The 567692-nt window shown below is 39.8% G+C and overlaps 3 protein-coding genes across 15 annotated transcripts; 2 read left to right on the top strand and 1 right to left on the bottom strand.

Moving 5' to 3' along the window:
* Positions 1–126565: 126565 nt before the first annotated feature.
* FMNL2 (formin like 2) lies at positions 126566–437304 on the top strand. 6 transcript variants are annotated; one of them, XM_022569730.2, is made up of 27 exons: positions 126567–127115; positions 302577–302660; positions 327822–327902; positions 332822–332898; positions 341889–341972; positions 345316–345468; positions 363207–363315; positions 366725–366801; positions 368660–368753; positions 395090–395164; positions 398942–399052; positions 401620–401769; positions 403399–403500; positions 405243–405555; positions 405894–406097; positions 411149–411273; positions 411913–412115; positions 413538–413772; positions 414846–414914; positions 415035–415115; positions 416431–416560; positions 418893–419056; positions 420254–420355; positions 422884–422982; positions 423688–423811; positions 427352–427398; positions 429284–437304. In XM_022569730.2, exons 1-27 carry the CDS (start codon positions 126999–127001, stop codon positions 429320–429322), a joined length of 3249 nt encoding a protein of 1082 aa, XP_022425438.2. In that variant the 5' UTR covers positions 126567–126998; the 3' UTR covers positions 429323–437304. The 6 variants fall into 6 exon arrangements, with proteins under 6 accessions (XP_089772941.1, XP_022425438.2, XP_022425436.2 ...); XM_022569728.2 differs by having other exon boundaries at positions 427352–427445; positions 429284–429395; XM_022569727.3 differs by lacking the exon at positions 427352–427398.
* PRPF40A (pre-mRNA processing factor 40A) lies at positions 437123–491931 on the bottom strand. Of its 5 annotated transcripts, none has more exons than XM_022569731.3 (26): positions 491358–491915; positions 490084–490215; positions 477558–477638; positions 476358–476388; positions 474511–474527; positions 460114–460224; positions 458622–458742; positions 458331–458384; positions 456716–456740; positions 455687–456058; positions 453416–453524; positions 452857–452921; positions 452330–452494; positions 451163–451271; positions 450148–450298; positions 449038–449171; positions 444307–444421; positions 444047–444150; positions 443798–443914; positions 443334–443471; positions 443028–443123; positions 440683–440769; positions 440500–440596; positions 440355–440416; positions 439537–439668; positions 437123–438168 (listed from the first exon to the last, which is right to left on the bottom strand). In XM_022569731.3, the coding sequence occupies exons 1-26, from the start codon at positions 491757–491759 to the stop codon at positions 438076–438078; spliced, it is 3120 nt and encodes a 1039-aa protein (XP_022425439.3). In that variant the 5' UTR covers positions 491760–491915; the 3' UTR covers positions 437123–438075. The 5 variants fall into 5 exon arrangements, with proteins under 5 accessions (XP_022425439.3, XP_022425440.3, XP_022425443.3 ...); XM_022569732.3 differs by having other exon boundaries at positions 444047–444138; positions 491358–491914; XM_022569735.3 differs by having other exon boundaries at positions 491484–491911.
* A 241-nt stretch (positions 491932–492172) lies between these two features.
* Positions 492173–539204, top strand: ARL6IP6 (ARF like GTPase 6 interacting protein 6). 4 transcript variants are annotated; one of them, XM_022569739.3, is made up of 5 exons: positions 492184–493152; positions 494663–494716; positions 514447–514579; positions 532221–532265; positions 534990–539204. In XM_022569739.3, exons 1-4 carry the CDS (start codon positions 492753–492755, stop codon positions 532237–532239), a joined length of 606 nt encoding a protein of 201 aa, XP_022425447.1. In that variant the 5' UTR covers positions 492184–492752; the 3' UTR covers positions 532240–532265; positions 534990–539204. The 4 variants fall into 4 exon arrangements, with proteins under 4 accessions (XP_089772946.1, XP_022425445.1, XP_022425447.1 ...); XM_089916820.1 differs by lacking the exons at positions 532221–532265; positions 534990–539204 and adding an exon at positions 517678–519930 and having other exon boundaries at positions 492173–493152; XM_022569737.3 differs by lacking the exons at positions 532221–532265; positions 534990–539204 and adding an exon at positions 520732–532213 and having other exon boundaries at positions 492176–493152.
* The last annotated feature ends 28488 nt before the right edge of the window (positions 539205–567692 follow it).

Below are 567692 nucleotides of genomic sequence, written 5' to 3'. Positions count from 1 at the left end.
GTCGGCGAAGGATTTGGCTCCGCTCCTGGCGGTTCTGGGGTTACACTCTCCTCGGCGCCTAAACCCCGCCAGAATAATCACCGTGGAAATCGGGACTCCTCACTTTTCGCTTTCCATCGTGCTCTTACACTGAAAACACTGCTCGACTGTCCCTGCCTTCAAGTTGCTGACAGTTTTATGGGGACAGTGTATAGCATATACGTGACAGTACATGACGGTTCTGATATGCAATCGCGGTCACAAATTCAAATTCCCATCGGAGACAGCCAGGTATTGAAATGAGTGTGTAAGTGCAAGCACCCTTCCCACCCACACGCTCCCAAACCCTCTTAACCCTGTTTTATTTTTCTATGGCATTTATCACTTCCTAATATAGAATTATGTTTTCTGTCTCTCCTCTTTAGACTATAAACTCCATGATTATTTTTGTTCACTGCTGTACCCCCAGCATCTAAAACAGTGTCCAGCAAGTAATAGGTGCTCAGTAAATACTTTTCAAATCCAACCAAACAGTGCATGGCACCTACCAGTAAACTTAAGCTATTTGTTGAAGTGTGGGCTCTACTAGAGTTTCAAGTTTTTCAGTGATTTTTTTTTTTTTTTTTTGCGGTACGCGTGCCTCTCACCGCTGTGGCCTCTCCCGTCGCGGAGCACAGGCTCCGGACGCGCAGGCTCAGCGGCTATGGCTCACGGGCCCACACGCTCCGCGGCATGTGGGATCTTCCCGGACCGGGGCACGAACCTGTGTCCCCTGCATCGGCAGGCGGACTCTCAACCACTGCGCCACCAGGGAAGCCCTCAATGATTTTTTTTAATGTTAAGAATTACTTCAACATTTTTAATAATGGGCTAAACAAGACCATTTTACAACCTCTGTGTAAAGACTTGATACAAAAGAGAGAGAACCATTATACATGGAATAGTTCAGAAAGGTTGCTGCATTTTATATCATAAAGATAGGTTCACAAATAAGGAGGAAACATCAGCAGGTGAAAGGAGCTGATTTTCAAAAACCATTGAACCTAGGATGTTCAGGATATGTTTGGAGACTTTCTAGGTGAATTTGTCTAGGATTAAGGCTTAGTGTTGGAATGGAAAACAAGGGTAGATAGAGATAGGAGGAAACAGATTGGGAAGAGCCTTAAGGAGCAAGCTAAGAATTTTTAATTTTATCACATAAGGCACTAGATAATCATTTAAAGATTTTGAGCAGCAGAGGAGTATACAAAAAAGAGTTTCCAGATAGTAATCTGACAGCAGTGTGCATGACATATATTAAGAAGCAGACCAGGCAGTGGAACAGTTTAGGAGTTACGTAGTATTTGAAGAAGAGATATTGTAGAGGAGATTGTACTGAGATAAGAGCAAAGGTCTGAGGATTTGTCTTTGGAAACTATTCACATTTTAAAGAGATTCCTTTAGCTCCTCCACATCTTTAATAGCAAGCATGTTCAAGAATCTATGGGTTGGGGCTTCCCTGGTGGCGCAGTGGTTGAGAGTCCGCCTGCCGATGCAAGGGACACGGGTTCGTGCCCCGGTCCGGGAGGATCCCACATGCCGCGGAGCAGCTGGGCCCGTGAGCCGTGGCCGCTGGGCCTGCGCATCTGGAGCCTGTGCTCCGCAACGGGGGAGGCCACAGCAGTGAGAGGCCCACGTACTGCAAAAAAAAAAAAAAAAGAATCTATGGGTATTTACTCATCTGTGCATATACTCAGTCTCTTGGTGAATCCAGTTAACAAAATTTTTAATAGTCACTAAGAGCCAGGCCCTGTGTTAGAAACAAGAAGATACAAAGATTGTTCATTGTTACTTCACCTAATGAAGTTATTGAAGAAGTAAAAGATATGTCAATGGCAGCCCACAAGTTCTGGTGTGCAAAATTTCTGTTGTACAACCTCTTATGAGCCCCAGTCTCCCTGATAACAAAATAATCTCATCAATTTCAGTTAAATTCTGTCTCTTTAGGTGCTTTTGTTGTTGTTATTATTATTTTGGGTTTATACTCAACAAATCTACATCCTTACCTCACACCACTTGCTCTGAACATACACCAAGATCCATCCTCAGGTATGTTCTTCCAACTCTGCCAGTCCGTATTTGGTGAATAACCCTTTTTATTCCAAAACAGGGACAGTGCTTCCCCAGTCAAGACATGATGAAACTTGACTCTAGTTATTGGTCTAGAAAAACTGAAGGGGGTTGTGGGAAATCTTTTTTTCTTTTTCTCCCTCGCAAAAGATTAATGAACATGACCTCCTCCCAATACTTCAGTGAATAAGGATTGAGGTCAGCAGGGAAAACAGTGGTTTGGTTATTTCTGGATCAAAAGGGAAATCTTGAAAGGGAAAGTAGCATTTTGGAAGGCATCTTCCTCAGATGAGGCTTCTCCATGGTCTTCGGGCAAAGGGAGGTCACTATTCTCTAGCAGGGGCAAGCACACCACTTCTGTCAGTCCAGAGGATTGAGGTGAATCTATCAGCTCAAAGTTCTCAAGAGTATCCACCCAGATATCCCCATCATCCTAGGTCTCAGGGTCTCCTTCTTTCCCCTGCAGAGTCCTGACTTTACATTATGCTATGGGTTATGAATTCAACCTTCTTTTAAATTCTGCTACTCTCACAATCAGGTCCTGAGTCTGATTTTTGTTTTTAATTGTAATCCGTCCCTCTGGCTCCCCCTCTGGCCATAGCAAATAAAGCTAGCTAGCTTTCTCTCTCTCTCTCTCTCCTTCTCTCATTTTTCTCTTTGTATTTCAGTTTGGATAATTTCTCTATGTGTCTTTAGGATGAGTGGTATGTTATTTTTCATTAATTTCCAAAGCATTCAGTTTGAGTGTTTTTTAAATAAACTTTTTATTTTGGAATAATTTTAGATTTACAAGGAAGTTACAAAGATAGTACAGAGAGGTCTCATTTACCCCTCAGCCCTTTTTCCCACTGTTAACATCTTACATTTCCATGGTATGTTTGTCAAAACTAAGAAACTAACATTAGTTCATTGCTATTAACTAAACCACAGATTTATTTGGATTTTACCAATGTTTACGTTAATGGCCTCCTTTTTTTTTTTCCAGGATCCAATCCAGGTGTGCCAGGTGTCCCCAAGGTCACCCCCAGTTTCAATGATTCATTGGGACTCATAGGACTCAGCATATAGTCATTCTCATGACTATATTTTATTACAACTAAAGGATACAAAACAAAATCAGCAAAGGGAAAAGGCACATAGGGGTAAAGTCTGGAGGTGCGAGCTTCTAAGAGTTCTCTCTCAAGGAAGGCACACAGGACATGCTTAAATCCTCCAACAATGAGTCGTACAACAATGTCATCTACCAGGTAAGCTCATTGCAAATTCAATGCCCAGGGTTTTTACCGGGGTCTAGTCACACAGGCACCCTCTACCTAACATGCACCCATGTTTCCAGACTCTCAGAAGGAAAGCAGGTGGTCAGCATAAACCACATTGTTTGTACAGTTTAGACACCATGAGCCATTCTTATCAGGGAAATTGTGGGAACTCTCCCAAAATCTAAGTTCCCAGATGCCAGTCAAGGGCCAACTTTGCAAGCAGGACTTTCCTTCTTTTTTTTTTTAATTTATTTTTTATTGAAGTATAGTTGAATTACAATGTCATGTTAATTACTGCTATACAGCAAAGTGACTCAGTTATACATATATATACATTCTTTTTCATATTCTTTTCCACTATGGTTTATCACATGATATTGAATATAGTTCCCTGTGCTATACAGTAGGACCTAGCTGTTTATTCATTCTATATATACCAGTTTGCGTCGTCTAATCCCAAAGTCCCAATCCAACCCTCTCCCACCGCCCCCCAACATGGCAACCACCAGTCTATTCTCTATGTCCCTGATTCTGTTTCTGTTTCATTGATAGGTTCATTTGTGTTGTATTTTAGATTCCACATGTAAGTGATATCATATGGTATTTGTCTTTCTATTTCTGACTTACTTCACTTAGTATGATCATTTCTGATTGCTTTTTTAAATTTAACTATAATTGATTTACAATACTGTATTAGTTTCAGGTGTACAGCTTCAGGTTCTTTTCCATTATAGATTATGACAAGATATTGAATATGGCTACCTGTGCTATACAGTAAATCCTTGTTGATTTACTTTATATATAGTGGTGTGGCAAGCAGGCCTTTCTAAGGATAGTGGTCTCAAGCCTGCTATGTTAGCCCTTTTCTGCATACCAGAGTATCACAATTCATTTGGTTGTCATGTCTCCCTAGTCTCCTCTGGTTTGTGACAGTTTCTCAGTCTTTCCTTGTTTTTCATGACCTTTACAGTCTTGAGGAGTGCTGACCAGATATGCTGTAGATTGTCTCTGAATCTAAGTTTGTCTGATGTCTTTCTCATGCTTAGATGGGTGTTGTAGGATTTTGGAAAGTATATCACAGAGGTAGAGTGTCCTTATCACATTATTGTAAGGAGTACATGATATCTGGTGATGGTAACTTTTAGCACTTAGTAAATGTAGCATTTGCCAAGTTCCTCCACTTAAAAGTTAATATTTTTCCCTTTCCCTACTCTGTTCTTAGGAAGCAGGTCACTGAGTCTAGCCCACCCTCAAGGGGAAGGGAGGGCATTAAGCTTTACCTTCTGTAGAGGGGAATATCTAAGTATATTATTGGAATTTTTCTATAAGGAAAATTTGTCTCTTTTATCCTATTTACCCATTTATTAAATTGTTTATAGCAGTATGAACTCATGTATATTTATCTTATACTTTGAGTTGTAACCCAATAATAGTTTTTTTTTTGCTCTTTTCTTGTTTGCGTTTGCTCAAAGTGTTCCATCTTTGGTCACTGGGAGTTCTTTCAGTTGACTTCTATGTCCCTTTGATGTGTTACTATTTTTTTTAGCATTTCTTTACTTTCCTGGTACTATAAGATGCTCTAGGCTCATCTTGTGTATTCTCTGCTGCATTCTTAGAATCAACCGTTTCTCGAAGGCAACCTGGTTCTGACGTTCTCTTTAAAGGCTGCCATAGAAGATTCCTAGCCTTCATGAGGCCTTAAGTAGAGAACTGGCTAACCTGAGCTTGTTATTTCCTTCCTGAAGCACATTAACAGTAATTAACAACAGCTATCCAATTCCACAGTTTTTATAACTGTCTTCGCCTCTCTCAAATGCTAGAGCTATTATAGAAGCCAGTGCATGCCCTTCTACCTGTACCCAACTCCAATTTACCATGATCTTAGTAATTGTGATGCTACGGAAGTAGTTCTCAACATTTGGCATCAGAACCACCTGGAGGACTTGCTAAAAACACAGATTGCTGGACCCCACTGCAGAGTTTCTGATTTAGTAAATCTTGTGTGGAGCACAACTTAAACCCTACCCAGGTAAACATAAAACTTCACACAAAAGGCCTATTCTCCTCAGTTCTTTTTACCCAGTATATCATGTCTGGCTTTTAACCAAAACTCACAAAGCATACTAAAAGACAAAAGCCAAAACAAAACAGTTTGAAGAGCAAGCATCAGAACTAGATTCAGACATGGCAGGGATGTTAGACATTTCTTCAACCTGGCTTAATTTCTGCCAGGTTGGTTAGGCTCTGGTGAAACCCTACTTAGTTAGGCTCTGGTAAAACCCTAGTTTAGGCTAGAATCTAGGGTTTTACCAGATTCTAAAATAATAATTTCTCTTGAGGTCAGGCCTCCTTAAAAAGAATAGAATGCTCTGGGCTTATTTCAGAATGGCTACTTTCCTCCTCCCCCTGCCAGAAGCACAAGGGGATTTTCTCTGATCTTCCTTGTGGGAACTTGATAGGGCTCCTAGAGGTAAAACTTACAATAATGGGGGGGCCTCCCTGTTACTGGGTCCTCATGAAGTGTTTAACTCTCAGACTTATCCACAGTGAGCCTCCAGCAGTTCATCAATCACAGTTCAGGTTTCCCTACCCCAGTACTTGTTCCAGCAGAGGCTTCTGCTCTAATAAGTTGTGATTCTCTATATCTTCCTGTCTGTCTCTCCAACTTTGGGGGCAGCAGTTTGCCCTGTGACCTCAGATCTCTGAGGGAGCTAAAAAGAGTTGTTGATTTTCAGGTCAGCTTTTTTTTCTTATTGTGTGGACCAGAGTGACAACTCCTAAGCTTCTTGGATTCTAGACCAGAAACCAGAAGTTGGCTCTCTTTTTTTCTCTTTTCTATCATAGGCATTACAGTGTTTTGGACCTACATACTAGAAACCTTAGAATAAGCTCTAACTCTGCTTCTATTTTTCCAGTTTTTAAAAACCTAATTGTTTCACTTCTTTCTTCAAACTTTCTTTTTGCTGTCCACCCACCCCCTCCCTTTGGCATCGCCTCTATTGTATCCCACGCTCTCTTTTACTCCACGGCTTCTAATTCTTCCTTTTGAGAAAGGGCACCCAATAGAAGGGGCTGGGATCTACTTCATGCTCTGTTAACTGAGTCATGAACCCATAAGACTATGTCTCTCCCAGAGAGGGAGACTTTTTCTTTTAAAGACATCATATGGGCTAGCCTATCCCTGCCCACAAAACAACTTAATTATCCTGAAACACCACCTTTATGGTTTTGTTCCCTCAAGAACCTACTGGATTTGCCTGCCACAGAAAGTTCAATCTGGGCTGTCACTGTCTGTGGTAAATAACTCATTTTTCCCTACCCAATAACCTTATTTTCCATGGCTTAAAGCATCAGTTTTTGAAGTCAGGTGAATTTTCACAGCCTTGCCACTGACTATGTGACTTTGGGAAAATACTTAAGTTCTAGGAACCTCAGTTTTCTTATTTGTAAGTATAACTTCATAAGTTTGCTATGAAGATTCAACGGGATCATGAGAGCTTTTCATATAGTATGTGCTCGGTAGCATTTACAGCATTTACAAAAGGAAGTTTTGCAATGAAAAATGTGTTTTCTATTTGCACTGTTCAATATAGTAGCCACTAGGCATCTGTGGCTATTGCTCACTTGAAATGTGTCTGAATTTTAAATTTTATTTCATTTAATTAATTTAAACTTAAATAGCCACATGTAGCTAGTGGCTAGCATTTAAGACGGAGCTAGCACTAGTAAACGTTGTGAAAATCAGTTGAAGGAAATAGAAGTGTCTTTTGTCTGTATTACTTCTGTCTCACGACACTTCTCTTTCCAGAAATGCGTGCTTTCTTCATTCACCTATCTTCATCTTTTACCTCTTTTCATTTTTCACATCTGTAAATTTAAGACCCAATTCAACACCCATCTTCTCAAGAAGCATTCCTCAGTTGGTCACAATTCACGTCTTTCACTTCTCTGAAACTTTTGTTGAACAGATGGTCAACACTGCACTACTTAGCACTTAATATTCTTCTGACCTATCTTGTGCAATAGTTGTAACTCCCCAAGAGCATAATATAAGGATCTGTGTGGTTTTTGATTCTGTGCCCCTCTAAGACAAATAGCCCATTACTTAAAATATGTAAACACTGCATTATGGACTGAATGTTTGTGTCTCCCCCAAATTCATATGTTGAAATCTAGTCACCAATGTGATGATATTTTGAGGTGGGACCACTGGCAGGTAATTAAGTCATGAGAGTGTGGCCCTCACTAATGAGATTAGTGCCCTTATAAGAAGAGGCCAGAGAGTCTAGCACACTCTCTTTCTGCCATGTGAATGTACAATAAGTCAGTAGTCTGCAACCCAGAAGAAGATCCTCCCCAGAACCTGACCATGCTGGCACCCAGATCTCAGACTTCCAGCCTCCTGAACTGTGAGAAATAAGTTTCTGTTGTTTATAAGCTACCCACTCTCTGATACTTTGTTTTAGCAGCATGAACTAAGACACACTGAGTAACCCTGTTTGATTTTTTACTTGTCCTTTACCTCTCTGATTCATTCTTCTCACCTTCCAATTCCCGCTACCAATTTGGCTGAAAGAAGTGCCCAAATATCCAATAAAATACTTACTTATCTTTTTCTATTCTACCTTTGTGTTACTTTATTCTCCCCACTCCTGCAAAATGAATAAAAGCATACTTTCAGGTACGTTACATTTTTCCCATTTAATTTAGTTAAACATTGGGTGCCTACTATTTACAAAATATTAGTGGTAGGGACAAGAATTGATGATGGAAACTTCCCTGATGGCACAGTGGTTAAGAATCTGCCTGCTGGGGCTTCCTTGGTGGCGCAGTGGTTAAGAACCCACCTGCTTGGGCTTCCCTGGTGGCGCAGTGGTTGAGAGTCCGCCTGCCGATGCAGGGGACACAGGTTCATGCCCCGGTCCAGGAAGATCCCACACGCCGCACAGTGGCTGGGCCCATGAGCCATGGCCACTGAGCCTGCGCGTCTGGAGCCTGTGCTCTGCAACAGGAAAGGCCACAACAGTGAGAGGCCCGCGTACGGAAAAGAAAAAAGAATCTGCCTGCCAATGCAGGGGTCACGAGTTCGAGCCCTCGTCCAGGAAGATCCCACGTGCTGCGGAGCAACTAAGCCCATGCACCACAACTACTGAGCCTGTGCTCTAGAGCCCGCAAAGCCACCGCAATGAGAAGCCCACGCTTCGCAACAAAGAGTAGCCCCCGCTGCCACACCTAGCAGCAACAAAGCCTGCATGCAGCAACAAAGACCCAACGCAGCCAAAAATAAATTAAAAAAAAAATGACATGGGTTCGACCCTGGTCCAGGAAGATCCCACATGCCACGGAGCAACTAAGCCCATGCACCACTACCAAGCCTGCGCTCTAGAGCCCACGAGCCACAACTTCTCAAGCCCACATGCCTACAGCCCGTGCTCTGCAACAAGAGAAGCCACCACAATGAGAAGCCCGTGCACAGCAAGAAAGATCCAATGCAGCCAAAAAACAAACAAACAAATAAATTAAAAAAAAAAGAGTTGATGATGGGGGCATGAAAATGATATAACTGCTCTCGAATGAGTTATATTTAGAAGGGGAGAGTGATTTATGAAAACGATTGATTAATGGAAGAGAATACACAGGAAAAAGGGAATTACCAGCTGTTGGTGGAATATAGACCAATGGTATTTTGGTATGTAGCTATTTAAAATATTTTAGTTGCCTAGTTGAGGGTAGTTAGCCTAACAAATTTTGGTGTCTGGGATGCTTCCGATTGTAATTAAGAAATTTTATCTTGAACTAAACTCTCACAAATTGGATAGGTTGAATCCTTAGCAAAATAAAGAGAAACTATGTATGGACAGTATAGAAAAAAATCATTTTGAAAATCAGCTTATGAAAAAGATAACATGGTCCACTATACTGTATATAAATAAATAAATAAACATAAATAAATTTTAAAAATAAAAATTTGTCACTAGAAAAAAATTTATTAAGCTTAAAAAAAGAAAAAGATAACCTGGAAAAGTAAGGGATAAACAAATGATAATAACATTAAAATCATGTTAAAAGGGTTGGAGAAGAAAAACAGAGGTACAAATTCAGGAAATTCTGTGTGTGCACGTGTGTATTTTTTTTAAGAAAAATACTAAGGAGGTTTATCTTAAAAGCCCATGGCAAACATTTAGAGAAGAGCTAACACCTATCCTTCTCGAACTCTTCCAAAATATAGCAGAGGGAGAAACACTCCCAAACTCATTCTATGAGGCCACCATCAACCTGACACCAAAACCAGATAAAGATGACACAAAAAAGGAAAACTACAGGCCAATATCACTGATGAACATAGATGCAAAAATCCTCAACAAAATACTAGCAGACAGAATCCAGCAGCACATTAAAAGGATCATACACCATGATCAAGTGGGGTTTATCCCAGGAATGCAAGGATTCAATATATGCAAATCAATCAATGTGATACACCATATTAACAAATTGAAGAAGAAAAACCATATGATCGTCTCAATAGATACAGAAAAAGCTTTTGACAAAATTCAACACCCATTTATATTAAAAACTCTCCAGAAAGTAGGCATAGAGGGAACATGCCTCAACATAATAAAGGCCATATATGACAAATCCACAGCCAACATCGTTCTCAATGGTCAACAACTGAAAACATTTCCACTAAGGTCAGGAACAAGACAGGGTTGCCTACTCTCACCACTATTGTTCAACATAGTTTTGGAAGCTTTATCCAGAGCAATCAGAGAAGAAAAAGAAGTAAAAGGAATCCAAATCAGAAAAGAAGTAAAACTGTCACTGTTTGCAGATGACATGATACTATACATAGAGAACCCTAAAGATGCTACCAGAAAACTGCTAGAGCTCATCAGTGAATTTGGTACAGTAGCAGGATGCAAAATTAATGCACAGAAATCTCTTGCATTCCTATACACTAATGATGAAAAATCTGAAAGGGAAAATAAGGAAACACTCCCATTTACCATTGCAACAAAAAGAATAAAATACCTAGGAATAAACCTACCAAAGGAGACAAAAGACCTGTATGCAGAAAACTATAAAACACTAATGAAAGAAATTAAAGATGATACAAACAGATGGAGAGATATACCATGTTCTTGGATTGGAAGCATCAACCTTGTGAAAATGACTATACTACCCAAAGCAATCTACAGATTCAGTGCAATCCCTATCAAACTACCAATGGCATTTTTCACAGAACTAGAAGAAAAAAATTCACAATTAGTATGGAAACGCAAAAGACCCCGAATAGCCAAAGCAATCTTGAGAAAGAAAAATGGAGCTGGAGGAATCAGGCTCCCTGACTTCAGACTATACTACAAAGCTACAGTAATCAAGACAGTATGGTACTGGCACAAAAACAGAAATATAGATCAATGGAACAGGATAGCAAGCCCAGAGATAAACTCACGCACATATGGTCATCTTATCTCTGATAAAGGAGGCAAGAATATACAATGGAGAAAAGACAGCCTTTTCAATAAGTGGTGCTGGGAAAACTGGACAGCTACATGTAAAAGAATGAAATTAGAATACTCCCTAACACCATACACAAAAATAAACTCAAAATGGATTAAAGACCTAAATGTAAGGCCATTCACTATAAAACTCTTAGAGGAAAACATAAGCAGAACACTCTGTGACATAAATCACAGCAAGATCCTTTTTGACCCACCTCCTGGAGAAATGGAAATAAAAACAAAAATAAACAAATGGGACCTAATGAAACTTCAAAGTTTTTGCACAGCAAAGGAAACCATAAGCAAAATGAAAAGGCAACCCTCAGAATGGGAGAAAATATTTGCAAACGAAGCAAGTGACAAAGGATTAATCTCCAAAATATACAAGCAGCTCATGCATCTCAATATCAAAAGAACAAAAAACCGAATCCAAAAATGGGCACTAGACCTAAATAGACATTTCTCCAAAGAAGATAAACAGGTTGCCAACAAACACATGAAAGGATGCCCAACATCACTAATCATTAGAGAAATGCAAATCAAAACTACAATGAGGTATCACCTCACACCAGTCAGAATGGCCATCATCAAAAAATCTACAAATAATAAATGCTGGAGAGGGTGTGGAGAAAAGGGAACCCTCTTGCACTGTTGATGGGAATGTAAATTGATACAGCCACTATGGAGAACAGTATGGAGGTTCCTTAAAAAATTAAAAATAGAACTACCATATGACCCAGCAATCCCACTACTGGGCATATACCCTGAGAAAACCGTAATTCAAAACGAGTCATGTACCACAATGTTCATTGCAGCACTCTTTACAATAGCCAGGACATGGAAGCAACCTAAGTGTCCATCAACAGATGAATGGATAAAGAAGATGTGGCACATATATACAATGGAATATTACTCAGCCATAAAAAGAAACAAAACTGAGTTATTTGTAGTGAGGTGGATGGACCTAGAGTCTGTCATACAGAATGAAGTCAAAAAGAGAAAAAATAATACTGTATGCTAACACATATATATGGAATCTTAAAAAAAAAAAAAAGGTTCTGAGGAACCTAGGGGCAGGACAGGAATAAAGACGCAGATGTAGAGAATGGACTTGAGGACACGGAGAGGGAGAAGGGTAAGTTGGGACGAAGTGAGAGAGTGACATTGACATGTATACACTACCAAATGTAAAATAGATAGCTAGTGGGAAGCAACTGCATAGCACAGGGAGATCAGCTCAGTGCTTTGTGACCACCTAGTGGGGTGGGATAGGGAGGGTGGGAGGGAGATGCAACAGGGAGGGGATATATGTATACGTATAGTTGATTCACTTTGTTATACAGCAGAAACTAACACAACAATGTAAAGCAATTATACTCCAATAAGATGTTAAAAAATAAGTAAATAAAATTTAAAAGCAAAAAAAAAAAAGGCCCATGGCCATAAAGGCCTAGCTCACAGGACTCTCAGCAGGATTGGTTGATTCTATTCAGTAATATTGCTTATTGAAAATACAGTTGAAGAGTGGTATAATGTAATTACACCAAAAATTAGCTTTTTACTTCATAACTAACTTAAAACTGGAGAATTAAAAAAAAAAAACAAAAAAAAACTGGAGAATTATTTATTTCTCCTTTTATCATCTTTATTCATGCCCTGCACAGTAGGTGGCGGCATTGTTTAACTTCCTATCAACAGAATGGCCTTAACTACAAAATACAGAAGCAAATATTGAAACAAATTGCAGGAACCCAATTTGGCCAATTTAAAACATTGCCCTTTCTATCTACCATAAAAAGTTATATGCTGCCTGCCGATGCAGGGATGCAGGGTTCGTGCCCCGGTCCGGGAAGATCCCACATGCCGGGGAGCGGCTGGGCCTGTGAGCCATGGCTGCTGAGCCTGCGCGTCCGGAGCCTGTGCTCCGCGACGGGAAAGGTCACAACAGTGAGAGGCCCGCGTAACAAAAAAAAAAAAAAAAAAAAAAAGTTATATGAATAATACCTCATTATAGTATACCAAATTTGTATATTTCCTACATTGAGTTTAATAAAAAGTATTGCTGACAAATTCATTTTGCCAATGAATGTCAATAAACCAGGATGTGCTGTTTTAAATATCAATATTTACTTATTCTTCATCACGAGACTGTAACAAATTAATTCCTTTTTAGTTTTAATGTAAAGATAGTATTTATTTTGTACTTAATTTCATTTGTGCTAGTCATTCAGCAATGTTTATTATGCCTACAATGACCAGCACTCCATGAAGCTCTGCAGAGGTAGTCAGAAGAGCAGTTATCTGGGTTGGGCACTAAAGACAGGTAAAATCTCAACGTGCATTTGAGGTTTAAAACGTCACTTTCAGGCAATATACAGCCATAATTTATGCATGCTATGGAGTAGTTGGGTTTTTTTTTTAAATTTTTATTGGAGTATAATTGATTTACAAGGTTGTGTTAGTTTCAGGTGTACAGCAAAGTGAATCAGTTATACATATACATATATCCACTCTTTTTTTAAAAAGATTCTTTTCCCATATAAGCCATTTACAGAGCATTGAGTAGAGTTCCCTGTGCTATACAGTAGATTCTTATTAGTTATCTATTTTATATATAGTAGTGTGTATATGTCAATCCCATTCTCCCAATTTATCCCTCCCCCCCTTACCCACTGGTAACCATAAGTTTGCTTTCTACGTCTATGACTCTACTTCTGTTTTGTAAATAAGTTCATCTGTACCCTTTTTTTAGATTTCACATCTAAGTGCTATCATATGATATTTGCCTTTCTCTGTCTGACATACTTCACTCAGTATGTGGAGTAGCCGTTTTTAGTTATTCTAAAATTTACCTCTTTTAGCTTTAAAGGGTGCAGCCTAATTTTAGTATTCAGAATTTATTCTGAATTTATTATTTTTATGTCCTCCTAAGATCCTATATTTTTAAATCTTTCTTTTTCTAAAATAAGAGATATTTTAAAAAAAATAACTGTCTTTGTCTCTTGTCCCATTTGGGTTCCCTTTTTGATCCTTTCCATAATCACTGTAGTGTTACTTAAAGTGAAACATTCCAAGTAGAAATATACCAGGTAGGATTATATTTTCATTTTTGGTTTCCAATAATTTCTTGAGGATCTTGAGCGTGAACCAACAGCTTTAGGAAGCCAACTTCAAAATTCTAAGATCTCTTTCTTGGTCATAATTAATACATGCCTTTTAACCTAGCATGCAGCAGCTTAGGTTGCTTTTTCCCAAATGTCTTATTTTATTCTTACTTTAGTCAAAGTTATCTAGTCTTTCTAGTCAAGGGAAATTTTCAATTCAAGGACATTTCAGAGATTTATGTAAAGAACAAGAAATCACGTTTGTTGCAGGGAGTCACCATATTGTCCACAAGTATATTCACATTTTTAATAAGATATTTTATAGATCTCAGATTAAGCATAGAGACAGATGTCCTAAAAAAACCTTCTTTTGTTTGCACCAAAAAAAAGTTGTATGTAATATAAAATAATAGCTCTTTAATGTGTTAAGAGCTACAACTTAGTATTCATTGTATCACCCGCACCTGGCTCAGCGGATGTGCAAACAACTGTTGGCTGAACAAATGCACCTGAACAGTCTCAGTGTCCTGAATCGCTCGATTCCACCCACAGGCAGGGCCTCAGACGTCCTACTGGAATCCCCGTGGCTATCGTTAAGCCTCTTGAGGAATCTTTCTTGGCGTCTCCCTCCTGCTTTCTCTTATGAACCCGCTTGTTGTACTCAGTGTCTCTGATTCCAACGTGTGCCTCCTTCCCAGCATCCTCCTCTCTGCTGTGTCCCTTCTAACTGTCCCTTCAGTTAACAACAAGTAAATTCAACAATCATATCAGTTCAACTCTCTCCCAGGCTTGCTCCAGCTTTGCTGTCAGTTCTGTGTTTCAGATCTTCCTGGACATCAAATTCTGTTACCCTCACACATTAAACCAGCCCTGGCTCATCAAGCCCCCCAACTTAATCTGGGAGGGAAATTTAGGGCAAATGTATAAACGCAGGTGTGAACTAACACATTTTAAACAATGTAGATTATTTCAGTAGCTGAAGTCATTGGACTAGAAATAAAAAGGAATTCTATAAAGATGATGGGCCCAATTTAAGAAAAAATAAGGGAAGAAGTTGTAATTATCATAGGGTCAATATAACAAAGGAGGGCACATCCAAGCTTACTGTAGGTCTCCCTCCTAGAGATACCAGTGCAATCCTATGGGAGAAGATCAGGGGCAAGAATTGAAAGGAGTTTTCTGAGGAGGGAGGGGGACATTTTACTATTTCTATTTATCACTCTACTAGGCTAAATTGCTTTATTCAACAAATTGAATAATAAATTTAAACATTATTGGATGCTAAAGTAGAAGTGCCATAAATAGCAAGTGACATTGTTGAGCTTACATGACAAGCAAATGTAGTGGTGGATGACCCTCCGCTGTGTAAGTTATTTAAGATTTTTAAATGGAGAAGACATTCAGAAATAATGCAGAAAACATCTACTTACTTTTTTATAAAACCATACTCTAATAGCTGTGGAAATATGTTTTATGGTTCTAGTTATGTGGCACTTCACGAATATAATGACTCTCGAAAATATCCAGAAAGGAATCACCAGAGTGATAAACTATATGAGGTCTACTATCTGAAAACCAGCCAAATGAGTAAGGCTATAATTTAAGAAAAATAGACGTTAAGAAGGAATATGGTCAGAGTTCATAAACTGTAGTTCATATGTACATGGCATCATTTTTCAAAAATGCTGTCATGCAATACTTCATTTGCTTATAAAAATTTAGTAAAAATTAAGCATTATAATATTCATTTAAAAAGTAAACAGCAGGGGGACTTCCGTAGTGGCTTAGTGGTTAAGGATCCGCCTGCCAATGTAGGGGACACGGGTTCGAGCCCTGGTCCAGGAAGATCCCATGTGCCGCGGAGCAACTAAGCCCGTGCACCACAACTACTGAGCCTGTGCTCTAGAGCCCGTGAGCCACAAATACTGAGCCCATGTGCCACAACTACTGAAGCCCATGCACCTAGAGCCCATGCTCAACAAGAAGAGAAGCCACTGTAAAGAGAAGCCTGCGCACTGCCAGGAAGAGTAGCCCCCGCTCGCTACCACTAGAGAAAGCCCGCGTGCAGCAACAAAGACCCAACATAGCCATAAATAAATAAATAAATAAATACTTAATATTAAAAAAAATAAACATCATGTAAAACCATGAAGGAGTTGATAAAGTGACAATATACCTCTTAACTAAATATTAATGTATTGTAAGTGGGTAAGATTTCTTTGTAGTTTATAAGAGGTACATTTAATGAGCATAATTTGACAAAATACCGTAATACAGTGGACAATAAACTTGAGACACTTTAAAAAAAAATTTAGGCTGGTAAAGTCCTCAAAGTTAAGTGGTTCCAAAGAAGATTAAGATCAATTTGTAGATTATATATCCATAATGAGTTGTTAGGAGAAAATAGAGGACAATGTTCTTCCAAAAACATCCCCATGGTCTAAGATTCAAATCTTAGGTGCTGAAAACTAATATCACACAAAAATCAAGTAAATTGCTCTATTCTTCTTAATACACTGTATGGGAGTCTTAACCTACTACCAAATTACTATTTTAGGACTAACCTTTAGTCGTAAGATTAACATCTTCCATATTCCAGTTAATATGAAATAACCTTTGCTTCCCAAATTCATTAGCACATTAGCAGAATCTAGGCATATCACTTATTAAAGAAATGTCAAAAGGAAACCCTAAGTGTAACAAATGAATGACTTTACCACTTTAACACTCAACACATGTTCCCTATTCTTGCCCCCATTAGAAAATAAAATGTTCATGATCTTTGTATTCATAAAAGGATCTAGAGGTTTAAACAAAGACAAATGAAAAATACATCTTTTTCTTTAGGTAGTCTCTAAATTTTTTTTTTTTTGGCTTATTGACTATACCTATAAGATAGGCTTATAGTCTGTCTGTAAGTATAAATCAGGTTGTGATATTGAGTTAGAGCTAAAGAAAGGAAAATATAGTTCCTAGATACTCCACCATAGTGCTTGTGCTGCAAACACAAGCACTCCTTTGATATTCAAACCAATCAATCCCTAGTCCGTACCCACTTCAGCCTCCTTTCATCACGGGTTCGTGCCCCGGTCCGGGAGGAGCGACTGGGCCCGTGAGCCATGGCCGCTGAGCCTGCACGTCCGGAGCCTATGCTCGGCAACGGGAGAGGCCACAACAGTGAGAGGCCCGCGTATCGCAAAAACAAATAAACAAACCTTTTGTCCATGCTTTCCCCGCGCTTGTCTTGCCTCCTGACTGACCGTGGTGCTTCCTGTGGCCCTCCATGGCGTGGCGTGCCCCCTCCTCTTGGGAATTATAAGTAACAAACTATCTTTTCAATGGCAGTTGTCTCCTGATCTGTTGGACCCACTCTACCAGAATAAAAACCAAAATCCTGGGTATGTTTTAAAAACAAGAGATGCAGAATGAAAAGGGCTTATGTAGAACTTGGTCTCAGAGTGCAGTTTGAGGAACTCTGGGTTGCCTGAGACCTTTCAGGGAGTCTGAGAGATCAAAATCATGAACAAGTAAAAGATCTTCTCAAAGTGCAAAAGCCCAATGGATTCTAATGTAACCAAGTATGAAAAGACTGTGGATATGGTTTCAGATTCCTCACTGTAGCTAATCTTTGAGAAACTACCACTGGTTGAATATTAGTATTGTATCATAGAGGAATATCTACAATTATCTGTAAAGCTTTTAAAATACTTCTCCCTTTTCCAACTACGTGTCTGCATGAAGCCAGATTTTCTTCATATACTTGAACCAAAGCAACATATTGAATGTAGAAACAGATATCAGAATGCAGCTGTCCTCTATTAAGCCAGATACTAAAGAGATTTGCAACAATGAAAAAGTGATATTCTTTTCAAAAAATTTGTTTAATTTGGAAAATACATTTATTTTCATAAAACTGTTATTAATAACATGTAATGTGCTTATTATTGTTATTTTTAATGAATCAGTAAGTAAATATTTTCAATGTTCCTCAGTTTTAATTTCAAATATGGTAAATATCAATAGATAACGTACTGTTAAGAAGGAAAGGGGGTTATGAGATCAAATTTTGAGAACCACTGGTGTAAAAGAAAAGAGACAGATGAAACTGGAGAGACAGTGAAGAGCCAAGCTGTGAAGCAACTTGAATTGCAGGCTAAAGTGGGTATTTTTATCATGGAGGTAATGGAGTTTTGAGCAGAGGGATAATATGATGAAAGGAACTTTTTACAAAGAGAACTCATATATATGCTTATGTGTGTAAGACAGTTTGAAAAAGGTGTGTATCTGTTTAGTGTGTTTTGGCGGAGCGGGAGGCAGTGTCTGAGGCAGAGAAACCAGGCAGGAAGCTGATGGAAAATCCTAGGCACAAGGTAGCCAAGGTCTTAATGAGGAGTATCATGAGGGAATGCAAATAATAACTAGTGTTGCTAAAATGTATTGAGTGCTTACTATATGCCAGGCACTGTGGAAAATGCTTGGTGTAGGTTATCTCATTCTCTCCTCACAGTCTTCTAATGGTTAACTTTATAAATTACATTTTAAAGATGAGAATACTGAGGCACAAAGAGGCTGCTGTAAGATGGCAAATAAGAGATGAAGCTGAGGTTTGAACACAGGCAGTCTGACTGCAGAGTTGAATAGCAGAGTCAGCGCAGCATAGAGGAAGAAGCCTTTCAGGCATTGGGCAAGGGTGGCAGATGCTTTGGTTCCTCCCTGATCTCTTTACTGGGCAGCATACGCGTCCCCAGCTAACGTGAATATTGGCTGCTCCTGGCTCACAGCTGCACCCTTTGGGGGAGGGTTACCCTTGGCTGACAGGAGATGACTAGGAGGCCTGGGAGGCTGGCGGTGGTGGCTCCTGGCCCTCAGAGGCTGTGCAGGTGTGCGGAAGGCCTCTGTGGCACATGCCTACTCCTGTGAGAATGCTTCATGTAGGGGCAGGAAAGGCGGAGGCTAGACGTCTTCTGAACTACACGTTTGTCTGACTTCTTCCCCTGCCCTCTCCTGCTACCCTCCCTCCCTTATAGTGTCTCAGGAAAGCATTCTCCCAATCAACCAATTGAATGAATCCCAGTCTCAGGCTCTGCTTCTCAGAACCTGTCTGAAACACTGAGGAAATTTGTTTTAAAATAACTTTTGGAACCTATAATGGAAAATAATCTTTAAAATATATATATATATATAAAACTTTAAAAATAAACTAGTCTGAATTAAAAGAAATACGTTTTGGAATTCCATTCTTTTTGTGGACCTCAGACTTTAGAGCAGTCTCTGAGATGGATCTATAATGTGGTCCCTCATTAACTTGACTACTTTTTTAATATATATCCAGACAACTTGAGAAACTCATTAAGACTTTAGACACATTCATTGCATATCACACTCCAACTAGAACCTTTTGCTTTTTTTCTAATCAAGCTACTCTGGGCACTCTGCTCTTCCCTTAGCAGGACAGGAGCCTCTATGTTTATTCATCTTTATATCCCACCAGCAGCTAGCATGGTGTTCTTTACTTAGGAGATACACAGTGAATGTATTAGATAAAAAGAAAAAAATTCTCAGAATTTGTTACATCATTTTACTGGCACCCTTATGTTGAAAAATATCCTCCTGAGTATCTAATGTAGTTGTTTTCTTTCATGCGCGTGAGAATCATCTGGGGGAGCTTGACACAAATGCAAATCCAAGGGTCCCATTGCTCCTATCCTCCCTACTTGTGATTTTCATTCTCTAGGGCTAAAATAAGGTTACGAATTTGCATTTCTAGCAACACCACAGGAGATTTTAATGCAGGAGGTTATTGGGCCATATTTTGAGAAACACTCCTTTAAAATACTTAAACATGACATGAAGCTACCTGTTAAAAAAAAGAACCACCAACAACAAGATTTCAGATCTAAAGGGCACGACCTTCTTTTTTTTTTTTTTTGCGATATGCGGGCCTCTCACTGTTGTGGCCCCTCCCGTTGCAGAGCACAGGCTCTGGACACGCAGGCTCAGAGGCCATGGCTCACGGGCCCAGCTGCTCCGCGGCATGTGGGATCTTCCCGGACTGGGGAATGAACCCATGTACCCTGCATTGGCAGGCGGACTCTCAACCACTGTGCCACCAGGGAAGCCCGCACAATGTTCTTTACAATCATGAACATTATCTCTTACCCATAACTATCATTACAAGATGTACAGGCCAATTTGAGGATCTTGGAACATTTTCAGACTTGCCAAGTTTTACTGAGATGACTTCGTTCGTAAACATGGGAACAATGAAAAAAAAATGTTTCTGACAAGTTTGGTATTTAAATATATGTCCAACATCCTATACAGTCTATCATTAGATGCCTTCTAACATGCTATTAGTACTCCTAGGGGCCTTGGTTATCCTACCATACATTAACCACAGTGATTTGTACAGCTTTCAGGCAATTTGCACTTCCACCCTTCAAAAAAAAATACACCAGTGAATGCTTTTGAGCGGTCTCTGAGGTAAATGACCTTTGCCACCTAGAAAGCACTATTAAAGTGATGTCTACTTTGGGAAATTGTTGCTGAAACATTATAAATCCATCAGTGACCAGGATGACCATGAAAAAAGCCAGAGTTTCTGGGCTGGTCTCAGAGGAATTCAGTTCTCCATACTGAAAGTCAGTGATTTACAATAAACCATGCTGTGAGGGATATCTGAAAGGATTATGATAGAATCATCCCCAGTTTATTCACGGTCATTCTTGCCTTTAGGAACAACCCTAAAAAGACAGTGACTAGGTTGGCCAGCTGTGGCATTGCTACAACAGTGGGCAAAAGCACTTTTACCCTCTCATCAATAAATGTGTAGTGGTGTGCCAGGGCATATTTAGCATTTCTTCTTAAAACATGACTTGGTAACTTAAGATATGGAAAAGTTTCTCTCCTGGCACCGAGGAATAAACTCCTAATAGATTGAAACTCCCACCAAATAACAAAATATAGAAACTAACTACCTGAGAGCTCTGCAGAGTGAACAAAAAACAGCAAGTTTGGGAGAGAAATTAAAATTTGGAAAAGATGACTGGCCTGGGGTAAATTTCCTGCTTTTTTATAGCTTGCCTCCAGGGGTAACTACAGATGAAGCATGCTGTGAGCAGCTAGACTCTCACAGAAAGTCAACCATCTTTCTGTCCTGAGCAGCCAGGGGATAGAACCCCAAGTAAGAAGGGCTTCGAGAAAGTGAGACAAAAATCCCAGAAAAGAGAGAGCCTAAGAAGGGGACCCCAAATTCCTGTGTATAAACTCTGCCCAAGGCCGGCCTCTGAACAACACCTACATATGGCAGACTGCAAGCAGTTCCCCTAAAATAGAAGATCTGAACTGAGATTTGAGCTTCCAGCCACTCTAGGCAAGGAAGAGCTTGCAGTTTAAGTATAACCAATTAGTATCCTGCTATAACAAAATATCAATACTCTCTGGAGAAATATGAAAGAATCCACAGTCCTGAATCCCACAGCACAACATTGACAATATCCAGGATACAATCCAAATTTTCTTGACATTTGAAGGATTAAAGAAATGTAAGAGAAAAGATAATCAAAGAAGGATGATCCCAGATGACCCAGATGTTGGAAATACCAGAGACTTTGAAGCAGCTATTGTAACTATGCTCAGTGAGGTAAAGGAAGATATTATTGGAATGAAACGATAACAAATCTCGGCAGAGAAATAGAAACTATAAAAACAGATAAAATAGAAATTCTAGAACTCAAGAATTCAATATATGAAATAAAAATGTCACTGGGTCAACTTAAAGCAGAATGGAAATGACAGGGGAAAGAGTGAGAGAACTTGGAGACAGATCAATGGAAATTATTCAGTCTGAAGAACAGAGAGAAAAAAGAGTTAAAAATAAAAAGACCAGGAATAATATTAAGCAGTCTAACATGTGTAATTCATAAATAAAAGTTGAAAAAATTAAAGGGAGAAATAGACAATTCCACAATTATAGTTGAAGATTTTAACACAATTACCATTTGAGAGATCTTTCAGAAATTGATAAAACTGGAAAAAAAATCAGCAAAGACATAATGATTATGAGCATTGTTAACCACTGTGACCTAATTGGTAGTGTTGAATGTTTATGTTTGAAAAGAAGAAAAGTCTGAAATCACCAAAGAAGCTGGAAAAAAAAAAATTAAGTAGAAAGAAAGAAAAACTTAAAAAACAGTGTGAGAAAGAAAATTTACAAGTCAATACTATTCATGAATTGAAATAGAAAAACCCTAAGACTATTAAAAAATCAAATCCAGCTAAAAAAGATAATACATCCTCACAAAATTGGGCTTAACTTCAGGAATACAAGGTTAAATTTACCACTTTAACAATTTAATGGAGAAAAATCATATGATTATCTTCAAAAATGTGTTTGATAAAACATTTGTGATAAAACTCTTAGAAAACTAGAAACAGAACTTTCTAAATTTGACAAAGGGTGTGCATAAAATAAAACATCAAATTTTTATTTCTGAAACAGTGAAAGCTTACTCTTGACATCAGGCAAATGGCAACGATAGCCACAATAACTATTTCATTCAACAGTGTACTGGGTATCCTAGACAACACAGAAAGGCATAAAGAAAAGGAATAGAGATGAAAAGAAAGAAACAAAAAGTCCATTATTTTGCAGGTAGTATGATTGTTCCAAAGTAATAGAGCTCATAGTAATCTACGGATTAATTATTAGAATTAATTTCAAAATATAGCATGTTCCTAAATACATCAATATCAGTGCATTGCATTTGTATAAACTATCAACAGATGGTTCAAAAATGAATTTAAAAATTTACTATATATATAAAATACCAAACCGAAGACATTTGTTGCTCAGCGATAAAATCACTGGTGGGATTATTTAAACACTTCAGTTTTGTTTTTTTTTTTAAATAATAGTCATGGTTTTAAATTTTACTATATGTTTAGCTACAGGATGAAATTAGTTAAATATTAAAAGAGTTACTGGGCTTCCCTGCTGGCGCAGTGGTTGGGAGTCCGCCTGCTCATGCAGGGGACACGGGTTCGTGCCCCGGTCCGGGAAGATCCCACATGCCGCGGTGCAGCTAGGCCCATGAGCCATGGCCTCTGAGCCTGCGCGTCCAGAGCCTGTGCTCCGCAACGGGAGAGGCCACAACAGTGAGAGGCCCGGGTACCACAAAAAAAAAAAAAAAAAAAGAGTTACTTATGTTGTGATCATTAATGTGTCCTTTGTTCCTGAATAAAAATATAAATAAATAAATCACATATTGGGGAAATTTTTTAAAATTATTATAACGGCATCAAAAATATTAAGTACCTAGCAATAAATATTAGAGGTATAAACTATAAGATAAATTTATAAAATTTTATTTAAATACATTAAAAAACCCCTAAACTATTAGAGAAAAGCCATGTTAATTAATAAAAGACTCAATATTATAATGATGTCTTTTCTCCTAAAACTGCTGTGTAGGTTTAATAAAATTCCAATCAGTATTTCAGGGTACTTTTTTGTTGAATTCGAGCAAACTAATCCTAAAATTTAAATTGAAAGAGCAAAGATTGGTAATAACCAAAACCCTCTTGAAGAAGATGAATGAAGTGGAGCAATTTGACCTACCAGTTATAAAATTAATTAATAAAGTTATAGTATTTAAAATGGTGTGTTATTTGCACAGTGACAGGAAAAAAGAACAGTGAGCAGAATTGAGAGCCCAGATGTGGATGTTTGATACTTGACTGAGATTATTAAATCTTGCAGTTGAGCAAGGAAATATATTGGCTTTGCAATAAATGGTGCTGGGACAATTGGATAACCATAGAAGAGGGGGATGAAATTACCCCCCACCTCTCACCACACACAGAAAGAAGGATTACAAACCTCACAGATAAGCAATACAATAAAACCTTTAGAAGACAGTATTGGATAATATCTTTATACCACTAGAGTGGGAAAAGATTTCTTAAAACAGAGAAGTATAAAAAATAATCAACGAACTACATTCAAATTTAGAACTTTTCTTCATCAAAGACATATTAGGGGGCTTCCCTGGTGGCGCAGTGGTTGAGAGTCCTCCTGCCGATGCAGGGGACACGGGTTCGTGTCCCGGTCCGGGAAGATCCCACATGCCGCGGAGCGGCTGGGCCCGTGAGCCATGGCCACTGAGCCTGCACGTCGTCCGGAGCCTGTGCTCCGCAACGGGAGAGGCCACAACAGTGAGAGGCCCACGTACCGCAAAAAAAAAAAAAAAAAAAAAAGACAGATTAGGAGAGTGAAAAAATGGACCATAAACTGAGAGAAGACAATTTCAACACATATAACCGACAAAGGAGTTGTCCAAAATGTTTAAAGAATTGGTATGACTAAATAAGAAAAATACAAATGCTCCAGTAGAAAGATGGCCTATAGAAAGAAACAGAAATTTCACCAAGATGAATCAAAACTGGCTCACAAATATATGAAAAGATGTTAAATCTTTGTTGGTAATGTGGACATTCAAAATAAAACCAGAGTGTGAAACCATTTCACACACCAGATTGGAAAACACAGATCACTAACCTCATTTATTTTCTCCCCATATCCACTCCTTGTGATTCAACTGATTTGATTTTCATGAGAAATTCAACATTGTCTTCTCCTCCCTTCCTAATGAGTAAGTGGGAAGAAACTCACTTCACTTAGTGCCCTGTTCTTGATTGCTAAGTGGAAAAAGTGTTGGCAATGTACCATGATAACCTTTTTCTTTCTACTTTTAACCGTATCTCTGTGCTATCTTTATTTCTAGGCTTGTTTAATCACTCAACAGCTATATCAAAATAAACATTTAATAGGTTTATTGCTTAATTGTGATTCTTTTATTATGTGGGGTGATGAACTAATTAACTTCTTAAGCAGAATTTATGTGCCAAGATTTTACCTGAAATACGTTCCTCATGTAAGTCTGAAGTTGTATTTTTTCTATGGAAGGGGACTGCTTTTTTTTTTTTTTTTTTTTTTGCGGTACGCGGGCCTCTCTCTGTTGTGGCCTCTCCCGTTGCGGAGCACAGGCTCCAGACGCGCTGGCTCAGCGGCCATGGCTCACGGGCCCAGCCACTCCGCGGCATGTGGGATCTTCCCGGACCGGGGCACAAACCCGTGTCCCCTGCATCGGCAGGCGGACTCTCAACCACTGCGCCACCAGGGAAGTCCCGGGACTGATTTTTTAAAAATACAAAGATCTCTAGATGGGAAACTTCAGGTCATTGGCATCTTAATGTGAATTCATTTGTCAGAGGTTCTCCTCCAAAACAGAGAGCATGAAGTCTAAAATGGATGTGAGGTCAAGGAGGTGTAGGCAATAAAAGGAGGGAAAGGGAATCAGGAAGTATGTGTGGAAACTACAGCAGAGCACAAACTTTACAGTTTGCTTAGCCCTACTGTCATATCCTAATTTCAGGTGCCACTTTGTCTTGCCTAATAATCACCATGAAAATATTCCATATGAAATCAGTTAAAAGACATTTAAGTGGTAAGTTGGGAAAATAGAAGTGGGTTGCCAGGTTATAGGAATTTCCAGGCATTATTCTTCCACAAAATTTTTGATATTATTTTATGTTTAATCATGTAGCACACCAGTGTTCTCAATGAAAATAATTCCTGGTCTTCATTAGCCAAAGATTATCCAAATTCTATTCTATGGAGAAACCTCTTCCTCATGTAAAGCACTCAATATGAAGCAGTAAACAATTTTGGCACTAGATAATGATTTTAGTAGCATGTACACATGATGATACACTAAGATCCTAAAAAAGAACCTTGATTCAGGTCCCTTGAAAGAGATTATTCCTGATAGATCAAGGAATCCTGATTATAGATTCCAAGTTCCTATAAAGCCTGTTGTTCTGGCTCTTAAAAAAAGTTACTTTCTTCATACCTACTTAGGTTCTCCAAATGATAGATGAGTTGATTTCCGTTTTACAAATTTATTTTTAAATATCAAAACCTACATCACACAACCGGATGTGAAAAATCAGACCAGGATCTTATAATATAAAAAGTATCACTAAAACTCCATATTTACTTCATATCACATGCCAATGAATCAAAGTTAAAATGCTATCATTTTCAAAGAAGCATTCAAGTCTATTTCTATATTGCTTTCAAAACAAAAAATACAAGGTTTATGATTTGACCTATCCACAGCAAGTCATAATATTGAAAACTAAGTTTCAGTGTTTTATGCTAGTTTTGTAGCTATGTTGGAAGAAAGTCTGAATGCATTACCAAGAAGATGTCTCTTAGTGTTCATACCTATGACAATCTGGTTTTGACCCTGGTTATTAGAGAGACATGTTTCCAAACCTCTGAGAATATCTTGTTTTCTAGGTTAAGATTTGCATGATATACATTCAGCTAAACTAAGTGTATATAAGCAGCAAAAATCACTAACCTGTTTTCTATTGCTAAGTACATAGGCAATAAAGTAATTTAAATTAAAGCTCTTTTTACTGAAATTCATGTATTCCCCTTCCTTAAGTGCAATCTCAAGAAAGTACAGATTCTCCTCCCCTTGGTTTTCTAGATTTTTCCTTATTTAGACTAATTTTCAAGACATATTACATTTACCATTATCACTTCCTGCTCAAAAGTTGTTGACCTGACCTTGCCACATTTAACATCTAAATTTTTTTGGTGACAGCTTTATTAAGATATAGTCACATACAGTTCACCAATTTAAAGTGAATATAATTCAGTGGTTTTTAGTATATCATGGATATATGCAATCATTATCAGAATCAATTTTAGAATATTTTCACTGCCCTAAAAAGAAACGCTCTCTCCTTTAGCTACCACCCCTCAATCCTCCTACCCCATACCCTTACTGTAGGCAGCCACTAATCTACTTTTTGCCTCTATAGATTTGACTATATTGGACATTTCATATAAATGAAACATATATGGTCCTTTACAACTGGCTTCTTTCACTTAGCATAATGTTTTCAAGGTTCATCAAAGTTGTAACATGTATTAATTAGTATTCTTTTTTATGGCCAAGTAATATTCATTGTGTTCCATTGTATAGATAGACCACAGTACCACATTTTGTTTATCCATTCATTATTTAATGGACATTTGGGTCATTTCCACCTTTTGGCTATTGTGAATAATACTGCTATAAATATTCAAGTGTTTGTGTGGATATGTTTTCATTTTTCTTGGCTATATATTTAGAAGTGGAATTGCTCCATGTTTAACTTTTGAGAAATTATCAGACTGTTTTCCAAAGTAACCACACCATTTTCCATTCTCATCAGTGGTTTATAAGGGTTCTGATTTCTCCACATCCTTACCAACATTTTTCATTATCTGTCTCTTTGATTACAGCCTTTCAAGTAGATGTGAGTTGGTATCTCATTGTTGTTTTGATTTGCGTTTCCTTGATGATTAATGATGTTGAGCATCCTTTCATGTGCTTTTTGGCCATTTGTATATCTTCTTTGGAGACATGTCTATTCAGATCTTCTGCCCATTTTTAAATTGGGTTATTTATCTTTTTATTATTGAGAGTTATGTGTACTTTATATATTCTAGATACAAGTTCTTGTCCAATATATGAATTGCTAATATTTTCCTCTCATCCCATGAGTTGTTTTTTAACTTTCTTGATAGTATCATTTGACACACAAATGTTTTTAATTTTGGGGAAGTCCAATTTATCTATTTTGTTGTTGTTGTTGCTTGTACTTTTGGTGTCATATCTAAAACAACAGTGCTAAATCCAAGGTCATGAAGATTTAATCTTGTCTTTTCTAATATTTTATTATTTTAGCTTGTACAAACTGGATGTTTGATCCATTTTGAGTTAATTTATTTATATAGTGTGAGTTAGGGGTCCAAAATAATTATTTTGCATGTGGCTATCCAGTTGTCCTAGCACCATTTGTTGAAAAGACTATTCTCTCCCGACTGAATTATTTTGACATACTTGCAGGAAATAAATTAAGTATAAATGTGGGGGGTTGTTTTTGGATTCTCAATTCTATTCCATTGATCTATATGTCCATCCTTATGTCAGCACCATACTGTTGATTACTGTTTCTTGTAGTAAGTTTTGAAATGAGGGCTTCCCTGGTGGCGCAGTGGTTGAGAGTCCACCTGCTGATGCAGGGGACACGGGTTCGTGCCCCGGTCCGGGAAGATCCCACATGCTGCAGAGCAGCTGGGCCCCTGAGCCATGGCCACTGGCCTGTGCATCCAGAGCCTGTGCTCCGCAACGGGAGAGGCCACAGCAGTGAGAGGCCCGCGTACCGCCAAAAAAAAAAAAAAAAAGATTGTTTTAGCTATTCTGGGTCTCTTGAGTTTCCATGTGAATTTTAGGATCAGCTTGTTAATTTCTACAAAGCAGTCACTTTTGGATTCTGAGAGTAACTATTAAATCTATGGATCAATTTGGAGATTAATGCTATCATAACAATATTAAGTTTCCTATCCATGAACATGAGCTGTCTTTTCATTTATCTAAATCCTTAATTTCTTTCAAATATATTTGAATATATTTCAGAATATATTTTTCACTTCTTTTGTTAAATTCATTCCTAAGTATTTTATTTTTGATGCTATTGTAAATGAATTTTTTTAAATTTCATTTTCAGATTGTTTATTGCAAGTGTATAGAAGCGCAATTGACCTTTTCCAACTGATCCTGTATTCCACAACCTTGCTGAACTCATACATCAGACATAGATTTTTTAGTGGATTCTTTAGGACTTTCTTACAATATCTTGTCATCTGCAAAGAGAGTTAGTTCTTTTCTAGTCTTCCCTGGCTGGAAACTTCAATACAGTGTTAAATACAAGTGGCAAGAGTAAACATCCTTGTCTTCTTCCTTATCATATGGGGAAAGCATCTAGTCTTTCACCATTAAATTTGTCGTTAGCTGTGGGGTTTTTTATAGATGCTCTTTGTGAGGTTAAGGAAGTTCCTTAAACTAATCCTAGTTTGTTGGGTGTTTTAATCGTAAAACTGTTTTGGATTTTCTCAAATACTTTTACTATGTTTATTGAAATGATCATACTTTTTCCTTTATTCCATTCATATGGTGTATTATACTGATTAATTTTCATATGTTGAACCAACCTGCGTTCCCGGGATAAATCCCACTTGGTCATGGTGTAATACCCTTTTTATATGCTGCTGGATTCAGTTTTCTAGTATTTTATTGAAGAGAATCTTTCGTCAATATTCATATGGTATACTGGCAAATATATTACATTTCAATACATTATAGGCATATGTATATACACATACAATTATATATATAATATTTATACATCATTATTATATGTGATATATAATATTTTATTTTTTTTAAAAAAGATTTATTTATCTATTTATTATTTATTTATTTATTTTGGCCGGGTCGGGTCTTAGTTGCATTGCAGCACATGGGATCTTGGTTGAGGCATGCAGGATCTTTTCGTTGTGGTGTGTGGACTTCTCTCTACTTGTGGCAGTGCGAGTTTTCTCTTCCCTAGTTGTGGTGTGCAGGCTCCAGGACGTGTGAGCTCTGTAGTTTGCGGCACATGGGCTCTCTCATTGAGGCACGTGAGCTCAGTAGTTGTGGCACTCAGACTTAGTTGCTCTGCAGCATGTGGGATCTTAGTTCCTTGACCAGGGATCGAACCTGCGTCCCCTGCATTGGAAGGCAGATTATTTACCACTGGACCACCAGGGAAGTCCCAATATATAATATTTTAAAACAATTATGTATTTTATTTTATTTTTATTGAAGTATAGTTGATTTATAATATTGCATTCGTTTCATGTGTACAGCATAGTGGCTCAGTTTTTTTTATTTTTTGCAGATCATATTCCACTAGAGGTTATTACAAGATATTGTATATAATTCCCTGTGTTATATAGTAAATCCTTGTTGCTTATCTATTTTATGCATAGTAGTTTATATTTATTAACCCCATATTTCTAATTTGTTCCCCCTCCTCTTTGGTCACCATAACTTTGTTTTCTATGTCTGTGAGTCTGTTTCTGTTTTGTGTATAGATTCATTTGTATAGATTCCACATATGAGTGCTATCATATAGTATTTGTCTTTGTCTCAATTATTTCATTAGGCATATTCTCTGGATCCATCCATGTTGCTGCAAATGGCAATATTTCATTCTTTTTTATGGCTGAGTAATATTCCATTGTGAATATATATCACATCTCCTTAAGCCAGTCCTCTGTTGATGGGCTTGTGGGTTGTTTCCATGTCTTGGCTATTGTAAATAGTGCTGCTATGAACATTGAGGTGCATGTATCTTTTTAATTAGAGTTTTTGTTTTTTCCAGATATATACCCAGGAATGGAATTGCTAGATCATATGGTAGCTCTATTGGTAGTTTTTTTTAAGGAAATTCCATACTGTTTTCCATAGTGGCTGCACCAATTTATATTCCCACCAACAATGTAGGAGGGTTCCCTTTTCTCCACATCCTCTCCAGCATTTATTATTTGTAAACTTTTTGATGATAGCCATTCTGACCAGTGTGAGGTGATCTCTCACTGTGGTTTTGATCTGCTTATCTCTAATAATTAGTGATGTTAAGCATCTTTTCATGTGCCTATTGGCCATCTGTATGTCTTCTTTGGAAAAATGTCTGTTTAGGTCTTCTGCCCATTTTTTCATTGGGTTGTTTGTTTTTTCATTATTGAGTTGTATGGCAATAATGTACTGAGTTGTATGACAACTATATATACACACTATATATATAAAATATACACTATATATATATTTGTGTGTGGTGTATTTTAAAAGAAGAAAGAAGAAGCAAAGAACACATTTAATATTTTGTGGTATTTTCTTTGAATTTCCTACTGACAGTTCAGAAAGATATTTAGACCAATTTTCTTTTAGATTATTATGGTTTATTTCCACCATTAACTCTGATCCTGAGAATTCATTTCAGTATTTGGTCAGAAGCAATGACATTGTTTTTTCAAATTATTCAGCAAATATCCCCAATAATTCATTGTATAATTCTTCCTTTCCCTACTTTCATCATGTAATAAAGTAATACATGTAAAAAGCCCTGTTTCTCTACCATATTGTTTGTATTTGTGTCATGTTCTCTTTCTTATTTCCCCTCAGGATTCAGTGCAGTCTCTATCAAAATATCAATAGCATTTTTCACAGAAATAGAACAAATAAGTCAAAAATTTGTATGGAAACACAAAAGAACCCAAATAGCCAAAACAATCTTGAGAAAAAAGAACAAAGCTGAAGCCATTACATTCCCTGATTTCAAACTATACTTAAAGCTAGAGTAATCAAAACAGTATGGTACTGTTACAAATACAGACACATAGTTCAGTAGAACAGAATTGAGAGCCCAGAAATAACCTGTCACTTAAATGGTCAATTAATCTATGACAAAGGAGGTAAGAATATACAATGGGGAAAAGACAGCCTCTTCAACAAAAGGTGTTGGGAAAACTGAATAGCTACTCATACTATATACAAAAATAAACTCAAAATAGGTTAAAGAGCTAAATGTAAGACCAGAAACCATGAAACTCCTAGTAGAAAATAAATATAGGCAGTATACCTTTTGACCTCAGTCTTAGCAATATTTTTTTGGATATGTCTTCTCAGGCAAGGAAAACAAAAGCAAAAATAAACAAATGGGACTTTATCAAACTAAAAAGCTTTTGCACAGTGAAGGAAATTATCAATAAAATGAAAAAGCAGCCTACTCGAGGGAGAAGATATTCCCAAATTATATATATGACAAGGGGTTAATATCCAAAATATACAAAAACACATACAACTAAACAACAACAACAAACCCCCCCAAAAAACAAAACAAACAAACCCACACAACCCAATTAAACAATGGGCAGAGGACCTGAACAGACATTTTTCCAAAAACGACATACAGATGACCAAGAGATACATGAAAAGATACTCAACATCACTAATCATCAGGGAAATGCAAATCAAAACTATAATGACCTCATATCTGTCAGAATGACTAACATCAAAGAGACAACAAATAACAAGTGTTGGTGAGGATGTGGAGAAAATGAAAACCTCGTGCACTATCAGTGGATTGTAAACTGGTGCAGCCACGATGGAAAACAGTATGGAGTTTCCTTAAAAAATTAAATATAGAACTGCCGTGTGATCCAGCCATTTCACTTCTGGGTATTTACTCGAAGAAAATAAAAAAACACTAGTTGGAAAAGATATATACACTCTAATGTTGATTGCAGCATTATTTACAATAGACAAGATATGGAAGCAATGTAAATGTCCACTGACAGATGAATGGATAAAGAAGATGTTAAATTAAAAATTAAATGAAAACAGACTCATAGGTACAGAGAACAAATGGGTTGTTGCCAGAAGGAAGGAAGGTGGGGGGTAAGAGAAGTAAGTGTAGGAATTTAAAGGTACAAACCTCCAGGTGTATAGTAAATAAGTCATGGGAATGTAACATACAGTATAAGAAATGTGGTCAATAATATTTGTGATAACTTTGTGTGGGAACAGATGGTTACTAGACTTATTGTGGGGATCATTTCAAAATATACACAAATGTCATATCATTACATAGTACACCTGAAACTAATAAAATACTGTACCTCAACTATATTTCAATTAAAAAAAGAATATAGAGGAAATGATTTTACTAAAAATCTGAAAACTTTCTAAATAATGTGATGAATGTTACTATGTTATTAGAAAAAAATAAAAAAGTTCTGAGAGGATATGGCCCAACTGTTACAATAGTTATCTCTTCATCTTGGTTATTTAGGATGGAGGGTAGGGGAGAAGATGTGTGGAATAAAAGGAATTTTCACTTAAAAAATTTATTCTCTCATTTGTTATTATCTAATGTAATTTCATTGGTATCTGATAAATACCAAAATTATCTCCATGACAAATATTCTTTGGTATTTGTTATTTAGTTTAGTTTGCAAGTTTATGATCAATTTTTAAACTGTTATTTATGTACTTGAAAAGACTATATATTATGTATTTGATGGATATAACAGTATGTTATATACATACACACATACATATATGCGTATGTCCAGTAGAGAAAGAATATTAATTGTGCTTTCACATTTTTTATGCTTTACTAATTTTTTGTCTGCATAGTATCTTAAATATGAAGAGAAGTATGTTTACATCTCTCCTATTTGAATGTATTTATCCTTCTCTTCTTGTAATTTTCTCCATTTATGCCTTTTTTTTTTTCTTTTGTGATGCACGGGCCTCTCACTGCTGTGGCCTCTCCTTGTAGCGGAGCACAGGCTCCGGACGCGCAGGCTCAGTGGCCATGGCTCACGGGCCCAGCCGCTCCGTGGCATGTGGGATCTTCCCGGACTAGGGCACGAACCCATGTCCCCTGCATCGGCAGGCGGACCCTCAACCACTGCGCCACCAGGGAAGCCCCATTTTTGCCTTTTTAATGATAATATAATTAGATACCTACAGGATAAGAATTTTTATACTTTCTTAATGGATTGTTCATATCATCATGATGTAATGACCATATTGTGCCTAATAGTGTTTATCTTAAAGTGTACTTTGTCTGATACTAATATTGTGGCACCAGTTTTGGGGGCATTGTATTTCCTGGGTACATTTTTTTTCTGTCTTTTTACTTTCAAACTTTTTGTGTCTTTATATTTTAGGTGTACTTCAATATACAGCATATACTTGGATTTTTAAAAATACAATTTACCAAGATAAAAATAAATTCACCATGCAGTATGCTAATATTATTGTAAGCATCAAATTATTTCTATAAGCATTTTTTAAACTGAAGTATAGTTGATTTATAAAATTAGTTTCAGGTGTACAACATAGTGATTCAATATTTTTATAGGTTATAAAATCTATAAAAATTAAAAGTTATTGTAAAATATTGGCTACATTCCCTGTGCTGTACAATATATCCTCATAGCTTATTTATATTATATAGGAGTTTTTACCTCTTAATCCCCTTCCCCAACCTTGCCCTTCCCTGCTTCCCTCTCCCCACTGGTAACTACTAGTTTGTTCTCCATACGTGTGAGTCTGTTTCTGTTTTGTTATATTCACTCGTTTGATTATTTTTTAGATTCCACATATAAGTGATGACATATACAGTATTTGTCTTTCTATGACTGATGTATTTCACTAAACATGATACACTCAAGTCTATCCATGTTGTTGCAAATGGCAAAATTTCTTTTTGGAGAAAAGGGAAACCTGGTACACTGCTAATGGAAATGTAAATTTGTGAAGCCACTGTGGAAAACAGTATGGTATATATACATATATATATGGTATATATACATATATATTGGTGTATATACATAGAGTGGTATATATACATATATATTGTACTATATATGTATATACACATATGTGTGTGTATATATATAAAATATATGTATATATGTATATATATGTATATATATAGCATAGTACCCTCAGGTCCATCTATGTTGTTGCAAATGGCAAAATTTCTGTTTTGGAGGAAATATGTATTACTCAGCCCCTCCCACCAAGGGAGGAAATATATATATATTTGGGGGAATATATATATATATAATATATATTATATATATATATTACTCAGCCCCTCCCCCAAAAAGAAATTTTGCCATTTGCAACAACATGGATGGACCTGAGGATATTATGCTATATATTATATATATATATGTATATATACCATTCTCCTTTATCCAGTCATTTGTTGATGAACCCTTAGGTTGTTTCCATATCTTGGCTATGGTAAATAGTGCTGTTATGAGGATTGGGGTGCATGTATCTTTTTTAATTAGTGTTTTCATTTTCTTTGGATATATACCCATGAGTAGAATTGCTGATCATATGGTAGTTCTATTTTTAGTTTTTTGAGGAACCATCATACTGTTTTCCATTCTGGCTTCACCAATTCACATTTCCATCAACAGTGTACCAGGTTTCCCTTTTCTCCAGATCTTTGTCAACATTTGTTTTTTTTTCAACATTTGTTATTGAAGATATCCATTGTGATAGGTGTGAGGTGATATTGTGGTTTTGATTTGCATTTCTATGATGATTAGAGAGCATCTTTTCATCCTCCTGTTGGCCGTTTGTGTGTCTTCTTTGGAAAATATGTTTATTCAGGTCTTTTGCCCATTTAAAAATCATGTTGTTTGTTTTTTGGTATTGAGTTGTATGAACTGTTTATATATTTTGAATATTAAGCCCTTATCGATCATATAATTTGTAAATATTTTTTCCCATTTAGTAGGTTGTATTTATATTTTGTCATAGTTTCCTTTGCTGTGCAAAAGCTTTTAAGTTTAATTAGGTCCCTTTTGTTGATTTTTGCTTTTGTTTCCCTTGCCTTAGGAGATAGATTTTAAAAATTGCTATGATTTATGTCAAAGAGTTTTTTGCCTATGTTTTTTTCTAGGAGTTTTATGGTTTCCATTCTTACATTTAGATCTTTAATCCATTTTGGGTTTTTTTTGTATTTGGTGTTAGAGAATGTTCTAATTTCATTCTTTTACATGTAGCTGTTCAGTTTTCTCAGCATCATTTTGAAGAGACTATCTATTCCCCATTTTATATTCTTGCCTCCTTTGTCATAGATTAATTGATCATGGGTGCATGGGTTTATTTGTGGGCTCTGTATTCTGTTCCATTGATCAACTGATCAATGTGTCTGGTTTTGTGCCAGTACCATACTGTGTTGATTACTGTAGCTTTGTAATATGGTCTGAAGTTTGGGAACATAATACCTCTAGCTTTGTTCCTTCTTCTCAAGTTTCATTTGGCTATTCAGGATCTATTGTGATTCCATGTAAAATTTAGAATTATTTGTTCTAATTCTGTGAAAAATATTACGGATATTTTGATATGGATTGCATTAAATCTGTAGATTTCTTTGGGTTGTAGGGGCATTTTAACAATATTAATTCCTCCAATCCATGAAAATGGGATAGCTTTCCATTTCTTTGTATCACCTTCAGTTTTCTTCATCAATGTCTTATAGTTTTCAGAGTATAGGTATTTTACCTCCTTGGTTAAGTTTATTCCTAGTTATTTTATTCTTTTTTTTTTTTTTTTTTGCGGTACGCGGGCCTCTCACTGTCGTGGCCTCTCCTGTTGCGGAGCACAGGCTCCGGACGCACAGACTCAGCAGCCATGGCTCACGGGCCTAGCCGCTCCGCGGCATGTGGGATCTTCCCGGACCAGGGCACGAACCCATGTCCCCTGCATCGGCAGGTGGAGTCTCAACCACTGTGCCACCAGGGAAGCCCTATTTTATTCTTTTTAGTGTGATTTTAAACTGGTTTGTTTTCTTGCTTTCTCTTTCTGATAGTTCATTATTAGTGTACAGAAAAGCAACAGATTTCTGTAGATTAATCTTGTATCCTGCAACTTTACTAAATTCATGTATTAGTTCTAATAATAGCTTTTGGGTGGAGACTTTAGCGTTTTCTATATATAGGATCATGTTGTCTGCAAACAGTGACAGTTTTATTTACCCCCTTCCAATTTGGATGCCTTTTACTACTTTTTTTGTCTGATTGCTGTGGCTAGGACTTCCAATACTATGTTAGGTAGAAGTGGTGAGAATGAGCATCCCTATCTTGTTCCTGATTTTAGAGGAAAATCTTTCAGCTTTTCACCATTGAGTATTATGTTAGCGGTGGGCTTGTCATATATGGCCTTTATTATGTTAAGATATAGTCCCTGGTTTAACAACTCTGATGAGAGTTTGTATCATGAATAGATGTTGAATTTTGTCAAAAGCTTTTCTAGCTTCTATTGAGATGATAGTGTGATTTTTATCTGTCTTTTTGTTAATGTGGTGTATCACATTGGTTTATTTGAAGATATTGAATCATCCTTATATCCCTGTAATGAATCCCACTTGATCATGGTGTATGATCCTTTTATATACTGTTGAATTTGGTTTGCTAATATTTTGTTGAGGCATTTTGCATCTGTATTCATCAGAGACATTGGCCTGTAATTTTCTTTTTTTTGTAGTGTCATGGTCTGATTTTGGTATCAGGGTAATGGAGCCTTTGTAGAATGAATTTGGGAGTGTTCCCTTTTCTTCAATTTTTTTGGAATAGTTTGAGAAGAATAGGTATTAGCTCTTCTTTATATGTTTGGTGGAATTCCTCTGTGAAGCTGTCTAGTCCTGGACTATTGTTTGTTGGGAGTTTTTTGATTACTGATTCAATTTGGTTACTGGTAAACAATCTGTTCATATTGTCTATTTCTTCCTGATTCAGTCTTGGAGATTGTATGTTTTCAGAAATGTATCCATTTCTTCTAGGTTATCCAGTTTGTTGACATATAACTGTTCATAGTATTCCCTTATTTATTTATTATTTTTGGCTGTGCCATGCAGCATGCAGGATCTTAGTTCCCCAACCAGTGATAAAACCCGTGCCCCCTGCACTGGGAGCACAAAGTCTTAACCACTGGACCACCAGTGAAGTCCCCCCTTATGATTTTTTTAATGTCTGTGATATCAGTTGTAATTTCTTCTTTCATTTCTTGTTTTGTTTATTTGGGTCCTTTCTCTTTTTTTCTTAATGTGCCTGGCTAAAGGCTTATTAATTTTGTTTAGCTTTTCAGAAAAACAGCTCTTATTTTCATTGATGTTTTGTTTTTTTTGGGGGGTCTCTATTTCTTATTTCTTTTCTGATCTTCATTATTTCCTTCCTTCTGCTGACTTTGGACTTTGTTCTTCTTTTTCTAATTCCTTTAGATGGTATGTTAGGTTGTTTGAGATTTTTCTTGTTTCTTGGTGTGGGCCTGTATCACTATAAACTTCCCTTTTAGGACTGCTTTTGCATAGACCCATATATTTTGGAAAGTTGTCTTTTTATTTTCATTTGTCTGGAGGTATTTTCTGACTTCCTCTTTGATTTGATCATTGACCCATTGGTTTTTTAGTAGCATGTTGTTTAGTCTCCATGTGTTTGTGTTTTTCCCATTTTTCTTCCTGTAATTTATTTCTAGTTTCATACCATTGTGGTTGGAACAATTGCTCAATATAATTTCTAATTTGTTGAGGCTTGTTTTGTGGCCTAGCATGTGATCTATTCTGGAGAATGTTCCATGTACACTTGAAAAGGATGTATATTCTACTGTTTCTGAATGTAATGTCCTGTAGATATATACTAAGTCCAGCTTGACTATTGTGTCATTTAAGACCACTGTTTCCTTATTGATTTTCTGTCTGGATGATCTGTCATGTAAATGAGGTGTTAAATTTCTCAATTATTATTGTATTATTGTCAATTTCTTTCTTTATGTTTGTTAATATGTGCTTTATATATTTAGTGCTCCTATATTAGGTGCATATATGTTAATGCACATATATGTTAAATATAATCTTTTCTGGTATTAATCCCTTTCTCATTATATAATGCCCTTCTTTATCTTTTGTTATAGACTTTGTTTTAAAAATCTACTTTGTCTGATAGGAGTATTGCTACTGTAGCTTTCTTGTCATTTCCATTTGTATGGAATATATTTTTCCATCCCCTCACTTTCAGTCTGTGTGTCTTTAGTTCTGAAGTGAGTCTCCTATAAGCTGCTTATAGATGGGTGTTGTTTTTTTATCTAATCAGCCACCCTATGTCTTTTGTTGGAGCATTTAGTCCATTGACATTTAAAGTGATTATTGATAGGTATGTACTTATGGCCATCTTGTTACTTGTTTTCTGGTTATTTTTGTAGTTCTTCTCTCTTCTTTTCTTCTTCTTTTAGTTTCCTCCCTTGTGATTTGATGATTTTTTTTGGTGCTATGCTTCTGTTCCTCTCTCTCTAGTTTTTGTGTATCTGTGGTAGGTTTTTGATTTGTGGTAACCATAGAGTTCATATATGTTGACCTATAACTATTCTACTTGTTGTAAATTGATACTCATTTAAGTTCAAACATGTTCTAAATGATCTACATTTTTTACTCCCCTCCCTATTTTTGTGTTCTTCATGTCCTACTTTATAACATCATGTTTATCCCTTAAATGTTTGTTGTAGTTATAGGTGATTTTATAATTTTTGTCTTTTAACACATTATTGACGGGGGGATTTTTGCAGAAACTAACACCAGTGGCTGTAATCTGTCTCCAGTCAAAAATGTGTTAATCTTGGGCTTCCCTGGTAGCGCAGTGGTTGAGAGTCCACCTGCCGTTGCAGGGGACACAGGTTCGTGTCCTGGTCCAGGAAGATCCCACATGCCACGGAGCGGCTGGGCCCGTGAGCCATGGCTGCTGAGCCTGCACGTCCGGAGCCTGTGCTCCGCAACGGGAGAGGCCACAGCAGTGAGAGGCCTGCGTACCACAAAAAAAAAAAAAAAAAAGTGTTAATCTTTATACTCTCTTATTTAAGTGGTTGATCCACAGCCTTTACTATATATTTGCCTGTACTAGTGGGATTTCTCCTTTTCCATAAATTCTTACTTCTTGTTGTAGCGTTTTCTTTTCTACTTAAAGACGACACTTTAACATTTCTCTTAGGGTTGGTTTAGTATTGATGAACTCTTTTAATTTTCACATGTCTGAAAAGTTCTTTATGTCTCCTTCAATTCCGAATGATAACCTTGCTGGGCAGAATTTCCTAGATTGTACCTTTTTTCCTTTCAGCACTTTAAATATACCATGTCACTCCCTTCTGGCCTTCAAAGCTTCTGCAGAAAAATCATTTGATAGCTTTATGGGGGGATCCCTTGTATGTGACTCTTTGTTTTCTCTTGCCATTTAGTATATTCTCTTTAACTTTTACCATTTTAATTATGATATGTCTTGGTGTATGCCTCTTTGGATTCATCTTGTTTGTGACTCTGTGTACTTTCTGTACCTATATACCTGTTTCCTTCTTCAGGTTTGGGAAGTTTTCAGCCATATATTCATCAAATACATTTTCAATCCCTTTCTCTTTCTCTTCTCCTTCTGGTACCCCTATAATGTGAATGTTAGTATGCTTGATTGTTCTAGTGGTCGCTTAAATGGTTCTCTTTTTTAAGATTTGTTTTTCTTTTTGCTGTTCTGTTAGGTGATATCTATTTTCCTATCTTCAGATCCCTTTTGTGTTCTGTATCAGCTAGTCTGTAGGTAATTCATTTTAGTGTGTTTTTCATTTCAGTTATTGTATTCTTCAGCTCTGTTTTATTTTTAGTTTTCTAGTTTCTAGTTTAAATTCTCACTGTGGTCATTTATTCTTTTCCCTAGTTCAGTTAACATTCTTATTACTAATGTTTTGAACTCTTTATTTGGTAAATTATTTATCTCTGTTTCCTTAGTTGTTTATTCAGGAGTTTTCTCTTGTTCTTTCAAGTGAAACAAATCCATATGTCTTCTCACTTTGTTTAATTTTCTCTGTCTCTATGAAATTAGGTGAAACAGTTACCTATCCGAGTCTTGAAGGGGTGTCCTTATGTGGGAGCATTCCTATGCAGTCTATGTGTGTCTGGTTACTTTGGTGGGAGAGCTGGATCTGAAGTGAGCACTGGCCATATCTTCCCCCTTGTGTGCTGGCAGCTATCACCTTGGTATGAGGTGGAACTGGAGATGGAGTGGCTAGAGCTAGAGCTAGGTGTGAGCTGGGCCTTCTCCTATGTTCAGTGGCTGTTACTGACCTATCAGGGCTGTGGTCGGGTCCCAAGGTGCTAATGCAGAAACCCTGAGATTTGGGTCCAAGCTAGTTTTGTTCCCTCTAACTGTGCACTCTCCCCTCCCCCAGCAATGGTACCTTCACCCCAGAAGGAAGCAGCACTGGAGCAAAAAGGTCCAGAGTGGGCACTCAGTGTGGGCCAGGACATGCATTGCCAGTCCCAGCACACCAGCCATAGCTTGAGGCTGCTTTGTATTTGTCACTTCTGCAAACACCAGTAATGACCACCCTTGCCTTGTTTGGATGCCGTACCAGGTCTGAGCCAACTCTGTCCCCACAACTGCATACTCTCCTTAGCAACAGCAGCCTTCTCGCTAGTGTGGAGCTGCTCCAGAGCCAGAGGTTAGGGTTAGAGCAGGTGCTGTAGTGGGCTGGGTTGCTTGCTGGGGTGGTCTTGGGGACCTGGCACAAGTCCCAGGCAATTTCAGTCTGCTTCCTCTGCCTTATTCTTGGGAGTAAGCAAGCACATGTGTACTCTTCATGAGTAGAGCCTGGGTTTCTTATAGCCCTCCTATTAAACCCACTGGTTTCAAATCGGCTAAGGGGACTCATCTTACCAGTGTCAAACCTTAGGGCTGAGGTGCCCAATATGTGATTCGAACTGCTCACTCCCCAGGGAGGATCTCTGAACCTGTGTAATCCTCCTCCTCTTTGTGTCTCCTTCCAGGGATACAGGTCCTAACCTGATCACTTTTCTTCCATTCCTACCCCATCTTTCCTACAGCCTTGGTTGTACAAGAGTCTTTCTGCCAGTCTCCAGTTTGTTTTCAGTAAGAATTGTTCCATATAGATTTTTTCCTTTTTTTTTTTAACACTTTTCTTTTTAAAAAATATTTATTTCTTTATTTTTATTTTTGGCTGTGTCAAGTCCTTGTTGCGATGCATGGGCTTCTCTCTAGTTGTGGCATGTGGGTTTTCTCTCTCTAGTTGTGGCATGTGGGTTTTCTCTCTCTAGTTGTGATGTGCAGGCTCCAGGGTGCATGGGCACTCTAGTTGAGGTGTGTGAGCTCAGTAGTTGTGGTGCGTGGGCTTAGTTGCCCCATTGCATGTGGGATCTTAGTTCCCTGACCAGGGATCGAACCCAGGGCCCCTGCATTGGAAGGCATATTCTTTACCACTGGACCACCAGGGAAGTCCCTAGATGTATTTTTGATGTGTTTATGGGGAGAGGGGTCAGCTTAGCATTCTCCTACTCCACCATCTTGATCAACTCCCCTCTATAAGTGTTTTCAAGTACAATGTCTAGCACACAATAAAAAATAACCAGGTACCCAAGGAAACATGACAACATAACTGAGAACCAGCAGGAACAATAGAGAACAGAAACAGGCCCTAGGGTCCATTAGGTTTATCAGAATAGACTTTAAAATAAATATGTTTACCATATTCAAGAAGGTAAAAGACAATATTGAAATTTTTTGGAGATACAGAACAAAAAATACTTGAAAATGTTACCAAATATAACCTAGAAATGAAAAATGAATAGCTGGAATTAAAACTCAGATTAGACACATTAGAACAAAAGAAACTATTGAGAATAAAGCACAAAGAGTCAAAAGGATTGAAATTATAGGTGAAAGGGTAAGAATCATAAAGGTTGATTTGTGAAGAAAACCCATGTATATGTACAGTTGAATCCCAGAAGTAGAGGAGAGAAACTAAGAGACATATTGGAAGAGGTAATAGCTGAGAATTGTCCAAAAACTGATGAAAGATAAGTTTAAAATTCATAACTTCCTACAAACTCTTAACAGGATAAACCAAAAGAAATGCACAGCCAGGTCCATCACAGAAAATTTTCTGAAAAGGAAAGAGAAAAGAATTTTTAAATTAGCCAGGGGTGTGGAGGAAACAGCCAGAGGAGGACAGATTGCTTTCAAAGGACCAATGACTAGCCTAAGAGCCAACAGCTAACTTCTAAACAGAAACAATGGAAGGCAGGCTTCCCTGGTAGTACAGTGGTTAAGAACCCTCCTGCCAATGCAGGGGACACGGGTTCAAGCCCTGGTCCGGGAAGTTCCCACATGCCGTGGAGCAACTAAGCCCATGTGCCACAACCACTGAGCCTGAGCTCTAGAGCCCACGTGCCACAACTACTGAAGCCTGTGCGCCTAGAGCCCATGCAGAAGCCACAGCAGTGAGAAGCCCGTGCACCACAGTGAAGAATAGCCCCCGTCACCACAACTAGAGGAAGCCTGCGCACAGCAACAAAGACAAGGCAGCCAAAAAAAAGAAAAACAATGGAAGGCAGAAGACAATGGTATAATAAGTTCAAGGCACTGAAAGAAAATAACAACCAAACTAGACATTCATATGCAGTGAAAGCATTCTTCCATAATTAAGGGGAAATAAAGACATATAAATAAAGACAAATAAAGACAAAAACTGAGAGGGCTTCCCTGGTTGCGCAGTGGTTGAGAGTCCGCCTGCTGATGCAGGGGACAGGTGTTCGTGCCCCGCTCCGGGAGGATCCCACATGCCGCGGAGCAGCTGGGCCCGTGAGCCATGGCCGATGAGCCTGCGCGTCCGGAGCCTGTGCTCCGCAACGGGAGAGGCCACAACAGTGAGAGGACCGCGTACCAAAAAAAAAAAAAAAAAAAAACTGAGAGAATTAGTCACAAGCACATCTACACTAAAGGGAATACTATAGGGTATTCTTTGGGTAGAAAAAAATGATCCCAATTGGAAATGTAGATAGCAGTGAAAGCAAAGAGATTTAAACATTTGGGTAAATATAAACGAGTATTTACTGCATAAACAGTAATAATAAAGACTTCTGGTCTTTATAGTATGCAGAAAAATACACAACAATAGTATATTAGGAGAGATAAAATATTGATAAATTGTTCTAAGATTCTAGCATTTTCTGGGAATAGAGTAAAAGTAGCCATAAATATCAGATTTTGATAAATCACAAATGTAATAAATGTTAACCTCTAAGAGTCTGTTAAAATAGTAAGTAATTCCCGAGGTAATCATGGGTCAAGGATAGAGGGATTGAATTACTGAATTCATCTAATAATTGGAAATTTGACTAAGCTAGATAAATTTTAATGAAATATATACTTCACAAGACATAGCCCCATTTTAGGTAATTAAAATTTGAATAATTGGAACTTATTTAGGGTTCTATCACTTATGGCTATTTTACCTTTTTACTATAATTTTTAAGAAGCCAATGGTTTCCCAAAGGATTTGTTTAAAAATGTTAAATTTTATGTGTTTAATTCTTAACCAAAAATAAAATGTTATTAAACATATGCAAAATAGCTGAATGTCAAGTTACCAGTTATACAGCCAGCTCATTTACACTGAATTAGTAATTTGCTCAAACAGTCTGCAATTTATGTTAAGTAAAGATTATCTTATGTTATACATTCGCATAATGACATAAATGTCTCATTCTCTTCTCTGTAAATGTTATTATTATCTTAAATTTCAGTTCTTTTCCACTGTTAGCCTCTTAGAGTAATTCCATATAAGGCTGTAGTTTTCATTATACTTTTGCTGGCACTGTCATTGAGAGAATATTCAACCTAAAAATTAAATACGTATTAAAAAATACATATTTTGGAGCAGGGGTTGGAAAACTATGGTGCATGGGTCAAAACTGGCCTGCTTCTGTTTTTTATGTGTCCTGCAGCTACGAATGGTTTCTGCATTTTTAAATGGATGGAGAGAAACAAATCAAAGACCAATATTTCATAGCATGTGAAAATTATGTGAAATTCAAATATCAGTGTCCATGAATAAAACTTTATGAGAACATAGCTGTACTCATCTGTTTACATATTATCTATGGCTGCTTTGAGTGTTTGCAACAGAGATTGTAAGCCCTGCAAAGCCTAAAATATTTATTTTCTGGTCCTTTTCAGAAGAAGTTTGCCAACCCCTGTTTTAGAACATGAGAAAACGTGAAGGTCTTCAGAGATTGAGTTAGTATATCTAATTGAAACAGGAACTTTATGTTTTGGCTTTGAGCATTGGTTTGTAATGTTGACTTAATAAACTGTTATGTGCAGTTTATAAAAAAAAACACGTAGGATTCTCTTGGCTTCAACAAGCTGTGTAATACTCTGCATAAAATATGACAAGCACTGTGATAAACTTATTTATTTTTTTTGCAGTACGCAGGCCTCTCACTGTTGTGGCCTCTCCCGTTGCGGAGCACAGGCTCCGGACGCGCAGGCTCAGCGGCCATGGCTCATGGGAGCAGCCGCTCCGCGGCATGTGGGATCTTCCCGGACCAGGGCACGAACCCGTGTCCCCTGCATTGGCAAACGGACTCTCAACCACTGCGCCACCAGGGAAGCCCGATAAACTTATTTTTAAATATAAAAAGGCTCTTGTGCATTATAAATTTTTATATCTCTTTAATGTATTATGCCTTTATAAAATCTTAATACCAAATATTTATGAAATATGTCAGATACTAGTTTTCCTATATTGTAGACACTAAACAGTAGCCTGGTTGAATGCATTTGTTCTGAATCTCTGTCTAGCCAATTACTTTTATATTCCACTTTTATATTTCCACATTCATCAAATAATTTTCAACTCTCTGAAATAAGTAAAGACTTAAATTTTAGTTCCATCTTGGCCACTGATTTGCTTTGTCAACTCAATGTACTTCTCTAGGCTTCTCAGTTTTCCTTTTAGTAACCTGTCCTTGTCCGTATTGTGTATTAGAGTATTTGATCTCTTGGTAGAAAAGAATTTCTGCAAATCCAGTGTTTTTGTTATCCTTCATTGGAATAGTCACATATAAAGTTTTCAATTAAAAAAAATATTCAGCAGTTTCCCTGAGCATATTAAGGGCCTCATCACAAATCTAGGCTAAACACAAAGCATGTGTAAAACCCAGCAGCCTCTCTAAGTACAGTGAGTCTGTGGTGTTTGCCGTCTTACTGTTCATTGTTTCCTGAACTTGTTGCCTATAAGAGGCTGCTTTTGCAGTATTCCCCACTAACATTTGTTTCTGCTGTCATGGCATCTTTCCACCCAACATTTTCTTGTTTACTGTGAGTCAGAAAATTATCTGCAATAGAGAACTTAGCTTATCCCACTAGAGACTTCAGGCTCAGCTGAAGTACTAAGGAGATTCTGGAGCAAAGTCTAGACATGAGTAACTGCTATGAGACATCAGTATGTTTGTTCTGTTATGCCCAAAGGCTTAGGTGACTGCTCCCTGAGCAATGAAGAGATCTGGCTCTGTATAAGAGCTGAATTTGCAGAAACTGGAGGTGAATTAATTGTTAAAAATTGTTGAATTCAAATAATATCACTAAATTAGGAGCATATGTAAATCACTAAAGTGTGAGTCTTACAGCACTGTCAAAAGAATCTTTAATAGTAAAAACTGAATTTTTCTCAGTAAGAAAAGAGGAGGGTCAGATCAATAAAGAAAGTCATAGAAACAGGACTATAAATGATAGAAATAAAGAAAAAAACAACATAGGCATTAGGCCTAGGAAAAGGTCAGATTTGTGCTGTGTGTCTATGACATGAAAAAAAAAAATCCTGCAAATGGGACTTTAACTTTGATCTTGATATTTATTGTTAGAAAGTGCCAGGATAAGAAATATTGTATGTACAATTACACCATCAGGCCTGGAAAAGTATTCTAATAGAGAGGAAAGGAGGGCTTGAGGAAACAGAAAATGGAATCAATTGACTTTACATTAAAAAAAAGAAAGATATCAAAAGAAAAAAGAATAAAGGACAGAAATTTTAGAGAAGTAAACATATATAAGTATACTGACAAGAAATGTGCATTCATCTTAGTGATTTTGCAGTGTTATTGCTGATATGGTTTATAAGATGCTTTGAACAAGGATCAAGTCATAGAATTTCACCTTCTATAATGTCTGTTTATGGAAGAAGGAGTTTGCAAAGTAAGCATGGGTCAGCTCGCAGCATACTACCAAAGATATCATGATTTCTCCAAGTTAGAGTACTCACAAGTTTAAGCCATAGCCTGGAGATGCTTCTGTCTGAGAGAAACAAAGGTGATAGGGCTTCCCTGCTGGGATTACTATCCTAATTATCAGAGAATCATTGTTTCTCTCTGCTCCTGGGCATCAAATACACTGACCCCCTCAACTTCAAATAACCTCCCACCAGTACTGAGAGCATTCTCTGGCTCGTGCTCGCCTTCTCTAAAACCAAAGGCACTTGGCCGTAAGCCAGTTCTTAGTATTACAGTCCTTGGCACATTTCCATCAGCACTGAACTTTAACACACACACACTCACATCTCAACACAATTTGCAAGCTCGATTCACTTTTTTTTAGCATTGAAAAAGAAAATTTCTAGTATACCTTTTAATGACAATTTCTATCTCTTGTCACTGAACTATCTTATAAGAAAAGCCTCATGTTGGCTTTTTGAAAATGGAAATTCTTTAAGGATAGGAATCAAAAAAAGAACTCACTTTCAAACAAATCACATTATTACAAAATATGAGCGTATAAGGACTATTCTTAGCCAAATTTCTTAGGATAGACCTTTATCCTAAAATTCTATCAAATAATTCTAATAAATTTATGAGGTGTACATGCATTTATTTTCCTTGGCTTTGTTTGAATGGGACCTACCTCCCTCTTTCTCCTTTTAAGCAATATTAAACTCCCTTATGAAAAAGAGTTACAATTCTAGATATTTGCCCACTGGGAATAGAATTGCACCAACCATTGGGATATTTGCATTTTATACTTTTGATAATTTATTTACCACCCACTTTGTTTTTCCTCTTTTTAGTACAGCTGTGTTCCCTCCGCACCCAAATATGGCCTGAGTCCTGATCCACAGAGTAAACTAACTTCATTACAGCCGTTGTCTGGTCAAATCTTTCCTCTTCCACCAGGCTCCAACCTTCTCAGGGATCTTGGGTCATGGCTGAAGCAGTGAGGAGTAGCAAAGAGAGAACAAGAAGTCTGGAGCCTCAGATTCTGGCCTACTGAGACTAAGTGGCTGTTACCTAATTAAAGTGAGTCACACCTGTAGGCCTCATACAGTAACCAGGTTAGACTGTCATTTAACATTTCCCCTTCTAAATTCTATGATTTTCATGCTATTTTCTGGTTCCACTGTTTCTAGAAGGGGGGAGAAATCTAAAAATCTGAACAATGGCTTTCTGAAAACAGACCATCTAGCAAGAGAATTATAATCTTATTATTCATTCATTGCTCAGTGAATGTTTATTGAACACTTACTGTCACTCAGGCTCTCTGCTGACTAGGCACTGAGTGATAATTATTCTTACTTTTGTTCATTCTCAAATGGTTTTTATAGAGGTACAATTCACATAACATAAAATTAAGCATTTTAGAGTAAACAGTAGTGCATTTAGTATATTCATAATGTTGTACAACCACTACCTCTTAGTTCTAAAATATGTTCACCCCTCCAGAAAGAAACCCCATGCCTGTTAAGTCATCAGTCTGAATTGTCTTCTCTCCCTACCCCTATTAACCACTAATCTGATTTCTGTGTCTATGGATTTATCTATTTTGGACATTTCATATAAAATGTGACCTTTTTCATCTAGCTTCTTTCGCTTATCATAATACTTTTCAGGTTTATCCACATGGTAGCATGTACCAGTATTTCACTCCTTTTTCTGGCTAAATAATATTCCACTGTATATACCTACCACAATTTGTTTACTCATTTACCTATTGATGGACATTTGGGCTGTTTTCTCCTTTTGGCTGTTGTGAATAGTGCTGCTGTTCACTGAACATACATGTATATCAAGCAGTTTTTAATACCTAGTAAATATGGCTCAAATACACAGTTTATGGTCAGGACTCTTATAAATACTTTTGGAAGCAGTTAACTGTCTTCCTGAACTGGATTCAATCAAAGCCACTACTTTGTCATCTAATCTCTGACTTCTCTCATTTCTTTGTTCCTGGTTTTACTACTCAATAAATTGAGAAAATATATAGAGTATCTCCTAATACTTGATGTGTTCCTATAAATGTATAAGTATAAAACTAGAATCCAACAAATGTCCTTATAATCAATGCCACATACAGTCATATAAACAAGGAGCCATTAACATCAGAAAAAGAAAAGACCATGTTTTACAAAATGTTTCCAACTGACCAATTACTTACTAGAAAAGGGAGTAATATGAAAGTGCCAGGTTATTGCTATTCAGATCAGTTAGGGCAGCAAAGATGTACTGTATATATTTTTCTTCTTTAAATTACAACTTGTGGGAAACTTTTCTTTTCTTCACTATACAATAATTTTATAAGAACTGGGTTTATTTTTACTTTTATTTTTGTTTTTCTGTCCAGAGGCCAAATCACAAAATCACTCAAACTGATGGTGTAATTTTTAGATATAGCTTAATAAATACTTCATGCCAATTCCTGGTCCTTGATATCCAAGACATCTGTGGTTTTATTCCATTTTCTCTGCTTACCAGTCTTAGTGATCCGTGTACTGTTTCTATTGATTTATTGGCTCAGTGTAACTTTGTAGGACCTACAGTGCTTGGCAAAAACCAGTCCTCACATTAACACACACACAGATATTCACACTCGCACTCAGTGCTCCCTTATTTTCTTCATCAGCCTAGATTTTAGCTTCATATGGTTCACAAATTTTGAGCTATTTGTTTTTAATATCTTACTATAAGTTCTGGCTTGGACTACCTATAGGCTTAAAATTGATATAAAGAAATTTTGCATACTAACAAAGAGATATTGCCTTGGTGAGTCCTAAAATCTTTTATTTTTCCAAAATAGAAATTATTAATTATTCCTAGTGTGGTACATTAACTGCTCTGGCCAGTGTTAATTCTTTCAGTCCAATAATAAACACACACTCTCTTTACATACACAAAATGCTGCAGCTGCCATTTATCCACTCAGTAGAGAAAAAACAGTCAAATTAGTTCTTTGAATTGAATTCTGTTAAGACTTTAGATCAGATAGACAGAAACTGAATCTAGGTATTAAATAGAATTTGACTGGACATATGACTTACATTTATGGTAAATTATTGGCATAGAGTTTTATGAGGTATTTGTGCTCATGAGAAGCCACGCATTAAATGTAATTTTTTTTTTTTTTTTTTTCTTTTGTGGTACTCGGGCCTCTCACTGTTGTGGCCTCTCCCGTTGCGGAGCACAGGCTCCGGACGCGCAGGCTCAGCGGCCATGGCTCACGGGCCCAGCCACTCCGCAGCATGTGGGATCTTCCCGGACCGGGGCATGAACCCGTGATCCCTGCAGGCGGACTCTCAACCACTGCACCACCAGGGAAGCCCTAAATGTAATTTTTAAGTGTTGAATCACCTTAAATATATTAGTGGATACAATAACTGAAGAAATATCATCTTGACATCTCTTATAAAGCAAAGAATCATCAAGAAAAGTATATTATTTCTTAATTATTGATCTATTTTGCAAAGTTAGATTTTCACATTGAGTTTGTTTCAAAAGCAAGGTGCTAATATCTTCATAAAACTTCCCATTTATATAGTTCTTTACTTTCCAAACATTTTCTCACCTATTATTTTACTCATGCAGTTGTACTGTGTAATAATAAGTACAACTGCTTTTATCTACACACAAGTCAGATATCCTAAGGTCTTGCTGCTCTAAGTGTGATCTGAGAACCAGCATCATCATCAAATGAGTCTGTTAGAAATGCAGAATCACCACCCTAGACCTACTGAATTAGAATATGATTAAGAGATATTGAGTGGTTTGCCCTGGGTTTTTTGATAGTAAATCTGGGGCTGGAACTCAGATATTCTACTGATCCGCAGCTCAGAAATCTGTCATCTGACTGTTCTAAATTATAATGAACAAGTAACATGAGTGTGAGAGAATGCCCTTCCAGTAAAAATTAGTCTGGCATTTCTATTGTGTCCATGATATATAAGTCATCAGTTACATTAAACAATAAAACATGTAGGATCCAGGAAACAAGGCCTGGCTGCAGATAGAAAGATTTGATGGGTTTTAGGAGGACCGTCTGTTTTCTTTGTCAGATTTTTCACCATCAATTTTATTAGCACTGAGAATGATATAACTAACTTTGCTTTCTTTAACATACAAATAGAATAGGAATTAACACTAAACCAGAAGTTAAAAAGGAATAAAATGCACGCTAAGTTTAACAAACAGCTCTCAGTATACTACGTTGTAGCATTTTCCATGGACACATTAATGCCTTTTACAAAGATAATGTTTTCTTTCCTTAGTTTCTCATTACCATGAGTAAAATATTAATGAGACCCACCTTTTTGAACAAAAATAATCTTCCCCTCTGGCTTACCAAGTGTTTTTATGATAAGATCTTATCTCAGGAAAGTATCTTTTTTTTAAATTGCAAATATGAGTGGTGATATATTAATATGATAATAAATGGTAATTGGGTTTGCTGGGGTTTGTCTATCTGATTGGGATAGAACAGGGCCCTCTAGAAATAATTCCCAATTCCAGGGGTTTATAAATGTACATCAGGTAGTCAGTAGTGGAAGGAGTCACACAGAGCAGAAAGGTGAAATGTTAGGTGCATACCTGGGGACCGTATAAACAAGACATTAAAATCCTATAATGCTTTACACTTGCAGGGTGTTTTCTCTTGTTTGTTTTTCATGGTAATGAGATCTCTGGGTTCACAGTGAAGGTAGGGGAGACCAAAAGAGGCAGGAAAAGCCTGAGAGGGCAGATGCTTGAGCCCAGCCAAGGGAGATGCCGCAAACTTGGAACAACCTTGGGATTCTGTCTAGGAAAGCTCTTTGGGATGACTGCCTGGCTCTGGAGCAACCGTGATAGGAAAGGGCCGTCCCTGAGGTGCAGTCCCATAAGATTTTGATCTACCTGCTCAAGATGGCTCTCTCTTAATTGGCTTAGGACAGTGAAATTCCCTAAGAGAATATCTTTTTTTGTTTGTTTTTTTTAAAGAAGAATGAATATTTTAAAGTCCTTTTAGGTCTCTTTTACTGTTTCTTCCTAGTTTACCCTAGAGAAGGGCTTCCTGAGAAAAAAGAACTTTAAGTACAGGAATGGATTACAAGGGAGGTTGTGAAATCATCATGACTGAGACATTTAAAAATAAAATAGCATCTAATGGCTTTGGGATGATTAGCTAGACATTGTCTAAAGGCAGGATGATGGAAGAAAAATTTCTTTAGTATTTTAGTTCAGCAACTCACAGGCATATGCAAGACTTGTGTTTAAAATTAGGCTTTAGGTCTTCCCTGGTGGCGCAGTGGTTGTGAGTCCTTCTGCCGATGTAGGGGACACAGGTTCGTGCCCCGGTCCGGGAAGATCCCACATGCCGCGAAGCGGCTGGGCCCGTGAGCCATGGCCGCTGCGCCTGCGCATCCGGAGCCTGTGCTCCGCGACGGGAGAGGCCACAACAGTGAAAGGCCCGCGTACCGCAAAAATAAATAAATAAATAAATAAAAATAAAATAAAATAAAATTAGGTTTTAGTGTTGAGTTTCTAAACATTTCAGAATTTTACAAAAGTATGTTTGAGATTTTGTGCTTGAAATAGTAGTTTGGCTTGCAAGAGCTACAGTGTAAAGATGCCTAACGAAACAATTATATTCATATATTCAAGATGAGTCTTAGGTATTATGTATTATCAGAAATCAATATTTACTTTTGTGTCTTTTAAAAAATTCAGTTACTCTGTGTGTGTGCTTCTATGGTGCTTCATACACTATGATTATAAATTATATTTATATCCAAAGTATAGACATCATATGGTAAAGATGGATGGAGTCTTAGTGAATTATACAGAAATGAGAAAAAAATTTTAACTTCTCTATCATTAAAGTCCTTTCTTGCTTCCTTTTTTTGCATGTTTTAGATAATTTAACTATGGAGAGTTATTCAAGTTAAGTTACTCTTAAGTTGGAAAGTATGCAAATTTAGCAGACTTCGGTCAAGGCTGTTTTACACATTTTGTAAATGATCCATTTATGATACTAAATGCAACTTAAGGAAAATACTTTCTAATATATTTAGAATGCATTTATAGCATTTTAAGAAGGTTCTATAATTCATTCATCCTGATTTTTGAATTATATTAATTAAAACAGTAAATAACAATATACCATTAGTGACATATTCCTTTTTATTAAAATTAAAGTGCTTACATGTTAAAAGAAACTTCTTAAAGTATCTTATATGTCACATCTGCCTAAGCTTTGTAATATATATTTCTATATATGACTTACTTATGTGAATAAGTAAATATTGAGAATTCTGTTTGGGACTAATGTATAAACTAATCAATTTATAGTTTCATATACAGCTATGTAGATATATGTATATAAATATTTTTTAAAAACTGTCTCCGTTTGCACATGATGTTTCAGCCCCCAACAGGGAAGAATAAACATTATTTTTACAATACTATAGTATGCATCTATTGAAAACAATTCATGTATAAGTGGACCCATGTAGTTCAAACCCATGTTTTTCAAGGGTCAACTGTATATACACAATATAAGTAGATTTATAATGTACATTTGTATGTGTATCCATCCCCTAAAAACCCACAGATATACACACACCATACATATGCCAAAGAAAAGGAAACGTAATAAGACCATGAATCTTGGACTATTCTTCATCATTGCTTCCTTTAAAATAGAATCTATTCATTAATTTTAAAAATAAACTGAACAAAACTATTTAATCCAAGGAAGTGCTTACTGAGCATAGATCTGTGATAAGTTTGTACAAAATATGGGAATTCATATTAGATAAAGAAGCATTTATTAAGGACGGCTACCACTTTGGGTATGTCCAGCATTTGACTTAAAATCATAAAATAATTGTTTTGTACTTCAAAAGAGGCTCCAATTAGTGAATGTGTCAGTTGAACTTTCTTGGCCTATGTGACGTTATCCATTTCTCTGACATACTTGTGGAAGCAGTTATTTTATAGATTCAGCTTTTATATTGGTTTAGATTTTTTTAAAATATCTTTTTACATCACAAAGTGAAAAGGAGGTTTAGCACATCACCATGTTTTTTTAATTGAGATACACAAAAGAAGTGTCCATAATCCCACCATTTAAATTTTACCCCATCCCTATCCTCCTGCTCCCACCATTTATTAGCAGTCCAAGAAGAGCCCTCTGTTTATAATTTGGTGCTACAAATTCTTTTCAATTTTCCCTTTCATACAGCTATGTTAATCAATCTATCTACACAAGCTTTACAGAAATGGATCAGGCTAGCCATATTGACCTATAACATAGGTTTTCCCCTTACTTATATATCTGGACATATTTCCATATCATCATACATAGATTTCCTCACTTTCAATAACTATTGCATTCCATTGTATGGGTGTATCATAATCTGTGTAGATATTTTCCATTGATATTTAAATTGTTAAATATAGATGTTTTTCTTTTACGCTACTGAAAACACTATTTCAGGGAATAATATGTAGCTTTATGTGGTTGTGTAGCATGTATGTAAGATGTATCTCTCCACAGACTAGTTCTTGCTAAGGTCACCATAACCAGCATGACGCTGGAGCCAGTGGGACATTGGTTTTCTTTAGCACACTTTCGACCATCCTCTCTGTTCCTTGGAAGTTTCTCTGCTTTTCCTCCTACCTCTTTTGTTGTTCCTTCTAAATCTACTTCACCACCACCTCTTCTTCAATGCAAACTCCTCAAGCTCAGTCTAGGCACTTTTTTCTTTGCATATTATATTTTACCTCTAGACAACCTCATCAATGACCAAGGCTTTAATTACCATGTATACAGGAATGGCACCCATATTTATATCTTCACCCTTGACTCTCTGGATTCCAGAACCATGTATATTGCAACATGTTTATTACTTTCTAGATTACTTTTGATTTATTTTTCTACTCCATACCTCTCTTCATTATTCTAGACCCATGACTCCTACTGCCGCAAACTCATTTTATCTGAAATCAAACTCATAATTCCATCAAACATAGTCCTCCCCAGTAATTTCTATTTTATTGAATGGTACTGGCATCCAAAAAGTTGCACAATAGAAATAACTACGCATATATAATTCATCACCAAGCATGGTTTTACCCCTAAATGTTTCTTCAATTCATCAATTTCTCCCTATCTCCACTGCTACCCAACTAATTCATGCTACAACCATCTCTTGCCACTGTCATGTCTTCCTAATTAAGTTCTATCTTTATCTACATACTCTTGCCCCTCTCTAATCAAGTTTCCATTTATAGCCAGATTGACCTTCCCTCCTCACTTTCTGCCTTTCAGCCACACCAGCCTTCTTTCAGTTCCTCCAGTGTTCTCCCATGTTCCCTCCATCTACAGAACATCTTTATATGTCAAGGCTCTGGGATGGACAGGCAAGGTTTCTGCTTCTAATGGTGCTTTCATTCTAGAGGAGTAAAGTGTGAGAAGGCACACCAAAAACACAAACATAAGCAAGACAGTTTATTAGATAGTGATAATTGTTAATTTCTATGCTGAGAATAAATTTAAGGTGATATAAAAGAGAATGACTAACTGGATGCTCCTTATTGGGTGGGCAGGGAAGGCCTCTCTAAAGGATTTCAAATAAAAGGTAGCCAACCATGCAGAGATCATGAGGAATAGCCTTCCAGGCCAAGGGAACAGAAACTGCAAAGACCCTAGTATGGAATGAGCTTGGCTTGTTGGACCAAGGTGGTAGGGTTGGGCATGGTGAAAAATGAACAAATTGAAGAAATTATTCTACATGCTGTTCTCTCTGCCTAGAATATTTTCCCTTCTTTTTACGCAGTTAACTCCTACTGTCCTCTCTTTTATTGAGTGTACTTCTATTCATTCTTTGATCTCCCTTCCTCAGGGAGGCCTTTCTTGCCCTGCAGACGTAGTTAGGTCCCCCATGTATATGCATCATGTACACTTACTTCCTAACATGCATCATAGTTGTGGTTTAGTAACATTCATCTCCTTGGTGATTTGATTAATTTATCTTTCTCCTTCATGAATACTTGCTCCATAAGGGTCAGGACTTGTCTGCTTTGCTCAGTATGGTTTTTGTTGCTTCTAACACAGATGAGCCACTAAATAAATATTTGTTAAAATGAGATTGTTGGGCTAAAGGTATGCACCTTTTAAATTTCAATAGATATTGCCAAATTACTTTCCCCAAAATGCATACTCCTTGACATTTCCATTAATCTTACATGAAAGCACTCATTTCCCCTCATCCCTGTCAGCCCTGCATGTTAGCATTATGCTTAATTTCATTACTCTAATAAATGGCCATTTGCATTTTTCTTCTTGAGCATCTACATTTGAGACAAATCCAATTATATTAAATTCAGGTCACCACTAGACTTTTTAGGCCTAAATTAATTTGAGGTGGGGGGAACAGAGAAGCCTTTCTCCCATCTAACTCTCCAGTTTGCGTGTCTCACACTTATATCTCATACTCTTGTTTGGAAATTTCTGCGCTTACATCTGCTATTTTGGCAGTCATACTCTACACAGTCGGGAGAGATTGGACACAAGTGAAAGACAGGTAGGTTCTGGGCCTCCAAATGAGAAAAAGATAACAAATTAAGAGGAGAATCAGAGAAAGGGATGAGTCAGAGTTAGAACAGAGCAGAGTCTTGTAAAAACACTGGAGACAAGGTAGGATCTGATGGTGTAAAAGATCTTGGGTAAAGTGTACTTGAGGTCTTGATGGGACCTTAAGAACATGGTAAAGCCACTATTTCTTTAGGGGCCAGGTGAGTTTAGAGCAGAGACATAAAATGAAATAGGGAGAAGCCGGACTTGTTGAATAGTAAAGCAGAACAGGGCCTAAATCTGAAAAGACTTGGGCAAATATATCTAAAACCAAGGACCACAGAGACTACTTTATAGAGTTGGACCTAGATGTTTGTTACTGTACCCTAATAGGCCCTCACTCTTGTAGAAAAGTGGTGTTCTTGCAAAGAAACAGTACATTGTCTTTTAAGAAGGGACCTGGGAGACACTGGGGAAGAGATTTGCACCTTAGCCCATAAGTACAAGGCCCTGGGACCAAGGGTGATGACAGCAGGAAGAGCCAGCAAAAGTAGCTGTCATTACTTGGGACTTGGGCATAAGGCACACGTGATTGTGGCTGTCCGCTTATGGCAATAAGGAACAGTGAGCAGGAATCCAAGAATCTGGACAACAAACCCCTGGGTGCAGCGGTAGTCACCGAGTCTCGAGAGCCCCAGCCTAATAATGGACTTAATGTTAAGTTCCATCAGATTGGGGGCAGGTGAAGGAGTGAGAGGGCAGGATGTTTGAATTAGCCTAGGGACTGAGACAAGACTGAAAGAAATTATGGACAGTGAAGCGGAGTTTAACAGTGGAAAAGCCCAGTGACTCATTATGGACTGCCTATTGAGCCTAAATTACTTAGATGTCTTCTACCACCTCCACCTTCATTATGTACCATAGCAACTTTACAATTAATTTCTGAAGATTTTTGGATTAAGTAGTTTCCTGTGTTGACATATGAATGGAAAGAAACGATTTCTTTAGGAATATTGTGTCCTAAAATGCTGAAATGAGGTGCACCACTGAGGGCTAGTCCATGTATTTCCCCTTTGGAGAGGATTTCACCCTACATTTTCTAGTGCAGTGTCCAGGCTGGCTTTCAATGCTTCATTTGATATGGATTTTTTTTTCTTAGCAGAACATACTTCACTATTAAATAAGTCTCACTGCTAGGAATTCAGATAGGCTTCCTACATTTTCCCATTTTATTTTACCTCATTATTTGTAACTCGTGACAGTAAATAATTCCTCTCTCAGTATGGCACTTTGAAATAAGCACCACTGTGTTTTCTCAAAGCTCTGTAAGATTTTCTATTGCATTCCAGTCCAATATTTTACCTACAAGCTCTCCTGGTTCCAATTATTACCCCCGATTTGAATCAGCACAATGAACTTGAGCACTCTCTGTTCTACCCGGATGAATGTTTGCAAATGTAGCACCTTTATTTTTTATTTATTTTTTAAATTTTTATTTATTTATTTATTGGCTGTGTTGGGTCTTCGTTGCTGCGCACGGGCTTTCTCTAGTTGTGGCGATAGGGGGCTACTCTTTGTTGCGGTGTGCGGGCTTCTCATTGCGGTGGTTTCTCTTGTTGTGGAGCACGGGCTCTAGGCGTGTGGGCTTCAGTAGTTGTGGCTCACGGGCACTAGAGCGCAGGCTCGGTAGTTGTGGTGCTCGGGCTTAGTTGCTCCGCAGCATGTGGGATCTTCCTGGACCAGGGCTTGAACCCATATCCCCTGCACTGGCAGGCAGATTCTCAACCACTGCGCTACAAGGGAAGCCCTGTAGCACCTTTAGAATAGGATAAAATGCCTTTGAATATCTTTGTGGTTATTGGTGCTATAAATAAGGAGAAAAATCTGTATTTCATGAGATTGTTCTAGTGAATTTTGATCCTTTAAAAAATGCTAGCAACAAAAACAACAAATCTGAACAATAATAAATCAGCAATGGTTTCACTGTTCTGCTTTTATTCATGAAGACAAGTATAATCGGCCTATCATATCTTCTGTTTAAATAATCGTCCTATCATATCTTCTGTTTAAATGAAGCCAGTGTAATGTTCAGGGTATTTTGGTAGCAGAAAGAGTATTTCACATATAACAACTAGTTTTTAAAGAAAGAATTAAGAGACAATATCTTCCTATGGGGAAAAGAGTCAGATTCCTAAAAATAACTAATTGTCAAGGCACAAAATCTGGCCAAATGCTGAACAAAAGCTTGCTGTTATATAGGCAATTTATTTGGCAATCCTAGCACTACCCACTGTGTGTGTTTGTGTCCAGATGGCCAAAATGCCAAACAAATCCTGGAATCACAGGTGGTGCTGAGATGCTGATTCTGCATGGGAGATTGTGGGTGGGCACCTTCCTCAGCAGGTAGGCTCTTAAAGTGAGCCCTGGCAAGCCATAGGATCATTGCCATCCATGTGTGGGTGGTGATTGATGATACTGATTTAGGGGAGTCCCAGATATGAAACAAAGCAGCTGAATGAATGGGTGTTTTCTTTCCCTGAGTTGAGATAGTTTCTCAAGGTGTGGTCTGAGGGCCACTTGAATGAGGATCATTTGGGTATCTGTTAAAACTGCTTATGGGTCCCATCCCTGGCTTATTCAATAAATCTCTGGAGATAGAATTCAGGAGGCTAAATTTTTTTTAACAAGATACATTTCATCTTATTAAAAAATTTTTTTTTCATTGGAGTATAGTTGCTTTACACTGCTGTGTCAGTTTCTGCTGTACAGCAAAGTGAATCAGCCATATGTATACATATCCCCTTTTCTGGATTTCATTCCCATTTAGGTCACCACAGAGCACCGAGTAGAGTTCCCTGTGCTATACAGCAGGTTCTCATTAGTTATCTATTTTATACACAGTAGTGTATATATGTCAATCCCAATCTCCCAATTCATCCTACCCCCCCTTCCCCCTTACCAAGATACATTTTAAAATAACCTCCCTGATTTTTCTGAGCCCTAAATTTGAGAACCATTGATTCAATATTAGTGAGATGATACTTAACATATGCAAACATATTGCTTTACAGAATTTAAAGAGAGCACAAAGGCCCATCTGTCCACTGGCACAGCTTCATGCTGGCAGTAACTGAGTGGCTAACCACACAGCTTTCTCTGACCCCTGGTGCTCTTTCCCAGTGAATTCCCTCAATACTCACATGTGTACAATGCAACTTATGGCAACCATGCAATTGCAATTTTCCAGGACAGTTCCAATAGTATGGACAGTTCCATACCATTTCATTCTTTTCAATAAATGTAGCCTATCTAAATGAATTAATCTTTTATACTTCTGTAGCAGAAAAATATTTTGATATTAAATCACGTATTTGGAAAAAAAACCCTCATTTACCCCTGCCCTTTCCACATCATTCAAGCAGCACTAAGAACATTCTATTTGCACTCTCCTCCAGATTGGGGTGACACACAGAGAGAGGAATTAGTGAAATTCTAGGCTTTAAGCTTTTAAGAAGACTTAAAAAAATTCGTGACAGAGGCAATAGTCTGAAATTAAAGCACCTTTGAGTTGTGTGAAACAGAATCAGAAAGAAGTGTTGTCTTTGTGAATTGCTTTTAATCCTACAAACTTGATTTTGAAGATCAAGAGCCAGGTTTGAGATAGAATAGTCTTTATAAAAGACCAGAGTGGCAAAGAAGGCATCATGATGGCAAGAATAAGCTTTTCACAGATAGAACAGGAAGTTCATTTTTTTTTCCTGCTAGTGGTGGGAAAGAAGCTAAATGAACATGACTAAGGTTTGCCATGGATTGTCTTTGAGAAAGGGCCTAAGGTCCTGGGCCAAGTTCTGAAGTGTGGAGTGGGGGTGGTTGACTGAAGAGAGAAACTCCTAGTAAATTGGGCAAGAGTTGAATCTTGGAGCAGAAGGACTATTACATGGCTTCCTGGGATATAGCCTGGGAGTTTGCAAACCTCACAGCAAAGCCCCCTGTGACACAAGAATGGCAGAATAACTGTGTAAGTGGATGAGCCTGAGCGTAGTCAGCTGACTTAGAGAGGCTCACTGATGGGTGGAGGATACAGTGTGACCTTGCTGGACCCAGAAGCCAGCAGAAAAGTGTCCCTAGAACCCTTCAGCCACTGAGGCCAATGAACAGACATGTGAAATGAATAACTCAAGGAAGGCACACAAAGACAAGCACATTTTCCTCCTCCATGCCAGGATATTACTTATGTGATATGTGTGTTGAGGTTTTAGGTCACCCTCAAGGAGATGGAAATGGAATGAAAGAATCTCAAGTTTGCTTGAGTGTTTTCAGACAGAAGACATGAAATATTAATCTGGAAGTCACTGCGTCATATAGTCTGTGAAACGTCAAATTTAATACACCTTCATGAGACTTCATATGAGCAAATTCACGAATTAGTAAAAGAATATTTTGTTAGACCACATGTCCTGATTTTTTTGACCTAGAAAATATGGTCATCCTATTTAGACTAGGCTATCCTACCTTATATTTTCCTAGAATTGTTCTTTGGATATTCTAGGCTGTATAACTTTCAACTCTCCAACTGATTTAAGAGGAACACGTCCTCTATTCTCCCTCTTACACCTTCTACATCTCTGAACATAGGAAAGTACAGAATGAATGGATGAATGAATGAATGGTCTGCTCAAATATGTATGGAATCCCAATTCTAATAAATTAGTTGCTGAGGAGGCATACTAATGAATAAAACAACAAGAAAAGTATACTTGGGATTTTTTTCCTTAAAAACAATTAAGGTGGCCCTTAATACGGGTACTTATACGACCTGAACATAAATAAATCTTGTTAAAACAACAATCTGTTAAAAGTGTCACTTGTCTCTTTTTTCCTGCTCTGGGCAACAGAATCTTGATAATGATAGTCAGCTCAGTACTACAAATCTAGATTTTGATCTAGAGCGTTCTTTATATTGGAAATAAAAAGATTATGGTTAGTAGAAGTAGTTGAACACCCACCAGGGGAAAAATGTATATACATTTTGCCATAGAATATATTATCCTTTTTTGTTGTTCATATCAGTTATTTGTCATTTTGGTTCTATACTTTTTTTTTTGCGGTACGCGGGCCTCTCATTGATGTGGCCTCTGCCGTTGCGTAGCACAGGCTCCGGACGCGCAGGCTCAGTGGCCATGGCTCACGGGCCGAGCCGCTCCGCAGCATGTGGGATCTTCCCGGACTGGGCACGAACCCGTGTCCCCTGCATCGGCAGGCGGACTCTCAACCACTGCACCACCAGGGAAGCCCGGTTCTATACTTTTTGAGGCAGAGACTACTATCTAATTATCAAATGTTCTGGGCCCTTAGCTAGACCACTAACTCCCTTGCACTTAGGTTTGGCCATGTGTCTGATTTCTAGTTAATAGAATGTGATTGGAAGTGGAACCCAGCCTGGTTCCTAGAAGCTTCCCACATGTAATAATATTCTATAATCTTTCGCTGTCTGGTTCAATCTAAGTGAATATGGTGCCCTTGGAGGTTTTATGTTGAAGATGGCAAAATGACAAAGTGGAACAAGCCTGGATTCCTGAATCATCATTTGGAGAAGAGTTGTCCGGACCCAACAAGAAGCACCCATTTTGGGACACTGAGTGAGCAAGAAATAAACTATCACATTAAATCACTGAACTTTCAGGAATTTCTTATTTCAGTAGCATTAACTAATATATTTTACTTATAATTTCGTATAACATTCCACAAATATTATACAGTGAGGCTATGATGTAAATTTCCAGTTTCTCCCTCAATAAGAAATTGGTGAAAGCACTTAGATGAATAGACTCTTGTGTTACTCAAGCAAAAATATACAAAACAACTCAAATCGTTAGAGTATAATATAATTGCTACTTTATATTAAGAACCTACTACATTCTAGGCATGATAATAAGCACTTTGCATTTATCATCTCATTTAATACTTATTTATGGTTTTATATTTAGGTTCTAAGATTATAAACTCAGGGAGACTAAGTTACTAGACCAAGATCATACCATTGGTAGGTGGCAGTAACAAGATTCAAACCCAGACCTGTGATTCCAAACCTTAAGCTCTTGAACTCAGTGGTATGCCCTGCATCTTTTGCTTACTTTCTATTCCAGTGTGGTCTGTGATAGGGTATTCTTTTCTTATGTCAGAGCCTTACTACTTTTTTTTTGTTTCCATCTGGAATTGTGCCAAATTCATTTTATGTATTGGATTTAAACATTTATAATTCTTTTTTTTTTTTTTAAAGGTGTAAACTCTTAAAGATTCCCTGAAAATACTTTCCACAAGTCACATACTTTTCTTGCTGGTCCATAATGAGAGCCCTTTGTTTTCAGATGGGAAGGGTGGGGTTTTTGGTTTGTTTGTTTTTGCTCCTTTTGGAGGGAAGAGTAACTTCATGCTTGGAATCCAAATTGAAAGTGGATGCCCCCATTGGGTAAAACATGGATGCCCACTTTATTACAATCCCATCTGGCTGTAGCAGCTCAGCAATATTACTACAAACAATTTCATACCTCATGTTGTGAATGCTGTTCCAATTATCTGCTGCTATAGACGACTATCCAAATAATCAATGACTTTTAAAATAACTTGTTCTTATCTCTCCTAATTCTGTGGATTTACTGGGTTCAGCTGGGTGATTCTAATTTGGGGCCTCTAAGCAGTTAAAGTTAGATGTTGGCTGGAGCTGGAGTTTTCTGAGGACTCACCTGGATGTCCAAGGGAGTTTTTTCCATCCTGTTTGGTGCCTGGACTGAGGTGGCTTAAAGCTGAGGCCTCCCTGAGAATATCAATTCACATGGTCCCTCCATGTGGCTAGCCTGGGCTTCATGATAGTTTGAAGGTCTCAGGGAAATCCGAGTTCTTTTATGATAACAGTCTTTCCCTAGAGTGAACATTCTAAGAGACCAAGGTGAAAGTTGCAAGGCTTCTTCTGACCTAGCCTTGCAAGCCATGCAGCATCACTTTCACTGCAACCTGCTGATTCTGTGATAACCAATAGAATTCAAGAGAAGGAAGTACACACAGGCATGAGTACTGGGAGGCATGGTTCATTGGAAGACCCCTGGCTTACTTGGGAGAATCTTTCCATTGGCATTTGTATTATGGATTTTTTCTTTTTTTAGTGTGAAAAGATCATTTTATTTTATTTTAACATCTTTATTGGAGTATAATTGCTTTACAACGGTGCGTTAGTTTCTGCTTAATAACCAAGTGAGTCAGTTATACATATACATATGTCCCCATATCTCTTCTCTCTTGCGTCTCCCTCCCTCCCACCCTCCTATCCCACCCCTCTAGGTGGTCACAAAGCACTGAGCTGATCTCCCTGTGCTATGCGGCTGCTTCCCACTAGCTATCTATTTTACGTTTGGTAGTGTATATATGTCCATGCCACTCTCTTACTTCGTCCCAGCTTACCCTTCCCCCTCCCCATATCCTCAAGTCCATTCTCTAGTAGGTCTGCGTCTTTATTCCCATCTTGCCCCTAGGTTCTTCATGACCTTTTTTTTTTTTTTTTTAGATTCCATATATATGTGTTAGCATACGGTATTTGTTTTTCTCTTTCTGACTTACTTCACTCTGTATGACAGACTCTAGGTCCATCCACCTCACTACAAATGACTCAATTTCGTTTCTTTTTATGGCTGAGTGATATTCCATTCCATTGTATATATGTGCCACATCTTCTTTATCCATTCATCTGTTGATGGACACTTAGGTTGCTTCCATGTCCTGGCTATTGTAAATAGAGCTGCAATGAACATTTTGGTACATGACTCCTTTTGAATTATGGTTTTCTCAGGGTATATGCCCAGTAGTGGGATTGCTGGGTCATATGGTAGTTCTATTTTTAGTTTTTTTTTTTTTTTTTTTTTTTTTTTTTCTATTTTTAGTTTTTTAAGGAACTTCCATACTGTTCTCCATAGTGGCTGTACCAATTCACATTCCCACGAACAGTGCAAGAGGGTTCCCTTTTCTCCACACCCTCTCCAGCATTTATTGTTTGTAGACTTTTTGATGATGGCCTTTCTGACCGGTGTGAGATGATATCTCATTGTAGGTTTGATTTGCATTTCTCTAATGATTATGTATTATGGATTTTTGATTAGGTTCCCAAAAGGGTAGTTTAGTTCCCTCAAAATCTTATGGGTCCTTCCATCACTGTATTTTGGTCAAATTCCTCCAGGTCAAAGGGAATTTGGGTGGTATCATTCAGAGACACACTCAAAATTATCTCTACTCCTCATCATGAATCAGTGGCCTTCTGTTTCCTGGGATTCCACTATTGGTTATATGTTCCCTTCACTGCTTAACCCAACAGCTCTTTGATCAGAGGTGCTATGTGACAGAATTATTGAGGGGTGAGGGAGGCAGCAAATGTGCAACTTTCGTGATCCTAACTCCTTATTTTGCAGTGTTGGGCCTTTTAGGGGTCCAAACGGAGATAGCTAAGTTCAAACTATGTAAGAATGAAGGCACGGAGACAAACAGATGAAGATTAAAATGTCAAAACAGATGAAGATTAAAATGTCAGTTTTATAAGTAAATGTCAGTTTTATTACTGATTTGCAGCTCTGCTTTAGATCTGTAGCCAAAGCAATTGCTAAAAATCCCACACCCCACCTTCCCCAGAGGTTGAACTTTCCCCCTGCAGAAACCTGCCTGCTAAGGTTATCATATCATGGAGACAAACCAGAATGCAAGAGTCACGTGGCCAGGCTGGCTCCTCAAGAAATCCCAGAAGGGGTGAGCCCAGTGTAGCCAAAGTCACCGATGAAACAAGTCATTTCTCTAGGAGATAGAGTAAGTGAGGAGGTGGGGAGAGGCTGAAAATCTCCTCTTTCACTCATCTCTTTATGGAAAATATGAGACCAGGGGAATGTGTGCTTTCCCTTACTTAGTACTTGGACGCCTCCCCTCCCCCAGGGATGTTGGGGAGTAAGCACAGAGCACTCAGAAATTCCCAGCATTCACACTTCTCATTGCAAGGAGGGCTGTTGGTGGCTTGCAGTGGCTTGCCAGACTTCCTGAATTAGACACGTATATAAGTACCCCACCCACCTCTGAACCTTTTTATATTGCTTCAAAAATACCATTGTAATTACCAAACAAAATTGCATCTACATAAACGAGGTAGGAAGATAAGGACACATACAGCTTGGAATTTAGGTTTATGATCCAGAGCCTGATTATACTCTTCAACTATTACCTAGTAATTCCACAGGTTCTTCCTGAGATGTTTCATTTGAAGGACTGTTTGTCATTGTTTGGTACAAATGAAACGGGAATAAGTATCATATATTTTATATATAGATATATGAATATGTGGGTGTGAATATGTGTGTAAATTGTTCATGGTAGAATATACAAATATAAATGTGATGTGTATGTCTTCCTAACATAAATATTTCGTTGGTTTCTGTTAGGAGTTTTGAAACTGGAGGTTTGGACCCTTGTGTGTTGCTGTTGAGATCCCTCTCACCCCTAATTTGCACATTAAACATGTATGTGTGCTTTTTTATAGATCTATAATTGTCACATTTACATAATATATGTGCTCAGTAGACAAACAGCTTATTTTCCTTTTAAATTAAAATTTCAAAAGTACGAATCCATCTTTGGAGGTGAGAACGCTGATCAAAGGATGCAATGATACTCATTAACACCAGGCGATGAAAGCCTGTTGTAATTATGGTGAGCAGTGAGTTCTGGTGGTGGGCATGGGGAACTACGCAATGGGCTTTACAAGTCACAACTCCACCACAGCGCTGCCTGACGAGCAGCTAGACCCTACCCTGGGTCTCCAGTAGTTACCCAACATCCCAAGAATGTTGTACATATTAGTTTCTATGAAACATTTTTTTAAGATCATGTAAGTAGATAAGGAGCAAAACAGAAGGTCTTTACCATCCCATTGCGTTTTATGTTGAATAAATACTTACGTAGCCCATATCAAGTATTGTTCTAGGCACTTGACACCCATTAGCTCATCCAGTCCTTATAGCCAACCTGTAAGTGAGAAACTCCTACTAGCCGTGTTTTAGAAAGGGGAAATGGAGGCAGAGAGAAGTTAAGTAGATCTCCTAAGGTAAACCAGCTGGACCTGAACCCAGGCAAGGCTGGTGTGAAAACCCATGCATTCAGTCACTCCACCTTGCTCCCTCTGGCCTGAGCCCATAGTGCCTGATAGTGTTCTGGTCCTAGCCATTGTACTGTTCACCTAACCTAAAGCAAATTTTGTCATCTTGCTGGGCTTCAAAGTCACCTTCCTTAAAAGATGATTGGTTTATAGCTATTCTTTATTAAACACATCCTAGTGGTAGGGTGGGAACGAAAGAAATAAACTATGAGCTTCTCAAAGTTTTTACCCTGATTCAATACAGAATTTTAAATGTCTGCAAGTCTTTTTGAGTATTTTAAGGTAAACTTATCAATTGTAGAAAATTGTAAACGAATGTCTGGCCTTGTTATGCTATTCTAATTGTAGCAAGTAAGATTTGAGGCAAATTGAATGAGTTGATCGACATAACATGAAAAGGCTTTGATAGAAAGTTTCCAAACTTGAAGCTCTATCCTCCCCAGGCTATTATTTAGCTTTATGAATTGCTTCCTCCATGTTCTATCAGATGCCTTCTTAGTAGTCTAGGTCCTGAAATGAATCCATCTACTCAGTTGTGTTCCCGTGTCCAGACCTTAAACTCTGGCCACCATTATTAACACTAATTGGTAGGCTCAGCAGAGAGGCTGAGGGCTGAATGAGCTCCAGGAACAAAAGTAGGTTCTCTTCTTAGAACTGTGTGAATGAAAAGGGTGGGAAAGGTCAGCTTGCGCTGCCTGCCCTGAATCCACTGTGGAAGAAAGGACTTCATCTGGCATACCTCCCGGCAAACCCAATTTAAAAGAAATGCCACGAGGCAAAATTGTCTCTTTGGATTTATCAGATCATATAGATCCTAGTTATAGAGAAACAGACAAAAAAGAAACCAATCTGTTCCATACCCTCTTGGCCAAAATTAGATTATGTTTAGACAATGGCTTTGCGTGCTGTGAATGTTGCCTGTGGAGCCCTGGCCCTGTGACTTTCCTCTGCTTGGAGCTTCCATTACTGTTGAACTCAGCCAGTGACTCACTCCAGCATCCTAGGGAGGTCTGGCAGTCATGGTTCTAGGGCATTCTGTACCCATGATGCCAAAGGACAGGAAGGGCAGGAGCAGGGGGCTCTCCAGTTTCGATTAAACAGAGGAGAGACTCTCGACAGCTGCTATGGGAAAAACACATGCAAGTTTCCTTTCATTGTGGCAGTGAAATTGTGAGATGGATAGTTTTTATTGGAGCACAAAGATAGGAGAAATTTCTGTGGGGATTTCTGCTCAGGTTTTTGGCTAATAGGAATGCATGAGTGAATTTAGGTAGAAGTAGAAAAGTAAATACTTAATGGATTCCAAGACAATGCCTTTAGCTGGTGATCACTAGCTTCAAAATCTGGATAATCTGGGCTTCCCTGGTGGCGCAGTGGTTGGGAGTCCACCTGCCGATGCGGGGGACACGGGTTCGTGCCCCGGTCCAGGAGGATCCCACGTGCCGCGGAGCGGCTGTGCCCGTGAGCCATGGCCGCTGAGCCTGCGCGTCTGGAGCCTGTTGCTCCTCAGCGGGAGAGGCCGCAACAGTGAGAGGCCCGTGTACCGCAAAAAAAAAAAAAAAATCTGGATAATCTGATTTCTGAAAAATTTCAAATGAAAACCACAAGTGGCTTTTCCCTCTGCGCAGAAGAGAGCTAGGTGTAAGAAGTTGGATAACATGTAGGCCATGGCACAATACTTTAATACAGCCTTTCATCAAATGAACTGACCTAGTGATGAAATTGAGTACAGGGTCATTCAACTCAATCATAATGTTCAAGTACACAGAAAACACATTGAAGACACAACTCATATCAATGATCAAAAACTCTCCAGTTTGTGACTGTTTTATTTTTGTTTTTTTAATTAAGCTCATCAAACACTTGAAACAGACAAAAGTGTTTCAAAGGCCCTTTAGGTGTCAAAGCAAACTCGAATAACACCATAAACTCAATGAACATTCATGATCACTTTTTGATAATGAAAATGGAATTAATGATATAAACATCTAAAGAATTACCAAATTTTTTTCTAAACCTATACTCCCATTTTCTAAATCTAGATTCTCCTTTTCCTTTGTAATTGATTTGGCTGGTCTTTCTTGATGCTTGGATGAGTTTATCAGCCCCTTCCCCATACAGATTTCCTCCATCCCTACAACCATGGAGAAACTCAAGGAAGAGTTGTGCCTTGGTTTACAGCTTCTCATGCCCTGACATGCTGAGTCACTGCTGCTGGTTAAAACAGAAAGACTCAGGCAAACTAAGATCTGTGTGAATGTTACAACTTTGGGATTCTTCTAAAATATATTTTATTTTTGTACCATGTACAGAATCACTGTAGTGGATATCTTTTTTTTTTTTTTTTGTGGTACGCAGGCCTCTCACTGTTGTGGCCTCTCCCGTTGCAGAGCACAGGCTCCGGACGCGCAGGCTCAGCGGCTATGGCTCACGGGCCCAGCCGCTCCGCGGCATGTGGGATCATCCCGGACCGGGGCACAAACCCGCGTCCCCTGCATCAGCAGGCGGACTCCCAACCACTACGCCACCAGGGAAGCCCTGTAGTGGATATCTTTTAATTGATCTGTATGAATGTATATAAAGTGTGACATAATCACAATACAAGGAATACACTTCTTTAACTGCTCCTTTAGTTCCTGGGTAAAAACAGCACAAAGGAATTTTCTGGAAGTGTTGGCAGCTAAGCAGTTAGATCAGTGTTTTTTCCTCCAAAGCTACCTTTTTAGGTAGGAATTTCATAGCATGTCATAGACGTTGCCAGAACCTTCGTTCAGCAAACTGACCTTAGAACCCTAATAAATTAATGAAAAAGGAGACGTACTTCTAAAGCACATGTGTGGTGAGACTAACGTCCTAAGGAATTGTTGATTGTAGCAGATGTGCTTCACCTGTAGACATGATAAAATCTAGAAAGCTTTTACTTCTCCTGAAGATCACAACAATTTGGCTTTCAGACATATCATGGAGAATGTATTCACCAAAGGCACAAAAATGAATGTTAACCCTGTAAGTACTGGTACATTATTTAAGGTATACCATCAGTGCTTTCCTTTTCTGGGGGAAAAAGCCTAAACCATACCCTTGCTCCTACCATTTTGGTGGAACTTATGCTCCTAAAGTTCTGATGTAATAACTTTTTAATAGTGGTCCAAGACTCCTTACTCCACTATGATAGTACTGGCTGGGACAAACAGAGCAGACAAATAAGCAAGAATCCTGGCCATCTGACTGCATTTGTGGTAAGTCCCACTGATGCTTCATTCTTTTTCTAGATGAGCACATCAAGAATAACAACAAAGAGGATAGATGCTCCAAGGGCCACTAAGTGAGACTTATTCCCCACTGCTGAGGCATTCTACCCTGCTGCCTTACTGAGGACTGACTCAACCACTGGGCCCGGTACAAGTCCCCAGCATGCATTCACAAGGACTGATTCCTGACCACTGCAGTCAGTAGGGTAACTAGGAGGCTGTTCAGAGTGTGTGACCCTGAGTACTGGGAGGACATCAAAGATCTAGATCAGTGCTGGCCTATAGAAATATAATGGAAGCCACATGTGTAATTTAAAATTTTCTAGAAATCACATTAAAAAGGTAAAAAGAAACAGGTACTAATATTATTAATAATTTATTATTAATTTTAATAATAAATTTTACTTAACTCAGTATACCCAAGATCTTATTCAGACTCACCAATTGTCCTACTAATGAAGATTTTCTGGTCCAAGATTCAGTCTAGAGTCTCCTTTAATCTGAAACAGCTCCATAATCTTTGACTTTCCTGACCTTGACATTTCTGAGGAGTCCTGCCCAATTGTTTTGCAGATATCCCTTAATTTTGGTTTGTGTGATATCTCCCCATGATTAGACTTATGTGTTTTGGACCAAGTGCTACAGAATTGCTGTGGTGTCCTTCTTCGTGCATCATATCAGAGGTATATGATGATTTGCCCCATTACTGGTGATTTTTAACTTTTTAAAAAATTGAGATATATTTGACATATAACATTATATTTCAGTTATACAACATAATGACTTGATATATGTGTATATTGTGAAGCGGTCACCACAACAAGTCTAGTTAACATCCATCACCACATATATTTATAGATATATTTTTGGCTGTGCCATGCAGCTTGTGGAATCTCAGTTCCCCCACCAGGGGTTGAACCTGGGCCATGGCAGTGAAAGCCCAGAATCCTAACCACTAGGCAACCAGGGAACTCCCTATAAGTTTTTTCTTGTGATGAGAACTTTTAACATCTACTCTTTTAGCAATTTTCAAATATACAATACAGTATAATTAACTGTAGTCACCATGCTGTACATTACATCCCCAGGACTTATATGTACCTTTTCATCCCTTTTACCCATTTCACCTATCCCCAGCTTCTGCCTTGATAATTTTAACTTTAATTAGTTGATTCAGGTGGTGTCTGCTAGGTTTCTCCACTGTAAAGTTATTTATATTTACTAAATTACTAACTTATGGGGAGATACTTTGAGACTATGTAAGCGAAAGTTTATTACAGTTTTGTTCTCTAATTTTAGCATTCATTGATGACTCTTGCCTGAAACAATTATTACTGCAGTGTTTGCCAAATGGAGATTTTCTGTTTTCAACATTCCTTCAACATTTATTAGTTGCCATTCTGCTAATGGTTCAGGAGAACCCTCTTTTCTTCCTTATTTGTTTATTTGTATTAATATGCACTCAAATTCTTATTTTATTCAATGGGCTATAATTCATTGCTAAGGTTATTTATTTTGTTGCTCAGTGTTGTCACAGTTCAGCCATTTGGAACCCCTTAACATTGGTCCTTGTGTCCCTTCAAGATGCTCTCATCCATTTTTGGAGCACTTCCTTAATTTTTGGTATTACAAAATATCCCAGGTTCATCTTATGCTTTCCTTGCCCAGGAATCGGCCATTGATTAGGAAGCTTGGTTCCTTTTAGTGGAGAATGGTATTTAGAAGATAACATCTGAGCATTACATTTGTTCTTTGCCATGAGGTATTACTGTTCTCAGGCCTCTCTATGAACAGAGCTAGGCTATATATGTGTAGACACACACACACGCACACACACACGCACACACTTGTTTTCCTCTATATTTCTGTATGTATCTATATAAGTTGAAAACCATGAGTTCACAACATTACCTCCAATTCCAATCCAAACGCCATAGGGTTCACTATTTTTCTCCTTTTCTTTAACTCCCTTCTCTGACAGTGAGAAACCTGGTCCCAATTACTTGTAATATATTACTTATTTGATCAATTCCTCTGAACGTAACCAATCTCCCATAAGTTATCACCACCCGTCCTTGCATGGATGCCAACCTCACTGCATTTGGGCTGTGACATGCTGTCAGTGTTGGTCTGTGAACAGGATGCCTTCCTCATCCTGCCTAGACTCTGACACTGTGTGCCTGGCCAGCTCCCCAACTCTTTACCCCTTTCCTGAGCCCACATCTGCATGGAGTGGAGTAAATACCTAAACATAACCGGGGTTCAGTTTAGCAGGGAGGACCAGGAAAGTGGATTTTGGAGAGGCAACCAACACTGCCTGCTACAGTGCCCATTCCCATCTTGGTATTAGTAACCCAATTTTACTTTGGGGAACCATGCACCTTCTCAAACTATCCTTGTGATTTGAGTGGGGCAGGACCCATCCTTGGCTCTAGTGAGAGCAGGTTAACCACACTGCAAGCCTTTGACCAATGTGGTTGGTTCAAGACTGGGCACATGACCTAAGTCAGGACAAAGAGAACCTTGCCTAAAATTGCCAAAAGGATTATATAGAAATAGAATCTCTTTCTACTGATGTTGCCAGGCCTTGGCTTGTTGATAGTCATCTTTCTACCACATCTGAAAATGAAGCCAACATAAAGAAAAGCAGGGCTTCCCTGGTGGCGCAGTGGTTGAGAGTCCCCCTGCCGATGCAGGGGACACGGGTTCGTGCCCTGGTCCGGGAAGGTCCCACATGCCGCGGAATGGCTGGGCCCGTGAGCCGTGGCCGCTAAGCCTGCGCGTCCGGAGCCTGTGCTCTGCAACGGGAGAGGCCACAACAGTGAGAAGCCTGCGTACCGCAAAAAAAAGAAAAGCAGATCTATGACTTGGAGAGATAGAAAGATTCCATACATCATTGTTTAAGCATCTTGATCAAGCCATGCCTGAAGTTGGGTACTCCTAGGCTTATCTGTTATATGAGCCGATAAATTCTACTTTTTGCTTAAGCCAATTTTAAATGGGTTTCTGTCACTTGCAACCAAAAGTGTTCTAATTGATACAGCTAGACCTTAGATAGCTTTTATATACTCCCAATAGCTGAGGAAGGCCTAAGAACCATAATTCTTAGCTTAATATAGTGGGATGAAACAAAGATAATAACTTTAGACTTTAAGTGAAAACTCCATGAAGAATTAAAGGGTCAACAATGCTTGAAAAAAATTTTCTATGGGCCCTAAAATATTTTTAAATTTTATGCCAGACTTACTTAACCAGTCTGTTTCTTTTCCATGTGTGAAAAATTGACAACAGTACTAAGACTTTCAAATCACAGATCAGGCAAGGAATTATAAGCACTCATTTTAAAGCAGCTTCAGTTCCTTAAGAGATGCAGCTAAGTTTGTTCTTTATCTTCTTTTCCTACACTGGACTTCTATTCATCCTCTAGCTCCAGCCAATAACAAGAACTGTTATTAGACTCTCAAACATATGGCACATATCACTTTAAAAAACAAACTCATACAAGGAGACTCAGAAGGCCACATCTGGGCATCTCAAGAGAGTGGTTCCAAAAGGAAGCCAGAGGCCTGAAATGAAGAAAATGGGTGTTTCAGTCCAAAAACAATGATTTGTTTTTCTGTATTTATTTTAGTCATCCTTTCGGCATTGGGACGGAGGTCACTCTCCTAGTCAGGCACTGCAGCATCTTGCCTGGGGTTTCCAGAGAGAAGCCAGACAAGGAGGAGTTGAGTTGGCAGGACCCAAGTAGCAACTGTGACAGAAGTAAGCCGCCTTTCCCACAGCTGTGCATTGCACATTGTCTCCATAAACCTAAAAGTTGGCATTGGGGAAGTTTTCTTTCTTTAAAATGACAGATTGCTCTTTTCCTTTGTCTCGCCTGTGATTTCTGCCCACCCCCAAACCCCATCTGCGTCAGTTCTGCCCTCAGCTTGAGGTGGTGGTGGTGTGACCCAGCCAGGCGGTGGAGCAGCTCAGTTACCACCAAACTGCCACTCAGTTCCTGGCAGAAAAGACTTCACAGCCATAATCCTGTAATCTTTTCTTCACACAATGACTCCATTTCACTTGAAGGGGTTGAAACGAATGGCTTTTGTCATTTGGAATCTGCACACATCTGGATGAATTTTTAGTTTAAAAAAAAAAATCAAGCCATAAAAAAGGCAACAATATTCTCTTTTTGAAGACAAATGTGATTTCATCACATCAAACACATGTTAGAAAACTCGGCTCATTCTTGTTTTTCCATCCTGCTAAAGGTGACGAAGATAGCTGAGCTACTTAGTACTCTGCCTCATGCTAATCAGATAAGGAAGGAGGTACGAAGTCAGGGTACATAGGTGGACTATTTGTGGCCGCACAGCATTTTAAAGATCTGACAATCAGAAAGCAAATAAAGCTATAAAAGATTGCTGGCAATTTATTTTTAATTATAAGTCAGCTGTATTTTTAATTGTAAATTTAGACCTTTTTAAAAAGATAGTCTGTCCAAACTTTTCTCTGGAGACCACAGACCAAAGCCCAAACCCGGGGAAACTCACACCCCCACCTGGATAAAAGAGAAGCTTCATGACTGAACTTTTTGAATTTCACACTTCTAGAGTGATATGTTTAAGGGAATAAGTGGGCTTTGTACCCCAGTGAGATCTTTGGAAGATAGAAAATATCACTTGGTACCTTTTCTCCGATAGTTCTTCTGTAATCGTTCACCAGACCTAATGGACTTTCCTTCCTAAAGGACTGTCATATTGATTTGCTCCTCTCCATCCCCATTTGTTCAAGGCCCTATCATTTCTCAACTGAATGACTGCAAAATTGTCTTAACTAATTTCCTTGCCCCAATCTTCCACCCTGCCACAAGAATGATCTTTCTATTCCATGTTCTAAAGTGTCCTTCCTTTGCTTAAAATTTATTTTTATTTTTTACATATTTTTATTTAAGTAGAGTTGATTTACAATGTTGTGTTAGTTTCTGGTGTTCAGCAAATTGACTCAGTTATACATATGCATACATTCTTTTTCACATTTTTTTCTGTTATGGTTTATCACAGGATATTGAGTATAGTTCCCTGTGCTATACAGTAGCACCTTGCTGTTTATCTATTTTATATACAGTAGTTTGTATCTGTTAATCCCAAACTCCTAATTCATCCCTCCCCACCTTTCCCCTTTGGTAACCATGAGTTTGTTTTCTATGTCTGTGAGCCTATTTCTGTTTTGTAAATAGATTCCTTTGTATCTTTTTTTTTATATTCCACATATAAGTGGTATCATATGTTATTTGTATTTCTCTTTCTGACTTCACTTAGTATGATAATCTCTGGGTCCATCCATGTTGCTGCAAGTGGCAATATTTCATTCTTTTTTATGACTAAGTCATATTCCGTAGTGTATATATACCACATCTTTTTTATCCACTCATCTGTTGATGGACACAGGTTGCTTCCATGTCTTGGCTATTGTAAATAATTTCCTTTGCTTAAATTTGATTAATGGCTCCAAGTTTCCTCCACTGCAGAACACATATGATCTTTTAAATCTGGTCTTGCTAATCTCTCTCACTATCCCCTACTTGATCCCCCAAGATAATGAATTACTCAGGAGCTCTCTTAATTCTCTCTGGTAAGCTTTTCTCTCACTTGAGCCTTTGCATTTGCAGCTTCCTCCACCCACCAGGAACCCACTCTGCTGCTTTGTAGCTGGTTAAGTAGCTGCTGCTGGAATTTTAAAACTTAACTCAGATGCAAATGCTTCTCAGACATCTTTCCTGGCTTCCCGTCTGCTTCCAGGTAAGGAAACTTTTCTTATCTGCTCCTGTGTTTGCTGCTCTCATAGCACTTTGTATCTTCTTCACTTGTCTTGCTCGCTAGCTGGGGAAGGGTGGTTTCTTAATTCCTGTATCCCCATTACCTACCATGGTTCTTGGTTTATAGTTGGTGCTCAAAAATGTTGAATGAATGATGTGGAACATGAAGAATTGGTTTTAGTTATATAAAGTTTAATCATTTGTGTTTGGTTGTTTTTAACTTGGCAATGGCAATCACCATCTAGGTCATTGTGTAAATCTATTTAGCTGGACATTTTTGGTTAAGTTTTTAGAAGCCTTGAAATGTATATTGAATCTCTGCCTCAGTCAACTCTAGCTGTACTAAATTATTCAACACAGGACACTGTAAGGCAAACACATAAATTCACCATATGGAGCCAATAAAAGGTGTCAAAAACAGGAGGAAAAGTTACTGACAAAGTGTGACAAGGTTTTCAAACAGGGGCAACATTGTCCATTTAAATTGTAGAGACTTTATCCACATTCACTGCAAAAAAAGGAATAAAATGTACAGATTTTTTTTGGAATATTTGGAAGATGGAAATAGTCCTAGTACTCCCTGTATCTGAGTCATTATCTTGCAACACTTATTATCAAAATTTATGCCCTACCAACTCTCCAATCCAAACTTCACATCCTAGTAAAGCTGATTTCCTTGCTATTTCCTAAATCTGTTATCTTTAGAGCAGGCTTCATGACCTTGCTCAGATACGTCCCCAATTTGAAATATTCCATCTTGAGTTCTTCTCTGTCCTTTATTCTCAGACTAAATCCTACCACCTTCAAAGAAACCTCCCCCCAACCATTCTGGCCCATATGAGTTGTACCTTTTCTGATTTTCCACAGCACTTGTGTCTGCAGGACCCGTGGTGCCCCTCCCATACCCTGACTCCAACAATCCTCATAGCCCTAGGATCTACAACCCACTGACAACTTGTCACTGTCCCCACATCCTTCATGTCTTCCCTCTATACCTGGTATAAGTGACCTCCATGATCAATCATTATCACTCCCATGAATATGTTTCAACTCTTACTATGATGCTTGCTGAGCAAAACCCCAATCCAGGTATAGTTCTAACTCTCTGCCTGCGGGGTAACTGCACTCACATAACTGAGCATGGCTAGAAAACTGTCACCATGCTGACTGGTCTCATTTTGAATACATGAACACTAACTTTGAATGGGTTCTTAATGCTGCCTGGCAATCTTCTTATATTTCCCTATTCCACTTACTCTCCCATTCTCCTAGACAGCTAGATCATACTATCATGTGATTATATACTGTTTTGTCCTCCAGTTATTTGAGGAAACTTGTGTTTGCAAGGCTGTATATAACTTGTGGGCAGGAGCCCATCGTCCGAGGCCCCTTTTACATCCTTAATAATTCTAAGCACATGAGCAGTGCCCTGTAAATGGGCCAAGGTCTTTGAATAGTTCCCCATCCCATCCTCAGGATATGGCAAGGAATTCTGAGAGGCTAGGAAGTTCGGCTAAGTTAGAAGGCCCAAAACCGTTTGAAAGTGCCCCTTACAGAGAATATTGACAAGTGAGGGTGAAAGGAGAGAGAAAAATGAGGGTCCTTTGTATTCACTGGAGGCAGCCAATCAAGGAGGAGCAGCCGTAGAGTCAAACCGCCTGGGTTTGAATGCCAGCTCCACTACTAACCAGCCATGTGGCATGGGGATGTTATTAGTTAATCTTTGCATCTATTTCCTCTTTGGCAAATGAGACTAAAAGTAGTACCTAACACATAGAGTTTAGAAAGTTTCCAAGAGATAAATATCTCAAGCACTAACACATATAGCTAAATGTCCAATCAATATTAGCTATTATTTTCAGGAATCAGAGTGAGGCTGAACAGGTTTGCTTGAGCTTCTCCAGCTTAAAAGTCAACATCAATCCTCTAATTCTGGTTATAATATCTCAGGAATATAATGCGGCATTAAGTTTTTCATCCTGAGACCCTAAGCGCTTGGTTAAGTTCTCCACTGCCAGCTTTCTCACCCTCACCCTATTCATGGGCCTTTCAGTTAAAGAGGCCGCTGGGCCATATCTGAGCTGACTTAACTCCTCATGGTCAGACCTGGGTCTTTCAGTTGGCACCACTGGCAGCTGGCCCAGGTAATAATAAAATGTGTTGAAATGAATTAGATTCTGGAAAAGGATATAGGGAGTTGGCCCTACTCTGGCAGTGGTGAAAATTTATAGAATTACCTTCACTTACACTATGGCTGTTTGTATTATAAACATAAATACAATGTCTGAGGAGCAGAGAGACTTCTCCAATGGGCCATTTAAAACCCTGTGAAGGTGATATAGCTGATAATCTGAGCCAAGAAGGACTTTGTTGTTTGGATTAAGCATAAGACAGTCATTTCTGTGCATTTGCTCCTCCAACACCTAGCAATCCCTTTTTGAGTTTTGTGTTGGGCACAAAGGAGGAGATAAGCCAAATGTAAGGCCTGATCCTGCCTTCAAAAAGTTTATAGTCTGGCTGTGTAAGAGACCCTCAAGCACATGCACTCCAAGCTGGGGCCACAGTGCGTAGTCAGGTGTTAGGCTGTAGGATAGTAAGTGCTCAGAGAAGAAAGCAGTCAGAAGAGTCAGGAGCCCAGGAAGCTGGCCTTGTTAGTTGACGGGTTCATTCACTTTCCTGTGTTCTCTGAGTCCTGCCAGAGCACCCACGAGTGTGTGTGTGCCTAAGTGTGGCAGGCAGATTCCGGGCAGGGCCTCCTCCATGATATCGCTGTGCATCTGGCTTGAAGTTTGGGTGCGAATGTCTGTAAAATTTAAGTGTTTGATCTAGATATCTAATCTTCTGGTAAACACTTGTAGGATAGCTTTCTGCTTTAAAAAAAAAGTAACACAGGACCTCAAGGGTCCATCAATATCACGCATATACAAAGTTCTTACCATTTTCCTCAACACAAGACACACATACAAAGGCTAGACTACCCCATTACGTGACCCAGGGAAAACATATATTGATAATGTTGTCATACGTTTAAGGATAAACTCTAGCTCTGACTCTATAAGAAAATGTACAGAGGATTGTTGGGTAAGACGAGAGAAAGAAGTGAGGTGAGGCTGATGACCCGGGGACACACCCACCAATATATACATTTCCTTTTGCTGCTCTTCTCTGCTGTGGCCCTTAGAGTTGGCTTGAATGAATTGTGTTCTGATATGACAAAGTCCCCAAAATCCTGCCCGTGAGGAAAGTGAGGGAGTAAGTCACACCTCGGGGGTAACCTAGTTTAGAAATCTCTTTCTTTAAATCATTCATTCTTTCTTCCATTCAGTTACTGACTCTGTAGCCTCTTTAATGTTTAAATGTTATATTTGTTTGGGCAGAGAGAGAAGGAAAGAGTGACATCAATAATTAAAAATGGACTGTAGGGAGAGGCAGTAATGAGACACATTGTCCTTATAACAGCATTCTTACAAAAACATTCCCGGGCTGTAGCTTCTGACTGAAGTCACTTATTTCAGGAGGCTGTTTTCCCTCCCTGTTAACTCTGCCAGGATCTGATGTAAACCAGTGCACACTAGATTTTATGAGATTTCTTAAAAAAGAACAAAAAAACAAAAAACAAAAACCTTCCTCTGCTCAATCAAAGCTTTCCTAGACTTTAATATTGGATGAGGGAAAAGCCAATGATCTAATTAGCATCATTATATTTGGTCAAGAATCTGAGATCTACATCTGCTTTGAATTAGTTTGGGGTGGCTAATAATGGTCATTTGACCCTTATTTGTCAAAGTCAAGTCCCAGCAGTTACTAGTCCTAGCTGACATCACTGCAGATAGTGACAGGACTAGCTGATGTTTTGAGTTTTTATTGTAGGCCAGTCACTTGCTGAGCAAAGAACTCTAATTTGCATTGCTATTGATCAAAGTGAATGGCAGCTTTTCAACTACAGTTGAGTTGGGACTGGTTGTGCGTCAACAAATCAGAGAGTTCATTAAAGTGGAGAATCAGGCTTCCCTGGTGGCGCAGTGGTTGAGAATCTGCTTGCTGATGCAGGGGACACGGGTTCGAGCCCTGGTCTGGGAGGATCCCACATGCCGCGGAGCAACTAGGCCCGTGAGCCGCAACTACTGAGCCTGCGCGTCTGGAGCCTGTGCTCCACAACAAGAGAGGCCGCGATAGTGAGAGGCCCGCGCACCGCGATGAAGAGGGGCCCCCGCTTGCCGCAACTAGAGAAAGCCCTCGCACGGAAACGAACACCCAACACAGCAAAAATAAATAAATTAATTAATAAAATCCTACCCCCAACATCTTCTTTAAAAAAAAAAAAAAGTGGAGAATCACCCAAAAATGATGCATATATACCTTTAAACATTTTGTTTTAACTTACAACATAGAAATTATATTCATCTGCCAATCTTTTTTGATGTTTAGTCAACATCTTTTCTTTTAGTATAGGTCTGCTGAATAAAGTTCTGGGGGGGGTTGTTTGCTTTTTGTTTTGTTTGTTTGCCTTTTATAAACAACACCCATAATTAATGGTGTACAATTTCCACATTTAATTTTTTTAAAGAGCAGCAGGAACTTCAATACACTTTGGAAACATCTCACATGCAGAATCTTCCTACATTTTTAAGGTTGTTCCTCCAGTCTTCTACAGTCATTGAATATAAAAGTATTCATAAAGATTTTTTTTTTTGATTGTTATCATGACAGGGATAGCATGTGGCTAAGACTTCCCCCCACTGCTTCCAAGTAGACCAGGGGTTTGACTCTGCTTTCAGTTTTAGTGTTGCCAAATTCAATAGTGTTCTGGCCCACAAACTAGTTGAGCAGGAAAGAATCTCCAAAAACAATCCAAGAGTCATCACATGTCAAACATCCTTGTGTTTAATTCCAAAGGACATCTGGATGTATGAATCAGGATTGTTTCCCCCAAAAGTTCTTCATTCAACCCACATGTATTTAAGTATCTTCTACGTGACAAGCACTTTAAGGAGCCCACAAGATTTGTGAAATTCTTCTTAGGTGATGTTATGGAATTTCAAATTTTGGACATCAGAAACAAACCGTTAATGATACTTGGTTGCAGACCATGCTTAAGTAACCAAGTTCCCAAGTTATTGCTTTAGGAACAATCTAAATTTGTCCCACAGTCATCTTGGTTCAGTGTTTTATAAACACAATCCTTAGGCTTTTCATTATTTTCTAAAACTAGCTTCAGCACCTGGGCTGTTCATTAAGCCAGAAATGACTTTCTAACACGCCCTCTGAAAAGCAGTATTGGGCATTAGGTCTACAAAACAACCTTGAATTGTTTCTTAAACAATTACTGAAAGTTGTGCTTTTTATTTTCTTTGGGTCTTACAGGCTAGACCAGTGCTGCCTCAAAACATTCTGCATTGATGGAAATGTTTATTCTGAGCTGCCTATCCAATAGCCACTAGCTACTACTAAGCACTTGAAATGTAGCTAGAGTGACTAAGGAACTAAAGTTTAATTTTTATTTAAATTTAATTATTTTTATTTAAAATTTAAATAGCCACATATGACTAGCAACTACCATATTGGACAACACAGCCCAGGGTGTTAGTAATTACCCATCTCAGGAGTACCCAGCCATCCTACCAACAACACAGCTTAATGCTGAGTACATATTCTGTTCAGAAGATGCTGAGCTTTTGTGTTAACTATTTTGCTGAAGTTTCTTAGGAACTTGGTGGGAGTAATAAGAACTTCTGTGTAGTTAATTTGATTGGATGCCACAAGCATTTATTGGCCACATCCTACGTACCAGACTCCGGGCTAGTAAAATGGTCTTTGTTTCAGGGAAGCCTACAGACTAGTTTGAGAGAAACAAATAGGCAGGTAATGTCAGTTCAATGTGGAGAAGTAGTACAGGGAACACAGGGGAAGAGTGCTTCATCAAGGGCTTCTGGTCAATCCTGAAGTGAGTCGGTTTTTAAAAATTAATTAATTAATTTTTGGCTGTGTTGGGTCTTCGCTGCTGTGCGTGGACTTTCTCTAGTTGTGGCGAGCGGGGGCTACTCTTTGTTGCGGTGTGCGGGCTTCTCATTTGGTGGCTTCTCTCGTTGCGGAGCACGGGCTCTAGGCGCACAGGCTTCAGTAGTTGTGGCTCCTGGGCTCTAGAGCACAAGCTCAGTAGTTGTGGCGCATGGGCTTAGATGCTCCACAGCATGTGGGATCTTTCCGGACCAGGGCTCAAACCTGTGTCCCCTGCATTGGCAGGCGGATTCCTAACCACTGCACCCCAGGGAAGTCCCCTAAACTGAGTCGTGAAGGCTTAGTATGAGCAAGTCAGGCGAAAGGGGTAAGGGGTGAAGATGGAAGAAGAAGGATATTTAAGGACTGAGAACTACACACTTTGTTGCTTGAAGGAAAAGTACAAGGCAAAGAATGCAGGAGATGAGGCTGGAAATGTAAGTGGGTGCCCAGATCAAAGGGGCTGATTCATTCAACAGATATTCACTGACGACCTACTATGTATCAGACTCTATTTGAAGCTAAGTTCTGGGAACATAGAGATGAATACATGATTTGTCCTCATAGTTTTACTATCCATTGAGGAATAAAGAAACAAACAGGCAACTTTATGAAATTGTGACAAAATAACTGCGATAGAATAAGAACAGGACGCTTTGTGAGCACATAAAAGGGTACATATTCAACATTGGTGTCCGGGAAAACCTTCCTCAAACATTCCTAACAGTTTAAAAAGGGTCAAAATCAAAAGGCAGAAGTTGTAACTTTCATTTGAAAGAGAATTGGACAGCTGTTCTCAATGGTGAGATTGTGCAGTACAGAACAGATGGGTATACCCCAAACAGCACCTCATGTAATTTTCACTCAGATATATGATGTATAAAAATTGTACTGCCTGGGCTTCCCTGGTGGCGCAGTGGTTGAGAGTCTGCCTGCCAGTGCAGGGGACACGGGTTCGTGCCCCGGTCCGGGAGGATCCCACGTGCCGCGGAGCGGCTGGGCCCGTGAGCCATGGCCTCTGAGCCTGCATGTCCGGAGCCTGTGCTCCGCAACGGCAGAGGTCACAACAGTGAGAGGCCCGCGTACCGCAAAAAAAAAAAAAAAAAAAAAAATTGTACTGCCTGTTAACTCTTCTGGGATTTTGAATATTTCAATATTTCTGTGATAGACTCTGGAAGGAGAATGGGGTCTGGCAACACACAGGCAATTGGGACTTTTGAAATAAGTGTCCTTTTAGGAATTGTCTCTATTTTCCTCTCAAAGTGCTCTGACTTATGATTAGATTTAAACCACCAGGTGCTCTTTCATTTGCATGTTGCTTCAGCCAACATTCACTGAGGTTTCTTTTTGAATGTGAGCTCCTTGAGGGCAGAAACCATATGTTTCATCTCTTTCCCCCCAAGCATGGAATCTAGCATACAAAGGGGTTCAAATAATATTGGTTGAAAAAAATGAATAAGTGAAAGAATGCTGGGCAGGTGATAGATGTTACAAACATGAGTTCAGTATGATGGTTTCTATTGGAAAGCTCATGGTCCAAGTAGAAAATCAGACACATCCTGTCTACCTAATAGAAAGTTGCATTTCCCAGAGTGTGTTCCATGGAACTCTGGTCTTGAGAGATGATCTAAGAAAAGATAAGTCCATGGTCAAATAAGTATGTGGAAAGTCATGTATAACATATCCCTTCTCTTATAGATTAACAGTTCACTCTAGGATATTAAAACCCCTGAGAAGTCACCTATTTAGCCTATCATTTGCCAAACTAATTTGATCTGTTCTTTTTGCACAATTTCCATTAACATGCCACAGAGCTAATGTTCTGAAGAGTACATTTTGGGCATCTCAGAAAAGTGATAAACGCTTTTCTACCATAGAGAGAAAAATTGATTATGATTATAATAAATAATTATTATAATTATGAATGCAATGTATATTTAACATTTGAAATATTGATACAGTGTTATTCACTGTATTAACAAACCAAAAAAGGAAACAAAAAATATCATCTCAATATGTACAGAACAAGCATTTGCAAGGACATCCACACTCAGGCACAGTAGAGTCAAACTGATGAAAACTAAAGAGAAAATGAAAACCATAATCTTGTGGTATCTGGCGGGATATAGGACTACAAGAAAATTTTGATATTCCTCTAACCTAGGAGGAAAAATATAAAAGCATAATGCTTTGAGAATCTTTACATAATTTTCTTCCAAGCTGTTGCTACGGTTTCTAGGTATGGGATAGACATTGATCAGTGTTAATCGTAACAAGTAAACTGTTCATCACAGGTGAGCATTTGTTTAGAAGTAGAAGACCGTCTAAATGAAGTGCACTGTGTGGCTTGCAGGATCTTAGTTCCCCGACCAGGGATCATACCCTGGTGAAAGCGCCAAGTCCTAACCACGGGACCGCCAGGGAATTTCCAAAGTGAAGCAAATTCTTAAAGTCTCTTTAATCATCTGTGCTTACCAGGGAAGTGATCAGACTATGGAACAGGGCTGAACCCATTGCATTACTTAACCCAATGCATATGAAATAGCTTCTGAAACAGACCTACTTCCTGGTAGTACTAGTTGGCATCATATTTTAGGCCACATGAACTTCTACTACTGAAATATGAGCCAGAAAAGCAGGCTTTCAAAAATAAAGCGACACCACCATAAGTATACAAGCTGGAGGCCATAATTACCAGGTGCTTAACATGTATTGTGTAGGTGGGGACTGCTTTAAAGAGAGCATTATAAATGCTGGGTTTTTTTCTTTATCCCACTTCTCATATCACTGACAACAGATAATTTCATTCCATGGGGGAAAATTCTTGTTCTATAACATGTTCTGGCTTTATCAATATGAAGAAGTCAAAGGCTTTCCCTTCCTCTGTCCTTGGGCTGGGGTTCCTTCAGCTCTGCTTGATCATGAATGTTTGTTTCCAAACTCTATCACTAATTCTGTGATTTTGCTGTGAGCAAAGGTGTCTTTTTTGGGCCTTGACAATGCTTTCAGGTTTTACTTCCTTCATCTGTGAAACATGGACTGTGTCCTTGACCTCCAATGTTTCATAGCTTGTGATGTTAATAGTAATATTATGTATTTTACATAGCGCATTTATTTATTGTCTCCATACCATTTAAAGTAGAGCTTTAATAATTTGTCCAAAGTAACACATGAAGTCAATGAAAGAGCCAAAATATGAACTAGGATTTCTTCATCTTCACTCTTTTGCTCTCATCGCAACTCTGATTTTGAAGACGTTGCAAATAGGAATAAGGGAGAAAAAAGGAGGCAGCTTAGTGGACTGAGGTTTTTCCAGTGACAAAGAAACATCCAGTGCGAGAGAAATACAAGGTCCTGCCCACTCTCCAGCTTCATCTCATGCATTCTCCCCAGTTGCTTTCTCTCCTCCAGCCTCACTGGTCTTCTTTCCACACCTGGAATAGATCAAGCTCTTTCCCCCTTCAGGACTTTCACATAAACTATTTGCTTAACTTGGACGCCTCCTTTACTCCTTCAGCCTTCCTCACCTGATCTTTCAGGTTTTGTTGACATGTCTCTAGTTCCCAATCTAAGTAAGACCCATGTCTTATTTAGTTCAAGTTTCCCCCAAAGTAGAGCCTGAAACAAAGGCTTTTGTGCGAGTGAGGACTGGGGAATGAAAGAGAAGGGTGAGCCAACCAGTATGCATGATTGAGTTGACCACTGCTGTAGGCAACAAGTTGCTTGGTCACCCAGGACGTTCTGAGAATCTTATGAACTGCATCTCAGAACCTTTTGGCCATGTATCCGTTGGCTTCTGTACAGCATTTGGTTGCAAGAGGTTTAGCTGGCAGCTCAATGCTATGAGGTTTAAAGGTCTCTAAACAACACTCTTATTTTTAATGTAGTGCAATCTTGAAACAGGTGAGGCTGCTGATCACTGGAATCTCCTACACCTTTGAGCCTCTAAGCTATAAGTAGAGCTCTAGCAAATGGGTAGAACCAAGAAAACTTCAAGTTCCACAACCCTTATGACTACCATATCCCTATACTGCTCAAGTGTTACACCTATCACGTAACCCAGTGCTGCTTCTTCCATCTTTATTTCAACCCAATCACCACAAGTAACAGTCTTGGTGATTGTGATGCTACTGCATGCCAAAGTTCATCAACACACTACCAGCAACAGTGTGCCAATTGCCATCTTATTCATGAGTGATCTACCTCCAAATATCCATTCTGAGGGTCTGCTTTCTAGAGCCATACCTGATTGCACTAGTTCCTCCCAAAGAGGAGTTTAAAATAAAGACTTCTACATGAATAAGAAGAGATGAGGTGCTGGTGAATGTTTAACAACCAGCTCTCCAGGAAAAACGTATGCATGTAGATACATGTACAAAAATTTATTACACATTTTTACTGACATGAATAATGTATGTTACATAATTTTCAAATTATAATAAAATATACAGTGCTCTTCATAGTAAATCCCATATAGCTGACTGATTTTCACAGAATGCTTTGATTTTTGCTGAAGTCTTATAACCATAGCCAACCTTTGTTTGAGACTGACAAAAAAATACAGTTGCAATATAAAAATTGATTCATTTATACTAACAAGGAGAATGAAAGTAAAACTAGGAAGATGTGTGTCAACTTTACTCATTCATAAATGATGCGAGTGACTTTTTTGCGGAATTGAATAATAATTTAGAACACAATTTTTGTGTCATTCACAATGTAATTTCTAGAAACATGACACACTTCTAAGTTTACATTACTAACATTTTCTCCATCATTTTCTGAAGTCTGGACAATCAACAAAACAATTAATCAAATCCTAATTTGTAGCATTTGCCTATTTCTGTGATATAGATACTTCCTTCATGGCTGATATCAAGCTACTAACATAATGTCACTGAAATGATATGCCCATGGGAAGGGATCCAATGTAACATACCTTGTGGTATTCCCACCAAACAGATAGGATAGATGTAGATAACCTTGAGAGCACAGATAATAATAAAATAGAGTAAAATAGGAAGTGATCAATTTTGAATAGTTTTTACTTTTTTGTTTTTAATACAACTTAAAGTTTATATAATTTAGTTTTAAATAATGACTCTGTTTACCTACCAAATGGCAAAATATCTGAAATTTAACAATCAGCTCTCACCAGCCTGTAGGAGCCAGTTCAGGACACCACTGGGGGGAGGTGAATCATGGAACGAGGGAGAGACAATGTAGGGATGTGCTATGGAGTTGGCCACTGTTATGAGGGACTGGGTGCCAAATCTCACAGGACCTTCTGAGAGGCTTCATGAAATGTGTCTTAAACTGTCATGCCAGCAGACTTCAGAAAGGTGGAGGCAGGCGTGCAGTGGCTCCTACGTGACCTTAATTCTCCCACACTCTGGGTTGCACCCGTGTGAGTGTTGAGTAGATTCCCAAGGTTAGGCCACACCACGCAGTCAGAGAAGCTTCAGGGCAGGAGCCTGGATGCCAGCAGTACGGACCTGGGTGAGGGGCAGCCGGATTGCACTCGTGTGGGACTGGTTACCACAGTAGTCACTGGGACAGGAAGTGAGGCCAGATGGATTTGAAGTGGCAAGCAGCCAGCACCTGAGAAAGCCTTCATTCACTGTCCCACAGCACCCAGTGTTTGTTTTTGTTTTTTTCCATGGCATTCATATATGTCAGTATTTTTTAACAGCCATCCCTCTACTTGGCTGTAAGTTCTGTGGTATCAGGACTATTTCTGTCTGCCCCCTGCTGTCCCCAGGGCCTGGCACTTGCATTTTGCCCATAAAAGGAGATCAATACATTTGTTGATCGAATAAATACATAAATAGGGGATTTTAGACACTCTCCAATCATTCTCTAACCTCCCCTGCCTCCTGAAACTACCCTCCACCCTGGTAAACAGCAGCAAAAAACCAAAGTGTTTGTATGTTGGGGGTAATGGAAAGATGCAGCCACATCTTTTTTCTCTTCTCCATCCATTTGCTGGTGCTCCTACCCTCAGGGTCCTCCCATTAATTGCTAAGCAATTACTCTTTCCTTTCTAGTTGGCTCCTTCTCTACTGTTCCATATCCAGAGCCACCAACATGCTCTTCCTGACAATGGTTGATTTGCTTCCTGCCCCTCTCTCTAGAAGCACAGAAATGTTGCCAAAGGATTGAAATTCCCTTCTTTTCCCTTTCTTCTCTATCTCTCATTAGTCTCTGCTTGTGGAAATGAACAACACAGACATGTATTTTCTCACTAACATAAGTTATGATACTGCCCCCAGTAAAAAATTTTCCAGAAGGAAAAAGCACCTATAATTAGTTTGGGTTTTAATTGTCCAATTTCCCCATCTTCATCACAAATGCCTAATGCTTGGGAGAATACTCAACACATAGCAAACACCAGTGTCAATTCCGTTTACTTTTGCCAGTGTTTCTCAAATTGCAGCCACTCCCATGCAACTTTCACATCTTTCACATATTTATATGTCATCAGAACTATTATTTATTTCAGAGTTTTCTTTAAATCACTTCACTTTTTTAGATAAATAATTTTATTTAAATGGTAAATTGTATGTATCTACCATAAATAGAACCTTTTAAATCACCAGTTATAAATAGAAAGTAACCATAAGACATAATGCCATGGATTGAATGTTTGTGTGTCCCCCCGCCCAATTCATTTGTTGAAGCCCTAACCCTCAATGTGATGATACTTGGAGGTGGGGCCTTTGATGAGGTCATAAAGGTGGAACACCCAGATAGGATTAGTGTTCACATAAGAAGAGGAAGAGAGCAGAGCTTGTGCTCTCTTGCTGTCTCTCTCTCTCTTTCTCTGTCTCTCTCCCTCCCTGCCATGTGAGGATACATCTAGAAGGTACCTTTCTGCAAGCCAGGAAGAAGGCTCTCACCAAGAACCAAATCTGCCAGCAACTTGATCTTGGACCTCCCAGCCTCCAGAACTGTGAGAAATGAATCCTTGTTGTTTAAGCCACCCAGTCCATGGTATTTTGATATAGCAGCCTGATCAGACTAAAACACACACACACAAAACTAAAAACAATTCATTAATTAAGTACTAGCTTGATAAATACCTGATAAATGCCTTGAGGGTGATGCCTGTTCTCTTTAAAAAAAAAAAAATTAGGTTAAAAAAGTAAATTAGCAAGTGTTAGAAAAGTTTTTTAAAATGTGAAAGATTTTTCTCCTGACATAATCAGAAAGATTAAAATAGAATTCAAAAGGGAGTGACTTCCTCACTATGGTCGTCTATGCTTTTTAAATTTGTATTTGTGTACTCCCCCAAATCATCCGTGTATATGTCCTAGGCTTTAGGAAACACTGGCCTAATTCTTGCTGTCAATAGGGTGGCCATTTGAGACGGCACTGCTCAATTTTTGTATGTTGGTGCTCATTTTCAAGAGAATAGTCCAACTTTACATTTTAATCTCCTGTTTCCCTTAATGTCCATGACCTATTGTTCGATGATCTGAGTTTGAAAGTTGGAGAGGTGCTGTGGTAAACCACAAAGAGCACTGGGATAGAAGGGGGGCAGGTCTTAGCTTTCCTTCAGGCTGCATAAATTGGGCAGACCCCTGATTTCCTAGCTTCAGTTGCTTTGTCTATAAATGAGGTGTTACCATCAGTGGGAGAAAGTGAGGTGAAATGACAGGTAGTGGATGTAGATATTAAGACTAACCCATGTTCTGCGTGGTCTATGTCAAAGCCTTTAAAATGGCTACTTATAACCATGGGAAAGTGCCATGTTGTGGACACCATCAATCAGTAGTATTGTAGCAGAAAAACTACTGGGAATGCTGAACTAAATCATTATTCCTGAACTGTGACAGGCATACTTCTGTGAATTTATTTGAGGTGGTAGACATGTGCAGACTTATTCTTTTTTTTTTTTTTTTTTTTTGCAGTATGCGGGCCTCTCACTGTTGTGGCCTCGCCCTCACTGCCGTAGCCTCTCCCATTGCGGAGCACAGGCTCCGGATGCATAGTCTCAGCGGCCATGGCTCACAGGCCTAGCCGCTTCGCGGCATGTGGGATCTTCCCAGACCGGGGCACGAACCTGTGTCCCCTGCATCGGCAGACGGACTCTCAACCACTGCGCCACCAGGGAAGCCCCAGACTTATTCTTAATTGTAATAGTTCTGCATCAATTTTACAATTGCCTTCCTAATTATGGAATAGACAGAGTTTCTATTTAAATGAATGCATTTCTTCTTGGAAGATAATTTTAAAATTCTTATATAGCTTTTTTGAATCAGGAAATAAATAGCTTTTGATTTCCTGATTCACATGAATATCTGTTTTCTCCTGTTCTCCAAAGGAATCAGATTACATTTTCAAGCAAAAGTTGCTAGTAGACAAGAATTAGAACATAGAACTCTTTTAAAAATACATTGAAGGGTTAAAAACTAAGAAGTCACCACTAATTAATAACTCAACTCTAACAATATATTTTTGAAAGAAAATATTTGGAATTTTATCTTCTCTCTTTAGCTGAATTTATTGTCTTATGAATTATGTATAGTAAACTGCACATATTTAAAATGTATAGACTCCCTCTTGCAAGAGCACCAGAATCACAACTAACTGCTAAACAATCATTGACAGGAGGACACTGGAACTCACCAAAAAAGATTCCCCACATCCAAGGACAGGGAGAAGCCACAATGAGACGGTAGGAGGGGCACAATCAGAAGAAAATCAAATCCCATGGCTGCTGGGTGGGTGACTCACAAACTGGAGAACACTTATACCACAGAGGTCCACCCACTGAAGTGAAGCTTCTGAGCCCCACATCAGGCTTCCCAACCTGGGGGTCTGGCAATGGGAGGAGGAATTCCTAGAGAATCAGACTTTGAAGGCTGGTGGGATTTGATTGCGGAACTTCAACATGACTGGGGGAAGCGGAGACTCCATTCTTGGAGGGCACGCACAAAGAAGTGTGTGCATCAGGACCCAGTGGAGGGAGCGGTGACCCCATAGGAGACTAAACCGGACCTACCTGCTAGTGTTGGAGGGTCTCCTGCAGAGGTGGAGGGCAGCTGTGGCTTACTGCGGCACAAGGACACTGGCAGAAGAAGTTATGGGAAGTACTCCTTGGCATGAGCCCTCCCAGAGTCTGCCATTAGCCCCACCAAAGAGCCTGGTAGGCTATGGTGCTGGGTCACCTCAGGCCAAACAACCAACAAGGAGGGAACCCAGCTCCACCTATCAGGAGACAAGCAGATTAAAGTTTTACTAAGCTCTGACCACCAGAGCAGCACCCAGTATTACCACCACCAGTCCCTTCCATCAGGAAGCTTGCACAAGCCTCTTAGATAGATAGCCTCATCCACCAGAGGGCAGACAGCAGAAGCAAGAACTACAATTCTGCAGCCTGTGGAATGAAAACCACATTCACAGAAAGATAGACAAAACGAAAAGGCAGAGGACTATGTACCAGACGAAGGAACAAGAGAAAACCCCAGAAAAACAACTAAATGAAGTGGAGATAGGCAACCTTCCCCCCAAAATATTCAGAATAATGACAGTGAAGATGAACCAGGACCTCAGAAAAAGAATGGAGGCAAAGATTGAGAAGATGCAAGAAATGTTTAACAAAGACCTAGAAGAATTAAAGAACAAACACCTAGAAGAATTAAAGAACAGACAGAGACGGACAATACAATAACTGAAATTAAAAATACACTGGAAGGAATCAATAGCAGAATAACTGAGGCAGAAGAACGGATAAGTGACCTGGAAGACAGAGTGCTGGAATTCACTGCCATGGAACAGAATAAAGAAAAAAGAATGAAAAGAAACGAAGACAGCCTTAGAGACCTCTGGGACAACATTATACACAACAACATTCGCATATAGGGGTCCCAGAAGGAGAAGAGAGAGAGAAAGAACCTGAGAAAATATTTGAAGAGATTATAGGCGAAAACTTCCCTACCATGGGAAAGGAAATATCCACCCAAGTCCAGAGAGCACAGAGACTCCAGGCAGGATAAACCCAAGGAGAAACATGCTGAGACACATAGTAATCAAATTGAAAAAAATTAAAAACAAAGAAAAATTATTAAAAGCAACAAGGGAAAAATGACAAATAACATACAAGGGAACTCTCCCATAAGGTTAACAGCTGATTTCTCAGCAGAAACTCTACAAGCCAGAAGGGAGTGGCACAATATATTTAAAGTGATGAAAGGGAAGAACGTACAACCAAGATTACTCTACACGGCAAGGATCTCATTCAGATTCGACGGAGAAATCAAAAGCTTTACAGACAAGCAAAAGCTAAGAGAATTCAGCTCCACCAAACCAGCTCTACAACAAATGCTAAAGGAACTTCTCTAAGTGGGAAACACAAGAAAAGAAAAGGACCTACAAAAACAAACCCAAAACAATTAAGAAAATGGTAATAGGAACATACATATTGATAATTATCTTAAAATGTGAATGGATTAAATGCTCCAACCAAAAGATACAGGCTCGCTGAATGGATACAAAAGTAAGACCCATATATATGCTGTCTAGAAGAGACCCACTTCAGACCTAGGGACACATACAGACTGAAAGTGAGGGGATGGTAAAAGATATTCCATGCAAATGGAAATCAAAAGAAAGCTGCAGTAGCAATACTCATATCAGATAAAATAGACTTTAAAATAAAGAATGTTACAAGAGACAAGGAAAGACATTACATAATGATCAAGGGATCAATCCAAGAAGAAGATATAACAATTATAAATATATATGCACCCAACATAGGAGCACCTCAATACAGAAGGCAAATGCTAACAGCTATAAAAGAGGAAGTTGACAGTGACACAATAATAGTGGGGGACTTAAACACCTCACTTACACCAATGGACAGATCATCCAGACAGAAAGTTAATAAGGAAACACAAGCTTTAAATGACACAATAGACCACATAGGTTTAATTGATATTTATAGGACATTCCATCCAAAAATAACAGATTATTTATTTCTTTCTTCTCAAGTACACATGGAACATTCTCCAGGATAGATCACATCCTGGGTCACAAATCAAGCCTCGGTAAATTTAAGAAGATTGAAATCATATCAACCATCTTTTCCAACCACAACACTATGAGATTAGAAATCAATTACAGGGAAAAAAACGTAAAAAACACAAAATATATGGAGGCTAAACAAAATGTTACTAAATAAACAAGAGATCACTGAAGAAATCAAAGAGGAAATCAAAAAATACCTAGAGACATATTACAATGAAAACACGATGATCCAAAACCTATGGGATGCAGCAAAAGCAGTTCTAAGAGGGAAGTTTATAGCAATACATACCTACCTCAAGAAACAAGAAAGATCTCAAACAATCTAACCTTACACCTAAAGGAACTAGAGAAAGAAGAACAAACAAAAGCCAAAGTTAGTAGAAGGAAAGAAATCATAAAAATCAGAGCAGAAATAAATGAAATAGAAAAAAAGAGGGCTTCCCTGGTGGTGCAGTGGTTATGAATCCACCTGCCAATGCAGGGGACACGGGTTTGAGCCCTGGTCCAGGAAGATCCCACATGCCATGGAGCAACTAGGCCCGTGTGCCACAACTACTGAAGCCCACACACATAGAGCCCATGCTCTGCAACAAGAGAAGCCACCATGCACCAAAACAAAGAGTAGCTCCCAGTCACTGCAACCAGAGAAAGCCCACATGCAGCAATGAAGATGCAAAGCGGCCAAAAGTAAATAAATAATTTTTTTTTTTTTGCCCATTTTTATTTTTATTTATTTATTTTTTTAAACATCTTTATTGGGGTATAATTGCTTTACAATGGTGTGTTAGTTTCTGCTTTATAACAAAGTGAATCAGTTATACATATACATATGTTCCCATATCTCTTCCCTCTTGCGTCTCCCTCCCTCCCACTCTCCCTATCCCACCCCTCCAGGCTGTCACAAAGCACCGAGCTAATATCCCTGTGCCTTGCGGCTGCTTCCCCCTAGCTATCTACCTTACTACGTTTGTTAGTGTGTATATGTCCATGACTCTCTCTCGCCCTGTCAAAGCTCACCCCTCCCCCTCCCAATAAATATTTTTTAAAAAAGAAAGAAACAAAGAAAACAATAGCAAAGATGAATGAAACTAAAAGCTGATTCTGTGAGAAGATAAACAAAATTGAAAAACCTTTAGCCAGACTTGTCAAGAAAAAGAGGGAGAGGACTCAAATCAAAATTAGAAATGAAAAAGGCAAAGTTACAACAGACACAGCAGAAATACGAAGCATCCTGAGACTACTACAAGCAACTTTATGCCAATAACATGGACAACCTGGAAGAAATGGACAAATTCTTAGAAAGTTATAACCTTCTAAGACTGAACCAGGGAGAAATAAAAAATAGGAACAGACCAATCTCAAGTAATGAAATTGAAACTGTGTTTAAAAATCTTCCAACAAACAAAAGTCCAGGATCAGATGGCTTCACAGGTGAATTCTATCAAACAATTAGAGAAGAGCTAACACCCATCCTTCTCAAACTTTTCCAAAAATTGCAGAGGAAGGAACACTCCCAAACTCATTCTGTGAGGCCACCATCACCCTGATACCAAAACCAGACAAAGATACTACAAAAAAAGAAAACTACAGACCAATATCACTGATGAATATAGATGCAAAAATCCTCAACAAAATACTAGCAAACAGAATCCAACAACACATTAAAGGATCATACACCACGATCAAGTGGGATTTATCCCAGGGATGCAAGGATTCTTCAATGTACGTAAACCAATCAATGTGATACACCATATTAACAAACTGAAGGAGGAAAACCATATGATCATCTCAATAGATGCAGAAAAAGCTTTTGACAAAATTTGACACCCATTTATGATAAAAACTCTCCAGAAAGTGGGCATAGAGGGAACCTACCTCAACATAATAAAGGTCATAAACGACAAACCCACAGCAAACATCATTCTCAATGGTGAAAAACTGAGAGCATTCCCTCTAAGATCAGGAACAAGACAAGGATGTCCACTCTCACCACTACTATTCAACGTAGTTTTGGAAGTCCTAGCCACGGCAATCAGAGAAGAAAAAGAAATAAAAGGAATACAAATCAGAAAGGAAGAAGTAAAACTGTCATTGTCTGCAGATGACATGATACTATACATAGAGAATCCTAAAGATGCCACCAGAAAACTACTAGAGCTAATCAATGAATTTGGTAAAGTTGCAGGATACAAAATTAATGCACAGAAATCTCTTGTTTCCCTATACACTAACAATGAAGGATCAGAAAGAGAAATTAAGGAAACAATCCCATTCACCATTGCAACAAAAAGAATAAAATACCTAGGAATAAACCTACCTAAGGAGGTAAAAGACCTGTATGCAGGAAAATATAAGACACTGATGAAAGAAATCAAAGATGACACAAACAGATGGAGAGATACACCATGCTCTTGGATTGGAAGAATCAATATTGTGAAAATGACTATAGTACCCAAGCAATCCACAGATTCAATGCAATCTCTATCAAATTACCAATGGCATCTTTTACAGAACTAGAACAAAAAACCTTAAAATTTGTATGGAGACACAAAACACCTCAAATAGCCAAAGCAATCTTGAGGGAAAAAAATGGAGTTGGAGGAATCAGATTCCCTGACTTCAGACTATACTACAAAGCTACAGTCATCAAGACAATATGGTACTGTCACAAAAACAGAAATATAGATCAATGGAACAGGATAGAAAGCCCAGAGATAAACTCACACACCTATGGTCAACTAATGTGACAAAGGAGGCAAGGATATACAATGGAGAAAAGGCAGTGTCTTCAGTAAGTGATGCTGGGAAAACTGGACAGCTACATGTAAAAGAATGAAATTAGAACACTCCCTAACACCCTACCCAAAAATAATCTCAAAATGGATTAAAGACCTAAATGTAAGGCCAGACACTATAAAACTCTTAGAGGAAAACATAGGAAGAACACTCTTTGACATAAATCACAACAAGATCTTCTTTGACCCACCTCCTAGAATAATGGAAATAAAAATAAACAAATGCGACCTAATGAAACTTCAAAACTTTTGCATAGCAAAGGAAACTGTAAATAAAATGAAAGGACAACCCTCAGAATGGGAGAAAATATATGCCAACAAATCAATGGACAAAGGATTAATCTCCAAAATATATAAACAACTCATGCAGCTCAATATTAAAAACAACCCAATCAAAAAATGGGCAAGGGCTTCCCTGGTGGTGCAGTGGTTGAGAGTGCGCCTGCCGATGCAGGGGACGTGGGTTCGTGCCCCGGTCTGGGAAAATCCCACATGCCGCGGAGTGGCTGGGCCCATGAGCCATGGCCGCTGAGCCTGCGCATCCGGAGCCTGTGCTCCGCAATGGGAGAGGCCACAACATTGAGAGGTCCGCGTACCGCAAAAAAAAAAAAAAATGGGCAGAAGACCTAAATAGACATTTCTCCAAAGAAGACGTACAGATGGCCAAGAAGCACATGAAAAACTGCTCAACATCACTAATTATTAGAGAAATGCAAATCAAAGCTACAATGAGGCATCACCTCACACCAGTTAGAATGGGCATCATCAGAAAATCTACAAGCAGGAAATGCTGGAGAGGGTGTGGAGAAAAGGGAACCTTCTTGCACTGTTGATGGGAATGTAAATTGATACAGCCACTATGGAGAACAGTAAGGAGGTTCCTTAAAAAACTAAAAATAGAATTACCGTATGACCCAGCAATCCCACTACTGGGCATACACCCAGAGAGAACCATAATTCAAAAAGACACATGCACCCTAATATTCATTACAATAGTCAGGTCATGGAAGCAACCTAAATGCCCATCGACAGACGAATGGATAAAGAAGTTTTTGTGCACATATACAATGGAGTATTACTCGGCCATAAAAAGGAAGGAAATTTGGTCATTTGTAGAGACGTGGATGGACCTAGAGATTCTCATAAAGAGTGAAGTAAGTCAGAAAGAGAAAAACAAATATCGGATATTAATGCATATATGTGGAATCTAGAAAAATCATAAAATTAACCGGTTTGCAAGGCAGAAACAGAGACACAGATGTAGAGAACAAACGTATGGACACCAAGGGCGGAAAGCAGGGTGCTGGTGGTGGGATGAATTGGGAGATTGGTATTGACATGTGTACACTAATATGTATAAAGTAGATAACTAATAAGAACCTGCTGTATAAAAAATACATAAATAAAAATGTATAAATAAAGTGTATAATTCAATGAGTTTTTTTTAAAAAATGCATTTAAGTAAAAAAGTGAATAGGTTTAAAGAAAAACTCTACTTTGATAAAGTAGGCATGAAATGTGAATATCACTGAATTTGTGAGGTGGAACTTGCGTGGCTGAAGTATAGGAAACACCAACTCGATTTTTAAGATACTTTTGGTATAAAGCAGTAAAATTCTGTGCCATGATTTCTCAAAAAATAGTTTAGGAATTAAGAGATTCATCTATTTTCTAAGGATGCTGTGAAAAATAATAGAAAAATAATAGCATGTGTGGGGGCAGGGAATACATGGGAACTCTGTGTTTTCTGCTCAATATTTCTGTAAATCTAAAATTACTTTTAAGAATAAAGTGTATTTACATACAGATGGCCAACAGGCATATAAAAAGATGTTCAACATCACTAATTATTATAGAAATGCAAATCAAAACCACGATGAGTTACCAGTCAGAATGGCCATCATCAGAAAGTCTATGAATAATAAATGCAGGGGAGGGTATGGAGAAAAGGGAACCCTCCTACACTGTTGGTGGGAATGTAAATTGGTGCATCTACTATGGAAAACTATATGGAGGTTCCTTAAGAATAGAGTTACCGTATGACCCAGCATTCCCACTCCTGGGCATATATCTGGAAAAGACAGAAACTCTTAATTCATAAAGATACATGCACCCCAATGTTCATAGCAGCACTATTTACAATAGTCAAGACATGGAAGCAACCTAAATATCTATCGACAGATGAATGGATAAAAAAGATGTGGCATATATATACAATGGAATATTAGCCATAAAAAAATGAAATAATGCCATTTGCAGCAACATGGATGGACCTAGAGTTTATGATGCTAAGTGAAGTAAGTCAAACAGAGAAAGACAACCATCATATGATATCACTTGTATGTGGAATCTAAAATGTGATACAAATTAATTTATTTACAAAACGGACTCACAGACATAGAAAAAAAAATTATGGTTACCAAAGGGGAAAGCCTGGGGGAAGGGATAAATTAGGAGTTCAAGATTAATAGATATACACTATTATACATAAAATAAACAACAAGGACCTACTGTATAGCAAAAGGAACTACATTCAATATCTTGTAATAATATATAATGGAAAAGAATCTGAAAAAGAATAGATATATAATAGATATATATTATATATTGTATAACTATATATTCATATTCAGTTATATATATATATATATATAACTGAATCACTTTGCTGTACACTTGAAACTAACATGACATTGCAAGTCAACTATACTTTAATTAAGAAAAAAATAAAGTCTGTTTAAAAAGAAACCAAAAAAACAAACAAAAGCAAAAACCAAAAAATGAATAGTAAAGCATTTCATGTTACAGGCACTGAAAAGTTACTACCAACATTCTCCTATGCAGAGTTATATGAATAATCCCTTGTGTGTAAACAAGATATGTGCTTTGACCTCTAAATATGTGATCTTAATGACTCGTTCTTTACAATTGAAAAACTTATCCCTCAGAGATTATATAAGGTAAATAATTTATTAATAAGGGATTGTGTTCAGTATTAAACCACTGTCTGTGTACGTTGTACATCTATTCCTATCATTGTGGCCTATGTCAGATTGTGAAGCTTTAGGTGAAGAAAGACCACACTGATTAGGTTACCCTTTTCTGTGCAGAGCAAAGTATCTGGCATAAATGATGGTTGTAATAATAACATTGTAGTATTTTTGAGGAATGATTGTGAACCAAGATCATGAATATATCAAGGTGGATAGACACAGGGAATTTATCTAGAAGCTGCAATGGTGGTAAATCATAAAATCATTAAATGTAATAATTCAATATATATTTCTGAAGCCGAAACATCGGTTTAGCCTTTTTTGTGTACAGAGATGTGTGCTTGGTTTGATATTCTGCTGGTATCATAGAAGTCTTAATGATTTTGTCTTTGAACTTGTGTTTTCTAAATGAAGTCTGACAGGACAACGGAGCACGTACATGAATAGAGGAGATATGCACAACACACATCCACTGTTCCCTTCACACCCCATTTGCATTGGCATTCTCAATGCCCCACGAGCACTGAATTCTGGTGAACCCACAGTGAGACTCAAAATAAGCAGGGGTAAGTGTTACCTCCACGACTAAGTAAGTGGAGGTGCTTACAGCCCAAGAGGCCATGCTTTCTGTTCAAACTAGAATTTGTTTCAAAAGCCTGAAAGCCAAGGAGCGTTATCACATTCTTTCTCACTCCTATTAGTTCCCCAGCCACTTAACACTGAAAATGATGACATCAAAGGACAGGCAAGGCTAAGGCAACCCATAGACCCTTTTGCTTTCCGTTCTTGCTAACTTACCATTAAGCCAGAGTGGAATGTTGGTAGAATGTGCCCATATCATGAAGTGCAATTAAAACAGTTGAGTTCATCTTGTGCAGCTCTTCTAGTGTCCTGTAAGAATGAAATGCAAGTGCATATTCGCACTGTGAAATAAGAATTGTGTAATTTCAGTGATTCCACATATGAGTTAGTGCTCTTATGTTTAAAACTGGCATTGAGGGCTTCCCTGGTGGTGCAGTGGTTGAGAGTTCGCCTGCCGATGCAGGGGACACAGGTTCGTGCCCCGGTCCGGGAAGATCCCACATGCCGTGGAGTGGCTGGGCCCGTGAGCCATGGCCGCTGAGCCTGCGCATCTGGAGCCCGTGCTCTGCAACAGGAGAGGCCACAACAGTGAGAAGCCCGCGTGCCGCAAAAAAAAAAAAACAAAAAACTGGCATTGAAAAATATAAAGATGAAATGTGAAATTCATGCTAATAATTTTTTAAACTCTTTTTTAGTTAGAACAACATTAAATAGCAAATAAAAAATATCACAAGTCAAAAGAGAGGTCAGAGAGGAAAGGAAAAACCTTTATATTTTAGTATGTATGACACCACTTTTTTTTTCCTACTTTTTGAACAAAGGGTTCACAGATTATGTAGACTTCCCTGTTTGCAGAGAATGGTTTATAAATGCAGTCTTGACTAAATGTAGAAAGATAGACTAGTGTGGTTTTTAAAGATACTTTTCAGCCCAAATCTTCTCTGATTCCATGTACCTTAGATAAATCTCATGGATCCTTGACAGATCTGCTAGGCCTGTGCTACTGAAATGAGACGTCAGAAGCCTTCCTTGAGCATCTCTGTCCCAAGAGGAAATGCATCCCTATCCCTCTGTGCTACTACTATACCCTCCACTCAGTTTTCCTGTTGAGGGAAGTCCCTGGTGGTCCCAGTGGTTAGGGCTCTAATCTCACTGCCGGGGCCCTGGGTTCAATCCCTGGTTGGGGAACTAAAATCCCATAAGCCACATGGTGCGGCAAAAAAAAAAAAAAAAATCCTGTTGAATGTACTTAGGACAAGATGTTATAATTTATTTCTTTATATATGTGTCTCCCTTTTTAGGCTGTGGTCTTCTTAGAGGAGAGAGACTTAATTTACTTAATTCTATAACCCCAGAAACCTGGCTTAGAGTAGATATTCAATAAATGTTTGTTAATAAATCATTCAAATTATTTTTTAATTACTTGTGAATGGAATAGATTCAGGAATGTCTATAGATTATTTCTCTCCTGAGTTATCTGTCCATTTGGGTCAGAAGAGCTCTGGACAGGCACAAAACCAAAGGAAGTACTGAAGTTGGGATTTGGATGGTGTTTCCCAAACCTGTGCTCCTCTCATTCTATGGTGCTGTTTGCAATCAGAGGAGAGCTGAGTAGAAAAGCAGAAGCTTACAGGTCATGGTTCTACCCATTTGCTAGAGCTTTAGATGTGGCTCAGGGGCCCATAGGTGAAGGAGATCCTAGGGACCAGCAGCCTCATCTGTTCTCAAAGCTGCACTACATAAAAAACAGAGGGTCAGTTAGAGATCTTGAAACCTCATGCAATATTGAGTTGAGAGCCAAACATATTTCAACCAAATGCCTTATGTTTGGAATAGATGCTCACTTAAAAATTCATTAGCTACCAAAAACTTAGGTGGATCATGCACATGGTGTGACCTACTTGGTAGTTCTTCCATCTCTCCCTCCTCTTCTTGTTCCTTCCATCTCACACCCTTAGCCTGAATATATTTAGATAGATGCTATAACCCAGGTTTGTGTTTGTGAAGCAATTGTGTGTATTCCTTTAATGACAAAGTATCTGGTTTTGACCATCACAAAAAAGGAGCAACATTGGACTTGATAAATAACAAAACATCCATTGCACCAACAATAACTTTTATTCTCTTTTATGCTCCTTTCAAGGTAACAGCCTTGGACATACTAATAGGCTCAAGACAAGCAAAGCTAAGAAAGTTCCGTCAGTGCAGCAGACAATTATCCCCCTGACAAAATCCCACGCTCGAGACCAGTGTTAACTTGGCAAATCAGCCTATATTTTTCAAATGCTCATTAACTGTAAGTCTTTAAAAAATGGCTTGCTTAGTGTGTTAGCTCATAAGCTCCAGGTATAGGTTTAAGGGCACAGCAAGAGAAATGGTGGCCATCATTAGTGGTAACACTTGGATCATCTTAATACCCAAGGTGTGTGTGTGTGTGTGTGTGTGTGTGTGTGTGTGTGTGTGTGAGAGAGAGAGAGAGAGAGAGAGAGAGAGAGAGAGAGAGAGAGGAGAGAGGGAGGGAGGGAGAGAGAGAGGGAGAGAAGGAGGGCGGGAGGGGTAGGGAAGGAGGGAGGGGGAGAGAGGGAGGCAGTCAACATTCCATTGTTCACAAGTGGACCAGCTGCCCTCCCAGCAGCAGTGCAGCAAGCAGAAAACACCAGACTTACTCTCAGGAGACTTGGGCTCTAGTTCTGCCTCTGCCACAAGATGTCAGTGGCCCTGTCAAGTCCTACCACTCACTTCTCTGGAACTCTGTCTGATGTAATGAAGAGTTTGAACATAATGATAATTGAGTTTCTACCAGCATATAATATCCTAATATCTAATTCCAGGATTATCAAAGAGACTTTTTTTTTTCAAAGAGACTTTTAATTTCTTTCTTTCTTTCCCTAGTTCATCATACTCCAATAGGAGGTTCAGATTTGCATAAGAGGGCTCCCTCCATCATTATTCCTCCTGCCTGGATCTTCTAATTTCTTATATATGTAGACTATACATAATCTAGTTTATTTCTGAGCTAAGAAGCAAGTCGCTAAGGCCTCTCTTCCCCGGTTCAGCCAGGCATAGCATAGTATGAACTTCTAGGAGCCAGGACGTGGTGCCCCAGTGCTAACCCTGGGCCCTTTCACCATGCTCCAAGTTGCAAGTCCCCTAGCACCCTCAGGATCTGATAATAGGCCCCTAAGTTCCTTCTCTTAACTCCTCCTTTCTACCCTAGGCCATACCAGTGGGTTTTAAGCCTCTTCCTGTTTATTGTTCCAGTCTCCTATTATAAAAGTTCTATGTGATTACCAAAAGAAATTTGAAAAATTAAAGGGGAAGTAGAGAAGAAACCATAAACTGTAATCCCACTACCCAGACAACCACCCTCAACTTTTTGGCATACATCTGTAGTAAATTGTTGCAACAGGGATCCCAAATTTGTTAATACCTTCCTATAGCCATACCCTTGGGTATTCCTCTCTTACCACTAACTCTGGGCTTGGCCAATGGGACAATAGCAAGTGGATCACAAGCAGAGACTTGGAAAATGCTTATGATTGTGCTTGCCCTCTCTTGCTGCTCTTGGAACATGCTGCCACATGTAAACAAGCCTATGCTAGCCTTCTGAATGACAAGAGTAATGTGCCCAGCGGCCCCTGTCCTATCAGACAACGCTCAGCAAACCCCCAGAAGCAGAGCTGCCCAGATGAGTGGTAGCTGAACACAGACATGTTAGTGAATCCAACTGAGATCAGAAGAAGAACCACCAGCTAAGCCCAGCCCAGAGTGCAAACCCATCAAATCCTCAGCTAAATAAATGGTTGCTGTTTACAACAAAACACTAAGTTTTATAGTCTGTTATGCAGCAAAAGCTAAGCAATAAAACAATCTTTCAGTTTTTTATATATAACAAAATAGAGATTATACCATATACTATTCCATAACCAGCCTTTTTCACATGACATTTTCCCAAGTCTTTAATACTATTTCCTTCCTCATTATAAGCTCTACCAGGGTGAGGATTTATATCAATTTTGTTCAGTGCTATATTTCCAGCGAATATTACACTGCTATAAGCATAGTTGGAACTCAAACATTTGTTGAATGAATACTTGGAGGACATGATCTTTTTTTTTTTTTTTGGATTGTTGAAGAGTTGTGTGTCATGTGAAGTTAACCATCTTTGCCCCAGTCTGAGTTCTTGTTTCTCTAATAGGTTTGGCATCTCAGCTTGCCACTAGAACTGGCATTCAGGTGAGCTCTCCTGCCACCTGGGAACTAGATCTCTAGTCCAAAATCCCAACCAGGAGGCGGTTGGGAGCTAAACAGGCTTCAAAATTCAGTTCAAATAGCATGTCCTGCGGGGGCGTGCTTGCCCCTTATTAAGGTTTGCATACTGTGTTATACAGACCTCTGTCATGGCTAGTACACCATGCCATAGTACTTACAAGCTTATTTCTTCTACTGCTTTGTGAACTTCTGAGGATAAGGGTTCAGCTCCTGGAGTGCCTGGGACATAACAAGTGCTCAATCAATGCCTGTAGGATAAATGAACAAATTAACCTGCACTGCAAAGGACTCCTCTGACAGCAGCATATATATAATCTCACTCTCTTTTTTCTTTGTGTAAGAAATGCACTCTTTTTTTTTTTTTTTTTTTTTTTTTTTGCGGTACACGGGCCTCTCACTGTTGTGGCCTCTCCCGTTGCGGAGCACAGGCTCCGGATGCGCAGGCTCAGTGGCCATGGCTCACGGGCCCAGCCGTTCCGCGGCATGTGGGATCTTCCCAGACCGGGGCACGAACCCGCGTCCCCTGCATCGGCAGGCGGACTCAACCACTGCGCCACCAGGGAAGCCCAGAAATGCACTCTTATTACAAACAATAAATACATTAATGATTACACTAACATTGTGAGAAGGCATATTTATATCCCCCCACCACAATTTTAATTAGGAAACACCGCCAAAGAGGATATTTCTTGAATGGCTTTAATTCCATTTGGATCTTTTAAGGCATGAGGCAAATGAAGAAACTAGGAGAGTGGAAAATGGAAGTGGGACATAGGGAGAGAGCATAATACTCTAGTTTACAGCAATATCAATTTACATATTGGTTTAAACATAATTAAAACTTACAGGTTAGGGCTTCTCTGATGGCGCAGTGGTAGAAAGTCCGCCTGCCGATGCAGGGGACGCGGGTTCGTGCCCCGGTCCGGGAAGATCCCACATGCCGCGGAGCGGCTGGGCCCGTGAGCCATGGCCGCTGAGCCTGCGCATCTGGAGCCTGTGCTCCGCAACGGGAGAGGCCACAACAGTGAGAGGGACGCGTACCGCAAAAAACAAACAAACAAACAAACAAAAAAACCTTACAGGTTAAATCCTGAACTTAGGCTAATGTCAAATAAAGAAGGGATATTAGGACTGCCATTGATTAGAGTTCTGTTTGGGAATCTTTGTTGAAGAGAAAACACTGTGCTACTGTGAAAACTGCCATTCTGCGAAAGCACTACCTAAAAAGAGGACTCCGCTGAGGAATGTCAAGACTCGCATTATTCACGCACACATACACACATGAAATTCCAACACGTTACTCTGATTGCTGTAATATACTTAAAAGACTTTGGTTTAGACAAGCAGCCAGGCTTTGTTATAATAAGGGTGTAAACATAAATTCTAATTAATTAATGTATAACATTTCCTTCCTTTTAAAGGATTTTTGACTTAAGTTCTGACTTCAGCTGAACATAATTCACACACATGAACTTTTTAATATAATCACCTATGTAAGTCTATTCCAATAACATTGCTGGCTGTTCTTTAACTATCAGAGGGCAGAGATAACATCATTTTTAACTCTCTCAGGCCATGGGAGCAGTGTTTAAAAGTTAGCTCTGGTAGGCCTTCAGTTCTAGCCAGGGGTTTTAACTGTTCTAGAAGAGTTTTAGGGAAGCTTTTCCAGACCTCATTCTAGATTCAGGCAAGCAGCTCTGATGGTTTCTGATTCATTTGTTTACACTCCCTTTAAAGATTTCATCCAAAGATAAGAACAGGTTTTTATGCCCCAGTGCTATGAAGGACAAAGTCTTCTATTGAATTCCCTGACCCGCAACTCTCGCCCATGGCTGTGGTCCCTCGACCACAGGCTGCACTTGGAACGCTTGCTGCTCACTTTGTAAGCAAGAACCCTTGACGCACTAGAGAGTGAAGCAGAGAGAGAGGCTGTCAGAGCAGGTGGCAGGGAGGCCAGGCTAGAGCCCCTTGGCTGTCCTTTCAGTACCAAGACTGGAAATCATGGGGAAGCGCCTGTATGGTAGACACTGTTAGTAAACATGCAGTAACATGCAGTAAATACAACACATTGTAAGGAAGCAAATTTATATCCAGAAAATTCATCTTAACTGGGAAATACCATCAGGGAGGAGATTTCTCTACTTCTTCCTTGCTAACAAAACTTCAATTTAGTTCAGAGCATCAGTGTTCCCAGTCCCAGGCAAATAGTCGATTGTCCTAAGTCAATAATGACAATCCTATTTCCTCCTTTCTCTGCCTTTTAAGAAAATAGACTTTGTTTTTAAAGACAGTTTTAGCTTCACAGTAAAACTGAGCAGAAGACGGAGAGGCTTGACATATACCCCCTGCCCCCAACACCCATAGCCTCCACAGCTACTGACACCCTGTACCATTTGTTACAATTGCTGAACCTACATTGATACATCATTATCACCCAAAGTCCATAGTTTACAATAGGGTTCATGCTTGGGGTGGAACATTCTATGAGTCTTGACAAACGTATGACATGCATCCAGCAGTATAGTAGCATACAGAGTAGTTTCACCGCTCTAAAAGTCCTCTGTGCTCTGCCTATTCATCTCTCTGCCCCCAACCCCATCCCCGGCAACCACTGACCTTTTTTTTTTTTTTGCGGTACGCGGGCCTCTCACTGTTGTGCCCTCTCCCGTTGTGGGGCACAGGCTCCAGACACGCAGGCTCAGCGGCCATGGCTCACGGGCCCAGCCGCCCCGCGGCATGTGGGATCTTCCCGGACCGGGGCACGAACCCGTGTCCCGTGCATCAGCAGGCGGACTCTCAACCACTGCGCCACCAGGGAAGCCCTCAGGGAAGCCACCAGGGAAGCCTTCAGGGAAGCCCTCAGGGAAGCCCTACCACTGACCTTTTTACTGTCTCCATAGTTTCGCCTTTTCCAGATGTCATAGTTGGAATCATACAGTGTGCAACCTCTTCAGATTGGCTTCTTTCACTTAGCAATATGCATTTAAACTTCCTGCATGTCTTTTCATGGCTTGAGAGCTCATTTCTTCTGATTGCTGAATAATATTCCATTGCCTGATGTACCACAGTTTGTTTACACATTCACTTACTAAAGGACATCTTGTTGCTTTTAAGTTTTGGCAATTATGAATAAAGCTGTTATAAACATTGTTAAGTTCCTGGGTAGATATAATTTTTCAGTTCATTTGAGTAAATACCAAGGAGCATGATTGCTGGATTGCCTGATAAGAGTGTGTTTAGTTTTGTAAGAAATTGCCAAACCATGTTCTAAAGCGGCTGGACCATTTTGCATTCCCACCAGCAGTGAGTGAGAGTTCCTGTTGCTCCATATTATTGCCAGCATTTGGTGGTGTCAGTGTTTTAGGTTTTGGCCATTTTAATAGGTGTATAGTAATATCTCATTGTTGTTTTAATTTGTAATTCTAATGGCATATGATATTGAACATCTTTTCATGTGCTTACTGACCATGTATATCTTCTTTGGTGAGGTGTCTGTTAGGGTCTTTCTCCCGTTTTTTTAATCAGGTAGTTTGTTTTCTTATTGGTTTTTTTTTTTTTTTTTAATTTTTGGCTGCGTTGGATCGTCATTGCTGCGCATGGGCTTTCTCTAGTTGTGGCAAGTGGGAGCTACTCTTTATTGCGGTGCACTGGCTTCTCATTACAGTGGCTTCTCTTGTTGCAGAGCGCAGGCTCTAGGTGTGCGGGTTCCAGTAGTTGCAGCACATGGGCTCAGTAGTTGAGGTGCGTGGGCTCCAGGGCACGTGGACTTCAATAGTTGTGTCTCGCGGGCTCCAGAGCGCAGGCTCAGTAGTTGTGGCGCGTGAGCCCAGCTGCTCTGCAGCATGTGGGATCTTCCCAGACCAGGGATCGAACCCACGTCCCCCACGCTGGCAGGTGGACTCTTAACCACTGTGCCACCAGGGAAGTCCCTGTTTCCTTATTGTTGAGTTTTAAGAATTCTTTTTATGTTTTGGATACAGTCCTTTATCAGTCGTGTCTTTTGCAAGTATTTTCTTCCAATCTGTGGATTGTCCTCTCATTCTCTTGACAGTGTCTTTTACAGAGCAGTTTTTAATTCAGTGAAGTCCAGTTTATCAATTATTTCTTTCATAGATTATGCCTTTGGTGTTGTATCTAAAATGCCATCACCATACCTAATATCATCTAGGCTTTCCCCTATGTTATATTTCAGGAACTTTATAGTTTTGCATTTTGCATGTAAGTCTATAATTTATTTTGAGTTAATTTTTGTGAAGGGTATAAAGTTTGTGTCTAGATTCATTTTTTTTTTTTTGCATGAAGATGCCTAGTTGTTCCAGAACTATTTTTTTTAATTTATTTTATTTATTTATTTATTTATTTATTTATGGCTGCGTTGGGTCTTCGTTGATGCGCACGGGCTTTCTCTAGTTGCGGCGAACGGGGGCTACTCTTCGTTGCGGTGCGCGGGCTTCTCATTGCAGTGGCTTCTCTTGTTGTGGAGCACAGGCTCTAGGCGCACAGGCTTCAGTAGTTGTGGCACGTGGGCTCAGCAGTTGTGGCTCACGGGCTCTAGAGCGCAGGCTCGGTAGTTGTGGCACACGAGCTTAGTTGCTCTGCAGCATGTGGGATCTTCCCGGACCAGGGATCAAACCTGTGTCCCCTGCATTGGCAGGCAGATTCTTATCCACTGTGCCACCAGGGAAGCCCCCCAGAACTATTTTTTGAAAAGACTATTTTTGCTTCTATTTCTGGGCTCTCTATTCTGTTCCATTGATCTATTTGTCTGTTCTTTCACCAATATCACACTGTCTTAATCATTGTAGGTTTATAGTAAATCTTGAAGTTGGATAGTGTCAATTTTCCAACTTTGTTCTTCTCTTTCAATAGTGTGGTGGCTATTCTGGATCTTTTTGCCTCTCCATATAAACTTTAGAATCAGTTTGTTGGTAACCACAAAATAACTTCCCGGGATTCTGACTGAGATTACATTGTATCTATAGATCAAGTTGGGAAGAACTGACATCTTGACAACAGTGAGTCTTCCTATTCATGAACATGGAATAGCTCTCCATTTATTTAGTTCTTTGGTTTTGTTGGTCAGAGTTTTGTTTTCTCTATAAGAGAAAACTCTGTAAGTTTTCCTTATAATGAGCTTGTATATATTGATAGATTTATACCTAAATATTTCATTATTTATAGCTAAATATTTCATTGGGGTGCTAATGTAAATGATATTTTTTTTAAATTTCAAATTCCACTTGTTCATTGTTGGTATACAGGAAAGCAGTTGACTTTTGTATATTAACCTATTATCCTGAAATCTTACAATAATTCCACATTAGTTTCAGGAGTTTTTTTGTTGATTCTTTCAGATTTTCTATGTAGATAATCATGTCATCTGCAAACAAAGACAGCTTTATTTCTTCCTTTCCAATCTGTATACCTTTTCTTTCCTTTTTTTTTTTTTTGTCTTATTGCATTAGCTAGGACTTTTAGTATGAAGTTGAAAAGGAGTGGTGAGAGGGGACACCCTTGCTTTGTTCCTGATCTTAACAGGAAAGCTTCTAACCATTAAGTATAATGTTAGCTGTGGGTTTTTTTGTAGATGATGGTCTTTATCCACTTGAAGAAGTTTCCCTCTATTCCTAGTTTGTTGTGATTTTTATCATGAGTGTTGGATTTTGTCAAATGCTTTTTCGGTACCTATTGATATGATCACATGTTCTTTCTTCTTTAGCCTGCTGATGCATTAGATTACATTAATTGATTTTCAAGTGCTTTCTCTGCCTTTTTAATGGCTGGTTGGGGGGGGGATGTGGGGGCTTGTGACCCATTGTGTTCAACACAGTCTTAGATGAAGTCTGCTAGATGTGTGTAGTGAGATATGTTCTGGGAAAGATTTCACTTTCTTGGTAAACATGGAGGAATACAACACTGCTCCTCCCTCTTTCATTTGGCTTTAAATTGTAGATGTGATAGCTGGAGCTACAACAGCTGTCTTGCCATCACAAAGGAGGAAAAGGCCAGAATTGCAGAGACATTACCTCTGAAATCATTACAGCATCTTGTGCAAACACCTACCTCTAGACTTCTTGTTATATGAGAAAAATAAAACACTTTTTGTTTAGCCACTATAGTTGGGTTTTATGTTATATGCAGCCAAACCTGTTTTCAACTGATTTCATGTCATATCCATAATAAGACATACGGAAGTCATCGAAGAAGGCTACATTATTGCTTTGATTCCGCAAGTGGTGCTCTGGTGCCTAAGCTTAGGAAAGACTGGCATGAAGGGGGAACTGACTGAGGGCAAAAAGGAGAGTGGTTGAGAGACAGGGAATCAACAGAGCATGTTATTGCTAGGGAACTCCTGGGTGATACCAGTTTAGAGTAGGAATATCAACACACAGCCAAGGGCAAGACCCATGTCCCAGGGGGAGAGTAGAAAGCTCTTCAAGAAGTGGCAAAATATTTAAAATGGACAACCAACAAGGACCTACTGTATAGCACGGGGAACTCTGCTCAATATTATGTAATAACCTAAATGGGAAAATGTATAACTGAATCATTTTGCTGTACACCTGAAACTATCACAACATTATTAATCAACTATACTCTAATGTAAAATTAAAGTTAAAAAAAAAAGAAGTGGCAAAATAAAGTGAGGAAGCAACATGGTGTAGTAGAAAGCAGATGAGCTTAGGGACAAAAGAAATGGGAAATTGAGTTCCCAACTCTGCAACTTTTTCTGCTATATGACTTAGTGCTATTATATAACCACTCTTAGCCTCAACTACCTCTTCTATAATATGGGAAGGAAATTGTCTTCCTCACAAGGTCACTGTACAGATTAAAAGCAATAGCATATTTAGAGCTCATAGTTATATCACCTTTGCTGTTTCATATGTTCAGAGCCAAGGTAAGGTTAGCAAAGAGATCAAGGCAACCTCTATTAGAAAGACATAGACAGAATGGAAGCTCGGGTTTAATGAGTTATGCTGATAGAAGTTCTGTGAATCAAGGTCTCCTAAATTCAGCAATCTGAAGTGCCTACCTAGAGTCACCCAGCCTTAAATGGGCTATAGCTAGTGAGCAAAAAAGACTTCCAAACCAAATTGAATAAAGAAGTCAAAATATTAATATTTTTTAGGGGGCAATAGGAGATCATGGGTTTCTTTGTACTGCTTGTAATAATCTGTTTAAGTACAGTAAATATTTATTGAATTAATGATATGTTAGAACATTAAAATCTTTTTAGTCGTTCCTATAACAATATTTACCTGGCTTATAAAATCATTTTAGTATTTTCTTCCAGTTATAATTGGAGGAAACATCTTGCTTCTACCCAGGAGGAGGTCTAAACTGAATTAAAGAACACCTTGAGAGTTTTGAACCAATTTGATGTGATATTTCATCATGACCAAAGTAATTAAAATTATATTATTTTAGGAAGAAGCAAAATCCAAAGGAGATTTAAGCAGTTTAAGTTGTGAGGGAATGAGGATTAAACTGTTTGAAGCTGGTATTATGAGCACATTTAGTGAAAATTGCAAATATTTCCTTAGAGTAGGGAAGATTTCCCATGACTGGATTTTCTTCTAAAGTTAGATTTATTCACTCTTAAACCAACAAGCAATTAGTGAGAATCTTCCAGATGCTAAGCACAGAACTGGAAATACCTGGAGTATTAAAAAAAAAAAAGTAGATGATTATCCTTGGAACCTGTTGCTCTTCCAATACAATGGGTCCCAAGTATGCATAAGGATCACCTGGGTAGCTTATTAAAAATGCATACTTCCTGGCCTTACCATAGAAATTCTGATTCATGACAATGGGGCTAAAAATTTTCATCAACCACTCCAGATGATTCAAGAGCAGATGGACTGAAAATCAGACTGTGAAGCACATTATTCTCCAGCTAGAACCTATAACCTAGTTGGAAAAATTAAAAAATATATATTTCAAGAGGTCAAAGATACAGGATAACAGACCAGGATGAAGGGTGCCAAGGCAGAGGCAGAAAAGCAGAGGGATTTCCTTGGTGGTCCAGTGGTTAAGACTCTGCGCTCCCAATGCAAGGGGCCCAGGTTCGATCCCTTGTCGGGGAACTAGATCCCACATGCATTCCTCAACTAAGAAGCCTGCATGCTGCCGCTAAGGTCCAGCACAGCCAAAAATAAATAAATAAATATTTTTAAAAAAATCAGAGTATGCTGGTTTGGGGGACAGATGGACCTGACATTTTCTGGGGAGCTGTGATCACGGGTAACTACAGCTAGTCCCAATTAGAACATATAATAATCCCACAAGTCAGGGCAAAGCAATAATTGAGACTAAGCGGAAGGCCACAGGAACCAAGGGCAGTCCAGAATTACAGACAGGGACTTCCCTATTGGCGCAGTGGTTAAGAATCCGCCTGCCAATGCAGGGGACAAGGGTTCAAGCCCTGGTCCGGGAAGATCCCACATGCCGCGGAGCAACTAAGTCTGTAGACCACAGCTACAGAGGCTGTGCTCTAGAGCCCACGAGCCACAACTACTGAGCCTGCGTGCCACAACTACTGAAGCCCGCTGCACCCAGAGCCCATGCTCTACAAGAAGAGAAGCCACCGTAATGAGAAGCCCATGCACTGCAAGGAAGAGTAGCTCCTGCTCGCTGCAACTACAGAAAGGCTGCGCATAGCAATGAAGACCCAATGTGGCCAAAAAAAAAAAAACCAGACAAAATAAATTAATTAATGAAAAAGACTAGAAATAACAAGATGATTTGGGTGATAATTCAAAAGTTCCTTACAGGCTTCCTAATGGGAAAGAAAGCAGTTCCAGGGCTAGGCTTGCAAGCAGAAGTAGGGGAGTGGTGCCCAGAGGAAAGTGAAGGGCTGAAAGGGAACCAGCGAGCATGCTCACATTGGGAGAGCAAGAAGGAATGTCACCTGGGAAAGTGAAATACATATGCTTCTCTGGCCTGAGTTTAACTCCCTTTAGTGTAGAATGGCCATTTCACTGACTTAGCAACTGACCAGTAACCAAAGCAAGCTGATAGAGGTGACAGTGAAAAGTGAGTTTTAAATACACTGACCAATGACCCTCAAGGCGCTGGGAATACCAGGCCCTTGTTGAGTAGTCTTCTCGAAGGCATATTTCAACCTTATACATCAGTATCCTCATCTGTAAAATAGGAATAAGAATAGAACCTAATTCATCTAGCGGCAGTAAGTATTAAGGATATTAGAGGTAAACCATTTAGCTTCCTGCCTAGCCCACAGTTAGCTCTCGGGGTAAATTATTTATTTATTATTATCATTAACCCTGCTCTGGGGTTTCCCTTAGCACCTGAGCAATCATAGGCCACTTTTTGCCATGCTTGGGGTTTTCTGGCACTTTTGTTAAAATTTTAGTCAGCTGTCACTTTAATTTGGGGATATTTTTCTAATGAACAGTGCCAGAAATCTTGTCACATCATGTCCTTTGAAAGTGGGTTGCACTCCTGCCGCTAACCATTTCTTAAGCCCTGGCTAGGGGTGCTTAGTGGCTGATGTTTATTGAGCATTTTCCCTGTGTTGGGTCCAGCAGTCAGTGATTTATATGAATTATCACAATTATTCCTCACAAAAACTGCTTGAATTAAAACTACTATTGCCCTTATTTTACAGACAAGGAAACAGAATTTTTAAAACTGTGTCCAACTTACCAACTGCCTTGTTCTTGCATAAGTAGGATTTCCAGGAAGATCTTTCTTTCCATCTCCTATCTTTGCATCTCATTTTTCATCTACTTCTTTTCTCTCTGCTTATCAGTCACCACTGTCATCAACCACATATAAACTTTACAGCATATAGCTTCAACCACTTTGAGAAAATGTAACCTGATACTTTTAGTCCAAAGTAAAAAAGAAAGGGGAGCAGGAAGGATTACTGCCAAGTCTGAGCTAGACTTCCCCCCTTTAATAGGTCAACTGTAGCCAAGAGACCTAAGGAAATATGGCAGCTCTTTTGTTAATAACAGGATGGAGTGGAGGGAAGAACAGTTCCTAGAAGAAGGGGGTGCTTTTCCAAGATGAAGGGGTGTAGAACAGACGAAAAAATAGGTGTCCACCGCATCTGTCTGGGCTATGCATTGCCCACAGCCTCATTGCATTTTTAATATTTTGACCTCCCATTTTTAATCATTTTCAGTACAATAGAGATTTAAGAAAAAAATTTTGCTTTGGGGGCTTTCTCCTTTCTCATAGATTTCAATTCAGTATTTTGGATTGTTTCTTTAAGAATTTAAACAAACACGTCCCACTCCATAAAACTGACAAAAACAAAGCAACCAGGCAATGAGAATTGGACCTGAGACAGGACTGTCTGGCCCCTGCTGTAAGCACTTTTCTAGTACAGTTGGATAAGGTTAGCAGAGTTCAGTTCTCTTGAGAGGTGAGCTCTGCAGGTGTTTGTAACTAGTGATTACAGAGCAGGCAAAGGGCTTGATCCTTTGAGGGAGATCTTTTAGTTCTAATTAGCTGCCCAGCCCTCTCCCCCTTCCTTCCATCAGCAAACTTTCCTTTGATCTTAATTGTGTATGGAAATGATTGCAACTAAAATGATATAATACAATAAACATTTGTTAGTTAAATTAATTTGGTAAAGTCAAATGGTGTGAGTAGCATTCAGTAACTCTGGACAATTTTATTTCTTCTATGCATAATGTAACGTTTGGCATTTATTCAGTCTACTTTTGCATATAAATGTGAGTTGGGGGCATGAAGAAATCTGCCTAACCAAAATTCCATCTCAAAACTGGACATCTGACATCAGCCCCTCGATCAGTCATGGACACCTTATACAATAGAAGCAAGGATGCTTTCTTCCCCTCCAAAACCTAAAAAAAAAATAATAATTCAAATGTGAAGAACTGGTGATTTTTTAAAAACATTTATTGGAGTATAATTGCTTTACAATGGTGTGTTAGTTTCTGCTGTATAACGAAGTGAATCAGCTATACATATACATATATCCCCATATCCCCTCCCTCTTGCATCTCCCTCTCCCACCCTCCCTATCCCACCCCTCTAGGTGGTCACTAAGCACCAAGCTGATCTCCCTGTGCTATGTGGCTGCTTCCCACAAGCTATCTGTTTTACATTTTGTAGTGTATATTAGTCCATGCCACTCTCTCACTTCATCCCAGCTTACCCTTCTCCCTCCCCGTGTCCTCAAGTCCATTCTCTACATCTGCGTCATTATTGCTGTCCTGCCCCTAGGTTCTTAAGAACCTGTTTTTTTTAGATTTCATATGTATGTGTTAGCATACCATATTTGTTTTTCTCTTTCTGACTTAGCTCACTCTGTATGACTGACTCTAGGTCCATCCACCTGACTACAAAGAACTCAATTTCGTTTCTTTTTATGGCTGAGTAATATTCCATTGTATATATGTGCCACATCTTCTTTATCTATTCATCCGTCGATGGACACTTAGGTTGCTTCCATGTCCTGGCTATTGTGAATAGAGCTGCAGTGAACATTGTGGTACATGACTCTTTTTGAATTATGATTTTCTCAGGGTACATGCCCAGTAGTGGGATTGCTGGGTCATATGGTAGTTCTATTTTTAGTTTTTTAAGGAACTGCCATACTGTTCTCCATAGTGGTTGTACCAATTTACACTCCCACCAACAGTGCAAGAGGGTTCCCTTTTCTCCACACCCTCTCCAGCATTTATTGTTTGTAGCGTTTCTGATGATGGCCATTTTGACCGGTGTGAGGTGATATCTCATTGTAGTTTCGATTTGAATTTCTCTAGTGATAAGTGATGTTGAGCATCCTTTCATGTGTTTGTTGGCAATCTGTATATCTTCTTTGGAGAAATGTCTATTTAGGTCTTCTGCCCATTTTTGAATTGGGTTGTTTGTTTTTTTGATATTGAGCTGCATGAGCTACTTGTATATTTTGGAGATTAATCCTTTGTGAGTTGCTTCATTTGTAAATATTTTCTCCCATTCTGAGGGTTGTCTTTTCGTCTTGTTTATGGTTTCCTTTGCTGTGCACAAGCTTTTAAGTTTCGTTAGGTCCCATTTGTTTATTTTTGTTTTTATTTCCATTCTTTTTAAAGTAAAAAAATTCGTGTAAATGTATTTTAAAAGGAACAATCCCTCTGATTGAAATAATAGCTAATTCAATTTTTAGAGCAGTGTATATGTTATAATTATTCAATGGCTTTAAAATAACTTGGCAGTGTTTCTTCAGTAGAGGCATTATTGTTTAATGGCAGATGAGTCATTTCCCCAGCCCCAAGCAATTAATCGGTGTTTCCTAAACTTGCCTAAAATAGGAACCACTTGGGGCTTTTGCTAAACATACGGATTCCTGAGCCCACCCCAGGCCAATTGAATTAGAATTTCTAGGGAAGGCATGTGGGAATCTGTATGTTCAGTAAGCATCTCAGGTGGATCTTTTTATCAGACAGGTTTGGGAAAAACGTTGGATTCCTTTTACAGTGGCATAAATTTTTTGAATTACTGTTATACAGAGTAACTAGAATAGAGCTTTATCTTTGGAAGAACTGGGACATTAGAAAGTGCTCATAGATCACAAACCAACGCATGTTCTGCTTTATAAATACATCTTTTTACTTGAAACAAATACCATGGATTTATATATTTTCCCTTTAATCATTCAGGTACTGCAGAAATTTTTATTCCTTCAATAATAAGCCCAAGATTAAATTCATTACCACCTTGAAAAAAAGAACACAAGGAAGGAAATATCTCTTATTGAACATCTCAGCATACATCAGGCATGATCCTGATAGTTGGTTTATGTAAGTTATTTACCTTAATCTTAACGATTAACTGGTGGGGTAAGTATTAATTTCCATTTTATAAATGCAGAAACTGAGTCTTGAATAGGTTAACGAATATTCCCGTGGTCACTCAGTAAGCAGAGAGACGGGGTCAAATCCACCAAGCACATGTTCTTACCACATACTAGGTTTTAGAGTTTCAATTCCAAATCAAGGAATTCAAATTCACTAGGCAGAATAATCATGGGTTTGTGAACATTTCTTCTCTGAAGGCCAAAAAGGGGGCATTTTTTGGTATTTGGGCTGAGCCAAAGAGGGAGGAAAGGACAGATTTCAGAGTCTGATCACCTCTTCTAAGATGAGAAGCCTCTTTTCTTCCTGTAATCAGAAAGATATCTACAATTCTCCCCTAAAAATTACCTCTCTGAAGAACAAATGAGAAAATTAACAAAATTGTAAATCTAGATATGTAACACGTGTGATATATAACTGTGGAACTGGATTTTCCTCCCATTCATTCTCTTTCTTATTTCCCCATGCTGTTTATTCTGGTTGAAGTGGTTGCAGCCAGAAACAAAAATGCCCCCTTTGGGCTTTCTTGTTTAAAAAACCTTTTTTATTTTTTTTAAAGGGTTTGTTTTCTTAGATTTTGAAGCTGTTGGAAGGTGCCAGATGGATGGCCTTGGAGGCTGTGAGGGCTGTATTTATCTGTAGAGGAGGGCAGGTGTGCATGGGGCATGCTGGGCTTCCCACGCAGCCCAGATTAGGAACCCTGGCCCTCCTGGATGACAGTTAATATTAAGGGGGGGAAGTTATGAGGACTCCCTGAAATAAAAGCAGACACTATAAGTCAGCAGCACATTCCTTTGTTGTTGCTCTGTGGCTGATATCACAAGCAAAGACCCTCCCATCCAGTCATTTTGAAAGTAGGCTAAGGATGATTTTGGAGGTGGTAATACAGTAGAGGAATGCAGGATGAAGGGAAAAAGTAGGTCACAGAATGGGGAGAATGAGGAAAAATAGTCTGAACTTGACTTTTCATATAAGGCTATCTGAATTTTGTGATATTTTTTCCTTTTCTTTCTTTCTTTCTTTCTTCCTTTCTTCCTTCCTTCCTTCTTTTTTCTTTCTTTCTTTCTCTTTCTTCCTTCCCTCCTTTCTTTCTTTCTTTCTTTCTTTCTTTCTTTCTTTCTTTCTTTCTTCCTTCCTTCCTTCCTTCCTTCCTTCCTTCCTTCCTTCCTTTCTTCCTTCCTTCCTTCCCTTTCTTTTCTTTTCTTTCTTTAGCACAAGAGTTGCATCCAGAGTGCCGCAAATGACTTCTAGAAGATAGTCTTCACCTAGTTCAGCTACCTTTAAATGACCAATTGGTGAAGCAAAGCAGTGGGGGAAGGTGGTACCAATATTTGAGAGTCCATTCAAAAAGCCTCAGTATTTCTCCTGTTTTTCCTTCTTTACCACTGACTTATAATTTTTGAAGTTGTTTTGATTTCTATGGAGATATACATGTTTAATATATCAGCTATATTGAAAGAAGTTTCAGCATGTTCTCTCTATATGTACATATATTTACAAATGTGTGTTAAACTTATATAAATGAAATTAAGTTTCTGTGTTACTATTTCTATATCATTCAAAAATGATGCAGATGGATTTTTGCCAAATTTGAACGTATGTTTATGTGACAAGTTATACTTTGTGGGGCCTACAGAAGGTAGTATCTCAGAGATATAGGCAAGATAAGAGCTGGGATTTTAAAACTTATAAGTAGTTAATAATTCTCTGGAACACTGTTGGAGAATCTACTAAAATTTTTTAAATTATAAAATTGGCGTTATTTAATTAAGATACAGTTAAAAGTCCTAATGTCTATTAAAACAAACAAAAAAGAAGCAGGTAATAGGTTTCTAGCAAAATGGTGAACAGAATATATGTCTATCTTTTCTTTCTTCCAGAAAATCTCTTGAAATGATGGATTGGAGCAGAATTAAAATGAAACAGGCACATGTGACAAAGTACTGGAACTTCTACCAAAATATCAACCATGAAATTTAAATATTAATGATAAAGGAAACAATAGATTAGACAAAACTACAGAGTATCTGAACTGGAAGATTGAAGAAAATCAGCTAGACTGCTACAGAGACAAAGATAGGCTGTATATGAAAGAATAGTTAAGAGACTATAGATAGGCCAACACATGGATAAGTTTCAGGAGAAGAAAAAAAAAGAATCAGGGAGAAACAATATTTTAAAAGATGATGTCTGAGAATTTTCTAGAACTGAAAAAAACCCAAACCACCCCAAAACCCATGAGTCTTCAAACCGAGGAAGCAAACCAAAACCTGAACAGGATAAATAGATTCATTAGCACATAGTCTCTTGGTAGTAAAAATGCAGAAAATCAAAGACAAAGAAAAAAATATTAAAAGAAACCAGGGAGAAAAAGATGCAATATCAATTTTTCAAAAAGTTGACAATTATAGTGACAGTAGATTTCTCATTACCAACAACAGAGGCTAGGAGAGAATGGAATAATATCTTCAAAATGGGGAGGGAAAAGAGCTTCTGTCTTAGCATAATATAACCAAATAAACTACATTCAAGACTGAGGGCAAAAAGACACTGTCAGATAATTCTGCCGTTGACAAACTCTCATTGAAAGAAACACTAAAGAATGTACTTCTGGGGGGCTTTCCTGGTGGCGCAGTGGTTGAGAGTCCGCCTGCCGATGGAGGGGACACGGGTTCGTGCCCCGGTCCGGGAAGATCCCACGTGCCGCGGAGTGGCTGGGCCCGTGAGCCATGGCCGCTGAGCCTGCGCGTCCGGAGCCTGTGCTCCGCAACGGGAGAGGCCACAGCAGTGAGAGGCCCGCGTACCGCAAAAAAAAAAAAAAAATGGTGAAAAAGAGATATTTTTGCTTTAGTACTGATTTTAGGGAGAAAGCATTTCATCTTTTACCATTAAGTATGATATTGGCAGTAGGTTTTTTGTCAATGTCTTCTATCAAGTTAAGGAAGTTTTTTTTTTTTCTATTTCTAGAAGCTGAGGGTTTTTATCAGGAAGTGATGTTAGATTTTTGTCAAATGATTATTTGTCATCTATTGAGATGATCATGTGTTTTTCTTTTTTAGTCTGCTGATATGGTGAATTACATTGATTGAATTTTGAATGCTGAAACAACCTTGCATTTCTGGGATAAATCTCACTTTCTCATGATGTATTATCCTTGTTATATGCTATTGGATTCTATTTGCTAAAATTTTGTTAAGAATTTTTGCATCTATGTTCATGAGAGATGTTGGCTATTTATTTTTTCTTTTTCTCGTAATGTCATAATGGCTGGTTTTGGTTTCAGGGTAATGTTTGCCTTCAGAATGAGTCAGGAAATATTCACTCATTTTCAATTTTCTGGAATAGTTTGGGTAGAATTGGTATTCTCTCTACCTTAAGTGATTGGTAAAATTCCCAGTGAAGCTATCTGGGTCTGTAGTTTTCTTTGTGGGAAGATTTTAAATACAAATTCAATTTCCTTCATAAGTATATGACTATTCAGGTTATCTACTTCATCTTGAATCCTCTTTGGTAGTTTGTATCTTTCAAGGGATGTGTGTGTCCATTTCACCTACATTATAGAACTTATTGACATAAAATTCAAAACATTGCCTGATTATCCTTTTCAATATGTGTAAAATGTAGAGTGATGTTCATTCCGTCACTTGTGATATTGGTTATTTGTGTCTTTTTTCCTGATGACTCTGACTAGAGGTTTATCAATTTTACTGATCTTCTCAAGAACTAGCTTTTGGTTTAATCAATTTTCCTATTATTTTCCTGTTTGCTATTTCATTGATTTCTGCTCTCATCTTTGTTTTTCCCTTTTTTTGCTTAGTTTTGGTTTTCAGTTGCTTCTTTTTTCTGGTTTCTTAAGGTGGAAACTGAGGACATTGATTTGAGCCCTTTATTCTTTTCTAATATAGGCACTTAGTGTTCTAAATTTCTATCTAAATACTGCTTTACCTGCACCCACAAATTTTCTTTAATTTTAAAAAATTGATCATAGTTTTTTAGAAGTGTGTTATGTAGTTTCCAAATATTTGAGTATTTTCCCAACATCTTTGTGTCCTTGATTCCTAATTTAATTCTATTTTGGTAAGCAAATATACTTTGTAATATTGGAATCTTTTAAAATTTGTTGAGAATATGGTTAATCTTGGTAAGTGTTGCTTGTACACTTGAAAAGTTATGTATTCTGCTGTAGTTGGGTGAGGTGATCTATAAATATCAATTATATCAAGTTGTTGATAGTGTTTTTGAAGTTTTCTGCATCTTTACTGATTTTCTGTCTACTTGTTCTAACAAATATTAAGAGCGAAGTGTTGAGCTCTCCAACTATAACTGTGGATTTGTGTATTTGTCCTTGGAGTTCATGTACTTTGAAGCACTGTTTTGGGGGTGTTATGTTCTCTTGATCAACTCATTCACTTATTATTATAAAATGACCAGCCTTGGGTTTTTTCTTCACATGCACTTACTAATCAGTACTCGACTAAATTTTGGAATGGAAACTTCCACAGACCTCTGCAGTTCTCTCTTCTTGCAGCTCACTTTTTCCAGAACTCTGTCCTGAGAACACTAGCCTCCTTGGGGTCACTGGACTCCCAGCTCTGCCTTCTCAAGGCAGGGACTCTATCAGGCATGGAAACTTTCTCCAGGCAGTAAGCTGGGGTAATTCCCCTCATTTATTCACTTCATTTATTCATTCCCTTCATTTATTTCCCATCTCTAGAGATCAGTGTTCTTCATTGTCTGATGGTCAATGTCTGAGGGCCATTGTTTCATATTATTTTGGCCAGTTTTTTATTAGTTTCAAATGTGAGGATAATTCTGGTGTCTATTACTCTATCTTGATCAGAAGCATAGGTTTCATTATATTTCTACCTCTACATGATAATTTCAGAGATCTATTTTTTTAAAAAGACAGTGAAGGATACTGATTTGGGAATCAAAATACCTAAGTTCTAATTCTATGACTTGTTGTATAAACTAGAAAAAAATCACTTTGTTGAGCCTTAAATCTCTCGTTGTTGTACTGACAGGATAAAATAAGATAAAGTAAGTAAAAGTATTTTGTAAAATATGAAGCCGTAGGCAAATGTAAAGTAATATTCAAAGATGCAAAATATGTGGGGGAGGGTTAGAAGATGTTGTCTGCCCAGTGTTTACCCATGTCTTTTCCCTTCCTCTTTCTGCTATCAGAACCTTGATTCTGTCCAGGTGAGGAAATGTGTCCAGGCCCAGGTTTTATTACACTCCCCCAGTTCTCCCTGTAGCTGGGGATGGCCATGTAATTTAGATCTGCAGAATGAGGAAAACTGGACAGTCTGCTAGTGGTACTTCTGGGTAAACCTTTGACTTCCTGATAAAAGAAGCAGACTTAACTGACATTGCCTCTTCCCCCCTCCTCTTTGCCCTGAATACAGACTTGATTTATGGCACTCTATTAGCTATTTTGTAACTACTATGTGGGAAAGACCAAGCTATCTCACAGATACTGGTCCTAGCCTTACAGAGTTGCTGAACAACACTAGAATCCACCTTTCTCCAGATATCTTCTTTTATGAGAAAGACATCTTTTTTAAGCAATTATCACTTGGGTTCTCTTTTATTTGGTGGCAAAAATATTCAGTCTTAACTGATTCAGGAGGAGAAGGAAGAGTCAAGGTGTATCTTTGTAAGTTAACTGTTTGAGGAAGTTTGTATGAAGCAGAAATTGGATAAACCAAATTTTAAATTTTGTTTAAAATCAACAGCAGTGTCTGGCCCATAGTAAGTGCTCAATAAATATTTAAAAAACAAATATGGATGGGTATATGAATCTTGCAGGACTTGTATGGATGTAAATTGACATGAAGCAATCCTTCTAAAATCCCAGCTACTACTACTATGCAATTTTGATTCAGGGCGATTGATGGTTTAGTTCATCACATGGCATTTATCTCATTTCTATATAATTATACACATAAGGAGAATCTTCTTAGGGTAACACTAGTGGCTTTTAAAGAAGCTAACTGAACTTAGCTACAGAGCATGACCTTACATTTAAAACCTGAGGAGATATCAATGAAACTCAGCTGATCTTGTAGGAGCATTTGTTGTGAATGATAGAAAAGCTTCTTTGAAAGCAATTACACCATTATGGGGGAATTCCTGATCAAGCTATCCCTGGTATAGCTTTCAAATGCCTGGCACAGGGAAGATAAAGTTCTAATATTTCATTTTCCATGGGCGATGCATGGATAGTTTTAACAGACTTTTTTTGTCAACACTTTGCAACATTGCAAAATAGCAAATCATATGTATTAGTGATCAGAAAATGAAATACACATTTAAAAATGATCACCTGATTTTAATTTTGTGGGGAGGGATGAGGAGGTCTTCAATTAAAGGAATAGAAATGTCTTCTTTCTCCACACTCCTCCATTTTCCTGAGATTTTGGTAGAAATTCCTACACAAATTGTATAATATGAGTGTTTTATTTAGTTTTGCACTTAACAACAGTTATAAATAATAACCAAATATTAGAGACTCTAAACCTTGAAATGGCAGATAGGTTCTTTGGTTCATGGATTGGCATACTTTGTCCTGGCTCCTCTCAAAGTGTGAGATTATGAGAGAGACTAGATGTGATAAGACTTAAGGGGAGGAAAAAGGTCCTGGTTACTGGCAGAAATATGGCTGGATGGAGCCATTAATGTAATAAAAAAGGATTTCTCAACTGCAGAAAAGAATTCTAGCTTTTCCATCCATATGGGCAACTCTCTGGGTGGGCTGATTTTGTGAGTCAATCAGACTCAAAGTTTATGTCTAGAGATTTCAAAGAAAATAAATACATTTGTGGGTCAGAAATGTCTCACTTGGTCTGAATTAACTGCTTTTCTTTCTAGCTCATTTTCACTAGTTGTGGTGTGTGTGTGTCTGTGTATGTGTGTGTGGGTATCCCTGTTTTTCTTTCTTTGATCAATCAAAACAACCTATAGGATGGGCTTCCTTGGTGGCGCAGTGGTTAAGAATCCTCCTGCCGATACAAAATTAATGCACAGAAATCTCTTGCATTCCTATACACTAATGATGAAAAATCTGAAAGAGAAATTAAGGAAACACTCCCATTTACCACTGCAACAAAAAGAATAAAATACCTAGGAAGAAACCTACCTAAGGAGACAAAAGACCTGTATGCAGAAAACTATAAGATACTGATGAAAGAAATAAAACATGATACAAAACAGATGGAGAGATATACCGTATACCATTGGATTGGAAGAATCAAAATTGTGAAAATGACTATACTACCCAAAGCAATCTACAGATTCAATGCAATCCCTATCAAAATACCAATGGCATTTTTCACAGAACTAGAACAAAAAATTTCACAATTTGTGTAGAAACACAAAAGACCCCGAATAGCCAAAGCAATCTTGAGAAAGAAAAACGGAGCTGGAGGAATCAGGCTCCCTGACTTCAGACTATACTACAAAGCTACAGTAATCAAGACAGTATGGTACTGGCACAAAAATAAATATATAGATCAATGGAACAGGATAGAAAGCCCAGAGATAAATCCATGCACATATGGTCACCTTATCTTTGATAAAGTAGGCAAGAATATACAATGGAGAAAATACAGCCTCTTCAATAAGTGGTGCTGGGAAAACTGGACAGCTACATGTAAAAGAATGAAATTAGAACACTCCCTAACATCATACAAAAAAATAAACTCAAAATGGATTAAAGACCTAAATGTAAGGCCAGACACTATCAAACTCTTAGAGGAAAACATAGGCAGAACACTCTATGATATGAATCACAGCAAGGTCCTTTTTGACCCACCTCCTAGAGAAATGGAAATAAAACCAAAAATAAACAAATGGGACCTAATGAAACTTAAAAGCTTTTGCACAGCAAAGGAAACCATAAACAAGACAAAAAGACAACCCTCAGAATGGGAGAAAATATTTGCAAACGAAGCAACTGACAAAGGATTAATCTCCAAAATATACAAGCAGCTCATGCAGTTCAATATCAAAAAAACAACCCAATCCAAAAATGGGCAGAAGACCTAAATAGACATTTCTCCAAAGAAGATATACAGATTGCCAACAAACACATGAAAGGATGCTCAACATCACTAATCATTAGAGAAATGCAAATCAAAACTACAATGAGGTATCACCTCACACCAGTCAGAATGGCCATCATCAAAAACGCTACAAACAATAAATGCTGGAGAGGGTATGGAGAAAAGGGAACCCTCTTGCACTGTTGGTGGGAATGTAAATTGATACAGCCACTATGGAGAACAGTATGGAGGTTCCTTAAACAACCAAAAATAAAACTACCATACGACCCAGCAATCCCACTACTGGGCATATACCCTGAGAAAACCATAATTCAAAAAGAGTCATGTACCACAATGTTCATTGCAGCTCTATTTACAATAGCCAGGACATGGAAGCAACCTAAGTGTCCATCGACAGATGAATGGATAAAGATGTGGCACATATATACAATGGAATATTACTCAGCCATAAAAAAGAAACGAAATTGAGTTATTTGTAGTCAGGTGGATGGACTTAGAGTTGGTCATACAGAGTGAAGTAAGTCAGAAAGAGAAAAACAAATACCGTATGCTAACACATATATATGGAATCCAGAAAAAAAGAAATGGTTCTGAAGAACCTAGGGGCAGGGCAGGAATAAAGACGCAGACATAGAGAATGGACTTGAGGACACAGGGAGGGGGAAGGGTAAGCTAGGATGAAGTGAGAGAGTGGCATTGACATATAAACACTACCAAATGTAAAATAGATAGCTAGTGGGAAGCAGCCACATAGCACAGGGAGATCAGCTCGGTACTTTGTGACCACCTAGAGGGGTGGGATAGGGAGGGTGGGAGAGGGAGATGCAAGAGGGAGGGGATATGGGGATATATGTATATGTATAGCTGATTCCCTTTGTTATAAAGCAGAAACTAACACACCATTATAAAGCAATTATACTGCAATAAAGATGTTAAAAAAAAAAAAAAAGAATCTGCCTGCCAATGCAGGAGACACGTGTTTGAGCCCTGGTCCGGGAAGATCCCACATGCTGCAGAGCAATTAAGCCTGTGTGCCACAACTACTGAGCCTGTGCTCTGGAGCCCATGCACCTAGAGCCCATGCTCTGCAACAAGAGAAGCCACCGCAATGAGAAGCCTACTCGCTGTAACTAGAGAAAGCCTGCGTGCAGCAACGAAGACCCAACGTAGCCAATAATAATAAATTTATTAAAAAAAAAAACTATAGGTGATTTGCTTAAAAGACCATACATACACAAGATGTATTTGTGTGTATCTGCTCCATAGGCTTTTGGTAAAAATTCAACAGTCATTGAACATCTGCTATGCTCAAGTCATCTTGGGGTTTACAAAGCTGAATGAAACATGGTCCTTCACGTTTGAGCCTTGGTGTGTTATCTTATCTGGAAGCAGGTGCTTTTTAACAAGAGGGTAACAACCCTAGTTTCATATCAGAAGTACCTGCTGAGCTTGTTAAAAATACATCTGCCCAGGCCCCAGCTCTTAGCTTAGGGAAATTCTGATAATAGTCAGGGCCCATGATGCCTGCAGTTTTAACAACAAGCTCCCCACATGAATCTGATATACAAACCAGGATGAAGAAACACTGCTTTAAGCTAAGAAAGGACTAACTGCAGGAGTTTAGCCACAAGTAAACCAGGAGGATGCCCTTGAAATCTACAAAGTGAGCAGCTGGCTAAAGTCGTTTATGAGGGTGTTTCTATTTCCACTCCTTCAGAATGGATAGTTATAGTCTGAAGAGCATCCTGGAGAACAGGGTTGGGCCCAATCTTCTCTGTAAAGCACCTGGAACAAGAGTGCTGTAGAGGAATAAGATAACTACAGCCAAAGACCATCTTCAAAGTCTTCGCAAACACTCTGTTCTTATTTTTATCTCACACAAAATATGGTTATTTGTGTAAATTTTCTCCTTCACTAGATTGGAAAGTATTCCAGAGCAGGAGCTCTCTTCTTTCTTTCTCTAGTGAAGGAACACAGTAACCCACACATAATAGCTGTTTGACAGGTTTTTGTTTTGAATTCTTCTCATCCAAATCCTGGGGTCTGACCAGGATATATTTGCATATATCCATAGTGGATATTTATAAATATCCATAAAAGTATATATTTGTTTATAAAACATTTCAGTCGCACAAAAGAATACGTAACATACATACTGAAGAAAGAACAATAATAAAACAAGCACCTATGGACCCACATCCCAGTTTATGACATAGGACGTTGCCAATACCCTTGAGGTCTCCTGTTGAACTAGATCCTATCGAACAGCTCCTGAAATTTAAATCAGAATGCGTGCATTCAATCATTGACTGATTGGCTCATTCATTCATTTGCCAAATGTGCCTACTAAGTGTCAGAATCGATGTAGACGAGGTAGTTATTTCTTCTGTTGGAGTGGGAGAGGGGGTTCAAAAGTGACATAAACTCTTTCGACAAGTGTACAGATTGTCTTTGCTGCAAGCGGCCCTAACCCCGCCTGGCCCTCCAGAGCGGCGTGGTTTCTGAGTGTGGACACTTTGAGCAGAAACTACTGGTCCCGGCAGTCCACGGGGCGAATGGGCGGAGCCGGGGCGGGGGCGGGGGCCGGGCGAGAGGGGGCATTGTGTCGGGAGCGCGAGGCTGCATTTGTCTGCTCGAGGTGCTGGCAGAGCGAGCGTTGTGTTCGCCGGCGTTGAGCTGGAAGTGTCAGCGGCGGCCACGGTCCAGGCGGAAGACTGAGTCGGAGCAACCACGCGCCCACTGGCCGCTATTACTGGCAGGGGGCGGCGTGCCAGCGAAGCAACATGCAGATAGGCGCCCGGCGCCCTGACGACCCCTCCCGAGGAAAGGAGGCCGGGGCGGCGCTGGGGCGGCGGGGAGCATGAGGGAGGCCGGGGGGCGTCTTGGCTCGGAGCGTTGCTAGAGAGCGGCGCGCGCTGCACACTCGCCGGGGCGCAGCGGAGGGCGGGGAGCCGGGCAGGTCGCGCCAGCGCTGGAAGCCGGCCGCCGGGAGCTGTTCTGATTTCCGACGCGGACGCAAGGGGCCCGGAGAAGCCCCTGGCCCCGGTGTGCAGCCAACATGGGCAACGCCGGGAGCATGGATTCACAGCAAACCGATTTCAGGGCGCACAACGTGCCTTTGAAGCTGCCGATGCCCGAGCCAGGTGAACTGGAGGAGCGATTTGCCATCGTGCTGGTGAGTGCGCGGCGGCGGCCGGGAGCAGGGCCCCGGGGCTCCGACCAGGCGGTGCAGCTGACCCCAGCCCCCTCCCCTTCTCCCGGCGCCGGGAGCGAGCCTCCTGTCCCAAGGGGGAGGCTCCCACCTCGCCCATTGTGGCCTCCCCCGCCTCCTCTCGGCTCTCCTCCGAGCCCCCCGCGCTCGGCCTTCTCTGCGTCCCGGGATGGGGCCGGGGGCTCGGGGCTGGCTGCCTGGCGGGTCGGCCCCGAACCCATTGTCTGGCGGGAGAGGCACCTCGCAGCGCGTGTGCCCGGGAGGTGTGGCGTGGGCGTGAAGGGAAGGTGGCGCGGGCCGGGGAGGAGGGGGCGGCGAGCTGCTGAGGCTTTTTGTTTAAGAAAAAAAAATTCGCGCAAACCCCGAGTCCTCGAGGACGTCCAGCGGGCGCCCAGCCCGGGTCCTGAGGGGTGCGGGGCAGATGGGCGCATGTGGCCGGTCAGGGGTGCCGCGCCGCGCTGCGCTGTGCGGGAAGGCGAACTTGGAGGCGGACGTCGCGGCTTGGCCGAGGGGAGCTCCCCCAAAAGGGAAAGAGAAGGAAACCCTCGCGTGGCGGTGCGGCTCCCTCGTCCCTAAGAGAGGAGGGGGACATCAGGCGAGAGAGAAGCTTCGTCTTGGCGCGTTCCTTTTGGTCTTAAATGTTAAGACCACAAAAATGTGCAGTTTTGCGGGGACGGGTTGCGAGCTGACCTGACTCCAGGGGCGACCCCTCCCCTCCCTTCCGCCAGCACACCCAGCCAAGTCTCTGACTCCCTCCCGAAATCCGCTTCTCCTAGCTTTCCAGCTTCGCAAATCTGAGACATTGAAGACTCCCTTCTTTCTCCCTTTCCTGCTGGGACTAAGTTTCTGGGCCCTTCCCAGCCAGAGCCTGTCAGTGCTGTGAGCTTAGGAGGGTGTGGTGGCCTCCCCCCTCGACCCAGCCAGAGTCTGTACTGCAGTTGGTCCCCAGACTTTGATTTTTAGTGTCCTAGCCTCTTTCAAGGGGTGTTGGGAGGGAAACAGGCAAGATTGGAAGCGTTCCTAATACTTACACTTGCAAGTGTACACTTGTAGCCTCTTCCTAGCTAGTAATCTCTACATTCTACAGTGCTAGGCAGCAAGAGAAACTTGTGCTGAAGTCAGTCGAATTCTGCATCTGTGTGCGGGTTTTGGGCATGTAACCTGACAACTTTGGGAATCAACCAGAGTCTGAACACTGAGACGTTTAAATTGCCTTTCCTCAGGCCTTTAAAAGGGGCTGGTTTGATATGGGGAGTAATGTTGTGGATGGCAGATTCGCTTTGTGCTCTGTGGAAGAAGAGGCCACAAGCTTTTTCACACCACCTGGAAACTCTGGTGTGGCAGTCGGGAGATAGATGAGGCTGCCTGTCTTGCTTTGCATGGTCTGTGATCTCCCGCAGCTGCTCCCACTGTTGTGCAGAATGAGACACTCTGAAATGAAACAGCATAGGCTTAATTACTTCTCAAGGCAGCCTGGGTGCATACTTGACTTGTCTTTATAGGGACAAACCTTTTTAATTCAAAATCCTCTTCCTACCAGACAACATAGTTCTTACCTCGTAGCTCTGGGTTTTCTGTGTTTCCATCCATGCTGTGCTGGTGTGTGTGTGTCTGTGTGTGTGTACACTTGAAGTGGGAGGGCCAGTGACACAGGAAAACCAGATAATAACAATAATGCAATTAAATTCTCAACTGGGATAGCATGTTTTGCATGAGCTTTCAGTTACCCTGCTGATTAGTGACACATGTTACGAATTACTCTTTAGAAAAAAAAGTCCCATCCTTAACATGGTGGGTTTGTGTTACTATTAAGTCTAGAAGTCACAAATTCAGTACGTAGAAATTCATGATTGTATATCACAAGCTCTTTGGGGCAGTGGTTGGTCGTGTGGCTACTTTTACTCTACTGTGTCACACACAAGTACTGGATGCGGTTCCTTTCTTAATTGCTTAGAATATTTTAAGCCTTTCAAAACAAACAAACAACAAAACCAAAAAATACCAGGCTGACCTTTTTTGGATTAAAACAAAGCTTTTGGGAAAGTCTCAGCTTGGGGGCCCTCTTGTTAGGGATGCACTTGGACGATTGACTTGGTGTTTCATGTAACACTCCCCGGTCAGCTCCAGCTGCTCTTTGGAGTAAGCTGTAAGAGGAGTTAAAAGGAATCATCTTTATGGGCTGATAGAAGTACAGAGTTATGGTGACTTTTCTTGTGGTCAGTTTTTTTCTAAAGTTGTACATGAAAAGCTCTCAACTGTGCTTTTCTTCATGAATTGCTTAAGAAAAAGATCAAACCATTTAATTCTGAAGATCAAGCTTGAAGGACAGTATAGGTGGTAACGTTTAAAGTATATATATATATATATATATATATATATAGATGTATATGGAGAAATTCTCTGCCCTGAGACAATGGGAATCCTGTGGGCATTATTGATACTAGTTTTATTTCCTATATGATAAAGATCATATAAGTGTTTGGGGAGGAAAACAGGATAGTAATACTGTACAAGAAAGTATACAAGCTCCTCATTGTAAATATGGCTTACATCAATAATTGGGCCATTTCAGGAATGGAAAACAATTCCTCTCACCTCACCAAGCTCTAGATTATATAAAGCATTGGGGAAGAGTAAATAAAAATTTAAATGACAGAAGTCCATCTATTTCTGGAAAATCTTGAGATGAAACTTACTCAGTGACTGTCCCCCACCACCCCCATCAGTCCACATGAGTTAAACCGTATGTATCTAAAAAATTAGTGGGCATGAATGGAAGGATGAGAGAGTAAAAGATTGCTGAATAAAGCCCGCGTGCAGCAATGAAGACCCAATGCAGCCCAAAATACATAAATAAAATAAAATTTAAAAAAAAGATCAGTGGAGGGGGATAGACTTTAAAAAAAGGTTTTTTTAAATAGGAAAGAAAATGAGATTTTTGAGTAGAGATTTGAGTTACTGAACTTCCTGTAATTAATGACTAGTAAAAATTGGATCCAAATCTTAGGAGTTTCATTCTCCTGAGGAGTCTTCTCCCTCCCTGAACTTGTCTTCAGCATCATTACAATAGTAACTATAAAACTTATATTTAAGGGAAAAGATTACTTACTCCTTGTATACACTTAACTATTTGCATCCTTGGACCTGCCTGTCAGGTAGAGCTATAAGGTAATATGCCTTTGTGTGTGTAGGATGTTTCTGTTACACTCTTCCATGGAAGTGTTTCATAAATTATAAATTCAATCATCTGCTTCAATCTTTGTTCCTTTAAGTTGTATATATTTTGTGTATTTTACAAGTAATATTTGTCCGTGTTTTTTGGGTCCCACACATTTATAATTATCTAAGTGGCTCTCCATTGTATTTGTTAAATATTGTCTAATTGTTGGGAATACACACACACACAAATACTCCCATGTCCTTTATTCTTGTTTTTTTTTTTTTTTTGCGGTACGCGGGCCTCTCACTGTTGTGGTCTCTCCCGTTGCGGAGCACGGGCTCTGGACGCGCAGGCTCAGCAGCCATGGGTCACGGGCCCAGCCGCTCCGCGGCATGTGGGATCCTCCCGGACCGGGGCACGAACCCACGTCCCCTGCATCGGCAGGCGGACTCTTTCCTGCGCCACCAGGAAAGCCCCATGTCCTTTATTCTTAAAGATGATGCTATGAAGGTGATTTTGGGTGTGGTGAACAATTGATGGTCTTTGTCCAAGAATAACTCTTTGGACGTTAGATGCTCTGTATATTCACTAATTTTTGGCTTGCAGTCACTGTTTACAATTTAAAATGTAAGCCCCTCAATCCCATTGTTGAGGAGCTGTCCTAAGGATCCTTTCTGAGTTTCAGAGGAAAAGTTAATTGTAAGCCCCCCATCCTGGCTGCCATATCTGTGTGATAGCAGATGTCAGGCTGCTCTGCAAACAGATGAAAAAAGATTAGGAAGTGATGGTTTAGGGTCAGTAGTATCTTATGTTTAACACCGGGAACTACTTTCATGTTTGATTAATTTGAGTCAGTTTCCTTTTCAGTTTTTTTTTCTTGCCCTGAGGTTGAATGTAGTCACTGTACTTAGGAAAAAGTGGGAACATTTTCTGAGCATCTACTATGAGTATGCCCTATGCTTCCATGTTCTCATTTAATCCTCACAGTAACTCCAGCTATGAGTAACATTGTAGATGAGGAAATAAAGATTCCCTAAGTTGCCTGAGGACATGCAGTTATTAGATAACCAGTCTAGGGTTTTTAGCCAGATTTGGAGATCTCCTCCCCTAACCCCCACCCACCCCCATTATATTATGCTTCCTTAGGCTTAGAACTGGAAAGAAAGACCGAAAGAAAAAAAAAAGGTCTGGAACTAGCAATAAAGCTGTTAAAAAAAAAAATTCTAAATCTGGTAAGTGCAAGTTTCAAACTATAAAGCTGGCAGGAATTTCTTCGAAGCGACCCAAGTGCATTGTACTGTTTCTCTTTAGATGACATCCGTTTTGGCATCTTCACTGTGCTGTTCTATTTTCAGGCATGGAGTTAAATATTGATTTGGTCCAAAAGTGTACTCTTGAGTTTTTCCTTTCAAGGCAGTCTTGAACTACCTTGGGTGGGAAGTCCAGGTTTATCCACATCAGAGGGGAGAGACAACCCGTCCGTATAGTGCACAAGCTCCGAATGTAATTACTTGTGAAAAGGACGAGGAAGGTCAAGTTTTAACATTTAAATCTATTTCCCTCTGCAAGGTGTTGTTCCCTTTCAACCATTTCCAAGGAGAGCCTCTGCCATGAAGTCTGCTGAGCAGTTGGATGGGTAGGTGTGTAGTTAGGCCATCATCAGATATGCGCTGATTTGTTTTCTCACTTTTCTCCAGCTGAGAGGGAAGGGAGATGGAGAAGGGGGATGGATGGAGTGTTGAGCTTTGAGCTGTTACAGTCTCATCTAGGCAGTAACCCCTGAGTTGTTTTATTCTCCAGAGTGGGAATATGTGCTTAGGGCGGTGCCTTTCATCATTATCAGGGTGCATTTCCCCCCTAATAATACCAATAAAAAGTGTGAAGATATATTTGGGTATTTAGGATATAAGATGATCAAAGGCTATTCTCTGAATTGCAAATGCTTGGCTCCATTGAGAGACAGGCAGCCCTGTAAACAGATGAGATGTGGGGGAGAGAAGGCCTTAAGTGATAAGAATTACTTTCACCTGTGGCCTTTCATTTAGCAAACAGCATTGACTCCAGGAGCAGGAGACCTAGTTTCTAGAATCATAGTCTGCATCAACTTGGGCAACTCTTTCCTGTGATCCTCGGTTTTCTTCCTCTGTAAATGGGAATACAGTTTGACAGAACTGTTAGGATAGTCATGAGATTTTTGAAATCATAGCACTTGGAAGTGTAAAACTTCTGGAATGTGATATATTGTGAGCCATTAGCCGACTTCTCGTTTTGAAGATGTTTTGTGTAGAAAAGTATGTAGCTGTATTCTGTCTGATCTAGAGAGTAGAATTTCCAGGGTCAGTGACTGAAAGTCACATAAGCATAAGGAAAAGTGTTCTAATATTTAGAGTTGTCAAAAAATGGAGACTGAGCTTTCCATCAGAGTTGCTTAGACAGAAGTTGTACGAAAAATGCTGATAATTGGAAGGTCTTTCTAAGCCCAGGCTCCAGCAAGTTCATGGATTGCACAGTGCCTTTCTTGAGGTGAGTCTGCCACATGCATGAAGGTTTTGGAAAAAGAGTTGTAGCACCTAAGAATGGGGAAGGGTCTCCTTGGAGGCTCCTCCTGGGCTCAAAGAAGAGAAGAAGTAGTGTAGGCTCATGCTTGTTCTGGAAATTTGTTCGACTTTCCAAAACTGTTGCCTGAAGGGCTTGGTCTTCATGAACTGTGTTCTTCTTTTCATCCTTAGGGCTTGGGGAATAAGGACAAGGTGAAGTGGGCTCCCTGGCCCTTGTATCTGAGCAAGCAACACACAAACAAGTGGCTAATTAAAGAGGCACTGATTCCAGAAGACACTCTCTCCATTGCAAGAGAGCAGTGGTACCTGGACCCGTCTTAGAAACAAGGCAGTGAATCCCTATAAAAGAACAGACTGGAATTGCTTAGAAGGGAGGGTGGGTTCCCAGCTGTGCAGCTGCTTGGTGGATCCGCTCTTGTAGAGTGGCTCTTCCACTCTACAGTGGTGGACCTTTCCTACCTTCCTCCATTGCAGGAAGTATATCTGTAGACTTCGGGGACCTGGTTTCTGTAGACAGGCTCACGCACCTTCTTGGTTCTCACCTACTTGAACACTGCAGGCAGAGGTAACTCATCTCTTGTCTTCCCTTTAAGATGGTGTCTGCTCAGACTGCAGGGTGATCTTCCCTCCCCAGTCACTGCATCCTCTTCTCCAACACCCCTTACCGCCTCCCGCCACCCCGTCCTTTCAACACAACACCAAGGACTATGCAGTTTCTGGTGGATATAATTTGGAAGGGATGTCTAGGGAAGAGCTGGTAGGTCAGAGAGCTGTTTCATGAACTGTGATTCAACCGAGGCCCACAGATGTGGACCAGGATGGCTCAGAATCCCTAAATTGGGAAACACTAACTCCCTACTTGGAGGTATGGTGGTATATGTTGTAAACAGATAGCAGTGCACTTTCTTTCCACACTCTTAAAAAACTGACCAAGGAAACATGACCAGTGGCATCAGAGCTCATGGTCTGGCCCCTTATCACAAACTTTTTATAGTTTCTAGGGCACAGCAAAGCTGTTCCCCTGGTCACATCTTCAGCATTCTTGCACCGCCTGGGACTGACTTCAGTGACTCTTATTTCACATGTAACCTTAGTCCACTTTTGTTCTTTGCTGAAGAAGCTTTGTTGCATTGATAAGCTGCTGCATCCATCACCACAGAAGCTGAAAACTTTGAGGTGTTTACACCTTGCTATCTCAGGGGTAATCTCCCTTGATTGACTTCCATATGGTAGATGGTGCGCCTGGCCTGGTTTATCCTAAAAACTGGTTGGCTTTGGGAAAGGTGTCAAGTCGTTCACACTTTGGCCCCTTGCCTGGTGCTGGTCAGTCACCTATCTCAGATCGTGCCTTGAGTTGAGGATTTGCTCAGGAACCTGCCTTCTCTTTTGTTTTTCTTTTTCCCGTGGAAGTTCGGCTGAGCACTTTATTCAGGTAGGTGACGAAGGGATTGACAGGCTAAGTGGTACTTCTCAAACTGGGCTGCATATCAGCATCACCTGGAACCCTCAAAAACAGATGTTTGGGTCCCACTCCCAGAGATTCTGATAAGTTTGTCTGGGGTGTGACCTGGGCATCAGGATATTTTAAGGCTCCTTAGGATATGTGAGCAAGCAGCCATGATTCAGAAGCCACGTGCTGGAGCAGTTTTCCCCCTTTCCCTACCTGCCTCAAAGACCAAGCATAAGAGTTAAAACCACAGGGCTTCCCTGGTGGTGCAGTGGTTGAGAGTCCGCCTACCGATGCAGGGGACACAGGTTCGTGCCCCGGTCCGGGAGGATCCCACATGCCACGGAGCGGCTGGACCCGTGAGCCATGGCCGCTGAGCCTGCATGTCCAGAGCCTGTGCTCCGCAATGGGAGAGGCCACAACAGTGAGGCCCGCATACCACAAAAAAAAAAGAAAAAAAAGAGTTAAAACCACAGCAAAAATTTAGAGAAATTAAGAAAAGTTGAGAAGGGTTAAAAAAAAAAAAAAAGCTCTTAAAGACATTTGATCCAACCAAAAGCACGAAGATGAGAAATACAGAAGAGATGGATCAAAGCCTGTTGAATGTTAGATTTATTTAACTATGCATTTAAGAAATGACCATAATGAAAATTTGCAGAGGAAGTTCTACATATTATAGCTAAAGAGTGATCAGTGACCCTGAAGTGTACTTCTGGGGCAGAACAATCAATAAATCACTTGTATTTTTGCTTAGGCCTCTATTCTCAAGCCTAACTGTTTGTTGGTTCAGTGCAGGCCTTTTGCTTTGATCTCTGGTTTTACCACTTACAAAGACTCATGAGCTTGGCTTCCCCGAGTGAAATTCAAATACACTTGTGAAATGTAAACAACATTCATTTATTAAGAATCCTATAATCAAGGCAAATTGGCATGCTTATATGAGCAATTAGCTTTGAGAATAGAAAGATAAATAGGTTGCTAGGTCAAGAATGAGCTGGTTGTTCTCAGTGCAAGACTCTGGTTATTCCTTTAATAGTTATAAGCAATAGACATTCCCCTTATTCATAATCTTTAACATTTGTGGTTTGGGGTTAGAGGAACAGCGTATGTGGTTTTCTGAACTGAGAGGATAGCAGCAATTGTCTCATTTTCGTCTAGAAATATAAATCTTTCCAGGAAATGTAGGTAGTTGGTTTATGAGCAGATGAAACTTTCTAGTAATTGGGACAGGGCAAAAGAAGGCATGGATTTAGATGGGAATATTAAAGAATAATGGAGTTTTACTTTGGTGGGGAAGGTTAAGAAGATGACTTTTACAGTGGCAGAAAGATCGAAAATAATCTCATCTGCCTTCAGCGAACAATGATCGTGTGTGTGTGTGTGTGTGTGTGTGTGTGTGTATATAGAAGGAAGCCTTAGGATAACTAATAGTAGGAGAAGTTGGATAGAACATGATTGGAACCTGCACCATGGCAACATTGCTCTGTGAGTTCAGTACCACTAAATGTCTTATTTGTGAAAGCTGGGGAACCTGCATGGAAAGGTGATGAATCATGTGACTAGCTTTGTAGGTCCCTTTGAGTTCTGGCCCTCTCAGTCCCCAGTATGGTCAGCCTTATGGTTCTTCTAAGGAAGCTTTTCCTCTTTAGTGACAATGTTGACTAATTAGGATTCTTTATCACCAAGGACTTCTGCCTGATGAACCTAGGAAGCCAATTTAGTCCAGATGTCTTGGGACTAGGATGCTATAAACTTGGAAGTGGTGATTCCCCAGGCCTAACACAAAATCATGATTCTGTTGCCAACTAATCAGGCCATCTAGGTGCAAACCTGGAGAGACCATTTAGAACTGTGTGGCCTCCTGGGTTTGTGGAACCATTCAGCCTGCCAGTGTTCAGCTGCTTCAGTGTCCTTTCACTGTAAAAGTTTTGAGTCTCGGGATAGGCATTTATTTGGATTAGAAATCTTCAGATCACCTGTGAATTTACCAGGTCGTGGTCTTCATTTAATGGAGTAATTCTTTAACATTAGACATCTATATTTTCTTTCACCAACGGTTGTCAGAAGTTCCCTTAATTTTTCTATCGATAATGGAGAAATTAAAAAATTCATCTTTTTGTTGTTCTCTGGGATATCTCCTAATCATCCTTAAAGTTGTTTTAATTGACAAATAATATACAAACAGAAATGGGCCCGTATTGTAAGTGTACAGCCTGATGGACTCTCACAACCTGAACACACTGCTGTAACCAGCCCTGAGTTCAGGAATCAGAATCTCAGTCTCCCTGTTTTTCTTTAAACATGGGTTCACTTGGCTCCTTGCCTCCCCAGCTGCACTTACTTTCCAAGTGGCCCGACTTACGTGGAAGAAAATAGGCCACAGGATTGTGCCTTGTGGTCTGATTCTAAATGATTCTAACCGTGAGGTTTCCACCACTTCCTTCCAGAGATTTCCTCAGTCTGAGGAGGCCTAATTGTTAGGAAATATTGACATTACAGCAGCATACCGCTGCTTTTAGTTACATCATCATTGATAACCCTAATGGTATTTTTTTTGTATTTGTAGAGTATCTCTGTTTTTCGTAATAGTGAGAAGAACATATTTTGATTTGTATTCCTAGAATAAAGTGTGAAGCAGGGAGAGATTTCCACAGTTGACAATGAGCATTGGCCCTTTTGCGTTTCAGTACTTGGCATTGGGCACAGGTTTTGTGTATTCCCTTTTACACCTAAGTTTCAGCCTTTAGGTTTTGTCACCTTGATGATTCTTTTGAAATATTAAAAAGTATAAGATTGGGCTTCCCTGGTGGCGCAGTGGTTGAGAGTCCGCCTGCCGATGCAGGGGACGTGGGTTCGTGCCCCGGTCTGGGAAGATCCCACATGCTGCAGAGCAGCTGGGCCCGTGAGCCGTGGCCATTGAGCCTGCGCGTCCGGAGCGTGTGCTCCGCAACGGGAGAGGCCACAACAGTGAGAGGCCCGTGTACCGCAAAAAAAAAAAAAAAAAAAAGTTTGCCAAGCCCTAGTCTAAAAGTATATATGTACTATATGAAAAAGGATTAAATAAGAATATGGAAAAATAAAGTTGATTTAAAAAAATAATAAAAATAAAAAGTATAAGATTGTAAATTTCATCTTCTGGTTCCATTGTCCCATCAAAGTCCTGTTACATTACTGCAGATGTCGATCCAGTTTGAGAGGCTCTTTGGCTGTGTTTGTTGTTAATGGTTTACCTTCCATTGTCTCCTCTGTAACTTCTGTACACCCCCCTACCCTCCACCCGCTTTCTCATTGAAGCCATCCACAGTCTGGCCAGACCCATCTTCTTTTCTGTTTCCTTCCTACGCCCAGATGTGGAGATTGCTTTATCTGTGTCCACAGAGCAGGCTTGTACTTTCCTTCCACTATGCCTTTTCTCACGTGATTCTCTTACATATGATGTGCTCTCTTGGCTTCTCTGCTTATTGAACTTATATCCAGCCTTCAAGGCTCTTCTGAAATCCCACTTTTTTCTTGTGTCCTTGCAGACCCGCATCAGCTTGGGGGAGGTGGGAAAAACGACTCTTCTTTGATCTCTTTATAGTATGAATTATTTCTCTTACTCATGAGGCCCAGGATTAAATATCACCTTGTGGGAGGTGTGACTGTAAAATAAGGGGATGCTTTTATGTATCGCTTTGTAGTCACTCATTACACTGTCAGCCATCTGTTTATGTCCCTGTTTTATATGCCAGTTTGCACTGTGGGCTCCTGCAAGGTAAGGATCACACCTTAAAGGCCCTGGAAGCTTCTCCTTATCCAGCACAGTGCTTGGCCCAGGGACGGTCTTAGCAGATAATTAATGACTTGATCAGAGAATGGTGCCCCTGAAACAGGCCCGGGAATTGAGTAGCTGCTCCAAGAACCTATCTAACTGGCCATTCTGGGCTCACTGTGAATTGCACATAGCTTGCCTTTGTGTTGAAATGACACTTTGTCGCAGTTTGCCACTCACCTTGGTATTCCCCCTATCAGTTGACTTTAGTAGGTGCCCAAGAACACTAAGCATTCAGAGATGATAAGTTGGAATCGTGCTATTGCCTGACTCCTTATGGAAAACTGGTGAATTAGGAGAAGAGGGGGAGGGCAGTAGAAGTGGCCAAAGGAAATTCGTGGTTTTTCACTGTCACTAAGCCAGATTGGTGCGTCATGATGTGCTGTCATCAAGTGAGTGAGTGGTAGCACTGTACCATGGGGCTCTAGTAAAGTAAAACATCCTTCACGACAGTCCCTTTGTTATTGGGAGTGAGGCAGGTTTCAGTGAACAGCATTCCTTATTTTGGCATTTTAGTGCTTTGCTGTTTGCAAAGTGCTTGCAAATGATCTTTTGTGATTGTAAGAGTTCTTAATAAATGAGGCAAATAGGGTCTGAAGGTATGTGGCTTGAAGTTACAGAAGAAGGTGGTGAGGTTGGTGAGCCCATCATAGGTCCTCGGTCACTAAAACTCCAGGGACATTCCAGTGTCAAATAAGACACTGTTTATGTTTTCTGTGCTTTATAAGCATTATCTTTGCTCTTGGCCACCCTCGGAGGAAGATACTAGCTTCCTTTTCCAAATGAGGCGGTGGGACTCAGAGGGGTAAGGTAGCTGCTCCCAAAGTATGGAGGCAGGATTTGAATCCTGGCCTGTCCGATGAGAGAACTCACTTATTTCTTCTGCACTGTGTATACTTTCAAGTTAGTTATAAGATGTCATTAAATGTTGGCTTTTTGTTCTTTGTTCTTCATGTACCCTCTAGACTAAATTCATTCACACAATGGCTATCCATTGTGAGTATTGCATCAGTATAGTGATAGATGTACCACACTCTGAGGGTTCAGAGAGAAAGTGTCATTTGTGTATTTTGAGTGTTCAGAAACAGCTTCCTTGGAATAGGAAGTAGAGCGATGCCAGCTTGGTCCCAGTCACTGCTAGACTGCACATTTTATTCTACATTGTACAGTTTTACTCACTTGTCACTGCTTAAGAAGGGCTTATACTTTAATCAAACAGTCCAGAAATGTTTATCTAGCAGTTACTATGTGCCAGGCAGTGTCATGGGCACTGGAGGATGTGGTGCTGCATGAGGCCCACCAGTCATCTGCCCTCAAGGAGCTTACATTCCAGCGGTGGGAGGGAGTCGGGTGGGGCGGGGGAGGCGGAGCCGGACATGAAATGGACCTGGATTTCCAATGCTGGCAAGTGCTGTGAGGAGAATAAAATAGGACAGTGTGAGGTGATGGCTCTCATTTAAGATCTGAGTGATGGTGAGCAGGCAGGTAAGAGCCCTCAAGCAGGAGTAACCAGGGCTTGATTTGTTTCTCCCCTGCTGGGCCAGGATGGGATTCCTTGGTCCCCGGAGCAACTGAAGGGAACAGCAAGGGGGATGTCCTCAGCCCCGAAGGCTTCAGACTTCACCTATGGGGAAGGCTGGAGGAGGCTGGGACCAGGGGTGCAGGAGTCTGTTTCCTTTGTCATAGCAGAGCTGTTTCTTGTAAGTGACTCTGTGTAGTCACAGCTCTGCCACTTGTTGAATTCAAAAGATTTTTAGCAAATTGCAGTCTTGTCACTGTTCTGGACACATGAGACATCCAGTTGGAGAATGTAGTATTTGATTAGTGTAGCAGTGCCCTTCTAAGTAAAGGCTCTCTGAAGGCATCCAGTACTTGGAATGCCCTTTTTATCTACTTGAAGCCATTGGTTGAAAAGACACTTCTTTGTTATAACTTGCTACTAGCTTGTTGCTCAGATCTTTCCCCTTTTTCTTTCTTTCCTTAATTTTTTTTTTTTAATTTTAAGGGGCATATGGGAATTTTATATAGAGGTTTGAATCAGAGGTTAAGGATAAGATAAAAGTTGGTTTAGATAAAATTATCCCTGAAGTCCCTTAAGTTGCTCATAAAGGTGCAGTATGCACAATTCTGGATGAACAACCCTGGAAAGTAAGTCTTAGGTGTGTTAAAGTTTAAAAACCTCTGAGCTTGACTAAAGGAGCAGCCACAGAAGAAAAGTCTCTGTGCAGATGTCAGGATATCCCGACCATTTGGCTCTCAAACCTCCAGCAGTGACCGGAAAATGGGTGGGAACACTACCTTCTTCTTGCCTTAGATTTACTCCATTCAGTATCACATTAAGCCTTTTAATACATATCACTGAATTTGTTTCTTGTGAGGATCTAAAGGCAGGCCTCAAGTTAAATGTGGGTTGGATGCACGGACAGCAGTAGTAACAGTAGAGGTCACTTATTGTGCATTTCTTTAATCATTTCCGTAACCACAAAAGGTGACTCAGGACACCTGAAAGGTAGGGATAACCCCTGTTTCATCTAGGAGAAACTCAGGATTCCAGAAGTGTAAAGGAGCTTGCCTCAGGACACACATTTCTAGGAGGTACTGGAGCTGAAAATCAAACTTTGCTGACTCTAAAGCTATGCTCCTAACATACTGTTTTGACGCTCAGCTAGGAAAATACAGTACAAATATGATACGTATAAACATAGTGGTTCAGAGTAAATTGAAAGCCCTGTGAGGATGAGTTCAGTAACTTTTCAGGCTATTTTAATTTTGTTCGTATATACCCAGAACCAACAGTAACTATATGTCCTTCCAAAAAAAAAAAAAAAAAATTGAAGATAAAATAAGAACTGTATGAATAAGCCACTGTCCACTGTTGAAATAGTAGAGGCCAACCAAGTAAGCTTGTGATCAAATTGGCTTTTTCTAATAACAGTTGTCCTCTGAAGGCTTTCTGAAGGCTCTCTTTCAGACAACTGTCTCTGAACCTTTGTTTTTTTTAAAAAATGTCCCTAGTAAAATGGCTGTGTTGTTACAGCTTGAAGGCTGTGGAATAAGCCTTTTGATCAGCCCTCAGTGATAACCCACAGACTTGGACTTCCTTGTGAGGGAACAACCCTTATTATCTTGTATTGGTAGGCTTTATGTTGGGGGGTTGCTTATTTTTAATAAACAGAGCCCATGCAATCCCACTCATTCGTTCAACAAATGTTTTGTTTGGGGTTGTGCTCTAAGCCAGGCACTGTTAAGATGCTGGGACACAAAGGTGCATGAAGCATCATCTCTGCCTTTGAGGATTAACTGCCGAGTGGGAGAGATAGGCAAGAAAATGAAAATAATAGCCTTTTAAAAAAGCATTTATCATATATGTATGTGCTATGTATATAATGGGCTACTATAGAAGGGTATGTTAAGGTTAGTCTTGTAACATTTCAGGTAAGCTGATAAATCTTGACAAGTTAATTAATATGGCCAAAAGTCGTAATTCATAAAGTACAGACAGAATGAATTCTGTTCTGTGCCTGAATGCTTAAAGATTCAGGTGTGTGTAAGCGTGCCAACCACTTGGAAGAATCTGGTAAAAAGTCCTAATTCCCAGGGACAACCTTTAAGGTGGTAGAGGATTCTACTCTGAAGAGCAATAGACTAGGAGTCTTCCTCCTCTCGGTTGCAAGCATTGGAAACCAAGGAAATGTCCGCTACACTCGCTTTGCTAGAAAGTTGGCAGCCTTCTCTATAAAGCTTATTGTAGGAAGGGATGGCATTGGACCATTAGGACCCAGAATTGGGCATTTAACTGAACTGTTAAAAAAAAAAAGGCTTAGTTTAAAAAGCGCTTGTTTCCGAGCATAGGCTTTGGGACGAGATCTGAGTTGGAATTAGGATTTTGCTGCTTACTGGTTGGGTGACCTTTCTAAGCCTGGGTAGACACGCATGTTGTATGAGCTCCAGACCTACCTCTTTGGATTGTTGTGAATATTAAGTGACATTGCTTAGTCCGGTAAAGTTGTGGCACTCAGGGACACACTTCCCAAAAATTGGTTTGTACCTGATTACTTTGTACCCTTTTAATCTGCCTTTATTAAAGCCCTGACTTGAGGGGCTAGGCTGTGGACTCTAACAGGGCTCCTGTGAATCTCACAGATAACTTTAGTGAAATCGTTATCAGCCACAAATGTGAAGAGCACCTGGAATTGAACTGATGATGGCTTACGTTGGCTTTTCCGCCTTAGATTGCACTTACTGACCTTCTTTCACAAATGAATGTTTCCAAAGGTCTGGTCCATTGGTGTGCAGCCTCTACTTGGGTGTTTCATCCTGACTTCTGTATGTTTTGTCCTATCTAGGAAAAAAAGCCTGTTGTTTCAGGGCATTGGATTGTTCCATTTCAGAGCCAGTGGAGGTGTTAGCATCTTCATAATTGGAGCAGAGGACCAACATGCAGTGTGCTACAGTGTGACCGCTAGGCAGCTAGTTCAGATGAGAAAATATGTTCAAGATCGTGACCATCTGGGCCTTGAAGAAACTGCAGTTGATGTTTTGTTTGGCTCCAGCTTCTATCTGGGATGGATGGAGTCATTCGGACTTTATTCTGATTCCAGTAGTGGCAAAAAAAAGGATTTGTGTAACTTGTGTAGATGGCCTTCTGTTTGAGATAAGAGCATTGTCCAATAAAAGTTGTGTCCTTGTTTCAAATCGAGAATACAGTGCCACCTGACTCCATCTAGGAAACAAAGTTATAAGTCATTACACGTTGCATTACTCCAGTAACCCCTTGCTGTATTTTTTCTCTAGAAGGTTCCTTATTATCTATTTGATTATCTATTATCTACACAGTAAATCTTGCTGAATCAGACAGAGCTTATGAAACTGAGGCCAGTCCCAAACCAGATCAGTATACTACCACCATCCTGGAATGAGAGCCTAGAATTTTCTGAAGATGCTTTTACACATTTTTCTTTCTTCCTCACTTTCCAGTGAGGAAAATTGCTCTTTTTCTCTCAGCTGATAAATGTCACTTTTGCCCTAAATTTTATAGTGGTATTCTACTTTTTAAAGTTACTGAGATAAAAAAATATTTGATAGAACTGTCAGACTAGTATGATAACATTGTCTGTGTTCCCAGACCCTTGAGGGTTCTTAAGTCTCGTGGGCTGAAGCTATGTGCGTATTTTTCTTGGTGGCCTATTTCCATATCAAATAGGCTTAAGTTTTGGATTTTAGTAATGAAAGTATGAACCCAATCTGTCAGACTTCTTATGCCATTTATTGTAGCCCTTAGTCAGCTTAGGATTGCATGAAAGGAAGTAATAAGCCAACTTTAAGAAGGTCCAGATGAAAAGGATTATAACATGGTACAAAAATATTAGCATGCCCGGCCTAGCCATGTGACTCATTCCTTTTCGAGTATCCACTTTGACAGCTTTTTTGAATCATGCATCAGTCACCATGTTGGTATTTTTGGCAGAGTGCTAGACTTTAGCCTAAGGTTCATAATGGTAACTGCCAAAAGTGAACAAAGAGGAAAATTATAAATGAAACATAATAGCATCACAAACATTTATTTTTTTCTTGAGCAGAAACAAAATTGGGAGTTAGATGATGTCTTGTCCATCACCCCCCAAGAAAGCCACTGCTTTATCCCAATGAAAATAAGACTCTGATGGGTCATCCCCAGTCTTTGGCTATTGCAACTGTGCTTCTTATGATAGCTTCCATTCAAGAGTTTTCCTTCCCAAGTCCTCTCCCCTACGCTAGGAATCATTCTTTTAGGGCTTAAGGTTTTTCTCCTGATGTCCTGGTGACTAAGCTTGCTTTGGGATTGTTCCACCCTGGACTGCATATCGTCCTTCTGGGAAGAAACTCCGTGCACTTCAAAGGAGCAGCAGATACACAGGGTGTATCCAGAAATAAAACTCTGACCCTTTGTCTCTCTCCTTTTCATCTCTGTCTCTTACAGGCATCATTTCCTTCTGTGCAAACAGACCCTTGTAATCGTTGTCGTCTATCCTGCTGTTAAGTGGTTTGCATCACTGCTCCAAATATGTGCTGCAGTTTCATGCAGAAATCTCCTTCCCCGCAGTTTAATGCTGTGCAGTGCATGTGTACTTTGCAGCATGTGTACTTCACTATGAGAAATAGTCCTAATGGGTATGTTCTTAATGAAATAGTCCCAACATTACTGAATAGTAGGATGAAATACCCAAAGACCTAAAGAAATACAGTCCAAGCTTCTCTCTCCTCATCTCCTTCCTTCCCTCTTCAGAGGAAACATACCGTGAATTGGCATGTGTCCTTCCTATGCACATTTGGCAAAAATAAATTCCAGTTGTTTGAATTTATAGAAATGGTATCATAACCCATGTGTCCTTTTGAATCTTTATGCATTTGGTTGGAGAAGTATTCATGTTGATGCATGTAGCTGTAGGTCAATTAACTTTTGAGTCATATTCATTGAATGAATGTACCATAAATTATTTACTGTTGGTCCTCATTATTCGGGGATTCTAGATTTACAAGTTTGCCTATTTGATAAACACTTATTTATAATCCCAAAGTCAGCACTGTGGCACTTTTGTGGTCATTCATGGATCACAGGGTGGTGAAAAATTTGAGTCACCCGATGAGCAGTTTCCCTGCTGAGGTTGAACAGTTGACGCTCTGCTTCTTGTTTTTGCTGTCTGTCTGCAAGTGTCCTTTCGAGTTCTGTTTAGTGCCACGTTTTTCACATTTTTGTGTGTTTTGTTGGTGATTTTGCTGTGTAAAATGTCCTCCAACCGGAGTGCTGGTGTTCCTGGTCTAGTGTTCCTGAGCACAAGCAGACTGAAGTGTGCTTATGGAGAAAGTATGCTTGTTGGATAAGCTCTGTTCAGTCATGACTTAGAGAGCTGTTGGGTTGAGTTCAATGGTAATGAATCAACAGTATATATTACGGTAACTTTAAACAGAAACGCATGTAACAGTTTTATGTATTGATGTGACCAGAGGCTCACAGAAACCTAACCAGTGATAGGACAGAAACCTAACCCCCTGTAGGATGTACAGGGGACCATCTTGGCTTCAGTACTGAATTTCCAATTCATCTTTGATTTTGGTGGGAGGAATTCTTAATATCCAGCTATTTTTATCACCATTTCCAAAGCCATTGAATGGTTTTGGAAGAAGGGGAAAACTTGTGGAGTCTGTTTGACCTTGTTTATTTGCTCAAGTGAGGATTTCACTCCTTCTACAAGAGTTGCAATGATAATTTTTACCACTGTTTGAGGGCTTTCTATGGGCCAAGCCCTCTGTGAGTGCTACATGTGTATTTCTGAGAATAATCCTGTGGTATTTTAATAATTTACCTAATAAATGGTTGAGCATGATTTGAACTAGGCACTCTTGTCTCCACGGCACACATTCAACTATTCTGCTATGTACGCTCTTGGTGAAGATGGAGGGTTAGGGGTGAGGATGGAGTGGGCCTGGAGTAGATATCACTTAGGAAGGTGCCATCCCTCAATAACAAGCTGCAGGCGGTGAACCCAAAGGACTGCTTATTGAAAAGGAATGCCACTATTTGTGTTAATTTCTCATTATCAGTAAGGAGAAGCTGCAACTAACACATAATGAAGGGGGTTCTATAAGCCACCAATAGCATCACCATTCTTCAGAGAGATCTCACTTGTTCCTAGGAAGGCGAATGAACTGAATGAGATTCAGTCCACAGTAAGGTGAATGAGAACAATTGATGTCATTTCTTAGAATCAGTGACTTTTTTCTTATTAATAAATCATCTATACTTTATCTTCTGGAAGTAAATGTTCATGGCCGACTCTGAAAGAGTTAAGTTTATTCTTTGAATCATTGTCTTTCTAACTTTTGACTGCAACTGAAGCTACAATACATTTTACATTCATGACCTAATATATACAAGTTCTATAAATCCAAATAAAAAAACAGTTCCATAAAAGAATACTTATCTTTACTAAATAGATTGTACTCCAGTTTTTATACCACTCTATTCTTTTGAAACATGGTTGTCTTATTTTAGATGGAAAAGATCTGTTATGTGATAATTAAATTCCAGAAATTGTTTGTAATACAATACTGAAGCAACCTGGTCAGGTATCATTTAACCTCCTTACCTCATTAAAGCCCACACCGAAGAAATTGTTTGCTCTTCAGATTTGATCTTTAGTCTCTTCCTTAGGTCCTTGATGAGTTGCCAATGTCTATTCCTTGTGGTTATGCTGAGATTGGAAACATTTGCTTTATAAAATTTTTGACTGCATAATAAACAGTGGAGAAGAATTAAGACTCAAGAGGGTATTGAGAAGAGGCCTTAATTTTAGCAGGTATGTTAATATCTTTGGATCTATAGCCTCATTTTTCCCCCTAGAAATACATGTCTCTGGAAAATACTATACTTACAAAGTAAAAGAAACAGTTTTTATTCTGATAACTTCTGATATATGTCTCCTAGTTTTGCATATGTGATGGGAATCTGGATAATGATAACACAGTTGTGCAAATTTTTGTTTGAAATTTAGCTTGAGATCTTCAACTTAATTTTAAGTCAGTGAAATGCTTCCCCTAAAATAAAAATGAAAAACCAAAATCACATGTCAGCCTTTTGGGGTGTCTGTGCTGAATTGTTTGTAGGTGATTTCTGGAGCTATATTTTTTGCTTTCTTTCAAGCATGCTTTTAAAGTTTCTGATAACTTGATAGATAATTGTCCTCATTTATTACGTCTGTGTTGCTATTCACATCTGCTCCTCTTGACTTCAGTAGGAAAATATATCATAATGGCAGGTGCTTTGATATTTTGTTTCTGTATGCCTAAATTTTACATTTGTAGATCTCACAAGGTAGCACCATTCTCAAATAATCATTACCTTTCCTGGGTTTCTGTTTCACAGTTTAACTATGAGGGCCGGAGACTTAAACCCAGGGATTTTAATCCCAGCTATGCCAGCCACATCCCTAAGATCTCCTGTATTTAATTTAACTTCATCCTCTGCAAGCAGAAATATATACTGCTCTTAGCATCTCAGAGCATTGATGTGGGATAAATTTTGCAAAGAGCTCGGGTAGAAGGAAATTCTTTTATATGTAATCCAGTGGAGAGAGGAATTACATTCCAAGTCTTGTTACTGTAACATTATCAAATAGAACATAACAGTTTACATTCAATGTGAATGCTAAACACGTTTAAAAGTAATTTTTTTTCTACTAATGCAAATAATACATTCTCATGTGGAAGATTAGGAAATGCAGTTTATAAACCAATATAAACATTTCTAATTCCATTGCCCAGATATAAGCACTATTAACTACTTTGGTGTGTATTGTTCCAGTATGGTTTGTTTTCTTGTGTGCATCCACATCGTGAACACCTTTTCTTTACTTAGAATTTCTGTGTGCTTGCAAACTGTTACAGTGATAGGCATTTCACAGTTTATTTAACTAGTTGCTTATTGTTTGAGTCTCAGGATGGTCTGTCTCTGTCTCTTTTAAATTCCACTCATTGTATGGTATGTGACGAATATCCATGTAGCTGAGTCTTGGCATACATTCTAAATCATTTCCTTAGGATGATGTTGAACACAGTTTAAAGAGGCAGTTCAGAGTGTTAAAAATAAAAAGGGCATTAGGAGAATTAGATTTGACTTTCAACTTTGCCACTAATTGTTGCTGTAACCTTTAAATCGCTTTCTTTCCTGGGCTTCATTTTCTTTCTCAGTAGCAGGTAAAATGAGCTAACTCCGGAAGGGAATTTTAATTCTGACTGCAGTCATTTGGGATATTTTACAGCGAAGGAAACTAGGACTAAAATGGACTCCAGTGTCTCTGCTTCTAATGAATTCTGTTTGGTGGTTTACTCTTTTTTTTTTTTTAAGTGATACAGGAGGTACTGAGCAGCCTGTGGTGCTTTGAGTCATAATCTTCAGTAATTGATTATGATTAATTGTGTCTGAAGCTAAGCCTGTTCTGACTTCAGGAAACCCCTTCATTGACAAAATTTCACTTACTAAGTTATTGCTTAGTTTAACATTGCTTTCAAAGTTACAGTCTCATCTGCTGATGAATGGAGATATAAAATGTGGGATATCCGTACAGTGGAATATTATTTGGCTGTAAAAAATTGATGTATTGATCATGCTGCGACATGGATGAAGCAAGGAAACACTATGCAGAGTCCAAGAAACCAGCCATAAAGGACCACCTATCATAGAATTCCATTTGTAGGAAATGCCTGTAATAGGCAAGTCTATAGAGTCAGAAAGTGGATTAGTGGTTGCTTAGGGCTGGGCGAGGCAGTGGCCTGGGAGGGGGGTGTTATGTTGGGCCATAGCTACAGGGGACAAGGTTTCTTGTGGAGGTGATAACAGTGTTCTAAAATTGATTGTGGTGATGGTTGCACAACTCTTGAATATATTAAAACTGTTGAATTGTATAGTTTAAATGAATGAATTGTGTGGTATGTGACTGATGTCAGTAAAGCTGTTACCAAGAAACCCCCCCCACACAAAAAGTCAGATTCTAAAAACCTTTTGTTTCAAATTTCTAGATGTTTGAATTATAGCTAAATGGAAGTTGATATTAATGTTCTTATGGGTTATTTCCTTTCCTGAGAATCTGTTTGAATCTCAGTGTGGGAGGAAGACTGAATTATAAAGCTCTGCTGTTCCCGTTTGGAGTTTCTTTTGGGGGGTTTTTACTGAGATACTTACTAATCCCAGCAGTTTCTCAACTGTCACCTTTATTTCTCAGGGTTTCTGAAGTGCCTGTAGGAAATACTCATTCTGGATGCTTCTGAAAAGTCAATATTTTGATAGTTTCAGTGGTGGGCTGAGTTTTATATTTGATATCTGATACCTGATAGACCATACTGTTGGTTAATTTTGCCATAGCAGACCCCAAATAGCTTGGAGTTCATTCTTGATCTTTGTTGTTCTTAATGCTGTTTCATTGGAATTCACCCCTTGGGTTTTCTAGGTTATTTGCCTGAGGGTAATAATGAGTTGCTCATGAGGTAGTTGCCTGAAGAGCCTCAGATACTGCTCCTCTACTTGGGTACTTTTTCCTTTTAGGTGTATTAATCATGGAAAAGTGAGTTTAGCCAGGGAAGGCAGAACTAGGGGTAAAAATGGGCTTCCTTGGAAATTTAGACCATGTTTGGTCATTTTCAGTGAAAATTTCACATCCTTTAGGAGTCTTGACCAGATCCATAAACATTAAGGTTAAAATTCAGTCAACAACTTTGTTTTTCCTTACAAAGGTTTACAGGATATGCATGGAGTTACTAAACAGAAGATTTACCTAAGAGGTGAATGAAAGAAAGTGTTGACAGTTTTGTCCTAAGCCTCTCTTGTTCTGCCATTGCACATTCTCATGATAGCGGCCAGAGAGCCAGGCTTTTAAACCAAAATATTAAACATAAAATATATCTTGAGACAATCTAATACAACAAGAACAAATTTGGCAGAATTTCTGAAGCAATTCCATGATGAGTATTTCCAATAAATTAGTCTATTTAGATATATTTTGGGTACTTTTCCTGGCAAAATGGTCAATTGTGCAACTAGAGAAGACTAACTCAGATCTTGGAATTAGCCTGTGACTTTGATCTTATATAAATGCGTTTCTTCATTGATGTTTTTGTTTAGTATCTGAAATAAATCCAGCTTTATTCAAGAAAGTTTTTAGCTGGACTGTTTTCTGTGTTGGTACTGAGTTCCAAGTTGTCTCTCGTGTTGAGTGACATTTGTGAACAACAGGTTCTTGGGAGATTGAGAGGTCTTTTCCTCCCATTTAGACCATCCCTCCTGCAAACCCTAAATATTTTATTTAAGCTGTAAGGATTCAGAAAATTGAGATATAAAATGAAGTACAAGTATTTCTGAAGACTTGTCAGTCCACATACCGTATTGCACACCTACTGTGTGCCCAGCACATAACATGTGATTTATTCATCAGTGAGGATTTATTGGGTGGCCATGGTGTGTTGGGCATTATACTGGAGTATACAGAGATGAAAAGACAATGTACTTATATATTCTAAAAACTGTAATAAAAATGGGTATTAGATGGCAGTCCGGAGGCGGTGTATGGTCTTTGGGGGCAGAGATCGACAAGGAAGTAGCAAAGAAACTGAAGAAAAGTTAACTCCTGAGTTGGAGAGTGAATGATGAGTTGGATGGCTTGGGGTTTGGGACAGGTGGGGAGCAGTTATGGAGGCAGGCACTCTAGGGAAAGGCACAGAGGTGTGGTGGGTTTTGAGGGACGGCATGTAGTTATTATGGCTAGAACATAGGGTGCCTGTAGAGATGACAAGAGAAGTTGTGATACAAGTTATGTTTTACAGTGTTATCTGTGAGCAATCTTAGGATGGCTCAAAGTGGACAAAGTCAGAATTAGAAAGCCCAGTCACAAGTCTGTGCCGTAATCTGGCAGTGAATGAGTGTGGAGATAGACCAGACAGGCGTCTGTAAGAGTGAAGAAGGGGAGACCTGAGAAGAAAGGACTTGGATTCAAATTGGTTCTTACTTAGGTCAGGGACTCCTTTGACATTCTTAGGAAAGCTGTGAATCCTTAGCCCAAGAGAAGTCCATAGATATATCTACAAGTAAAGATTAACATGCAGTTCCAGAAACCTATTCACAGAGTGTCGGTGGTTTGTGGATTCCAGGTTCAGAACCCTTGATCGGTAGATGGTAGAGAGAAAAGAATAACTCCATGTTTCCTTGAGCCTGGGAATTTGGAAGATTATTAGTACAGCCAACGGTCTGGGCCCATTGGGCAGAGTATCTTGTGTCACAGAGGGCAAGGATGTATTGAGATTTCCCCTTTAGAGTTAGAACAGTGCACTTGCCTCTGTTAAAGTGTTTGTTGAGCGTATACTTTGTGATAGAGACTGCCTCCTACTGGATTAAGCGTAATGGCACATACCTGACTAGATGCAGGGTCTAGACACACAGACAAGTATGGCTACTAGTAGAGCTGCAGCTTCAAGGATAGTGTGCCCTGGTTTAAAATGCTCTAAGCAATGGTTTTATTTTGCTTGTTTAGTATAGGAGGCTAACTCCTATTCTGTATTGTCAGTTTTGACTTCAGCCATTTAGTAGGCATGTGTGTTCTTAATCTTTGATGAAAATGTGGTTCATTGCTGGAGACTAGTTGAAATGAGTCTGGCAAAAATGTGGATTATCACATCTAAGCAGGTCCTATTTCTACACACTTAATGCCTTTCCACTCAGATGTGCCATATTTTAGTTGACAAAGTTCTTAAGCAACAATTTCAACATCTGAGGAGTCACTGGAGTATTTCTTGGATCCCCAAGAGCATTGAGAATTTGTAAGACGGGTTGGAAAGGGATTGTGAAATCAGTCTGTCTTCCAGATGTGTGAGATCATCTCATCTTGCTTCCAAACTTGACCAGGTTAAAGCCACACGTCAGGGCTCCGGGAAGCTGACTATGCACCTGGTTCAAAGAGATTTTGTATTCTGGTTATTCAGCAGCTACTTTGCAGTGTTCTTTGTGATTTTCATCTTAAAGCTCATGGATGAGGGACATTTACAGGATCTGTTCCCTTTGGTCTACTTTCCTGATTCATCCCAATGACTGTAGCCTAAGTGGTCCTGTGGTGACCCTGTTCAACTGAATTGACAGCCAGAATGAACTGTCACACCACTCTGGTCTAGCTGCTTGCTTCTCAGAGTGTGGTGCCAGGATTAGGAGCATCGGCATCACCTGGGAACTTGTTAGAACTCCATGCAGATTCTCAGCCCCAGCTCCAGTCTACATTTTAACAAGATCCCACAAGTGATTCATATGCACGTTTAAGTTTGAGGCTTCCTGGACTAGTTTACCTACTGTACAGGAACCTGGGCTCTTAGAGCCCTTTTGCTGAAGTTCAAGGCTTTTTCCATTTATTTTCTACTCAGAAGTGATGGGGAACATCTAGTTGCCATTTTTCATATTTAAATTTTTGTGGAATTAAAGATGATTTAGGGGCGTCCCTGGTGGCGCAGTGGTTGAGAGTCGCCTGCCGATCCAGGGGACACGGGTTCGTGTCCCGGTCCGGGAAGATCCCACATGCCGTGGAGCAGCTGGGCCCCTGAGCCATGGCCGCAGAGCCTGCGTGTCCAGAGCCTGTGCTCCGCAATGGGAGAGGCCACAACAGTGAGAGGCCTGCGTACCGCAAAAAAAAAAAAAAAAAAAAAAAAAGGATTTAGATGCCTTTTAGCCTTCTCTTAAGCTTTAATAACTGAAGCTTGTATAATCTCTTTCCTCATAGAGAAGATTGTCTTTTAGCCTTTCATCCTGTAATGCTTCTGGTCACTGTTTCCTAGATGATTAAAAACTTTTTTTTCTGAAATAGGGAAAATACTCTTATCAGGGCCTGGTTGCTACTAAGTGAGCAAAGTAACTCCTAATCCATGATTTTATGTTCCTGCTGTTAAGATCTAGGGACATTTGCTATATTTTTGGTTTCATTTTGAAAGGTTATTTTTAAAGCAGTAATAAGTAGCAACTAATTCTTCCTTGAGAGAACTTCAAACCCCAAAAGTCCTGGCTTCTCTTGTTTCTTAAGAATGGAACAAATTATCACGTGGTCTTTGGACTACCTTTGGGTTGGTTCTTTAGGCTTATTTTAAAAGAAAGAAAGGAAATAAGAAATTAATAAAATTAATAAAGGGAGGCAAGAAGTGAGGGAAAGAAACTAAATTGATAATCCAAAGCAGAACTATTGAAAGTCAGTCACATGGGAAGTGAGAAGTTTGCTATTGGTGATGGTTTTATAAATTTGTTTTTGGGATTCAAAGGAGAATTCGCATTTTCTCTTGATTTTTGAATATTGTAGCTTTATCCACCTCCTGTTTATATAAAAAGTTCAATTTTGGTGAAGAAAAATGTCTTAAAATTGTGTCTGTGGTGGTCTTTTTTTTTTCCTTTTGCTTCAGAGATATATCTAAATCTTTTCCTTTTGTATGTTTTTAGTCTGGGCATCTTTTTTTTTTTTTTTTTTTAAATAGTCTGGGCATCTTTGAATTTAGTTGTAGCTCTAAATGAGATGCTCCTTAGTTTTCCGAAATAAAGTATCCAGTTGAGAAGGGGACCATATTCTAGGCAAGTATCTTAAGTCTATCTTACTCAAGTCCAGATTACTACTTACAAAAGCCATGTGCCTGATTGGCAAATAAGACATGGAGGTGCTTGCCATGCAGTTAAATTACGGTCTCCTCACCTTGTGTGGCTTTCATTGTACAGTGATGTCTACTTGCTTATGTTATGCCTTTGATATTTCATTTTATTGAGTTTGTTTGCATCCCTGTTAATCCTCAAAATTTGTAGGTTTAGGAAGGCTGATAGGTGAAGAAGGTAGAAGTTCGTTTGTGCAAACACTGAATGCTGATTGTCTAAGCCACTGAGACATGTAATTTACCTTCCATTACTGGACATGTACATAGTTAACATGAAACCATTTCTCTTTCCCTAGGCAAGCACGTGGTGTCAGAGTTAGTGTGAAAGAATGCAAGGATGTGGAACCTCAAGTTTCTTAATGCTTCTGTGTTCCTTTGAACGTTGCCATTGCCCCCCCCCTTTTTTTTTTTTAAGATGGGAGAAGAAGCTTATTTTCTAAGGACACTGTAAAAATCAATAATAAAAACTTCATGATGATAGGGCATTTACAACAAATGCTGGACTGTTGGTTATATGCATCTCTTTGGGTCCTTTTGATTTTTGGTAGTTTTGTTCATTTCTTCTTTCCTCCATATTATGAGTAAGGAGTAGAGTATGAAACCTTAGGAGAAGAAGGGTGGATGGAGAAGCATTAGAAGTTCAGTACAGGCATTTGATTTAATTTAGTTAAGTTAGGTGACTAAAGATGTTTTGTCAATATATAGTTATGGCCTTAACATGCCTTCAGACGATATGAGCTTTTATTAGCATTAGGATGGACTGTATTGATTGAAGTGGATTTTCAGAAATAACGTCCAGCATCTATTGATACCGTAAAGAGGATGGCTAGTAAATGATAGGACCTGTGTTGGTCACCTAGGAATGATGCGTTCTGTGCAGAGAAGAGCTGATCAAGAAGTAACACTTTGAACGATTGGAAAGGACAAAATGAAAAATCATTTAAAAACACAAGATGCTGTCTTGTGTTGAGTTGAAAAGTATATTAGGATTCTTGCTGTGTGACAAATTAGGCAAAGCCTAAAGGCTTAAAACAATAGTAAACATGGTTAATCTAAGTTTCTGTGGGTCAGGAATATGGGTGGTTCTGCCTCAGGGCCTCCTATGAGGTGGTAATCCTATGAAGGGGCTGCCAGCATATGAAGGCTTGGTTGGGGCTGGGGGATTTGCTTGAAAGGTATCTCATTGACATGGTTGGTAAGTTGCTGCTGGCTGTTGCCAGGAGGCATCAGTGCTTCTCAGTGGAGAAGCACTTCCGTAGACTGCTCGCCATTGGGGACAACATGGCAGTTGATTTCCTCAGAGCAAGTAAGCAGTCTGAGAGACTTGGAAACTGCAATATTTTTGATTCCCTAGCCTTGAAATTCCTACACTACCACTTCTATGGTATCCCGTTGGTAACACAAGTCAGCCCTCTTCATTGTGGGTGGTAACTGTACCAAGAGGCTGGGATCATAGGGACTGTCTTGGAGCCTGACTTCCACAGGACGTTTGATTTTTTTTTTAATCTTAGGTGCCTTTTTCCTTCTAATGGTGAGTCAATAACACTAACTTACCGCTTCTCTAAGCTCACACATGGAGTAGAGTATTTGGGAGACGAGTTCTCAGTTCAGTGGGGGGAAATCATACACCTCAGGTAAGGATTTTCCTGTGGCTAATGAAAGTATTTCAGGTAATACAAAGGCATGTACTTATTATTAGCACACGTGACTCGCCTATTAAATTTTTGAGCCTTAAGGTGACTGTAGGGATGAACTGTAGTTAGAGGTCCACCAATGGAGAGTCTAATTTAGTATTTGAGGCAGATTTATGGTTTATAATGTCTTCATTACATGGGAGATTTTTGTGGAAATTTGGTTAGTTGCCTGCCCTCAGATAGCTGAAATAAATTCTTACAGCTACCCATTGTGAATTGATAGTTATTCTCTTTGTAGTTAGTTGGAGCTTTTGGTTTATTTTTAGATTTCTAGTTTGGCATAGCGTCCTATGGGAGAAAGTTTATTACCACATCTGACAAAGGACCTGTGTTGGTAATGAGTCTCATCTCACTGATTTATTTTTGGGGTGCCTTCTACATGTTAGTGACGTTTTCATTGAATTGTGCTCACTCAGTTGATAAAGATCTTGAATTCATCCATTGTGCTCTAACCTTGGCAAGGTTTTTATGGTTGATCTTGCACTTTTGAGAACTTCTTTCCAGTTTCCTCTGGGCAGCCTGAACTGTGGCCATTTAATACCAATTAAATGCAAGGGCTGTTCCTCTCAATGGATTGTGATTAATTACAGCCCATATTCCAGTCATCTGAGACGGAGCTGCTTCCTCTAGTTTCATTGAAGACTGTTTAGCTCCCTTTTCGGTGGTTGTTGGCTGATAAAATCTGAGAAAGAGGCAAATGCTCATTTGAGGATAGGAGGGGTATTTTGATCTCGAGGAGAGGTGTCTGGGGATTGGAAGACATGAGCTCTGTTCTTACCTTACTGCGAGTGTCTTTGGGCTGGGTTGGGCATATACGGGAACATGGTAAGGTCAAATAGCCCTGAACCTGAGTCAGGGGTCAGGGTTCTAGTTCCAGCCTTGACACTAACTGATTGTGTGGGTTGGAATGAATCATTTCATCTCTCTCTGCATAACTGTTCTGATCCATAAGATAAAGAGTTTATACTAAGTTATCTTTATCACCCCTCTGCTGCTAAAATTCTGTTAAAAATGGGCTCCTCTCCTCATGGGTGATATGAAATGTTACAAGACTAATCAAGTTTAATTCTTCAACTTGAGGTTTTGAGAATCAGTCTTTTAAAAGAAGTTCTTTGGGCATTTAATGGTGATGGGAGAAATCTGGTCCCTCATGATGGGTATAATTAATGCAAGATTTTCTCCATGAACAGTTTAGGAGAGTTTGGCTATGTGCCAAAATGTGGATGGAAGGGTAGAATTGGGTTTGGTGTTTCTGAAGCACTTTAGCTCAGTGGGACTTAAATCCTTAGATGGAGATGATTATTTTTAACTCTCAGAAATCTGGGATGTGGGAGTCCAACCTAATTTATGAAGCATGATTAATCCCTATAGTGTATTTTTGGACTAAAAATCAGGACATATGATTGAATGAGGGTTTTCTGGGTTTGAGAAGTAGGCTAGGAGGTGTTCTTTGCCTACAAAATTATAGAATTTCCTAGATGTTGTGATTGGTTATGTGGACAGTGGGAACGAATATTTGAAACAATGGTTAATCTATATTAACCATGATTGTGGACATATAGAGGCTTTGCTTCTAGGTACTTTTTCCCTTTGGGGTGATGTTCAGGGTAGAAAACATCTCAATTATATATGTAATAGTCATTAAATACTTCTTGAATGAAGAGACTTAGTGACTGGTTTAGCATTTAAAGAGACAGGTGGCAAAGGGGAATCCTTCCCCTAAATTCTGAAGACTGGGATGAAGGACTAACCTCTTTGAGGCTGGAGCATTGTATTTTCCAAGTCCTGAAGGGGAGATTAACTATCCTGTTTGGCATGTGGTTGAGGGTCTTGGTCATCAGGGCCAGGTAATATTTTTGCTACAAATATATGGATGAAAGTCATTTATTGTTGTCTTTAGCACTCTGACATTCTTGATCAGATAGTACCTTGACAGTTGCAGAAAACTGAATGCTGATCTTCTGCCAGTTGTAAATATGTGAGTTTAGAAGACAGTGTTGTATCACTGGGTTATTTCAGCCAAGGTTTTTGTAAAAGAGGTAGATAACGGCAAAGTCTTTAATGGCTTTACACTTATTCAGGCCTAATTCAGAATATTTAATAACTACAGACACAGACCAGAGGGGAGGGACTGTGAAAATATGCTTTACGATTGATTTTCTGTGGGAACCCCATCACTGCCATTTGTTGAAACCCACTTTCCTTCCATTTGAATATGGTTTTAGATAAGGTAGTTTGCTGCCACATCATCTTCTCTTGGGCCTGCGATCCCATGTGCTAGTTATTTTCCTCAGATTCATTCTCCATTTGCTCTGTGCACCCCTCCTCCCCACCTGGTTCACCTTTATAGACTATATCATAGGGTCCCTTGCTCTCACGACCAGTCGGCTTTAGCCGGTGGAAGTCAGAGAGCAGGAGTGAGTTACCAGCATTTATTCTGCTCCACTCCCTGCTAGGCTATTCTGCCTTTATGCCTTGAGGTGGTCACCACTCTTCACTGTTGGTATAGAACTGGAATTATAGTTTTTCATCAGTGGATGTGAGATGTTATAACAGTTTTATATAATATATAACTGTATATATATTTTTCAGTACATATATATTTATATTGTTTCTCCAATATGTTAAGTCCCTGGAGGACTGAGTTTTATTACTTTCTAGTGCCCAAGAATACTGCTACCTATTTTTGTTACAGAAACTTCTCATGGAGGAAGAGCTTTGAGATCTTGTCTGTTTGCAGTTAATGAAGAAGCAGTAAACTAGTTCTGGAGGCCTGACAGTTGGGGTCCTGTCCACTATTCACTGCTGACAAACAGTAGCTCTTCAGACTGAAGGAATGGACAGAGGCACTGGGGCAGGACCCCACATAACCCTAAATGCTCTCCCCTGAAGATAGGGGGTTATGAGGATTAAGTTATATAAGAGTGTGTGTGTGCTTAGAACGGGACTTTGGCACACAGCAAGTCCTCAATGACTGATTATGATACAGTCTAATCCATTCATATTATTTCAGATGAAAAAATGGTAGCTGGGAATGTTGAGTTTAATTTGGACAAGGTCTTTTTTCTTTTTTTTTTTTTTTTAAATTGTTTATTTATTTAAGCTGCACTGGGTCTTAGCTGTGGCACACGGGATCTTCCTTGCAGCATGCTGGATCTTTAGTTGTAGCATGCGGGCTCTTAGTTGCGGCATGCATGCGGGATCTAGTTCCCCAACCAGGGATTGAACCCAGGCCCCCTGCATTGAGAGCGTGGAGTCCCACCCACTGGACCACTGGGGAAGTCCCTGGACAAGGTCTTTTTGACACCTCTTTTTTTTTGGTATTCCACTCTGTGTGGGTCATCTAAATTCACGTATACCTGGGACTTAGCTTCTTTGTCCATCAGTTGGAGATGATCTCGGCTCTTTTTTGACTTCTGTGTCTTTAAGCTTTCAGTGAAAGACACTTTGTGAAGTCTTTAGCTGAATTTAGGGGAGACTTCTTGAAAATATCACCATTTGGCTTTCCCATTTAAATTAACAGTTTAAACACACCTGGGCTGGGTTATATCCCACGTGGCTCCCGTTATTGCTTTGTTATGGTTATCTTAGGAGTTTTTTAAAAATAACTTTATTGAGATATAATCCACATACCATAAAATTTACTCTTTTAAAACATAGAATTAAGGGGTTTTTAGTATATTCAGAGTTGTGCAGCTGTCACTGGTAATTAATGTTAGAGCATTTTTATTGCTGTTAAGGAAAATCCCTTACCAGCTGGCAGTCATTCCCTAGTCTCCACCCCACCCCAGCCCCTAGCAACTACTCTTCTACTTTATCAATTTACTTATTTTGATATTTCATATAAATGGAATCAATCACATAGTTTGTGGCCCTTTGTGACTTGGCTTCTTCCAACAAGCATGATGTTTTTAAGGTTTGTCCATGTTGTAGTGTGTTATCAGTATTTCATCCCCTTTTAATAGCTGCATAATATTCCATTGTATAGCTATACCCCATTTTCTTTATCCATTCATCAGTGGATGGGCATTTGAGTTGTTCCTACTTTTTGGCTATTATGAATGATGCTGCTTTGAATTCATGGATATGTTTTTGTGTGGACATACGTTTTCTTGGGAGCTTTTCTTGCTTTCTTTCTATCTGAGGCTTCCAGGGCTCGGATGCTTTAAGCTCTGCATGTATCTCTGGTATTGTCAGAGGAGAGGGGAGGGTCTCTCTGAAGTCAAAAAGATCTGCCCTTGGGAATTCTACTAGGGGTCAGATAGGACTTGAGGAAAGAGCTTTGAGCCTGGGTGTCTGAGGAATGGAGAGCTCAGGCACAGGTGCAGTGTGGCCTTAGGTGATCAACCTGCCAGCTGCCTTATCTGGAGGGGAAGAGTGATATTACTATTGAAATCAATGACCTCCTACGGACACTAGTGAGGATTAATGAGTAGATATTGGCTGTGCTAAGCTCTTCCTTTGACTTCTCTCCATCTCAGAGGCAGCCCTCCTAAAGAGCCGCAAGTAGTAAGATCTATAAGAAGGCTGGACAGATGCAACTTCTCATTGCTTTCTTGGGAATGGGGGGTTACCTTGTGCTTGGTTGGATAGGACACCAGTTAATGTCCAGCATTCTAGGTGGAGAGTATTGGATGTTGGAAACTTTAGAGGCATGTGAGCAACAATTTCAATGAAAGTCTGAGCGTCAGAGGACTGATAGAGACCTTGAGAAGGAAGCAGTGTGGTGGTGTGGAAATAACGTGCCCTTGGGAGCTGCATAGATCTGAGTTAGAATGATGCCTTTGACAATCTCTCTAGAGTTAATCAGAGTGGTGAAGACTACTTGTTAGAATTGTGGCAAGGATGAAATAAGACAGTGACTGTAAAGAACTGTCATAGTGGCTGACACAATAGATGATTTGTAAATGTCAATTAATTTCCTTTTTCATCTGGTCCATTGCTGAGCTTTTAGGCAAACTGTCTTCTTGAGAGAGATTGGGTTGGAGGACCAGCCTAGCTTGTAACTGTTAGACTTCATCTGACCTTGGACAAGACTTTAGTTCCCTTCATTAGATCTTGAAGGTCTGCGTTAGTATTAAAATTCTTAGATAGGCTTCTGGTATTATTTTTAGACTTTGTAGGAGTGAATTTATGCTGTTTAAAAAAGAGTTCTTGTTGAAATTTAATGCACTTTTCATCTTCTGTACTGTTTTCTCTGCACCACATGTGGCTATTTAAATGTAAATTAATTAAACTTAAATAAAACTGAAAATTCAGTTTCTCAACTACACTAGCCATATTTCAAGTACCTAAGAGCTACATATGGCTAGTAGCTACCATATTGGACAGTGCAGATATAGAACACTTCCATCATCACAGAAAGTTCTGTTGCTCAGGCCTGTTCTTATTCTGTAGAGTAAGAAGTGGGAACTTCAGTAAAACCTCATTCTTATATTTGTTTGTATCAACCTGTGGCTAGAACTCTCTCATCCCCTCACTTTGGATTGCCAGAATGACTGATACCTGCAGTAATGACCCACAATACTGTTTTTGTTCAGACACATGTTTCTCAAGTCTCCTCAAAGTTTCAAACTTAAAGCTACAAGATACATTTAGCCCATATTTACCCTGTAAACAATCTCACCAGCTCTCCAGACCTCCACCAAGTCATAGGGATTGATTTGCTTTTGGGTGAAAGTTTGTACACAAGTGTCTTTTCAAGTAGGATCATTTAAAAAGAATGTATTTGAATTGGGTTTGCTGTGAGTAGTATTTAACACTTTACTATCTTTTTGCATTTGTGGAAACATCTAAACTAACATGATACATCGTTTTCAGAATTCCATTGTTTTTCTTAGTTCTGGAATAACTGTATACCCATATCCTAATGTGGGCTTATAAACCTGTCAGGCTGGTCACATTTGGATGTAAGTAACTAGATATTTGTAACATGTATTTGCTTTCATGTTTAACCTACTCTTCTGTTTTTCTTTTCTATTTCCTTTTCAGCATCGGCTTAGTAATTAGAACACCTCATGTTTGTTCTATTCCACCATCCCAAATCCCTTTCTTGCTTTCTTATTTATTAAGCATTGTCTCTGTGAATTGCTGAGGATGCAAAAATGATCCCAATGTGGTTTCTGTTCTGGAGGGGCTCCCAGTCCCCTCATGTGTGAAGTGGGGACAGTAATGCATGGTCTGTCTTCCTTTTGCTTTGTCAGTGGATATACTGGAAACTTAAACGTGAGATGCCATAGACTGCTTATGGTTACACAAATAGCATCTGTTATCAGCAGGATAGGTGGAAATGTGGGCTATTAACGAGAATCTTCATGGAGTGGGTTTTCTGGAGAGAGGTGTGCCTTGGAGCAGGTGAGGGAGGAGAACCTATTCCTGGTGTGAGGGATGACTAGGGAAGGATGGAATGGAAGAGCCATGAAACAAGCCTTGGCAGGGGAAAGGAGGTGAAACCCAGCTGTCTGTCCTGCTGTCTGTGTGTTTTCTTTGGCTCTAGTGTAGGAGAAATGGAAACTGAGGTCAGCAGAGTGATGTTGAGCCCTGGGGAAGAGGAAAGGAGATTTGTTTAGAGACTGATATTTTAAAGGTCTATACAGTGAGACCATGCACTAGACACGAGCCATTTAAGCCAGAAGCCAGTCTCCTGCTTCAGGGCAGGTGCTGGGATGTGGGAGCTAGGACAATTACAGCACTGCCTTGATTTATCCCACAGACCATTATCAGTGCCACCATGTTAATGACCTCTGTGACTGTTGGAGAGTCTATTTGCAACAACCTCATTTAAAACTAAGAATGTCTGTGGTGAGGCATATATATTTCCAAATTGTTTTACTGGTCTCAGAGTTAGATATCTGGGCCATCTTGATATGATCAGTGTAGATCAGTGCTTAAGTGAAGTTCATCTCAGGATATGGTTAGTAAGTCCATTATTTGTTTCTTTAGCTCTACATCCTTTAATTTTGCTTTTAAACTTGCATCTAGTATTTTTAAGGGTGTTAACATGTCATTTTAAACTTAGTTTTCCTTTTAAAACCCAAATATTTTGACAACCTGCTAAAGATGCAGTAATGCTAGAAGGGAATGCTTTGCATCAGGTTTAAAAAATGTTAGTCTGTTCCCAGGACCGTGTGTATTTGTGCACGCGTGCGCGAATGCATGCACGCACATGCCATATTCCGAGCTTTGTGTTGGTAAATGGAATTCTAGGAACACTGAGTGGAAAGAGAAGTCTTAAATATTTGGGAGGATGACGATATTATTATGCGTTCTGAGTTGACAATTTTTAGTTGACTCTCCTAAATAGATAATAGGGCACACGAATGTGGGGAGTGATACAGAACTGATATAAAGGCATTTGTTTGAAAGACTTAATCCCTTACCTGATCAAGTTGATTATTTCTCTTAGCTGTTATGGGCACAGAAAAAAGTAATAAAATCTGTAAAAATGGAGAGGTGGGTGAGATATCAGTAGCTTTATGAAAGTGTCTGCAAATATGTAAACTAGAAATAGATGCAGCCTAGATGTGGACAAAGGGGGAATTTAAAAAATGCCTCTGCTTTTCCTGTTTGAACATGGACCTAGTTAATTGGCACTGGTCACTCCGTATTTGCTGTTTTTATAGCACTCATCGCCTTTTAATTATTGTAGCCGTCTCCTGGGCTTTGAGCATCCAAGAATAAGATCAGTTCATCTTTGTATCCCTAACATCTCGCACGGTGCCTGGCACCTAGAAGGCATTCGGTAACTGTGGATTGAATGAACGAACCATTTGTACGTGCAGAATCAGATCCCTGTGTTTGAGCCAAAGGAGCCCATTGTCAACCTTGGCAGCACACTGCTGGGAAAGCGTTTTGCTTGTGCAGCTATCTAGCAGCAGAGGTCTTTTGTAAAAAGTGAAAACACCTTCCAATGAGTTATCTCTTTCTGATCTTTATTAAGACAGCAGTATTGTAGCCACACTCTCCTAATTGTATGTAGTAACTTCTCAGAAGTTTATGAGGTACTTGTAACCTTAAAAGTTTTCACAATCCTGGCAGGGAGAAGTCTGAATAAGGTTGAAGTAATGGCTCATTCTTCCTTCCACAGCCTGGGCTCTCCCACCTGTGCACCTTTGCTCAAGTGTTCCCTCTTAGCTGGAATGCCCGTCCTCTCTTGCCTCCCCTTTGACTGTCTCCTAGTAGATTACTCTCGAGGTTATAGCCATCCTAGGCTGAGCTCATATCTAACTTGTGCAAAAAAGACTGTCTTTTATTTTTATTTTTTATTGAAGTATAGTTGATTTACAGTATTGTGTTAGTTTCAGGTGTACAGCAAAGTGATTCAGTTATACACACATATATTTTTTCAGATTATTTTCCATTATAGGTTATTTCAAGATAATGGATATAGTTCCCTGTGCTCTATAGTAAATTCTTGTTTATCTATTTTATATATATTAGTGTGTATCTGTTAATTCCACACTCCTAATTTATCCCTTCCCCCTTCCCCTTGTAGCCATAATTTGTTTTCTATGTCTGTGAGTCTATTTCTGTATTGTAAATAAGTTCATTTGTATTTTTTAGATTCTGCATATAATTGATATCATATATTTGTCTCTTACTGTCTCACTAACTTACTTAGTATGATAATCTTTTTTTTTTTTTTTTTTCGGTACGCGGGCCTCTCACTGTTGTGGCCTCTCCCGTTGCGGAGCACAGGCTCCGGACGCGCAGGCTCAGCGGCCATGGCTCACGGGCCCAGCCGCTCCGCGGCATGTGGGATCCTCCTGGACCAGGGCACGAACCCGCGTCCCCTGCATCGGCAGGCAGACTCCCAAAGACTGTGCCGCCAGGGAAGCCTGAGAAGACTGTCTTTTAAGTCACTGAGGGAAAAACTTTTTTGCTGCCCCATGTAATCAATATAGTTGGTTTGCAGATGAATGTGTAGGTTAGTTTATATGGGGTCTGTCACGCTATGGCTAGTTTATAGTGTCTGTGGAAACATGCCAGTGTGAGAGCACGAAGGGTAGCAACAATGAGGTGACATTGGCATCATCAGTTACTAATGGTGGGATTTAGGGTGCATTACTTAAACTGAGCCTCTGTTTTCTCACAAGCAAACTGGTAACTTAGCCTGACTAAGTGAGAGAATGAACATGACGCTTAAGGATGGCTCTTAGTAGGTGCCTGATAAGTAGAGGTTCCTTCCGTTCCCCTTGTTTCAAATGGTGTAAAATGAGCCTTATTTTGAAACCAGGGCTGCTAATCTCACCAAGTCTTGTCAACAGATATCGACTGCTACATACTTGTTGTTATGGTTTGGTAACATCTGACTTGTTTTCTAAATTGCTGTGGGATTTCTTTAAGTACCTGGGATTGATGTTACCTAAGATTATAGTTCACAAAAGACTGGTAGCTTGAGAAGCAGAAATGATCATGAGAGCAGGAGACTTTGCAGTCTCAGCTGTGGTGCTTTTCCTAAATCTCAGGTCAGTGTCCAGGGCTCCTTGAAGGAGTTTCGTGACGCGTGAACTCACATGAGTCCTTTGTGTTGTGCCTCTTCCAGAAGGGGCCGGATCTCCAGGGATGGTCACTACGGGGGCAGCACTGAGATGAGCTTCTTGTTTGAATATCTTTGTTCACAGCAGAGATCTTATTTGAAGTTTTTCTCTTTAGCAAAAAGGGCAGAATGGAAAATGGTTTAATATTCCTGCCCTTGGGGTTCCCACTCTGCATGCCGTCACAAGTCATGGCCTTTATTCTGGATTCTGAAATAACAGTTGTTTTATTTTTGAAAATGCATGTCAGGGTTTTAGGAAAGTGAGAACTGTTTCTGTGAACTTCCTGACGGCTGTACTCAAAATACAGTTGTTGTGTTTTTAAAAAAGGAATTAAAGTACTGTTTTAAATGGACCACGTCAAGAAGCCATGTAACTCTTGATGAGTTAGCATAACAAATAGCAAAATAGATCTTTACATAGCAGTTTTAATGATTTTGTCCTGCTTTTTGAAACACTTAATAGGTGAATGTACTTGGAAATGACATGCTTAGTGGAAACCCAAGCATATGAATGGTTCCTAAAGAGTTGACTCAGCCTGAGGATTGTGCTCCATTTTTGTACAGAAGTTTTGTGCCAGCCAACTGCGTTTACTGCTGCAGCCAACATGTCTTAGGATGTAGGGGAGGCTGCCTTTAAGGAAGTGTGTGGACTTTTTTGCCTTCGCTGCCTCTGGACTTCCTGAAGTGAATTAGTCTGGATTCTCCAGTAGGAGATGCTGGGAGGCTCCTGTTAATAAAGTGTGCAAGGTCTTTTCTGACCCTTTTCAGTGCTTTTAGGGTCCTAGCATGAAAAGCAGGACTTAGCAGAGGCTAGAAGGGGGTCCACCCACCTGCAGAGAGTACCTGAAGCCAACAGAGGCTGGCTGAAGAGTCACTTCTTAGGCTTCACCTCTTGATTGCATTCTTTAAGGCTCTTAAAAATAGGAGTGTGGTGAGGGAGGACCAAGAGGGCCGAGAAAGGGAAGAGTCTTAATTTCTGGGAGGAGAGATGCTGATGTTAAGTTTACTTCCCTTAGGAGCCCTGGGAAGGGGTAAAGCAAGTGGGCTTTGGAAATCTAGAGGACAATTTTTAGGTGTAAACTCGTGAGAGGTAATATTTCCTCCCTTTCTTCCCTCCATATTTGGGAACCAGTACTGTTAGTCTCTAAATTTGGGTTTTGCACCTTCTGTTTATGAAATACATTTTATTTTTCCTTTGGAATTTGTTTCTTGCAGTGATAATCATTTATTTGCTTTTTGTGCAAAATGTTGGACGCTTACCCATATAAAGCTCTCAGTGCAGTAAATACTTTGTGAGAGTTGCTCTTAATAACAGTATAATTACAATGTGTTATTATTATATTTCCTGAATGGTTATAGCAGACTTGGTGCTCTTTTCCTTCTGAAAATTACCATGACAGTTAACCTTGGAAACCAAGGTTGTTGAAGACCTCCTAGCCGTCCCCAAACTTAGAGAAAGTAAATTAGGACACTCACTTCATCTTCCAGGGTTTTGACTGTTTATGTTGAAGAAATGAGCAGAAGTTATCATGCAGTTTGATCATTAGCATCTGTTTTGTTAGAGAATTTTGACATCATAAACTAGGAATTTGTAAAACTGTTGTGTGTGGTTTTTTCTTACATCAGGATAGCAACCATATGTTATACAGATCTCATCCTTTACATTTCTAGAGTTGTATTGTCAGAATGGTGTCTAGTAAAATCTCAGTCTTGGCTGGTGTGCATTTGGAATTGCCCTTTGATATAATTAAGAAATAGGAATATTAATTACCGCTTACTGAATGCCTACTTTGCATATACTTGTTTAATTTTCATAGCAGCTTGGCAAAGCAAGGCATTTTAATCTTTTACAGATGAGGAAACAGACTCTGAGGAGTGACATAATTTACTCAGTCTTGTGACATTAATAACAGTACCCAGGTTGGAATCAAATATCCCAAAGCCCGTTTTCTCTTTACTACAGTGATTTAGCTTATACATTTCCCATATTTCTTTTTATTGTGTCTGAGTTACCAGCCTTTGTGGAGTACAGTAGAAGTTGGAAATGTTGAGGTAGAGTTTGGGCAGTGGGGTATAGGCGTCAGTATTGCTGGCCAGGCCAGGGAATTATCGTGGGTTGAAGTCAGCTGGTGGGAGGTGTGGTCTGATAGATGGCTGACATTAATGAGAGGGCAGCAGAGTCCTCTTGCCCAGTGGCTGGTTCCTCAGTACGGAAGCAGATTTTCATCTCAGGCTTAACGAAGTAGTTAGAGCATCCTTCAAGCATGAAAGAAGGATACTTCTCTCCTTGGCTTAGTGGAGGCAGCCTTGTCACTCAGGTTCTCTTTCAGCCCTAGCGTCTCAGTTCTTAGGAGACTTGTATCTAGATTTTGGAAAGCAGAGACCTCTGGTGCAGGGGCCATCATACCTTCAGCTAAGGTTGGCCTTCCCTGGTCCAGGGCCTGCACGTTGTCCTAAAATCTTAAACTCCTTGCTGTGCCCACCAAAGATAGAAAAAAAAATAGCTATACCCGAGGTTTATTTGTTTTCTTGTTTCTTCAACGACACTCCTTTATCTCCTAGTCCTAAAATTGTAATCAGCCGACCTAAAAAACGAATCCATTTTAATAGGGCTAATAAAAATGTGTGAGAGGAGGAACTGTTTTGTAGCAGTGAACTCCAAAGGCCATACTCTAACTCGCTGGTGACTCTAGTGATAAGAATTTTAATCCAGAGGCTCCGGAGACACCCCTCCTTGCAGAGCCTGGGGTTGCTCATGTGTTCTGCTAATGCCTATTTGCTGGAAGAGTTAACAGTGACCCTTGAATAATGAAGCATCTGTTTTTGGTGCTAAAAGCACACAAGTGCGCAAGAAGCAGCATCTAAATCGGGAATGAAGTGATTTGCCCTTGCCGTTGGTTGGCAGGTACATGCTCTCTTAGAGAGTAAAGATGGAACAGAATCCCGTCCATAGAAGGCAGGAGGGAGGAAGGCTGGGGGTGGGAAAATGAGCTTGGTGGGTTTGCGAAACGCTTGCAGCTTTGAAGCTCAGGCTGAGACCTTTTACTTCTTAGTGTTCTCACAAATATGCTTCCAGGAAAAACAAATTGAAAGGCGAAATGTAAAATTCTTTCATTTAGGAGCACCTTGCTGGGATCTAGGGTAGCTGTTTAAACTGTGCTGTGATTAGAACCATGCTCTGTGAATGTGTAAGATGTTGTCAGACCAGATGGTCACATAATATTCACTGTCCTGTTGAGTTTGAGTTAAGGAGGACCCCGTTTCCCAACTCTATGGTGGGGCACCTTGGCTGGGAAAAGATGGGGTAAGGCAAAATAGATCTGTCTGAGGGCCAGAGTTGCATTCAACTGATCTGATCTCTGCAAAAGTTCACCGTAGCCGTTTGTCAGTATTTTTTGCTTTTCACTATTAACTGGAGTTGTAGTCCCCTGCTTTATGGTTTGTTCGTGAAGTTTTTATTCAAATGACTTATGAGAACTGTCAAAACGGTTGCTCTGAAGGCCTGAAGTATGCACTTACGCTGTGGATTTGTTTCAAATGACCAACTTAAAACCGTGTGAAAATTTATCAGCAGGATGGTTGCAAAATTGTAAGGAAAGGCTGTCAGTAGTGTCTTATCTTTCTTGGACCCTTCCTGGATCTGCCCTCTTCTCACTAAGCCTAAGTGGCATTCGCTCGGTGCTGCAGGCAGCAGGCTGTCAGCATCTCAGAGGTGGAGGTCTCGTAAGTCTCCTACTTCTCTTGGGAGGGACGGTGCTTGCTTGCTAATAGATCAGAAGATATTACAAATAAGAGTATCAGTAAAGGTTCCATAGTTGGTGACAATAGAAGGCAGGACAGTTTTAGGGAAATGACAAAATGACGTGAGCTTGCTGAAACTTATTACTAACACCATTGTGGGTGGTTGCCTCAGTATTTATTCACCAGTGGTCTCAACAAAAGGGAGGAAGTAATGCCCGGAGTTCTCCCCATGCCCTGTGATTCTGCTGGGTGCTTTCCTCCTTGATCTGTAAGTGGGAGTGTGGCATGGGTGTCACCGGATGTAAGGCTCTTCTGAGGACCCTGAATGTGGTCTGCTTAGAACCTACCTTAGCTCACTTGTGTGATGCTTCCTTATTCAGAGATCTCTGCTATTGCTACTCGTGTCTTCACCTTCTCCCTGAGGATGTTACACCTTGGTAGTTGGTAAGCTGTGTGATTTTTAAATACTTCCACTTGGTGGGGTCTGTGCGTGTGGGAAGTAGTTTGGCCATCCATTCGTTAACTCCTTCAATGAACTCCAGGCTTCAGTTGATCACTTTTTAATTATCAGTCTCCTTTGCTAATTACCTTACTTTGATTTTCATTCCCTTGACGTTAAATATGACTCTTCTTCTTCCCTATAGGACTTTGGTGATCCTTCTCTTGCCACAGTTTGTTGTCTGATTTAATATTATTGCTTCAAGGCCTGGGGACTTTACACAGAGGTGTTTTCCATTGACTTGGGTAAACTCAGAAGCAAATTACCTTAAATCGTTGACTTTTGACATCCCCTCATACCCCATTTCTGTATTAAATATTCACCATAGTTTAATTAAATACAGTAAGTATTAATAGTAATACAGAATGAAGTGGTTTCTGGTTTCAGAGTGTGTTTAATTCCTCTCAACAGTAGGTAGAGATAACACTTTGTTGCTTCATGAGGCTGGAGGACTCTCCTGGACAGAGTTTGCTGTTCTTTTTTCCTGAGTCATCTTCCCTCTTCACCATTTGTCCAAGAAGCTTGAGGGATAGTATAGTTATAAGAAAAAGGTCACGAGGGAAGAACTGGTTCCTAGATATTCTTGAAAATTGTGGCTTGTCTTGGGGTTAAGCCCTTCCTGGGACGTGGGAATGGGCTGTTTATTGGTTTGTAGGTGAACCTGTGAAGTCTGTGTTGTTGCCAAGCTCCCAGTAAAGTTGTAGTTGAACAGACCACGCTGAGGTTGAAAACGATGCTTTTGTGTTATCCCTATTGGATGAGTTTCTATGCAGATGTTTTTCTTAATGACAGGCACCAGCCCAGGGCTTTGCTTTGTAGCAGGCCTTTGATAAATTTAATTGCTTGCCAGTTTGTTGAGTGCTGAGGTGTGATTAGTTTAAGCCTAATATGTTGTAACTAAGAACTGTCATTCAGTCACAAAATAGAAAATTATTTTATTCAAAAAATATATGAAGTATAAAACAAGGTCATAAAATAAGCCTAGGGGAGGAAGATTGTGACTTATCAGGAGAAACCTGGGTGTCCTGTTGATGCTGCATTCAATAGCTAAGGTTCAGTTCATGTTAATGTTTGAGTTTGAACTCCGTGCATAGTTGTTTTAAAATATTTTTTCATGGAACCTGTCCAGTAGGTTTGATGAACAGGGCAGAATGCGCCATGTGAAATGTTTCTCTTAGACATAGTGCACAGAATATAACGTTGAGGAGTGCCTTGGAAAACTCCTTGCTGGCCGTTTCACTTCCCCATGGGTTGAGTGAGAACAGCCCTCTGAAAGCAGTGTTGCTCTATTCTTGGGGGCTTTGCCCTTCACAAGCAGATCTCTTGGGTTGGGCCTGTTGGAAACTCAGCTGCTCTTCTGATGGCCCTGTTCCCCTGGGCTCTCTCCTGCTCTTCTGATATGCGTGGAGAGTCCTGTCTCCTCGAAGTCTGAACTTCGTGTTCTCGGTGGACCATGGCCTGATTCCAACAATCGCCCAATACAATTAAAACAATTTACTGCTAAACAAATTATTGTTGTACTTAAGAGATTACTTAATTTTTAAGTAATCTTAAAAGAAGAGCTTTCATTTATGTTTGTTTCTAGAATCTGCCTGTTGCGCTAGGTATTCTTACTCCTATCTTGGTAAACCTAGAGATCCGTGATTTCCAAGATAAACTTTGTAAATATTACTATCTGTAGAGCCAAGAGCTATGTTAGGATTCTAGAACTTCTACCATCACACCTTATTGAGGACATCAAGGTAACCTCTGTATTTTTAAACTAAGACAGACATTCTCGACCTTCCCTTCAAAGTCATTCTGGTGTTTACCATCAAGGAATCCTTCCTCATATCTGCCTGGAATGTCTGTGACTTTGAACATTTTCTCTCAAAAAAAATTTTGTTCTTCTTTATTAAAAAGCTTCATTGTGCTGCTGATAATTGAGCTAACATCTTAATAATTAGGAAGCCTCTGCTTTATCATCTTTACTTTGATGTCGATGATTCATAAAGATTCTAGTGGAGTTGATGTTGCTCTTCCTGATGCTGGCATCTAGAGCTAGAAAGCCCTGGTTGAGCTTAGTGCCCTCAGAGGAGGAGAATGCTGGTGGGTCAGGGATCATTTTAAATGTCTCAAGATGACATTCCCTGGGTCACTTATCTTCACTTGACTCTGCATCAATTAAAAGGCTATTGATAATAACAGTACCTAAGGTCACCACAGGTTCTTTTTTTCCAAGTTGCTGACTTTCTAATGCCATTGAAGGACCTCAGGTGTTCAAAAGGAAGTTAGTGTCACTTTTTAAGAGAGATTTGTGAATTAAAGTGCCATTAGAACCAGTGAACCAGATATTGAAAATTACTGAGGTTGTCACTTGGATGTCACTTTGTGGATGTCTACTTTGTATTTTAATGTATTTTTAAATGAAAATAATCACTTCATTCTCCCCTAAAAACAGGAATTGTATCAAAGTTAACGTGGCCAGAAGTATGAGGCAATAAACACTAAAGAAACTGAGTCATGAGTAAAGTAAACGTATGAATGGTCAAGGCATCTTTGGTTAGAGTATAAGTGCTGTTTCCCAATTCAGACTGAACTGCGAGGTGGTATGAATGGGGGTGTTTTTTTTTTCTTCCCCAAAATGGCTCACAGGCTATGAGGGAAATACTTACCTTGTCTTAAGACACTCAGGTCTTTAACTCTGAATTCTTACATACGTCTTGGAAATTAGAACTGATTTATTTCCTCTTGTGTGATGCCAAATTATAATGCTTAAGGTAATTAGTTGTTCAGCTGAGGCATGAAAATACGTGACATGTAGGAGGCAAAAGCAGGTAGGATATTGGCAGTTTTCACACTCTAGTTTGAAAGGGTTGTTACTTCCCTTTCTTGGCTAAGCTGAGGCTTGAATAAATACCGTAGCAGTGGTAACCACACTCTTGCTGTGTTTTATTTCTTCAATTACCATCTGTTCTTGCAGCTCTAGCTAAAGAAGTTTCCCAAATTTCCAGCCTGATTTCCAGCACTATATCTGGAGGTGGACATTAGTGTCTAAATTTGATTCAGAGGCTTGTGCCTTTTGGGCCACTTGACCTTGAACTCTCAAGGTGGGTGTGACTTAGAGAATATCAAACACTCTGGAAACTGGTAATGACCTTTTGGGAGATTCTGTTAGATTGAGGGCTGACAACAAACACAGGTGAAAGAATGGAGAGTAACTGAGATGGTTATTCCTTTTTTCCATCCCCAAATCTATTCTCCACCCTCCTCTTGGGTGGACAGTGGTGCTGATTGTATCCTTTAGGCTTTCAGTTGGATCAGCAAGTGGGAGCACATGAGGAGGGCTGAAGGTGGGAGGAAAGAGATAGCAGGCATCATGACCCTGCGCCCTCCCTGCTTCTCTGCCGCAGTTTGAGCAGAGGCTGTGTCTACCAAGGGAACACTCTGCCAGGTGGGCACTCCTCAGGGCTCTAGCAGCATGCTTTCCTCCCCTGGTGTCTTCAGGTCACTTTCTGCCCAAACATCCCCTGTTGGTTCCTTTCACCCTCCCCACATCTTTGTAAGTCAGTCCTTCAACCAAGTCTCTTCTTTGGAACTCTGTAAGTTGCCTCTATGTAGTAATCAAGCATACAGAAGACACCATTGATTAAAAGGCGTATCACCATTTTAGTATCAGGAAATAAATAGTGCATTAAATGTATGATAAGATACATCGTGATTTCGGAGAAAATAAAATTTGAAAAAAAAGACTTGGAATTGAGGGAAGCTTATTAAGTTACTGGTTTTTTAAATTGTATTACCAATACTGTAATAATTATCTTTGTATACAAACTTGCCCATATTCCAGGTTATGTCCTTTGATACATGAGAAGCAGACATTTTTGAGACTTGTTTCTTTCTGCCACCTGGCTTTCCAGAAGGTTGGAACTGTCGTAGAGTGCCACCACCAGCAGTGTTAGCTCTTGTTTCACTGTATGTTTCACATTGTATGTGGACATTTCCAAAAACCTTTCCTAATTTGATAGGCCAGAGAGATTCTTTTAATTTGGCTGTGAAAATGAACATTTTCTAGTTTATTAACCAGTTAAAATTTTTAAAGTTTTTTTTTAAATCTCCTTCACTTATTTATTGGCCTCATTGTTTTTCTTATGCATAAACCCTTTGTATAATAGATCAGAGATCAGCTTGCTTTTTCTGCAAAGGGCCAGATAGTAGATACTTTAGGCTTTGTGGGCCTTGTACATTCAATCCCAGCTACTCGGCCCTGCCGTTTTAGGGTGAAAGCAGCCTCAGACCCTAGGAGAAGCAGTAGTGTGGGTGTGCTCCAATATGGACACTGAATGTGAATTTCATGTAGTTTTTATGTCCTGAAATAATCTTCCTCTTGATTTTTTTTTCTCACCATTTAAAAATGTAAAAACCATTCTTAGCTCATGATCTGTGCAAAAACAGGCTGTGGGTTGGATTGGTCTTTTGAGCTATAGTTTACCAACCCCTGTAATAGATGATAACTCATTTAATTTTTGACCGTTGTTCTCACTTTACTTTTTAGATCAGCATTTCAGACCTGCAGAAATAGAATTTCTTTACATAATCAAGAATTTTTAAATTTCTGATCATTTGTCATTATTTTGAAACATTCGTGTCTTTGTTAAAGAAGGAACCCAAAATACACATGACTTATTTTAGCTTGAGAAACTTATTTTTTAAAGAATTAACTTTTATTCATCTGGAATTAATTTTGATGTATAGTGGGATTTGGAGGTCTCAATTTAGTTTTTTTCAAGTAGCAAACCAATTGTGGATTGTTTTTGAATACTCACACTTAATATTGGGTTCCCCAGCTATGCTTTGGGTGCCTTTGATCTCAGCCTTGCGCGGTGATAACGTCCCCACTTTTCATTTATGTGCTGGAAGTATGGCACCAACTTGTGACATAAGTTCCACTTAATTCTTGCCTTATCTGTTTTCCATTTGAGCTGGCATTTATAGGATAGTCAGTTGGAACCCCTGTAGGCATATTAAGTACATGTGGAAATAGTTGTTCTCTTAAAAAAAAGTTGGTCTTATATAGATATATATTGTTAAGAATGACAACTTAATCTCCCACACTAAGAAAGAAACGTTCCACTAATAGTTCATATTACAAAATATTATCTGTTAGTTTTTTGGGGTTTTTTTTTGCCTTTGGAAAATACTGTACTTAAATTTGTGAGTAAAATAACTTATCACAGGATACCCTGTGAGGTTTGGTAGGAATTATCTTTTATTTAGTCCTTAGAGGTGTGCTGAAATGACTCAAAATATAATTTGAGGATAAGCTAAAACCTCTTGCACTGAAAACTGCAAAACCAAATTTTCAGGAAAGGCTTTTTTATTCGTAAGACTTAAAAACAAACAAACAAACTCAACTGTTCTCAATTCTCTTGACTATGAAGAATAGATATAATGCTTTTATTTTCTGATAGCACCAAGTTTTTCTTGCTGAACCAAAATGTTGTTAGAGTGTCAGTGATGGGTTTGTCTTACTTTCCCACCAAGCTGTAATTTTTACAAAATCTGTTAAAATGCCTTTCTGATTCTTTGGTTCGCAGAAGACTATATATTCTAGTTCCTCCTGCTGCAGAAGCCGTCCTCTCATCAGCCTGTATTAGCAGTTTGAGTGTTCTTTCAGACTCAGGCATGTCTGTATGTTCAAGCCGAGTTGCCATGGTGCTGGGTGACATGAGGTGTCAAACCCCATACAAGACTTAAAGAGATGAGTAGTGCTTGGGATACAGATGACGGAAAGTACAACTTGCCAATGAGTTCTAGGTGAGAGGTTGAATGAAATGTCTTAATTGAGAGAGGAAGAACTCCATTCCAAGGTGCCTTGGGTTTAAATGAGAGTCATTGCTTGATTATGCCCCAGATGGGCTGTTAGCTTCGCTTGTTCCAATTTTGTGTCTCTACAATGGTCTTCAGCTACTATCTGAACAGATCTCTTAAAATTAAAATTAGATGTGATCTTTTGGTTTGAAATTTGAGACATGTGTTTGTGTTTAGCTAGACTACAATGATACACTTAGAATTGTTCAACATCCCCCATCCTGTACAAATTTGGAGAAGAGTAGGGATGAGTAAGAAATCAGCAGACTCACTTGAAATGAGAGGGCAATGTGGAAATCTCCTTGAATTCCTGTTTGTAAGCCAAATTTATTTTTATAGCCCTTTAACGGAAGACAGCTTGTTCTTCTTTGGATAATTGACCCAGGCTTTGTCCTCCTCTTTCAGATCTGCTTCAACCAAAGACCCAACTGTGAGATGAATAGGAAAAATGAACTTGGGAAGTAAAAGAAAAGTCTCTTTTTTTCTTAATGTGAAAGCAAAACAGTCATGTGGAATCTTTTTTTTTTTTTTTAATAACTCTTATGAGCTTCTTTCAGAGTCAGAAAGTCATTGCTTAAGCATATTTGTCAATACAGAGAGTAAATGGGATTCTAAAGCCTTTAATGTGGTTTGTAAATGTAAGCCTTGTTGTTTAATCATGGCATTTCTGCAAAAATGAACTCCTGCGCCTGCATCTCACCCTCATTTCTTTTAGTGTCTTAGGTATAGACTAAGCATTTGAACAGCCATCACTAAGTATTTCCACATTAGAAAATGAGAGGAACTTGGCTAGGTACAGTTCTGATTTTCATGGCAGGGAATTATCTTTTCCTTTTTTGCTTTAGAAGTCATATCATGTGTACTTGCTATTTGGGCTGAACTGGCTTGAAAAGTCAAACAAGAATGAGTCTAGCTACTAAATTTAGGAAACTGATTCATCATTTCTTGATCTTATACAGTGGGCAGTATTGTCATTGACCATTTCATTGTTTCAACACTTGCCAATTAAGAATGAAATCCAAGTCTGCTGCTTAACCCTCTGTGGCTCTGATAATTCATTTCTACATATCCTGCTCATTTATGAAGATAAAGTATAACCAAGTGCCTGTAGGTCCTGGCATAGATAGATCCTGCTATGGGCAGATTTTGGTGCCTCTGCAAGTATTTCAGCATTCAGACATTGTCTTATTTCTTTTATTTCCGCAATTAACAAGTATGTTTTCATTTAAGTCAAGCTTTAACTCCTGTCTCATCGACATTTTCCAAGCATCTTTTCAAGTGAGATTTAAAATAACTGGGAAATGCCTTTTTGTGAGGATGTTCTTTTGTCTTAAATTCATCCTCATGTGACATTTCCAGTCGCCACTTGGAGTAGCAGTTGTTCAAAGAGCATTACCTAATTTCATCGTTTTAAAAAACTTGTGGCCCCCTCTGCCCACCAACCCCATCGTTGTTTCTGAAGCTCTCTTAATACCTGTCTCACTTAAGGAATCATAAGACCATGGAGGCGCAGTGTACTTGGCATGGTTAGTATTCCACAAATTTCTAGACTAAATGTATTATTTCTGTGGCTCACCCAGAAGACATCGTCATCCTTTAAAATTGCAATTAGCACTGTTCTAAAATTGGCCGATGGAAGATGATATACCAAGGTTATGTATGTTTTAGATTTAACATTACTTAAGCATGTTAGATTTGACTTAACCCTGCTTCACCTGGGATATTCAGGAAGGAAAAGTGAGAATGTATATTTTTTAATTCATAAATTACCAGTGGAAGAACTTGGTGACTGGGTTTGGAGAATTAAAAAAAAAAAAAAAATCACAAGCACAGATGGTTCACCTGGATAATTTGTGTGGAAACCAGATGGGCAGAATGTGGGGAGAGATTTAGGGAAATTTTCTGCATAATTTGGCTTTCTCTTGAACTCTCTGAGCCATTTAGAGTAAATTGGGTTTTTGGGGTGTCAGAATTACCTGCTGGAATTGTATGTGAGCTTTCCAGAATAAACATTAAAAGGGCAAAGTTTAATTTTCCAGTATAAGACAATAAATAAACTGAGACGTGCTGGGGAAAGTGATAGAGCACTTCCAGGCTGTGAACCTCAGGTGATTTCCTGGCCAAGGCGTGCAGCTTAGAGTTTTCTCTCCTCTCTTTTCCCTCCCCTTTTCTCCCTCACTTACTTCTGTTAGCGCTCCCATCCATCAAGGTAAGGTCTTTGGAGAACAGTGGCCGCAGTACAGCATCTGTAAGCTTCTGGTTACCTTCTTGTTCTTCTCTGAGAGCTGGCATTGGTAAAAAGCCTCAGCCTGTTTGTCCTGTGGCCCGAGAACTTGCCCGTGGGAGCCTGGTATTTAATCACTGTTGTCTCCCTGGGCTACATAAATGTCTGGTCTGTGAATGAGGAAAATTTCACATTATAGAGGCAGTGGGCTGAGTGGAAAGAACGTGGTATTTGTAGTTAGACTAGTTATATGACTTTAGGCAAGATACTTAATTTCTCTGATCCTTATCTGTAAAATAGGAATAATGTCTAGTTCAAAGAGATGTGAGACCTGTAAGTTAAATAGGTAGTAAAGTGCTTTATATATTGCATGGTACACATGGTAAGTCCTCAAGAAATACTAGTTTCTTTCCTGCCAGGCCTTAATAATTGTCATTTCGGACGACTGAATTCACATTCAAGTGATAATTTTTGAGCAATTACAGTGTAAGACTTTTCTAAGCTATGTGTACATTTGATCAAGTTTAATCTTCTCTACATGACTGTGAAATATGCATCATTATTTCCAGTTTCTCGATGAAGAAAGAGTGTTAGAGGATTAATTTACCTGAGGTCACATAGCTAGTAAGAGGTGAGGTTGGATGAGGCAAAAAGAAACTATGAGTGTTACACAAGGCACAATATTGTACTTATTCTAAGAAAGAGTGAACCATCAACAAACTGAAAGGCAGCCTATTGAATGGGAGAAAATGTTTGCAAATCATATATCTGACAAGGGGTTAATAGCCAAAATACATAAAGAACTGTTACAACTCAATAGCAAAAAACCCAAACAATCTGATGGAAAAAATGGGCAGACCACCTGAATAGACATTTTTCCAAAGGAGACATACAGATGGCCAACAGGTACATGAAAAGATGCTCAACATCACTAATCATCAGGGAAATGCAAATCAAAAGCACCATGAGATATCACTTCACACCTGTCAGAATAACTGTCATCAGAAAGACAGCAAATAACAGGTGTTGGCCAGGATGTGGGAGAAAAGGGAACCCTTGTGCACTGTTGGAGAGAATGTAAACTGGTGCAGCCACTATGGAAAAGAGTATGGAGGTTCCTCAAAGATTAAAAATAGAATTGCCATATGATCCAGCAATCTTACGTCTGGGTATTGATCTGAAGCAAACAACATGAATTCAAAAAGATACATGCATCCCTATATATTCATTGTAGCATTGTTTGCAATAGCCAACATAAGGAAGCAACCTAAGCATCCATCAGTAGATGAATGGATAAAGAAGATGTAGGGTATACACACACACACACACACACACACACACACACACACACACACACAAAATGGCATATTATTCAGCCATAAAAAGAAGGAAATCTTGCCATTTGCAACAACATGGATGGACCTTAAAGGCATTATACGAAGTGAAATGTCAGACAGAGAAAGACAAATACCATGTGATCTCACACATAGGTGGAATCTAAAAAACAAAACAGCGTAAAACCGAGCTCATAGATACAGAGAGCAGATTGGTGGTTGACAGGTCAGGGGGTAGGCAAGATGGTTGAAGAGGGTCAAAAGGTACAAACTTCGAGTTATAAAGTAAGTCGTGTGTTGTAATGTACAGCATGGCGACTTCAGTCAATACTGTATATTTGAAAGTTGCTAAGAGAATAGATCTTAAAAGTTCTCATCACAAGAAAATTTTGTAACTGCGTGCTGATGGATGTTAACTAGATTTACTGTGGTGGTTATTTTGAAATACAGTTGACCCTTGAACAAGGTAGGTTTGAATTACATGGGTCCACTTATTTTTTTCAATAGTTAATGGGTCCACTTATTTTTTTCAATACAGTATTATGCAATCCATGGTTGGTTGAATCCATGGATGTGGAACTGTGGATGTGGAGGGCTAACTATAAATTATATACGGTTTTTGACTGTGCAGAGGGTCGGCACCCCTAATCCCAGCGTTGTTCAGGGGTCAGCTGTATTTACAAATATCAAATCACTATGCTGTACACCTGAAACTAATGTTATATGTCAAATTCTATCCCAGTTTTTAAAAAAGTGAAAATGACTAGATGACTTAGAAGAGCAAACAATTCTGTTTGGTTTGGGTGGGAAACTTAGGAAAGGCTTCAGGGAGAATGTGTCACTGAGCTGGGTATAGAAGGAATGCGTGTGCTGTGGAGAGGCAGAGATGGAGCCAAAGAGAGAAGAATGTGATGGTCACAGAGATAGGAAAACTTGGGTGGTGCCCAGGAGCAGCAGACAGCTTAGCTGGCTTTATGAGGCAGCCCCTGGGCACTGGTACCAGGATCACAGACCTGATACGGGGTTTGGGGGCAAGGCTTCCCCTGTCTAAGGCTGCGGTGTAGCCATGGCAGAGACCGAGTCAAGTCAGAAGCCAGGTGACCATGCCAAAGAAAAGCTGTGAACCTGACAGGGGGGTGGAAAGTGGCAAAACAGGACATGAGTGAGACTGTTTGAAGTAGTGGTTGTAAGGGGAACCTAGAGAATTCTCTGAGCCAAGGATGGTCTCTACTGTGTCTTTTTCATAGATGCTGGTGATTCTGGATGTGGGTGAGAGTAATTTATTCAGTGTTCTCTTCGTGGTCTTGACAACAAGTAGGAGACACAAGGCTGGATAGGTAACTTGAGGTGCTGGTGCTGGAAACATGGAACCCAGATGCCAGTGTTGAATTTGGACTGGGAGATTCTGATTGGCAGTTGAAAGCTTTTTGGGGGGGTTTTGGGAGCGGGAAGTGGTTACAAAATGGGGATGACGCTTGAGGGAGATGAATCTGGCATTTGTGTGGGGATGGATGACACCGTTTTGATTTTTCAGACAGGCATTTGAGTTGGCTTTTATATCTGGAGGTGGAATTCATAAGGCTTTGCAGTTGATTTGGAGGGTGGGAGTTAAGGAAGGAGTAAACATGTGACCTTCATGTTTTTAATACTGGATTTATTCATTTAATAGATATTTGCACGAGTTCTAGTGGCAGGCAAAGTGCTAGGTACTGTATACACGGTGCTGAGCAAAACTGTGTGCCTGGATAGGTGGGGAGGAGTAGAGGGAAAAGTGGCTCTGAGGTTTTGAACCTCTGTCATGGAGAAAGTGGCGAGACATTTACTGAAACAGGGCAGGAAGTGAAGACTCGGCTCAGAGGCCCCAGCGATGACGTTTTTGATGAGTTGAGTTTGAGGTCGATCATAGCAAGTAATCAGTTATAAAATGAGACATCGTGGGCTGAGGTTGGAGAAGGCAGTTGATGAAAGGGGATCACAAACCTGTAGAGTTCCAAGGGAAGAGGACAGAAGACAGGATCTTGTGAGCAAAGCTTACACTTTAGGGGGCAGACGGAAGGTACTGCAAAGAGGATTGAGGAGGAATCACTGTAACTTGTATTTTTCTCTACAGATATTTTCTTAGGCAGTTTTCAAGTTTCTTTTAAGGCTTTTGAACAAGGTGTCTTAATCTCAGTGCTAGCTGGGCATTTGGGGCTGGATAACTGCTGTGTTGTGGAGGCCTGTCCTGTACATCGTATATAGCATGTTTAGCAGCATCCCTGGCCTCTACACATTAGATAGATGCCAGTGGGTAGCACTTTCTCCTCCCAGTTAGGCTCATCAAAAATGTCTGGTGAGGGGGCTTCCCTGGTGGCGCAGTGGTTGAGAGTCCGCCTGCCGATGCAGGGGACACGGGTTCGTGCCCCGGTCTGGGAGGATCCCACATGCCGCGGAGCGGCTGGGCCCGTGAGCTGTGGCCGCTGAGCCTGCGTGTCCGGAGCCTGTGCTCTGCAACGGGAGAGGCCACAACAGTGAGAGGCCCGCATACCACACACACAAAAAAATGTCTGCTGACATTGCCACATGTGCCAGGGGACGGGCACAGTCACCCATCATTGAGAGCTATGGCTTTGGAGGTTTGTCGTTTTTTTTTTTTTTTTCATATATATCCCTCCCAGCCACAGCCAGGGAGGAATGATGGGGCAGACAATGACAGCAAAAGGCTTGAACCTTTATTGGGCTGTAGGTGTTCTGTGACTTGGTTCCCAATATAATCATCGAAAAACATTGGAACCTATACTGTGAAGTGCTTTCCTGTACTAGAGGAGGTGTGGTTTGCAAGACAGTTTCATTTCAGCTCTCAGCAGGCCCGGGCCTGTAATGTGACTGTACGCTTGGACATTGGGGTGCGGGGGGAACTTCAGCTCTGGAAGTTTGGGGAATTTATCAGTTTCAAAAAGTGTATTATTTTACAGAAGTCCCTGTGCAGTTCTTCAGTGTTTTTAGGAAAAACCGTTCATTTCCATGTGTCCTATCAAAGAAAGCAGACATGTGTCCTAATAAAGTTCCCCAAAAGTTGACGTTGAACACCCCGCCTCACTAAGTGAATTGACAGAAGAGGCACGCGGGGTTCCAGTGGTTTCTGTGTAGCCAGAACACTACCTTTTACCTGTAGGTGAGTTATTGAAGTTGAATTGAGATCCTGGCTGTCCATTGTGGATTCTTCCTTTTTGATCTTGAAAGAGGAAGAAGTAGTGTTGGGAGGCAAAGAGTGATGGCTTCATCAATGCAAGACATCAAAGGCCAAGTTCGGGAGGATGTCGGGAGTGTCCGTGTTTTCATGTGAAACCTGTATTTTCAGGTTGCCTGTGGATTCGGGGGTACTTTTCAGGTCGGCAGAGAGGAGGATGCTTACTGAAGTTGGGGCTTTCCTCCCCTCCCTGCAGTTCTGCAGGTGCTCCCCTTTTGCCTTGGAACCTCAGATTGATTTCTGACAGGTGCTTGATGAAGAAGTGGTTACTGGGGTCTGTCTGGCCTGCTATTCATGGGGCTCAAGAAGCTGTCAGAAAAGAGAAGCAAACAGGGAAAAAGAGAACTGTTTCTAAGTAGTTTCCGTTGTTGTGTTTAATCCTTCCAAAGCTCACAAATGCGAAGAGTTGTTCTCATTTATAAATAGTGGTGAAAAAAAGCAAGGAGTTGTTAATGGGTGTGCTCTTAGTCAGCAGGGGGAGCTGGGGGCGAAGGTGGGCCTCAGCGGGCCGGGCAGACCCCCTAATTCCAAGTGGGGTTTTGGGGAGTAGGCTCTGGGGATCCTCTCTCTTAGAAAAGAACAGGAAGTGCATGTTACACCTCTGGTCAGTGAATAAGATCTGGACTACCCTCTGAGTGTGGTCCAGCTCTTAGAAGAAGCCGATTTAGACCCCAACAGTGTTCTGCCTTCAAGACATTGAGTGGTGTCTTCTAGTCCTTGAAGATAGGAGAGCGAAGAGGGAAAGGGGAGAGGTGGGCAGTTGCTTCTGCAGTGAGCTGGCAGGGCTCTCTCTGTTTTCCCTTGCACACCACTCTCTCATTCCCTCCTCTGTAACTTTGTTTCTTTTTTGAAATAAAATTCTTATTGTAGAATAGTTTTAGGTTTATAGAGAAATCGAGAAGATAGTACAGAGAGTTCCCCTATATACTGCACCCAGTTTCACTTTTATTAACTTCTTACCTTAGTGTGGTACATTTGTCAGAATTAATGAGCCGATGTTGATACATTCTTATTAACTAAAGTCCATACTTCACTCCTCAGTTTTTACCTTGTGTCCTTTTTCTGTTCCTGGATCCCATCCAGGACACCATGTGATATTTAATCGTCATGTCTCCTTGAGGCTCCTTTTGGTTGTGACAGTTTCTCATTCTCAGACTTTCCTTGTTTTTGATCACCTTGACAATTTTGAGAAGCACTCATCAGCTTTCTGTAGAATGCCCCTCAACTCAGATTTGTTTGAGGTTTTTCTCTGATGGTTACACTGGCGTTACGGGTTTGGGGGGAGGAAGGCCACAGAGGTAAAGTGACATTTCCACCACTTGTCAAAATTAACATGACTTAGCACTGTTGCTTTTGACCTTGTTCACCTGGTAGAGGTAGTGATTGCCAGGTTTCTCCACTGTAAACTGTAACACATGCCCACCTGCCCCCTTCCATCCCCCATTTGAACACTGCACACTTTGGAGGGAAGTCACTGTGCATAGCCCACACTGAAGGAGCGGGGAGTTGGGCTCCAGTGCTTGAGGGTGGAGAATCTACATAAGTTATTTGGAATTCTTCTGCATGGGAGATGCATCTCTCCCTCCACTCCACCCTTTGTTTATTCAGTAGTTTATTTATGTCAGTATGGACTGGTGGATTTTTATTTTATCCTTTGGGTTATAATCCAGTATTGTTTTGTTCAGATTGTTCCAGCTTTGGCCATCAGGAGCTTTTCGGTTGGCTACTGTGTCCCTTTAGTGTACCCTCATGTTTTCTTTTCTTTGGAAGCTCTCCCTTACCTTCTGACACTACAGGTTCCTTTCTGGCTTTTGATGTGCACTTGTGATGCTTTCTGCCCTGTGTGGAGTAGTGACAGATCACATGCTTGATGGCCTGGAAGGCCAGGATTGGCTTCTGCTCAGCTGATCACTTCTCCTCACCTGTGTGACTCTCTTGTCTCTAGAATAAATTTACCACAAGTCTCTAGCTACAGAGTTGTAAAAATCAAATGAATGTAAGAGAATTTTACCATGTTAGTTACCAGTCCATGCCCAGTATCTTTTTGTCATTGAAGCACATCTTCGACTTCATCTCTGGGTCTTCCTGCGGCTCCAGTATGTGTTTGTTGAATGAACCATTGCTCATTCAGTGAACGCAACTCCTGCACTGCATTTTGTCAGTTGCTTGACCAATTTAATGGATATTAATTGAGGAGCTTTTCCTTTTCTACATAAACATTTTGTCTTCTGAGTTAATTATCTTGTATCTCCTCACTTCACATAGCATAGCATGGGCTCACAGGTACTGACTTACATCTGCTGAGAAGAAAAAAATGGAGAAAGCGAACACCAAACTGAATTTAAGTAGAAAAAACAAAAACTATAAATAAGCTTTTGGGATAGTGTCATTTCCTCGTTGTTCTTATTAGCTCAACCCTTAAAATGATCTCCATTACTTGTTTTTTTATTTTGTAAAAAATTAAAAGTTTTATTATTATAATTTTTTGAATTTTAAAAGACATTTATTTATTTTATTTATTTTTGGCTGTGTAGGGTCTTCACTGTTGCACGCGAGCTTTCTCTAGTTGCAATGAGCAGGGGCTACTCTTCGTTGCGGTGCGCGGGCTTCTCATTGCGATGGCTTCTCTTGTTGCGGAGCACGGCTCTAGGTGTGTGGGCTTCAGTAGTTGTGGCTCGTGGATTCTGGAGCACAGTCTCAGTAATTGTGGTGCATGGGCTTAGTTGCTCTGCCGCATGTGGGATCTTCCAGGACCAGGGCTCAAAGCTGTGTCCCCTGCATTGGCAGGTGGATTCTTAACCACTGCGCCACCAGGGAAGCCCTAAAATTTTATTTTTTAATTTTGTTTTCCTTTGATAAAAAAGTTTTTTGTAGTTTATATTGGGGTATAGTTGATTAACAGTGTTGTTAGTTTCAGGTGTACAGCAAAGTGATTCAGTTATATGTATACGTGTATCTATTCTTTTTCAAATTCTCCATTACTTGTAATCAAGGGCTTGTGTCATGAGATTACCAGTGATGGGCGAATGAATGCCTGTTGGGAACTACATAGAATTCTGATTACGTAAGGGATTCAGAGGAAGTATATTTTGGGTATTTCATCCGCAAGTCATCCTAGACTGTCCATTGCAACGTGGTGGTGGCATTAAACACGGCAAAGGCAGGACGGAAGCCCTATTTGCATTGTTAAATCCAGTGAGGAGTTAGGGTGTGGTCAGCCACTGTCCTAGAGGAGGTGCAGAAATAGATATATATTTATAAACACATATAAATATATATATTTTATATACAAATTAAAAATCTTTTTTGAGGAGGGCGAGATGGTCAGATATGATATTTTCTAACATATGCTCCAAAGTAACATGAGATGGAGGATGTTCCATGTTGATGTTTCTCAAAGAGTTGAGTTTATTTTTTTAATATAATAAAAAAAATTTTTATTTTGGCTACACCACGCAGCTTGTGGGATTTTACTTCCCCGACCAGGGATTGAACCCGGGCCCTGGCAGTGCAATTGCCGAGTCATAACCGCTGGACCGCCAGGGAATCCCCAAAGGGTTGAGTTTTGGATGACAAGGTAAGCGGGGCCCTCCCTCCCCGTGACAGGCCCAGAGTGCTGAGTACTGTGGCCGTTGTTCATCCTTTTCCTCCCCCTTTTTAAAAAACCTGTCAGGGATTCTTACTGGTCTTTGTTCATTCTTGCCTCTGAAGAGAGTGGGTGGTAAAGGGCACATTTATATTCTGACATGTTTGGGAGAAAGGGTAGGTGCTTGGGAACAAAAGGTGAGGAGTAAATTGTTGGTGGTCTTGCTGGTTTGGGAAGCTGCATGTTCCATAGAGTATCTGGTTGCTCGTATGGGATCTGGGGTTCTAGAAGAGTAAGTTCTTTCACTCCTTTTGCCAAAATGAGGTTGAGTATTACTATTAAATAGAAGGCTGGATTAGGAAGGGCTTGGGAAGCAAAGATCCTTCTGACATTCAAAGCATCTCTTTGTTTTTCTCCGGAGCGAGTTTGTCTTCTGTTCTCTCTAGGAAGCTGATCTGGTTCCTATCCTCTCACTGACCAGCACCTAGAATATCAACAGAATGACTCATGTCCCCAACATCCTGTCCTTGTTCTGGAGAGAGAGAACAGTTTGCCTTTGGAAAACACAGTGCTTACCTCTGTGGAAAAACCCCAAAGCAAGCATTGCTTTGACACATAGTTGTCCTTATATGATGTCTGTGATTTTATGTGTGTGTGTGCATGCGTGCGTGAGACTTCAAAAAAAAAAAAAGAAAAAGAAACTGTTGGGCTTTGCTGTATCTGCTCTGTGTGCCAGGAGATTGAGAATTTGGGCTTTAGCTGTGGGAGGGATTTTGGAGACCAGCTGGTCCAACTCCTTTGTATGTTCTAGAAACAAAGGCCCAGCCGAAGCAAAGTCATTTGAGATCTGAAAACTGGTCAGTGATAACCAGGACTAAGTAGTACCCGAGTCTCCTGATTCCTGGTTCTGTGGCCTTGACTTTGTGGTTTACATTGAGATTTTGAACTGTTCATTTGGCTGCCTAGTTAGAAGTTCTGTCTTTGTAGAATGCTGCTGATGTTGGTGGATGTTCTTTTTTTTCAATTTTATTTATTTATTTTTGGCTGCGTTGGGTCTTCTTTGCTGTGCACGGGCTTTCTCTAGTTGTGGTGAGTGGGGGGCTACTCTCTGTTGCGGTGCGCGGGCTTCTCATTGCAGTGGCTTCTCTCATTGCAGAGCACGGGCTCTAGGTGCATGGGCTGCAGTAGTTGTGGCACGTGGGCTCCGTAGTTGTGGCTCACGGCTCTAGAGCACAGGCTCAGTAGTTGTGGCATACGGGCTTAGTTGCTCCACGGCATGTGGGATCTTCCTGGACCAGGGCTTGAACCCGTGTCCCTTGCATTGGCAGGTGGATTTTTAACCACCGCGCCACCAGGGAAGTCCCGATGTTGGTGGATGTATAAAACCACATATAATATAGTAAAATCTTTAAGAATACATGGCATCATATATTGCTGTTACTCAGAAGCTAAGGGGATGGGGAGGGCTAAGAATTGTTCTGAGAGTCAGGACATTCTGTCACAATTTAGTCTCAAGATAGATGTTGGGAAATTCCTACCTCTTGGGACTTTACTCAGAAGGGGGCTGGATTAGACTGTTGCTTTTGCTGTTTCGAGCTCTGAAATTTTTCAGTTTTATATTTCTATAAAGGTATGTTATATATCTATCCAATGATGATACAGAATATCTGCAACGTGGGTAGATCCTTACTCATTAATTCCAGTATTATAGAACATGGGCTTATGTTGTTGCCATGAATGTTGTTTCTGTTAAAGAAGGGGCTACCTCCATTCCCACAGTTTTCTACCGTGTTTGGTAGTATTTGAGTGGGGAGAGGTACAGAGTAAGCTTGCCACTGGGTTCCTGTTAGACCTCTAACAGCTTAGAGGTCAGTTAGGTTCGAGGTGGTGTACAGCAGGGGAAGAGCCATGGGAAGAGGAAGAAAGCAATCTGTGTGTGAGTTATGGACCCATCATTTGATGTCCCATTTCAGGTGTCTTTTTTTTTTTTTTTTTGCTGTACGCAGGCCTCTCACTATTGTGGCCTCTCCCGTTGCGGAGCACAGGCTCCGGACGCACAGGCTCAGTGGCCACGGCTCACGGGCCCAGCCGCTCTGCGGCACGTGGGATCTTCCCGGACCGGGGCACGAACCCGTGTCCACTGCATCGGCAGGCAGACTCCCAACCACTGCGCCACCAGGGAAGCCCCAGGTGTCTTAAATGCTGTGGTTGAAGATACTTTGCAAGTTCTGTATCCATGATACTTGGAATTCCGTCCACAGCCCACGCTTTCTCCTTTTAGATTCTGACTTTTATGATGGTAGTATAATTTTTGTCTGAATGGTGTTGGAGATTGAATCACTGCTTTTGCCATTATTACTTCCATTTGACAGATGAGAAATGTGAGTCTTAGGGAGCTTAGGTAACTTGCCCCAAATTGTATAGCTGACGTCAATGGGTCCTCAAACCCAAGTCTTCCTGACTTCAGGGTTCATGCTTTTATCCATAGTACCTTCCAGGTGCCACATTCTGCTCCATTTTTAGTATATGTTTCACTTATTTTCTTACTGATTTGAAGTTCATTCTTCTCTTTTTTTCACATTATTCTCCAGTGCCTGGCACAGGACCATAATGGAAACATTTTTAAATATTAATGATTTAAAGGTAGTGAATGATGAACTGGAAGGAGGAAAGAAAGGCAGAGGCTTCTGAGTCACTCACTTATTTATACTTCGTCACTTTGTAATCTTGAGCAAAAAAAAAAAAATTCTCAGTTTCTTCACTTGAAAAAGTAGGGAAACTACTGTTTGCTGCACTGGGCTATTGTGACATTAGAAACGGAGTACGTTAAACTCACTGTATAGTGCTTAGCACGTAATGGGTAATTAACGAGCCGTCTCTGTTATAGTTATGTTGCTGTTAAATGAATAAAAACCTAAGATGTTGCTCTCACTTTTTTTTTTTTTTTTTAACCCCCTAAGTGTAGAGCATGTTATTTCCCCTAAATGCCTGCTACCCTCAGGGAGTTCTCAGTAACAGGATGAACATATCATCCATGGAATATGAGGGCTTAATGTTATCAGATACCATTTCTTTTGATGCCCTTTTTCCCCAGTCATTCAGGGAAAACTCATGTAGCCTGAGGCACTGCAGTGTGTTAGCTACAGCTACAGCTCTGCCGGCTGATTCCTGGAGGGCCCCTCTCCAGGGGGGTGGATGGAGCTTGCATGGTAATCAGTCTCTTTTCTTCATGCTTTCCTTCCCTCTCACATATCTCAGTTCACTGGAAAAGTCCTCAAAGCTTTTCTTCTGCTGAAGTGTGGCCCAGTAGCCAGACAGTAGCCTGTGCACTAAATGGAGAGGAACCTATGTTTCTTCCCTTGTTTGTCAACATTTTGGCATGTGAATTTTTACCTGCTACACTGAGCCTGTTGGCTCCTACCGCTGATGTCACCAACCATCTCTTTTCTGTGTTCAGAAGTCACTGGGGTATACTTCTCATGGGTTGGGTTAGCCTCGTTGCTCTGTTCCATCTATCTTAGAAACAAACCTGTTTATCGTACCTTTCCTTCAGCTTCCGGACAGAAAGGGATTTTCTAGGCAGAGAAAATGTATCACAGTAATGAGTTAATTAAACAGTCACCAGTGCGGTACCTGGCACACAATATGTGCTCAGTAGATGAAAGAAACTGGACAACTACAGTCCCTGTTCAGTATTTGTGGTTTACAAAGGATGAGAGTTAGATTCAGTAACTTGGGTTGGAAAATTACCCTTTCATCTCTCTGAGTGACACCTGAGGATGGGAGGATGGCAGGGAATAGGGAGGGGTTTGGAGAGTTTCTCGGGGTGAGTGGATTAGTATAGCTCCCAATTCAGAACAAGGTACATATTTGAAAATTACCTAACAGAGTGCCTTGGATTAGCTTCTCCTTATAGAGTAATTGACAGATATTGAATAGTTGTGATAGGTTATAATGCACACCACTTAGGTCTTTTTATCTTCAAAGAACTTAAAAAAAGAAAACAAAACACTTTAAACAGTGATTCTACCTTGTGTTCTTTATCATAGCCTAATGGTCTCTTCCGTGTCTTTGTTGTATTGTTTCTTAGGATGAGTGAGTAAGCCTTGCCGATTGGTTTATAAAACATTTATGAAGTTAAAGTCTCTGGGGAGTGAGAATTGAAATGACAGAATTTGAAGCTTCACATTTGCTGGTTAACTGCTGGCTTAGCATTCTTTTCCTGTGTGTTTTTCCCAAGCTGTAGACTCTATCAATCAGAAATCAAATGAAATTTGGTAATTGTGTGTGAGTTTTGTGTTTTTTTTCCTTGAAGTACTTAGCTCTGACTGCCAGACTTGGGAGAAATGCTTGCTGTGCGGTGATTTCTAAAGTCAGTCCTTAGCAGATGCTTAAAAAAAATTAGAAGTTTGCCACTTAAGAACTTCATAAAGTTCTTCTCAGGCTTTTCAAGTCATGAGTCAAGAAGAAGCTTTGAGGGAACACCAGGAGGTACATCCTTTACTTTCGTATCCCTTATTCCATCTATATAATGAGATACTAAGGTGCCCCAAAGAAATCAAAATATTATCCCAAATGATTAGCTATTTTCTGCCCTAACTCCACTGCCATGTACGAGGCCTAAACAATTCAGTTTCTGTGGAGGATTAGGAAAATGGCAGCTGGCACAAACAAAGGTGATATAATACCACTTATTCATTCATTTGTATATATAGCAATTTTTTTTTTTTTTTTTTGAGTAAGGAGGTACAGAAGTGAAGCAAAATCATGGCCCCTGCTCTGGACTAAACTGTGGTCTGAAAGCATTTTCTAGAAGCTTAAAAAAAGACCAAGGGCTGGAGCTAAGTTTTCCTGACTATGGAAGAAGTTAAGGAAAGGAGTGGTTGGAGGTCATGGGAAGGGCAGTTGGTGGTGCTGGAGGGTTTTACAGTCTGTGGTATAGGCTTCCTGTTTCACGTGGGATGTAATTTAGAGTGTTCATTGAAGTTGGCACCAACAAGGCTGCTAACAGTGACTCTAGGTGATGTTGGTATGGTTCATTTAAGCAGAGATCAAAACCTGGTTTTTGACGATGCTGCTGGTATTGGTGCTTTATTGAGGACTTAGCACGTGCCAAGCACTTTACATGCTCTTTCCCGTTTAATCCTAACAATGACCGTTTTCAGGTGGTAGCTTAGAGGAGTAAATAATTTGCCCAGGGTTATACAGTTAGGGGTAGAGCTTGGATCTGAAGCCATTATGCAATACTGCACCTGTAGGTGAAGGCAAGGTTCTCAAAGAAGAATTGCACCAGAAAATATTTCACAGACAGAAGCCACAGTGTTTAGTAACAGACTAGGTGTGTGAACTTGAGGCCAAATGACAAGGAGAAAGATGATTTTCAAATTACAGTTTTGGAGAGAAAGCAAGATCATAGTGCTAGTGATGGGGGTGGGAAGACTAAGGCTGTGTCTCAGCCATGTTTATGGACTCTTCTTCCTAGAAAACAGCTGATAGCCTTTTACCTGTGTTAATTTCATCTTTGGCTTTAAGAAAACAGCTGTCACTCCAAGTGCTGGCTGTCAATGTGGAACACAAGTTGTGAGCACAGTGCTTTTGTGCCAGCCTCCTATCACACGTGGGTGTTGAGTCTAGCAGCAGACCAATACCCCCTTCCCAGTGGAGCCCAGGTTCACACATCACACCATCACATTGTCCTCTGACTTAGCTAACCTGTGCATCTCACTGCGGCAGGACAGTGATAGTCACTGATTGACAAGACCCTCCTTCGGGAGGGTGACATTTATTCTAACGTCTCCAGGCCAGCCCTTTTAGGACCATGAGGAGAGTCAGCTCTTGGTCACAGTTCATACTGAGTGGATGTCACATTCTGAAAGCCATTGTGTTGAGGCCCCAGGATTCTCAGGCCTGAGTGAGCAACCTGTGGCTGATCAGATTTCTCATTGTCTCAGGAAGAGTGCTGGCTAAATCTCGACTTCAGTAGTGTGATTTCAACAGTGGATCTGTCAAGGGCCCGAGCCTGGTTGACCACCATCCCTTCCCCACCGTGTCTGTACATGCGTGGCTCTTTGGATTCACTGTGAATCATTAAGTGTTTTTATTGCCTTCTTGCAAGCTTCTGTCTTCTTTTTTTTTCTGGGTGAAAAAGTGAATCTTTCCCAATGAAGTATTTCCTTCATTAAAATAAACCTCCCCTTCGGAGAGAATACTAATATTGTGTGCAACATGGCCTTATGGGCAGCTGGCCGGCTGCCTATAGATGTCCTTGTGCCCTTTGTCCAAATGATTTCTTCCACCTGCTTGCTACAAAATCACCCAATGTACTGATAGCTATTAATTACCTCTAGTTAAAGAAGAGCAAGCCACCTGCCCCCCAGGTGGTCTCTGGATTACTTAAAGCAACACTCTCTTTAAAGGAAACTTTTTCCTTTCCTTCCCTCCTCACCTCCACCAAATCTTTGCTATTAGGAGAAACATTTGAAGCCATCGGATAATTTGCAATTCCTTTCCTAAGGGATAGTCAGCCAAATATGCTGTCCAGAGAAAATGAGATATAGGCAGGTAAGGTGTTTTGTTTTTGGCTGTGCTGGGTCTTCGTTGCTGCGCATGGGCTTTCCCTAGTTGCAGCGAGCGGGGGCTACTCTTCGATGCGTTGCGCAGGCTTCTCATTGCAGTGGCTTCTTTTGTTGCGGAGCACGGGCTCTAGGTGCACGGGCTTCAGTAGTTATGCCACGTGGGCTCAGTAGTTGTGGCTTGCGGGCTTAGTTGCTCTGCGACATGTGGGATCTTCCTGGACCAGGGATCAAACCTGTGTCCCCAGCATTGGCAGGCAGATTCTTAACCACTGTGCCACCAGGGAAACCCCGACAGGTAAGTTTTTGATAAGAGTTGAGAAAAGGAGAGAAATTTTGGGAAGGGAAAGTGACATTGTGTTCCCTAATAAAAACCAGAATAAATAGCGGGTGTAATTGGTTGTGTATTTGGTTATGTGCGTCAGTGAAGTGGTGAGTATTTGACATACCTACCGTCAGTGGGAAGAAGAGTGTTGAAAGAGAGGTAGATGTTTGCCTGGGACAAGAAATAAACCCTTCCCTTAGGGATCTGCCCATTGCCCGCCTTTCACTCATAGTGTTCATTCATTTCTTTGATAGTATTCTTCAGGAGAGAGAAATAATGTATGAAGTCAGTCTTATATCCACTCCTTCCATCTTCCTAATAGGCTCTCTATATGGTTAACCCACTTTGAGCTAGGTCAAGGGCCAGCCAGCTCCTTTTCTCCATTATCTTAGGTAGGATTATGACTCAGTTCATGCACTGGGGCTTGGTGTTGTCCCTAACCCTCCAGTTCCCCCTCCATCCACTCATGTTAAATCTCAGCCAATTCCCAACACCCTGAACAGTCTCCTTTACTTGAAGGACTCTGCTGTGACCAAGCTCCTGGCAAGCTGAGCACGTGGTGGTACCCTGTTGATGTCACAAGATAACCTTTGTACCCTTTGGACTTTGAGCTTTCAATTAAGCTTACAGCTAATTCCCTGGTGGATGTTTTAGGGGAGCAGGGATATGTGTTAGCCCTACTTGTGTAGCTTTTGCGGTCAGGGGAGGTGACCCCCATTATAGCAGCCCCATAACTGAGGTCATAAAAATATGCCAAGTGTCATTTGGAAGTCAAACGCTGGGTTACATAGCCTTTTGGGGGGGGGTTAATCTCCTCCTTTCTAAGATTTTGTACCCAGTGATTCTTTATCAGCTTGACTGCTAACTGTAAACTTCCATTTCTTTTACAGTGTTACCACTCATTAAATTCTTTCTTCTTTGTCTCACCTATATAAATGAGACCGGTTCTCGCTCTTTTGTATTGTCTTTGAGCTCATGGCAGGTGGCACTGGGAGCCCTGTGAAGGCTGTCCTTGTGTATTGTTTTCATAAGCTAAATAAGGCACAGAAAGAAAACCAAAATATAGACTTTCTCCCTGGGCTAGAAGGGAAAGGGAGGACAGTTTGCAGTTTACATGTGAATCTTATTTGAGTGCCCTTCAGAAGAGAATATTTTCTGATTCTGTCTTGTCTTCTCTTCAGTCTTATATTTATTCTTTCCTCTCTGCAGGTATGTATATATTAGTTTTTTTTTTTTAATTAGGAGCAAAATTTATGCCAGACTTTTGTTAAATTTTATTTTAGTTTTAACTGTTTCCTGGGTTAACTTATTTTTAGAGCCCCTATTAGTAAGAGACATATGTCTTTCTAATGACAATAAAACTCATATGGGGCAGGAGAAAGAAGGAAAGAATTTTTAGTTCCAGTCTGATATAAATTCTGTGGCTAAATGATTAGGTATTTAAAGGTATTTAATCTCACATCAAGAAGCAGCAATTTTAGAACAGGCATTTCTAACAGATTCAGTTTTGACACATATCAAAACAAAGACTTTGATGGAAAATTTTAAGCCTGTCCATTTCCTCTGTCACTCTTCCTTCTTTTATATCCACTTCCTCTCTCAGCCTGCCTTCTTTTCCTCATTTCTATAGCTTCTCCATGCTCACTCAGGTGTTGATGTGATTCTGTTCTTCTTTTTTTCTCCTTATTCCTTTTTGTGCAGAAGGCAAGACAGCCCTTGACTGGCCTTGGTACTGAGATTGAGGTGGCTTGCATCTTTAGGGAAGGGATGAGGGATAGTCTTCCTAGTGTTTCTTCATCCATAGGTGGAGTCCCTTTGTACCTACATAAGAAAAAAACAAAACAAAATAAAGCCCCTACCACCTCCACCGACATTTTTGGTAGCCAAAAATGGAGGAACTTGGATTGACCAAAGCCTAAAGTTATCAGAATACTTCTAGCTAGTCGCTGTATTAAAGAAAAACTTGTTTTTCTAAAGGTGAAGAAGTTAATCTCTTAAGATGATGAGAGGGCCCAACTGGAATGGAAATTTATTTCCATGTTCTAGCTTAACCAAGTAATTAAGTGTGTCTAATGCTGTCTGTTTGAATCATATGAACTTGCTGTTGTTATAGGTCAAGAATAGTTGAATAACAGCAATCTTACATGAATCAGCCCAGTGAACCTGATGAGGAAATGGAGACCCAGGAAGGCTAATCCGCTAATCCCCTCATCCTGGCCTCAACCCAGGAGGCAGTAAACTGGGATAAAGCTATTTTACTGGATTCTTTCTCCCTTTCTTCCTTCCAACCTTCCTTTCTCTTTTTCTCTTTCTCCTTTTCATCTATCTATCTATCTTGAAAAGTTAACAGATATAAAGGAATAAAGGGTGTCTTTGTAGGAGAAACTGTTGGGAAATCAAGGTGACTGATATTTTGGGGGGGTGGGGTGAGCAGACAGCAGTAGGAACACAACCACTCAACACTAGGACAGTCACCGTACCCAGATTTTAAGACAAGCGTGCAGTAGAGCTAGCCTGTATAGAAATGAGTGTATTCGGTCACTGGTCATTTTGTTTGATTGTGTATGAGCCACATCGTGTTGTCCTTGAGGAGCACGGATTGTGCAATTTTTCACTGCATTCCTGGCAAGCTTAAAAAAAGGCTGCTACGATCTACTGCAGTTGATTGATGCCGGAAAAGTTTGCTGCACCTAACAATAGCCCTTCTCCATGAAGCACTGCATTGATGCTTTTAGAACTCATTACTGCTAACCAAACAGTAGTGGTTTTATTACTGTACTAATGGAGCCTGGTACTTGGAGGCGGGGGCTTGGGGGAGGGGGAGAAAGTGGGGCAAGGATTGTGGGCAGGAAAAAAGAATCCCTTTCCATGATTAGTGATGACCCCCAGAAAAGTTGTTAGGCAGTTTCCAGTAAAACAATATGATAATCTGGATACAATGCAGGGTTTAATATGCATATGCAAGGATGCACTAAATGAATTTTTCCTAGCAGGGAAGAACAAGGGCTTTCTCAATAAAGAATCAGCAAGACAGCAGAGTTTTCTACGGCCTTTTCCAGTGAAGTGATTTGCTTTCCTAACAGTGCAAGGAGGCGAACAAATGAGCTGTGACAGATAGGGATGCTGATGCACACAGGACTGTGCTAGAAAACTTGGCAGGATCTTCATTGTGGGCAACAAGGCAGACCCAAGTGATGGCATCTATCCTCTTTCATGTTTTTTGTTTGTTTGTTTTATTGCGGTACGCGGGCCTCTCACTGTTGTGGCCTCTCCCATTGCGGAGCACAGACTCCGGACGCGCAGGCCCAGCGGCCATGGTTCACGGGCCCAGCCGCTCCGCGGCATGTGGGATCTTCCCTGACCGGGGCACGAACCTGCGTCCCCTGCATCGGCAGGCGGACTCTCAACCACTGTGCCACCAGGAAAGCCCTCTTTCATGTTTTTTGAAACGTACTTGGGTCCTTCCTTTCTTCCCAACTTTTGTTTTTATATATTATTTTAATTGGGTAGCTTTCAGTTTACCTTTCATGTAGTTACTGATGTATTTGAGATTTTATCTACCATCTTACAATTTGTTCTCCATCTGACCTGTCTGTTCGATGTTTTTTTTCTCTTTGACTTCTTTTGGGTTAAGCAAAAAGTTATTCCATTTTCTGTTTATTGACTTAATTCTTTTGCTCTTCTTTTAGTAATTATCCTAGAGATTACAGGGTTGCATCCTTGACTTATTACAGTCTAATACAAACTCTTCCTTTTGTCTCTTTGTTTTGGTTCATTGCTTTCATTTGGAAAAGTTCATGACCCTTAATGAATGCCACTGGCAGTGAAATGATTTTGTCCTTATTTCCTGCTTGAATCCGTCCCATCGTAGCTCTTATTTTCTGAAATTGCTTATAAGTGTCATCAGAGCTCTTGCCCAGAATCATCTGCCCTTGGAGACATGCTCCAGGCAGCCCCACTGCTGGGTTGTGGCTCTCTAGAATAGGGATGGAAGCTTTCTAGTATCCCCGTGAGGCTGTCAGCTCTCCCATAGCAAGACCTTTCCTGTCCTTTGTACCATGATATCTGGCACACGGTAGATTATCAGTGGAAATCTGAATGACTAGGCTCCCAGAAACCAGATGCCGGGCCCCACCTCAGAGTCAGGATGCAAGCTGGGGGGTTTTGGCCCATTTTAGGTGAGCTCTAATCTTTAAAACTCTACCAGCTTTTACCAGTCTCATCTAGCTGGTTTGTTTCAGTTGAATCAAGCTTGTTCTTTACATCCTTTTTTATGTCTAATGTCACTCTGGTTCATACACACGCTACATTTCACCCATACTCACTCACTAGTTGCTATCTATAATAGTATTACAAAAATTTTTAATAAGGTGATAGAGCTCCCTGAGTATCTAGTAACTGCCATTGTTTTTCAGGGACATGTGAGCCACACGCATGGAAATATTTTGTGGAAAGATCCTAGAGTTTCTCTTGGACTTGTTGAGCTCTGTGCCTGAAGCATATAAAATATTATAAAATCCCAGTACAAAATGTCTTAACAGAGGGTCAGCTGTGCTGTAGGTCAGTAATATTTCGGTTATTTTAAGCTGTGATAAGGAAAGCCTACAGCAGAGGTGTGAACCTTGTTGCCCTGTGGCAGCTTTCTGTCAGCTCTGTTATATTACTGGTTTTTAAAATAACCCCAGAGGTTTATCATGATGAAGTGAAAACCTACTTGTCAATGATGGAGGAGTTTTTGGATCATGCACGTTCTTTCCTTGGGGACAACATAGTCTGTGCAGAAGTAGCTTGAATTTGTCAAGACCTAAGTTCACTGTCCAGCTCTGCCACAGGTTTTGAGTACCTGTGGGCAAGTTACATCACCCCTGTCAGCTTGTACAGTAGGGATAATGAAACTCAGCTTGTTGTAAGGCTAAAGTTATATATTGGTTCCTAAAAGTATTTCTGAAAACTGTGAGTCCCTCTACATATGCGATTTGTGCATGCTATTTTCTCTAAGCGTTTTCCATTTGGGCAACTTAGAATACAGGCACCACTCAGGTAGAGCTTGCTAATATTGATTTATGTACTTTTGAGGTAGGTGGTGGAAGATTGAAACCACAACTACTATATTGAGTTCAAGAGAATCTTTTTCCTACTCTTAACTATGCTGTACTTGAAATCTACTCCAAGGATATTGTTTCAAATGAGCCAGTTTTGGGTTCTGAGATATGTAGAAGTCAGAGGGGAGAGAGAGAGAGAGAGAGTGCTGCCTTGAAGCATTGTAAACTTTCAGAGAAGAGTTTTCTCAAGATAAATTACCAGGAAGTTATTTCTTGAAACAAAGGCACCCGGTTGATGTGAATTGACTCTCTAGAGAAATATTTACCACCACTGCTTCTGCCAAAGTGAATTGTGGTCACCAGGGGCAACAATAGCAGCCGTCTTTATATAGACAAGTGCAAGTCCTGAATTCAGATGCCCCTTCCTAGGGCTGCCAGCTGGTCTGGAGTTTGGAGTGCAGAAAATACATGTTCAGTGGCAGCTTCCTTGGGTGTTGGAAAACCCTATTTATTGGAGCATCTGCCAAACATGGATGGAAGAAGATTTTTCAGGATTACAAAACTACTTCTTGAGAGATGGATAAGTGGAGGGATAGTTTTATAGATGTTCTGCTCAGGACTCCGAGGCACTATTGAAAAACTGTTAGGTAACTAGGAGAGAAGAGGCAAAGCTGTTCTCTTATCAGGTACCTCTGTGAGAGTAGGAGAAGGATGGCGAGGCTAGGACACTGCCTGGGACAGGGTACGGGGTTGGGTGTACGTAGCGTATTCCTGGAATTGACTTTGAGGAGTGATGTTCACTTCATTTTTCAAAGATTAGTAGATAGTGGCAGTAACTAGTGACTAGTACTTTGTCTTCAACTTTCATGAGGGATGAACTCATTTTCTAATTTCTATAAGAAACTGCACCTGTTTAGCCCTCACCATGGAGGGCTGCCTGGATGGTTGGCAGAACTTCCATGAAATCTCAGTTTTTCAAGCATTTGAAGCGAAAGACCGAAGCTCTAATCGAATATGTTGGATGTGGGCTTCTCATTTCTCAGCTGCAGCCTTTACAGATGCATTGTGGTTGCAAGTGCCTGAATCCAGCCTTGTCCGTGCTGACTTCTAGCCAATCCAACACAGTGACGCTTCTACAGTTTGGAGGAGACTTTTAATGAGATGAGATTTTAGTTGCTATATTTAACTTTTAATTATACCCTATTGGGATAAGTTTTAATTTCCCAAGTGTTACAACCAAGGCATGAAAATGTGGGTCAAGTAAACTAACAGAATTAAAAAAACCCCACAACAATATAACAAACCCTAAAATCTACCAGTGTGTCTCAGGCAATTAATTAGAGCAACCAGTGGTTTCTAACCTGTGTGAATGTTTCACGAGTCTGGAAAAATAGACTCAGTGTCTCCCACATTGGCAGTCTGCTTTCAAGAGGACTTGACTTGGATCTGTAGATCTGGGTAGTTAAGCCTTAATGATTCAGGTATAGGTTGTTCTCTATGGGTATCTGCAGTGAATTGCAATCCTGTGTTGGCTGCCACGTCGCCATTTGTCATCCCAGTCTCATTAGGGGACTCAGAGTCATCTGAGCAAACATAGACACTCACATTTGACAGGTGTGAGGTTCCTTAAACTGAGGAGAAAATATGTGAGTTTCTCTGTGAATCTGGTTGATTCATATCCCTCTTCTGCCCCTCAGAGGCCAGTGATTGAGGGGTGACTAAGGTTTGTGTTGAACTTGTGCTTGAAGTTTCCAGATAGAAAAGTTCAAGATTCTGGCTTAACTGGAAGAGTTTAGGAGTTCTTTTCTGCGAATTGACACACAGAAAATTCCTTGGCTTCCTGGCAGCTGAACCTGTCAGCTGGGTAGACCGTTGGGGCAGGGCAACATCCTTGCCGTTGGTCAGCGCAGTGGGCTGACAGTGGGACCGAGAGGGCGTTAGGCAATAGTCCAGGGCATGGGGCCCGTTGGATGTGCAGACACAAGTGTTCTCGTGATCTGTGCACGTATATCCAAGAGAACCAGGGCCTTGAGCCTCAGGCCTGAGAGGCTGGCTTTCAAGGCAAAAGATTAGAAGAAAGAAAACATGCCACACATGATATACCTCCTCTCTTGCTCTGCTCCCGTCTACGTTTGCTGCCCTCACATATAACGTTACCTTCCATGCAACTTACTGAGTCAGTGCTAAAATCTTGCTGAACCGGAACTGTTATTTTGAGCTGCCCCATCTGTTTCTTTGTGCACCAGTGAGTGTGTGAATAAATGCACCGATTTTTAAAAAAAATACAACAGCTCTTAGAACAGTTGGAACCTAGAAAAGTAACCCTTTATTATTCCATTGCTTTTCGTGGGGTAATTTCCCTTCCCTCTTCATTTATGTACATAGAATTTTTTGGCCATACTTTTTTATTGTGGCAAAATATACATAAGACAAAATTTACCATTTAAACTATTTTTAGGTATGAAATTCAGTGGCATTTAGTGTATTCACGTTGTTGTGCAACCATCACTACTGTGCATCTCCAGAACTGTCACCTTCTAAAACTGAGAATCTGCCGTTAAGAAATAACTCCCCATTCCTCCCTTCCCCAAGCCCCAGTAACCTGTGTTCTACTTCTCAGTTTCTACGAATTTGCCTGCTTCAGGAGCCTCACATAAGTGGAATCATATAATATTTGTCCTTTGTGTCTGGTGTACTTCACTTAGCATCAAGTCTTCAAGCTTCATCTAAGTTGTAGCATGTGTCAGAATTTCATTCCTTTTTAGGGCTGAATAATATTCCATTGTATGTGTATGCCACATTTTGTTTATCTGTTCACCTATTGGGATACATTTGGGTTGTTGCTGCCTTTTAGCTATTGTGAATAATGCTGCTCTGAAAATAGTGCTTTACATGTGTTTACGTTTCTGCTTTCATTACTTTTGGAAGTAGAATTGCTAGATCACGTGATAATTCTACGTTTACCTTTTTGAGGTAAATCTTTGTTTAGTTTTCCACAGTTATTGCACCATTTTACATCCCCATTAGCAATGCACGAGGGTTCTAATTTCTCCACATCCTTGCCAACACTTACTTTTAATTTTTTTTTTTTTTTTTTTTTTTTTGCGGTACGCGAGCCTCTCACTGTTGTGGCGTCTCCCGTTGCGGAGAACAGGCTCTGGACGTGCAGGCTCAGCGGCCATGGCTCACGGGCCCAGCCTCTCCACGGCATGTGGGATCTTCCCGGACCGGGGCATGAACCCGCGTCCTCTGCATCGGCAGGCGGACTCTCAACCACTGCGCCACCAGGGAAGCCCTAATTTTTTTGATAATAGCCATCCTAATGGGTGTGAAGTGGTATCCCACACAGAATCTTGTGATTTTGATTTGCACGTGTGCATAAATTTTAAAAAGTTTCAACAGAGCATATATGTCATTTTGCACTCTGGCTGATTAGTTAATATTTTTATCATGTTTTACCTTTAAACGACTGTTTTTAATTGCATTTTTCTGGATCCACGTGGAAGTTACCAGGTATCTGAAGAATTAGAATTTGAACTAACGATACAAATGTGGCCTTCACTACAGAAAGGGAAAGGGCCGAGTAAAAGAGTAGCCACCCCAGGAGGAAACGGAAGGGTTTCCTATGCCCATTTTGGGCCTCTTAGCAACTTTACCAGTAAATCTACGTGCTGGATGCTTCAGGATATAGGAGGGAGTCTGCTTGCAAGAAGCAAATTCCTGGTGAGACAAAAAGGGATTAGACCAGGGCAATGCCAAGCAACAGAGAGAGAGCAAAATCATCTAATTTATCATCCTTCCCCCAAGGCTGAGAGGCTTTTTTTTTTTTTTTTTTAATTTATTTTTGGCTGCGTTGGGTCTTCGTTGCTGCACACAGGCTTTCTCTAGTTGCGGCGAGTGGGGGCTACTCTTCATTGTGGTGCGTGGGCTTCTCATTGCAGTGGCTTCTCGTTGCGGAGCATGGGCTCTAGGCGCACGGGCTTCAGTAGTTGTGGCCTGCAGGCTCAGTAGCTGTGGCTCGCAGGCTGTAGAGCGCGGGCTCAGTAGTTGTGGTGCACGGGCTTAGTTGCTCCATGGTATGCGGGATCTTCCTGGACCAGGGCTCGAACCCGTGTTCCCTGCATTGGTAGGCAGATTCCCAACCACTGCGCCACCAGGCAAGTCCAGGGCTGAGAGGCTTTTAAGTAGTTTGGGAAAACTTTGAAGGGGGAGGGAAAGCTTGAGAGTAATTCAAAAACTTGTCCCTTACAGGCCAGTTTGTTAAAAGACCAATTTTACCAAAAGGCTAAGGCTGTGATTAAGCAAAGCCTTTGAAAAAGAATCTTAAAATATCCCATTAAGAGCGATGACAGAGTATGGTTATTAAACATCAGAGTATTTAAATGAGAATCGTGAAGCAAAAATGAGTGCTTTGTGCGAAGACTAATTTGGTCACCAAAAATTATAGAAACTTTCAGAAGATACAGAGAATGCTTGTAAGGGAAATGGAACTCTTTGTAGAACTGAGTTTTAAAAAAAGTTTACTTACGGAGCTTCATTTGTATACATTTCTAAAACCAATTCTAAATATTACTTAAAATGCCAGTAGGAAAACACTTTTTTACTGACTGCTTTTTAACCTGCGGTTTTTGGAAAGAAGCATCTATTTCCCAGTCTTATCTGAAAGAACCAGCTGTTAATCAGGTCCTTCCCAGAGACTGGATACTTGTCCTACGAGGCGGAGGTGACCGGGATCACACTTGGCACTGGACCATTGGGCATCAGTGGCGAGTTCATCTGTGTTTCAGGAAGTAGCTGACCATTCACCTGAGTCCAAACATTGCCAGACAGACAGTCAGCTCTGAGCTGCATAGTCATTTCAGTTGATTATGTGGAGATTTGCAGACTAGAGCGAAGAGAAGAATGAATTGAATGGGCCCGAGGGACTTTTTCCGTGTCTGCATAATTCAGCTCCATGGCGGTGGTTACAGGGGGTTACTTCCATGGTAACAGTGCCTCTGTAAAGATACTTAGAAACCCACTGGTGGAAGGAGCTTGACCAGGTTCCTCTCTGTATCTCAGTTGTAGAGGCAGCATGAGATTGAGCTCAAGACTAGGCACGGGTTCCTGACTCAGGTTTGCCTGTCGTAGGCCTGAGATATCTGGTGTTGGTTGCTTCATCTTTCTGCAAGGTTTGCTGGTAGCTGTCGGAGGCATCGTGTATGTGGATCATTTTGCAATTGTAGAATACGATAAGCATTGTTATTAGTAAGTCAAATAGTAAAACTGAAAAGAATAAGTGCCCCGCCCTGCCCTCATCAACTCACTTCCTCTTTTGGCATCGCTTAGGGTTCTCTTGTCAGCAGGTGCAAAGCTCCCATTAAAGTCTTTGGCTCAGAAGACATCAGAGTTGAATGAATGGCTTCAGAGTTCGGAAAACAAATTGTTGGTTTATTATGAACCTTACTGTGGTTTACCTAATCACATCGCCAATAACGTGAGGTACTTGAACCAGCCATGAATTAATTCTCTTCCTTTTTCCGTGACAGTGTTAAGCTTCACAGCCTCGTCATGCTGTTTCTGAACCGTTAATAATGTGCAGCCACATTGGGGCATCAAGTCAGTGCTAAAGTGGCTGGGAAACTTGGGTGAAACTGTGAAATGTAAGTGTCCATTTACAGGGCCGGCAAAGTGGGGGCTGGAGGGGTGACCGCTTACTTTGTGAAATCTACAGACATGGCCAAGAGTGAGTGCGTGGTCGGTACATTCAGACTCCCTCAACTCTTCCTCTTAGGATTTCCCCCAGGTGCTATTCACAGGACCATTAATTCACCTAGAAACTTCTAGAAATGTAAGAGGACTCATTCTGCTTTCAGCATGCCTTCCTGCTACTGACCCTCAGCTACCATGGAGCTCATTACCTTTTGTACAGAGAGATTACTCAGGAATAATATTACAGGAATAGTGTAAGTGTAGGTAAGTGGAAAGGTTGAGTTGCCTTGTTATTTGGTGTGATGGTACTTCCATGTACATTTTATTATGTTTGTATGTAATTATAATGAATTGCTATTACTGCGTGCCTACCACGTGCCATACACGAGGTGCTTGTCACTGATTGACTCCAATCCTTAGTAACACCTGCAAGATAGGTGGCTTTAATGATGAGGAAACTGGCTTGAAAAGGTAAAAATAAACTATTTCTAGGCCAAGCAGGCTGGGTTGAAATCAGCTTTGTGAATCTCAGAAGGCTTGAGCTGGTAGGTCGTACTGTGCTGCCTCCCATGTTTAGGGGAATGAGCTTAAACTCAGGGAAATTACTTTGCTGTTGAGGCATGTGTTCTCAGTCACCAGGTGCTTAACTTGTTTTGTGCTTGCATGAAACATTCTTCCCAGAATCCGAAAGCTTCCTAGGGCTTCTCTTGTTCCCATGTTTGCCAGTTATTTAAGTCGTTGGATACCCAGTTTGGGGAGATTACCTGTGTTTTATGCTGTCCTGTGAAGAGGTACCAGGAATAGGGGTTTTGCATCCTGGATTCAGTCCTCAACTGAGTTCAGCATTTTGATTTCCATTATTTTGACTAAATAGTTGACTTAGGTGGATATGTGGTTATTTTACTCCGCTTTTTAAAAAAACTGCTTTATTGAGGCATAATTTATATGCCATAAAATTCGCTAATTTTTCAAGTGTGTTAATGAGTTTTAGTAGATTTGCAGTATTGTGCCACCATCACCACAATCTAATTTCAGAGCATTTTCATTGCCCCTAAAAGAAACTGTGCTCTAGTTGTCTCATTTGTTAACTTCTCGTTTGTGGTACCCTCTTCTGATTTGAAAACCGGATTGATCAGGTTTTCTAAGAGCTGGCTGTGAAGAGGAAGAAACCATTTTTAAAAATGATCTTTCAGTTTTAGCAAACATTTAATACAGCATTTGCCACATCAGACACTGTTCTGAAGTGCCTTGTGAAGGTCAAGTGCTTTGTGAAGATCAACGTATTTAATTCATTGATTCCTTATAACACCCTTTGAGATAGATATTCTTATTATTTATATCTTACAGATGAGGAAACGGAAGTACTGAAAAGTTAAATACCTTGACCAGCATCACAGCACTAGTTAACGGTGGAGTCAGGAATCAGACATGTTATTCTAAACATTCTGAAGTGCCTGATGAGACCAGAAAGAGTAGGGGAAGCAGGGGTGAGCCAGATGGATGGAAAGCATCAGAAAGAGTAAGCTAGTGCCCTCCAGGAAAGAGTCAAGGCCTTTAGTCAGACCCTTCTCTTAGATGCCTTAGTGTAAGGTATTGAATTAGCCAGATAAATCTATCCTAGTGGTCTTTGTAGCACTGTCTGTCATCTAGGATTCATCCTTACATTCACTCTCCCTTTTGCCTTGGTGTCACAGGGAGCAAAGCATGTTTTCATGGACTTTGGTTTATGTACTGGACACCAAAGAGAGTGTTGTGCTAGGGGTTCCTTACCTGAGAGGGGTGTATGTTGGGGGAATTGGAGGTGGGGTCTGTGTTCTGGTGAAAAGGTCCTTGATGAGGATCTGAGACGCCTGGCTTGATGTGATCTGGGGGAGGAACTGTGCCCAGTCTGTTGCCCTGTGTCCTGTCCTTGATCTGATCCCATAACTCTTCTCTTACAAATGGTTATATTATGGCTGTTGGGTGTCTCCCCATTAACCTTGCTTTTTTTTTTTTTTTTTTTTTTTTTTTGCGGTACATGGGCCTCTCACTGTTGTGGCCTCTCCCGTTGCGGAGCACGGGCTCCGGACGCGCAGGCTCAGCGGCCATGGCTCACGGGCCCAGCCGCTCCGCGGCATGTGGGATCTTCCCAGACAGGGGCATGAACCCGTGTCCCCTGCATCGGCAGGCGGACTCTCAACCACTGCGCCACCAGGGAAGCCCTAACCTTGCTTACTTTAAGCTTGGGAGCCCTTCTTTGTTAAGGGGGTGGTCTCTGGGTCACTCAGGGTACTAGAATTCTGGGGAGGCAAGCTCATAAGGATGGTAGTGATTGAGTTCAGCTGCCTGCCAGAAACAAACTCTGGAAGTGGGGGAATCTGGAAAATGCCAACCGTGGCAGTAATTTAGCCTCCAAGGGAAAATTGCCAATCTGATTTTTGCTTAACGTTCCCCCGTGTCTTTAGGGCACAGAAAGGTTTTGGAAGTATTGGGTAGTATAAATGAGGAGACCCCCATGCTGGGTGTGTGTTCACATTTATATTTAATAAATGTTAATTGATTAGTGCATTCCGGTGGGAGAAGAATTTGGCTCTTCATACTTAATCTGTAATGTATTTGGGATTCAATAATTTTTGCTCATTTCAAATATACTGGCTTTTGGGTGTTTTTTCTTTTTGGTGGGAGGGGCTACCATCTTTTTATTCTGCTAGGTACAGCCCTCATCTTGCTGTCGGCAGATTTTCATCAGTTGAGGGTATCTTATTAAAAATCACAGAAACATGCCCAAGAGGGAATCAGATAGTATGTGGAATGCATGGTAATGTCGGAACTGTTTGAATGTACTGAAACTTGGAGAACTGCTCAACTTGAAACCCCACTGCTTTTTTTTTTCCTTGCACCAGCTCATGTGGGTTTGTTTTGGGTTATAGACTTTAAAAGCAAAATATGGACATTGACTGGGACTCAAATGAGAACATAGGTCTTAAGTAATTTCTGTTGATTAGTTTTATAAATTCAACAACAGCAACAGCATTTGGGCACCTCTGTTGAGTGCTAGGTGCTGAGAATACCTGAAATGTAATAAAAACCTTTTTTCCTGATCAATGAGTTTTTAGTCTGGCTTCTCTGTCTTGTGTTAATCAGCTTTCTGTCGAACTCATGAGCTAGGTGTCAAGCTTAGCCGTGTTTTGCTTGTAGAGATTAAGTAACATTGATGACGACGTACCTTGGTGGAGAGGCCTTTCCTCTTGGTTATGCAGCCTCTGCTCTAAGAACGTAGGGGTCCATGGTACTGACTCACTAGCAGTGTGGCTTTGGAGTTTGAATCGTCAACCTTTCTGAACCTTCCTTATCTGAAAAAATGAACATAATTGGTCCTGTGCTCTCCCTGTAGCTCTCAGAGGGTTTGTATCTGTTAGAAACACAGTTTGGTCCAATGTTTGCTAGAACCTTCAAGTCCTAGGTGTAGAGTCTTGGCCTGACCTGTGGAGCAGCAGAGATGAGATTTGAGAACTAGAAGAGGGAGGATTCAGGAGCGTGTAAGTCGCCTCTTTTCAAGGGATGGTGTGGATTGGGTGATGGGAAGCTTTGTGGAAAGCTCTAGCCTTTGCCCTTCTGAGTTTGCACACAATTGAAATAGTTCTTTCAGGGTTTGTGCCTCACTTATTTAGGGACATTCTTTGGTAAGTAGAATGGGCCAGGCACCTGGTTTAAGAGACTTTCTTGGCATTTGCCCCTGCACAGATGGTTTCCAGTAAAGCAAAAGGCCAATCTGTAGGATTAAGTTCAACTCCCCCTTCCTTTGAGTGGCCTTTCTTTATTAGCTCTGTGAGAGGCCTTGGTCATGCTGTTTAACATGAAGAGCTATTAGTGTTCCTACTTGTGCAGTGGCACTAGCCACCTCATGGATTGCCCTGTGGTTTAAATTAGATGAAACTAAAACACTGATTATAGTTTCTGGTACTTGGTAGTTGCATAGGTAATTCCTCCTGCCACATTTCCACCCCAGACTCTTGCTGACCTGTTTCTTGGTTCACACTGACCTTTCTTTTGGTCTGTATGACTTGTTCTGTCCCGTAGTCTCACACTGCCTTGCTCCATAACTTAACTGTTTCATATATGTGTGTGTAAATATTTACGTTTATAAAATATCTTCCCAGATTTGTAGAGGTTAGGAAGCTGTCCCTTCCTTTCTGTTTCCCATCATGTCTGGTATAAAATGCATACATCAGACACCCACAGGGAATGTTGATCAAAGACAGCATTGGTGAGAGTGCCGAGTCTGTAATGTTTATTCACTTTTAACCTTTCAGGTGTCTTTTTTTTTTTTTTTTTGCCGTACGCGGGCCTCTCACTGTTGTGGCCTCTCCCGTTGCAGAGCACAGGCTCTGGACGTGCAGGCTCAGAGGCCATGGCTTACGGGCCCAGCCGCTCCGCGGCATGTGGGATGTTCCCAGACTGGGGCACGAACCCATGTCCCCTGCATCGGCAGGTGGACTCTCAACCACTGCGCCACCAGGGAAGCCCCTCAGGTGTCTTTTTGAGTTAGAAGAAAATTTTTTTTTAAACATCTTTATTGGAGTATAATTGCTTTACAGTGTTGTTAGTTTCTGCTGTATAATGAAGTGAATCAGCTATACATATACATATATCCCCATATCCCTTCCCTCTTGCATCTCCCTCCCACCCTCCCTATCCCACCCCTCTAGGTGGTCACAAAGCACCAAGCTGATCTCCCTGTGCTATGCACCTGCTTCCTACTAGCTATCTATTTTACATTTGGTAGTGTTTATATGTCAGTGCCACTCTCTCACTTCGTCCCAGCTTACCCTTCTCCCTCCCCGTGTCCTCAAGTCCATTCTCTACATCTGCATCTTTATTCCTGTCCTGCCCCTAGGTTCTTCAGAACCATTTTTTTTTTTTTTTAGATTCCGTATGTATGTGTTAGCATACGGTATTTGTTTTTCTCTTTCTGACTTCACTCTGTATGACAGACTCTGGGTCCATCCACCTCACTACAAATAACTCAATTTCATCCCTTTTTATGGCTGAGTAATATTCCATTGTATATATGTGCCACATATTCTTTATCCATTCATCTGTTGATGGACACTTAGGTTGCTTCCATGTCCTGGCTAGTGTAAATAGTGCTGCAGTGAACATTGTGGTACATGACTCTTTTTGAATTATGGTTTTCTCAGGTATATGCCCAGTAGTGGGGTTGCTGGGTCATATGGTAATTCTATTTTTAGTTTTTTAAAGAGTCTCTATACTGTTCTCCATAGTGGCTGTATCAATTTACATTTCCACCAACAGTGCAGGAGGGTTCCCTTTTCTCCACACCGTCTCCAGCATTTATTGTTTGTAAATTTTTGATAATGGCCATTGTGACTGGTATGAGGTGATACCTCATTGTAGTTTTGATTTGCATTTCTCTAATGATTTGTGATGTTGGGCATCCTTTCATGTGTTTGTTGGCAATCTATATATCTTCTTTGGAGAAATGTCTATTTAGGTCTTCTGCCCATTTTTGGATTGGATTGTTTGTTTTTTTGATATTGAGTTGCTTGTGTATTTTGGAGATTAATCCTCTGTCAGTTGCTTCATTTACAAATATTTTCTCCCATTCTGAGGGTTGTCTTTTTCTTTTGTTTATGGTTTCCTTTGCTGTGCAAAAGCTTTTAAGTTTCATTACGTCCCATTTACTTTTGTTTTTATTTCCATTTCTCTAGGAGGTGGGTTAAAAAGGATCTTGCTGTGATTTATGTCATAGAGTGTTCTGCCAATGTTTTCCTGTAAGAGTTTTAATGGTGTCTGACTGTACTACCGAAAGCACTCTACAGATTCAATGCAATCCCTATCAAACTACTGATGGCATTTTTCACAGAACTAGAACAAATAATTTCACAATTTGTATGGGAACACAAAAGACCCTGAATAGCCAAAGCAATCTTGAGAAAGAAAACGGAGCTGGAGGATTCAGGCTCCCTGACTTCAGACTATACTACAAAGCTCCAGTAATCAAGACAGTATGGTATGGGCACAAAAACAGAAATATAGATCAATGGAACAGGATAGCAAGCCCAGAGATAAGGTGACCATATGTGCATGGCTTTACCTTTGATAAAGGAGGCAAGAATATACAGTGGAGAAAAGACAGCCTCTTCAATAAGTGGTGCTGGGAAAACTGGACAGCTACATATAAAAGAATGAAATTAGAACGCTTCCTAACAACACATACAAAAATAAACTCAAAATGGATTAAAGACCTAAATGTAAGGCCAGACACTATAAAACTCTTAGAGGAAAACATAGGCAGAACACTCTATAACATAAATCACAGCTAGATCCTTTTTGACCCACCTTCTGGAGAAATGGGAATAAAAATAAACAAATGGGGCCTAATGAAACTTAAAAGCTTTTGCACAGCAGAGGAAACCATAAACAAAACAAAAAGACAACCCTCAGGATGGGAGAAAATATTTCCAAACGAAGCAACTGACAGAGGATTAATCTCCAAAATACACAAGCAGCTCATGCAACTCAATATCAAAAAACAAACAACCCAATCCAAAAATGGGCAGAAGACCTAAATAGACATTTCTCCAAAAAAGATACACAGATTGCCAACAAACACATGAAGGATGCTCAACATCACTAATTATTAGAGAAATGCAAATCAAAACTACAATGAGGTATCACCACACACCAGTCAGAATGGCCATCATCAAAAAATCTACAAACAATAAATGCCGGAGAGGGTGTGGAGAAAAGGGAACCCTCTTGCACTGTCAGTGGGAATGTAAATTGATACAGCCACTATGGAGAACAGTATGGAGGTTCCTTAAAAAACTAAAAATAGAAGAAATTTTTGAAGCTGAAAGGAACTTCAGCAAATCTTCAAGCACAACCTGCTCATTTTATATACGTAGGCCTAGAATGGTTAAGTCAGTTTTCCAAAGTTCTGTGGGGAGTTAGTTGAAATTAGCAGTACAGTTTTCTGACTTCATTTTCTGGTGCTTTTTCATCCAAGAAAATCCAATATAGACCCTTATTAAAAAGCTAAGTACACAGACCTGTGAGAGCTTACTTTCTAGGTAAGAGCACCATGTGCTACTGAAATAATGGGATTGGAGACAGACCCATTTGAAATCAAGTAACTGCAAATAGTCTTCCGGTTTCATTCCATTCTCTGCTGCTGACTAATGCTAAGTCAGACTTAATAAGGATTTCCAGTGCATACATCAGAAATGTTGGTAAAATTCCTGTAAATGATAGTTATGGAGCATTTTAATTTATTACACAATATTTTTCCAAAAATTCTTCTTGAATTCTTCCTTGGCTTAATTTCCAAACAGAAACCAAAAGTAAAAATGATAAGGAGTCCTACTTATGATTGTACTGATGATACTCCTTATTTATAATGGAAGTAAAATAACAAAGCTGTTGTATCCTAATATGCTAGAACCAATGAGAGTTTGTCACATTTTTACCAGGTATTTTATTGTGAAATGTGCCCCCCTCCCTTGACATCTGGAATGTCATTCTAGTTAGGGCATGTCTGTAACATTGGTAAGAGATGTGAACCCACCCTTTAGGCTCATGTAAGTCAAGGTAATGCCTTTTGTGGTTTTCCATATGTTTCCAATGACTATTTCTTGGCAGTTTCCAAATGACTCCCTCCACCCCCATCTCCTTGGAATGAGCGTTCCAAGAAACAAGCTGAATAATCTTTGACTAGAATGCACAGAGAGGGTTGCAAGGCTTTTTAGCAGTTTTTGGTTGGAGGAGTCTAACTTCACAGGTTGAACCTTAGCCTCTGTTAGCATTTGGTTACACCTTGTAGAAGGTTTATGGTAGTGGCGCATCATTTCTAGGATGATGAAGTGTTTTTTCACCTACCTTATTGCTGTCAGGTAAAACAATTTAAGTGTTATGGCATCTCAATATACCGAGGCCCACAATGGGCTTTGAGCTGTGAGTTAAGGGCTCTTCATTTTTGTGGTTGTCTGTGGCGGAGACGCTCACCAGAATAGCTGTAGGCATTGGGGATAGCAGTGTAGCAAGGCACTTCTGTATTTAGAAGACCTTTTAAGCATCACTAGCAGCACAGACAAGCAGGTAGTGGAAAGAGACCTAAAACGGCAACCCATCGCCCCCACCCCAATCCCCCGGCAGTGGTGGTTGCCGTAGCATCTTAGTATCTTGTGTCGCTTGTTTTATCCCTTCCTCCATTAGCATTTAGCCCCAAAGACAAAGGCCGTGTTACTGGACACTCAAAGAGGCCAAGAATTGTTTGTATGTATAATTTTTGAAAATTCATCCCTCACTTTATCAAGGAACAGGATGATTACGTACTCAGCTTTGATGTGAAACGTGTTCTTTGATCATCAGTTAAGAGTGGTTCTGATTTCATTGGTCTGAAGCGCGGGGCCCAGGTATTGGGATTTTTTTTTTTTTAAAGCTCCCAAGGTGATTCTAATGGGCAGCTGAAGTTGAAGTGTATTTTCCTCAGAAAACACAAAGAGGCGTATAAAGCAATGATATATTTTACATATGCTCACCCCTGGATAGTTTTAGAAAAGCTGCTTTAGATAGTTTTAGAAAAGCCTATATTCTAATTCTTAGTTTGAACTACGGTAAGGAAATATACTTAATGGTCGAGTTCATCACCTGTTCACATTTAGGTAATATTTCAAGACACCTAGAAGGTATTTGTAAGAAAAGTAAAATTTTAAGCACAACTGATCCATCTGAAGACACAAAAAAATCAAGCACTTGCTGCCCAGCAGGTACACTCTTTGTGCCTGGCCTCCTGGCCTCCACCCCATGGGGTCAGGTGGCATAGGTAGCAGGCCTATGTTTGTATTATAGAACCCCTCAGTGGACCTTTTCTTACCCTGGGTTGGGGAGGATTGTGTGAACCAGGTTTTTCTCCCACTATGATGTTGGAGGACTGGAAACGGGAAACGAATCTGATTAGGCCCCAAACAAGCGTAAAGTGAAAACCAGTGCTCTAACCACTGACTCCTAAAATATATTATGTGGACGAGGTGGGAGACAAGCAGGGCAAAGTTATGGTTTAAAATCATTTGTTGTTTTCCTTTCTATAATTCTTTCTTTCCTCTCTCTCTCTGTCTTTCTCTCTCGTGCTCTTTCTTTCTTTTTTAGCAACATAACATCTCTCTTAAAAAGATTAAAACTTTAATATGTGAAGGCAAGACACTTCAAAAGGGTAGATGATGGAAAAGAAGACTTCTTCCTCTTTATGATGCCAGTTTCACTCCCCAGTATTACCATTCCAGGTAGCCAGTGTGAAGCTTTTTTGTAAATCCTTCCAGAATTGGATATGTATTCAGGCAGGGCCCCTGGGACTGGATATGTATATTACATTTAGGTTACACTTTGAAAGACTCCCCCTGCCCTCTGTGGTTGCCCCATATGCAGAGTAAGTATACACTGCCTTTAAAACAAAACGAAATAGGATTTCACTCAATGTATTGTGCTATATCCCATGTCTTTTCCATTTAACAGTATATATAATGGAAACTTTGCCATTGTTTTTAAATGGTATTACTGTATTGCGATATTGCCAAATTACCCTTTAAAAGGTGGTACTGGTTTACATTACCAACCGTGTATGTTAGTAACTGTTATTTTCCCTCCATTCTTGCCAACTTCGCATTTTATCAAATGTTTGTCAATTGTTTGATAAAATACTCATTCCAAAAATGTTTTAAGTGACTTCTGTGTGCTCTGTGCTGGAAAAGAACAGTAAATCAGAGGCATGTTTCTTGCTCTTATAGAAGCTTATGGTTTAGTGAGAGGGAGGGACAGAAGAGTAAGCAAATCACAATTTACTATTACTTTATGCATAAATTTACCCTGGAAACAAAGGGGCAGCTGTAGTAATCTGTATGGTTTAATTTAAAGCTAAAAAATGTCACAGAAATAGGCCTTACTGCTGCTTACGTTGCTGCAGTGTTTTTCTTATTTGTAGTGTGTTTTCCATTTGATATCTTCTTGTGTCTTCTAAGTAATCTCATCTCCATAATTCAGAGCCTTTTCCTTTCACCTTTCAGATATATCGAATATACGGTAGGTACCAAGTCTTTAGAGACTCTTAAAACTTTTCTGAAATGATACCATTTTTATTCTTTTTTAGTGGGCTACTATACATTGTGTTGGGAAGCTGAGAAATATCTAGTAATCTGAAAAGAGTTTATAGAAACCCTGTGTTTTAACTAAATTGTGTTTTGTAATTCTGTAACATGGCTGTTGGACTTTAATCATTATGACGTTGGATGAAAATAAAGTTGTGGTGTAGAAAGTGTTCCTGGTTATTACAGTATGTCACATACAGCTTAATCTAATGTCTGATGCTATTTTTCTGGTCTGTCTAGAGATTTACCTAACGACTGTTGTATGAAAATGGTTAAAGCCCAAGGCAGGGTGCAGTATCCATCCAGATGCACCCATGCAGAGTTGTCCCCTCCTGAGCCGATGCTCCTGCCTTCTGTTGCCTTTTAAACTCCTGCTCCCTTCCTTTCTAGAATCGGGTTAAGGGCCTACTGTGAGAACTGGAGCATGAATTGGTAATAACGTCCTGCCTCTAGTGATTCATTTTTCTTTTCCACACCCTTTCAGACACACCCTTTCAGAGGTAGAGGCTTTATCGAAAGGTAAAGGGAGAACAGGATAAAAGTTTAGTATTCGAATTTGCCAGCTTTTGCTGACTTGCTGTGAACTGTTGCCAAATCAGTGTGGCTGGTATTTGTTGACAGATCCCTTAGATGACCCACTTCTCTTATTTCATTCCCTTCTAAGACTTTATATGGTGACTGTCTTCACCTTGCCTTCAATTTTGGTGGAATTCTCTTTCATTCTTTACTTCCTAAGCTTTTAGAAATTGATTCTTTAAGATTTGTCTCTGAATTGACACAGTAGGATAGGAATCCAAGACCGGATTTTGCTCCCCAGGGCCGTGAATGCTGTGTTAATCAGGTTGAAATGTCTATTTTTCCTTTCTGTAGTTTTCTTCTACCTTCTAAAATGAAGGTACTGGACTCGATTAGCTCCATCTTTTTCATTCAGCTCAACAGTTCCGTGCATGTATTGCATCTACGTATCTTTCTTGAATCTTTAAAAAAAAAAAATGTGGCAGCAGATGTGTACTCTGAACAGTTGGTAATTTGGGGATTTTTTAAATACTGGTTTTATCGAACAATGACTTGTTATCCTCTCACTCGCAAAGTATAGTGGTGTTTATTTTCCATGTGGGAGTTGAGAGATTGTCATCTACCTGAGATTAGGAAATGTCCTCATATTAGCCCTCTTTGGATCTTGGGGCCATGCAATTCTTTGTCTATTCCTTGGCGAAAGGCACCCCTTTACCAACATGCACTTGGGCGTGCGCTCACCCCTTGTTAATGTTCTGTTCTGGGCTAAACGATCATTGTGCTGCGTGTGTTTTACTCAAGTCATTTAGTTGAGGTGAAAGTGAAATACCATTTCCTAATGGCCCTAGGGGTGGCTTAGAGCCCAGGTCTATGGGGTAGGTTGAAGGTAGGAACGTTGTAGGGCAAGTTAATGTTTATATACCTACTTTCAGCTCCATTAATCCCTCATCTTTCTTTACAGGTTTGATTCAGGATTTATTTCAGCAAATCCTGGCATTACAAATCTCCAGGGTTTTTTTTGCTCATTGATGGTTAAAGGTGGACCTTAAAAATGCATTTCCCACACTGCCTTGCATCTGTTTTGAATAATTATGTTTTGTGTTTTGCTTTACAAAGGGCAAAGTGACTTTGGGGGCTGAAAGCTTAGCTGATTTTTTTTTTTCTGGTTTCTGCAGGGATCTGGAAAATAATGTTTTTTTTTAGGTCAGTTATTATTTTCTTTATCACACAAAAGGAAAGAGATCACCTTTAGGAACTACTGCTTTAAATCATCTTCCTTGAGTGTTAGTTTTCTGTTGTTTCATCCAAAAATGGAGGAAATTAATCCATACCCTCATAGGCTCATTATAAAGTTCAGTTGAGATAATGGTGTGAAGACTTTGAAAATAATACTTAAGAGAAATTGAGTTTATCTAGCTTTACTTATCAATGTCTCAGTAACCTCAAGTTTAAAAGGTGTTTTGTCTACCAGCTTGTTGCCTGTGCACAGTTAATCTGAGAGACTCTGCTTTTCAGCAAATGGAGAAAGATTCATTTTTTTATGGAGATGAAACATATTCTATTCTAGCTGCCACAGTAAATAAGCAACATGTTTTTGAAACTAATGTGATTTTGAATTAGTCATTTAAACATCAAATATATCATTTTTAGGTTTAGTATCATAACTTGTGTTATTATTATATAAAATTTGGAGTACCTTGACAAAATAGAAATTAATATGTCATGTGCTGTTTTAAAGATTAAATCTGAAAAATTAAATCTGAGAAGTATTTTGAATATTTTCAAAATGAGAAGTTTCCCTCTCCCCATCTGTATGTGTATGAAATTTTATGAAATGGGCTTTATGCTATCGTTTGTTATCAGTATTTGGCTAATACCTGTGTAGAAGGAAGTGGGAACCTCCTATGCTGAATATGTGTTTTCTTCTCGTAAATAGGGATCAGCAGTTGCGTTTTTTAAAGTGTCTACGATGATTCAGTTTTCATCTCTACTTTCATTCTGTTATTGACTCTGTTGAGTGAGCATGTGAAAGCTTGACATCATGATTTAATCATTTTCTGATTTTGCAGTAATGCAAAGTGGAGTGGAAGCATCATGAGAATCATGCCAGTTTTCTTAAGGTTTGACACACCCATCTTAATTCACAGTATTGTTCTAAAGATGCACCAGGAAGTACACACACACACACACACACACACACACACACACACACACACACACACACACACACACACACACACACACACACCCAGTGAAACATCTGAAGGGACTTGGCTGCCTTCTGTTCTTTTCCTGTCTCCTCCCTTTGTTTTCCAGATGCATCAGCAGATGGCTGTCCAAAGCTCTAAATTTGTACCTTGCGTGACCTTTAGCCTGGAGAAAAGCAAATCTCTTCTGGGAGTAGACTTCCAGGCCATCACCAGTAGATCTGTTGTCAATTGTCATAAATACATTCAGTTCTTTGGCTGTTCCTTCTGAGGTTTACACAGCATAGGCTTTCTTGGGACTGTAACAAATTTAAAGATGAGTGAGATGAAACTGGAGAACGCTCCATAATAGTTCCTGAGTCCTGCAGTGTGAGAGCATACAGAAGAAGCTTCAGTAAGCTTCTGCTGAGGGCTGGCTTTAAAAGAAGCTTTCAGGCTGCCCGGCATTGTCTTTGGAGTCAGGCAGACTTGGGTTTGAGTTCTGCCTCTGCTGTGTGCTAGCCAACCTTACCCTGTAGAGCTGTTAGCATTGAATTGAGGCCCTATGTATACTCACAGCCCAGAGCTGATCTGACCTAAGGGGTGCTCAGTAAGTGGTAGGTCACTTAACATCTTCTCCTAAGAGCTCATTCTTAAATCTCTGTATTTAAGAACAGGAGGCTTTAGAACTAATCAGGGGAAGGGACATTGTGTGCTACCAGCAGAGAATCAGAAAAAGAATCAAGCAAGTAATTTTATTAGCTCCTTTATCATCTATTGTGTAATTCATTGCCTTAGGTGCTTTTTAACTATTGTAACCCAACCAAGAGAGAATGCAAGTTGTCTTAAAGCAGTGGCATGCTCTTGTTTGTGAGAACTCATTTTATAGGGAGGAATCATATAGGTTACATGTGTCCATAGGTAAAAGACCTGAAGGTGAGTGAAGGAAATTGATGTGCTCATTCTGGGGGAGAGAAAATAAACCCAACTTCTTCCCTTCCTGCCACCAGGCTGAGGGGTTGGCTGAGAATGGGAAGTCTTGTCTCCTGCAGGGGTTGACTCTTGATGTAGTGTAGTAAGGCTGTCAAGGTTGGTCTGACCGTAAAGTTAAATGCTCCTGCGTAAGACGTTTGGTTGAGAGATGACAGGAAAAGTTGGAAGAAGTAAATGAGGTTGTGGAGGAAATAATGGCCTGGGAGTCCTCGAGGAAAACATGTCACCACGTTCAGTCGGCTATGACTGCTTGACTAAGCCTGGGATCAGAGGGTGGTGGTTAAAGCAGGGTCGGCATTTCCCCTCCTCTCATTGCTGTGTTCTTCTGGTCCTTCCCCACTGTTGGCTCCGCCCTTCTAAAGAAAAAGCTCTGTAGATGGCAGTGGGAGAAAATTAGTCTGATGTAGTCTGGAGAAAATTTGTGTCCCGCCCTACTTTCCCCGAGCTTTGAAAATCTCAAATGCACGGCCAAACAGTGCATTATTACTAACATGATAGAGGAAACTGGTACTATTAATGTCATGAAGGAGAAAGCCCATTTTGAGTAGAAACAGAAGGATGTTTATGAGGGAAAAGTCGGCTGGTGGTGGCAAAACTGCGCAGTAGGAAATTTAACTATAATCACTCCATTGAGTTTTTTTAGACGGACTCCTCAAACTGTTGGAAGTTGTCTAGTAATCAGCATAGTAGCCGTTAACAAAAATCCACTCTGACCTAGAGCAGCAGGGAAGGGAAAGGGTCAGGTATGTAAATTTTGTGCAGACCGGGGTTGTATAGCAGGAAAGTATGTACAGTAAATTTCCATATTAGATCAGCCCCTTTTAAAATTTACAAACGCCAGGGGCTGTAGGTGGATGAAGGCATTAGGACTGTATATGGTGGCTCTTTGAAAACTGCATGTTTGGGGCTCATGTTTCTAGTTGCAGCTCAATCTGATTTTGAGATTTTAAGATCTGAATCAAACTAGGTATAGTGTAAGAATTAGACATTTGATCTCCTGCATCTTATCCAATACACAGGAACCTTAGTGCTTCCTCAGCTTTGACATGAACTGGACCCCTGCTGGCCTTTGATTTTAGTTTGTGTGCAGTGACTAGGCGGCACCTTGGTGATGGCGGAATCTTCCCATAAAGCTGAAGGGCCCCTGCAGGACACAGCAGTCGGTTTACTAACCAGCCCAAGCCCTGCTTGCCCCAGTGGGCTGGAACCTGGCTTTAGATGGCCGATTGGTTTGTTATTGGCTGTCATGAGGCAGGTAGGCTTAGCTCCTTTAATTATTCATGCCACTTTGGGAAAGCATAAACTGCCTATTCAGAGATCCGGGCCCTGGATTTGAGTGGGAATTCTTTGGCCAGGCCAGCTGTGGAATTAGCCTGAATGTGATACTAATCCCTGGGACGGTCCCTCTGAGCAGTGCACGCACATGCCTGTTTTTCCCATCCAGAGTTCACAAGCACATGCTTAGCAGTGCTGAACAAGCTCTGGCACTTAATATCTAGGCTGCGTGGTTATGGCCTAGGAGGTTTGGCGCATTTGTCAGTCTCGAAGAGAGATCAGAGATGCAGTCTGGAAGGTGTTCTTATACTGCATGTCTCCGGAGGCACTGGAGTCATGTGGCTTCGATTTGTTTACTCAGATACCTGTACATACGCACCCTTCACTGGGCTCTCCTCACACACTTGTTTAAGGGGAAATGGGATGGGTTATGTAAAAATCTTTTGGGATTTAAGTTCTCTGTACATCCAAGGTAATTATATTTAGATATCCCATATTGGTTATACCTGGGCATCTTTTTCCAGTTCATCATTTGTGCTTCGGATTTGTTGTTACATGTGGTAAATTCCTAAGTACTATCACGGAAGAGATACTTTTCTGTACTAGTTAGTGGGATGTAAACTGTTATTCGGTAGAACCTCAGAGACCAAATATAAATAGTTAAAAAAAAGCGCCCTATGTATCTTGAGAAAACTATAATTTGAAAAGATACATGCACGCCAGTGTTCATAGCAGCACTATTCACGATAGCCAAGACATGGAAGCAACCTAAATGTCTATTGACAGATGAATGGTAAAGAAGGTATGGTGTATATGTACAATGGAATATTACTCAGCCATTAAAAAGAATGAAATAATGCCATTTGCAGTAACATGTATGGACCTAGAGATTATCATACTAAGTGAAATAAGTCAGGCAAAGACAAATATCACTTTTATGTGGAATCTAAAATATGACACAAATGAATTTGTTTATGAGACAGAAACAGACTCACCGACATAGAAAACAAACTTATAGTTACCAAAGGGGAAAGGGGGTGAGAGAGGGGGGAAAAAAAAAGCCCTAACAAGTGATGGTGCATTGTGTGTCTGTAAAGGTGATAAAAAGAGGTGGGTGGGTTGATCTAGACTATGCCTCTTGAATATAGATTTTCCAGCATTTTAATTTTGTTCATTGTGGGATCGAGAGGTATACCTAGTTGGGACTGAGAGAAATGAAAAATAATTTAACAAACTAAGTTGGTAATGATGTCCTCAGTGAGTGGCTGTGATATTTTACTATTTTACTGTGATACTTGATTGGAGTTAGAGGGAGCCTGACTATTCCCTTTCTAGAAGTAAGCCAGGGAGCAGAGACTTACAGAGGCTGCCGCCACCATGTGCTTCCTCCACCCGCTGGAGCCCCTAGATTGTTCCTTCCACATTCTCTTCCCTCCACTCTTCCACTGAACTGGTGTGTACGAAAAACGTCCCTACCACCAGAAGACCCGTTTGGTTTTTTTCCCTCTCATCTTTTTCAGTTAAGATTTCTCCAATAGAAGACACCGTGCAATATTGCTATCCCATGCTTGCTAAACTCAGACCTTTCCCCACTGCCTCACACCATTGCAAACCTAATACAGAAGTTAGGAACTGAATGCTCTCTGCTATACTGTATCTCAGAATTTCACCGGCCTGTTGTTAGTCTGCTCAAGTTACAGCTCAGTGTTGGTATTCTTGTTAGGTGGGTGGGCTGTCAGACTTCTTTCTTTTTCTGTCTTACTGTCCCTTCAGCTTTGGACTCCTCAGAGTTTAGCTAGCAGATGGGAAAGAGCGGGTGAAGACACTGCACTTCTTTGCCACCTTTGCTCAGAAGTGATGTACATCACTTCCCCTTGTTGTCTCTGGTACCGAGGAATAATCCCAGTATGCTACTTAGATGCAAAGGGCTGGGAAATAGTGCCCTGGTTAGAAACCCACGTCCCAAGCTGACAGTATGAAGGGGAAGTAGGAATCTTGTTGGACAGGTTGTCCCCTCTGCCCGCATTTATACATTCCAAGAATCTAGATTGGACAGTATTTGGGTATCACGGGCCTTGGCATTAGATTTGTCAATATCTGAGGTGGAATCAAATTCTAAACTTCTTGGGGTATATTTTACTATCTGCCATGCCTGTTTGCACAGGTTGTTGCAAATAAGAGAGCGAGCGAGTATATTGACAAGAGGAAATTGACTCTAGCTGCCCAGCAGTGGCATGATGACAGTGAGCCCTCTTTGTGGTGAAAAAGATGCTCTAGCCCAGCAAAAGAAGCACACTGACTTCATGAAACCTTTCCTGACTTGAAGCAGATTGCTGGATTGATTTAACGCGGCTTTTTTGAAAACAGATAAATCTTGATTATGCCTTTTTATAGTCTGTCAGTTTGTCTGAAACTCTTTGTGTAATCCCAGTGACGGTGAGAACAGCTAGGATACCATGGTCTATTAGTAAAAACCCCAAATTCAAACAGTAGAAACAAAAATGACACCGGAGTCCCCTCTTGGCCGTTCTTCATCACATCTACAAGAACCATATAGTTGGTCCTTAAGTATCATTGCCTTTTGGCCGTTTCTTGGATTTATCTATTCAAAGAGGCCAATTTGAGACTATTGACTCAGTTCTATACCTCTCAAATCTGTTGTAAAAGACATAGTAAAATGTGTGGGGCAGGAAAAATCCTTGTAAAATGTATACTTGAAACAAGAGAGCTGTCTACCTCAAATTTGGCCATGACAAATGAGAGTTACATGGGCATTTTGGAAGGTGTTTTTGGTGAAGTTTGCCCTTGAAGTCTGTCTTCTCTCTTCTTAGTGCCAAAATGAGAAGACAGAATGCCCAAATGCTAGCATTTGATATATTGAAAGGGAAGTGTGGATAGAAAGTGGGAAATGTGCTCAAATGAGACCACACAGACATTAGGGAGAATGAGGCAGCCTGTTCAGCATTGGGTTTCAGTAGAGTAAATAGGAAATGGTGTCATGTGTTGTTGACTCATCCTCCTTCTGGACACAGTCATTCAGAAATCAAAAGCAATTGGCTTTTGTACAGCTTCCTCTTGTATCTAGAAGCAAAAGGGTCACAAACTCACAGGTGTGCAGGGGCAATGCAGTTAACCTAAGTGAGTGATGCAGGCTTGGAGGAGAGAGGGGTTGGGGGAGAGATCAAATCTTTGGAGGAAGGGAGAGAAAGTAGGTATTGAAACTTTATACAGAAATACAGGACCAATGTTGTCAGATCTTCAGATTTTTTAAGAGAAGCTGGGAATTTTTTTAAAAAAATAAATTTATTTATTTTTGGCTGTGTTGGGTCTTCGTTGCTGCACGCGGGCTTTCTCTAGTTGCGGCGAGCGGGAGCTACTCTGCATTGCGGTGGTGCGTGGGCTTCTGATTGCGGTGGCTTCTCTTGTTGTGGAGCACGGGCTCTAGGCGCGCGGGCTCAGTAGTTGTGGCTCACGGGCTGTAGAGCGCAGGCTCTGTAGTTGTGGCACACAGGCTTAGTTGCTCCGCGGCATGGGGGATCCTCCCGGACCAGGGCTCGAACCCGTGTCCCCTGCCTTGGCAGGCAGATTCTTAACCACTGCACCACCAGGGAAGACTGGAATTTGGGTTTTTTGAGGGAGGCATGTACTGTGTAGGTGAGTGAAAATTGATCTGCATGTCTTATTTGTCCTGAGAGCCGCTTGGCTGTGGCTTCCATTTTAGTGGCAAGGGAAGCCATATTTGCTTCTGGGCATGGGATGGACAGGGAAGCCTCCCTGGTTTAGCAGCATGTTCTCTGAGTAAACAGTCAGGCTCAGTTTTTGCCGTCATGCCCTCAGGGTGCTAATGTTATTTTGAACATACAAGGTTATAGAGCTGTGAGGAGAACCTGCTGTTATTTGATACTCTTTCATAGACTGAACTTTTATTTACTGTGTAGAAATGCCATAATCATCAGTTGCCCACACTTAAGTTTCTGGTACTTGAGATTGGGAATCAATAAAGAAGGTTTATTTGGGATTGAAAGCATAACCAGTTTAAAATCTCTTCAGTTACTGAAAAGAAAGTAAAATTAAAAGCATTTAAGTTCTTGGCTGGTCTATAACGTAGATGGAATTCAGTTTAATTTTTTGTGTATGTGAGTTGCCATAGCTAATTTAAGTGTTCTGGGTTTAATATCCCTATCTTTTTAGGAGGTTTGGCATTTAGGGGAAAAAATTTCCTTAGTGTAGAAAGAAAAGGAAATTACCATGTAACATATGGAAATTGACAAAGATGAAATATAATCAGAAATAAACTGAGTGTTGTGTGTCTATTTAAAAACTGCTAGTTTGAGGATTGAAAATCTAACAAACTACTCCATAAAAAATAAACCCTGGGGCTTCTCTGGTGGCTCAGTGGTTGGGAGTCCGCCTGCCGATGCAGGGAACACGGGTTCGTGCCCTGGTCTGGGAAGATCCCACATGCCGCCGAGCGGCTGGGACCGTGAGCCATGGCCGCTGAGCCTGCGCGTCCGGAGCCTGTGCTTCGCAGCGGGAGAGGCCACAACGGTGAGAGGCCCGCGTACCGCAAACAAACAAACAAACAAAAAAACTCTGAAAACAACTCGTCAGGAACTGAATGCTATGTTAGGTTCAAGATTTATTTTTCCTTAGAAAAGTCTTTGTGTGTGTGTGTGTCTTTGCGCTTTGTTTTTCATTCTTAGCCGAACTTTATTTTACGTGATGGGTGTTGAAATTAAATAAGAAAACAGCTTTTAAAACGAGCATTTTTATTTTAACAGGTGTTTTGTTGAATGTATGAAAGTGACCTTTCTAAGTCATTGTCTCTTTCTGGGAACCTTCATCTGTAAATTGGGAATAGTTTCCTGTATCTTGCAGATTGTTCTTTAGCATTAAATGAGTAGCTATAGAATGTGCCCGTTGCAGTACTTGGCACATAATAGGAACTCGTTCCTTTTTTCAATGTCTTTAGGGTTAAAGATATCAGGGCACTGACTTCTAAGGAGGCTACCATACTGATCCTAGCTGGGGAAAGACTATAACTTGGACCTTTTTTGGGGGGGTGGGGGTCATGTTTGACTTTGTTTGCTGTAGTGTGCCTTGACTAAAATTCTTATGCAGCACTGACCTCTTTTCCTAAACTCCTTGGAAGTTATAGGCATATAGTGGGCACTTAAAGTGTTTTTTACCATAAATAAATCTTGATCACATGCTTTGTAGATGTGGACAGAAGAGTTGGCATCTTAACCACTAGTAGAAAGCAGATGATGAACTTGCAGTACTGCCGAGTGTATCCTCTCTACTGAGAATGTCTAAGGAAGAGGAGCAAGGTGAGAAGTGGGCTTGTAAGACCCTTGGGTCAGCCTGCCTTCCCAGATGGAAGAGTTAGGGCTTTATTGGGTATTAATGTGGCATTTCGTAACAAACTCAGCTGTGAAGTTGCTTGCTTGTTGAAAAACGTGGAAAAGAGAAAAGTTTGATAAATGTGCGTGCCGTGACTTTGTGCTTGCAAAGAACCAAAATCTTCCGCTTGTTGGTATGGTTGTAAATACTGTGATGTCCTTCTTGACAAACATACTGCTGATAAGGACAAGGGAAACAGCATGACTGACTGTATTTGGGGTCAGGAATTCTTCCTTTTGCCTTAAAGTAAAAAGTGTTTTCTTGGAAGGTCAAGTTGAAACTGTCTTCACAGGATCCAATTCTTGTCACATCCGTTTCAGAAGCCCTCCTTGATATGTTATCTGTAGTTCACAACAATGACTAACTTTGTGGTTAAAAAACAAACAAAAAAGAATAATTTGTTACAGTTAGAGCCATGTGGAGAATACATTCTTTATCAAGCTGTGAGTCCTTAGGGGACAATCTGCATGTAGAAGATGCTGACAGGTTTTCATTCTTCTTTTTTTAAATGAAAGTTTATTTATTTATTTATTTATTTTTGGCTGTGTTGGGTCTTCATTTCTGTGCAAGGGCTGTCTCTAGTTGTGGCGAGCGGCGGTGCGCGGGCCTCTCACTATCGCGGCCTCTCTTGTTGCAGAGCACAAGCTCTAGACGCGCAGGCTCAGTAGTTGTGGCTCACGGGCATAGTTACTCCGCGGCATGTGGGATCTTCCCAGACCAGGGCTCGAACCCGTGTCCCCTGCATTGGCAGGCAGATTCTCAACCACTGAGCCACCAGGGAAGCCCAGGTTTTCATTCTTTACCTTTGAAGTGTTTTCTTGAGTCTTTCCCCACCAGAGATAGGAGACTACTTTTATGGGAATGATAAAATGCTATTATGGAAATGTTATTAAATTCTTGTTTACTTAAATCTGAAATACGGCTAAATTTTACTAGCCAAAGAGGTAATTGAAATGTAAACTTCTCAGAAGGTGGGAATCAAAGAAAAACTGCCTTTACCTTGTTTTTTTTAAAATAATTTTTTTTAACATCTTTATTAGGGTATAATTGCTTTACAATGGTGTGTTAGTTTCTGCTTTATAACAAAGTGAATCAGTTATACATATACATATGTTCCCATATGTCTTCCCTCTTGCGTCTCCCTCCCTCCCACCCTCCCTATCCCACCCTAAAATAAATTTATTTATTTATTTATTTTTGGCTGCATTGGGTCTTCGTTGCTGTGCGCTGGCTTTCTCTAGTTGCAGCGAGTAGGGGCTACTCTTCATTGCGGTGCACGGGCTTCTCATTGCGGTGGTTTCTCTTGTTGCGGCGCACGGGCTCTAGGTGCGCAGGCTTCAGTAGTTGTGGCACATGGGCTCAGTAGTTGTGGGTCGCGGGCTCTAGAGTGCAGGCTCAGTAGTTGTGGCTTGTGGGCTTATTTGCTCCATGGCATGTGGGATCTTCCTGGATGATGAGGGATTGAACCCGTGTCCCATGCATTGGCAGTTGGATTCTTCACCATTGCACCACCAGGGAAGTCCCATGCCTTTACCATTGCACCACCAGGGAAGTCCCATGCCTTTACCTTGTTTTTTTCAGAGAGGGAGATACCGGGAAGGCAAGGTCCTCTGTGACTTTTTAGAAGTGTGAATTCTGGAGCCTTAATCAACACCATTTATGGACTATATAATATATACAGAGCACTAAATGTGATTATGGGTGATGAAATTTTAGAGTTGGAATTGACCTTAGTTGTCATTTTATTCAACCTGTTTAATTTGAAAATGAGGCAATTGAGAAGAGAAACAGTTTTGCCCTTGAAGAAGTCAAACTATTGAACAGATACACATGTCTTTATAAACAGTCTTGAGTTTTATGGTGTAGCAAGTGACTGAGTTATGCAGACACATACAACACATTTAAATACTGAGGATCTGTGAAGTGATAACAGGTTGCCTGATTGTAGGGATATTTATTAGGAGGAGTGAGATTTGAACCAATTTTAGCAAAAGGTGAGGGACTTGGGGCAGTAGCGTTAAAGCAGATGTAGGACTGTGATGGGAAAAGAGTAATTGGTGAGAACCTTAAAGTCCAATTTGAAGTGTGTGTATAATTTATAGGATCAGATATTGAGAGTGTAAGTTCTTACCACGTAGGGGTTTTAAGCAGGAAATAGTGACTCGGGAGTTTTGTGTAGTAAATCTTTGTTGTGGCAGAGTTTTTGGTTGGTGAAGGGGGACAGGAGGACTGGATGAGGAACAGGTAACATTTTGACACCTGAGAAAGGAAGGAAAGAAAGTATCATTTGCCACCATGTTTAGATATAGGCAGGTAAGGTGGGTTTTTTTTTTTTTTTTTTTTGGCTGCGTTAGGTCTTCGTTGCTGTACGCTGGCTTTCTCTAGTTGCAGCGAGGTGGGGGGCTACCCTTCGTTGCGGTGCTCGGGCTTCTCATTGCGGTGGCTTCACTTGTTGCAGAGCACGGGCTCTAGGCGCATGGGCTTTAGTAGTTGTGGCACATGGGCTCAGTAGTTGTGGCTCGCGGGCTCTAGAGCACAGGCTCAGCAGTTGTGGCGCACTGACTTAGCTGCTCCCTGGCATGTGGGATCTTCCCAGACCAGGGCTCAAACCCATGTCCCCTGCATTGGCAGGCAGATTCTTAACCACTGCGCCACCAGGGAAGTCCTCTCGGCCTCATCCCTTGATCATTCTACGTGTTACCAGTTTCCTCAGTGTGCCGTATTCCTCTCTCTAGTTATTTTCCATATGCTGTTCCTTTTGCCAGGAATACCTTTCTCATACCCCCACCCGTAGGCTGACCAATTATCTGTTCATTTGTCTGTTAAGTTCCTGTTTACCCCTCAGTTCTCATATTGAGGGTAATTGTTTTTACAATAAATGATACTGAAGAATTGATCTTTATTGTAGGGATAGTCACAAGCCACTGGAGGCTTTCAATGAGGAAAGTGACGTAAGCAGATTGATGTTTTAAAGCAGTGGTTCTCAAGCTTTATCGTGCGTCACAGTTTCCTGGAGGGCTTATTAAAACACAGATTACTGGGCCTCACCCCCAGAGTTTCTGATTAAGTGGGTCTGGGGTGGAGCCTGAGAATTTGCATTTTTAACAAGTTCCCAGGTGCTGCTGCTGCTGGTCTGAGGACCCCACTTGTAGAATTATCCTTTTAGAGGGACCACTCAGACTGAAGTGGGAATGAATGGGGCTGGGTGGGCAAGACAGGACACAGGGAAAACAATTTGGAAGCTGTATCACTATTTCAGGTGAGAAATAAGGATATGGGGATGAGAAGAAGACAGTCTGTCAAGAGATGCTTAAGCGATAGTGATTGCTTACATATGAGAAATGAAGGAAAAGCTTGAAGCCCGGGGTTTCTCACAAGGGCAGCCAGGTGGATGGTGGTGCCATTCACTAGAAAGCATACAGTGATCAGATTTTTTGTGGGCGGTCAAGGGGCAGGATGGTGATGAGGTTGTGTGCCTTTGAGGCATCTGAGTTGGTTGCTGGGACGCTGCCTTAAGCTCAGAGGGGAGTGATGCTGCTGATACAGCTTTGGGAGTCATCAGTGTGCGATTGAGAGCTGACCCATGGGAGTAGATGAGATGGGTAGGAAAATGAGTATGGAGAAGAGAGCCTGGGACAGAACCCTGAGGGTCACAGTAATCAAGGAAAGCTAGTGGAGGAAGATGAGGAGCCGCTAGAGAGGTGAAAAAACGCAGGGGTGAGTCTTCCCTGGTGGCGCAGTGGTTGAGAGTCCGCCTGCCAATGCAGGGGACGTGGGTTCGTGCCCCGGTCTGGGAAGATCCCACATGCCGCAGAGCGGCTGGGCCTGTGAGCCATGGCCGCTGAGCCTGTGCGTCTGGAGCCTGTGCTCCGCAATGGGAAAGTCCACGGCAGTGAGAGGCCCGCGTACCGCCAAAAAAAAAAAAAAAAACCCGCAGGGGTGTGCACTGATTTCTCTCTTGGAGGCCAGGAGATGAATGTGGTTCAGGAGGGAGGGGAGTAGAAATGATGTCAAATGCTGCTGGGAATGCAGGAAGGTAAGCACTGAGGAGGGTCTGTTTGATTAACCACACGGAAATCCCCCATGCATTCATTCAGTGTTGACCGAGCCTGTTTGGGGTCAGGCTCTGTGCTAGACACACACATGACCTAGATTTTTTCAATGACTGGGAAGAGGCAGAAGCCAGAGAGCACTGGGTTTAGGAGGATCAGGACAGAGACACAAACAGTCCTGCCATGTTCTCCTCTGGCAAAGCCACTGGAGGGAGGTTTCTCACCTCTGCTGCTGCTGCAGGGGCCTTTCTGGAGGATGGAGAAACCTCCCAGGAGTCTCATTGAATCCCTATCTGCAAAACTTTGACAGAGCCAATTTATATGGATACCCTTGGTCCCGGTATGTCAGAGTCTCATCTCTTTAAAGAACCAAAGAGCTTTGCTTGCTCCAGTCTGTGTTTCACAAGGTGCCTGGTGAAAACAGTAGCTTCAGCAGCTGCCTGTAGCCACATCTGTTTTCCATGGACCCAGACCTGGCCTATGTGGCCAAGTTAGGCAACATTCACCATGCTTTCCTTTTTACCCCAATTCTCTTGATGTTTCCACTGTGGAATCCAGTCATGCAATAGATACCTGGAGGCTATAGGCTCTTGAGATCCAGCCAGATTCAGAATTTCACTTTTGGGTCCCTCAGAATTAGAGAAGCCGTTGCAGTCTATAGGTTATAAATTAAAGTTCAGTTTAAATGCTCTAGACCATTGCTGCCCGTTTGCACTTTCTGCGATGGTAGAAATGTTCTGTAATCTGTGCTGATATGGTAGCCACAGCTAACTGCATTTTAAATTTTATTTAATTTTAATTACTTTAAATTTAAAGTGAGAGAGTGACATGTGCTTAGTGGCCACCATGTTAGGCCAGCAGTTCTGAAATTTTTGGTCTAGAGCAGAATCGTTAGGAGGGCTTGATAAAGCATAGGTTGCTGGGCCCTGAACGTTTCTGATTCGGTAAGTCTGGTTAGGGCTTGAGAGTTTGCTTTTCTAACAAGTTTCCCAGGTGCTGCTGTTGCTGGTCTGGGGAGGACCACCACTGCAGACCTGTTTCCAGCATTTAGTTTTCAACTCATTAATACAGATAGCAATGCCATCAGCCCGTCCTCAGGGCCCTGGTCAGCTAGTTGACAAGCAGCCTAGTACCTCCCCGCAAACCCACACTAGATCCTTTTTCCAAATCAGCACAGCTCACCTTTCAAGATAACTCATGACACTTTCTGAGCTGCCACAGTGGCTGAAACAATGGCCTCCTGGGGAAGTTCCAGCCTTGAACAGACTTTGGTTTTCATTCCAGCTTTATTAATTCATATTCTAACCTTGTAAGAAATCAGACCATGTGTATGGTGTATGTAGAGTGTAATTTTATTTTTGCCAAGTTCATACTTGGCGTTATAGTGAATGATTTCTGCATTCATTCTGGCTGGCTGGACTGGGCTCAGTTGAACTGTCCCTAAAATCCTGTTTTAACCAGTAACCTTTATTTTTAAGCAAATGATAGTAATTTTTTAATAATCAGAAATGCCATCAAATAAAATAAGTTTCTATAATTAAGCATTCTCTTTTGGATGATTGCTTATAAAAAGATCCTTCTCATAATACATGTTGAGGTGTTTACAGGTGACATGACATGCTGTTTGAAATTCTCTTTAGAGTACTGGGTGAGGGAGGGTAGATGAAACAAAATTGAAAAATGTTGATGATTGTAGAAGGGCCATGGAGGTGAGGTATACTGCACTAGCCTCTCTACTTTTGTGATTGTTTGCAACTTTACATAATAAGAAAAAATGCTCTTAGAGAAGCTAAATATAGCATTTTTATGAAGTACCAGGTGAATAGTTGAAGCGGAAAATGAAAAGTAGTTCGTTGGTTTTCCTCTAGGGAATTCAACTGGAGTAAAATTTTAATTTAAATGGAAGAGAATAGCAGTTGCTGTAGTGTAGGGGATTAAAGACCATCATTAACAAAGAAACTGCAGATGAGCGAGGTACTTCGTGTGTGTGTGTGTGTGTGTGTGTGTGTGTGGTATTTAAGGAGGGGGAACTACACCCTTGCTAATTTTTCTGCACACCACCATAGATAACTCTTCTTACAAATATACATCCCCAGCACAGTGGTGCTCACTTTGATGTGTCAGAGTTTTCCTTCATTTGGACAAAGGTAAACTTCTGAAAAGTTTTAAAAAGAAGTGGGGGAGGAGGAGAGGTGGTGGCAGATCATATCACAGGAGTTTGTAGGCAGCTAAGCCTTCTTGGATGGCTGGGTTTACATTTTTCCAGTAGAGTGATGATACCCTGAAGGAGGAGAGGAGAGTTTTTTTTTTAAGACTTTTCTTGATCTTCAAAAGGCTGTATGAATAAATTCAACTTGTTTTTGGTTTAGGAAATGGTCTTAGATTTTCTTTAACTAGATGATAGTTGGAGTTGAGTATTTAAAATTATCTTGATAATTATAAGAAGTGGTTTATAAAGTAGCCGTGAGTGTCATGCCAGTTTATAGTATATAACCTAGGCCTACTCTTTCCCTTTGATATAGCCAATTTGTCATCGATCTTTCCACACTTGAAATGTCCGTTTAATGCATTTCCATCCCATTTCTATCCCTCATCACCTTCACCCCCTAGTTCAGGCCATATCACCCTCTGCCTCGATTACTGCCCGTAAGTAGTGCCCTGTCCCCTCTCCCTCCTTCTCTCCAGTGATTTCCCTTTTCTTTGACTGTCTTCTGTACTTGGACCACATAATTCAGCATTCATTTGCTTTTTTATGACATGTGCATCACCTTTGTTTTCCAATTACGCAGGTAGTATGCCTGTGTATAACAGTGGGATATCTCTTAAAGTACCTGACACTGCTGGTATTCAGTAGAAAATATCTGTGAAATCTAATAAAACTTCCAGGCTCTACTTGGTTTTATTATTTACCTGTAATTCTATAGAGAATAAATTTTTCAGAGGTGGCATCTTCGTCAGTGTAAGGCATTGCCTCCAAGCCTGCAGGTTGTACTAGTGCAATTCTAGACCTTCTCCTATACCTGTTGAATTCGTTGAAACACACCATTTCATCTGTAAGGGAGCTGCTTCAAATAAATACTTTGCAGCAGAGATTTTTGCACCTAGCACTTGGAGCTTGGAAAAAAAAAACACAATAACAAAAAGGCTGTTCTGTATTTGATTGTTTCAGGAGTCCTTGGTGTTTAAGTATTTATTGCTTGATTTCATATTTTTGGATAATACTATTGGTTGTATTGCTCTTTTATGGAGCTGCTTCTAAGGGAGTGTGCAAAGCATTAGTCAACAAGTGTTAATACCTGTTTGGGCCTGATATGTGTGTATGTGTGTGTGTGTTTTAAAGGACGTGGCACCTTTGTCTCTTGCGTGGAGTTTTAGTAATGTTCATACAAGAGTAACGTAAAAGAATCGCCCAGGGACACGAAATGTGAATTGTCAGAACAAGCCTAGACTGCCCCTCAGTCAAACCAACAAGACCAGGAGTTTGCTCAGAAACCTCTCCTTTTTTTGACTGATCTTGGAAGGACAGGCAAAACGTGGAGTACAATTCTTGGGGGTTTCCTCTTTTTGGGGGTTTTTAGTATGATGTAAGAGGAAACCTTTCATACCTTGAGCATGCTCTCGGAGCCTGGATGAATTCACCAAAGCATTTGTCGAACACCTTGGTATTAGGCTGTGCAATTCTCTTGAAGCCTTGCCCTGTTTTCAGTGATGAATTTAGAAGTAGGTCAGTGACCACTTGGATAAGAAAAAATTTTGAAAAAAGTAGATCCTTGGGGAGTGCTCCTTTGATAAGATCTATAAGCTTGCCCCCAGATAACTGATTCAATGCACGTGTCTAGATTTTCTCTCTCTCATGCTCTTGTCCCTTGAAGAGTCTGGAATACAGAATTGTTTAGTGCTTTTAAGCCTTGCTCTTTAGCTTTGTGAGGGAAAAAAACGAAAGACCTGTGCCTGACAACGGCACATTGAAGCCTCAATGTCGTTGGGTCAGATGGCACTCAGTAGTCAAGTTCAACATTGAACTCACCAGTCAAGGGCACCAGAGGGGGGCTGTCAAATGTGTCTCTTTTTGTGAATGCTTTGTGCCTCTTGGTTGCTCGAAAGGACTAGATGCCGTCTATTTTATTTTATTTATTTATTTTTTGATCCTTCAGTGGATATGTTTTATTATTTATTTATTTTTAACATCTTTATTGGAGTATAATTGCTTTACAATGGCATGTTAGTTTCTGCTTTATAACAAAGCGAATCAGTTATACATATACATATGTTCCCATATCTCTTCCCTCTTGCGTCTCCCTCCCTCCCACCCTCCCTATCCCACCCCTCCAGGCGGTCACAAAGCACAGAGCTGATCTCCCTATGCTATGCGGCTGCTTCCCACTAGCTATCTACCTTACGTTTGGTAGTGTATATATGTCCATGCATCTCTCTCGCTTTGTCACAGCTCACCCTGATGCCATCTATTTTATAGACATATATCCTCCCTCCCTTTTTTCTTTCTTTCTTTTCTTTCTTGTTTCACTCTTTGGTTTCCCTCTCCCGAATGATGGGATGTTTATTGCAGGAGGCCTCTTAGGTGTATAACCTTTAAGCTTAATCCATGGTTATATGCAAGGAGCAGACTCTCTGCTTGGTACTACTTTTTCCTCTCTCTCTCTCTCTGTCTCTCTGTGTCTCTGTCTCTCTCTCTCTCTCTCTCTCTTTTCTTCACTCATAGGCTTTGGAATATAAGATCCCTTTTCAGGATTTCCCTGCCGTCTTAAAGATTTCTGCAAAATTAATTAAGAAGTGTAGGATTTCTTAGTTCCTTATTTTTAATTTTATTTTTTATACAGCAGGTTCTTATTATCTATTGTATACATATTAGTGTATACATGTCGATCCCAATCTCCCAATTAGTTACTTTCTTCACCCCCTGCTCCCCAAATAATCTGTAGTTTTATGGCAGGACTGGTGGGGCTCCCAACCCTGCAGGGAAGGACCCATCAAGGCTTTCATGGTAAATGTCTCTTTCAGATGTTTGAAATTACCTGCTGTTAGCTTCTAGAGCTGAGGGAAAACCTTCCAGTGAGGTCCACACCATTTGGGTGGGACTTTGGGGTTGCACAGAGCAAATGTTCTTACTTAGGTCTTGTTTTAATTGCCTGGTCACCTAGTGCAAATAGACTTTTTAAAGAGTTGTGGCTTTTTAGAATAGAGGCAGTCATTTAAAAATCCAAAGGCTTTAAAAATGAAATTTGCTCATAGAAGAAGCTTCTCTGATACTGTGTTGAACCTATTTGCTAAAGCACATTTAATAGACCACCTAAAATCCCTGTATTTTCCTACAGTGGTCTAAAGAATTATCACCACCCAGGTGTAGACTTTTCCTCGTTCAAACATATTTCAAGGCTGAGTGATACCCTATTCCATATCTACCCATTGCCACTTCTGTACTCTTTCCTCTAATTTTAAGGCCTCTATAGCTGTAGCTCTTTCTCAGTTACCCATGTGGAAATAATCTAATTCTTGAAAAACGCCCCATGAGGTGTTTCGATGACTAAGTGCTCAGGGAGTAAAAACTGATTTTAGTGTTTGCTTTAGCAAAACAATTAGACAAATATACTACAGATGATTATCTACCTTTCAAAACCAAATACATAAGACCTGTATTAATCAGAACTTGCAGTTAAAGTCACTTTTTTTTTTTTTTTGCTTTGTGTTGATAGGAAAGAGAAGATATTAGAAAAGCTGAAAGAAAGGTTTAATAAGAACTCAAGCTTACTTTAAACTAGTGAGGTCGTGAAGACACGACTAGCTTAAATTTTTACTTTTGTGGTATTCTACAGTGAGAATCAATTGGATAGTACCTTAAGGTTTTACACGCTTTCCATATATTGTAATTACGACAGCTAGAAACTTTAGTTACACGTGTTGGTGTTCTGTTTAAGGATGAAGACCCCAAATCTTTTCTGCTTTTAACTAGATTAACTTTAAAAAAACCATTCCCCTAAAACTTTCCTGTTAAAAAGTGATTGGTCAGTTTTCATATCCATAACACCCCATAGCACACACATACATAGAGTTAGGCCAGAAAGCAGTCATCTTCAGCTCTCCCCCTTTCTCTGTCCTCCTCCCCCACCCCACTTCTGAATAAGTCAGCCCGGAGTCTCCTCTTCTGCCTGACTTCACTGTCTCCTGCCTGAGCTCTCACAAAAAGCTCATAGCCCGTCTCTGTCTTCAGCCTCTTACCTCTTTGCTCCACACTTCAAAATCATTGACTGTTGTCATGCCAAAAAACAGGGCAAGCTCTGGTCCCTGCTCTGTGTGTCCATTGCCTATGGTGAAGGTTTTCAAAGGTTTTTCTCGGATGTGGCTGGGCCACTGGGTTCCCAGGTTGTCATTCCCACTACCCGCCTCCTCACAGCTTCAGCTGGAGCAGCTTCCCTTTTGTTCTGCCTTTTGAACTTAGAGTAGGATTTTGTTGAACAAAATGTTCCAGGACTTAAAAAAAAAAAAAAAGGTTTGCAAACCATGGGATCAGATAACTACGAAAATGCTGCATCTTCTCCCATATTCTGCCGGAGGTGCTAACTTTGACTTTTGGCATTCTGTTTTCTTAAGCTTCCAAAATACATTGTATGTTTATGTTCAAATCGCTCGCAGTTCTCCAGTTCATGGGCTCATGTTTATTGAGTGTTTTTTGTGATTAGGGCTTTTATGCATATTAATTTATTCAATCTGTTCTTGATGGATGTCGGTGGTATTATTTAGCACCATCTTATGGATGGGGAAACTGAGGCACGGAGCTGAACTCTCTTGCCCAAGGTATTGTAGTTAGTAAGCGTAGAGCCAGGATTCTGAGCTCAGAGACTTCCTGCAGAATCCACACTCAAACACTCGGTGCATTAACACAGTGACGTGGCTTTTAGGGACTTGTCTGGAAGAAGCACAGCCATCAGACACTTCTGTCTACAGGCTGAACTTTCAATTTGGGGTTAAATGTATCCTCACGTTATTGTTGAGCCTAGGCCTGCGTGGGGCAAGTCGGGAGTGGGCAGAGGGAGGAAGATTGGATCAGAAGGCACTGGGCCACGAAGTCGGGAAAGCAGAGGCCACTGGCCATCTCCCCCCAGCCCAGAAGGACTCTGGCCAGTGCGCTCCCCAGCCTTGATCTGAAGTCTCTGGACCATCGATTTCTGAGGTCAGGACAGTGCCCATGGTCCCTTGACCCAGTGTAGGGCTCCCCTGTGCCCTTCACTCTGTTCACTCCTTGGTGAGGAGGTTTGCTGTGTTGGTCGCTCCAGGTGTTAGGATCTTCTTTCCTCTCCACGTCCTCAGAGATGGTTAAGGGGCTCGCAGATGCCGAAGGAAAATCTCTGATCATTGAAATCAGATTCTCAGGAGCATGGCTCATTGAACCACCAGAAGCACCACCAGAAAGGCTGGCAGAAGGCAGCCTCTGTGCCCAGTGCCCCTCCTGTCTTTGGTCACATTTCAGAACGGTCGGTCGGTCTGTCTGTCTCTCTGTCTCTCTCACACATGTTTTGCTCCTGGGGGTCACCACTGGAGGACAAAGCCAGGCTGCCACTTTATTTTTGTGGGCAGAAGCCACTACGCAGTGGGTTGATGGAGCAAAAACTTCTTTACAAAGACAAATGTGGGTTGGTAGGAATTTGTGCAAAAAAAAAAAAGTCTTTTAAAAAGCACTTTTGTAATGGGACAAATGTGACTGCTCATATCATTCCCACATGGGCCCTTTACAATATATTTTACACACACACACACACACACACACACACACACATCTACCTCTCTCTCTCAGGTGAGGGGCAGTTTGAGGATGTGGGAGAAGTAACGGAGCAACTGTTTTAAGTGCAGAGGAGGGTCTGCCTCCAGCCCAGGGCTGTCTTTGCAGACGTTTGTGGGGACCAGATGGGAGGGGTGTTGTGCCAGGTGAGCTGCAATTAGTGGTTGATCGCAGGCCGGGGAAGCAGCAGGGCTGGGTTCTCAGCTGCTCAGTCCAAGTATAAGCTAGAGCTTAGCCTCAGTGTGGGGCAGGATTAGGAAGAAAATATGGTGGGATGAAAGGTCAGGATTGGATTCTGGGGCCTGGCTGACCCCGTGTGATCATGAACAGACTCCTTAATTAGGAGCCATCTGCTAAGAAATAACCCTTATGTATATATTTTAAAAGAGCTTTCTCTATCGCGCTTGAAAGGTGAATTACTGGATATTATTAACACTTGGTGGGGAGGGGTAGGTATCTAGAATCATCAGCCCTTCCTCCCAGAGGAGGGGACAGTCCAGTTTGTCGATTGCAGGATGCTTGTTTTGTTCTTTTCCTCCCCTGCAGCCCAGCTTTCTGACTGTTTTACTGCTTATAAGCCTCTTTGTTAGAGGAGGAAACAAACAAAAGGAGTTAAAACTCATCTGGTTTTGCTTCTGGTTGAGCAGCTTGCATTGAAGGTTAGCTGGGTGGGTCAGGAGTGTGGAAGGTGAAGATCTGAATGATCCGTGTGGGTTATCGATTAGTTTAGACTGGTCTGCTCTTCTGTCCCTTGCATGCTCTCTTTGGGGATAGAGCCATTAGGAGCAGAAAGTGAAAAGGGAGATTCTTTGTAACAAAGAGACAAGGCATGGGAACAGAATTAGAGACTACACATGTCTAAAATGTCCTCTCCAGTAGCCAAGAAAATGGTTTCAAAAACTTGAACAATAGGAAAATGCAATGAAAAATACTTAAGAAAGCTTAAATAGCCCAGATACCGTGTGGCAGGAAATGAACAAGTTAATAATATTAGAGTTGGTTTTTTCTTTGTAGCTGGGATAGAGGATATGCAGTAAACTGATAAAGATGGCTCATTTTCAGTATTTTCGTAATCTTTTTTGGTCTTGTATTAAATTTAAGACCGTAGACTTATCACTAGTTCTTGGAGACACCTAGGTGAAAATCCTCACACATCAAGCTGAAAATATTCCTCTTTGGGTGGGTGTAATGTTTCACTTGAAAAAGAACCGTTAAAATCCTGCGGGATCACAGGTAACAGAGTGCAAAAGGCACAGAAAAAGCTGGGTTTTGACTGCAGATGCTTTCTGAGCCTTGTCAGATGACAAACTTCGTCTTGCTGCTGCTGCCATCCACACAGATTTGCTCACTGCTGGCTTGCTGTGAAAGAATGTGGGCATTAAGGAGATCCCAGGAGCTTTTCATTAAGCTCAGCCTCCCTGTCTTCAAGGGCCACTGAATGATTGGAACTTTAATCAGCGTGCATGAGGAAGAGACCTAAGGTGGGTGTTAATGCCATTGAATTAATCAGAGCAAGGACTGACCCCGGGGGGGGGGGAAGCACTCCCCACCTGTAGCTGTTTCTACTGGGACGTAAGAAGCAGTGTCCCTCAAGGAGCTCCCTGAGTAGAAGCTTGCATCCCATGCTACTGCAGGGTGGGAAAACCCTATCCAGATACCTCCCTTTGAAGTAGAGAGATGGTTAAGATTCTCCAAGTTTTTGTGGGGAGTCCCTAGATACACCCTAGGTATGGGGGTAGAAGCTGTTGCACACAAAGGGCCTGGTATTCAAAGCCCACCTCAAAGGTTTTTTTCTTCTGATGAGATTCCCTGGAGGGGACCCCTGGAGTGGGGAGACAACCCTCCTTTTATATGGACAGCCAGAAGGGAGGCCCAGGAGGGAGGGCGAGGGGAAACCTTGTACCAGAAGGCAGGGAGAAAAGAAAAAAAATGAAGCCGAGAGGAAAGTGCACTTAAAAGGGATGGGAGTGGGGATTTACTACCTTTTAAAGGCAAGAGGAGCAAGGTCTTAGGGAGAGAAAACAAATAAGGAAATGGGATCAAATCAGATGAAGTTCTTTTAAGGAAAGGATGGTGTTAAAGCAAATCTGTAGACAGAAAATGAGGGCAAGCACACTGGTGGAAGTGCCAGAGGAGAGTTCCAGCTAGTGTATAGCAGAGAGGGAAGCTCGTGTTTGAAAATGAGGCTAGTGCTTTAAAAGATTGGGCCTTGGAAGGTGGGGACATCATTGGGAAGGGGACCATCGGTATATTTCATGTCATAGTTTTCTTCACTGGATAATGCCCAATAGGCTCCCTGTGTTTTGGGGCATCATGTGTATTGATTGATGCATTTGAATGTAAAGGCAGAAATTAGATAAATGCAGGAAGGGAAGGTTTTGAGATGAGGAACATAGAGAGCCAGGAACTTTGTTCTTCTTTATCTAAGCTCCCTGTAGATCTGTTTCTTTGGTAAATTCCTGTATTAATCAAATTTTCTTTCCAACTATCCTGTGAATAGAAAGAGGAAGACTTCATTAACCTCATTTCTTAGAATCATAGATCTGGTAAATGAGGTTTGAAGAAGTCCAATAAATGAGTGGCTCCATCTCTTAACTTACCCTTCAACGAATCAGAAATAAGAAGAAATACCAGAATGTTGCATTTAATACATTGTGTGTACACTAGATTCTGGAGAATGTGCTGAGTCAAGACTCCTTTGTATATAGTATGCCCTTCAGCTTACTCTTGCAACAAAGAATTTAGAGAGAAGTGGTGATTTTGAAAGCACTTGCCAGTGGGGAATACCATTTGATGGTGGTTTCGTTATTAAAATATTTTTGAGTGACACTGTTTACTTGCTAACATATTTTGGTTATGATTAAAGGTAGATTTTAGTGCCTAAAGAATGGAATTGGCTATTAATCAGAGTCTGGTAAATATCTGAAATAAATTAGAAGAGTTGTGGGCAAGAAATAAAGAAGCTGTCAGAGTTGGATAGGGTAGGAGGTAACTTTGAGAACTTAAGACTTGTCTCAATTTATTCATTAAGCAAATACTATAGACTAGGCACTGTGCTAGGACTGAGCAAAATAAAGGTGAATATAGCACAGTTCTTCATGGAGCCTATGATAAAATGGGGTGACAAACACGAACAGATGCTTGCTTATTGATTGATTGATTGATCGATTGTAGTATAGTTGATTTATAATGTGTTAAAGGTGTAAGCAGAGTGGTTCGATTACATGTATTCTTTTTCAGATTCTTTTTCATTATATGTTATTACAAGATACTGAATATAGTTCCCTGTGTTGTTTATCTTTTTTTATATAGTAGTGTATATCTGTTAACCCCAAACTCCTAAGTTATCCCTCCCCACCCCTTTCCCCTTCGGTAACCATTAGTTTGTTTTCTGTGTCTTTGAGTCTGTTTCTGTTTTGTAAATAAGGTCATTTGTATCATCTTTTAAGATTCCACATATGAATGATATCTGTGATATTTGTCTTTGTCTGACTTACTTCACTTAGTATGATAATCTCTAGGTCCATCCATGTTGCTGCAAATGGCATTATCTCATTCTTTTTTATGGCTGAGTAATAGTCCATTGTATATACCACAACTTCTTTATCCATTCAACACAGATGCTTTTAAACATTACCGTAATTGTAGTGATATGGATTGCTCCAAGATTTCCCACTGTTTTTGGAGAAGTGACAGAAAGGAAAAAGTCTTTTTCTTTTTTTTCCTCTTGATTCTGAAGATCTTTATTTTCTTAAAATTTTTTTTTGAATTTTATTTATTTTATACAGCAGGTTCTTATTAGTTATCTGTTTTATACATATCAGTGTATACATGTCAGTCCCAATCTCCCAATTCATCACACCACCACCCGCACCCCCTGTCGCTTCTCCCCCTTGGTGTCCAACAACCCCCTTGGTGGTTCTCTACATCTGTGTCTCAATTTCTGCCCTGAAAACCAGTTCATCTGTACCATTTTTCTAGGTTCCACATATATGCGTTAATATACAATATTTGTTTTTCTCTTTCTGACTTACTTCACTCTGTATGAGAGTCTCTAGATCCACCCACGTCTCTACAAATGACCCAATTTCGTTCCTTTTTATGGCTGAGTAATATTCCATTGTACCACATCTTCTTTATCTATTCGTCTGTCGATGGGCATTTAGGTTGCTTCCATAACCTGGCTATTGTAAATAGTGCTGCAGTGAACATTGTGGTACATGACTCTTTTTGAATTATGGTTTTCTCTGGGTATATGCCCAGTAGTGGGATTGCTGGGTCGTATAGTAGTTCTATTTTTAGTTTTTAAAGGAACCTCTTTACTGTTCTCCATAGTGGCTGTATCAATTTACATTCCCAACAGTGCAAGAGGGTTCCCTTTTCTCCACAGCCTCTCCAGCATTTGTTGTTTGTAGATTTTCTGCTGATCCCCATTCTAACTGGTGTGAGGTGATACCTCATTGTAGTTTTGATTTGCATTTCTCTAATAATTAGTGATGTTGAGCAGCTTTTCATGTGCTTCTTGGCCATCTGTATGTCTTCTTTGGAGAAATGTCTATTTAGGTCTTCTGCCTATTTTTGGGTTAGGTTGTTTGTTTTTTTAATATTGAGCTGTTTATATATTTTGGAGATTAATCCTTTGTCCACTGATTCGTTTGCAAATATTTTCTCCCATTCTGAGGGTTGTCTTTTCATCTTGTTTGTAGTTAAGGAAGAAGTCTTAAAGCTGATATTAGGGGAAGGTACATGAACTAGAGTGGTGCCTAACTGCCCCTTCCTCACACCTGTGACTTTAAAAATTTCTAAAACTAGTGACAATTACACAGAGTTGGGAGTCTGTATTCAACTCAAGAGATCTCTCTATAACTGTTTGTGGTGGGTGGGTATAGGCCTGAGAGGATGGTATATAGTGAAGGCCTTGGTAAGAAAAAAGGATCAAAAGATGCATTAGTTTTCTGTTGCTGCTGTAACAAATCGCCACAGACTTAACTGCCTTAAAACAACACAAGTTTATTATCTTACAGCTCTGGAGGTCACAAGTCGGACGTGGATGTCACTGGGCTAAAATCAAGGTGTTGGCAGGGCCGTGTTCCTTCCAGAGGCTCTAGGGGAGAACTTGTTTCCTTGCCTCTTCCAGTTGTCCGTGTTTCTCCATATACAAAGCAAGTAATGTCAGTCTGAGTCCTTCTCATGCTGCCATCTCTCTGTTTCTCTGGCCATAGCCTTGAAACATTCTCTAACTCTGAGCACTCATGTTGTGCATTGGGCCCATGCAGATAAGCCAAGATAATCTCCCCAACTCAGGGTCCTTAACTTTAATCATAACTTCGGAGTCCCTTTCACCATGTAAGGTAATATAGTCACAATTTCTGGGGATGAGAGTGTGGACGTCTTTGTCTACCAGAAGAGGAGGCCTGGATTCTTTCTACTGTGCCTGTGGTTCTTAACCAGGGTGAATGGGCCTCCAGATTAATTTTCCTTCAAGCTTTTACACCACTGCCATAGTTGCTAGACAGTCCTCTTTGGTAGGTCATTTCTTGGCTCAGAATATACTCCTTGGCCAGACATTCAGGTCACTCCACAGGGGGTCCTTAATCACCCCTTCCCATCCTGGTCCTGAGCGAGAACTCCGTGTTCTGGTTGGATGTGTTTATTTGCCGTTGCCCTCTATCCCCTGTTCCATTCTACACATTCCTGACTCCATGCCTTTGCCTGAGTTGTCCCTGCCAAACCAGACTACCCTCTTTTATCTCTGCCCATCCTTCCTATAAAATCCTGTGACATTGATCATCTTTATTCCACATTTGGAGTTTATCATAATTACTATTATTTAACTTTTATGTGAGTGCATTTGATCTTCCAATATAGACTAGTCATCCTAGGGTGCTTGTTAGAAAGGGAGCGTCCTGGGACTCACCCTGAGAGACTGATTGAATGGCTTGGGATGTGGCCCAGGGGTTTGGCTTTTTAACAGACCCTGTGGGTGATGATAGAGGCAGCCCACACGCAACATGTGCTGGGAACTCCTTGAGAGCGGGGGTGAATGATCTGTCCTCTCATAGCAGTGGACGTCATGTTGTCCTTGTAGGGGGAGATGATGATGTTTTGTGGAAATGAATGCCAGTTTTCTGCAGGTGAGTTTAGAGAGAAAGAGAGGGTCTTGTGGGAAGTGTGTAATAGAGTTAAGGGCACCAAACTGCACCATCTTTTTGGAAAGTTCAGTGATGGACAGAGAGCCAGTCTGTGCACCCTGTTGGAAGTGGGTAAGATCAACAGTACAGTTGTGATTTGGAAATAACCTGTTAACATGGCAAAATTGCCATACCTCTAGATTTACTTTATTTTAACTTGTCTTTGTTTCAGGGACCTAACATGATGTATCAAAAGCAGAAATTTTGTTGTGGAAAAGATTTGAAAAAGGAAAGATGGCTAATTCATGGGAATATGCAGAGGGAACTGTGTGCTTTTAGTGCCCATTCTGATCACTAGTTCTTCTTGATGCCTGGAATGCAAAGAATACCCAAAAATCTGAATTCCCACTGAACCAAGCATTTTTGGAATGAGGCCGTTCATGAATATGCCATGATTTTAATGTCTGCTTTTGTTAAGATTGGAATGGAGTCTTTGTTATTTTACATTATTTCCTAGACCTCCTGGAGAGTTTAAATCCAATGAACGGATTTATTTTACAAAAATTGATTTTTGCCTTTTCCCATTTTGGGGGATCTTATAGCATAAACTGAAACTATTAACAAGCTAATGAAGCAAAAATATTTTTTGTTTCTTTCAGTGTTCTACTTCTCATTAATTTTCTATCAACTTTATGGCAGAAAGGGAAGACATCAATTTTTATTGAGAGTAGAGCTCTAAATAACTAGCTATTTTAGAGTTCCTATTATAATAGGAGTCTACCCATTATAAATAATTAAATGAATTTAACCTGGATCAGAAGAGGCAGTATTAAAAATAACAGATGTTTCTGTGAGCTGGAAGCTGTCACAGAGGTGATGTACTTGAATTGGAAATTACCAGAATTTCCTTCTGCTTCCCTAGTCACCAGACAAAACAGAAGCATTTATATTACTGTCTTTTGTTTAACGGAAAAGAGCTGTGTTTTAAGATGAATTGGGCTAGGCACTTTAATAACAGTTTTGATTCATTTTAAGCCAGTTCTCTATGTGCTATCTAAATTTAAAAAATATTCCATAAATTGAGTAAGTCGTGAAAATTCATTCTTTTTTCAGTGGGCTCATTTGCCTATCTGATGGTCATTTCCTCTTCAGTTGGTTCTGTGATGATTTCTGATTCTGATTGAACTAATAACCCTGTGGGAATAACAGGGGCAAGGAGGAGCATGTGCTGTGCATCTAGAGCTAAATTAAAATACTGATAATTAATGCAATTGTTTGGTTTCAAATGCTTCAGTTTCTTTTTTCTTCAAAGCAGCAGTTATGTGTACAGTGTCCTTCTAGATGAAATAAAATGAAAGGCTGAAGGAAGTTATCACTAAGTCATTCCTGCATACACTGTTTCTTCTGGATGGAAATCTGCATTTTGACACAAAGCTCACAGTTAAAATTCACTCCTGTATAACCAAACTTAGGAATGATCAAGGTATTCTGGCCTAGTATTGAATTAAATTGAGTCAATATTTGTGTAATATCTTTCCTCCACACAATGGCACTCTCTGTAGAGAATAAGAAAAGAGTAATGTAATCCTTGCCTTCAAAGAATTGATAATTTAGAACAGAACTATACAATAGGAATATTATGTGAACCACATAACTTTAAATTTCCCAGTAGCCACATTAAAGGATAAAAAAGACACAGGTGAAATTAATAATGTTAAAATCCAGATTTTTGTTATTTTAATTGTGTATTAATATAACCCACAGTATCAAAAATATTATCATTTCAACATGTACTCAGTATAAAAATTACTAATGAGATTTTACATTCTTTTAAAAATACTAACTTTTCAAAATCTGGTGTTTGATTTATTCTTAAAGCACATCTCAGTTTGGATGCTAAATTTTTGCTGGAAATACTTGATCTTTATTTAGACCACAAAATGCAGAGTCGAAAAAGTACAGTCACATACTAAAGTTGCCCAGTAACTGAAGTGAACATCTGTTTTATATTTGAATTAAAAATTAATATTAAAAGTTCAGTACACCAGTCCCTCTAACCACATTTCAAGCACCAGTAGCCCCATGTGGCTCGTGGCTACTGTACTGGACAGCACAGATTTAGATGTTGAGACAAGACTTTATACACCTTCAATACTTAAATAATTGCAGATGGTATGTAGTTAGAAAAATGAATTCCTGTGTATTTGTATTTGATAATTAAGAGAAGTGTGGGCTAGAGCAGTGGTGTCCAATAGAACTTTCTATGATGAAAATGCTCTGTATTGGCACAGCCCAGTAAGGTAGGCACAGCCTAGGAAGGTAGCCGCTAGCCCTGTGCGGCTTTTGGACACTTGAAATGTGGCAATGCAACTAGAAACTATATTTTAGTTTTAATTAATTCAAATTAGATAGCCACTTGGGGCTGGTGGCTGCCATATTGGGTAGTGCTGCCCTGAAGTCTCATAAATGAGCATGAATTAATATAGGCAGTGAGAAAAGGATAAGACATTACTGAGTGGGGAACAGCATAGACCAGTGGTTGCCAAACATTAGTGCACATTGCAATTACAGGGGGATCTTGCAAAAAAAAACACAACCCTGTATTCACCTGCCACATCCAGACATGCTGATTTAATTGGTGTAGCTGACCTAGTTATTAGAAGTTTCCAAAGCTCCCTAGGAACAGATCTGTGCTTGCAATATAAATCTGTTTTCTCTTCATATCATACATAAGTTTGCTAGAAACAAGCACAAATAAAGAAGAAACCAAATCAGTACCTGGTATTTTCTAGGTTCCTAAGACTATGGAATATATACTCCGTGTTGATCATACAAAACCCTGTGCATTAGATGGAACAGAAGTGATTTCCATTTGCATAATAAAAAGACTCAAAGGTTAGCTCACTTGCTGAGAGTCACATAGCTGGGTGTGGGGGGGTGCCGAATGTTGTGTCTTGAACCTGTATCTTGTGTTTCTGCCGCCACATGAGCAGAGCAATATAGAGTATCCAGCTTCCTCCAATTCACGACTTGTTTTCTCTCTCTTCATAATAGAGCCCTTGTGCTTAGATTTATAAAGAATGTTTCCTTTGATATTTAGGAAAAAAAATCTCATTGACAATTGGATGTTTGTAGTCCAACAGATTCACGATCCTCTAAAGAGCACTGTGCTGGGTGTTGGGAGATCTCTGCTCTTTTCCTAGTACAACATATGAGCTTGATGACCTTAAGCCAGCCAGTTAGTTAGTTGGTGCATCTGATTTCTAGTTGCCAGAACAGGAATTATCAAACCTGCTTGTTTTATAACTTAAAGGATTGCTATGAAAAAAAAAGTCATTGCCGTGAATGAAAGACTATTGATACTTCTGTAAATTGTCCTTGAAATGCTTATGAGAGTAAAATATTTTTTTCCTTTATTCTCTTTAAATAATAAAGAGCATTTTTCATTTTCCAGAGATGAATTAAGTCAACCCTCACAGCAGCCTTGGGAGATAGAGCTTATTACCCCATCTTACTATTGAAGAAATCGACATTCAGTGATTTGTCCAAGGTCACACATCTTAGGAGAGGCAGAGCTGGGATTCGAACCGAGGTGCTTTTGCTCCAAAGCCTGTGGTAACATCTGCTCCAGAGAACTAAGTCATACCCCTGTGGCCTGAGTGCAGTTTGCCTTCAATAGGGTGTCTACTGTGTTCTATATTAGTGGTACCAAGAGGTGCAAGATTCATTAGTGACTTTGAAGTTCCTGTACTTAGGCTTGAAATAGATGGTGGCTGTTTCCTCAGTCTCCAGTAAAATGTGGATAAAAGCATCTTTAGAAAATATTGCTCTTCATATGGCTCAGACTTTAAGAGCAGTGAGCTTTCTGTGCAAAGGCAGCTTTCACACTGTCCCCTTCCCTCCAGCTTTTTCTAATAGGGATCCTTGGAGATACCAGTACCATTCATCCAGAATTTAATTTGAGTTGAATTAGTTAATAACTGATTGAATATTGTTTTCCATTCTCTCTGGCTCCTCGCCCTTGGAGAAGGGTATTTTAAATCTACAATTAGGTACTTGCCTTCTATGATGGTTAAAGTTCAAATACTGTATGTATTTTCTTTCCCCTCTCTTTTGCTTTAAGCCAAGTCCTTTTTGTTTTTTAATTTTATTGGAGTGTAGTTGATTGCCCAGTCCTTTTGTTATCTTCTTCTTTGGCTAGCTTTAAACATGTTCTTCTTTTAGCTTTATAAGTTTTCTAAAAGCTTGATGCAGACATTTCTTATTTGGCTCCCGTTCACTGGGTATGATCATTTTCAAGGTTTCTGTTGCTCCTTGGGAATGCATCTTTATGAACTCAACTTTGTCTACTCCAGTGAAATTGTTTGGGGGAAAAGGGAGCGGAATACACTTTCTAGAAGGTTTCCCCTGCTATTTGTCTGTTGATGAGCTTTTATTATTTCCATTTCACTGTCCTTGCCCCTAGAGGATAACCTTGGATCTTAGCACAGACTCTATTGAGTGTAAAATGAGTTAGCACAGATGAAGCAGAAACAGATCGGTCCACGAGGAGGATGTTCAGACGCTAAGTCCTCTAGTTCAGTGGGGTTGAAAAGCATTTCCCTAAGAGCCGCTCTGGGTATTGCCTGTCCTATTTTGTAGAGAAATACACTACCATGTGCGTGCAGTTGCTGTTTATGCCTTTGACATTTGTGCTCAGTTCTGTGAGGGATGCAAAAAAGTGTTCTTATCCCGGCCTCAGGAATCCTATAGAATTGGGAAGACGACCTTATTTGCTAGACACTCATCTAGCTCCTCTCTGCTAGGCACAAGATGTACAAAGGTTAAAAAAGAGCCACAATTGCTACTCTCTTTGCATTTACAGCTTAGTAGAGAAGTCCTCCATGACCTGTGTAACAGTGTGATCAGTACCAGCACAGAAGAGTGAACAAGAAGCAGTGAGGGCTCACAGCCCAGAGCAAGTGGTAAACTCCGTCAGGAGAGTCAGGGAGACTTCACAGAGGTGGAGTTGAGCAGAGTTTTGAAAAGGTTTCCCCTTAGACTTGTGGGACAGGGCATTTTTGGAGGCAAGAGCACCATGTGCAAAGGCACTGAGGTATGAGACAGCCTGGTGTGTTGGAGAATGTACCACAAGAGTAGGGGAAAACCTTGCGTATTATTCTGTATGTGGTAGGCAGTACAGAGGAGCCCAAGAGCAAAGCTAACCAGATTTGGAAATATACTGCTGGAATGTTCCAGATCAGCAGGCTGCATGGACAAAGTGGTTAAAGTGGGATAAAGGCATAAGATAGGAAGGAATTTATGGAGGTAAGGGGAGACATGTGGCCCTTTTAGTGTCCTGAATGAGTCTTTTAGATATGAGTTCAAATACAGCACTCTATGTTGATTGTTTTTGCTCCTCTTTCTTTAAGGACTTGTTTATTAACTTCAACCCCAGGAATTATTCCAGATTGTGACAATGGATCTATCCTCCCGCTGCCCAGATTAAACAGTTTGCTTGTGTAGGGAGCAGAAGGCTCAGCATCGTCGACTGGAAGTACTTGCTTTTCTTGAGAGGCCACATTTCTTCCATGGAAGAATGATGTCAACAAACTTATCTTAATGCCCAGGCCCCAGGACAGTAGTGGCCCTGTACCCACAGCAAAGGAAAGGGGTTCCCTGGAATTTCCTTTCTGTTCTGGGAACATACAGGTATGATTGGAAGACTGTCCTTGATGAAAGCATCAGTTAATAGTGGAGATGAGGGTTTGTAACAGGGACCAGAATGACTGCTGGGAAGGTTGCTAAATAGAGAATTATGGTTTGTTGTTTTCAAGAAGCAACTTGGTGTTGTGGAAAGAAGCACTGGACAAGGGTTTGAGAACCTTCGGATCTAATCATTGTTTTATCCTAACTAGTCCCAGACTAGTCCCCTAAGGTCTTTCTGAGCCTTAGTTTCCTAATAGACAAAGGAGGAAAATAGAGTTGGAAGAATCTGAAAGAGCATATTTCTCTATGAAATAGGACAGGCAATACCCAAGCAAGCCTAGAAAACGACACAGCACTTTACAGTTTGTGAGCCCTGACTGACTCCTGTCATTTGACACCTCCATCTGGCCGCCCTGTGTGCCATCTGCCTGTGGTGAGGGAGGAGATACCCCTCAGTGAGCCGGGGCTGGACCAGCCTCTGGGTGACTCCCTGTTCTGCAAACCACCTTATCTTGAAGAAAATGTTTTCACTACCAGTGAAACTTAATTTCTTCAGGATTTTCTTAGACTGAGATGATTTCGAAGAAGAGTCTGGAATTCTGTTTTCTCTCTTCACCATTATAGCCTCTCTATCCCCAGTTACCACTTGAGTATCTCTTAAGTAATGGTAGATACAGTCTGGACCACTTGGGATTGAGTCATCAAACTGAGAGTCCGGCCAGTAAGTGGAGTTCAAGTGTTGAGCTGAAGTCACCTCATGAAATGAAAATGGCCCTGGGCCATTCTGTTAACACTTGACCCCCTTTGTCCTTCTCCCACGTAAGACGCCTCAACTATTCCTTAGCATTGAGGGGCAGTGGGGAGAGGAGGTGGTGGAGCAGACAGTCCGATAACTGTGGTATTCCTGAACTCATATCTAAAGCATTATAAATGTGTACAGATTTCCTCCTTTGTACTTGATAGAAGAGATCTTCTGTTCTCAGCTTGATCCAAAGAAACAGCAACATCTGCTGTTCCCTTGAGGTGCTGTAACGAGAGGCCAGCAGTACTAGTCACATCTGTCTGTAGAGTTGGGTTGGTGCCGTTGAGTCTGTGGCTTCTCTTCCTGAGTATCAGACTGCTCGGGTTGTGTCTCTGAAGTTGCTGGCGCTGCAGAGGATTATTCCTTCTTCTTCGTCCTGCTCCTCCCGCCTGGGAAGCCTCACTTCGAGCCAGAGGGGCCAAGTGAGGCAGGGCTGCTCCTGTCATGAGAGAAGCGGTAGTGTGCTTGTCGTCACCCCTGTACTTATTTCTTCCCTGGACTGACACCCACCTTACCTTAACCCTTGAGTAAGCCTGGTGCCTGGGTAAAATCTCATGTCTCCTTTTTTCCTGGTAATTTGTCTCTTTTTCTTTTCTCAACGAGAGGTGAGATCATGGACCCTGCCCATCCACTTCACCGCCCTACTCTTTTTTCCTGGAAGTGCCAGAATATTTCTCCATGTGCTAAACCTGCTCATCAGTAATTCTTGATGGGTTGTCATTCCTTTTGGCAAACTGAAATTACAGAAACACAAAAATCTCAAAATAGATGTAACCAGACTCCTCAAACTTAATAAAGACCACATGTGCTTACGCTTGGAATTTAGTTTGTTCTGTTTGGTAAGTGGTACTCCTCCCACTCTCCTGCCTCTTCCCTGCCTCCCTCTTTTCTGCAGATGGAAGGCTGACAGAGCTTCTCCAGTGACTCATGTCTGTGTAGTTATGCTGTATCGTTTTTGATCCTGTGCACCCTGTTTTGGTTGTGTACACTGTTTAAGGAACTGTCTGTGTACACATTATTTTGTGGAAGTTGTTAACGGTATATATAGGGTCTATTCTGCTTGGCATTTTGATAGTGAGCGAGCTGTGCTCTTTTTCCAGTGTGTGTATGGCATGTGCGTGTGCCATGGGTTTAGCGCTTTACTTCTGAGAGCGCTTTACTTCTTGGTGGAAGGTGGTGCAAATCAATAGCATTTTTTAATTGGGCTCTTAATGTGTGCTGGGCACTGTGCTCAGCTATGTGTTTTAGCTCATTTAATCCTCAAAATCACCTTCTTTAGTGGATACTGTCATCATCACCATCATCCCATTTTCCCAGTGAGGAACCCAGGACACAGAGAGGTTAAGCTACATGCCCAAGGTCCCATGGCTAGTGGTCTGGATTTTAAACCCAGGCAGTGGGCTCCAGAGCCCATGCTTCCCCCTCAGATCTAAACTGCTACTCTTAAATTGCTAACTCAAGTTATCATGCAAGGAATTGATTTAGCCCCTGAATGAGGAAACAGAGAATAGTCATGGCTTTAATTTAACAGTGATTATTTGAGAGATTCTGCAGAATCCTGACTTCATTACTTCCCTTGAGGACTTTTATTAGAAACAACTTTCCCTGATATATAATGAGATTCCTGCCTGGTTTCCTCAAGAGCAAGTTTGCACGGATCTAGAGCTATGCTATCGAGTTCAGGAACCGGTAGCCTCATGTGGCTACGGAGCATTGAAATGAGGCTGGTTTAACTAAAGACCAAATGTTTTAATTTTATTTCACTTTAAATAATTTAAATTTAAAAACAGATACCCAGTTCAGTTAATGGAAAACTTTATGTTTGGAACAACTTTGGTATGTGAATCTCCTTTTTTCAACTGTACGTTTTATGAAATCTAAACATAAATCAAGTATATCTGATGAAAATTTAGCCTCTGGGTTGGAATGTGTTCTAAGTGTAAAATTCACTCAGGATTTTGAAAACAAATTTTGCATTCTCTTTTCATATTATCTCATTAATAACTTTTATATGGTTACATGTTGGAATGATCCGCCTTACTTAAAGCAACATATCTAAAATATTATTCTTAAAATCAATTTCGCTTCCTTTTTACTTTTTGATGTGGGTAATGGAGAATTTAATTCCATATGTGGCTCATATTATAATTCTGCTTGGCAGTGCTCTTTTGGAGCATAGATGTGAATGCTCCTCTATAGAATAATATTTTGCTAATGCAAGTGCTTGAAAGATAATTAGTGAATGGGTAATTTGTTGGTGGGAGCTGTCTGAGAGTATTGATTCAGTGGGGAGAGCTAATGTAACCTGATGACTTTTGTTGCAATTGGTGTCTTATTTTAGGATATAAATGAAATAATAATGATACATAATAAGCTAGACATCACATGTATAATGCTTTGTGGCCTTTTGAATAAATTACCACTTGGAATATCATGTAATAAAATTAAGGTGAAGAAATTTAATATGAATCAACTACTTTCTTGGTTAAGAGGAGTTTCCTGTTTCTGCTGTGAGCTGAATTTCACTGTAGCATCTGATTTGTTTTTCCTTCCCTTTGACCCGATTTGGCAATAAAATGTATGAAGCTCTCATGGCCAGCCTCTTGCCAGCCTCTTCTGCCTTCTCCCACCTTCTCCCCTGCTGTTCACCAATTCTCTTGTGATCTGAGAATCCCTACACACATGCTATTTCAGCCCTCCTTGTTATCATGTGTGACACCTAGGAGGCAGGTAGACAGTGTCTCTTGAATCAAAGTTGAGTGTGTTGCCTTGGGAAGCCATACGCCCTAAGTGATGATGCAGAGCTGTTTCCCTACCCCTCGTCAGTAACTCTTTACCTCTGACTACCCTTCTCTAGCCGTCTTGGTCAGTATGTCTTTTTCTACATGCCCTCTAAATGTTTGTATGCCCTGTATGCCTTCTTCTTCCCCATTTCATTTCTCTCTCATTCTCCACCCTTCCTGAGCTTTCCCACGCACTCTCATAGCCTCAGCTCCTTTTGCCTGGGTTCCCAGTGGCTGGTCAAACTGGGGGGGAAGTGCTGAACCTCATGTGTCCTTGTACTCCTCTTGGAGGGACCAACGGTTTCAAATTCTATGCTTAATTGATCATGCAGTTTAAAGTCAGAAAATATGTGTTCTAATGTTTCCTGCTCCTTTTTTTTCTGGTCATAATCTTTTTTGCTATTAATGTCTCAGTCCTTGAATTTCTTCCATTGTAAAATGGGAGAAGTATTTGCATCCAAAGGATATCCTGAAGCAGCACTGCACCATCCTAGAGAACCACAGTGAACCTGTGACACCTTACATTTGGCTCCGCTGAATTTCAGATTAGTTACCTGCTGTTGGATTTGAAACAGTGCAGTAAATCGAGACACTGAATTTACCGATGAGAGTTTATTCCTAATAAGCTTTTGAAGATGAATGTCTTAATTTGTCTGTTTCTTTCCTCTTTCCTACCCTTACCCTTGCTTTGTGTCTGCATTATTACTTTAAAAGTTTCAGGTAGATGTGAATAACTCTTAGCTTTAAAGATAGCCTTTTCCCATCCCTCTCATAGAGGATGAAGGTGGCTATTTGATAGGTAGGTGGTATCTGAGGCAGGATAATGCAGTGTGTAGGGCATATGCTTTGAAAGTGGAGAGACTTGAGTTCTATTTCCGTTTTTGCTTATTCAGTCATGGTGTGAATTGAGCATGTTCCTTAATCTCACATGATATATATCTCCCTTAGAACAGGTCTGTTATGTAGTAACTGGTCAATAAATATCAGTCACTATGATTGGCTGTTTTCTTAGCCCATTGCTTGAAGATTTAGATGAAAGTGTTTGAAAGGTTGCTGTTTATGTCTTGTCAACCATGGTTTACAATCAAGATGTTTTCCTTAGGTGTTAAGAAAGCAGAGGAAAAGCTGGTGAAGATGGAAATATTATTGATAAAGGAGATTGAAAATTTCTTTTTTCTAGATTAGAAACTGTAGATAACACTTTATAATGAAAAACACAATCCCTATGAACCTGTTTTCCTCCTATGGCCATAATGAATACAGTCTTGCCAGTAAAGGTTTTTATAATACAGTCTTCGCACAGTGCCACTTCTAGATTCCCTTTGCAGGCTTAATTTCAGATTTATATGCAGCATTTGAATTGTATTATGGAATCAAAGTGATTATAATGGTCATATACAGTTCCAGGAAGGAGTGAATCATACGTTCTGGTTATTATGTGAATGGAAGACTCAAGAGTTCAGTTAGCTAATTTGACATCTAGTTGGAGAAACTGTAATGAATACAATTCTCATTTGAAAGTGGGAACAGAGCTGGAACTTTAGAGCCGCATGTTCTTTTAATGAAAGCTGTTAATGTAATTGTTTTTTAAAAGTGAAAGATTGGCTTTCTACTAACAGTTAACTGGCCTTGTCCTTGATTTCTCATGGTATGACCAAACCCTGTTCTGTGGAAGTGTTAGAGAATGTTTGGCTTCACATAAGAGACCTCCCTTTCATGTCTAAAGAGGCAAGGAATGTAACTTTAAGTTGTTTGGAAGGTTTAATTTTCCAAGTTGTCCCATTAAAAAAAAAGAAAAGAGAAGAAAAGAGAGAGAGCGTGCAGAGAAGTCCTTGAGGCTGTTGTCTTAGTTTTTATCTGAGCTGGCCTTTCATTTTTGCCCTTTGTTCCATTTGAACATCCAAGGGATATGAGCTTAACTCCCTTGGCAATTGGGACCACATTCTGCCTTCGGGAAAATGCAGTTACAAATCACGTCTTTCACTAAACAAAGTGAGGCTGTTCAGCCCCTCATTTTGATCCTCTGAGGAGTGAAAGGCTGTTTACATTGAGCAAGTAAGATATATTTATTCTTCTGGACAAAGAAAGCCAAATTATTTACCAGAAAGCTCTTTAGCTTCCTGTACCTAGCACTTGACTGCAGGGTGCCATAAAAAAGCAAGGGACCAAAAATAAGCAGAAGAATGAGCTCTCAGTACAGTCCACGTGGGTGTGGAGGTCGGCGCCTGGGTCTGGTTCTGTAGCAGCCCCGCTCCAGAGCGGGAGCCAGCATTTGTTTCCTTGTGGTTAGATTTAGAAACTTTTAACCCTGTCTTCTCACACTCCCTGAAATTTATAAATAGGAACCTCTTCTTATGCTGGATCACTTGGAGGCCGGTTATTAGTTAGTTTGGGGTTCTGAAGGATGATGATATTTTGGGAAATAGTACTCTTCACCTGTGACATTGCCAGGTCGTTTTTTTGAGACAAGGAGCCCACCTTCGCATGTGTTTTAACCCAGTGGTTCTCAAACTTAGCTGCATAATAGGAGCGCTCTGGGGAGCATTTGAAATTTTCAAACACCAGGCTGTGCCCTGTACTGAGCCCATATTGACTGATTCACAATCTCAGGAGAGGGACCCTGGCGTCAAGATTTTTTAAAGCCCCCCAGGGGATTCCAGAGCACAGCCAACACTGAGAATAGGTCATCAGATCTGCTGTCATCTAAAGATTGGGTTGTGCACTACCCACTGGAAGAAAGATGAGTTTCCTTTCAAATACAAAGTGACAGTATAATAGCGACATTCTTATGATAATATGGTCAAGCTGAGTGATTTCATTGCTCTGATTAATCTAGCCTTTCTACATTACAGTAGCGGAGGCTTTATGAATCAGACATATCATAATCTTCCTTTATTGAAATAGAAACCTCCCAGTGGTGTCCTGAAGTGTCTTCAGTTACCTGATGTGTAGTACCTTCTAATTCCTGGTAATAAAAGATCAACAGGCTCTCGATGTCCAGTCAGTGCATGTGAAACCACTTCAGTCACCTACATCTCAATTTGTGTTTTTTTGTACAGGTCTGCAACCCTGTATTGGTACGTATTTCAGATTAAAAGCTTCAGAAAAGAATTTTTCTTTTACAATAATTCATTGGTTGGCAGAGCCTGGCCAAACTTGAGCTCGCCTGGCAGTCACCCTGACCTCAGCTAAAGGGAAGCTACTTACAGTCTCGATTTATCTCACTTGGTGTGCACATTTCTTCTGCTACTGTTTTGACTACTGTTTTAACCCAGACACCACTGTGAGGGTTAAGGAAGACATGGCACTGTTTGTTACTTTTCTCAATTCTGAAAGAATTGTGAATTCTGAATTCCATTTGACTCAGATAAGGGATTGTAGATCTGTGTCGTGTCGTGATTTATGCCATTCCTGGAGTCCCCTTTTGCAGTCACACAGTTTGCCTGTGCCTTCCAGCTCTGCTACTGATTATGTAACTTTGGGCAAGTTACTTGACCTTTCTGAGCCTTGGTTTCCCATCAAAGTGGTGCAAATGATAGTGTCTGCTTTAAGGGCTATTGTGAAGATTAAGAGGAATAATGAACATAGAAGTTTAAGGAAGTTGCGAATACCACGAGTTCCTCTTTTGGGAACTATAATGGCACATGGCAGAGCCTCAAATATAGGTTCCTTCTGGGTGGGGGGCCACTGTGTATTGTAGTGAGATCCAATGAAGTGTTTTTTTTTTTTTTCAAGCTGTACGTCAAGATTGGATCTTGTAATCTATGTAGTAGGTTGTGATCTTGTGACCACTTTGGTACAGGAAAGAAATACAGTAATAGAATAAGAAGAACTTGTGCCTAGCCTAAAGTCAAGGTGATTTTTGTGTGTGAATTTTTTTTTTTAATACCTGTACATTTGTATATGTGTGTTTTGAGTCACCGTCCTTGAATCGTAGGGATGGAAAACAGAGGATACAGGAGTCCCCAAACTATTGTTTTTGGTCTACTTTTTGGTAATGTACTGAGATGTCTAATACATATGTAATACTCACATGGTGATTCAGAGAATTGAGAAAATTATGGGGATGATATGAGTCGAAGTTCCTTTTGCTTATAATATCCAAAAATCAAGGCCAAAGACCTCATTTTGTTTCTGACTGTCTGAACAGTTGCTTTCGCTCATTTCATGCTGCCTGTGCAGTCCCAGCATTGAAACGTCTCCATAGAAAATATTGACATTACTCCTCTGTTAGGAAACTCTTAGCGTAAGAAAGGCACATACTAAATTTCTTGGACCATGAATATTTGTGTATTTCATCCCGTTTGGGATTTTCTGCCCCTCAGGAGTTTGTTTCATCACAGGCCAAATTTACTTAGAACCAAACCAGGGAACTGTCTTTGCTCTTGTCCCATCTTGCTTTCCCAGCCAGAGTGTTATCTTGTGGTCGTGTCCCTATGCCACTCTACTTCAACATCAGGAAAGGCCATTAGCTCTCTGACTCACAGTTTGTTTTGGTCTGAATGTTGACTGAAGAGTTCTACCTCTAAATGCAAAGCATTTTAATTAAGTGGAAAATGAGCTTAAGTAACTTGATGTAATTAAGATGCAGTCAGCACTTATTTCAGATGCATGTGTAGACTGAGCTCTGTTGACAAGGATTAATGACCATTAGTTGGGTCTGAGTGGACCTATGTAGCCGTGGAGCTTTTACGTAACAGTTCTTGATCTGAAGGCTGGAAAGCAGAGGAAAACAGTCACAGCCATTTGAAGGGGTGTCAAGTCTTGTGTTATGCATATCACTAAGTTGACTGCAGGGATTTTTGTCTTTTTGGGGGGCTACATAACATAGTGGGTGAATAAAAACTTGGAGCTTCACCCTTACAGCTTACTCTCTATGGGCAAGTCATTTAATCTTTTGAAACCTGTTTGCTTATCTATAAAATGAAGGAAACTCTATGAACATAACTCACCTTGAATAATTATGCGAAAGTGAGTGAAGTCATTTTCAGAAATTGGTAACTGCTATTCAAATGTAAAATGCACGGTGATAGAATACTGGAAGTTGTTTGAGATAGTATTTGTATCTGATTCATCTTCACATCCATATAAAATACAATTAACATAATGCTTTGTAGCTGTTGAGTAAATTCTGGGATGTTAGTTTGCCTCTGAATGACTCTGAAAGCTGTTAGTTTTATTTCTGTTTATAATTTTTAGATGTGAATACCAAGAGGATGAGGATAGATGTTCAACCTCTTAGACGGAGGTATTGACGCTGAAAATGGACTCAGTCTTAGATTTAACATCTTAGGTGATGATACATTTCTAGAAAGGCCAACTGTCCCTTGAGTAGGGCGCCTGCCATGCCAGGGTTTTGGGGGATGGGGTAGTCCCTTCTCTTTTATGAGCACAACAACAGTTCATTTCAAAGTTTCTGCCTTAAATGGTACCCGAAGGAGACTGTAAATGTTTTCAACAACGTGGCTTCCTTTCAAAGAGTCTTTGGTGGCAGCTGGTTGAAATACCCAAAGCTTTCACCATTCCAGGAATGGCTGTACTTAAAGGACCAGCTATCTTTACTCTTTGGTGATATATTTTTATTAGCCATTTGTGTTTGTTTTCTGTTTATTTTCCCATAAAGTATTCCCAACATTTTATAGATGAGGGATGGAGTTTGACTTGCACAAAGGTCATCCAGTTCCTAAATAACAGACTCTACAAGAACTCTCCACTTGAGACTGAACACCCTGCCTGAAGTTAGTCTGACAGATGTTTATGGGGTTTTAGAAAAATAATAATTGTGCTGACCATGAAGTCCTCAACTCTAAGAAGTAAGAGCTCATGGGAAGAGGTCTGGGCTGAGAGGTGAGTCCCTTGTCTGACTAATTTGGGGGCAGAATTTCCTGCCTGGGAAGTGGCACTGATAATATGTATAACATGCTATTAACCTTTGCAATCTTCAAACAGCACGATTATAAACACCATTTAGTTCCCAAGACATGAAAATGCCCCTGGTTAGAAACAGAAGGTATGGGAATGCTTAACTTTTCTGAAAAGATGTGGCAAGTAGCTTGATATCTCTCTAGTCAGAAAGTTGGTCATGTTGATCCTGCACAATTAAGAAAATATTTCGCTGCCTTAGTTAACAGGGATTATAGGCCAATAGTGAGCTCCTTAAACCCACAAAAACTACCGAATAGTACAGGGAACTCTATTCAATACTTTGTAATGACCTCTATGGGAATAAAATCTAAAAAAGCATGGATATATGTGTATGTATAACTGACTCACTTTGCTGTACAGCAGAAACTAACACAACATTGTAAATCAACTATACTCCAATTAAAAAAAAAACTTACTAGAGTAAAGTCTACTCATCACTAGCTTTTTCACTTGTGGAACTAAAATTTTCCTTAGTAAATTCCGGGATGGGTGGGAGCTAAAGAAATACCCGTGTGAACTAGGAAAGTCTCTTCACCATCTGTAAAATGAGGGGTTGGGATTAGATGACCATTGAAAAATCTCCCAAAGAAAAACAAACCATGGTGTCCAGATTCTGGTGCTGGGCTACCCACCCTGTCTTGAACTTGGGTATTGATGCTCTGATTCCTTTCAGTTTTCCTTGCTGTAGATCTGAGATCATGACAAATTAGGGTCTCAGAAAAAAATTTAAAAGGGCAATAAACAAGATTGGAGTCTTGAGCAGATTGTTGATTGATTAGGTTTTTGGAGCCTCTCAGGTCCTGGCCACTCCACATAGGTGGGGTTCTTACATAATTTTACACTGAAAAAATTTTTTAAAAAGGCAGAGGGAAGCAGAAGATGGATGTTGAATATAGTTTGGAAAACAACAATATAAAAATGACTTGGATCCTTTATAATTATGGTCTGACATGGTTCCAGTAAAGGTGTCTTTGGTTAAATGAAGTGATGCATGGTGTATATATACACACAAAATATATACATGTAAACATAGCAGGTTCTAAATTTAATGCCCCATTGTTGATTCATACCTTCATACCACATGTAATTTTTATTGAGTCAGCACAGTCTGCTAAACCAAGCCTCAGGAAACTTGAACCCTTGCTTAAACTGGTCTAAACGCTATTGATAATTCATAATTGATGGTTAAAAAAGTTAAAATAGAACCTTTGTTTCCCAAATTAAAGCTTACACAGAACCACAGTATATAAACTACTTAAAAGCAAAACAGTTCTACTTCCCTAGGCTCGTTTAGGGCCTTCAGGGGACCTTAAGGACTGAGGTTACATTGTCTGAATAACCTGATGGAAATATCTCCCAGTTATCATTATAAGGAGGTAAAATACACAAAAATAACACAATTGCAAAACATCATTCCAGTATTATGGTGTTGAACTGTGTTTGTTTTTAGTATAGTAAGAACTAGCCCTCTACATTGAAAATCACGTGTGTTTAACATTGCGTGGTTGGAACAAATATCCATTATATAAAGGCAGATGCAGCATGAGAGTGGAATTTCAGGAAGTTTTATTGCCTTGTACTTACTGATGAAAGTATCGTAAAGACAAAGATGAGTTTTACTAAAAAATTCATGTGGACTAAGTAGAAAGACCAGATTAAAATATGTGGCCTGGTGGATTTTAAAGCAAATATAGTAAATAAAAACTGTTTGAGTCTGAATATAAGGCAACCCTCAAATAAGGCAGTATCTTATTTTCTCAAGAAGGATATCCAGAGTTTTGAGTTTGAATATATAGGCTTCTCAGAATATAGATAAAACAATGGAAAGTATATTAAGGATTAGATATATATAAAATAATACACAAAACATTAATTTAGAAAATCTGCATTTTCCATTCTGTTTTCATGAACCTGTTTTATTTAAACTGTCTTACATGTGCTTCAACAACCAAGTTTTTCATCACCAGAACTCCTCCTATAGCTCTAGAGCACCTCATCTTCATTTCCATCTAACTTTTAAAACTATGGCACTTTTAGAGTCTGTATGATGTCAATTTTGCACTAACCCTCCGTTTTTTGGTTTGTCTTATAACTGGCAGATTCATGGATCATAAATGCTGTAGATTAGATTATTTTCATGTCTCTCCTCTCTCCTCTGCTAGGTGACTTACATTGCATAAGAGTATTTTTCCTGCTCCAATGATGTTGGGCTTGGACTGTAACCTATTTGGCCAGTGGAATATAAATGAATATGACGCAAGCAGATGCCTTAAGTGTAATTGGGCTATTGTGCTCCTATGATTGTCATGAGAAAAATATGCTCCAGCTAGCTGCTGCCTCTTCAGCCTGGATCCCACGATGAGTCAAGCCAGGTGGTGTAGCTGACCCTGAGCAGACAGACTCACATCTTGAGGATGCATCAGACTACAGCTACCTGTTGGCCTAGCAGATCTAATCTGACTACCACAACTCACAAATTGAATAACATTCTTACTCTTCTTTTGTCTGACTTAGAACTAGGAGTTGCATCCAAGATGGTTTACTTAGATAATTTCTATATCAAAAATAACTTTGGGAATGTTGCCCATCTACCAAGGGCTAATTGGTCTATGCAGTGACCTAGGATTTGTGATAGTAGGCATTTTCAAGAATACTCCATACAGCAAAACCAGATGTATGCAGTTAAAATATTGCCAGACTTGAGTGTACTGTTCACTTCTCCAGGGAGACTTCCAGAGGGTCTATGAATAGGAGCCTGGTGTTTTCCTCCTGGATGACTCATTTTTGAGCATAGTAGAAACAAAATTTTGACTTTAGTGTTAGGCACAGTTTCAAAGTCTGTACACATTCATCAAATTTTGTAAAATACATGCATGTATACCCAGGAACATCTCCTATATCTGTTGGCAGGTTTTAAGTGTATGTATGTGTTTCTGCATAGCCAGTCTGACTCTGTGTGGGTGTTTAAATAAATTTATTGTATGTACTCTTTTATTGCTCTCTAAAGAAAACACTACCTGTATAAAAAGTTTAGGTTTATGATTTTAAAACCTTCTTTTCAGCGAGAGCAGTTCTAGATAAAATACCTCTGTCTGCATTTATCTGCCTGCTTACCCAGTTTACTCAAGAGATTTAGATCCCCCAGTAGATAATTTAATTGAAAAAAGCCAGTTTGTGCTATGTTTTCTTAAAATATTGATATTTAACTGACCAAATTTTGACACTCCCCCTCCTTCATAATCATCCATTTCCTTCCATATGATTAACTTGCTCATGCCTCTGACTAACGTAGCACTGTCAACAGCCAAAAAGCAAGATATTGGCCTTTTTAATAGTACTTCTCTACCCTGGTTTCATATGAGTTACAAGTGGGGAGCTGTAAAAATACAGTGATGGTCAGGCTCCTTCCCTAGAGATTCTGATTTAATTGCTAGGGCAGGGCCCAGGCATTGATATTTTTTTAATAAAACTTCTCAGGTGATTCTAACTTGTAGTCAGAGTTGACAACCACTGACATAGATACAGCCTTCCTGCAAACTGTATTATGTAAACTAAGCAATTCAGGTTAGATATCTGTTTTACATGTAGGATTGTCCAGTTAGGTCATCTCTGTTGTTCAGATCAATCTGATATTGTCAGATCTTCTAGGGAATTAGCATCATGTCGAACCAGTTTTATTTATATCCTGTTTTCAATCTACTGCTTTTGGACCATTCTTGGTAAACTGATGGAGGAAAATTAGTTGCATAAATAAAGCCTTAATGCTAGTCTGGGGGATCACTGCCTTCCTTTATGACTCCTTTCCGCCCTTTGGGCAATTCCCAAATGGTAATCCATTTGGGTCCTATACATAGGACCTTGTTGTTTAAATCACACTGCCTCAGCCAACTTTACACAAACTGATTTCAATTGTGAACTTTCCTTCACCATGGAGAGGAGCCCAGTGGATTTACTCAGATGACCTCAGTTACACTGAGCACAGTAGAGCCTTGTTAAGGACCCAGGAGGCAGCATCTTACCTTTCTCTGCCAGACGCTTATGTAAACACTCAATGACAGGTCACTGTAGAAGTCTCAAATACCTAAATGAATACTAAGCTTTGAAAGGAAGAAATACAAAGCCTTAGCATGTGTGCCTTTTTTTTTTTGTAATACTTAAATCCACAGAACTGGAACTGTGTATTTTCTTTTACCGTATAAATCTTTTTTAGAAGAGGATAGGATTTTTTTTCCTCCAGTTAATATTTGTCTTCTGGTTACAGCCTAACTGCATGTACATGGATTCCTTTCCATTCGTATCTGAAGCAGCATATTCCACAAGTAGCAGGACTCATACTATACAGTAATTAGTGATAATGTGACGCACCGAGTCTTACTCATTCTTGCTCTTCTCTGAAGCTCATCAGCCTGGGGGGAAGTTTATGATCATATTTTTTCTCTTTATAGCTTTAAAAAATGTTGATTTTGTTTTAAAAAATGGTTTAAAATTGAAGTATAGTTGATTTACAATGTTGTGTTAATTTCTGATGTATAGCAAAGTGATTCAGTTATACATATATACATTCTTTTAAAATTCTTTTCCATTGTAGTTTATCATAGGATATTGAATATAGTTCCCTGTGCTGTGCAGTAGGACCTTGTTGTTTATTCATCCTGTATGTAATAGTTGGCACCTGCTGACCCTAAACTCCCAGTCCATCCCTTAGCAACCACCCCCCGTAACCCCAAGTCTGTCCTCTATGTCTGTGAGTCTGTTTCATAGATAAGTTCATTTGTGTTATATTTTAGATTCCACACAGAAGTGATATCATGTGATATTTGTCTTTCTTTTAGACTTACTTCAGTTAGTATGATAATCTCTAGGTCCGTCCATGTTGCTACAAATGGCATTATTTCATTCTTTTTTATGGCTGAATAGTATTCTGTTGTGTATATATATGTATATATATATATATATACATATATATACACACCACATCTTTATCCATTCATCTGTTGATGGACATGTAGGTTGTTTCCATGTCTTGGCTATTGTGAATAGTGCTCCTATGAACATAGGGGTGTATGTATCTTTTCAAATTATAGTTTTGTCCAGATATATGCCCAGGAGTGGGATTGCTGGATCACATGGCAACTCAATTTTTGGTTTTTTGAGGAACCTCCATACTGTTCTCCATAGTGGCTGCACCAGTTTACATTCCCACCAACTATGTAGGAAGATTCCCTTTTCTCCACACCCTCTCTAGCATTTATTTGTAGACTTCTTAATGATGGCCATTCTGACCCGTGTGAGGTGATACCTCATTGTAGTTTTTTTTTTTTTTTGTGGTACGCGGGCCTCTCACTGCTGTGGCCTCTCCCATTGTGGAGCACAGGCTCTGGACGCTCAGGGTCAGCGGCCATGGCTCACGGGCCCAGACACTCCGCGGCATGTGGGATCTTCCTGGACTGGGGCACGAACCCATGTCCCCTGCATCGGCAGGCGGACTCTCAACTGCTGCGCCACCAGGGAAGCCCTCTCATTGTAGTTTTGATTTGCATTTCTCTAATAATTTGTAATGTTCAGCATCTTTTCATGTGCCTATTGGCCATCTGTATGTCATCTTTGGAGAAATGTGTATGATCATTTTTGTAAGACTGGATTCGATGGGTTTTGCATATAAGACCATGTGATGAGGAGTATAGATTCTCAACCTAGACAGTTTGAATTTGAATTCTGGCTTTTCCACTTAATTGCTGAGTGACTTAGATAGTTTGTTTTTTCTTTAAACTTCTCTAAGCCTTATTTTCTTCACCTATAAAAATGGGGTAATTGTACTTACCTATTTCGTAGAGTAGTAGTGACAATTAAATGATATGTTTCAAAGCCTTTGAAAGTTTCTGGCAGTCTATAAATGTTGGCTGCTGCTGCAGCCTCTTCCTGGTACTGTTCCAGTTATTAGTCTTTTATAGTCTTATAAAACATCAGGTAGACTGAGGTCATTAATGAATTATTAAGAAAAAGAATCAGCTGTCTTTCTCTAGGCCTTCTTTTGTGAGTTCTCTCATGTGGTCTTCTGTTTCATGAGTCAGAAGCATATCTCTCTGTGGTTACAGGCTCACTGAAGGTACGAATCGTTTATTCTATTTGAAAAAAAGAAAGAAAAAAGAAAAATCCATCTCTTCCTGCCAAGGGATGCAAAATTTTTGTGTATCAGCTGTATTTGAGTATATGAGGCTATTAAATATAAATCTTATGGTATAATCCTATAGCAGTAGGAATTCCATAAAGATCAGACAACGTTTCCTCATGATACATTAACTTTAAAAAGAAATACTTAAAATAACATCTTGGTGTGGCTGAAAACTGTAAGCATAATTCTCCAAGTTCATGTCTGTGTCATTGTAGTCACTGATGGAAAGTCATCGTTGCCTTTAACCAGAGGAATGTGCTGAAACAGTAGTAGGTGCTGGTTAAAATTAGAATCAGCTATTTCCATAACTGGAACTACAGACAAGTTAAAAAAAAAAAAAAAAAGTGACAGCTCTACTAGTTTTTGCTTGTGGGATCAAGAGGTTTTGAACCCAGTTCAGCTAACTACAATTGGATTCTGTCCCTGAACTTGGTACATTACATGCATGGCAGACTTCCTAAGCCTAGCCTTGGAAGCTCAGAACTCTTCCCAGGGACGGACAACTCCTTAGGAGTTGTCACCAGGAGCTGAACAGCAGATGGCCAGTTAGACTGCTGTCCTCTGTTGTGTCTATTGTGCCCTCCCTCCCTGACGCCGAGCCCCAGGGAAGGATTCCGCTTTGACATTATTTGCACTTAATAGCTCATTACTGTGTCCACGCTCTCCAACTCTCCTTTACTAGCAGAGAGCTTGCCAAGGCTCCAGCACTGTAACTGTACACATGTGTTTCTAGACTCCTTACTATAGGGATTGTTCATCTCTTGAATCTATTTTTGTAGCTAATAGCTAATAGCTACAAAAATTTGGTGACTCTTGAGGAATGCATACACAGACACTTTTCCTTGCAGAGGGGGAAAAAACTACCCATGATCCAGGCTCCTGTTTTTGTGTAAGGAAGATGCAGTTTGCATGAGCCAGACGCTTATGATATATTTGTAAAGGGTGCAGGTGTTCGTCACTGGTGCTTAATGTACCCGCAGAGTTGGGGCCAGATAATGGATCCCCTACACTGGGCACTTGTTTTGAATCAAACTATTGCCAGAAGCTCCCGGGTAAGCAATTTCTAATGTAATGGCTCCAGTCACTTCACATGTGGTTTATTTTGGCCTCCTTCCCCCCCTCACATGCTGAATTTTAACAGTGCCACTGGTGTGCAGGTCCAGAATTTCTCAGTTTTTCCATCAGATACCCAACATTTACAAAATGACTTTAAATATTTGCTTCAGTCCTGGGTCTTGGCACCCAGTACGTTTTTCTTGCTCATGTAATTTTGAAAGTCCGTGTTGCTGTTTTCTCAATGAACAAGCCTAATTAAAAAGAGAGATCAATGGCTTTAGGGTTCAGGCTGTAAGCAGTGATGCAGAAGAGATTTGCTTAACTGAAGGAAAACAAGATGTTCTTAGGGAATTGGGAGTCTCTGGTGCATTAATGCTTCCTGTCTTGAAAAAAAAAAAAAAAAGCCAGTTGTGGAAGAGTGTCTTTCGGTTTTCCTGGTAGCTTCTGGACATGAGAAATTCTCATGTTGAAGGTCGCTCACCAGTGGTAGAAGAATAGGTATTTGATGTTTGCTGTTGGTTATTTTTATTTTTAAAGTAAAATTATTCTAGAATTTAAAATATTCTGAAATGGGCAGTTTTCAACTTAAAAGTGAGACTGTATGTGTGTGTGCATTTGAAAATTTGTCTGATGGTTGTTTGAAAACTGAAAATACTTCCTCCATACAAATAACTTTATAAATGTAAAAAAAAAACCAAAAAAACCCCAAGCATATTTAACTTAAGTGTGGTAAGAGTATTCCATTAAGGGGAAATCCAGTGAGTCTTTGAATAAGGATATTGTTTTCTGGTTGGGATGTGGGGAGGAGGGGGCTTGGGGGATGCAGGGAGAGGCTGCATTTGCCTCACTGTCTTAAGCAAGAGACTACCCCACCCCCATCCTACAGGGAAAGAACAGTTTGAGAGGAAGCTTAGTGAATTCACTGCCAAGAGAAAGCTTTACAAACATATTTATTTGCTTGTTAAACTACACCCCAGGCTGTGCAGGGACATGGGAGGAACATGCAACTTTTGAAAGAGTATATAAAGGTAGGAATTTATTGTGTAATTGGTACACTTCTCATCTTTAGGAATAATTGCTTGATTTCATGGAAAAGGCATAGATATCTTGAAATGTAAGATACAGGGGTAGCAATGGGTCATGCTGGCCCCATGGTTACCAGGAGCCCAGCTCAAGTGGATTGCTGTCCTGCTTGACCTGTGTCAGGTCTGCCTGTGTGATCACCTTTCAGCTGTTTAGTATTTGCTCCCCTTCTGGAATCAGCAAATTGCTGTAAAATTAATCTAATTTACAGGATGTTCCCTGCCACACTGTATGCTTGTGTGTGTCACAAGACTCGAGTTTCCTGCCACCCTTTATTAAAGGAGAACTTTTTATGTTCTTAACAATTTGATGGTCTCTTTACATAGCTGGGGCTGGGTAATAGAGAGGTGGGCACTAGGCTCTAAGTGTTTTAACTCAGAAATAATCCCTTGGTTATTATGAACTGTGCTATACAATAAAACCTCAATTAGTTGCGACTACTTGGAGAAAGGGCAGTTTCTGGTTAATTGAATTTTCTCTTGAATTGAAGGTTAAACACTTTATCTTTTCTCAGTCCTTACTATTAACTTACTTTCTTTGGCTTTTGGAATTCAGACGTCAAGACTTTGAAAATGGTTTCTTTGAGTTAGTTTTTGGAACATCCTTATGAGTTACGAGTCTTAATGTTCAGGCTTTATTTTCTACAGAGGTTGAAGAGGCACAGGGTGTGGCTTCTGAGTTCTGTAAGTTTTTTTTTGGTGGGAATAAATCTCTTTTTGTGTTGTTTTGCTTTCTTGTATCTTAGGTTCTAAGTGAAAAAGCTATCTCACCACACCCAGCATCAGTAGGCCTAGTTATTTATATAATCCTGTTGTTTGAGGGTTTACAGATATTCTAGCAAAATATAATAACAGAAATGAGTTGTCAATAAACTGCTTAAACAAAAAGAATAAAATACCTAGGAATAAACCTACCTAAGGAGACAAAAGACCTGTATGCAGAAAACTATAAGACACTGATGAAAGAAATTGAAGATGATACATACAGATGGAGAGATATACCATGTTCTTGGATTGGAAGAATCAACATTGTGAAAATGACTATACTACCCAAAGCAATCTCCAGATTCAGTGCAATCCCTATCAAACTATCAGTGGCATTTTTCACAGAACTAGAACAAAAAATTTCACAATTTGTATAGAAACACAAAAGAGCCCGAATAGCCAAAGCAATCTTGAGAAAGAAAAACGGAGCTGGCGGAATCAGAATCCCTGACTTCAGACTATACTACACAGCTACAGTAATCAAGACAGTATGGTACTGGCACAAAAAGAGAAATATAGATCAATGGAACAGGATAGAAAGCCCAGAGATAAACCCACGCACATATGGTCACCTTGTCTTTGATAAAGGAGGCGAGAATATACAATGGAGAAAAGACAGCCTCTTCAGTAAGTGGTGCTGGGAAAACTGGACAGCTACATGTAAAAGAATGAAATTAGAACACTCCCTAACACCATACACAAAAATAAACTCAAAATGGATTAAAGACCTAAATGTAAGGCCAGACATTGTAAAAGGAAAACACTCTTAGAGCAACACATAGAACACTCTATGTTATGAATCACAACAAGATCCTTTTTGACCCACCTCCTAGAGAAATGGAAATAAAAACAAAAATAAACAAATGGGACCTAATGATACTGAAAAGCTTTTGAGAGCAAAGAAAACCATAAACAAGATGAAAAGACAACCCTCAGAATGGGAGAAAATATTTGCAAATGAAGCAAATGACAAAGATTAATCTCCAAAATACACAAGCAGCTCATGCAGCTCAATATCAAAAAAACAACCCAATCCAAAAATGGGCAGAAGACCTACATAGACATTTCTCCAAAGAAGATAAACAGGTTGCCAACAAACACATGAAAGGATGCTCAACATCACTAATCATTAGAGAAATGCAAATCAAAACTACAGTGAGGTATCACCTCACACCGGTCAGAATGGCCATCATCAAAAAGTCTACAAACAGTAAATGCTGGCGATGGTGTGGAAAAAAGGGAACCCTCTTGCACTGTTGGTGGGAATGTAAATTGACACAGCCACTATGGAGAACAGTATGGAGGTTCCTTAAACTAAAAATAGAACTACCATACAACCCAGCAATCCCACTACTGGGCATGTACCCTGAGAAAACCATAATTCAAAAAGAGTCATGGACCACAATGTTCTTGCAGCACTGTTTACAATAGCCAGGACATGGAAGCAACCTAAGCGTCCATCGACAGATGAATGGATAAAGAAGATGTGAGACATATATACAATAGAATATTACTCAGCCATAAAAAGAAAATTATTTGTAATGAGGTGGATGGACCTAGAGACTGTCATACAGAGTGAAGTAAGTCAGAAAGAGAAAAACAAATACCATATGCTAACACATATATGGAATCTTAAATAAATGAATGATTGAATGAATGGTTCTCAAGAACCTAGGGGCAGGACAGGAATAAAGATGCAGACGTAGAGAATGGACTTGACACAGGGAGGGGTAAGGGTAAGCTGGGATGAAGTGAGAGAGTGGCATGGACATATATACACTGCCAAATGTAAAATAGATAGCTAGTGGGAAGCAGCCACATAACACAGGGAGATCAGCTCTGTGCTTTGTGTCCACCTAGAGGTGTGGGATAGGGAGGGTGGGAGGGAGATTCCAGAGGGAGGAGATATGGGCATATATGTTTATGTATAGCTGATTCACTTTGTTATACAGCAGAAACTAACACACCATTGTAAAGCAATGATATTCCAATAAAGATGTTAAAAAAAATGTGGCACATATATGCAATGGAATATTAGCCATAAAAAGGAACGAAATTGAGTTATTTGTAGTGAGGTGGATGGACCTAGAGTCTGTCATACAGAGTGAAGTAAGTCAGAAAGAGAAAAACAAATACCATATGCTAACACATATATATGGAATCTAAAAAAAAATGGTTCTGATGAACCTAGGGGCAGGACAGGAATAAAGACACAGACGTAGAGAATGGACCTGAGGACACAGGAAGGGGGAAGGGTAAGCTGGGATGAAGTGAGAGAGTAGCATTGACATATATACACTACCAAATGTAAAATAGGTAGCTAGTGGGAAGCAGCCGCATAGCACAGGGAGGCAGCTCGGTGCTTTGTGACCCCATAGAGGGGTGAGATGAGGAGGGTCTGAGGGAGACTTAAGCGGGGGGGCGATATGGGGATATACATATGCATATAGCTGATTCAGTTTGTTATACAGTAGAAACTAACACAACATTGTAAAGCAATTATACTCTAATAAAGATGTTAAATAAATAAACTGCTTAAGGTATTGATTTTTCTTCAGTGTTAGTCAAGTTGTATTTGCTTTAATAAGCTGTTGAGTAGTTCTTCTGTATAATCCAGACAATAAATGCATCCAGCTATTTAGCAGGCCCCTGCCCAGTGCTCTTTATATACCATGTTAGGGAGTTTTAATGTCAGTAATGATGTCAGAGCATAAATGTATCAACCTCTGATAACCTTTGCCTAAATCTTATTTTCTGAAAGCAAGGGAAACTTGTCCCTGAGGGACTTTGTGGTCATAGCAGTTCTGATTTCCTTGTTTGAAATATCGTTAAACTTGCCTGCTTTTTTCTTTTGCACTTAAAAAGAAATTTAATTCCCAAAGTTAAAGTACTGCCATTTTCATTATTCGTAAGTTACAGATATTTAAGAACAGAAATTTTTCCTGGAGATAGGTAGGGAACTTAGGTGAAAGGATTGCTTTAATTTCATCTAAAATCTAATACTGATTTTCAGGTATGTCATTGAGTTGAATGTCTTCAGATAAAGTTAGAGTTTACATCATCTGTTGATAACGAGTGAGAGCTAAGAATATTAGGAAGTAAGCTAAGAGTAATAGTTTATATTCTAGATTTTGGCTTATATAAAAATGGAGTCCTTTTCTAATGGCTTCTCCCCTTAGTTCTTGATCTAGTCATATTGTAACTATCAAAAAATAATCTTTAAAACATAACTGAGAAAAATCTGAAAAAGATGTAGTAAAGGTTAGGATTTGACAAGTGGTTAGTCAGGGTTCATGGGGAATGCATTAAATTCTCTATATGTATGTGTGTTTGAAACATAATAAAAACACTTTTAGGTGAATCATTTCTTTTAGAAATTTATTTTTTACATGTCTGCAAAAGTGTTTTATTTTAGTACTGTGAAATGAATGGACGATATGCTGGGTCTTGTTGGGGTTTGTGATTTATAGATGTTAAATTTCACACTTTCAAGATGAAGCAGTCTATGTCTGTCAGGTCTTTTTAAAAGAACTTGCCTGTGGGTGGTAATCATCTTATTATTTGACAATTGGGGCAAGAGAAAGCCTAGGCTATTGGTGGAACCCGTAGAGCTAGCAGGTCAGCAAATAAGCTTTTTAGTTGCTTGAGCCAAGTTGTATTGTTGGCACTGAAGCGTTGGTCACACCAGCAACACTTGCTCAATCAAAAGTGCTATTTTTCCAAGACAGATGCTGGTCATACAAGAAAAATGAGTGATACTAAGATAACACTCAAAGAATTTGCTCATTGCATATCTACTTTGGATCCAGAATGCATTTATATTTATATATATACACATGCACACACATATATACACATATACATATACACACATATGCATATGTATGCATATATATATTTTTAACAATCTTTTAAAAAAATTAATTCATTTATTTTGGCTGTGCCTGGTCTTAGTTGCAGCATGTGGACTCTTAGTTGCGGCATGTGGACTCTTAGTTGCGGCATGCGGACTCTTAGTTGTGGCATGCATGTGGGATCTAGTTCCCTGACCAGGGATCGAACCCAGGCCCCCTGCATTAGAAGCACAGAGTGTTACCCATGGGACCACCAGGGAAGTCCAATGTGCATATATATTTTTAATCGTAGTACTTTCTTGTAGTCTATATAATTTATCTCTAAACCTAGTAGCCAGATTAATGCCTATGAGTTAAATTAGATTGGCTTGAAACAATCTGCAGGATCTTCGCACAAGGTTTTGGTGTCAGTTGGAGAATGAGGTGGGGGACTGTGGATATTGTGGAACTCTGTAGAGGGTGGATGGATTTACAATGCATCCACTTACGTGGGTTCTCTCTCTTCTTCCCGTTGAACAACACAAAAGGAATAAATCCATAAGAAATAGGAAAGGAATCCTTAGAGGGCAAGAAATACTGAGGAATTTCTGGAAAATAGTTGGCAGCTGGGGTCAAAGAACACTCATGATATTCCTCCCCATAAAGAGAAGAGGAGGCCGTTGGAGAAACAGGAAGCAGTTTCTTGTCAAACCCCAAACAGTGTGTGAGTTCAGGGTGCACGGGGAGGGAGTGGAGTGGTCAGAGACTGGGATGGAGAATGGTAGAATCTGGGGGGCACTTGCCCCCCTGCTCAGTAAGGAGTTCTTGTTTGATACTTGCTCTCAGGCCAAAAGCATAAGAAGATCTCTCCAACTAAAAGAAACTCTTAGGGGGAGGGGAGCAGGCATAGCAGGTGTTTTTCTTGTAGTGGGGAAGAATTGAAGGGAAAGGAACAGCAGCAGCAAAATAATTCCTGGCTGTCAAAACAGATAGAAAGGGAAAAAGAAAGGCAGCATCCCCAAAGGAAGGAGATACTGCACCTGCAGTTAGGCCTGCCTTATTTGGCAGTTCTGGGTCCCCAGCTCGTCTGTCCTCTGCTTCATGCCTTCTAAGTGCCACTCTAGAAGAGTCTGTTTTTCAGCCTCCCCCTTGTAGGGAGGGGCCAGCTGTAGAAATGCCTTACACTACTGTGGAGGAAGCCCTCCCCCGGCTGCCTGTACCAAAAGGGATGTGACGTTTAAGGAAAATGAACAGCATGGAAGAAGGACCAAGATGAACACAACAGCTGACTGACCCCAGAGCAAACAGGATAGCTGTGGATCCTCTGTGCTTCCTGTGTATCAACCACAATGCTTGTCAGGGTGGAGCAGAGGATTTGGGGAAGGATGCCTGCCACACGATCTCCTTTGAGGAGGTGGGTGTGGGAAGTGGAAACTAAACTTATTTCCTCTATGCACTGAGGTTATTTCATTGATTACAGTGAACATTTTAAACTTGAACAAGTTTCTAAAAAATGCGTAGTTTGCTCTTGAGCTTAGGAGAGAGATGATGTTGTGAAGATGACCTGCCAAAGATTCTATTATCAGAAAAGTTTGCATGATTGATAGTTTTAATAAAAAATTCTGTCAGTCAGAATATACTGAGAGGGCTTCCCTGGTGGCACAGTGGTTGAGAGTCCGCCTGCCGATGCAGGGGACACGGGTTCGTGCCCCGGTCTGGGAGGATCCCACATGCCGTGGAGCCTGCGCGTCCGGAGCCTGTGCTCCGCAACGGGAGAGGCCACAGCAGTGAGAGGCCCGCGTACCGCAAAAAAAAAAAAAAAAAAAATACTGAGAGTTTTAGTCATAGGAACTGAAAATTTTACCACTATGGGATATAAAAACATTTCCTTTATTTTAGTGATAAACCACAACGAATAGAATGGGTTTTAAATTAGCATCTTGTTGCTACTTATGGATAAGTGAGGAGAATGTGTGATAGACCCTTTTAGATCTCCCTAATTTAGAAAACCAGATGCCATATCTCTAGTTTTGCCTGTTAGTGGGGGAGATATAAAACTTGTACTAAAAATGTCTGAAGTTGTTAATTTTGCTGTGACAGAGGTGATGAGGAAACTTACAAAAAAGGAAGCGGGGGAGTAATGGGTGCGATGGAATGAAACATAAAGCATCAGAAGGGAATGAGTTAAACAAGTGGTCAGGGCAAGGAGGGGGTTAGGGGTTGGGGGGATAAGGGACAATAAAATGCAGGTCTGTGGTGTTTATGTTCCGTTTTTTCTTTGAAAATTAAAAACTTACTACCACCCTGCTCAGGCAGATTCTGTGATGACTTTACTACCACAGTTTATGATGTACTTGAACATAAACTTTCCTGGAAATCTTTGGCCTCTGAGCTGACCTGTTTTTGAGCTAAGAGTGTAAGGGCTCTGGTACATGCACAGGCCACAGATGCGTCTCTTCAGCTTCTGTGGTCCAGATTGTGTGTGTGTGTGTGAGTGTGTGTGTGTGTGAGTGTGTGTGTGTGTGTGTGTGTGTAACTTAGAAAACCTGTTGATTCCATGCCGTGGTGATGAGCCACAGCCTACACTTGGGAATCACATTCGGCCTTGCCTTCCACGTTGGAGAAAACTATTTTCAGGAGACAATTCCTAGGCTTGCAAATAAATAAGCAAAAGGAAAATCATCAGGCTCCAATCAAGTTTTTGATGGACCAGTGTGTGAACAGAGCATCAGATTTAAAAAAAAATTACTGATGGGTGGGGATGGAAAGGCAAATGTGTTACGTAGCTGGCCAAGTAATATCTGGCTGTGTCCAAAAGTGGAAAAATCATCGTAAATGCATTACATTATTTTTATTCCTTCCATCTTGCTTGCCATTTGCTTCAAATAATGCTGCTGTTTCTGGAGCTCACTGTGTCGCTCTATTGTACTGCTCAGGGGAGCCCAGGGAGGTTTGGTGATATTTGTGCTTGCCTCCTGCTCTCTCTTGGAAATCACTTGTACAGTGATTGTGTTCTCATCTCCTCCCCACCTCCATCCCCCCCATTTTATTGTGAAAAAAAGCCAGTAAAAACGAGCATCTGGCAAAGAAGCTGTCCTGATTTAAGGAGGAAGTTCCCTGGATTTATGAGCTCCCTTTTCTGCTCAAGTATAAACTGGAGAGAGAATTTGCTGCACAGTTATTCAGGGGTCAGGGGGCCGGGGTGGGGTGAGTAGGGGCACTGGGATTACTGCTTAGGCCGGAAAAACATTTTGCATCAGCTGAGTGGCTGCTGGCCTGCCAGAATGCTGTTGTTTTCTCTCCTGATTCAGTTTTGGGAAAGGACAGTGGGTGTGAATCGAAAGCTCTTGTCCTCTTGATCATTCACCAGAGTTAAGGCACATGGGCCACAAGAAATTCCAGTCTCGTAAATCTCACCTGCTCATCTCTCAAATTTTGCTTTGTTTACCACCTTTCCTTGAAGTATTTTATCTTCATAATGACTATTAAGAGTGGTTTTAAAAATGAATTCTGTAATACAACAGAATGATACTGATCTAAAGTACGTATGCCTACTTAATAACTTAGGTATCATGAAAAGCAAGCCATGTGTGTTTTTTTTTTTTAATGGAATAGGGACTTCACACTGTTCCTATTGAAGGGGTTTTGGGGATCAGTAGTTTAATAAATTCTGGTTTAGGGATGGTCCTGCCTATTTAAGTCATGGTCATTGTGTAACACATCTCTTCATTCTGCCCTCAGAACACTTTCCTTGCTTTAAGTAATTTCTTGTTAGAATAATCTCTACCTTCAAAAGCAACTGGGATAGATTAAATTGAAGCTCATGGTCAGCCTATAAAAACAGGAACTTCATTTTGGGGAAGATTTTTTTAAGATCACTTGCTAAAATAGAGTATCAGAAATATTTCAGTAATGCTTTTTAGCAAGGAAATTGTTCAATATTTTTGGCTTTGTCATCTCAGTAATAGATATGCTCTGTTGTCTTTACAGTTTTGGCTTTTATCAGCTGGAGAACAATTTTAGTTTAAGTGCTTTGAAATGACCAATTTTTTCATCCATTTTAATCCAATGCTTTGTAAGTGGGATGCTCAAGTACAGAGTGGAACCAGGAAAATCCTCTTCCCCTTATCTTTCACCCTTTTCCATAATTGTGTTGTCTTAATTAGCTTTGAATCAGACAATAAACTAGTATTTTAAAAGATCTGGGGTCTTAGCATTTTTGGGGTATTAATCATCCCTTGTTCCTACTGACACTAAATTTTTCTCAGGACCTAAACAAATCAGATATTGTTCCTTTACTTTACTGAACTTCCTAATTAAAATTTGTTTTGGGCTTCCCTGGTGGCACAGTGGTTGAGAGTCCGCCTGCCCATGCAGGGGACACAGGTTCGTGCCCCGGTCCGGGAGGGGATCCCACATGCCGCAGAGCGGCTGGGCCCGTGAGTCATGGCCGCTGAGCCTGCGCGTCTGGAGCCTGTGCTCTGCAACGGGAGAGGCCCGCGTACTGCAAAAAAAAAAAAAAAAAAAAAAAAAAGTTTTAACCAAGAAGCAGTTTTCATGGGTTGGTGGTAAAAAGAAAATAGCCGAGACGTTAGTGACTGTTCTATTTTTTTTCTTCCCTATCACATTGTTGTGCAAGATTATTTCATTGCCTCTCTAACAGTTTTCATGAAAACAGAGTCAACAAGAATTCTGTACCTACTACTGCCCAATTTGATAGCAGCCATAATCATGGGTAGCAGAGTCGATGTCTATTTCCTAGCTTTAAAGAATGTATAATCTTGTTAGATTAACAAGAAGTACATTGTGAAGTAGTGATTAGATGATTAGAAGCAATTAATGATTAAAATAGGCTTTGTAAGAATAGGTTATAGATGGTATGGTGCAGCCTCTAAGAGCTACAAGAATTTCAAGAAGGCTGAGATTGTTGTGCAATTATGGAAAGTGTTCTGGAGAAAGAGGAAGTTGAGAGTTGGAACTATTTTCTCACTGAACTTGTCCTCATTTTAAATTGAGCATTTGATAGGCTTCCAATTTAATATCTTTTTCCCCTTTTACATAATGCCTGAGAATTCTGAAAATGTTCTTTATAAGGAAAGATAGCAGAGTCTTTTAAAACTCAGCTGTCCTTTCTAGAAGAATGTGTACTGGGGAAAGAAAAGAAACTAAGGTGCTGATAAAATGCATGGTCTCAGTCACTTCTAATTTGGGCGTGTAAGATAGCTGGCAGTCAGAATCTTGAAGTTTTTCTTAGAAAATCATAAATACCCATTTCAGGTATTACCAAATCATTTGGCTTACACAGGTTGCCTGCTTGGTGAGGACACAGGCTTGGTTAAAAACAAAAGAGAATACACATTGTTGATTTATAAGAAAAGAAAGCTAGCTGAAGTTCCTGGTGAATTCTTTTAACCATCTACCGCAGGAACAGATGCAGCACTGGGTAAGTCAGACTGAGGCCCCTGGAAAACGAATGATAGATAAACAAGGGCCAGCCAGTGTGACACAGGAGGAAGGGGGCCATCTTCAGGAAGCTGTGAGCTTTTCCTTTTGTAGGGTGTTTTGTTGGACCAAAATTATAAAGGGCCGTTGACCTCTGTGTTGCTGTACTTCCTAGTTCACTGTCAAGATCTGACCCCAAATAACGTGTCTTTTTAGAAACGAGACAACGCTGATAAAAAGCAATCAAATACAGAAGGAGCCTGATGGTAAAATAAGGATTATAAACTGCACAAAGTGAGATGGGAGCCAAATTGATAGGGAAACTACCACCGTGATAATAATGCTGCAGTGTTTTCGGACCTGATGTGTAATTGCATTTCTCATGTTTCAGTAGTGTTTACATTTGGCTTCAGAAACTCGTGGTATTAAACAAAAACTTCTTAAATTGCTGCTAGCTTCTCTCCTTCTAGAGAGAAAGGATACTAATTTGACCTGAGAATTATCATTTGGGTTTAAGTAACAGTTGTTTTAAAGATGTTAACCTCATTGTGGTGAACGAGTTTTTGTCCAAACAATTGCACGATGATTTCAGAGTGAAATTTGATTCAGAGTGAAAAGTTTTATGAAGTGCGCTTTCTCAAGTCCCTTGGCTCTTGTCAAAGAAAGTCCTAGGTTATCAGCCTGTTAGAACAGTGACGTGGTATGCTTTGGGCTTCTTGGCTCTGAAAACATGATCAGGGCCATATAGATTTTATTTATTGATATTTGACAAATACTTATTGTATACCTATTGTGTTGTAGATAGTGTGTGTGGAACACATGAGTCACTCCTACAAAGTCAGCTCTTTTGTTTTAGCTCAATTTGACTAACAGAAGTAAACAATTTGTCCTGAGGAATACATGGAACAGTTGGGAATTCTTCACTGGAACACCTTATTTGGCTGTGCTGTCTGCCCACTACTTTTATCATTCTATACAAAGTCTCCTAAGGTAAAGGGGAGTTCAGAGTTCTTTTAGGAAAAGCTTTTATTAAAAGCAATACTAAGAGACAGCAGGAGAGCCATTCAGGGTTAAAGAATCATTGAGTACCACTGTTATTCCAGGCAATTCCTTTGATGTAATGGGAACATATCACCTGTAGTTTTATCATGTTCCTGCTCTGTGAAGATCACATTACCAGACAGAGGGACTTTGAAGATTGGTGAGATAGATGTTCATTCCCTAAAAATCTTTACCTCCTAGGTGAAGTGACAGGACAGACACATGCACCCCAGTACACACATGTGTATACACAAACACACCTGTAGGCAGCATATACTAAATGTCAGTTGACCAGGATGCTTTGTTTAGTGTTTTAAACTAAAGATTGAGGACTTCCCTGATGGCGCAGTGGTTAAGAATCTGCCTGCCTATGCAGGGGATAGGGGTTCGAGCCCTGGTCCGGGAAGATCCCACATGCCTCAGAGCAACTAAGCCCGTGTGCCACAACTACTGAGCCTGCGCTTCTAGAGCCCAAGAGCCACAACTACTGAGCCCGCATGCCTGGAGCTGGTGCTCCTCAACAAGAGAAGCCACCGCAACGAGAAGCCTGCACACCACAACAAAGAGTAGCCCCTGCTCGCTGCAACTAGAAAAAGTGTGCACGCAGCAATGAAGACCAAATGCAGTCAAAAATAAATAAATTTTAAAAAATGAATAAATAAAATAAAGATTGACACTGGTAGCTGTTCTGAAGCTATGTTACTTTTGCTCATTAATTTTAGCATCCATTGATTCCTTGTCTGAAACAGTTTTTGCTGTGGTGCTTGCCAAGTAGTGATTTTTAAACTTCCATCATACTTCCTTCCTTTATTACTTGGAGTTCTACCATGAGGAAGAGCTATTCCTTCTCCCCTCATTATTTATTAAATTATTTATATCAGTACAGACTTGTGGATATTTTTCTATGAGTTATAATCTGTTAGTGTCATTTTTTTTGTGTTGCTCAGATTGTTCCAGATTTGGCCATCAGGAGCCCCTTCAGTTTAGCTCCTGTGTCCTTTTGACATAATCCCATCATTTTTTTTGCGGTACGCGGGCCTCTCACTGTTGTGGCCTTTCCCGTTGCGGAGCACAGGCTCCGGACGCGCAGGCTCAGCGGCCATGGCTCACGGGCCCAGCCACTCTGCGGCATATGGGATCTTCCCGGACCGGGGCACGAACCCGTGTCCCCTGCATCGGCAGGCAGACTCCCAACCGCTGCGCCACCAGGGAAGCCCAATCCCATCATTTTTTAGGAGCCATTTTTAACTTTGTGACACTTTAAGATGTTCCAGGCTCATCCTGAATTTTTCCTTCTCCAGCCCTGGGATCAGCCATTTCTCCAAGAAGCTCTAGTTCCTTTTATTGGAGAAAGGTATAATATATAGAAACCAAAATCTGGGTGCTAGGTATGTCCATTTCTATTGAGACATCATTACTTCTAGGCCCTCTCAGCAGATGGAGTTAGGAAATATATATGTATACATATACATGTGTATCTATGTATCATAAACCACAGGGTTCATTCTAGCTTTCCCCTTTATTTGTAACTCCTTTCTCTGAAAGTGAGAAACCCGGCTTTCATTAGCCACAGTATATTTACTTATTTGTACAATCCTAAACTACACATAAAGTAGTTTGAGAATGCTAACATATATTCCTGAGAGAAAAAAATTTACTCGCTAGGATACAATATTTGTGGACAATTTTTTTTTTCAGCATTAGAATATTTAGTCAGATTAGTGTTTTCCAAAGTTATCTGGGTTAGTTCTTTTCTTCTCTACCCACTTCGGTGGGCTTTTGTTATTCATCTGTAGTACAGTTAGGTTCACTTATTACTGTTTTGATTCCTGCCAAATCCTAGTTGGTTTTAATTATTTATTGTTAGGCTATGAAATATTGCCTTAGTTCTAGGAGTTGTAATTATATAAAACGTGTATTCAGAAAGGGTCATTTTCTCCTCATCCCTTCTACCTCTTTCCCATTCCCCCATTCTTTCCCCCCTTTTTCCCACCCTTTCTCTATAGGTAAATAATCTCGTTACTTCCTAGCTTATCCTTCCTGTATATATATATATATTTTGCACAAATTAGTAGACACATAGGTATTTCCTTATTTCTTTCTTATGTGAAAGGTGATATATTTCCTGGTTTTCTATTGCTGCACAAAAATTACCATAGACTTAGTGGCTGAAAACCACACAAATTTATTATCTCACAGTTTCCCTGGGTCAGGGGGTTGAACATATCTTAGCTGGGTCCTCTGCTCAGGGTCTCACCAGGCTGGAATCAGCGTGTGGGCCAGGGCCATGAGCTCAGCTGAGGCCTGGGGTCCTCCTCCAGGCTCACTGGTTGTTGACAGAATTCACTTCCTTGTGATTGTGAGACGAAGCCTTCATCTCCTAGAAGCTGCCTACCACTTCCTGGCACATGGCCTTCTCTACACATACTGTTGGCCTCTTCAAGTCCAACAGGAGAGTGTCCCTGCTGCTTAGAATTTTTCTGTCTACTTTTTTTCTGTCACTGTAGAGTCTAAGGGCTTGGCTGATTAGATCAGACCCACGTAGGATAACCTCTTTCTACCTTTGCCATATAATGTAACCTAATCACAGGTGACCTTCTATCATATTCCTAATTCCTGCTCACACTCTAGAGGAGGAAATGATAACAGGACATGTGCACCAGAGAGCAGGCTTCTTAGGGGCTCTCTTAGACTTCTGCCTTACCAGGTAGCATACAGTAGGTACTCTTGTGCACTTTACATAATATAATGAGATGTTATGAAAAAAGAATTGTTATATTTGCTATGCCTCTCTATGATATATATTGTCTTTGTTCTTTAATTTATTAAAAGATTATTTTTGGTACTTAACGAAGGTCTGAATTTCTGTTCTAGTGGATGCCTTTGTTTTATAAAAAGAAAAAAAAAAGTCCTCAGCCACTGGTTTCTTATTTAACTTACATTATCTGGTTTGTCAGCTTTTAATGGTATTCTTTAACTCTTACCTATCTCCTGTACAACAATCAAGGAACTTAATCTGTTTTCCTCTTTTACTCTCCCTTCCTCCTTTTTTGTTTTTAGTTGTATTGTTTCTATGTTGACACAACATACAGCATTATTACATTAGTCTACCAGATCTGCATTTCATCCTTTGTTTTCAGTTTTGCTGCTGGCATGGTTTTTGTGACTTTTCGTTCTGCATAATTTTTGTAAAATATATGGCTATTCTTATAGCAGGAGTGTTTTCCCCCCTCTTTTTCTTTAAAATCTTGAGAATACTGAGTTTTGGAGATGATTAAAGAAAAAAGTACTGAAAACAAACAGGTAAACTTACCTGAAAGTTCAAAGACTCTACCGTTTATGTGTGTTATCAAAAACATGGCAAATGGTCCCTACTTTAGAAAGAGAAGGAATGGTTCCTTAATCAACTTAATTAGTGCAGATATTTGGCATCTTTGTAAACATAGAGGCCCTAATGGTGAATATATGGCTTTCTGTAAGGCAATAAGCATGAGGGAAGGGGGACCTTTGGCTATTTATAACCTAAGCAGGATGGGAGGAACCAATGGCATCCTTTAAATAGAAAAAGTGAGAGTTAATAAACAACTTTTCTTCTCCCGGAGCTTGGTAAGCTGTGTTTCCCGTTAAGCCTGATTAGGGAGTGAATGTCTGCCCATTGGAGAGTATTAGTGATGATAGTGTAGATCCTAGAGGATCAGTATTCAGGGCGTCCCTTCGAGTTCACTGGAATTCAACAGCTGAAAAGCTGTTGAAGTTCAGGAAAATGAAATGAACAAATGAATGGTCAGAATTTGCACTGATAGGATTTTCTAAATAGTGGTCAGGAATCCTGAAGATGACTGCTTTGAAGCCTGGCCTCCTGGTCTACAGGGCTTTGACTTGCTGTTTTGGAGGATAGCCAAGTGTTTGCAGTGTTGGGGTTCCTGATGTCCAGGACCTTATGTAATACAGCTCTAGAAGTTTTCATGACCATGACTTAGTTAATAACCAAGGCCACCTAAAATCTACATCAAAGAAATCACTAGAATGGAGAGAACTGAGAATACCTAATTTGTGAAAGGATTTCCTGACTTGGTTATAGATCACTTTGGCCCTAATACAGGCTCTTTCAAGGTGTGTGTCTTTTAAACCTGAGTTGGTTCTAGTCTATTTGAGGAAGCTTGGGTGCGAATGAGTTTCTACCAGTGGATGATGGGCAGATTTGGCCATCAGCCCTCCAGGATTGTGATTCTAATAAGATTCTCTTCTGTGGCACAAGCCTAGAAAATGTGTGATTTAGAAGAACATATTGGTGTGAGCATGTATTAGCTAGCAGCATATTGAGTTATAAGTTCTTGTTTTTGTTATTTGGTAATCTGGCGCTTTTGGTTCTCTTGATACTGGTTCCTGGAGAATTAAGTTGTACTGTGTTACCCCAGACCCAACTCTGGATTGATTACAGAATTCATCTGAGTTTTACTGCTGCTTTCTCTTTTGCACAGTTGGGATAGAATTGTGACCTCTGAAGCAATGTCTAATGTTATTAGAGCTCACACGATGTTAATAAAAGCAGAACAGTAAATCAGACAGTGCTGACCTCAGAGCAGAACCACTTGGGTGGGGAATCTCTGAAGATAACATGTTGTTATAGGCAACACCCAGAGGAAAATTGACAAACTGTGATAACGGGGTCGTTGGATTATTTCTGGCCCACCAAGAGAGCCAGAGAGTGAGAACTAAATTGTGCTCTCAAATAAACTGAAAGAAATCAGTCTGATGCTCTTTGTACAACACGTCTTTTATCAAAAGGAAAACAGGGCTTCCCTGGTGGTTGAGAGTCCACCTGCCGATGCAGGGGACACGGGTTCGTGCCCTGGTCCGGGAAGATCCCACAAGCCGCGGAGCGGCTGCACCCGTGAGCCATGGCCACTGAGCCTGTGCGTCCGGAGCGTGTGCTCCGCAACGGGAGAGGCCACAGCAGTGAGAGGCCCGCGTACCGCAAAAAAAAAGGAAAACAGATTGTTGTTTTCCCAGCAAAATTGACTTGGGGAATAAACTTTATTGTATTTCCCCTCCTTGTTTCCACTTAGTCCTGAGTACCATCCATCTACTCCCTCAAAACCTTTCCTCAGAAACCACCTGAGGTTTGTTCTGCTGAAGAATCAATAACCGCTGAGTGTTTCAAATAGAGCCCGTACCCTCTGCCATACCTCAGGCCCCTAACAATGCCTTAAAACAGGGATGGAAACTACAGGGATAGGGTAGGTTCCTTAAATTGGTAAAACTGCCTGGATTTAAGACAGAGGGGAGTGGTGGCTCCGTCGTAAGCCAGAGAGGAAATGCCCGACCATGGGACCGGCACCACTCAGCGTTAGCCTACGCTGGCGAGGCAGGCCAGAGTCGCAGGGCCTTCCAGAGTTTTACAAGAAGGCAGAAATTTGGTTTCTTACATGAAATCTTCCACATCTCGTAACATTTCACAGTTTTAAAGAGTTTTGTGGGCGATAAAAACGCCTCTTTAGGTCTGCAGTGCCCCTGCAATCAAACCATGTAGGTAGGTAGTTCCTAATTAGAAGTTCATGGTGTAATATGCTTTCTTAAAGCTAAATTTATTTAACTCAGGACTTTTTTTTTTTTTTTTTCTGAGATTTGTATCCTTACTATATTGTTGATGTAAGATTGTAATTGCTTTCATACAATGACTGGGTGGGGGTCTGGGAAGAAGGTAGCTTTTTCCCTACATTCAGTGAAACCTTCCTAAAAGGTAGCTTGGAAAATGTACCTCTGGTTTTTCTAAAAGACATGGTTTGTAACTTAAAAGCATAAGTCTTTATGAGCTGATATTCAGGGCACCAGGTGGGTCGATGGACACGGTAACCAAGGCTCTGTTCATTTTTTCAAGTTACCTTGAGTGAGCAGCCAGTACAGAGGCTCCAGCCTGAACCACTCAGCTTACTCTGATGTCTGAGAAGTGAAATCCCTGGGCTGTCCAGGGTTTTGAGTGAGAGGGCTTTAGGAATATTTACACAGCAATGAGCAAAGAGCCTGATTTGTGTTTCTGGCTTTAACAAGTTGAATAATCTGTTTCACTCTGTATACATTTGTCTAGCTTTTTTTCCCCTTTTTCTTTCTTTCTTTTTGAGAGATTAATTATCAAGACTCCATCTAGAAGGAAGATTACCGTGTGGGTCTTATGAATGTGTGTGCTGTACTGTTTCTCTATTGACGTCCTGTGCACCCTGTGATTTAGATATTGGCAGCAAGGTATGGTGTATACTTTGAATGTGATCCAAATGCTCTAGGTCATTTAAATTTCATAAGCTACGGTTTCCCAAAAGAGAAACTGGTAAGTGAGTGTATCATAACAAGTATAGAGAGGAAGGTATAGGATTAGTTTTCACTATTGTATCCCACCATTTAAAAGTAGTCCAGAGGAATTCTAAAATCAGCAAAGGCAACAAAATATTGGTGCCTTAACTTTTTACCTTTTCTTTCTCATACTGAGCTGTGAGGTAAGTTTTTCTCGTGGAGATGAATATTTGGGTTATTTCCCAGGTTTGGAGGAAGGTGGTAGCAGTGAGCATTTTGTTTGAAGTACATGTTTACCTGATTCTCTCTCGCTATTTGAATATGGGATTGTTTCATCCTTGGAGCTCCCACTTGTACAGAGCTCTACTGGAAACCTTACTAGTGAAAACAATTACGATTTACTGAATAATTTTTAATGTACCACTCGTTGTGCATGGATCTAACCTTTATTTTTCACAATGGCCCTGTGAGTAAAGAATACAGGATAGGATGGTCTCCAAAGACAGGAAGAAATACTTCCTTTATTTACAGTGAGGAGAGGGAAGAGGAGGGTACAGCTGTGTGGTAGGTTTGTACATTTCCTAGCAGGAAGTAGAGAGAGTTGTGGTGGAAAGGCATTCATTCATTTCCTTTGTGAGGCATAGCAGGTGAGGCTAGATTGATGAGGGAATGAGAAGAGGGGACAGAGATTTGAAGAGACTGGAAAGGGTTAATGCAGTGTGTATGCAGAGTGAGTTGGTCAGAGAAATGAGGACGGTTGGATGGGCAGTGTTGAGTGCCATTGAGAAGTGGTGGTTGTCACTCTGTAGTAAACAGGTTAACCTGTTGATGGTACCCTGTAGCAATGCTGCTTACATACCTGGGTGGGCGGATTTGGTAACCAAGTTTGTCTAGATTTCGGGGTTTGTTAGGTGGCTGTGCTGAGAAGACAGCTAGTGGAGCAAAATACTTTAGTGTGTTATCAAGAATGTTATTTACCTGGACCATAGATTCTCATAAGGAGGGAACTGCAGATAGGAATGAGCTGATGGGGTTCTTTACTAAGGGTCTGCAAATTTGGGGAAAGTATGATAGTATAGAAGGAAAAATCCTTAAAATAAGAGCCAAGATGAGTTTCTACAAATGAGTTTCTACCCTTGCTTCTGGTAGGTGATCTGTTTGTACATTTTTCACAGTGAGGAGCTGTTGGTCCATTTCTGATTTTTACTTCCTTTCGCCTGGTTCCTCCTATCCACAGGAACTTCTTAAAAACCCGTCTGTCTCCCTCATAGCTGTTTCTTATTTTATGCTTTTTAAAAATACAAATGCAGGGGAGGGGGAAGGGTGAGTGGGACAAAGTGAGAGAGTGGCATTGACATATATACACTACCAAACATAAAATAGATAGCTAGTGGGAAGCAGCTGCATAGCACAGGGAGATCAGCTCGGTGCTTTGTGACCACCTAGAGGGGTGGGATAGGGAGGGTGGGAGGGAGACGCAAGAGGGAGGAGATATGGGGACATATGTATACATAGAGCTGATTCACTTTGTTATACAGCAGAAACTAACACAGCATTGTGAAGCAGTTATACTCCATTGAAGATGTTAAAAAAATATATAAATGCATTCATGCTCAAAACTGTAAAAGAGTAAATGGGCTATGTACTGAATCAAGCCTCTCGGTTATGCACGGAACTTTTTTTTTTTTTAATCATATCTTCAGACCTTATGTATATGAGGATTCCCCCAGAGATTTGCAGGCGGTGTGGATTCCTGGGCTTGGATCCCAGGGCTCCTGAGTTGGTACTTCCGGGCTGGGGCCTAGGAATGTGCATATCTGCATGTTCATACCACTGAGGACATTCAGGGAAATGCCCCTGTTATTTACCTTCATCTTAGGCCTTAAATGTGGAAAGTACTAAGTTGTAGGGAAAAGCAAGAATGAAACCAGTGAATTAACTTTGTCTTGAAATACTGTCACATTTGAAGCACAGTTCAGCAGAAATGGAGGGAAGATATCTCATGATATTTCCCTCTATTTAGCTGAAATTATTTGTAGTATTTTTGGCCTGGGTGTTATGGACAGTCAGACATGAGTATGCTTATTCTTTAGGAGTCTGTATTTTACTAAGTCAAATCTTTAGAAGTCTGTATTTTACTAAGTCAAAAGATTTTTTTTTTTCACCCTGAGGCATAAGAGGTTTGGTGAGGAGAAAAAAAATCGTTTTGTCTTTCATTTTTAGAGAACAGGAGACAACATGAAAACTTTCCAGTCAGTGAATTTCTTGGGAAGGAAATAAGGTGTTGGTGTATAAGAAGTGTGTTTTTCTATGAAAAAACAATTAGGATTTGCTTAAGGGCAAGTTGGAGAGTTAGAAGAAAAAAGATTGGTGGAATTAGTGAAAAGATCCAATTGCAGTGAATTGGATAAATAAAGTGAAATATGAAAAACCTTTGAACAAATGAGAATTTAGAATAAATTGCTTTTCTTGGGGTATTTCCTTTAAGTAAAGCCAAGTTATTACTTATTATTATAGATTATTATTATTACAAATCATTAATTATTATTAACAACTTATTAAAAACCTGTGTAGAATGTGCAAAGTGCAAAGCCTGACGAGCTCATCAGTAGGTCTGGCCACTGGAAGTACTGATTCACTGTTTACCCCCAGTGACTTCAGAGTCACAGGACTGCAGGATTAGAAGGAGGATACTAAGGGTCATCTGGTCCCAGCCTGGTCTTTTTACTTCTTTTTTTTTTTTTGGCGGTACGCGGGCCTCTCACTGCCGTGGCCTCTCCCGTTGCGAAGCACAGGCTCCAGACGCACAGGCTTAGTGGCCATGGTTCACGGGCCCAGCCGCTCCGTGGCATGTGGGATCTTCCCGGACCGGGGCACGAACCCGTGTCCCCTCCATCGGCAGGCGGACTCTCAACCACTGCACCACCAGGGAAGCCCCCCAGCCTGGTCTTTTGAGTGTCTGCTATTGGGTTTTTTAAAAACTAAAATCCAGTCTTACAATTTTCACTCTTGCTTTGTTCCAAATAAACAATCATATCTTAATTTCTTCAGCATGTGATTGTTCTTTAAGATAGGGTTGGCCATAAATTAATCTTTGGAGTACTTTTAAGAGTGAAAGGCACTGTTAATAATTATGCCAGGACCACAGGGCTTTCTGAATAATACTCTTATCACAAAACTAAGTTCTGTGGTTTTTGAAGCACAGTGTTTAGCCTGAAAGATTTCTTTAGAAACTACATGTGAAAAAAAAATGATCTAAAGTAAAGTTTGTTTACGAGGGTGATTAGGGTGAAACATATCATGTGATACTTTGTTTACATGGAACCCCCAGAGAAATCTCTTCATGATAAAATTTTATATATCTAGTTGAAAAAATTTTATGTATATTTTTCTCAAGTCAACTTCACATATATGGCTCAAGATGAAAGTTTAAAATTCTTTATAGAGGTTCCTTTTATTTTAGAATACCTCCAGAAAGCTGTAATCAGGTGTGATAGGAGGAAAGCGTGGATGTAATCTAGACCAGAGGTTTCCACATTTTATCGGTTCACAGTGCCTTTGGTGTCTCAGCAATTTTCCATGGTGCCTGAGGCCAAAAGGAATACCTATGGTACTCTGTTTGATAAGTGTGTATATCCAAGCAACTTAATAAGTGTTTATGTCCTGATAACTTAGTGGCTGTTTGAAAAAATAATTACATGTAAATTGAAAGAAAAATACTTTCACTGTGTTCCTTAAAAAAAAAAGACACACAGTTACATATAGATGATGTATGTATCTGTGGGACACTGCATGACTTCTCTAACCTTGAATTCCAATTCGATACTGTCACTCTCATTTCCTTTTGAATTTCCATTTTTTCCCAAGACTTGCTTTCTATCACAGCAACTGCTAAAAGAAAATCAACTTGGCAAAGGTACGCCATTATGGAAAGGAATATAGTGCAATTAAAATAAAAACTGAGGTACTTCAGGGTAGTAGTGGTGTCAGTAGAGTTTGAGTTTTGTTGCTTCCTTCAGAAATTTAAAATAATTCTGCAGTTTCCCTGTGGGATTGTCATAGTGTGTTGGGATGCTCTGGCACCCAGTTTAGGAACCACAAATACAGACATTTCTCTTAAGTTCATCATTTGGACTACTAGCTAAAATGCATTGCATTTATAGTGCCAGAAAGTCTTACAAGTGTGTTGAGAAGCTCTCAAAGACATTGTCTTTGGGATGTACCCATCTCCCTCACCCCCCTGCTTGAATTTAGCTGTATTGGATTCTGGTACAGATAGCTACAAGTTTATTGAACCTTTATGTCAGGCACTGAACTTAATGCCACATTTTACATGTGTCCACTCATTGAATGTTTAGTTTTCATAGCAACCCTACTGTATAAAGCCTCTTCTGTCAGCCTCCTCTGGAAATACCCCGGAGTAGATAGCATCCTCATTTTACAAGTGAGGAAATTAAAGTTAAAAAAAGTTAAGTGACTTGCTAGTGAACATACAGCAAGTAAGTTCACTTCTAGGATATAAACTCAAGTTCTATTTTTTTTTTTTTTAAGCGCTGAAGGCCAGAGTCTTTGTCCCCAGCCACAGTCTCTTCCGTAGACACCACACTGCTGTCCATGTGTCTCCTGCTATGAGAGGTATACATGTTTCACGGTGACCCTAACAGGGAGGTTCTTCTGTCCTTATTTTCAGAAGAAGATGCTGATACTCAGAGAAATTTATTTACTTGCCGAAATGAACTGCCGGGAACTGGAATTTGAACCCAGACCTCAGTAATTCCAACCACAAAGTTTATTATTGTTATCTATAGGGATGACCAGAAAACACTGTAAAATCTTGGAGTTTTTTCAGAGTCATTAAAGAAAGATTAAGTTATGATAATATGGCTTTTGTGTTAATATATTTTGATAAATCCTATTCATTTTAAAATCATGCATGGTATGTGTGGCACCTCTCTATTAAACAGTGTCTTTATTGGCCAACCATGTGGAATAACAGAGAATATATTGTGCTTACCATTTATAAATATATGTATAGAAGAGAAAAAGGGAGAATGAATGGACCTATTTGTCAGTGCGCCCGCTGGCTAGGATGCAACATTGCAGTGGCACAGGCCTACAGACCCCTGAGGTAGGAGCGTGTGTGTGGAGGGCTGCATCTCAGGACCAGGTTATAAAGATTCACTTAGGAAGTAAAGTAAGTACTAGGTAGTTTTTCAAGTCACAAATTGGAAATTCTCTTGATCCTGTCACTTCTCCTTAAAGCTTAGTATCCAACAGTGGTTCATTTACATTGGAGTTCATGTGGAGTTGAATTTCTCTCTGGGAGAAGACAAATCCAAATCAGAGTCGCGCTCCAAGTTGGCACACTCTTTGGGTGGCGATTACTGAATAAATTGTATCGCTTTACCCCTGGGATCCTTAGGACTTGAACTTGAGGTTTAACTTTCAGCAGGATAAATTGGTCCACGGTGACTTGGGTATGGTTTATCTCAAGTCTGGAGAGTAGAGTTGTTACAGAATGTAAGAATGCAAAGATTAAATGGCCACTGTCATATTTTGGCATCTTTCCAAATACTTCTAGCTCTCTTGGAGAAGCATAACACTGCTTTGTAGGAAACAGAAACGTGTTTACATCCAGAACATATTGAGGGGGTGTGCTGAGTTCAGCAGCCAGGGTCACGTCCCCCAGGCCTACTGTTGCGGTTTACCCAGCTGAGAAGCACAGGGGATCCGACTGCATGGATCCCCACCCCTGCCCCTCTGCTCCTTCATCCCTTTTGCTTGTGTGCTTTCTTGTTCTTTTTTCTCGCACACACCCAAGTCTAGCACTTAGAATTGAGTAGTGCATACCCTGGGGGCTGCTTCCCAGAAATCCGTTGTCTGTAAATGGAGGTGTTTGCATTCCCTGGAAGGTGTTTTGTTCTTGTTGCTTTTCTTGGTGTATGCAGTGCAAATGTGACCATTCTTCCTCATTTTAGACTGAGACCAGATCATACACTTAGGTAGCGCTTTATGCCTAGAACATATCGCTGTATTGTGAGAATATAAGACCAGGGATAAATCAGATGACGTGGATCTTATTTCACACTCTCCTAGTTAGAAACAACAAAGATTGAAAACCTACACCCCAAACAAGAGATACCTCTTCCCCAGTATCTGAGAGTTCATGTTTGTAATATATGATTTAGTTCAGCTGTTTAATAAATACTCTATTATTTAATGTCATAGTTGTTTTGCAGTACATGTGTAAAATCTAAAGTACCATATACCAAACATCAGAAGGTTTGGGTTTGGCTGGTACTTTGGGAGTGTTTACTTAACTAATGGATGTTTATTAAATGTTTTATGTGTCTACCCATATCCTAAGTACTGTAGAAGATATCACAGTATGCTGGGAAACTTTCCTTCTCATTGGAGAAAAAGCCTACACCTGTGAAACGGTAGGACAACATAAACAGTCATGTTTGGTCCCCAAAACAAGTACAGTTGACCCTTGAAGAAAACGGGTTTGAACTGTATGGGTCTACTTATACAGGGATTTTTTTCATAGTAGATACCACAGAATTACATAATTTACAGTTGGTGGAACCCATGGATGCAAAACCACAAATGTGGAGGGCCAATTATAAGTTATACATGGATTTTTGACTGTGGGGAGGGTTCCCTCCCCTCCCCCCTTGAATAACTGTGTTATTTAAGGGTGGACTGTAGTACTGGAGATAATACATAGAAAAGGCAACTCTAAGCATGGTATATGGAAGACCCAGGACCTAGGTGGAGATGTCGATTTTGGTGGAGGAGTAGGGTGGAGTAGGGGCTGTAGAATGGGCAGATCAGGTACCAACTGGAGGATGAGAGGAGAAGATACATTTTGGACCTTTTAAATATATATATTTAAATATATATATATATATTTATAGGATTTAAATAGGCATTGTTGGTAGTATTCTATAATATTTAATAACCACCTGCAAATAGATGATGGCTGAGTCTGACACTTCTCTTATGGCCCTAATCTTTTATTAGTTAAAAAGAAGGTAAAAGATTTTGGAGGAATGATGTCTTTAGTTTATTAAAATATGGCTTGTGTGGCTGAGAAGAATTCGGCACGCAATTATTATGTACCACCTGAGTGTTAGGCTCTCTGCTGGGGGCTGGGGCTATAAAGAGGACTTCTGTCCAAGGACTTGCAGTGTTGTAGGGGCAGAAGGATAAATCAGTAAAATAGAATGTGACCAGTGGTACCCTCAAAAAGATTTTGAAGTTGTTGAATGTTTTTATTCTTAATGTCAGTTATTTGGGGGAATTCTTCAGTTTTTATGACAGTTAAGCGCTTTTAAAAATTTTAAATAGAAAAGTCTCCCCTTAGACATCATGTGTGTGAACTAACTTGCTGATGGTTGGTACCGACCACAAAAATACCAGCAGCATTAAAGTAGTGCTTTTTTTTTTTTTACTTAAAAATCAGGACATTTTAATAGTAAATAAAGGTATTTAAATAGTAATTCAAAACAGTAAAGGGTGTTTTGCCCACACATTATTTTACTTGTTAAAGTTTTCAAATTGGTTTATCAAGGTTTTTTTTAAAATTTATTTTTTAACAGCTTTTTTGAATTAACTGATTTATAATAAACTGTACTTAAAGTAGTGCTTTTAATACCGGGAGGTTGTTCACGTTGACACAAAACTTTACTTGATGGTCTTTTCCACAATTATGAGGTAAGGACCAAAAAGCTACCTAGCAGGTTAACAAGGGGAAAATCAGGATCAGAACAGCAAAGACTTGTCTCATGTCAGAAGCCCTGCCATTCAAGACTTAATTTTCCTGCTTGTTTTTACGGGGCTTGTCTTCAGAGACGCTATGAATCTTTTGAAATGGGGTCTGATGAACATTTGTTGCGGTGAAACCTAAATTGTGCCAGTGTCGTTCTGGTTGTATGGGTAGTGTCAAGTTTTATTTCCTACAATGTCATCTTCATGTGTTGGTAGTTTTATTTTTAGGTTTTTCAGTAATTTAATCTTAGGACATTGTCTAGTCCCGCAAGGTTTTCCATTTCCTACTGTAATTGAATTAAGTACTAGCTTTTATCTGTTTAAATCTACAACATATGAAATGGAAACCATGCATCTGATCATTGGCAGTGAGATGCGGACATGGAAGTTTTGGAGTTTGGTGTTGCGGAAAGAGGGAAGCTGTGCATTGGGGGAGCCAAAATATTGTCAGCCAGAGTATTAGTTTTCCATTGCTTCTGTAACCAATTACCGTGAACATAGTGGCTTTAAACAACTTAATTTAATTTTCTGATACTTTTGTAGGTTACAAGTGTGACAGGGGTCTTACTGGGTGAAAATCAGGCCCTTCAGTAGGGCTCCATTTCTAGAAGCTCTAGGGGAGAGTCCATTTCTTTGCCCTTTTTAGCTTCTAGGGGCTGACTGTACTTCTTGGCCTGTGGCCCCTTCATCTTCAAAGCCAGCATTGGCTGGTCACGTCCTTCACATTGTATTACTCTGGCTTCTCCCCTCTGACTCTGGTCTGCCACCTTCTACTATTGTTTAAACTATTTTTTTATTGTGGTAAAATATCCATAACATGAAGTTTACCTTTACCATTTTAACCATTTCTTAAGTGTACAATTCAGTGACATTAAGTAATTAACAGTGTCATGCAACTATCACCACTACCTGTTTCCAAAATTCTTCATCACTCCAAACAGAAACTCTATACTCATTAAACAATCATCCCCATTCTGCACTCCCCCCAGCTACTGATAAGTCCTATTATACTTTTTGTCTCTGTTTTTGCCTATTCTACATCTTTCATATAAATAGAATCATACTATTTGACCTTTTGTGTCTGGCTTCTTTCATTGAAGTGTGCGTTCAAGGTTCGTCTATGTTATAGTATGTATCAGAATGGCATCCCTTTTTGTGGCTGAATAATATTCTGTTGTATATATGATATATACCACATTTTGTTTATTCACTCATTTGTTGATGGACACTAGGCTTGTTTCCACCTTTTGGCTATTGTGAATGATGCTGCTGTAAATATTGGTGTACAGGTATCTGTGTGAATCTCTGTTTTTGATTCTTTGGGATATGTTATATACTTAGGAGGGAAATTGTGTAGGGTTAGCTGTTAATTCTATGCTTAACTTTTTGAAGGACCACCGCACTGTTTTCCGCAATGGCTGCACCATTTTACATTCTTAACGATAACGTACATACAAGGGTTCCAATATCTCTATGTCTTCACCAATCTCTGGTTTTTAAGAAAATTATTATACTTCCACTTTTAAAGACCTTTGTGATTACATCGGTGTCCTCCCCCCCACCCCACATCTACAAATATCAGTTTAATATGTAAGGAAACATTCACAGGTCTTGGAATTAGTGAGGATATCTTTGGGGGCCATTGTTCTGTCTATGACAGCAAGTCTGCCCTTAAAGTTGTGGCTATTTACAAATGAAGAGCTATAGATTTGAGGCTGTAATTTTTGGTCACAATCATGGCAGAAACATTTATTTTTAATTTTTTTAAATGGAAACTTTTAATCCTAATTGCTTTTCTTTTTCAATTTATTTAAATTTTTTATTTTTGGCCGCGTTGGGCCTTCGTTGCTGCGTGTGGGCTTTCTCTAGTTGCAGTGAGTGGAGGCTACTCTTCCTTGCGGTGCGCGGGCTGCTCATTGTGGTGGCTTCTCTTGCTGTGGAGCACGGGCTCTAGGTGCATGGGATCTTCCTGGACCAGGGCTCGAACCCGTGTCCCCTGCATTGGCAGGCGGATTCTTAACCACTGCGCCACCAGGGAAGCCCAGAAATCTTTATTTTTAAATCAAAGTATAATCTTTTTCCTGTTACCTCAGAAGATGTGATGTTAGTTGAGCATGAACTTGAACTGTTTTCTTCCTTTGATTATCTACATCGTGAAATGGAAGAGCGTGAGGCAGTAAGTTGTGCCAACCTTGAATATGGAGCCCAGGTTCAGTAGTCTTCCAGAGTGAGTGCTGTGAAAGGGGAGAAGCGACTATCGATGATCCTAGTGATCTAAGAAGGGAAGTGGAGGCTTGCTGCTGGGAAAGGGTTGGGGGAGAAGGAGGCCAGGCTTTCAGGGGAATTGGGCAGGGTGAAAAAATATACTTGTTTTAGGTCAGCAGGTGATAGAGATACCATTCTTATGGCTTGATTGTGATGGAATCCAGCTATCTAATATGTTGCAATTAATTTGACTTTGGTATCTTCAATTCTCAAAACGTTTTTACTCTAAAGAATTTTATGTCATAGGATGTTGATATTTATCAATAGACCAAGAACCCTTTCTCTGGATTTTGACTGTGCCAGCAAACCTCATATTCGCTCTTATATTGTTAAATGATTGCCCATGAAACAGTTTTCTAACATCTTAAATGTGGCCTCTTGTGTAACTCCCCATCCGAGTACACAAGCGTGTGCAGGTGGACACTGTTCCTGGAATAGCAGTTGGCAGACAGGTGGTAAACAACTGGGTTCCGGAAACATGTCAAGGAATCAGACATCAGGTCTCTCTAATGGAAATCAGATACGAGGTTTGAAAGAGCTTGGATGAGTGTTTCTTTCCATTTATTCCCTTTGTGTTTGAATATGGTAAGAATCTGTATTTCAGGAGTTGGCATGATGGCCAGAGGAGGGATGTGTGGTTTTGGCATCTGCTGGGTTTTGAATCACTTAAGCTACTGATATAGGGAGTAGCAGAAAGATGGGCCACAGGAAAACTTGGCCTAGACTACTATAGTTATGCCCTCCTATTCTGTAGATACCGTGGGCTCTCCCATCCACTTCACCCTTATTGATAATGCTCTGACCTTGCAATTAAATATAAATAATATGAACATATATATACAATCAACACTTGTTCATTCCGATTTACTAAGGGTAGTGAAAGTGTGATTAATTTAAAACAGTAGGTAATTCATAAACGACTTCGGGAAATTTTTGTTTTAGTTTGTGTTTATCGGTAAAAACAAATGTGTAAGTTTGTAGAAGTTTATAATTTTACAAATAGAATGAATTGTTCTCTGAATACAAAGCCCCAAGTCAAGGAAGAATGGTGGAGACAGTGGCAAGTGCTGGTACTTATTATTATGGTATAAGTAAACTTGTGTAGTCAGGAAGGATGGAGGCTTACTAAAGTAGGAGGAGAGCATAATAGTAATTCCATGTATTCCTTAAAATGATAATAACAAGAGTAGCAATGTCAAACATGTACTGAGTGCTTACTGTGTGCAGAACTTTGTGCTAACTACGGGCATTATCTGATTGGATTTTCTAAAATATATGTGCATACGTGCACGCACACACGCGACAGATGTAAGTGGGCTTTCTTTCTTGATAGTGGGAAAAGAATAGAAGGCATGTTGGCCCAGATTCTTTTTCTGTCTCTGGTAATAACCAGTTAAACGAACTTGAACATTGCCTTCGTTTTCTGGAGTCTGTTTGGTCACCTCTAAAAAACAGAATAGGACTAAAATATCACAACCTTCCAGCTCTGTACTTTTTCGATTATAAAAATGTTATGGAGGAGTCCTTTGTATTTAGGTCAGTCCTAAAGGAAAGCCTTCCAAGAAAGCAGGCTGTAGCGAAAATTGTGAATGGGAGATAAGAGAAATGTCTCATTCTCACAGGTTCCCCAGAAAGGACGCAGCTTTCCAGTCAGATTTCATTTTGAAGATGTAACTAGATCACGGGGCCAGGCTGATTTCTCTTATTGTGGGTTTCGCTGGCACATGAATGATATTAATACCCTCAATGATTAAATAAAAATAACAGTGACAATGAAAGATGACTGACTGATGGTTCACTTTGGGGAACTGTTTGGCTGGCTGCCTGAGTCCCGTGCCAGGAAAGAAGCTGACTGTATTTCAGCAGCATTCTCTAGGCTAGGAGTATATTAAAATTTAGGATGTCAGGTAGTTGCTTGGAACAAGAACATAGGGCATGGAAGGAAATGGCTTTGAGGTTAGTTGAATGGAAAGGTGGGTCCTGTATTGAATTTGCAGCCACCCTCCTGCTGCCTCAGATGTTGCAATTTTAAGTGAACTCATAGGAGAATTGGTGTATTATTCAGTATCAAGTGACTCACCTTGATGTCCCAATTATGGTATAAGGAAAAGTGACAATCTGGGAAGAATTAACAGAGGAGGAGCAACCCTTCACCTAGTGTGATTTGAGGTCCCCAAGGCTGGCTTTTCCTAAACATTTCCTTGGCTGATGACTTACCACTGCCTGTAGAGTAAATTTGAAAGTCTGTGCTCTGGTGTCCAGGACCCTGCCTTTCTAACTTGGTCTCACACGACCCACTCGTTACCCTCTGATTTATTCTGTGTGGTTCACAGTCCTCTGCCTTCTGTATTCATACCTCTGTTCACGCTATATTCATACCTCTGTTCACCTAAAATAATGAGAGTAAACATCTAATATACTGACTGCTTTCCATGTACTTACTCTATGCTAACTATGAGCATTATCCAGTTTAATTTTTCTCAAACTTTGTGAGAAGGGTAGGATCATCACCACCATCATCATCCTTCTCGTATCACCACCACCATCTCCATGTTTTTCGAGTGAGGAAACTGAGGTTTAGTTTAAATAATGTACCTAGGATCGCACCCCAAGTGGCCCATCTTCAGAGCCCAAATATTAAAAACCATATTATGCCGTTAAATGCCAATCTTTATGCTCTCCCCGCACATCCAAGCCCAGTCCATAGCATTTCTTGCTTTCCTTAACAAAAAGTAATGGCTTCTTCTCTGCAGTTCGGTTATATTACATAACACGTTCAGTTGTGTATTGGTGTATTTATCTTCTCTCCTTCCGCATCATTGAAGCCTGAGTTTACCTCATATTTGTCTCTCTGCCTTCATTTGTTATTTTACAGGGTTTATTAAGTGTTTGTGAAATTGAGACAGTACCTGGCTATCTACAGATTTGATCCACTAACTTTGGACCGGGGGGTGTTTTGTAGTTTATATTTTTAAAGAAATTGAAGGATTCTGTTAAAGTGCCAGTATTTTGTCTGAAAATGTTAATAGCTTATTAAAAATATTAATAAAAGTGTGCATTTTTGCCTTACCCTTGCATGCTAATGACTGTGTCTCTGGTTATTCAAGTAGAATTGTTGGATTGCTTCACTCAGGTCATATTTTAGAAACATTATAGCTTAAATGTCACGGAAATAGGGTGATCATACAGACCTCTCTTTTGAGCCTTGGAATTTTTCACCTGTCTCCTGCGTGGAAGAGCTACTTAACCTTCCTGCCCTTTAGTTTCCTTCTCTGTTGAATGGAGAAGATAATACCTGCTTGTCATGATTTTAAAGCAGATTATACTGGATAATGAATGCAAAGAGCTTAAGGGCCTGAGATGTATCACACCGTCAATAAATGTTACATCTTGTTGTTTTTAACCCTTAGCTTGGATTCTGACTGGATTCTGACCTTCAGTTTTGAATTTCATTTACTGGCTTTTTCAACTCTGGATTTGCTTTTTGACTCAAGTGATGTGGTCCAAGATCACCAATAATAAGTGATAAAGTCAAGGTTGGAATCCAGCTAGTCTAACTCCAAAGCCCAACTAGTAAATCCATGCCCCACGCTGCCTCATTAAATGCAGTTCTTTACTGCGCTGCCCAACTGTCTAGTTGGAATCCATCACATTTCCTTGCTTTTTGTAGCAAAAAGTAATGGTTGCAGGGAGTGGGGGAAAGGGGAGTTATCCAGGGTATAGAGTTCTAGCTCTGTAAGATGAAAAAGTTGTAGAGAACTGTTACATGACACTGTGAATATAGTTAACACTACTGAACTGTACACTTAAACATGGTTAAAAAGGCAAATTTTGTATTATGTGTTTTTTACCACCCATTAAAAAAAGAGTAATGGCTCCTTCATTTGAGTTCTCGTAAAGTGTTTGGACCTTTATCATTCAAGAACTGCCATTGGTGGTCTCAGCTCTTACTCTAGTGCCATCTTTTCCCTCCTTCCATAAGCAACACTGCTTGTAAAGTGTATGCAGGTGAGGTTGTGTAACAGAAGAGTTTCCATTGTGGAGTCTGGTGACTTAATACTTGAAAACTTTAATTTAGAGATTATAAGAACAAAACTATATTACATAAGGTGTATTTGATATGATTCACTTTCACTGCTGTCACTGCATATGACTGTGGGTTTCTCAACAGGAGCCTTGAGGATATCAGGGGAAAAGAAGGATATTTTGCAAGTTTTTGTTGTTCCCATGAACCCAGGACAAGAGCTGAGACCAGAAAACTCTATTTCTAGGGCATGGGTTTATTTGGTTCTGAATGGTTTGGATATCTTCATTCTGCTCTGTGTTGTATATGATAATTCATCCATAAGTATTACTTCTAATGTATAGACTCTCAGAGACTCTTTTAACCATAATTAATTTCTCCACGAAGTACCCAGGAACTTGCATATTCCGTTGTTATCGAGTCATTAAATCTTCTATTTTTAAAAGTTTCTAAGATAGAAAGTGCATTTAAAAGCAATGTAAAATAGTATAGGTAAAGATAAAACCAGAATATAGACCATAAAGGTAACTACCCCTTGGATTAGACTAATTATTACAGTTGATACTGATTTGAGTTTACTGGCAACAAAAACAAAAAACAAAGTGCAGGTTGCATGGTTTATTATTTGTGGCAGAAGAATGCCTAAAATATTTTTCTTTTCAAGGAAATGTTGCTAGAATTGAACTTGAAGATTTTTCCCCCCATGAATTCCTGTTTGAAAGATAATTATTAATAAGTAATAAACATTGTCATTGACTGAGGTTTTATAAGAAACAGAAATGCTCTTAAGTGTGTAGACTTTGTTAGTAGCTGAAGCATAAATGCTAAATCAGTGAAGATATTTTCAGACTGAACAGCATGACTGAGTTAGTTTGCTTTTCATTGATTGAGCAACTTGTTTAGTGCCTACTGTCTGCCATGTACTGTGCCTGAAATTGGGGATTAACAAAAGAAGTCGTCCTTGAAGTACTTAGTCCAAGGAGGAATTCAGGTAGGCAAAAAGATGATTAGGGTACAGTGTGTGTGGTGGTGTAAAGGAGAGATGTATACACTGCTGTCAGAGCCCAACGAGAGGGTATGTTTTCTTGGAGTAGTTGGGAGAAGGTTCTAGTGATAAATGATATTTGAGCTGATTCTTAAAGTTTGTCAGGTGGAAAGGAAAGGGACATTCCTTACAGAAAAAAAAAATGCTCTTGGATAATCTAATTTATTTGTGCTAGGAACTTATACAGTCTAGAAAATATATAACTAACATCCACTAAACTTTTCAACTCAAATATCACATGTCTTCAGTGGACCTTTGGCGTATACTTGAGTGCAGCAACTTTGTGATTAAATTCTCTCCTATGCCTGCAGTGCAGATATGCTGGCACGTGGTCAAAGCCCAGTGCTTACATATTGGATGGATTGACAGAGGAAAGGAAGGACAGGAGAGCCCTGTGTCAAGATGTCACTAAGTATGGATGAGGTGGAGTTGTCACTGTGTTAGGACAACTTGCGAGTTGTATATTTTCTGCCAGATAGAAGGGCAATCCATTTTTATACAGGCAGTAATAGTGCCTGGAAAGAGAGCCAATAGTTTCCTCAGAAAATAGCTTGGGCTCTTAGGAATTACCTGCACAAACATTTAGCTTGGACTCCAGAGGCCTGCCCTATACAGCACAAAGGGAATGAGTTCCCTCTAAAAAGTCTACGGGCAGTTCTTGCCAGCTAATCACAACAGGCCTAAACTTTAACCAGGCCTCTGTGCAGGGTCTGATTTTAGATGGAGCTGCTTCCTTGCGGTCCCTGTAGAATTATTAAGCTGGGCAATGTCCGCCTGAGTTGCTCAGAGGCTTAACCCGTGGAAGGGGTGATTTTAGATGCTTGGTGAATGATTACCAAGTACAGTTTTAGTTTTAGTGTATTGATGCTGAATAACTTCTCTGACAATAACTAGTCATCAGGTTCAAAAAGACTTCTTAAGACTCTTCTCGTTCAGAAAGATGCAGACCCTTCTTCTGACCTTCAGAATTGTGTATGTACTTGCCTGCTTGACTGTTCTCTTGGATGTTTCCTAGCTATCTTAGACCTAACCAGGGCCACTTAGAAGTCTTATTCTTCACCACCTCCTCCAGATTTGCACCACCTTTGCAGTGTGCCCCTCTCATTAAGGAGACCAGCATTCACCTAGTGACTCCAGGTAGAAGCCAGACGTCCTTCCTCAGCCCTTAAGTCTACCCAGTCAATTTCACGTACTGTTTCTGACATCTGTCCACCTACTTCAGTTGATGTGCCATCTGCTTTGTCCCAGCCACCACCATTCATTTGAACTACTGCCCTGGCCTCCTAACTGGCTCCCCTGCTTCCACTTGTGTTGTTTCTAATCCGTTCTCCATATAGCACCCACAGCAATCTTTGGAAAACTCACCTGTTTATGTCATCTCATGCTTACAAGCCTTCACTGGTTTCCCACTGCACTTTAGGTCAAAGGAAAAGTCTTTACCCCAGTCCTTCGTGGCTGGGCATGACATAGCCTTGACTCACCTCTCCAAATTTATCTTTCCCTCATTCCCTCTCTTTTACTTTCTCTCCAGCCACACTGACTCACTTTCAGCTCTTTGATGTGTCCAGCTGTTTCTTACCTTAGTGTCTTTTCCGTGTTTTCTCTGCCCAGAAAGCTGCCATTCACTCTACCTGGCTCACCTTTTCTCATTTCTAGATCTTATCTTAATGTTACCTTTTCCTTGAGAGGTCTTTCCAGATCATTCAATCTAAACTTGCCCTCTGATAACCTCTATCAAGACTTATCAGAGTTTAAGATTAGTTTGTTTCATCTTTATCTCTCTTATTATAATATGATGCTCCATGGGGACCGTATCTGTTTGGTTCCCCACTGTGCTGTGGAACACAGTGCTTGTACAAGGGTGGTGCTTCATAAACATTTGAAAGAAAGACTATTTTATTAAAATAAAAGTTGGTCCAGAAAGGAGCATCTTGGCTTTCTCTTTTTAGTAACAAAAGGGCCTGCATCTAATTTCCGTAGCAGTGTTTGCAGACTGCTTCTGCATGAAAGTCTTGTGGAGTAGTAACAGAAGGTCAGTTATTTGCAATTTTACTTTGCTGCAAAAAAACAAAAACAAACAAACAAAAACCAAACCAAACAAACAAAAAAAACTTGGAGGCATTTTTAGTGTTTGTCCTTGGTGTCTAACAGACTAAGTTTAGGTCCTGTTTTCTGTAAAGCTGTCCAACCTTGAGCAAGCACTCTTAGGCCTGTTTTCCCATTTGTTAAATGGGGAAAATTGTATCTATCCCATGGGTTTGTTATGAAGATTAGATGAAATTGTGTATGCAGACTGTCTTATACAGGGCTTGGCACCTTGTAAGAGGTCAGACGTTCTTTGTCTTACCCGTTTATATCATGAGAGATTAATAAAGACTTGGAGAAAAACTCATTTCACCTGCCTTATTATCTTACTGTTCTTAATTTTTTTTTTTTTTTTTTTTTTTTTGTGGTACACGGGACTCTCACTGTTGTGGCCTCTCCCGTTGCGGAGCACAGGCTCCGGACACGCAGGCTCAGCAGCCATGGCTCACGGGCCCAGCCGCTCTGCGGCATGTGGGATCTTCCCGGACCGGGGCACAAACCCGTATCCCCTGCATCGGTAGGCGGACTCTCAACCACTGCGCCACCAGGGAAGCCCTTATTGTTCTTATTTAATGCATAATCACACCCATGGGCACTAACATGAGCGTCAAATTCAGTTTAAGAGGAAATGATCCATCTCTAGGGTGCAAATAAGCAATGATAGACTGGTTATTTAATGGTGAGTAATGTTGGGCTCCCTTAGAAAGACACACATGGAATTCTCCTTTGCTTTATCCCAGGAGTTGTTGCTGAACATTATAAAATTGTAATTACAAATAAATACAAGTAGTTATTTTCTATTCTCGTTCAAGTAAATATTACATGGAGATAGGCCATATGAAAATATTTTTTCCCATTTCACATTATTTCTATGGAGAAGCCTTGGCAGTATCATTGAGATCTCTGGGGTTCAAAGATTTTCTAAGTATGTTGTCAGCTTTGGGGGTTATTAAAAAATTAATATTCTGAAGAGATTATTAGATTCAAATCAGTAAGTGGGATATCTACTACCTACTTAGGCATACCAGTCTGGATGCTAGATTGAGCTTTGGGGAAAATGCTTGAGTTATATCTATCAAAATCATCAAAGGTTAATTCTCTGCCATTAAGTCAGAATAACCCACCCACCCTTGCCTCTATTAAATTTGTTTCACTGGGGCTTCCCTGGTGGCACAGTGGTTGAGAATCTGCCTGCCAATACGGGAGACATGGGTTCGAGCCCTGGTCTGGGAAGATCCCACATGCTGCGGAGCAACTGGGCCCGTGAGCCACAGCTACTGAGCCTGCGCATCTGGAGCCTGTGCTTCGCAACAAGAGGGGCCGCGACAGTGAGAGGCCCGCGCACCGCGATGAAGAGTGGCCCCCGTTGGCCGCAACTAGAGAAAGCCCTCGCACAGAAATGAAGACCCAACAGCCAAAATAAATAAATAAATACATTTATTTTAAAAAAAAAATTGTTTCACTGGATGACATGAGACAGTACTGGTGTCAAGGGGAGCTGTTTCTCTGTAAGTACAAGTCCTCCAGAGAACTAGGGGCTTGAGCATTATAAGTTCAAGACCTTTGAATTTGTCTACTCGAATATTCACCCACGCAAGGGGCTGTATTGTTTATTATGAGATAGGCATGATTGAGTGTTGATGTAAGGGGTTAGGGCAGTTAAACATGTAAGACATTAGTTGAATACTTGGCTCAGTTGTTTAGAGCATGGGAGCTTTACAGGAAGACCAGGGGAACAGATAAGAATTCCTTCTGGGGCTCTCTCACTCTGCCATGTTCTGTGCCCAAAGATCTCACCTCAGTCCCAAGCCAAGTATCTTGAAAATGTGTATGATTGGTTATTTGGGACATTTGACTAATAACATATGTATGTACCTGGGAAAATCATGATCAGCACTATAGAAGGTGTGCGGTATTGACGGAGGAGGGTTTTATGAAGACTGATGTCTAGACATCTTTTAGCTCATGGTACATTTCTCACTGCAAACCCAACTTCATAAAACAATATAGCTAAACTGAGAATTGAGGTTGCTGATGGTAACATATGTCCTGAAGTAGTGCTGTCATCTCACAGAGGGGACAAAAACCAGTTGCACTGTTTTCTTCTTTATTTTCATCTGTTCTTTTACTCATAGTTGTCTATCAAAGCGAGTCAAAGTTGACGCTATCTATCAGTGGTTCTGTTCATTGAGTTTTCTTTTGGTGTTTTCTGTTCTGTGTCTGGTGGGGCTGTAGTGCTTTAAAGAGAAATTGGGGACTTCCCTGGTGGCGCAGTGGTTAAGAATCCGCCTGGGGACACGGGTTCGAGCCCTGGTCTGGGAAGATCCTACATGCTGGGGAGCAACTAAGCCCGTGTGCCACAACTACTGAGCCCGCGTGCCTCAACTACTGAAGCCCGTGTTCCTAGAGCCCATGCTCTGCCACAAGAGAAAACACTGCAATGAGAAGCCTGCGCATTGCAACAAAGAGTAGCCCCCTGTCCCCGCAACTAGAGAAAGCCCGCTCAGCAACGAAGACCTAATGCAGCCATAAATAAATACATAGATAGATAGATAGATAGAAATTAAAGAAATTGGGAGTACAAACCTCCAGTTATATAATAAGTCATGGGGATGTAATATGCAGTGTAAGGAATATGGTCAACAATACTGTAATAACTTTGTAGGGACAGATGGTTGCTAGACTTATTGCGGCAATAATTTCATAATGTATACAAACGTCAAGTCATTTTATAGTACACTGAAACTAACCTCATATTGTACATCAACTATATTTCAATTAAAAAGAAAGGGCTACTAGGAAAAGAAAAAAGAAGTACTGGAAAGACTGCCAAAGAGAGCATCTGTGCTCCCGGTTTGGGATGGCCAGGGAAGCAAGGGACAGTAAAACACCCTGGGGGCAGGAAACTGGACATACGGTCTTTTGAGGACTTTTCCAGGACTGATTTGTGATTTCTAAGGAAATTTTGATAAGGATATAACAAAATCAAGTTCCCACTGTCCAAAATGAAAGACTCTTATGCCTGGGAAAAAAAACTGGGCCAATACCTTCTCAATAATAACCTCTGACCTTTTGTTGAGGAGACTGGGAGCCTGCAATTAAATGGAGAAATAAGGCATTATCTTTCCTGAAATGCAAGTCTGTAGTTCAGAGCAGACTACCTCAGTGTCCCAACATAGGACTTCAGAGTCTCTCTCCTGCCATTCAACCAATTTGATGTTTAAATGACTTTTATAGGGTGTTTATGTTAATCAGATGCTAGGATTTGAAAAGTCATTAAAGAACCACAGTAGCATTCTTTGGTCTGCCCATGAGTTACCCATTAGCAGTCTGTTGTGGAATGTGACATATTTCTTCTCTTTTTTTCTCACAGAATGCTATGAACCTACCCCCTGACAAAGCCAGATTACTGCGGCAATATGACAATGAGAAGAAGTGGGAACTGATTTGTGATCAGGTAAGAAACATTGATGCTTTTTTTCAAGAAATAGAAAAGAGAACCGGATTTCCTCCCTAAATATATCAGACTTTTTTCAGGAGATGCATGAATTTCTGTCTTGTGATTTGCCTTCCTGTTGATTATGACCAAAGGAAAAGTTAGAAAATGACATTTTATTCTTGCATTATTTTAATTGTCTACTTTATTTTTAAATGTTTTTTAGTTAAAATTTCTGGTAACTGGTCAAGTGGACAAATCAAATTCAGCTGATCTGTTTTTCTATTTACCTTACATAGCAGTTTATGCTTCTTGAATAATGCAGGTCCTCTAATTTAATTGGCTTTCTTATTCATGTGTATTGATGTTTACTGATGCAAGAAGCTGAATTGTTTACAAAGAAACATTGCTTGGGCTGATAAAAAATTATTTCATATTATAGCAGTTCCCCAGGTGTTCTTATCATTAACTACAACAAATTTAGACTCTTCAGAGAGATATATAATAAAAAGGGGATTTCTCCATTTTCTTTCTTTCTACCCTCCAAATTCTACACTTCAGAGGCCCACTGGTAAGACTCTGAAGTATTTCCATCTAGTTTTTTCTTCTGTTTTTGTTTTTTAAAAACAATATGTGAATACCCATACATACTCTAATGCATCTTGATATTTTTTTCAGTATGGATGTCTCTACATCATTCTTTTAAAATAGTATGTAGTGTATTATTGTAATTGGTAGTAATTTTTTGGAGACTTCACTCCTGGGCAGGTACAGGCTAATTGTTTAAAGCTTAGAAGGTTCACCCTGTAAAGTAAAGATAGGCTCTGTATATTATATATTAGCTCTTTTATTTTGTGCCATAAGCGTCTTCAGGGTGGTCTTGTCCCCCCAACCCCTTGCCACCCTGAAAATTCTTGGTAGTGTTGTAATTTCCTTCCAACCCTTTGGTCTCTGCTGTGGGACAGATGCGTCAGGGGAGCAGAGGCATTTTCTGTTCCCCAAAGGTAGATGGTCCATGTTCCCTAAGGAATAGATACCTGCAGTTTACATGGAGCTTCTGAAGTGCCCATTGTGTGTTGCTTTACTTTAGCTTCTGAACTAAAACAGTAAAGCAGTGGTGGGGACATCATACTCCGTTCTGCCTGCTATATTGAGCACCACGAGTAGATACAAGCTGAAGAGCAAGCTTATTGCTTATAGGACCATGATGCCAAAGAATAAAATTTTGCTGACACAGTCTTCTTCCTTGAGACTTAATTTTAAATGAGTATTACCTACACCTATTACTGCCAAGAGAACTGATTTTACGATAGTGAACAAAGAGTGTAGGGGTAATTAGTATAAAGGAAAAATAACCACACAAATGAGAGAGGTCCAGGGGTGGTTAGAAATCCTGCGTATGACAGGTTGTGATGGAGCACAGAGCTCAGGCAAAGGAAGGTTTTCTTGGGTGGTGGTTTGCATCTCCAACATGCCAGAAAGGGAAGCCTGCTGATGATGGACATTTCTAACAGCTGTGCTCTTCTCAGCCCATAAGTAGCTTCATGGAGTTAGTGATGGGGTCTAGCGGGGATCTTGAGGCAGAGGGAGGAACAAGTCAGTTATCTTGATTATGTTTCTGATTCTCAAATCCTCAACGTTCAGGTTATTATTGCCCTTAAATGTTAATATGCCAGGATGTGGAGAATTGAGCTACTTCATCGGTTCCTTTCTGGTCGTCACTTTCACACATGCTGACAGCTGCAAACGGAAGTGGCTCCATCAGTTCTGAGGCGGCATGTGTGATTTGTTAATAATAAGGAAATAATCATAATAATTATTATTGCCAGTAACCAACATTTAATAAGCAGATTTTCTTCATAAGAGTTCTGTGTTAAATCTCGAAAGCAGTCATACTTATTAATATCTCCATTTGACATACAGGGAAAACTGAGACTTAGAGATATCATTGCTGAAGGTCACATAGCTGTTACGTGGTAAAGGGGCGTACACAGTCTGATCTGGAGAATATGTACATTCTGGGGTCTATACCCTTAACCACTAGCTCTTTGCTCCCTTCCTTATAAAGTGCTCAAGTTTGTGAATGATACACTAAAAATAAATTTAAAAATACATGTTATCTCTGTTTCTCCGACTTGCATTCTGGCATGCTTTCCTGAGAGGGAGAGAAAGCCGGGAGTTGTTAACACAGGCAGTAAGCTACCATTATGGTGAACTACCATTTTTGATTAACCGTTAGTCATTGTGAGAATTGTGGCCAGCAGAAAACTGGGCTTTTTGTCGCATATAGGTAACCCATTGGTATGTCACACACATGAATATCATTTCTCCTATGTATGTGTGTGAGGGAAAAGATAAAAACCATGAGCTTAGAGCATTCATAATGTAGTATTTATATGGCAAATATAATGTATTGGTGTTTGTTGACTGTTTATCTGTTACCTACATGGACCATGTCATATATATATTTGGTACCTATCTATATCTGTCAGTGGTACCTAAACTGATAGACACTCAAAATACAGTTGTTTTTATGGTTCCATTTATATGAAATGTCCAGAATACAAAAATCTGTAGAGACGGAAAGTAGACTAATGGTTGCCATGGCCTGGGAGGGGGGATGGGGAGTGACTGCTAATGGGTGTGGATTTCTCTTTACTGTGACAAAAATTACTATAAAAAGACTTTTTGGGAAAATTTGGGATATTTGACTTGTGACTCCCGAGTAATTATTAGGTGATTCCAAGAAATTATCTTTGTTGGTTTTGGTTTTGGTATTGGATTAAATAAGAATCTGTTCTTACTTTTTAAGAAACATGTACTTGTGCAAGGATGAAATGATATGACTGGAGTTTGTTGTAAAATACTTCATCGAAAAAAAGTGGTAGATAAAGGAAATGTGGAAGAACCTTTAGTTGTTGAATCTTGGTGAGATATGTTGAGGTCTATTATAGTAAAATCTCAACTTTTGTGAATTTTGGAAATTTTATAATATAAAATTTAAAAACAAAGATATTTGCTTCTTAACTACCTTCATTTTTTTCCTCATCTGTAAAATATAGTTAATACTAACATCCTTAAGTTATTTTGAAGATTGGAGGCAATATATGTACAGTACGTAGACTAACACTGGGCATATAGTAAGTGCTTCATAAGTGGTAGGGCTACTTCTGCTGTGGCTGAGGGGCCCAGATATTAAGTATTAGAATCATGATTATTTTTATTGTCAACTTGTCTTCAAAAGATTCAGGGAAATTTATTGTTGAATCAGTCATCATATGTTCCCCAAACATACTTTGCGGTTTGAATACATGGTGCATGATGCTGTCAGGAAAAGCCACAGCTATAGATTTCAGTCCAAGAAAACATCAAGGTGAACCTCTCTTTTGTGAAGTCTTAAAACAATGATCGTGGTGTGTTGTCATTGCTCCCTGACACACAACCCATTCCTTGGCCCCTGTTGCTTTGTGCACAAATAGTGTACTAAATACAAATATTAATTTTATTTCTTTTAAAACAACGCAGATATATTATCTGTTATCTTAAAATATATGTTGTATGTAAGGTGTGCAAAGTAAAATTGGATATTAAAGAAATTTAATTCTAAAAAGAAGTATGTGAACAAGAGTGTTGGATGACCCAGGGAGAGATTACTTCAGGTTTCAGTTCCATGAAAAATTATCATGTGGACACTGTGAATCATGGAACTGGTCATGTTTCTCCTTTTTCCCCTTGGCTGCTAGAATGCTCAGAGCCAAATCTGTGGTCTTCCCTTACTGAGTATACAGTATCTTAGTAGCCTACGTTTTGTTTGCTAGCCTCATCCATGGCTTCATCGAATTTTTCCTGCCCACATTTTCCCTCCACATTGATTTCCTCACTTAAAAAAAAATCTTGTATGAAGCTGTAAAATTTCAGAAGACTTCTTTTTGAACAAGATGAACATAAAATATATCAGCATTATTGGTGAACAAAAATAAAGTTTGCACAGATAACAGTACTAAAATTTTCTATCTGCTGTGGGCATTGTGCATATCGGTGCATCATATATTCCAGCAGTATCCTTTAGCCCTTTCCTAGATTACTGCATAAATATAAAGATGACCTGCGCTTTCAGCGGGTCTCAGAGGTTAGACATGGGAGAACCGTGTAAGTCTGTTCTGAGTGGGATGATAGAAGCCGAAGAAAGAGGCTTCCCTGCTGGGTTTTGGGCAGTATGAGGTGTATCCCAGGGAACTTATTTCTGTGCTGTAGTAAGTGGGCAGAGTTCCACGAGGACATCCGTTCGAGGACTCGGTGGGGACACCGAGGCTAATTTTATAATAGATGAAATGACAGTGTGAGAGTAAAAAGCTGGAAATACTAAGTTCTTTTGACAAACGCAAATGAAAACTCACAAGCTGTGTAGCAATAAGAGGGCTCTTTCAATGGTCTTTATATCTATGCAGAGAGGGAAGGCCCTTGCTCTCACTCTTGCCTCAATTTTCAGTGCTCCCTAAGCACAGACCCTGTGCTGCACTGGTTGGCTTTGGGGTCTTGGCAGTTTCCCACAAGTTAAGGATAAAGGTTGCGTATAGGGAGCTTCAGAGATCCTGGATGAATTTAAGACTTTCAGATCATTATATCTGGAAGGGTTGTTAGAGATCATTTATTTCAAGCCACTCTTTAAATTCTTCTCAAAAAGAATACTTAATGCATGCTTGTCAAAAAAAAAATTAACTGTATTGGATCATAGGAAGTAAAGCAGAAATCTTTTTGCCTTTTCTGCCTGTTCACTAAACTCCTTATTTTATAGATGATGAAATGGAGGTTCAAGAACATAAATGACTAGGCCAGTGCCAAGGCCACCCGGGTTAGTTAGACAAGAACACCAATTCCAAACTCCAGTCATGAGCCGTTTCAATTATTAGGGACCTAGAAACAATCCATTGAAACCTGAATTGCAGTAGGTAAGGGGCTATCACCAAGGCTGCATTTTGTGGCTTCTCAGGTGATGTTGGCATGGAGGGAATGGGGTCTGTAGAACTTAGCAGTGGTGGTGGCTTGGTTGGTAACTGTGCCTCAGCTGAATAAGTGGAAGTGGTTAGTCAAAAATTCAGGACATTGTAGATGACTAACACTGAGGGGGTAGGTTCCGCGAATGTACATAATCCCGTCCCAAAATGTTAGCAGTGCATACCTGAGCTGGGTCAGAAAACTCCCCTGTGGCTTTGCTGGTGATGGCACAATTTGATTTTTTTGCAGGGGGCGGTGGTTTGGCACGGCTCGACCTTGCCCCCTAATGGCTGGCTATTGCTTTGCATTGTAGCCTCGTGAGAGATGGGCGTCTTCCCTTTGCTTGTATAGAATGATATGGGAGAAGGAGATTAAAAACAAAGACAAAACAGGGGAGAGTGAAGAGGTGGCAGAAAAGCATACCCACTTAGACTCAGCTTCCTGTGTTCAGCACTTCAGGGAGATCAGATTGCAGATCTCAAGGCTTGGCATGTACGTGTCCTAGTCAGGAAAGGGGAAGGCCCTTGCTGCCACTCAGCCAGAGCTGAGCCAGACCAGTGGCACTAAGATACTCCAGTACAGCGAGAGTTGCTCTTGTCTTTTTCAACACAACTGACCCAGACCATTTGAATGTATTTAATCATCAAGAATATAATTATTTTTAAACCCTTCACTTACTTTCTAATACTATTTCTTCTGAAAGACAAGAAAGTTACTTACTGGATAACTTACTAAGCCAATTTGCCACTGGAATCAAATTTCCTAAAATATTGAAGAGCACACATATATCTCTGTGATTTGTTTTATTAACTGTTCATGTTTTTGTGAGCCAGTTAGAGCTCTTCTCTGCCAGGTAAGCAAATATTACTGGATACTGATAAATTATTTCTTGTGGACCATCAGATTCAGTTAATGAGGGCTTGTCCTTGGAGCCCCAGGGGAAATAAATGAGTTGTGACAAGGGAGGGTGGGAAGGATGGCTGTAGCCTGATTCCGTGTCGGCTGTCATATTAGTCATTGGAGCAGTGTGTGGATAGCATAGATAGTGGGAAAGAAGCAGAAGGAAAAGATGGTGATGCAGCAGTAGCCTTTGCCTTGCTCTACCCCCTCTCCTCTTGCTCCAAGACTCCCGATTTAATCTGCCTTTAGCCTGTATCCCCCAGTTCCAGGCTTTGATTCTACATTTAGTGGAGCTCACTTCATTGAGGCTTTCCCAGCTGTCGGGACAGCAGACAGCCATCTCCCTGCCCTCTCTCCCTTATTCATTCCTCTGGCTAGCTGACATTATTACTATATTTAATATTATTTGGTGTTAAGTTGTTTGCATTTTTACTGTACTTCCATAGTTCTGTGGTATGTTGAAATGCTCTTTAGTTTAAAATCATTATTAGGTTTGGGGATCTGTTTAATTGTTTTGAAATTCTATCTTTCAAACCCTTAGTGTTTTTCTTTTATCGTTTTTATATTTGGTCTTTTCCCTTCTGTGTAACCCTCCTTTTGACTATGCGTTAGTTGGATTTTTTGTTTGATATTTTGTTTTCTAGTTTATCTTAAAAAAATTCACTATGCATCTTATAAAAATGAGAATTTTCTCTTTTATCCAAATAAAGTCATCACAATTAAAATGAGTAATAATTTCTTAATATCATCTACTGCCCGGTTCATATTTCTCAGCTTTCTTAATGTTCTTCCCACCTGGTTTGTTCAAACTAGTCCAGAATCAATCACACACTACATCTGGCAGTTACGTTTTTTAAGTCTCTTTTAATCTAGAACAGACTTTTATTCATGATGCTCATATAGTAAAGCAACCAGGCAAGCCATTTTGTAGGAAATCTTGTTTCCTGTATTTACCTGATTGTTTCCTAGAGGTGTCTGAGCTCCTGAATTTCCTGTTAACCAGAAGTTAGATGTAAAGATATGATAGATTGATGTTGAACGTCTTTGTCTGGAATATAAGAGACAAATAATATCTGATATCTCACCATTAGGTAATAAAGGTCAAAGGATCAGATGACAACCTGATTCCTCTGTTGTATAATTATGTTTTTCCCTTATGCAGAAAGGAATCTGTGGAGTGTTACTTTGGCATCATATATACGTCTCGTTACCAATCAGCCTTGTACCTAGTGAGTTTTAAAACCAATTGATAATTTTTGGCTGAATCAGTTTCATTAGGAGTTGCAGGAAAAAAGACAAACCCGATTTTCTAATTTTATTTCCCTTCAACATTAAGCCAGCAGCTAGAGCTTTCACCTGGTCCTGGTTTACCCTGGAATTAACTATTCCTGTAATTCTTTCCCTCAATTGTCATTTTTCAAAGTAAGGGCTTAGTTTAATAGATACCTCAAAAGGCGACAAATGTTTTCTTTAGCTTCCTTTTGTGAATATCATTGTGAACCCATGGATTTTCATAGTCAGTGTGTCACAATCAATAGGAGATTTTTTGGGGGGGGCTCACATTAACAACATTTTAACATTTGGGAGCTCCTTCGTGCTGGCTCCTCTGTCCTTTTGACATGACCCTATTAATCCTTACAAGCTTTTTGTATGGTGCAAAAATCATTTCTTAGGCTTAACTTGTACTTTCCTTGCACCTGACCTAGAATAAGACATTTCTTCAAGGAGCCCTATTCTTTTTCCCAGGGGATGGTATTAGAAGTTATCATATTATTAGGTTGTCACAGCTGCTGGGTGAATTTGTGTCTCAGTTTAAGTGTCTGGACCTTGAAAATGTATGTCTAAACATTATGAGTTCAAATTGATATTTCCAAATCAATTTTTAATATTAATTCACTTATTTTTTAATTTTATAATTATCACTTTTTTCAGTGAAATATTTGATTCCTAACATCAATTATTTGTCTTCTCCTATAATATTAAAAGTTTCAAAATAACAACTACCAATATCATTACTAACTAAAGTTACTAGGTGAAGGATAAATGTCTTGTACCTTTGTGTCCTCGGAATGCATCCTATTAAAGATGTGCCGAGTACTGTTATTTAAAGTCACTTGATGTTGATACCTTTTCTGTTATTAACTTCCAGTATAAGTAAGAGTAATGATAGATAACAAACCGATGCTGTATGAGATTCCTAGGGCTGTCATAACAAATGACCACAAACTCCATGGCTTAAAACAATAGAAAGGGTTTTGTCGCAGTTCTGGAGGCCAGAAGTCTGGAATCAAGCTGTCTGCCAGGCTGTGCTCCCTCCAAAGGCTCCAGGGGAGAATCCTTCCTGTCTCATCCAGCTTCTGGTGTCTATTGGCGTTCCTTGGCCTGTGGCTGCATAACTTCAGTCTCTGCCTCCGTCTTCACATGGCCTTCCCAAACTCTTCTCCTTGTATCTGATCCTTCTCCTCTGTCTCTTATAAGGATACTTGTCACTGGGTATGAGCCTACCTGTATACTCCAGGGTGATCTCATCTCAAGATCCTTAACTTCATTGTATCCACAAAGACCCTTTTTTCCAAATATGGTCACATTCACTGGTTCAGGGGTTAGGACATGGACAAATATTTTGGGTTGGGGGGACACCATTCAACCCACTATAGATGCCAAGACACATAATGATTTACAAAACAAGCTTGTCGTTCACATAACAATCCAAGTTGGTATTGTTGATCATTGGGGGTTAAATTACACAGAATTAATCAGGGATCCACTTGAGGCTGTTTTCAACATAAAGTTTCAGCTTTGCAATCAAAGGAAGAAAGAAAATGCAGGTGCACACCTGGAGAGTTTTTTGGGCCAGGTTTGAAAGTGGCATGTGTTATAGTCTTATTTTTTTAGCTAGGCCTGCCAAGGAGGATGAGAAATGTAGGCTAGCTGAACACCCAGGAAAGAGAAGAAAGTGTTAGTAAACAGCTAGTCTCTGCTATGATTACCAATTTTGATAGTCTGATAGTTTCATTTGTTTTAGATTGTATTCAATTTTAAAACTTGCCTTGGGCTTCCCTGGTGGTGCAGTGGTTGAAAGTCCACCTGCTGATGCAGGGGACACAGGTTCGTGCCCCGGTCCTGGAAGATCCCACATGCCTGGAGCAGCTAGGCCCGTGAGCCATGGCCGCTGAGCCTGCGCGTCCAGAGCCTATGCTCCACAACGGGAGAGGTCACAACAGTGACAGGCCCGCATACCGCAAAAAACAAACAAACAAACAAAACCTTGCCTTTATTTATGTATTCATTAATTTATTCATTGAATAAGCATTTAGTTGTATAGGTGAGGGAAAGCAAAGAGTAAAGTGAGAGAGGGTATGGGTCTGAGTTCTCCCAAAACAGATACCTCCTGTGATACTTGGAGTCTGGAAAGGACTCTAAATGGTTGATAGTATCAGTCTGTTCTGAGTTCCAGCAGGGGGCCAAGCCAGGCATGAATTGGCTTTGGGACATGCATTCTTGCCAAATTAAAAAAAAATTGTCTCTGAGTTATCTTCTCCTTGAGATTTTTTTTTTAACATCTTTATTGGAGTATAATTGCTTTACAATGGCGTGTTAGTTTCTGCTGTATAACAAAGTGAATCAGCTATACATACACATATATCCCCATATCTCCTCCCTCTTGTGTCTCCCTCCCACCCTCCCTATCTCACCCCTGTAGGTGGACACAAAGCACCGAGCTGATCTCCCTGTGGCTGCTTCTCACTAGCTATCTATTTTACGTTTGGTGGTGTATATATGTCCATGCCACTCTCTCACTATGTCCCAGCTTACCCTTCTCCCACTCCCCAAGCCCTCAAGTCCATTCTGTACTTCTGCACCTTTATTCCTGTCCTGCCTCTAGGTTCTTCAGAATCTCCTTGAGATTTTAAAGGGACTGTTGTCCTTTTCTTGAAGTTGCCAAACCTGAGTTAGTTGCTATTAAAAAGAAGACAAGTTTTAGTTTCCCTCCAGAAAGCAAGTTTCTCTTCCATTAAGACTTACTCCAGGCCTCCAATTTCTTGATTCTAAAACGCTGGAGAAGCAATGAGAGGAGCAGATGCCAACTCTCTATATGTTGAGCTTTCTAGAGTTTAGTATCTCTGGAGACAAGGAAAATTGAGTCTGAACCCAGAAGTGAGTTTACATCTTTCCTCTTCCAGACTTTCCCTTTGTCATACAATTTTTATAGTGAGGAGAAAAGATGCTGGCTTATCCCACAGGGACTGAGAGAGGGACAGAAAATGGGGAGAAGGTTAGCTAAACAAGGAGGGAATTATTCCTTTTTAAAGGAATCCTTTTTGGCAGCTTGATATAAATGCTCTCTCAGAAATGCTATTCGGCATTAGCAGCTAGAGCAAGAGGCCTGGGGCTCAGTCTGATATGAAGAGTTTAGGTTATCTTTTGCCAGAATGAACATCGCATTGCCTGCCTTCCTGCCTGGTAATACAAACGGAATTACAGATCCCCCGAACCCCCCTTAAAACAACTAAATTGCCTGAGCTGACCCAGACAACTTGGTGATGCTGTTTGAAATAAACTTTACTGTATGAGCATCTTCTGTAAACTTGGGAATGCTGTTACAGGAAATGAAGAATCATGTAGCCAGTTTAAGGTATACAGGCTAGACTGAGGTTGACCTTTGACATTATCTTTCAGAAAATAATTTAAATTATTTATTAAGGTGTAGTAGCCAAGAATTTCGACTAGGTAATTAATACAAATACTACTTTATGTTGTTTTAACACTTGGATATTTAACTCATCATCCTTGCTGTGGAAGGCTGTTTTAGTTTAACTTTATTAGTATGGCTTCCTTCCTTAAAAATTCAACAAATTCAATTAAAACACTTTAAATAGGGGAAAATGATGAACTATGAATAGGATTAAAGAAGCCAAATTAATATTAAAGAATGAATTATAGGATGTTTTGATTAGGAAAGACCTGTTGAACTAGAAGAGACTTTTGCTAGTCTAAATAAAGGAAATCGTTTGGAAAAGTCTCATCAAAAGTTATTTTCAGTCTGAGAGCTGTAATGGAACACTTGGAAAGTTGTCCTCTCCTCTCAGACTAGGAAAATGATTTCATATTCAGAGCTGAAGAATGCTTCACGGCCCTCCAAGAAACTGTGGCTGTGGAATGCATCTGACATGCTGATTTTTCTGCACTAGTCTTAAGTGCAGAAATGGCCAGCTTATAAAGTTGGGAACGGAGAAAGGGGAGTCACATGGTATTAACTGTATGCTCTTCCACTATTCAAAACTCCTCATTGACTCCCTGTTGTCTGTTCTGTATGCATTAGCTTATTATTTGACATCTGCCTTTGTCCTTTCCAACTTACTGTTTAGATCCTTTTGTGCCATTGCCTTTCATAAACTGTGTTACTGGAACCCAGCTAAAGCCTTGAAGTTGCTGGCACATGCCCTGTGCTTCTCTGCCTTTGTTCCCATGTTCCCCCATCTGGAAGTCTCTGACTCCTGCCTCTCACACTGTCCCAGGATATCTATATGCTGCCTGTCCTTCAAAACACAATTCAAAAGCCAGTTTCTTCAGGGAAGTTCCTTTGATCATCTCGGTTGGAAAGAGCCTTACCTTTCTTTGAACTTCCAGAGGATCCCATATGGCTCTTATCATATTCTGCTTTGTATTACATAAATGTCTGTTGTATCTCAGAGATGAGATTTAATGCTTTGGCATCGAATTAGTTTCGTTTTGTGCTTTTTACATGGTGTCTTGCATAATGTGTTCTGGATGAATGGAAGAATGAAATGACCAAAAACAAAAATTTTTTTTTTTTCACCTTGATATTTTTCATGTTAGTGCCTGGAAACAGGACACCTAAATGTGATAGCAAGATTTAAGATGTTCAGAGGCAGGGACTTGTCTAGTAGAATGTTTTCATCCAATAATAACCACAGGGATCCTTCTAAATAGTAGCACAGCTGGCACTAGCTGCCTCTGGTGGTCGTTAGACAAAATTAGAATCCCATCTGAACGTGCTTTCTTGGCCATCAATTGTTATAAGTAGGTAGAGTCTTAATACTTTTTCTTCATTTTCTCTTCATTGTCCTCTTCTTTCATATTCATACTTTCTGTAGGTGGGGTAGTCATCTGGCAGCCTTTCCAAAGTGTCAGAATTTGTTTTTTTCTTTTTAGGAAACATGGAATATGCATTCCCTTGGGGACTTTGGTACTCTCAATTCCTTGGGGGAATCTGGCTCTGTTTGCATACATTTTCTTCATGTGTATAAGTTGTTGCTGCTGTGAGAGCTGAGATGTTATGGCTAACCTCAGTTTCCCTGCTTAGGAACCTGGTTTCTGGTCTTGGCACCTCCTCCTCCCACACATGCACTCTTTCCTGGCCTCTGCTATATTGTGTAAATCACTTCACTTCTGTCTATATACAATATTAATGCAATATTTTATTTTTGTCTTTCCTCCTCTTCATCTACTCTTGTCAGCGTTCTCCATTTTAGAGGGTAAACCCTTGGAGGACATAGATTATTCCTGTCAGTGTAGCTCTGAAGAGCATTTAGCACCAAGCTAAGTCCTGCAAATTAGTACTCACTAATGGCAATGATGCTGGTTGTAATTAGAGCTCATTTAGAGACAACAGTTTGCTTACTCAGCCTTGGCAAAGGAAGGCCAACTACTGTCAGCTTCTAGGAAGAAAAATCAAGCTTAGTGAGCTTATGTGCACAAAAGCAAAGCCCTTTGAATTTTCACCATCTAAATTTATTACAGAGCAGAATAATGAAACATTAGTAATGGTATAATGATGGTGACGTCTAATTCATCCCTAAGGGTGTTGAAGCAGTTTGTGTGGCTTTGCTTAATCCACTATTGAAATAGAGCCAGTGACCCTGTGACTTTCCCAAACAGGGAAGAAACTCAACACTAAGTGTGTCCCCCACAAGCCATTCATTTCCCAGAGACTCACTATAATTTCTTTTCTTAAACCTCAGAATATGAAGATATAAGATAAACTTAAATGAAATTCTGTTTGATTTTGGAGCTGCTTATCCAAATAGAATTTATGGAGCAGAAATGCTTATGACATGCTTGTTGTAAGTCCAGCCAATGCCAAATTAACCTCAGTTAAGTAATTTCTCCTGTAATTATACACATGGATAGAGAGGACGCAAAGGATCAGAAATGTTGTGCTAGGTGAGTGGAATGTCCAGTTCCAAACCTTTATGCAAAAACGCTTTCAGTGACAAAGTTTATTAGATTTAGGTGGGGAAAGGGGGGTGTGGAGGGAGGCCCCAGAGAAACAGTTCAGCTGGTCAGAAAGGAACCAAGACTGAGTCTGCCTGTGTCTCATAGAGAAGGCCATGTTGTAGCATAGCTGAAGAGTTCCATGTACTGTGACTTGCCCAACAAATCTAGCACTTCCCTGTCACAGCCCTTCATTTAAGCTCCTTTTAAGAATGGCCTGGGGGCTTCCCTGGTGGCGCAGTGGTTGAGAATCTGCCTGCCGATGCAGGGGGCACGGGTTCGTGCCCTGGTCTGGGAAGATCCCACATGCCGCAGAGCGGCTCGGCCTGTGAGCCATGGCCGCTGACCCTGCGCTCCGCAACGGGAGAGGCCACAACAGTGAGAGGTCCACGTACCGCAAAAAAAAAAAAAAAAAAAAAAAAAAGAAAGAAAAGAATGGCCTGGTTTTCTTTTTTTCTGTTCTTTTTTAAAATTTTTAGTTGAGTATAGTTGATTTACAATGTTTTGTTAGTTTCTGCTGTACAGGAAAGTGAATCAGTTATACATATATCCACTCTTTTTTAGATTCTTTTCCCATATAGGTCATTACATGAATGGCCTGGTTTTCTAATTTGAGTTGCAGTAGATTTGAACCTTGGTCATTAAATGGAATCCAATCAATGCTTTGTTTTTTTCCTTATCTGCAGGGCTGGCCTGTGTATAGGCAGAGTGACTTTCCTAGTGGCCAGTGGGGAGAGGGGAGGCTGATGTAAGCCTTAGTGGATTGAGTTAATGAGAAATGTATAATTATGGGAGGCACTAGGCAGTTTCAGAGCCGTGAGAGGTACAACACAAGCTTATCAGCAAATGTCCTTTCACTATGATAGTAGTTTGGCTGACATATCTAGCACAGAATCCACTGGGTGTATGCCTTGTACAGAGTGTTTACAGTCTCTCTGAGTACTTTTAAACTTTAAAAACTTACTCATAATCTATGTGAGAAGTGACTTGTATATGACATTTAAAAGAAGTTTAATTCTTTGAACATTATTAAGGACTGGGTGCTGAGTATTCATCTACATACTGAGACTCAAGGAAAAGTAGAACATGTTTTTTGTCTTTTAAAAACTTACTCTAGGCTGGAACTCCTGGCTTGGGGTCTCTCCCCTCCGCCGTCACCGAGCTGCCCCAGAGCCCAAGGGGAGGGTGGCCTCACTGAGGCTGCCGGCTCTGGAGGGGGCCCCCACTGGCTGAAGCCGTGACTGTCCTTGGGACTGGGAGACAGTTCTCTAAAACCTGGACCTCGAAGGCCACCTTTATTCACACAAAGAAAGGATTTTTCCGTGTGGAGGGTGACATGTCAGAGTTTTGCTTTTACCATTTGCTTTGGGGTTCTATCTGTTCTTTTTTTTTTTCCTTTATTTTCTTCCTTTTCTTCTGAGCAATGTGGCTAGCCAGGGTCTTGGTCCTCTGGCCAGTGTCAAGCCTGAGCCTCCGAGGTGGGAGAGCTGAGTCCAGGACATTGGACTACCAGAGACCTCCCAGCCCCACATAATATCAATTGACAAGAGCTCCCCCAGAGATCTCCATCTCAACACTAAGACCCAGCTCCACCCAATGGCCAGCAGGCTCCAGTGCTGGACGCCCCATGCCAAACAACTAGCAAGACAGGAACACAAGCCCACCCATTAGCAGAGAGGCTGCCTAAAGTCATACTAAGTTCACAGACACCCCAGAACACACCACTGGACGTGGCCCTGCCCACCAGAAGGACAAGATCCAGCCCCACCCACCAGAACACAGGCACCAATCCCCTCCACCAAGAAGACTACACAAGCCACTGAAGCAACCTCACCCACTGGGGGAAGACACCAAAAACAATGGGAACTATGAACCTGTAGCCTGTGAAAAGGAGACCCCAAACACAGTAAGTTAAACAAAATGAGAAGACAGAGAAATATGCAGCAGATGAAGAAGCAAGGTAAAAACCCACCAGACCAAACAAATGAAGAGGAAATAAGCAGTCTACCTGAAAAACAATTCAGAGTAATGATAGTAAAGATAATCCATATCTTAGAAATAGAATGGAGAAAATACAAGAAACGTTTAACAAGGACCTAGAAGAACTAAAGAGCAAACAAACAATGATGAACAACACAATAAATGAAATTAAAAATTCTCTAGAAGGAATCAATAGCAGAAAAACTGAGGCAGAAGAACGGATATATGACCTGGAAGATAAAATAGTGGAAATAACTACCACAGAGCAGAATAAAGAAAGAAGAATGAAAAGAATTGAGGACAGTCTCAGAGACCTCTGGGACAACATTAAATGCACCAACATTCGAATAATAGGGATCCCAGAAAGAGAAAAGAAAAAGAAAGGGTCTGAGAAAATATTTGAAGAGAGTATAGTTGAAAACTTCCCTAACATGGGAAAGGAGATAGTCAATCAAGTCCAGGAAGCACAGAGAGTCCCATACAGGATAAATCCAAGGAGAAACATGCCAAGACAGATATTAATCAAACTGTCAAAAATTAAATACAAAAAAAATATTAAAAGCAGCAAGAGAAAAGCAACAAATAACATACAAGGGAATCCCCATAAGGTTAACAGCTGATCTTTCAGCAGAAGCTCTGCAAGCCAGAAGGGAGTGGGAGGACATATTTAAAGTGATGAAAGGGAAAAAACTGTGACCAAGATTACTCTACCCAAGAAGAATCTCATCCAGATTTGATGGAGAAATTAAAACCTTTACTGACAAGCAAAAGTTAAGAAAATCAGCACCACCAAACCAGCTTTACAACAAATGCTAAAGGAATTTCTATAGGCAGGAAGCACAAGAGAAGAAAAAGACCTACAAAAACAAACCCAAAACAATTAAGAAAATGGTAATAGGAACATATATATCGATAATTACCTTAAATGTAAATGGATTAAATGCTCCAACCAAAAGACATAGCCTGGCTGAATAGATACAACAAGACCCGCCTATATGTGGTCTACAAGAGACCTACTTCAGACCTAGGGACACATACAGACTGAAAGTGAGGGGATGGAAAAAGATATTCCATGCAAATGGAAATCAAAAGAAAGCTGGAGTAGCAATACTCATATCAGACAAAGTAGACTTTAAAATAAAGACTATTACAACAGACAAAGAAGGACACTACATAATGATCAAGGGATCAATCCAAGAAGACAATATAACAATTGTAAATATTTATGCACCCAATATAGGAGCACCTCAATACATAAGGCAAATGCTAACAGCCATAAAAGGGGAAATCGAGAGTAACACAATAATAGTAGGGACTTTAACACCCCACTTTCACCAATGGACACATCATCCAAAATGAAAATAAATAAGGAAACAAAAGCTTTAAATGACACATTAAACAAGATGGACTTAATTGATATTTATAGGACATTCCATCCCCAAACAACAGAATGCATTTTCTTAAGTGCTCATGGAACATTGTCCAGGATAGATCATATCTTGGGTCACAAATCAAGGCTTGGTAAATTTAAGAAAATTGAAATCATATCAAGTATCCTTTCCGACCACATCGCTATGAGGCTAGATATCAATTACAGGAAAAAATCTGTAAAAAATACAAACACACGGAGGCTAAACAATATGCTATCAAATAATCAAGAGATCACTGAAGAAATCAAAGAGGAAATCAAAAAATACCTAGAAACAAATGACAATGAAAACACGATGACCGAAAACCTGTGGGATGCAGCAAAAGCAGTTCTAACAGGGACGTTTATAGCAATATGATTCTATCTCAAGAAACAAGAAAAATCTCAAACAACCTAACCTTACACCTAAAGCAATTAGAGAAAGAAGAACAAAAAAACCCCAAAGTTAGCAGAAGGAAAGAAATCATAAATATCAGATCAGAAATAAATGAAAAAGAAATGAAGGAAACGATAGGAAAGATCAATAAAACTAAAAGCTGGTTCTTTGAGAAGGTAAACAAAATTGATAAACCTTCAGCAAACTCATCAAGAAAAAAAGGGAGAAAACTCACATCAACAGAATTAGAAATGAAAAAGAAGTAACAACTGAACCTGAAGAAATACAAAGGATCATGAGGGATTACTACAAGCAACTATATGCCAATAAAATGGACAACCTGGAAGAAATGGACAAATTCTTAGAAAAGCACAACCTTTCGAGACTGAACCAGGAAGAAATAGAAAATATAAACAGACCAATCACAAGCACTGAAATTGAAACGGTGATTAAAAATCTTCCAACAGGGCTTCCCTGGTGGCGCAGTGGTTCAGAGTCCGCCTGCCGATGCAGGGGACACGGGTTCGTGCCCCGGTCTGGGAAGATCCCACATGCCGCAGAGCGGCTAGGACCGTGAGCCACGGCCTCTGAGCCTGCACGTCTGGAGCCTGTGCTCCGTAACGGGAGAGGCCTGTGTACCGCAAAAAAAAAAAAAAAAAAAAAAAAAAAAATCTTCCAACAAACAAAAGCCCAGGACCAGATGGCTTCACAGGTGAATTCTATCAAACATTTAGAGAAGAGCTAACACCTATCCCTCTCAAACTCTTCCAAAATATAGCAGAGGGAGGAACACTCCCAAACTCATTCTACGAGGCCACCATCATGATACCATAACCAGACAAAGATGTCCCCAAAAAAGAAAACTACAGGCCAGTATCACTGATGAACATCGATGCAAAAATCCTCAACAAAATACTAGCAAACAGGATCCAACAGCATATTAAAAGTCTTATACACCATGATCAAGTCGGGTTTATCAAAGGAATGCAAGGATTCTTCAATATATGCAAATCAATCAATGGGATATACCATATTAACACACTGAAGGATAAAAACCATATGATCATCTCAATAGATGCAGAAAAAGCTTTTGACAAAATTCAACACCCATTTATGATAAAAACTCGCCAGAAAGTAAGCCTAGAGGGAACCTACCTCAACATAATAAAGGTCATATATGACAAACCCACAGCCAACATTGTTCTCAATGGTGAAAAACTGAAACCATTTCCTCTAAGATCAGGAGCAACACAATGTTGCCCCCTGTCACCACTGTTCAACATAGTTTTGGAGGTTGGAGCCACAGCAGTCAGAGAAGAAAAAGAAATAAAAGGAATCCAAATTGGAAAAGAAGAAGTAAAACTGTCACTGTTTGCAGATGACATGGTACTATACATAGAGAATCCTAAAGATGCTACCAGAAAACTACTAGAGCTAATCAATGAATTTGGTAAAGTAGCAGGATACAAAATGAACACACAGAAATCTCTTGCATTTCTATACACTAATGACAAAATCTGAAAGAGAAATTAGGAAATACTCCTGTTTACCACTGCAACCAAAAGAATAAAATACCTAGGAATAAACCTACCTAAGGAGACCAAAGACCTGTATGCAGAAAACTATAAGACACTAATGAAAGAAATTAAAGACGATATAAATAGATGGAGAGATATACCATGTTCTTGGATTGGAAGAATCGACATTGTGAAAATGACTATACTACCCAGAGCAATCTATAGATTCAGTGCAATCCCTATCAAACTACCAATGGCATTTTTCACAGAACTAGAACAAAAAATTTCACAATTTGTATGGAAACACAAAAGACCCCGAATAGCCAAAACAATCTTGAGAAAGGAAAATGGAGCTGGAGGAATCAGGCTCCCTGACTTCAGACTATACTACAAAGCTACAGTAATCAAGACAGTATGGTACTGGCACAGAAACAGAAATACAGGTCAATGGTCAATGGAACAGGACAGAAAGCCCAGACATAAACCCATGCACATCTGGTCACCTTATCTTTGATAAAGGAGGCAAGAGTATACAGTGGAGAAAAGACAGCCTCTTCAGTAAGTGGTGCTGGGAAAACTGGACAGCTACATCTAAAAGAATGAAATTAAAACACTTCCTAACACCATACACAAAAATAAACTCAAAATGGATTAAAGACCTAAATATAGGCCAGACACTATAAAACTCTTAGAGGAAAACATTGGCAGAACACTCTATGCCATGTACCACAGCAAGATCCGTTTTGACCCACCTCCTAGAGAAATGGAAATAAAAACAAAAATAAACAAATGAGACCTAATGAAACTTCAAAGCTTTTGCACAGCAAAGGAAACTATAAACAAGACGAAAAGACAATCCTCAGAATAGGAGAAAATATTTGCAAATGAAGCAACTGACATAGGAGTAATCTCCAAAATTTACAAGCAGCTCATGCAGCTCAATATCAAAAAAACAAACAACCCAATTCAAAAAAGGGCAGAAGTCCTAAATAGACATTTTTCCAGAGAAGACATACAGATCGCCAACAAACACATGAAAGGATGCCCAACATCACTAATCATTAGAGAAATGCAAATCAAAACTACAATGATATATCATCTCACACCAGTCAGAATGGCCATCATCAAAAATCTGCAACTGTGGAGAACATTATGGAGGTTCCTTAAAAAACTACACGTAGAACTACCATATGACCCAGCAATCCCACTACTGGGCATATACCCTGAGAAAACCATAATTCAAAAAGAGTCATGTACCACAGTGTTCATTGCAGCTCTATTTACAATAGCCAGGACATGGAAGCAACTTAAGTATCCATTGAGAGATGAATAGATAAAAAAGATGTGGCACACATATACAGTGGAGTATTACTCAGACATAAAAAGAAGGGAAATTGACTTATCTGTAGTGAGGTGTATAGACCTAGAGTCTGTCATACAGAGTGAAAAAAGTCAGAAAGAGAAAAAACCAAATACCGTATGCTAACACATATATATGGAATCTAAGAAAAAAAAATGGTACTGATGAATATAGGGGCAGGACAGGAATAAAGATGCAGACATAGAGAATGGACTTGAGGGCACGGGGAGGGGGAAGGGTAAGCTGGAACGAAGTGAGAGAGTAGCATTGACATATATATACTACCAAATGTAACATAGATAGCTAGTGGGAAGCAGCCGCATGGCACAGGGAGATCAGCTCAGTGTTTTGTGACCACCTAGAGTGTGGGATAGGGAGGGTGGGAGGGAGGTGCAAGAGGGAGGAGATATGGGGGTATATGTATATGTATAGCTGATTCACTTTGTTATACAGCAGAAACTAACACACCATTTAAAGCAATTATACTTCAATAAAGATGTTTAAAAAAATAAAAACTCTATCTAAAGCAAGATCAGTACACTTATTATAGTGTAATGAAAAGAACAAGGATTAGAGAGTCAGAAAACTTGAGCTTTAATCCTTGATCAGGGGTGGGGGGGTGTCGGTGTGTATATGTGTGTGTGTTTGAGATTTAAGGCAAGTCATTTACACTCTGAGCCTCAGTTTCCTCATCTGTAAAATGGAGTTTAACATCTACTTGGCAGATAGGGACGCTTGAGTAAGTTAAGGGGCCTAAAGTATATGCTAAACTGTTAGTAAAAGATAATAATCTTTGAGAAACAAGAAGTGCTGCCCCAGATGAAAGGGTAATTGTGCTCCTGGGCTTGTATAAATTAAGTCGCTTTTAGCAATGAGAAGAAGTTTTCTGTTCGTTACCAGACAAATTGAATTCCTAACACTAATTTATTAAACTGTTTGCAAATGACACAGATGCTTCATGAAGATTTTAAGGTCTGTTCTCCCCTCTCTTTCCTCCCACGCTTCTTTCAGTGCAGTTTGTCAGCATAGTGTCCTGAATGTTAAGAAATGGCTTTGGGCTTGGTTCTTTGAATGTTTTTGGAGAACAATTGAAACCCTCAGAGCCATTTTTATTTCTCATCCAGAAACATTTCATGAAGAAAGTTTGGTCACACAAAGATATAAATGGCAAGAGGTCAGAGTGGTGGTGATGCTGTATGATTAGATAGTTTGAACGAAATTTGTATTTTATTTTATTTTTTTTTGCGGTACGCGGGTCTCTCACTGTTGTGGCCTCTCCCGTTGCGGAGCACAGGCTCCGGATGCGCAGGCTCAGCGGCCATGGCTCACAGGCCCAGCCACTCTGCAGCATGTGGGATCTTCCTGGACCGGGACACAAACCTGTGTCCCCTGCATCGGCAGGCATACTCTCAACCACTGCGCCACCAGGGAAGCCCAGAAATTTGTATTTTTAAAGCTCTTTCAGTTGGCTTATCCATCGCTATTGACAAATCACCATGATTTATCCCTAAGAACAATATTTCTGTATAACCTAACTCAAGTTAGGGGCTTAATCTAATTAAGCTATGCTTATCAGTGATGTTGGACAAGCAGGTAACTAGTTATTGAAAATAGCACGTGGAGTATGAAGCGGTCCCAGAAGTGAGGATGATGGAAATCTGCCAGCCAAGGCAATTTTGGGTTTCAGTGAAAAATCTAAAATTCTAATACTTAGAGGAAAAAGTTATTAATTTAAATAAGTAAAATGCCAGTAATCCATCCAGAGTTCTTCAAAATAAATGTGTTTTGGCAAGGTGCTGGAATTCTCCAGTGTATTCCCCCAAATGTTTCTGTTGTCCAAATGGCCATGTTGAAGACAGACAGACTGAAAAGGTTTGGTGTGCCGGGTGCTGGATTCATAACTCAAACAGTAGCTCCTTTTGAGATTAGACAAGCAACCCCCAAGTTTTAGGAAAATCGTTGGGGCTTTGTATTTTTCCTCCATAAGAGTTTCACTTGAATCCCTGGAGGTAGGTGCAGTTTTTCGAGAAGTAGCTACGATGTATGATGTGTTTTAAAGCATCAGTTTTCTTCATTTTCTGTTTTTTGGAAATATGCTAGTAAGTTACTCAAACACATGAAGAAAAAATGCCTAAAACACAACAGCAAATGCTAAGCACATTTGAAAAAGTGTGAGTTTATTAAATTTAGACCTTGTTCATAATTTCAAGGGATTAATTATAAGGAAATTAATCAAGTCAGCAGGACCAGCAAATGTGTCTATTTGAGAAAGCCCCTCTGGGTGACCACAATCTTAAGTAAGAAACAGAGAAAGCTATATTTATGACTGTCAAAAATGGGATTTTAGGGCTTCCCTGGTGGCACAGTGGTTGAGAGTCTGCCTGCCGTTGCAGGGGACATGGGTTCGTGCCCCGGTCTGGAAAGATCCCACATGCCGTGGAGCGGCTGGGCCCGTGAGCCATGGCCGCTGAGCCTGCGTGTCCGGAGCCTGTGCTCCGCAACGGGAGAGGCCACAACAGTGAGAGGCCCGCGTACAGCAAAAAAAAAAAAAAGGGGGGGGGATTTTACTAATTGAGTGAATGTCAATATGTTATATATGCTAGTCAGCGACATTTTGTTTTATTTATTTATGTATTTATTTTTTGCTGCACCATGTGCCCTGCGGGATCTTAGTTTCCTGACCAGGGATCGAACCCAGTCCCCCAGCAGTGGAAGCGTGGAGTCCTAACCACTGGACTGCCAGGGAATTCGGACTGCCAGGGAATTCCTTAAATTTTGTTATTTTTAAAGGAATAAATACGGCTCTTATGGTGTGAAGACATTGCCTGCAAGAACAAACATTAGAAATCTCTCAGTAACTGTCCACAGATTTCAAATTTTAGGTCCTCAAGCAAATGCTGCATTAGCCACAGTTAAAATTCATTGAGTTTCATATGTTAGGAACTTTATATTTAGAGGTAGGTAGTATTTGCTATAGTAGAATGGAGCACAGGGTGAGTTGTCTCCGTCATGGGATTTTTAAAAACTGGGGTAATTGGGGCTTCCCTGGTGGCGCAGTGGTTGAAAGTCTGCCTGCCGATGCAGGGGACACAGGTTTGTGCCCTGGTCCGGGAAGATCCCACATGCCGTGGAGCGGCTGGGCCCGTGAGCCATGGCCACTGGGCATGCGTGTCCGGAGTCTGTGCTCCGCAATGGGAGAGGCCACAGCAGTGAGAGGCCCGCGTACAAAGCATTTTATTTATATGCCAATATATCTCTGGCATCAGCTGTTTTCATACACAGGGCTCAAAATAGTAACTGGTTTCTAGATAGCTTGTCAGTTCATTTTTTTGGGAACTTTTTGTGATTATTTGAGCCCTCAGCTGGGCTATTGCTAAAACCCTGTGGCCATTGCATCCTATCTAATCCCTTAGTAAGGTGATAGTGTTTGTTTAAAAAAATTAGGACTTGGTTCATAGACACAGTGATGGCGCCAGAGATGTCGAATATGCGTGAATCATTAATTAGAAATTGCTTGTGGGATAGAAAATTGGGGGGAATAATTAGAAATAATAAGCTGACCTTTTTTTAAAACAGCTCCGTTGAGAGATAGTTTGTATACTATGAAATTTACCATGATCATTTTTAACTAAAGGGGAAGTATTGATAGGTGTCTCACTCTAAGCCAATTTCTTTTATTTTAGAGTAGTATTAAACAATAATAAAATATATATTTTCACTAACAAGATGATCTTTTGATAATAGTAAGATGATCTTAAGCATTTCTAAATCTGTAAGTGAGCAAGGCTTGAGTGGACTGGGAAGAATGTTGTGGTTCCTTGTATTGGAGAAACACAAATTTATATGGGATAAACAAACACTTAACATACTGGCCAATTGTCAGTGTTGGGAAATACTAAAAAATTCCATTTTGGCATAAGCAATAATCAGGTTAAAAAGAATTACTAGGAAAACATTTTTTGAGTTGTATGCAGAAGAGTACCTGATAAGAATTGTCCTGATTTCATGACAAATCTTTTTTTCCTTTTGGAGCTGCTTTATGTAAACTTTTTTGGTGTATTAAATATAGTGTATATACAGGAAAGGTTGTGAAACTTAAGAATAGCATAATAAGTAAGATAAAACCAACATCTGTGTAACTACTTCTAGGGTCAGAAAAGAACACTGCCAGCCAGGATCAATCTGTATTTCCCTTCCCCCTCCTTGGTCCTTGACTATCATTTTAATGCAAATCTCCCCCACCTCGTGTGTGTGTGTGTGTGTGTGTGTGTGTGTGTGTGTGTGTGTGTGTGTGTGTGTGTAAACCACCTATATATGTGTGTGTGTGTGTGTGTGTAAACCACCTATATATGTGTCCCTAACAGTTAATATTTAATTTTGCCTCTTTTGTGAAAGAAATCATTTGTTCTTTTTTGTCTCAACAATCCATCCACATAGAACCATGCAATACAGTGTGTTCTTTTTTATCAGAATGTCATATATCATTATATGACTATAATATAGTACTTACCATTCTATAGTGTGGGCCTTTGGATTTTGCCCAGCTTACTAATGCTTATTCTGCGTTGGACATTATGGTCTGTAAAACCTGATACACGTGGGCATGAGTTTCTCAAAGTGTGGTCCCTCCATCCACATTGTCAGCATGAAACTTGTTAGAAATGCAGATTCATGGGCCCCACCCCAGATCCACAGTCAAATATCACCTTGGCATATATGTGTTTATATATATATATATATAAATATGCTTATTTCAATGATTGTGCCTTTGTTCACAATACTTTGAAGTCTTCTGATTTGGAAACTGCCTTAGGAACACTTTAATGGTCACACACATGCACACAAATACACACTCACCTCAGTCTCTGAGCAGTAGACTCATTTTTGAAACAAATTAGTTTTATCTAGTTTGAGACAAATTTTTGGTGTTTTCAAAGATAAAATAAATATTCAAAAGAAAAAGATTTGCCAACACTGAAGATATTCAAAGAATATGCAGTAGATGGAAGACCTGCTAAAAGAGGTCCCTGAACACAGGTTGGGCAGAACATTATTCTGAGAAAGAGAGCTGCAGAGCCCCACCGAGAAAGCAGGTCAGACTCTAGAGTTGGGCAAACATGGGTTTGAATCTACTTGTACCCCTGACTTGCTGCATCATCTTAGGGAAGAACTGATCTGCTCTGAGTTTCAGTTTCCTTGTAGGCAAAGAGGGAGGGGATAAGAACATCTACTGTAAAGATTCAAAACCAGTGACTCTTTGCAGGGCCATGGTCGTGCGGCAGATGCGTTTTGGCTTTGGGTCAGCAGTATAAATCTGTGTGAATATGGCTGACCGTCATGCCTTCAGAGCTTTCATGCTTTTACTTTACTTTCATGCTTCCTGCAGGAACGATTCCAGGTGAAGAACCCTCCCCATACTTATATTCAAAAGCTCAAAGGCTATCTGGATCCAGCTGTAACCCGGAAGGTAAGATGGATTTGTTTCCACTTTGTGTTGTTGCTTCCTCATTAGCAGGCAGAATCCTCCTGCCCTGGAGGAGACCTTCCTTCCTCTCCATTATTGCCTCTGCCAGACAGAGCCTCTGGGAAAACAACCTTGGAGTTGTTGGAGCTGGACAACATGAAAAGACAAAGAAAAAAGCCATCCTGGCTTGAGAATGTGTTTAAAAGTACTTTCCTGAGTTGGGAGTCATGTACCTCTGATGGTTATTGAGTTGCTGCCATTTGCAGTTACACAGGGCAGTAGGTTCAGTCCAGAGGTGTTCAGGCCCCCAGAAAAACAGGCCTAGCAAAGGGAATACTTGTCTTTCATGCCTTGGTGCATTTCCAGAGACCTTGAAAAATCACTGGGGCTTTGTCATCCCAGCTGTGCACTCACATCCTGTGTTGATGCTTTTAGCGGCTTCCCCCGCCCCAGCCGTGCCCCTGGCCCCAAGAAGGTAAGGAGAGAATAGCTGATTCCATTCTCAGCGGACTCTCTCCTTTTACAAACAAGCCCTGCTTTGTGCAGCCACACAATTGGTTTAAACTGATGCCTTGTGGTAAAGCATGTAGCCTGGCACAGCCCTGGGGCCTGGATCAGTCCTGGGATGTCTCAGGGCAGAGCCACCCTTGCTCAAGATGGATAAAGGGCTAGTCACCAGACAGCACTTGTTTTTCGGTTGACCTTCCACAGCTCCTGCTTTCAAGGCTGCCCTGAAAATATCTTGAGCTGAATTCCCTCTGTTGTTTCAGCGTGTGACTCATGAGAGCAGAAAGGCACAGTTTTCCTAGTTAGCTCCTATTTCCAGGGCTCTTGGCTCTGAGATATATTTTTTAAGCTCCTTTTTCTGCATCTTCTGCTTACATTCTAAACAATGTGCCCACCCCCCGCCGAAAGAAATCAAGTAAAGGAGTACAACTATTATTTCCTTTTGGACGTTTCCTGGCCCTTTGTCCTGTAGTTACTATGCAGACAGGCGGAAATAAAGTCTAGGAGTGATGATGCAAATGGATTGTGGACCTTTGCTGTCGCCTAGGCGCCATATGTGACATAGCCTCCTCTTCTAAGAATGTACCTATCAAAGTATCCTAATACCCTCCTCATAATTACGGCACACACATTTCTTTTTTTAAAAGAGCTTCTGTCAGGCCTGCTAAGTGAGACAGCTGCTTAATTCTTAGTTTCTTTCTTGTCCCCCTCCCCAAGGATACAGCACCTTTCAATTTCATCACATTAGAGAGGGTTAAAGGAAGGCATACCCATATACATAAAACACAACCCAGAAAAAAAAAAAAACAGACTGTTTCTTTTGCACAGGGGCAGCAAGATTCTGTATGAGAAATATTTTCAGAAATCCCCCAACTCATAAACCTTCTGGCTGGACAGCCCAGACCCAGGATTAGGCACACTCACCCCGAGCTGAGTCTGGCAGAAATGCCGTATTCGTACACAAGACTGAGAGTATACTCAATGTCCCAGCCCCTGACAGTTATCTCAACATTTGTCAAATTCTTTAAAAAAGGAAAATACGTAAACTCCTAGAGAGTGCTTCTTAGACTCCAGCCTCAAGCCCCATGGGGACGAAGATGGTTGGAGAGAAGAGGTGGATTCTTCCTGGCCCAGTCCCAGTTCTTCCTCGGAACAATTATTCCTGGGAATGTAAGATGAAAAACAACAACAAATCAGCTGCTCAGAAAGTGTTTTGCTTCCTCGCAAATAACTTCATAAAGAGGCCCAAGACAAAGGATGTCTGTCTGGGCTGACCTTCATTCCTGAAATCTCTGCCCTAGCCGATTGTATTCACCTGAATGGCCGTGTTTGGCCTGAGCCTCATATTTCAAGATCAGTCATTCAGCTTTCAGAAAAAAAATAAAATGGATGTTGGATCAACCATCCCTGCTTTAGTAAGAGTTCTGTCAGGAACTGGCAGTAGGAAATGATCTGTTCCACTCACCATAACTGTCATGCTTAAAGCCTGGAAAAAAGGAGATTTTGCTTGGAGTAAGGCATGGCTTGCAGTTAAAATGAGTTTACGATTCTCAGCTGAATTAGAGTCAGGGAGAAAGAGCTTTCCAATCAGGCTTTCCATTTTAGCCAGACAGTCTAAGCTGAGCAGTTTACCCTTAACTGCGTCTGGAGTCCTCAAGCACTTCATTCATTAATCTTTTGTTCACATTGAATTGAAGATACTTAATTTGCTGTCTTCTAAAAAATTTCTTAAGCATCTTCTATTTCGATTTTCTTCTAAGTAGTTTTATGTGAAACCCTGTAGGGCAGGGAAGGAAGAGCCTAAATTAGATATCTCTCCAAACCAGTCTCCTTATTTAATACCAGGAGGCTCTCAGTCTGTGCTTTGGGGGGATGTGCTCATGTCTGGCATAGGGAGAGGCGACAGGCCATGAAAAAAGGAGTCTGGTCCTCTGTGGGCCCTGCAGTTGTGAAAGAAACCCTATTATACAGGTCTCCAGGGCTCAGCTGTCTCCGTGGGCTCCTCCCTGGGCCTGCCGTGTACAGAGAGGGCTGGGGGAAGGGCGAACGCTGCTAATAAGTGGTACCCAGCTCTTGTTTGCTGGTTCCCACAGTCGCACGATTTCCCTTTGAAGTGTTTTAAAGCATTCTGGGTGCGTTGTACGAGTGCAGAGTGTTGGCAGCCGTTGTTTATGTGTTAGGGAAGTGGATGCCAAGATTTCTCTGCGGTCCAAAGTCCACCAGCTGAAATTCAAACGGTTGCCAAGAGAATAGAATACAGGGCGAAGTCAGTTTAGTTCTACCTCAGTTTTCCTGCAGTTGCAAAAGTGTAGTGCCTCGTAGTAAATGCCTAATAACTGTTATCTGCTATTGTTGTCGCCTCTCTTATCTCAGTGTTTTGAGTTATTTTGTTTTGATACATGCCTCTTAGTCCTTCAGCAGATCCTCTTTCACGCTGTTAGGTCCTCCGTGCTACACTGGGTGCCCTTGTAGCTCACAGTGTATGTGAGGGATGACCTTGCCCTGAGGAAGCATAAGGCTCAGTTAGGGAACCAGCACAGGCGGCAGGGAACGAATCAGAACTATGCATAATGCATAGCTAGGAATGCTGAGTCGTTTCCTAAAGGCCACATGTGCAGACAGCCCAAGACTTGTGGCTCTGACATGGGACTGGCCCCTCTGGAGCATCCAGCACACCTGGAAATGGTTTCCTCAGCTGTGTGGCCATAGACCCTACCTCACTGGCAGTCCTCATTGCCGGAAGGCTCTCTAGGAAGCACTGGGCTTGGATGTCCCTCCAACCTATGGATGACTCTTTGTTGTTTCTTAAGCCTTTCTTGACAAAAGAGGGGGTGGCTCTCTTTTTTCATGGCATCAGGGATGCTTTTATTTCACATATCGTGGATGCTACACACCTGAGAAGGTGTTTGGGTGCTTCAGGAGTGGCAGTCGGGGAAACTGAGACTTTTTGCTCTGGTGAGAAGCAGCTGGTGGAGAAGTAAAGGGTCTTCAGAAGGGAAGAGGGTAGCAGGAACCTGTCAGTGTTGAGCAGGGGTCCAGTCTTCCCTGGGGCACCCGGGCCTGCCTGTGACAGGGCTCTCCTTTCCCCACATCCCGGAATCCTCCTTTCTAACCTTCCTCCTGTCCTTCCTGTCCTTGGATGCCTTTGTCTTTGGAGCTGGATGACCCTGTTCCTTCTGCAGTCATGGGAGCAGAGGAGAAGGATCCCTAATATCCTGAGCCAGGATTCTCAAAGGCTTTTCCTGAACACAGTGTAACCTGAAGGTGGTTTGGGTCTCTAGCACAGAGAGCATAGAACGCCTCTCAGAAGGCATTGCACATCAAATGGCCTTCTTCCAGACTGGCCTAAGACTTTAGTGACTGTAAAGAAATATTTTTGTAGGAAATTGTGTTCCAAAGAACTCATGTGCAGTGCAACCCAGTGATCCCTTGGAGATTATTTGGAGTCGAGAGGATAGAGAAATGAGTACATTTACTATCAGAGGAGGATTCATTGGGGCAAGGGAGACCTGAGGGAGTTCTGGAAGGACACGTGGCATTTTGATAGGCAGGGGAATGAGGAAGGACATTCCTCAAGTAGAAGGGAGGTGTCTAGAGGAGGGACCTTCCATGTGAGGTCATGCAGAAAAGAACAAGCATAGTAGGTATGAGACTGCCACCTTAGAGAGGCCTGCTTGCAAGTTTGGCTCTTGGTTGGCGACTGGGGACCTGGATTTCGGGAGAGTTCCCAGAATTCCCTGATAATAATGACTCACTGTGCCCAAACTGTTGATGCCAACTACATGGTTTATGCGGAATGCCGGTTTTCCTTTTGGGAGGCTGCACTTTTGGTATGTGCTAGGCAGAGAGTGCTCAAGTGATGAGCCAGTAAAATCCCCAGCCACTAAGTGTGTAATGAGCTTCCCTGGTTGACAGCATTTCACGAATATTGTCATTTATGACTCCTATGGGCGAATCCTCTTGGAAGCTTGTATCTGGTTTCCTCTGGACTTCACCCCACGCACCTTTTCCCTTTAGCTGATTATATCTTGCATCTTTTTGATGTAATAAATCCTAGCGGCAAGAACAACTGTATGCTGAGTCCTGTGAGCCCCTAGCGCATCATTGAAACGGGTGATTTTTGGGACCCCAGCATAGGTATGTCAGTGAGTATTGTTGTATTGTGGGGTAGGGAAAAAAATAAGCTACTTACTCAGAGACACTTAGTATATGAAGTAAGTCATTTTCCCCAGTCCTTTCACATAAGCTGACTGTTACGATGAGAAAAATTTGTGTGCTTTGCAAAAAGAAATGTGTGAGAAGCCCACTTTAGAAGCAGAGATATTTTCATATTCTGTTAAACTTATTACAAGTAAGCTGCAGTTACAGCCCTTGCTAAAATATGTTTCGTGAGAGTATGTGTTCTTGAATTATAGAAATTCAGACGGCGTGTTCAAGAGTCCACACAAGTGCTAAGAGAACTGGAAATTTCTTTAAGAACCAACCATATTGGGTAAGTGTGCCCACTGAACATTTTAGCTCTAAAGCTTTTGGACACTTTACAAAGTGACTGAATCATATTCAAAGAATTAAGCTTCCTTACTGTTCGTTATAAGTTGAGACTGAGGTTTAGATGGGTGGAACCTTTGTTTTAGTTCTTGAATTGCTCACTGTGCAAGAATCAGAAGCAGGACAGACAGTCCTTGATTTGGGATGTTCATACTAATTGTAAAGTTCTCTGCTTGCATGCAGTGATGGTGTGTGTATAGTGATTCCCTGGGAAGTCAGGAACCCCCAAGTCATGTAGACTGAGATCCTGGAAGATCTTGAAGCCTTCCCTGGAGGTCTTTGACCTGGTAACTTGAAGCTGCTTCATTCTTTTCTCAGTTCCCTGGCCAGAAGGGGACAGAAGCTGGAGTGGTGTCACTTGACATACCCCCTTGCATTTAGATACTTCATTCTGAGTCTCTTCTTCCTACATCCCCAAATTTTAGGACCATGAAATCTAAATCCACACTGGAAAGTAAAGTTTGGGGAATCTCTGCACTAAGCATTTCGAAGAGTTTTTCATACAACAGCATGGTTGCTTTGCCTCAAGCCAAGTACAACTTCATTACATACTCCCTCCCTCCTGAGATAATCAGAATTGTACAGTACCTTCAAATAAGATGGTTTCTCTCTAAGGCAGAATGATGTCAGTATTTTATTTTATAGCTTCAATTCTTCCTAAAGTGCCTGTTTAACATCTGGCAATCATTTAACCCCTCTGGATTTTGATTCTTTGAGATTTGCAAGGGAAAGACTGTAGACTTTAGAACTTTTAGAATTTTCCCCTGTGATAGGTCTATTGGAAATGAAGTTTTACATATATATTACATTTTTGTTTTTCAGCGTCTTTGTAAAATAATTACCTAAGTAGCAGTTTACTTCTACTTCTGAGTATGTTTGGCATAAGCCATTCAAATGGTTATTTTCTGCAGTTATTTCAGAATAAGCTTTTTTAAGTCATAGAAATGCAAGGTTAATTTATAGCTCCATAGCCTGGGTGAGAATATTCATTTCCTTAAGGATAATTTCACATGTTTGGCACCTTGAGAATGAAATATTTGGAAGATGAACTGATTCTAACCTAAGGTTGATAATCACCCTTGTCCCAGAAAATGGGCTATAGAACAGTGGATCAGAGTGTCATGAAAATAGAAGTGGAAGAGAAATTTAGGATTGCCTAGACCCTCATTTTACAAATTAAAAGAATTAAGGACCAGAGAAGGTGAGAGACTTCCACAAAGTCTACAGCTGTAGAGCCAGCCAGACGTTTTGTTCAAAATGCGATGTTCTTTTTCTTATCTAGCCTAATCTGGCAGCTCTTTCCTTGAAAGGAAATAAGATAATCGGGACTCTGGGATCAAAACAATGAGGCTTGCCTATTGGGGGTGAAAGTGTTGGTGATTTAATATAGCTGGGCATCCAAAGCTTAGGAAATTCAAATACTTTCCAATATTTGTGGATCAGGAGCTAGATTCCATTTGGTAGGGTCCAACCCCATACTGTTGGCACTTCTTCTTGACTGAAAATGGTGGCATGAGCTGCAGCCAGGATTTCTACAAACTGTCAGAAAGCATTTCTTTAAGCATTGCTGAAATAATGTGAAATTGACCATCAAATACCAAGGCAAGGCGATCATTTCCAATATAAAGTTGGCTGAGTAGAAGAGGTCTGGTTGGGTGGAAGCCAGTGCAAATCTGCAAGCAGTTGGAGTGGTTTGTTGTTTAGGATACTCTAGGCATGTTGAAAGATTCTTGCATTTCTTTCATCTTCACCAGCTGAAGTTTCCCCTTGTCTACTATCTACGTGAGACACTTGGAAAGCGTTGGCTTTAGCAGCACAAAAGTTCATGGAAGTGCATTGTCTGATTGTCTGAAACCAATTATTGGCATAACCTTATACGGAGTGAAACCACACACCAGGATTTTGACCTGATTTGCTTGTCCTGAAAACCCAAACCTGAACTGGACTTTTCTTGATGGAAACTAACTGGCTTGACCGTATTTGATTGGGAAAACTTCTGAAGAATTACTAAATAATGTGAAAGTAATCAATTAGTACAGTGAGGATTTCTGGGAATGCAAGGTGCTGCATAGGGAATCCTTAGATTTTTATTGCACTCTTTGGGGTACCATATTAGAAAGGTAATTGGGTGCCCATTTTCCTTAGGGAAAGAGAGATCTTGGCTCATATTTTTGCCATGCCCCCTTATCAGTTATTTGACTTAAGTAAGTTACATAAACTCTCTGTATTTATCATGTGACCTAAGTTGACTTCTCATCTATAAAATGAGGATAATAATACTTATCTAATAGGAATGTTGTAAGGATTAAATGAGATAACTTATGAAAGACCTAATATAGGGTTTAATACATAGTAATTACTCTCAATATATGATAGCTGTTATTTGTTGTTATGCTTGTTGAAAATAATAGTAAATGTAATAATTATCGGACAGTGTTGTGTAATATATCCCTAAGGAAACCCATGCAGAGAATGTTACCTTCTCTGTCTAAAAGGACCCTGTTACCTAGGAGTTTATGATTTGCCGAAATTAAAAGGAAGAATTACATTTAAAATCTACTTCTCTTAAAAAAAATTATTTTTGGCATATGCCTGCATTCCAAGGTTAAAATCTGGGGCTTTGCTGAAGTAACATTCCAAGCTACAGCTTTGTCAAGCAAAAGGGTCAGCCTAAAACTATAAATGGAACAGTCTCGTGAGAAAGATAATTAATTTTGGGGGGGAGCCAAATTGAAATAAGGATTGGACTAGAAATAATCTCATTCACTTACTCTTAGGAACTATAACAGTCGAGGAGAATTGGATTATGACTAATCGAAGCCCTTGCAATGACTTGAAATACCCTTGAAGGGAGCTGAGCACTGTTAGAGCACATTGACTTGGCCGTGCTCTACTGGGAGACGGGCGTTGGGATGTCTTGGATATGGGGTGGTAAGATTCCAGAGGTGCTGGCGGTTGGGATAGATTGGCGGATGTTAGTCCATGAAACTGAGGTGTAGGCTCGCTCTCCTTGCAGGTAGGTCATTTGAGTAAAACTGCCTATTATGATGGAAAATTACTTTTCATCCTGAGTGCAAGGTCATAGATGTCCTGAAAGGTGCTTGCTTCACTGTATCTCGGTGGGGGAGATGAGAAGAATGGGCGTGAGGTGACAGGCAGGAGGTGCTTTTCATCCTGAGTGCAAGGTCATAGACGTCCTGAAAGGTGCTTGCTTCACTGTATCTCGGTGGGGGAGATGAGAAGAATGGGCGTGAGGTGACAGGCAGGAGGTGCAAGTTGGCAAGGAGAGGAGGAGATCTGTAGAAGGAGGAAGATGCTGGGGAATGTGCAGTGAGTGTCTTCTCTGGGGTTTAACACGTATATGTGTGCCTCAAGCTACCCTACGATTAATTCATCCTTAGATGATGCTTTTTGGAAGTCCTCAAGATCATAATCATTTAGTCATTTCTTAAGCACTGTATTTGTTACTAAGCACTGTATTTGGTAAGTTAAACGTATTATTTCTTACAGAAATCTTTTTATTATTGCCCTTTTCCTCTGAACCTCCGTTTTACAGATGAGGAAACAGAGTCCGCAATTAAATATCTTGCTCAAGTCCACACAATTGAGAAGCACTGAGGTTTGGACCTGGAGATGTCCAAATCTAAAGCCTGTTATCTAAACCAGCAGTTCTTAAATTTTTTGATTTCAGGACTCCTTTACTGTCTTAAATTATTTTGAGCCCCAGTAAGTTTTTATGTGGGTTTTAGCTATTAGTGTTACCATATTGGAAATTTAAACTAATAAATTTTAGATATGCTTATTTAATAAAATTTAATATTTATTTAACAATAAATATTCAATGTAAATATATAAATATAAAATAATAAACATAATATAGCACAAATAACATATTTCATGAAAAATAACTATTTTCCAAAGCAAAAAAAATTTAGTGACAAGGGTGGCATTGATTTACACGTTTACAAATCTTTTTACTGTCTCACTAATAGAAGGCAGCTGGATTCTCATATCTTTGTCTGCATTCAATTTGTTAATGATGTGTTTTGGTTGATGTATAGGAAGGAAACCTGGCCTTACACAGATACACACTTGGAAAAATGAAGAGTTTTTAAGTAACCGTTTCAGATAATTGTGGCTATTTTTTGGTATCACACCAAAATTTAAAGGTGTAATTTCTTAACGTTAGTTGCAATGTATTGATAGAATCTGAAACCGAATCAGTTAGCTTTTGTGTTCTGTTATGTCGATACTAAAATCCATTGTGCTGTCTTTCACTTTGATTGGGTATTTCTACCCCTGAATACTTTTTAACATCATGAAAAAATCATTTGAAATATATTGTTTCGCTGAGTTATCCTGATCTTTCAAACATCAACACATTTTATTCTACAATATAAAATCATATTTGTTAATAATCACCAGTGTCATCAGAATTTACTTTAGGTATTGGGAAGCTGTCAGACTCATGGTGGTAAATATAAGTGTTCCAGAATTCTAATTTTTTTGTTTGTAAGCTCAGATTTTATCATTGACAAAAAATATTGTCAGTTCTTTTCCTGACAATGACAGGCTCACTTCATTCACTTTTGAGAATATCTGCCAAATACCCAAGAGAGAATAACCACAATGTGTCTGTCATTGGACATTCCATGTAGAAAATGGCTGGGTCAGTTTGCAGCTCCAGCAATTGCACCAGTGTTTTTCCTCAAGACGGCCGTGGTGCTTGGGCAGGCAGCAGAAGTGCTATATGTGGGCATTCCATTTTGTCACACAGAGAATTAAAAAGACGTATATTCAAGGAGCAAGCTTTAATAAAGTCAGTAATTTTTAGCACTTCACTGAGGACAGGTTTAAGTGAAGCTGACTTTTTTCCCCTTTCTGAGTGCTTGGGGTGAAGAATACAGTAAAAAGGTGTATTGTTTGGTGGTAGCAGTTTCATTCCCATTTCTTTTGTACCATCAGTGCAAGTGTCAGCACAGTGACCAAAGCGACGACTTAATATTTGTATGAAAATAGGTTTAACTTCATAGACCCCTGAGAGGGTTTCAGGGACCCCTGGTGGTCCATGGGCTGTACTTTGAGAACCAGTTTGAGATGCTGTCTCACAGCATAGATTTGGTATCTGATGATGGATCTGAGTGACGTTTACCTTCTATCTCTCGCTTCTTGTGATTTTTTTTTCATGATTTGTCAGCAACTGCAGTTCCTACCGGATGCCTGTAGTATCCCTCTAAAGGAAACTGGCAGAGGGAATTCACCATCTGTCCATTCATCTTGTGTGTCTCGGGTCTGTTTTGTTGTTTGATCTTAGAAATTTAAAGCCAGTAATGTCCTTTGAGACTTTATTTTCTAGATGAGAACAACGAGGTTCTGAGATTTGGGAGGCAGAGAGAAGACAATAGCAATTTGGAAACAAAGCTTTGACCTGTCTACAGTAAAACAGTAACTCTTGGCACTTGCATTTAGAGCCCTTCCTTGAATAAGTTTTTTTTTCCAGAGCTATTTCTCATTATCACTGTGCCTTCCAGCTCCTAAGCAGTTGATTTGGAATTTGCGTAAATTCAAATTTACAACATATGGTAATTACATCGAATCTGTGAGGTACTCAGTAAGTGATGCATGCTGTCAGAGTCAGAAATAATTCTACTTTCCAAAACTTGTAATCACCCAATTTGAAACTGTTTGCATATTGGCACTATATTAAAGCGTGTGTAGCATGCGCAGAGGTGAAAATGGAAATTTACTGTAGGAACCCTCCATTTATGATATGTCATGATCATGTACATAAATCTGCAGAATGGGGCATCCATTTTTTTATGCCTTTAGATTAAACATACTGCTTGGAAAGTTGCCCTTTTTTCATCTCTACCTATTTGATTTCCACAGAAGTTCACTCTCGCCTCTGTTTTCTCCTATACAGAATATCCTAAGTGAAGAAGGGATAGGGATTGAGAGGACAAGAAGAAAAGAGAAGGCTGTTCTTTTCTTGTAATCCATAGCCTTTTTGCTGAGATGACTTTACTAACCTGATACCACTTGACAAAGGGGGTAAGGTAGTCAGCTGTGATGGATCTCTATCTTATTCTTTCCTAAACCACCTGCAGGGGTTTGGGCCAGAACAGAGACCCAGGGAAGATCTCACAGTTTAGAAAAAGAGGTTAAAAATGAAATTAAACCTCTCAAAGGCAGGACGTGTTACACTGTCGCTGACTTTTTAGGAACGGAGCAGCTGGCTCCTGACTTTCACTTTGAAATTAATTAATGAATTAATTAATTTAAAAGTAAGGTTTTATTTATTTTATTTTTGGCTGTGTTGGGTCTTTGTTGCGGTGCGCGGGCTTCTCACTGCAGTGGCTTCTCTTGTTGCGGAGCACGGGCTCTAGAGCGCAGGCTTAGTAGTTGTGGCGCACGGGCTTAGTTGCTCCACGGCATGTGGCATATTCCCAGACCAGGGCTCGAACCCGTGTTCCCTGCATTGGCAGGCAGATTCTTAACCACTGCTCCACCAGGGAAGTCCTGAAATTTATTTTTAAAGCGCTTTCACTCAAAGTCAGCAAGTCAGGGCAGGGGCACTGATAAGGGTGCTAAATTGAAGTAAAAGCCAATTAATAGGTTTTATCACTGCATGAAAATATATGCATATTAGTACTTTGAGTGAAGAGAAATGTAGCTCTGACTGTATTTGGCTATTTCCCACCATTTCTTTCTTCCTTCCTTCCTCTTTTTTTTTTTAATATCCATGAGTCATTTGCCTTCTCTCCAGTTTGTGGCTAAACTAAGTGAGATGAAGGTGCTAGCAGGTCCTTAGGATGTCGTGGACCATCTCTACATTTTAGAGGCAGTGTCTGGAAAATCAACCAAAAGGAACTATAATGGCTGTTTTTCTCAACTCCTAAATTAGAGTGTTCTTATGGGTCACTGAGACAGAATATGTGAAACCAAGATTGCTCTGAAATATCTGGACCCTGTGGTTTTGTGCAGCCACCAAGGAGGGCTAGTTTAAATTATGCAGTCAGAACCCATAGATCTGACCAATGGAGAGGCCTCAGAGAGGCTAAGAGGCTTGAATCTCAAGAGCACAGCTAGTCATCTGATTTGATAGTAAGTTCTAGCTTTCTTCAGTCTCCTACCAGTTTTAAAAGGGAATTTTTTTTTTTTTTACCATTTCTAAGCTTTTAATTATCAGCACTTAAAAATGTCCAATGTCTTCTGAGACCTAGCCATATTGGGAGTAATTTAAAATAAATCAAATGAAAATAAGGATCTAGAAGTAGATGCTGTGAGAGCGTGTATGTGGTGGTGGTGAAATGAAACTTCAACCTCTCCTAATAGCCATCCCCTTAGTTCTGGTCAGCTCTCATAACAAAGCCACTTCGTGAGACCCAAAAGGTAGTGTTTTCTTTGCCAGTGTTTCCACTTTAGGTCTCTCTCTTTTTCTTGGGGGGGGGGCACGCGGTTTGTGGGTTCTTAGTTCCCCGACCAGGGATTGAACCTGGGCCCTTGGCCGTGAGAGCATGGCGTCCTAACCACTGGATGGCCAGGGAATTCCCTAGGTCTCTTTTAGATTAAATGTTATATACTTACACGTGGCTATGTTGAGTGCATACTTTTTGTCACAGCCTGCCTGAGGCACTTGGGGGGGAGTACGAGGCAAGCTATCTACTTTTTCCACCTTACTGTCTTCTGGAACTGCCTGAAGACCTGAGGTTACATTATGCCGATGATAGGACTAGAAGAAAGGATGAGCTGGAGGATAAAACAAACAACCACCACAAAATCCCCCTAAAAACAAAATTTTAAAAATAGGCGTTCTGAATCCACCAGGTTTTTTTCCTTCCTTTAAGACAGAAACCTCAAGGGACTGCTCATCCTTAAAGACACACGGTAGAATTGTCCCACTGTTGTTCTAATAGCTGTCAAAACTGGTTTCTGTAGGAGCCATCGTGTGCATAGCTGGTGGACCTTGTTGGCTTGGTATTCCTGGAGGAAGGCAACCACTTTGCATTGCTGTTGGCAGATGTACCCCAAGATCACTTCTGTGATAGAATAGCACAGCTTTTTACTTATTACTTCTTGGAGTTTCCAACCCAGTGAAGGCTTGATGGGGTATCACATGTTCTTTGAAGGTGGATGTCCTGGAGGAAATCTGTGACATGCGGTAACAGGTGTTTATCCTCAGTACCTGACCACTCTGCTCCATCTTCTAGGCGTTGTTATGAACAAATAAAAACGTGTAAACATTCTCAGTGAACTGCTTACGGATCCACCATTCAAATGCAAAGTGGTATCATTTTAAAATGAATTTTAAGAAGCTTGGTATTTGTCACGCCTTGGCTTTGATGATGGTGCGTGGTGCCTGCGACTTTTTAAAAGGTTTTAACATTCATGGAAAAAATTAAGTTAGTCATTATCCCTATTGAATTTCCAGAAGCCCATAAACACGGGTCTCTCATTGGCTAGTTGAGTGTTTTCTACAGCTCACTGTGCCAAGAAGGAGTTGAATGTGGATTTGGAATCTGGCCTGGATTTCAGTGGTTATGTTGTCATGTCCCTAGTCTGCCTGATTCCCCGTGCAGTCTTGGCTCCTTAAACAAGCAGGCTCCAGATCAATTGTGGTGGAAGAAAAGGACAGTTAGCAAGTTCCTGTTTTAGAAAGTTCCTTACAGGTTATCGTCAGTCTCCTAAGCAGTAAAATACAAGGAAGAAACTCGTACACTTTTTGACCCCTTGTCGCTCATGCTGAAATATTATGGTTTTCTTAGTTGCCATATTTAAAAGCTCCTACCTCATGTGTTATAGTCTAGGCCTTACTCCATAGTTCCTTTCAGGCGGTGAATGTTTCTGGTGGAAAAAAACAAGTTTTCACTGTGTCCTTTTCATGGTAGAGCATGCGATGAACTTTGCCAATGATTTTTTTTTTTTTTTGAACAGATGGGTCAGAGAGTTTCTGAATGAAGAAAATAAAGGTCTTGATGTTCTAGTAGAATATCTGTCATTTGCACAATACGCAGTAACGTAAGTAAAACTTGGCTTGTTTCCTTTTAAATTTTATGTGGTCACAGAAGTTGCATCTCAGTGGTAAAATTAGGTACCACACTGAGGGGAGACACCCAGAAGCAGATGTGGTAAGGTTTAAGGAGGTTTGTTTATATTCAAGTAACTAAAAGCAAATCTCATAATTGTTGTTAGAAATGCTTTTAAGGCAGAAATAAAACAGGGGAGTAAAACCACCCTTAGAGGAGTGCTTATTTCAAAAAGAAGTGCTTTCTTTAGTGCTCAAGTTATGTATATCCATATGGTAGAATACTGTAGCAATTATTGGAAGAGGTATATGATATATTGTTGAGCGAATAAAGCAAAGTACAGAGGAGTGACTCCCTTTTTATTAAAAAAAAAAACAAACTTGTATATGCATATTTGTAGGTGTTAGTAAATACAGAGAAAATGATTGCAGAAGTAGGTACCAAACACAGTGGGAGTGGAGGAAGTGGAGTCAGCAAGAGGTTTTCCCTTTTTAATTTATATGTATTTGTATTGTTTTGACTTCCCCTTCATAGGGGGAAGGGGAAAAAATAGGGCAGAGCAGGAAAAAATTTTTTACTTATTTCACCTTTCCTTTGTTAATTCATAAAGTTTTCTCATTTGCTAGGCTTCTGGAAAGATTTACAACAGGAAAGGAAAGTGTACATTTGAATGAGACGTTCTCTTCTCCACATTTCCTCTTTAATCAAAAACTATTCCAGTATCCACTCTCACATACACAGATTGAGGAAATAATACTGTATTCTTAAAATTTTTATTTATTTTTTTGGCTGTGATGGATCTTCATTGTTCCGCACGGACTTCTCACTGCCGTGGCTTCCCTTGCTGTGGAACACGGACTCTAGGCACGCAGCCTTCAGTAGTTGCAGCATGCGGGCTCTAGAGCGCATGGGCTTCAGTAGTTGTGGTGCGTGGGCTCCGTAGTTGCGGTGCATGGACTATAGGGTGCGCAGGCTCAGTAGTTGTGGCTCGCGGGCTCTAGAGCGCAGGCTTAGTAGTTGTAGCGCACGGGCTTAGTTGCTCCGCAGCATGTGGGATCTTCCCGGACCAGGGATCAAACCCATGTCCCCTGCATTGGCAGGCAGATTCTTAACCACTGCACCACCAGGGAAGTCCCAATACTGTATTTTTAATTTGATTGGAAGACATTTCAGCCTAGGTGGTGTTTTTTTTTCTTCTCAACTCTTCTTTTCAAAGCAGGAACTTGTTTTTTATATTGCCCCACTTTAAGATCTAACCAGATGTTATCTTAAAATCCTCATCGCTTCCTGGAGAATTTGTGAAGAGAAAACTATAATTATTCCTACCTTATAGCTGCAGAAAGTAAAGTGTTAACTGAAACTGGTCTGATGAGTTTCAGTTTTGATAACTCATATATGATATGGAATATAATAAGAAAACCCAGTAGATAAGTTCTTATCTTCCTTATAATTCTAGTTTTTGTAGCATGCTCTTCCAAACGTTGTTCCTTATCTACCTCCATTACATTGAAAACTGCTAATCTCCCTTACAATTTATATTATATGACAAAACAGAATAGGAATATTATCCTGTTGCATATTTTAAAATCTGGAAGAATATTTATTGAGGAATTAAGGAAGGGCTAAGAAACTACAGGAATAATGGGAAAGAATTGCATGCTGTTTGTAATATGTTTGCTGTAATTAACCCCTTACCCCATCACGATAGAACTTGTAAACGAGCTTTCCCAAATGCACCTATACACGAGACCAATGGGAAAAGGTAGTGCTACTCTGAGGGAATTCTTCTGGTCTGCAGGCCAAGAGCAAAGACAACAAAAGATCAGAACTCAGAGCTTTTGGTTCCTAATCTTCTACTTTTTTGGGGGTGGGGTGGGCATTAGCTTTACATTCTTTGCTTAATAGTTTTATTATTTTTTTCCTTACAAAATTAATTACATGAAATTTTATACTTTAATTACATGAAAAATTATATATAGATACATAATTTATGTACATACTTTCTTGAAACTAAATGGGCTGAAAAAAATTTCTTACTATTCCTCAGCATGTGACAATTTTCTAGCTCATGTAATGTGAAATAACAGACTCATGTGCCTTCCCTAAAATGGGAGCTTTCACCAAGGTATGTGTTTCTTTTTCTGCTCAGTGAGAGTCGGAGATGAGCTGAGAGGAGCATAAGGATGCTGAACAACTGAACATATGGGGGCTGCAGAGTGGCTTGGTGGGAGTCGTAATGACATGAGTGACCTTGGGATGCCCCCTAGGTTTACCTTTTCCAGTGTCAGTTATAGACTTCTATTTTTAGTCCTTAAGGATCTGTTAGATTCCTCAATTCCACCCCTTTTCTGTTCACTGCTTCCTGTATCCTAAGGAATGACAGAATTGTTAGACCCATTCAATGACTTTGTGCATCCGTCTCTGTTATCTGGATTACAATTTAATAAATGGAGAGCATAACCTAGTTTACAGATGGTAGTTCTAACCAAATATTTAATTTTGGCAGTCATGCTTGTATAAAAAGTCATACTTGCTATTTCCAATATGTGTTGTTGATGTTTTTTTCCCATGATAGCCTCCAATATCTTCCAGATGCTATTAATTATGGCTGCATTGTGTTTATTTTCTGTCCGATCAGGTGTTGCTTGATGGAACTATGGGTTGAAGCAGTTGATAAAATGTATTTTTGAGAAAGCAGAGCTACTGACTTTGGAAGGGGAAGAATGCACAGAACACAAAGGCCTGTCTGTTTAAAAGTTCCTAAAATTATACAAGAATGAGCAATTTAACTAGCCATTTATTCTAACATGGTGAACATGAGTAATAACCTCAAAAAATGTCAGAGAAACAACAGCCCTACTTTAAAGAGCACCACATTGGGAAGAGATTCCAAAATCAAAGCAAATTCATAACTTTGCAAGTAATGTATCACATATGGTTGGAAAGGTACACTTGCCAACACACTAGGCGAAAATGCTCAGTGAAACTTGACGGAGAGGAATAAATTAGTATAAGCCTAACATATTGACTTGTTAAAGCAAAATGAAGACAGCTCTGAGATCTTTCTTCCCCATCCCACCATAGCTCATTAGTAATCGGTAAGTCAGCAAGCCTTATAATAAGATACGAATAACACATCCCTATTTGTCATTCTGTATTTTCAAAGCTAACGCTCAGTCCATGAAAATTCGTTTGTATTCCATTTTCAGGTTTCTTTGTTTGCAAAAACTACCCATATTAAGGTGCAGAAGGAGTTGGAAGGAGTGAGTTTTGCACATCCATGTATTTGTGTGAATGTGAATTAAGTCTTTAGTGGCATTTCTCTTTTGTTTTAGTTTTGACTTTGAAAGTGTGGAAAGCACTGTGGAGAGCTCAGTGGACAAATCAAAGCCCTGGAGTCGGTCCATCGAGGACCTGCACAGAGGGAGCAACCTGCCTTCCCCCGTGGGCAACAGTGTATCCCGCTCGGGAAGACATCCTGCACTGCGGTGAGTGCCTTGATTCAGGAAAGAGGCAGATATGTCAGGACAGCTTCTGTTGAGGATCCTGGGCCATGTATTGCTGTATCTTGCCACACAGCACTTGTGTTGTCAGTGATTGCAAATGCAGGTTTCTTTGGGAGTTCATGGAATCATCACTGGGGCAATACTCAGTCACTTTCAATAGCTTTCTGCAGATACCACTCCATTCAGCAGAGAAAAAAAAAAATTCTGCTGCCAAATGACACAACAGAGTAGTCTCCATAGGCAGATAAGTTTCTGAAACCAGGAAGGTGCTGATATACTGACTTGGCCTCTGTTTCCTGGGTAGAGGCAGCACATCGAGATCTGAGGATCTCAAGAACTTGATGCTGTTTAAACCCGATTCCTCTCTTCCCTTCCTCCCGTGATAGCTCAGGTGTGTGTTCTGTGGGATGTGTTCTTAGACATAGGTACAGAATGCTGTAGTGATCATTTTTATTAAGGAGATGCCTTTAAGCAGTGCTCCTTTGGTTGGGTGTGCTCTCCATTGTCAACCTTCTATTTCCTCCTAGGGATTCCTTCTCCTGTCTTTTCTGGCTGAAATACCACCATGCTAAGTTAGGATGGGGGATGAACACCTGGGTGTAATATCACTGAGATTGTTCATTCACTCAGACCTACAATCATTCACTGAAAAATACTTCTGAGCTTCTGTAATTTGCTAGCCACTGTACTCAGAGTTAGTATACATGGGCGGGTAAATCAAAACTCCTGCCCGACAAGACAGAGTTATCATCTAGAGCAAGTTCATAAAGGTTTCTATGTTCCAGGAGTTTAATAAAAATTTTTATTAATAAGCCCCTCATTCCCAAATGTTGCTTACTCTTTGTAGCTTGACAATTTTATCTCGCTTATTTCAGGCTTGATCTGGCAAGTGGACGTTGTTCCTGTCACTATTTAAGATCACCATGGGTGTTGGGTCATTGTAGTAAAGTCCATGTGTCAGGTTGTGATCAGTGAATACGTGGCTTTCAGACCTTTTGTATTTGATACCTCTTGTCCCTTTGACTTGGGTTTTGGTCATGGAAAGTTAAAGTCTTTAGAATGAAGTTCAGTTCTGCTCCGGGATTTGTTGTTTGAATGCGATGCTTCCTATCAAGCATTCAGATTTTCCTTGTTTGGAAATGCCAAGAATATTAACGGCTTTGGAATGATTCAGTAATAATGAAGAACCATGTTTCAGTTCATCTCACAGTATTTACAATAGGTCAAAGGCTATATAACCTGCTGGTCTGTGTGAACTTTACATGTGGACAGAGGAATATGTGGGCTGATAGAGAAGTTGAAGGAAGGCCAGTTGTGCCTGAAGAATTCCCTAATCACCTTGTAACTCGAATGGAAACTCTTACCATTAGTTTAGCTATAATTATGTGTAAGGAATTTAATTGACAAAGTACGTTTTAACTTGCTTTCTCCTCATTTCTTAGCTGGAAAGTATCATATATTGGCCAGCTACCATCTTAACCGGAAGTCATTTTTCTGATTAATAACTCATTACACCTATTTTCAAATTACTGAAGACTGTTATTGAGAGTACATTGTTTCTGGTAGAGTGGAAGAGTCGGAAAAATAGGGGAAACATCTCACATCCAAGGAGAGTTGTGATCCTGGACCATGGACAGCACGGTATAGGGACATCAGTGTCCAGCCTGATTTGCCTCACGGTTGGCTTAAGGTAGATCCTGCTAGAATTCATTTTAAATTGGAAAAAAAAAAAAAAAAGAGAGACCCCAAGTATAGAGAGAAAGACACGATGGAAATGCTGTTTTGAGAAACTTGGGAACCGTTGTGACATTTCTGATTGGCAGGTGTGCTCGAAGATGACCAACTAAGAAACGAGCGTCACATTCTTTTTTGTGCTTAAACAGTTTCAAGCTCAGGAGTGGAACATTTGAAATTCCTTTGGCTCTCCATCATGGGCTCTCAAGAAAACCAATATGGCAGTAACTTTCATGCCACTTGTTGACTTGAAGCTTGAATTTTTGTTTTTGTTTTTAAATGATGTATATCAGTGATATTCCAGCTCTTGTGTGCATGGATTCTAATTCTGTATTTGGTCATTTGATAGCATCTCTGACTTATAAAAACAGCAATCAGAAGTGCAGGCGCACGGTACATGTTGCTTTTCATAGACCCAAAGATTGTTTATGTCTTTTTCTCTTCCTCCTCCTTCCTCTCTCCCCTTTCTTCCTCTGCTGCCTCTACTTTTTGGCTTTCTTTTTGTTGGCCTTCTTTTTCATTCTGCCATCTCATTTCTTTTTTTTTTCTTTTTTTTTTTTTTTTTTTTTGCGGTACGCGGGCCTCTCACTGTTGTGGCCTCTCCCGTTGCGGAGCACAGGCTCCGGACGCGCAGGCTCAGCGGCCATGGCTCACGGGCCTAGCCTCTCTGCGGCATGTGGGATCTTCCCGAACCGGGGCACGAACCCATGTCCCCTGCATCGGCAGGCAGACTCTCAACCACTGCGCCACCAGGGAAGCCCTGCCATCTCATTTCTGATCGCCTTGTCCTCCTGTCTCCTCTTCCTCCGGTTCCATTCATCTCTTGCATCACCGCCAGATTGGTTTCTCTGCCTGAGTATCTTCATTTCAAATGCCACCAGAGCTGCTTCTCTCCCTGTTGCCTCTGAAGTCGCTTCAGTTTACACACTGATGTTGAGGCTTCAAACTGGAAAATCTCATAAGTCATGGGTGAAAATGTCGCCCAAGAGAGCTTATAGTGCATGGCGACAGAGTATGGCAGCTGCTCTCCGTGTTATAATATGATAACTGCATGGCTTCATGCCATCACTCTACTGGGGTAAAGCCCAGTGCCTTTTAAACTTTGATACACTCTGTTATCATATTATGATTCTTCCTTTTAAGAATTTGAACCTTTAGGCTATATTGCAGTTTAAATATTATTACAGTTCTTTTTTTTGATGGATAAAAGGATACTAAGTCACGTTCGGTAGAGATGATTTATTCTGGTAGCTTTTTTTGATTAGAATATATTTTCTGTATCCAAATACAGATTTTAGTTCCCTCATCTCTATCTCCAGATAATAATGTAGATTCAGTAATCTTACCCTATATCACTTAGCAAAAGGGTTGGTTAAACTTGGAGGAAGAAATGAGTTGTCAAGAAATTTAAAACACTTTATAGGGACTTCCCTGGTGGCGCAGTGGTTGAGAATTCCCCTGCCAATGCAGGGGATGCGGGTTTGGGCCCTGGTCCAGGAAGATCCCATATGCCGCGGAGCAACCAAGCCGTGTGCCACAACTGCTGAGTCTGCACTCTAGAGCCCACGAGCCACAAATACTGAGCCCGCATGCCACAGCTACTGAAGCCCACGTGCCTGGAACCTGTGCTCCGCAACAAGAGAAGCCACCGCAATGAGAAGCCCGTGCACCGCAATGAAGAGTGGCCCCGACTCTCCGCAGCTGGAGAAGGCCTGCACGCAGCAATGAAAGACCCAGCGCAGCCAAAAATAAAAATAAATAAATACATTAAAAAAAGCATACACTTTATAAATGGGGCTTGATTAAAGAAAAGGAAAAACGCTCTGTTTTTAAACAAAATTAGAATGATGCACACTCTCTTCGTATTTAGACTTTATTTTTTAGCTATTTAAAACAGATTAAGTATTTTATGACATGACACTCACCAGGAGTTGTATCAACTATTAGATTCTGTATTATCATAAATTTGTCAGGTTGGCAGTTGTAAAAAATGTTTGTTGATGCAGTAGAAACCTGGATTGTGCTGTTTCATAAGCTTAGAATCTGGTGTACCTTCAGTTAAGATAGATTTCTGTTAACGTGGCTACAGATCTAGCTAAATTAAATGATGCTGTATATGCATATATGTGCACACTAGATTTCTGAAGACACGGGTCTTATTTTTTAAGAATGTCATGGTTAATGCTATTAGACTTAAGTAAGCAGTGCCATAGATAATAAATCAGTGTTCCAAATTTTAAAGGAAAAGGGTGGAGCACTAAAAGCCTGGAGGAAGGGATCAGATGTAAACTGGGACTTTGGGTGATGGCCAGAGTTGCTCCTCAGGGTGAGGAAAGGCTGCTCCAGGTAGAGGTAAAGTGAATGAGCATACGACGAGCAAAACCTTACATCAAAGATCAGACATGTTTGGGAAAGAGGGGAGAACCTGTCATTTCTGGTACAGAGGGGTGGAGGGCTGTCTAATGGAGAGATTGGGTCATAGACATACCAAGCTGGGTAGACCTTGTATGCCATCCAAACTGACCTTCCCACTGTGGTGAGGAAACCAAGATCTACATTTCCTTTAATATATTATTAACTCTTACTTATATTTCTTTCTAAGATTGCCTAGAACAAATTTCATTGCTTTTCCTGAAATTATTATCTTAATGGAATGGCATCTCTTGAATAGTCATCATCTACTATTTAGCACTTATATACTTAGTGGGTTTACATGAAGAGTTCAAGTTTACATCCTTGTTTACACATTTTAATGCAGTAATCCCATTCTTGGCAATGTTTTTCATAGGAGTAATTTTTAAAAATTATTTTAAAATGGGCACAAAGATATTGGTAGCATTGATATAATTTTTATTGGGGAAAAAAGCTTTTGTTGAGTGTCCACTGTGTACCAGGCACTGTCCTAAGAGCCTTCTGTAATTATTCACTGCTGACAATGGCTCTATGAGATACATAGCTGTTACTATTACTATCCCTATGAGGAAACCGAGGCCTCTAGTGGTTAAGCCACTTGCCTGGGATCAAACAGTGAGTGAAGGAGGTAGGATTTGAAGTGAGGTGCCCTGACTCAAACTGTCACACCATGTGATCCTGCCTGTATATTCACAGGATGATTTTTTCCTCCATAAATATTATTGTTTTAAGATCAGCGTGTCCACGTGGAGTTATGTTAAGTTGTACCGTGCAGGAGAAGATTTGCTAATCCTTCCCAGGAGATGTGCCTTTTTCTACTTTATCCAAAGGTGCCAAATGCTCTAGTGGAGACCATGATCAATGTGTTAGAATATTTATAATTATTAGAAGATAAGGTCATATAGAAACATGAAGAATGTTTCCTAAATGAATGACAAGAGTAAGATGGAAAGTTCTCTGTTAATATAGTTTTATTTTCACCTATTTGCAATGGGAAGGCGTTGAAAGGAAAGTTTATTAAATGAAGATAGTGACTTTTTATGGAAGGGGAGATTATGAATAAACTTTTTTCTTTTCAGGTTTTTGTTCAACTCTTTTTGTTGATGAGGCACTTGAGGCCCAGCTTGAAGACCTTGTTCTCTAAGACCTAAGGAATTAGGTACTGCAGACCTATTTCCATGTATGGCCCATATGGCTCATTGGCCTTCACTGCAATAGATACTTCTGTTCAAAGCAGTTTTCTTGATCTCTTTGTAACAGTGATCCTATTTAAACATATGGAAACACCAGCTCTGTACCAGTTTGCTTATAAAGTAAGTGGTATCTTGAAAGAGTTGAGTTCTTTTAAGTTCTTACAAGTTTTTATTTCAGCAGGAGCATTTTACCTTGAGTTTTAATTGCTGGGGGTAGAAGATCACCTAACCTCTTAACTTAAACTGTTATAATATCACATTAAATATATCTTCGGGGGCTTCCCTGGTGGCGCAGTGGTTGAGAGTCCGCCTGCCGATGCAGGGGACACGGGTTCGTGCCCCAGTCCAGAAAGATCCCACATGCCGCGGAGTGGCTGGGCCCGTGAGCCATGGCCACTGAGCCTGCGTGTCCAGAGCCTGTGCTCTGCAACGAGAGAGCCCACAACAGTGAGACGCCCGTGTACCGCAAAAAAAAAAAAAAAAAAATCTTCGAATTCTATAGTTAGAAGCCAAAGCACTTTCTATGTTGATTCCCAACAAGGAGGTTGAACTCAATTTTGTTCATTTTCCAGCTTCTATAAATTAAGAATGTAATTTCTGAAACAATCATTATTCTCTTTTCTCTTCCTTCTTCTCCCCCCAAATTCTACAAAATCAACTCAGACCTTTTACAGTTGTCATGACTGAGAGTTGTAATCTGTATTCTATTCTACGTTTATTCAGTTTCCTTAACTTTGTTTATTCTAATATTTCCCTATGGAAGGATCTTGAAGAATTTACCCTAGCTGCCAATTTAAAGGGGAAACTCTACAAAGAAAAATATATTTAAACAGTTATTTTCAAGGCTTGAATTCTCTCTGTTCACCAGATGAGATGGCAGGTGCTGATTAAAATTTTCATTAACACTTACTTTAGAAGGAGAGAAAATACTGCAAAGGAGTGGAAGAAAAAAGAACAATGAGGAGCTGATCATTATAGCCAACACCTGAGTTTTATTTCTGAGGAAGGAGAACTGTTGAAGACCTTCCTTAACCTGCTAGACTGTTGACCTGAAGATCAAAGGTCGCAGAAAATGCAGTACCCAGTACCCATCTATAAAATAAAGACTTTCTAAAGTCCTAGACTTTCCAAAAATAATATGTAACTACAAATTGTCACTTTGCCTTTTCAGCACATTTGTAAGCAGAAACAAGTCAAAAGTGTTAGGTTGTTGTGTTTCAGATTTGTGCATTTCTTTTTTATTTGGTGTTGTAAACAGAGAAAATTGTACTTGGGTTGAGTGTACATTCCACATTCTCAGCTTGGAACTTATATTAAGGGCCTTGCTTATGAAAATGGTGACAGCCTTAATTGTAGCTTGTGGGTGCACCATACCGGCAGATTTGCCAGACATTTCCCACTGTGAGAAAGACTGATTCACTTGTTCCACCTCTTTATTGGGTCTTTTCTGTGATGGAAAACTGACTAGAAGAGGCTATGTGGAAATGGAAAAACAAGTCACCTGGCCAGGGCATTGTTGGGTTCTGTCTCACAGATTCTCAGATCAGATCTAGGACCTGCCTCATAGGTTGTGAGATTAAATTAACAATTCCTATAAAGAACCTGGTGCAACAGTGAGTAGTCAGTAAATAACTACATAGAATTGAGGAAAATACTAAAGATGACTCAGCAAATTTCTACAGGCCTGGTCTAGTGTCTTCATCTGCAAGATTTGTTGCATACTTAACATGTGAAGGGTGCTTTGTCAAGTGCTGAGGATACAGAAGGATACATGGAATAATATGTTTGTACATGATTCATGACTGATAAAAGAATTTTTCATACTTACATCATTATATCTTCATGAAATCTTGGGGAGGTGTTCAAGAGTTATTAGCCCCATTTTACAGATGAGGAGGCACAGAGAAGTTATCCATAGGTCGTAAGTGATAGAGCCAGGATTTATAATCAAAGTCTTCTGACTTCTTTACACTTTGTCAGTGTCTTTATATATGATTTGATTGAGAAGCATGTGTGTTCACGCACATATGCACTAACACATGTTAAGTATCACTTGTGTATAACCAGAACTAATGATATGGAACCTTAGAGGCTAGAGTGAACAGTCAAACCTAGGGAAGAGTCATGACTTGGTCTGCATGTGAAACAACATGAGGAAGGCTGGGAGGCGTGGGTAGGAGAGGGGAGAGGAAGGGAGAGTGGTATGAGCAGTGGGTCAGTGGTGAGACTGCGTGTTTTGTTTAGGAAACTGAATAGATGAGTCTGGCTGGAAGTAGCGTAGAGCCAGTTTATGTACTGCATTGAAGGCCAGGCTGTGGAATTGTCATTTTAGCTCATCGACAATATTTTATTGAAGATTTACGAAAAGAAGGGCCAAATTTGGATGAACATAGAAATATTTCTTTTGAAAAGTCACAGGAGTTAGATGGTTTCCTTGGACACTTCTCACCTAGGGTCATATCCTGATTAATTAGCCACTCCATAGCAAATGCCTTTGACGAAAGGAATATAATTGAAAATCAGAAAATTCAGACTATTGACCCTCCATTCATATGATGGAGTCTGTTGATTCACTGATTCCATTCAAAAAGCATGTAATGAGACCTTTTGACTTACAGGTTGTGTTCTAGCTATCACCTGGTCCTCTAACAGGATATACAGATCAACAGAAAATTTCAGTAACTGATTTAAAAGAAAAAAGGTTCATAAGGAGTTTTGTGTACCCCCCCCGCCCCATGTCTCTGTTTCTGTCTTTGTCTCTCTGTTTCCTCTCCTCCTTTACCCCCACTTTGAACAATCTGGGTTCTACTCTTTCAGCTCTGTTTCTTTTGGCTGTAGAGACAGAAAAGTGCTTGGGTCATTTTTTTTTTTTTTTTTTTAGCATCAAGTATTTTATGAGTGTAATTGATAGAAAAAATATGCCCAGGTGATGTCATGTCTGAACGGTAAGGGAGAGGAAACCTAAAACCCCAAATCTTGGTAAAATTCTATTAGCCAGACCTTGGAACCATAAAAGACTATTACAGTTATGCCAAACGATGTGACATACTTAATTGGCGTTGCATTCTGTTGGGCTGAACCCTTACATTAGCTTCCAGGGGAGTTCTAATTTATCTATTTATAGGTAGATATTAGTTTAATTTCTGAATAGTTAGACCTTTGAAGACACTTTTGGTAAGAGGCAAAAATATATACCTTGTCTTTTTCCTGTTGCCATTTGGACCTAGATAGTACAAATCCCACAAATGTTGGCATGGAGACTCCACAGAATATTTTTGAAAACCTTTTTGCTGGACTCTGGGAAAACCTGGTTAGGTCAGTTCAGGAAACATTCCTTTCAAGGTTCTGCAGTAATATACTGTCCTTTGATAATACAGGCTCAGAGGGTGAGGCAGACATATAGAAAACTCACATATAAGAATATGTTTAGAAATAAGCATATGTTGTGAAGATAATAGATGGGTGATCAGACTTTTTTTAAGGCATCACTGGGTGAACAGTGGCTTCCGTTTGGTGTTGACTAAGAGCTTGGTGCTTTGCAGATGTAGATCTCTAAACAAATCCAGGATTTGATCACATCTAGCTTTTCGTCAGGATAGGTCTTTCTCCTGTACATCCAGAATTATCATAGACATGTTACTTATCATTCATTCTTATGTTATCACCCATTGTTATTTTTGTAAAGCATACTGCTTTTATTTTTTATTATTTTGTTGTGGTAAGAACCCTTACCATGAGATCTACTCTCTTCACAATTTTTAAGTGTATAATACATTGTTGTCGACTGTAGGCAAGATGTTATACAGCAGATCTCTAGAACTTACTTACCTTGCATAACTGAAACTTTATACCTTTAAATCCCCACTTTGCCCTCTCTTAAGCCCCTGGCAACCACCATTCTACTCTCTGCTTCAGTGAGGTTGACTATTTCAGATACCTCATATAAATAGAATCATGTAGCATTTGTTCTTCTGTGATTGGCTTATTTCACATAGAGTAATGTCCTCAAGGTTCAGCTGTGTTATTACATATTGCAGGATTTCCTTTAATTGAAGGCTGAATAATATTCCAGTGTATGTATTTACCACAGTTTCTTCTTTTTCTTTTTGTAACTTTAAATTTTGATATCATTGAAAACTTAAAAAAAGCAACTATAGTACAATGATCCCCCTTATGCTCTTTACACAGATTCAACAATTGTTTTAACATTTTGTACCTAAATTTACTCTGCCATTTGCACATTTGCTTTGTAAACATACACACCTTTTAACCATTTGAGAATAAGTTACAGAATCATGCCCTTTTATACCTAATTATTTTAGCATAGGTACCCTAAGAACAAATATACCTACACTAAAATTATTATTTTAGTTACAATTTTAGTTATAACATGCTCTTAAATAACCATGGTATAATTATTAAAATCAAAACTTTTACATATTGACACAATTTTTAGTTCAGTTTCTTTAGTTTCATCAATTATCCCAGTCTATTTCATAACAGTTTTTTCAAATTCTGTCCAGAATCTAACGCAAGGATCATTTATTGTGCTTAGTTGTGTCTGTGTAGCGGCCTTTAACTTGGAACAGTTCCTTACCCTTTCTTAGTTCCCCGACCAGGGACTGAACCCGGGCCACGGCAGTGAAAGTGCTGAGTCCTAACCACTGGACCACCAGGGAATTTGCAACCCTTTCTCTTTCATGACTTTAATATTGTATGTGTATGTGAATATGTAAGTTAGTTTAATTTTTTATTGAGATATAATTGTTGTATAACATCGTGTAAGTTTAAGTTGTACAATGTGTTGATTTGATATATTTGTACATTGCAATGATTACTACCATAGCATCAGCTAAAACTCCTATCACACCACATCACTGCTATTTTTTTAAACCATATTTTATCCATATTTGTCCATTCATCTGTTGATGGACATTTAGGTTGTTCCTACATCTTGACTTTTGTGAATAATGCTACAAGGAATAGGTGAATGCAGATACCTCTTCAAGATTCTGGTCTCAGTTCTTTTAGATAAATACCCAGAAGTGGGATTGCTGGATCATTACATACAGAAGTTCTACTTTTGTTTGAGGAACCTCCATACTGTTTTCCATAGTGGTTGTACAACTTGCATTCCCACCAACAGTGTGCATGAGTTCTAATTTATACACATTCTTGTCGACACTTGTTTGTCTTGTCTTTTTTGATAATGGCCATCTGAGAGGTGTGAGGTGCTGTCTCATTGTGGTTTTGATTTGCATTTCCCTGATGATTAGTGAGCATTTTTAATATACCTGTTGGCCATTTGTATGTGTTCTCTGGAGAAATGTCTGTTCAAGTCCTTTGCCATTCTTTAATTAGATGATTTTTGTTTGTTTTTGCTATTGATTTGTGGGAGTTTCTTGTATATTCTGGATATTAAGGCCTTATCAGGTATTTGGTTTGCAAATATTTTCTCCCATTCCACAGGTTTCCTTCTCATTCTGTCTCCTTTACTGTGCAGAAGCTTTTTCATTTTGTGTAGTCCCACTTGTCTGTTACATTCCTAAACCTAAGGAACTAGTTCAGAGTTATTATAGCTTTCTTTTAGATTCTCTTACAATGAATGGCAGTTTAAGCATAGCACAACATGGCTCTAACCAGAACTCCAATGAACATTGTATGTAATTCAGGCTATGAATATGTACTTGGCAAGAGAAGTTCCTGTGTATTTAATCTGTGGTCAAGCAGATCCAAGAGAGCTACTTCCCCAGGTTTCCTTTGCAGACCTCTATTCTTTTTGCCTTCTGGAGTCCAAAATTCAGGTTTTACTTGCTTTGACATTTCTTAGAAGAAGTCAACTGGTTGCTCTCACTAAACAGTCATTCTGACAGGTTTTCAAACAGAGCTATTTTTTTTTTTCTGCATAGCACCTGCTGCCAGTACTGTGCAGGTCGAGGTGCTCACAACAGGCTCCTGGGCAGATAGCGCAGGTGTCACTATAGTACTAAACAGAACACATTGTATAGGTTTCTTAAAAGATATTTGCAACAATTGTTTAGTTTTTTGTGCCTCTTACTCCTACTAGCATTGACTATAACTTCATTTATTATTATTTCATGTAACTTATAACCACTGGTTATAATTAATACTGGTTAATACTGGTTATACTGGTTAAAATTAATACTGGTTAATACTGGTTATACTGGTTAAAATTAATACAAGTGGTTAGAGTCATTTCTCTCTGGTTTTGATCTGAAGTCAGTGTTGCCATCTGTTTGTTTCCACGTTCATAGAACTTGGTGAATTCTACCTGGCATCTCTTCCAAGATAATGTCTTGTCTTTGAATTATGAGGGCAACGTTTAGTTTTCATTCAGTAACAAGATAGCAGGCAGTTCTGCTATGGATGGAGAAGAGGGCCTGAGAAATTTGGTGGTGTTTCTGTCAAAATGACCTCTCAAAAAACAGGATTTTCTTACAACCCTTGAGACCTCAGAAAGACAGCCCTAAATATCCCTTCCCTGTTCCCTTTCCTACAAATGGCAGGAGTGCCAAAAATTAGACTCAGGGCTGTTTTCTGCCTCTGGGAAACCCCTCTTTTGTGTCCACGGATCCAGAGCCTCAGAACTCTGCTTGCCCGTCTGGCGGAGGAAAGGTTCTCGGACAGAATTTAGTGCCCCCATCCCGTGATCCAGGCGTTGGGCCACAACCTCTCTGTAAATATGTCATTCCCTGTTTATTCATTTGGAATCTGAGGTAGTTCTCTGATCCTGACATCTTGGGGAACGACCCCGCATCACCAGAGAAACATAATTGTTGCAGCACCTTGTTTGACTGTTTCCCTTTAACTTGAAGGAATTGTTACGTGTATTCAGAATGAGTATGTTACTCAGGATCTCTAAGTGTCTGTTATGGAATGTCACTGAAAATGGTGGAGTACAGGATCCATCAAAGCAGTGAGAAAACTGGCAAAACATGCCAGAATCAACTTTTTCAGAACTCTAGAGATTAAAGTCTTGTAACAATCTGGGGAGCATCTATTCAGGAAAAACAACTGAATCTCAGAACAGCTGGCTTTGTGAGATTTTAGCTTGTGCTGTTTTTCCTCTCCAGATCCACAGTCGCCTCAAAAACCAATAGTTCCGTAATCACAGTGCAAACCATCAGTGTGGTAGGCAGTGGAGAGGGGGCAGAATGGACTTGAAGGTCTTTCTAAGCCCCTCTTCCTCCTGCTTCTACATTAAGCTGTGATGTACCCTGAGATTTGAGAACTGCTAGTGAAGAAGCCAATTTCAAGTCTTAGCTGAGGGAACATACCCCATTAACTGCTGACGACATCTAGGATCACTTAAGACATATTAGATAGGGCAGGACTAGAGCTTATCTGCCTCAGTCATCCGTAGGAGACCACAGGGCAACTATTGCTGCCTCCCACTGGGGCCTTTTGAATATATCACAGTGAACTGGGGGCAGTCTCCACCTGTCCTGTTGGCTCTGTTTTAGTTGTTTCCAAATAACTTCAGGAAGAAACCATCATAGTACTTGGTTTCACTGTATGTAATTCTGTAATGGGACACATGCCAACGGTATTCATTTTCCACAGAAGCACCCATATCTTCTACTGAGTCACTGATGTAATCCCTGTGAAGCTCAGGTCTTTGTGGAAAGTTGATTCAAATAGCCAAAGCGGGATGATCAGTGCTTGTGAAAGGTGAAGGTAGCTTAGCCTACAGGGCTGTGACATAGAACCGGAGGCAGCCTTATCTACCCTTTTAAAGATAATGCACTGCATCATATGTACTTGTGTTAACATGACCATGCAGCAGCACCTTGTACACACAGTGTTTGGCTGTGATGACACATCTCATCTGAGCTGTTTGCATTTTTAATTGGTGATGGATCATTGCTGTGAAATTCCAGCCCTGCCTAAGTGAGTCAGTGTGACTCATACATTTGGTAGAGATTTGTGGCACTCATCAGTTAACCTCATCTGTTTTCTCTGGAAACTGTTAATCATTGTATTCAGGTCGATTGGCATCCAGGTGGATGTGTGCAGCACCAGGGAATAGGATTTTAAAAGCTTAGCTGTTCTGATGATACTTGGTTCTTTTGCTGCCTGTGTTGTGGTGGAATTGGGGCTCTTCAGAGAAACCCTCAGCTTGGCTTTCCACTTAAGGACCAGCTCTCTACTTAAGAGGCGTTTAGGAAACATTCTTCTGTGGGGTAACTAAAGTGGGAAAAGCATTATCTTCATACGATCTAGTTAGCTTTCTGTCTTTAGATGGATGTAAACGTAGACCACCTGTAAGGGTTTGTTTTTTGTGCAACATTTTTTTTCTTTATTTGGAAAGTAATATACATTAATTGTAGAAAATTTTCAATATAGATAAAAATAATGAATGGAAGTGTCTTGTAACTCCACTGTTCAAAGACTCATGAGATGGTGTGTTTTAAATCTGTGTTAGTAATATTTCATGTTCAATTATGTTCATTTATGTCACCTTTCTGATACTCATCCCACAATTTTGTCCATTCCTTTTATACTTACTTCTTGAATTAGAGCCTCATTTAAAAATAACTTTCATATGCCTAAAGACAGTTACTAAGAGTAGGTCTGTCTTATTAACTCAGTCAAATATGGCTTGATTGAGAAAAGGTTATATGAGGATTTTAAGTATCTTGCTTTGCAAAAAAGTGTTCTCGTTTGAGGTGTGACTGTTATCACTCCACCATATTGTGCTGTGCAGGTATGTGTACTATTACTGAATTCATTTTACACGTTAGAATGTGCATGCAGCAGAAGGGGTGGGCTGGTGTGGACAGAGAACATCTTAATACAGGGGCTATCGATATCACCTCTTGCTTCCTAAACTAGATGGTGGCAGAAGCAACATCTTCATCTTTCATTTTCCCTTAGCCCTTAATAAAGTTTAGCATGAACAGTAGATGCTTGGTAAAATCAACTTTGGACCTTAAACACTAGGTTTGGTTTGATTTCCTGTGGTTGGTAGAGAGCACCAGAGGCCAGTTCTTATAGATTGCTTACCTCGTCCAGGTGTCCTTGTGGAAAGTGGATACGTAGTAAATTGTTAGTCGTAATTCTGTTAGTCAAGTTGGGGGATCTAGTAAAACTAGTGCCATGGGGATGTGTTCTTTGGATAGTATCAACATTGTGCATTGGAGCTGAATTTAAAACATGTTCAAAAAGAAAACAGGTAATAAATTACTCAGATGACAACTAAAGCAAATAAACCAAATATTTAATTACATAAATTGTCAAATTCCACAAAATGTTCATGCTGAAGAGTAGATTAATATACATGCTAACCCATGACACAGTCCCTAAAATTTAGCCTTGGAGGTTTAAGGTGACCCTCAGTTAAGGTGTTTGCAAATACTTTGTGTTTGTCAAAGAGTTGTGAATTAATTAGGAGTGCATTTCCTTAATTGGGGAAAAATTTTTAGATGAGAATTCCAAAATATAGAGCAAAATTTCCTATTAAGTTAAAAATCAGGGCTTCCCTGGTGGCGCAGTGGTTGAGAGTCTGCCTGCCGATGCAGGGGACACGGGTTCGTGCCCCGGTCCAGGAAGATCCCACGTGCCGCGGAGCGGCTGGGCCCGTGAGCCATGGCTGCTGAGCCTGCGCGTCCGAAGCCTGTGCTCCGCAATGGGAGAGGCCACAACAGTGAGAGGCCCGCGTACCGCAAAAAAACAAAAACAAACAAACAAAAAAACCTGTAATGCTATGATTTTAAATACAAGTTCAAATGTTGCCTTTAATGCTCACTGTATTTTTGTATAAAAATATTGTATTTTGTATATTGTATTCTCCAAAAATTAGAGGAAGATTAATCTTATATTAAATATCGTTCACTTTAGAAAAAAGCTTAGCTCTGTTGCTTTTAAGTATAGGGTATCATTAATAAAATACACATTTTTATTTATTGTTATCTTATGTATTATGTACTTTCTAATCTCCCTTAATATTGATAAGTATGCATGTGCTTTTTCATATTAAATGCATTTCAAATATTGATCCAGAAAATTGATTTGAGATTAACCACCTATTAAAACAAATACTAGCCTTTTGTGTTACTATTTAGTAAGTAGGATATTAGAATCAATTTTTAGTGGTTTCTGCAAATAATGTTAGTAATGACAAAGAAATTTTGTCTTCTTAGGAAGAGTTTTATTTCAATATAGCTGAAGTTGTGGGTTAATAAGTAAAAGGAAGGAACTGCTATGTTACTTTACACCTCTTAGGAAGCATCATTAAATGTGTACATTTGGTCTACTTGCTGGAATCGTTAAATTTTATTTGGAAGTGATGCAGAAGTATGTGCCTGTGTGATGACCTGTCCCATCTTCTTTAAAGAATAATTTGCTTTGGCCAGTCCATCTTCTGCACTCACTGCTGCACATAAATATAATTTAGCAAAGGATGATTGGTTCCCTTGATAATACCTTTTCTTTTTTCAAGCCTAATCTTAGATGACTTTGTTTTATGCTAGCAGCCATTGCTTTGTTAGAAATGAGAATTAAAGAAATACAAACCTGAGGTTAAAATAAATTAAGAAGGGCAGAGGAAGGGAGAGACCTTTGGGTGTAGATTAAGCAGACCAGGGATTCTTGGGTCAGACAGGTCATGTAGTTGTTTGAAGGGGCACCGGTCCCTGTGAGACTTCTGTCCGGTGTGTTAGCCATCATGCTCAGGCTAGGGTTATGGCTGAGTGACATCTTTTTTTTTTTTTTTTTTTTTGTGGTACGCGGGCCTCTCACTGTTGTGGCCTCTCCCGTTGCGGAGCACAGGCTCCGGACGCGCAGGCTCAGTGGCCATGGCTCACGGGCCCAGCCGCTCCGCGGCATGTGGGCTCTTCCTGGACCGGGGCATTAACCCGTGTCCCCTGCATCGGCAGGCGGACTCTCAACCACAGCGCCACTAGGGAAGCCCCAGAATGACATCTTTTAAAGTTGTATTTTAGATGTTGAAATTGGGTTTATAACATTCAAATCTGCATGTGTTTCCTTAACTTTGTTTTGCACTCAAAACTGGATTAGGCCGCCTTCCATTGCTGAATTGTTATTTTCCAGTGTGAGTAAAGCAGGAGTCCTCAAGCAAAGCATTCTTCTTTAAAAGTAATATGAGCAAACCAGGTTTTGCACAGTCTGGTATATTGAGGCCAGTGACTTACCAAGGTGCTTTTCAAAAATGTATTTGGCGTATTAGTAGGCTTGTGTGAAAGAATTATCTTTCTTCTGTTTGATGGTTTTTGAATAGAAAATGTAAAAGAGCTGCTCAGCTGAACAGTTGGAGACCTGTCAATTCAGTTTTCAAATCTTAGCCTGCATCTGTGAGACTTTTGAAAGCAGTTAATATTAATTATGCCTTCTTTAAAAATGTTTAATTAGCTTAATTCAAGGAGAAGGAAGGCCTATAGCTTCTTTTGTGGAACATTTCTGTCATTGACTCTGTGGGAAAGTAGTTGACAACTTTTGAAATTTGCTTTCATTTCAGGCTTGGAGTTGCAGAGAAAACTTATCTGTTTCCCCTCTGAAGCAGTCATTTAGAGCTCATAACGAAGCCCTCAGTATTGTCATCTTTCTCCTTGCCCCATCTTACACTGTCACTGCTTTATGACTTGCAGGTTCTCATAAATCTGCAGATTTTAAGCCTTAGGAGAACTAAGGCTTAGCAATGTAGGGTCTCCAGAATGAACCCTAATGTTGAAACATCCTAACCCTTTGAAATGTCAGCATATCTCCATCTCAGTTTCAGCTGCCATACCAGGCTTTGGGTGAGGGATCAGGCTGTGGAGACATTTGTATATTATTTAGGTTTTGCATACTATTAAGGTTCAGTGTCACAGGCTGATATCACAGTTGCTAATATATGACCTTGCCTAGGTTTAAACTCTGAAGCAGGAACTCCTGATAACAGTGATGGGAAGGTGCTGTTAAAATTGGGTCACATGATAGGAGGTCTACCTATTAGCTGAGCTCTACCCCTTCACTTGTTTAAAATTGCCATCTGTATGCCTGTTGTCTCAAATCACCTCTGCAAATCTGGCTTGGCCTGCTGATTAGAGCCTGGATTGTTGGTTAGTCTCATGTATAGTCTGATTCATTATATGCAGTGAGTGGAGTTCTTTCACTGTCCGTGGGTATATTGCCTGACAAGATGATAGCCAGTACACAGAACTGTGTAGGCCTCATAGTCTACAGAAACAGCTTTGTGGTGATGGGGTGGTTGGTGGTGATGGGTTACTTAGTGGTGGTTTGACCAGCAATCCTCATTTAGCTGTAGGTACAAGTAGAGAACAGTGTCCATTTTTAAAGTGCATCTGCCTCTGCTAAGAAAGTAATCTATAGCTTTATAGAAGTTTCCCTTTTTATTTGTAGATATAATACTTTGCCAAGCAGAAGAACCCTGAAAAATTCAAGATTAGTGAGTAAGAAAGATGACGTGCATGTCTGTATCATGTGTTTACGTGCCATCATGAATTATCAGGTATGTTTCTGTTTATAATCCTTTAAAAAAATCTGAATTCATCAGGCTCAGATCTTGTTCTCTTTGGTGACTTTGTATTATTTCTATTTGAAGTAAATAGCAGGATTTAATGAAATTCTATTAAAAAAGAAAGGTCTAGTTCATTCTAGTGCTCATAATTCATCGCCCTTATATTTTAATTAACATTTATAATTTACAATGTATTTAAGGGAAGACATTTTCCTCTTATAATGGCAAGCTTGTCTAGATTACTTGGTAAATGTTTGTGACTATTAAAGACAGCGTAAGCCACTGGTTGTGGGCAATAATGGAACAGCTTTAGGACCCTAGGAATGATAGACTCTCACACTGGACAGGTCATTGCTTCTCAAAGGGTTATATGATGAATAGGCAAGGAGTTATAATTACTGTGTGTTGGACCCTGTGGTTGCTGATCTTCGTAAGAAACACTTGGAGGATTCTTGGTAGAAGTGCAGAGTCCTCCTTAGAGGTTATCCCCACTCTGAAAAACAGTGGGAGCAACTAACTACAGTGTGTGGGATTAATCCTAACCACAAAGTGGGAGTTAGAGCCTGAAGTATCTAGGGTGAGCTGACAGGGTCAAAAGTATAGTTGTAAAAGCAAACCGGGGCTGAGAATTAGACAAACATTGTTCACATCAGAAAACAGGGTTTGATTTCCATTGAAACGGATCCTATAGATGGGTCCAAGTAGAAATGGGTGGTAAATGCATAGGTCAGTATTAGAGTTCAAACCCAACATAAGCATGCCAAACTGAATTTAAGAAGGGAAACATGCATTTATTCTTTCAACCAGTTAATATTTTTGAACATTTCCAGACAGACCCTGTTCTAGGCACAGGGAATACAGCATCAAATAAATAAGTGCCCAAGGGAACTTACTCTCTATTGAGGGGAGACAGATGGTAAACAATTAAATTGGTAAACTATATAGCATTCCAGATAATAATAGTGATGAAATGAAATAAAAGCTGACATTTAAATAGTGCTTCCTAAAGTCTAGTACTTTTAAACCTACTACTTAATTTGAGCCTCGTAACAGTCCTGTGAGATTGGTGATATTACCCTCGCCATTTTACTGATGAGGAAACTGAAATACAGAGAAGTTAAGTAATTTGCCCAGGATCACATAGCTAATAAATGGTGGACTCAGATTTGAACCCAGGAAGACTGCCTCCAGAGAACTACTACTTAGTACTATAGAAAAAATAATCAAGAAATAAGAATAAGTGCGGGAAATGTGAGTTCAGTTTTAAATAGGCTAGCAAGAAAAGTGTCATGGAGAAGATAACATTTATGTAAAACTAGAATGAGGGAACAAGGTAAGGAATATTAAGGGAAGAAAATTATAGGCAGAGAGAAGGGCAAGTGCAAAGTCCCCGAGGCAGGAATAGGTCTGATGTACTGAAGACAGAGAAAGGAGGTCAGGTTGGCTAGATCAGAATGAATAAGAGGGAGAGAAGTAGAAGATGAAATCTGAAGTTACAAGGGGGTCCTGATTATGCAGGGCTTTATAAGCCAATGAAGGGACATTGGCTTTGCTGTGATTAGAAAGCTATTGAAGTTTCTGAGGAAAGGCGTGACTTAATCTGACACTTGAATTTAACATGATCCCTCTGACTTCTGTGTTAGGAATCACCCTGGGGGGCAAAGACAAAAGGAAGTAGACCTTTTAGGAGGCTGTTGCATTAATTTAGGTGAGTGTTGATGGTGGTATGGACCAGGAGAATAGAAGTAGAGGTGATGAGAGGTGGCCAGATTCTGGTTTCGTTTTGGTGGTAAGGACACTAGCAGTCCTGGGTGCCTCGAAGATGGAGTTGCCGTCTACTAAGAGATGGGGAAGGCTGCAGGGTGAGCAGATTTGGGAGACCTGATTAGGAGTTCAGTTTGGGGGATGTTAACTTTGAGGTGTCCATAGATATCCAAATAGAGACCTTAAATAGGGGTCGGATATGCCAGTCAGGAGTTCAAGATCTGGAAGTCTGGGCTGGAGATAAAAGTTTGAGAGTCAGTAGGTGGTATATAAACCCAGGGGAGTGAAGGAGATCAGCGGGGATAGACAGAGAAGCAGAGAGGTCCCAGATAACCCTGGGGCACTCTGTTTAATGTCAGAGAGATTAGGAAAAACTAGCTAGAGAGACTGAGAAGCAGCCAGGGAAGTAGGAGCCAAGCACAGGAAGTATTTCATGGAGCAGAGAGTGGTCAGCTGTGTCCGGTGCTGCTGCCAAGTCAGGCAAGATGAAGAGTTGGCCATGGGCTCCAGCAAAGTGCCCATCATTGCTGGTACAGTTTCATTGTGGTGTTGGGGATGAAATCCCTGACGGAAGTGGTGTCAAGAGAGAATGGGAGGAGAGGAATTGGAGACCACGAGTGGTTGGAGTTTTGCTGTAAAAGAATAGCAGAAAAATGAGAGAGTGGCTGGACACTGGTTGTTGGGTCAAGAGAGACTTTGTTTTTGTTGTTTAAGAAAGGAGAATTTGCATCATGTTTTTACGCTAATGGTAGTGAATCAGAGAGGGAAAAATAATAATGGGGGAACGGGAGAATCGCCGGAGCATATACTGTTCTTGAGTAGGTTGGAGGGAATGCGATCAAGAACTCAAGTGGGGGGAATGGCCTTAGATGGAAGTGTGGAGAGTTCATCTTTAGGAAGAAGTGAGGAGGGAAGACACAGATCTGTGTGGGTGGATTGACGTGGTGGTGGGAGCTTTTGGAAGTTTTTTTTCTGATTGCTTATGTTTTCTCGGTGTAATTGGAAATAAGGTCATGAGCTGAGAGTGAGTCTGGAGGAGAAGGAATAATTCCTCAATTTGGCAGAATCAAGAATGATTCTTGATCCCGTTATTGAACTCGCTTCATTTTATAGAAGGATAAGTTACCACGCCTCAGAGCAAGGAAGGTTCTCCTAGGCTTTTGGTCTCGATAACCATTGCCAAGAGAAGGGACCAGAGGTGGTGGTTGTCAACCCTGGCTGCACAGTGAAGCTGCTTAAAAAATTCAGATGCCAGGGCTCCATCCTTGAGATTCAGAATAAATTGACCTGAAGTGGGTCCTGGAGAATTGGTGTTTCGTTTTGTTGACTGTTCCAGGTGATTTTGCCAAGCGGTCAGGATTGAGAATCACTGGCCCTGGAGCCTTTTCATCATTTTAATGAAGAGACGCATATAGTTTATTCATGGAGAATAGGAATATGGTACCTTGATAATAGCATCATTCCTGAAATTTTTCATAGAGAAATATGTGCAGACACTGATGTGCTAGAGACATAAGTGCATTTATGATGGTATAAAATCACATTAGGTAGAAACTTCAGGTTTTTGTTTTTTAATCAGCATTGACAGTCCTCTCAATTAACTCCTAATGCTTTGTTTTTTCCACATCCATTTCAGTATGGTTTCAACATGGTCATGTCTCATCCACATGCTGTCAACGAGATTGCACTAAGCTTGAACAACAAGAATCCAAGGTAAGCTGGCTTTGTAATGTACAAATCTGAATCGAACTAGGGACACCAGAGAGCTCATCGACAATCAAATTAGAGTTGAGAAACTTTCAAGCATGACCTTTTTTTTTTTTTGTGGTACGCGGGCCTCTCACTGTTGTGGCCTCTCCCGTTGCGGAGCACAGGCTCCGGACGCGCAGGCTCAGCGGCCATGGCTCACGGGCGCAGCCACTCCATGGCATGTGGGGTCTTCCCGGACTGGGGCACGAACCCGTGTCCCCTGCATCGGCAGGCGGACTCTCAACCACTGCGCCACCAGGGAAGCCCAAGCATGACTTTTAAAATTAAGATTGTCGATAGACTCCCTGGCTAAGTAGAATTTTCTTTTCAGCTATGTTACAGTTTTACAACTGGTGACAACTCTGGCCCTGTCTTCAAGCTTTCATTCCTCTTGAGGCCTGGTTCTCAGCATCCTTGCAAATTTAGAGCATGAAGCTTCCAGGTTGTCAGGACTGGGGCCAGGAGAGTCTTGATACAGACTTAGCCACACCACTTTTTGCTGAAAGCTAACTAAAACTACTACCGCTTGTCTACACTTCATTTGCAGCCTTTACATATGTAGCTTTTATTGCCAAACCAAAAGAGAAACCCAAACAAAACAAAAATAACTGCCCGCAGATTTCTTTTCATATTCACTTTCCTATATAGGCAAGTGCCATATATTGTTCATTTCACAGATTACCTCTAGAGGCTTGTTTTCGTCAATTTATTTTAGTTAGTGTAATGCACTTTCCATTCTAGTGCATTTCTGCATTTCACACGGTTACTCCCTTTTATCAGATGTCTCTGATAAGACTGCATATGTGAAAACTGCTAATTCAGCTGAAAAATATGATTATAAATTAGATCCTTGCAACGCAAACCCTAAATCCTATTTAAATGTTGGATTTTATTATTCATACTTCCCCTGATTAATGCTTTTGCAACTTTCTGATTGCTTCCTTAGTTTACTAGAATCCCAAGTAGTCATGCTTCTTTGTCACTGTCTTCTACTGAGGGAAGTCATTATTCATTTTTCTTAAGACAATTGATATTGTGGATTATCAGAATGATCTTTGTTTAGAGGTTGGCAATAGCTTTTATTCCAGAAAAAAGATGAAATACTGAAGTAATCGTACTCTGAAGTAACAATGCTGTCCTTGACATTGTATTTGAAAACTTAGATTGTATCTCTAAGGTTTTCCTTCTAAAAATATTTCAGACGGAGTTTTATTTTCTTGAGTCAGAGAAAATATTCTTGTATTGGCACAGCTGTAAGCCCAGCTCCTTTCAGATCTCCTGTGTGGGAAGAAGTGATGGAAGCTTGCATTATTGTGGGGATTTTTATGGAGCCATTGCAGATTAGCAGATTTGCAACGTAAGGTGTTGATTTCCGTTGATTTTGAACTTTTTTAGCAAATGTTTTATCTCTGACTCTAGAACCAGAGAAAGTGTTTAACCAATGGGTGGTTTTACTGAATATTCTCATGTTTCCTGTTGTCTTTAGCTCATTAAAAATACTTTTTCAACCACATTACACTGAGTCACTTGATGATAGGACTAAAAGACTTAATCTTCCCATAATTAATTTTCATTTGTGAGTAATTTGTATTCTTGGGAGTAGGAAACGTGCCTTCCAAACTTGCTACCCTAGATAAGCCACATGTATAGAAGTTCGTAAAGGTTTTAAAATGTATGTGCTTTAATATAGCTATGCCTTAATTAGTAAAAGTTTAAAAAAATACATGGACAAATATTATCATATTCATCTTGGAAGGAACAGCAGACTCATCTTTCATTCAATTCCACTGATGTGTGGTTTTTTTCCTTCTTGTTTTGACAGAACAAAAGCTCTTGTCTTAGAGCTGTTGGCAGCCGTTTGTCTTGTCAGAGGCGGGCATGAAATCATTTTATCAGCATTTGACAACTTTAAGGAGGTAGGATATTCTAGTTTTAAAAAGAATGCTCACACAAACATATTTGGACATCTTTGAACAGAATGATTTGCCTTTTGTGTGTGTGTGTGTGTGTGTTATTGTGATAGAATTGACATATAACATATTAGCTTCAGATGTACAACATAGTAATTTGATATTTGTATATATTGCAAAATGATCCCCACAGTACGTCTAGTTAACATCCATCACCATGATTTACCTTTTTATTTATTTTAGGGCCTAAGGGGTATAATAGTGAATTTTCTAAGATGTCACTGAGGGAGAAGTAATGAACCTAGTCTAAATAAATGGATGCACTAAGCTGTTTTTGGTGTCCCATTTCTAAGAAGAGCTAAAAACTATTTGCAGGGCTCATTTTCCTTTGGAGAACACAGAATAGCCAAGTTTGAAAACTGGTTTTGTTAAATGTATGTTGTTTTCATATGATTGTTACTTGAGCATCCACCTTGTAAATTTTACGAACTCTTTCATCATAGTTACTTCCCTCAAATCATATGTGTGATCACTGCTTTGCTGGATGCTATGAGAAATCACTAAAATAACTACAGACACTGATTTTAGCAGTCTGTAATCTTAATCAGGTGATCTTGTCACAGGAAAACAGTAAACCAATGGACATGCATGATTGAAATGGAAACTAAATGACTACAAAAGAAGAAACAATTACACATAGATAATATGCCACCAAGAATTCTGAACCAAAGTATCAAGGCATCACAACTGAACTCATAGCCAGTTTCTCTTGGTGGTGGTATGCAGCCTTACATAGCCAAGAAGGGTGCCTGCTAGCTCCCCTGTAAGTGTCTAACATCTGAGGCTACTTTGAGGTGGGACATGACCAAAGTAATTGAAGGCGCATGGAGCCCCAGATTACAATAGCGTCGGCCAAGTTGTGCCTTTCCCTGGCAATCCCATTTGATTCCAGTTGCTTTTGGATTAAGACCCCAACTGGGTTAAAATCTAGATCTCAGGGGGACTTCCAGACCCCCTCTCATCTTTCCTGGGAACCTCTGGAGTAGAACTCAGCTAGTATTTATTGAAGACCTCCTATGTGCCAGGGGCTGTGCCAGGTATACACATGAAATCATTTGGTTCTTACAGATAAATGTTAGTATCTCCATGTTATAGAAGAATAAAATTTCAAATACATTATTTGCTCATGGTCCCATGGCCAGATAAGCAGCAGAGCCAGGATTAAGATTTGGTGCTGCTGACCTTGAACTTTTGTTTCCAGTGACGTTTGGTCCCCATTGTGTGTGAATCTCCTGAGACAGGACCTAGGAGCCCATCCCCCTGCCCTATCCCCTTAATTGGACTCACTACCCCAGCTGAAGGATGTACTAGTGAGCGACCCATAATCCTTTACGTGGGCTGGCAAGCTTCAAAGATACTTCAGTCAACAGGGGAAACAGTCCTCCTGCCCCTTTATTTGCATTGCCTCCTTCCCCTGCAGTCACTGCCTTTAGATTTTGATATCATCCATTTTGCTAATGCCAACCATGGACAGAACCAAATATTGTCTTTTTATGTATTCAGCCTTAGTAGTGAAAAATATTCGGGTTCTAAGAAAATGATGAAGAATAGTAGTGATTCTTTAAATTCATATTCTGGCTTCCAAAACAAATAGAGTCTTTAGAGATAAGAATGTGTGAGTGCTTGTCTGTGAATGTTTTTATATATCATTTACAGGACATAAAACTTATATTTATAAATAAGGAGATATGTGGGTGGATGGGTCTAAAATGAAAGTAAAAGAGCATGTGAAGCTAATATAACTCCCACATCTTTATCGTTAGATCATATTTTGAACATATGACATGCCAAATCTTTTCCACACTGGAAGCACTTACCGTACAGTTATCAGTGACCCTTGTTATAATAAAAGTCATATTATAACAAGTAACTGATTATATTGCAGGTCAAATTCTGTCCTAAAATTATAATTGTATAGAATCAGTGTTCATTAAAGCCAGTAAATCACGAGATGAATGTTAAATTGGTTTTCTCTTAGATAAGGTAGAGTGCCTTTCTTATGCATAATAGGCACAGAAATACTTGCAGGATTGAGTTTTAACTATCTGGTGTCAGAATTGTATATGGTTTAGCCATTTAGGGCATTGCGTGTGCTTAGTTGAAAAAACAAAAAGAGTTATCCTGCTAAATCTAATAGTTGGCTAATAGTAAAGAGGACTAAATCTTGACTTTGAATTTAGAGCTTTAACCAAAATCTCCCTCATTTCTGGAATTTCTTGTGAATGATGGTGGGTGTTTAAGTTCTGATTTCTCCTTGGACTGGCAATTGCATCTCAGAAAACAAACCATGTCACGTGGGAGAGGGGACACGGACAGAGCTGGTTCTGTGGGTGCTCTTGGCTTGCATTGACCTCAGGCTGTGGTGTTCATGTAGACAGGCCAGGAAAAGGATTATTCTAATAGCCATATGCAGGAGGCCAGGGCAGGAGCCCGTTCCTGAGAAACTGCATTCTTAGCGGTAGGTCAAAAGACATCCACTTATTTATCTGTTCAATGTGAGGGTGAAAAAAATTAGTGTATATTGACCTTGGTTTTTTTTTCTTTTTTTTTTTAATGTAATGCCACACAAAGGCCAGCATCTTTTGAAGCTCTTCCTTTTCTCTTTTTCTCCTGTCTTTATGTGGTTTTTATTTTTCGTATACATCATAGTGAAGAGTATATTGTTTAATCATTTTAGCAAAATGTCAGTGGAATCTTTTGGGTTTAGAGAGGTTTGGGAGCCAGCTGTTCCTGATCAGGAAAAGTTGTCCTCACGATCTCAGATGCCTGTGCAGATAGGGTCTTGGTCAGTGAGAAATGCCCATTGAGCTGCCCATGGCCGAGAGAGCACCATACCAGCTACGGGGGTCCTAGGGAGTAGGGTCAAGGAAGAGTCTTTGCCCTCAAGAACATTGTTGTTAATGCTTTTATCCCATTTAGTAAGTGGGATTCCGTTCATCTCCTTAAGAAGGGACGAAGGGATTATCCCTGTTTTCACTGGGGGGACTGGTGTAGGGTGATGGTGGGCTTCAGTATCAGATATCAGTATCTATTTTGGCAGATAAAATAATGTGCATTAGAGTGCCAGACCCTTTGGGCTTGTATCACTGCTAGAGTGTAGCCAAGCATACTGCTGCAGTGTGGCACCAGATGCTAAAAGGATATTTAAAGACCACACATCTTAAGTACGTGGCACGATTGTTTTCCTCTCTGCTTCTTGAGCCAACAAATCCATTCTGTCCTATTTGACTACCACTAATTAATTCAAATTTAGATTAAAAGAAAGTATCTTTTAGCTTTTGATAGATTTTAATGTATGATTACATTAATTTCTCATATTTCAATTAATATTCAGAATCCCAACCAGTGTGGTTTTCTATGTTTTCGCAAAGACATCTTATGCCATGTATCTTATAACATCTGTAGTACATATTTTAGAAAAATAGCACTTCCAATTTAATGGTATCTGATGGTGGGAAGGATATTAATCGAAGACCTTGCTTTTGGTGGTTTTGGGGGTTTGGGCCTAAGCCTGACATCACTGAGCAGGCACATATATCACCTCAATGTATATGATGATAAATGAGTTTTAATTACATAAATTTAGATAGTAAACTTGTACCAAGCATGGTTTGTAACATGCCTTAAAATGTTGACTGTAGTGAGTAGTTGAAGACTAAACCTTTAGTCATCCATTATGCTCCTTGAATTCTTCTCCCTTAAAAAAAATTTTTTTTTTCTTTTTTTTGCGGTACACGGGCCTCTCACTGCCGTGGCCTCTCCCGCCGCGGAGCACAGGCTCCGGACGCGCAGGCCCAGCAGCCATGGCCCACGGACCCAGCCGCTCTGCAGCACGCGGGATCCTCCCGGACCGGGGCACGAACCCGCGCCCCCCGCATCAGCAGGCGGACCCCCAACCACCGCGCCACCAGGGAAGCCCCCAAAAAAATGTTTTCTTTTTTAAATAAAGGGAATTAGCATATCTAATTGTGATGTTGAAACATCTCCCCATGAAAATTTGTGGTCCTGAATTGAGGACCAGGGTGAGAGCAAGGAGTCATCCATCTGTTTTTCCTTATTGGCTAATTTAGCCACAAGGAAGGACAGTTTACCACCTTCCCTAAATTGATGCTTTCTTACTTACCTGGCAGTATATATTTATGAGCATTTGCTCTACCAGACAGAAAAAAGAATATGTTTGAAAGTAAAGATCGCTCTGTTGGTATTTGCATTAGTTCAGGGTCTTATTTGCAAGAGGCAGAAACTGACTCTAGCATACAGAAGAAAGGGTTGATTGGAAGGATGTCAAGAAATGCACGGAGCTGACAAGAAGCCTGGAGAAACAGGCCTAGAAAATGGACAGGCATTCCTAAAATGTGGCTGGACTCTCAGGCTGTGACCTTGAAGCCTAGCCGCCATAAACACTATTTGGGGTTCTGGTCATGCTTTTTCTTCTCTCTCAAATGACATGGGCCATAGCTTGCAATCTGCTGGGTCATAAAACTACACTTACTGGTTAAGGATCAACTGGCCCCATTTTGGAGTTAGGAACACTATATTTAATCCAGTTTCCCTTAAGAACCTTGAGGTCTCCTACCTAGACCTTACTCTCTTCAACTTTTCTTAGCCTTCCTACTTTTTTCTATTATATTCTTTGATATATCTGAGAAATTGCCTTTAAGAAAGTGTCCCCAAAAGTCTGCAAAAAAAAAAAAAAGCTTGGGGCTTCCCTGGTGGCGCAGTGGTTGAGAGTCCACCTGCCGATGCAGGGGACACAGGTTCGTGCCCCGGTCCGGGAAGATCCCACATGCCGTGGAGCGGCTGGGCCCATGAGCCATGGCCGCTGAGCCTGTGCGTCCGGAGCCTGTGCTCCGCAACGGGAGAGGCCACAATAGTGAGAGGCCTGGGTAACGCAAAAAAAAAAACACCTTGGAATCAAAGGGTAAAAGTACTGAGGCTGTGTAGACTCTGCAACAGAATAGCTCACTGTGACACTAGTAATAAAACCCTCTGGGGACTTTGAGCTACCAGCTCCCCCAGGCAGCTGGGAGGTGCGCCTGGAATTCATCAGGATTCCAGATCTATTATAACTGTGTTCTCATCTGCTTCCAAAATGACAGCATCTGGCTTTAACAAATAAGCCTGAGGCCTGAGTTTGGTTATTAAAGGCCCAATGCCTTCCCACTCTCGACCTTTCAGCACAGATAGACGGAGCCTTGTGAAATGAGTCACTCAAGGCCACCAGCTCTCTTGTACGCGGCACTCTTGGCAGGAGCCATTGTTTTTTTCACGTATTGCTAGAAGGCTTCCTAAGTAAGCTGATGTGGTTTAGCTACTGGGCATCTGAAAGCACTTGTGCTACACATTATTACGTTGATTTAAGAAGGCCTGTCAAGTTTTATTTACAACGGGTCAAATTGGGCAGGAAGGAGAGCAGACATTTTGGTGTGCTTCCAGCATCCCTCAGAACCTAATCCCATCTAATCTAACCTCTCAAATATTTGAAGGGTGTAGGATTATAAATCCAGCACAAGCCATCCAGATAACTCATTCAGTGGTAAAATTCTCAACATAGAGGGCAGGGTACTTAGTTTTTTCAGTCTCTCATTGAACTATAAGCAATGTATTCTTTCAAATCTCAAACTCTGGGAGTGACAGTTCTAGAGCATGTGCGTATTTCACCTTATCAGGCCAGAGTTAGATTGATCTAATTCACCTGGACTCTTCTCCGGCCAGTCCATCTTCCTAGGATTGGGAAGCAAAGTCACCATGATTATCTTTTGGACTGTGTATTCACTGTGGCAGTTATTACTTGTTCATAATAAATTACCCCAAACTTAGTTTTATTAGGCTATGGATTCAGTGTGTCAGGAGGTCAGTCTGGGCATGGCATGGATGATTGTCTTTGCTCTGTTGCACCTAGGGTCTCATCAAGGAAGATCTGATTGACTAGGGGCAGGAATTCACTTGGAGGCTTCCTCATGTGTCTAATTTCTGGGCTGTGATGACTTAAAGGCTGAGCTCAGCAGAGCCTGTTAACCAGAGTGCCTCCATGCAGGCCTCCATGTGGCTGGAGCTTCTCGTAGCCTGACAGCTGGCTCCCAAGAGGGAGTGTCCAGGAAGGAGCAGCTTCAGAGCTTCAAAGAGACAGAAATCACAACATGTCTTCTGAACTAGTCTCTGAAGTCATCAGTGTCACTTCTGCATTCTGTTGGTTCAACTGAGTCACTAAGGCCAACCCAGGTGCAAAGGGGAAGGCAGTAACTTTACTTCTTGATGGTGGAGTGTGAGGGTCACAGTGCAGAAGAACATGTAGGTAGGAGGGACTCCTGTGGTCATCTTTGGAAAATATTGAATACAATTCACCACAATGAATTTTTGAGAATTTATCAATTTATCTCTAGCTGTCCCTCTTCTGTTTTCTCTCTCTTCTTCACCCAGTGTAATACTTGGTTTCTCTTCCAGACTGAAAACTGTATAAACTTTTTCATTGGTGATAGAAAGGATGGTTGCTACTTTGAAGCAGTGTACAATGGGCAAACAATATTTTGAGAGACTTTTCAGAGGAGAAAGGAGCCATTTATATAGGATTTATGAGGCCCTGGTAATGAACTAGTTACTTCTTTATCATCTGTGTCTTTATCATGTAGTAAGGAAGTGAAGGCTGGTACCCTTCTGATCATCAAGGGATGAGTGATGCTAACTTACTGGAAAAAATTATCATGAATATTTGAGTGCCCCTGTGTGTCAGAAACATTGATAAACACTGGAAATAAGAAATATGACCCTTAAGAATTCTACCCTTAAGAAGGACCATCCCAATCTAGTTAAGGAGACAAATATTTCTATAGTTATCCTACTAGGCTGTATGAAGGTAATGCCAGGCTGTAGGTTTCTCCTTTACAAAGAGGAGAAACAGCTAACCAAGAAGAGGGGTGGGAAGGAGGGCAGATATGGGGTCCGAGCTTTCAGGGGAGGCATCCTATAGGAAAGGGTGCCTGAGTTTAGGATGAATAAGAATTAACCAGGTATATTCACTTCTTATCACTGCTCTAACAAATTGCCACAAGCTTTAGTGGCTTAAAACAACACAAGTTTATTATTTTACAGTTCTGTTTGTCATATGTATATAAAATAAGTCTACAGGTGGTATTCTTCTGGGAACCCATTTCCTTGCCCTTTCAAGTTTCCAGAAGTTGCTTACATTCCTTGGCTCGTGGCCCCTTCCCTGACTCTCATCCTCTGGCCTCTTTTCTTTAATGACCATCGTGATTATATTGGGCCCACCCAGAGAATCCAGGATAACCTCTCCATGTCGAGATCCTTAACTTAATCATATCTGCAAAGTGCCTTTTACATTTAAGGTAAATATTCACAGGTAACAGGGTTTAGGACATACATGTCTTTGTTTACCTTGCATCTCCAGTCTTAAAGGAGGGATGTGTGGGAAGAGAACAGGTGGGATAAGAAGTTAGGGGCAGGTCACCAAATACCCCATTACTTATTCCAGAGTCTTTATATGGCCCAATGGCCTAATGGTCACAAGGGGCAGTGGCAGGAAAGGTATTCCTCAGTCTTCTCCAAGCATTGGCTGTTTAGATTAACTCTCTCAGTTAGTAAAGAAATGGCTGTTACATTTTGCTGCAAAAGTATGTTGGGTGGGCCCAGCGTGAGGTCACTTTGCCAGAGCAGGCTGTGGTTGGGATCTGAAGTTTCTTTCAGACATTTTGCCCTTCATATTTCTCACTCCTTGGGCCTCTTTCTCCACTGACAGTCGTCTGCTCCCTCAGCTGCTGTAGTCATTTACTTCTAACATCTTCAGGACTTTCCTTTGATGTGGGCCTGGGAAAGCCTCTTTTTTTTTTTTTTTTTGCTGTACGCGGGCCTCTCACTGTGGCCTCTCCCACTGCGGAGCACAGGCTCCGGACACACAGGCTCAGCGGCCATGGCTCATGGGCCCAGTCGCTCTGCGGCATGTGGGATCTTCCCGGACCGGGGCACGAACCCGTGTCCCCTGCATCGGCAGGAGGACTCTCAACCACTGCGCCACCAGGGAAACCCCAAGCCTTTTTTCTTTTTCTTAAGGAAATACAGGAGATCAGGGCCCACTACAAAACTGTGCACCTCCACCAGCTCCACAGATGCAAAGTCCTGGGCTGCAGCGCCATGTTCTTGTCTGTTTGCAGTTGAAACAGACACAGCCAGAATCCCAACCTGCACAGAAGCCTAGCCTCCTCTCCAAGTCACCTCCAGTAACAAGATGGGGGACCACGTTTGCTCAGATAAGCATTTGTCATAATTCAGGAATAAGGTATTTCAAAGAAAATTTTCTAACTGTTTAATTACCATTTGGGGCAAGCGAGGCAAAGAATATTTGAGTTGGCTTCATAGTCTTCTACAGGAGGATGAGCAGAAGACGAGCCTTGTGAGAAGTTGCCATTGGGGTGGCGTTTCCTATTGTTTTTCTTAGCCCAGGAGGTTTTTCAGTGACATAACAAAAACTTGCAGAAACGTGGTTTTCCCCGGATTTGTTTACACATTCCCTGGGAGAGCTCCAGGTCTACAGGTTGACAGCAGGGGCCGAGGACCTGGGGGCAGCTTGAAGTGAGGCTTTGTAGTATTAAGGGTCAGTCGAGTATCCTGGGACACAGACTGTCACCACGGGTGACACCAGGAGCCAGTCCCAAAGATCACATTTTTGAGTTCCTGCTTTAATGAGTCTGAAATCCAAACTGGAGTTTGGGAAAATGACTATTTGAGACTATCCCTCCATTTAGATTGGAGAATTGCTTTTTCTTCCCCCTAAAGGTCTCATGTGTTACTCCAGGGAGTTCTCACAGGAAGCGGGTTGGCCCCTAATATGTAGGAACATGGATGTTAACCCAGGATGTTAATTCTCGCTCTATAACATGCGTTCAAGAAGCTAGGGGGAAATACTTCATGCACTTGAAAATAACGGTCTTCAATTTAATTTAAAATAAGTTTGCTAATATTTAATTTGTGTTTATGTTATGTGAGTGTTTGGGGTGAGTGCAGACATGTCACAGTGTGACCTCTGGGTCTCTGCTCAAAAGCAGAACGAGTGACAACCTAAACTGCAAAACCACTGCCCGTATTCGTTTGGTGACCTTCGGCGTCCGTTCATTTAGATCCCTGTGGAACAAATGCAGGCGTGATTCTGACAGGACCACTTGGATATATTTGGCCAAAGTGTTTAGAAAATGTGGTTCTGATGCTTGTGCATTTTCATCATCATTGAATCCCTCAGTCTTCACCCGTTCATAAATGTGTAAGGTTAGGATGAACTTTTGAATTTACATGGTAGAAAGAAAAGTAGGACATTATTGCCATACTGTATGTCTTAATATTTAACTTATTCTGAAATATATTCTGTACCATTATACATGTTTGCTGTTGTAGAAAAGAAGCATAATTGGTCCTGTGAAAGGAGACCATTCTCCTGAAATTCAGTATTTACAATACCCTAAAAGCCCATGGTTGGGAAAAAGAAATGGATTTTGTATTAAAACTTAAAGTTAATCACCTTTTTAAACTCATGGTTGGTTTGAGTAATGAAAAACATCCTTAAAGAGAACTGGGGAGTTATAAGAGATACTATTCTTCTGACCCAAAGGTGAAAAAAGCCAATAACCTGTTACTGATTATTTCAACATTTAAAAAAAAATAAATGTGACAGCTTAAAACTTGTCTCTGCTTAAAGTGAGGTATATCTTACAACTGTTTTGTTACCCAGCTGTTTAATATTCCAGTGTCCCCAAAGTGGAAAAATTTGTATACAAATGAGCTTTCTATGATTTAATAAAAATATATGACACAGTTTTTGTTTAAAAAGGCAAAAAAATAATAATAATAAAGGAAATACAGGAGGTAATGGTACCTGGGGCAGATTTTCACGCTATCTGGCGCGCATTTGTAAAGAAGCTTTGCTTCTCAACCTTTTTTTTTTTTTTTAAGATTTAATTTTATTTATCTTTGGCTGCGTTGGGTCTTCGCTGCTGCGTGCGGTCTTTCTCTAGTTGTGGCGAGTGGGGGCTACTCTTTGTTGCAGTGCACGGGCTTCTCATTGCGGTGGCTTCTCTTGTTGTGGAGCACGGGCTCTAGAGCACAGGTTTCAGTAGTTGTGGCTCGCAGGCTCTAGAGCGCAGGCCTAGTAGTTGTGGTGCAGGGGCTTAGTTGCTCCGCGGCATGTGGGATCTTCCCGGACCAGGGCTCGAACCCGTATCCCCTGCATTGGCAGGCGGATTCTCAGTCACTCTGCCCCCAGGGAAGCCCCTCAGTCTGACTTTAATTAGGCCCTCTTCTCTCTCCACAAGCCTGAGTGCAGTTTTGCACAAGAGGGAGCTTCCTCTTCCATTTCATTTGTAGCAGCCACTCTTTTTTTTTTAAACAGGGTGTTACCTCCTTGTTTTTATTAATGTAAAAATGCCATTTCTAAAACCTGTGCCCTCTGCCAACTGTAAAACAGTAGGCCTATGTGCCCTGATATCATGTTCTAGGACGATAGCAACGAAAGACCTAGAGAGAAGGCAGCGAGAGCTGTGTGTTACTCTAAGGCCCCAGAGAACCTGAAGCAGAGGCTGGCACAGGGCCCTCCACGTGGGGCTTTCCCTTGGGAGGTGTTTCTTTGACACTTAGGTGATGCTCTGGTTGTGAGTACATAAGGATGGTATAAAGCACTCTGCTGTGAGTTGGCATGAGAATTGGGGTCAAAACTCTTCTAGCTTTGGTAATATCATCACCAGAAACCACTGGAATGAGAGTTTCAGTTCCCGGTCAGGATATTTTTGCCATTCTGGCATTTTATTTCTGCAAAGTAAGGCTAAAGGATCTTTAACTGTAGGATTACCTTGGTTTCTTTTTCAGTGAGAAAGAACTGCCTCCTTATTCTCTGTCTCCCTCACTCCACCCTGACTTGCATAGTAAGGATATATGTTTTTTAAGTCTGTATCTTGGGACTTAAGTATACTTTAGTATTCTACATTTGTTCTAGCTGTTTTCTAAGTCGTTTTAAATAAGTGGAAATAGAAAGAATTGTTTTTAAATGTCAGTAGGTTATAGGTTATTATTATATTGTTGCAGGTTATTTCAGTTGTTATTAAGCCCAGTCTAAGCAGTGACTAAGCCAAGGCACAGGACCACATCCACCTTCTTACTAAGTAAGCTTCTAGTTTCAAATAGAGCTGTTAAAATAGTTATGAAAGTGCTTGTGCTAGATATGTTAACTAGGGAAATGATAAGACAAATCATATGTATATCATATGTACGTATCTATGTGTATATATATGTATGTACATGTATTATGAGTGACAGTAGAAAGATGTATTTATGCGTAGTAATGCCCTAAAGGGAAACCAGTGAAAGGGTTTGGAGTGGCAGTGTTGCTTCTAATTTGTATGTGTGTTTATTTCTATTGCTTGTATTGTTTGGGAAGTAACACTTTGCCTAGTGTGGCTAAATGTTCCTATTGTGCAGGGTGAGATTTTCCTTTCCAGGAACATTTCATTTGACTTGCTTTCTCTTGTACTTTCTAAAGATGTTCAGTTATCTTTTGTGTAACGTCTCTCCAAAAATAAAGGCACTGATCATTACCACTTCTTTTCAGAACTAATAAAGCCAGAATTCTTTGGAAGTTCTAGGGAGTTGTTGAGCAAATATATTTGTTACCAGGAGAAAAGCACTGTTATAAGATCAGGAGAGTCTGACAGAAAATAAAAGGCATGATTTTTGTCCCACAAAACTACCATTGCCTTGAAAAAGACAGGACTGACTTTAATAGGTATTTAGTTAAGGACCAAATGTGTGCTAAAGTTAACAACAATTCAAAACTTTTAGAATCGTGTTTATGTGTATTTTTATTCCCTATTATAATTTAAGGTAAAGTTTTAGTTGCTTTTGCCAATGAATATGCTTATTGAGCTTGATTCCCTGTATGAGTCAAGTTCAAATTTCATTTGAAATTTAAATACTTGTAAAACATAAGCATATTTTTTATTTATTTGGGCTCCATAGTCAATACAGAAAGGTTTTGTTTAGTTTCTTTTAAACTAGCAAACAATCATCTTCAGAAAGAAAACACGAGCAGCGTTCATGAAACTGTTGCATTTTATTCCACATTATAAACATTAGCTAGCATATTTGATGAATGTATTAAAAAGGCATATGCATATATAGAAAGAGCAAGGCTACCATTTATTGTTTGCTGAGTGCCGACAGGCTAGCATATATTACTTTAATTATAAGCTCTACCCTATGAAGTAGGAATAAGGAAAGAGAGGTTCAGAGTAAATAGGCCTACTGTCATACTTTAATAACTGGCAGGTTTGGAGTTTTTACCCAGATCCATTGATCTCCAAGGCTCCGTACTTGGAGTCAGTGTTACATAACATATTGTTACTTATCAAACACCTTCTACACAAGTTGATACACACCCTCGATCTTCTACTAAAAGGCAAACAAAACGTTACTGACTGGGTAGATTATTGGAGTGTTTGAAGTTATTAGTAAAAGCCAGGACAAACTGGGCTGTTTGTATGGGGCCCAAAGAGAGAGGATCGGTCTTGAGCACCGTTACAAAGGAAGAGACTTGATTTGGTTGGTGGAGGTGACTCTGGGAACAGAGGAAGAGATGGGCATGAAGTCCGTCCTAGGGGCAGTATATGTCAAAATAAATGTGCTAGCGACAAGAAAAAATATTTGACTGGGGCCCATGTTACAAAATAAAGCACGACAGGAGGCAAGTACGATTAAGGTTCTGATGAAGAGTAGAGATTCAGAAAATCTTCACTGTGATTTATTTATTTATTTTGACCATGCTGTGTGGCATGCAGCATCCTAGTTCCCTTACCAGGGATTGAACGCGTGCCCCCTGCATTGGGAGTGCAGAGTCTTAACCACTGGATCGCCAGGGAAGTCCCTTCACTGTGATTTAAAAAAAAAAAAAAAAAAGAATCTCAAATGGATGACAGATAAAAGTAGGAGGGAAAAGAAAAATGATAAGGGAAGCAACTAATACTTATGTAGTACTTTACAGTTTATAAAGTGCTTTTATATCTACTCCATTTGATTCTGTGGAAACCTGAGAAGGGCATTTTATGTAATTCTGATAAATCTTAAAAATTATCATATATGCATAAAAAACAGAGCAGAGAGATGCTGGAGATTGGAAGATAGGCAGTTCAGGCATTAAACGACTGGGCCCTGGACCAAATTTGTGGCCATGACAATGGGTATGAAACCATAAAATTGAAGAAAAGTCAACAAGAGACAGAGTGATCCACTGAATATGGGGATGGACATAATTGGAGAGTAAGAATCTATTCAAACAGCATACATTTAATTAAGAAGAAGGAAGCACAGCCACAATGAACAAATAAGATCTGGGAATTTTTTTTCAGGTGAAGAAAATTGTTTGATTTTTTATTAAGTTACTTTTTTTTTTAGTGATGTTAAAAATTCCAAGGTCAGATTCTTAGTTCTGAACTGAAGATAATGAATGAGAGAACAGGCTTAAACAGAGGTGACTGGGAATTGTGTGTGTGTGTTTTTTCCAAGTAGAGAATAGGATTGTACTAAGGAGTTGAACTCCAAAGGGCACCAGGCTAGAATGAGCTAGAAGGATGCTCAGAAGAGCCTTTGTGCTTTATGAAGCACACAACACAGAGGTAGTCAAGAGGAGAAGAGGATACCTGGTGGGTCTGGTATCTTGTGGTGCAAGTTCTTGCTTTAGGTGGCAAGTTAGTCAAATGACTTCTATATCCCTTCCAATTCTACAGTTTTATGATTTTATGTAAAATTTTGCCTACATGTGCCTATGTAATATGTATATTCAAAGCATTCCAGCTGAGAAAGATAAAGCGCTTCTTTGACTACAGATATAAAAGCAAGGTACCTAGATAATAAAATGATAGGTACAAAAATTTATGAACACGAACAAAAAGTAACGTGTGCAAGGCCATTTGGTAAGATAGTAACAAGCTTTGGATAGAAGTAGATCACTGTGGTTTTAGGCTACACTGTGATTTTAGTCCCCAGTTCCCTTTTATAACTGCCTGGAAATGGCTGCATTAGTCTCTAAACCCATAGTCAAAGGAGTTTGCTGCTTCCCTAACCAGGAAGTGAGCTGCATGTGCTGGGCACACTGCGGGTACCTGCCCCTAGGAAGGTCTAGTCTGTGAAAGCATCCTGGCTTGGGCAATGTTTCAAAGGCTGGGCTTTTGAGTCATTGTTTCGGCTCTTCAGCACCTGCTCACGGTAGGTCCATAGCCACAGTGGTGCATGTGGCTCCTTCCCAACTCTTTCATGTTATATATGAGCATGAAGTTGAGCTCTCGGACAGAGTTTCCCCCTCAGCTCTGTGTCACTGCAGAGTGGAAATGACCAATCACAGTAACACTGAGCTATAGCTATAGCTTCAGCAGTTTGGTTTTAGCCGTGGAAAATAACGGTTCCTTCCCCAGTACTCATGCCAGCAACACATGTGGTGGCCCAGATTCGCTGGTATACTACTAAAAACAATGTTGAATTTTCCATGTTGAAGTATTTTCCAGGAATAGGTATAAAACTAGGGAAGAGTATATTCTATGTGGTAGGTAGCAAGGGCATGGTTAGTGCTTTGGTAAAAGATAATCATCTATTGGTTCCTTGCATGTTTGTTCTTGATTGTTTGATGTTATAGCATGTCAGGTGTTCCAGGACAAATTTGTTTATTTGGGCGGATACACTGAGTCTGATTCTCCCTGAACTTGGGGAATGCATGTCCTATAGACCATGTGGGAGAAAACTGTTTCTGTATTTCTCTCATATTCTTGCTTGAAATCTAACATTTACTTGACTTTGGGGGAAAAAAAATCTAGCCTTGTAATGAGCCTCCATGTGACAGAGGTGGACACATCCCAGAGACAACCAGAGAACAGTTAGGGATTGCTGCAGTCCAGCCTGGTAAATGCCAGAGATTGCACCTTGCCTTGTTAAACGTAAGAACTGAAGGAAAGTCTTTTTTCTTTTTTCCTACCTTGTAAACTGGTGAAGAGCCTTTTCTGTATAGAGAAACCTATCCTGTCTCTGAATAGTGTGACTTCCTCTTCATGGAGAGATGGCAGATGAGTTGTTCTTTATATAGTGTGGTTGACTCCCAACAATCTTGCAAGACATTTTACTATTAGAAATCCATGTGTTTGCTTCTTCAAGTTTTAGATTTTAAGAATTTATTGTCTTTCATTTCTCCAAAGAAGACATACAGATGGCCAAGAAGCACATGAAAAGCTGCTCAACATCACTAATTATTAGAGAAATGCAAATCAAAACTACAATGAGGTATCACCTCACACCAGTTAGAATGGGCATCATCAGAAAATCTACAAACAACAAATGCTGGAGAGGGTGTGGAGAAAAGGGAACCCTCTTGCACTGTTGGGAATGTAAATTGATACAGCCACTATGGAGAACAGTATGGAGGTTCCTTAAAAAGCTAAAAATAGAATTACCATAATATCCAGCAATCCCACTACTGGACATATACCCAGAGAAAACCATATTTCAAAAAGACACATGCACCCCAATGTTCATTGCAGCACTATTTACAATAGCCAGGTCATGGAAGCAACCTAAATGCCCATTGACAGATGACTGGATAAAGAAGATGTGGTACATATATACAATGGAATATTACTCAGCCATAAAAAGGAACAAAATTGGGTCATTTGTTGAGATATGGATGGATCTAGAGACTGTCATACAGAGTGAAGTAAGTCAGAAAGAGAAAAACAAATATCGTATATTAACGCATATATGTGGAACCTAGAAAAATGGTACAGATGAACCGGTTTGCAGGGCAGAAATTGAGCCACAGATGTAGAGAACAAACGTATGGACACCAAGAGGGGAAAGCCACGGTGGGGTGGGGGTGGTGGTGGGATGAATTGGGCAATTGGGATTGAGATGTATACACTGATGTGTATAAAATTGATGACTAGGGCTTCCCTGGTGGTGCAGTGGTAGAGAGTCCGCCTGCCGATGCAGGGGACATGGGTTCGTGCCCCGGTCCGGGAAGATCCCACATGCCGCGGAGCGGCTGGGCCCGTGAGCCATGGCCGCTGAGCCTGCGCATCCGGAGCCTGTGCTCCGCAAGGGGAGAGGCCACAACAGTGAGAGGCCCGCGTACCGAAAAAAAAAAAAATTGATGACTAATACGAACCTGCTATATAAAAAAATAAAATTAAAAAATTAAAAAAAAAAGAATTTATTGTCTTTGTAGAAATAAAGAGGCTGTTTCTCTAGTCCAGTAGTTGTCACACTTTTCGCCTCAGGACTCCTTTTTACATCCTTACAAATTACTGAAGACCCCCAAAAGTTTTTGTTAATGTAAGTTATGCATTGGTATTTACTATATTAGAAATTAAAATAAAATTTTGATAAACTTTTAATTTCATTTAAAATAACAATAAACTCATTATGTGTTAACTTTTTCTATTAAAAAAAACACCTGCTCTCTAAAACTTAAAAAAAGAAACCAGTAATCAGTGAGAACAGTGGTTGTCTTAGTCATCTCAGGCTTCCATAACAAAATACCGTGCACTGGATGGCTTAAACAACAGATTTATTTCCTGACAGTTATAGAGGAAAGTCCCCATGCCAGCATGGCAGTCTTCCTGGCTTTCAGATGGTCACCTTTTGTCTTTGTGCTTAGATGGCCTTTTCTAGGTGTGTCTGTGTAAAGAGAGATCTCTCTTCCTCTTCTTATAAGGCCACCTATCCCATCGGATTAGGGCCCCACCCTTATGACCTCATTTAACCTTACTTACCTCCTAAGAGCCCTATTTCCAAATAAAGTTGAATTGAGGGTTAGGGCTTTAACATGAATTTTGTGGAGACACAATTCAGTCTATAATAGTGGCATTATTTTATATTTTTATACATCTTTTAGAGTCTGGCTTAATAGAAGGTAGCTACATGCTCATGTCTGCTTCTGCGTTTAGTCACTTGTGTTGTTTTGGTTGAAGTAGTCAAAGGAAATCCAGCCCCATGAAAATGTGCAGATGGAGAAGGAATTATTTTGAAGCATTTTCAGATAATAGTGGATATTCATTTTTGATACTATACTATACAAACATTGGATAAGTAGTAGTTTCTTAAAAGTGAGTTGCAAAGTAGAATCTGAAACCATATTAATGAACTTCTTACACTCTCTTACATTAAAATTTATTTGCTTATCTTCCACTTTGTTGAATGTATGCATAATTTTGTAACAACATGCAATGGTCACTTGGAAAATAGCAATTCTCTGAATTATCCAGATCATCTAAATATTGACGCATTTTATAATGCAGTAGTTTTAAAAATCACATTCGTTATTATTGCCACCAATCCTATCAGAAAAGCCTTTAAATATTAGGAAGCTGTGTTAAGCTCATGGTGGATACAAGTTTTCAAATTCTCAATTTTTCTTGAAAACTTAATTTTTATCATTGGAAACAAATATGTCAATTGTTTCCTTTAAAGTAGAACGTTCATTTAATTGAGTTTTGAAGAAAATAACAGCCAGGTATATGAGTCTAAATAGTCATTCTTTCAAACAAAAATGAAAAAGTGGCTAGTTAATCTTGCAACTAGAATAATTACAGAAGTGCGTTCCCTCAAGACAACCATGTGTTTATATGCAGCAAAAGTGCTTTATGCAGGGATCTCATTTCCTCATATAGAATATTAAAAAGGTGTGTTTTCAGGGGTTGTGATTTAATGTAATTAATGCTTTTTATTGCATTATCAAGGGTATTCTTAAGTGAAACTGGCTTTTTAAAAAAAACAACTGAGGGACTTCCCTGGTGTTCCAGTGGTTAAGACTCTGTGCTTCCAATGGAGGGGATGCTGGTTTGAACCCTGGTCAGGGAACTAAGATCCCACCTGATGAGCGGTGTGGCTAAAATATTAAAAAAAATTTTTTTTAATTTTAAAAATTAAAAAATAAACAATAACTGAGAATGCATGGCTGTGATGAATACAGTGATTACTGATATAATTTGGTGCTACTGCCTTGATTTGTTTTAAGGCACCAGTAGTTTTATTCACCTCCCATTGCTTTTGCACCCCCAGTGCAAATGTTAACTCTGTGAAAAAGGCAAGTAGCATCTTAGTATTATTATAAAAATAGTTTTGATCTCACAGACCCCGTCATGGGGTGGCAGGGGCCCTCAGGGTTCAAACAGCCCACTTTAAGAACTGCTGCCCCAGTCTGTTGTCTGCTGTCACCTTGGGCCGGGTGGAGGTGGTTACAGGAAGCTAAGAGCAGGTTCCTCCTGATGAAGACCCAGAATTGGGGCAGAGCACAGAAGAAAGTAAAAGGGATGTGAAATGCGAGTTAGGAGGGAGCAGTGGACAAACTTCAGGCATTTGCCTCTTTGTGGGCTGAGGTCTTTGATCTAGCAAACAAAGAGTCCTTATCTTCAAGGGCGCTGAATTCTTAGCACATCTTTGTTTGATTTAATTTGATTTGTCGTGATTCATGCAAGAGGAGAGAGCATGGGTTGACGTTTTCCTCCTGAGCACGTCCCAAGGTCTGTGGTGGGAATGCCACAGGATTTACACAGCTCCTACCATGTGCTGTTGCTGTGGTTTAGTGAACACATGATGACCACTAGAAATGTGTCGTTGTGTCCCCTCCCTTGCCTTGCTTGACCAAATTGAGTATGTGTTCAAAGGGCAAAGCGGAGAGGAAAAAATGAATGTAATAAAGCAGTGTTAAATAGGACTTTTTCTACTGTTGAGGGATCTGACTGGCAAGTTGTCCCAGAGATGACTGAAGGCCTTCATCATTTACCAATTTAAAAAAACAGCCTTTTTTGAAGAACTAGAAGGTACTTTGGCCTTCCTGTAGGAGTAGAAGCCTTGTAAGAATCTGTATCCTTACTGATGACCAAGAGATGTGAGTCTTGCAGTGGAGCCAGAGAGATTCGAGTCCACCATTAGGAGTATTTCCGAAAGAGGTCACTGATGATGAATTGTATTGTGGAGCCTTACTCTCTAGAATTTAATGAAGACCATCTTTTTTTAAGGGGAGTGATAAAAATGCATCTCTCATTTAAGGTGTGGTGTGTCAACAAGTTATCCTCTGGGGATTTTACTAGCCCTTTGCTTCTATGTCAGGATTCTTTATTCAGTACAGCAAAATATATGCATGGGAAGTAAAACAGTCATCGGGATGCTTTGTGTACCTGATGCCAAACATCTGGATATTTGGAAATATCTGGAAAAGTAACTGAAGTTTTCATGAGGGTGTTTAGCATTATGTGGACAAAGCCTCTGGTTCATAATCAGATGTCTGCCAGCCCAAGATGGTTACAAACGTTTTATTAATTTATGAGGGAGGAGGCAGGATCCATTGTAGAATACATTGTTGTTTAGCTTTCGCTAGTTTTTATTTCAGTGGAGTGAGATCAGGTTGTTTTGTTTCAGAATGCTTCCATCTGATGAACGTTTCCGCTTTTAAATCCCAAGGAGACGGGAGAGCCAGCAACAGGTTGGCGTGGTCGGCCTCTGTCACGGCAGCCACCCAGTGTCTGTGGTTGAAATGTCTGGTCACCTCAGGGGAAACGATAATAGACCCTGACAACCACAGAACACCCCAGAAAAGTGGTTTTGTTGAGCCACCATGGCGTCAGTAATCCATAGACTGCTGGTCCTCTTGATAGAAGGTAAAAGATGCTTTCCCCTAGGACTAACGGTGCAATAACTGTTTATTTCATGTGGCCCCAAAAAGAAAATGGAACTTTTGTTCCCTGGCAGGCCCTGAGAGGGGTAGTCTAATCAGTCATAATAGACGGTGCCTTTAAAACGGGGCCTTCCCGAAGGGCGCCCTGCAGATCATAGGTGCCTATTGTGAGAAGAGAAAAAGAAAGTACTGAGGCAGGCGCCAACAGGGCAAGAAGGAAACACTTAAGTGAGGGGCCTTTAATTTTTATGTAAGTAACCCTGAAGCATATTTTATGGCCACCTTGTAAGTCAGGCCTCAGTCTGGCTGCAGACTTTGTGTGGTACCCTGGGAGCTGTTGCTGGGGGAAGCCAAAGACAGTCACTAACCTTGAAGGGGAAGGAGAGATGGCTGAAGGACGGCAGTCTGTTGTTCATTTCAACATCTGGCTAGCAAGATAATACTCTTTATTACAAGGCTTTTGTAAAACCATCTTTTCTCCGCTGCTAGCCTTTAGGGAAATCATCCCCTAAGCTCTGCCCACCTTTAGAGACGCTTTAAGCCACTGCCTCTTTTGCATTCCAGAGCCTCCGGTTTATCCAAATGGTTTGGGACGCTGGTCAGAAATATCTTTCACAGATGTTGGAGAACAGGGTTGAGTTGTTTTTTCGCAGGAGCTGTGCTTTTGCTTCAGCTCTCCTTGAAGTGAAAATGTATCTTGCTTGCCTTGGGTGTGGCCCGTTTTATCTGGGCAGGGCAGGATTTATCCACTTCACAAGCAGAGAGAGCCAAGATGCCGTGAGATAGGGCTTTACCCTTCAAGCTTGGTACTCAGGGCCTGCAGAGCCAAGTGCATCTCTCTAAATTTGCTTTGTGTAGAGCCTCCAGGCCAGTCTGCTTGGGAATATCATGTTATATTGCCATGACTAGATTAGAATTTTAGAGCTTCAAGATACTGAGAGAATTTTTTTCAAACTTTTATTAGCAATGAAAACGTTCAATGAATCTTTTTTGTCCCCCAGAAGAAATCTTACCAGGCAACTCAATATAATAATGCAGAGTTGGATGAATGAGGATAGAAGTCTCAAGAACTTTATTTGTGCTTTTCCTGCCCCTGCCAGGACCCCCATCCCTGGTGCGCCCCCATCCTTGGAACCCCCAACACTTTCCTCTGTAGCCCTTACAGCTTCCTAGAAAAGGATTTCACAACGAACAGTGTAATCTAAGGGTCTCAAATCAATGGATGTGAAAACCAGGGAAGTTCACGGAATTGCCCAAGTGCACAGTGCGGTAATGGTGGTACTGTGACTTGTAACCTAGGTTTTATGCCCCTGTTTAATACTCCACATAGACTCATTTCTGCCCTCATATCCCGTCACCCCCCACCACTGTTAGAGCTTAAAGGTGCAAAGAGGGCTGGATGTGTTAGGCAGGACCCCACAGGGATGGGTAGATGGGTGCCTGTGTTTGCAGACAAGTGGTCCAGGATTGATCCCTGCCTGAGTGTTTTCACTTGACATACTGTTAATTAGGGTCAGTGAATTTATTCACATGAGACTGATTTATAAATGATTTATACATGAAGGTGCCTCTTAAGTTTACAGTAGAATATATGCTTTTACAAAGCATATACTTCTTTCTGCCTTGTTGACTTTATTTCTGGTGGCCCTGGCTGTGGAAGTCTAATTCCTGATGCAGTAGGCTTCTCTCCAGTCTCTGCTCAGCCTTCTATGGCTGTGTCTCTTAAATTCACTCCCTACTCTCCCTACTCCAATGATATAGGAGTTTGTTACTGATATAGGAAACCGATGTCAAAGCTAGTGGGGGAATGAGAAATACCAGTGAAGAGAAAAGTCAAGAAATGACAGGTTTCAATTGCAATAGTACAGTTGTTTTACTTGAAAGTTTTCAGATCATATATTGTCTGGTCTTTGTTGGCAGATGGAAGTTATATGCAGCAGTTTATAATGTACACTAATATATATGTGCAAACATGCTCCTGGCCCTCCTGTACGTTTGATGAAAGCCTTGAGAACACCCCCCAAAGGCCATTGTGTAGATTCGGAAAATCATTCGGGATCAGTGTCTTGTTCCTTTCATCCTCATCAGAGTTTCTAAATGAGGCCGTTTCAAAGGAGAGAAGAGGCATGTTCAGCCATGATGATCTTATTTGAAACAGGTGTGCAGGGGTGGTCCAGATGTGAGCTGTATGAGCTAGGATAACTTTCCTTTGATGTGGGACACGACTTTTACCAACCTTCCCCAAACACATCTTCCCATTTCCTGTGGGATTGTAGTATACTCTGGTTTAATGATTGCTAAAGTAACATAGAAACAAATATGAATCTTGTTCATATGCTTCCTTTTTTTTTTTCCCCCCAGCAGAAATGAAGGGGGCCCTGGGAATCCATGCTGTTCCTGTAGAACAGTGTCAGAAAGTACCACCCTGAATTCATTAGTTGAGATTGAGCAGTCTAAACCTTTACAGAGAAGGGCTTGGTGGAGCTGATAGGAGGGGCCCTTCTAGTTCTTATAGTGAATGAGGAGAGTGGTCAATCTTTCACAGTTTCCCCAAGCTGGCATCTATGTTGGCAACGTGTTGTTTTATGTATTTGGATCCTTTTCACCAAGTTCCTAGGAGCTGTAAATTGGAAGACATTGAAGTCTAGTATTTTTAAAGATTAAAGGTATTTAATACTCTGTTTCATAGCACATGTTCTCAGCATGCATTTGTCTGTTGATGGAATGAGGGATTTCTAAAGAAAGGCATATATTCAAGGCTCCTCTTAATGCCTATTTCAGTCCTGTCTACCAGGCTAGTACTATGACTTTTGGGATCTTAACTCAGCTTAAAATTAATCTAATATTGCTTGTTCTGGAGTTGATGCCATCTCTTTCTATTAACAATCTGAGTAATTTTGTTGTTGCCCACATGTGCTTTCCTTGGCTCTATAAAATCCACTTTCCTTAATGTCCTGGACACAATCCCTGATTATTCAGGAGTTAACCTTATTATTCATTGTACCTATGCAGGGACAGTGGACGAATCCCTGCTGCATTCCTATGACACCCAGTTATAGTAACTATATTTCTTTTTTGTGTAGTTAAATTGCAAGTTGAATGAGTTGTGGAGTTAATGATGTAGCTATCCAGTTTACAGTTGGTAGTCAGAAAGGCTGAGGGTTAAATCAGCTCGTCTAATTATTACTCGTATAAGCCGTTGGTTTCTAAATGCTGGTCCAACAAATCTGAGTCTTATTTAAAAGCACAAATTCCTAGTTCTAACCATGGAGATTCTCATTCAGTGTGTCCTGATTTAGACCCTAAGAATCGTCCATTTTTAGAAGTTCCATGGGAGATTCAGGTGCACGGACATCAAGTGCATGCCTGTTGGGATGATTGGTTTTTTTTTTCAATTTTTATTTATTAATTTTTATTTTTGGCTGCGTTGGATCTTCGTTGCTGTGTGCGGGCTTTTCTCTAGTTGCAGCGAGCAGGGGCCACCCTTCGTTGCGGTGCGAGGGTTTCTCATTGCGGTGGCTTCTCTTGTTGAGGAGCACGGGCCCTAGGTGCGCGGGCATCAGTAGTTGTGGCTCGCGGGCTCTAGAGCACAGGCTCAGTAGTTGTGGTGCATGGGCTTAGTTGCTCCAAGGCATGTGGGATCTTCCTGGACCAGGGCTCGAACCTGTGTCCCTTGCATTGGCAGGTGTATTCTTAACCACTGTGCCATCCGGTAAGTCCCTGATTGCGGTTTTTAGTATATGTGCTGCCGCAGGGAGCACTGATTGCGGTTTTTAATAATATCATTTTCCATCTCTGTTGGTGTCTCAGATAATTCAGGAGTGCTTTTACTATCATCTTGAATATGTTTATCTGAACATTCTGGGCTGTGTGAGGGACGGAACATCAGGCTGGCAGTTGGGGACCTGGTTCTAACCTCTGTGTGGACGTCTCATCAAGTTGGAGATATTTGATCTGTCTTGGTGTCAGTCTCATTCATAAATTGAGGGCCCCAGACTCCCCAGGGTACTTTGCAGGTTTCTGACATTCTTTGATTTGCAAGGCTTTGCCCTCCTAGGAATTGTCTTCATCGTCACTGCTCACTGATGGCCGCTGCCTCTCCTGGTTCAGTGAGTGCCTAGCTGCTCAACAGGACATTAATCCCAGCCTGCTTCTCAGGAGAGCTGGTAGCTGTCCGCACACGCAGAGCCACCTCTCTTCCTTTCTTCTGTCACTACCCACCTCCCAAAACAGATCGAAGTAAATTGTCCTGCTGGGAAACAAGTTCTTATGTTGAGGTTTCTCTTAAAGAAAATTTAGGTTGTAATTCTAACCTTTTCTATACCAAGCCTTGCCAGTTTTCACCCATTGGGCTTTTTTTTTGCAGGCTAGAGACACGTATGCCTTTGGGCACAAGATGTGACTGATGTCACGGTCTAGGGAGCTGGTCCTGCACTTCCGTGCACCATTCAACAAACCTTTTTTTCCAGGAACTTGTGCATATTTTCCAGAGGGGCTGGTGGGCCCCGGGGCTGAACATGGCATCCTTTAAATCTCTGGTTCTCAGCTTTTGCAGAGCATCAGAATGGTCTGTAGTGCTTTGCAAATGTACCTGCCCATGTCACCCCAGCTCCACCTGGGCCTCCTGCCTTGGGCTCTCTGGGGTGGGATTGGACACACGTGTCTTTTAAAGGCTTTCCTTTAAACTCTGCCATCTGGAGCCTCCTTCCCTTCCTCCAGACCCGGCCCATGCACTGTTCCTGTCTTCTATAATTATTTTTTGTTTAGGTGGGTATAGATAAATGGGAACTTGTCATCAGAATATAGTAAACTGTGGTCTCAATCTGTTGAGAAAATTAAGTTGCTTTGAGACTAGAAGTCCTTCAAAGGTGGGAGCTGCATCTTAGCATTCCCAGCACACAGTTAAGGCACAGGAACCACTACTAAAGACTGACTCGTAGTCCTTGTCTATGGAGGTCTGAGGCTTCTTGTTTCGCTCTAAAACATCATGGGGAGTAGTAGTAAGTCATTCACCCTTTTGTTAAGAGTATTTTTTTCTTTAAAAAAAATTTTTTTTTGAAGTATAGTTGATTTACGATGTTGTGTTAGTTTCTGCTGTACAGCAAAGTGACTCAGTTATTTTTATATATATACACACACACACACATTCTTTTTCATATTCTTTTCTATTATGGTTTATCACTGGATATTGAATATAGCAGATGCAAACTATTATAGGATGGGTAAACAACAAGGTCCTACTGTGTAGCGCAGGGAACTATATTCAATGTCCGGTGATAAACCATAATGGAATGGAGTATTTTAACATAATTTCTTGTTTATCCTCTATTCAGTGCAATTCAACAAATATTGAGAATTTACAACATGCTAATAAGCATTGTTTTAGATGCTGAGGATAGAGTAAGGAACAAAACATAAAATTCCTACCTTCATTGGACATTCTCTTCACCAAAATGTATGTGTCTGTATGTGTATACACACACACACATGGAATTTAACATGACAGAATTAAATGGCTGCATTATAGCATTATGAAATATCATTTTAGGAGAAATCTTTAGGATTTAGGATTGGCCTGAGTATTCCTAAGACCACAAAGGGAATCAGAAAATTTCGTTAAGCATGTGAAACCTGGATTAAATTCACAAAAAATGTTAAGACCAGAGACTGTGTCTCACTAACATAACAAGGAGCCCACGGGTGTCCGGGCAAATAGTTTCTGAAGGTGGAATGAATCAATCAGCGGGTTTAGGACTTTGATCCAAAAAAGGTAGACAAGGACACTGAAAGAATTAAAGTTCATCCTTTGATTTTTTGGGGGCATAAGTCTCCAGAGAGTCGTTATTTGGTACAAATCTTTCTTTGACTCTGTGTTCTTAACTCCATGTATTTAATTCCACGTATAAGCAGAATACCTTGCGGCTCTGGAGTTCACAGTATTTTATCTGCTTATTTCACCTGTTCAGCAAAAGCATTAATTCAAGCTGAATGTGTGTATTTCAGGCCTCTGGAGTGCTGCTTTACAGATTACTGCAAATTTCGTATCCACCGTGAATGGGTTAGATAGCCTCCCAGAGTTTTTGTGTTGTAGTTTATGCTTAAAATTATTTGATTTGGTTAGACATGATATGAACATTTTGAATCTGCTTCTCAAATAATTTAAATACAAAGTTATTAAAATCTTTTAGCATGTCTGTTTCAAAAGTACTTTTGTAAAAAGGAAAAGGATGGTCTTTTTTTTTTTTTTTTCTTTGTAACCATAAACAACATTCTGGGATTCTGAATGCCAGCTAAAAGGATTGGTGGGACAAACAAAGATGACCAGTGAAAAAAGAGCGCATTCGGTATGGATTTCAAAATAGCAAGAGAACATGCAAGAGAAACCAAGGGTGAGCTTTGGTCCTGGCTCACTTTGCTATTTGTGTGTTAACTATAGGAAGAGAAGTAAATAGCCTGCGAGAGAGGGGAAAAAAAAAAAAAAGATGTTCTGGAAATAATTATTAATGCTAAAATTTCTGCATCTAATTTTGGAGTGCTTGTGTTTGGAATTTCACATGCATGCTGATAATGTGTGTTTCAGGTTTGTGGAGAAAAACAGCGCTTTGAGAAGTTGATGGAACATTTCAGAAATGAGGACAATAACATAGATTTTATGGTGAGTTATTTCAGTACTACTTTCAATAAAGCAAACTCAGTTTTTAGCAGTTATTTCCTAAATCCATTTATATTTATATATTATACATACATATGTATTATATGTTATAAAGGATAGGAAACTGAGTTTAATATGCTGAAGATCCAATTTAGACTTGCTCTTTTAATCTGTATTTTACCTTTATGGCATTTATCTGCAGTTTTATTCTTTATGTATACACTATAGTAAAGGCCAAAAGCACTGACTACAGTACTCTTGTTGACCCTTGAACAATGCGGGGGGTTAGGGGCGCCAACCTTCCTTACAGTGGAAAACCCGCCTGTTAACTTACAGTTGCCTGTCTGCTTACACGGTTCCGTGTCCACACACTCAACCAACTGTGAATCGTGTAGTACCTAGTATTTGCTATTGAAAAAAATTTGCGTGTGAGTGGACCCACACAGTTCAAACCCATGTTGTTCAAGGGTCAACTGTATGTATAGCAAAGGGTGAAGCCATGCATTTGGGAAAAGGAAGTTAACACCTGGCACAAATGCCTGGAAGAGCCAGCTTTAGCTGTCAATAGTGCTCATAAGAATCCTTAAATTAGAAACCAAGAATGTTAACCATTCTGCCTTTTGCACACCCCAGCCAGTGGTTTTCTCCAGACTGTATTATCAGAGACTGAAGTGCTTTGGTTTGTAGAACTGACGGTATATATCCCCCAAATTAATACATAGCAGTGATTTTTTTTTTTCCTCCCTTGATTTCCTGCTCTAGTAATTCTGTGAGGGTGTGATCATACTGCAGGTCTCCTTAGCAGGGTAAATCACATGCAAAAATGTGTGATTCAGCGGCAGGACCGTCATCTTCAGGTACAAAAAGCAAAAGGAGTTTGAGCACTTCTGAATCTATGTACCTAGATCTTAATCCTGGACTGAAGGTGGAATCCACTGTAGAGAATTTCCAGAGCCAGATTACCCTTGAGTATACCCAGGTCTGCTTTCTTTGACCTAATTCAGTTGACCTTGGAAACTTCTGGACCCAGGAGATGCTTTACTTGGGCTTAATTTCCCAGATCCCTTCTAGCCTGGAGCAGATATTCCGTTCAGTTCTTCTGTCGTCAAGTCTTCTAAAACCTGTCCTTGGGATGCCAGGCAGTTTTCATTTGAATTGCTTCAGTGATGATAAAACATGGAACATAGCTTTGCAGATTTCTAACCCTTTTATATGAAAAATGTTTTCTGGGTCCTCAAATTTTATATACTTTGTAGTCCTCAGCCCCTTACCAAATCAGTATCGGTTGAAATCTTTTATAGAGCTTTTCTGTTCCATAAAGCATATGTATAGGTACTTTTTCAAAAGGTAAAAAATAACTTTGAAACAAGGAATACTTTTACATTGACTTTTTCGTTCTTGTTATTGGGATTTTTTTGGAGAGTTTAAGGCTAACTTTTGCACTGGTGACAAATATGTAAAGAAGTCATGCCCTGGCTCACCTGACCAGGATCTTTCCTCTGCCTTCATAGGGGGAACTTATTTGTTCCTTTAGAGCTGACATTGCAAACTGGAGCCTCCCAGGCTGAAGCCAACATACAAACAGGCTTGTGAGTTTAGTCTGACAGTGATGTCCTTCCATTAAAAAATTTGAAAATTTGCCTTAAATTACAGATTTCTGATTTTCCTGAGAACTAAAAAGTTCTGGTAACGCTAGGTCCCTGTTCGTAGAGTATCAGCTGCTGGAGCCAAGTGGTCCCTATTCCTTAAGTCTGAAGATAGCCTTTCCAGTCTGTCACAGTCCACACCATTCCCTGTTGTATTACACATGGCCCACTTCACTCATTTATCATACCTACCAGATCTCTCTGCCATTTGAGTTTCTACTGAAATTATAATGATGGTAAGCCCTTTACAACACTTGCACTGTTGACAAACGAGAGCATATTTCCTGTCGGTTCATTTATTCCTGTGAACATGCATTGGAGAATCTTATTTAGAGGCTGTTAGTGTATGGATATACTGTATGTGTGCTCGAGTATATATATGTGCCCGAGTCATGTGCCGTCTAGCAAATAGTTGCCTCTTCGGCATAGTATAACACTCGATAGATCACTTAGACCTGCTTTAGAAGAGAAATGGAAAGATGCCCAAATCTAGCCATATTTGTTTTTTCCAGAAAATGAGGCTTTTCATACACTGTCTTGGGAATGCAATTAAGTCGCACAACTTCCCTAACAACATATTCCATGTAAAACATAATATAAATGCTTCACATGTAGCACAAGACCCTTCTATGTATTTATGTTTTTTTAGTGGGCAAAAGAAAACAAAAAAGTGACAAAATCTTTTTTAGTTTATTGAGCCATAGCAACTGACGTAATTTTTTAGTAAATGGTGATAGATTTCTCATGTAACCTAGAGAGTTTACACATCTTCCACAGATACCCAATGGATAACATATACTCAAAGAAGAATCTAACTCGAGAAAAACAGTTTAAACAAGATAAAAAAAAAGTGGGGTTTGGGGGAGAGAGGAAGAGGGAGGCAGTTTTCAGAGTACGTGTGAATGTGGGTCCCACAGTCATACCTCCTTGCAAGTCTCTGGGTAACCATAGAGGGAAAGCATTAGTGAGATATTTTCACTGTAAATAAACTGACTGTCCCTATTGAAAACAAAATAGATACGTTAAACTCTGTTCTGTTATTTACTAAGCTGGGAACTGGTTTTCTCTGTGGCAGATCAGAGCCACTGATGCAGTTGTGGGGAGAATGTAGCAAATCCAGGGCTTTTATGGAATAGAAACTGGTTGATTGTTTAAAATGGAAAGATGGGTCAGAAGCTCTGTTACTGTCCTGTTGGTATGGCGGGGCCCACAGTAAAATTTTAGAAGTGATTACCTTGTGGTGTGATTACAGGTGATTTAAACGTTCTTCGTTGTAATAATTATCATATTTCTACGATGTACTGGTAATAACTGAGTGTGTTCTATATGCCTATAAGACTTTTTAAAAACAGCTTTACCGAGATACAATTAACATACCATCCAACTTACACATCTGAAGTGCTCAGTTCAGTGTATTTTTCGCGTATTTGTAGGGTTGTGCAATCATCACTGCAATCTAATTTAGAACATTTTGTTGCCGCCTCCTCCCCTCACCCCCAAAGAATTCCTGTACCTATTAGCGGTCATTTTTCCCACCCCCAGTCCTAGGCAACTGCTAACCTACTGTCTGTCTCTATAGATATTCCCATTCTGGATATTTCACATGAATGCAATCACATTTGTGTAATCCATCAGTTCATGGACATTGGGGGTTTTTCCCCTTACTTTTTGGTTATTATGAATAATGCTACTATGAACATTTGTGTACAAATTTTTATGCAGATGTATGTTTTCATTTCTCTTGGGTATATTCCTAGGAGTGGGATTGCTGGGTCACACAGTAACTCTGAATAACATTTTGAGGAACTATCAAGCTTTTCAAAGTGGCTGCACTATTTTATATCCCCACCAGCAGTGGATGAGGGTTCCAGTTTTTCCACATCCTTGCCAACACTTGTTATTATCTTTCTTTTTGATGATAGCATCTTAGTGGATATGAAGTGGTATCTTATTGTGGTACCTCTATAACTTTTGAATTTTTAAAAATTGTGAAGTATTTTTAAAGACCCAGTGAAACAAAGGAAAAGGAAATTGGTAAGTGAGCTTAGATTTGTGAAACTGAAAATATGTGACTATGATTAAACTGAGAAAACAAGTTTGGAGCTCATCTAACCTGTTGACAATTTCATTTCAGGTGGCCTCTATGCAGTTTATTAATATTGTAGTCCATTCAGTAGAAGACATGAATTTCAGAGTTCACCTCCAATATGAATTTACCAAGTTAGGCCTGGATGAATACTTGGATGTAAGTATAGCTGTAACCTTTAGTTCCATTATGAGACTTGATTTATTGCCTACCCTCAAAGATGCACTTCCATAATGACCAAAGAACACTTAAGGCTCCATGCAGTCAGGTGTTGTAGTGCTAGTTAAAGGAACCAATCTGAGTGATGTGATCTACCAGAGAAACTGGATTCTTGCAGACCTCCTAGGGCCTTACGTTGTCTTCTGCCAGCAGCCTTTTAGTACTGGAGTCAAATAACTTCCTTAGAGCCTTGCTACAGCTTTCCTCTGCTTTTGAACTCTGTCTGGGTCAAGTCTCACTATACCCTTCATCCGGGCTGTTGGGCAATGTGCATTCTTAGTTACTCTTTGGACTCCATCTGGTCTGGGAAAGTCAAACCAATACTGCTGTAGAGTAATGAATAAATGCTTGGAGCATCAAAAAATAATGAGGAAGTGGACACTAGAGACTTCCTCATGTAGCTGTTAAATTCTGCTTAAAATGTTTTGTGTCTTTAGAAATTCTGCTTTTAGTTCTTGAGAGAAGAGGGATCTAAAGTTTCTCTTTCTCTTGCTCCCTTACAGAAGTGCTCAGCCAGTTCCCTGAACTTCGCCTAAAAAACAAAGTTGATGTGAAAATCATAAACAGACTTAAGTAGCTGTGTGTGCACAGGATATGCCCTTGTCTTTTGACTCAGGCAGTTTTGTTTTCCCTTCTGTGTAGGGAATGATTCGCTTGAATTTGAAAGGCCACTGGTAATAGGGCAAGAATTGTTGACCTCAATTTCAAGCCTGTTTCTAACAGTGAAGAAAATAGAAGTACTTCCCTTGAACATCTCCAGAGCTCACCTGCCCATCTCCCTTTCGAGTGAAGCCAGGGATTACACAGGCGGTACCCTCAGTTTATCGTGAAGTGGAGTTGCAGAGTTGGTTACTCTTGAGCTCATGGCCTTGTTTATCAGACCAGCTGGGCTGCTCTCGAGTAGGCTGGCCTAATGTTGTCTAAACTCTACTCAGATGGAGCCATGGAAGATTTCCATTGAAAAGTTTGTTTGAATTTCTTTCCTATTTAAAGAATGACTAATATCTTTGACAGAATATTGTATTCAACAGTTTGTTCCTGCTTTGAAATCAGGGTTCCTCTCTTCTCTTTCTCCACATGTCCTGAGAGTAGCAATATTTGAATGAAAGTTGGGTGTATTCCTAATGGGGTTTTAGGGTCAGTTTTGTTGTGGCTGCACAGAGCTCATTTCAGGCACCAGGATACAATGACAGGTAGTAACATCAGCGCCTGTTACTCACTGTGAATCTTGTGAAAAATCCCGCTAAGCTGCTTCTTCATTTTCTTTTCTAGGCTTTGCCCTTGTTCAGAATTTTTTTTTGGTTCTGACTCATAAACTAAGATGGAACATACTCTCTTCAAGACAGCTAAGATGTAGAATTCTAGATTAGACCTAGGAGAAAATCTGTTTTCCTGAGAATTTATGTGTAGAGTAGAATTCCTCTTAAATTTTTGATTTTTTCCCAAAACTCTGTATTTCTCTAACTTCCTGGTCTGTTGGTTCCGGACTTTGATAGAAGTGGTTAGAAAAATAATAACATAAGCATATAATATATAAATGCTTCATTAGTTTACAAAAACCCAACCTTGTAAGTCATCATTGACTTGTTCAGTAAATGTTTATTGGCATCATCCATGTGCCAGATATTATTCTAACCACTCATCTGCTCCCCAGGGAAAGACATGACTTATGCTACTTGTAAGAAGGATTGACTGATTTACTTGACCTCTAATTTTACCTTAGAGCTAGTTGACTTCCTTTGGGATGCCTGGCCCTAGAATGCAGTGAATGGGGGAAAGGTTCCTGATCTGTGCTTTGGGAGCCCTGAACTTCTCATGTTGGGGGAGTGTCTTAGCCAAGTAATTATGGGGGATGGGTTCTAGGAACTAGTGCTAAAATAATCCCCGAGTCTAATACACTGTATCAGTGTCTTCCTCGACTCCTATGTACCCCTCACCCTCAACCGGAACTACCATCACTACCCAAGCAAGATACCACCCACTCTAATCTCCTCTACCACACAGATACCCCTCAAGTTTTATGTTACTTGTGACTGTTGTTCCGATTTTTCTGTTATCTTGATTTCACCTGCATCAAAAATGTTTTAGGTTGGAATATATCTGTATGGGGAATATATCTACAGGAAGGATTAGGGAGGAAATGTGTGTATATTTGGGAGACGGTAAGCACCAGAAAGTAATCTGATGGTACCCTCTTAGATGGTTACTTCAGAGTTCTCTGAAGGAGAATGAGATACAAAACCCTCTCTTGGGGGACTTCCCTGGTGGTCCAGTGGTTAAGACTCCACGCTTCCAATGCAAGGGGCCCGGGTTCCATAGCTGGTTGGGGAATTAAGATCCCACATGCCTCGTGACGTGGCCAAAAAAACAACCACCAACCAACCAACCACCCAACCAACAAAAACCTCTCTTGGAAGGAACAAACAAAAACATGTAGGCTCTTGGGTAATTATGTTGTGTTTCCACAGATATGCTAACACCACGTTCTCCTGCATTTTGATTTTTAGAAGCTGAAACATACTGAGAGTGACAAGCTGCAGGTACAGATTCAGGCTTACCTGGACAATGTGTTTGATGTGGGAGCTCTGCTGGAAGACGCGGAAACCAAGAATGCAGCTTTGGAGAGGGTGGAAGAACTGGAAGAAAACATCTCTCATGTAACTACCTCTCAGAAAAAGAAAAATGGCTAATGTTTCAGCTAGGTGCAAGGCAGAACAGATGTTAGCTTTTATGGCAGTGAACGAAAGGATTTGGAGTCTAGGAATGAGATGCAACTTGAGCTAGAGAGCAATCAGAAGCCATTCTGGGCTCGTTCAACGAAGGCAGGTATGTTACTTACAACTAAGTGGAACCCATTGCCTTTGTTCACTGCTCAGTTTCTGCTGCATCCAGATTTCCTGGCCACCTTAGTTATAAGCACAGGAGAGTTAGAAGGTTGGCATTACCTGAAGAGAAATGCAACTAAAATATGTCAGTTTGGTGAAGAAGTATCTTCCTCTGAATGTGAGTCATCTTGTACCAAATGTGTCCATGCAGGCTGTGGACGGGCTGATCTAGTGTCCTCATGATGCGGGTCTTCACTTTCCTGCCTCATGGGTACTCAAGTTCTAAATAGCTTCATCTCAACGGTAGCATTTTCAAGGAAATCAGCAAGTTTTCCCATATATCCTCTTCTTGCAAGAAGTGTCCTCTCAGTATAAGGAACAGGAATATGGTGTGTCTTAAAACCCAAACATTGTGAGGACCACATCCTTTTACTGAATTCTGATTGAAAGTGTCCTTGATTGTGAAAGGAATTGTCTCTTTTTGGAAGGATGTGGTTTTTCTCTTTGAATGGTCCATTTATTTTTCTCTGCATTTTCTTAGTTAAGAGTATTACTTGTGCTTAATGTCCTTCCTCTTTTCCCATCAGTCTGAAAAGGGGCATCTTCATGGCTTGTGGTTTAGCCAAGTTGCCAAAAGCCCTCCCTTTGTAAGTGCTGTGCTGACTCAGTTGGTACCTGCTTAGGGAGAGCACTTATAGGCTCTTCCTTTTTCTCTTTTTGTCTCTTCCCTTAAAATATTTATATTATATTCTGAACTTGGTCAGCATAAATCTCCACTCTTCCTCTTTACCTTGCCTCCCTGATTTTCTTTATGTGTGATTATTCTCAGTGAGATGTAAGAAATCAGAAGGTGCCCAATTTTAGAGCCTTATGTGGAAAGTAACTTTCACTCATGGCTCACCCCATCTTTCTCTGAAGCCTTAGCTGGCATTGCATGACCATACTTACATAACCTGCTATTGTAGTAACCACCTGTTTATTTGAACTACCCCTCCAAAATGACTTTTATTATTTGGATAGTTTGAGTCAAAACAAGCAATAGTATTTTTTCAACTGGTGACTTATAACAACAAAACCAAGTTTTCTGGGTCAACAGTTTTCAAAAGCTTTAGCCTAATGGCCTTTTCTTAGGGAAAGCTGACTCGACCTCCTCCCTCACCTACTATTCTCTACGCTCGCTGGCCCCTGCAGAAATGGAGAAAGACACACTGTGTATGTCAAAACACTAAGGAGCTGACTTATGGGTTTTATTAAGGATCCCTTGTAAATGAATTCCTCTTAGAAACAAATATGTATTCAGCACCATCTTATAAATATTAACATTTTCAGCAAACAACTTGGGGAACACATGCAGGTCTCTGATGGGCCCCTAGTGGTCTCTGAGCTACACTTTCTGAAAACCAAGGACCTGATGAGAATGATCCTTTGTTGTGACACATCTTCCCTTTCAAAACTTTACAGTTGTCGGAAAAACTGCAAGACACAGAGAATGAAGCCATGTCCAAGATCGTGGAACTGGAAAAGCAGCTCATGCAGAGGAACAAGGAGCTGGATGTTGTTCGGGTAAGTGTGATGATGGTAGCCACACCAGGTGGGCACTGCAGGGAATGCGCTGTAGCTTTAGCCTAGTAGATAGCACCCACATATGTTTACAGTAGAGGGAGGCACGGATGCGGCATATTTACTGGAACAATTTCAGAGGTGAAACTCAAATGAAAAGTACACATAGTTAGCGTATGTCTTCACATGTGTGTGCAATCAAATGCTGGGGCTTCATTACTTCCTTATCACAGGTTTTGGGAGCAACAGTATTTTCCCATCTGGACGAGTCTGAGTGAATTCTGTGGATCACCCATTTGGTTGGAAATAAAAACACAGCATGGATTTAATTCATGCCACTTATTTATTTTTCTTAGGACTTGGACTTCTTTGTATTTCTTTGCTTTGCTTCTGCTTGAAACCAGATTTGGTAGTTGCCATGGAAACGGTGAAATCACAACATAGACAAGACCTACTGGCATTCACCAAAAAAAAAAAAAAAAAAAAAAGGGAGAGAGAGAAAGAAAAAAGTCAAAAGCAAAATCAATCCATTTTATTATCAGATAATTCCAGCTATTTTGTTTGGCTTTAGCATTGTTTTACCTTACAGGTCAGGTATTTATGGAGTGCCATCCATGTGCTTGAACATAAAAACACCAAAATGCCTGGAGGGCTTTTAGGCAAATGGCTTGCCTTTACACGACCGTTAATGATATGGCACATTTTATGTGATAGTTATCATGTCTGTGTGTGTTGCTTGATATTCTGACAGGTCCTACAGTTAACTCTAGGAAATTTATTTTCTGGCACTCCATCGAGACAGAGTTGTAGCATATGGACTCAATTCAAGTTCAGACTCTCAGATTATTAATAATAGACAGGGTGTGAAGAATGTTTCCCTACCTGCTGGAGGTTTGTGGTGAGAGATCACGTGTGTAAGGCCCAGCAAGTGGGTTCCATAAAATCCTTCCACTGGAACCTCTGTGGACCCCTTATAAAAGGAACCAGGACAGCCTTTGAATTGAAAATTGTAACTTCTTTGTTTTCTGCGAAGAACCTAGACAGAAATAAGGAATTAGTGGAGGGAAACATTGGCCTGTTTTGGAAAACGTTACAACAGTTGCTGTCCTGAGCTTGCTCAAGGGGGCATTGTGAAGGCCAGAGAAATCCATTCAAAACAGTTAGCCGTTGGTTACTCATAAGTGGATTATTCCATGATTGGCAGATTTTTAATCCCAGTCTGACTTCTGTCCAAGTCTGATTTAGGGACCTTTTGTCTACTGTTAGCTGATATGTATCTAGGAGTAACAAATGAATTTTAACAAAAGTGAAAAGAAAACATGCTGCACCACCAGAATACCCTCAGGATATTCCAAAGTCAGCTACAAAATTATTTTTGGGTCATCTCTGCCCTGTTCCTCTTCACCTGTGGGGAAAACTGACTTAGCTGTATTTATTAATGGAAAGAATTACCTCAACAGTAACAACTGCTAGAATGTATTGCATGCATTACCAGTGAACAATTGATAACGAATGGGACTTTATAAGTTCTGGCTGAGTTCCATAGAATTCCTGTGTGTGTGTGTGTGTGTGTGTGTGTGTGTGTGTGTGTGTGTGTGTGTGTGTGTGTGTGTGTATATAATAAGTATCCTTTTTCTTTTTTCCTTTTTTTTCTGTTATTTTCTTTATCCTCAATTTGCCAATCTAACGGTAATAGGCACGAATGTCACGTGAAGACCAACTCTTGACCATGTGTTTTTTTGCAGGAAATCTACAAAGATGCAAATACCCAGGTTCACACATTAAGGAAAATGGTCAAAGAGAAAGAAGAAGCCATTCAAAGACAGTCTACCCTAGAAAAAAAGATTCATGAGCTGGAGAAACAAGGGACCATTAAAATTCAGAAGAAAGGGGATGGGGACATCGCCATCCTGCCGGTCGTGGCTTCTGGCACGTTGCCCACGGGGTCCGAAGTGGCGGTGGGTGACTTTGTGGGGCCAGTGACGGGGGCCGCCGCCTCGGGACCCTTGCCCCCTCCTCCCCCACCACTGCCTCTGTTGTCAGACACACCTGAAGCAGGTAGGAAGCCTTGGCGAGAGAGCTGAGGTAGAGCATTGGGATATCTGTACTTCTTTTACCTACGGTTCATCTATGTCCTTTGTCTGTTTCTGTTGGCATTTCTTTTATTGATTGATTCTAAGAACTTTTACCTTTTGAGATGAAGGGTATACGTCTTCATTTCACACATGGCACAGAATGTTCCCCATTTGTTACCGAGGACATTTTTGTAGTCTTTGGGGAAAAAACCCTTTGTCCTCCTCAGTGTTTGTTTTCAGGTCCTTTATGTACACATGGCATATTGCAGGAAAAACCGTTCCCCTGTTTTCAAAGTCGATTTGTTTCTTTTCTTTTGCTAGCGCGAAATGGTCCAGCCACGCCGCCTATGCCCCCTCCCCCACCTCCCCCTCCCCCTCCCCCGCCTCCCCCTCCGCCCCCACCTCCTCTCCCGGGTCCTGCAGCTGAGACTGTGCCGGCTCCCCCTTTGCCCCCCCCTCCTCCCTCTGCACCCCCGCTGCCCGGGACGTCTTCACCCACAGTGGTTTTCAACTCAGGATTAGCAGGTAAGAGTGCAGATTTAAGACCCAGATATTTAATACAAATACTCAATTGTCTGACCTCTAGAGGGTCCAGGCCATTCTTTCAAAGTCCAGGTCTCTTGCAAAATCACATGTGTCTCCTCTTAATATAAGAACATTCCTGCTAATGCAGCCAGTAAAGGGGAAATTGTGCACAGGAGGCATTTTTCTTTCAGTAGCCTTTGTCACTCTTTCCCTGACAGGAAGTTCTGATCTCACACCGTTTTCCTACCTTTTCTCTCCCCATCTAGAGAAGGGAAGAGAGACAGGTTACCTCCTTAGGGGTCAGTGCCTTTTCATGGGTTCAGCAAACATGACAGTCCAAGCTCTGACATAGCGTGCTTTCAGTGCTTATGGCTCTTTTCTTTGAGGCTATTTTCGATGGCATCTATAAAAGGGGAAAATGCCTCTCTGTGTTAATTGCTTGATGTAGGCTTCCAGGCATTTCTTCCGAGCATTTGAGGGCATCACAATTCACTACAGTGGAATTAAGCTTCAAAGGGAGGCGTTACCACCAGCAGTACCTTCTTGCCTTGAAATGCTCCACTGCCCAGGATAGAATGCGGCATCCCTCCCTCACCAGAAATAAAATGGGGCGGGTGTGGATGAGAGGGAGAGAGCTGCTCTAATGTCTTGAAATATAAGTTCTTATTTTTGACTCACAGAAATAAATTTTTACTCTTTTCTAAAATACCGCAAGCCATTTTCCCAGTCACGGAGTGTTCCCCTGGCGTTTGGAATTGCTCTGAGCTTTGCCAAGCCGTTCCTGTGACGTCAGATAATTCTGCTTCCTCAACCATTTCAGTCCCTTCATGAGGTGTCTTATTTCTGATGAACTAGCACAATAATGGTCTCATTTCCAAGGCTGCAGTGGTTTTCAGAGCCTTTTGCCCTGAGTGTAAATGATGGTCTCAGCTGTAAACGATCTCCCAGTCTCCATCTCTTAGCGTGCCCATCCCATCAACAGCTTTACCAGTCATTAGGACTAATTTATCCTGGTGACTGAAGCCCTTTTCGACACCAATAAACCACCTGTAACAAACATGTTCCACATCAGATCTGTGGTGTTTACTTCCACCCCAGCTCCTATAAAACTGTCAGACAAGATGCCTGTTCAAAGTCGTGTTGGCAGTAAACCAATGACTTACTTCGACCTTTCAAGGTCTCCCTCGTCTACCGCTTTCTTCTAGAACTTTTATTGCTTCTGAAGGACAAAAGTTAAAGGAGCGTCATCATGAAACTGTTGGATTTTGAAACATAAACAAACAGAAAACCTCTTAAGGAGCCCCAGGAATCTGTTACATCAACAGGCTGTTTTCAGTGATAGTGTCATTGTCATGTGCACCTGGGCCCACTGATGAGGCTTTCCCTGTAGCCTCCCAGAAGCGCTCACCATGAGCGTGTCTCTCCTTTGGTCCTGCTTCCTTTCTGTCTGACAAAACCTAATGTGCGATACGGCCTCTACTTCCCTTCACCTGGGCTCCGACTTGGACCTCAGAACTGCCTTGGCGGAGAGAAGAGCCAAGAGTCTCAGATGTGCACGTCCAGGACTCCCTTCTGAACAAGTCTTGGCCTCTCTCGTTAAATTTTTTGCCTGGGTTCTTCCTCCTACTTAATCTTTATAATTTGTTGGCTCCAATGATTGCCTCAGTTTTACAGTGTGAAGCTCTGTTCAGCTGATCCCTCACTGCTCCCTTCAGGATTTCTACATTTGGAAGTTGTCCCCTTTGTGTCTTATGCAATTTGAAGGACTGTATGTGGGACTGAAGAAACTCCTCTTCAGTGCCATAAGCATCCATTAAACAATTACAAGATGTTGTGTTTTACAAGACATAAGGATTATAAAATCCTTACGAGTCTTTGATAGCTTGAGATCAGGTAGTTTCTACAAGGCCTTTAATCTCTTTTCATTACTCATCCTTAATTCGGCCATTAATACTTAGTGGTTGTAACCCATTTTATGAGATGTTTTGCCAGTGTATTCAGTAACACTCTCTCTCTGGAACCAAGAGGCCAGACAGCATCAGGATGTCCCCATAGAGCCAAGAGACAGCTGAGATAATATGCCAGGGGCCCCCCAGGAAGCCAAAAACCTGTGACATCACTAGACCCCTAGATCCACAGGCAACTGGATGTCTTATCTCTTCAGCAGGCAATGAGCAAGTGTCTTCTTGGTGACCAAGTCAGGGGACCAGGAGGAGGTCCCCTGAGTTTATCTTGTGGACTTTTCTTTGCATTTTATACAGAATATGTTAGTAGTGTGAAATGTGCATTTGAAGTGTAAGGCATACCTCCTCAAATCTGTTAGACCAACCTGGTTCCCATTCCCCGGTCAGGTCATCAATGACAGACCCCTGGGTAGTCTGTAACCTTTGCTGTTTCTCTTCGGAAGAATATGCTTTGGAACTTCGCAGTGAGAATTGGGACTTCAGCTGATCATTTTTTCATTAAAAAAACTTGTTTATGTCTTATGGAATACCTAGCACAGGTCAATATGGCTCTTTGGCAGCACTATATAATGAAATCATTTTTCCCCCTTTTCTAAAAAAGAGTTATTTTTTAAAATAAAATAATAAGGGCATCTTTAAGGCAGGTCTGAATGGAAATGAATTTTTGGCTCTGTGCTGCCTTGTGAAATGTGTCCCAGAAGCATGGACTTCTCCGCTAAGAGTGTGTGGACTGCTGAGCCGCTGAACGCTAACCGTATCTAATTTTTCTTTTGTATTTTCTTTGTTCTTTCTGCTTCCACAAAAGACGGGCCAATCAAGCTTTTCTGTAGGTTGCTCCTCCCTGAGTGTGTTGAGTGTCTGCCCTGTGTTCCTGTGGGTCACGCTGTGCCTTGACATCTCCACCCCATCTCCCATTGAGCCATTGCATTTGCTCTGTGTCTGCGGGGAGGTGTGGTGCTGGCTGGCTGCTGTGATTCCAGGGTTGCCCACATGTTTTAGTTGAACCTGTAGAAGAGGTTATGGCCCTTTAAGCAGGCATCCTGGGTTTCAGGTGCCTTGTTCCTTTCTCCCTGGGGAAAGGAATGTTTTTTAGTTTAGTTTTAAAAGTTGGATCTAAGGCCTCAACTCTAGAAGGATTTTAGGGGTTTTTAAAATTTTGTTTGTTTGTTTGGTTTTGGCCATGTGCCGTGGCGTGTGGGATCTTAGTTCTCCAACCAGGGATCGAACCCGTGCCCCCTGTATTGGGAGCGCAGAGTCTTAACCACTGGACCACCGCCAGGGAAGTCCGTAGAAGGATTTTAGATTTATCCTGAGGGAGAGAGGAAGGCTCCTCCCCAGAATAAGGGAAAGCTGCTGGGTGCTGCTTTCCTAGTCCCCTTCCTCTGGTGATCGGTTCTCTCCACAGAACACCCACCCACCCACCCACGCAGAGCCACTTCCTGTAGCTTGAACACTGGGAACATGGTGCGTATCGTGGTCACCTATAGACCCCGCCTCTGCTAACCCAGCCCCCCAACTCCCCAGTCAGAGTCAGGGCAGCCTTTCAGAAGAGAACTTTTTGGCCTGTGCTCTGATCTCAGGCTTATACCTAATCTTGCTTAAAGAGTTAAAAGTAGGGTGGCTGCACAGGGAGTTGCTTGTAGGGAGTGTCCTGAGGCCTGCGTTGTCTGTGGAGGGATGATGGAACCGGATGGCGCTGACCTGTCACCCCCACTCCCGTCCACCTCTTCTCCCTCAACTCTGCAGAAGTGCCAGACTAGAGGAAGGTCTGGTCCTTTGTCCCCTGGAGGACATGGGCTTTCCTGGGTAGCAAGGACAGAAATGGACACTATTGGGTAGTAGAGAGTAAAGTGTCACATTTGGTGGTGGAAGGCCTGTTTTGGCAAAAGCTGTGTTTCTGTGTTCCTGCATGCTTCTGTGTGGATTTGTCAGATGACATTGCCGCTGTTTACGTGGCCTTTGTAACTCTGGAGGAACGAGAGGCACTGTCTTTCTCCGTTTTTTCAGTAAGGCAGGCAGCCAGGTAAAAGCCCAGTTGTGTGTTCCATTTCTTTTGTTCTGCATTGAATTTCTTCTCCCTCCCTTCCCAAATAGTGTGGTGGGCATCCCTGAGACAGACTTAAGACGGTGAATATTTATAGCTAATTGGTTTGGGAAGACTTCTTTATGGTGTGCAGTTAATTAATGGAATTTTTAGTGGATTGCCTTTTTTAGCTCATTTCCCCAAAGTAAGAGGAGGTGGCACTCCCCCCCACCCCCATCCCCTCAAAGGTGGGACCCTTCCTCTCTATTAAGAGGTTTTCAGTATTTTTAATGGGTGCATTCTTACCTTCTAGTTGCAGTAGTAGCTGATTCCTGGGGAGAGGTTGCACTTAAAAGAGAGGGGGAGGGGACTGTGGCCCTTCTCCAGAAAGCAATACAAACCCAGATTTCTAAGTACCCCTTTTGTCTTCTTAAACATTCTGTTTTGGGCCATTTGTGGCCCTTAGTCTGTTTGGAATAACTCTCAACAGCCAATATCATCCCCATTATTGAAATCATCCACAGGAGTGTCTTGCTCTGGCTGGAAGTCAGCCTCCTTGACATTTCATTCCTGGAGGTTTAAGCAGACACTGTCTGCAGCCTCTGATCATCTTTGAAGATTTGTTTTGGAAATGTGTGTTAGAGAGCCAGAAATTCAGGATGTCAGAATGCGACTTCACATTCACCAGTGTCAAACTAAGTGACACAGAGTATTTGCCCTCTCTGCTATCTAATAATATAAAGAATAATTTTTATTCCCCAACTCTTTATTTGTCCTAAGCATTGTCCTGACACTGTGACTGTATTTCAACCACCCATTTGCCTGCATTAAAAAAATAAAAGCAGAACCCCAGCTCTTAGGCAACTGTAACACACTGTTGTATCAAATGATGACCTCAAGTTGCCCTGGCCACAGTGTTGCCTGATGTTTTCCATATTTTAAAACACCTGGCCACCTCTTGCCAGCCTTCCTCCAGTGTTAGAGTGTCATCTGCAAGGACTGTTGTCGGATTGTTCTCGAGGGTTTTGGTGGAATCTTAATTTCATTCTCTCTGACCTCTGTAGCTGTGAAAATTAAGAAGCCAATCAAGACGAAATTCAGAATGCCAGTTTTTAACTGGGTTGCCCTGAAGCCAAATCAGATCAATGGCACAGTCTTCAACGAAATTGATGATGAGCGAATTCTGGAGGTATCTTTCTCATGGGTTAGAAACAAGGGGCCCTCTCTGTGCAGCAAAGCCAGAATGGGTGCTGTGTTAACCTGAAAGTTTCTGCAATAAAAGCTAGTGTTTTAAGTGTCTTGATGTAAAGAAGAAAAGGAGAATAAAATTGGATGCTATTTTGTAAGGTGGTTCTAAAACTACGTTTAAAAACGTATTATACATTAAAATGGAATAGTTTTGAACATCTTTCACTGTATGTCACAAAATGTACATCTGACACAATCTCTGCCCTTAATTTATAAAGGGGCATAAAAACCCTTTATTGAACTATAAGTGAAAAAGGACTCAATAATCACGCCTACTAGCTGGTTTGGTGGATAGTTTTAGTCTGTGCTGGCCATCCCTACGAGGCAGTAATTGAAAGGCAATTGAGTTAACTGGCTGGAAACAGTTGTCTACTTTAGACATTTTTGTCTGTATATGTGGCATAAGTCACACAACACTAACACAAATAGAGAAATAGAGCAAGCCATGGCCCAAGACAAGTATCAGTACTTAGTAGAAAAAGTAACTTCTTTGATGCTTAAGAAACTGTCTAAATGGTGGCTTCCTGACTTCATTTTTAAGTATAATCTAATTTGCCTATTTCATTCCTCTCCAACCCAGGACTTAAATGTAGATGAATTTGAAGAAATATTTAAGACAAAAGCCCAAGGTCCTGCCATTGATCTTTCTTCAAGCAAACAGAAGATAACGCAGAAGGGATCAAACAAAGTGACATTACTAGAAGCAAATAGGGCTAAAAATCTTGCCATAACTTTAAGGAAAGCTGGAAAGACCGCGGATGAAATATGTAAAGCTATTCATGTGTAAGTTCAGGGCATTCTGAAAGATTATATCCTAGTAAATTTAGAATGAAAATGGTAACGCTGAAGAGGTGGACCAGAAATGACCTTCGGGGGTGCTATATTAGAATGAGTAATTAATTGTTTTAGAAGAATAACAACTGGATCGTGACATCGTTTATTATCTTGGTCTGTTCTCTTACATATGCCTGCAGCCAGGAAAGTTGAGAGAAGTATTGCAGATGCTGAGAAAAGGGAGAAAATACCAGTTTTCTGTGGAGTGTCTGAATTTTATCCAGATTCACTGAGTACAAATTTGATGGCATTTGTGGAATGATTCAACTCAATGCCAGATGCAAATAGGAGACAGAGGCTTGTCTTAACTCATAACAATAGGAATGTGATTTCTGTTGCTCCTTAGCCCTTTCAGGGCATCTTAAAGCAAGTTTAGTTCTTTTTTTAATCCTTGAACTGCAGAGAAGGCATTGATTTTATTTACTCTTCTGTTAGAAGAATCTTTCTACTCTTTGAGTCATGGTGACGTTCAAATATGATAAGGATGTTATTAGATGTTTTAGGAACTAATTCATCATTAATTGGTATTTCATAAATTTTATGAGATCAGAGATTCTTAGGGGAGTAAAAGACACTGAGAAATCATTTGTTCCAGTTTCATGTCCTCAGCCGGGATCATAAGCTAGTAGTTTAGTGCACCCTATCATCTGTTCTGATTTCTAGTGTTGCAACCTGATATGACTTCTGGTTTTTAATCTTCACATATCTTGTTTGTCATGATGATTAAGTGTAATTCTATTGCTGAACAAAGATTGTCCAGAGAATAGAATAGAGACTGTAGCAAATACTTCTTTAGTTCAGATGGAGTATAGGTCCACAAAGACTGAGTATTCCCTCAAGGGATGTATGCATTTAAGCCAAAGCATCCATATAGTACAGGCATTTTGATGCATTTTTTTCTAAAGGAGAAAAAATATCCCAGACTTACTGGTTTAATTGAAATATTTTACAGAGTTCATCAGATATTCTGTAATTGTGTGTATATAATATTATATCTCCTTAATTAGCAGTACTTCACAGGCCTAAAAAAACATGTCCTTGAACCACTTAACCACCAGATACTTCAGCTTTCCTTCTGCTTCTACCTGCTGTCATTTACTATTGATGTCTAGAGGCTTAGAGCTATACTAATAGCCTAAAAACTGAGCATGGCAGTTGTGATAAGGTCCAGGTTTCCAGGAAGGACCAGTGAACGTGCTTGATGCACAGTCAGGAGCCAGCACCAAGGGGCATGTTCACATCTGTAGACATCGTCCAGCTGTAGGCATCAACTCATCGACATGGTGGTTCATGATCTGGACCAGGTGGAGGTGTGGCTGAGAGGGGAGGAGGTTTTCTCTTTAATACTGACATGTCCACCTCTGTCTTCAGATTTGACTTGAAGACATTGCCTGTAGACTTTGTAGAGTGTTTGATGAGGTTCTTGCCAACTGAGAATGAGGTGAAAGTGCTGCGGCTCTATGAGCGGGAAAGGAAGCCCCTGGAAAACTTGTCAGATGAAGACCGGTTCATGATGCAGTTCAGTAAAATTGAGAGGCTCATGCAGAAGATGACCATCATGGCCTTCATTGGGAACTTTGCCGAAAGCATTCAGATGCTGACTCCTGTGAGTGGACCAACTCTGGCAAGGGAAGGGGTCCAAACAGATAGCATTTGTTTTGTTTTTTTTTCTTTTAACTTTCTCCCAGAATTGCACTTAATGTCATGGGCTCTAAGACTTCTTCCCAGAACTTTCGACATGGCATTTTTATTTTTACCCTCTTTTTCTCATTGTGTATGCCAAGTAAAATTGAAAACGGTGAATTTCCCCATTCCATATTGCTCTTCTCCCTAGAGAATGCCATTTCCTGTGTCTACAGATATCCTTTGGATTTTAAAGAACACCTCAATACAGAGGACAAGGAGAATAATTTTCTCAAATTTGGTCCCCTCCTCAAGGTACCAGTCCTCTGGCTGGGTTACCAAGACTGAAAATTTAACTTCATTTCTGAAAACCATCTCATATCTTCAGTGAACAGGCTTATTGACTTTCATTGGAAACGTTAAATTTGCCATGGGGGTCTTCTTCCTTGGAAGTTTGTTACAGTGCACTGTGGTGACGTAGAAATAATAGCTAACCATCGCTTGTTCCTTTGTGTTAATCTGGTAGAGACTTACGAATATCATAAATAGTTCTTTCCCAGTTCTATTTCTAAATAAATGTTTGTTAATTACTGATTATAGTAGCATGTGTGTCCAAAATATGTTCTGAGAACTTCTGCACGGTGATTATATTTCTTTGCTGTTTTGTTTTGTTTTTGTTCTTGGCTAGCTCCACTGATTTAAAAATATGAATTGTATTACATGGTTAGAGATGGTGGGCAGGCTATTGAGTTCTCCTGGAAGACGCTGTTGACTCCTGACTTATGTCTCATTGCTTACAGATTTTATGATAAGCTAGTTCTGATAATACTTTCTATTTAGAGAAGAGCTTACACGTAATGCTCTAGTTACCTAAGACCTAGCAGGACAACTTAAAATTGTTATATTTAGGAAAAAATAGAATCTCAGCATTAAGGCTTTAAGTTCTAAATGCAGGTCTGTTTTCTTCTGTATTAAAGTTTTAGTTTTCAATCGGAGTTTCCCATTTTTAACATGTCGTTTTTTCCCCCCCTCCTCTTTCCTTTGACTGGAATCTAGCAACTGCACTCAATTATAGCAGCATCTGTCTCTATAAAGTCGTCCCAAAAACTCAAGAAAATTCTGGAGGCAAGTGAAGTTTTCCTCTTATACGTGTATGGAAGAGCTGACTTGTCAGCTGCATTCCTCAGCCTGGGAATGCCTGGGATGCTGTACCGATGGACTTCCCTTTTCTCTCTTTCTTTGCAGATCATCTTGGCCCTTGGCAACTATATGAATAGCAGTAAACGAGGAGCAGTTTATGGATTTAAACTTCAGAGTTTAGATCTGGTGAGTTTTTAAACTTCAGAGTTTAAAAGAAGTACAAGAGCTATATGAGAGACAAAACAGCTGGCAAAGATTAAGCCCTGGAGCAGAGAGAGTCTGCTCTTGGAAGTGGGGTGGGATGTTTTGATGAAGATTCTCTGCTAGTGGGCGGAGCAGTGGGTACAAATTTTCTGGAACGCCATATGGCAGCAAGCACTTCGAACCTTAAAAATACTCATACCTTTTGACCCGATATTCCCATTTCTAGGAATCTTTCCTCAGGAGTCTGAATTATGGGTGCTATATTTTATTTATAATTGCAAATAATTAGCAACAGTGTAAGGATTCAACATTTGGGGAAATGATTACATATGCTGTAATGATAGTTAATACGGTCAACTGTTCTTCAACTGTTAGAATATTCGTGAAGCGTTTTCAAAGGAATAGGCACTTTTGTGTTTAGGAAAGAAAGCAGGGTATAAATTGTCTGTACAGTTTGATTTTTAACTAGGTAAAATATGGAGAAAAAAAAACCCGAATGGAAGTAGATTAAGATATTAACAGAGAGGTTGAGTGGAATTAGGAAGCTTTTTGAGCTGCTTCTTTATACTTTTCTGTGTTTTCTAAAAAAAAAAATTTTTTTTTTTTTCCTGGATGAAGAAGGGTGCTCTGCTTTTCAGAGTCACCTGACTTAGGAACAGGACTAGAGAGAATGCTCCATGGAGCCCTGTCCCCCGGGCTGCACTGGCAGACGTGGCTTCCACGGGAGCAGGTTGGGCAGTGGTTGGAGTCCCCAGCCCCAGGTGTGGGGGGACATGGTTATTTGATAGGGACTGTCTAGTTAGTCACAGTTCTGGGCCCCAGAAGGCCATGGTACGTACGTTAAGCACATCTGCTTTGAGTTGGGGAGTAAGTGGGGCCGAGCAGATGTGAGGACTATGGCATAGGTGTACCTGTGCACACCTATGCACACTCCCGGCTCCAGCCTCACTTCTTACTCTGGCCTTCACTTGGGAGAGCACTGAAACTGGAGTCTCCCTGCTTGTAAGCCAGGGAGGTGGTGGAGCAGGTGGGGGCGGGGAGTTCACGTGAGGAGAGACGCTCTCATGCTTAGAGTTGTCCCTAAAGTTGAGCGTGTCCCCTGGTCAGGAAGTCCTCTTGTCACTTAATAATCCATGGGCTGGTTCACCTGAGAACAAAGCTGACTCTCCTGTGGGAATGTTTTCTCTCCGCTTTGGGGCACCTGTGCTCAGGTATTTATTCTGAGCGGGGGAGCATCATCTGGCAGGTAACTCTCCCATCATCTGTTACTCTAACCCTCATCCCCTTTGGTTTTCAGCTCTTAGATACAAAGTCAACGGACCGAAAGCAAACACTGTTGCACTATATATCCAATGTCGTAAAAGAAAAATACCACCAAGTGTCCCTATTTTATAATGAGCTTCATTATGTGGAGAAAGCTGCCTCAGGTACTTGATTTCAGCTCTTAATGTTACTCTTGGGTATGAATGCCTTGAATCATGGGGGAACCCTTCCCTGCTTAAACAACACTCTTCAGAACCCCTCTACAAAGGGGAGGCTAAAACGTCAGAGGCTCTGAGCTGAAACACATCGCCTCTGGTGTTGCCCGCACCTGGGAGCAATAACAAACATGGACGTGAAGAGGACAGTGTTCTCTTTATAAAGATCCAGGTCTTTGGGCATCATGTGCCTTCCCTCTTCCATCTGTTGCCCTTTTTATTCTGTTGCTGTCATTTGAAAGGAGAGACTCTGAGACTCGCCCCCCCCAACAAACACTTGAATTAGATTTTGTGCTGTCCCATTTGCTCAGGTGTGGCCGTTCTAAACATTTTGTGTTTAGCCTGAGCACAAGTTAAATTATTAGTACTTCTTGGTTGTTACTTTGCTATGACAGTTATACATTTTCTCGTTTAAATCATCGGCTGCTCTGAGATAGTTGGGCTGTACTGTTACAGATGAAAAAAAGTGACATTTTTATAGATTAAATGCCTTGCGCAAGGTCACATGGGTAGAAAACGATAGAAACAGAACTTGAACTCAGATAGTCTTCTCATATGGTATGTTGTCCAGTGTACCACATCCTCTCAAAAGAACATTAGCCCAGAAAAAGGAACAAGATGCAGATTGACCTCGGAGTTGAATACAGGCTGTGATTCTCAAATGATGATCTTAAGCAGTCAGTGTTTATTGTAAATTTGTATTCCTGAGACCTACCCCAGACTTAGCGAATTGAATCTCCGAGGGCAAGGCTTTCTCTGCCTTCCTCAGAGTAGATGGCTGCTGCTTCTGTGTTCTTACTCAAGAGCATTCCATACAAGCCTCTCATACAAGATATAATAAATTTTATCACAACATTTTGCATGTCCACTGCAACCTGTTCATGTAGGGGTATAATCATTTTATTTATCTTTATAATTTCCTTAGCTCCTGGCAAATTGATGGTTGGGAACAAATGAATGAGTGAATTAATGAATGAGATGATGCCCTGTTACTGGGATAGACGCTGCTGAAGCCCTAGAGGAGGCTGAGAGGCAGGAGGAAATGATATTTTGACTACAGAGGACTGTGCAGCGCAGGCCGTGCCAGACCTACTGAGGGCTCGGGGCTTACTTAGGCAGTTACCAGGATTTCTCTTCTGGTAGAGTGGTTTTCCTCCTTTCAAGTTTCCCTTTGTCTAAATGAGGGGTTCTTTAGCATCACCATTCTAATTAAGAAAAAAAGTTAAAAAAATTTTCCTATAGCACATTTTGTTTGGCCCGAATGAGATTCCCCTAAAGTGTCATTTCAGAAAAGTCAGTGGAGGAAAATGGGGAGATTGAGGTGCTCTCTGGCTGACTTGTTTTCTGTATTCTCACTCTGGGGCCCAGGTGTGCTGACATGGATTCCATATCCCTTCACTCAATTATTTACTCAATCCTTCCTTTATCCAGTGAACCTTTCTGAGTTCCTGCTTTGTACTTGGCACAGGCCTAAGCACTGAGGAGTCAAAGATGAATAACAGTGTGGGTCTAGTGAGGGAAAAGCATGCTACATTATTCCGTAATCCATCCATGTGCAGAGCTGCGTCAGGCAGTGGGGAGCCAGAGGTGGCGCCCAGACCTCCTGCAGGAGGCTGCAGGAGTGAATCCACTCTGGGTGGGTGGCCGCACTGCAGATGGAAAGGTTTGTGCTAATAACCCCTTCTGACGCACGGAAGGGTTGTTTAGCAAAAAGAAGCTGGTCAGAGTTGCTTTGGGTCCCTGTGGACAGTACAGCTAAAAAATTCAATAGGTAAAATGCTACCCCCTGCTGGAGAGCCACAGAAATGCAGAGGAGTTCAAAGAGTCAGGTAGAGGATAAGCTCTTGGGCCTGTCAGTTAAGGAACCTCTAACCCTACAGGCCAACCAATAGGTTATCATCTCCAGTAAGAGAAATGGAATAGTTGGGAACAAGCACAGGATTTGGGATCCGTGCTGGTTATCGAAACTCCATCTCTGTCACTTCCTAGCTGTGTCACCTAGGGCAGCCCACATAACCTCTTTGTGTTGCTTTTCCTCGTTGGCAACATGGACTAGTGGTGCAACTGAATTAGTGCATGTAAAGGATTTAATGCAGTGCTTGATGGTGAGCACTTAGTAAATTATTCCTATTAAAGGATCTCTGCACTGAAGGCCGGAGACTAGATCTAAGGGCCTTGCGTAACCCTAGAAACCCACTGAGAACTTTGCTCATCAGCTAGACTCACTGTGGCTTTGACTTTCCCGGCTGAAGTCACGGGGACATTGCTTTCTCTACTTCAGTCTCCCTTGAGAATGTTTTACTGGACGTCAAGGAGCTGCAGAGGGGCATGGACTTGACCAAGAGGGAGTACACCATGCATGACCACAACACACTGCTGAAGGAGTTCATCCTCAACAATGAGGGAAAGCTGAAGAAGCTGCAGGATGATGCCAAGATTGCACAGGTGAGTGTCTGTGCCCCCAACACCCATGAAGAAGAAGGGATTGGATCCGTTAAAGCCACCTGGGGTGCTGGCCCTGGCTCTGGGGGCGGAGGGGGAGTTGTCCTCTGTCTGCTGAGGGTGGATTTCTTTTTTTTTTTTTTTTTAATTTTTTTTGCGGTACGCAGGCTTCTCACTGTTGTGGCCTCTCCCGTTGCGGAGCACAGGCTCCGGACGCGCAGGCTCAGCGGCCATGGCTCACGGGCCCAGCCGCTCTGCGGCATGTGGGATCTTCCTGGACCGGGGCACGACCCGTGTTCCCTGCATCGGCAGGTGGACCCTCAACCACTGCACCACCAGGGAAGCCCCATAGGGTAGATTTCTTATGTAGCTGTTATTAAGGGGGATGGGGATCTTTCTGCATTTTGTACCTGGAGATGCCCCTGTGCTCTCATTGTCTCTTCTAATTTGAGGTCTTCACCCTTTTCTCTAGAGGCCCTCCCCGCCCCCTCCCCTACCACTCCTAGGCTCCCTTTATCGTGGGTCCTGTGTTCACTTCAACCAACGTGTGGTAGGCCTGTGCTCAGCACAGCAGTGTTCCCCAGTGTGTTGGGTTCCAGGAGGCCTTGACCTTGAAATCTTATACCACACTGGGGGTCAAGTTTACACACCTGAGAAGCAGCCAGAATGGACTGTACACCAGAAGGGAAGGCAGAAGGTTGTGGGAACTCAGGAAGCAGACGTGGTGGGATGGTTCCCTTGTGAGGCTGGCTTCCTTGTGTCCCGGGAAGGTTCAAGCAGAGACTTGAGTGAGTGAGTGGCTATGGTAAGGAACGCTGAAGCAGTGAGCTGGGATCTAGAGTCTGAGCAAACTTCTAAGGTCCCTTCTAACCTGGTTGGCTTTAAGGAGTCTTCCCATGGCTTTAGGATGCTCTTGAAAGGAGTAGTTCCTCATTCGTGTGTGTGTGTGTGTGTGTGTGTGTGTGTGTGTGTGTGTGTGTGTGTGTGTGTGTGTAGAAGTGGCAGGAGGTCCCAGTGTAGCAGTGTTGCATTCTTCTGGTTGCCTTTGGGTGTTGGGAGGAAACACAGGCTGTAGAGAATTGTGGGAGGTGAGGGAGGATGGAGGCCAGAGACCTGTGGGAGGTGCTGCAGCTCTTCTCCCAGAGTGCCGAGTTCAAATGCTGGAAAAATGACATTCAAGAGAAATTCGCTTCTTCACAGGATGCCTTCGATGACGTGGTGAAGTATTTTGGAGAAAACCCCAAGACGACACCACCCTCTGTCTTCTTTCCCGTCTTTGTCCGGTTTGTGAAAGCCTATAAGGTAAGCAGGAGCCTGGTTTCTGTCAAGCCTTCCTTGGCATTACTTCTCGAGTGGGTGCCCTCCTCGAGCTGTGTCTGGGTCTCGGTGGCTCTGCAGAGACCTCCCCTGTGCCTTTGGGCAGCAGATATGGGTGGTGAGGACGAGACAGCAGTCTCTGGCCCTGCTCCTGCGGCCCTCAGCCCGTCATGCTCCCTGTCTCTACCCGGCCAGCTGGGGGCTCAGCCCCCAAACAAAAGCTCTTGGCTGCCTGTGGGAAAGTGAGATCCAGGACCACTGCTGCCCCGTTGACTGTTGACCCTCGCAGGCAGGTTGAAGGACTGAGAAACCCAGGCCTCCCGTGGAGTTGTTGAGTGGGTAAAGGGTAGAAGGAGTGAGCCCTGGCCTATGGCAGTGGCACTGTCGCTGAGGTCAGGGAGAGCCTGCTTGTGTCGTAGCTCTGCCCAGGCCCATGGGCCTCTGGACCAACATTTCTCTAGTGTGGACCAAAAGATGGCTCTAGGAAGGACAGTTGATCCCTGTTTCTTCATCTGGACCCATAATGGCCCTTCCTTTAAATGGGAGGCCTTCTATGACATAATCCGGGACCATGGTCTTGAAAAAGCGTGTGACCCAGAAAGATCTGTGTCAGAAGAATTTGTCCCTTGAGAAAGGAGGACAAGGAGGGCAGGGCATGAGGGAACTTCAGTGCTCTTAGGAGACATTGCGATCTGTGTTCTCCAGGCTTGTCTATGTACAAGCTGGGTAATGTTGGTCTAGGAAGGAGGAGTGTGATTGTGGAGCGGGGAGGGATGCGGCAGGGCTGTGGACATCTTTGAGAAACATGTGATTGGAAACAGTGGGTCACTTCACCATCATCTGATGGCGTTGGAGAACCATCCTTGGGCCTTTTACTTGAAACTCACAAGGTTACGATATTTAGCCATCTTCTCTCAGCATGGCTTAGCGTAGCAGTGGTATCACAAGCAAAAAGAAAGTGTCCCCGGCAGCGAGGATGAACACAAATACAGCACCAAGCCCACGTGCGAGAGCCTGGGGGCCGTGAGCAATAAGAAGCACTGGTCACCAGGGCTGCTGGCTGTGGTGCTCTGGGGTCCCCTGATGTGCTACCGAGATGACTCAAGGTAGCTCTTGGTATGAGCTGGGACCATGCTTCTTCACTAAAAAAAATTGTAAGTCTAGGGCTTCCCTGGTGGCGCAGTGGTTGAGAGTCCGCCTGCCGATGCAGGGGACACGGGTTCGTGCCCTGGTCTGGGGAGATCCCACATGCCGCAGAGCGGCTGGGCCCGTGAGCCATGGCCGCTGAGCCTGCGCATCCGGAGCCTGTGCTCCGCAACGGGAGAGGCCACAACAGTGAGAGGCCCGCGTACTGCAAAAAAAAAAAAAAAAAATTGTAAGTCTAAGGTCTCAAAAGAAAATATATGCTGTTTTTAAATTGTATAATACAAGCTGGGAAGTGCCCCTGTTTGGTCTCCAAGTCTGGCCCTTAAGCGGGGTCGTGCACAGAGCAGAGGAAAAAGAGAAGCTGGTCTGTGGGGTGTGACAGGTCAGAGCCCATCAGATGCTCCTTCCACGTTATCATTTCTCCCCGGGGTCCTGTTCGCTGGCTGTGTGAGGCGCTTATCAGGCAGGGACGTGGCAGGATATTCTGTTTGCCCTAACATATTACATAGTGAATAACTGCCCAGCCTGACACTGACCCAGGGACTTGATGGGCGGATGTTAGGGTTTTAGGATGTTATCTGTCATTTCTCTTCCTAAGTTTGAACCAAAATGAAACGAGACAAAAGCAACAGAGATGAAAACGTAAACTTTATTACTGATAAAAGCTGGATTGGAGGACAGGGTGTGTCTCTGTGAGCTTACCCTTCGGCCCTGAATTAGATGACTTACCAGTGCACAGCTAGACTATTGGAAGTTGCTTTAAGGAGGCTGGCTTCAAAAGAGGGGATGCCCCGCGGGGCTGAGCTGAGGTCAGCCTGTTGGATTCCTTGTCCCTAATTCATCACACTTGTCACTGCCTCCCTTGGAAATGAGTGAGCTGTGGGAAGAAAGCCCAGGAGTGTCAACTTGGTGAGGCTCCTGAGGAAACAAGAGGCAAGGGAATGGAGGTTTTCCCCTAACATTGGGCAAAAGGAGAGGAATCTGAGACCCTCCTTTCAGAGAAGCTGTAGGGAGGGGGAAAGATTCTGTAAGAAAAACAATCTCACATGAAAATCACTGAGCAGAGCTGCCAAAAGGGGAGGTTCCCCGATATATATGGTATGGAGGCTGAGAAGCAGCCTGAGTGGGGAGAGAACCATCAGGAAAGGAATTCTCTGGAAGGGGGTGAATCTCAACTACTAGGTTATGAAGAGGTGTGATATAGACCGACAGCAAAACCTCGAATCAGGCACATAGTGTAGATCTTCCAAACCTTCCCTTAACTCTAATTCCTGGCTAACCAAGGACTCTCTAAGAATGGCTTCTAAAAATCTTGACTGCTGGCATTTCCACTGACATAATCTTCTGCCACTTTTGATTTTACCCAGCAAGCAGAGGAGGAAAACGAGCTGAGGAAAAAGCAGGAACAAGCGCTGATGGAGAAACTCCTGGAGCAGGAAGCTCTGCTCGAGCAGCAGGACCCAAAGGTGAGGTGTGCCAGGCTCCTGAGATGGAGCCGTCAAGAGGCCAGGAAGCCAGATTTGCACAGGATGCCTTCCGCTTCCTTCTAGGCCTTGGAAACTTGGCAGATGGACACTTGTTCATTCGTTATTTCGTTCAGCAGTCACTGGAATGGGGCTGCGAGCATGTTTGTGTGGCATTTCCAAGTTCATAGAGATCGGGAACTTAAATCTCAGTTGGATACACAGAGAGGCCGTCCCGGGTAACCTGATGATTGGACGGCTTAGTGTCCCAAGACAGGAAGGCTTCACGGGGTCGCCATTGATGCTGGCCTTGATAGTGGGAGGGCTTCTCTGGGAACGGGAGGGAGCATTCTATGGAGGGAAACAACATAGGTGAAGACCACGAAGGCTGGCAGGTCGAAGAATTCTTCCTCTGGATCCTCTGGACCAAAGGTTAACAAGTCACTGGTTATTACCAGCTGCCTCTTGTTGCCATAGTGTCCAGCCTTCCCGTTGCTGCCAGTTTTGTGCGTTCTTTAGTGCAAAAGCTTTTCTTCCTAGAAGCTTTCTGAGTTTTCCTCTGCTGAGCAGAGTGTTTGGGATGGTGCTGTTTGTGTTTCGGACTGAGGCTGCTTGTTAGTAACAAAATGCTCAGACACATTTTGGATTTTCCCAAACCTCCAGTGGGTGCTGGTCCCACTAATCTCTACCATTCTTCTTTCTTCTCAGTCTCCTTCCCACAAATCAAAGAGGCAGCAGCAAGAATTAATTGCGGAATTAAGAAGGCGACAAGTTAAAGATAATAGACACGTATACGAAGGAAAAGACGGTGCCATTGAAGATATTATCACAGGTAAAGGCTATTTTCTCATTGTGGCCCATGGAGATCCCACTGGCCTCACCGTTACTAGGCCATTTACAGATTATGCTACCGATTTTGTCCAGGGTTTACAAGTTCTTCAGTTGATTTTGTTCAGATCCAGAACTACAGAGAAACTCCATGCTAGTATTTGAAATATATTTATAGTAGCCTGTATACTGCCTGTCAAAGAACCCCGACACTCTCTCCGAAAAAAAATCTCTGTTTCTCAGTATCATTGGAACCCTGTAGATTTCACCAGGGCTCCTTTTCCTAATGATGTTCCGTTGTCTTGGATTTGTCACCATGCTCCATTTTCTCCCTCATGACCACTCCTACCCACCTGCCTGATTAATAACTACTATGGACAGGACCCATACTATACTAAGCACAGTCAACACATGCTTTTCCAACATGCTCTTTAAAAGCCTTTTTACGCACTCAAAGTAAGTGAAGATATTAGGAAATCAGGAGCTGGTGCTTTCATGCAGATAGACCAACAGGCCAGAAGCCCAGGGTTGGGGGATGGTCATTCTCTCAGCTAGGAATGGTGCCTAACCCAGATTGGTTCTTGTCTGATTAAGTTGTAGCCTAATGCCTGCTGCTCGAACCAGTTCTTCTGAGTTTCTGCATTCCCTCTTAAGGATCAGGGCAATAATTTGGGGCAGTGGCTACAAGTGACTTTCCTTTCACATTTGTTGCATAGGAATACTGTTTATCAGCTTCCAAGGTACTTAAAACCTCTCTTGTAGGAAATGTTACGCAAAAGTATAGAGATTAGTATGATGAGTTCCCACGTACCCTTCACCCATGAATAGTTTTCAACTCATGGCCAATCTTGTTACACGTCTGCTTCTACCTACTCCCCACCCCCTAACCTCTGGAATTATTTTGAAGCAAATCCAAGACATACAATTTCATCTGGAAATATCTCCACATATATCTTCAAAAGATAAGGACTCTTTAATAAAGCAAACAAGCATACCTACAAGACCATTATCACACACCTCCAAAACTAAGAGTTCCTTAATATCAAATAGCTAGTCATTATTCACATTTCCTCAATTGTCCTAATTTTTAAAAAATATAACTCTTAGCCTTTTGACTTCTCATTTCTTGTGAATAGCGTAGTCAGCATTGGAAATAGGGATCCCAAACTGCCCAAATCAGATTTCTTTCATCACCTCAGACCCAAGGAAATAAAATACGTGAATAAATCACTAAAACGGAAGTCAATAAAGAGTTCCTTGCCCAGAGTAAACCAGTGTAAGCAGTGGGATGGGTCTCTACATAGGGTGCACACGTGTTCTGTACATTTGTGCCTGCCCGTGTCTGTGTTCACCCTGCAGTGGCTTGCAGATGGCTCCCAGATAAAGCTTCCTTGTTTAGCCTCTCTCCTTGCCTCTCCCACATTGAGGGAGCAGCTCTGCTATGAGCAGGAGCAGGAACCGATCTCCTTGGGTGGCACCGCTTAGCCTCAGGGCCACAGTAAGATTGACTTGTAGGTAGAGAAGCATCCAGCCATGGCACATTAAGAACTTAGAGTGCCATTTTCATCAGTCTGTTCTCCAGCTTAGCGACACCTGGCTTGTGAAATGTACAGTTTCTATTTGTCTGACCTGATATGCCATAGGAGGTAAATGAATATCTGTCTATGGAGCAGATTTTTTTTTCTCCTTGGACTATTTTCCATGTTCTACCCCAGACTGAGTAAAGACTGAGTAGCTCTTCTAGGCTTTATTAGCTCACTTGGGTATATATATTGCCTTACACCCTTCCTGCTCACCTCTGCCACCCTTACCCCAGGTATGATTAACAAAGCACTAACCGTGTACTAATGCAGTAGACCTTGGCTTCTTACTCTCTTCTGTTTGTCTTGTTTGGCTGTCATTTTCGATGCAGTGCTGAAGACTGTGCCCTTTACTGCTCGCACCGCCAAGCGTGGCTCTCGATTTTTCTGCGAACCTGTTCTCACTGAGGAATACCATTACTAAACTATTACTCTTTCTCACCTGATGCTCTTAAAAGGTTGCTACAGATTTTTTGACCCCTAATGACCCTCTGTTTGTGTGTCAGGGCCACCCAACATCCTAGCATGGAATTGCCATCTCCATCATGTTGTATTTTATGTTGTCTTCACACTGCATGGTTTTGCATTTCAGTCATAACTGCTTGCTCACTAGCACTTTCAATACATCTGTGAATCCACATGGCTGTGATGGTGTGTGCGAGTTGAATTAATACAATTACTTGTAGAAATTTTCAGAAAACGATGAATAGAACACTTCTTTGAGAGTCAGGATTGGGACCAACTAGGTTGCTTTTAAGAATTGGGGGCTAATATCTTTGAACACAAAATGACAGTCATTAATAACAGTAATTACTATACCTAACATTTATGGAGCACTTAGTGTGTTTGAATAGATTTACAGATATTAAACCAGCCTTTTTGTACTTAGCATGCTTTGATAGTAAAATGAGCTGCTATACAAACTCTCAGGTGCTCTAAAGTTGCAAAATGATTTGCAGAAGGAGCTGTGAACTACACACAGCTTTAAATTGGGTCTCTCTTAACTGTCTTATATAGTCTGTAGCCATCATCCACAGTGTGGTGGAGCTTATGGTACAAGCTAAACTCAGGGAGCTCTTTTGACCTAGAAAGCCTGTATAAGCTGATATAGGCAATCTATAGCTTTATACTCACCTCTTTTCCCAGGGTCATGCCCAAATTTCAGCTATCAGCAATTCCATGTTGGAGCAAGGCTGCAAAGCAAGAAATGAGAACAAAGGCTTAGGAGCTCCCACTGTCTTATCTCATTCATGCCTCTTCACTGGTGGCTCTGTTCCATGTCAAACCCCGAGCATTTCTTCTGTCATGAGATCATATCTGGATCTGCTCCTTTGGTCAAGATGGAGGCACCAGAAATAATAACTTTCCCAAGAAGTAACTGCCTGGGCTTAGTTCTTGATGGTTAAATAAGGAACAGACTTCTCTGTAGTGCCCAGTTGATTAGAATAACAACAAGGGAAGGACACACTCTTAACTGGAGTATGTGAAACAGCCATTGTTTGACTCCCATGCTGAGATTGACATGGAACTGGTTACATGTTTATTTTGTGGCGTTAACTCTTCTATGAATTGCACTTGTTATGTATGTTCCTCTTTCTCTGAAGATATCAAAGGATGTGGTGTGTTGTTGCCTGTTCTATAGTGTACTTATCCCACCAGTACTTATTAACAAGGCTAGAAACTGTCATCTACTTGGCTACTGTTTATTGTCAGTTTTGCTGCTGAACTATTGTTCTGGAGCCAAACTTCAAAGCAGCTTGGATCTGGGTGGTCAGAGAGCTGGGTGGGAAGACATGCTCACCCTTCCCTTGTGTTCTCTAACACCTCTTGTAGTATGGCCTCCTGTTTTCTTCTTCTGTTGGCTAACATGCCCGGGAATGTTATTCACTAAGTTGAATTGCTTTCCATTTTCATCCCATTTTTACTTAACCATCATTTTGTGTTTTTGTTTTTTTTCTGTTTAGCTTTAAAGAAGAATAATATCACTAAATTTCCAAATGTTCACTCGAGGGTAAGGATTTCTTCTAGCACACCGGTGGTGGAGGATACACAGAGCTGGCAAGCATCACTTTTTACTTAGCTTCCTCCTCTCTCTGTATGCAGATTAATGATTTCAATCTATGGCTGAGGGTAATACTGGTGAGAGTCTGACCGGGGAGAAGTCTTTGCACCTCACATTCCGATGATGCGCGGCTGAGCCTCTCTCTCGGACCTTTTGGTCTGCTTCCATGTCCTCAAGTGTGATGGCTCGGGCACGGGTATTTGCTGATGGTTATACTTGCTTTGGGTGCTAGGCTGTCCTTCCCTTTACCCCTTCTTGGCCTTCAAGTTATTCAGTTAACCCCATTTTGATCTGAAGAAATTGAGAGTAAGTCCTGGCCAGGGAATGTGATCTATAGTCTTTGATCTATAGTCTTTGCTCAGAGGACTCAGGAACCACAGAACTGCAGGTTCCTGCATATCCCTAGCCAGAAATGGAATTCTGACCTCCATTTACCACTCTGGGCAAGGAAGCAAAGGCTTGAGAGGATTAGGGCATGCAAAACTATTCCTGGCTTGAATTTAGGAGTAGGGCAGAGTCACAGATTCCAATGAGTCAGGAGCTGGTGGGGACTGTGCCTAACTGAGCACTCACTCAGTTTTTGCCATGTTAGAATTTGGGCCCAGTACTGCAAGATCCTCCAGTTTTCCAAGAGAAGCCAGAAACCTTGGCTTTTACGTTAATCACCAATTTAAATAGCAGGAAACCGTATTTAAAAATTTAAGTCGGGGGCCAAACATTCTGTGGACCAGGTATGGCCCATCCATTTTCAATCTGAGTAGGTGAAGGGATTAAAAAGATTAAATCTGTTTTAATTCTGTTATTTGTGTTTCCCTTTCTAAAGGTAAGACTGTTTCTAAACAGAGATCAACAATACTAAGTTAATGAAAGGGAACTACAAACTAATTAAAACAAGGGGAAAAAGTATGAAGCCTGCTTTATTTTGCTTTTCACCATGTCCCGACTCCATTAAATGGAGGCTACCTGCTGGCTAGGCTACCTGCCTTATTCATCAAGAAAGCATGCTTTCACACTAAGAGTGCTTACATATACTAAAATTCATCCTGTTCATCTCACTTCATCCCTCTAGAACAATGCCTGCTTGAAATGACGTGCAATCGTTGATTCATTCATTCAACGAGGCATTTTGTTGTTGTCTGTCAGTTAGGCATCCTGCTGTTCATTGGCAGTACAAATTGGAGAATCTGGAGGGCCCATACCACCTTGCCCCTCTAATGAAAAACAAAAAATCTTGGGTGGCAGCAAAGAATGTTCAGGAATGGAGTGTTATTTTGATTTAGTGATTACTTTTATTCAGTGGTTGAGTATTATGTTTCTAATTCGCAAAATAAAAATCTGACTTCAGCTAATTTTAATGTAATAAAAATAATAGAAGCTGTGTCTGCAAACTAAGCATAAGTTCCTTCCTTGGTAAAAATTTCCGATAAGACAGGACAGGGCAGTCTGTTTTATTAGTTTTGCAGTTTAAAATTCATTGCAGTTGTTGTTGGTATTCAGGTTTCTGGAAAGAAAAATAACTACTAAGCAATAGCTATTTCCAATGGAAGAAACATTTCAAAATAAGACTTCAGCTAGACTCTGGCCAGTGACAGAAGCAGTCTCTCATATAGTTTTCTAAAAGAGCCCAGAATCACACCAGTATTACATGCTGTTTTGACTGTAAATACTGAGGGCAAAGTACATGTTTTGGCTCAGATTCTCAATGAGTTTGAAGGGCCCATTAGCTGACTCTTCTACACAAGCTGCTTTGATTGGCTGCCAGCCGGCCTTTATCTTGCTTAGAAACATGATATTAAAGGTTCCACTTCTCTTATTGGTGCTCTCCTCTTCACAGATCTTAGAAACCAACCATACAGACGAGCCGATGCGGTGAGGAGAAGTGTCAGGCGGCGCTTTGATGATCAGAACTTGCGTTCTGTTAATGGTGCCGAAATAACCATGTGAACCTGAGACCTGCCTGTATGAATAGAGGGTGTGTGTGAATGAAACTGACCATGTGAACTTTATGTGCTATCATTTAACTGCAGCCTTGAACATAGATGAAAATATTCTAAGGGCTCAGATTTAGCAAACACATAGGAATTTAAAAATGATGGGCTCTCCTTTCAACCTTTGTTAACAAGTGCCTAAAAGTGGAAGTACCTGCTCAGATTAATCAAAGCAATAGGATTTGATTTGATTAGGTATCTTTTTACACCAGTGTGTTATTCAATTTTTAACCAAAATGTAAAATTCATATTACATTCATTACCTGCCATTGTGATTGTCCCATGATGGCCCACCCTGGTTTCCTGATAAGTTGTAAATAACATGGATGCATCTGCTGTGGGCTTCCTTTGCTGACATGTCTTTTAAGGAGTTAATTTTGTGTTTCAGCCATACCCATCAACTTGGTATTTTTAAGGGCTTGCAACGTGGAAGAAGGAAAAAGTCACACGATAAACTCCTTCTATCCATAACCAAGCCCCAGCAAAGTACAAACATGATGTTATTGCAGTGGCACAGAATCAGTCAACTCTTGTTTCACATTCTGCTTCTGTGCTGGGGTACGATGCCCTATGAGAGACATTCATTGGTATGAATGCGACGATATGATGGCACACAGATGTTGTATAAGACTTTATTTGCAGTACTGTGTTCTTCAGCTAGAGGCAGCTTTTAAAAAATAATGCAAATGTTTATTAATTAGCACTAAAATTAACATCTCAGTAATCAGTATTAGGATTTCTGAGGGCCATTTTGGGTCAATCCTGAGAATAGAAATCAGTGCCTTGCTAGCCAGGGAGAGGTTCACTAGCTCTATCAACAAGCATTTAAGATTACTTCTGCTAGCAGCGTAGTGTTAGAATCCTGGCCTTATTATCCTGACAATCGGCAGGGTTGGTTCCCCCCCCCCCGCCCCCCTTCTTTTTGTAGACTGGAGATTTATTTGGCATCATATATCAAAGCTAAAAATTCTTGCATTTCCAAGATTACTTTATGGGGGATTGCAATTAAATTTCTGAAATACATCAGGATTAAGTTTAAGTGATATGTAATGGGACTAAACGGCCAACAAAGCCACTGCTATTTTTCCTTCCTCTCTGGCAGGGCACTTGATCCATTCCAAAGTCAAAAACTGGACTGAAGCTAATTTGTACTTTTCATAATATACATTCTGCTTCTGGCTTACCTTTTGGTACATGACATCAGTATATTAATTGTAAAGTTTATTGTATAGTATTTAACCACTGAATTTCTTATTTTGTTGTGCTTATGTGAACTCTGGTGAAGGTCCCATTTCCCTTGGATAATGTGTAGTTATATATCTCTTTTTAAATGTACAGATATTTTGCTATAAGATTGGTGCAGTTTTTTATGGTTTTTACACTTCTCTTTAATTCCCACCTAAGCCTCTGGGGTAATATTGTAAATATTGTTTAAAAATGCATCAGCCTATGCTATACAATCTGAATGTTATTTTAACTTATAGGTTTTTTTTTTTAATATATATTTAACTACAAGGACAGTTTAGGGATCAGTTACTACATTTTCACTTTAGCATATTTACAGAAAGGTTACTTTAAACTGCCACCTGCTAGCACATTTTCATAATGTGTACGTTAAAAAAGAACATGCCAAGATTTTGTCTGACTCAACATTCATTTTGATGAAAAAAGCAATTTGACCATAAATACAACACAAATAGGTGGTCCCTCACCACAGAGCAGCTATTTTCCAAAGCTCAATACTGATGAACATGTTAAAATAATTGCCTATTTATTAATCTACAAATAGACAATAATGTTGGCATGCTCTTTTCTGTTAATGGGCCTGCTTCTTAGCAATATTAGAAATGTTTTATAAAAGCAGTTCATGTTACTTTTCTGGTCTTTTCATGGCATATGAGCAAATAAACTATTTACACTACTATCCTGTAATATGCTGCAGTCTTTCAATGTTATATTTTAGGGGGTTTTATGTACATTCTTATCTTCTAGAAACAAACAGGCATGTCTTGCTGCTCGAATTCATAATCTAAATATACTTGGTAAATTTTAAGAAAAACGCCTCCCTCTACAAACTCTGGATCACCTGCTGTATGGAACATAGGAACCAAATAGATTTTATTTGATAGTATTGAGTATTTTAGTGTTGAGATTTAGTATCTCCAAAATCCTAGTTATGAATTTATTACTTCCAGAGAAATAGCACTCTTTTTTGGTGAGATATTGCGTCTCTCCACATTTGTTGTAATGAGGATGTTGCATATACACAGGCTACAGGTGGACTGCACAGAAGTACCAAGCATCTGACCACATTGGTTGGCCAGGTAAATACAAGCCGTGTGATCCACTGCACACACATACTGGTATTTGTAATAACTCCAAGTTATCAGAAAAGTTTAGTATATTCTTCTTAGTATATTCATTTAGTATTTTTTTTAGGGAAGCAAAGAAATTTATAATTTATTTTAGGAGACTGTCCAAGTGGTTAAAAACAACTTATTTAGAGGGCTGTAAATCAGTCTTTTAAGGAATTATTGTTGCATTTAGGTCTTTGTTCCCAATTCAGTGTTCTTTCCACTGCACCACAGTTACACAATGTCCAGGCATGCCTTGTTTTATGGCGTTTGCAGATAATTTTTTATTTTTAATAAATTGAAGGTTTGTGGCAACCCTGCGTTAGATGATGGTTAGCGTTTTTAAGCAATAAATTATTCCTTAATTAAGGCATGTAATTGTTTTTTAGACATGCTATTGTACATGTAATAGACTATAGACTACAGTACGGTGTAAACATAACTTTTATGCACAAGAAAACCAAACATTTTGAGTGATTCGCTTTATTGTGATATCCCCAAGGTAGACTTATAGTTGAAGCTTTATTTTATAAGAAGGGAAAAAAGTTAAATTTTGCAGTTAGTAAGACTGCAAAAATTGTTTTTTGTACCAGAAGTGCCTCATGGTAAAGGAAGTAAGATCTTTAATATGCTACAAATTCAGAATGTTTCAAACCCAAACTACAGAAAGGTCAAACGAAGTGGATACAGTTGGGTTTGGACATCTTTTATCAGTTGCACCCCCCGTTTTTGTTTGCGTCGTGTGGCTCGTGGGATCTTAGTTCCCTGCCCAGGGATTGTTTTATGAACCCAGGCCCCCTGCAGTGAAAAGCATGGAGTCCTAACCACTGGAGAGTAAGGGAATGCCCGGCACCCATTTTAAAAGATATTTCCTAATGACTCAGAGTTAAGCCCATTTGTTTCCCTCTCCCAGTCTTTGTGACTAAAACTATAAATCTTAACCCACTAAAAGTCACTGCAATGACACTGCAATGAATGTCCGGTGACCCTGATGACTCAACAATGCTCAGTAGATGACGGAACTTGGTATCACTGACTTCGTTGGTTCAACGTATTGGATTTTGTAGAATTACCTAATTTTACACTGTAATACTTTCATAATATTAGCTTTATAATTCACATCTATTAATTTTAAATTTGATAATGAAATTCTTAGCCCTAATATAGTTGTTTTTATCAGAAATGTGTGCACAGGTGAATATACTATCAGCCCACTTCATACCAAAGGATTAATCTTCCATTTTTTCTAAAATTAATACCCCATCTATTTCTAAGAAAAAACTTGAAGAAACAAATGTGTGAACGAAAGTTGACAAACTTTTCTTTGATCTTTTTATAGAGAAAAGCAAATATTACACTGAGAAAACAGAATGTGGGCATCTATCATCTTACAGCACAGAACTGCTGCCTATGACAGTGCTTAAAGGAAAAAGCTGACACAAATCCAACTTAGTAAGAGATGCCATTTTTTTCTAATAAATTATATTTATTTACAAAAGGTCTACTTTTATGTAATTGATGTTCTTTACATCAGAACAATATATGAACATAAGAGAAAATCTGGTAATTATAAACACAAAGTAGAAACCTTGTTCCCCCTATTACTCACCTTTCAGAACAAGTCTTCAGTTTAGTTGCAGAGGTAGGCAAGAGATCAACACCTACCAAAAAAGTTTGCAGGCAGGACCAAAAAAAAAAAAGATATTTCTAAATACCACATTTAGATACCCCCAAGGAACAGCATAAAAGAAGGGCATCAAGAAATGGCTTAGTTTGAATCTGATGTGAGATTAGGCAGCCACTTTCATAGTCTGAATGAAAACTGGAGCGAGGTTAGCCAGTTCCCGTGAAATGCAAACATCAACCTTAAACCTAGGACAAATTACCATCAAATTAATAGTCAATTACCAGTCACTAACAATGAGGTGGCCTTGAACGAGATCATATTGAATCATAAGAGCAGTTTTTATATAGCAAGTTCAAAAAGCACAGGAAATCTGCAGTTAAGGAACTTAAGCCAGGTAGAGAGAAACCAAGTAATGTTTGGAGGGTTAGGGGGGAGTGTGTAGGTAACTGGAGCAAAATCTGCTCACTTCTCACCTCACCTGTTAGCTCCAAGAACACTGAAGTGCATGCCCTGTCACCATTATTCACCCCTTCTCAGAAGTTAAAATAGGAATTTTTTTTGTCCATTAGGGCCTTTAGATCAACTCTTGTCTAGCTAAATGTTAGCTCCTCAAAAGTTACTACTTTTAAACTACTACTGTGGTAATAGTATGAATATGATATGAAAGAAGGTATGTTTCAAATCATCACAAGGGATTGCCTTTCCTACTCAAAAACCACGTGAAAGTTTCATGTTTTCACGTAACAAGCTTTTGGACATTTCTGAAGTAACAGTTAAGATTGAGGTACAGTCACTAGAACTTATCTTTAGTGTACTTCAATTAGTTTGGGGCTTAGTATGGTTTATTGCAACGATGCTTTTTCAAGCCCTTTAACAGATGACGAGTACCATGGATGCTGGATGAGTACGTCTGTCAACTAAGATTTTACATTCACTCAGTAAATGCCTACTATGTATGTACCAGGCACTGTTCTAACTCACAGGATAAAACAGTGAGTGAAACAGAAATCCCTGCCCCCAAGGAATCTGACCATCATTTACATCAAAACAATTGAAAAACTTAAGAGCAAGGTAAGAAATTAACAAGCAAGGTAAGAATTATTAGACTGCTATATGCCATTACTAGAACCATAGCATGAGATTTAGAACACAGTTCCATGAAAATTACTCATGACGTTATTTTGTTTTTCCTTTATGTAAAATGAGTCCTAGAAAATGTAAAAGAAAATTCTACCTAGTATTGAGAGAAATCCCCAAGGGAATAGAAAAAAGTCTGACTTCAGGTATAAGGAATTAACGTGCTTTGCCTCATTTTGCTTTCAGAAATGCTTATTTAGTTCTTTGGCTTTACATTTAAATTACATAATATACTTAAATACCCTATAAACTCTTAAAAAAAGCATTCATTACTCTTCCCTGGGTACTCTGATTAGAAACAGCTCTCTCTTAAATAGTATCCAAGTTTTTTTGGTTTTTTTTTAGTATCCAAGTTTTAAATGAAAATCCTTAAATAAAGAAGCTACCCCTTTCTGGATGCAAAAATAAAAGTGGCTGCCTAGTCAGCACTCAGTTGACCATTAACATGCGAAGAAAACCAGGATCATCTAGGCAAATGCTTCTTAACACAAGATGCAGGCCCTTTGGTAACCGAATGAAAACTATGGACCATCCTTCCAGAAAAATGTACACAGATATTTCAAGAAGTTTTACAGTCTTAATGCTGTGAATTCTAGGCCAATCCCTTTCATTTTATAGCTGGATAATATGGGGCCCAATTAGCAAAAATTAAAAGATGAAATAGCTGTGATACTTTGATCATTTTCAAATTTACTGGGCATAAAAAGTATTACTCCCAAGGCATAAAAAGTATTTTTATTGTTGAAAACCATGAATAATCTATATGCTGAAGCTCCTTTGGGTAATGATAATGAAATGCCGTCACTGTGTTAAAAAAAAATGTTGGGACCATTGCTTTTATTTAGAAGTATTACGTTGTTTAAATACAGTTGGGAAAGGTGCAAAGAGTTCTTTATACTTCATTAACTTTTCATACAAATTCAATTTCCCCACACAGGAATTATGTACTGGGAGGAATAAAAACATCAAATATTTGAGGTTCTGGATTTTGACTATTAAGCATGATATTATTAAATGTATTAGTGAATTTAATCTAAGAGTTCATTAACATTAATGATTGATAGTGAGGGAAGATAAGCCCTTAACATTTACCTGAAAGTCTGAGGCTTAACTGAAAAGCAGAAATTCCCCTTATCTGAATATAAACAATACTTTCCTATTTGAACACATTTTTAACATATCTGTTCAACTCTAACCAATATTCCAAGACATTTCAACTTTTACCAGACTGAAGATTTAGAAACCTAATCAAATGGATTAAAAATATTCACACACAACTCTGTTTTAAAAAAATCTTCCCATTGCCTGTACCTTCAGGCCATAGTATCTTTCTGGCAACTAAGTATCATTTGATGGGATCACTAAGGAATTATAGTCACTTCAATTACATGTTTTATAACAAGGATGTTGTATTTTGTGTTAGAATTTGTTTATCAGTTTCGCTTTTAGGTCAAATAGTTTTCATGGATTAACTATAAGGAAACTTGAATTTGTACTGTCTTGTAGGGATCTGAGGTTGTGATAAGACAGTATCTCTATAAGAAATAAGAAATCTAATTTGAGGACATGTTAAACCACATCAATAGCTTTTTATTTAAATAGAAAAATCAAAACTTTAAAGTTGTACTTAAAAAAATCATCATTCATGGAAGTAATTAGAAGTTTTAGATTCTACATTCTCTTGTGAAACATCACTAGTATTTCTGCCAATATCATATGCAGATTTTACTTTGACTTCCATGTCAAGTGTCTGACATGATTAGCAATATTAACTATCATTACGAAGGGACCTCTGAAAATTAAGTCTAGGCAACTTCCCTGTTGCCAAAGCTGTTGTTAATATGTTTTGGTTCTAATATACAATAGGAGACTAACCTCAAGCAAGCAATTGGCTACTTCACATTTTCTAAAGATAGTCATTCTCACTTTCTACAAAGTCATGTCATATTTCACAGCAGAAAAATGACTTGGCAGCGAGAAAAGTTCAGGACCCCCTCCCTGCCCCCCCCCCCCCCACCAACCTGCCTTGAGCCTTTCAATAGTGGATGCTAGATTAATTGAAACAAAGCGGGCAGGGATGGAAAAAGAGTCATCCTGGTCAGTCCCACTTTCAAATCAGGATGGTGAAGGAAAAATAAAATAAACTTTTTGTTCTTCTGAATCCCAACCTGAAACAGGATTGCCCAAAGTGTCCAAAATAAAAAAATACCTAAGATAATACCAAAGACTATGTGCTATAATTTACTTATTTACTTAAAAAAATCTCCTGCACTGAAGGAAAATAGTATAAATTACATTACCAACCTTCAAAAGTTAGCATGTAAAGAGTATTCTAAACTTCAAACCATTGCCTTTCTTCGAGTATTCTGTAGGAAATTCATAGATCAAAAACAAATACAGGGGTCTCAAATGCACTGATTTATAATATTCTTAAATATTAAAAAAGGAAAGTAACTTAGCTATGTGGGTTAGCTAAAGCAAAATTTCAGAGATTTTAGTATCTTAACCCTTAAAGGATCATACAATTTTTTACAGCTGAGCAGTTTAAGTAGAAATAAATACTAGTACACACTAGAAGAGAAGATTTAATAATTGATAAAAATGTACAAAAATATTCAAATCAGAAATGCTTTAGAATGTGTACCACGAAGTCAGTACTTCTCAGTGAGGAGGGAAGGTAAAAGACTTCCTCAATGAAAAAAAGCAAGAGAAAGATCGGATTTAAAAAAAAAAAAAAAAAAAAAGACAACTGTTAAAGAAATCGTTTAAGTCAACATTGATTTGTTTTAGACAAGGATATTGCAACCATCACTTAAAGTTTGGTGGCACATTCTTTAGTAGGTCCTTAAGGCAATATATTTAAGCTAATTTACAATCTGATTTGATGTTAACTTTTTAAACATCACCTCAAAATAATGCCCTCACAATAGCCTTTTTAAAATGTATTTAGATGTTTCATAAAAAATAATGGTGGCTTTATTATAGTAGTGCTCAATAGCACCACTATAGTTAAGGGTCTACCAGGTTTCCATTAAGAACACCTATGTCTGAGTTCACCTTAAAAGATCATATTGGCTTCAACCAGTTGGATAGTGCACAAAAAAGCAGTTTTATCAGTTGCTGGTGCTTTTTTTGTACTACTAGATATTAAAAAATTTTCATTATATCTTCAAAATCCAACTTCTATAAAGTAAATCAAATCACCTCATGACTTTGACTTTAGAACAAAGTAGAGACACCTGCAGTTATCAGTAAATTGCCACCTTTAATCCATTCTGCAGTGCCCTATGAAAGGGTCACAGAAAGACAGTTATGACTGTATGAAAATATGATTCTTGATACAGAATCAAAAGTTATTTTCAATTTCCTTTGCTTTTTATAAAGTCCACAATAACAATACTTAAATGCACTTTTTTTTCTGTGATATAATTAAAACCCAGTGTTATTTCAATTGAACTTAAAATAGAATCCCTGGTCTGAATTAGACTTTAAATCATACTGTAAACATATTTGGTATAATTTATTGATCATCATCCAGTTGCTCCAAAAGGGTCCTTCTACGCTTTTCCAATTCCCCTTCACTCAGTTCACTGCCAGAAGTATCCCAATTACCCTGAAAAGACAACGAATACAATTATATTTGTGTCAGGACTCAAAAGGTTAAGTAGTAATGAACCTTTGAAAAAAGAAGCCACATCTACGTGGATTCTCTTCCACAAAAACAAATGCATCGTAGGGTATGAAGACTGATCTCTTTCCTAAAAGCCTACCAATGGGTTGTTAACTAAGTACTCCTTGGTTACATTAGGGGAGACACTTAACTTAGAATGAGACTTTTATATGGTGTTTACTTTCAGTTTACATTAATATGTAGATCGGGGGAATAGTAAGTACCAGTTTTTCTTCCTCTTATACAACTGAATATGAAACATCTTGTTTCCATTTAATGGAAGCTGGGTGTTCATTTCCTAAGTATTATATTCCTTGCTATTTTTTCCGATTCTAGGTTGTCCTATAAGTGTTTTATATTACATAAAAGTATCAAGCTTTAAGCATACTATTGCGCCCAGATAAAGAAACATTCCAGATCTATGAGGACAATAGTTTGGCTGGAAAAAATTTAAAACAGACAAAAAAACCAAAACAACTGTGAGAAGCAACTTTTCAAAAGTAGATTTTTCACCTATCTTCCTTCCCCCTTCAGGGATTTCATTTAACCTACTGTGAAGAAGAAACTATTAAGTTGCTAAGTAAGTATAGAGGAAATCATCATTCCTCACCAAGGATGTGCATCAGACTCACCAGTGCAGCTTTAAAAACAAAACAAGAACAAAAAAAACCCTCCACCCTATTCCCACTGAATGAGAATATCCAGAGGGAGACCAGGGCTTACCTACACAATTTAAACTCTCAACTGGTAACTCAGAGGCATTATACTTGCTAAAGCCCACAGCATTTGTGGAACGAACGGCAAGGTGAAGAAGGCTTGTGTTACTGTGCTCTGGCATACATACACAAACACACATACAGGGGGAAACTGAAGACTAATTATGTAATTTGATAATAAAACATTAGATCTGGCTTATTGTATCCTCCTATCTACTTGCCCTCAACTCTTCCCTCCCAATGATTAAAAGCTGCTGGAAAGCTACCTTTTGAAACTGGATTTAGTAACAATGACAACTGTGGATATGGTGGAGGGAAAACCTGATTTGAATCTCTTAAAGTTTATATTCTTAAATTAGGTAGACAATGTCCATTGGTATTTCTTTGTGAGAATGTACAAAGCAGAAGAATATATCCTTTCTTAGTGGGTTAAACAACTGTTAGAGAATGCCATGTTATTTTTTTAAGGAATATAAAATTTAGGATGCTTAACTTGGGTCATTCATGATCACATACGTTAGAAAACTGTGTGTGAAAAGTAGCTGACATTTTTGTACTCTGAAAATGCAGAGATGAAAGAATTCTAAATACTTACAGAATCCTTTCCAGTCTTTTTCTTAGGTGATTTGTGTTTTGACTCTGATCTTTGTCTAGTTCTGTCTTTTTCGCTTTCCCGATCTTTTTCTTTTTTATCCTTCTCCCGTTCAGCATCTGACTCTGGAGAGTCCTGTGTAAATAAAAAAACAATGTCAGCATTTTGATAAAGAAACCATTCCATTAGAAAAAAGTCCCTATATAGGTAATATTTAAGAACACCCACATATAACAGAGTATGTATGTGTTCCCAGAGTGGTGGAATCTGAATCGATAACCTCAAGGAATTTAAAACATTCCCAAGATTGATGAGATGAAGTTGGTCTTTCCTATGGGAAAGATGACATTCTGACAGGGTAAAATACCACTAAAAGAGCGTCACTAAATTAAGTGTGCCTTCATCACTAAGATTAGGTGTATCTTGATGTGTACCTAAGATTAAGAGCTGAAGGTAAAGGAAAAAGTTTAAACATTTAAACTTGTGGTTCTCAACAACAGCTCAATATATATATATATATATATATATATATATATATATATAAATATAAATATATATATGTAAAATCACACCCCCTTGGGTCTTTCTGTAAGATTACTATAAAAAACCAGAGTGGGAGTCTTAACACTGTGTTATTTTTTTTCAAAGTTCACCAAAAGATTTTAATGAAAGATTAAGGTGAACAACAACTATGAAACTCTTGAGTTTAGGTACATACCTAAACTGTTGACTGCATCGGACTAGACAGAAATTTCTACTGCCACTGAGAAAGTGAAGGGCAAAAGCCTAGGTACAGTGTAAAAACTAAAGAGTTTGCTTACAGATTTATGTCTTCTCTTCTTGCTTTTCTTCTTATGTTTTTTTGATTTCTTATAACTTCTCTCTAAGCAGCACAAAAAGAAAAGTGTCAGAATTTGAGGACATCCAAGTGTCAATGATTTTAATCAAGTTAAAAGATATGTTTACCAGATTCAGCACTAGAAGAATGTTCTGAAGCAGAACGAGACTCTGATCGCTGTCTTTTTTTCTTTGAATGGCTGTCATCATCATCTGAATCTGATCCCTACACAATACAAATAATTTCATTCATAATGCTGCTAACAAATATTTCAATACACTTATGGTGCCATTTTTAATAAACTTCCTTACTGATCGAGAGCGGGAGCGTTTCCTGTGATGTTTTTTAGATTTCTTAGAGTGTTTCTTATTCTTTGAATGATGATGTTGACATTCATGCTACAGGGGCAAAAGAAAAAAATTTCAGAAGTTCACACTTCAGACAGTACATCATGGAGAATTCTTAAAAGCTTTACAAATAGGTTCTTAGAGTAAAACCGCATTCATTTTGCGTATTTAGGATGTACTCCCCCCTTGAAATGGTGCAAAGAGTTACTATCACTTAACAAGGAACAGAAGAGAACATTTTAACTATCCTGTACCCACTCATTTGGACATCTAAATACAACGTTCAAAAGTATTAATAAAATACTTTTTTTTAGCAATGAGAATGGTGTGGGTACAGTAGGGACAATTGATACCCTCCATAAAGGTATAATCTGCAGAATAGTTACACTACTTTCAAAAACAACAAAATATTATTCATACATGGCTTTTCTGATGAACGTGGCTCAGCACTGAAATAAAGAACTACCTCAGAATCATCCATAAAGGAGGTTGGTCTCAGAAATTAAATGCAAAACCAGCTCTTTTCACCCAAGGAGCATTCCCTTCCTAGCCAAGCTTAAGATATCCAAAGGCAATCTAACTACACATGAAATCAGAAAAGGAAATGTTGTCTCTGTGGATTTTAACTCTGTCACTAAAATAATTATGAGGCTAGTAGGGAAGGAAAAACGCTGCAGTAAAAACTCCTTGCCCCCAAACATAATCTAAGCCTTTGAAAATAAATTCTGCTTCAGTTTACAAGTAAGTGGAAACAGAAACTCTGGTTCAGGGACTCTGTCTCTCTCTGTCTCTGTCTGTCTGTCTGTCTGTCTCTCTCTCTCTCGATTGACTAATTGTTCCCTGACCAAGGATCAAACTGGCGGCCCCTGCAGTGGAAGCGCAGAGCCTTAACCATTGGACCACGAGGGCAGTCCTCATTCTTTCTTTACGTCACTGAATGTTAACTCTTCTTCCTTTTCTACTTCAAGGCCCACATTATTGGGGTCCAAATCCTATTCTGATATGTTCAGCTTTTCCCTATGCTGCCATCATTTTGCTCCATTTATGAGCTCACCACTAATACCCCCCAGCACAGATCATGAAAGAATCTTGTTGGAGATTCCTGAATTGGGGGAAAATGTTAAGACACTACCTAGAGCAGAGCTTATCAAAATTAAATGTACATTCTAGTGCTCGAGAATCTTGTTAAAATGGTAATTCTGATACAGGATTTCTGCCGATGGGGCCTGAGGTTCTGTATTTCTAACAAGTTTCCAGGTAATACAGATGCTGCTGGTCTGAAACACACTTTGAGTAGAAAAGATCTATAGGTCAACAGCACTAGATCTAGAGGCAGCTGGGAAACAATATATGGTACATGTGCGACATGTTAACAGAGCAAACTGTTGTCAACAATGATATTCATCAAGAACAATAAATCCAATGCAACAGTCAACAGTCAATTAAGTGACCTGCTATGCCCAATGACCATCGGCAGCACTATAATATTAAGTATGTGCTAACGTCGGCTTGCTGTAACGTATTGCTTTGTCTATAACTGATAGCACAGCATATTTGTTAAAAGCACTGGCCCTGGAATCAAAAGCCTATGTTGGAATCCCTTCCATGCAAATTACTTTTTCTCTTTGCCTCAGTTTTGCTCATCTGTAACTTCATAGGGTTGTTATGAGGATTAAGCTCATATATGAAATATCTGTAAAACAATTAGAACAGTGCCTGGCCCATATAGGCAGCAAATACTACTATTCAAAAATTATTGGTCAATTTAGCATATTTACTATCTCCAAGTGCCCATCTGAAATCTTCATCAAAATACCCTTAATTCAGCTAGTGGAATAACTTGCAATTTTATCATTATTTTAACAAAAACTTACTACCTTATTCCATTATTTTTCAGAACATCTCTGAGCTTCCAACACATCTAATGTAGTATAATATTTGAAATGTGCTTAAAAGCTGTTTTCTATCTGTTTTACAAGATTCTGATTTCTTTTTAGGTTTACTAAGTCACCCCATTTGACTGCTAAATTGATGAATTTCTGTAACACTGTATAAGTATGAAACAAATATGAAAAGTGTCCACTAAACAGATCTTTAAATTCCCATGCAAGCTTAGTTTGTTTCAATTAAAAGCAATTTCTATAGAATAAACCATTCCCTAATCATCCCAGGTAGTAAGTACATTTGTATAAAATTACTTAAAAGTATAATTTAAAAAACGTACTTTGATCATTCTAAATTCTTCAATTTTTAAAAAAATTTTATGTATTTTGTAATATTTCAGCCACTTACGATAAAACTAAAATTACCTCAAGCACATGCATAAAATCTTTAAATATTCGTTTTCTTTCAGACTCTAGAGTTATATCCTCAAATGCTGGCTCTTTTACAAATCTCTCCCGGATCTGAAAAATTCAGATATGGAATAAATATATGAATACTGAGAAGAGTATACCAATATGACTAAAAGGAATCATAGCAGCAAGTGAAAACTGTGACACCCAGCCCCCTCAAAGTGTTTATTTCCTTTCCTCTAGTTATCTCTGTGGCTATGAGAAAGAATTAAAAAATTTTTATCTTCAGTTGTAAAGGAAAAAATTTACAAGTATACATACATCTTCCCAGACAGCATCCAATTCTATTGGAGGAGTAGCTTGTTTCAACATACTCTTAAATGCAGATTCTTTTCGTTTCATCTTCCGAGCCTCCTCTTTTTCTCTTTCGCGTTCACGGGCTTCTGCCTTTTCTAGTAACTTTTAGAAAACATACTTAGTCAGTTATAATAGTATAATATAATCTGTGTTAACTGAAATAATTCATTATAATTAATTTAAGTATTCTCCTATCATCTATAAGTTAGAGAGCCAATTATTTTTAGGAAAGGAAGCTTACCATCAGCCATCATCTAAGTACATTATATTCTGTTACCTTACCCTGGAAGAGTGTCCACTACTCTGTAAAATACTATTCCTATTCCCTTATTTCAGTAGCTTACATACAACTTAAGTATTTTTGGCCAAATATATTAAAAACTATACTACTAATCTAGTTGTTCATAACAGTAAAGATGATAACTTACACTATTGAAAGCCAACTTAATATTTCCTGCATCTAATGTGGTTGATCTTTTAGTCGAACTGATTATTGCCACAAAGTCTTCAAAAGTAGTATTTACTTCGACTACAAATCCTTTATCCTAAAAAACAGAAATCTTGTTAATATTAATAACAGTAATCAAAGGAACACAGTATCACTTTAAAATATATGGCACGGATTAACAGTTAACAGCAAGTATACTAGTTAATAATACGAAGTATATACTATTTACCTTTAGAATGTCTTTTATTATCTTCTTCTCATCATGATAACGTGCTTTAAGATCCTCAACATAAAACTTGAAAAGGTCAAGTGCAGTTGATCCTAATGAAAAAACTAAAGAAGTCAAAAGCTAGCTCTAATCAAAGAGCTGCAATTACTTTTTTGTTTATAAAACAAAAGAAAGCACCCCCCATGCCCCAACACAACCATCTTTCCCTCTGGCCCATTCCAACTATCATAACTACAAATTAGGAAAGAGAAGAATCTCACCCGGCTGACCAAGCATATTAGTGAATCTAATGTCAGAACTAATTGTTGGATACAATTCCATCCAAGATGACATAGAATGCAGTTGTCCATGTTCATGCAGTTCATCTAAAAATATCTGGGGGAAGGGGAGAACAACAACGAATCCATTATATATTGAAAAGCCGTCTTTAAGGACTTTAGAAATATTGGTATAACATGAATGAAGATACATGTTAAAAACAGCTGTATTTAAAACTCTTCTGACAACGTTATCACAAATATGTTTAGGTGCAAAGCATATTTGCTCTTTGATGAAAGTAAAATCAACTTTTAGGCAAAAAACTATTTTGGACTTCAGAGAAAAGGACTGTTGAAAAGCTACATTACCTTTCCAGGCTTCAGTTTACTGTCCCTTAAGATAGATCATCATTTCCAGTTTGCAAATAACATATACAAATAAAGTCAAAACACTGGATGTTATCTCAAATGATGAGGCTAAAGAATGTGCATGCACGTTTACTGCAAAATATACTTTTTGTTTTTAAACATAACGCCTAATGTGTTCTGAGGATTTTTTAATTTAATTTTCTTTTCTAAGAGGAAGATATACAATTTTACTAAAGCAACATACATATAGTGTGGGGAACTAGGACTCAACCCCCATGTCTGATTTTAAAACCTGTTTCCTTTCTTCCATATTACTGTTATAACTTAAAATTTTATATGCTCACTTTATCCTTTTTTTTTTTTTTTTTTTTTACTATTTGCCAACTTTCAGGGCAACATAGTGGGACTTTAGTACTCAGCAATTTCCACATTTCCTATATCCTGAAATCCTTAGGGAGTTTTAATTCTATAAATGTCCCTAAATTAGGGGCCAAATTCTGCTCCTAAAATTCTTATACCTGCACTGTTCAACACCAGCAGTATATAACACACAATGATTTTGAAGGTTTATTACCAAAATAAGTAAAAATATATTGGTTGCATGTTAAAAGACAATATTTTAGATATATTGGGTGAAATAAAAGGTTACTAAAATTAAATTAGTAAGAAATTAAAATCATGTATGTGGCATACAAATTTTTATTGGGAAGCACTGTCCTGAATGACACCAGACATGTATACCACTTCTCTCCAAATAGAAATAAGCATGTCAATTCAGTCTCTATTTCCAAAATTTTTTCCTCAAACTTAATTTCTATCCTTTCGTCCTTACCCTTCAACATAAATGGGAGCTCAACCCACCCCCGCTGTGTGATAACCAAGGTTCTTCACCTACTCCCTTTTGAGTCCCTAAAACAGCCTAGAAACCATCTTCAATGATGCTCTCTAGGATCTTAAAATCTACTTCATCATACCTGCTTTGCTAGTATTTGTTTCACTTCTAGGTTGCTGATAAAGTCATAGAATTTCGACACTGAATCCATTTCAGTAGTGAATCTCCTAACTTCAATGAAAATTAGAAATCACCTGAGATTTTTTTTAAGAAAATATGAATTAAAATAAAGATATTTGTAATTTATTTCTTAAAACTCACCAGGTAAGTTTTATGTGAATTCAGGTTTGAAAACCATTATGCTAAAACTGTATGGCTCTTTCTCTCTTTACTAACCCCACCTTGGGAAGGGGAGGAGAAGATGGAAACCAAGTTGCTTCAAAGATGGCTGAGGCTGGTTATTTCTCCTTCCCTTAGAGGAGAAGGCTCCCAACGTTGGCACTAATGACATCTTGGAGCTCGTAAACTTTTTTGTTTTGTTTTGCGGGGGGGGTGGTCCTGTACATTGGATGATGTTCAGCAATACCTCTGGTCTCTACCCAACTAGATGCTAGTAGCAACTTCTCCCCAAATCATGACCATCAACAAAAGCACTAGTTGAACACCACTCACTGCCTCAGGCCAACTCAATAATATGTCTTTTCCCTCATCTCCTTCCTTCTTTTTGTCTCCTCATATAAGGTTCATAATGTAACTACTCACATATGCTTGAATAAACTTTCAAAGATTTTATTTAATAACAGAATACCCCTATCCTCCAATTCTTTCTTCATCCTCTCCTTTTTTTTTTTTTTTTTTTTGCGGTACGTGGGCCTCTCACTGTTGTGGCCTCTCCCGTTGTGGAGCACAGGCTCCGGATGCGCAGGCTCAGCGGCCATGGCTCACAGGCCCAGCCGCTCCACGGCATGTGGGATCTTCCCGGACTGGGGCACGATCCCGTGCCCCCTGCATCTGCAGGCTGACTCTCAACCACTGCGCCACCAGGGAAGCCCCATTCTCTCCCTCTTGACTGGTTCTCTCTTATCAAAGAAAAGCCACACTCTTAACCCTGAAAGTACTCTTGAACTGTCTTATCAAAACATCAGAGAAAGGTCTGATTTTGCCTCTATTTACCTTTAAACTATTTGGCAACTCTTTAACTTCCCCTAGATGTCGACAGTCACTGACCTTAAATGTTACATCTAACTATAGTTCTTTCAGTCTTATTTCATAAAGAATCTCAACATTTGCCACTTTTGGTAAATTACCTTAGGTGGTATCTCAATGAATCATGTGAAGAAATGGTAAAAACAAAACCACAGATTGTAGTCCCCCTCCCCATCCCAATTTGATTCATTAGGTCTCAGTGGGGTTCTAAGAGTTTGCCTTTCTAATAAGTTTCCAAGAGACAGTGATATGCTGGCCCATACTTAGAGAACTGCCCGAGGCCATTAGCTTTCTCTGCATGATTAGGGTATGTTATCTCCATGACCACATTTCAGCTTGGAAGAAGTTGAAGTGGTACTTCTTTTAAAAACCAATGATGTGGGACATCCCCGGTGGTCCAGTGGTTAAGAATCCGCCTGCCAATGCAGGGTACACGGGTTCAAGCCCTGGTCCGGGAAGACCCCGCATGCCGCGGAGCAACTAAGCCCGTGCACCACAACTACTGAGCCCATGTGCCACAACTACTGAAGCCCGCGTGCCTAGAGCCCGTGCTCCGCAACAAGAGAAGCCATCGCAATAAGAAGCCCGTGCACCGCAACAAAGAGTAGCCCCCACTTGGCGCAACTAGAGAAAGCCTGCGCACAGCAACAAAGACCCAATGCAGCCAAAAATTTTAAAAAATTAATTAATTAAAAAACGATGCTGGAGTTCTACTCGTCTCCTTCACATTCAGTTGCTGAAAATTTAGTCACGTTACCACAAGTAGCTATAAACAAGGCTAGAAAACTTAGATTTTAACTAAGGAGCCATGTGCCTAGGAAGGGGAGAACAGATTTTCACGAGGTTGATTAATACTCTTCTGCAACCACTTAGCTTTAATATCTCTTATGAAGCTTTTGTAATGGTTTAAAATAAGGAGAACTATAAGGTAAAATATAACAAAAAGAAGGAAATCTGGGCCACAGAAAATATAAGAGAAAGTACAATGTCAATACTGAAACTGGAGAACGTGGGTCAGAAATCCTAATATAAAGGCCACAAGCATCTTTTGCTAAGCCTAAAATATGGCTTTTATGTGTCTGGCATTGTTTCTGATTACTATTGATATAACTGGTATTAGCATGTTTTGCTTCAGATATTCAGCTCAGTAATTTTCCTCTGCTACTATACCTCCTTTAAAAGTATATTCAAAACTTAAAAGAGACCTACTGAATCAAATTCTGGGGGTGAGGCTCAACAGTCCCTGGTTTTAACAATACTCCGAATGATCCTTTGGGAAACCACTAAGAGGAAACCACAGAGAGTAGTAAATGTTACGTTTTTATGGAATGAAGACTGCAATAATGCTATTGGCTATGGCATTTAAGATGATTAATGATCTTTGGCACCATGGGGAGTTTTCTAAAAGCCCTCTAAGTGATTCTGATGCATGCTAAGTTTTGAGAACCACTGCCTTAGGAGATGACAATGTGCTCTACCCTAAACCAAAACAACTGTTCTTTCAAGAAATAAAACCTCTTATTTAAGTCACTGTAACTTAGCACTTACCCTAATACAGTGTTTAATGAAAGAGACCCAGTAATTAAAACACAGCATAGATTCCAAGTCTGGCTCCACTACTCAGTAGCTGAATTTGGGCAAGTCACTTCATCTCTCTAAGCCCATTTCCTTACCTATATAAATGGACATAACAAAAATAGTGCCTACTATCATAAAATAAGGCTATCATAAAAAGAGATAATAAATTTTAAATGCACAGCAATAAGCAATAACGCTAACTGCTATTATAATTATTATTGAAATGGAAATTTGGTGAAATATAAAATGCAAAAATTCATTGCTCTGTGATAGGCTCCATTACTGAGAGACTAAAAGTGATACTTGGAGGTCAAAATAAGCCACTAGCCTATATAAAGAACATGTAATTTTAGCTCCTCTGTATAGTGTTTAAAAATTATGGCCCATCCTCAAAACCATTCTCTAGAACCGAAAAATCAATTAGTACTAATAACTCATCACACATATTTTATTTTCAGTCCCCCCTCATGATATCTATTCCTCTTTCCCAAGTGAAACCTTATCTATCAGTGCTCCCTTTAAATACCAAATCTGCTATAGCCTTCCATGTTCCCCTAGCCTGAAATAGCTACTCTCCTTAAGTGGATTCATAACTAAATATAGAACTTAAGAGTTAAATTTGTATGGATCCTCTGCAAAAGCCCAAGTTAATGATCTGAGATCAAGATTCTCAAAATTGTTTACATCACTATTACAGGTCATTAACCATATTATACAATTAAGCTAGAAAACAGAGCTTTTAAAATTACCTGAAAAGATTCTCTGTTTTTACGCTGTCGTCTCCTTTCCCGAAGCAAACTCTTCTGTTTTTCTTCTTCTTCTTCCTTTTCTAAAGCCCGAATGTGTTCTTCAAAGCAAATTAACGCATCTTCTTTATCCATGTCTAGAATTTTTTCGGTTAAAAAAAATTAAAACGTCAAATATCAGTAAAGAAAGCAGTTTACTTACTCGCATTAACTCCCTACAAAGTTCAAATTCGTTTTACCAAAATATTTACATTTAAACTCAAATATGACTTCTAATTATCTAAATAGGAAGTGTTCAAGGAAAATTTATTTATAACTTTTTTTTTTTTTTTTTTGGGCCACGGTGTGCGGCTTGTGGGATCTCAGTTCCCCGATCCAGGGATCAAACCTGTTGCGCCCCCTGCAGTGGAAGTGCGGAGTCCTAACCACTGGACCGCCAGGGAATTCCCATATGAAAAATTTCAAAAAGACCTCATTAAATCATAGCCCCCGAATCCGAGGATGAAACAGAGACAACACATACAAGTAATAAAACGAAAATAAAACTGCTGTGATAAATTTGTCAGCAATATCAGAATTACCCAAGGAGTTTTTCAAAGTACAGAATTCTAGGCCCTCCCTCAAACTTACTGAAGTATGGTATTCAGAAGGATAATCAAGAAAGCTGTAATTTAAAAAGCAACTAGGTAGATCAGAAAAAGACAGAACTTGGGGAAGCTTACTGTAAAATAATGCTAATCCATTTTTTGCCTTTTGCAAGCAAATCTCTAAAGTCATTACCTCGAGAGGACAGCACGAGTAACATGTGGTTATTAATTTGGTTCCCACTAAGTCACATATAAATGGCAAGGGACAATTTCAGGCTTTACCTAATAAACATATTTGAAGAATACCTGATAAAGCTAACTTCAGATTTTGGGGAAAATATTTTGTCCTGAATCACAAAACTCAATTAGAAAGAAATATCCTATTTGGAAACAAACAAAACAGCTTTTCAGGGATGGACAAACAATTATGTAAAATTCAGTTAGTGATCGCATAAAAAAAGTGACCATTCTTCGCTGCTGGACAACTTTTAAAAAACTGTTCCTTCCACTTAGTCATCATTCTTACTCTGTAATTCTTCATCTTCTGCAAAAGTTGGATTATCCATCAGATACTGCTGGGCTTCAGACCAAGTAGTAGAGTATGTCACGTTAGCCATGTTGTCAAGTATGTTTTTTAAGGCTTCCCAATTTCTCTTTCGCAACTGCTTTGCTTGCTCCTAAATCAAAAATATGAATATATGTTTTGAATTTCAAATAAAGTATGACATATAAACTGTAATTAGTGAAGGTTTCTTCACATTCTAACTGATGTCCAAATTTCAAATGTTACCCATTTACTTTAAATATCAACACTCTTTACCTTTCCAGTGCTCTTGCCTAACTGCTTGGCTCTTACCTTCAAAATTTTTTTTAACCTCTCGTCTAAAGCTGGAATCCCACCTCCCTCACCCCCTTGCAAAATCTCTCCTCCCACAACTATGCATTGTAGACACTGTCCAAACGAAAGTTACAAATCACACAACAGGTAAATGATAATGTGTTCAACCACTTTCAGCTATGTTCAAATTTTTGTCAATAATACTTACATTTCTGTAAGTCTCTTGGAAGACTGGACAGCATACAACTTAGTGCATAACAAAACAGACATGAGCAAAACTAAATGTATTTGTAGCATAGTATTTTACTGTTTTAAAACACTATCCTACAAATACATTTTAATGGTAATAATTACACATTACTGCTGTTCTTGTAAAATAATCATAAATAAATGCCTTATAAGCAAAAACACTGAGCATTTTTTCAAACTAACAAGCTAACAATAAGTATTTTTCAAAGTGGGCATAAGACAGCCAATTAATGACAACCTAAGTATCAGCTGCACAAATCTCTACCTACTATGTTCACATCAGTACTTATTATTATAGGAGCTATCTATTTTTAAATGTAACTTCTAATAAGTAGATCTGTTGCACCATATAAACTAAATAAACCAACAAAAATGAACATGTTATAAAGTAACTCCTAAACAGGATGAAGAAAATCTTGTTTTATCAATAAACACCAGTAAGAGTGAATAATACCTTTTCTTTTTTTGAAAGAAAGAATAAAACATCTTCATAGATTTCAAGACGATCACGTTCTGATATTGCATTCCAGACTTCCATCTCTCCAAACATTTGCTCTGCTTTTCTGTTTGTTAAAAAGATTAAATGTTACTCTATACTACACCATAAAAATTTTAAACCATTTTAATTTTATTCTAAATTTAATACCACCAAATGAACACTCTTTTCCACTCTTAAGTTCATGACTGTATTATAAGAGAAAACTTCTGTATAAATTTTGTTGATTTTGTTTCAAATAAACAAGATGTGGTTTCACTGGTTCAAAAAAAAAAGAAAACTTTTGGATAATTAAGAAAAAGAACAAAACAGCTTAGGCCTTGATTTCTCCTTTAGAGATAGAGGAGATAATTCCAATTGAGCAATGTTTTGTAGTTAAGACTACCTCTACTTCTCAGGGTAGCGACAAAGGCTACCAAACTGCCCATGGAACTAAATTACAGACTTCAATAACTGTAAGAAATTTAGTTAACAGATAAAATAGGACTATTGAAAGAAATGGAAGAGTTCTTCACTAAGGCTTTTCTGGAAAAGTGAGGAAAATAAGAAAACATATAGGGAAAATGAACGTAACAGCTTATTGCAAGGCTGTTAATAATGAATTACTCACAATTTTAAATAACAAAGCACTCCAAAAATAAGAGTGCTATATAAATGTAAATTTTCAAAAATGCTATATACATAATGAAAATAGCCTATTTCTATTCCACAAATACAAAAAAATCTGAATTCTTTTTTTTTTTTAAACATCTGTTTTGGAGTATAATTGCTTTACAATGGTGTATTAGTTTCTGCTGTAAAACAAAGTGAGTCAGCTATACATAAACATATATTCCCCTATCTCTCCCCCCACCTGCATCTTGAATTCTTATATTAAGGAGAAAGGAGTCAAGCTTTCATTATGAAATAAAGTCTTTCTCCCTTTTTTATTGTAGTCCCTAATTAAAAACTCAGTAACTCTATGAATTCCACATTTAACTACTGATTTATCTTTTTACCTTATGAAACTGTCACATTCACAATCATTTAGCTTTAATGAACATCTGAATTAGTTACTGCACTTGGTAAAAAGTCTGACACAGAAACAGTACAGTAAACATATACCATGATCAGTAAAAATCTTACTTGTATCTAGTTGTGGAAGTCATTTTTTCATGATTTTCAAGAAAACGCTGAAAGGATTCCTTAGCCTCTTTGTATTTGGATCTTGCTTCTTCTTTTTCTTCTTTCTCTGTCTGGACTTTATAAGCATTAAAGGCCTGCTTTTTTTCACTCAACTTTGCTAAAGCACTAAATAGAAAAATATCATATAAGAGTAAATGAAGGTAAGATGATCAAGTGTTAGTGCTTTGAAAAAACAATAAATTTCATTCACAAATTAAGAAAATGTCAGTAAGTTATTAAAGATAGCAAATAATTACAGAAAATAATTTCTACTTTAAAAATAATTCTAACATCTATAGCAGGGTGCCCAGGCTATATGACAAGACTTTTAACTTTTTTGGTTCTTATAAGACATAAAGCAACTCAATTATTGGTATCCAAAATAACAGAAGACCATGGAGTGAAAAGTTGTATTATTTTACATAATTTAAATTTTCTAGGCTTGGTTTGCTCAAGGTGGAAAGTAAATTAAAAAATCAAACTGTTACCTGTATCGTGGATCATTAATGATCATTTTCATAGCTTGCTCCCATGAAGCATTAGATGGTACCCGCTGAAAATCATTTAATGAAAAGTTAAAATTTCACACAAGTATAGTAAGTCATACAACAGCGAACAAAGTATAATACTCACTGCAAACATCAATCACTTCCCTTTGCAGGAGTTTGAAAAAAGGTCTAAAAAATAATTCATTGAAGCAAGCAAATCTGTGTAATGTATCTATAGACTAAAAAGAACAACTGAAATTTAAGCAGACCATGAATACTTCTTTCTCAGACTACTGATTAGAAGACAGAACAATTTTTATGAATAAAAAACCTTATATTAAATACTGAGGTGGAATGTGCTGTGTAGTACCTTACACATTCTTTTTGGTTGAAAGTCAGTTTCTCAAAGTTAAAAAGAGAAAAAAGACAACTTTAGCTCATTTTCAGTCACAGCCGTTTATAAGATTAGTATTTTTAATAAAAGCATCAAGGTACAAACTGCACTGAAGGATAATTTCATTTATTAGATACTTAAAATAAAAGTCTCTATTATAAATACCTTTTCCTTCAATAATTCTTTAAATGCTTGCTTTGCTTCCTCCTTTGTATTCCAAGTATATGTTTTTTTTGCTGGTTGGCTTTCTTCCTCCTCCTTTTTGGGAGTAAAACTAGAGAGAAATTTATACATTGTATTTACAATTTAAATAAACACATGCTTCATTTAGGAAAATAATATTTTATTATTATTTGTTTGCTGTTGAGGTAAACAAATTAAACTTATTTGACAAATTTAGAATAAAGTCTCCATGAGACACATTTAATGCAACATAAAGAAATAAAAGTACTATATAGTTTTTTCCTCTAACATTTGGTTATTAAGACCTTGTACAAAGGCTAAAATAAACATTTATACTACAACACTAGTTTCACTAGCCCACAAGTTAATACTTTAAAATGGCTTATAAAACTTATTCAGCGTCCTCATTTTAGTGTCTTAATAATAGGATTTGGACAAGTGTGCATAAAATATAAAAAAGATGTTGAGATCAATCTAAATCGGGATTGGCAAACTACAACCCATGGGTCAAATCCAGCCTGCTGCCAATTTCTGTAAATACAGCTTTACTGGAACATGGACCTGCTCAAGAGTTTGCATACTGATTATGGCTGACTGCGTACTACCACAGCAGAATTGATTGATTGTGACAGACTGTATCACCAACAAAACCAAAAGTATTTACTCTTTGAAGGTTTATGAAAAAGTCTGCTAACACTGATCTCAAACAGAAAGAATTACCCAAGAATTGTCAACTGTACTTGTTTGAGGGATCTTTATGAAAAAGTTGTATAATCTTAACATTTCTTCCTTTATAGAAGAGAATGCAGGAAAAGACAAATCAAAAAACAAACCCCATCCCCCACCTTTAAGTTGAATGCATATTCTGGAATACATATTAATAAAAAATACAATTAATTCATACCCTCTGAATCAAGTAACCTTACTTTGGAGTATTTATTTAAAATCATCAAAAATATTGTAAAGAGCACAGCCAAAAGTTATGAGCTGTAAATGATCTACATTCAAAGTAATTAAAATCAAGTTTATTATACTGACTCAAGCACTATAATAAGGAAACCAAAAAGGAAGCAGAAAACAGTTGTTTGTTAAAAATGTGAAAAACAAATTATTGTGAAAAAATACAATAGGTATGAAAAGATGTAAAACAATATTATTCTAGAAGGGCTAAATGTCTATCAGTAGGAGAATACTGAAATTAATGTATATATAAATAATATCATGTTGAATATTAATTATATAAATAATAATATTCAACACGATAGGATATGGATCTCTACTGATGTAGACATCTCTGATATATTTTTAAAATTTAAAATATGCACGTATTTTAAATGCACAAAAAAAGGAAGAAGGATATAATTAAAATGTTAACTCACTCTTTTACGCCTTCAAATATACTATATAGATATCTTTTTAAACTTCTAAACATCAGAAAAAATTATAAAGCTATTTTCATACTTTGGAAAATGAACATTAAAATTAATCAAAAAAGTTTATAAAAGGGGGTAGGAAGATGAAATCAATATACTTAAATATTAAGATGGGTGATCATGTTTGGATCTTGACATGATTTTTTAATATTTTTTTAATATATGTGGATATCTTTAAAATCAAGAAGCACAGCTCAAGGTTACTTTTTATAGCTATAAATAGCACAGCCATATGAAATATTACTAGATCATAGGGTACATACAAACTGTAAACTTAGAGATACAGCTATTTGGCCTTATTAGAAAGTTGTACCAATTTAACCTCACTAACAGTTTTCCTGTACACTGTTAAGTGTTACCTTGATTTTTGTCTACTTGATTTTTGCTTGTTTGTTCAATACTGAACTACAGCAACTTCCCTGCAGTGCTGTAGTAAGCCATATTTCAGAATGAAATAGAAAGAAAATCAATAATTCTGATCCTGTCTTTACTTAAAATTTTATTCTATTAATCAGGGGATTTTTGCATTGATTTTGATTTAAAATACTGCATTTTGATTACTAAGTTTTTGGCACCCCTTCAAATTTGTCTCTTACCCTATCACCAGCTCTGCTTCCTAAACTTGTGTGGATTAGTTTTGCAACAGTTTGAAAGCATGACCCCACAAAACTCAATCTCAAAAATTATCCATTATCTAAAGGCTTATGTTTTGATTCTCAAAAAACTTTTATTAAACACTTAATGGCCACTGACTAGATCAGCAATTTCTTATATTAATGAAGTCTGTACTGATTTGCAGAAAACAAGTTACTAAACTTACTCAGCTACAGTTTCCTGCTTAGATGTTTCTTCTCCAGTATTACTAGACACTTCAACACTTTGATCCTGAACAGCAGGGGTACTAGTAAGTTGTGCTTGTTCTTCAGTCGAAATTGTTACTGTATTTTCATTATCTACAACAGTAGCAACAATCGAAGTAACCTCAGGCTCAGGAACAACTGGAACAGTTCCACCCACAGTACTAGAAGCAGAGGTGGAAGCACTTGCATTGGCTGCAGCAGCAGCTGCTGCTGCTGCAGCTGCTGCAGCAACAACAGCAGCTGCTGCTTCTGCAGCAGCCATGGTGCTCATTGTGGTTGGAATTTCTGTTGTAGGAACTGGGGCTGTTGATGTGGTGCACTCTTCTTGTTTACTATATATTTAAAAAAGAGAAAGCTAGTCAGTTCATTATGAATAATCACAAAGCCAAATAAAGTTAGTTTTAAATTATCATAAAATCAAATGAATAAGAGAAACCACTATAAGGGAAAAACGGCAGTGCTGCCAAACTATTAAGCCATTCAAAAAGATTAAAACCACAGTATGAAACTGAATTACTTTGATTTAATTCAGCAAACATTCGTGATAATGTATGATAGGCACTCATGCAACAATCTGCATTTCCAAAAGTCCAATAACTGTTTTCATTTACAAAATGTCCTATCAGATTGTATTATGCCATAAAATTTGACCTATATCATTAATTTCATTTCACCCATTAAAAGGAAAACCTGAGTAAAGGAAGGGAGATAATACTGATACAATACTTCATCCGTTCCCAAATTAATTCAAATCAAATTTTGGACTTTTCTGTAACAGTTTTTGTTAAGGATGCTGTCCAAATTCTAATAACTGTCTAGGAAAGCATCAAGTGTGTATCTTGAGTAAACATCTCTTTCCCTACCCCAAATCCCCTGAAGACATCAAACTATCAGGCCTACCATGTTAAATACTATTTATACAGTTAAAACAAGGATGTTATAGGAGATACTAAATTTGTAAATATGTACTGATGTCCAAAACTGCTTACCTGCTTTCTTCAGCTTTGATCATTGCTATTAAAGAGAAAAAAAGAACAGTTACGTACTACATAGCTTTTAAATACAATCAATGAAAACAGACTTTAAAAGGAGATAAAAGTTCTATACAGTAAGATTTACCACCCTTAAAAAAAAAAATCACTACATTTATAGAGTAAAGGTTCTGTAAATTCCAGGGCAGCAATTAAAGAATAAAAACAAACTTTAAATAACAGCAAGTTTTAGGAAAGCTTCTTCCCACAATGCTACTTTCTCAAAGGCTGTTGGCTACTGCAAAAACTCCCTGAAAGTATCTGCATAATTCTGGAATAAAATAGTTACTTTCCCCAGGGATAAAACTACTTGTTTTTTTGTTTTTTTTAAAGATACTAAATTCAAAATGGGGTCGAATGTATGTTATGAAATTCCAGCACATATATACTAGCATTGACAGGTAGATAGATAGTTATGCACACCAACTATTTGTAATAGGGTTATATCAGAAATGAGCTTGATATTTCTTACATGAACGAACTCAGAATCTACCTATCTACAATATTATTATTAGCCAATGCTAGTACAGAAGTATAAATTGAGCTTTAAAGATCTGTACTCAATATTTCACCTTTAATTCTAGTTAAAGTAAATTTTCCTTTACGGGTAACTAAGATATCTCATTTATTCAGCATTATTAGGGAATGAGGTGCTCCATGTAAATGATAATATAAGCTTAACTCTATGAAAATATTTTTAAAACTTATCCCCTTTTAAAGGAAATCTGTTTAGTATGGCTGACAAAACATACTAAAGGGGTTATCATTACGAATTAACAAATATTTCGGATAATGACCATCCAAGCTAATGAGATGACACAGGGAAAAGGTAAATAGACGTAAGACCACAGTGCCTTTAATAAATTTTTATTCTCACTTTCCTGTCAGAAGTTGTTATACGTTGCAGACTACTTTATTAGCCCCATTCTCCTATAATCTGTTGCTTCTAAGCCAACAGTTTATGACACCAGATTCTATTAGAAGAGTAAAAGAACTAAATTCTCAATTCCTACTCTGAATCTCTGCTATTTTAAGCCCTAGGTTTTATATTACGTAGTATTTCTAGATTCTCAGGGATATTCTGAATAGTTGAGGATGTTGGAAAATTCTCCTTTTGTAAGTGAGGCATAGTATTCTATTTACTTTAATTCTCCCATAATAAACATAAAGGCTATTCTGCAGTGTTGTGCTAAAATAAAATCAGCATTAAATGTAGAGTCTTACAGTATATTAACAAAATTTTAAATGATAAGAGTTCAAGGTTCTCTGCTATCTGCTGAGTTAAGTCACATATTCCATGTGTGCACCAACACTCATAGCTGTCTTTAGAAATATCGTATGATGTTTTTGTTCAATTTTCCGATAGTAAATGATGTTTTTTGTTTAAAAAAGAAAGTAAAAAGTACAATGTTAAAAGCTACAAGCTCATTTATAATATAACCCTTAAATGAAAGGAATTCTTTGAATTAGAGATTTCTCACTGCAGATTTATCCAATTATGGTTAGTGAACATTCGTGACATACTCTTAAAATGTTAAATAATGACAGAAAATGAATTATCAAAGCAGCTCACCATGCAGGTTTGATTTTGTAATAAGACTTCCAGCAACAATGGTATTCTGGTATCCTAGTTTCAGTGGAATCAAATCAAATAAAAATCTATTTAAAATCTATAGAACTGAGTTCTAGAGCAACAAGAAAATAAGAGCCCATAAAACTGTTAAACCATTTAAAACGTTCTAATCACTTAATTAAAAAATATAAGGCCTTTGTTTGAACAATCCTATTTATGAAGGACTGTTCCAATGTGAATGACATATATACATAAAAAAGTAACATTAAAAATTATCTTTCCCTGTTTTACCTTCAAGATCTTCAAGTTCTTTAGGTTTTGCCCAGCGGGATTCTTTAGTTTGAGAATTGTAATAGTAAGGCTTTCCAGAGTCAGATTTGTACTCCTTCCAAGGGCATTTAGATAAAAGTTGCTAAAGCAAAATAAAAACCTTCAGTTAACAGTAATATACTTAGCATCTTTCACCATTTACATCACTGTTTTTACTACATACTATCAACCCATACAATTCTAAAGCTTGCGAGATGGTGATAATATAAGCTACCAACTATAGGACACTTACTAACTAATGTTATTTGAATATATTATGTTTGTCTAAGGTAATGTACCTATTAAGGGGCAAAGACAAGATTCAAAACCAGGTCTATCTGAATTTCAAACCCTATGTGCTCTTGCCATTTACATCCCACCATAGGTAAAAATTACCATCCATATTTCACAAACAGGCTTCTCAAATACTAATACAAGTAGGAAAAACATAAAATTTGGGAGAAACCAAAGTCTGATCTGGTTATGCTTAGATTTCAGTTTCACAAACAATTTATTACAAACCTATGTGAACTACCTTATGTAAGGAAGCATTGTTATGTATGATATACTTAAAACCTAATATACAGAACCTGTTAGGGTGGAATGAGAATGCTACTGAAAACTCAAATTTAATCAGTGTCTTGGGCAAATATCTATGTCAGTATTGGGATAAATAAAAAATTTTATCATCTGCCAACTTCCCCTCCCAAGTACTGCTGTTCTATAATTAGTGTGGTGGCCTGGAAAATATTTTTACCTCCTCAAATTCTTAATTAAGAGGAGGAAAAAAAGAATATGCTGCCTACTAGGAAAAACCTTCAAGTATAGCTTTGAAATGCCAGATCAGCTCTTACTTAGGACTCCAGACTTCCTAATTAAACCACAGGTAATATTGCTTACTTAGTTTATTCCTTCAATCTTATTTGCATATCTGTATATTTTGAATGGTAAAATTTACAACATAAAATGAAATATATATACTTGGGGGGGGGGATATTTTCCAAAGAGACAATTTCCCATTCTAAAAGATGGAAGTATTTGTATTTGTAATTTAACTTCATCTCCATTATCCTAGCCCCACTGGAAAAATGTAAGAGCCCAGTAGACGATATCTGAAATCACTCAGGTTTGCTATAAAGAGGAAAACAAAGGGCAAGCAGAGAGAGAGTACTTTTTTTCTTCCAATTTATTCTTTAAATACCTTTCTTAAATTGATACCACCTGACAAAGGTTCCTGAGCAGGGGCAAATATCAGTAAACAAAACTGGTCTGCCTATAGAAGGGAATGAATTTTATTTGTCTTTTTGCTGATTGGTGTGACTGTATAAACCCTTTTCTCCTCTGAATGCCTTTGTACCATCCTTTTCTGATATAAGCAATACTATTCTTTGGAAAGCCAAATACCCACCAAAATCGTAAAAAAAAAAAAGACCCAGTCTATTTAATCTCTAAATTCCAGTCCTCAAACTTTTACCTCAGCAGGAGTTTTAAGATCATCTGGTTTCTCCCAAGTAGACTGTTTGGTTTCAGTATTATAGTAGTAGGTCCTTCCATCAGGTGATTTATGTTCAGTCCACATTGATTTCTAAAGAAAAATAATTATAAAAAGATTTAAATTATTTAACAGTGCCACTGACAATAAATATCAGTACCATTAGTTTCAAAGCAATATATGAAGAAATTAAAAGTATAAAATGGGCATACTTTTGACAGTTATTTAGAATAATTGATCAATGCAAGTAGGGAGGTAACTGAAAATAGAATATCTAACCCAAAGAATATTTACATCAAGTTGGACAAAGTTCTAAATTGACATGCCATAAAGATGCAGGCATCAAAATCAGAAAGGATGCCTTTGTATGACAATCAGAACTTAATCATCAACAAGATGAAATTTAACAGGGATAAAATGTGAATACAAATGCCTCAACACAAGATGAGTAAGATAAAGTTTTACATGAAACTAGTTTGATACAGAATATAAATCCACTAATGGGGTCCAAAAGAACTACTAAGAAACTACTAAAATTTGTTAGTAAGACCTCAAGTATCAACAGACATGATAGCTCAAATAAAGGTTGCTTAAGGGGCTTCCCTGGTGGTCCAGTGGTAAAGAATCCGCCTTCCAATGCAGGGGACACAGGTTCTATCTTTGGTCGGGGAACTAAGATCCCACATGCTGCAGGGCAACTAAGCCCGCAGGCCACAACTAAAGAGCCTACATGCTGCAAACTACAGAGCCCACACGTTCTGGAGCCCGCACGGCACAACTAGAGAGAGGCCCGCGCACTGGGACTAGAGAGAAGCCCGCGCGCCACAACGAAGACCCGACACAGTCAAAAAAATAAAGAAATTAAATAAATAAAAGGTTGGTTAAGAGTTTTATAAGGTCACCATATATATACATGTGCACAAACACAAAATAATAGTAATAATAAAAGGGGCTGGGAGGAACCTTTGAGAGATGATAGATGTCTATGGTCTTGGTGATAGTTTCATGGATGTGTACTTATTCCCCAAATCATCCAGTCATACACATTTAGTATGCACAGCTTTTCATATGTCAATCATACCTTAATAAAGTGGTTTTTAAAAAGCAGTTTTACAAAGAATCATGAATGAATGAATTACTGGATGAGATCAAAGGTACTAAGCCCAATTCTGGGCACCAGGTTTTTCAGACTAAAGTATGCTCAAAAAAGGGTTATAAAAATGATCTATACCAAATTTCTTCAAATCTGAAACAAAAGATTGTTGTACATTCCTCTAAGGAAGAAAAGGTAAAATCACTGTCAAACCATCACATTTTTTATCACTCAGATTTATGTTAAACGTTTTGAAAGGACTTATTTTTACTTATTAGACTTAGGTTTTATCCCCTATCACTCCTGTGAATACATAAAAAGGAAAATAGGCAAATAAAATAATTAATCTATTCCTTAAACTTTACACTCAGACCCCTTATTGTATCCAAGGTGCTAATGTCCATTGTATTTCCACACAATACCATCCATCCCCTGTTGCGTACCAAGAATCCTACTAATAATGCAGCATTTCTTAAAAGCAAAACGAAACAAGCCATAAAATAACTGAAAACCACTGCTACTGGTTCTTAACTTTCTCCTTACCTATTTAAAACTGGCTTACCTTTCTTCCCTCCTTATCAACTTTACTGAGTAATGGAGCAGATCTACTTTTGATTTCTGCTTTGGGAATGTGGCTAAACACATGTGATTCATCGCTTTTCCTACTCTCTCACATAATCATTTTATTCCTAGCTGATAAAAGAGTGTTCTGCCATTATTTCTAGGATTTTCTTGCAAACCGCGGACATTCAGTCTTCTGATGTTGGCACTTTTACTGTTCAGTCATGCACAACTAGGTGATAAGTGCTGCTTGGAGAACGAAGATCATAGGACATCATGGATGATAGAACGCATTCCAATTTCAGATGTGTTAAATGTTGAAATATGCTAATTGAAAACTATATAAGGAATATTTGCAAACTGTGGGGATGGAGAACAAGAAAAGACGACTTAAGGAGGACATAAATCAATGTAATTTTAACAAAAGTAGATGAGGTAAGATGATTCTTTTCTGTAATTTCTGAGAAAAGAACTAGAGTTAAGTGAAGGAATTACAGACCGCCATTAGAATTCACAGAAAAGAACTTGACCAAATTTGGGTTGTTTAATACAAAACGGCCCTTCCTATAGAGATTTGTTAAGTCCATTCTTTAAAGAGTCTGACACGACCACTTACAGAATCTTAGATTTCTGAATGATGTACCAGGATGATTAGATAATTCCAAAGGTGTATTTAAATTCCTTAACTTGTTCTAGTACCTCTGCAGAATATGACAACTATAATCTCTCTGGAGCAAACATTAAATAACTGCTGAAAAATATTTAGCTTGCTGTTATTCACCTATTTTAACATCCTATAATGAAAAAGTGGTGCAGTAAGAGACATATACGGAAGCTTCTTCAATTGTACGCATAATGCTTTATTTCATAAATTAAGTGATATTAAGAGAGATAAAGAGGTCTGTATTTCTTATTAAAATAAAAATGAACTCATTACCAACTCAGGATTGCACTAACTAAGAAGAAATCTATTAAGTTCCAAAATTATATTTACACTTCCCAAGTCACATTTGCTAAAGGCATCAAGGAAAGAGGAAGTTCACCAGAAATAAACATATGAGATAATGAAATGAAAAAGAAAGGGACTATGTACACTTGACCAAACACGAGAAGAGAAGTATACAAACTAGTAAAAACAAATAGTAAGCAATTTAGTATTCACTATCTATTACTTTATTTGAATTTTACAACTGTACTACAAAGCAGGTAAGACCATTATCCACATTTTACAAATCAAAAAATCAAGGCTTAGGAGGGTTAACAACTTGCTTATAATGATTCAGGAAATAAATGATAAAACTAGAACAGTTCAGTAATTTCTGCCTTAAAAAAAATACATTTTACCCACACTGAAATACTGTTTCAAGCTTGTATTCAGGGACAGTCTAATTATCAATAAGAACAGATGAATTCTGGCCAACTACTAAGTATTAAGCCCTGTACTAATTGCTTTGCATCAATTATCAGTTAATTCTTTTAATAACCCTATGAGACAGGTACCATTTATTATCCCTACTTTATAGAAGAGAAAATGGAGCACAAGAAAGTAAAGTAATATGACCATGGTAACATAGCTAGCTTAAGTTCATTACAACATTGTCCTAGCCCAAACTAAGGTCCTACTATGGATCAAGGCTCCAAATGTTTGCATCAACAGAAATGAAATCATTTCAGACAGGAATATAAATTCTGTACAAATGTCTTAAGCAATAATCAAATTCACTTATAAAAGTCAAGTTTGGAGTGGAAAAAGTAATTTATCTGATAAATTTTCCACTCTTTTTCCTTAGAAATATCTGATCTGCAACTTAAAGTAAAATTATAAAATGTCTTGCTTCTGGCCAAAACTAATAATTAATATTTTAAAAGAAAAATTTTTAAACAAATGTATCTGAATGTTGAGTGTAAGATGAAGAGTGGCATAAAGAATATATCAACAACTAACAACTGGAGAGTTATCTTCATAGTAGAAAATATGACCTATGCAAGTAGTTATTAAGTACTGATAGTCATATTAGCATAGTCTATTAATAAGACTCATTTTCCTACAAAATTACTATTTTTTTTTAAACATAAGACCTCTCTAGAGCAATAAGCAAATACTACCTATCAAAGACTTAGACTGCCTTTGCAAAACTGGGAAAAACCTAACAAAGACCTAAATGTATATTCTAAATGAGCTAAAGCCAGGACACTACTTTTAACCTTAAGGTTAGTTTCTTTGGGGCACTGCAGGAGTTATTAAGATATTCATTGCTTTGGAGCCTTAGTATTACTCTGCACTTTCATCACAGATGACACCATTCCCAAAACTATTTTCTTACTGACACACTTATTGTAATAATAAAAAACTGATGACACAAATGGCAGTCCTGGACAATCAACGGAAAGTAAACATTTTTACAAACGATAAACTGGGAGTATATATTTACAAAACAAGGGATTAAAAAATCATTGCCCTTAACATACACAACTCTGTTACCATCAATAAGAAAAGACATTCTAATGGAAATATAAACATGGCCACTAACAGAACTCAATACAGATAACATAATTGGATGTTCAACTTCATTAATAAATGAAGAAAGTGCACATTAAAATGAAACGTTCTGCTCATCAGATGAATGACAAAGAGCAGCTGTACGCAATGTTAAAAGGGTGTGAAGAAAAGGGTACTCTCACGCTACTGTTGGGAACAGAATTAGTATTATTTCTCTGAAGGTCAATTTAGTAGTTCTTATCAAATCAAAAATGCAAACATAATCTCTTGATCCTGAAGTTTCACTCTACAAAATCCCATTTGTATAGCTGCAAAGACTGTACAAGGATAGTCTCTTCCAGATTACTAACAGTGGTGACAAGACAGAGATAAATCAATAACCCCCCCAATGACAGTTCAATTATGGTCCATTCATACTACAAACTCTTATACAGGTCTTTTTTTTTTTTTTTTGCTGTACACGGGCCTCTCACTGTTGTGGTCTCTCCCGTTGTGGAGCACAGGCTCTGGACGCGCAGGCTCAACGGCCATGGCTCACGGGCCCAGCTGCGGAGTGGCATGTGGGATCTTCCCGGACTGGGGCACGAACCCATGTTCCCTGCATCGGCAGGCGGACTCTCAACCACTGCGCCACCAGGGAAGCCCAGGTCTATTTTTAATATAATGAAAAATGTCTAAGATGCAGCACTAAATAAAAAAAGCAAAACACTGTAACAAATGATGTAGCAGCACAATAGATACTGAAAATATCTGAAAGGCAAAAACAAAACAAAACAAACCCCCAAAACAAAAACCTGGGGTATAAGGAAAACAAATGCACATGTATAATTATCAAGAGAGCAATTATCAAGAGAGCTAATATACTTTTCAGATTCAAAAAAGCTAGTCAACCATTGGGTTGTGAATTAATTCAGTACATTCAAACTCAAAATGTAAACATTTATACAATGTATAAGCTCAACTGAACAAAACTGAAAGAGAAAAAAATGACTAAATCCAAAGACTAAGATAGATAGAAAAAATCCCCTCACTACTCTACTCTAAATAAGGAAAATAACCACAGACATAGAACAGATTCACAACCAATTTCAAAATTTTGAGGAAATGATTTCCTCCCAAACTACTTCACCAAAATTCACCCAGAAGAAACACGTCACACTTGAATATTCCAATTACCACAGACGCAACTGAAAGATACCTAACCAGATGATTTTATAGAACCTTATGCAACTTTTAAAGAACAGAGGATTACAATATTATTACAGATCATAGAAAGAGATGAAAAGCTCTTTATCAGTTACAAAACTCAACAGAAAAGGTATCAAAAAAAGAAAAGCAGGCAATGTTACTTATAAATATAAATGAAAGAATTTAAATAAAAGCCAAGAGAATCCTCAGTATATACACTCTGACAAAGTAGAATTTATTGTAGAAGTGCAAGGTAGATCAATATTGGGATATCTATAAAAGAAAGCATTTCTATTAACAAATTGAAAAAAGAAAACACCACATGATCACACTAATAGACTTGGTATGATCAAATTACATCCTGAATATCATGACAATTCATAAGTCTTCAAAAAATAAAAACAAAAAAATCCTCAAATAATACAATAATAAAGAGAAAAACATTTAAATGATAGCTTATCAAAGGCCAATAAAAATTATCCTAAAGCCACTTCCATTAAAATCATGACCAAAACATAAGTCTGCAATCACTATAATTTGACAAATACACTATGGCAATAAAATTAATGACTGGTATTAAGATTGGGAAAGAGATAAATTCTCTTGCCTTTACTGCTAAAGACTCAAATAAAAAAAACAAACGAATTATCCAGTGCCTCTGGTAATCTAGCTGGCTATAAGATAAACATACAAAAAATTTTGAATGACAATAACTAGCTTGTAATAAAAATGGGAAAAATATTCTATTTACAATATAACAAGTTTTTATAAGGTAAAAAGAAATAAAAATAACTATAATAACTGTCTGTCCCATCTAAATAGAAAGAGGGACTTGTATATTGATAAAGAGTTAACAGATAAAGAACTTATCCTCAACATATATGCATTTATTTGCAACTGAGCCTTGAAATACAGAGCAAAAACAGAAAAATATGGGAGAAAAAGATGACTCATCCCTTCAAGTTAAAGATTTTAATATACCCCTCTCCTTAGATGAAAGATATGTCAAGATAGAGAAAAACAAAATAACTTTAAATTATTAGCACAAAAAACTCCTAAAATTGGTGTTGACACAGAACATAAAGGAAGCTTTAATAAACTGCAAAGAATCAACATCTTATAGACTGTGCTTTCTGATCATAATGCAAAAAGGTATATCTTATAAAAAAATAACTCTCTCAAAGGCATGATCAATGAAAGAAACAATTGATAGGATGGACTTAAGTAAAATTAAAAACCTCTGCTGTGCCAAATGCAGTTAAAAGAATGCAAAAAGCCACAAACAGAAATTATTTGCAAAAGACACATCTGTTAAAGTACTGTTAACCAAAATATATAAAAACTCTTTAAACTTATCATTAAGAAAAATGAGTAGGGACTTCCCTGGTGGTGCAGTGGATAAGGGTCTGCCTGCCAGTGCAGGGGACTCGGGTTCAATCCCTGATCTGGGAGGATCCCACATGCCAGAGAGCAACTAGGCCCATGCACCACAACTGCTGAGCCTGCGCTCTAGACTCCGTGAGCCACAACTACTGAAGCCTGCGGCCTTGAGGTGGTGCTCCGCAACAGGAGAAGCCACTGCAAGGAGAGGTCCGCACAATGCAATGAAGAGTAGTCCCCGCTCAACACAACTAGAGAAAGCCTGCGCGCAGCAACGAATACCCAACGCTGCCAAAAATAAATAAAATTAAATCTGTAAAAAGAGTAAAAAATCTGGGCACCTCAACAAAAAAAGACATAGATACAAGTAAGCATATGAAAAGATGCTCAACATCATACACTATTACAGAGTTGCAAATTAAAATGAGATGCACCACACACCTATTAAAACGCCAAAAAAATCTAGAACACCAACAATACCAAATGTTAGTGAGGATGTGAAGCGACAGGAACTCTCATTCATTGCTGGTGGGAAGTCAAAATGGTACAGCCACTTTGGAAGACAGTTTGGTAGTTTCTTACAAAAGTATATATACTATTACTATATGATCAAGCAATCGTGCTCCTTTATGTTTACCCAGATGTGTTGAAAACTTAAGTCCACACAAAAACGTGTACATTTTAGCAGCTTTAGTCATAATTGCTAAAAACTAGAAGCAACCAAAATGTCTTTTAGTAGCTGAATGGATAAACAAACTGTGGCATGTCCAGACAACAAAATATTATTCACCTCTATTATAATTATTTTGTTATTCAGTGCTAAAAAGAAATGAGCTATCAAAGAAAAGAAATGGAGGAAAATTAAGTGAATGAAGCCAATCTGAAAGGGTCACATACTGTATGATTCTAACTATATGACATCAGGAAAAGGTAAAACTATGGAGACAGTAAAAAGACCAGTGGCTGCAGGGGTTGTGGGGGGAGATGGGGAGAGGGATGAAGAGACAGAGCACAGAGGGCTTTTAGTGCAGCGAAACTATTCTGTATGACACTATCATGAGGGATACACGTCACCAAACATTTGTCAAACTCATAGAATGCATAACACCAAGAGTGAAACCTAATGCAAACTGGACTTTGGGTGATAATGATGTGTCAATGTATGTTCATCAACTGTAGTAAACATACCACTCTGGGGAGAGATGTTGATAGAAGGGAAGGCTGTATGTATGAGGGATAGGGGGTATTTGGGAACTCTCTACTTTGCACTCAATCTAAAATTTCTCTAGGAAAAAAAAAAAAAGTCAATTTGGAAAAAAAAAAAATCTGACATCTGGAAACCAAAAAAACCAACCACTTAATACCTAATAAAAAAAGAAATCAAATGAGGAAAAAAAAAACAAGATATTGAGCGCTGGATAACAACAAAAATTCTTTATGTCAAAACTTAAGGGACTTCCCTGGAGGCGCCATGGTTAAGAATCTGCCTGCCGGGACTTCCCTGGTGGAGCAGTGGTTAAGAATCCGCCTAGCAAAGCAGGGGACACAGGTTCAATCCCTGGTCCGAGAAGATCTCACATGCCACGGAGCAACAAAGCCCGTGCGCCACAACTACTAAGCCTGCGTGCCACAACTACTGAAGCCCGTGCGCCTAGAGCCTGTGCTCCTCAGCAAGATAAGCCACTGCAATGAGAAGCCCACGCACCGCAACGAAGAGCAGCCCCCGCTCGCTGCAACTAGAGAAAGTCTGCACGCAGTAACAAAGACCCAACAGAGCCATACATACATACATACATAAATAAGTTTATTTAAAAAAAAAAAAAAAAAGTTAAGCAGCACAGTTAAGGATGTCTGAAAACCAGTGAGCTAAGGACTCAAATTAAAATTAAAAGGACTCAAGATGCTAGAAAAAGACCAAGAGAGTAAGTAATCAAGAAGGAAGTAAAGATGACAACAGAAATTGAATAGTTACCCTTTCCCCTCTTCAAAAAAACCCCAAAAACGGACAATGATAGCAATTATGATTTCTAACTCTATGCTAAACAATTATTAAACCTCAATAACATAGATAAAAATCTGGAAAAAACATGAAATTATTAGAAGCAACTGAAAACTGGAATAGCCCAATAACCGCTAAGGAAATTGAAATGGTAATGCAAAACCATTATCCTCAAAAACTATTAGAGCCAAACTAAACTTTAAAAGCTTCTGCACAGCAAAGGAAACCATTCACAAATCGAAAAGACAATCTACTGAATAGAAGAAAATATTTGCAAATGATATGACCAATGAGGGGTTAATATCCAAAATATAAATAGCTCATAGAACTCAACATCAAAAAACAAAAAAATGAACAAAAAAAACAAAACAACAGAAAACAACCCAATAAAAATTGGGCAGAAGACTCGAATAGACATTTTTCCAAAGAGGAAATGCAGATGGCCAACAGGCACATGAAAAGAGATGTTCAACATCAGTAATCAATCATCAGGGAAATGCAAATCAAAATCATAATGAGATATCATCTCACACATGTCAGATGGCTATCATCAAAAAGAATGCAAATAACAAATGTTGGCAAGAACGTGGAGAAAAGGGAACCCTCGTAAATGGTGGGAATGTAAACTGGTACAGCCACTGTGGAAACCAGTATGGAGGTTTCTCAAAAAACTAAAAACAGAACTACCACATGACACAGCAATTCCACTCCTGGGTATATATCCAAAGAAAATAAAAACATTAGTTTGAAAAAAGACATGCACCCCTACGTTCACAGCAGCATTATTAACAATTGCCAAGATAAGGAAGGAACCTAAATGTCTATCAACAAATGAATGGATAACGAAGGTGTGATACACACACACACACACACACACACACACAATGGAATACTACTCAGCCATAAAAAAGAATGAAATTTTGACATTGCAGCAACATGGATGGACTTTAAGGGCATTATGCTAAGTGAAATATGTCACACAGAGAAAGACAAATACTGTATGATATCACTTACATGTGGAATCTAAAAAATATAACTAGTGAATATAACAAAGAAGAAGCAGACTCACAGATACAGAGAACAAACTGGTGGTTACCAGTGGGGAGAGGGAAGGGGTGAGGGTCAATACAGGTGTAGGGGATTAAGCGGTACAAAGTGTTTTGTATAAAATAAACTACAAAGATATTGTACAACATGGGGAATACAGCCAATATTTTACAATAACTAAATGGAGTATAAATTTTAAAAACTGTAAATCACTATATTGCACACCTGTAACATATATTATTATACAGAAACTATACTTTAATTTAAAAAAAAGTGTTAGGTCCAGTCAGTTTTTACTTGTGTTCTATCAAGCATTAAGAAATAAGTTACTTATTAAGTTGTTCTAAGGACCAGAAAAGAGAGATTATTCTCCAGAAACAAGCAACCTAAAAAAGATACTAGCAAACTAAATTCAGAAGAAATTAAACACACGTGTATGCACATATACATACCACTAAATACACATAATGAATAACTAGGGTTCATGTTCGTGATGTAAAGATGGCAATGTCAGAAAACTTATCCATGTACTTTCACATTAACAGAGTAGAAAAGAAATATCATATGATCATCTTAGTTGACATGGAAAAAAACACTGAAGAATTTAAAAAATAAGTACATATTGAACACTATCAGCAAACCAGGAATAGAAGAAAGCTTCAACTTAACATAGACTGCATACCAAAAAACTATAGTAAACATCATATTTAATGGAGAAGTTTTAAACTTATTCCCTTTAGGAGAGGAAAGAAGACAAGATGCCAGTTTATCACTGCTACCACTCACCATAGCACTAGAGGTTCTGCCTGAAACAATAATAGTAGACACAAATATGAGGACCAGAAGAGAAGGAGCCAAAACTGTCATTTGAGGGTAGTAGTATTACACAGAAAACTCACTAAGCAACAAGAGTTCAGCAAGCCTGCTGGATAAACACATAGAAAAATGATAACATAAAGCACAACAAATTCAAAGTGGCTCCAAATCTTATACAGTATCTGTAATCTAACAGAATGAAGAATGCACAGTATTTAATGGAGAATATTTAAAACTCTATCATAAAACAGACTTAAAAGAAGACTGAACTACAGCAGCTGGCCCTCCACATCAGTGAATTCAACCAACCATAGATTGAAAATATTTTAAAAATTCCAGAAATCTCCAAAAAGCAAAACTTGAACTTGCTGTAATCTGGCAACTTTACACATTTACATGGTATTATTGCACTTAGCTTTATTGTGTTTCACAGATTATTGCCTTTTTAAAAAATTGAATGTTTGTGGAAACACTCTGTGGAGCAAGTCTATTAGCACCACTTTTCCAACAGCATTTGCTCACTTTGTGTCTCTGTGCTACATTTTGGTTACTGTTACAATATTTCAAACGTTTCATTATCATATTTGTTATAGTGATCTGTGATCAGTAATCTTTAGATTATGACTTGCTAAAGGCTCAGATGATTGGTTAGCATTTTCTCACAATAAAGTATTTTTAAATTAAGGTATATACATTGCTTTTTTAGACATAATGCTATTGCACACTTAATAGCCTACAGTGTAGTGTAAACATAACTTTAACATGCACTGGGAAACCAAAAAATTCGTGACTGACATTCACTTTATTGCAGTGGTCTGGAACTGAACCAATAACTGAGGTAGGCCTGTAGTGAGCACCTCAACCTGCACAGCACTGGCACCAGGTGCTATGCAGAAAAAGCTATTTCTGTTTAGAAAGCCTGTCAGAATGACTGACTAGAGAGATCCAAACAGTCAATTTCTTCTAATAAATGTCAAGGCAACTAATACCTGAATTTTTGACTCCAGAAGGCAAAAAGAATGGCGAGGACAGCAGAGGAAACCTAGGGAAGTGGCTCTCTTGGATCTGCTTGACCACAGATTAAATACACAGGAATTTCTCTTGCCAGGTACATATTCATAGCCTGAATTACATAGAATGTTCATTAGAGTTCTGGTTAGAACCATGTTTTGCTATCCTTAAACCACCACTCATTGTAAGGGAGTCTAAAAGGAAGTTAAAGTAATTCTGAACTAGTTCCTCATGTTTAGGAATAGAAAGCAAGTAGGACTACATCAAACTGAAAAGCTTCCACACAGTAAACAGAGTGAAAATATAACCTCTAGAATGGAAGAAAATATTTGCAAACCATAATAAGGGGTTAATATCCACAATATATAAGAAACTCCTACAAATCAACAGCAAAATACCACAAATAATCCAATTAAAGAATGGGCAAAAAAGACATACAAATGGCCAACAGGTATATAAAAAGATACTCAACATCACTAAGCATCAGAGAAACGTAAATCAAAACCATAATGAGATTTCACCTCACACTCGTCAGGATGGCCATTATCAAAAAACCAAGAAATAACAAATGTTGGCAAGGATGTGTAGAACCTGGAACCCTCCTACACTGTTGGTGGGAATGTAAATTGTACAGCCACTATGGAACAGTATGGAAGTTCCTATAAAAAGTTCATTGAAGCATCTTTTTTTTTTTTGCGGTATGTGGGCCTCTCACTGTTGTGGCCTCTCCCGTTGCGGAGCACAGGCTCCGGACGCGCAGGCTCAACGGCCATGGCTCACGGGCCTAGCCGCTCCGCGGCATGTGGGATCTTCCCAGACCAGGGCACGAACCCGTGTCCCCTGCATCGGCAGGCAGACTCTCAACCACTGTGCCACCAGGGAAGCCCTGAAGCATCATTTTTAATAGCTAAGATATGGAAATAACCTAAGTGTACATGGATGAATGGATAAAGATATATATAAAATGCACATACACACAAGGAAAACTATTCAGCCATAAAAAAAAGAATGAATGAAATCTTGCCATTTACAACAGCATGGATGGACCTTGAAGGCATTATACTAAGTGAAATAAGCCAGAGAGAGAAAGACAAGTATTGTATGATCTCACATGTAGATTCTGAAAAACGAAACAAAAAACCCAAGTTCATAGAAACAGAGAACAGACTGATGATTGCCATAGGGGAGGATGGTTTGGGGGTGTGGGAGAAATGGGTGAAGAGGGTCAAAATCTACAAACTTTTAGCTATAAAATAAGTAGGTCATGAGGGATAAAATGTACAGCATGGTGAATATAGTTAGTAATACTGTATTACATCTTTGAAGAGTAAAGTCCTCCTCACACACACACACACACAAAATTTTGTTACTATGTGTGGTGATGGGTTAACTACTTATTTTTGGTAAGCATTTTGTAATGTATACAAATATTGAACCATTGCATTATACACCTGATACTAATACTGTATGTCAATTATAAAATAAGGATGAAGATCAAGAAAAAAAGAAAAAACACACAAAAAAGCTACACAAAAAAATTTCATAAGCGTTTCCCAATATACGTGTCTTAGGACATATATCCAAGTAAGCACCTACTGGGGAGGGTGGACTGGAGTAAAGGGAAAAAGAATAAAGGGAAGAATAAAGGGAAAAAATATGAGGGAACCGCCATGGATCAACAATAATGACCATAGCCTGAAAAGCACAAGTAACTGAAATTTGTGTACCTGAAATCAAAAAAGAATAAAACAACAGCAAGTTTTCAAATAAATACACAATATTTTTGGATGGGAAAGTTTAATTGAAAAGTATGAATATGTCAGTTCTCTTAAAATGGAAAGAATTAAATTAATCCCAGATAAAAACACAATTTTTGCCTTTTGAGCATGTCTCTGTGTGTGTATTTAAAGACTGCTTTTGGTGGGGGACAGGGAAATTCATATGCTAATATCTGGAAACAGCAAAGGGCATAATGAAAAGAGAAACCATAAAAGACATGTCTTATTAAATATTAAATCTACTCTAATCAGAAAATGGTGTAATATTGAATTAGAATGGAAAAGAAAACCCAGAAATGGACGTCAGAATATGTGAGAATTTAATATATGACAAAAAAGATGTTTCAATTAAGTGAGAAAAAAACATAGTTTGACAGACAACTGACACAACCAAAATATTAATCATGGTGGTTCCCTCATGGTAGAAAAACTTAGGGTAATTTACTTTCTTCTTTTTAACTTAAGTCTGCTTCATTTTCCTCCCAGTGAGCCCATATTATTTAAGTAAGCAGGAAAAACATGAAGCTATTATTAGTCAAAAACAAAAAAAGACACTTACAATGGAAGAATACCAAATGGATATTTTATAACTATTCAATTTTAAAGCAAAAGATAAAAGTTTAAAATATTTAAATACAGGTCACAATTAAAAGTCTTTCACCCCAAATTTAAAATACTAACATACTTAAAATTCTGCATTTTCTCAACCATATGAGAATAACAGCTACCTCTCAGGACTACTGTTTTGATGAAATGAGATTACACACATAAACTCTTCACTGAGCTTTAAGGAATTAAAAAAAAAACCTTGGTGATTCCCATATCTCTGATTAAGTCCCACAAAAATCAGATTTTAAAATAAATTATTCAAACAAATTTTCAACCTTTGGCACAGAAAATAAAGGAAAAGGGATCAACTTAGTAGATAATCTTCAAAACAGAAATAAGCATCAACGTAGTAGGCTAAAGAAGTATAATGAAATAAATATATTCCAAAGGTACTTACTGCACCGGATGTTGTACCTAAAAAAAAATTTTTTGGAACAATATTACAATGTGATAAATCATGCTCTCCTTAGGTTAACAGTGTTAAAATATTTATTCATACTATTTTTTCCTCCTCATCCCATCAGACTAAATATCCTAAGACTGTCCCATATCACCTATGTACTTGCTCTCTTTCCCACAAGAAAAACATCAATAGTGCAAAGCACTTTCAGAATTAAGTTGGCACTTTGAACTTTCAATGTGCAAACTCACTTGGGAGCTGTTTGAGCAGTATTCACACCCTTGCCTTTTGTTTCTCCTTTTCTTGCTAAATAGGTGTTTATCTTAACTAATTCCTGTTTCTCTGCTATACTGCTGAAGTACAGTAATGTGTCAGAACTCTGATTCTATGCTTTAGATTTCTGACAAGTTTAATTATCTAGGTTCCAAACACATGCTGTACAATACAGAATCCTTTAGCCACCATGTACGCCTGTTTAAACTAACATTTAAATTAATTAAGATTAAATAAAATTTTAAAATTCAGTTCCTCCTTTGCAATAGCCACATTTCAAGTACTCAATAATTACATGTGGCTGTGTTTACTGTATACAACACTACAGATTACAGAACATTTCTACACTTACAGAAAGTTCTATTAGATGGTACTGTCCTAAACTACTATCAAAGCCATCTTAAGACAAAAGGGGAAATCCCTATTAGTCACAAAGTTCATATGAATAATCTTTAATTTAGGAAACTAGTAGCTTAAAACTATATGTAAAAAAAACAAGAGACTGTAAAAAGGAAACAACTAAGTACATATATACTGAGAGCAATAAAAAATAAAGCTAGTATGGAACATCAATAATAGAGTCAAAGCATTTAAAAGTAACTAAAAAAAAAACTTTAAGGTAATTTTCCAGGATTATTTAGGGTAATAGTAACCACCTCTAGATATCTAAATAGGCTAAAATACTATTCTAAGGTATTGATATATCAGAGGTATTGATATATCAGAACATCATTACAGCTTAAATAATGAAATCTGTGAAACATCTTAAAAAGATCAGTTATGGCCCATATAAACCTCCAGGAAAGCACATAGTGCATTTTAAACATATTTCGACCCATAATGTTCAAAAAAAAAAGTTTTGGCATAATCATGGGACAAAGTTCACCATCTGGAATACTAAATTACATGGAACATTACTTACTCATGTATAATTGAAGCATTATTATATGTTAAAGTCACACTAGTCATAATAAACACTTATTGGTAACCAGCTGAAAAAAATATATTATCACAGGGCTTACAAACTGCAATGACTATAAGGACCAAGCAGGTATCAGAAAAATGACAGAAGTAGTCCAGAAGTCTGACAGCACATGCTCGATATCTGAAGTATGGAGTTGCTACCCATTCCACAATGTTTGCTGAGTGCAAATATGGACTCAATCAGAATTTTCCATTCAAATATTCTCTGAGTATCTACTGTGTTGAGAAAGACCACTGTAAATAATAAAAGTTCAGATCATCCAACTTTTCAAGATAAATTAAATTTTTGTATGGAATGATAAATTCAATCTTTATGTAAGCCTGCAGACTTTAAATGTCAGCAACTAATTATAAAATTTAAAAACATCCCGTGGGCCAAAGTACATCTGAAGACCAAATCTGGTCTCAGAACTCCAATATCTAAAATTGTGATAATTTCTTATGGATTTCCATTTTCCATTGCTTAAAAAAAAAAGAATCAGGAGCTGATTATAGTGCCCAAGAGACACTGTTTTATTCCTCACTGTAACACGGTTGCTACTGTCCAAATTAAGTCTAATATATATCACCATAAATGGTATACATACCTGCTGCTACATCCATATTATTTACTCCTGGCTGTAAGAATAAAAATGAAATTAGTAACATTCACCTTGCTTAAACTGTATTTTATATACGATTCTCTTAAAGCATAATCAGTCCCCTCTATGTATCAATTCTCTAGCCACTGACTCAAAGATTCTTGGTTAAGTTTTAGTGATCTCAGTTCCCTGAGCTTGCTATAAATTGTAAAAAAACAAAAAACAAAAAACATTGCAGTAATCTGGGACTACTGAAGCACTTTAATCTTAAGTGTTTTATTTATATAATTGTCGGTTATATAAAGATCCACAACCCTTTACCCACAATTCTAAGATCCAAAAAGCTCTGAAAAACAAGTTTTGTTTTTTTTTTTTTAGTTTGGCACCAAAACTCATCAGTGGCAAAACCTATCCTGAATGATATGAACTGTTTACAGTCTTATTTATCCCACATCAGAATGAGTATCTTTAAGTTCTGCTTTAGAAATATTGTGTTAGAAATTAAAGTGCACGGCCCAAGATCCCGTGGGAAATTTTTACATAATTATTATATACTATATGCAATGTATTACTTTATAATATAAAAAAAATTTTGAAATGTATCTGGCCCTAGGGGTTTTGGATACGACACTGAAAGCCTACCCCAGTGGAGTATGCCACATCTGTTCATTATAACTAAGTCATGCTAACTTGAATATCATAATGATTTCTATATTGCTATACCACCCAATAAGGGTGATAAGAGTATTCAAAGATTTTCTAAGTAATGGGCCACAGCTGAAGTCTCATGAAATGTGGATTTCAAATGAAATCTTCCGATTTCTAAATTTAGGATCTAGTATTAAATCACATCCTATCAATTTTTAATTAGTATATGGTAAAGCAAATGTCTGCTCTTTAAGATTAGAACGCTACAAGAGCAATAAAGTGCTTCTGGCTAACGAATTATGCTTTTTAGAATTCTAGACTTGTTTAATGTATAATTAATTTAATAACTAAGGATGTACAACAATTATAATATAAATATAGGAAAAAATGTAAATGCCTGGATTCAAGAAACTAAAAATAAAAGTCCATGTAATTCCCATCGTGTACTACTTGGGAGGCACTTAAAAAGCTAACATGATTGCCTACAAAATACGTATGTTATCTCATAGACAAAAGAAATCAAAACATCACAGAAAACAGTTACTTTCACAAGATTACCGGTAAGGCAGGCTGCATGGAAGCCTGAGACATATGAGACATCATCATTCCAGGCATTACTGAAGACATCATTCCAGGCATCTAGAACAAAAGTAAAAAAAGATTACTATATAAGACCAAAGCACCTAACAGGATTTTAAGAATCTATCTGGTTATTAAAACTAATATGTACAACTTAGGATTAAAACCCAGTGAATACTATACTACATGAATAGTGTGCTTAGTAAGTGCTTGTTGAATGAATGAAGTATTTTTTAATGACCTATTTTAATACTTACATCATTATTTATATGTATTGTCATAATTATTTTAATACATTTAAAAGTTTAGACTATTGTATGTTATTTGTAACTTAAAATTTAAGAATATTAATTTCCTTTTAATTTTAACTCAACACCCATGTTTTTCTCTTCTTTGGAGCAAGGCAAAAAAAAATTTTCAGTGTTTCTCACCTTTGATTTTTAATATCTGATTAAATAATTTTTATAGCCATCTGGTCTTTTTAAAACTTCTAGCTCAAAGGTGCTTATAATTCAGTGACTTTAAACAAATACATAAAGAAACAGACTTTTCTAACTCAAGTCATCTATGTTCTCTCTTATAAAGAAAAACTTAATAAAGCACATACACACATGCATATCTGGGGAAAGAATATATTAGTTTGGGGGCTTAAACTCATCTACCAATAACTGTTATCCAAATCTATGAATCAATCTTCACTACTTAGTATGAATAAAAATCATGAAGACTAACATAAATTTCCAAAGGATTCTGACACAATGTTCACATATATTAGTATAATCTCACATCATAACTTTAATCTTAATATGAATGAATGTAAGGAAAACATGAAGGGAGATAAAATTATACAAAACAATCATAGGTCCTGGAACAAGGTAACCAGTTATTCAACAGTTTTAAATTAAATGAACAATCTGAGAAATAGGAACAACAAAAAAGAAATAAGCATATTGGTCAACAGGAATATATAAAGTCTACTTAAGGTAGAAAACACTTGAACACTGACGTTTATTACTTTTGAAAGTCAACTCATGAAACAAAACCAGGCTAAATTATCATTAAAATGAAGTAGCATGGTACTAATGGATGAAAAAACCAAAAAAGCCTTTTTGTTCCACAAAACATTCAATAAACTGTTTAAACATCACTAAACAAGAACTTGACTAGAAGTGTGACTAGAACCTGAAATACAGGTCAAATAATAGTTGACAAAAATAAAGTGCAGAATTTGAAAACAAAGCAGTGACAAGCCTCTACAACTCAAACTAACAGAATGAGAACTAGGCTTTTTCCCCTTCTCCCCTCAACAGATATACCCTCACAATTAATTCTGCTTTAGGCTAATAGCAAATATGTTTGAATTCTTTTAAGAACTAAGTAATTATGGGGGGAAGCACGGTGGGCAACAGAGAGAAATGGCCTGCTATTAAAATGGTCTGCATAGGGCTTCCCTGGTGGCTCAGTGGTTGAGAGTCCGCCTGCCGATGCAGGGGACGCGGGTTCGTGCCCCTGTCCGGGAGGATCCCACATGCCACGGAGCAGCTGGGCCCGTGAGCCATGGCCGCTGAGCCTGCGCGTCCGGAGACTGTGCTCCTCAACGGGAGGGGCCACAACAGTGAGAGGCCCGCGTACCGCAAAAAAAAAAAAAAAAAAAGGTCTGCATATAAAATCAAAAGCTAATAACATGTCCAAAAACTAGACTTCTAATCTAAATGGAGAACCTGAAATTTGAAAACTTAAGAGAAAAATGAATCAAAGTATTTTCTCATAAGAATTAAAAACTGTGGGGGGAAGGATAAACTGGCAGTATGGGATTAACAGATGCACTCCACCATACATAAAATAGATAAACAATAAGGATTTACTGTATAGCACAGGGAACTATATTCAGTATCTTGTAATAAACTATGAGAAAGAATCCAAAAAAAGAATATAGATACGTACATATATATGTATAACTGAATCACTTTGCTGTACACCTGAAACTAACATAATATTGTAAATCAACTATACTCCAATTAAAAGAAAAGAAAAAGAAATTCCACATTAAGCAAATATCAAAACTATGACTACGAAGACTTAGTGGCAACATGAAAAATGCTTCTGACTCCATGTTAAGAGAAAAAAGTCACAATCAAAATTGTGTGTACACTACGATTAAAATTTTTAAACAGAGATGTACATACAATAAAATTTGGAATAAAATATACCAAAAATGATAATAGTTACATTAGGGAGATGGAATATGGGTTATTTTTCATTCTACTTTTCAAACTTTCTGGAATGATGTATTTAAAACTAAACATGTAAATTAAAAGAATTCTGTGCTAAATCTTAAAAAAAGAATTAAAGACATTTAAAAAGGGGGTAAAATCTCCATCACGCAACACAGCATTTCCACACGATAGCAGTACAAATGACTGTACAAATAAATGTAATTTCAAATTAAAGTACTTTACGTCATAAGAGACACAGTGATCAAAGCCCATCCAAAACCAAAGCACAAAAGAGCTTACATATAACAAATGTTTACTAGACCAGGCAATGACACAGCAAACAATATTTGAAAATCATTAAAGAACAGAATTTGACAGAGTTCTCTCAATTGTTCTTCTTCCCACACTTCAAATTTTAAAACATCTCAAAAATTTGCCTTTAGACTAGAACTCATGGTATCGGTTATATAATGAGATTTAATGTCAAATAAAAAGCTAAATTCTCCCTCTGTATCTCTGTAAATTCTGAGGGGTAGCAACTAGTTAAGCTTGTTCAACCTGACGAAAATTGGCAAGATTCTTAAATTTATGTACAACTGAATATTCTAAAAGTAAATAGATAATTCTAAAGCAAAACTGTGATGTTATTAACATGAAACCAAAGAGCAAAAATAAATATGCAAAATACTATGTTTTTATGAAAAGCTATTACAAGAATTTGGCCTGTTTCCCAAAGCCTGAGGAATCTATTTTGTGGAAATGTTATGATTTCCATTTTTCATCAATTCTAGGATACACCTAATATGGAGATGCATGTGTCAACCCGTCTGATTGAAGTTGAATTCTTTCAGAGGATCTGTGTTGACTTCAGCCAGTCACTTGGCAGCACCACCAACCTGAGACCATTAAAAATGTCTAAGTTATTTATTTACTTGTTTTAACACCACACTGATAATGGGAATATAGGCTGCAAGCTTATGAGAGAATTGGCGTGTGGTTTAAATCCTGATCAGAAGTGATTTTTCCCTCCTTTTGCCCAATAAACAAAGTTGAGACATTCAAGTTACTTTGCTGTCCTTTTTTCCATAGCAGATTTACTTCTTGCTTCACACGGAGGGAATAGCCCTTTGGCATCCCAGCTTTATTCGTAGACTTCTTATTTGTTTTTTTCTCACGCAGGGCACCTAATATAATGGAGTGTCTCATCAATGATGACATCTTAAATTCAATGAAAACAGGATGTTGGTTCAAAATGGTTACAGGGACAAATTCTTAACATAGTTGCTACAGTAATGCCACAACAAATTCCACAAGCCAGATCATTCTTAAAGCTACGAAGTGGTAGCTCATACTAAGCTTATTGTGAAGCACGCTATAGAATTACAATAACCTTGTAGAGCTTCATAAATTTCCATTTAAGCTACTTTGGCAAATACATTAAGTGCTGTAATTAAGCATTTCAGTTGTTAGGAGACAGAGAAAGAATGGTTAAGGGTGAAAGACATATATGTGAGATGTAAGCTAAATTGCCTAAAATATTAAACATCTAAATTTAATGGACACTTTGGCACCTTTAAAAAGTAACTCAGATATACAACTTGATATGCTTTATTCAAAGTGGCCAACGATTTGTGTGATGTTTCTATTTCTCTTCTTTTAATGATAAAAGTTAAATCAAGAAGAATCTCTTGAAAATTCTAAGAATCACCCATTTGAAGAAAATTAAAAATGAGTAAAAACTAGGGAGCACCACACAATCCGCTCAGTCATTCTTAGCATCCCAGTTTAGAAAATGTCTAATGTTAGATAAAAACAAGCATGATTCATTGATCACTCTAGATATTTGAATTATAAAAAAAGGTACAGTAATAAAAGTAATCCTATCAGTGCTACAGCAAATTAGTTATACAAAATGTAAATTAGCCCAATTTTATTAGGATATGAAAACAAAAGTGTACATCTTCATGTGGGCACCTCAAAAGTTCTTTTCTTCATAATTATTTCCTGAAGTTTTTCCTGCTGGAAAGAAATCACACAATCTAACCTATTTTTTGTCTAAATATTAACTCTTGAATTTGGCTGATTTTTAAAAATCACTCTTGCTGCCAACCTGTAGCTACAAATTGATTACCTAAAAAGTTTGATTCTTGCCTTTATACTTGTTCCTTTTAAATGTGCTAAAGTCAATTCCACAAATACACTCTACAGAGGCTATTAACATTAAGCACACAGTATTTTAAAACTATTCCCTACACCACTAACTTACCTTATAAACAAATACATAAATGAATGCAAAAAATTAAGTTTTGAATAAATGCAAAAACTACATCTTTGAATGTAACTAAATATTCATTCAATTGGAAATACCTGTTTAAAGCATGTCCTTAACAACCCAAAGTGGCTGGATTTTGGGACAATCATTTAACCTTACTTCCTCTTCATCTACAGTTATATATAAACTTAAAACATGTCATTTTCTTACATAAGAAACATTTAGATAAAAAATAGACATTATTTGCACAAACTGCTCCCACAGGGAGTAGGACCTTACCATTTAATAAATCAACTGCCAGTATTCAAAATTATTTAGTTTGCTAAATTCTCTCAACCTGGAGACTTTAGAATTCACTGAAGTATACACTATTCCTTCAAATTCTAAGGAGGTGTAACATGGCATAATCTCATACTGCTATATAGGGAAGCAGCCTAGTACAGCTATTGAGTATACTCTGGATTCAGACTGCCAGAATTCCTACCCCAGTTGGCCACTCACCAGTTATGTGATCTTGGGCAACTTTACTTAACCCTCAATTTCCTCACCTGCAACATGGGGGAAAAATAGTACTCATCTGATAGGACTGTTGTAGGGATTAAGAGGAATGATACATGAATACACACAGGCACTTAGAACAGCACTCAATAAATGAAAGCTGTTTTATTACCACTGCTCTCCTTCAACTCATGTAATGAAAGTATCTCTCATGTTGCCCCTTCTCTCATCTATTCCCTAGCTATCTGTTAGTTAGGCACTTTGGTTCTTTAAAGGCATCTAGTAAATACTGTAAAACCATCACCTTCAGTAGGAATCAACACACGTAATGAGAAGTCAATCCCAGATTAAGGATCACATTTAGTGCTGGCTCTTCAATGTCGCTTTACAATTCACTCAACTCTCTAGGCCTTCCTATTCCTATCTATAAACTGGACATCTATCTAGCCAATCCACTTTTCAGTCAGGAGGATCAAATTCAATAGGGTATATGAATCAGTTATATACAAACATGCTGATAAAAATTATAATTCTAACACAGATTAGGTATCACAGTTCTATTCCCTGAAACCTTAAAAAACAAAACTATGTGAAAAAAAAGGCAAGTAAATAGTTTAAATTATTTAGTCCACTGTCTCTTGCTAAACCCCAAACTTCTTAAATGACGGTACAGAAAATATAAAAAGAAAATCACTGGGTGTTGATATGTGACACAAAAACTTAGAAAAGGAGCTGAATAAAAATGAATTGTATCACTTGATTTTTAAAAAGCTCTAAACATACTGTGGATACACACACAAATTGTGGTGTCTCAAGTCATATAGAATCAAAGATTTTATAAAACTTACTCTAAAAATCATCTAAACCTCCTTTTGGACATGAGCCCTCCAGAACGCAAGTACAGAGGAACACAAGACTATTACTATCTTCTTCCCCAATTCCTTTAAACTAGATTCAGTATTATATCTAGCTAAATCATTAAATATTTGTCCATATGAAAATTTTTAGCTCCTTCTCAATTGTGGGCACCTTTAGGACAAAGAGCATGTTTAATTTATGTAAGTATTACTCGTACAGAAGAGAGTTACATAGACATAGCAGAGACTCAAACACTTGTAGTAGACAACTTTATGACTAGCCCTTATTTCTGTATAAGGAAAGAGAGGGTAATTTTCTATTATATTCAACAAATATATGATCATAAATATGTAATGATCTTAAAAGTACTAAAAAAAAATCATCTTTCAGAGAATTAACAACTTTCTTGATACCCAGTGACCAAAGAAAGTATACCAAGCCCACGTTCTCAAACAGAAACTTAATGCTCATTCATTAATCAAAAGGTAATTTAAAAATTCTTAACCCAAACAGATCAGGAGCTAATAAATAAGATTTGAGAATTTTGTTAAAAAAAAAGTCTAAGATAAATGAGATGAAAATTTTGTTTAAAAAAAAAAATGAAAGCCTAAGATAAAGCAAACTATATTTCAACTCAGTTCTCACTTGCTGGCATGTTTAGTCCTTTAAGAGACACGACTAACAGCAACACTCAGATTTGGAGAAGATTCAGATTTCCACTTTGAGTGTAGTGCCCCAAATAAGAAAGAAGCAGATAGAGGATTTTCTTTCAAGCCTGTCATACAAAATACCACATCTTTAGTAACCGCTAACTATACTTAACTTTTTTTAATAAGTAGAAGAAACATGATGACTTGACCAGGGAGAAAAAGAAAACAAATATAAAAGATTCATCTCCACTAAATATTCGAATGTCTACAAGTATCGTGACAGTCAAATCAGCAGTTAAAAGATGAGAAAACAGTGTGGCCAGGCACCTGAGTGATACCTCTAAGTTCCGTGAGTGCATGGTATATATACAGTGTTCACCTTTGTACTAATACACAGTCAAGAAGAGGCTTAAATGTCTATTGACGAAAATGGGCAAAGTCTATTGGCTAAATTGACCTGACAATGGAAATATGAAGATATGGAAATAGGACATAAGAATGAAAGACTAAGGACAACTTTAAATGAGACAGTGTATATCTACTCATTCCAACTTAGAAACCTTCACAACTTAGGCCAATTCTTTCTCTAGGTAAAAAAACAAACAAAAACTCTAGTGCATAGCTATGGATATAAGTAGATGCCAAATGTGCACTATCTACTGATATACCACTTGATAATGACTGGAAGTCATGTCATCAACATTTCTAACAAACCCAATCAAAAACCAACAGGTTAACCCATTGAGATCTCTTTTGTTTTTTTTTGACCAGGCTGCGCAGCATGCAGGATCTTAGTTCCTCCACCAGGGATGGAACCCGTGCCCCCTGAGTGGTGTCTTAACCACTGGACTGCCAGGGAAGCCCCCTTTTTTTTCTTTCCTTTCTGATTCCACCATTAATGAATACATTTGTTGCACTCTACAACTCTATGAGCTGCTACATTTATGTGTGTTAATACTGATTTCCACATTGCCCTTTTATCCTGAAGAGCAGACTAAATGGGTAAGTGATCCCAATTCAGCTTTTCTCGCAAAATGTTAATTACAGGCAGTGTTAGTTCTATGCAATGTGCTAGACAAAGCAAAATAAACAGATAACAGGGGGGCAAGGGAGACTGGAAGTGGGGGAGACGAAGATGGCCAACTAAAACCGAAAAATACTAAGTAAAAAGTTTTAAAAGGCTTCTGCAAGACTTCTTAGCATCTTTAGAAAATACTGCATCCTGCGAATCTCAAAGGGGTGGAGGGGTACAGTTCATTCTTCCAAGTAATCCCGATATACTCAGAAATACTACTCTAGTTGAAGTTTTTGAATAGATGAGTTCATATTTAAATGAGTTGTTATCTAAAGATAATGAAACTAAAACCTATCAAAATCTAACCATATACACAGCTCAAAAGTTATACCAACACAGTAGGTATGGGTCAATCTATGTTTTAAAATGCACTCACCTAGGTAATATAAATACATAAAGAAAGTTACCTAGATTCAACAATCTACGAGCAGATAAGCTAAAAAAAAAATCTTTTTCACTGGCTAATGTTCAATTCAATGGCAAGGATCCTGTAACACCCAAAAGTGAGGATAACTCACAAGCAACAACAGCATAACAATTTATCAAGTCAGTCAGATAAATCTAAGACACCAATGAATATATTGGATTTCTCTGGAAGGCCTATATTCCAAATCATCATTTCTCCCTAGGGTATGGAAAAATCTGGTAAAACTTAAAGAGATGATCACCAATGAAGTCATACAGACAGAAATACATTTGCCTGTAATTTAAAGTAAATGGAAGTTCTTTAGTTTTATTCACCAAACAAAAATTACTTATTTCATCTTATTTATCTTCCATTTTTGTCAAATGAAAAATCAACAGTAGAGGCAGACCCTAAAAACAAGAATAAGTGGTAACAGTGTGAAGTCATAAGTAACCACTGAAAAGTCACATGTAACAGTGACTAACTTTCTGGCTTATATTGTAGGAAAGAGTATCTGCGTTTGTTTCATTCATTCAACAAGTAATTTACTGAGCACCCATGATGTGCCAAGAACTGTGCTCAGCACCTATAGACTTCTTAAAAGTTCAGAACATAGCCCCTGCCCCCTAAGAGCTTACAACTGTTGGAAAGGCAAAGCAAATAAACCATAATAAAACAAAACAAGTGCTAAAATAAGTGAAATAGTAAGAGTTATGGGCTGATTACGTAGGATTTTATTTTAATAATCTGAAGGGGAGGTATATGCTGGGAAAGTTTATTGCTGAGGACCTCTTGGAGAAGGCAGGACTTGAAATGGCAGAATTTAGGTAAATAAAGGAAAGCTCATGGTAGTAGAGAGCTGGGGGGCAGGAGAGCAAGAAAAACAGCACAACCTTGGTCATGAACTAATATAGTTACTCAAAATACCATGAAAAGACCAGCCCGCATTCATATTAGGGAATGTGAAGACACGCAGCTCAGAATCGTGCTCTGAATTATATACTATGGGAGATAACTGAAAGTTAAATTGTGGAACGTAGACATTACGCTATAGGCACAGAAAAACAGTGGAAGTTCTAGGGCAAGGAGATAACTCATTGAAATCTAAAAAGAGTTTTTTGGGGGACAAGCTTGAAGCAAGAAAACCAGCTCAAAAGTTGTAAAGAGTATCTTAGGCATGAGAGTGTAATGACTTAAGCTCAGATAGCAGCAGGAATAGAAATAAGGTCTATAAAAACCTGCCTTACTCAGTAAGAGAACATGAAAATCCGACTTATTTTTAAAGAGGAATTATTCATTTATCAGTTTATTGAACAAAGGCAACAAGAAAAAAATACTGAATAATTAGAATTAGGGGGGCATTACTAAAAGAATTTCCTATTTTTACTTGCATATCAACCCATAAAATCTTATACATATCACCTATCCTTATCAAATGATCTAAATTGAATCATAGGTTGTTAGAGCTGAAAGGGACCTTAATTCTTTTACTCTACTCTTCTCATTAAAAGAAGAAGAAAATTAAGAATTAAAGAAAGAAGACAAAGTCAGGCAGGAAGACTCTTGGGCTTAAGTGAAGGCCAAATCGCCTGTGATAAGGGTGGTTTATGTTGTAGAAAAGACAACAAAAGAATAAGACGTGAAAATATTTTAAAGCAAAACATTATTTACAATACACATAGAGAAAGAAGACAGCTTCATACATAATTATATCTTAATACAAATCTCTACTGCCACCAAGCAGGAAAATTATTTTATCATTAACATTTATAAACTTGTAAGGTCCCTTCCAACTGTAAGATCCTATAACTCTAAAAGTAGAAGCACAACTCTCCCATCTGAAGTTAATGTACAATAAGAAAGGCAAGTTTAACCTACAGGATAAACTTGAAAGAATATTATTAAGACCTATTTGATAATTTCCAAATATCTATTACTACTAATAGATTCATCCTAAATTCTAAAAAGGCATTCTAGGTTATCTCCTGAACTAAAACAAAACAGGCTACTCCTCTAATCTAAATCATTTGCTGCATTTCAAAAAGTACAAACTCTGGCTTCTGTAGACTGTTATGTCCAGTCTGCATATTATTTTACAAACAAGTTTTAAAATTTCATGTCATGTTCAGTAACATCCCAAAGACCACAATCACTTAGCAAGTAAGACTGCCACCAATTTTAGTCCTCAGCTGGTCCCAGAATGAGATCTTAATGTGAACTAGGCAATATACATGAAGGTTCCATAACCTTCAACTGCAAAGTCTGAAGAATCTGTGAATTAACTTTTTAAAATTTGATGACAGAACCCTACCAACTTTGTGTCACTGCAGTGAGCTTATATAGGCACCCCGCTTCTTCTCATTATCTTCTGACCACTTACTGCTCACTTATACTTCTGAGGGCGGGTAGACAGAAGACATGATGCAGAAAAAAGGATCAAGTTTGAGAATTATCAACTTTTATTTTAAGGTAGTTGTTTATAGGGCTTTAAATTAGATTTCTGATTACGTGACTGTTTATATTATCCATGCCCTCCCACTGTTATCAAAGCTAAAACAAGAATTTGTTTTACCAAGACTTGGGCCCCATATTTATTAGATATCAAGAGGAAAAAAAGGAATAATCTAAGGGAAAAAAAAATGGGGATTCTCTTGAGTTCCTCAGAGCTGGGTTCTTAAGTCATTCAATCGTTATCCTAACAGGAGCCAACAGAGAGAGACTTTTAAACATCTAAACAGTCAGGTACGCTTAAAGGCACATGGCATATACTGGTCTAGGAAAGAAGCAGAAGAAAACCACAAGGTAAAATTCAGAGTATTTGAATGGATGTGTACCAAGTAGCAAATAACCTTACTAGGAAGATGGTCACTACAGAGCTAAAGAGAAAGGGCCATAAAGCAAACTGTGACCAGCTTATGTCAATGAGATACATGAGTACTTAAAAAATAAAATCTGCATTTTACTCAAAATGACTAGCTGGTATCTTGGTTTTGGTAGTGCAACAGCACCAATACAGCAAGGGCAAGCAGGTCAATCCCTTGCAAAACTTACCTTGATTGGCCCAATGGAAACAGAAGGCCCCAGAAAAGAGAGAAGCATCTGGCAGTAGCAAATTGTTTTATTTTATCTTTCTGTGGAAAGAAACTAATTTTAAATAAGAACCAGAGCATTTAAAGAATAAATATTTTTTAAAGCTCATTATCTAGTTAGAGCAGCTCTACTGAGAAAACAAGAAGAGCTCCTTGCTGCTTAGAGATGGAAAGAAACAGAAGAGGAATCAGAGTTGTTTCTCCATCACCTAGGGAGTTTTAAAACTTGTGTTATCCTAGAGTAACAGAATAAATAGTTCTTTTATTTAAAGAACTCCTACAGGCAGAATATTTTGGGCCTGGTGCCTCTGAATAAAGCTTTTTATACAAAATTAAGGGCTATACTCTTAAATACCTTAAATAAAAAAGAAGAAAACCACTTGACATTAAGCCCTTCTATTCTTAAGAAAAAACAAAACAAAAACACACACACAGAGCGAGCTCCTTTCTCCACTACAATTTCACCAATAATTCAAACCATCAAGGCTTAAATGATTATCAAAGCAAATGATGCCCCCAACTGGCAGAAAGATCATACCTAATTGACTGGCTTTCCAAAATATTTTGTTAGCCTAAATACTTGATGATTTATTGAAACACTAAATGGAAAGAACCCAGCCACCAAAGGATATGTGTATTATAGAACCTAACAGGGGGCATAAAATTATTTACGGTAACTGAACCTGTTACCTTTCTTGGATGCTTTTCTAGGAATTAAGTTCTATTGAACTCATTGAGTCAGCATTAAAACCTTTTGGTCCAAATCACTCCCACAAAATGTTTACAATTTATGCTGGAGATGGAAGGGACAGCTCAAAAGCAGAAGTGCAGAAGCAAAAATCATTAAAAAAAAACAAAAAAACAAAATAGTATAAGTGGAAAATAAACTACCTATTTGGCACCGTCCTATGAAGAACCAAATCAGAGTAGAACCTTCCCACCTCCTCCACCCCCAATGCGTGCACGCACGCGCACACGCGCGCGCGCACACACACACACACACCAGGAAGCTTTTTCAGGAATAAAATTAATCCTAAGCCAAAGGCCTAAACAACTGCTGTTTTAGATTCTATGCATGTACAAGGTCCACCAACAAAAATTATATTGACATAGCATATTTACTTCAATTGACATACTTGGGGGGAAAGTCATTAAACTAAAAAGCCTACATGTACTTTGCCAGTTTTAAATTTAAAAAAACAAACCAAAACAAAAACAACTCAATTTTGTTGCTGTAGAAAGTAAATCTCTTATACAGATTTTTCATTACACTCAAAATTTGGTTACTGTCATGATTATACAACATTTCACTTAAAAACATTATTCTGGCATAAACTGAAACTTAAACAGCTGTAAGTATTGACCCAGATTTTGAAATTCTTTGACACAAGAATACCATGGGCAAAAGTAAACAAAGAAATACAAAACAAAACATTCTTACTTGTCCCATTGGTGGTCCTCCCATTGGGGGCATCATTTGCGGCATCATTCCATGAGGTACAGGAGGCATATTCGCTCTCTGACCCATAGGATGCATTCCCATTGGGGCATAATGCATGCCAGGGTGCCCCATCTGAAAAAGAGGGACAATTTAAAAATTAGTAAGTACCAATAAATGCTTCTCAAAAATCTGATTTCTACAAATCAGTTATATGCACGACATAGTATCTGGCTAATGTGTGATTCAATTACTGAGTTAGTTTATACTTTCTTGTCTTAAATAAAATGTACAACACCAGTATTTATGAGCTTGCACCTGACCAAATTTCAGAACAAAATGGAAAAAATTAAAATCATCACTGGACACCTAATTCGTAGTTGTTGTTGTTGTTTTTAAGCATGCTGATTTAATCAGTTACCAACTGGCTTGCTAAACTGGGAGAAAATGCATGTGAAGGCCAACTTAACTGTTATGGTGAAAACCACAACTTTGTCCTACTTCACACAGATATCAGCTAGTCAACTATTTTTATTTTATAACTTCATTTATTCTTAAATTTATTTCTAAGATGATTTTAAGCTTTAAAACGCTGAATTTACCCAATTAACTCAGATGAGGGCTGGTCTTACACAAAACAAACAGTATTGGATACCCGGGGACACTTCCCTCCTAACAAGCAAACATATTATTTCCTAAGAGAATCTCTAACACAGCTAAAATTACTCCTGCAAAAAACAAAACAAAAAACCCAAAGAATGAGGTCTGTCACTCACGGACACTAAATGCAAACAACTAATTCATCCATCTTAACGCGCTTTTATAAGACAACTACTTTCTTTACTTCTGTGTCCATTGTTACAGGTCTTAAAAGCAGGAAATTATCTCCTGCCAATTCTCCCAGCTGTCCCCCCGCTGCAGACAACACTACTACTCGTGAAGAAATTCTGGCAGCCTCTATTAAAGTCTACCGAATCAAGTCTCCGCCTTCCCCCCGCCTGCTTAATCGGGCCTACCTCTCCAAAACGCTCACCCCGCCTAGGGCCCAGCACCTCTACCGCGTATCTGCCTAGGCCAAACCCACTGGGAACTTCCACGGTCCCACTTCCTTTCCTTTGTGCATCCCCGCCCTCCCATTTCTCTCCCTCGGAACATATCCCACCATCTCGAGCTCTTCCTTCGTCCACTCTCATCTTCTCCTCCTTCTGGAGAAAGCTTCCTGTCTCTGACTCCGTTTTTCATTGTGCCGCTTTCCCCCTGCCCCACCGATCCCTTACCGAGGGCCGTCTCCTCAGGAAGCCGTCAGCAGAGACCCAAGAGCTGGAGCAGAGGCTTGAGCCGGACAATCTCCGCTCCCCGTCCCCGGGACCCCGCGAGGGAGGATGGCTCTCCATTTCACTCACCATGAGGCCTCCACGCTCGGCTCCCGTCCCCGGCCTCATCGTCGGACTCAGACTGCTCCGGCGGCGGCCACTGCCGCTACACATACCAACAAGAAGCGACCTGAGTGGCTGGCGCCCACTGGGGCTAAAGGTTAAAGGCTGCCCTGCGCTACGGGGCGGGATCAGCGGGGCCAATAAGCTGACAGGCTTCCCCGCTGTCCAATCAGACTGCGCTGCCGACACGCAGCTCTTCGGCGATTCGCCCCCAGCCTCAGCCTCACTCGGCGTCGCCTGCATGGAGGGGGGAATAGGGGGACGGAGGAAGTTTCTGCGCCGACTCCTCTGCCGGGAAAACTCCACCAACTTCCCCCGGGGAAGGGAAGACAACTGTATCCCAGCTTCCCGAGCTTAGACAGCCTCACCCCGTAGGGGGTGGGGCAGTGGGGGCCTGCCACCTTCACCCCCCGCCCGAGTCACGTACGCCCCGCAAACCTGAGGCCGCCGGGGGTGGGGTAGGGTGGGGTGGGGGTGGAGGAAGCAGCTTCTAGCGTTAGCGGTGGCAGGGGCTGGATGCGCGCGCGCGGGGCTCGAGGTGGAGGGAGGGGGCGGGGAAGGCGAGAGGAGGGGTCGTGAGGAGCGGGTTCGAGCTCAGTACGCACCAGCTGGCGAGCGCGCGCCGGGGTGGGGGGAGGAGGCGTGCCGAGCGGTGTAGAGGGAAGTTGTGGTAGGGGCGGGGAGAACAATGCGACAGGGAAGGAGGAAAGGGCAGTTAAGGGAGGCGAGGGCGTGGCGAGCTGAGCTGCCGTTAATGAGGGAAGCCGGGGCTAGTGCAGGCGTAGAGGGGAAGAAGGGAGAAAGCAAATAGGTTCGGGAATGTGTATTAGAGGGGCATGGGCGGGCGCTAGGACCGAGCGTCGGGGAGGTGCGGCTTTGGGGCTGCCGGGCTTGCATGGAGGTGACGCGGCGGTGGCGGAGATTGCTGGCCCGGACTAAGCACTGCAGGGAGAGGACACTCGGCTGCCTTGGGCCTCGGCTTGTCTCTCCCCGCGCACTTCACTGCGCTCCTTCCTTCGTACTACTTGAGGGTCATGCTCTGGTCCGGGGGCGCCCAGCCTTTTCTCGGGCCCCACGGCACTTTCCTCGCCCAGCCACGCACCCTTGTGCACCCCTGCGCGCCGGGGCCAGGTGGTGGAGGCCGTGGAGGGCCTGGCCGTTGATTGGCTGCTGCGACCGCGGGGCGGGGCAGGTGGGCGACGCCTGACCTCTGCGGACCTGATTGTCTTTCCCGCCATGTCGTTCGTGGAGAGTGGGAGGCGACCAGCCCCTTCTCGCCGCCGTCTAGGCACTGCTGTCCCGTTTGCTCAACCGGCGTTTTCCGCTTTCACTCAGGGAGACAGCTGGGGTGAGGGTGAAGTCGACGAGGAGGAGGGATGCAACCGAGTGGCCCGTGACCTGCGGGCGGAGTTCTCGGCCGGGGCGTCATCGGAACCTAGAAAGGACTCGCTACTCCGGCCAGATGGGCACGGGTCTCCCGCCCTGCCCGATAAACGCAATGGTATTTTCTCGGCGGATGCGGGCGGCAGAGCCCAAGCCCGGCGCTGGCCGGTCCAGGTCCTCTCAGTTCTCTGTTCGCTGCTGTTTGCCATCCTCCTCGCCTTCCTTCTCGCTGTCACCTACCTGATCGTAAAAGGTACGGAATGAAGCCCGGGCCTTGAAAGTGTGTCCAGAGTTTACTTTAGTTGAGCCTGGACGTGGCTCTCCCCTTCGTCGCCCTCGCTCCATCAAAGGCCGGCAAGCTGGTAGCCGCTTTCATCCAGAGTCCTCGTCCGCACCTTTCTTTGATCTTCTCCCTTGTCTTCTCGTTTCTTAAAGGTAGAGGACCTTGGTCCGTGATCAGGAGACCCATTTTAAGAAAGGGTCTTGATAAGTGGGTAGTCTTGAAGAAAAAATATCTTAAAGTCGGTGAACACTTGCGGTAAAATATTGGCAAAATCAAGCAAGATGCATAACAACCGTCATTAAAGGAAGACGGTGCAAAGTGTAATTATTAAGCTATACATGTTCAAAGAGTTTAATCAACAACTGGTTAAAGATGTACAATCCACTGATTCTTCCGTACACGTTGAATTGCTGAAGGACAAGGATTTCCATCCCACAACCCAAATTTATACTTGCATAGGTAAAATAGACACTCTTGGGTTTTGAATTAGGTTTGCAACCCAGTGTAGTGGTGAAGTTCTGTTGCAGGAGCAAGATAGTAGGTTCTTTCTCTGATTAATGGTGTTATTTTCCATGTCTTAAGTTGAAATATTGGCCAGGTTGGAATAGAAAGAGATGTGCCTTGAAAGGTTTTCCAAAGCTTATACAGATGTGTTATGTGGTTGGATATTTTATGTTGCAGTGGAAAGAGTCAGACGTCAGTTTAAATTTCAGTTCTCAGTGGTGTGTGACTTTGGTTAAGTTACTGAAAAAGAAGAATTAAAACAAGAAAAAATAGTTTGTTGTATGAAAAGCACCCAACACATTGCCACTCAAGTATTTTATTTCACTAAGTAGAATTCAATCTATTTAATTCCAGTTTTTACTTCTCCTCATTGCTTCCAAGCCCCTAGTGGGGTGTAGATGGCATCTAACACTTTACCATGCTTGATTTTCATGCACAAGACAGATTGGCAAGTTAATATGAGAGTTTTACCTCTTCATACAATGATACTGGGTGTAAATTGTCAATGTTAAATATTTGGGTGCCAATGTTTCATTCCTCTTATCACTTCCCTCCCCCATTTTTTCAAAGCAGCTCAGAGTTTTGTCTTGTAGGTAGTTTAATTCTTTTGCTATGAGAGATTGCCTTTGTTCATAAAGTCACAAAACCTGATAAGTTGAAGTACATTGCAGAACACATTGAGCTGTGCTTATTTTGGAGGATGGAGAAAGGAGCTGAACTCAAAACCTAGTAATTCGCATTACATAAAATGTCTAGGGAATAAAAATTCCCATTTTATATACATGGCAGTTGACTCATAAAGACATCTTATTTGCTTACTGAAGGTCACTTAGCTAGTAAATGGAATCAGAATTTGAACCCAGTTGTTTCGGGCTCCAGAGTGCTTTCCACAGCTCCACAATGTCTTTCTGGCCTTTGAGCTACTTTTCAAATTATAAAATTGTTTTTTTTACCCAAGCCCTTTTTGTACTTACAGAGTTACATGCTGAAAATTTGAAGAATGAAGATGATGTACACACTGGACTGTTAGGTATGGACTTTATTGTCACTTAATTTGATTTTTGAGCTCACTTTTGTTTTTCTAGATTATGCTTAAACTATACAGAATTTTGGTTAAATACTTAATATATTCCCTGTGCAGTTTGGTTTTACTCTTTTTCACTTGCATTTGTGTGTGGTAACTTTTATTAGATTTTCTTTTTACATGTGTATGGGGGTATCTCCCTGTGTATATGTATGTATACCAGACATACTAGGAATACATTTTGAATACAACTGTATGTAACAAAGACTCAGAGAATACTTAACGTTTCTTAGTTACCTTTTGGAAAAGTCTCTACACTTCTTCCCAGGAATTAAAAACAAACAAAAAAACCTTACCTCACAAACTTAACAAAGATAACATCTTAAGCAGACCTCATGAGAAGTTTAAGTTCAGATCCCCTTATAAGCAACTTGGTTTTTCAAAAAATATGAAAAGCATTGGGCATACTTACACAGGTTAATCATGACTAGGAAAGAGTCAACCTGAGTTTCTAGAGTGTGTCTGTAGAATGCTGCAGTTTGCAGGTTTGTAGTGAAAAATTCAGTTGTCATTTATCTTTATTTCTCTCTGCGCCAAAATGATTATGAAGACTTCAGAACTTGACCTGTCTGGCATGTTTTGCTCCTGTTTGCTGTAATTTCTTTGGCTGACCACTCTGAATTGGGGTGGGGCGGGTGGGAAATGGTTGCCATCCTAGGCCGCATGTTGCTCCCTCCTCCAATCTTAGCTAACCTATTTAAACTGCCTCCTCAAGGCTAAGGTCCTCGTGGTGATACAAGGTATAGTTCACCTGATTTTGCAGAAGGGGAACGTTTATCTTCAAATTACAAACAACGTAGTTTGCTTGTCCCATGAAAACTTGTCTATGCTTGTCTCAACTTCTTGCATGAGAAAACTGTAAGGAAGGACACCAAGAAACGGAGGAGAGCTTAAGCAAGCTTTATTTGGGAACGCTCCCAGGCGAGGTTCACTGGTCCCAGAGAAAGGGGCCAGGAAGTCGCACCCGGGTGCAGGCACGAACGAAATTTATAGGGGTGGACGCAGGGGAGGTGCTTGCTGTGTGAAGCAGCCCCTGTTTTGGTAATCTCTCGGGTGTTGTGGCAGTGTCGGGTGCCGGTTGCATCAGCCTTAGAGCCTTTGGTTCCGCCCCTCGGGGAGCGGGAAATAGGGGAGTAGGAAAGCCGTAGAGCCATTGGTTTCGCCCCTCGGGGAGCGCGAAAGCCGGGGCCAAGTGGAAAGTCCCGGGTCTGTTTCCTGGGCAGGTGGAAAGTCCCGGGCTGATGCCACTTGTGGGTCGGCTGCATCAACCACCTTGGTGGGGGTTCCGTCTGGCTCCCTGGTCCCTTCCCCGGACCTGCTGGCCTTACATCCCGACTTCTTTGGTGTAATGGGGCGACGTTTGTTCTCTGGCTACTTCCTGCTGTATGGGGGCGCCGGAGGGGAGTCGGGCGGCCAACAGTCCGGAGATTAGGGGAGGGCGGCAGCGGGGGGTTCTGTGGGTAGTAAGGTATATGGGTGGAGTAGCATCTGATTCACCGCCGCCCGAGATACTTCTTGTATGCGATTGCGGAGAAACCTGAGGAAACAGGGGACAAGCATGAATAGGATGCAGGTAAGGATTAAGGGGCCTAGGATTGGTGTCAGCCAGGACCGCCACCAGTCTGGGATGGGGGAGGTGGATTGTCGCTGCCTGCGTTGGAGTTCTTCTTTTAAGCGTCGGAGAGCATCCACATTGTCCTCAACGACCCCTATCTCGTTGATATAGTAGCAGCATTCTTCTTGTAGGAAGAGGCAGGTACCTCCTTTGTCGGCTGTCAGAAGGTCCAGGGCGCGTCGGTTTTGGAAGGCAACTCGGGCTACTGAGGCGATCTGGCGCTGGAGGGAGGTGATGGAGGCGGCAGAGGCCTCAATGGCTAGCTGGAGTTTCTGTTCTAGGTTGCGGGATGTTGAGACACTGTGTGTCAGGGCTCCTCCCCCGATGCCTGCAGCAACGAGGGAGGAGGCGAGGGAAATGCCTGCTACCATAGGGAGAAAGATGGCCCTTTTCTGTCGGCCGAAGAGTTGTGTGGTAAGTGAGAGAAATTCGGCTTCGCCATATAATGTGAGCTGTGGAACAAGGGTGACGGGGATACATGGAAAGGGGGAGGAAGAGTTGATCTCTTTTGTAAGGGAGCCATTACACCAAAAGAACAGACCTGGTGGGGCCCCCATTGGCGTAGTTACAGGGAGGGATGAGTTGCAAGGGAGTGCATCATTAGTTAAGTTTGGTCGGCTGCCATAGCAAATTGTGAGGTTCTTTTTTTCTAAATCAAGGAATATGGGGACTCTTAAAGGGGGAAAAGGTAAGTTCTGGGAGGAATTAAGGAGGGTAGAGGTGAAGGGCTGGTCGAGTGGGACAGCAGTTAATGGTGGTCGGCCAAGTGAGGCACATAGAAAGCAGTCAGAGATGTTGCCTATTCCGGTGTGATTAAGCATTTGCACCCCTTGGCAGATGAGGGCCAACCAAGAAAAAGGGTCTGTCTTATGGTCAGGGTGGGGTAATTGGCGTTCTAGGGCCTGTTCCGTCTCCTGGACCATGGTGGCCTGTTCGCTCAAGTGCTGGATAATTTCAGGGATCACTCTGACGTATGAGCGGAAGACCCTGATAGAGCCCACAGGGTAGGCATCAGTTGCCCACCGGTAGAGTTTTCCTTGTACCCCTTTTACCCATCTTGTGTCCCAGGGATCTTTGATGTTGATGAATAATTGACCCTTGCCATTTGTGGTGAGCAGGTGGGATTGTCGGAGCGAGCTCCTGGTATCTAGTTTTGCCACATGGATGTTACATGAGTGATAGGGGCACCCCCCATAGGTTTCATCCCACCATTGACAGTAGTCTCTGGTCTGATCGTAAGTGAAGCAGACAGCGGGGGTGGACCGACCCAGGGGAACACCTTCTGTGTTAGAGATGGGGATCTGGACTGTCACCAGGGCCTGGCACCCATCTGGTTGGCAGTCCCCTGTGCCCAAGACTCGAGCGTGGGTCCGACCTTTAGCTTGCCATGTCCCATGGACATGGAAGCGCCATAGGGACATCTGGTGAGTCCTGGGTGGCAGGAGGAGCAGCAGGAGGAGAGACAGGGTGACGGACAAGCCGTAGTCTCGTGGGACCCAGCGGTTGGGCCATCCAAGTCTCTGGAGTTGGGGCCATTTTAAGGCGGGAGACATGGTACCAGGAGGGGTGTCCCAAGAGTTTGGCTGCCGTAAGAGTGGTGAGGATCACCGTATGGGGGCCTGTCCACCGTGGCTTGAGAGATTGGGGGTGTAATTCTTTGAGGAGGATGCTATTGCCAGGTTGTAGAGGGAGAGGGGAAGTTTCAGAGGCAGTGACCGTCGGCAGGTTGCGGTCAGCGTGTTCACGGAGAAGGTGGCGGAGCAGAGACAGGTAGGGGAAGTAGGAAGCTAGGGGTGGGTTTTGGGTTGGTAGGTTATGGAGGAGAAAAGGGCGGCCATAGAGCAGTTCGAATGGACTGAGACCAGTAGGGGTCCGAGGTGAGGCTCAGATTCGGGTAAGGGCAAGAGGGAGCAAATCGGGCCACGAGATACGGACCTCAAGGGACAGCTTGGTGAGGTGGTCCTTCAAGATCCCGTTGGCACATTCAACCTTACCAGATGACTGGGGGTGGTAAGGGATATGGGTCTCCAGGTGATCTGAAGAGCCTCGGATACCTGCTGAACCACCTGAGAGACGAAGGTGGGTCCGTTGTCTGACTGGATGGAGATAGGCAGGCCAAACCGGGGGACGATATGTTGGAGAAGAATGGTGGCGACCGTATCTGCCGTTTCTCGGGCCGTTGGGAAGGCCTCGATCCAACCTGAAAAGGTGTCAACGAGAGTGAGCAAATATCGGAAGCGTTTACAGCGGGGCATATGGGTGAAGTCAATCTGCCAGTCCTTGCCAGGTTGGTGTCCGCGCATCTGGTGAGTAGGAATTTGGGGCAGTAGGCCTCCTTGTGGAGAGACAGACGCACAAGTCTGGCAAGCCGCGTGAGTTTTTGAGATGGCATCTCTGAGTCCAGGCATATAAAAGAGGGGATCTAGGAAACGGAACATCGCCTTTGGGCCAATGTGTAGGGACTTGTGGATATCTTATAGGAAGCTGGCCGCTTGAGCTGAAGGGAGGGCAACTTTGTTGTCCATAAAAATCCATCCTTTGTTGTCCTTGTGGACCCCTTTGGATAGTAGTGCTGTCTCTTCGTGGGGGTCATATGCGGGTCGGATTGAGGTGGTGAGGAACAAGATCGGAGCTGGAGGGGCCGCTTTGGTGAGCTCGCGGGCCACGGAGTCGGCCTTTGAGAGAGAGAGAGAGAGAGAGAGAGAGAGAGAGACTTATGGCCGAGGAGGTCGGCCAGTCGGTGAGAGGAAAATACAGTCAGCGGGTGGGCCAGGGTCAGTTTGAGTGTTTGTTTGGTCAGCTCAGCTGCTGATGCCAAAACTTGGAGGCGTGGTTGCCATCCCCAAATGGTTGGGTCAAGTTATTTGGAGAGGTAGGCCACGGGGCGATGGGAAGGCCCTACGGGTTGGGCAAGGAGTCCAGTAGCTATTTCGACCCATTCATCTACAAAGAGGTGGAAAGGACGGTCTGGGTTAGGCAGAGACAGGGGAGGGGAGGATATCAGGGTGTCTCTGAGGGTGAGAAAGGCCCGTCGAACAGTGGAGGGAGAGGTAAGGGGTCCTTGGGGGGTTTCTTTAGCAGTTAAATATAGGGGTTTAGCAAGAAGAGCAAAGTTAGGGATCCAATGTTGGAAAAATCCTATTAGGCCCAGAAAGGAGAGAATCTGGTCAGCTGTCTCTGGAGGTTGGAGGTTGGGGATGGCCTGGGTGCGGTCGGCTGTCAGGCTCTTTGTTGTGGGGGTAAGGTGGATTCCCAGGTAGGTTACTGAGGGTGTAGACAGTTGGGCCTTGGCTGGAGAGACCCGATAGCCGCGAGAGCCGAGATAATTGAGGAGGTCAGCAGTATGCTGTTCTGAGAGGCTGAGAGATGGGCTACAGAGGAGGAGGTCATCCACGTATTGGAGGACTATACTGGGGGTGAGAGGGCAGGAAGCGAGGTCCCGTGCCAGAGCCTGGCCAAAGAGGTGGGGGCTGTCGCGGAAGCCCTGGGGAAGAACCGTCCAGGTGAGCTGGCGGGAAGCCTGGGTATCCGGATCTGTCCAGGTGAAAGCAAAAAGGAAATAGGAATCAGGGTGTAGGGGGATTGAAAAGAAGGCGTCTTTGAGATCTAGGACCGTAAAATGAGTGGTGCATGGGGAAATATGGGAGAGCAAAGTGTATGGGTTTGGCATGACTGGGTGGAGGGGAATTATCACCTCATTGATCAGTCGGAGGTCCTAGACCAGGCGGTAATCTCCTGAGGCCTTGTGGATAGGCAGGATGGGGGTGTTGCAGGGAGAGTCCATGGGGACGAGGAGCCCCTGATCTAAGAGTCTGGTGATAATAGGTCGCAAGCCCCTTAGATGAGTCTCAGAAATGGGGAATTGGGGCCTGGATGGAAACTTGGAGGGGTCTTTAAGACGGATTAGGACAGGGGGGTGGTGGGTCGCTATTATGCGTTTTGAAGTATCCCAGATCTGGGGGTCTGTCAGGTTGGGGAGGATGGGAGAAGAGAGAGAGGAGGGAGAGAGTTCCGCTGCCAGACCGAGGAGGGGGAGCAGGAGTTGAGAGGAGGGGGCCTTAGGGTCAAGTCTGGCAAGTTGGAGAGAGGCCCCTAATTGGAAGGGAACATCATGACCTAGCAGAGGAACCGGGCAGGACGGTATGACTAAGAAAGAATGAGTAAAAGGGAGCCTCTCGATGTAACATGAAAGGGGGACGGTCTGGAAGGGGAAGGATGGCTTACCGTCGATGCCCATAACCGAGACCTGGGAAGGAAAAACTGGCCCGGAATATGTAGGCAAGACCGAATAGGTAGCCCCCGTGTCCACCAGGAATGAGGTGAACTTACCCGCTACCTGTAGCGTTACTCTGGGCTCGGCGAGGGTGTTGGGGGTCTTCGAGTCCGGGTGTTGTCAGTCGTCAGCCAATCCCAGGAGATCGAGAGGTAGGGCCGTTGGGTCGGTTCGCCCTCCGCGTTGAGGCGCTGAGGGAGGGCCAGCCGTAGGGCAGTCACTCTTCCAATGGCCTGTTAGCCCGCAGCCAGGGCAGGGCTTGGAAGGAGGCCGGGGATTGGGACATTGGCGAGCCCAGTGTCCCTCTTTTCCACACTTAAATCAGGCCCCTGGTGGGGTTGCCTTTGGCGGATCCCGTGGATGTTGTCCATGGGAGATGGCCGGCCACAGGGCGGCTACGAGGGCTTGGGTCTGGAGGGCCACCTTTTGGTGCATCCGAACCTGTCGGCTGGATTCTGCCAAATCCTCACGAGCATTATAGACTTTAAAGGCCATTTTTACCAGGTCTCGGATGGGAGTCTGGGGGCCGTCTTCTGCCCGCTTAAGTTTTTTTCTGATATCAGGGGCTGATTGGGTGATAAAGTGGGTGGCCAAGACCGTTGCGCCTGCGGGGGTGTCAGGGTCCAAGCGGGTGTAGAGAGTTAGGGCCTCTGTAAGGCGGTTGAGGAAGATGGCTGGATTTTTATTGGGCTCTTGGGTTATATCTTTTAGTTTTTCGAAGTTGACAATCTTGTGGGAGGCAGCCTGCATACCAGCCAAGAGGCATTGGATCATTAGATTGCGTTTGCGGCGACCGTCTTGGCCGTCCTGACAACTCCAGCCCGGATCGGTGCCAGGAACGGCAGTGGCTCCGACGGGCATAGGTTATCAGTGAGGTGGACCTGATCTGCGTGGTTTCGGGCAGCAGTTTGAATTCTTTCCCTCTCGTCGGGGGTCAGAGTAGAAGATAGGATCACAAAGATGTCGTGCCAGGTTAGATCGTAAACTTGAGAGAGGTAGCGAAATTCTTTGAGGTAGCGGGAAGAGTCGGCAGAAAAAGGAGCGTAATCGCTTTTATATTTGAGAGAGATCTTGGAGGGAAAAGGGAACATGAACTCTAACTAATCCTTCCGCTCCGGCCACCTCTCTTATGGGACAGAGAAGGTTTGGGTCCTGGGAGTCGTAGTGGTGAGAGCGGGTGTGTGAGCTCACTGGCGAGGAGAGTGGTGATGGGAGAGCGACGGAGGGAGAGGAAGCGGGGGAAGTCGGGGCTAAGGGGGAGGTTGCCTGGTGCGGGGGAGCGGTGGCGGGCGCTGGAGTGAGCGGGAGGGAGAGGAGCCGGTCCAGGGTAGGGTGGGGGTTGGAGAGGAGCTCTGGAGGGGGGAGAGGTGAGAGACTCGGGTGGGTCGGCTAGTGGAGAGGGGTCATCGTCAAAGGAAATTAGGGGTTAGGATGTAGGAGATGTCTGTTTGGCAAGAAGGATCTGGGAAGTGGAACAATCGACGCAGAGGGAAGGGCGGGAGCGTAAATACCAGAAGGCCTGGACATAGGGGACCTCGGACCATTTGCCCGTCCTGCGGCAGTAGTTGTCTAAATCGCGGAGGATGTTGAGATCGAAAGTCCCTTCAAGAGGTCATTTGGACTGATTGTCTAGAGGGTACTGTGGCCAGGCCTCGGTGGAATAGAATATGAGCTGCCTGCGGCGGAGGTCTTGAGAAAAGCCGAGTTTTGTAAAGTTGGCCAGGAGACGCCCCAGGGGTGTCTTAGGATCTGGTCTAGATTCTGAGGTCCCCATGACCTCCGGTCTGTCCCCGGGTGAACAGAGAAAGAGAGAGACGTCTCTGGTCTCAATCTCTGGTCACGGCAGATCGGAGAGCAGTCAGGCGGTTGGGACGTCTCCACAACCGCCCGAGGCTCGGAGGGAGGATGGAGGACTCCCTGACGCGGCCGCGGCTAAGGACAGGGAGTCCGGTAGGTAGGGACCCCGGGGGTCGAGGGGAAAGAAGGAGGGACTTACCCCGCTTCTGCCGGATCGGGTGGGTCCCCGGTCGTCCCCTAGGGGGGGTGAGGGGTGGCCCCGCGGTAATTTGTGGGGCTGGGTACCCCTCCCGGGTTTCGGCACCAAATGTAAGGAAAGGCACCAAGAAACGGAGGAGAACTTAAGCAAGCTTTATTTGGGACCGCTCCCGGGCGAGGTTCATTGGTCCGAGAGAAAGGGGCCAGGGAAGTCGCGCCCGGGTGCAGGCACGAACGAAATTTATAGGGATGGACGCAGGGGAGATGCTTGCTGTGTGAAGCAGCCCCTTTTTTGGTAATCTCTCGGGTGTTGTGGCAATGTCGGGTGCCGGTTGCGTTGGTTCCGCCCCTCGGGGAGCGGGAAAGCCGTAGAGCCGTTGGTTCCGCCCCTCGGGGAGCGCGAAAGCCGGGGCCGAGTGGAAAGTCCCGGGTCTGTTTCCTGGGCAGGTGGAAAATCCCGGGCTGATGCCACTTGTGGGTCGGCTGCATCAACCACCTTGGTGGGGGTTCCGTCTGGCTCCCTGGGCCCTTCCCCGGACCTGCTGGCCTTCCAAAAACACGTACTTTTTAGTTACCCATTTTGTCAGTGTGTGTTGTTAAACTGTTTCATCTCTAAAAAACAACCAAGATTTTAAGGCTTTTCATAGCATTTATTGATCTGTCAACTCTTGCTGCAGTAGAAACTGAATCTTAAGAACTAGACATGAATTCTAACTTGCTATTTTATAGTTGGCAAGATTACCAAATTACAGCTGAGGAAATGCCTATAAAATTGTATCCTTACGTTTTTACAATTGATGTAAAAGTTTTCACATGAATCCAGAATCTGTAATAAACATTGTTGTTGAAGTCATCCATTCAGAAAAATCAGAATGCGGCCTTTTATCAGATGATACTGATTTTTTTTTTTTACTGTTGTATTTCATTGTATTTATTTTGTCTTGTTTACTAGGAACCTCATAGCTAAATGTAATGTTGATTGTGTATTACCTTTCTTTGATCATAGTACTGTCTATACATGTTATCTTTATATTTCAGTGACTAATGTTTAAATTTTAATGCATACACTGCCTCAATTCTTGTTTGAAAGCGGGTTGGTTTTTAGAAACAAATGTGAGCCCAGTAACTACTCTCCATGAAACAGTTTTCTTTCTAGACAGACTGATAAAAATTTTGCACACTACAAATATTTTTTATTGCAGTTTAATCCTAGTCCAAGGTTGGCATAGCTCAGTAAGAGCAGATTATAGCGGTGATTCTCATTTTGGTATGTGTAAGAATCACCAGACTTTCTTTTAAAAATCATCTCTAGACTTTGTTTCAGTCCCAGGGTAGGACCTAAGAATCCTCATTTTTTTACAAGTTCTGATAAATCACTGTTTGAGAAATACTTCTGCAGGGCCAGAATCGCAGTTTTTAAAAATGTATTCAAAAGTAGTTAAAAGTTCTTGAGAGTTGACTAAGGACTAACAGGCTAACAGGAAACAATATATAAGCCTAAATGCCTGTTAAGAAACTTAAGGACCTGAGACACTGCTATTCTTTTGTCATCCTTGTTTCTCTGAAAGAAATATTCATGGGAAGACCTGTTTATAGTTTTTCAAAAAGGGTTCGTGATGAGCATTGTATAAGTGCCTTTGGAGAGTTAATTGATCCTAATGGCTAACAGGATTCGGCTGTCACAGTGTTCATCTTCACTAGTGAGGTAGTCCAGCCAGGGAGGTGTGATTAATACTATCAGCTGATTTTGGAACTCATCTCCCCAAATCTTCCCTGGGTGGCATTAGAGTCACACTGCAGAGTTCTTAGGGCTTCCCTTTTATAATTATCCTGCAAACCATCCACTACTGTAAGCCTGTTTTTCAGGGAGATTAATAAAATAAAACTTCTGATTATTTAGTTAAAATCACATTCCACTCATTCCTCCTTGAAGTTATTTTCCGGCCAAGTGGATTGCACTAATCATATACGACATTGAGTTGTTTCTTTTTAGCACATTGGCTTTTGTATCTGTCACATTTTCCCAAATTTTATCACATTTCACACAGTCCTGTTTCCAATTTTTGCGTTTTTTTCCTAGTCAATATAAAGTATGATAAAATGACCTTTTATTTGAGGCAAACTTGAAATAAGTATATAAGAAAAATAGAAGGAATTGCCTTTAGCAGAAAGTACTTAGTCTAAGAATATTGTTATCAAGTTTAATGTAGGCCTAGTACTTTTATAAACATTGTAAATAGCGTCATACAGAAATTGTAATCAGATTTGATGGAGTTTCTTCAATGTCTAAAAAGCTTTTAAACTTGATCTTTGGTGCCTGTCATTTCTTGACACCTACTGGTTAATAGTTACCTTTAAGTCCCTTTTGTGGCTAGGAGCAGATTCCTAGCATCTTGCAGTGTCAAGGGCTATTCTTATTTTTTAGCTGCCCATTTACTGCCTGTTTTATGCCTGAGATGTTTCCAGGCTTCTACACATTTACAGAGATGACTGACATATACTGAGTTCAATCAAAGATGAAGCCAGCTCATTTAAAGAGTTGATGATTTATTACTTTTCTTCTGCAGAGTGATGAGACTTTACCATCATAATTTCATTATACAGAAAATTAGAAATATGGTAAAAATTTCCAAGAGAAAGGATGTGTTGCAAAATGACCCATTCTCTTAGAAAGGCACAAGTTGGGAGCAACTCACTCAGTTTCTTCCTTGCAGTGAAAGATGATTGAAACCATGAACTTGAGCTTTTTAGGGAATGTACGAACCTTGTAATTTGAGCCCACAGTCTATTAAGGAAATGATACAGTGCTATCTGCAGCTAGGTGGAGTAACTCTAATATTTAATTTAAAAATTTACAAATATGTTATCCTATTCTGCAGCACAGTCTTTGTAAAATTGCGTATATTGCTTACTCATATCAGTAAAAGAACCAAGGCAAAAAAGAAGAGAAAAACAAAAGCCCCAAAAGACTAGAAGGATACAACCAAAATGGGTTTTGGAATAATAGTTTTTTTTTAATCTCTTTTTAGTCTTTATAATGAATGACTGTAACTCCCAATGAGAAAAACTTTGTTTAAAAAGAAAGCGCAAGTTTATGGAAGTGTGAATAACACGTTCAACAATTAACAACACTGTTGAACTTTTACAGTATGCCAGAAACGTGTTGTTTCACCTGGTATTCCCAACTATCCTGCATCCATCAGTATGAAATATTCCCTTCTAAACCATGAGATAGTTTAGGCATGGTAGCAAGGCAGAAGCAGTACAGGTTATTAGCAAGAATTATCAGTGTGCAGCTAAATTATTAGTCATGAAATCATTGCAAATCTCCTCTTAACACGTAAAAGCAGTAATGCGAACCAGACATTAGGACCTCTAAATCTCAAGAAATTGGTTTGTTATTGTTAGTGTGATACTGCCTGGCCCAACTTTGGTGATCAGGAGGGATGTTTCTGAGGCTAACAAAGCCAGACTTTAGCTAGCATCAGAATCACCTGGAAAACTTGTTAAAACTCATTTTACTGGGCTGCACTGGGTCCAGAGTTTCTGATTGAGTAGGTATGGGGTAGAGCCCAGAAATTTGCATTCCTAATAAGTTTCTAGGTTATGCTGATGCTGCTAGTTTACAAGAACCACTGGTCTAGTAGTTCCCATCCCCCAGGCGTATCAACAACAACAAACAAACAAACAAAAACCTGAAGATTTTCTTTTTTTTGCATTTATAAAATTTCAGACCCTATCCTTATCTCCTGAATCAAAGTTAAAGTCACTTAATTGGCTGCATGCTCAGTATGCCATCAGGGTCCATTGGACCCAGTCTTCATTTTTAAATTTTCTTGAGCAGTTCTATTTGTAAGAATTGTTATTTCATGTCATTTACTTTTTCTTAGGGGACCTTCCAGAAAATAAAGAGAAAATTGAGTTATATTTTTTTCTATAGAATAAAGCATATTTGATCTTGAAATTACCATATTGGTGTATTGGCCCCTTTTATAAACCTAAGATACATTATAAGATTTTAATGACCTTATTTTCCTGTATCTGGAAACATTTTGCTATTTCATTATTTTAGGAATCATCTAATATTACTCATCAATTATTCTCAACTATGCTAAAAAGAATAACATGATGAAATCCTCCAGAGCAGAGGTCAGCAAACTGGCCCCTGGGCCAAATCTGATCTGCTACCTGTTTTTGTACATTAAGTTTTATCGTAGCATAGCCTTGCCTCTTGTTTTATATATTGACTATGGCTGCTTTCATGCTACAACGGCAGAGTTGAGTAGTTGTGAAAGAAACCTGATGGCAGGTGAAGCTGAAGATATTTTACTATCTGATTCTTTTCAGAAAACTATAGTATTCTCATCCAGTTAGTCATTCAACAGAAAGGACTTCAGGCAAAAACATGAACCAACTCCTTTTGCTAAAAGAATGTATAACAGTCTTCATCTTTTATGAATCTGTGCATGCTAATTTATTTGATACTGTTTGTAAGTGGAGAAATGCTAATGGAAGGTGACTGGAAAGGAATGGAAAAAAAATCATTGGATTGAGTATTCAAATTGTTTATAAATCTAAAAGTGAAAATGTTATACAAATTATGGAGCAAAGATGGTTGTCTTCCATGTCTTATAAGCCATGAAAGATTTTAAAAATTCCTTCAAGCATTGTGTTTTGATGATGCAAGTGCATAAAGAAAAAGCAAAACTAATAATAAGCTATAACCAATTAGAGATGTATCTGAAGTCTAAAATCAGTATTTACAGGATGGTTATGTTCCAGATACATGCATGAAGATAGTAAGCAGTTATTTGCACTTAGAGGAAATGCCCATTTATAGTGTGTTTATTTGTTTGTTTTTAAATCAGGGAAACTCAGAATAAAAATTTGGGTTTACTATATCTTATTAAAATTTCTAACAGTTTTTTTCAGGCTTTTTATTCTTTTGTAAATTGTTCATTAAATGATTAAAAATAAGGGAAAATAGATCGTGAGAAGCCTCCACGAAGCTGGCTCATGCACTTACTCCCTCTCTAGACCTTACCCCCTCTGTACAGTGGGACCTAAGCGGTTTCAGAGAACCTTCCCATTTATACAGTGCGTGGGGGGAGGGCCTTTGGGGAGACTGCCCTCACCCATGCGTCTTTCAAGGCCACCTTGGCCACCAGCTTCTTGCGGTTGGGCTTGTTTATGTACTGCTGCTTCTGGAACATCTTATCCAGCGCCTTGCACTGCACGTCGGAGGACACGTCTCTATGCAGCATGCCCCAACGAGGCTTGCTGCGGGCGGCCAGTGGCCCAGGAGAAAGTCCCGGGCTGGGCACGACGCTGGAGGATGCTGCAGAGGCCAGGGGTGCGAGGACTGCTCTTGCTAGGATCTACCTTTGGCAGGTCCTTTGTGTGTTTTGACCAACCATCCATCCATGTCAGGTTCCTCACTCTCTATCACCCGGCATCCTCCTAGCCTCAGGGTACCTGTGGTCCCAAGCAGACACCGCAGCCCCAGGTCTGCCTCAAGACCTTTCTGCTCAGCTCTAGCAGCTGCTGTCTTGTTCTTGTTCCGAAAAGAAGAATCTGGATTAGCACAGCTCAGTTTTGCTGACAAATTTTTTAATCATAAGTCACAGCTTACTGGACAGGCTGCTCTCCAGTCCAAGGCCACATCAGTTCACCTCAGCTGAGGCATAGAGCAGTGTGAGAAGCACCTGGTGGAGAACCCAGCTCTTTAGAGCAGTGAGGACTGTAGCTCTTGTTGGGCTTGTCTGCACTCGGTTCTAACCTAGGTTGTGTCTAGGACTGCTCCACGTTCACTGTCTTCTTAGCCAACAAGAATAAATGCTAGAGGACTTCCCTGGTGGTACAGTGGTTAAGAATCTGCCTGTCAATGCAGTTGGGGACAGGGGTTCGAGCCCTGGTCCAGGAAGATCCCACATGCTGTGGAGCAACTAAGCCTGTGCGCCACAACTACTGAGCCTGTGCTCTGGAGCCCGCAAACCACAACTACTGAGCCCATGCGCTGCAACTACTGAAGCCCGCACGCCCAGAGCCTGTGCTCTGCAACAAGAGAAGCCCGTGCACCGCAATGAAGAGTAGCCCCCGGTCGGCGCAACTAGAGAAAGGCCGCGTGCGGCAACGAAGACCCAACACAGCCAAATTAATTAATTAATTGATTGATTTTTTAAAAAAAAAGAATAAATGCTAGCCTCCTTAGCCATGCATTCAAGGCTGCACCCTCTTAAATGTGCCCACTTTGCTGATCGTGCCTCCCACTCTCACCCTCTTTGCCAGACTATTTACTGCAAAACCCAACATAGATATTTCCACCTCCAGGCCTTGGTCACGCTGTGCCTACCTTCCCTCCCCCACCCCTGCCATCCTTCAAAGGCCAGCTGAAGTTATTCTTCCTTTATACCAATAACAGCTACTCTTTGTTGAACATCTGCCATGAACCAGGTATTCTCCCAGATACTTTACATACATAACCTCATTTAATCCTTTCTACTTACCTTTCAAAGTAGGTATAATTATCCCCATTCTACAGGAGGCTTGGAGAAGTTAAAGTACTTACCCAAATTCATGGAGGGAGTAAATGTCAAAGTTGGAATTCCGGCCCCAGAGTCTGATGCAGAGTCTATACTTTTTCTTAAACCATGCTTAATCGTAAAGAATTTCCTGATGAGTTGTAACCCCAGTTTTCTTGCCCTTTTTTGAATAGTACTTGATGTCTATTCTGCATGACTGATTTGACATTTAACAAATGACTACTTATGATACAATTGTCTTTTTTAAAATAAATTTATTTATTTTAAAAAAATAAGGGAAAAGGTATGTTGGAACAAGATGATAGTGATAACTGTTTTTCCTAGTATACTGAAAATTACAGGCTTCAGGGGAAAATACCGGTTTAACAAGATTTGCCATGAGTTAATTGTTGCAAGGCGAGTGATCGGTATATGGGGTTTCATTGTATTCTTCTTTCTACTTTTGTGTATGTTTGAAGTTGTCCATAATAAAAAAGTTTAAAGTTTCCCATGTGAATATGATGATTTAACATGGTTGGAAACTCCAGATGTTACTTAGTTTTCAAGTTTCACCAGGTCCAGTCAGAATGTCCCCTTCTACTCTTTACCCTTTTTAGTAGGAAGGGGAGTGGAATTGCTACAAGCTGAGTGGCAGGTGGACAGGCAGTTGGGTGGGGACCTTTATCAATGTAGTTGCTGTACACCAACTGTGTGTTCAGGTGGCACTGGTAGGGGAGGAAGATCCCTTTCCTCTGCTCCTGTACTTGGAAATAATAAGTTTGAAGATCCAAGGCTGTCTAGCTTTCTGATAAAGTTGCAAAAATTTGCTTAGATAAAATTTTTAAAAGTTGTTGATTAGTTTTATGCATGAGTACGTCAAAACTTTTATTAGTAGCCAGCTGGTTATAGCTTTTACAACTCATAAAATGACCTATTTAATTTTCATTTTTAATTTTATAAGTTAGTTATGTAAGTTATAATATAGTCTCACTACAAAAAAAATTCCGACAATTAAACAAAGGTTACCACTAATCTACTTGTACACAATATACAAGTATACAATATACTTGTGTATATTTTCAGGTCTTTTTCTATATATGGTATATAGAAATATGAATATATATGATAATTTAAAATATGTGGTTTTGTCAATGTTGTAGAAAAAACAGTTGGAATCATGCATATGCTGTAGCTTTATTAAAGTATCTTGAAGTTCATTATGTATCAGTATATATAGATCTACCTCATCTTTTATTACTGCATTGTATTTCATAGTATACTACTTTGTTTAAACATTTCAAATGTCAAACTGTAAAACAGTCCTTGAAATTAGCAATGTGCTGTCACATTTCGTCCCATTGTTTATTTATGGCAGGAATACATCTTATGAAGAATGTGTAATTGATTGTTTAACATTGTTTTAATAAGAAACCTTTCCCAGTATGGGAATATGGGAGGGTTTTGTTTTTCTGTTTTTTTCTGCTTATATGTAACATGTGCTGACCACCTTCCACATCTCTGACTTCATAAAACTTCTAAAAGTCATCTCATCACTGTAAGTCTGAAACTACTAAATAACATTAAAATATTTAGAACATATCATAATCTTTCTTTGCTAGAAGCTTTTATAGAAATACACAAAGCTGCTACCATATTTTTAGAAAAGTAACTACACTTTGAAACAAAAATCATATATTTTGAAAAATGATCTCTCCAATTAGATAAGTGAATATACAACTCCAGTAAAGGGATTAGAATAGGAGTTTCCCACGTACCCTTTTTCAAAAAAAATAATTTATTTTTGGCTGCATTGGGTCTTCCTTGCTGCACGTGGGCTTTCTCTAGTTGCAGCAAGCGGGGACTACTCTTCGTTGTGGTGCGTGGGCTTCTCATTGCGGTGGCTTCTCTTGTTGCAGAACGTGGGCTATAGGTGCGTGGGCTTCAGTAGTTGTGGCTCGTGAGCTGTAGAGCACAGGCTCAATAGTTGTGGCACACGGGCTTAGTTGCTCCACAGCATGTGGGATCTTCCTGCACCAGGGCTCGAACCTGTGTCCCTGCATTGGCAGGTGGATTCTTAACCACTGCACCACCAGGGAAGTCCCTCCCACCTACCTTTATGTTTGCTTTAGGTGAAAATATTGAGTCCAAGAGGATGGAAGAGATAAATTCCCATCATATCATCAACTGATGAAAATTGAACTGTAGAGAAGAAAGAAGGATGTGTGTTTATTTAAAAGACCTATATCCTTTGACACAGCAGTTCTTTCTTCAGAAATTTGTTACAGATATCCTTGTGTAACTATAGTTAAGTACAATAATGTTACTTGCAGTATTGTTTTTAATAGTGAAAAAGTGGAATAATAAAAATATTCAATGGGGACTTCCCTGGTGGCACAGTGGTTAAGAATCCACCTGCCAGTGCAGGGGACACACGTTCGAGCCCTGGTCTGGGAAGATCCCACATGCCGTGGAGCAATGAAGCCCATGCGCCACAACTACTGAGCCTGCACTCTAGAGCCCACGAGCCACAACTGCTGAGCCCCTGTGCCACAACTACTGAAGCCCGTGCGCCTAGATCCCGTGCTCCACAACAAAGAGAAGCCACCGCAATGAGAAGCCTGTGCACTGCAATGAAGAGCAGCCCCTGCTTGCCTCAACTAGAGAAAAGCTGCACGCAGCAACAAAGACCCAACACAGCCAAAATTAATTAATTAATTAATTTAAAAATATGCAGTGGAATTGTGGCTATGTGTAGTGATATGAAAGGTCTCCAAAATTGTTGTGTGAAAAAGTTCAGGACAGTTTTTCTGATGAGAATCTCATTTGCGGAAAATAAACTGAGAAAATATATACATAGTATACATTCTTGTATATAACTGGCCCCATTCTTGTACATGACTGTCTACATTACCTATAAATTTACAAAAGATGAACAATAAACTCTTAAATCATTGCTTTCAGGAATGGAGTTGGTAAATTGGGGAAGGGAGACTAGCTTCATTTTTAGGTACCTTTTAAAAATTATGTTAACACTTGGTAAAATGGGTTTACAAAACATAAGTTATCAAATTTGTAGCTTCAGGATTCTGAAGGTAGGGCCTCGTTAAAAATTTAGTTGCAAATGCCAACTTCTGTGGCTTTTCTGCTTGTTCATACATGAATTGAGTAATTTCAGAAGCATAAGCACTTCTAGACCACAATATTTCAATGTACTTTTTTAGCCCTGTCCTTGTGACCTGAGTTTTATTAGGGATATAACTGTTGATTAATTCAAAATGAATATAAAATAACTAAAATGTCCAAAGTAAGGCAAGCACTTAGATCATGGAATACTAGTCATTTCTGAAAACTCAAGAATATTTTTGTACTAAATTTGGCAGGTGTTCTGTTAAAGCACCTATGTGAAAAAATTTGATGGGCTTTAGGGAGCCTCACATTTTGTTATTTTGGGTTATTTTGTGTCTTTCTCACGTTTTTAGATACTGAGAAGTTTTCATCATTCCACAGCAGTCCCCAAACATATAGTCTCTGGGTTGGCAGGAAGGTTGCACCTCAGTCTTTACTAAGGTTCTCTCTACTCAGTCACAGGTTGGGCAAGGTTCTAGAATCTGTGCAAGGATATTGGGATAGGAGTGCAATCTAGTCCTCAAGACGTTTACTCAAATGAGTTACTGCTGAAACATTTTGCATTCTGGTCAGGATGGCCTTTCAGGTGTAGCACCTTCCAGGCACATGACCATCTGCTGTTTCTATGCCCCATCTTAGAGGCATCTGCAAGCTTGGCTCTGGGTCCATCTGCCAGGATACTGTACACCGCTCCAATTCCTCTCTGGTGTTGTGTGGCTTGATGGCTCCACCAGGAAGCCCCAGCAGCACTACCGACTCCCCATATACACACACAAGTGCAAACACACACACATAACACTCTTCAAAATGGAATCTTTCTCACCTGTAGATAAAACCCTCACTTTCTCTCCCTGTTCTACACAAATGTTTTTTCTACACCCACTCAATTGATTATCCTTGCTATCTATTCAGGACGTTTTGTCTTTATCTACCCTCCTCCTGCTTCTACCTATCCTACTAGTTCCCTTAATTATTTTGCAACATGAAAACCAAAGAGGTACTGGGCTGTTTCTCCTTTCTTTGCCACAACTTTCTTCTGGGGCAGTGAACACAAAGTCCATTATCTTTTTAAAAGGGGGTAAGGGAAGGGGTCTACCAGGAAAAAAAATTAGGTTCATCTTTCAAAAATACTTTGCTAGTTTTTTGTTTGGCTTGGTTTTTTAATACTTCATTCCTCTGAGTTTATCTTTTAGCAGCTCAGTCTGTTACTGAGCTTCAAATGGTTTACAGACGGTCCAATGCACATATTTCTTTCCTGCTTCTTGCTAAAATAAAGCTATCTTTGGTTGTGCATTTTGTGCAACCAGTAAATCTGATAATTCGTAAGCCATTCTCTACTGTAGTCTTCTCAACCTTCCTTCCTCTGTGTACTACTGAGGCCTGGGACACACACACTTACCAGTAGTAGTGTCTTAGTAAACTGTCTTAAGGAGACAGTTTGAATGTGTATCTAAAATCCTTCAAATTAAATTGTTCCCTCTATTGTCACTTTGTTTATTCCCCACATTCTTCCATTTCTTAACCCTTTTCTCTCGCAGCTCTTATAGTCCTGTGCTTTTGACTTGATATCCCTTACAAAATGCAGCTCCAGTGTGACTGAAAATAAAATCTAGGATCCCAACTCATTTATAAATTGGACATTAACTTTTGTTCATATACTGAGCAAGGTTAAATAATCAGAATTGGTTTGTAATGTTTATAGGAAAGCTATAAAGAGTAGACACTAAAATTGATTCATATGTCAATAGTGCATGGTATGGAAAGGGATCGCTTAGTACTAAGTAATAAAAGGCAGCAAGCTATAATCACAACATTAAATGAAAAAGGGCAAGCCATTTTAACAGTGAAGTGTTTTGCCATTTTTTCCACAGTTGATGAAAGTTACATTTTTAAGTTGAATTTGTACTCTTTTCCACATAGTAAATTATAATTGAATTAAAATATTCAATGATATGACTTCCAGTTGTGCTTTAATATTTTACACTTCCACATGGGAGAGCTTCTACTAAGCTCATATCTCTTTTATCACTTACATATAATTTAGAAGATCAGAAACACATGTGATCTTCTGAACATGATCTACTGGGTTAATTTAAATTGCTTTGGTGTTAATAATTCAAGTTTTCCCCTTTCTTTTCCCATTAAGGATTCTGGACTCTACTTATAATATCCCTAACTGCCGGATTCTCCTGCTGCAGCTTTTCTTGGACAGTGACTTATTTTGATTCTTTTGAACCAGGAATGTTTCCTCCTACTCCTCTTTCACCTGCCAGGTTCAAGTAAGTATTCCTGTTTCTTCTTTTTTTTTTCCCAACCCATTCTGCTGAAACCTACTAAAATAGAAGCAAGAGGCTGCTTGCTTGTGAGATAATACTTTGAGGCCCCAGTCTTTAATCTATAAAATACAAATGACTCAAAGTTTTCAGCTTGGCTCAGCCTTTAGATAAGTGGAGAAGAATATTTTCAACTCTGTATGTAGATAATTCAGTGGTGGTCTAAAAAAATTCAAGGAATAATCTAATAAGTAAGAAACTTTGATGGCTATTTGTCCTTTGGGGATGGAATTTCATTTAAAACAGTATATGAAGGCTGAATTAATGTTAGCAGTATGAAAGTTTTACAAGATTCATGCGTAGTCAGACTTGTAACAGCTTAATAATTGGATTGAAATTTTCCTCAGATTTAAACTTCGTATAATAATTAGCAAGCATTTATGGCACCCAGTTTATATGTCTAGACCAGATTAGATGTGTTTCATAGTGAAACATTATATTTCTTTGGTCTATATTTTCTGTTTCAAAGAGTTCCAGAAAATTCAGTAATCAGCATTCTAATCTAGTTTATTTATATTGGGAAGACTCAGGTTTTATAAATTGCCAAATAAAAGCATCTAAGACCTCTAGTTTATTCTACAAACTAAGGGTGGAAGGAGTGGGGGGAGAGAATGAAGAGTAGAAAATAAATTCTGTTAATGATATGTATGTTATCAAGAGTATTATAGTTGTTACTGTTGTTGTTACTACCAGTTCCAGCCCACCCCATGGACAACTCGTGGAGATAAAATAAAATCTATTTGAGGGACTCTGTAAATAAGTTTAATCACTTCAAATTAAATGCATAAGTATATTTTAAACATCTTAATAAATCCCTATCTGTAAATGTAACATAAATCACATACCTGCCAATACATTTATGTGTATTTTGAGTGGATAATGATTAATAATCTAAATTGACTAAATTATACCTAACGGTGCAGTACCATCCCATAGTTTACATGGGTACCATTCAGTTGGAAAGTTAATTTGCTCTCAGTTCAAATTTATATTCTATTGCTGCTCATTGACATCAATTAGTTACTTTAATAGGGGGTATGAATCTAATATAGATGACATAATGAGACTACTTTCATAAGTCACAAAAACCCTTAATTTTATTTTATTTCTTTTACTTATTTATGTCTCACTTCTCCCCTGAATTCTAGTCGTACATTTCCAGGTATTAAGTAGATTTTGCAACCTGGATTCAGAAAGCACCTGGCACTTAGAATTGTTAAAGCTTCAATTTGTCTTAAAGACATAAGTATCCACTCACTTATCAAGGCTTGAAACCCTTTTTCACTGTATTTATATCCCTTCGCCAAGTCTAGTCATTCTTGCCTTTTGAGGTGTTATTGGAATACTTTGTCTTAGCACCCACAGTGTTTTTGCTCTATTTCAGATCTTGGCTAGGGTACTTCACTCCTTGAAGTCCCCTACTACAAGCTTTCACTCTTCTCATTTGTCCTGTATATTATAACCTTTCTAAAAACAGATCTTAGTCACAGCTCTCCCTGGTTTAAAAGTCTTCAGCAGCTTTCCCATTGCCTTCAAAATAAAGTCTGTGCTCCCAAGTATAGCCTAACAGTCCTTCCCCAAGTGACCTTACTCTACTTTTCCACCTTACTGTACTTTTCCAACTTTATCTTCAGCTATTTCTCCAGTGTACCTTCTCCTGTAGCCACATATCAGATTATTCTGACATCCCCCAAATAAGCTACGAACTTTGAGATGCCATGGCTTTACTCTTGCTGTTCTCTCTTCCTGGAATGTCATTTTCCCTCTCAGCTTCTCTTCCATTACTACCAGAATTCCTAAGACTCATATGTTAGATGCTTTTGGAGTTAGAGAAAAGCATTTCTGTTCTCTTAAGGATCTGGAATTCTGAGGATATTTAACTAATTTCTTAAAAATTATCTTTGCGTTTTTTATTAGACTAGAACCAGATGGGCCTCAGTTTTCAACGTCTTTATTAGTCATTAAAATTTAATATGAGATGGTATCAGATCAGAGACTTACATATTTGTTAATACAATCCAAAAAATGCAGTTTTGAAATAGGTACATTGTGTGTACATATATATTTGAATTCCTTTCAGTATGTAAGTAGAGATAAGTTAATTTTATATATGATAAATCAGCTATTAAATATCTCATGGGAGTCAGACTGTAATTTAAAATGATCATATGCTAATAGAAGTACAGTCTAAAAAAGACATATAATAAATACAATGATATTGGATCACATATTAACAGAAACCACAGACCCAGAAAGGCATATAATAGTGATAATTGGTACAGTTGTTTTATAGTGAAAACCCTGCCTTCTAGTGTTTGTAGAAATTAATGCAATTACTTCAGAAGTGGCAGAATATAAGTATTCTCTATGTCACCAGTAGAGTGAGTGCTTGTACAGGGAAACAACTTCTCTACCTTTTGAGAAAGTTGAAATCTTCAGACTGTATTTTCTTAGAAATCAGATTGATATATTTTTTTATTTTGCAATATCACACTTTTATAAAAATATCTTTATAATAGGTTATGTATTCTTTTGTTATCTAAAATAAAGTGATGTTAATATAAATATTTTCTTTGATTATATAAAAGTAATATAAGTTCTTTGTTGAAAATTCAAAAGACAAAAAGAAAAATAATGGAAAAACCCATAATTAGAGAAAGTGACACAACATTTTAATGTATATCTTTCCATTCTTAGCATATTTTTAAAAATTAAAACTGGGATCACAATATACATATTTGTAATCCATTTTTTATTTAACATTTTGTTGGAACATTTTCTATTCTATTGGAATATTTCTATTCTCTTTCTATTGGAATATTTCTTTGGAATTTTCAATGTTTTAAATATAGTTTAAAGACCAATCATTATATATATCTATCTTTTAAGGGAAATCTAATATAAATGATGGCTAAATTCTAAGATAATTTATTAACAGGTCTGCTTAACTAATTAGAAACTAAAGAAAGGCAAGATAATTGAGACATAAAATGAAGAGACTTTTCTCTTTACTTTTTTTTTTTTTTTTTTTTTGCTGTATGCAGGCCTCTCACTGTCGTGGCCTCTCCCGTTGCGGAGCACAGGCTCCAGACGTGCAGGCCCAGCTGCTCCGCGGCATGTGGGATCTTCCCAGACCGGGGCACGAACCCGTGTCCGCTGCATTGGCAGGCGGACTCCCAACCACTGCACCACCAGGGAAGCCCTTTACTTTTTCTTTTTACGATTAGGATTATTATTTAAAATATTCCCTGTTTCTAACTACATGAATATAAGGCATGAAGGGAATAAAATCAGGTCTAACTGGCTTGTTAAAAAAAAGTCATTTGTTCTCCTTTGCAGATTAAAATACAAGGGCATTTTTAAAAACTAATTAGTAGAAGTGGGAAAAAAATTTGAGAAGACCATGTTTACTATGGCTATCAATTAGTTGTACTTCCCTGGGAACATAAACTCCTCAAGGGAAGAAAATAATAATCTTTATTGATATGTAGTAAATATTAGATGAGACATTTAATGAAATCACAATTTGGATCAATAATTCATTAGGGGAGTTAAGAAATAAAACCTTTGGAGCTTCCCTGGTGGCACAGTGGTTAAGAATCCACCTGCCAATGCAGGGGACACAGGTTCGAGCCCTGGTCTGCGAAGTTCCCACATGCCGCGGAGCAATGAAGCCCATGCGGCACAACTACTGAGCCTGTGCTGTAGAGCCTGCGAGCCACAACTACTGAAGCCCGCGTGCCTAGAACCCGTGCTCCGCAACAAGAGAAGTCACCGCATTGAGAAGCCCGCTCACCACAACGAAGAGTAGCCCCCACTCACCACAACTAGAGAAAGCCCACGTGCAGCAACGAAGACGCAACGCAGCCAAAAATAATTTTTTTTAAAAAAGAAGAGGGCTTGCCTGGTGGCGCAGTGGCTGGGAGTCCGCCTGCCGATGCAGGGCACGCGGGTTGGTGCCCCAGTCCGGGAGGATCCTGCGTGCCGCAGAGCGGCTGGGCCCCTGAGCCGTGGCCGCTGGGCCTGCTCTTCCAGAGCCTGTGCTCCGCAGTGGGAGGGGCCGCGGCGGTGAGAGGCCCGCGTACCGCAGAAGAAAAAAAAAAAAGAAAAATAAAACCTTTGTACTCATTTAAAAAGTTTTCTTATTTACTGTTTCATATTTGTTAGATATTATCTTAGTTCAGGCTGCTGTAACAAAGTACCATAAACTGGGTGGCTTATAAACAACAGAAATTTATTTCTCACAGTTCTGGAGACTGGAATTCTAAGATCAGGCTGCCAGCATGGTCAGTTTCCGGTGAGGTCCATCTTCTGTGTTGCACATGGCCTCCACCTTGTTGTATCCTCACAAGGCAGAGAGCAGAGAGAGGAAGCAAGCTCTCTTGTGACTCTCATAACAGCACTCATCCCAAATCCCATTCATGAGGGCTTCACTCTCATGACTTCATCTAATCCTAATTACCTTCCAAAGGCCCCAAATTCTAATACCATCACATTGGGGAATAGGTTTTGACATGAATTTGGTGGTAAGGAGATGGACACAAACATAGTCCATAACAGATACAGCTTAGAAACTTTCACTTTTACATAGGCACAGACCTTTAGGAAATAACAAGATGGTTAAAGAAGCTTGCAAGGTGTATTTTCAGTCAGGTACTTAATGGGCTTCAAAGGCGTATTTTAAGAAAGATGGATGTCATGCTCACTTTGCAAACTTTTCTGGGTTAGAAGGTATATTGCAATGTCAAATATGCAAACTCCATTAGGATGCAGTTACTTTGTGGAAAAGAAAATTTGGGTCAATTGTACTTTTAAATTATTTTCTTAGTTGTTTCTGAAAATCTGTTAAAGTGTTAATAACAAGAGGCAGAGGCAGTAACTTTAGATTCCTTGGAGTATCTATATAGGCATTGCCTACTTCTTGCTACTTTATAATTCATTATCCTGTTTTCCTACACTATTTAATCAACATCTGTAGTTCGCTTCTCATTAGTTTTCCCTGTTTACTCATTGGGTGTTGTTAGTGATTTCCAAGCAGGCAAATTTAGCAGTGTATATGTAATCAATATTTCACATTATGGTGATCTGCTTTAATTATAGTTTCCAGGAGTTAATGCATATAAATATGTGACCTACCCATGTAAAGATACTGCATTCAGAGAGAACCCAGAGCTTGAAAGAATCTTTGGGTTCTTTCCAGGCTGGGCCGATGGCAGCACCAGAACTTTTTTTTTTTAATATATATATATTAAATATATATATATTATAGTTTTTAATAAATTTATTTTATTTATTTATTTTTGGCTGTGTTGTGTCTTCGTTGCTGGTGTGGGCTTTCTCTAGTTGCGGTGAATGGGGGGCTACTCTTCGTTGCGGTGTGCAGGCTTCTCATTGCAATGGCTTCTTTTGTTGCAGAGCACAGGCTCTAGGCGTGCAGGCTTCAGTAGTTGTGGCTCGTGGGCTCTAGAGCATAGGCTCAGTAGTTGTGGCACACGGGCTTAGTTACTCCGAGGCACGTGGGATCTTCCCAGACCAGGGCTCGAACACATGTCCCTTGCATTGGCAGGCGAATTCTTAACCACTGCGCCACCAGGGAAGCCCAGCACCAGAACTTTTATTTAAGTCCTCCTGGTTGAGGATGAAGATAGGTATGGATAGGAGATGTGCCCCAAAGTTGCGTTTTTCCTAACAAGTACAACTTTTTAATGAATACTCTAGGATTGCTAGGGATGTCTTAGACATTCCTATTAAAGATTATGGGAGAACTGAGTCTCTGCTAAGTCATCCTTAGGGGTTATCATTTTTATTAACAGATGAAGAAGCTGAGTCCCAAGGAATTTAAGTACCTTGCACAAAGCCAAATAATTTGCATGTGTCATAGCTAGCACCTAACTCTATGTTTATTGTTTTTGTTTGCCCACCTCCTTTTTATTATGAAAAGAATCAGGAGGAATTTCACTAATTGAAACAGCATCATTTTATTGACAATTAAAGGCACTTGCTGTGGGCCTTTGCTCTATGACATTTTTGCCAATGCGATATTGCCAAATGCAATTAAAATCTGTTCTTAAAATCTCACTCTTTGTTCTCTCCTTCAGTTTTCTCTCAGTGATCAGAGTTCTCCACTTCAGAATGACTGCTCTCGCATTTCACATTACGTGTGCACAAGCCCCATCTAGTGGTGCAGTGATGTGGCTTCAGTTTTATAATTATCAGCTTGCTAATAAATAACTCAGTGATTATAATAGGTCCAGGCTAGGGTAAAAATGTTACTTTATAGTCTAAAAATAAATTTATTGGGGAAATGATAATATATATGATGGGTCTAGCAAAAAGCACAATGTAGACAGCTCATTAGTTTTGTAATTGAGTCAAAAAAAGTGATATGAAAAATAGTTAAATAAATCATTAAGTTTGTCTATCTTATAGTACTTTTACGTAGAGTCAGAGTTCAAGGACCAATTTTTTTAAGGGCCAGTATTCTTAAATAAGTTAAGGGTGTTACTTCATTATAGGGATAGGACTATTATTTTGTGCTGGTAATACCCACAGAGACTCATTTCCAAGGAGGAAAAACCAATGCTTGTATTTCAAGTTATTAAGGATATAGGAACACTTGTTAAAGGAAAAAGTAGACATCATTTTAAGTTTTCTTAGATAGCTTTAAAAGAGACCAAAACCCTCAAAATTATCCCTGAAGTAGCCATTTTGAATTATCAGAAATAAGCAAAATACTGTATTTTTGTTATAATTAGACTCAAAATCAAAGTTAGTATTTGTCTTTTGAGTGCCTCTGAGATGGTCACATCTGTGTATTTCTTAAAATGAGGCAGATAGGAAGGCATAGTTGGATGTTCGTTTTATAGAACTAAGAGCATAAATTCACTTTTATATTGGTAGAGAAGTTTGAAGTTTGGTATTTGCTTTTAAATGTATATTGCTTGTATTTATGACTTATTTGATGTGGGACTTATGGTCAAAATGCAGGGAACCTTTACAATTATTGGTTATTATGTCATGATTTCTAGGGATGTGCTAAGGTAGAGAGTAGTGTCTTCACTAAAGCCTGCTTAAAATATAATTTATAGAATTTGATTGGCAATCTACAGTGTTTCATAGTAAATATACAAACCAGGGGCTACTGCTGATGCTCTTGGTCTTTTTGTCTAGATCACTCTGAATTATTCACCTTTATGTTTCTTCTTCCAACCCCTAATGGTATTTGGTAAATATCAGGACACTCAATGTCAATAAACACATGCTTTTACTTCAGTTTAAATTTATTTTTATGCAGCTTTTTTTTTAAATTGTATTTTCTTACAGTGGTATTTGGTATTTGCAAAGTAAATTTGAAGTAAGAAAGAAATGGGAACAGTTGATTTTCATTCGAGTTGCTTTTTGGTAAACTGTTTTTGGTAACTATTTTACAGAATAAAAATTAACACATGTGATCTGATACTGTTTCATGTGTTATTTTCTGTGTAAAGTTCTGGATGTAATCAGATGCTGAAATATTTAAATCTCCATTACATTTGTATATGAATGTGTTTGTTGTTACTATTGTTGTAGGAGGGAAGCAGATTCAGGATTTAGGATTGCCATTGCTGTATTATAATAATACCCTTTCTACTCAACATTAAGTTTATTTTTCTATGTTATTAAAGGGTCTTCTCTGACTTCTTGCTCTTCTTGACATTAGGGGCCTTAATTACTGGGGGTTAAAATACAGTACAAAACAGAATGTAAAATCATAATAGAAGAGGGGTTGTGGGTTCTTGGGCAGTAATATAAGTCTTGAAGGTCAGGAAAAGTGGATGATTTAGTATTTAAATTAGAAGTTTCTTTTCTAAGCACACTAGATTTAACATTGAGCACAATAAATTGATGCTATGACTCTTTCATACAGACTTTGGAGGGCTGCCTTTTTGTCAGATCAGATTCTTTATTGCCATGGACTGATGAAACAGATATCAGATGGCTAATTGCAGTAGGAGAGGAAAAACTACTGACAAAAGAGATAGATCAAGAACTTGGCCTTGATATTTGAGTATCGTGAAGTTTCATTATCTAGGGACTGTTTGGAGCCATCAGTTGTAATGCTGTCACTATTAATGAATGTATTGATGGCACCACACTGTGGCTTATTGAAGTGAAGGGTTAAAATATATGCGTGTCTTATAAAATATATTCTATTAAAGTTCTGAATGGAGACTTAAATAGATGTAACAAAATCTTATAAGAACTCATTAAATATTCTTGGTTTCTTTGTTATTTTCATAAAGCAATATAGCTAGTAAGTGTTTGCACCTGTTTGCTATGGCTTTTGCTTATGCTAATTTACAATGTGTTATGTTTGGGCTGCTGAAAAGATACGGGTATCCATATGTACAGAATAGCACTGATAAGAAATACATAAGAGATAGCACGTGGCAGTGTTGAACTTGGAACCCTTTCTGTGTGTTCAACAATCTTTATAAATTACTAGGCAGCCTGGTATATTAAAAAGGGCTTATAAGTCAGGAAGTGACTTCCAAATGCAGGCTATACCATATACTGCCAGAAGAGCTTTTGAGAAAGTCAGCTGGTGTCTCTGAGCCTTAATTTCCTCTCTCCAAAATGGGTTAAAAACAATGATGCCTACCCTCATAGGCAATACGTATAACTTTACTAGTTAAACAACAGATACATCAGATGATAAAGCAGATACGTCCCAGAGCTTTTCTTTCCTTTCCTTAATTGAGATTTTTCAAGCTGGATATCTGACTGTGGCCTACCACTGGTTGCCAATTATCTTTTGTTGAGTAATTGTTATTTATCTTGAGATCTTTATCCTTTTGGTTTTTCTCCTTTTTATTCTTTTGATAATAAGATGCTCTTTCTTGTACGAAATTATGCTGATAGTAGATTGTAGTGGTTTTCAAACCTGTTCCTGGCAAAACAAGTTTGACAACAAAACATGGAGTCAGTTACTTCCTTTTTAAAAAAAAAAAATCATTTTTAAACTGACTCATGAAATCTAAAGGCTTGGGAATCCCATTTTTCTTGTACTTTTTGTACTGTTTGGCCTAACTTTCTAATGAATAAGGACTTTGTCTAACCAAGGTAGTGTCCAGGACAGATAGATATCCTAAGGCATTTTGCTACCTCGATATACTGGTGAATAAAGTTAACATGTCTGACATAATTCAATTTGCAACCAAGTAGACTGCTGCATATAAGTAAAGTAGACTGTAGGTTAGTATGCAGTTTCATCCAACCAGATATACATTTATTTCTCTCTGACTGATTTTCAGGGAGTTGTAGTACAATGAGAGATATCTTAAATGTATACATTTTAATTCCATGTTAAGGAACTTTGTTCATTGTTAGGATCTTTCAGAGCCTGTACGTTATTAAGTTAGTTAATATCACACCAGCAAAGCATAGGGTTGTGATTCAATTAAAAGTTCTAGTTGGTAAAATTCTAGATGAAGGACTTTAGTGTATATATGGAGGCATAATTATTGCAGAATTGAGATCCAGAAGGGATTAAAGAGATCATAAAGACTAACCTTATGCTTGAGAAGCAGAAGTAGAACCAGAGACGTTGGCAGTATAGCAAGGAAACTTAGTGCTAAGGAAAAGAAAGCCTTTTAAAAATGAGGAAACCCTTCATGCATTGTTGGTGGGAATGTAAATACAGTCACTATGGAGAACAGTATGGAGGTTCTTTTAAAAACTAAAAATAGAACTGCCATATGACCCAGCAATCCCACTACTGGGATATACCCAGCGAAAACCAGAATTCAAAAAGACACATGCACCCCGTTCTTAATTGCAGCACTATGTATAATAGCCAGGACATAGAAACAACCTAAATGTCCATCAGCAGACAAATGGAAGAAGAAGATGTGGTACATATATACAATGGAATATTACTCAGCCATAAAAAGGAATGAAATTGGGTCATTTGTAGAGACATGAATGGACCTAGAGACTGTCATACAGAGTGAAGTAAGTCAGAAAGAGAAAAACAAATATCATATATTAACACATATATATGGAATCTGAAAAAACTGGTATAGACAATCTTATTTACAAAGCAGAAATAGAGACACAGACGTAGAGAACAAACGTATGGATACCAAGGGGGAAAGGGGGGGTAGGATGAATTGGGAGATTGGGATTGACATATAAACACTATTGATACTATGTATAAGATAGATAACTAATGAGAACCTACTGTATAGAACAGGGAACTCTACTCAGTGCTCTGTGGTGACCTAAATGGGAAGGAAATCAAAAGAGAAGGGATATATGTATACGTATTGCTGATTCACTTTGCTGTACAGTAGAAACTAACACACTTTATATTGTAAAGCAACTATACTCCAATAAAAATTTTTAAAAAAAAGAAATTAAAGAGGGGACATCACTACAGATCCCATGGACATTAAAAGGATAATAAAGGAGTATATGGGGAAAACAAAATAAAAATGAGATAATCCTTAAAGCTGAAATTTTGCATTCCATTATAACATATTGTGTAGATTGATAAATCAACTTGCTCCATTAAAATGGTGGCTACTTTATAACTGATACTTATTCATAATGCACATCATTAGCCTAATTACAGGGCTAATGAGGCAATGGAGTAAATGCTCAAAATGTTCAACATCAGTTTCTAGGTATTAAGAATGATACATTATAGCTCAACATTAAGTGTATACATTTATACTTTTTTCCTCACTTTTTACATCTTTTAAGTATATGTTTCTCCAGATAGTCTTTACCTCAGATTTATCATGAAACCTTGAAGCCAGTAGTCATTTTTCTAACAACTTATATATATATATATATATATATATATATATTTTTTTTTTTTTTTTTTAATTTTGTTTTTTGCGGTACGCGGGCCTCTCACTGTTGTGGCCTCTCCCGTTGCGGAGCACAGGCTCTGGACGCGCAGGCTCAGCGGTTATGGCCCACGGGCCTAGCCGCTCCGCAGCATGTGGTGTCTTCCTGGACCGGGGCACGAACCCGTGTCCCCTGCATCGGCAGGCGGACTCTCAACCACTGCACCACCAGGGAAGCCCACGACTTTATATTTTAATAGCATTTTCTATTTTAAATAATAATTGAGAAATTTATTTGCTAGGACAGTGACTGATTTAAAATTTCCCCTTACTGTTTTTTTTTAAATGATTACAGAATTAATACATGCATCACAGAATTATATAACTCAGAAAGTTAAAGGCTGCAAAATCTTTTTTTAAATAACTCTGAACTAACTAGTGTTAACAGACTGGGGATTATACCTCAGATTTTTAAAAAATCTATACACATGCAAATATTTCTGTTTTTATAATAGTATAATCATATCACACATATTTTTAAAATAATTCTATATTTGTAGTCTTGATTACTAAAACCTTATGACTGTGTGTGTGTATATATATATATACACACACACATATGTATGTGTGTATATGGTTTGTGTGGTGTATGCATTTGAAATACATCACTCCACCCAAATATAACTATACCTTAAAATCTGGTAAACTAGCTAACATGATAGTTTTAGTCTTATTCTCTGGTACTTGATTCTAAAAAATATTTTGCTGTATTTTATCCTGACAGGTTACTTTGAAATACAAATGTATAAAAAAAAAAAAGAAATACAAATGTATATATGCATACACACTTATACAATATATCCAATGTGTAGCCACTGTCCTAGCAAGGTAAATATATACAAAAAGAAGAGAGGGACAAATGGGAGAACTTTTTTTTTTAAATTCCTGCATAGTCTTACCTGATTTCTTACTTGAGTTATCTGTCATATAACATTTTAAAGAAGTCAAAATCTGTATGGGAACATGATGATACAGTGAAACAAACAAGTTTTTAAAGTGTTTGTTCAACTTATAGTTTTTTTTTGTTTAAAACTATAGTAGCTTTTGAAATTTTCATGTAGAAAGCAATTGGGATAGATTTTTCAAGTGATGATCTCCTGGGAAATCTCTTTGCTAATTTATATATTTCCAGATAGTGGTAGTATTCACTTTGAGGATCTTAGAATCACCAGAAGTTCTAGCTGAAGAGAGATTCTGATTCAGCATGTCTGGCGTGCGGTCTGAGATTCTGAATTTCTAAGAAAGTCCCAGGCAATGCCAATATATTGCTGATCTCTGGAGTACACTTTGAAGAGGAAGGCTTTAGGACAAAACTTGGCAAACTTTTTCTGTAAGGGTCCAAGTGGTAGTTTTGGCTTTGTGGGCCGTGTGGTCCCTGTTACAACTCTTCAACTCTGCCATTGTAGCACCAAAGCAGCCAAAGACAATACTTAAAGGAATGAGTGAGACTATGTTCCAATAAAAAGAAATAGGTGGCAGGATAGGTGTACCTTAGCTTGCCAAGCCCTCCTTTAGGAGACGACTCTGAAATTAGATATTGCTTATAAAAAATTTCTAATTTTTGGTTAAAAAGTATATATATGTTTATATATATTCAGTGTAAGATGGAGTGGGCTTGTTTGTTCAGGTTAGTTTTATAGTTGTTAGGATGTAACACACATTTCGAAAAATCTCATTTTACACTAATTTATACTAACTTATAATAATTACTGCACACCTAAATGGTAAACATAATAACTTTTCCTGAATATCTGAGTTGTAATGAATAAATGATGATGATGAAGTAGTGATGAAAGGTCGGCTAAAGGCTGTTTGAACGAACAGGAAAGCTTACAATTTGAGTATGTTTAAAATTATAACAAAATAAATGAGACAGTTATTAAAAAACCCATTGTATTAATTTTACTCCTTTTAGATTGCGAGTCTACAAGTTACTTCCTTGCCAAGAATGGGAAGAATTTTTCAGGGTTAAGAAATAGACTAGGAACTATAAGTAAAACTAGCTTCCTTTTACCAGGCCTTGTACAGAGAAGGAAGGATGAAGTGCCTGCCCTGTAAAATTGCAAAGTTATAGAGGTCAAAGAAAGGTCAGGTAGGAGAGAGCCTGGAACTAACGAAATGTTGAAATAGCAGAAGACCTCAAATCCATTCTAAAGTAGGCCAAGGGCTGTGATGTTCCATATAAAATGGATCAAGAGGCAGAGTTGAATCATCCAAAGTAAGATCTGAATAACTAAGAGTTCACAACCTTTGTAGTCTGAACTAGAATCATATTAGCTAGCACTATCCATCATCCATCCGTCTGTCTTATATCCCTTTCCCATTTTTTTCTGTAGCTATTCCAAATCTTCACTTTGCATTTTAGTTTTCAGTGGACTTCACTTCCAGTTTCATGAAAGGTCATCATGAGAGTACTTCCTGCTTCTTCCCTCCCCCTTTCATGATTACGAACTTAAATTTACATCCACTTTCATCATACCACCCATTCCTTTTATCTCAGAATAAAGTGTTCTTCTCCCAATTTTACTTCCTTTGTTGTAGATCCACCGCCCCCCCTTCCCACCGCACCTCCCCTTTTCATATATCTTCAGCCTTTCCTTTTATATCCAATATTCTTGTTAGGATATTTTTTAAACATTCAAGTTTCTCCTGTGTTAGAGAAAAAAATCCTCATGCCCAGATCTCTCCATAGCTAAATATCTTATAAGACTAGAGAAGAGATAGTCCCTGTTTCACAGTGACTGTAGGTGCTACCACATGTGTCGTGTGTTCACTCCTACACTACAATTTTTCTCCTTGAATTGCCTGCAGAACTCTTAATTACAGAATTTAACTTTCATTTTCAATCCATTATTTGAAACGGTTTATCATTCCTTTTCGAAATGCCTTTCTTTCTTAATTTCTCTGGCATCACTTCCTCCTGTTTTGTTTTGTTTTCTGTCCAGCTTTCTGATCACTATTTCTCACTTGTGGAATCCTGTTTCATAAGCTACTACTTTGAGTAGCAGAAGTCTGGCCAAAGATTTCTGAGTCTGTCTAGCCTGTCTTGAGCCTCTGTCCTGAGAATCTTCCTTTTGGTTTTCATTTGTATTTCCTGTTGCTTACTGGGAGTTTTTATTTCAGTGTCCCACAGGTATTTGCAGTTTAGCACATCTAAAATTGACTTCATTATTTCCCACTTCCCACCGACCTGTATCTTCTCTTGGGTTCCCTATCATGGTGAACGGTGTTTCATCCAGCCAGTAACTCAAATGAGAAACCTGGCATCACCTTCAGTTCTTCCTTCTCCCCCAGTAACTCCAGCCAGTCAAGGATAAAAAATAATGGTTGACATTTATTGTGTTTATGATCGTGTGCTCAGTAAATGGGAGGCACTGCAACAAGTGCTTGTTAATAGTAACTCATTTAGTCTTCACAGGAACACTAAAGAGAGGAATTATTAACCTTATTTTAAAGATGGGGAATTAGATTTCCAGGTAGGCTAAAGTAGTCCTGTAAATAATAGAGCCATGTTTAAACACCCTGTGGAATGAAAGTTAGCTTTCCAAGTCTTTCACTCTCACCATACCAAACTATTAACCATTTCCTGCATTCTCCATTGTGTGTTGCTTCTGCACATATTGTATTTGTTTAGAACTCTAAATTAGTCATACTCAGTTTTAGCTCAGGTGTTGACTCTTCTTTAAAATCTCTCCCCTTCTACAAATCGAATGGCTCCTTTGTCTTCCAGGTAATGCTGTCTACAGAACTTTACTTAGCGCACTGTGTGACTAGACACATCTTTGAGGACAACATTGATTCTTGCTTACTTCTCCGTCTCCCATATATAATGCCTGATATAGGAAATTCATACTGTAAATTTTGGTGAAGTAAAATAATGGAAAGAAAGTTAAGAAAATTATAAAATAAAGAACTTTAGAGTATAAAGGGTGAATGTAATATATGTTGTTTTTTTCTAAATGAGAGACATAGCATTTCCTCAGTGAAGAAAGCTTTCTCTTTGAAATTCTAACCCTTATTTCTTATATAACACTGGTAAAGTTATTTGGAATACACACAGTTCCCCAGCAATTTCTGTAAGTAATTTGTTGTATCATTTTGTGTTTCTGAAAGAAACATAAAAAATGCTTGGTAAGTGATTGAAATATGGTGAGGTTTAGTATTTTCTTTCAGATTTTGGGTTTGGGTTAAGAACTTTTGACTCCAGATAAAGAACTGATAGTTACTCCAACCAAGCTCACACAGCTTAAAATTCTTTAGGAATTAGAGATTTCTTGGCTAGGTATAGAATGAGAAATAAAAGGCAGCTCAGATGTGTGAAGAAGGAATAGATTAGTACCAGCTAGTTCATCCTGTCTCCTACTGAGCCAGTCAGACACAGAAACAAATAGCCAGCTGGTTCTTAATGTAGGACTTTAATATAATTTCCTATTCTGACAAGCAGAGAGCTTTCTGCTTAGAGCAAAATCAGTTGGCAGTGATGCTACTGTATTAAATTGCAGGAGTTCTGTCATAAAAACATGTCTGAAATGTGGGAATATATGTGAGGGAAAGGAAATACAGGAATTAATATGGTAAGGAATGAAGATTTCAAGAACGTGGAGTCTAGTATGTAGTACAGAGATTCAGTTTGGAGTCAGCCAAACCAAGGCTAGAGTAAAAACAATAAACAACATGAAATGAAAAAAGAGCTGCTAATCTGTTTGGTCTCTCTCTTAAATAAACAAAGGTAATTTATATGAAACTTTTGACAGTGGCTTATTCAGTGCTTTTATTTGTGGTTCAAAAGTAAGAGCATAGTCACTTAAATTGCCAGAATCATTGAATTAATTTGAATCTTAAATTTGAAATGTATTCCATTCCTGAATAAATGAAAATAATTAAGGTATATGATGATTTATTCACTTTACAAGTTTCTGTTAAATATAAATATATTGCTAGAAAGTACATTTCCAGACTACAAAATCTAGATATAAATAGTGGAAATCTGAGTTCTCTAGTGAATTATAAAGGGAGGAGTGATTATGAACTCATAGGAAGAGGGTAATACCAAGCAGAAATGCACACAAACCTAAAATTCTTCAGTCTCATTCTTCCCTCCACCTCCTGAGTCTGCTTGTATGTTATTGTTTTTTTCTCTGTTTTGGATTGGGGATGGGTCTAGATTTAGGTGTTTTACTTAGAAGGAAGGAAGAGTTGAAGTAGAAGGCGAAAAGAATTTTTAAAAATCTCATCTGTAGCGAAGCTTTCTTTTCTGTACTAGATAGTGGCTAACATTTATTGATCATTTGGTATGTGCCAGACACCTGATTCTCATAACAACTTTATAAGGGTAGATTTTATTTTCATTTCCATTTTGGGAAATTGAGGCTCAGAGGTCAAACAATTCTGGTTTCATACCCCTTGTAAGTGGCAAAGCTTGGCCCTCAAACCATCTCTGTTTAGCTACAGAGCTCGAACTCTTAACCACTAATAGGAACCACATGAGTACTTTTTTGTAGGATTCTTTATTCTTAGAAGGGAATTCTTTAGAACCAAAACAAAATAGTACCTTTTTATAACTAATCTTTTAGGATATGGAAATAGTTCTATTATAATGAGCCTTTCTTTGTAACCATGTTTTCTCTAGTAATTTTTTCTTATTGAACAATATCTCCCATTTCCATATTGATTTCAGAAATGTATTGCAGTGGACTAGAACTTTATCTCAGGATAATAAAATTCACATTTAGGAATCCTAACATTTACTTTGGGAAACATTCTGGTTTTGTCATTGAGTTCTCTGTGTATTTTTCTACCTATTTTTAAATGGTCAACTGAATAGTCAGGTCTTAAAATTTTGGATTAGTATGTTAAATGAGGTCATATATTAATTTTCATTATATTTGTGTGTCTCCTTGATTGATTCTTTGGGACTAAAATATTTATGTATTGATAGTTATACTCCCTACATCATTGTTTCAGTTTAAGCACAGGTAATGTTGATGAATTAACCAATTTTAATAGGTAGGAAAAAAACTACATAATCTCATTCAAGTGTTTTTACTTATTCTGTGTTTGCTACTTGAATACTCATAGCAATTTAAAACTGTAAGGGATCTTAAGTTTATCTGATCCAGTCCTTTACTTGATAACCATGAAATCTTAAGTGTGTAAGTTCACTTCTCCTGGTTTTGTCCTTTTCCCTTTATACCACAGTATCTCATTTGCTAGTCCACTGCCACATCTTTGAAAATTGACATCAAGGAAAGTTGACCTTGTTAACTCTTATTTGCTCTGCTCACTTGTATTTTATATCCAGTTGACAAAAAAGCATTTTGAGCAAAGGGGTATTTTAGGGAAATTAATCTGTACAATATGTTTTAGGTATAAGGAGAGAATGACTTGGAAAGAATTTCATCATGAATTTATTTTCTCGGTCACATTTATATATGAAATAATAATTGGGCAGTAAATACATTAGTTATGAGAAAAATAACTGTTAAAACCACAACAACAAAATCTGTAGGTCCATTAAAATTTAAAAAGACTGACAATACTAAATGTTGGTGACACTGTGGAGCAACTGAAACTCTCATATGTTGTTGGTAGAAGTGTAAAGTAATCAACTATTTGGGGGAAATGTTTGATGCTTTCTACTAAAGCCACATTTATCATACATCTACCTTATAACCCAGCAATTGCATTCCTAGGACTTCCCAAGAGGAATGAGTGCAGATGCTTACCACCCACCACAGGTGTGTACATAGTATCATGTTCATAGTAGCTCTCTTTATAGGAGCGCCAAATTGGAAACAACCTGAATTCCCAGTAGTAGAATGGATAAATAAATTTTGGTATTTTTATACAATGGAGTACTAAACTGTAATACAGAAGAACACACCAGTGCTACTACAGCACCATGGATGAATTTCACAAACACTACTGAGAGAAAGAATGCAGACACAAAAGAATACATCATGATGCCATGTAAATGGAGTTTCAACAGCAGGTGAAACAAGTCATCATGATAGCAGACAGTGTGGTAGTTATCTGAGGGTTTGAGTGAGGGAAGGTGGATATTGACAGGGAAGAGGAACAAAGGAGCTTTCTCTGGTGCTAGAAATGTTCTGTATTTGATCTGGACGGTAGGTACATGAGGGTATACCATAATAAAGATTCATTGATCTGTATATATGTTAGGCATTTGCACTTTGCTGTGTATATTTTATTTTTTTATTTTTTATTTTTTTTGCGGTACGCGGGCCTCTCACTGTTGTGGCCTCTCCCGTTGCGGAGCACAGGCTCCGGACGCGCAGGCTTAGCGGCCATGGCTCACGGGCCCAGTCGCTCCGCGGCATATGGGATGTTTCCGGACCGGGGCACGAACCCGTGTCCCCTGCATCAGCAGGTGGACTCTCAACCACTGCGCCACCAGGGAAGCCCTAGTGTGTATACTTTAAAAAGTAAAATGCATATATATAAAGAGAGATTGAGTAAAATAGGCACCATACTTAGTCATAATTTTTCAATTCAAAATGTGCCCTCTATAAGAAATAAATGAAAGGCTTTGACAAAGGGGAATCAAGATACCTTCAGCTTTTTACAGGACTTCAAAGATCACAAGAGACATAGGAGGGAAGACTTACCAGGAGTTCTCTGTATCTTCCTTGGGAGGAAAATCATGGTGGGTGTTTGAAAAGGAGCTTTAAATCAAGCGATTTGTCAAAGATTTTTAGTCCCTTGCCTGGCAGTACATGTGTGACAATGGCTACAACGTTCCCAGTGGGAGTATGGTGCGTTTGAGATGGTAGAAAGACTAAGAATCACTGCTCTGGAGTATTTCTTCATTGCCATTAGATTTCCTTGTTGTGCCTGGTTTGTGACGGTCACTAAGCATTTGAGCTTGTATATCTCAGTAAAGTTCAATTATATCAACATTGTAGTTATTATAATTTCCTAAAGTTCAGTAAACTGTACTTTAGAGATTCTTCTATTTTTGTGGGAATGCAGGTTCTCAAACTAGTAGAAGAGAACAATTAACTCCTGAAATTCTGTTCCATGATTAACTTTGTTAGTATGAATTTAAATGTTCTCAGGTCAGTAGTAGTTTTTTTTTTTACAGTGAATGATAATGCTGATAGTTATGATTAGATTTCTTTTTACTAGTCAATTTTTGGAGGAATTCTTTTTTTAAAAGGAGCAAAGCATTTAGTGTATCTATTTTACTTTACCGTACAGTAGGTAATACAGCTAGGTAGATTAGCCCTTAATGGCCAACATGAGAAGCATCTTAAACTAGTCGCAGTTGAGTAAGATTGAGGGGAGAGAGTAAATAATAACTCCCATGGACCAAAACAGGGGGCCATCAGGATACATCAGGGTCTTCTGTAGTCTCAGGTGAATGCAACGGGGTTGTTCTTCGAAGAGAGTATCTTCTATACTCTCTGCCACTGATCTTACTGGACTGGAAATCATTATAATGAGGTGTCTTCGGATGTTAATGTTGATCTAAGTACTTCCCTGTCTTTGATCTGTGCTTAGGAAAGAAGAGGACAAGGGGAATGATAACCCTCTCAGCCCAGGGCCCTTATTACTTAGGACTTTCCATTCTTAGTACTGCTGGTGTGTAACTCCTCATATGTCCTTGATTTGGATTGCTCCCGTGAGAAGATTCTTTTCTGTCTCTGACACCAATTGGACCCTACCTTCTATTCTTTTTAGTATGTCTCATCCTTATTAGGATAAGCAAAGAGTATTATTGCAATACAATTAGTGCAAGGAGTGTTAAGAAAATGTAGTAAAATAAGTAAAATTGCTGCTTGATAGAGGGAACAAATGTCACATGAGCTATTTGGCTCTCATAGTAACCATTAAACAATGTCTTTGCTGACACCTAGGAACTCATTGAAAGCCACTTAAGTAACCTATTAAGTTGAGAACTGAAATGTCTATAAAAGACACAATCTGATTTATGACTCACATATGGACAAGTGCTGTTTTTAGTGCTCAAAGAAAAAGTAGAATTCCTTCATGTAATCTAAAAAAAGGTACAAACAGGACAAATACTTGAAATAATATGTATTTTAAGTTATAAGTGAGAACAAGAGAGTGGGGAAACACAATGCTAATTTAAATGAAAGAACATGCTTGTAGTGTAACAAGATATGTACCTTAGAATTAGGTGATGGTACACACATGTGATTATGAGGCATAGTAAAGAAGTTATAGGGATCAAACTGAGCATTTTGCTCTAAGTAATGAAATTGAAAAAATTACATTTGATAACCAAGACTTATATTTGACAGATCTATTACTAATTCTGAAGATGTCTAATACTCTTTTTTAACTTGTATATTAATGTATAAAAGATATTTGGGAAACATGTTTCCAGATTCTAAACATATTTGATAAAAACTGATGGTGTTTTTGTTATACCAAATTACATTTTCCTTTTTTCGTTTGTTTTTTTCTCCCCCTAGGAAACTGACTGGACATTCTTTCCACATGGGCTATAGTATGGCAATTTTGAATGGCATTGTAGCTGCTCTTACTGTAGCTTGGTGCCTCATGTAAACCCACACTGAAGCAATATTCTTGACAAAACTTAGTCACGATTGCTTTGTAATAACAGGGAAGAACATCATTGCCTACTCAGAAGACCAAGAAACCTGCTGCTCATTATGTGCTTCAGATACATGTCATATCATCATCATTATGGAGGACTTTTTAAGCATCGTTCTAGAGCTTAGGCATTGGGAATATCTAAGTATTAAGTTTCAAGTAATGCTTAAAAGTGTAAGACGTTTACCTCATCTTTTTACTTTTGTGTGCATTGTCCTTATAAGTTGTAGAAAACATTTTAATGGAACTCAAACCCGAAAACTTGGATGCAGAATATCCTGTATCAATGCCTGCCTTTCCATGTATATGTATATACTACATTTTTGCTAAGAAATACTGATAGTACTGTTTGAGATAGAAATATTTCTTATTTATTCATTATATTAGGAAAGCAAACAATGCCTACTACTTTGACATTTTACAGAAGCTACTTTTAAATCAGAATATTTAGTTTTCGATATATAGAAGGTGCATTTATATTTTTTAATGGGCTATGGTTCTTTATGTGTTTTTTTACATATTTTCCTACTATATTTTGAATTTGTATGTTTTTAAATTGTTACATCTAGGCAAATGTAAATGTTATTTTTTAGCTCGTGCAAACCTTAATACCTACCGTTTTTAATAAGTATTTTGTCTTTTAAGAAAAGCACACTGGCCTGAGTTTAAAACTAAGTAAACTTATTTTAAAAAAAACAACAAAAAAGTTTAATTATTTAAGCCATGAAAATATTCAGGAAATTTAAAGCTATTCACTATTTCCATTTTCACAATTCCAAATATTTACCATGGTGTATATATGATTACTTCAACAAAACTGATATTATCTTGTTTTTAATAAATATAAACCTGAAGTTTTTATGTTTAGAAATGCTTGAACTAGTTTGTTTTTAATCTCCAAAATTTGGTTACCAAAATAGAAAAGGTATTTTGATACGGTGTATACATGTATAATTTTTTAATGTATAGTTTCCTTATTTTCCTATTTAAATGTTCTTTTGTAATTGTGCTGTTTTGTTTTTTCATAGTAATTAAGCCTTAATTGTTCCCACTTCCTTTCTAAATACCTGTTTAGAATAGTCACTTCAATTTTAGAAAGATGGACTATTTTAAATACTGTTTTCCCTGGCCACAGAAAAACCTACATTAGGATAGCATTGTGTAGCAAAACTGCTTATTCAGGCCAAATGGGAAATGAGTATCTGCAGTGTGTTCCTGTTATCTGCAGATTGTTGTTACTGAGTAAATGATTTAATAATGTTTCTAAAAGTCTTAACATTTTTTTACTATTCAAAAACCTTGTATTGGAAATGCCAAATGCTGCTCTAATTTAAATTATCTGAAGTGTTTAGATTAATATGGGGGGAGGTGTAAGATATACACACATACATATACACAAATCCCATGGCTTAAGTATTCCTTCCAGAGCGGTTGTCATATGAACCTATTTTCACTTCCTGCCTTCCTCGCCCAACCTCCTCCTTTCCCCCTAACCTTGGCTCTAAAGGGCTCTTCTCTCCACCTCCCAAGTCGTCCCCCCTCCCCCACCCCATCATCAAATTTGGATAGCTTCTTCCAGATCTTTCTGTCTTATGACTAAGAAAAATATAGTAGACCCTTTACATGTAAATATCTGTAAGACATTATATCTATATATAATATAGATATATATCTGTAAGATACTTCTTCCGGAACTCTGTTTCTTTTGGACTAGCACTCCTCTTTCTTGGGAAATTTCTCTCTCCAGTCTAACATAGAATCCAGATATAAACTATCCTGCTTCATTAGCAGAGTGATTGAGGATAAGTACCTAACCAAAGCTGGGCCAATTCTAGTTTCTTATCTTTTCTGGCCACAGTGATTTCAACAGGAATAGAGACATGACTTAAATTAGGCCAGTCCCTTCCCAGGATTTTTCAAGTTGAAATTAAGGTAAATTAAGCTGGGAAGATACAAGCCCAGGAGATGCTGGCAGCCAGAGTTTAGCCAAACTCAGTGGGAAAGAATAAGGCTGACATTGATGCTACTGATGACATTCCTCTAGTCCCTGAAGCCCAGTGGTGACCCTGCCATTCTTGAAATTGGTTTTCTCACAGTTTTGAAAGCTGGAAGTCCAAGAATAGGGTGCCCGCATGGTTGGGTTCTAGTGAAGATAGCTGTCTTCTCATTGTATCCTACTTGGGTGGGGAGAGAGGGCTAGCTCTCTTCCTCTTAGAAAGATTCTAATCCCACCTTGGGGGCTTTACCATGCATAACCTAATTACCTCCCAAAGGCCCCACCTCCTAATACCATCCTGTGGGGAGTTAGTTTCAACAAATGAATTTGGTGGGATTTGGGGGGGCACAAACGTGCAGTCCACAACAATATCCAGTACCAAAAGTGGGGTCTTTGAAAAGATAAGATAGACTTGGACTTCCCTGGTGGCACAGTGGTTAAGAATCCACCTGCCAGTGCAGGAGACATGGGTTCGAGCCCTGGTCTGGGAAGATCCCACATGCTGCGGAGCAACTAAGTCCCTGCACCACAACTACGGAGCATGAGCTCTAGAGCCCACGAGCCACAACTACTGAACCCGTGTGCCACAGCTACTGAAGCCTGTGTGCCTAGAGCCCGTGCTCTGCAACGAGAAGTCACTGCATTGAGAAGCCCGCGCACCACAATGTAGTGTAGCCCCTGCTCGCCGCAACTAGAGAAAGCCCACGTTCAGCATCGAAGACCCAACACAGCCAAAAATAAAAATAAATTAAAAAAAATTTTTTTCAGGTTCTAAAACACCAAGATAATTATTTATTTTTAAAAAAAGACAGACTTCCAGTGAAACATCTTAAAAGAAATTTTTCCATATTTTTCCATTTTTCCATTTCTGTTTACTTCATTATATCAGGACCCTATGTTGCAAGCAACATATACCATCTGACTAACTTAAGGAAAAGGAATTTATTGGAAGGATATCCAGTGACTCTCAGAACTGGTAGCCAGGAATCAAAAAAGTATTAGAGGGTCAAGGAGGAGGAAGCAAGGGGACTATTTGTTAGTGGAAAAGCCTGGTCAGGATGATAAAATGAATCCTTGTCATTTGTTATTGTTCCTTGCAAGATCAGCTCAAGGTTCAGACAGCATCAAAAGTCAGTTGTTGGATAAAAATATACACTACTTCCAGAAAGACCCCAACTTTATTTTTTTTTAATTAATTAATTTTCATTGATGTATAGTTGATTTACAATATTAGCTTCAGGTATAAAACATAGTGATTCAAAATTTTTTATAGATTATACTCCATTTAAAGTTATGAAATACTGGCTGTATTCCCTGTGCTGCACAATATATCCTTGTGGCTTATTTTATACAAAGTAATTTGCACCTCTTAATCCCCTACTCCTATCCCTATCTTGCCACTCCCTGCTACCCTCTCCCCATTGGTAACCACTAGTTCTCTGTATCTATGAGTCTTCTTCTTCCTGTTATATTCATTTATTTATGTTTTAGGTTCCACAAATAAATGATAACATAGTATTTGATAGTATTTGTCTTTCTTCATGTGAGTTATTTCACTAAACATAATACCCTCCAGGTCCATCCATGTTGTTGCAAATGGCAATATTCCATTCCTTTTTGTGGCTGAGTATTCCATTTATATATATATATATATATATATATATATATATATATATATATGTAAAACACTTCTTTATCCATTCATCCATTGATGGACACCTGGGTTGCTTCCATATCTTGGCAATTGTAAATAATGCTACTGTGAACATTAGGGTGCATTTACCTTTTTGAATTAGTGTTTTTGTTTTCTTTGCATATATACCCAGGAATGGAATTGCTGGATCATATATGGTAGTTTTAGTTTTTCGAGAAACTGCTGTACTGTTTTCCACAGTGGCTGTACCAGTTTACATTCCCACCAACAGTGTACTAGGATTCCCTTTTCTCTACACCCTTGTCAATATTTGTTATTTGTGTTCTTTTTGATGGTAGTCATTCTGACAGGTGTGAGGTGATATCTCGTGGTTTTGATTTGTATTTCTCTAATGATTAGCAATAATAAGCATCCTTTCATGTGCCTGTTGGCCATCTGTATATCTTTTTTGGAAAAATGTCTATTCAGTTCTTCTGCCCACCCCCCCCCTTTTTTAAGATTTTTATTGGAGTATAATTGCTTTACTGAGTTGTGTTTCTGCTGTATAACAAAGTGAATCAGCCATATGTATACATATATCCCCATATCCACTCCCTCTTGCATCTCCCTCCCACCCTACCTATCCCACCTCTAGGTGGTCACAAAGCACTGAGCTGATCTCCCTGTGCTATGCAGCTGCTTCCCACTACCTATCTGTTTTACATTTGGTAGTGTATATATGTCAGTGCTACTCTCTCACTTCGTCCTAGTTTACCCTTACCCCTCCCCGTGTCCTCAAGTCCATTCTCTACATCTGCATCTTTATTCCTGTCCTGCCCCTAGGTTCATCAGAATCATTTTTTTTTTTTTAGATTCCATATATATGTGTTAACATACGGTACTTGTTTTTCTCTTTCTGACTTAACTTCACTCTGTATGACAAAGACCCCAACTTTCAATGTTGTGTCTCAACTGGCTTCATACCAGTCTTCAATAGATTATCCCAATGTTCAGAAACAGCAGCTAATGGGAATTCCCTGGCGGTCCAGTGGTTAGGACTCAGCGCTTTCACTGCTGGGGCCCAGGTTCGATCCCTGGTAGGGGAACTAAAAAACAACCAGCAGCTGATGAGCGATAGGTTAACCAAGAATTAAGTACATTATCTGACCTCTTCTGTGTAGTAAGTTCTTTTGACTAGAGCAGTGTTGTGTGAGAATCCATGATAATGTATACACTATTCAGTAAATCCATAAATGATGGTGCTGCTAGAAGTATCATAGACAAGAAAAGCAAATCTAAGACCATAATATGTCTACCAATGAGGACAAAACTGCTAAAATGTTACCCCTTCTAATGCAGTTAGTTGGCTACCAGGTTGCAGGGCTGACCCCCCAGTATATGATACCATAAAAGGGCTCTTGGTAAAGTGGGGGTACGGGAGTGAAGATGGGGATGGGATGTGAGAGTAGCCAGGAAAGCCTCTGAAAGTACAGCTCTATCTGTAGACTCCATCCTTGCACTTTGTTTATCCTCCCATTAAGCACTGGCTTGACAGAAGGAGACTAACATTTACAGAATATGTTATCTTGTCTACCTGATTATTCAGAGCTTTTTTCACAGTGAGGGCTTTGCTGTGAGCATTGACATAGCTCAGACGTATTCTCACATTCTGGATCCATTTTAAAAGATCCATCTGTATACCCCTTCCCAACCTTTCTTAAGTTGGCACCAGTTCTTTTCTAAGCCCCTGACAATCCAGCCAAACTGCTAGTTCATGCTCCATGAATATGCATAATCCTTATTTCATAGCATATCTCTTCAGGCCAAGGAGACAACAATATGAACTGCTTGAAGTTCTACTCCCTAGGAGGATTCTCCTCCCCTGTTCTTCACTGCCACCCATTAACAGGGGGTTTAATGCCCTCTACCACCTCATTTTTGACTGGTAGTAACATAATATCCAAACCACCTATGAGTCAAGCTTGGGTTTTTTTCCGAATCAGTCAGTTATCCATAAGGAACTCTCATGAGGCCATAGTTTTTTGTTTTTTGTTTTTTTGCGGTACGCGGGCCTCTCACTGTTGTGGCCTCTTCCGTTGCGGAGCACAGGCTCCGGACGCGCAGGCTCAGCGGCCATGGCTCACGGGCCCAGCCGCTCCGCGGCATGTGGGATCTTCCGGGACCGGGGCACGAACCCGTGTCCCCTGCATCGGCAGGCAGACTCTCAACCACTGAGCCACCAGGGAAGCCCAAGGCCATAGTTTTGAGTTGAATGAAAAGAGGCAGTGTGACAGGAGAATGCATACTGGGAATGTGATCATACAACTACTCAGGCCTTTAGGACTAGTTCTCCTGAATGATGGAATTCAAAATATGGCCTAAGGCAGTAGTTCTCAACTGAGGGCAATTTTGCCTTCCAGGGGCAAAATTTAGCAATTTAGCTAAATATTTAGCAGTGTTTAGAGACATTTTTTATTGTCATAATTGGGGGATGCCACTGGCAGCTAGTTGATAGAGGCCAGAGATGCTGCTGAACATCTGTAATACCTGGGACAGCTCCCCACTAGAAAGAATAATCAGCCAAAATGTCAGTAGTGCCGAGGCTGAGAAACCATGATGTATATTCATGACTAAGTGAATCAGATAATATCCTGTTCAGAATGGATAGCTGGAGTCATAGGGTATTTGGAGTTCAAGATCAGGTGTTCATTCTCCAAAAAGGACAAATACAAAGAGCCTATTTCTCAGAAGGAAGTTATTAGCCTAAGAGAACTTGTCTCTGTGCCAGAACCCTGTGGACCTCTGATTGGCAAGGTCTGTCACAGACACCAGTCATTAACTACTATGGCCTTGTATATTATTAAAGATTCCCCACATGATACTACTCCTGGTCAAAGAATTCAGTTCATAAAAAAACCTACCCACAAAACATTTTCTTCCTATCTCCATATGCTGCCTATTGTGCTCAAGGGAGAAATGCTTCCACAGATGTTATGTACAACAATGCTATTGTTGAGTTGGAAGCTGAGAACATATTTGGCCATTTAAAATTCCTTAAGCACTGGGCACACAGGCAAAGTGGATGTTAAGGTACTGACTGGAGTGACTGAGAACCCACCAAGGGGAAACTGAGTTACTGCTACACAGCGGGAGGCAGGAGGAGTATGGACAAAACCCCAAAGGCCCCGAGTTGCTTCCTTGTTAGACTCTCATATTAAGTTAGTGGAATATCACAACAGCCTTACACAGGCAGAGCCTCAAATCCCTCAAGAATGAGGTTTTGGTCACGCCACTGGATTGAAAACCTACACATGTTGAGAGTTCTGGATGAAAGCAAGGGAACATGAAATAGATATTAGACAAAGTAATACCAGCTAGGTATTATTTTGTGTCTCACAACCAGTTTCAGAAACAAAAAGCTAGAGCCTTCACCCATATTTCTTTCTTTCCTGTGGCATGCGTGTATTTTAACTAACTTCCTTTTTATTTTTTTTCTTTGTTTCTCCCATTATTGTATGAAAGATTTTGACAATGGCTGTAACTACAATGCAGGGCATTGTTTGCAGACTATATTGTGATGGGATTACTGTAGGATTGGGGAGGAATGGACATTCCCTGCTATCCTGGATATGGAACTAAATATAGTAACCTGTGAGACTTTTAATTATCTTCCTGTGAAGAAAGATCAGTGCATTCTGAATTGAATGAGCAATGGTTGTACATTATGGTAGATGAGATAATTTTTTGAAGTGTAATCATGTGAAGTAGTTAGTATGTGTATATTGGGCAGGAAAAGGAGTGGACTTTAGTGGGTATTTTGTCATTTATTGACTACTAAACCCCAAAACCCATTTTTATTTTGGGAGAATGTGAGTGTCTGTTAGAAGGCAAGCCTCCATGTTGCATTAGAAAAGGCTAAGAGAGTAGATATTTTCTTTCTCCCAAACTGATTGCTAATATGTAACCTTGGTGTCACCAATTGTACTGCTCCTGCCTGAGTTTTGAGTTGTGAATGGATGGCACCATAACTAACAGAAAACTTAGAATTCATTCATAGTTGTGCCATTCTGTGGCATTGGCAATGGTTTCTAGCAGCGTTCTGCTGTGATTGGGCCAGTAATAGACTCCTAATCAGGCTGTTTTGATGCATGACTTTTGCTGTCTCTGCTACCAGGCTTTCCTTGGTTTCTGTCATTTTATGATCCTGGTTTTCTGATCTTTTCTTCAATTCTGTGAGCTACTCCCAACCTTATAATAAAATTATTTTCTTCCTAGCCAGCTAAAATTAGATTCTGATGTTTAAAATCAAGTACTGAGAATTCATATATCAACTTTACATCACTGCCTGTCCATGAAGCTTCTTGAAAAAACTTTATTACACCGTGATTTCAGCCACCTAGACTCATTTCTTTTACTAATTTAAAAAATTATCACATGCTATCCAGCCTTATTATTTTATAATGACTCATCTTCCTCTACCATCTTCCTTTAAAAAGAGTCTTTTAGACTCTTTTTAAATGTATACAGTACTTAGGCTGAAGCTTACATACAGCAGGTGCTCAGTAATTGTGTATGACATGTTTTTTTTTTCTTTTTTGCTGTACGCGGGCCTCTCACTGTTGTGGCCTCTCCCGTTGTGGAGCACAGGCTCCGGATGCGCAGGCTCAGCGGCCATGGCTCACAGGCCTTGCCGCTCCGCGGCATGTGGGATCTTCCCTGACCGGGGCACGAACTCACGTCCCCTGCATCGGCAGGCGGACTCTCACCCACTGCGCCACCAGGGAAGCCCTGTATGACATGTTTTGAACACAATTTGTGCATAGAATTACAAAGTGGTAAAGGAAAAAAAAAATTTTTAATTTTGGAAGAAATGACTTCAGATCTTACATATCTTATAAATACATAAATTGACAATAAGAAAACTTACTACAAATAAGTGTTCCTTATACTAGTACAAATATCTTTTTATACAAGCCTAAAATGTTTTCAAAAATACAAAGGAAGGTAATAGGAATGTATAAATAGCGTGATATTTGAATAAAACATACCCTTGGATTTCCTTTAGGTCTAACCATTTGCAGTGACATAGGACTGAGCAGACAAGTGGTATAATTAAAGGAAAATCAGAATGCAATTAGATTTTCGTAAATTCATGTATCAGAACCAGCCTCCACAGTAAATTAGTCTTAAATATTAAGTCACTGGGATAAAGACCTGAATTGTACAGAACTACAGGTCACTTCTCTGAGTAAAGAAGTAGCCAGCAACATAAGATGGTTAGTCAACCATCAGTGCTTAGAATGATAATGTTTTTACTTATAATCTGAAAAAGTTGTATACAAAAAAACACCCAAATTTATGACACTAAACTCCCCTAGATACTGGAATTTGGAAAAACTACAAGAATATCCCAGAAAGATGTACAAGTGGGCAGAAAAATGACAGATGTTTAACAGTGGACACCCTGGTAACATGGCAGGGGTGGGGGGGAATCCAATGTGTTCATAAAGGACCACCAATACATACATTGAGCTAAAGTAACCTCTGCTACTCAAGAAAAAGAAATGTTTCAAACCCATGCTGAAAAGATGGACCAAAATTTTAAGTTGAAGAGCATGTTTTGGGAGGGGAGGGGTCTGGGGGGGGAGTAGTCACTAGTGGTATATTAAAACATCATAAAAGAAATGAATAGAATTAAAATGGACATGGGCAAATTCCCAATATATATATGAAATAATAAAGGATCCTTAGAACTTGTAAGTGGTAGTGTTAGAAGAAAAATCCTCAGTGCATTGCAAAGTTATGATAGTTTCTACCTATAGTTAGTATGGCCTAAAAATCTAGATAGCTTTGATAAAAGTTTATAAAACCACAAAAGATGAATACTGCAGTTTTTGAAGGTGGAATACTTCAGAGATATAATTAATCTTGTGGGGAAAAAAGGGTTCTGGAAAGTGAGAGCTGTTTTGTGTTACCACTGTGAGAGAGCATTAAACTGAATGAAAATCACTGCCATTTACCCTAACAACCTTTTCTTTGCAACAAAACTTAATAAAACACAGTTTCCTTGCCACCTCTTCCAGCAACATACTCCCTGTTCCTCCCCATATTCCCAGAAATTGGCACTGTTTTACAGCTGCTTATATGAAACTAACTGCTGAGATGGGCCCATCCTGGACTCAGTGAACTCATATTTTCCTTCTCTTTAGAGAAGACTGCAAGACCAGCCAGTTAGTGGCTTTGGGTCAGCTCTAGAAAGGACCTGGATATTCAGTTTATACTGTGATATGTCAGGAAAGATATGAATTCCTAAGAGCAATTCAAAGTTAAAATCCTGACTCCCTCCGGACTTTTGTAGGTGTTGGCTTTGCTGCTGAAAGCTTAGCCTTTTGTTGTTGTTGTGTAATATCTTCATTGTAGTCTCTTACGCAGTTATCCTAGTTTTTCTGTTGCTGTTAGTACATTTTTTTTAACATCTTTATTGGAGTATAATTGCTTTACAATGGTGTGTTAGTTTCTGCTTTATAACAAAGTGAATCAGCTATACATATACATATATCCCCAAATCTCCTCCCTCTTGCATCTCCCTCCCACCCGCCCTATCCTTTCCTTCTATGTGGTAAAAAAGCACGCAGCTGATCTCCTTGTGCTATGCAGCTGCTTCCCACTAGCTATTTTACATTTGATAGTGTATATATGTCAATGCTACTCTCTCAGTTCGTCCCAGCTTACCCTTGCCCCTTCCCATGTCCTCAAGTCCATTCTCTACGTCTGTGTCTTTATGCCTGTCCTGCCTCTAGGTTCTTCATAACCTTTTTTTTTTTTGATTCCATATATATGTGTTAGCATACAGTATTTATTTTTCTCTTTCTGACTTCCTTCACTCTGTATGATGGTTTCTAGGTCCATCCACCTCACTACAAATAACTCAACTCCGTTTCTTTTTCTGGCTGACTAGTATTCCATTGTATATATGTGCCACATCTTCCTTATTCATTCATCTGTCGATGAACACTTAGGTTGCTTACATGTCCTGGCTATTGTAAATAGTACTGCAATGAACATTGGGGTGCATGACTCTTTTTGAATTATGGTTTTCTCAGGGTATATGCCCAGTAGTGGGATTGCTGGGTCGTATGGTAGCTCTATTTTTAGTTTTCTAAGGAACCTCCATACTGTTCTCCATAATGGCTGTACCAATTTACATTCCCACCAACAGTCCAAGAAGGTTCCCTTTTCTCCACACCCTCTCCCTAAGGAACCTCCATACTGTTCTCCATAATGGCTGTACCAATTTACATTCCCACCAACAGTCCAAGAAGGTTCCCTTTTCTCCACACCCTCTCCAGCATTTATTTTTTCTAGATTTTTTGATGATGGCCATTCTGACTGGTATGAGGTGATACCTCACTGTAGTTTTGATTTGCATTTCTCTAACGATTAGTGATGTTGAGCATCCTTACATATGTTTGTTGGCAATCTGTATATCTTCTTTGGAGAAATGTCTATTTAGGTCTTCTGCCCATTTTTGGATTGTGTTGTTGGTCTTTTTGATACTGAGCTGCATGAGCTGCTTGTAAATTTTGGAGATTAATCCTTTGTCAGCTGCTTCATTTGCAAATAATTTCTCCCATTCTGAATGTTGTCTTTTCGTCTTGTTTATGGTTTCCTTTGCTGTGCAAAAGCTTTTAAGATTCATTAGGACCCATTTGTTTATTTTTGTTTTTATTTCCATTTCTCTAGGAGGTGGGTCAAAAAGGATCTTGCTGTGATTTCTGTCATAGAGTGTTCTGCCTATGTATTCCTCTAAGAGTTTTATAGTGTCTGGCCTTAGATTTAGGTCTTTAATCCATTTTGAGTTTACTTTTGTGTATGGTGTTAGGGAGTATTCTAATTTCATTCTTTTACATGTAGCTGTCCACTTTTGCCAGCACCACTTATTGAAGAGCCTGTCTTTTTTCCATTGTATATTCTTGCCTCCTTTATCAAAGATCAGATGACCAGGACTTTGCTGGTGGCACAGTGGTTGGGGGTCCGCCTGCCGATCCAGGGGACGCGGGTTCATGCCCCGGTCCAGGAGGATTCCGCGTGCCATGGAGTGGCTGAGCCCATGAGCCATGGCAGCTGGGCCTGCATGTCCGGAGCCTGTGCTCCGCAGCGGGAGAGGCCACGGCAGTGAGAGGCCCGCGTACCGCAAAAAAAAAACAACCATCAGGTGAACATATGCAAGTGGGTTTATCTCTGGGCTTGCTATCCTGTTCCATTGATCTATATTTCTGTTTTCATGCCAGTACCATACTGTTTTGATTACTATAGCTTTGTAGTATAATCTGAAGTCAGGGAGCCTGATTCCTCCATCTCCGTTTTTCTTTCCCTAGGTTGCTTTGGCTATTCGGGGTCTTTTGTGTTTCTATACAAATTCTGAAATTTTTTGTTCTAGTTCTGTGAAAAATGCCATTGGTAGTTTGATAGGGATTGCATTGAATCTGTAGATTGCTTTGGGTAGTAGAGTCATTTTCACAATGTTGATTCTTCCAATCCAAGAACATGGTATATCTCTCCATCTGTTTCTTTCGTCTTCAATTTCTTTCATCAACGTCTTATAGTTTTCTGCATACAGGTCTTTTGTCTCCTTAGGTAGGTTTATTCCTAGATATTTTATTCTTTTTGTTGCAGTGGTAAATGGGAGTGTTTCCTTATTTTCCCTTTCAGATTTTTCATCATTAGCGTATAGGAATGCAAGAGATTTCTGTGCATTAATTTTCTATCCTGCTACTTTACCAAATTCATTGATTGGCTCCAGTAGTTTTCTGGTAGCATCTTTAGGATTCTCTATGTATAGTATCATGTCATCTTCAAACAGTGACAGTTTTACTTCTTCTTTTCCGATTTGGATTTCTTTTATTCTTTTTCTTCTCTGATTGCTGTGGCTAAAACTTCCAAAACTATATTGAATAATAGTGGTGAAAGTAGCCAACCTTGTCTTGTTCCTGATCTTAGTGGAAATGGTTTCAGTTTTTCGCCATTGAGAACGATGTTGGCTGTGGGTTTATCATATATTGCTTTTATTATGTTAAGGTAAGTTCCCTCTATGCCTACTTTCTGGAGGGTTTTTATATAAATGGGTGTTGAATTTTGTCGAAAGGTTTTTCTTCATCTTATTGAGATGATCATATGGTTTTTCTCCTTCAATTTGTTAATATGGTTTATCACATTGATTGATTTGCATATATTGAAGAATCCTTGCATTCCTGGGATAAACCCCACTTGATCATGGTGTATTATCCTTTTAATGTGCTGTTGGATTCTGTTTGCCAGTATTTTGTTGAGGATTTTTGCATCTATGTTCATCAGTGATATTGGCCTGTAGTTTTCTTTCTTTGTGACACCTTTGTCTGATTTTGGTATCAGGGTGATGGTGGCCTTGTAGAATGAGTTTGGGAGTGTTCCTCCCTCGGCTATATTTTGGAAGAGTTTGAGAAGGATAGGTTTTATCTCTTTTCTAAATGTTTGATAGAATTTGCCTGTGAAGCTATCTGGTCCTGGGCTTTCGTTTGTTGGAAGATTTTAATCACAGTCTCAATTTCAGTGCTTGTGATTGGTCTGTTTATATTTTCTATTTCTTCCTGGTTCAGTCTCGGAAGGTTGTGCTTTTCTAAGAATTTGTCCATTTCTTCCAGGTTGTCCATTTTATTGGCATATAGTTGCTTGTAGTAATCTTTCATGATCCTTTGTATTTCTGTGGTGTCAGTTGTCACTTCTTTTTTATTTCTAATTCTATTGATTTGGGTCTTCTCTCTTTACTTCTTGATGAGTCTGGCTAATGGTTTATCAATTTTACCTTCTCAAAGAACCAGCTTTTAGTGTTGTTGATCTTTGCTCGTTTCCTTCATTTCTTTTTCATTTATTTCTGACCTGATCTTTATGACTTCTTTCCATCTGCTAACTATGGGTTATTTTTGTCCTTCTTTCTCTAATTTTTTAGGTTTAAGGTTAGCTTGTTTATTTGAGATGTTTCTTGTTTCTTGAGGTAGGATTGTATTGCTATAAACTTCCCTCTTAGAACTGGTTTTGCTGCATACCATAGGTTTTGGGTTGTCTTGTTTTTATTGTTATTTGTTTCTGGGTATTTTTTGATTTCCTCAGTGATCTCTTGGTTATTAAGTACTGTATTGTTTAGCCTCCAGGTGTTTGTATTTTTTACAGATTTTTTTCCTGTAATTGATATCTCGTCTCATAGCATTTTGGTTGGAAAAGATACTTGACATGATTTCAATTTTCTTAAATTTACCAAGGCTTGATTTGTGACCCAAGATATGAGACTGTTCCATGAGCACTTGAGAAGAAAGTGTATTGTGTTGTTTTCGGATGGAATGTCCTAGAAATATCAATTAAGTCTATATTGTTTAATGTATCATGTAAAGCTTGTGCTTCCTTATTTATTTTCATTTTGGATGACCTGTCCATGGGTGAAAGTGGGGTATTAAAGTCCCCTACTATAAGTGTGTTACTGTTGATTTCCCCTTTTATGGCTGTTAGCATTTGCCTTATGTATTGAGGTGCTCCTTGTTGGGTGCAGAAATATTTACAATTGTTATATCTTCTTCTTGGATTGATCCTGTGATCATTATGTAGTGTCCTTCTTTGTCTCTTGTAATAGTCTTTGTTTTAATGTCTATTTTGTCTGATATGAGAATTGCTACTCCAGCTTTCTTTTGGTTTCCATTTTCATGGAATATCTTTTTCCATCCCCTCACTTTCAGTCTGTATGTGTCCCTAGGTCTGAAATGGGTCTCTTGTAGACAGCATATATACACATCTTGTTTTTGTATCCATTCAACCAGTCTATGTTTTTTGGTGGGAGCATTTAATCCATTTCCATTTAAGTTAATTATCAATATGTATGTTCCTATTAGCATTTTCTTAATTGTTTTGGGTGTGTTATTGTAGGTCTTTTCCTTCTCTTGTGTTTCCCACCTAGAGAAGCTCCTTTAGCATCTATTGTAAAGTTGGTTTAGTGGTGCTAAATTCTCTTAGCTTTTGCTCATCTGTAAAAGTTTAAATTTCTCTGTCAAATCTGAATGATATCCTTGCTGGGTAAAGTAATCTTGGTTGTAAGTTTTTCTCCTTCATCACTTTAAATATGTCCTGCCACTCCCTTCTGGCTTGTAGAGTTTCTGCTGAAAGATCAGCTGTTAACCTTATGGGGATTCCTTTGTATGTTATTTGTTGCTTTTCCCTTGCTGCTTTCAATATTTTTCTTTGTATTTAATTTTTGATAGTTTGATGTGTCTTGGCGTGTTTCTCCTTGGATTTATCCTGTATGGCACTCTCTGAGCTTCCTGGACTTGACTATTTCCTTTCCTTTCCCATGTTATGGAAGTTTTTTTTTTTTTAGCGGTACGCGGGCCTCTCACTGTTGTGGTCTCTCCCGTTGCGGAGCACAGGCTCCGGGCGCACAGGCTCAGCAGCCATGGCTCACGGGCCCAGCCGCTCCACGGCATGTGGGATCTTCCCGGACCGGCACACGAACCCATGTCCCCTGCATCGGCAGGCAGACTCTCAACCACTGCGCCACCAGGGAAGCCCGTTAGGGAAGTTTTGAAGTATAATTTCTTCAAATATTTTCTCAGTCCCTTTCTTTTTCTCTTCTGGGACCCCTATAATTCAAATGTTGGTGCGTTTAATGTTGTTCCAGAGGTCTCTGAGACTGTCCTCAGTTCTTTTCATTCTTTTTTGTTTATTCTGCTCTGGGGTAGTTATTTCCACTATTTTCTCTTCCAGGTCACTTATCCGTTCTTCTGCCTCAGTTATTCTGCTATTGATTCCACCTAGAGAATTTTTAATTTCATTCATTGTGTTGTTCATCCTTTGTTTGCTCTTTAATTCTTCTAGGTCTTTGTTAAACGTTTCATGTATTTTCTCCATTCTATTTCCAAGATTTTGGATCATCTTTACTATCATTACTCTGAATTCTTTTTTAGGTAGACTGCCTATTTCCTTTTCATTTGTTTGGTGTGGTTTGTTTGTAGCTTGCTCCTTCATCTGCTGTGTGTTTCTCTTTTCATTTTGCTTAACTTACTGTATTTGGGGTCTCCTTTTTGCAGGCTGCAGGTTCATAGTTCCCATTGATTTTGGTGTCTGCCCCCAGGAGTAAGTTTTGGTTCAGTGGGTTGTGAAGGCTTCCTGGTCGAGGGGCCTGGTGCCTGTGTTCTGGTGGATGAGGCTGGATCTTTTATTTCTGGTGGATAGGACCGTGTCCAGTGGTGTGTTTTGGGGTGTCTGTGACCTTATTATGATTTTAGGTAGCCTCTCTGCTAATGGTGGGGTTGTTTTCCTGTCTTGCTAGTTGTTTGACATAGGGTGTCCAGAACTGTAGCTTGCTGGTTTTTGAGTGGAGCTGGGTCTTAGCACTGAGATGGAGATCTCTGGGAGAGCTTTCACCGTTTGATATTACATGGAGCTGAGAGGTCTCTGGTGGACCAATGTCCTGAACTCGGCTCTCCCACCTCAGAGGCACAGGCCTGACCCCCGGCTGGAGCACCAAAACCCTGTCAGCCACACGGCCAGGTACGTGGGGAGTTTCTTGCCTTTTGGGAAGTCTGAGGTTTTCTGCCATCGTTCAGTAGGTGTCCTGTAGGAGTTGTTCCGCATGTATACGTATTTTTGTTGTATTTGCTGGGAGGAAGGTGATCTCCATGTCTTACCTCTCTGCCATCTTGAAGGTCTCCCTGTCCGCTAGGAATCTTGTCCTCTCAGCTGGGACCTCCTGCCCCAGCTCCCCAAAGCCTCTCTAGCCTTTTTTTTTTTTTTAACTACCGTTTTAAATTCTATCAGCATAATTTGTATGTCAAAAGATAGGATTTCTTATGTCTGTATTTTAGGTAGATACTGAGAAAGTAATTACTACAACTTCTAGGAAAGTTATAATCATCTATAATTCTTAGTGCTGTACAAATCTGCCTAAGGTGAAAGTCAGTATGCTAAGTCTAAAAGTGTAATCAGAGTATAATTTTCCATTTTGCCTTAAATACAGCTAGTGCTTACACTGTTGGATGTTACAACTTCCTATTGACATAAAATACCTATTTCATGACATTTATTCTGTATCAGTTTTTATATAAAATTGTACTTTCAGATTGTGCAAATTTTCATTTGTATTCAGGTTTGGAGAAACAAATGAGAATTATGCTTTTAAATATCATGTAGGTATCCAATAAGAAACATTTTATAAAATTGATAGAATAAATTGTTTTAAATTAATGAATTTCAGAAAATATTTCTTAACATATCTTGATAAACACATTTTTATACAAAGCCTAATGGCAAGTAGAAATCTACAGAGAAAAACAAATAAAATGAATCAGAAGTGTATTTCATAGGAGACGAGGGGAAGATGGCGGAAGAGTAAGACAGGGAGATCACCTTCCTCCCCACAGATACACCAGAAATACATCTACACGTGGAACAACTCCTACAGAACACGTACTGAATGCTGGCAGAAGACCTCAGACCTCCCAAAAGGCAAGAAACTCCCCACGTACCTGGGTAGGGCAAAAGAAGAACAGAAAAAACAGAGACAAAAGAATAGGGATGGAACCTGCACCAGTGGGAGGGAGCTGTGAAGGAGGAAAGGTTTCCACACACTAGAAGCCCCTTCGCGGGCGGAGACTGCGGGTGGCGGAGGGGGGAAGCTTCGGAGCCGCGGAAGAGAGTGCAGCAACAGGGTTGCGGAGGGCAAAGCGGAGAGATTCCCGCACAGAGGATTGCTGCCGACCGGCACTCACCAGCCCGAGAGGCTTGTCTGCTCACCCGCTGGGGCGGGCAGGGCTGCGAGCTAAGGCTCGGGCTTTGCTTTGGTCGGAGGAGCACAGGGAGAGGACTGGGGTTGGCAGCATGAACACAGCCTGAAGGGGTTAGTGCACCACGGCCAGCTGGGAGGGAGTCCGGGAAAAGGTCTGGAGCTGCCGAAGAGGCAAGAGACTTTTTCTTCCCTCTTTGTTTCCTGGTGCACGAGGAGAGGGGATTAAGAGCGCTGCTTAAAAGGAGCTCCAGAGATGGGCGCGAGCCATGGCTACAAGCCGGGACCCCAGAGACGGGCAGGAGACGCTAAGGCTGCTGCTGCCACCAGCAAGAAGACTGTGTGCAAGCACAGGTCACTATCCACACCCCCTTTCTGGGGAGCCTGTGCAGCCTGCCACTGCCAGGTTCCCGTGATCCAGGGACAACTTCCCCGGGAGAACGCACAGCGAGCCTCAGGCTGGTGCAACGTCACGCCACCCTCTGCCACCGCAGGCTCGCCCCCGCACTCCGTGCCCCTCCCTCCCCCCGGCCTGAGTGAGCCAGAGCCCCCGAATCAGTGGCTCCTTTAACCCCGTCCTGTCTGAGCGAAAAACAGACGCCCTCCGGTGACCTACATGCAGAGGCGGGGCCAAATCCAAAGCTGAGCCCCTGGGAGCTGTGAGAACAAAGAAGAGAAAGGGAAATCTCTCCCAGCAGTCTCAGAAGCAGCGGATTAAAGCTCCACAATCAACTTGATGTACCCTGCATCTGTGGAATACATGAATAGACAATGAATCATCCCAAATTGAGGAGGTGGACTTTGAGAGCAAGATTTATGATTTTTTCTCCTTTTCCTCTTTTTGTGAGTGTGTATGTGTATGCTTCTGTGTGAGATTTTGTCTGTATAGCTTTGCTTTCACCATTTGTCCTAGGGTTCTATCCGTCCGTTTTTTGTTTTTGTTTTTTTTTTCTTAATAATTAATTTTAATTTTAATAACTTTATTTTATTTTACTTTATCTTCTTTCTTTCTTTCTTTCTTTCCTTCCTTCCCTCCTTTAGACAACAAATCATCCCAAATTGAGGAAGTGGACTTTGAGAGCAAGATTTATGAGTTTTTCCCCTTTTCCTCTTTTTGTGAGTGTGTATGTGTATGCTTCCGTGTGAGATTTTGTCTGTATAGCTTTGCTTCCACCATTTGTCCTAAGGTTCTATCCATCCGTTTTTTTTTTAATGTTTTTCTTAATAATTAATTTTTAATTTAATAACTTAATTATATTCTACTTTATCTTCTTTCTTTCTTTTTTCCTTCCTTCCCTCCTTCCTTCCTTCCTTCCTTCCTCCCACCATCCCTCCCTCCTTCCTTCCCTCCTTTCTTTCTTTCCTTCTTTCCTTCATTCTTCTTTCCTTCCTTCCTTCCTTCCTTTCTTTCTTTCTTTCTTCCTACTTCTACTAATTCTTTCTCTCTACTTTTTCTCCCTTTTATTCTGAGCCATGTGGATGAAAGGCTCTTGGTGCTGCAGCCAGGAGTCAGTGCTGTGCCTCTGAGGTGGGAGAGCCAACTTCAGGACACTGGTCCATAAGAGACCTCCCAGCTCCACATAACATCAAACGGCGAAAATCTCCCAGAGATATCCATCTCAACACCAACACCCAGCTTCACTCAACGACCAGCAAGCTACAGTGCTGGACAACCTATGCCAAACAACTAGCAAAAGAGGAACACAACCCCACCCATTAGCAGAGAGGCTGCCTAAAATCATAATATGTCCACAGACACCCCAAAACACACCACCAGACGTAGACCTGCCCACCAGAGAGACAAAATTCAGCCTCATCCACCAGAACACAGGCACTAGTCCCCTCCACCAGGAAGCCTACACAACCCACTGAACCAACTTTAGCCACTGGGGACAGACACCAAAAACAACGGGAACTACAAACCTGCAGCCTGCAAAAAGGAGACCCCCAAACACAGTAAGATAAGCAAAATGAGAAGACAGAAAAACACACTGCAGATGAAGGAGCAAGATAAACACCCACCAGACCACACAAATGAAGAGGAAATAGGCAGTCTACCTGAAAAAGAATTCAGAATAATGATAGTAAAGATGATCCAAAATCTTGGAAATAGAATGGAGAAAATATAAGAAACGTTTCACAAGGACCTAGAAGAACTAAAGAGCAAACAAACAATGATGAACAACAGAATAAATGAAATTAAAAATTCTCTACATGCAATCAATAGCAGAATAACTGAGGCAGAAGAACGGATAAGTGACCTGGAAGATAAGATAGTGGAAATAACTACTGCAGAGCAGAATAAAGGAAAAAGAATGAAAAGAACTGAGGACAGTCTCAGAGACCTCTGGGACAACATTAAATGCACCAACATTTGAATTATAGGGGTTCCAGAAGAAGAAGAGAAAAAGAAAGGGACTGAGAAAATATTTGAAGAGATTATAGTTGAAAACTTCCCTAATATGGGAAAGGAAATAGGTAATCAAGTCCAGGAAGCACAGAGAGTCCCATACAGGATAAATCCAAGGAGAAATATGCCAAGACATATATTAATCAAACTGTCAATAATTAAATACAAAGAAAGCATATTAAAAGCAGCAAGGGAAAAACAACAAATAACACACAAGGGAATCCCCATAAGGTTAACAGCTGATCTTTCAGCAGAAACTCTACAAGCCAGAAGGGAGTGGCAGGACATATTTAAAGTGATGAAGGAGAAAAACCTGCAACCAAGATTACTCTACCCAGCAAGGATCTCATTCAGATTTGTTGGAGAAATTAAAACCTTTACAGACAAGCAAAAGCTGAGAGAGTTCAGCACCACCAAACCAGCTTTACAACAAATGCTAAAAGAACTTCTCTAGGCAAGAAACAGAAGAGAAGGAAAAGACCTACAATAACGAACCCAAAACAGTTTAGAAAATGGGAATAGGAACATACATATTGATAATTACCTTAAATGTAAATGGACTAAATGCTCCCACCAAAAGACACAGATTGGCTGAATGGATACAAAAACAACAACCATATATATGCTGTGTAAAAGAGACCAACTTCAGACCTAGAGACACATACAGACTGAAAGTAAGGGGATGGTAAAAGATATTCCATGAAAATGGAAACCAAAAGAAAGCTGGAGTAGCAATTCTCATATCAGACAAAATAGACTTTAAAATAAAGACTATTACAAGAGACAAAGGACAGTACATAATGATCAAGGGATCGATTCAAGAAGAAGATATAACAATTGTAAATATTTATGCACCGAACATAGGAGCACCTCAATACATAAGGCAAATACTAACAGCCATAAAAGGGGAGATCGACAGTAACACATTCATAGTAGGGGACTTTAACACCCCACTTTCACCCATGGACAGATCATCCAAAATGAAAATAAATAAGGAAACACAAGCTTTAAATGATACATTAAACAAGATGGACTTAATTGATATTTATAGGAAACTCCATCCAAAAACAGCAGAATACACATTTTTCTCAAGTGCTCATGGAACATTCTCCAGGATAGATCATATCTTGGGTCACAAATCAAGCCTTGGTAAATTTAAGAAAATTGAAATTGTATCAAGTATCTTTTCTGACCACAACGCTATGAGACTAGATATCAATTACAGTAAAAGATCTATAAAAAATACAAACACATGGAAGCTAAACAATACACTACTTAATAATGAAGTGATCATTGAAGAAATCAAAGAGGAAATTAAAAAATACCTAGAAACAAATGACAATGCAGACATGACGACCCAAAACCTATGGGATGCAGCAAAAGCAGTTCTAAGAGGGAAGTTTTTGGCAATACAACCCTACCTCAAGAAACAGGAAACATCTCAAATAAACAACCTAACCTTACACTTAAAGCAATTAGAGAGAGAAAGAAGAACAAAAACCCCTCAAAGTTAGCAGAAGGAAATAAATCATAAAAATCAGATCAGAAATAAATGAAAAAGAAATGAAGGAAACGATAGCAAAGATCAATAAAACTAAAAGCTCGTTCTTTGAGACGATAAACAAAATAGATAAACTATTAGCCAGACTCATCAAGAAAAAAAGGGAGACAACTCAAATCAATAGAATTAGAAATGAAAACGGAGAAGTAACAACTGACACTGCAGAAATACAAAAGATCATGAGAGATTACTATAAGCAACTTTATGCCAATAAAATGGACAACCTGGAAGAAATGGACAAATTCTCAGAAATGCACAACCTGCCAAGACTGAATCAGGAAGAAATAGAAAATATGAACAGACCAATCACAAGCACTGAAATTGAAACTGTGATTAAAAATCTTCCATCAAACAATAGCCCAGGACCCGATGGCTTCACAGGCAAATTCTATCAAGCATTTAGAGAAGAGCTAACACCTCTCCTTCTCAAACTCTTCCAAAATATAGCAGAGGGAGGAACACTCCCAAATTCATTTTGTGAGTCCACCATCACCTTGATACCAAAACCAGACAAGGATGTCACAAAGAAAGAAAACTACAGGCCAATATCACTGATGAACATAGATGCAAAAATCCTCAACAAAATACTAGCAAACAGAATCCAACAGCACATTAAAAGGATCATACACCATGATCAAGTGGGTTTATTCCAGGAATTCAAGGATTCTTCAATATACGCAAATCAATCAATGTGATAAACCATATTAACAAATTGAAGGAGAAAAACCATATGATCATCTCAATAGATGCAGAGAAAGCTTTTGACAAAATTCAACACCCATGTATATAAAAACCCTGCAGAAAGTAAGCATTGAGGGAACTTTCCTCAACATAATAAAGGTCATATATGACAAACCCACAGCCAACATCATTCTCAATGGTGAAAACTTGAAAGCATTTCCACTAAGATCATGAAAAGACAAGGTTGCCCACTCTCACCACTCTTTTTCAACAAAGTTTTGGAAGTTGTAGCCACAGCAATCAGAGAAGAAAAGGAAATAAAAGGAATCCAAATTGGAAAAGAAGTAAAGCTGTCACTGTTTGCAGATGACATGATACTATACATAGAGAATCCTAAAGATGCTACCAGGAAACTACTAGAGCTAATCAATGAATTTGGCAAAGTTGCAGGATACAAAATTAATGCACAGAAATCTCTGGTATTCCTATACACTAATGATGAAAAATCTGAAAGTGAAATCAAGAAAACACTCCCATTTACCACTGCAACAAAAAGAATAAAATATCTAGGAATAAACCTACCTAAGGAGACAAAAGACCTGTATGCAGAAAATTATAAGACACTAAGAAAGAAATTAAAGATAATACAAATAGATGGAGAGATATGCCATGTTCTTGGATTGCAAGAATCAACATTGTGAAAATGGCTCTACTACCCAAAGTAATCTACAGAGTCAATGCAATCCCTATCAAACAATCACTGGCATTTTTCACAGAACTAGAACAAAAAATTTCACAATCTGTATGGAAACACAAAAGACCCCGAATAGCCAAAGCAATCTTGAGAACGAAAAACGGAGCTGGAGGAATCAGGCTCCCTGACTTCAGACTATACTACAAAGCTACAGTAATCAAGACAGTATGGTACTGGCACAAAAACAGAAATATAGATCAATGGAACAGAATAGAAAGCCCAGAGATAAACCCACACACATATGGTCACCTTATCTTTGATAAAGGAGGCAGGAATGTACAGTGGAGAAAGGACAGCCTCCTCAATAAGTGGTGCTGGCAAAACTGGACAGGTACATGTAAAAGTATGAGATTAGATCACTCCCTAACACCATACACAAAAATAAGCTCAGAATGGATTAAAGACCTAAATGTAAGGCCAGAAACTATCAAACTCTTAGAGGAAAACATAGGCAGAACACTCTATGACATAAATCACAGCAAGATCCTTTTTGACCCACCTCCTAGAGAAATGGAAATAAAAATAAACAAATGGGACCTAATGAAACTTAAAAGCTTTTGCACAGCAAAGGAAACCATAAACAAGACCGAAAGACAACCCTCAGAATGGGAGAAAATATTTGCAAATGAAGCAACTGACAAAGGATTAATTTCCTAAATTTAAAAGCAGCTCATGCAGCTCAATAACAAAAAAACAAACAACCCAATCCAAAAATGGGCAGAAGACCTAAATAGACATTTCTCCAAAGAAGATATACAGACTGCCAACAAACACATGAAAGAATGCTCAACATCATTAATCATTAGAGAAATGCAAATCAAAACTACAATGAAATATCATCTCACACCAGTCAGAATGGCCATCATCAAAAAATCTAGAAACAATAAATGCTGGAGAGGGTGTGGAGAAAAGGGAACCCTCTTGTACTGTTGGTGGGAATGTAAATTGATACAGCCACTGTGGAGAACAGTATGGAGGTTCCTTAAAAAACTACAAATAGAACTACCATATGACCCAGCAATCCCACTACTGGGCATATACCCTGAGAAAACCATAATTCAAAAAGAGTCATGTACCAAAATGTTCATTGCAGCTCTATTTACAATAGCCCGGAGATGGAAACAACCTAAGTGTCCATCGACAGATGAATGGATAAGGAAGATGTGGCACATATATACAATGGAATATTACTCAGCCATAAAAAGAAATGAAATTGAGCTATTTGTAATGAGGTGGATAGACCTAGAGTCTGTCATACAGAGTGAAGTAAGTCAGAAAGAAAAAGACAAATACCGTATGCTAACACATATATATGGAATTTAAGAAAAAAAAATGTCATGAAGAACCTAGGGGTAAGACACGAATAAAGACACAGACCTACTAGAGAACGGACTTGAGGATATTGGGAGGGGGAAGGGTGAGCTGTGACAAAGCGAGAGCGAGGCATGGACATATATACACTACCAAACGTAAGGTAGGTAGCTAGTGGGAAGCAGCCGCATAGCACAGGGAGATCAGCTCGGTGCTTTGTGACCGCCTGGAAGGGTGGGATAAGGAGGGTGGGAGGGAGGGAGACGCAAGAGGGAAGAGATATGGGAACATATGTATATGTATAACTGATTCACTTTGTTGTAGAGCAGGAACTGACACACCATTGTAAAGCAATTGTACCCCAATAAAGATGTTAAAAAAAAAAGAAGTGTATTTCATAAATCAAAATCATTAATAGTTCCTATTTCTCTGTTTCCCAGTTAGAATTGAATTTTTACTTTGTACAGGTTTTTCAGAAACAGCATCAGTGGTTTAAAAAAAAGCTTATTTTAGTAATATAAACATTTGCATAAAAGGAAAATTAAGCAGTTTTTCATAGAAAAGAATCTTAGGTAAAATTTTGTTTTTAATTTTAGTAACTTATTGCTACCTGCAACAGGCAGAGACTCCCCCAACCCAACAATAAAAATCTTAAACAACTGGAAATTTCTTGGTATGTAAAAAAGAAATCTTAAGGATATAGGTAATATAAAGAATATGACCCCCCATGAAATATGAATAGAAAAACCAAAGAACACACTTTTAAAGTATATTATAGCAAAGCTCTTACTATAATGGTTCTGTTTATTCATATATTCTTGTATGAAGGATTTTTTTCTGATAATAGAAGAAGAAAAGATGTGTAGTAAATGGCTGATGTTGACACCATGAAGCTAGAGGGGTATAAGGAGTGCTAAAACTATAGGTTAAGACATCCTTCTTCCTGGTTGAATATCCAAAGGCTTGGTAGGAACAATTCAATGAGTAACTAATGAAACCTTCAGTTCAGCAGTATGCAATAAGAGCTTTGATCTCCTAATTTTACTTCTAGGGCTCTATCGTAAATCAGTAATATAAAACACAAAAGTCTCTATACACCAAAGACATCCTTAAAGCAAATAATTTGTTATAGTGGGAAATAATGGAAGCAAACTAAAAGACCAATAACATATGGTACAGAAACATAATAGAATATTACATAGCATTTTTTAAATGGTCATCAAGAGGAATAACATAGGAAATGTTATAATCTTAAATTTAAAAGCAGGATACAGAAGTGTATACAGCTGAATTTCAACTATGTGAAATACTGCACAGAAAGAAGATATGAAGGAGGTTCACTGGAATATTGTCAGAGGTTTTCTCTGAGCAACTGAATTATAGGTGGCATTTTCTTTATGGGTTTCTACATTTTCTAAATTTCCTATAAGTGTATATCATTTCATAATCAGAAAAAATAAAAGAATTTAAAAAATAGGAATAGTAATTAACTGCATATAGTTCTTGTGAGGATTAGGTAAGATCCTGGATGTGAAATTCTCTAGCATATACTGAGTATTTCCTTAGAAGCACAAATAAGAGAAGAGGTGGCTTCCCTAACTAGCAATCAGAGTTGCTTGCATTATTGACAGAAAACAGTAACAAAAGTCCCTGCCTGCTGCATAGAATCAACTTCTGTTGCTCTACGCATTTTCAGGGATATTAATTGAAGAACTGTTTTAATAGTGGACAGCAGAAAACAACCTAAATGATCACAACAGAGGATTGATTAAATATATTTGTTCATCCCACAGTGGGATATTAGACAGTCATTAAAAAGAATGAGGTAGATAATGGAGGCACTGAAAACCAAGAAGTCCATGATATAGCTTTAAATGAAAGCTAAGTTGTAAAACAGAATTACTGTATAATCCTGGCTTCATCAAAGGCCAAAACAGGAAAAACTCTTATATTTTATAGGTCTGATACAATATTTTTAAGGGACTAAACAGGTGATATAGCTGAGTATCTGATTTAAATATCAGAAAAACACCTCTAGCTCACGTGCCCTACTATATTTAAGATTTTAACTTTAAAAACAGCATAATCTAGATATCTTAGTGTTGCAAGACACCAGTAACTTACTAAGATGAATGTATCTGTCAAGATTTTTGGGTGCAGATAAAAAATATGTACTTGAGCTACTTTATTACATGGATGCTATGGAATCTCTCAGAAACAGGCTGAAGTACAAAGGTCTTGGCACATTCTCCCTGATAGGAGCATTTTCACATGCGTGAGGCCTTGGGCCTGCCATACCAGTTTGATGAGAGGAATTCATCGTAACACTGTGATTTATGGTGAATGCGTGTTTTTGTTCTGGAGTGGAAGGGGTTGAAATCTGAGTAGCTGAGGTCAGTCACACAGGTACTACATGCATATATGACTGAATCCCAATAAAAGTCCAGCAAACCAAGGCTCAAGTGAGCTTCCCTGGTTGGTAGCACTTCACATGTGTTGTTGGGAGAATTAAGTGTGTCCCCATGTGACTCCACTGGAAAGGGACACCTAGAAGCTTATACCTGGTTTCTCCTGGACTTCACTCCATGTGCCTTTTCCCTTTATTGATTTCAATCTGTATTCTTTCACTGTAATAAATTGTAACCATGAGTATAACATATTTTGAGCCCTATGAGTCCTTCTAGCAAGTCACCAAGCCTAAGGGTGGTCTTGGGGACCCTGATACAAGAATTAACTGAAAAATTGTCAAAAGATACAGATACTCTCCTCTTCCTGAGACCTACATAAATGTTAAACCACCCTCCCCCAAATAAGGAGCTCTGCTTGACCCATATATACTTGCCAACAACAGGTCCTTAATTAGATGATGCTACCACTGGAAGGTGATTTAATCCAACCTCATTCTATAACTGAGGAAATTAAGGAATTATATTCAGTGACCTCTAAGCATTTGGATGACTGCCATTTTGAGGTTTGTTGATTCTTCCTTTACATTCTCAGCACAGAAGCCTAGAATAATTCTCTGGCTTTGTAATTGGGTAAGGACAGTTTAACTTGCAGCTGTTCTGTGGGAGCTCTGTGCTTATCTCTCAGGCCACCTGGAGCCATGGTACTGACTCCTGACCAGCATGGGAATGGAATATGCTACCTAAAGGTCTATAATGTAATGTCTTTAATGTCCAAAACTCCCCTGGGGTATCCTGTGCCAGTTTCTCTATCTTGTTTACTGACAACATACAGATTGATGGTTTTTACTTTTTATATTTGGTCACACCGTCTGCTTTTTGCTCTGTGACCCCTCAGTAAACTTGTGTCTCAGCGTATTAATTTCCTAGGTCTGGTGTAACAAGTTATCACAAACTTGCTGGCTTAGAGCAAAAGAATTTCTTCTCTCACAGTTCTGGAGGCCAGATGTCCAAAATCAAGGTCCTGGCAGGGCCATATTCTCTCTGAAGGCTCATGGAGGAATTCTTCCTTTCCTCTTCCAGCTTCTGGTGGTTCCTGGTATGACTTAGCTTGTAGATGCATCATCACTCCAATCTCTTCTCTTCTGTGTGTCCTTAACTGTCTCTTATAAGGATATTTTCATTGGATTTAGGGCCTACCCTAACCCAGTATGATCCCATCTCAATCTTTACCTTTAATTACATCTGCAAAGGCCCTACTTCCAAATAAGGTGACATTCAGAGGTTCCAGGTGGCCATGAGTGGGGTGGGGGGCACTGTTTAACGCACTATACTTAGATTCCGTGAGACTGAGATATCTCACACATACTTTGGTGGTTTGCGTTTTGGAGATGAAGTATATCTGTGTGACTGAGACAGGACCTGAAACGGTGCTCGGATGTTTTGGGTATTCCTATTGTTTTTCTTTGCTTTCTTGCACCTGCCTCTGTGTTTGCTTTGTCTGTTATATTTTGCAAGCATACCTTGTTAGAGAGTCCCATGAGTCTTTCAGTGTTCTTACCTAGTATAAATTGCTGCAATTTTGTTTTTATTACCTTCAGTTCTTTATTTTGCAATGAAGTCACCTTTACTTTGAATCTTTCCTATTTTGGTAGAAAAAGCATTGGATTTTGGATTGTCAAACCTATCACTAATCCTGGTCTACCGCATAGGAGCCTTGTGGCATTCAGCAAATCATTTGAACCTCAGATTCCTGAGCTAAGAAGTAATTTATATGAGCCTAGAAGATCTTGGAGGTCCCATCCTGTGTCAGTTTGGGTTCTCTGAGAAGCAGATGCCAAAAAGTATTGAGTGCAAGAAATTTATCGGAGGAAATGCCTGTGAAAGGTGAAGGGGTGAAGGAGCAGGAGGACACAGAGACAGTGATACCATCTGAGCCCTGTGAAAAAGGAGGGGAAAGGAAGAACGATTAGGCAATAAAAACCTCAGACTTCAGCACAGCTCTGAGAAGTTCTCAGGGAGTCTCAGAACAAAGATTGCCCATTAGAAGAGTCCTGCCATGGGTTGGTTTTGGTACCTCTGCTGTGTCATTAGCTACAAGCAGCCCAGGAAGAACACAGTCTCAGTGTGGTCACTGCTGGGGATCCCAACGTTAACTAGTGGGAATCAGAGAACTCCAACTCTTACAGCAGTTTCTGTCTGGAAGGAAGATCTGAATGGCACACCTCTAGGACTGTCACAATGCCAATATTTAAAATTGTGAGCTTATGACCAGTATGGACTGCATGTTTGTGTCCATCCCCCTCTGCAATCATATGGTGAAGCCCTAACCACCAGTGTGATGCTGTTAGGAGGTAGGGTCTTTGAAAGGTACTTAGGTTTCGATGAGCCCATGAAGGTGTGGCCTCCATGTTGGGCTTAGTGTGCCTTCATAAGAAGAGAAAGACTGAGATCACTCTCGGCCATGTGAGAATGCAAGAAGATGGCTGTCTGCAAATGAGGAAGAGACCTCTCACTAGACACTGAATTTGCCAGCACCCTGATCTTGGACTTTCCAGTCTCCAGAACTGTAAGAAATGAAATTTCCATTGTTTAAGCCTCCCAGTCATTGGTATCTCCTCATAGAAGCTTGAACTAAGATAATGAAGATTTCTCATTTTTATTCTCCAGAGAGAGAGAGAGAAGGAGAGAGATTTTCCTCAATTTCAATCCATCTCTCAATTTGAGAGCCAAAGGACAGGTTTGCTGGGAAGCTATATTGTGAGTGTGCCTATGTTGTTTCAACCTGCTCCCCACCATGTGATGCAGATTTATTTTTCTTCTTCCTCACGCTCCTTCAGTCCTCTCACCCTGAAACTCCATCTACCTTCTGCCTCCCTTTTCTTCTACTAGCGATGGGATAGACAATACTGTGAGGGCTGATGGCACCACTCCAGCTTCTCCTTTTGTAAAGGAGTGCTTCTCAACTTTGGCCATACATTGGAATCATCTGGGGACCTTCAAAAAAGTCCTGTGCTCAGGATATGCCCCAGGGCAAGTAAACCAGAATCTCTGAGGGTGGAGCAAGACATAAATGTGTTTTAAGGCTCTTCAGGAGACTTCCCTGGTGGTGCAGTGGTTAAGAATCTGCCTGCCAATGCAGGGGACACGGTTCGAGCCCTGGTCTGGGAAGACCCCACAGGCATGGAGCAAGCTCCACAACAAGAGAAGCCACCGCAATGAGAAGCCTGCGCACCGCAACGAAGACCCAACGCAGCCAAAAATAAATAAATAAATTTATAAAAGAAAAAAAAAATGCTCTTCAGGTTGATCCAATGGGCCGGCAAGGTTAAAAGCACTGCACTAGCCCAGGGGAAAGAAGCAGAATAGGCTAAATTAATAAAAAGAGCACAGTGGCGGTATTTCCTTTTTCAAAGTTTTTAAAAAGAGACACATAACAGTTTTCTTACTTGCTTTTTTTTTTTTTTTGCGGTATGCGGGCCTCTCACTGTTGTGGCCTCTCCCGTTGCGGAGCACAGGCTCCGGACGCGTAGGCTCAGTGGCCATGGCTCACGGGCCTAGCTGCTCCGCGGCATGTGGGATCTTCCCGGACCGGGGAAAGAACCCGTATCCCCTGCATTGGCAGGCAGACTCTCAACCACTGCGCCACCAGGGAAGCCCCTTACTTGCTTTTTGAATGAGAAATAAGTGACGTTAATTTTATTCAAAAAGGGTGACTCTACCATTTGTCATTTCAGAGTCTGCCGTGCAACATATTCATAACTCAATTCTTGTTTTCTTACCACATTAAGTTAGTACTTCCTGTTTTGTGTTTGAGGGAAAGTTATGTTTCAATAATAATGAAAAGAAGTTTTTGATCTCTGTTGAGACAGAGTTGATTTCTGTAATGCTTTTGTGAGGTTGGAGGTCTAGTCATGGTGAAAGAGCTGAGTTAGAGTAGTTTTGCAGCAACACTGGGCAGTTTTAGATGGGACTTGTTTGTTCAGTTTTATACTCTCCAGTGCAAGATCACTGATGTCAGAAAAGACATACATACTCATTGCTCTTCATTTAGTAAACAGGTATTTACCCTGGGCCTACTATGTAGTGGATATTGTGCTTGGGATCAGTGATATAAAGATGAATAAAAGAGGTTGGGTCTATCAATATGGAAACAGTTAACCAAATTATGGAGTATCCTTACAACGGATATGACCCTAACTTTCAAAAAGTAATAAGTTAGATATGTACTTACATACCTGGGAAAATTATTCATGATAAGGCTGTTAGGTGTTTATAGTTTTTTAATTTAAATATTTTATTTAACAAATCGAATGTGTGTGTATAAGCATATTAAAAAATTTTAAGAATTAATACAAAAACAGTGATTATCAGTGGAAAGTGGGTTGAAGAAAGCAGAAGGAATCTTTCATACTTTTTTTTTTTTACAATTTTTTAAAAGAACAGTAGGAGTTTTTTTTTTTTTTTTTGGCTGTACCATGTGGCATGTGGGATCTTAGTTCCCCGACCAGGGATTGAACTAGTGCCCCTGAATTGGAAGCACCAAGTCCTAACCACTGGACCACCAGGGAATTCCCCAAAACAATAGGATTTTAAGTGACTATAGGCATGGGGTTTTCTGGTATTTTTGAAATTTGAAAGATATCTGAAAAAGAAAGAAGTCTTTTTCTTCAGGGAATTGAAAATAATTTCAAGATGTTTTAAAAGGATTTTGCCAATAAATCAAAGATATTTTCCTGGCTTCCTAGTAATAAAAGAAGCTGAAAAAATTTAATAGCCCTTATCCTTTTCTGGTAGTCCTGCTTTGTTTTGAAAAGTTGTTACCTTCTTTACAACGTTATGAAGCAAACTTTTAGCAATCAAAAAAACAAACATTTCTCTCAGATCATTTGCTGCAAATTAAACCCAAGACAGAAAAATTCTCTCTAAAAAACACTGTAACAGGATTCCAACAGAGAAACAAAACCAATAGGAGATAATACATAGGTAGGTGTAGATACCTATATATCTCATATATAAACCTACTCTTTGCAATAAATCTCTTTATATATATTATATATATAAAACATAGTATATTATCATATAATAATAATGATATTGGCTAGTCAGCCACTGTGGAAGCTGATTAGGCAAGTTCAAATCTATAGGGCAGGACTTCCCTGATGGCGCAGTGGTTAAGAATCCGCCTGCCGGGCTTCCCTGGTGGCGCAGTGGTTGAGAGTCTGCCTGCTGATGCGGGGGACGCTGGTTCGTGCCCCGGTCCGGGAGGATCCCACATGCCGCGGAGTGGCTGGGCCCGTGAGCCATGGCCGCTGAGCCTGCGCGTCCGGAGCCTGTGCTCCGCAACGGGAGAGGCCACAACAGTGAGAGAGGCCCGTGTACCAAAAAAAAAAAAAAAAGAATCCGCCTGCCAATGCAGGGGACACTAGTTTGAGCCCTGGTCCAGGAAGATCCCACATGCTGCGGAGCAACTAAGCCCGTGTGCCACAACTACTGAGCCTGCTCTCTAGAGCCCGCAGGCCACAACTACTGAAGCCTGTGCACCTAGAGCCCATGCTCGGCAACAAGAAAAGCCACCACAATGAGAAGCCCATGCACCGCGATGAAGAGTAGCCCCCACTCGCCGCAACTAGAGAAAGCCCGCGAGCATCAACGAAGAACCAACACAGCCAAAAACAAAAACAACAAAAAAATCTATAGGGCAGGCTATCAGGAAAGGCAAGCTAGAAACTCTTGGACAGGAGCTGACACTGAAGTCCATAAATGGAATTTCTTCTTGCTCAGGAAAGCCTCAGTTCTGCTCTTCAGGCCTTTCAACTGATTGGATTAGGCCCACCTAGATTATTGGACATAACCTCCTTAAGTCAACTGATTGTCAATATCAATGACATCTACAAAATACCTTTACAGCAATACCTAGATTAGCATTTGATTGAATAACTGGGAACTGTAGCCTAGGCACTGACATCATGGTCCACCTTTTGTCAGCTTGGCACCCATTCACATCTC

This window comes from Delphinapterus leucas, chromosome 8 (assembly GCF_059928025.1).
Source record: "Delphinapterus leucas isolate spDelLeu-1000000601 "Yukka" chromosome 8, BTC_Dleu_Yukka2, whole genome shotgun sequence".
NCBI classification, from domain to species: Eukaryota; Metazoa; Chordata; class Mammalia; order Artiodactyla; family Monodontidae; genus Delphinapterus; species Delphinapterus leucas.
The sequence above is the reverse complement of the archived record's forward strand: the minus strand, read 5'-3'. Positions and strand labels throughout refer to the sequence as shown.

Bases quoted from the DNA above. Each gene is read 5' to 3' on its own strand.
- PRPF40A (XM_022569731.3), bottom strand. From the start codon at position 491,759: ATGCAGGCGACGCCGAGTGAGGCTGAGGCTGGGGGCGAATCGCCGAAG. The intron at 458,385-458,621 runs GTAAAACAGGGA...CACTGAAACTAG, and splicing joins AGAACTTGAAGATCTTGAAG to GATACCAGAATACCATTGTT. The intron at 450,299-451,162 runs GTATTATTCACT...TTTTTGATTTAG, and splicing joins TTCTTTCAAAAAAAGAAAAG to GAGCAAGCAAAGCAGTTGCG.
- ARL6IP6 (XM_089916820.1), top strand. From the start codon at position 492,753: ATGTCGTTCGTGGAGAGTGGGAGGCGACCAGCCCCTTCTCGCCGCCGT. The intron at 493,153-494,662 runs GTACGGAATGAA...TTGTACTTACAG, and splicing joins CACCTACCTGATCGTAAAAG to AGTTACATGCTGAAAATTTG. The intron at 514,580-517,677 runs GTAAGTATTCCT...TGCTGTATGCAG, and splicing joins CTTTCACCTGCCAGGTTCAA to GCCTCTCACTGTCGTGGCCT.
- FMNL2 (XM_089916815.1), top strand. From the start codon at position 126,999: ATGGGCAACGCCGGGAGCATGGATTCACAGCAAACCGATTTCAGGGCG. The intron at 327,903-332,821 runs GTAAGATGGATT...CTTGAATTATAG, and splicing joins ATCCAGCTGTAACCCGGAAG to AAATTCAGACGGCGTGTTCA. The intron at 411,274-411,912 runs GTATCTTTCTCA...TCTCCAACCCAG, and splicing joins ATGATGAGCGAATTCTGGAG to GACTTAAATGTAGATGAATT.